General features: G+C 44.4%; 9 protein-coding genes, 4 non-coding genes and 1 pseudogene across 44 annotated transcripts; 8 read left to right on the forward strand and 6 right to left on the reverse strand.

The window, feature by feature from the left end:
- Window positions 1-8,229: 8,229 nt before the first annotated feature.
- KCMF1 (potassium channel modulatory factor 1) lies at window positions 8,230-93,448 on the forward strand. Of its 2 annotated transcripts, none has more exons than XM_012438989.3 (7): window positions 8,230-8,313; window positions 62,939-63,106; window positions 69,746-69,885; window positions 78,372-78,473; window positions 80,805-80,979; window positions 84,351-84,633; window positions 91,354-93,448. In XM_012438989.3, exons 1-7 carry the CDS (start codon window positions 8,298-8,300, stop codon window positions 91,613-91,615), a joined length of 1,146 nt encoding a protein of 381 aa, XP_012294412.1. In that variant the 5' UTR covers window positions 8,230-8,297; the 3' UTR covers window positions 91,616-93,448. The 2 variants fall into 2 exon arrangements, with proteins under 2 accessions (XP_012294412.1, XP_012294411.1); XM_012438988.1 differs by lacking the exon at window positions 8,230-8,313 and adding an exon at window positions 48,628-48,655.
- LOC105707913 (coiled-coil-helix-coiled-coil-helix domain-containing protein 2-like) lies at window positions 22,338-22,839 on the reverse strand. The gene has a single exon (XM_064377868.1). It carries the CDS (start codon window positions 22,798-22,800, stop codon window positions 22,345-22,347), a length of 456 nt encoding a protein of 151 aa, XP_064233938.1. The 5' UTR covers window positions 22,801-22,839; the 3' UTR covers window positions 22,338-22,344.
- A 64,539-nt stretch (window positions 93,449-157,987) lies between the features above and the next one.
- Window positions 157,988-338,429, forward strand: TCF7L1 (transcription factor 7 like 1). Of its 2 annotated transcripts, XM_021667482.2 has the most exons (13): window positions 158,279-158,509; window positions 158,592-158,655; window positions 158,896-159,023; window positions 309,279-309,362; window positions 330,780-330,912; window positions 331,877-331,909; window positions 332,159-332,261; window positions 332,514-332,597; window positions 333,505-333,648; window positions 334,440-334,599; window positions 334,685-334,792; window positions 335,832-335,907; window positions 337,071-338,429. In XM_021667482.2, the coding sequence occupies exons 1-13, from the start codon at window positions 158,279-158,281 to the stop codon at window positions 337,502-337,504; spliced, it is 1,782 nt and encodes a 593-aa protein (XP_021523157.2). In that variant the 3' UTR covers window positions 337,505-338,429. The 2 variants fall into 2 exon arrangements, with proteins under 2 accessions (XP_021523156.2, XP_021523157.2); XM_021667481.2 differs by lacking the exon at window positions 331,877-331,909 and having other exon boundaries at window positions 157,988-158,509.
- Window positions 170,719-170,880, forward strand: LOC135275631 (U1 spliceosomal RNA). The gene has a single exon (XR_010343242.1). It is a non-coding gene; the product is annotated as a U1 spliceosomal RNA (small nuclear RNA).
- On the forward strand, window positions 228,923-229,028 carry LOC135275648 (U6 spliceosomal RNA). The gene has a single exon (XR_010343253.1). It is a non-coding gene; the product is annotated as a U6 spliceosomal RNA (small nuclear RNA).
- A 3,302-nt stretch (window positions 338,430-341,731) lies between the features above and the next one.
- Window positions 341,732-342,724, forward strand: LOC105707916 (all-trans-retinol 13,14-reductase-like). Its single transcript, XM_064377799.1, has 3 exons — window positions 341,732-341,820; window positions 342,032-342,191; window positions 342,434-342,724. Exons 1-3 carry the CDS (start codon window positions 341,779-341,781, stop codon window positions 342,571-342,573), a joined length of 342 nt encoding a protein of 113 aa, XP_064233869.1. The 5' UTR covers window positions 341,732-341,778; the 3' UTR covers window positions 342,574-342,724.
- Window positions 342,725-345,257: 2,533 nt separating this feature from the next.
- On the reverse strand, window positions 345,258-345,428 carry LOC135275632 (U2 spliceosomal RNA; annotated as a pseudogene).
- A 6,767-nt stretch (window positions 345,429-352,195) lies between these two features.
- TGOLN2 (trans-golgi network protein 2) lies at window positions 352,196-359,224 on the forward strand. Of its 3 annotated transcripts, none has more exons than XM_012438985.3 (4): window positions 352,196-352,295; window positions 352,531-353,603; window positions 355,392-355,475; window positions 357,162-359,224. In XM_012438985.3, the coding sequence occupies exons 1-4, from the start codon at window positions 352,250-352,252 to the stop codon at window positions 357,300-357,302; spliced, it is 1,344 nt and encodes a 447-aa protein (XP_012294408.1). In that variant the 5' UTR covers window positions 352,196-352,249; the 3' UTR covers window positions 357,303-359,224. The 3 variants fall into 3 exon arrangements, with proteins under 3 accessions (XP_012294408.1, XP_012294406.1, XP_012294407.1); XM_012438983.3 differs by having other exon boundaries at window positions 357,193-359,224; XM_012438984.3 differs by having other exon boundaries at window positions 357,226-359,224.
- Window positions 359,225-361,519: 2,295 nt separating this feature from the next.
- Window positions 361,520-375,237, reverse strand: LOC105707906 (all-trans-retinol 13,14-reductase). Its single transcript, XM_012438982.3, has 11 exons — window positions 374,994-375,237; window positions 371,669-371,851; window positions 371,119-371,360; window positions 370,379-370,580; window positions 369,727-369,924; window positions 366,468-366,587; window positions 364,074-364,212; window positions 363,728-363,837; window positions 363,471-363,637; window positions 363,100-363,259; window positions 361,520-362,857 (listed from the first exon to the last, which is right to left on the reverse strand). Exons 1-11 carry the CDS (start codon window positions 375,163-375,165, stop codon window positions 362,718-362,720), a joined length of 1,833 nt encoding a protein of 610 aa, XP_012294405.2. The 5' UTR covers window positions 375,166-375,237; the 3' UTR covers window positions 361,520-362,717.
- A 140-nt stretch (window positions 375,238-375,377) lies between these two features.
- On the forward strand, window positions 375,378-407,923 carry LOC105733039 (ELMO domain-containing protein 3-like). Of its 6 annotated transcripts, XM_064377871.1 has the most exons (13): window positions 375,381-375,529; window positions 376,182-376,332; window positions 377,605-377,885; window positions 382,440-382,514; window positions 383,449-383,518; window positions 390,372-390,440; window positions 391,386-391,477; window positions 392,754-392,877; window positions 393,113-393,235; window positions 398,773-398,903; window positions 406,657-406,733; window positions 407,038-407,165; window positions 407,668-407,849. In XM_064377871.1, exons 3-13 carry the CDS (start codon window positions 377,832-377,834, stop codon window positions 407,760-407,762), a joined length of 1,038 nt encoding a protein of 345 aa, XP_064233941.1. In that variant the 5' UTR covers window positions 375,381-375,529; window positions 376,182-376,332; window positions 377,605-377,831; the 3' UTR covers window positions 407,763-407,849. The 6 variants fall into 6 exon arrangements, 5 of the variants coding, with proteins under 5 accessions (XP_064233939.1, XP_064233940.1, XP_064233942.1 ...); XM_064377869.1 differs by lacking the exon at window positions 407,668-407,849 and having other exon boundaries at window positions 375,378-375,529; window positions 407,038-407,644; XM_064377870.1 differs by lacking the exon at window positions 377,605-377,885 and having other exon boundaries at window positions 375,380-375,493.
- LOC135275658 (U7 small nuclear RNA) lies at window positions 394,660-394,720 on the reverse strand. The gene has a single exon (XR_010343262.1). It is a non-coding gene; the product is annotated as a U7 small nuclear RNA (small nuclear RNA).
- Window positions 407,924-411,065: 3,142 nt separating the features above from the next.
- LOC135275618 (macrophage-capping protein) lies at window positions 411,066-428,267 on the reverse strand. 3 transcript variants are annotated; one of them, XM_064377877.1, is made up of 10 exons: window positions 428,227-428,267; window positions 418,416-418,451; window positions 418,082-418,254; window positions 417,826-417,980; window positions 417,462-417,626; window positions 415,742-415,891; window positions 415,298-415,390; window positions 414,626-414,758; window positions 411,834-411,922; window positions 411,066-411,256 (listed from the first exon to the last, which is right to left on the reverse strand). In XM_064377877.1, exons 2-10 carry the CDS (start codon window positions 418,436-418,438, stop codon window positions 411,191-411,193), a joined length of 1,047 nt encoding a protein of 348 aa, XP_064233947.1. In that variant the 5' UTR covers window positions 418,439-418,451; window positions 428,227-428,267; the 3' UTR covers window positions 411,066-411,190. The 3 variants fall into 3 exon arrangements, with proteins under 3 accessions (XP_064233947.1, XP_064233945.1, XP_064233946.1); XM_064377875.1 differs by lacking the exon at window positions 428,227-428,267 and adding an exon at window positions 425,043-425,129; XM_064377876.1 differs by lacking the exon at window positions 428,227-428,267 and adding an exon at window positions 425,063-425,105.
- Window positions 428,268-435,047: 6,780 nt separating this feature from the next.
- LOC110569239 (SH2 domain-containing protein 6-like) lies at window positions 435,048-456,574 on the forward strand. 21 transcript variants are annotated; one of them, XM_064377879.1, is made up of 21 exons: window positions 435,048-435,244; window positions 437,039-437,146; window positions 438,200-438,309; window positions 439,686-439,742; window positions 447,574-447,706; window positions 449,421-449,446; window positions 449,795-449,829; window positions 450,182-450,252; window positions 450,356-450,470; window positions 451,045-451,097; window positions 451,744-451,804; window positions 452,632-452,678; window positions 453,132-453,192; window positions 453,592-453,670; window positions 453,994-454,021; window positions 454,146-454,170; window positions 454,709-454,767; window positions 455,059-455,234; window positions 455,312-455,470; window positions 456,132-456,260; window positions 456,471-456,574. In XM_064377879.1, exons 2-21 carry the CDS (start codon window positions 437,078-437,080, stop codon window positions 456,496-456,498), a joined length of 1,521 nt encoding a protein of 506 aa, XP_064233949.1. In that variant the 5' UTR covers window positions 435,048-435,244; window positions 437,039-437,077; the 3' UTR covers window positions 456,499-456,574. The 21 variants fall into 21 exon arrangements, with proteins under 21 accessions (XP_064233949.1, XP_064233953.1, XP_064233956.1 ...); XM_064377883.1 differs by having other exon boundaries at window positions 455,059-455,142; window positions 456,471-456,560; XM_064377886.1 differs by having other exon boundaries at window positions 455,193-455,234; window positions 456,471-456,560.
- A 5,295-nt stretch (window positions 456,575-461,869) lies between these two features.
- Window positions 461,870-461,931, reverse strand: LOC135275657 (U7 small nuclear RNA). The gene has a single exon (XR_010343261.1). It is a non-coding gene; the product is annotated as a U7 small nuclear RNA (small nuclear RNA).
- Between the last annotated feature and the right edge of the window lie 82,170 nt (window positions 461,932-544,101).

Genomic DNA, 544,101 nt, shown 5'->3' on the forward strand with positions numbered 1-544,101 from the left:
ACTTCTCCATAGACAGATGATATCCATTTCTGAAATCCAGGGGCCACACTTCAGTCTCATGAGGTATATCTGCTGGGTGGACACCACTGGTCTCCCTTGTGCTTCTTTGGCTTCTGTGAGCATAGCCTCTTCTGGTCACTCCTGTTCTTTGGCACAGACTTCCCTGGAGGACGGGGGGGCCCTTCTGCATCATTATTGCCTAGGAAAGTACAAAGGACCACATAAGGGAGCATGATTGTTGGTGAGGAGCCAAGATCACTTCACATCTCGAGAAGAGATGGTAGCAGCTTGGAATGGTTTGGTGGCCATGGGAATAAAGAGAAAGGGATGGATTTGACAGACGTTTAATGGGTAAACATCACAGGATTTGGCAACTAATTGGCTATGAAAGATAAATGGGAGGAAAGAGTCTAGGATGACTGTTGGGTTTCATCTTGGGTGGGTGACTTGACTAGGTTGGTGACTTTGCTCAATCCAACAGGGGATACAAAAAGAGGAAAGACAAGAAAGGGAAGATGATGAAAATGGTATCCCAGAAAATGAAAGGGTGACCAACAGCACCGCAAATCAAGCAATCAGATAAATCAGGTTCTAAGCTGAGGGAGTGACAATTCTTTCAAGAAGCTTGTCCACGGAGAGAAACAATAGGGTAATAATAACCAGAGGGAGTGCAGGGTTGAAGGGGTATTTTTTGGGTGAAGGCAATGGAGCAGCTAAGCAGCTGAAAGTGCAGGTGCCATGAGGATGACTGAAGGAGTAAGATCCCAGAGATGGGATGAAGTAGGAATCATAACAGAGACAGGGCTGAACAGAAAGGATATCTCCATGCATGAGGCAGCAGGACACAGATGTACAGACTCCCTTGGGGGCTCACAGTGGGAAGTGAAAGTTCCTGCATTTTGAACTTTCCTCCCTCTGTGAATTAGAAGGTGAGATTATCTATTAGGCATGTGGGTGAGCAAGCAGTTGGAGCCAAGTGGTGAATGTTTATAGTAGAGGGTTCTGACCAAAGACAAAGATTGCTCAACGGCACTGAGGTCCGACTGCAGTTGAATGCCCTAGATTCATAACAGCCCCAATCAGGATGCTTCTGTGATTTTTAGTTGCTATATTCTACAATCCAAGCAGATATACACAGGGAGAAATTGAGTCAGGCTTGGAAGCTTGCAACGTTAGTAGAGTTTGAGGATGAGGGGTTTAAGGAGCTAAAGGTATGAATGAGAAGTCTGTGTTGACCACAGGGCACCAGTTGGGTCAGGTAGACAATGGGATTAAAAGGGAAAAAACAAAACAAAAAATCATCCAGGTGTAGTGGCTCTAATTTGTAATCCCAGCACTTTGGGAGGCCAAGGCGGGGAGATCACTTGAGGTCAGGAGTTCAAGACCAGCCTGGCCAACATGGTGAAACCTTGTCTCTACAAAAAATATAAAAACTAGCCAGGCGTGGTGGCGGCACCTGTATTCCCAGCTACTCAGGAGGCTGAGGGAGGAGAATTGCTTGAACTCAGGAGGCGGAGGTTGCAGTGAGCCGAGATCGTACCACTGCACTTCAGCCTGGGTGACAGAGCAAGACTGTCTCAAAAAAAAAAGGTAACACCGAGTGCAAACATCAAGGATTAGGCCAGGCGTGGCAGCTCACTCCGATAATTCCAGCACTTTGGGAGGCTGAGATGGAAGAATCACTTAAAGCCAGGAGTTCAAGGCTAGCCTAGGCAACAAAGTGAGACCCTTGTTTCTATAAAAAATGAGAAAATTAGCTGGGTGCAGTGGTGCATGCCAGTAGTCCTAGCTACTCAGTCCCAGCTGAGACATAAAGAAGATTGCTTAGGCTGGGCGCGGTGGCTCACGCCTATAATCCCAGCACTTTGGGAGGCCGAGGCGGATGGATCACGAGGTCAAGAGATGAGACCATCCTAGTCAACAAGGTGAAACCCCATCTCTACTAAAAATACAAAAATTAGCTGGGCATGGTGGTGCGCGCCTGTAGTTCCAGCTACTTGGGAGGCTGAGGCAGAATTGCTTGAACCCAGGAGGTGGAGGTTGCGGTGAGCCGAGATCGCGCCATTGCACTCCATCCTGGGTAATAAGAGCGAAACTCCGTCTCAAAAAAAAAGATTGCTTGAGCCCAGGAGTTCAAGTTTGCAGTGAACCATGATTGCACCACTGCACTCCAGCCTCAGTGACATAGCAAGACACTGTATATTTAAAAAAAAAAAAAAAAAAAAAAAAAAAAAAGGTTTAGTGGTAGAGAGTAAGAAAATTGGAAAATATGAAGTTACAATAAGACAGATTATTAGAGTTTCAAGTATGGACACAAGAGAGGAATGTGTGGTTCAAGCGGAAGTGTACATAGACTTGAAAAAAAAAATCAAGGCCTTGATTAGGGGATAGGGAATACAAAAAGAGAAAAGATATGAAAGACATGAAGCTAATTTTAAGGCCATGTTTGAAAACATTTAGGGTGGCAGAATTTGGGATGAAGACTGAAAAGCAGATTCAAGGCTTCAGTGACTCCTGCAGAGTGACTGTCAGATTGGTAGACAACCCAGAGAGCTAGTGAAGTAATCAGATGGCATGGGCCTTCTGGCACTTTCCAGACCTCATGGAAGTGGCAGAAAACTGTAGTCAGCATCAGGGCCTCAAATTGTGGTTCCACCAGTAACTAGCTACATGGTACATGGTCTTGGGCAAGTCAATTTAATCTCTCTGTGCCTCACTTGCCTTATCAGTAACATGAAGACATAACAGTACCCATAAGTAAAGTGCTTATAACAAGGCCTGCCACATGTACACGAGCACTACTTAAATGTCAGCATCATTACCATTTCTCATTTGAACAATGAGGAGGTTGTTAACATTCTCTAAGGCAGAGATTCTTAAATTTTTTGGTCTCAGAATCCTTTCACATTCTTAAAAATTCTTAAAGATGCCAAATAACTTTTTAAAAAAAGTATTCTGTCAATATTTTTCATATTAGAAAATTGAGAAAATATTTTTAAAATACGTAGTCGGCGTGGCACAGTGGCTCATGCCTGTAATCCCAGCACTCTGGGAGGCCGAGGTTGGTGGATCACATGAGGTCAGGAGTTCGAGACCAGCCTGGCCAACATGGTAAAACCCCATCTCTACTAAAAATACAAAAATTAGCCAGGCATGGTGGCAGGTGCCTGTAATCCCAGCCACTTGGGAGGTTGAGGCAGAATTGCTTGAACCCAGGAGGCAGAGGTTGCAGTAAGCCAAGATCGTGCCATTACACTCCAGCCTGGATGAGAGTGAGACTCTGACTAAAAAAAAAAAAAAAAAGTAGTCACTTAAAAACAATAGTAAATCCACTACCTAGTAACACAAAACATTTGAAAGAAAATTATCTATATTTTTTCCCAAAAAATGTGGAAGTACGATATTGTTTTACAGATCTCTTTAATGTTTGGCTTAATTAAAGACAGTTGGATTCTCTTCTTCTGCAATCTATTAGGATGAGCTGTTTGCTTAAAGTATGAAAATCCCAGCACCTCATCTCACCTCTTGGGGACCTTGGACCACACTTTGAGAACCATTACTTTTTCTTTCAGCTCTAAATCATTCACAGCCGGGCACAGTGGCTCATGCCTATATCCCAGCACTTTGGGAGGCTGAGGCATGTGGATCACCTGAAGCCAGCAGTTTGAGACCAGCCTAGGCAACATGGTGAAACCTTGTCTCTACTAAAAATATAAAAATTAGCTGGGTGTGGTGGCAGTCTCCTAAAGTCCCAGCTACTCAGGAGGCTGAGGCAGTGCAATCACTTGAACCTGGGAGACAGAGGGTGCAGTGAGCTGAGATCATGCCACTGCATTCCAGCCTGTGTGACAGAGCGAGACTCTTGTCTCAAAAAAGATAATAATATAAAATAAATCATTCATTCATTCACTCACTCATTCAACAGTACTGGATCCTGGAGACAAAAATGAACAATGTAGTCACTGCCTTTGAGGAGTTTAGCTGAGAAAAAAGATGAAAACAAATTAAAAATGACAGCACAACATGAGTGAGTAGAGGAAGTTAGGAAATTACTGGTGCGCCTAAGGGAGGCAGGGAAGGCTTACTGGAGTACAGGGGACCTGAACTTTGACCTTACTTTCCTGTGCCCCGTCTAAGCAGAAAGAAGAGTATGTACAAAAGCACAGGGGCAGAAATTTTATTTATTTATTTTTTATTTTTTTGAGACAGAGTCTCGTTCTATTGCCCAGGTTGGAGTGCAGTGGTGCAATCTAGGTTCACTGCAACCTCCACCTCCTAGGTTCAAGCAATTCTCCTGCCTCAGCCACCCAAGCAGCTGGGACTACCGCCACCACGCCCAGCTAATTTTTGTATTTTTTTTTTAGAGACAAGATTTCACCATATTGGCCAGGCTGGTCTCCAACTCCTGACCTTGTGATCCGCCCGCCTCGGCCTCGCAAAGTGCTGGAATTATAGGCGTGAGTCACCATGCCCGGCCAGGGGCATGAATTAATACAGTACAAGGAAGCCCAGGGTGCGCTGGCAGAAGGAAGTCTGTATGCTGGAACAGCATGTTGGGCCTTAAAGTTACATTTCATATTGTAAGCTCCAGGAGGCTGGGATGATAAGAGCTTGCTTTTCTTATTTTAAGTCAGGTTTACTGAGATATAATTTACATAGAAGTAAAAACCACCCTTTTAGGTATATAATTCTGTTTTGACAGACTCATCCAATAACGTAAACAATACCACAATCAAGATATAGGATATTCTTATCATCTCAAAAAGTTCTCCTGGTGGCCAGTCCACCCATCTCCAACTCCAGTGGCCAGCAACCATTGATCTGATTTCTGTCTCTATACCCTTTTTTTTTTTTTGAGATGGAGTCTCACTCTGTCACCAGGCTGGAGTGCAATGGCGCGATCTCGGCTCACTGCAGCATTCGCCTCCTGGGTTCAAGCAATTCTGCCTCAGCCTCCCCAAGTAGCTAGGACTACAGGCGCACACCACCACGTCCAGCTAATTTTTGTACTTTTAGTAGAGATGGGGTTTCACCAGGTTGGCCAGGATGGTCTCAATCTCCTGACCTCGTGATTGGCCTGCCTCAGCCTCCTAAAGTGCTGGGATTACAGGTGTGAGCCACCGAGCCCGGCCTCTGTCCCTATACTTTAATTTTTTACTTTGAAATAATGATATACCCATAGGTAGTTGCAAAGAGGGCCTGGGTACACTTTCTCCAATGGGAACATCTTACAAAAACTGTAGAAAATTATTGAAAGCCAGGAAATTGACATCAGTACAATTCTATTGAGTAGACTACAGACCTTATTCAGATTTCACCAGTGCTTACATCCATTAGCTTGTTTGAAAAAATATAATTGGGCCATAGTATACAGAAAAAATATAATTTAGCCTAGCAAAAAACATGCATTAGTTACAGTTGTCCACAGAAGAAAGAAGTCAAGGGGGTGCGGGGAGAAGAAGGGACTGGAGGAAAACACTTCTGGAGTGGAACAGAAATCATTTGGTAGACAATTTGGTATAAGGATTTAAATTATTCCTTTTTTTCTTTTCTTTTTTGAGACAGAGTGTCACACATCACTCAGGCTAGGATGTGGTGGTGTAATCATGGCACAGTGCAGCCTTGATCTCCCAGGCTCAAGTAATCCTCCCACCTCAGCCTCCTGAGTAGCTGGGACCAAAGGTGCATGCCACCATGCCCAGCTAATTTTGTATTTTTTTTGTAGAGATGGGGTTTTGCCCAGGCTGGAAATTAATCCTTTTTTTGGAAATGAAATTTCCCATATGACAGGACAGCAAGCAGAAGGTTGTTTAAAGTTGAACAGCCTGAAACTCTAATTGAATGAGGGTCATGAAAACCCCAAATAACCACAATATTTCTGCTTACTCTTATTCAAACAGGAAAAAAACACGGTTTAGTTTCTCTCTTTCCTTACTCTTGCCTGACTGAAAACAATGATGTAACTGTCAAAAACAGTTATCTGTTTAGTTAGCCAAGCCTTTGCCAAACCTAAGCAAAGGAAACCTCATATTTACTCTTAATCTCTCCTGCAGTTAGTACTGTTGTAGGCTTTCCTACCTTCTCCAGCATTTTATCTGTCTGCAGCACTAATAATGCCTTAATCTCTATACAATTTATTTATAGAATCACTTACCCCTCAGGAGACAGTGGGATGTGTTGTCCCCACTTTTACAGCCCAAAAAATTGAGGCTCCTGATACCCAGGATCACATATGCCAATACTGTAAAATGCTTAGAAAGGCATCGACACAGGGTAAGCATTCAATAAGCATTAACTAGCTTTACTTAAAACCCTTCTTTCTACTTCACCAGACCCCATTTACGGCCAGGTTGGACCTCTTTCCACAAAAGAAATGGAATGAATTTGTGCAGAAGCTCCACACAAATACTTCTGGTGACAAAGTCCTCATTTAAACTCTAGTTTATCACTAGTTACTACCAAATACTCAGTCCCGCAGGAGTTCTGAGTGACCCAAAACCTACTTTCTGGACTTTAAGATGAGCTTTCGTTTCTTTGAAATCAGGAAAGGTCTTAAAATCAGATTCAATGAAATACGTAACAGTCTTTTTACTGTGTCCTGTGGTAGGTATTTTATATGCATTTTAGCACTTCACCTCCAAGCCTCTTATTATTAAACATCTGTTGTTATGTCCATTTTAGAGACAGAGAAGTCAGGGCACAGAGAGGTTAAGAAGTCACACAGCCAGTGAATGGTGGAGAGTATAAGAGTAACCCCAAAGCAAGCAGTACCCTAGATTCCAATTTCAGTTGACTTAGCCTGTTAACAGCTCAATTTTATGCAAAAACCAGAACTTCAAATGGAAAAAGATAAATTAAAACCACCACAAAAACCAAACAGACAAATGGAGGCTCAGCAAGCCCTGTAACTCGTCCACGGTTACACAGAGGATATCAGAGCCAAAATCCCATGGCCGATCTGTCTTGACTTCAAAGCGCCATCTATTTCCACCAAACCACGCTAACACCGACACGTGGTAAGGGGCAGTACAAAGATTTGTTGAATTAATAATGCCTGAAAACAAAGTTGACAATAAGAAAGAAAGTAAAAATGTAAAACACAGATAAAATCGGAAACGCAGACCACTAGCAGGAAACAAAAAACTCCAAGTTTTCAAGGCAGGGCATTCACGGTGAGCCAAGGCGCTGGTACAGTTTGCGCGGGTACCGCCGGACTCCGGAGCTGCCCGGAGCGGAGTCTTTAACAGAGATGGTTCGCAAGGAGTCGGCCTCGGAGCCCGGCAGCCTCCCGGCTTCCCTCCCGACCGCCAGTAACCCGGCCGGCGAACACCGGCGACGACCGGTTGCCAGCCGCCTTTCCCTTCTGGGCTGTTGTCTTAAAATACACACAAACACAAGTCCTTAGGCGGTCCGCGGCCTCTCCGTGGGGTCGGAGCTCGCTGCCTGCGGCCGGCCCGGAAGCCATACACCTGGGGACAGTAGACCCTCTAAGTCGCAGCTCGCCGCCGAGAAGCACCCACTGCCCGCGGCCGGCCCAGCCCAAGGCCCAGGCCCGCCCCAGGAGGAGTTGGGGGCAGCGAGACAGGCGGGCGTCCCTCGGGCCGCGCGGGTGAGCAGCGGGAGCCGGCGCTGGGCATTTCCTCTTCCTCCCTACGCGCGGCGTGGAGCGGCGCGGCGGCGGCGGCCAGGCGGAGGCTGGGCTCGGGCGCCCGATCGCGGCCTGCTGGGAAGCACGGGCAAGCGCCGCAACCCGAGCCGCCGCTGCCGCCGCCGCGCCGCCGCGCCGCTCCCGCCGGCCACGGGGCCTCGGGGCGGCTGGGCCCGGCGCGGGCAGCGAGAGGCGGGGCTGGCGTGCGGGCGGCGGAAGGAGGCGGAGGAGGAGGAAGAGGAGGAGGAGGCGGCGACCGGGAGCCGGGGGAGAGGGGCGGGGGGTGGGCCGGGGGAGGGGAGGAGCGGGATTTGCGGAGCGCCGCGCCGCTGCCGGGAGCCGGCGGGCCCGAGAGTGACCGGAGTCACGGCGGGCGCCGGCGGAGCCGCGGCGTCGGACCCGCCTCCTGGAAGAGCTCAGCCCCGACCAGGCCCGGCCCCATTCCCGCCCCGCGCCGCCTCCCCGCCGCCTCCCCTCCGCCGCCGCCGCCGCCGCCGCCGCGAGAGCGCTCCCCTGCCCACCCCGCCCCCGCGGCCGAGCCCAGGAGTCGAGTGGGAGTCGGCCGGCCGGCGCGGGTAGCGCCGGGACCCCGCGGGGGACACTGCAGCCGGAGCCCGGGAGGGGCCGCGCCGCCACCGTCTGAACTAGGATGTCCCGACATGAAGGTGAGAGGAGCCCCCGCCCCCACCCGCACCGCCCGGGCCTCGGCCTACCCCGCCCGGGTCGGGCGCGGCGGAGGGCGGCCAGGAAGCGGCGGAGACTTTGGCCGAGCCTGAGCCGGGCCCGAGGCGCTGGACCCGGGAGCGAGCGAGCGAGGGCAGAGAGCCGCGGCGCCGCTGCTGCCACGGCCGCGGCCCTTAGTTGGGCCTGGTGCTGGAGGCGGGGCGGCCGGGGCGGCCGGAGGGTTTGCACTGTCATGGGGCGAGGGGGGGAGGGGAGGCGGTGGGGCCCGTTACCGGCGGGAGCTCGGCCCTCGGGACTGATACTGGACGCCGAGGCCCGCCCGGCCGGTACGGGAGCCGCGGGCCCCAGCGCGGCCTAGCGCTCCCACCGCCCCGGAAGAGCCCGGTGTGGCCGCAGAGCCGGGCCGCGGGCGGCAGCAGGAGGCGAAAGAGCCGGCCCGGGACCCGGCAGGCGCGTCCGGTCGCCGGGAGACGACGGCGAGTGTCCCCGCCTGCAGGCGACCGCGGGGCTGGCGGGAAGGCTCTGCGGCCAGGGGACAGGAAGCCCTCGCCGCCTGGAGCCCGCCCCGGCCTCGCGGCTAGGCCTCAGCGCGTCCCTGGGCTTGGGTAACAAGTTCCCGGGGTGGATCCGACCCCGCCGCGGCAAGCAAACTCCCTGCTCAGTCACCCAGGCGGAGCAGGACTCGCTCCCCGCCGGCCCCGGGGCCCTCGTCGGCCTGTGCTGCCTACCAGACCAGGTTTTGGAAAATGACGATGGTGAGGTCTGTTCATGGTCGGGGGTCGTTTTGGACCTTGTAAGATTTAAAAACATGGTTGGAGTACAGTTGCAAATAAGCAGACAGCTCTAAGCCCAGTCCCAGGGCACAAAAAGACAAATGTTTAGGGTCGATGTTTAGGCTTTGAGCTGGTAAGAAATAAGTTAACTTTAATTTACTGCCATATGGTTTAGAAAAGGAGGAGGGGGTTGTGTTTTCTTTGTTTCACTACTACAGGTTTTTGGATAAAAAGTGTTATAGAGATTTGGCGAAAAGTTTATCCTGCTAAGGTTAATCCAAGATTGTAGAAGTGGTTTGAAAGTTTGTGTACTCATGATTTTAAAATCCTGTATAGGTGATGTAGGAGTGGAGAAAGTTTAGTGAGTCAGTTTAGTGTGTGCTTCGCACTATGGGAAGGATATTCTTTGGGAAATACAGACCTTAGAATTTCAAGGCTGAAAAACTCAGATTGATTAAAATTGTATTTAGAACAAGTTGCAAAATTCACATTACTAATTGCAACGTTGAGATTGACTCAAAGAATATTCTGTGTTCAATGGTTCTGTTCTGTATTTTATAAGTTACAAAACTAATAGGAAATATATTTTCTTCACAAAGCATTTATTGAGTACTTACTGTGTTTAAGTGTTGGACGTTTTGAAATAATGAAGTACCTAGCCTCATTGAAAGGAGCAGAGAAGTAGGAAGCTATGCCTGTTTTCCCACTATTTCTGTTTAATGGAAATGCATCCTTATCTCTGTAATTTAAAAAAGTCGTAATTAAAGTTATAATCAAATTTTAATTTGGGATATTAAAGTTTATCTTAAACTGTAGTCCTATGTACATTGACCGCCTTCAAGACAAAACAAGGCCGGGCGCGGTGGCTCAAGCCTGTAATCCCAGCACTTTGGGAGGCCGAGGCGGGTGGATCACGAGGTCAAGAGATCGAGACCATCTGGTCAACATGGTGAAACCCCGTCTCTACTAATACAAAAAATTAGCTGGGCACGGTGGCGCGTGCCTGTAATCCCAGCTACTCAGGAGGCTGAGGCAGGAGAATTGCCTGAACCCAGGAATCGGAGGTTGCAGTGAGCCGAGATCGCGCCATTGCACTCCAGCCTGGGTATCAAGAGCGAAACTCCGTCTCAAAAAAAAAAAAAAAGACAAAACAAAAGTTAGCAAAAGAGCTGCAGGCTCTCTTACTCTTAAAAAATGGGAGAGTTAAAATTACAGAATCACTGCCGTGGAAGAAGAGTGTTTCAGATCCATTCTCCTTGCTCTAAGAAAGCATCCAGATAGTTCCAGATGGAGCATTCTAATTGAACAGTGTCCTGGGAAGAAAATTCCTTCACCCCCAGTGCTCTGTTGGAGTAATTAAAATATCTTAGTTGGAACATTCTTGAATGTAACCTACATTCTGTAATTTAAGCCCATTTCTCCATATTTGGTCCTGTGCAAAGGTGTGTGGTTATCAAACTTAATTACCTTTTAGTTACTTGAATATTACTGAACCTCTGCACACTAGTAGCACACCTTTCCTAGGAGGTTACATTAATGTCAGAAAATAGAACATGCCTAATGAAAGAGGAACATACCTAAATAATCTGTTGAAGACTTACAGTACAGTATTTGACAATGATTATCTTTCAAGGGTCTAGTTTATGGCCTAAGACAGGAATAACAGTCTTGTGAATTACATTTAATTCATTAGATACATATTTTGTGGAATATTAGTTCAGACTGCCATTATTGTCATCAGTAAGACTTTGACCTATTAGCAAATACAGGATTTGGCACCCTTGCTATTATCAGTTCTTTTCTTACCTGTCTCTCTTTTGGGCCAACGAATTCCATTTCTTTCAGCATTTCTTTTCTTTTTCTTTTTCTTTTTTTTGAGATGGAGTCTCACTGTGTTACCCAGGTTGGAATGGAATGGCGCTATCTCCGATCACTGAAACCTCTGCCCCCCAGGTTCAAGTAATTCTCCTGCCTCAGCCTCCAGAGTAGGTGGGATTACAGGTACACGACACCATGCCCAGCTAATTTTTATATTTTTAGTAGAAACAGAGTTTCACCGTTTTGGTCAGGCTGGTCTGGAACTCCTGACCTCAGGTGATCCACCCACCTCAGCTCCCAAAGTGCTGGGATTATAGGCTTGAGCCACCACACCTGGCCTCAGCATTTATTTAGTGGTTTAATTTTTGTGCTCTCAGTCATCTGTCCACTTCTAAATTCTCTGTAGTCCTTGTTTCCTTTCAGTAGTGTGACCCTGAACTGGATGTAATAGTCTGGTAAAAGGTTTAAACATGCCTATCATGTAATTGCATGGTGCTTCCTGTTCAGAGTCTTGTGTGTGCAAGTTATATGTTACTTTGTCTTTGTACCCACCCTAATGAATTACACTACATGCTATTTTTTCAGTAACTTTGGACGACACAGTCCCAAGATGGACACTTGACAAGCTTGAAGGCTCAACCCTGTGAAGCAGTGGGCTGCCTCTCAGAAAGGCAATGCAACCAGGAGTGTAGAGAAATGCTCTAGTCCAGGGGTCAGGGTGCTGCTTCTCTAAGGGGCCAGGTGGCAAACATTGCAGGCTTAGCGAGCTGTAATAGCGCTAAAGCAACTATAGACAACATGTAATTGAATGAGCATGGCTGTGTTCCAATTAAAACTTTATTTATGGACACTGACATTTGAATTTCATATAATTTTCATGTGTCATGAAATATGATTTGTCATTTGACACCCCCCACCCCCACCATTCAAAAATACAAATAACCATTCTTAACTTTTGGGCTGTATAAAAAGTAGTGGTTGGATTTGGCCTGAGGGCTATAGTTTGCCTTACCTCTGCCCTAGACTGGCACTTTAGAGCATTGATGGAGCTTGAACTGTCAGGAGTCTAGAAAGGGCCCAGTCTGCTTGCTATTCTGTCATTTTCTTTGGGTGATGGGAAGTGAGTTCACAGACTGAACCGTCTCCTCTGTACCTCCGTTTTCAGCAGCACCATGTGAATTGGAATGGAAGTAATTGGTCCTCAGGAGTGGGCAACAGGCTCCCCGCCTTCTAGACCCTTAGTGGAGATGGCAGTACTCTACATTTTTTCTGTTTGCCCGTTATTATTTTTCTGGTGAGAATTCCAGGGCCACTTTAACTCACTTTGTGGTGTTCTTGTCATGTTAACATTTTATAGAGATTAGCGCCCAGTCACTTTACGTTCACCCTACCAACGCTGTCTAGTTCCACAGTGAGCCCAATCATTTTTTATGTTGATGTGTTTTTTTTTTTTTTGAGACAGAGTTTCACTCTTGTTACCCAGGCTGGAGTGCAATGGCGCGATCTCCGCTCACTGCAACCTCCGCCTCCTGGGTTTAAGCAATTCTCCTGCCTCAGCCTCCCAAGTAGCTGGGACTACAGGCGTGCGCCACCATGCCCAGCTAATTTTTGTGTTTTTAGTAGATATGGGGTTTTGCCATGTTGACCAGGATGTTCTTGATCTCTCGACCTCATGATCCACCCGCCTCAGCCTCCCAAAGTGCTGGGATTATAGGCATGAGCCACTGTGCCCGGCCATGTTGATGTATTTTCTTAATGTCTCACTACCATACTTTCAAATACATTTAAAATGTAAATATGTTATCCAGAGCTTAAAATCTACTTTTAAAACTTTCCAAATAAAAAAAGCAACTTATCAAATTACTCAGTGCTTATTAGCTAAAATGAAACTATGACTGTTCTTACATAGATTAGAGCCTCATTCATTACCTGGATCTAGGTACATGTGTCGCCTTAAATCATTCAGTCTTTCAGTCACTACTATGTGTAAGGCAGTTTGCTAGGTTCCAAGGAGTGTGAAGATAAGTGAATGACATGCAGCTATTTACCTTAAGTCTGGCAAGGAATATGCGTCTTTTACATAGCTTCTATAGTGTAGTGTGAAACATGCCATAAGGAAGGGGTAAACATTGATGACAAAATAATTGCCAACTTTTTTCTTACTAATTTTGTCAAATTTCAGAGAGGGACTCTAATGTGATTCTAGCACTTTTCTCTTGGATGCCTTCTTCACTCTTTCTGAGCCACTTTTGATTTTGGATAAAATTGTTGGGAGATTTCAAGCTGGTTGCAGTGGTAGTCCCAGCTACTTGGGAGGCTGACAGACCCTATCTCTTAAAAAAAAAAAATTGTTTGAGATTTCTTTTTTTTTTTTGAGATGGAGTTTTACTCTTGTTGCCCAGGCTGGAGTGCAGTTTCATGATCTTGGCTCACTGTGACCTCTGCCTCCTGGGTTCAAGTGATTCTCCTGCCTCAGCCTCCTGAGCAGCTGGGATTACAGGCATTCACCACTACACCTGACTAATTTTTTTTTTTTTTTTTTTTTTGAGATGGAGTCTCGCTCTGTCACCCAGGCTGAAGTGCAGTGACGTGATCTCGGCTCACTGCAACCTCTGCCTACTGGGTTCAAGCAGTTCTCTGCCTCAGCCTCCCAAGTGGCTGGGATTACAGACGTTCACCACCAAGCCCAGCTAATTTTTGTATTTTTAGTAGAGACAAGGTTTCACCACTTTGGCTAGGCTGGTCTTGAACTCCTGACCTCATGATCCACCCGACTCAGCCTCCCAAAGTGCTGGGATTATAGGCATGAGCCACCGTGCCTGGCCCTAATTTTGCATTTTTAGTACAGACAGGATTTCTCCATGTTGGTCAGGCTGGTCTTGAACTCCTGACCTCAGGTGATCTGCTGGCCTTGGCCTCCCAAAGTGCTGGGATTACAGGTGTGAGCCACCTCAACTGAAATGTCAAGTATAGTCCTTATTATCTTTATCTGATTTATAATTTTCCTAGCTTTTTGAAGATCTTCACATGTAAAAATGATAGTGGATAAATGAGCAGGTGGTCATATTGTTGTGCTGTTCTCAGAAGCATCGATACTATTTTTTTGTTTTGGTTTGGTTTTGGTTTTTTTTTTTTTTGAGACAGAGTCTTGCTCTGTCGCCCAAGCTGGAGTGCAGTGGCATGATCTTGCCTCACTGCAACCTCCACCTCCTGGGTTCAAGCGGTTCTTCTGCCTCAGCCTCCCAAGTAGCTAGGACTACAGGCACGTGTCACCATGCCCTGCAAATTTTTTGTATTTTTAGTAGAGACGGGGTTTCACCACGGTAGCCAGGATGGTCTCTATCTCCTGACCTCGTGATCTGCCTGCCTTGTCCTCCCAAACTGCTGGGATTACAAGTGTGAGCCACCACACCTGGCCTATTTATTTTTAAAATGTAAAATACTACCTAGGTCATTAATCTAGTTCGTCCCAACTTTTTTTTTTTAATTGGCAAAAATTGTATATATTTATCGTGTATAACATGATGTTTTGAAATATGTATACGTTGTAGGATAGCAGCTCCAACTTTTTGAAAGTTCTACTATTAGTAGATTTTAATTCTCTTTCTCTTTTTTTTTGAGAGAGAGTCTCTGTTGCCCAGGCTAGAGTAGAGTACAGTGGTGGGATCTTGGCTCGCTGCAACCTCCACCTCCCAGGCTTAAGGGATTTTCCCATCTCAGCTTCCCAGAGTGTTGGGATTACAGGCATGAGCCACTGCTCCTGGCTTTAATTTTCTCTTCTCAAAAAACGTTATCTGCCACTGAAACATACACATAGACAGAAATAATTTGGTTTCAGAATTTGGAGACTGCAAAGCCAAGGTTGGTAATTAACATGTGATTTTAATGTGGTGTCTTTTGCTTCCCTGTAGAAATGCAAGTGGACTCCCACTGATAAGATCCTTACCATCAGGTCTTCTTACAACTTATTTTACTTTAACTATAATCTGTTAAAAGATTATGACATTCTCAAGACTTTTTCGGTTGGTTTTCTGTTTTTGAAACAGGGTCTCTGTCGCCCATGGTGTGCACTAGCACAGCCTGCAGCAGCGTCGACCTCCCAGGCTCAAACAGTCCTCCCACCTCAGCCTCCATAGTAGATGGGAGGGACCTCCGCAGTAGGTGTGCACCACATCCAGCTAATCTTTTTCTTTTTGTAGAGACAGGATCTTCCTGTGTTGCCCAGGCTGGTCTCAAACTCCTGGGCTCAAGCGATTCTCCCACCTCAGCTCTCAGAGTGCTGAGATTATAGGTGTGAGCCGTCATGCCCAGCAACTTTTTCAATTTCAATAAATTGTAAATTATATTTACCTTGACTTTCAATAGAGAATAGATAAGAATGTAAATTTATGGGAAAACATTTTAATTTCTGAGGTCTTTGATCTCATTATTGCAAATAAAGTTCATTTTGAAGCTCGTTTTCCCAAATTTTTTACATTTATGTTTAAGTTAAAATGTAGTAAAACATAATGTTCTTGTTTCAAATTGGGAACTTAATTTGAAAGAGATTCCTTTTAGTCTGAGGATTTTAAGATGTATTAGCAGCAATCCTGTAAGATGGTAACTTTTTACAATAGCAGCTTATGAAATTTATGATGTAAAATGACCAAACAGATCCCTTCATATTAAGCTTTGCAACCTTTTTAAAGAAATCCATGCATTTATAAGTCATAACTTGCTTTTCAAAACATCAGCTTTATGCTGTCTACTGTACATATTTGCCCAGGTTTTTTGTTTTTGGGGTTTTTTTGAGACAGAGTCTCACTCTGTCGTCCAGGCTGCAGTACAGTGATTCTGTTTGTTTTGAGACGGAGTTTTGCTCTTGTTGTCCAGGCTGGAGTGCAGTGGCACAGTCTCGGCTCACCGCAAACTCCACTTCCCGGGTTCAAGTGATTCTCCTGCCTCAGCCTCCCAAGCAGCTGGGACTACAGGAGTGCACCACTATGTTTGGCTAATTTTTGCATTTTTAGTAGAGACGGGATTTCTCCATGTTGGTCAGGCTGGTCTCAAACTCGCAACCTCAGGTGAGCCGCCTGCCTCAGTCTCCCAAAGTGCTGGGATTATGGGCATGAGCCACTGCGCCCAGACTTTTTTTGGTTTTTTATTTTATTTATTTATTTATTTATTTATTTATTTATTTATTTATTTTTTGAGACAGAGTTTCGCTCTTGTTACCCAGGCTGGAGTGCAATGGCTCGATCTCGGCTCACCGCAACCTCCGCCTCCTGGATTCAAGCAATTCTCCTGCCTCAGCCTCCCGAGTAGCTAGGATTTACAGGTGTGCGCCGCCATGCCCAGCTAATTTTTGTATTTTAAGTAGAGACGGGGTTTCACCATGTTGACCAAGATGGTCTTGATCTCTTGACCTCGTATCCACCTGCCTCGGCCTCCCAATGTGCTGGGATTATAGGTGTGAGCCACCGCGCCCAGCCTTGTTTTTTTAAACTAGAAGTTCGAAAAGTTTTTAGTGAAGGCTAAGGTATCATTGAATTATCCTAGAAATAACTTTTTTTTTTTTTTTTTTTTTTTTTTTTCCCTGAGACGGAGTTTCGCTCTTGTTACCCAGGCTGGAGTGCAATGGCGCGATCTCGGCTCACCGCAACCTCCGCCTCCTGCGTTCAGGCAATTCTCCTGCCTCAGCCTCCTGAGTAACTGGGATTACAGGCACGCGCCACCATGCCCAGCTAATTTTTTGTATTTTTAGTAGAGACGGGGTTTCACCATGTTGACCAGGATGGTCTCGATCTCTTGACCTCGTGATCTACCCGCCTCGGCCTCCCAAAGTGCTGGGATTACAGACGTGAGCCACTGCGCCCGGCCCAGAAATAACTTTTTTTAAATCACTTTATAAATACTGCTGTGGAGCTACTTTCATGGATATGGATTCAAAGGAAGCCTTCCCTACACTGCATATTCATAAAAGTTAAAAGTAGAGGCCTGGAGAAATCCCATCTCTACTAAAAATACAAAAAATTAACTGGAGGTGATGGCAGGCACCTGTAATCCCAGCTGCTGGGAAGACTGAGGCAGGAGAATTGCTTGAACCTGGGAGGCGGAGGTTGCAGTGAGCTGAGATCACACCATTGCATCCCAGCCCGGGCAACAGTGTGAGACTTTGTCTCAGAAAAAAAAAAAAAGTTAAAACTGGAATACTGTTCCTGATAAAAGTCTTTGTTTATAGAAGATTAATTTTTAAATTAATTTTAGTGTTCTAAGGACCATGATTTTCATTTCCTTAAAATGACAAGGTATTTTTTTTCAGTCATTGAAATTATTCATTAAAATTGAGGAAAGAACTCGTTAAGCAGTATACAGATCAAAGCATCTTAAAATGTGGTGATTTTTATATGTTAGCCATATTTTGATTTATGTTAAAGATCTGGGATAAGGCAGACAGTTTCCTAAGGGAACGTATTACCTAGATTACATGGGAAGTGAGGAGTCAGGAAAAGACAGGCTGTTCTTGGGTTGGTAAGGACCAGTGGCCAGGTGGGTGTTGGTAGAGGAAAGACAGGCAAGGTGGGTATGAAGCTTAGAAATGGCTCTGTAGCTACAGGATGTTAGAAACAGAAAACCAGCTCTCATGCTTGATGGAATGTCTTGAGAGCTGGGTACCAGGAGGTGAAAACTTTGCCCAGTGAAATGAACAAGAGATGAATTGCCTTGTTTGGCACCCTCCACCCTACCGTCTCTGCTGCCTCCCTAGTGGTCCTCTTGGTATTTGTTAATCATAGTAACTGCCTGTAAAATTATTTTTAGTTGTTGGCCCTCTGAGTTGTAGCGAAGTAGAATTATGAGTCCACCCAATGCATATATACAGTCAATTAGCCTCATCTCTTCTTTCTCTTTTGTCTTGAGGCAGGGTCTCACTGCGTCACCCAGGCTGGAGTATAGTGACAAACAGGGCTTACTGCAGCCACAACCTCTGGGCTTAAGTGATCCTCTTGCCTCAGCCTCCAAAGTAGCTGGGACTACAGGCATGTGCCACCACACCTCGATAATTTTTAAAATTTTTGTAGAGGTAGGGTCTCATCGTGTCATTCAGGTTGGTCTTGAACTCCTGGGCTTAAGTGATCCTTCTGCCTCAGCTTCACAAAGTGCTGGGATTATAGGTGTGAAGCACCACACTCAGCCCAGTCTTATCTCTTCTGTGGCCACCAATGCCAGCCAGCAGTCCATCAGACTTTGCCAGTGGCCACAGGGGTATTGGCAAGGAAAATGGATTTTTTTCTCTCTTTTGTTGGTACTCCATGCCAGTTTTGTGAGTATCAACTTTTTCTATAGTAAGAGGATTTTCATTAGGAGGGTCACTTTTTAGAGTACTAAGTTGATGAGTTTATTTGACTGTAATTTGTTATTTGGTTATGACATTTATTATTCATTTAAGACTCTCATCCTCCCTTCTCAGCAAAGTAAAGAGACCCTCCAGTAGCACCTCTGCCTTATTCTCCAGGCTTTTCTTTTTTTAGACAGAGTCTCACCCTATCGGCCAGGCTGGAGTTCAGTACTGGGATCTCAACTCACTGCAGCCTCTGCCTCCTGGGTTCAAGTGATTCTCCTGCCTCAGCCTCCTGAGTAGCTGGAATTACAGGTGCCTGCTTCCACAACTGGCTAATTTTTTTTTTTTTGAGTTGGAATTTCGCTCTTTGTGCCTAGGCTGGAGTGCAGTGGCATGATCTCAGCTCACTGCAGCCTCTGCCTCCAGGGTTCAAGTGATTTTCCTGCCTTAGCCTCCTGAGTAGCTGGGATTACAGGCATCTGCCACCACGCCTGGCTAATTTTTGTATTTTTAGTAGAGATGGGGTTTCACCGTGTTGGCCAGGCTAGTCTCAAACTCCTAACCTCAGGTGATCCGTCCGCCTCGACCTCATAGAGTGCTAGAATTACAGGCGTGAGCCACCATGCCCAGCCCAATTTTTATATTTTTTTAGTAGAGACGGAGTTTCACCATGTTGGCCAGGCTGGTCTCAAATCTCTGACCTCAACTGATCCGCCTGCCTCAGCGTCCCAGTGTGCTGGGATTACAGGCGTGACACACGCCACCATGCCCAGTGATTCCTCATAGATTTGTAATTATCTTTTGATACCTAGAAGAGAGCTAAAGGGATTTCACATTCATTTTTGTGTTTTCAATGTAGTTTTTCGCATTATGGGTTTTTGTGAATGGTTAGATAACTAACACCTGTTGGGGTGAACAGCTGGACCCTGCTGTTCTTGGTCCACCAGTATTCTCCTTTGGTGTCTTCTGTGGTTGTAGAGGTTTGGCAGTGTGAGCAGAGACGTTTTCTAAATGAGGAGTTAGGGATGTTGAAGTAGAGCAGGCAGAGATTATATAAAGCAGTTACAGATGTGTTCCTTTTTTTCTATAATAATGAAATATATGTTGGGAGTTGAGGATAGTTAGATGATGAATGGGAACCCAGGTAGTTTTCATATTCAGAGATCTTGATGTTTAGCCTGACACTGTTAGGGATTTGTATGCAGTTCATTGCAATTCTAAGTCAATGTAAATTACACAGTGTGTTTGTATGCCTATTAATATGAATATACATAGTGGCCACAGAGGTAGGACTGATTTTCTCTTCTCTAGGAAAACTGGTGATAAGAATGTCAGGTGACAGTGGATAAGAAATATAAGTGTTTCTATATTAGACCAGTGTCAAGGATCTTCACTCTGAGTCAGACCTACTATATATCTTCATATTTCTTTGTTATTCTAAGTTCTGGGATACATGTGCAGAACATACAGGTTTGTTACATAGGTATACATGTGCCATGGTGGTTTGCTGCACCCATCAACCCGTCATCTACATTAGGTATTTCTCCTAATGCTATCCCTCCCCTAGCCTCCCCACCGCCAACAGGCCTTGGTGTGTGCTATTCCACTCTCTGTGTCCATGTGTTCTCCTTGTTCAACTCCTACTTATAAGAACATGCGGTATTTGGTTTTTTGTTCCTGTGTTAGTTTGCTGAGAATGATGGTTTCCAGCTTCATTCATGTCCCTGCAAAGGATATGAACTCATCCTTTTTTATGGCTGCATCTAGATCATTTTCTATAAGCTTTTAAAAAGCCACCCAGCCAGGCGCGGTGGCCCACGCCTGTAATCCCAGCACTTTGGGAGGCCGGGGTGGGTGGATCACAAGGTCAAGCGATCGAGACCATGCTGGTCAACATGGTGAAACCCCATCTCTACTAAAAATACAAAAAAATTAGCTGGGCATGATGGTGTGTGCCTGTAATCCCAGCTACTCAGGAGACTGAGGCAGGAGAATTGCCTGAACCCAGGAGGCAGAGGTTGCTGTGAGCCGAAATCGCACCATTGCACTCCAGCCTGGGTAACGAGCAAAACTCCATCTCAAAAAAAAAAAAAAAAAAAAAGCCACCCAGTGGAAGAGAGATAGCAAATCTACTTGCAGAATTAGGGTAGACCATTGCTTATCCAATAGAAATCTAATGTAAGCCACATACATACTCTTAAATTCCCTGGTAGTCACATTTTAAATAAAGGAGGTGAAATTAGTAGTTAAACAACAATCCAATATATCCAAAATACTATTTTAACATGTAACTGACATAAGAATTGTTTATGATATTTTTATATTTCTTTCTTACAAAGTCTTAATTTTTTTTTTTAAGAGACAAGGTTTCACTTTGTTGCCCAGGCTGGAGTATAGGAGTGTGATCATACCTCACTGCAGCCTCAACCTCCCAGCCTCAAGCGATTCTCCCACCTCACTCAACCTCCTGAGTAGATAGGACTACATACAGACTTTTTTTTTTTTTTTTTTTTGAGACGGAGTTTTGCTCTTGTTACCCAGGCTGGAGTGCAATGGCATGATCTCAGCTCACCACAACCTCCGCCTCCTGGGTTCAGGCAATTCTCCTGCCTCAGCCTCCTGAGTAGCTGGGATTACAGGCACGCGCCACCATGCCCAGCTAATTTTTTTGTATTAGTAGAGACGGGGTTTCACCATGTTGACCAGGATGGTCTCGATCTCTTGACCTCGTGATCCACCCGCCTCGGCCTCCCAAAGTGCTGGGATTACAGGCTTCAGCCACCGCGCTCGGCCTTTTTTTTTTTTTTTTGAGAGAGAGTCTTGCTCTGTTGCCAGGCTGGAGTATAATGGCATGATCTCGACTCACTGCAACCTCTGCTCAGGATTAAGTGATTCCCCTGCCTCAGCCTCCTAAGTAGCTGGGACTACAGGTACACGGCACCACACCCAGCTAATTTTTTGTTTTTAGTAGAGACGGGGTTTCACTGTGTTGGCCAGGATGGTCTCGATCTCCTGACTTTGTAATCTGCCTGCCTTGGCCTCCCAAAGTGCTGGGATTACAGGTGTGAGCCACTGCGCCCAGCAAACTTTTGTATCCTCAGCCATATACAATACAAAAAATACAACTTTTGTATTTTTATAGAGATGGAGTCATCCTATGTTGCCCAGGCAAGTCCTGAGCTCCTGGCCTCAAGCAGTCCTCCGATCTTGGTCTCCTGAAGTGCTGGGATGACAAGAGTGAGTCCCTATGCCCACCAAAGTCTTAAATCTTCACTTTTACATTAGCATATTTTAATTCAGGTGCTAAATTTTCATTGAAAAATGGCTGAGCTGAAAAACATATTCAGTTTTATTCCTTGAGGATCCGCTAGGCTTTTGCTTACCACCCTGTGTAAAGCAGCTCATACTCTGGCTGGCCATGGCTCATGCTTGTAATTCCAGCCCTTTGGGAGGCCGAGGCAGGAGGATTATTTGAGTCCAGGAGTTTGAGACCAACCTGGGCAACATGGTAAGACTCCATCTTCACAAAATAAGTAAATAATAGAAGTTTCTTTAAAAAAATAGGTAAATAACGTAGCCCACACTCTATGTATTTTTTCTTTTTTTTTTTTTTTAGCGATGGGGTCTTGTTCTGTTGCCCAGGCTTGTCTCAAACTCCTGAGCTCAAGCAGTCTTCTCACCTCAGCCTCCCAAAGTGCTAGGATGACAGATGTCAGCCACCACACTAGGGTGTGGATTTCTGCTTCAGTTTCCCTCCTAAGAATCTAGATTTTTCGTTTCTTTTTTACCTTAAAATTATTTTTTAACCTATGTTAGCAACATACAGAGTGTGGGCTACTTTATTTACTTTTTTTTTTTTTGGAAGAAAATCACTTTATTCTAATTAACTCACAAAGAATAAAATCATAACAGCTACTTTAAGGAGGCCATACAAATATTTGACCAGCTCCAAATTCTACAGAGTAGGAACACCCCCTTCCATTTCAATTCTGAAGCAAAGAAGCTAGTAATGACAGGAGAGGTTTAACTGATGGCTACACTTTATACCTTCACTATTAATTAATGAGAGCTGGTTTTCCATTTCTCCAGTTTGAACTTCTTGATTAGGCCAATCCGTTTGCAAGTCGGCACTGTTTTAGCACCTCACTGAAACCCTCATAGAGCTTGATGTCACCCTGGTTCTGGGCACACTCCAAGAACTGTTTGATCTCATAGAAGCAAGGCTGCTGCTGCTGTGCCGGTTGGGTTCCCTGAGGCTCCTGGTAAGTGATGTCAGGCCTCGCAGGCTCAGGATCACTTCCTCCACTGAAGCCCCCAGTAATGGTGTTGCCCAGTGTGTGCCCCACAGCAGAGCCCACAGCCACGCCAGCTGCAGTGGTTGCCATCTGGGACAGCAGACCTGGCTGCCGGGGCGCAGCAGCGGGAGAGCCAACTGCAGAAGGGGGTGCCGCTGCTGGTGGCTGAGCAGCTGGTGCTGGCCTGGGCGCAGCTCTCATCTGAGGGGCCCGGCTGGCCGGAGGGGCCACGCGGGAGGTGCGGCTTCGGCTTCCACGCGGCATCCTGGCTACGGGGCTGCTTGGCCTTTAGACGTGAGACAACCAGAGAAGAGCTCAATGGCTGCTAAGCTACTTTTTTTTTTTTTTTTTTTAAGAAACTTCTATTATTTATTTATTTTGTGAAGATGGGGTCTCACTATGTTGCCCAGGATGGCCTTGAACTCTTGGGCTCAAACAGTCCTATTGCCTCAGCATCCCAAAGTGCTGGGATTACAATTATGAGCCACTATGGCCGGCCAGAGAATGGGCTACTTTAGATGGGGTGGTCAGAAAACGTCTAATTGAAGATGAGCATTTAAGGAAAACCCTCAGTTAAATGAGAAATATTTAAAGGAGAAAAAATTGGGCTGAGGATACAGCAAATGTAGAGGTCCTGATATTGGAATGTTCATGGAACACCACAGAGGCCTTGTTGCGGGTGGAAAGGGGTAGGAAATGAAGTTGGCATAGTTGGAGCCAGATCTTGCACACTCTTGCATTGTAGGCCGTGTTGAGCACTGTTGAACGGTGAATGCTTTGAGACACACATTATGGAAGCCCTGCTTTTATAGAAAGGTCTTTTTGACTAAATAAATGGCAGAGGGTGGAAAGTTAAATTATTCAGTGTGTCCCAAACATCTCTAAGAACATTTCTTTACAAACTTTCCACTGCATTTACCATTCTTTTACTCTTTATCTTTCTTGACCCCTGTTACTCTGTTTAGCTGATGTTTCCTGGAGGGTGTGGTGTTTGGTGGAACGTGAATCTCTATTTGAATGTAAAACCCTTGGGTCTAGAAACTGGGTCATCTACATTAGCAGCTTTCAAAGTTTTTTAAAAAATATAACACATGCTGAGAAATATATTTTATATTCTGATCCAGTAGTCACATACATGTAAGGTTTAAATGAAGCAAGCGAGGTTCGAATGAGGCAACTGAGGCCAGTTATTGGAATGAAGAAATTTAATGGGCTTCTGGGCGAGGTTCTGCGGTCCGACAGGACAGGCCGGAGAGAAGTCGCGCTTGGCTCCTCTTGGGTGTGGGGTTTTATAGGGAGTGGAGGTGTTTTGATTGGTTGTGGGGAAGCAGGATGTGGGCAGGGGCAAGCTGCCATTGGCAGGTAGGCGGGATTTCCGGTGAGTGGGCCGCCCAGGGGGAGTGGGACCTGGACGGGGCAAAATGCTATTGGGCAGCTTCTGGCAGGGCTTCTTTTAAATTTTGGCAGGGTTTTTCATCGGTCGGCTAAGTGCTGAGTGTAGAGGCTAGTATTGAGTGCAGATTTGCGTGCTGAGTGCAGAAGTGGGCGTGGAATGGTGATGTGGTTTCTAGGCGGGGAGGGGGGTGGGCGTGTCCGAGCTCCCAGCAAGGCTGGAGGGGGAGTGGGCGTGTCCGAGCTCCCAGCGAGGCTGGAGTGGGGTGGGCATGTCCGAGCTCCTGGTGCGGCGACCGGCCTTAAAATACATATGTAATGAAGCAAGAGTAGTGTAAAATAATACTTACCATTACTTTGAAACATATACCTTTTTATTCTGCTTCTTAAAAACCAAAATACTAGTTGTGACCTTCTTGATTGATTTCACATTCTGTTCATGGAGTGTGATCTACTATCGAAAAACACAGGCCTTGGCTGTCTAACCTAAAACGTTGAGTCCTTATGTGCAAGGTATTATGATAGGTACTGTGAGGCATATAGAAAACTCCTCCTGAAATATGTGGTATAACTGAAGCAGTAGGGTCTAAGTATTTAAAATAAAATAGCCCTTGTATGACTGGGGCAATTAAAAGTGTCAACTCATTTACTACAAGTTGTATAGTGTTGGCAAGTGGAATGAGGTGTTATTTGGGTGTCAGAGAAGGGATTTCCTTAGGATGGCATTTAAACTTAAGACTTGAAGAAATACTGTATTTTTATAGGATGAGTTGGGGGAAGGGGATCTGCCAAGTTAGAGGATGTAGGAGGTAAAATGCATAGCTAAGAAAACATGCAGTGTCTTGGAGAGAGGCAGGTGGGAAAACAGTAAGGAGATCAGAGTTTCTGGAATAGGAGACTCCCATATGTTAGCAGTTGGAGTGAGGTATATTAGAAAGGTTGATTGACTTACCTAAGGTTCCGAGGGGGAGTGGGACAGGGACTCATTTGTTTGGGCTTCCAGTTCAATGCTAGTAGTCCGTTTTCTCATCTGTGAAAGAAGGACACTAATGCCTGTTTAGCTACTCTCTAAGGCTTTTGTCAAGATGAAATGCCAATGCATGTTACAAGGTTTTCTAAGCTAGATAAAGCACTGCATAAATGTAAGGTGATGGTATTTTTTATCATGGTAATAAGATAAGAAATGGTGGTGGGAGCAAGGTCGATAAGTGAAGGATTTTGATTGCCACGTGAAGGTCAGTCTTGTCCTTTTCCCATACAGATTGTGGGATGGAGGAAGGAGTAGTGCATTCAAAGTTTTAAGCACAGAAAGGGAACAATGAAAAGTGGTATCATTTAAGAAGATTGGTATGGTTGTGTGTGTGTGTGTGTATGAGACAGATTGGTGCCTGTGCCTGTGCCAGTGGCAGGGAGACCCTAGAGCTTTTTGCTGGAATGAGCTTGAGCTTGAAATAAAAAGGACCTGAATTTGTCAATGGTCGTAGGAACAGAAAGAAAAAAGATGCCTTAAGATAAAGGCTCATTGTTGAGAGAGCAAGGAATAAAGCATAAATTGCAGGACAGTCAGCCAGAGTGCCACAAGAATTGCAGGTTCTTCTAGTAAATTGGGAAGCTAGGAGGGGAGAGTCAGGAAAAAGAATCATTTTCAGCTTTTGATACTTTGAATTTAAGGTGATAGTAGGCCACTAGATAGAAATCAGAAGTGGGAAATACTAATATAGCAGATATTCAGGGGTTCAGGGGCAAGAAATTGGGGCTAGAGATAAGAATTTCATAGCCTTGCTGGATGCAGTGGCTCATGCCTGTAATCCCAGCACTTTGGGAGGACGAGGTGGGCAGATCATGAGGTCAAGATATCAAGACCATCCTGGCCAACATAGTGAAACCTGTCTCTAGTAAAAATGCAAAAATCAGCTGGGCATGGTGGTGCACCTGTAACCCCAGCTACTCGGGAGGCAGAGCCAGGAGAATTGCTTGAACCCTGGAGGCAGAGGTTGTAGTGAGCCGAGATCGCCCCACTGCACTCCAGCCTGACAACAGAGCGAGATTCTGTCCCCCGCCCACAAAAATTCCGTAGTCTTCTACATTGCAGCCTGAGGATAAGCTAGATTTCTAAGGAAGAAAGCATAGAGAAGGGAGAAGTAGGTTCATGTTTAGAAGCAAGAGACAGAGGAGTCAGGGTCAGTGAAGTCAGAACACTGAGAGGAGGACCCTCATGTATTGACTTGGAAGCCATCTTCTATAGTATAATTGCACTTGTCATATGAGTGTTGACTTGTCTGTTTCCTTTAAATATAAGCTTCTTGGGAATGGCGGTGGGAAGTAGAGTAGATGAAGAGGCAGGAAGGGGAGAAACTAATATTAACCAAGCATCTGCTATATTAATATTTATTGAATGCTCACTATGTGCTAGGCACTTTTGTAAGCATTTCACGTGTACCAACTCATTTAATTCTCTTAACAGTCCTAAGAGATATGTATCATTATCTCAGTTTTATAGATTGGGAAATTAAGGCACTGAGAAGTTAAGTACCTTGCTCGAGATGACTCAATGTTTGATAGAGCTGGAATTCAAACCCAGGTCTGAGTTCTTAACATTAAACTCTGTACCAAGAACTTTTAGACTGGTTCCTATGGCAGATACCTCAGTTTAAAGGCTTATTAAAATTTCAGATATACCCAGCAAGGCATATGTTATTCCATTTTACAAATTAGGAAATTGAGTTTCAGAGAGATTAGGTTATTTGTTGTAGGTCCTGTAAGTAGTAAGAGATAAAGCCAGGAATTTTTTTTTTTAATTAATTAATTAATTTTTTTTTTTGAGACGGAGTTTCGCTCTTGTTACCCAGGCTGGAGTGCAATGGCGTGATCTTGGCTCACCGCAACATCCACCTCCTGGGTTCAAGCAATTCTCCTGCCTCAGCCTCCCGAGTAGCTGGGATTACAGGCACAAGCCACTATGCCCAGCTAATTTTTTGTATTTTTAGTAGAGACGGGGTTTCACCACGTTGACCAGGATGGTCTCGATCTCTTGACCTCGTGATCCACCCGCCTCGGCCTCCCAAAGTGCTGGGATTACAGGCATGAGCCACTGCGCCCAGCTTTTTTTGAAACTGAGTCTTGCTCTGTTGCCGAGGCTGGATTGCAGTGACGCGATCTTGGCTCACTGCAACCTCTACCTCCAGGTTCAGGTATTTCCCCTGCCTCAGCCTCCCAAGTAGCTAGGACTGCAGGCATGCGCCACCACACCCAGCTAATTTTTTTGTATTTTAGTAGAGATGGGGTTTTACCATGTTGGCTAGGATGATCTTGATCTCCTGACCTCGTTACCTGTCAGCCTTGGCCTGCCAAAGTGCTAGAATTACAGGCATGAGCCACTGTGTCCGGCCAAAGCCAGGATTTTTAATCAAACTCTATCAGAGACCAAAGCCCATGTTCATTCATATTTATTTATTTACTTTTTGAGATGGAGTTTCGCTCTTGTTGCCCAGGCTGGAGTGCAATGTCTCGATCTCGGTTCACCGCAACTTCTGCCTCCTGAGTTCAAGCGATTCTCCTGCCTCAGCCTCCCAGGTAGCTGGGATTACAGGCATGCGCCACCATGCCCAGCTAATATTTTTGTATTTTTAGTAGAGACAGGATTTCTCAACATTAGTCAGGCTGGTCTCAACTCCAGACCTCAGGTGATCCACCTGCCTTGGGCTCCCAAAGTTCTGGAATTACAGACGTGAACCACCGTGCCCAGCTTGATCATTCATATTTAGTTGAGAAGCCATCTGACTTTTTCTTTGAAGGACCAGATAGCAAATGTGGCTTTGTGTGCCACATGGTCTTGATTGCAATTACTCTATTCTGCTGTTTTAGTATGAAAGCAGCCATAAGTCTATGTGTAAACAGATGAATATGGCTATTATGATTGAGTAAATCTTTGTGGGCACTGAAATTTGAATTTCATATAATTTTCAGGCACCACCAAATATTATTCTAGGTCCCCCCTGCCCCATCATTTAAAAATGTAAAAACTATAGCAGGTTGTACAAACCAGATGGGGGACTAGATTTGTCCATGGGCCATAGTATGCTGACCTCTGCTTTAATCCATTCTTCTAATAAATATGTATTGAATCCTTACACTGTGGAGATGTGCTGGGCACTGGTGACATAAAAGCAAAGGGAGTTTCAGTCCTCTGAGACAGGTGATTGTAATACAGGGTAGTAAGAACTGTAATAAATGTATATTTACCAGATACAGTGGAAAAACAGATACAGAGGCACCATACTTTGATGGTGAATTTATGAAGGCATCTCATAAAAGAATGATAGTTGATGGATTGCCAGGCTTATGGTGTAGGGGAAGGCATAGGTAGCATTGCTGAGGCAGAAAGGGAGGGACAAATGCCAGGAGATGAGTTTTGTCAAGAGGGTAGGGTGATGAAGAGTGAGTTTTTAGGAAATTTTAAGCCAGGGAGTAACATCTGATTTTTGTGCTCTAAAAGATAGCACTCTGGAGGATAAATTTGCAGGGAGGAAGGCATAGGAGGGAGATGGTTTTGTTACCACAAGAAAATATAATTGCTGTAGTTGTAGAGGTGAGTAAGAGGCATATCTATCTGGTGATTGATTAGACACAAGAATTGTGGGAGAATGAAAAGTCTAAGAAAACTCAGGTTTTTGACTTGATTAATTGGGCATTGCCATTCATCATAATGCATATAGAGGACAGAGAAGCATGCTTTGAGGATGGGTGCAGGAAGCAGCAAAGAAAGGACTTTGGTTTTTGGCATGTTGAGTTTTAGGTGCCTGAGGGCCATCAGGTAGAGATGTCTACGGGGATTTTACCATGCGACCATGAGGTCTAGGCTAAAAGGAGTCCCTGATTGTAGAGTGATTGCTCAGGGATGGTGAAAACATGGATTGAGAAGATAAGGAGACTGAATTGAACATTGAAGGAGCAGGAAACTGAACAGCCTGGAGAATAGGGCCAGGTGAGAGTATTGGTGTTGAAACTTAAGAAGGTGATTTTCCTGAAGAAGAATATGGTCAGTAGCACTACAGAAAGGTCAAGAAGATAAGGAATGCCATATTCATGGGCTTGAGTCATTGGAGTAGGGAAGGTTGTGGAACTTAATGAGCAGTTTCAAAGGAGTGGGCTGGAACCCAGATTGCAATATGTTAAGTTCTGACTGAATATGAGAAATTGAGGACACTACCCAAAGGTTTGGCTGTGAAGGGAAGGAGAGATGACAACAGCTGGAGGTATCTCTAGCACCTAGTGCATATTTTGGCACATAATAGAGACTGGGAAAATTCATTCATTCGACAAATACTGTGCCAGAAACTATTACTGAAGCTAGGGATAGAGTAATGAAAGATAAGAGGAACAGCTTCTCACCATGAAGCTTACATTTTAGTGGAGAATGGGGGTTGAGGAGTAGAGTAGAAATGAAACATAATTTTGGAAGGTGATAAATATTCTGAAGAAAAGAAAGCAGAGTGAGAGAATAAGGATTGCATAACCTGTCCGTGTGCAGTGTCCCATGCCTGTAATCTCAATACTTTGGGAGGCCAAGGTGAGAGGATTGCTTAAGCCCAGAGTTTGAGACCAGCCTGGACACCCTGTCTCTATTTTAGTTAAAAAAAAAAAAAAAAAAAAAATTGCATAACCATGTAAGTCAGATGAGTGGTCTGTGTGGCTGTTTTAGAAAGGATGGTCAGGGAAGGCCTTTTGAGGAGGTGATATTGGAGCAGAGACTTCATTAAGTATGAAAACCCTGAGTTGGAACACAGTAGCTTGGTTGTGGAACAACAGGGTGGTTGGAGCTGCTAGGCAAATAAGAGGAGTAGAGAAAATGAGGTAGGGATAAGCTGGGTCCAGGTTATATGGGACATTTTAGGCCATGGTGAGGAATTTGACTTTGATACTTTTTTTTTTTCCATCACCCACACTGGATTGCAGTGGTGCAATCTTGGCTCACTGCAACCGCTGCCTCCCGTGTTCAAGCGATTCTTCTGCCTCAGCCTCCTGAGTAGCTGGGACTACAGGGGTATGCGACTGTGCCCAGCTAATTTTTGTGTTTCTAGTAGAAACAAGGTTTCACTTTGTTGGCCAGGCTGGTTTTGAACTCCTGACCTCAGGTGATCCACTCACCCTAGCCTCCCAAAGTGCTGGGATTACAGGCATGAACCACTGCACCTGGCCAAACTTAGGTCTTTTTTGACCGGGCTTCTAAACTGGTATATCAGAGCATCACCACAGACATTATCTTTCAGCTGGGTTCAGTGGTTCACACCTGTAATCCCAGCACTTTGGGAGGCCAAGGCGGGCAGGTCCCTTGTCCCCAGGTGTTCAAGACTAGGCTGAACAACGTGATGAAACCCATCTCTACAAAAAATACAGAACAATTAGCCAGGCATGGTGGCACATGCCTGTAGTCCCAGCTATTTGGGAGACTGAGACGAAAGGATCACCTGAGCCCAGGAGATCGAGGCAGCAGTGAGCCATGATTGCAACACTGCACTGCAGCCCAGGCAATAGAGTGAGATCCACCCAGTCTCAAAAAAAAAAAAGAAAAATCCAAAAGAAACCAAAGACAGTATCTTTGCTTCATTAGGGAGTATCAGACAAGACTGTCATTGTCCTCATGGACATAATAGATGTGTTGGATGATAATATAAGAGGAGCTCATCACAGACTGAGTAGCTTACAGAGTGTTAATCCACAGATAGTGTCAACCTGGAATAAAGAGACACTGAGATGATTCTCTGTCTCTTGTTTCTGTTGGGAGGTAATTTGTTTTATACGGACTGAGATTAAGACATAGTTGACATACTGCCTTAATCTATTACCCAGCTTCTCCCATCAACATTTTATCACTTTTTTTTTCAATTTTCTACTCCCCTCTATCTTTTTTTTTTTTTGAGATCGAGTTTTGTTCTCGTTCCCCAGGCTGGAGTGGAATGTCACGATCTCGGCTCACTGCAGCCTCCACCTCCCAGGTTCAAGTGAAGTGATTCTTCTGCCTCAGCCTCCTGAGTAGCTGGGATTACAGGCACATGCCACCATATCCGGCTATTTTTTGTAATTTTAGTAGAGACAAGGTTTCACCACGTTGGCCAGGCTAGTCAAAAACTCCTGACCTCAAGTGATCCAACTGCCTTGGCCTCCCAAAGTTCTAGGATTACAGGCATGAGCCACCGCACCTAGCCTATCCCCCATTTTTGAGTTTGAACATTTTTAAGCAGATTTCAGACCTGCATATCCTTTTACTCAGAAATATTTCTGTATTTGTTCGTAACTACTGGATAATGATGCACTACACACACGTGCATGTGTGCGTATAAGAAATCTCAGTGTTATCACACCTCATTAACAATACATTAATGTTTAATAGTTCATGTTCAGTTTTCTCATTTGTCAAATATGTCTTTTTAGTTTGTTAAAATCAGGATCCAAATAAGATCCACATGTTACATTTGGTTATATCCTTTAAAGCATCTATTAATTTATAATAGCCCTTCTTTTGAAAATCCTGTTTATTTGTTGAAAAAACTGGATCATTCCTTTGATAGTATTTCCCATATTTTGGATTGCATTTTTATGATATTTTACTGTATTACTTTCATCACCTATGTTTCTTTTAAGTGGTACTCAGTTCTAGAGTCTTTTTTAAAATTTAAATTTTATTTTTTCTTGGTATGATAGATATGTTCTGAGTTTCAGGATATCAGTTCTAGAGTCTTGATTCAGGTTTTTGTCTTTGGTAAGAATATTTCATAGGTGCTGAATATGTTTTTATAAAAATATTACTGTTATACTTCTTTTTTTTGGAGATGGAGTATCACTCTGTCACCCAGGTTGGAGTGCAGTGGTGTGGTCTCAGCTCACTGCAACCTCTGTCTCCTGGGTTCAAGCGATTCTCTTGCCTCAGCCTCCTGAGTAGCTGGGATTACAGGTACCCACCACCATGCCCAACTAATTTTTATATTCTCAGTAGAGACGGAGTTTTACCATGTTGGCCAGGCTGGTCTTGAACTCCTGACCCCATGATCTGCCCAAAGTGCTGGGATTACAGGCGTGAGCCACTGCGCCTGGCCTTTACTTCTTATTAAATTATTCTGACAGGCTTACACTATCTGGTTGTCTTAGTGGGTTCACATGTCAGGCTTTCCAGACAAATGACACTGATGTGAGCTGCTTGGATCTATTCTTGATAGTGATTGCAAGAGATTGACTTTCCAGCTTTATCGTTTTTATTTCTGTGATTATTCATTAGAATTCTTCTATAAGGAACTCTTGGCTGAGCACAGTAGCTCATACCTGTAATCCCAACATTGGGAGGCTAAGGTGGGAAGATCACTTAAGCCAGGAGTTCAAGACCAGCATAGGCAATATAGTGAGATCCTATCTCTTCTAAAAATCTGTGTTTAAAAAGAACTCTTGTTCACATACTTTAAAGAAATCACTAGAATGCTGAAATGTAAAGGAAAAATGAAAACGGTATATGATAAGATAGTATGCCTTTCAAGATACAGATGCTCAGGAAGTTATTTGAAGAAGTCAGATACTCTTTGAATGTGATGGCTTTAAATCCAATCCATAACAGACATGTTGTATTGAAGTTCAGATACCACAAGCAGTATTGCCATCAATGTTTTTTCTTTTTGAACTGCTCATGGTGTCAAGTTCCAAATAATTGTATTTCTGGCAATTTCAGTGTGTATGTTAAAATCATGCAAAAGTACTTAGTATCTAGATAAAAACTTGAGTTAGCTTCTATACTTAAGTAATTATAAACAGGTTTTTCTCTTGGGACATTTGATAATTATGTGAAAGGTTAGTCTTCATTGTGTAGTATTGTCTGTCACACTGCAGGTGTGGAGTGCAGGCTGAAGTGCAGTGGCATGATATGGCTCACTGCAACGTCCGCCTCCCAGGTCCAAGCAATTCTCCTACCTTAGTCTCCCGAGTAGCTGGGATTACAGGCATGCACCACCATGCCCAGTTAATTTTTTTTTTTCTTTGTACTTTTCGTTGAGACAGGGTTTTACCATGTTGGCCAGGTTCATCTTGGACGCCTGATCTCAACTGATCCACCCGCCTTGGCCTCCCAAAGTGCTGGAATTAACAGGCATGAAACACTGTGCCCAGCCTCTCATTTATTTTTTATAACAAATAATTTAATGCCTATTGATTATCCTGAAAGAAAATTAATAGGTGAGTCTTAGGCCAGGCACTGTGGCTCACGCCAGTAATCCCAGCACTTTGGGAGGCTGAGGCAGGCAGATCATGCGGTCAGGAGATCAAGACCATCTTGGCTAACACAGTGAAACCCCATCTCTACTAAAAATACAAAAATAAAATTAGCCAGGCATGGTAGCACGCATCTATAGTCCCAGCTACTTGGGAGGCTGAGGCAGGAGAATAGCTTGAATTCGGGAGTCAGAGGTTGCAATGAGCCAAAATTGCACCAGTGCACTCCAGCTTGGGCGACACAGAGAGACTCCATCTCAAAAAAAAAAAAAAAAGTTGAGTCTTTAACTACATTTGAATCTGACATTACAGTGAAGTAGTTGAGTACCTATACCTACTTACAGTAAATAAGTTGGACTTAAATAAGCTCAGAAGAACTTTCACTTTCCTACACTATTTATAGATATGGGTAGATACCAGAATGAAAACTGCTAGAATGAGTAAAAGCAGAATTATTGCATATGGTAAGAGAAAGGGGGAAATAATTTTGTTTGATGTAGGGATAACATAAGACAAATTACATACTTCCCACATGGAAAAATAAAAGTAGTATCATGTAGTCATCAGTGAGTTTGACCTTATTATAGTGTCAAAATAATTCCCTGTGAGAAGACCTGACATGAGACAAGGAAGGGAGGAAATCTCACAGAAAACCTGGTGGAATCCACTGTTATCTACCTACGTTCAGCCCCTAGTACTTAAATGTCCCCTAGAGAAAATATCCCTTGATAGGCAATGAGGAATGAAGGATTAGAAAAAGAAACAGTAATAGATGTGTAGTAGACTTTAGGGGACATTACTAGAGTTAAAAATAGCAACCTCAAAATAAATAAGTTCAACATTTAATTTTTACAACGTAGGTTTCTACCTATTGTGTCACAAAAAGTGAAATATAAGCTGACATTGATGTGAAATATGTTTTTTAATGTTAATAAAATCAGCAAGAACCCTGTGTTTTATAAGCCTCTTGTAACTTAATGATGTTTGGAAATAAATCTCTTCAGCAGTCTCTATTTTATATTTGGAAGTTACAGCTCTGAAAGCAGTCTGATCAGGTACAGTGTACTGGAAAGTCAGCTACAAGCAGCTTTGCATCCAGTTTTCTGGAATGTTTCGGTAAAGTCCTAAATGAAGCAAAACAATATTAATTTGTATAATAGTGACATACTAGAAAATAAGTGTTTACTAAAACTACAAATAATATTGTGGGTTAAGGTGAAAAATCGAATTAGGTATTGTGCTTAGATGATTTTACTTTTTTTTTTTTTATATAGAGTCAGGGTCTTGCTCTGTTGCCCAGGCTGGATTGTGGTGGCACAATCATAGCTGCACACTGCAGCTTTGAACTCCTGGGCTCAAGTGATCCTCCCACCTCAGCATCTTGAGCAGCTAGGGCTACAGACATGCACTGCCATGCCCAGCTAAAGTTTTGTGAGTTTTTTGTTTTGTTTTGTGGGTTTCTTTTTTCTTTTTGTAGGGATGGGGTCTCACTATTTGTTGCCTAGGCTGGTCTTAAGCTCCTAGTCTCCAGTGATTTTCCTACTCTCCCTCCCAAAGTGCTGGGATTACAGGTGTGAGCCACTACTCTCAGCCTTACATAATTTTATTTAATTAATTAATTCATTCATTTTAAAATTTTTTTGAGGCAGGGTCTCTCTCTGTTACCCAGGCTGGAATGCAGTGGCAGGATGTTGGCTCACTGCAACCTCTGCCTCCCAGGTTCAAGTGACTCTCCCACCTCAGCCTTCTAAGTAGCTGGGACTACCAGGCATACACCACCATGCCTAGTTACTTTTTGTATTTTTTGGTAGACACAAGGTTTCACCATGTTCGTTAGGCTGGTCTCAAACTCCTGACCTCAAGGGGTCTGCCTGCCCTGGCCTCCCAAACTGCTGGGATTACAGGTGTGAGCCACTACGCTCGGCCCCCAGCCTTATGTAATTTTAAAGTTTTGGGTTTTGCCATCTGATTTTTTTAGTTTCCTTCTTGAATGTCTGGTAGGAGGTTTAGAAAATCATGTTACGATGCTGAACAATTCTTTATTGCATTTTCTGTGCATTGCAAAACGCTTAGCATCTTTGGCACTTTTCCTCAATAAATGCCAGTAGGGCCCCTAATCATTGTGATGACTAAAAAGTAGTCCTTATACAGTTCTAGAATGTCCCATGGGGGTGATACCTCTCAGTTGAGAGCTATAGTGACTAAATTGATTTTACTGAATTACAACCTGTAGTTTGTCACATGTTGCCTAGCAACACAAATGCAATGAGAGATGCATTGTTAGACAATTTTGTCATGGTGTGAATATCATATAGTGTACTAACACAAACCTAGATGGTACAGCCTACTATATACCTAGGCTATATGGATAGCTTATTGTTTCTAAGCTAGAAACCTGCATAGTATGTTGCTGTACCCAATATTGTAGGCAATTACAACACAATGGTATTTGTGGTTCTAAACATACCTAAACATAGAAAAGGTATCAGGAAAAATATGATATAATAATCTTGTGGGACCACCATCATATATGCAGTTTTTCATTGACCTAACCGTGGTAGGCTTTGGCATCCTCCTCAAAACTGGTAGAAGAATTGATTGTATTAATAACATCATTGCAAATACAGAATTGTTACTTTCCTAGTATTGATGGATCTACTTCAGTTAGCTTTGTTCTTTACATTCTGGTTTTCAGACTCCAGTATAAATGTTAATGGCCCTACTAAACTCGTTTGAGCTCCAGTTTAAATGGTACCAGTGTCCTATGAAATATGCAGAAACCCTTTCAGAAACACGTTTCAGGTTGTCTTTTAATCTCTGAACATAATGCATGCATTGACAGAGCATTCACTGTACCATCAGAGAATCGTTCTTTGAACCACCTGCCTGCTTGTTAGCTTACTTTTTAAAAATGAACTTTTATTTTGAGACAATTTTTGATTTACAGAAAAGTTGCAAAGATAGTATAGAGACTTCCCATATACTCCTTACCTGGTTTCTCCCAATATTTTGCATTACCTTGGTATATTTGTCAAAACTGAGAAACCAACACGGGTACATTATTACTTATAAAGCTCCCGACTTTATTGGGGTCTTACTGTTTTTTTCACTAATATCCCTTTTCTGTTGTGGAATCCAGGATACCAGGTTGCATTTAATGTCTCTTAGTTTTGACCTTAGTAGCTACAGAGAACTGAGTGCACTGCCTCTGTGATAGTTCTGTATGGAGCTGTGGCATCCCCTCAGTATTGCCTCTTCCCAGCTCCTTTGCTAAACAGCCTATTTTGTCCTTTGGTAATTTCTCTTGGTGTAGTTTCTAGATATTCTGCCATTCTGTCTATATACTATATATACTAACTATATAACTATATATACTGCTGTACTTGTTTTCCACTTTAAAACAAGACACACAGGACTGAATGTAGTTCTTCACATATGGTCTGGCAAGAGTGAAATGTAGATAAATCACACTTATGGATCTTGTATGGTTATTAATGCAACCTAAGCTTGCTTGTTTTTTTGCTGGCGTTTTTAACAGCTGCATCCCATCTTGGGCTAATATTGAAGCAAAGGTTCTACTTAGTTAATTAATCCAGGATTTTTTATCACATGAATTGTTGTTTTATCCAAAGGCAATGACTTTGTATGACGTCCTTTTTCTTTTCTTTTTTTCCTTTTTTGTTTTTTTGAGACAGAGTTTCACTCTTGTTGCCTAAGCTGGAGTGCAATAGTGCGATCTTGACTCACTGCAACTTCCACCTCCCAGGTTCAAGCGATTCTCCAGTGTCAGCCTTCAGAGTAGCTCGGATTACAGGCGCACGCTACACGCCTGGCTAATTTTATTTATTTATTTATTTATTTATTAGTAGAAATGAGGTTTCACCATGTTAGCCAGGCTCATCTCAAACTCCTGACCTCAGGTGATCCACCTGCCTCAGCTTCCCAAAGTGCTAGGATTACAGGCCTGAGCCACAGCACCCAGCATGAATTCCTTTTAAAAGTCATCTTGCCAGCATGGTGATCCTAGCACTTTGGAAGGCCGAGGTGGGTGGATCACCTGAGGTCAGGAGTTTGAGACCAGCCTGGCCAACGTGGCAAAACCCTGTCTTTACTAAAAATACAAAAATTAGCTGGGCATGGTGGTGGGCGCTTGTAATCCCAGCTACCTGGGAGGCTAAGGTGGGAGAATCACTTGAACCCGAGAGGCAGAGGTTGCAGTGAGCCTAGATCATGCTGCCACACTCAAGCCGGCGTAGCAGAGCAAGACTCTGTCGCCAAAAAAAAAAAAAAAGTCCTCTTGTTTTGCACATTCATTTACCTCTCTTCAATCATTTACCTCTCTTCAATCTCTGTTCTGTCATTCAATATTTTAACTGTTTTATGCATAAGCTTATAAATATTTGCTGTCATTTTTTTTTAATTTTTAATTTTTTGTTTTAAATAGAGACAGGGTCTCCCTATGTTGTCTAGGTGCGTCTCAAACTCCTGGGCTCAAGGAATTCTCCTGCCTTAGCGTCCCAAAATGCTAGGATTACAGGTATGAGCCACCACACCTGGCCTACTGTCATTTTCTGAGTCACTAATAAAAACATTGTATAAAATAGGGTCAAGTACAGGACATTAGACCCAAGGTAACTGGGCAAGTGAAAAGGAGATGTAGGAAACATGTACTTGTATGAGGAAGCTAAAAAAAGCTTAGCATAGGGCAAAAGCCTTGATTCTGCCTGTTTACAGTGGTCACCCTTTATCTGAGGGGGATATTTTTCCAAGACTACCCAGTGGATGCCTGAACCTATGGATAGTACGGAACCCTATGTATCCTGTTTTTCATCTGATAACCAGCTGCTAAGTGAGTGGTGGGCAGGTATACAGCACAGTTACACCAAGCAAAGGGATGATTCGCCTCCCGGGTGGGACAGTGCACGATTTCATCACACTATTTAAAACAGCATGTAGTTTAAAACTTATGAATTGTTTGTCTCTGGAATTGTCCGTTTAATATTTTCAGACCACTATTGACCATGGATAACTGAAACCTCAGAAAGCCAAACTTCGTACCTAAGCTAGAACTCTTGCAGAATGTGAGAACAGCTGAATTCTTTGGAGGCGGCAGGTGGGCACAGGATCCATCTTAACTAAGAATAAAGCCAGTTGTGATTCACAGGATTGTTTAGTTACCTTTCATATTACTGGTCATGCCTCAATCTTCTATTTTGAGATTTTCATGAGTCTTGCTTGAACTAGGCTTTTTTATGAATGCCATTGAAAATTTTGGAGGACTGTAGGCATACTTTTTAAATTATTTATTTATTTTTGAGACAGAGTTTCACTCTTGTTGCCCAGGCTGGAGTGCAATGGCACAATCTCAGCTCACTGTAACCTCTGCCTCCTGGGTTCAAGCAATTCTTCTGCTTCAGCCTCCTGAGTAGCTGGGAGTACAGGCGCCCACCACCGTGCCCAACTAACTTTTGTATTTTTAGTAGATAGGTTCACCATGTTGGTCAGGCTGGTCTTGAACTCCTGACCTCAGGTGATCTGCCCACCTTGGCCTCCCAAAGTGCTGGGATTACAGGCATGAACCACCGCGCCTGGCCTAAATTCTTTCTTTTTAATTGACATATGATAATAGTGCATATTTCTAGGATACATAGTGATATTTTGCTTTTTTATTTTTATTTTTTTAATGAAGTAGAGATGAGGTCTCACTGTGTTTCCCAGGATGGTCTCAAACCCTGGCCTTAAATAGTCCTCTTGTCTTGGCCTCACAAAGTTCTGGAATTATAGGCATGAGACACCACACCCAGCTCATAGTGATATTTCAGTAAATAGATACAGTGTGTAATGACCAGATCTGGTAATTAGCGTATCTATCACCTCAGACATTTATCACTCCTTTGTGTTAGGAACATTCAAAATCCTTTCTTCCAGCCATTTGAAAATATAAATAAATTCCTCTTCAATAATGCTTGGTCATATATCAGTTCCTATTTTTGTGTTTTTGTTTTTTCCCTCCTCCTAGCCCTTTTCTTAATGTTTAGGAGCCCCTTGTTATATTTGTTACTGATATTTCTCCCCACTTGTCATTTGAGTTAACCTTTTGCCAATATTAAAGTGTTACACTTATTTATGATCAAATTTACAGTGTGCTCTACCTAGTTTCACTTTCCCTATATTGCTTAGAAAGGCCTTACCCACTAAATATTCTCATTTTCTTTTAAGAAGTTTGTCTTTTAAAAAAAACCAAATAATATCTGCCATTTTAAAGATATATGGCCAGCCAGTTATTTTCTTTGAGAATAGAATTTTTATGTATGTGTGTGAAATGTGTTGTAACATTTAGAAGAGTGTACAAAAGTATGTAGCCAGTAAAATAAGAATAAAACGTCACACATCCACTACTCATATTAAGAAATAGAACATCTCATCCACATGTCCATAACTGCTAACTAGACCTTTGTTTTGATAATCCTCTTGCCTTTCTCTGCAGGTTTACTCCCAATATATCCATTTCTATCTGAGCCACATGTTGTTTAGTTACGAAACATGGAATAGCAAGCCCAAGCCTCACCATGTGAGGAAAGAGCAGTTTGCACTGTTAGGGGGAAGCCCTTAGAAGAGAAGCTGAACAGAATCTGCCTTTAGCTTCCCTGAGAGTTTCCAAGAGACTCTGGAGAAATCACTGGGCAGAGTCACAAATGAACCTTGAAAACTCAGGACCCAACATCTATGGAGTGTTTAGCTGGATCCAATTATATGGACCAGCGCGGATTTCCAGCAGAGGAGTAATCAGAGGACTGCTCTTCATTTGGCCTACCTCCAGCTCCCAGGAGCAGGTCAGAGTGGGACACTCCCATGGGGTGAAATGAGATCAGCTGAACTTCTTTCCTTGAGGGGAGAGCAGGAGCTTCATCATCACTTGGGCAAAACCAGCCAAGTCCAGATAAGATGTGGGGACTGAGCCAAACTCCCCAAGTAGCATTGTATACTCAGGTTACAAAGAAAATGTACAATACTATATGAATTTGTGTATGTATGTGTAATTAATTCTTGTTTTATGTGGTAATTGTGTTCTTTTATTTATTTATTTATTTTGAGAAAGAGTCTTGCTCTTGTCGCCCAGGCTGGAGTGCAATGTTGCAATCTCACTGTAACCTCCACTTCCTGGGTTCAAGTGATTCTCCTGCCTCAGCCTCCCAAGTAGCTAGAATTACAGGCACCAGCACCACACCCAGCTAATTTTTAAAATATTTTTATTAGAGACGGGGTTTCACTATGTTGGACAGGCTGGTTTTAAACTCCTGACCTCAAGTGATCCACTCTCTTCGGCCTCCCTAAGTGCTGGGATTACAGACGTGAAACACCACACCCGGCCGCTAGTTGTATTCTGTGAAGTTTACATGAACACCAAGTTAGCAATTACCGAACCTCTGTTCCTAGAGGAATTACAGGGTGGGGTTCCTCTGAGCCTCTGGTTATAACATTTTTATCAGTGGATCAATACATAACCTTGTTTTATGTGTATTTCTGCTAAAAAATATATATATATATTGTTGATTCATTAACATTGAACTCAAGGCCAGCAACACTATAACTCAATGCCTGATACATCTGTTTTCTCTGTAAGGCTCATCTCAGCCTTGTGGTGCTGAGGAACACTAGACAGCATTTCAGCACTACACTTGGGAGCCATTTAAAATAGCGAAATCACCAAAAAACAGCATAAAAAGGTGAAAACATGGCACTAAATAGACCATGAAAAGGACACTTGTTTACAAAATGAGAGCTGAAACAAGAAGGCAGAGCACTGCTTTGTTGGACCTGAGCTGCGAGCATGGTTATCAAGCCACTCAACTTTTATACTGCTCTGCCTGTTTCAGTTGCTCACTGGAAAGACTGAAAGCACTGCAAGTATTGATGTGTTCTTTTGTCACCTGAGCTGAAGTGCAGTGGCTTAATCTCAGCTCACTGCAACCTCTGCCTCCTGGACTTAGGCAGTCCTCCCCGCTCAGTCTCTAACTTCACTAGCAATTTTTTATAGATAGGAGGTCTTACTATATCGCCCTGGTTGGTCTCAACTCCTGGGCTCAAGTAGTCTTCCTGCCTTGGCTTTCCAAAGTGCTGGGGTTTTAAGTGTGAGCCACCATGCCCAGCCTTGATAGGTCCTTTTTTTTTTTTTGAGACAGAGTTTTGCTCTGTCACCCAGGCTGGAGCACAGTGTCACCATCTCGGCTCACTGCAGCCTCCACCTCCTGGGATCAAGCAGTTCTTTTGCCTCAGCTTCCCAAGTACTTGGGATTACAGGCTCCCACCACCATGCCCAGCTAATTGTTTTGTATTTTTACTAGAGACAGGGTTTCAGCATATTTGCCAAGCTGGTTTCAAACTCCTGACCTCAAGTGATCCACTTGCCTTTGCAGACTTCCCCCTTGCTGTTCTAGTTCTCATGAGATCTGGGTGTTTGAAAGTGTGTGGCACTTCCCCCTTCGTGCTCGCGTGTGGCTCGCTCTCTCTCTCTCTCACACCTCTCTTCATAAATTACTCAGTCTCGGTAATTTTTTATATTTTGGGGAAGGTATTTTTGTATGTTGGGAAGGTATGATTCTGTCCTTTGTATTAGTGTGAAAATGGACTAATACAGAAAATTGGTGCCAAGAAAGAGGGGCATTGCTGTACAGATACCCTTTCAGTGGGGCATTGCTGTACAGCGGCCCTTTTAGCCTGGCAACTCCTATTCTTTGCTGGCAAGATTTTCTTGAATTACTCTGTTGATTATTTCCTCCCTTCCATTTTCTCACTTTGAGGATATTGAAACTTCTAGAGTAGGGTTCCATTTTTCTTCTCTTTTATGTTCTGAAAATGTGGAAGCGACTTTGGAACTGGGTAACAGGCAGAGGTTGGAACAGTTTGGAAAGCTCAGAAGAAGACAGGACGATGAGGGACTTGTTGAATAGTTTTAACCAAAATGCTGATAGTGATATATAGACAAGGTGGTCTCACATAGAGATGAAGAACTTACTGGGAACTGGAGCAGAGGTCACTCTTGCTATGCTTTAGCAAAGAGACTGGCAGATTGTGCCCCTGCTCTAGGGATCAGTGGAACTTAGAACTTGAGAAAGATGATTTAAGATATCTGGCAGAGGAAATTTCTAAGCAGCAAAGCATTCAAGACACAGCTTGTGCAAAAGTAATTGCAGGTAATTAAAAAAAAAAAAAAAAAAAAAGACATGGTTGCTCCTAACAGCATGCAGCCATATGCAGTCACTAAGAGATGGTCTGAAATTGTAATTTATGTTTAAAAGGGAAGTAGAGCATAAAAGTTTGAAAATTTTTCAGCCGGAACCTGTAACAGAAAAGAAAAATCAATTTTCTGGGGAGAAATTTTAAGCCAGCTGCAGAAATTTGCGTAAGAGGAGCCTAATATTACTTATGGGCCAGGCCCAGGGCTCTGCTATTCTGTGCAGCCTCGGGAGTTGGCACCCTGCATCCCAGCTGCTTCAGCTCCAGCCATGGCTAAAAGGGGCTAAGATACATCTTGGGCCATTGTTTCAGAGGGTGCAAGCCCCAAGCCTTGGCAGCTTCCCTGTGGTGTTGGGCCTATGGGTGCACAGAAGGCAAAAGTTAAGAACCTCCACCTAGATTTCAAGATTGTATGGAAATGCCTGGACGTCTAGGCAGAATGCTGCAAGGGTGGAGCCTTCATAGAAAATCTCTTCTAGGGCAGTGTGGTGGGGAATTGTGGGGTTGGAGACCCCACACAGAGTCCCCAGTAGGGCACTGCCTAGTGGAGTTGTGAGAAGAGGGACCCTCATCTTCCATACCCGAGAATGGATAGATCACTGACAGCTTGCACCATGTACCTGGAAAAGCTGCAGGTGCTCAACTATAGGCACTCAACGCCATTCCATGAAAGCAGCCGCAGGGGCAGAAATGCCCAAAGCCTTAGGAGTGCACCCATTGCATCAGTGTGCCCTGGATGTGAGACATGGAGTCAAAGGAGATTATTTTGGAGCTTTAATGACTGCCCTGCTGAGTTTCAGACTTGCACAGGTCCTGTAGCTCCTTTGTTTTGGCCAATTTCTTCCTTTTGGAATAGGAGCATTTACCCAATGCCTGTACCCCCATTGTATCTTGGAAGTAACTAACTTGTTTTTTGATTTTACAGACTCATAGCCAGAAGGAACTTGCCTTGTGTCAGATCAGACTTTGGACTTGGACTTTTGAGTTAATGCTGGAATGAATTAAGACTTTGGGGAACTGTTGGGAAGGCATGATTCTGTTTTGAAATGTGAGGAGGACATGAGATTTGGAATGGGAAATGGGCAGAATTATACGGTTTGACTTTATGTTCCCACCCACATTTCATCTTGAGTTGTAATCTCCATGTGCTGAGGGAGGAGCCTGGTGGGCAGTGACTGAATCATGGGGACGGACTTCCCCCTTGCATTTCTGGTGATAGTGAGAGATCTGCTTGTGTGAAAGTGTGTGGCACTTCCCTCTTCACGCTCTTTCCTGCTCCACCATTGTGAAGAAGGTGCTTGCTTCCCCTTCACCTTCTGTCATGATTATAAGTTTCATGAGGACTCCCAGTCATGCTTCCTGTTAAGCCTGCAGAACTGTGTCAATTAAACCTCTTTTCTTTATAAATTACCCAGTCTCAGGTAGTTTTTAATAGCAGTGTGAAAACAAACTAATACAGTATATTTATACATGTAAATAGACAAAGCATGTACAGTTTATCTAAGGTGTTTAGGATGGTAACTGGGGTAGTTAATAGAAGAGAATGGTAATATTCCATTATTTGATCTGGGTGTTCATTACACAGGATGTGTTCATTTCATAAAACCCAAGCTGTGCTGTTTCTGATTTCTTCTTTGCATGTTATGCTTCAGTAAACAGCGTAAAACAAACAATGCTTTGGCCTCAGGAGCTGGGTGATGACCACCCTTCCCCTAAGTGGGTCTCTTTGAGTGTCACTGCCCAATGTGGTGTTATGGCCCTCATCTGCTTCATGGCTTTTCATCCTGGAGGTTCTTCCTTCACTGTCTTCCTGTTGATTTTCATTGCATCTCACGTTAGATCTTGATTCCTAAATTCCATCTACCTGTTTTTAATCCAACTCTTACTCTTCTAGTGGTGGACGCTTTTGTAGTTTCTAGAGAAAAAAGGTGTTTAATACATGGGAAGTGGTTTTTTTCTAGAACTTAACATAATCTGAAAATGTTCTACTGCCCTCACACTTGAATGATAACTTTCCTAGGTATAAAATCTTAAATTGGAAATTCTCACCTTCAGATAACATTTGTGCATTACCTTCTAGAGTCCAGTGTTCCTATCAGAAGTATCAGATTCTTGGTCTTTGTGTGTAACCCATTCTTTCCCCTCTCCACTCCCCCTCTCCTGGAAGCTAGTAGAATCTCCCTTTGAGGGCCTGTTCTTCTGACATGTGATTGGTAGAGATCTCTTTTTATTCATTGTATTGAGTACTCTCTGGACCCTTTGAGCCTGGCAACTCCTTTTCTCTGTTCTGGGAAGTTTTCTTGAATTACTCTGTTGATTATTTCCTCCTTTCCATTTTTCTCACTTTGAGGATATTGAAGCTTCTAGAGTAGGGTTCCAGTTTTCTTCCCTTTTATGTTCTATTTTCTGTCCCTTTCTCTCTCCTCCTCTCCTCTTCTTCTTTCTGTTTTTGGAAATGATTTACTTACGTAATCCCTCTGTTTTCAATAAAATACGCGCTTTATTCTGTTGTCAGTGATGCCTTGAGTTCCTAGGAGTCAGAGACCCTCTTTAATATACAAACTTGTACTTTCCACTTGAAGTGCAGTGTAATGTTGAAGAGGCAACTTAGAAATTTAACTGCTTCTCAAAGACCTTTTATCCATCTTCTATCCTTCAGCAGTTCTCCACCCTGACTATGGTTTCAGCAATACCTGATGCTGCCAGTCCCAGACATTTTGTTGAATTTGCTTTGTAAATTGGATTGTTTCTTAGGTTTCACCTTTGCCCATACTAGGATTCAGCTCTTTCCAGTCTCCTAATCCAGTTACCTCTAATTCTGCTTTTCAGCATTCAAAATTTTATTCCTCTTATTTCTTTTATTCTCTTTATTTTTGTGAAATTGTCTTTTATTTCAATTCCATTACAAAATTTTAAGAGTTTAAGAAAGCAACAAAATTAGATCTTACCTTAAGACTATTCTAGGCTAGGTGTGGTGACTCACCTCTGTAATCTCAGTACTTTGGGAGGCCTAGGCGGGCGGGCTTACTTTAGGCCAGGAGTTCAAGACCAGCCTGGGCAACATAGTGAAACCCCATCTCTAGTAAAAATACAAAAAATAGCCAGGTGTAATGGTGCACACCTGTAGCCTCAGCCACTTGGGTGGCTGAGACATGAGAATCACTTAAACCAGGGAGGCGGAGGCTGCAGTGATCCTAGATCGCCTCACTGTACTCCAGCTGGGGTGACAGAATGAGACTCTTTCTTCAATGAAAAAAACTATTCTAGACCTTATTTTCACAAAATTATGACTCAGTCTCTCAAATGCCATTGTCCAGTGCAGCACTGTCCAATGCTGTAGCCACTAGCCACATGGGCACTTGAAATATGGCCAGTGCAATTGAGGAACTACATTTTTAGTTTAATTTTAATAGATTACATTTAAATAGTGACATGTGCCTAGTGGCTACTGTATCAGACAGCATACTTCTAGTACCAGTGAATTAAGGAGTTGGAATGTAATTTCTAGTCAGTCTACCACGAGGAAAATTTTTTCTGTTTCCTTCTTCTGATTTATATATTCCTTTATATCAGTATGGAGTCGTGGATTCTTGTGTTATTCAGTGAGTTATAATCTATCACTTTTTTTTTTTTGACACGCAGTCTCACTCTGTCACCAGGCTGGAGTGCAGTGGTACCATCTTCACTCACTGCAACCTTTGCCTCCCGGGTTCAAGAGATTCTTCTGCCTTAGCCTCCTGAGCAGCTGGGACTACAGGCATATGCCACCATACCCAGCTAATTTTTGTATTTTTAGTAGAGACGGTGTTTCACCATGTTGGCCAGGATGGTCTCAATCTCTTGACCTCATGATCCACCCCCCTCGGCCTCCCAAAGTGCTGGGATTACAGACGTGAGCCACCACGCCTGGCCAGTCTATTACGTTTTTTTTTTTTAAGTTGGGGTTTCACCATGTTGGTCAGGCTGGTCTTGATCGCCTGACTGTAAGACTGGTGGAAATTGGACGAGTGGCTGTTAACCAAATCCTGCTTCATCCCTTCGTCCGAGTCTCACTCGAGGCACCAGCCAACTGACCTGTCCCCCTTACTTTGCCCCTACTCAGCAAGAAGTAGTCAGGAAGAGCGGCGCCCTCTATCTATCACCAAAAGGTCGGAACGTAAGGCTGGTTGCCTTGCCGGGAGCATGGACCCACCCCCTCCCCACCCCGTTGCCAGGAGCTCGGACGCTCCCCCATCCCTCGCCGGGAACTCGGAGGCTCCCCCCGCCTCGCGGGGAGTTCGGACACACCCCCTTCCCTCGCTGGGAGCTCAGACGCTCCCCTCTCCCTCTCCGGGAGCTCGGACACACCCCTTTCCCTCGCTGGGAGCTCGGACACACCCCCTTCCCTCTCTGGGAGCTCGGACACGCCCCCCCTCCCTTGCGAGGAGCTCGGACATGCTCCCTTCCCTCTCCGGGAGCTCGGACACACCCCCTTCCCTTGCAGGGAGCTTGGACACACCCCCTCCCTCACAGGGAGCTCGGATACACCCCCCTCCCTTGCTGGGAGCTCGGACACAGCCCCCCTTCACTGGGAGCCCAGAAAAAGGTCCCGCCAGGACCTACCTGATACCATTTTGTCCCATCTGGGCCCCACTCCCTGCCATTTTGTACCATCCGGGCCTGACTCCCCACCATTTTGTCCCATCCAGGCCCCACTCACCTTGAGCACAACCAAACTAACTCCTTCACTCCCTATAAAACCCCACGTCTAAGAGTAGTCCGCGCGACTTCTCCGGCCTCTCCTGTTGGACCTCAGAACCTTGTCCGGGAGCCTGAATAAATTCCTTCGCATCAGATCTTCTTGTGCTGGCCTCAGTTTCTTCTCTTTAAACTCGGTGAGAACAAACCTTACACTGACCTCAGGTGATCCACCAGCCTTGACCTCCAAAGTGCTTGGATTACAGGCGTGAGCCACCACGCCCAGCGGGTTTTTTACTTTTATTATTAATCTTGATGCTCAAATTGTCCCACATTTGGCTGGTGAAACCACTTTAGGGTTTTTCTGTGTACTTTTGATATGTCCCCATCATTCTAACTCAGTCATTTCTGGATGATTCATTTTAGAACTGGATATATTACAGGCTCATGTATTTGCTCTGCCCAACCCATAGAGTCCTTCATTTCTGTGAGGAGCCCTGGTTTCTCTTAGTGAAGGATGCCGTTGAGATTTGCTTGGTGCTTGCTTGGTGTACTTATTGTATCACTGCTTCTAGGCCCTGTCACCTGAAAAGGCATTTTAATTGCTAATGGCTATTACACTGGACAGTACAGATGTAAAATATTACTGTCCTTGCGAAAAAGGAAAAAATTGTGTTACTAGAATTTAGGAATTCAGAGGCCCACTTGCCTGTCTTTACACAGTTGGTATTTAGCCTTCTGAGCAGGATGCAACTAGCTGGTGTTGGAGCTCTGTATAGAAGGAGCCCTGCTGCTAGAAGGATACTGACCTCTTGCCATTTTTTCTCTCCCTCTGAGGCCTCCCATTGGTAAACCAGAAGCAAGCTGCCAAGGGAGTCTGAATAATTGAGTTGGCAGATTCTAGACCATGGTTTCTGAACCTTGGCATCGTAGACATTTTAGGCCAGGGGACTGTCCTGTGCTTTGTAGGATGTTTAGTAACAGTCCTAGCCTCCACAAAATTGATGCCAGTAGCCCTCCCTGTCCTGCTAATTGTTAGAACTGAGAGTGTCTCCATACATTGCTGAGTGACCCCAAGGGGGCAAAATGGCCCCTGGTTGAGAACTATTTCCTAGAACCAGCAGAGGAGAGTGTGGAAGGGTGGGCTTGGAGCTGAGAAATGGTAGTAATAACTAACCACCACCCAACTTTACATCAGATGTTCTTGAAATGTAGAGGAAGGGCAAAGGAATTAATGTTTATGGACCTGTGATGATCCTGTAATGTAGAGAGATTATCCTTTTTCTTTTTTTCCCTTTTTCATTGTTGAGGAAAGCAAAGATCAGGTAAGCAGTATCTTTATAGTCAGGCAAGATTCAAATCCTGGTAAAGTTTATATTTGTTTACATGGTCTTAAAGTATGTTCTTGAATGTTCTGGTTTGATGTTATTGCTATACTATTTTTACATGGGTGAACTGTTCTTTGTGTTACATTTCAGTCATTCTTGATGCATTGTTAACATGGATGCATTTTCTAGATGGTGTCCTGCTAGTGTCATACTGCTGAGAATCATGGCTAGACATTGTAAGTGGAGGAAAGAAATGAATATTTATATTAAAGTCAGTGTTAAAAAAACTTTTAAATTTTGTTTTGTATACATTGGTTTATTTGAGATTCGCTTCGAACTGTGTAAGCACTATCCATTTTCCTCATTTTGTCTTTATGCTTAGTCCCTTCCTTCTTTCTTTTGCATATTATCATATATCACTCTCGGATAAAGACATCCTCTCTCAGAGAAAGTCTCCCAAAGATCAGGTCATCCTAACCAACTGTTTACTATACCTTTTAGCTTGCATGTCTCATGATCACCTCAAACGAAACATGTCTAAAATCAGACTTGCATGCCTCCTAAACCAAACATAAACCACGCCTCTTTTCCCTCAGTGCTAGAGTCTTCACTATTTTGTATTAGTTATTCCTAGTCCTATCCAGTTTTATGTTTGTTGTAGGTCCCTTTATTTTAAAATCCATGAAGAAACTGGAGCAGACATAAAGAAATATAATTTAACAGTTGAAGGTAGGATTTCAGAGGACTTGCTAACATTTTAAATTGGTTAGCCTACAAAACAGGGGAAAGTGACTTAATTCTTGTGTGTGGTGAGTTTTTGAGACTGGATTTAGAATAACTGCTCTATATGTAGAGAATATTAGAACAAAAGGATGTGAAGTTATATTTCAGTGTTTTAGAGTGGACTTCAGGGACTGCTTGGTATGAAGAGTTGTGTCGGGGTGAGCCTGTTGTACTTCCCCAACTAGACACAAGTCATCCTTTATCATTTGTATATGTTTGGCTGTGTTTCTGTAAATCTCTGTCTCTTAGTCTTCATATTGTTTTAAATGCTTATTTACTTATCCTTATTCCCCATTTAGGCTCTAAGCATTAAGTGGGTACTGCAGGTGCTCAAAAATTTTGGTTGCTAGAAATAGTAATGTTAAGTCAATGAGAAATGGTCTTAAAATATAGATCCAAGCCAGATCTTTTCCGACCTCAATACAAAGAGCTGTCATGTGCCTTACTTGACTGGGAATCTATCACAAATACATGTGCAGACATTTCTAGTTTAGATATTTTAAAAAAACACATTTAGCAAGCAGTATTTTTTCAGCTCCCTCCTTATACATCTTGTGATACATTAAGGATTTCCACTTTTCCTTTTTCTCAAACAATTACAGAAAGTCATTATAAGAGTGTTTAGCTCAGACACAGTGGCTCACACTTGTAATCCCAGCACTTTGGGAGGCTGAAGCGGGTGGATCACAAGGTCAGGAGTTCAAGACCAGCCTGGCCAACATGGTGAAACCCCATCTCTACTAAAAATACAAAAATTAGCTGGGCATGGTGGCGCACACCTGTAATCCCAGCTACTCGGGAGGCTGAGGTAGGAGAATCACTTGTCCCCAGGAGGCGGAGGTTGCAGTGAGCCAAGATCATGCCACTACACTCCAGCCTGGGCAAGAGAGCAAGACTTCGTCTCAAAAAAAAAAAAAAAAGTGTTTAAACAGTAGACCAAGAAGTCCCAAGCCAGTGGGGAGGGGCATTAACTGTGTTTCCCCTTTTCATGATTTGAAATGACATTATTCTCTTACATGTAGTGTGTTTTTCCAGAGGCCACCTATTGCCGTGCGTACATTATTAGCCAAATATATGATGAGAAGGCTTTCTAAACAGCTCTGAGACCCTGTTATCAGTGCCCACTGGCACACAGTCTTTGCATTGCCTGTAAGTTTTGCCTGTCATTTTCAAAAAGTTGAGAAAACACTGCTTTAGAGTAAGAATTTAACATAGTGACTTTAGGTAGAGATTTGTTTGGTGATCAACCTCTGAAGATAATTATCTGTAAGCCCCTGCCCTAAGAGTGATTCCTTAACCTCAGAATTTCATTCCAGAGAAGTTATGTAATTGGTAGAATCTTCTTAGAAAATAAAAAGTCGAGGGAAAAACAATAAAACAAGTCATTAAATATATATCTCCATATCATAATAAATAAGAAGTTCTGAAGGCATCTACTTCTGGGAAAAAAAGGATTGTTATCAAAAGATATGCTTCAGTAGGCAACCCTTTATCTTAATCACTGGTTTGCCACTGAATGGCTCTGTGCCTTTGGAGCAAGTTACTTAGTGCCTGTGTGCCTCCATTTATTCATCTGTAAAAGAATCAGCATTTAAGTGACCAAATCTTTAGCAGATTAAAAATCATTACCTTCCTTTAAAAGGGCTTGTCTATTTTTGGAAAGTTGGAGTCTAAACCAAGCTCTCTCTGCCTCGCTCCCACAGGCCTGCCTGCAGAATTTTCGAAACAGAGCAGTTTCTACCTAGTAGTGTGCATTGTTTAAAGCAACTAAACTGAATTGCACGTGTACATGGAAATACTGGTTTTGTGTATGTGTGTCTGTCTCTGTGTGTGTGTGTGTGTGTGTGTGTCTGTGTGATTTTTTCTAAATAGACATGAGATCTCGCTATGTTGCCCAGGCTGGTCTTGAACTCCTGGGCTCAAGCAATCCTCCTGCCTCAGCCTCCCAAAGTGTTGAGATGACAGACGTGAGCCACCTCACCTGGCCTTATTTTTGGATTTTACATATAAAATTTTTATCACAAGACCATGGCTGACAGGGGATTCATTTCTTAAAAACCTTTTTCCCATTATTCACATTATTACATGTTAAAACTTGCAACCTAGTTTTCCTGGGCTGCTGTTGCCACCTGGTGGCTTACTCCTAGAGGTATTAGGTGCAACATTTTTACCTACTTAATTTTTTTTTTTCTGCTATAGAAAACAGTACTTGTTGTTCAGGGCCTTCTTCCCCCACCCCTACTTTCATTATTCAGTAATTCTTACATCCACAAGGCTAGGAGGTAGAGGTTGCAGTGAGCCAAGATTGTACCACTGCACTCCAGCCTGGGTGACAGTGGGATTCCGTCTCAAAAAAAAGACTGGGCTGGGTGTGGTGGCTCACACCTGTAACCCCAGTACTTTGGGAGGCCAAGGTGGGCAGATCATGAAGTCAGGAGTTTCAGACCAGCCTGGCCAACAAAGTGAAACCCCACCTCTACTAAAAAAATATAAAAAATTAGCTGGGCGTGATAGCTGGCGCCTGTAATCCCAGGTACTTGGGAGAGTGAAGCAGGAAAATTGCTTGAACCCAGAAGGTGGAGGTTGCAGTGAGTGGAGATCGGGCCACTGCACTCCAGCCTGGGAAACAGTGCGAGACTCCATCTCAAAAAAAAAAATCTGTTATAGACACACATTTATCCCCACTGCCTTTCTCTTCTTTTTGTGCTCTTATCTAATTACTCTAGGAAAACGTCCCCTTCTCTTTTCATTTACTTCATTCATTCAACAGATGTTATTGAATCCCCACATTGTCCCAGGCACTCTTGATCCACCTCCTCTTCCTTCATTTTATGAGTCAGAAAATAGCTCTAATCATGGCTGAGTATAATAGTAGATTGAGTAATATAGAAGCTTCTCTATTTCCAGATAAGAGGCTCTGAAAGGCTGTTCCTAAACTCACTCTGAGCAAGTCCATTGTTGCTAAGATAAGTTTCTGTTTTCAGAACAGGGATGCATTTCTACAAACAAATAAGAATGTAGATCAGTTCTTTAAAATCAAGCAAACCAATCAGTTATTTTAAAGTGGACCAAGTTCTATTATACTGAAAACTTTAGAAATGAATTAAACTTTCCTCTTTCATAAAGTTCATAAAGAACTCTTTAAATTCAGTCTTTCAGCCATTTTTCCATTCACTTTGTTGGGCAGATTTGAACCAGCTTTAAATCATCTATAGCTACAAAAGAAGTTTTATCACACTTTCCATCTACCTCATGACTTTATGAAGATTGACAAAGTAATATATGTAAGTCATTAGGTACATAATTAAAAATGAAGGAACTTGCTATTAAACCACTAGAGAAATGGCAATAATTTTTATTCACTGCTGTATCCTTAGCAAATATTTTTGTTCACTGCTGTATCTTGGCATATAATAGATAATAAATAACAAAAGGATGGGTGGATGCTTTTTATTGTTATATATTACAGAAATTGCAGAATTCCACCTGAAAAAAATAGTAGAAAAGCCAATTTCCAGTATAGAAAGTATAGTTTTAAATGTTTTAAATGTTGAATGAATTTATCAGTTTCAAGTAAGACTACTGTGTGAAGAGTACACGTATTGGAAAACCTACTTACTGAGCTTCCCAGTTCTCTTGCTTCTGGATCTTGCTCTCCCACTTTTTCATTTCTCTTTCTCTGCTGTGGAATCTCTTTAGCTGTAGGTTTTCTCTTGAAGAGTATGTTTGTATGGGTCTCGATACCCTATTTCTCTCTCCTTTTGAGTCTCTCCCTTAAACACATGGCATAGGTTTTTAAAAATGCACATACAGAGTTATATGTATATTTAATAGATCTTTTTATTCTCTTCCTATTTCTAAAATTAAGGAGAGCTCTTAAAAAAAAAAGCAGGCAGACCCTTACGTTTCTTTTTATTTTGGCAAGGGACGATTTATATTTCCTCTGTGATTCTTAAGTAGAATGTGAAAAAGCTCTTCACTCCTGATCTAGGCTCCCAGTTTATGACGCATTATAAACTTTGTCTTAGATTTCCTTCCTCCAGCAGTTTTACTTCTGGAAGTATCCTTTGACCAGTTTCTTTAAGCAAAATAATTCTGGCTACTTCTGCTTTTCACTGAGTTACTTATACTATAGTTCATCCTTTTTTTTTTTTGGAGACGAAGTCTCGCTGTGTCACCCAGGCTGGAGCACAATGGCTCGATTTTTGGCTCACTGCAACCTCTACCTCCCGGGTTCAAGTGATTCTGCCTCAGCCTCTTGAGTAACTGGGATTACAGTCACCCACCACCACACCCAGCTAATTTTTGTATCTTTAGTAGAGATGAGGTTTCACAATGTGGGCCAGGCTGGTCTTGAGGTCTTGAACTCCTGACCTTAGGTGATCATCCCACCTCAGCCTCCCAAAGTGTAGGATCACAGGCGTGAGCCACCATGCCCAGCCTAGTTCATCTTTTTACTTGTTTTTGTGTTCATCTGAGATCCTCTTCTAAGGGTTGTACAGTTTTTCAGCTGCTTAAATACAGTTTCTTCTTGGAGATTGTCTTTATCATTTAATAGTATTGTTCTCTGTGCAGTTCTCAGTATCAAAATTATTAGCCTGTATGGTACACACGCTTTTTTAAAAAAAGTCACACTTGGAGAGATGCTTGGGCCTTGAAGAGAAAATATATAGACATTTCACAGAAGTAGAAAAGAGGGGCTGAGGCAGATACATCATGGGGTCAAGAGATCAAGACCATCTGGCCAACATGATGAAACGCCGTCTCTACTAAAAATACAAAACTTAGCTGGGAGTGATGGCATGTGCCTGTAGTTCCAGCTGCTCAGGAGGCTGAGACAGGAGAATCACTTGAACCCAGGAGGCAGAGGAGGTAGCAGTGAGCCTAGATCGCACCACTGCACTCCAGCCGGGCAACAGAGCGAGACTCCATCTTAAAAAAAAAAAAAAGAACAAAAAGAGGATCTCCCTCCCCCAAGCCCCCCAAATCACTTGGTAGCTAGAAGTCAAAATTGGTTGTCAATGGCAAGTGCTATAAAATCCCAGGCCTTCAAATTCCAGATGGGGTTGACTTCCTGTTGTATTTTTTTTTTTCCGTTTTTCTTGAGGGTAACTTGCCCTTTGTTGACCTTTCTTTCCCATCAACACTCTATTCCCTAGCTAAAAATTAATTCTATTAAAAAGTAAAAGATACACCAACCTGAGATTTTCTCCTTTAAAAAGCTGTAAACAAATATTTAAAATCTCTTTTATTATTATTTTTTTAATAAGAAAGAAAAGACTACATATTATTTCAGTGGCTTTTAAAAATGTGTTCCCACTAGAGGGCATCCTTTTCTCCTATTTTAGTTCATAGCTTTCATTTGTTTTACAGAACTGTTAAATACAAGATAATGCTGAGAATAGGAATGTGTTCAGATATAACTTTTTCAGATAGGTGATTGTCAGATATACACCATTTTTTTCATATAAGTTTTACCTGTGACATGTCAAAAACTGGGTTAAACTATATTTCCTAGCATTTTCATTTCTCTTGCTGGGTGAACTTGATTGGATGGGGGATTACAAATATAACACTCACTGTAACCTTATGATATAGCTTGTTCAGGTTACCATTTTACAAACTAGTGATTTCTCAACTTCTTTATGACACAGTATGACTAAGCTAGATTATTCAGTGATGGGTTGCACATGTTATTATTTGGTTAACTCAAGTTTTTGCAGAATATATGTAGCATAAGGTAAATGAATCCTAAATATTTTTTAATGTAATGGATCTCAGTGCTATCTAGACAACTAGTGGCTATTCAGCTTTGCCTCTCAAGGCATTATTTTATTTTACAATATTTGAACTGTTGTTTCTGTTATAATACTTCTCAGAACTTTGATTTTTTTTTTTTTTTTTTTTTTTTTTTTTGAGATGGAGTCTCGCTCTGTCACCCAGGCTGGAGTGCAGTGGTGCTATCTCGGCTCACTGCAACCTCTGCCTCCTGGGTTCAAGCAATTCTCCTGCCTCAGCCTCCTGAGTAGCTGGGATTACAGGGGCCTGCCACCACACCTGGCTGATTTTTATATTTTTAATAGAGATGAGGTTTTAACCATGTTGACCAGGCTGGTCTTGAACTCCTGACCTCAGGTGATCTGTTTGCCTTGGCCTCCCAAAGTACTGGAATTACAGGCATAAGCCACTGTGCCTGGCCAGAACTTTCATTTTGAATCTTAAATACAATGCACTGATATCTCATCAGAAGTAACTTCATTCTTCTTGTGAAGGAATTTATAATTTTACATATGCTGTGTATCTGTTCTGTTTCAGATTTCTCTGACTTCCTGATACCAGGTAGAATCACTACTGTTAACCAAGGGACTGCAGCAAAGAGCTAACTTATTTCCTCCCATAGGAACTTTAGATTACCTGTGGTCGACAGTAGTGGAGCAGGTTTTGTTAGTCTGTGTCATAAAATGACACAAATTCTGAGAGATATGCTTAGGAGGGCCTCTGTATTGAGTAAGAGTCATTCTAAGGGGGACAATGGGCTACTATGGAGAAACTGAAAAAAACAGTGCTTCTGTGCTTTTATTTAGACACTTAGGTGGTATGGAATGAATGTTCTATAAAATTAAATATTAACTTTAACAAGTTTATGACAATAGAAGGAATTAAAGGGCAGAGCTGTTGTAAACAAAACAACGAGAAAGGATGATAGCAGGCTGTATGGAAAAACTGTGTGTTCTAAAACATTTTTACTTCCCCCGACTTCTTCTTCTTCTTCTTTTTTTTTTTTTTTTTTTTTGTAACAAAGTCTCCCTCTGTTACCCAGGCTGGAGTGCAGTAGCTTGATCTTGGCTCACAGCAACCTCCACCTCCTGGGTTCAAGTGATTCTCCTGCTTCAGCGTCCTGAGTAGCTGAAACCACAGGAGCATGCCACCACATCTGGCTAATTTTTTGTATTTTTAGTAGAGACAGGGTTTCACCATGTTAGCCAGGATGGTCTCGATCTCCTGACTTCGTAATTCGCCTGCTTCGGCCTCCCAAAGTGCTGGGATTACAGGCATGAGCCACCACACCCTGCCTCGACTCATTCATAGTACACTAATCACCAAAAAAAAACCTCTGTAGCAGCATGCCTGCCACATAGATTATTATTAATAAAGTGAATCTTATGTTGTAAGAAACCCTGCTGTAAACTTACCTAATGTTTGACTTGAATGTGTGTGTGTGTGTGTATTTGAAATACTGACCTTGAATCATAAAAGGCCTTTCAATGTTATAGTTAACAGAACTCTAGCTGGGTTTAAGTGAAGCCTGAGACTACCACCTCCCATCCCTTATGTCAACCATTTAGGTAGCTTTGAATGAAATCACAAGCGTAGACTGAGCAAGGGCTAAGTATCAGCATCTTTTTACTGAAAGATAAACTGTTTGGCAGTATCACCATGCACAGATGCCTTAAGCTTTGTTCGTCTATACTTGCCAGTAGGCATCCCCACCCCAGAAAGAAAAGGCAAGCCACACACCAAAAAGTTTAGAGCTGGATTTACCTTCCTGGCACCTAAATTCACACTACAGTTGTTTGTCAATACTATTATACCATCATATTAAACTTTTATTTGTGAACCTAAAAAGGTATCTCCCCCCATTAGTTATTTTAGTGTTATGCTTAAAGCATTGTCATGCATGGAAACTGTGTTTTGTTTTGTTTTTATTTGAGATAGGGTCTCACTCTGGCACCCAGGCTGGAGCGCAGTGGCCCAATCTCGGCTCACTGCAGCCTCAACCTCCTACACTCAAGCAGTCCTTTCCTCCTCAGCCTGGGTAGCAGGGACTGCAGGCACTCAGCACCACACCTTGGCTAATTTTTGTATTTTTTTGTAGAGACAAGGTTTCTTCATGTTTTCCAGGCTGGTCTCAAATGCCTACATTCAAACTATCTGTCCCCCTTGGTCTCCCAAAGTGTCGAGTTTGATTACAGGCCTGAGCCACTGCATCTGGCGTGGAAGCTATTAATACTTTCTTTGCCCACACTACCTTCACTGCTTTATTTTTCTCTGTAGCACTTATCTTCACCATCCTCTACAACATTTTTTCTATTTTTTTGGAGTCAGGGTTTGCTCTGTCTCCAGGCTACAGTGCAGTTGCATGATCATAGCTCACAGCAGCCTTGACCTCTGGGCTGAAGCAATTCTCCCACCACAGCCTCCTGAGTAGCTGGGACTACAGGCATGCTCCACCACACTTAGCCAACTTTTGTTTTTATGCTTGTCTTTACTCACTAACTGTTAGTTTCTTGGGAGCAGGGCTTTGTTTTGTTCATTGCTGTATCCCCAGCACCTAGAACACATTACATATTAGTTAATCAGTATTTACTGAATTTGCTGAAAAATTGCTGCCATGATGCCATTGTTTGGCTCTCATTGTAAGTTGATCAGGGAGTCTTGGTACAGCTTTGGAGATCTCAGGATCTTGAAAGATATTTTGAAAACTAATTTAAAAAGTTGTGTATATTATCGTGATTAAATTCTATTCTAAGAAAGTGATAAAATAATCTTACTACATCTGAATGAAACAATGTTGCCACATTAAAATTTAGGACTTTCATGTCTTTTTTTCTCATTTGATTCTCGTAGCAAACTTCATAGATGAAGAAAAATTGAGCAGAGAACATTAAGTTATTTGTCTAAGTACTCATTGTTAATGGCTAAGTAATAACAGGGAATCCCATGTTTGTTTTTTTTTAAATAAAAACATATTCATTCAACAAACATTAAGAATCTACAACCTAGGCTGGGCTTAGTGGCTCATGCCTGTAATCCTAGTACTTTGGGAGGCTGACGCAGGCAGATTGCTTGAGTCCAGGAGTTTGAGACCAGCCTGGGCAACATGGTGAAACTCCATCGCTACAAAAAAATATAAACATTATGCGGGCATGATGGTGCACACCGGTAGTCCCAGCTACTCAGGAGGCTGAGATAGAAGGATTGCTTAAACCTGGGAGATCCAGGCCTTAGTGACCCAAGACTGTGCAACTAGACTCCAGCCAGGGTGACTTTGAGACCTTGTCTCAAAAAGAAATCTACAGTCGGCCAAAACTATGCTGGTTTTCCAGTTTTCCACCATGAATTGACAGCCCAAAGGTTATTGTAAACAATTCCAGCTTTGCTTTCTATTTTTGTTTTTTGTTTGTTTGTTTGGAAGGAAGGAAGGAATGAAAGGACTTTTAAAAATAAAATATTGGTTGGATATATGAGAATTTTTGTAAAATAAATGCAAAAGAGAAGAATAGATCCAAGATCCTCTTGGCCAGATGTAAAAAGTTACCTTTCAAGATCTCTAAAAGCTCCACACATTCATCTCCTCATTTCTTTACCCCCCAGAGGAAGCTGCTGACCAAAATTTTATCATTCCCTCATTTTCCTTTTATAGTTCTACTACATGTTTGATTTTGATTTCCTAAACTAGATACTGGTTTTCAACTTTATACTATATGTATTCTTTGAGACTTCCTTTCACTCATCTGAGACAGATATTCTTACCTGTTGCTGTGATTCATTCTTTTTCTAGTTCATTCTGTGAATATTGAAACTGTTGAGCCTTTTTAAAATTCAGTTACAAAAACTGCCGTCAACGTTCTTCCACATTCTCTAGGTACACACAGACAAAATATTCCCCAGGGAATGTATTTAAGAGTGAAATTATAGTATCATTGGAAGTATATGTGTTTAACTTGACTAAAATACGAACAAATTTTTCAAAGTGGTGCTGATACATACGCCTACCAGCAGAGTATAAGCACTTCCTCTGCCCTTTATCTTCACTAGCATTTGATATCATGAAACTTGTAGTTTCTCACAGATGTTAGTCACGAACTTCTTTGATGACTAACGAGATTGAGCATCTTTTCATATGTTTACTGGCCATTTATGTTTGTTGTTCTTTGATTGCCCTTTGACAGGTTTCTCCGTTTTTCTATTGAGTGTTCATTATTTACTTACTGATATGTAAGAGTTTATGATGCATTCTGAATAACAAACTTTTGTCTGTCATGTATGCTGTACATATCGCCAGTTTCTGACCCTTGTATTTTCAATTATTGTAGGCTGTTAGAAGATGAAGAAGTCTTAATAAAGTTGAATTTATCTGTTTATATTTGGGGGGTGGGGGGGAGAGAGAGAGAGTGTGCGCGCACGTCTTTGAGAGAAAGGTTTAAGAAATTGTTTTCTACTTTGAGCTCATAAAAATAGTCTGTATTGTCTTCTAGAGACATTTTTTATTGTTCTTTCGAATCTGCCTTTAAAACATCTGGAATTGATTTTCTGTGTATATGGGATATGGGGAAGAGATCTAATTCTGTTTTCCCCACATATAGATAATCACCTATTCAGCACCATTTGTTTTCCATTCCCTTCTTTTCTCAGTGTTCTTTAGTGATTGCTATGGGCTTTCCATTCTATTCCATAGGCCAGTTTGTCTCTACACTGGTGCCATTCCATCTTGTTATTATAGCTTTATTATTTGTTATTGTGTTATTTATTATTTATTAGTGTAGCTCTTGATATGTAAAACAAGTCCCTCTCTCTTGTTTTTCTTGGGAGCATCTTGACTGTCCTTGGCCCTTTTTGTAACTTGCATCAAAATTTGCGTCAGCTTATCATGTCCCACAAAAAAATTCTGTTTAAATTTTGGTTATAATTGTATTGAATCCACCAATCAATTGACATTTTGTTATGAACGTCAATTATTTAGGGTCTTTGAATACATTTTTACTAATTTGCTTCATAAAGGGCTGCCTATCTTTGGTTAGATTTATTTAGAAGCACTTTTTAAAAATGCTGTTGCAAGTGGCGTATTTTTTTTTATTTTGGTAAAATATACATAGCATGAAATTTGTTTTAACCCCTTTTAGGTGTATAATTCAGTAGCATTAAGTATATTCACATTCTTGCAACCATCACCATTGTCCATCTCCAGAATTCTACCATTATCCAAAACTTGAAAATTCTGTATCTACTAAACCCTAACTCCCCATTCTCCCTTTCCTCCAGTTTCTGGTAACCACTGTTCTACTTTCTTTCTCTTTGATTTTGACACATCTAGATGAAATCATAAATGACTTTTTTTTCCTGAGATGGAGTCCCGCTCTGTCACCCAGGCTGGAGTGCAGTGGTGCGATCTCGACTCACTGCAACTTCTGCCTCCCAGGTTCAAATGATTCTCTTGCCTCAGCCTCCTGAGTAGCTGGGATTACGATCACACACCACCATGTCCAACTAATTTTTTTGTAATAAATGACATATTTTTAATAATATGTTTTTCTGTCTGTTTTGCAATGAAGAAAGACAATCAATACTTTATTTAAATAGTCTCTAACAGTCTTGCTTACTACTTAATTCTAATAACTTAGCTGTATTTGAGTTTTCAACATAAGCAAGCATATCACATGTGAATAAAATTTCCTACTATGAAACTCATCCACTGAATTTTAAATTTTAACTTTTTTTTTTGAGACAGAGTCTTTCACCCAGGCTGTCACCCAGGTGAGTCTGTCACCCAGGCTGGAGTGCAGTGGCACAATCTCAGCTCACTGCAACCTCCACCTCCTGAGTTCAGGTGATTCTTCTGCCTCAGGCTCCCAAGTAGCTGGGATTACAAGCACCTGCCACCACGCCCAGCTAATTTTTGTATTTTTAGTAAGATGGAATTTCACCATGTTGCCAGGGTGGTCTTGAACTCCTGACCTCAGGTGATCTGCCCACCTCGGCCTCCCAAAGTGCTGGGATTACAGGCATGAGCCACTGCACCCAGCAAATTTTAACTTTTTTTTTTTTTTTAAACAAATAGAGATGATGAGATCTCTCTATGTTGCCTCAGCTGATCTCAAACTCCTGGTCTCAAGCAGCCCGCTTGTCTCAGTCTCCCAAAGTGCTGGGATTATAGGTGTGAACTGTGGTACCCAGCCCTGTTCAAACTTCTTTCTTTCCTTTCTTTATTATTATTTTTTTATTTTTTCAAACAGGGTCTTGTTACCCAAGCTGGAGTGCAGTAGTGTGATCGTGGCTTACTGCAGCCTTGAGCTCCTGGCCTCAAGCATTCTTCCCACCTCAGCCTCCCAAGCAAGCAGTTGGGGCTACAGGCACAGGCCACAAGTGGCCCAGCTAATTTTTTTTTTTTTTTTTTTTTTTTTTGAGACGGAGTTTCGCTCTTGTTACCCAGGCTGGAGTGCAATGGTGCGATCTCGGCTCACCGCAACCTCCACCTCCTGGGTTCAGGCAATTCTCCTGCCTCAGCCTCCTGAGTAGCTGGGATTACAGGCACGCGCCACCACCAGCTAATTTTTAAATTTTTTTGTGGACAGGGTCTCTCTCTGTTCAAGACCTAGGCTGGTCTTGAACTCTGGGCCTCAAGCCATCCCCCTGTCTTACCTTCCCAGAGTGCTTGGGATTACAGTTGGTAACCACCATACTCAGCTGTTTCTCTTAACAGGTCAAGAATTATTTGATACCAAATTCTGATATGAACTCAATGACTGATTCTGCTGCTCCTGCTAGTTCTTTCTGATGGTGCTTTGTTTTTTTGTTTGCATTTTATGATATAAATTATGAACTTATTCCTTGGATGTTTATTTATGCCAGATGTTTGGTGGCAATTCTAATTTAAGACTACTTAAAATTCTTGACCCAAGTTCTTTGGAACCATTGGTAGAATTTGGGCTATAAACCCATGAGGACTGGTTTGTGGTTATGGCTTTTTGTTATTTTGTGCCCCCAGGGCAGGGGGCCTTCACTAGGGTAATTTTTGTAATCCCCTAGGGAGGATTTCTATCCCACCCAGGCATTGAGAGTATATTAGAGTCTTGGTTTTATGAGGAATCTTCTATCAATTACCCCACCTTCAGTAGGCCTTTGTCCTGTGATGTTGTGGAACTTAATTAAGCTCAGATTTTTACCTGCTTGACAAATATCCTCATGGTGAAAAGCCCTCTTCAGTGCTTCCAGTTACCATTTCCTCTTACTCTTGGTTTTTACCTTCTTGCTGACTTATCAAGGCATTTTTTTGGGGGAGGGGTGTTACATTGTATCAAGTCATTTTACTTTATTTTATTTTATTTATCTTTTAAAGACAGAGTTTCACCATGTTGGCCAGGCTGGTCTTGAACTCCTGACCTCAGGTGATCCGCCTGCCTCGGCCTCCCAAAGTGCTGAGATTACAGGCGTGAGCCACCGTGCCCGGCCCTATTTATATATTTTTTATTGTGAGACAGAGTCTCTGTCACCCAGGCTGGAGTGTAGTGACGTGATCTCGGCTCGCTGCAACCTCCACCTCCTGAGTTCAAGCAATTCTCAGCCTCCTGAGTAGTTGGGATTATAGGCGCCTGCCACCACACCTGGCTAACTTACCCATTTTTAGTAGAGACGGGGTTCCACCATGTTGGCCAGGCTGGTCTCAAACTCCTGACCTCAAGTGATCCACCTGCCTTGGCCTCCCAAAGTGCTGGAATTACAGGCATGAGCCACCGCACCCGGCCTGTATCAGTCATTTTAAATTATTTTCATTTGGAGTATATATCAGAGTAATGAATTCACCACATGGCTGAAAATTCCCATATCATTTTACTCTGTCATTTCTAGTCATTTTGGAGAGGATATATGAGGTTAAATGAGCACCTGAAACATTTATAAAAATGAAATCAAGAGTGGCTTTTTATAACTGCTAACTAAAGATATTTCTTTTTTTATAGGTGTCAGCTGTGATGCATGTTTAAAAGGAAATTTTCGAGGTCGCAGATATAAGTGTTTAATTTGCTACGATTACGATCTTTGTGCATCTTGTTATGAAAGTGGTGCAACAACAACAAGGCATACAACTGACCACCCAATGCAGTGCATATTAACAAGGGTAGATTTTGGTAAGTAATGAAAAATTTAGTGAATTACCTTATTTAGAATTTTATGTATGGGTGAAGAAGTAAAGGCAAAGTGTTCTAAAACTCCCCAGCAGCAAACCATGAGGCCCCAAATTCACTAAAAATGAAATAAATCTTACTTTTATATTCTAAGTGATTATGTCTCTTCATCTTAATCATAATTTACTTGTTTAAAAAAGCCATTCAGAAATACATACAACTGACAAGGTATGAAGTAGAAGAGTACTTCAGTAAAGAAGAAAATACGGTCTAACTGTCTTCTGTTCTTGCTATTAAAACACAAGTAATAGCTCTTTTTTTTTTTTTTTTTTTTTTTTTGAGACAGAGTCTTGCTCTGTCGTCCAGGCTGGAGTGCAGTGACGCTATCTCAGCTTACTGCAACCTCCACCTCCTGGGTTCAAGCGATTTTCCTTCCTTTGTCACCCGAGTAGCTGGGACTATAGGCGTGCGCCACCACACCCAGCTAATTTTGGTATTTTTAGTAGAGATGGGATTTCACCATATTGGTCACACTGGTCTTGAACTTGTGACCTTGTGATCTGCCTGCCTCGGCCTCCCAAAGTGCTGGGATTACAGGTGTGAGTCACCACGCCCAGCTGTGGTTTTTTGTTTTTGTTTTTTTGTTTGTTTTGGAGATAGAGCCTCAGTCTGTTGCCCAGGCTGGAGTGCAGTGACATGATCTCAGCTGACTGCAACATCTGCCTGCTGGGTTCAAGCAATTCTCATGCCTCAGCCTGTTGAGTACCTGGGACTACAGGTGTGTGCCACTATGGCCAGCTAATTTTTTTGTATTTTTAGTAGAGATGAAGTTTCACCATGTTGGCCAGGCTGGTCTTGAACTCCTGACCTCAAGTTATCTGTCTACTTTGGCCTCCCAAAGTGCTGGATTTACAAGTGTGAGCCACCATGCCTGGCAGTAATACCTCTTGTAGTGACCAGAAAGCAGATTGTTGGCTAGGTGTGGTGGCTCACACCGCTAATCCCAGTACTTTGGGAGGCTTAGACGGGCAGATCGCTTGACCCCAGGAGTTTGAGTCCAGCCTAGGCAACATGGTGAAAACCCTGTCTCTGCCCCCTTCCCCCCAAAAATTACAATAAAATTAATAATAAAATAATAATAAAAATACAATAACTTAGCTGGATGTGGTGACGCACATACATCTATAGTCCTAACTACTTAGGAGGCTGAAATGGGAGGATCACGTGAGCCCAGGAGGTCGAAGCTGCAGTGAACCCTGATTGGGCCACTACACTCCAGCCTGGGCAACAAAGAGAGATGCTGTCTCAAAGGGAAAAAAAGCAGATTGTTTGTACAGTTCATTAGAAGACATTGTAAGAAAATATATAAATGTTTCATATTATAATTTTTTTGAGATGGAGTTTTACTCGTCGTACAGGCTGGAGTGAAGTGGCACAATCTTGGCTCACTGCAGCCTCCACCTCCTGGGTTCAAGCTGTTCTCCTGCCTCAGCCTCCCGAGTAGCTGGGATTACAGGCGCCCACCACCAAGCTCAGCAAATGTTTGTAGTTTTAGTAGAGATGGGGTTTCACCATGTTGGCCAGGCTGGTCTTGAACTCCTGACAGGTGATCCACCCGCCTGTGCCTCCCAGAGTGCTGAGATTACAGACATGAGTCATCATGCCTGGCCTCATGCTATAATTTCTTACATAGCCAACACTTATTTGTCCTTTTTATTTCAGTCATCCTAGCAGGTGTAAAATAGTATCTCAGGTGGTTTTGATTTATATTTCTCTGAAATAAAATTATGTGGAGCATCTTTTCTTGTGCTTATGGGCCATTTGTATATCTACTTTGAAGAAATATCAGGATCCTTTGCCCATTTTTTAATTGGATAATATGTCTTTGTTATTGAATTATAATAGTTCTTTATTCCATATGTAAGTTTCTTATCTGATAGATAATTTGCAAAAATTTTCTCCCATTCTGTGGGTTGTGTTTCACTTTCTTGGTGGTATGCTTTGAAGCACAAAAGTTCTAATTTTGACAATGTCCCATTTATGTATTTTTTTTCATTTGTTGTGCATTTGGTACCATATCTAGAAAACCACTGCCTAATTCAAAGTGACGAAGATTTAAACCAGTATGTTCTTCTAAGAGTTTTATAGTTTTAACTCTTACATTTAGATCTTTGATCCATTTGGAATTAATTTTTATGTATGAAATGAGGTAAAGGGCCAGTTTTATTCTTTTGCATGTGAATATTCAGTTGTCCCAATATTTTTTGTTGAAAAGACTATTCTTTTTTGTTTGTTTGTTTTGTTTTGTTTTTTGAGATGGAATCTGGCTCGATCACCAGGCTGGAGTGCAGTTGTGCAATCTTGGCTCACTGCAACCTTCATCTCCCAAGTTCAACTGATCCTCCTGTCTCAACCTCCTAAGTAGCTGGGACTGCAGGTTCGCACCACCACACCCAGCTAATTTTTTTGTATTTTTAGTAAAGATGGGGTTTCACCATAATGGCCTAGATGGTCTCGATCTCTTGACCTCATGATCTGCCCACCTCTGCCTCCCAAAGTGGTGGGATTACAGGTGTGAGCCACCCACACCCAGCCTGAAAAGACTATTCTTAACCCAATGCATTGTCTTGGCACTCTTGTTGAAAATAAGTTGAGTATAAATGAGGGTTTATTTCTAGACTCTCAATCTAGTCTGTTGTCTGGTGTTTTTTTTTGTTTGTTTGATTTTTAAACAGGGTCTCACTCTGTCACCCAGGCTGGAGTGCAGTGGTGTGATCTTGGCTCACTGCATCTTCCGCTTCCCAGGCTCAAGCAGTCCTCCAGCCTGAGCCTTCCAAGTAGTTGGGACCACAGGTGCAAGCCACCATGCCTGGCTAATTTTTTTATTTTTTATAGAGATGGGATTTTGCCATGTTGCCCAGACTGGTGTCAAACTTCTGAGCTCAAAGTAATCTGCCCATCTCAGTATCCCAAAGTGCTGAGATTACAGGCATGAGCCACCATGCCCAGCCTATATGTTTGTCTTTATGCCAGTACTACACTGTCTTGATTTCTGTAGCTTCATAGTAAGCTTTGAAATCCAGAAGAGTGAGAGTCTTCCAACTTTGTTCTTTTTCAAGATTGTTTTGGGTATTCTGTGTCCCTTTCATTTCTGTATTGTAGAATCAGCTTGTCATTTTCTGCAAAGAAGCCAACTAGGATTTGAATGGGATTCTGTCAAATCTGTAGATTAGTTGAGAGAGTATTGCTATCTTAATAATATTAAATCTGCTAATCCATGAACATGGGCTATATTTCCATGTATGTAGGTCTTCCTTAATTTCTTTTGACAAACTTTTGTAATTATCACAGTGAGTTTTGCCCTTCCGTTGAATTTATTCCTAAGCATAGATGGTCCCCAGTTTTTGATGATTTTGCGTATGATTTTTTGATCTTACAGTAGTGCAAAAGCAATACAGGTTCAATAGAAACGGAACTTTAAGTACATACAACCATGCTGTTTTTCATTTTCAGTGCAGTGTTCAATAAATTACATAAAATAGGCTTTATTAGGTGATTTTGCCCAACCGTAGGGTTACATAAATGTTCTGAGCACATTTAACGTAGAGTAGGCTAAGCTATGATGTTTGGTAGGTTAGGTGTACTGAATGCATTTTCAACTTAAAATGAGTTTATCAAGTTTATTAGGACATAACCCCATTGTAAGTCAAGGAGCATCTGTACTCTTTTTACTATTGTAAATGGAATTTTATTTTACTTGTTTATTTATTTTGAAATGGGTTCTCTGTTGCCTAGGCTGGAGTGCAGTGGTGCCATCATGACTCATTGCAGCCTCAATCTCTCAGGCTCAAGTGATCTTCCCATCTCAGCCTTCCAAGTAGCTGGGACCATGTGCACATGCCACCACAGCTGGCTGAATTTTAAATTTTTTGTAGAGGTGAAATTTTGTTACATTGCAAACGCTTGTCTCAAAATCCTGGGCTCAAGTGGTTCCTGCCTCGGCCTCCGAAAACATTGGGATTACGGGCATGAGCCACCATGCTCAGCTGTTTTTTTATTTTTCTTTTTGGATGGCTTATTGCAACTGTATAGACAAACAATTGATTTTTTTGCGTATAGATTGTATGTCCTACAATGTTACTGAACTTGTTTATTCATTCCAAGAGGTTTTTATGGGTTTTTTTTGTTTGTTTTTTGGTTTGTTTTCTTTGAGATGGAGTCTCCCTCTGTTGCCCAGGCTGGAGTGCAGTGGTACAATCTCGGCTCACTGCGACCTCTACCTCCCAGATTCAGGCGATTCTCCTGCCTCAGCCTCCTGAATAGGTGGGATTACAGGCATGCACGATGACGCCCAGCTACTTTTTGTATTTTTAGTAGAGGTGGGGTTTCGCCAGTTGGCCAGGCTGGTCTCAAACTCCTGACCTCAATTGATTTACCCGTCTCGCCCTCCCAAAGTGCTAGGATTATAGACGTGAGCGACCGTGCCTGGTCCCAAGAGTTTTTTAGTGGATTCCTTAGGACTTTCTGTATACAAGGTCATGCCATCTGCAAATAAAGATCATTTTGCTTCTTCCTTTATATCTGGATGCCCTTCATTTACTCTGGATAGATCCTCCAGTAAAATACAAAATAGAAGTGGCAAGAGTGGATACCCTTGTCTTGTTCTGATCTTAGGGGAAAGCATCCAGTCTTTCACCAGTATATAATATTTGCTAAGTTTTTGGTAGATGCCCTTTATCAGATGAGGAAGTTTTATTCTTTTTAATACGTTTATTGCCATCTACTTCAAATCCACCTGACAAATCTTGTGCACCTAATAAATGATCAATATATACATAATGCATAAAAACTTTTATGATAATTTAAATCTCCTTAAAAATGAATATGAACAAATCTATCATGTAATAAACACTTTCTTCCATTTTCTTTTCTCACAAAAGCTCTCTCAAATTTGTTGTTTGTTTTATGCTAAATAATCAAATAATCCTTTGTAGTGGCATAACATACCAAATATACTTTCATTTTATTTTATGTTTCTGTCTTAACTCTTTTTTCTCTTACTATAAGAAAATCCTTGAAATTAGATAATTTCTAAAGGAAAAGGGGTCTTTTAGCTCACAATTCTGGAGGCTAGAAGGGCCAAGATTGGGCGACTGCGTCTGGTCAACTTCTGGCGAGGGCCTCATGCTGTGTCATAACATGGCAGAGTAACAGAAGGGGAAGTGGGCACATGCAAAGAGGCCAAACAGTTGTAAGTGACAGGCAGCCTCACTTTAAAACAGCTCACTCTTGAGGGAACTAATTCAGTCCTGAGAGAGCAAGAACTCCCTTTTGGGATAAGGACCACCTAAAGACACCACCTTCCAACACCACCTCCTTGGGGACCAAGCCACAGCATGAGCTTTGGTGGGGATGAACCATAGCAGATACCTAATGGAAAAAATAGACTTATTCCTTGAGATACACGTATGAAGTGAACAGATTATTCCCACAGACTCTAACTGGTTAGTTTTCCAGTAACCCAGTTGTGTGAAATACTTTGTGACAGGCCAGGCATGGTAGCTTATGCCTGTAATTCGAGCACTTTGGGAGGCCAACGTGAAAGGATCATTTGAGCCTAGGAGTTCAAAATCAGCCTAGCCAACATACTGGGACCTCATCTCTACAAAATTTTTTTTAATTAGCCAGGTGCGATGGCACACACCTATAGTTCACTTATGTGGGAGGCTGAGGCAGGAAGATCATATAAGCCCAGATACTGAGTCTGCAGTGAGTTGTGATTGTGCCATTGTGCTCCAGCCTGGGCAACAGAGTAAGACTTTCTCTCAAAAAAAATTTTTTTTTAATTTTGTTGGAACTACCTTAAGTTAGCATTTACAAAATAATGAAATGTTTAGGGTCCTTCCTGCTCTAAGAACAGCATGTAGATACATCTGGGAGTTCTCATATTGATCATGGTTGTCTGTTCTTTCCCTCTGAGCACTTTTGTCCTTGTTACATGATAGACCCTGCTGATTTTTTCTGTTGGTATTAGTGTTGCTACAGTATATACAGATGAGGAAAAAATAAATTACAATAAAACTAGAGCCATGTGTGAAATGAGCGATGTTTCAAATTAATGAAGGAGGATGGAATTGTTTGCTTAGTTCTCTCTTAAAGCTATATATCTGGGGAAGGAATTTTGGAGGAATACCATGAAGTCCTCCTGGGAATAAGGATATTACAAATGTAAACAGGTACCTTAGTGCTCCTTGACCAAGTGAGGTTGTTGAATATTTTAGGCACACTTTCTTTTGGAGTGCAGTGGCACGATCTCAGCTCACTGCAACCTCTGCCTCCTGGGTTCAAGTGATTATCCTGGCTCAGCCTCTGGAGCAGCTGGGATTACAGACATCTGCCACCATGCCCAGCTAATTTTTGTATTGTTAGTAGACATGAGGTTTCACCACATTGGCCCCAGCTGGTCTTGAACTCCTGACGTCAAGTGATCCACCCACCTTCACCTCCCAAAGTTCTGGGATTACAGGTCTGAGCCACTGTTCCTGGCCCACACTTTCTTTTTTACATTATTGTACTATATGATTACATTTTTATATGTTTAAAAACTAATATTCCTCAATGCAATTCTACTTTATTTTTCAGATTTATACTATGGTGGGGAAGCTTTCTCTGTAGAGCAGCCACAGTCTTTTACTTGTCCCTATTGTGGAAAAATGGGCTATACGGAGACATCTCTTCAAGAGCATGTTACTTCTGAACACGCAGAAACATCAACAGAAGTGGTAAGTGAAGCAGCAGCCTTATGACTAAAATGATGTTGTAAAGCACATTATTTCTAACATTAATAAAGCTAGGTCACTGTCATCTACTTCCTGCTCAGTGTACTGATACTGTTTGCAAAATTAAAATCATCTTTTAACAGCAAATTTTATACATCATGGGAGGCTGCATTTTTTTTTTTGAGACGGAGTTTCGCTCTTGTTACCCAGGCTGGAGTGCAATGGCGCGACCTTGGCTCACTGCAACCTCCGGGGAGGCTGCATTTTTGCAAAATAATACCCCGTACTGTCACTGGGTTTCTTAACCTGTAGCTAAAACCACAGCATGTTGTCTTGACCAAATTCAGGAGGCCTTTATTCAATGCACTGTGAAAAATTAAAAGGACAGCAGTCTGCAGTGCATCTCTTGTTATAGTATCTTTGCTATCTGCTTAGTTTTTCTTCTACAAGGAACTTTACAAGAAAATTTTAAAACCTTTGGTAGTATCATAATTATCGATTGTCACATCTCATTGTATCATATCGCTGATCTTACCTGGTTTTTATCAGATCACATCTCTTGCTTCCTAGGTCAAAGCTCTGAGATCCCTAGAAGTTCTTCCTATCCTGATCTTTCCAGTGGCTAAAGGCCATGGACCCAGAATAATACACAAAGAAAGTCTTACCTTGAAAGCTTTTTGGAGTTTTCACTTGACATCTGAGTCAGCATGCATCCACCTTCAAGAAATGATAAAGTACACCTAAAAGAGTCTCTCCCCCACCTCTTTACCATTGATAATAATAGGTAAAGTGAAGGCTTTGTATGGAACCTATAGATAATGAATTGGGAGAATTTTGTCACAAGTAATTGCACATTGTATCAACTAATAGGCCCCTAAATGTACTCAAAACAAATTAATTGAAACCCGGAGAAATAAAGTAGCATGCTCAATGGCATATAGCCTAGTAAGGGGCAGGAGCAGGTGTGTGGACTCAGCTAGAGTCCCTCTGGGTTCCACAGTCTCTACTTAACTCTGCTACAGCTATGCATAAAATACAGGTTTACTTTTATTCCCATTGACACTGCTAATTTGATGCTTGAAGTTGTTATAACATAGTTCAAACAGTAGATAAATTTATTTTATATAGAACTCAAGCCAAATTTTACTGTCTTAACAGCTCAGAAATGCTCTGATCTTACACCTAGGAGAGCCTCAAACTACAGTTGTCACATTTTACTACTATTCTTAGTTTGTTCTTTTTATTCTGTAAAGTGACTTTGGTTCCTTTTGGTACAGTCCCACATACCAATATGAAGAATCCTGACTCAGTTGCATCTCCATAATGGTGGTTGTGGAAAACTTTCAATCATTTTTCTTTGATTTAATTTTTGTTAAGTTTGGGTCCTTTACCTAAATACAATAAGGCAAACATAGGGTTCTTATTGTAAATTAGGCATCCTTAAAATCATTATCAGACTGCACAGTGACTCATGCCTGTAATCCCAACACTTTGGGAGGCTGAGGCAGGAGCATCACTTGAGCCCAGAAGTTTCAGATCAGCCTGGACAACAAAGTGGGTTCTTGTCTCCACAAAATTTAAAAATTAGCTGAATGTGGAGGCACATGCCCATGGTCCCAGCTACTTGAGAGGTTGAGGTGGGAGAACTGCTTGAGCTCAGGAGGTTGAGGCTGCAGTGAGCCATGATTGTGCCACTGCACTGCCCTGCAGCTTGGGTGACAGAACAAGACACCATCTCCCAAAAATAATAATTATTATTATTATCAGCCAATAGGCCCTAGTATAGTATTTTCATCACCCCACAGGGGCAAGGCAACTACCTAGTTTTCCATATCCTTGCCTCTGGTTGTTTTTATTTGTTTGTTTGTTTTCCCCCTGAGAGTAAATTCTCAGAATTTGTGTATCTGGCATATCTGATACACAGTTTGAAAATTAAATACTCACCACCTACAAATGGTTTCATTGTCTGTTTCTCGTGAGTTGTGTTTATGCCATCATTAAGTTTCCTGGCTTTTGGTACATAGCCCAAGGCAGTTGTCACTCTGTATTTTCAAGGATTTATCTCTCTTCGTTAGCCCTTAGTCTTTGCATGAGTACCTTATCAGCCTCTGTTCCCACCCATACACCCAGACATTTCAAAGTGAAAAGTGGCAAGCAAAGAAGAATCTTTGATATAAAATTACGGGATTTCTTCAGGTCATGTGGGTCAAGTCCTAGAGGAAGGACTGGCATTCAGCAGGTGCACCCAAGTGTAGCATGATGACTGGTATCCATTTTGAAGGATTGATGCCTATGCCATACCAGTTGTTAAGTGTTTTGAATGCCTCTCTGTACATATGTGAAACATATCAACTCCAGTGTGCTACAGTTATATGTAAATATCCAGGTGACATTAATGTGTGTCCCCTCTCACCCCTTAATGTTTTGCATTTTTAAATTAGGGAATTCAAGAGTGATTTACATCATTTTGGTTTAGGGGATTATATCTACACAACTTGCTATATCTCCTTTTCTATTCCTCTTAACATGTTCCTTTCTAAATGCTGTTTGCTGTCTTGCTTTGTCCATGTTACCTTCATGTGTCCTCTAGACCAGGGTTCCCCAACCCCTGGTCCACGAATGGAGCATGGCCTGTTAGGAACCATGCCACAGAGCAGGAGGTGAGCAGTGGGCCAGCCGGCATTTCCACCTGAGCTCCGCCTCCTGTCGGATCAGCAGCATCATTAGATTCTCACAGGAGCACAGGCTCTTTTGTGAACTGCTTTCTGATTTCTTTGGAATTATTTTTCAGTATAACTAAATAACTTTTCAAGTTTTGTGAATTCCCAAGATGTCATCATACACATAAGTTTTTGTGCAAGAATCATGTTTAAAAGTAAAACATAACTGCTTTTTAGGACTTTCTAAATTACATGTAAATGCTGCTTTCTGGAAGCCAGTGACAAATCTAACTTGAGCATTATGACGGGTAGAATGGAATTGAGAGGGAAAATAAATTTAATTGAAGTAATTCACAATTATAAGTTAATTTCACTTACAGTTGAACACAAGTGTTCACTGCAACAACAGAAAATTAGATTGTAATCTAGTTGAACAGTGTGCTCACTCAACTTTTGAAAGGGCCTTTATTTATATTTGGCAAAATGGATGGCCAAGGTGCAGGTAGCTACAAGCTAGATGGTTTTATAAGGCCCAAAAGGGGTTTCTTGACCATGTAGCATAGATCATCCACTAGTGCTTTATGTATATTCTCAAAGCAAAACTCCAGTGTCAGTCTTGTATTCATTATATCTGCAGATTTTGTAGGATAAACTAATACCTTTAATTGGACAGGAGATCCAAAAGCCTGAAGTTGTCATTGGCCATGGCAGATAGTTAGCTCAATGGAATGTCTTTCTTTTAATAGGCATTAAAGTATAACACATGTCAAGGGGTTTTGTGTATTGGCTTTAAATTCAGATGGCTCTTTTTGGGTCATTACTACTTTGTGGAAAAAGAGTGTTTTAAACACTCCCTTCATACATTCCCTCCATTCAGAAAATTTCTTGGCATAATAAGCCTGGATGTTTCTGTAGCTGAGTTCTAAGAGCTGCTCAAAAGCAGAGACATGAATTGTACTCCAGTTTGAAGAAATAATGAAAAATACACACCAATTAAAAAAAAATTTTTTTTGGTAGAGACTGGGTCTTACCACACTCTGTGTGGCCCAGACTGGTCTCAAACTCTTGGCTGCAAGTGATCCTCCTGCCTCAGTCTTTCAAATTGTTGGGGTTATAGGGTTAAGCCAGTGTGCCCTGCCCCAATTTTGGCTCCAGTTTTTAAAAAGAGATGAAATTCATATGAACTTTAATGCTGGCAGGAACTATGCTTGTTTCTTGATAATGTTTTAACCTAAAGTGTTAAGTTAGCTCTGATTTGGTACTCAGTAAATGCTTAATGGATTAGTCCATGGTAGCAAAATTATACAATATAACGAATTTAGCAGTCAGAACTTTAACTTTACCAGTTCACCTGGATTTCATAGCATAGATCTTTGAATTAGAAATAGGAATATGGAGCCGGGCGCGGTGGCTCAAACCTGTAATCTCAGCACTTTGGGAGGCCGAGGCGGGTGGATCACGAGGTCAAGAGATCAAGACCATCCTGGTCAACATGGTGAAACCCCGTCTCTACTAAAAATACAAAAAAATTAGCTGGGCATGGTGGCGCGTGCCTGTAATCCCAGCTACTCAGGAGGCTGAGGCAGGAGAATTGCCTGAACCCAGGAGGCAGAGGTTGCGGTGAGCCGAGATCGCACCATTGCACTCCAGCCTGGGTAACGAGCGAAACTCCGTCTTAAAAAAAAAAAAAGAAATAGGAATATGGTTATAAAGAGTAGTTTTTAAAGCTGTACATAGTACCCAGAGAGAGAATGCTGTCTGATGTGGTTGTATCAGTTCAAGAGAGAGGCTAGAGGAAATCCAGACTTGCTGTAGAATGGTTAATAATTGTATGGAAAAGAATGTGTAAGCTGTTGCTTTTTAAAAAAAAAAAAAAAAAAGTCACACATGCTGACTTTGGGTTCTTTTTTAATGGACATATAGCCTGTGTCATAGGGGGAAAGTTCTGTACATTCAATAGTGACTTGGTGTTTATATATGAAGTAATGACTTCAGAAGATAATGTTTTAAAGACATCGGCAACAAACTGCTAAAATGTGCCCTGACTGGTTGCTGACTGGCAGTCATGCCCTGGGACCACATGGAAAGATGGAGACTCTGTAACATTCTTGGGATGGGGCCTCATCTCAGTTGGTAAAGGCTTCTAAAGGGGCTACAGATAAAAAACAAAATTGATGGTGACCCTCAGTGGCAAGGTGAAGGAGAAGAGGAAGACTCGAGCAGTAGCAGAGACAACACTGAGAATAGCAGACACATTTGTGAATACAGTTTTTCTTTTGTTATGTTAAGAAACAATGACATTTGGTGTTTCATATAACAGAGTAAATACAGTTTTTCAATACTATTGTATATTTAAGTTATATTTACCAAACTTACCTAATCAACCAGGACCTTTGTCAAAATAGATTGTTAAATCCCTCTATTTCCAGGACTAGGAAACTGTATTTTTAACAAGTGCTCCAGATGATTGTGTATTCTTAGCCAAATTAAAGAAACACTGACTTAAGCCAGTTAAGTAAACTTTAATTGATAAGTTGTTATAATTTTAAGCTTGTGTGTTATGTGGAATTTTCCTGTATGAATAATAGATATTACTATATCATGTGGCAGTGGAAGTATGATAAATCCTAATGTTGACAAGCTGTCAATACCCTAAAATTAGCCTGTAAGATGTATTAAGCACCACGACGTGGAAGTAAAGGCACACTCAAAACTAAGCAGTGTTTATGTCCCTGAGTGGCACAGTAGCTTGCTTTCTCTCTCCTGCTGCCACTTCCCATCGCCTCTTTTCCATTTCTCCTGCCCCCTTTGCTCTCTTTTTTCTTTCTTTCTCGTTCCCTTCATTTCCTCTTAGAAAACACAGCCTTGAGAACAAGCGTTTTTGTCTTAAAGCATGAGTTAGCTTGCTAAATATAAAATGTAAAACCTAGGCCAGGCACGGTGGCTCACTCCTGTAATCCCAGCACTTTGGGAGGGCAAGGCAGGCAGATCACAGGGTCAAAAGATCCAGATCATCCTGGCTAACATGGTGAAACCCTGTCTCTACTAAAAATACAAAAACTAGCTGGGTGTGGTGGTGTGTGCCTATAGTCCCAGCTACTCTGGACTAGGAAGAGAATCGCTTAAACCTGGGAGGCAGAGGTTGCAGTGAGCCGAGATGGCACCACTGAACTCCAGCCTGGTGACAGAGCGAGACTTCGTCTCAAAAAAGGAAAACCTAAAAGATGACCATGCGTCTGTGGTTGTATCAGCATCTGAGCTTAGTTTTCCTTTCCAAGTCCTCATCTGAGTTAACTTTATGTGGCCCAAGTGTGGTAACGTCTTCCACTCGGTTCTCAATCTAGCCTCTTGATTTTCTATGCCAGCTGTCAACCTGGGTGATCCTCCCACCACAGTTAATTTCTTGTCCTTAGTAATTCTTTATCGCTAGTCATTATGAAAGTTTGGTTGGTTGATTGGTTAGTTTTATATTATTTCTCTCTGAATGAAGCAGTTCTGAATACCTTCATCCTGCCATCTTAGCAGAGTTACTCCAATGAAATAAAAAAGATTTTGAGTATAGAACCAAAGCCAATACACAATATGGAAGGATCTTGACATTCTTTTTATTTTACATCCTCGTCTCAGAGATGCTTTTCTAATTGTTAAATTATCTATCTTATTAGGACATTCTTAGTACTTTTGGTATCTGTGTTTCCCATTCTGTTTTCCTTCTAGGAATCTATATCCTTGAGGAGACTTTTCTCATCTACCAACATTTTTATGTCCCCTCAAGTACTGAAGCCTCTGCAGCTATATTTATATAGCTCAAGTTTTCTGTAGATTTTACCAAAAGGCCAGCCTAAAGCAAAGTATCTTAAAAGAAAGATGCCTTTTCCTTTTGGTGGTTATTTTCTCTTTAAATAAAAATCGTATACAGCTTTATAATATTGTAATAAAACTGTAACTCATCTCTTGTTAATATTTTCAAAATGAGTCTCTAAGGTGGCTTGTTTCTTTTATTTTTAAATAACTGGATTTTTTATTCTGTTTCTCCAAACATTGCTGGTCTTTTTCTTTTTTTCTTTTCTTTTTTTAAAAGCAAGTCTGGCCAGAGTTTAAAACCAAAAACAAATCATACTGTCCTGCATCTCTCAAAGAGTTTACAATTTAGCTAGGTAACACAGAAATACATGGAAAGTAAAATATGTATATCAGCTACTACCAGGTAATGTCAGAGTACCGGAATGGTACAGATGGTAACATATACATTCCTAATAAAGAGAGAGTTGATCATCTGTAAACTTGTGAACAGATACAGCTACCTTTCTGACAGAGGAAAGAATCTCTGGTATCTTCTAAGAAGGCATAGGCATGTCTATTTACTTCTTTTTCTTGTTTGCCTCATCACATTCCATTTTGACCTCTCTAGTTCTTTTGCACACTGTAATGCTTAAATGTTATTTCTCATGAACATGTTTAGGTTTTCCTGAGGATATTTCTGAGAGTCCTGAGTCACATAATCAGGACAGCTCATTAGGCATAAGAGAGACTGGTATCAAATCAGAGTTGAACTTTCAGGGGACTTCTGCTTTCTGGTTGTTAGAAGATGGGAAGTTATGTTTGTTTGGGTTCCAGGAATCAGAGCAGTTTGTTTTCCCTCCATACCCTAGAATTGTCCTTCCAAGTCTCACCTTTCCCATCTGCCCTCCTCTCCAGCGCTACTACCTATTCCCACTGTGCCATCAGCAGACAATAAGTTTGACTGATTGCCTAGATTTTGCCTAGGTGAAAGAATTTTTGCACATGGACTGGCAAGATGAATCACATATCCTGTCTTTAACCCTCTTATTTATGGATAGACACACAAGTCCACCACTTTAACTGTGTACTTCCTGGGGCTCCCTTTGGTCATGTCGCTTGCTTCTGATATTTCTTCGTGGCTCTCTTCTTTAAGATTGAAGTTGTTCATACTTCAAGGCTTGGCTACCACTGTTAGACCATTATCTGTCCATTTGGATTTCAGAAGAGTAAGGGCCTTTCCTCTTTAAAAAGTTCCTCATTCTTTCTAGCCTTCCCCTCTCCTTCCCTCTGTTTTACCAATTTTGTTAACTATAGAAACCACCTTCCCAACCTGTCGTCCACTCCCTGAACCTTGACTATGTACACACCATTTTATTCCTACTTTCTCCTATCTCTTACTGAAAGGCCCATGGAAAGTCAATCTTCTACTCCTTGAGCCTGACCTGGTCACAAGCTTCTGCCCTATCACCCATTTCTTTAGGAAATAAGATTTAAAAATGGGCTTCCATATTATATTCCCCTTGGAAGTCACGGTCATGAATTTATAGAGCACATTTGCATATTATCAGTAATCATAATTTGTCTTACATTCAACAGATATATGTTTGCACAGTTGGATTTAATCAGACCTCTGCTGTCTTATTTGGGAATTGGCTCTCAAGTGTAGCTTACTTTGGAGAAGTGTGCCATAGGCTTATATCAGTCTTTACCATTCAAGACTAGAATTAAACATAAATGTGCACTAAATGGCACATTTTAAAGTTTTTTAATGGAAACTATTTTGCTAGACTATGCAAACGAATCAGGCAAGCTGTTAGAAGGCCCTGCCAGAGATCAAGTTTAGTGTGTGTGAAACTGTTGTGTTTGACCCTGAGGGACCTTGTGTGAACAGTTTTAGGCTTCTACTGCTTTTCACTAATTCAGGGTCTGCTGTGATTTTTTTTGGTTAAAACTTGATAATAGTAAAACTTACAGCAGAATACTCGTCTGGAAAGATGTCTTATTGATGTTCATTTATTAAGCCTGCTTTCTTTACTTCCATTTCAGATTTGTCCAATATGTGCAGCATTACCTGGAGGCGATCCTAATCATGTCACGGATGACTTTGCAGCTCATCTTACACTTGAACACAGAGCCCCTAGAGATTTAATATCCTTTTAAGAGATGACAAGGAAAAGAGTTGTTTGTAATGTTTGTCATTCTGATTTTTCTGTTTTGGAGACAGGATCTCACTGTGTCAACCTGGCTGGTCTCAAATTTCTGAGCTCAAGTGATCCTCCTGCTTCAGCCTCTTGAGTAGCTGGGACTATAGGCATACACTTGCCACTGCATCCAGCTTGTCATTTTAATTATTTTTAAGGATAGTATCCCCAAAAAGAGGAAAACTAATCTCCAAATTATTTTTACTTATTTGAACTTTTCCTAAAAGTGACTCAGTGTTGAGATGCAATTTATTTCTCTTTTTATATATTCTCACTATTATATGAACCATTTTCATTAAGTGAAAGTTGACTTGCCTTTCATCTTTAGTTCATTACAATCAGATTTTTTTTTAAGGCAGTTTGACCAGATTATGTATTCCAGGATAGCCTTTTCATACAAATGCGGAAAATGTTACTCCAAATTAAAATTTAATTAGTTAAATATGAAAAGCCATTATTTGCTTTCCCTCTCTGTTCCTTCGCTGCCTTACCCTGTTGTGGGTGTGGTGTGGTGGGATGGTGGGGAGAGGGGGTGCATCTTGGTGTTCCTTTCCTTTTTAGGGTCCCGTTCTCCGGAGAGAGCCATTTGCCACCCAGTTCCTGAGTAGATTATAGGACAAGGTCAGGTCTAGCTTTAATTTCTTTTTTTCTTTTTTTCTTTCTTTCTTTCTTTCTTTTTTAAGACAGAGTCTTGCTCTTGTCACTCAGGCTGGAGTGGAGTGCAGTGGCAGAATCTCAGCTCACTGCAACCTTTGCCTCCTGGGTTCAAGCAATTCTCCTGCCTCAGCTTCCCAAGTAGCTGGGAAGCTGGAAAGGAGAGTCACTTAATTCTTTATGCCCAGCTAATTTTTGTATTTTTTAGTAGAGACAACGTTTCACCATGTTGGCCAGGCTGGTCTCAAACTCCTGACCTCAGGTGATCCACCTGCTTCTGCTTCCTAAAGTGCTGGGATCACAGGCATGAGCCACTGTGCCCCGCCTCCTGCTTTTATTTCTGCATTCCCTTCCCTATCTCTCAACAGTTCCTGGCAATGTTCCCTGAGATTACTGGCCTACTTAATTTGGTGGACTCAGTGCTTCTGGTTTCAGGTTATGAATTGTTCTTCTAAAACTATCACTGGCTGGGCGCAGTAGCTCACGCCTATACTCCCAGCACTTTGAAAGACCGAGGTGGGAGGATCAGTTGAGCCCAGAAGTTTGAAACCAGCCTGGGCAAATAGAAGACCCCGTCTCTACCAAAACAATGAGCTGGGCATGGTGGCACATACCTGTGGTCCCAGCTACTCAAGAGGTTGAGGTAGGAAGATGGCTTGAACCTATGAGCTCAAGGCTACAGTCACCTATGATTGCACCACTGCACTCCAGCCTGGCAACAAAGTGAGACCCTATCTCAAAATACATACATATATATATATATATATAATCATATAAATTATCAAATATATATTATAATCATATAAATTATCAAATATACAAATATAATCATCATATTATTTTCTCTAGAACCCAAACCATCCTCATGAATGTGATGGAACACTGCATGGACGGTGATACCTGAAGGCCTCCTGGAGCTACCCATCTGGTCCTTAAATAACTTTAGAACCATCAGCTGAAAAACTGAGAAGCCAGCAAAAAAAATTAATCTGCATTATAAAGCTGGTCTGTTTGGTGCTTTAAAGGATCTCTTCTGTATGATCTGACCTCCTCCACCTCTCGTTTGCTTTTGTGGAAACGTAGGGCTGTCTTCATGAGTTTTGACAGTTCTTTGTGACTCAGGACCTTTTTCAGTTCAACTCGCACTCAGCTGTGTAAGATGGTTGAGGCTGCTGGGAATTTGACTTCATGATAAATGTCATGTTAATCTCTCTGTCTTACACAAGAAATGCAAATCTCTTTTCTGCTTCGCAGCAGCATTAGAAAGAAGCTTGAAGATAGATTAAAACTAATAATCCAAAAGGAATCTTTGGTCTGCTGAATTTAAATTCAGTATTGTTTCTTTTTCATTATAGATGGTAATTGAGATTTCATGAGCTATATAGAGAAACTTTCTTACCTCACACACCCAGTACACACACTCATGTGTTGCCTTACATTTGAGTGTCTTTTTAGGGTTAATAGCCCTCATAGGTAGAGTTGAGACATTTGCACTTTAAATTAAATGTGCTGTTTTTAAATGATTACAATTTAGGAAATCTTGATATCTGTCTAGCAAGGGCTCAAGTGATTTTTTTTTTCTTTCTATGAAATACTTTCATTTTTTTCTTAACTTTTGAGTTATGATGAATCGAGTGGTGTTCGACATGTACGTAGAATGTTTCACCCTGGCCGGGGATTAGGAGGTCCTCGTGCTCGTAGATCAAACATGCACTTTACTAGCAGTTCTACTGGTGGACTTTCTTCTTCTCAGAGTTCATATTCTCCAAGCAATAGGGAAGCCATGGATCCTATAGCTGGTAAGTTAGTTTCACATTAATAAGGGAAAGGGGAGCTCCTTTTAAAACTTTTTGTGATGCCAGCTGCGGTGGCTCACGCCTGTAATCCCAGCACTCTGGGAGGCTGGAACAGGTGGATTACTTGAGTCCAGGAATTCAAGATCAGTCTGGCCAACATGATGAAACTCCATCTCTACTAAAAATACAAAAATTAGCTGGGTGTGGTGGCGAGCACTTGTAATCACAGCTATTCTCACAGCTACTCAGGAGGCTGAGGCATGAGAATTGCTTGAGCCTGGGAGGCGGAGGTTCCAGGGAGCCAAAATCGCACCACTGCCCTCCAGCCTGGGTGATGGAGCGAGACCCTGTCTCAAATAAATAAATACATACATACATACATACGTACATACTTTTTGTGAGATTCATGTTCTTACTCTTACCTCTCTGATCATAAGCCCATGTTCTTTCAGAAAATTTTCAAATACTTTGTAAGTGTAAAATATGTTAAAAGCAGACACTTAACATAAAATAATTCATACTCTCCTGGCATTACTTAAGTCCACTAGTAACCCTCTCATATGTGGTTTTGCTCTTCCGGGTTTCATTCACCCACAATCAACTACAGTCAAAAAATGGGTGAGTCCAGGACAATAAGATACTTTGAGAGAGAGAGAGAGAGAGAGAGAGAGACCATATCACGTAACTTTCATAGTATATTGTTTTGTTTTGTTTTGATTTTTTGAGAAGAGTTTCACTCTTGTTGCCCAGGCTGGAGTACAATGGCATGATCTTGGCTCGCTGCAACCTCTGCTTCCTGGGTTCATGCAGTTCTCTTGCCTCAGCCTCCGGAGTAGCTGAGATTACAGGCATGAGCCACTATGCCTGGCTACTTTTGTATTTTTAGTAGAGACCGGCTTTCTCATCTTGGTCAGGCTGGTCTCAAACTCTCGACCTCAGGTGATCCGCCCACTTCGGCCTCCCAAAGTGCTGGGATTACAGGAGTGAGCCGCCACGTCCTGCCTTTTCATAGTATATTGTTAGACTTACTCTATTTTATTGTTGTGAATCTCTTACTGTGCCTAATTTATAAATTAAACTTTAACACAAGTATGTATGTACAGAAAAAAGCATAGTGTATGTAGGGTTCGGTATTATCCAGATGTCCGTTTCAGCTATTCACTGGGGGTCTTAGAACATATCTCCTGTAGGTAAAAGGAGAGTGCTGTTCTTAGAGACATAAGATGATAAGAAATGTTTTTATGTTGTATTTGTAGCCTCTATTGAAGCCCAAGAAAATCATAAAAGATTTGAGTTGGAATATCTCCAAAATTTCATGGTCAAACCTCCATAAATACACATAAAAAATGTCAAAAGCACATTTGGAATTAAGGTTTTATAAGGTATAGCTAACATTTTTAAGAACATGTTATGTGTAAAATTGTTCTTAGTTTCTGTCAAGATTTATGCCTATCAATGTTTGGGGTGTTGTGCAGGGTGCCTCGTGGCTTCCAGGTACACATTCCACCGCATGAACACATTTCAGAACTGTTACCTGTAGCTAACTGACAAGACTAAAGAATTAAGCTCTTCTCATGGAAGAAAGGAAAGTAGGACTTTCTATCTTGGCCTTGATTTGAGAACTGTATTGTTGTAGAAAGTTACATGTTTTAATAGCTTGGGAAAAATCTAACTTAAAAAAAAAAAAGTGTTTGAACCTGGCATGTCACTGAGTCTAGTACATGACAAACCTGGGAAATTGGTAGCAGAACACAGGATCAAAATAAAATACCAGAAATTACTGTAGCCTGACAATCTTCAAGACACACCAGGCAGACAAGTGGTAAGACTGTGGGAAGTGTGTACAAATTTAAAGCAACAGTTCTGAAATGTGTCCATGTGGTAAAGTGTGCACCTACCTGGAAGCCATGAGGCACCCACACTGAGAACATCAGAGCTAAATGACAACTTAGGAACACAAAGGAAGAGACACAGACACTGCAGGAGAATGGGAGGAGAAAGAGGAGCAGAAAGATAACTGTTGAGCACTGGGCTTAATTGGGTACTGGGTGATATAATAAGTACAGCAAACCCCCGTGACATGTGTTTAACTGTGTCACAGACCTTCACATGTACCCCCAAACCTAAAAATAAAAAAACCTAAGAACAGTTTTACACCTAACATGTTATTTAAAAGTTAGATATATAAAATGTTAATTCCAAATGTGCTTTGGACATTTGGGTGTTCAATGACAAAAACAAGCCTAATAAACTGAATTTGGGGGATTTAAAAAATATTTCTTCATCTAAAGGGAATATTTACCTGCTATTTTGTTGGCAGACACTAAAAATTAGTTTCTGGGAGCAAAATTCAAAATTGAGAAATTCTCTTCATTTGATTCTTTTTGTGTCAGTGAAAATCAGTTTATTTTAGTGATAGACTGTATATTCCACCAAAGAGTGGTATAAGTATGCTATAAAAAGCCTGGGATAAAGCAACAGTGAGCAAGAAAACAGAAACTTTTAATGAGTTTTAATGAGAAAGGGTTTTGGCTGGCCTGAGAGTATCTGCAAGGCAGTCATTGGTTCCCTGTAAGGTAGGTAGACCCTCCACATGGAAGAAGGCATTTCACTGGTCCTTACTTAGATGAGGATGTGGGGACAAAGGTTTGCGCCTCTCTTAATGAGTACAGTTTTACGGACACAAGGCAGTCTGGATCATAACAGGCCACTAAGTAGGCTGTACAGTCAAATGCAACAGGTTCTTGGGAACCAGTCAGCCTTACTGAGCACTGCTAGTGGTCCCTCTACAGCGTACTCTGAAACAGCAGTACCAGAAGGTACTTGAGGGGGAAGGCAGAGGTGAGTGTGCAAGGGCCACCATCAGAAATGATCCAGGCCTCTTAGACCAAATCCTAATAATTCCTTCAGTCATTTAGTAAATGTCTGAATTCCTGCTATATATATCAGGCCCTGTTCTGAGAGCTAGGAATATAGTAAACAGTAGACCTCATCCCTGCTTCCATGGAACACATATTGAGAGAGCTTATATTATAATTGGGCCCGTAGATAAACCACTTTATTAAATACTAAGAGGAAGCTCAACTAAATTAGTCTATTATGCAAATAATTTTAAAGACAATCTAAGTTTTGCCTAAGGCAAACATAATTGGGTCTGGGTTAATATTCATATGTATTTGCATTCCCTGTTGGCAGTAACTCCTGCCTCCAGGAGGCATTCTAGAAGGTATTCAGCTCTTAGCTGAACTGTATGCTATTGTGGTTACCTACTTGTTCACAGTGCTTTTGATGTTCTTCCAGTAAAAGAGCGATCTGTAGCATTTTGTTTTCCTCAGTATTAAGCAGACATTAATTGTCTCTGTTTCCATTGGCAGAGCTTTTATCTCAGTTATCAGGAGTGAGACGTTCTGCAGGAGGACAGCTTAATTCCTCTGGCCCTTCAGCTTCTCAGTTACAACAACTGCAGATGCAGCTGCAGCTAGAACGGCAGCATGCCCAGGCAGCACGGCAACAACTGGAGACCGCACGCAACGCAACCCGGCGTACTAACACGAGCAGTGTCACCACTACAATCACACAATCCACAGCAACAACCAACATAGCTAATACAGAAAGCAGTCAGCAGACTCTCCAGAATTCCCAGTTTCTTTTAACAAGGTAGCTCATTTCCTGATAGAATTTTGTTTGGAAAGTAATATTTTATTGCCAGTACACAATCTGGAATTATCTTTTCTCTTTTGTGCATATATATTTCTTGAAAATTCTGCGTTCGATTAAAACTCACAGATCTCTGATTAAAACCGCGTATTTGGTATTTCCCCAAGAATGTGAAACATTATAATTATTTTAGATAAATTAAGAATACTGGGCCAGATGCAGTGGCTCACACCTGTAATCCCAGCACTTTGGGAGGCCAAGGCAAGCAGATCGCCTTGAGCCCAGGAATTCCAGACCAGCCTGGGCAACACGGTAAAATCTTATCTCTACAAAAATACAAAAATTAGCCAGATGTGCACCTGAAGTCCCCGCTACTCAGGAGGCTGAGGTGGGAGGATCACTTGAGTCCTGGAGGCAAAGGTTGCAGTGAGCCAAGAAGCACCGTGCACTTCAGCCTGGATGACAGAGTGATACCCTGTCTCTAAAATAAAATAAATGATCTTCTTGTTCTCAAGGTGTATATCATCATGTAATATGAATTGTTTTGCCATAGTACCCATAAAACTTAACACTCTATCATTATATATATATATGGTTCATATTAGGTGCATTTATCATAATTAACATTGCTTTTTATTGCCAATTTTAATCTGTTGTGAATTTTTTTTTTATTGCATTTTAGGTTTTGGGGTACATGTGAAAAACATGCAAGATTGTTGCATAGGTGCATACGTGGCAGTGTGATTTGCTGCCTTCCTCCCCTTCACCTATATGTGGCATTTCTCCCCATGCTATCTCTCCCCAACTCCCCATCCCCCACTGTCCCCCCACTTCCCCCCAACAGACCCCAGTGTATAGTGCTCCCCTCCCTGTGTCCATGTGTTCCCATTGTTCAACACCCGTCTATGAGTGAGAACATGCAATGTTTGATTTTGTGTTCTTGTGTCAGTTTGCTGAGAATGATGGTTTCCAGGTTCATCCATGTCCCTACAAAGGACGCGAACTCATCGTTTTTGATGGCTGCATAATATTCCATGGTGTATATGTGCCACATTTTTCCTGTCCAGTCTATCATCGATGGGCATATATTTTTTTTTTATTGCATTTTAGGTTTTGGGGTACATGTGAAGAACATGCAAGATTGTTGCATAGGTGCATACGTGGCAGTGTGATTTGCTGCCTTCCTCCCCTTCACCTATATGTGGCATTTCTCCCCATGCTATCTCTCCCCAACTCCCCACCCCCTGCTATCCCTCCCCTATTTCCCCCCAACAGACCCCAGTGTATAGTGCTCTCCTCCCTGTGTCCATGTGTTCTCATTGTTCAACACCCGCCTATGAGTGAGAACATGCGGTGTTTGATTTTGTGTTCTTGTGTCAGTTTGCTGAGAATGATGGTTTCCAGGTTCATCCATGTCCCTACGAACTCATCGTTTTTGATGGCTGCATAGTATTCCATGGTGTATATGTGCCACATTTTTCCTGTCCAGTCTATCATCGATGGGCATTTGGGTTGGTTCCAGGTCTTTGCTATTGTAAACTGTGCTGCAATGAACATTCGTGTGCATGTGTCCTTATAGTAGCACGATTTATAATCCTTTGGATATATACCCAGTAATGGGATTGCTGGGTCAAATGGAATTTCTATTTCTAGGTCCTTGAGGAATCGCCACACTGTCTTCCACAATGGTTGAACTAATTTACACTCCCACCAACAGTGTAAAAGTGTTACTATTTCTCCACATCCTCTCCAGCATCTGTTGTCTCCAGATTTTTTAATGATCGCCATTCTAACTGGCGTGAAATGGTATCTCAATGTAGTTTTGATTTGCATTTCTCTAATGACCAGTGATGATGAGCATTTTTTCATATGCTTGTTGGCCTCATGTATGTCTTCTTTTGTAAAGTATCTGTTCATATCCCTCGCCCACTTTTGAATGGGCTTGTTTGTTTTTTTCTTGTAAATCTGTTTTAGTTTGTTGTAAATTCTGGATATCAGCCCTTTGTCAGATGGGTAGGCTGCAAAAATTTTTTCCCATTCTGTTGGTTGCCGATTCACTCTAATGACTGTTTCTTTTGCCGTGCAGAAGCTGTGGAGTTTGATTAGGTCCCATTTGTCTATTTTGGCTTTTGTTGCCAATGCTTTTGGTGTTTTGGTCATGAAGTCCTTGCCTACGCCTATGTCCTGAATGGTTTTGCCTAGGTTTTATTCTAGGATTTTTATGGTGTTAAGTCTTATGTTTAAGTCTTTAATCCATGTTGTAAAATATTAAAAGGTATAAGAAAGATTTCATAATGCAGTGGCAGTTTTCTCCTGTGTATTTCTAAAAAAAGCTAGATTTAAATTCCTATGGTTGGCACACAAAAGTAACTGTTAAAAAAAAATGGCTTCCCATGGTATAAATAATATTCACTACAAGAGTAAACTACTCTACTGGATGGAGTTCTTGTTTGCATCTGGAACTGTTAGCAACTGCATGTATTTGTCTGCCAAAACTTCCCAGGCATTTTATGTGAGTTTTAGGAATAAAAAAAAAAGTTTCAAAGAAAGCAATGATAAGTAGAGACGCTCAACAGATAATGAACCTGAAATAATGTGGGCTTTTAAGGAAGCAGAGAGGAATATAAAGAAAGAACTGTAAAATGAAGAATAACGTTAAATACATCATTATCTCCAAGATGCAGTGTGTATGATGATTCATTGGGATGTTAGAAGAAAATATGATTTCTACTTTATCTCATACTCTGTTAATACAATGGTGCATGTGTATAGTTATAAATAACATATTATGGGTACATAACAAAAAATGCTTGAAAATCCCTGGGCTACTGCCCCAGCTTTGCCATTTACAAGTTTTGGACCTCAGGCAAGTCATTTCATTTCTCCAAACTTCAATTTTATCATCAGTCTCCTAGAAGTTTTGCCTCTAGAAAGAGAATTATTTTGAGGATTAAATGGAATACTGGTATGTGTATGGTCTGGCTCAGTATCTGGCCTAGAGTAAAGCCCCAATTAATGATACTCATCATTTGTCATGAAACCAAGGAAAAAAATTTAAATGGGGAATTTACCTTTAAAGAATCACTGCAAGGTCAGTAACTCTGCCTGGTTATTACCAGAATGCTGCTTTAATGTAAGAAAAATCACAGAGCCACAGATGGAGCTACCTGCCACCGTGTTGCCTTACCCATAGGGACTGACCAGCAACAGGTCTGTAACATGCCAGATCTAGGTCCCTTCCTCAAAAAGGAGATCCACCAGTGTAGATTTCTACTGAGAGTTCACAGAACTGTGGGTTAAACGTCTTGTCGGTGCCCTTTGGAAAAGACATCTTCCCACCCACGCTTGCCCTATTCTTCTTCTTCTTTTTTTTTTTTTCAGGCTCCAAACTGCTAAACTACTACTACTATTTGATCTGTAATTTTTTGTGTGCATTTATTCCACACCCAACTCTCAGAGCTTATGAGTGACCTCTGAGTCCTCTCCTTGGATTCTGGTTGTAGCTTCTTGAAAGCTCCCTTCTATCATCTGATACTGTACATTGCATGGTGCCATGCAATTTGTGGACCACTTTCCACATCTTTTATTGCATCATATTCATATGATTTAGGCAATACTTCCCCAGAAGTACTCTCTTCATATATTCTAAGGAATATATGTAATTACTTGTTCTTCCATCCCCAATTAACAAGGTTGGAGAACGCAAAGTAAAAAAAATAGATTATTTACTGTTGGGTTTCTCAGAACTTTCAGATATATTAATATGCATTGTGAATTTTCAAGGCAAGGCAAATGGCTGCAATGTATGCAAGGGAGATCCTGGTCTCTGGTCAAACAGCTCGTATATGATATATAGAAACCTCAAGCCTTATTTTTGGTCTTTTTGTTTTTTTTTTTGAGACGGAGTTTCGCTCTTGATACCCAGGCTGGAGTGCAATGGCGCGATCTCGGCTCACCGCAACCTCCGCCTCCTGGGTTCAGGCAATTCTCCTGCCTCAGCCTCCTGAGTAGCTGGGATTACAGGCACGCGCCACTATGCCCAGCTAATTTTCTGTATTAGTAGAGACGGGGTTTCACCATGTTGACCAGGATGGTCTCGATCTCTTGACCTCGTGATCCACCCGCCTCGGCCTCCCAAAGTGCTGGGATTACAGGCTTGAGCCACCGCGCCCGGCCCTATTTTTGGTCTTTTCTTTGACCAGGGGCAGTTCCTATTCATGCTACCCTAGAACTGATGGTAAGACCACAGTTTCTTTGGAATCTAAGATAGCTGACCTTTAGAACGTGATTGTTGGAGTGTGTAAGTCAGATCCCGTCTTTTTTTTTGAGACAGAGTTTTGCTCTTGTCATCCAGGCTGGAGTACAGTGGCGCAATCTCAGCTCACTGTAACTTCCACCTCCTGGGTTCAAGCACTTCTCTTGCCTCAGCTTCCCAAATGGCTGAGACTACAGGCGCCCGCCACCATGCCCAGATAATTTTTATATTTTTAGCAGAGACAGGGTTTCACCATATTTGGCCAGGCTGATCTTGAACTCCTAACTTTGTGATCCGCCCATGTCGGCCTCACAAAGTGCTGAGATTACAAAGGCATGAGCCACCATGCCCAGCCAAATCCAGTCTTTTGACAGTGGGACCAGCTTATTTTGCTAACCCCAACTTGAAGATCCTCACAAGCCTTGCAGTTCCATTTATATCCTAAATTTTATATTTTATCAGGAAATCAAGACCTAGTACCAGTACCTCATACATAGACTTGACCTACCTGTCAGGAATGAGGTGTCTTCTCAGTTTCCACAAAAATCAAAACAGTAATATTGTTACTGCATGCTCTCTCAAGGGCTGAAGGCTCCAGCATGTATGTTCTTAGTTTTCCTCATTATTACATGAGGAGTCTTCTATATATCCTTTATCTTTCTGTTATAGGTTTAACTTCTCTAGAGTTTTCTTTACCAAAGTCCTTTTCCAAAACTAAGAACATGGAATGTACTTCAGTTCGTAACATTTTTATAGCTTTGTGTTGAGAACATGTAGTCTACTCAGTCTTCTTTTCTGTTAGATACTCTCTTATGACATCATTAATTTGTTTTTAACCATCAATGTAATCAGTCATTTTTTTTTCAATATGGATTTTTTGGCTTTTCTATAATTACCTTCCAGATATTTTTGCTTTCTTTCAGTTCTGAAATTGATCTTTTGTCTTAGTCATAGATACCTAATTATTCAGTGGTTTTGAACTTAGTGTCGATGAGATTTTGTGCAAATTACTTAACCTTTGCTTCAGTTTCCTCTTCCTGTAAAATGTTGATGATGATAGGCCCTAACTCAGAGGAGTTAAATGAGCTAATGCACTCAAAGAACGCTCAGAGCCTGACCCATCATTAGTATCGTCCATGGTGACTTGGGGTTGCTCCTGTGCCTTGCAGTGCTGGTAGGACAGCAGGAAGCAGGTGCCAGGAAGTAAGGGAGCATGGAGTATATCTGTCTCTGGGCTCAAGGTGCTGCCTCTAGATCCTCAGGGAGAAGACCTGTCATGTGTGCCTGCCAGGCCTCCTTTCAGTGTACCTGTCTTCTCCCACGTTGTTCCTTTTGCTGCCCCATTGCTTGTTAATTTCCTTTTCTTTGCCACTGAAAGTGTAGAGGAAATCAGTATAGAAACTAAGCAGAATTTTGCATCATTTTTGGTTGGAGATTGACTGTTTTTTTTTTTTTTTTGAGTGGGTGGGTGAAGGGGACAGAGTCTCACTCCGTTGCCTAGGCTAGAGTGCAGTGGCACAATCTCAGCTCACTGTAACCTCCACCTCTCGGGCTCAAGCAATTCTTATGCCTCAACCTCCCAAGTAGCTTGGATTACAGGTGTGCACCACCATACCCTGCTAATTTTTGTATTTTTAGTAGAGGCGGGGTTGGCCAGGCTAGTCTTGAACTCCTGACCTCAGGTGATCCACCCGCCTCAGCCTCCCAAAGTGTTGGGATTACAGGCGTGAGCCACTACACCCAGCCAGAAATGGACATTTTAAAGTAATTTAACAAGTTTAGTAACAAGTGGTAAGTAGAATTTTCAACTCTTAACCATCTGTCCAGTCTCTGTGCAGATGAGCCAAGTTTCCCAGCGTATTCCAGATCTCATCAGGTGAGCAAGTCAGGCAGGTAGACCTTGTGTCTACCCTGCTACACTGTAGGTCCTTGGTAGGAGAAATGTAGAAGATTGTATGTGTTTTCTTGCTCTCTCTGGCTTCTGGATATACAGGAAGAATTAAATACAGTAATAGAGAAACGTCAGAGGAAATTTTAGGATATTTTTCAGTTGAATATTCTGTTGACTGTAGATTTTGTTTTTGTGTTTTACTTTCTTTTTTTAATTTACCCCCAGATGAAATTCTGGTTAGATACTTTCCCAAGCATCTAATCTATAAGAAATCCTGTTTTCCTCAGAAAATTTTCACCTAGTTTTCTCTGGAGTGGGTAAAGTCTAAATGTGTGGTTTTTTTCTCATTGAATCTAAAGCATAGATTTGCACTTTCAGGTAACAGTATTGCAAAAAGTGTGAGGAATTCTTCTCAACACAATTAAGGATAAATTAGAGCCAGGTATTCCAGCAGTGTCTTATTCTGAATTTTGCCACATGTAAAACTTGCACAGTGGAAAGCACTATAGAAATTGGCCATGCCATTGTTCATTGACTTTTTACCAATAAGGTCTTTTCTTTTTAACTTACACAGGTTGAATGATCCTAAAATGTCTGAAACGGAGCGCCAGTCCATGGAAAGCGAGCGTGCGGACCGCAGCCTGTTCGTCCAAGAACTCCTTCTGTCCACTTTAGTGCGTGAAGAGAGCTCGTCCTCAGATGAGGATGATCGGGGGGAGATGGCAGATTTTGGTGCTATGGGCTGTGTAGATATTATGCCTTTAGATGTTGCTTTAGAAAACCTAAATTTAAAAGAGAGTAATAAAGGAAATGAGCCTCCACCACCTCCTCTTTGATGACATCCCAATTCGCAGACAATGTCCTCTGTGCTGTATTTGCCAATGAAAGTGGACAACAACTATCTTGGGTTTGTTTGGTGATTGTAATTTCAGGTCTGTCACTCTTGTTACATTGTGTACATTCAAAAGGAAGAGAGAAAATATATATGATAATCATTTCCACTTAACTAATTTTTACTTCTAGCAGGTAAATGTAGGTAGCAGTGCAGGGGTGATCTCTGCTTCCTGTACCTTGACATGCAAAAGGCTCTCCTAATATTCCACATTCAAACTGAAGAGGAAAATTGAAATCTCTAATGAAGCTGCTGTGTGTATTTATGAATATTAATGAATAAAAACTGCTTGGATGGTTTACCTTAACTACTGCATGAGGTTTTTTGCAGCGTGCATGAGTTTTAGTGACCTTGTTATTTAAAAAAATTAAATACAAGGAGTAAAACTTAAAAAAAAAAATACAAAGCCCAAAGCTTTCCCAAACATTATTCAATGGTTACACTGCGAAGTAGCTTTTGAATAATGTCTGCCTGAATCACCTTTCTTTGTGTGCCTCCTACGCACAAAGCCAGCTCTGCAGTGGAATCTGGGGATTGTAGCCGGGTGTGGCACTCCGCCTTGTGTGACTGTCCTGTCGCCCTGTTAGTCATCTTGCCTGTGTGGAGCTCAGCCTGTCTCTTTAATTCATCTGTAGAAGACACACCAGTAAAGCTACTGTTGGAATCTGCTGCAGGGGCCTTTGTGTGCCCCAAAAACAAATCCTGTTCATGTTTGTTTAAAGTTTTTACTTTTTGTGGTTGTTTAAAATTTTTTCAATTGTTAAATATGTTTTATTCAGGTGTAGATGAATTTCATTTGTTCAACAGAGTTAACCTGAATTATGTTGTCTGTTTTTAAAAATCTCACATTCTCAATCATATTTTGCGTTTTTTATGTATTTGCTTTGTAGTTTGCTGAGACAGATCAGTATCAGGGGAGCTTTGAGGATTTGCCTTCCCAGATTTGTCAATCTATTACAACAAAATTCTTAATGCTAATTTTAGCACCTTTTATTTATTGGGTTTTCTGGCATAAAAAGTAAAGCCTTTTAATTGAATCATGCCACATATGCCTATATTATTAATCCTATGTGCAAAAAAATATGTACAGCTTTTTTTGGGTTTGTTTTGGGGTTTGGAAGAGCTGGGTTATTTTTTATTTCCTGTTTTGGTTTTTGTGCATAGACTTTCACAATAGCTCCAAGGCAGGGACAGTGGGTTTGGGGGTTGGGAGGGCAGTTTTTGGAATGTAAATTTAGGACTTTTAAAAAGGTGCGCACAGCTTCTGATAAATTTATAACTAGACTTAACCTAATTATGTCTCGTTCCAGTTCTCTTTTCTGAGCCCTTTTCTCAGTTTCCTCTCTTTCTCCCGTCATCCTTTTCCTTTCCTGTCTGTGTATCTCCGTTTCTTCAACATGACAAGCATACAGATTTGAACACCCCTCTGGTGTTCTTCCGAGAACTGTGAAGTCCATGTTCATCCAAATGTAACCAAAAAAGAAGTCACCCTACATGTCTGAAAAACTGTTGCTTCTCCTCCGAAACGTCAGACTCCAATGATTTCCAAATATAGCTTTGTTTTATTTAGTTTCTGTAATGGAAAATGTTTAAAGGAAAACTTTACACCAGGCTTCTGGTTACACTAGAAGTCAAGTCCATTAGGGATTTTCATTTTCATTTTTTTTTTTTTCAATTGGTTGTTGAGACGTTTCAAAAATCAGTTTTCAAGCTGTGGTCTTTCCAAACACATCTGCACATAAGTCACACATTTCAATAAAGCATTTTCAAGACTGTTGACCACTTGAATTTCTTTAGTGTTGGTAACCTAATCAGAGATTTTATATCTCTAATGCAGTATTTTTTTTCTTTTTATGCTAAACATGGGAGACCCTGGTTTTGTGTGAATGCATTATTTTGGATGTGAGAAATAAATGCCAATTATGTACTTTTCCCTTTTCTGCACAAATTCTGGGAAAATGTAAGAGCCTTCATTTTTTAACATGGTTTTAGGGAGCAGTTTAATTTAGATGATCACTTTAACACTTGAGAAGACCTAAAGATTCATAAGATTCCATCTCATGTAGAATACTGTATATTAATTATTTTTTACCAGATATTTTACAAATACCTCATCTCATCCTGTATGTAATCAATAATGTATTATTTTAGGGTAGAAAGACACAGAATATCAATATAAAGATATATTCAAGCCCTTGAAATTCTTGTGTCCTTTTTCTTTAGTTCTGAATCAAAAGCTTCGTACTGGATGTACTACTGAATAAAAATCAATTGCAAAGACTTTGATGGACAGGAGACAAAATCAAAATATACCATTGTTTATTTTGGCTGCACCTTCAAATCTGTAAGGACCAGATCCTGAATTTTGAGAAGTTTTTGTTCTACTGAGATTTGAATGTCTAGGATAAGTTTATAAATGTTCTACAGTGCTTATCTTTACTTCCTGTTTAGAAATCATTTAAAGCTTTCTGCTCAAGGTGCTCTGAAAGGAGTTTAATTTCAACTCTGAACGAATAGAAATAGCTGTACTTCCTTGTATGGCTGCAAATAAGGTAGTTTCTATGGTTGGCTACTGTGAAATCTATGTATTTATATTGCATTGTTTTGTTTAAAAAAAAAATCCACAGAAGTAGAACCTAGTTTTGCCACTAACAAAATAGTGGATTCTTATTTATAATCAGGCTCAGGTAAAGTAAGAGAAAGCTTCTCTCTCTGTGACCCCCAGAGAAATGAAGTTTAGGATAGCAGATTACACTATTAGAAATAATAGACGTAACAAAAAAATCCATCCCATTATCCGCCCCCCATTTTCCCTCTCAGTAGAAATTTCAATAATACACTTTAAATAGAGTTTCAAAGGTCACCAGGCTTTTGTATTTTTTCTGGTCTGTGGGCCACAATTAAAAACAAAGAATGGGTAACAGGTCCAGAGTTCTCTTGATAGGTCCAAGCCTTAGTTTCCAGAAAAAAGCTAGGCCCCTCAACAGCAAATACTATACTTTATTTTACTCCATGGCTCTTGGGGTAAGCACACATGTCAATAGTTCATAGCTCTGGTTAAGAAAGCAGGATGAGGGGTCAGGAGAACAGTAGACAGAGATTAGGGTAGCAGGCAGCTGGAGATCTTTTGGGATCTTTTGAATGGGATTCCTGTAACTCAGTGATCAGTACCAGTATTAAGACTACTGTAAGAGGGGTCTAACATGGCTTAGTGATACAGGCATGTATAAAAACCAGGGTGATGGAGGAATTGGTGCTAAAAGCTCTTTAACATTAGATTTGTAGAGAAGCCCTGCAGCAATGTTTACTATAAATGACACGCCTGTTCTTATTTGCATGCGCAATTTAAGGGCCACATGCAATATTGGTTTCATGTGCAGTAAAAATTAAAACACAGCTGCTTATGGTGGTTCACACCTGTAATTCCAGCACATTGGGAGGCCGAAGCAGGCAGATCACGAGGTTGTGAGTTCAAGACCAGCCTGGCCAACATAGTGAAAGCCTACTAAAAAATACAAAAAATTAGCTGGGCGTGCTGGCGCATGCCTGTAATTCTAGCTACTCCAGAGACTGAGGCAAGAGAATCATTTGAACCCAGGAGGCAGAGGTTGCAATGAGCCGAGATCACACCACTGCACTCCAGCCAGGGTGACAGTGCAAGACTCCCATCTTAAAAAACACTAGGTATGAAATTTTCCCAGAATTATATGCAAAAGTTGGTGTTCATGCTGGCAAAAGGTAATGGTTATCTGTGCTCTCTCTAAAGCTCAACTAGACACCAAAACAGTTCTCTCCTTGAGATTGGAGGTGGGATGGGGGTGGGCAGGGGGAAGGGAAGAGGCTGGGGAGGAGTCTCTCATTTCAGCCTCAGCAGTAACTGAAGCCCTGTGTCAGGCCTGGAGTAGGTAGAGGTTAGGGTTGGGGTGCAGGATGGAGCAGCAGGCTGCAGACTTTCAGGTTATAACAGTGTCATGAAATTCTGTGGTATTAAAACATGGCTATATCTGAGTAAGTCATCACAGTATTCCAAAGCCAAATTCAAGTGACTGTTTTTCAGAACAGTATAAAAATCTAATTCCTCGTGCTCATCGGTTTCAACCATGCTTATGCAATGTTTGTTTCTAATTGGTACTTTTGCCACTTGGTTTCTGTAGTTTTTCAGCCCATCTCTGTCAAACGGTGTTCTATAAATGCATACATTAATTATTTAAGGAACCCTGCAGCAGAGCTCGAATAAGATGTGACTTGTTTGTTACCACTTCCTCGACTTAGCAAATTCAAGTTTTGAAAGATGTTTCATCCCAGAGAAGTTGATCCTGAACCTCAAATGCACATCACATTTTAGTTGCTATCAGGTGGGTAATGCCTAACACGGGTTCCTCAAATCACAAAGGAGAATGTTCTCAAGTCTTCAAGTGAACTCTAGTAAGTTAACTTTATAGCAACCAAAGAGATCAATTAAAAAGAATCCTTAAGTCTGACTGTCCCAGGTAACTTTCCTTGCTGTGCAGCTAGATAGTGCACATGTATGGAAGAGTGCTGCACGTGCTTGATTTGAAAGCCCATGTGGTCCGCAAGTGCACAGCCCGGGGCTGCTTTCCACAGGCCTAGACGATGGTGTTTCTCTTCAAGGAGGCCTTTGCTAACCACAGGGACCCCAGCATCTGACTGTGTCCTTGGCAGACGGCGCGTGTAGCCTGTAGAACGTTGGCCTCTCTGTCTACATAAACCATCAGTTCCCTGCTGTCTCTCTCATTCATGTATTTTGAGTTCCCAGTAGGTATGAAGCTTTGTCTAAGCATTATTTAGATGCGATTATTTAAGTGGGATTTTTACAGACCTCCCCTGTAAGAATTTTCTAAAAGAGCATTTCTTCCTTACATAGTTGAAATGTTTTCAAAGGTCACTGAGCCTGTTGCCTTTGCTCAATCACGTGACCGATCTGAGCTGGTGAGTGAGCTGCCTGCCCCCTTAAATCTACCAAATTAGAATGAAAGCGTTTAGAATAATCTGCCTCACACATAAGAGATCAATATTCATTTAATAGTGAAGCCAGTCCAGAAGCAATCTCTTCTGTAAGCTGGATGGAGTCCCAGCTCTCTCTCATTGTAGATATTCTAACCACACCCTGTATATAAGGTTTTCTTGGGGTAGATGCAGTAATATTACTGAGGTCAGATTCTGTAATACTCCTGAGTTGGCAAGTGGACTGGACCAGCAGACACAGGCCTCAGCCGCTGTCCCTAGGGACTAAGGGAGAGTTCGTGGATTCTTACACCCTAGTCAAGTAAGCTATTCTGGCCAGCCTTGAATGCATTTAATTTTGCCCATGAGAACCTCATGACAATTAACAAGACACCTAGTTTCCCCATAAAAGCCCATTTTTAAATATGCAGTATGCTAATTAACAGTGTATTGAATTGCCCCATCAGATAGCAGCCACTATGTGTGCTGACCACTGAGGATTCAAACTTACCTTGGAAAGTATCACACTGGTGATACAGTACTTTAGAGTAAATTGCATATTGTAGCAGGCTCCCAGACTAATTTGTACTGAACTCTTGATATAGATTATTTTTTATTTTTATTTTATTTATTTATTTATTTTTGAGATGGAGTTTCGCTCTTGTTACCCAGGCTGGAGTGCAATGGCACGATCTCGGCTGACCGCAACCTCCACCTCCTGGGTTCAAGCAATTCTGCCTCAGCCTCCCGAGTAGCTGGGACTACAGGCACGTGCCACCATGCCCAGCTAATTTTTTTTTTTTTTTTTTGTATTTTTAGTAGAGACAGGGTTTCACCTTGTTGACCAGGATGGACCAGGATGGTCTCAATCTCTTGACCTCGTGATCCACCCGCCTCAGCCTCCCAAAGTGCTGGGATTATAGGTGTGAGCCACCGCACCCAGCCTGATATAGATTATTTTTTATAACATCACCACCTGCCACCCAGCTTATCTGTTTTCTAATTTGAATATATAAACAAACTGCGTTGTGCATGTCACTTTCCATTGCATTCATTGGGATAGCGAAGTGTGACTTCAGTGTTGTGTCATCTTAAGATGTAAGTAATGTTGGCGTGGCTCATGCCTGTAATCCCAGCACTTGCCTGTAATCCCAGAACTTTGGGAGGCCAAGGCGGGTAGATCACCTGAGGTCAGGAGTTCAAGACCAGCCTGGCCAACATAGTGAAAGCCTGTCTCTACTAAAAATACAAAAGTTAGCTGGGCATGGTGACACATATCTGTAATCCCAGCTACTTGGGAGGCTGAGGTAGGAGAATCGTTTGAACCCCAGGAGGCAGAGGTTGCGATGAGCCAAGATCACGCCACTGCACTCCAGCCTGGGCAACAGAGTGAAACTCCGTTTCAAAAAAAAAAAGGTAATGTTCAACACAGACTTGGTCATCTGTGGCACTGGTGTTTCAGCTGTTTTGTGGGGCATTTCTATAGTTTTTGTTTTGTTTTGTTTTGTTTTCGAGACAGAGTTTCACTCTTATTGCCCAGGCTGGAGTGCAGTGGCATGATCTCAGCTCACCGCAACCTCTGCCTCCTGGGTTCAAATGATTCTCCTGCCTCAGCTTTCCAAGTAGCTGGGATTACAGGTGCACACCACCATGCCCTTGTATTTTTAGTAGAGACAGAGTTTCACCATGTTGGCCAGTCTGGTCTCAAACTCCTGACCTCTAGTGATCCACCTGGCTCGGCCTCCCAAAGTGCTGGGATTACAGGTGCAAGCCACCGCACCTGGCCTCGTTTCTATAGTTTTAAATGCCCTGTGAAATATCCTGTTTCTCCTATTGTCCCTCTCTGCCTCCTCTCCTGTTTCTCTCTGTGTGTGTGTGTGTGTGTGTGTGTGTGTGATTAATGCTTCCAGTGACATCTGCAGTTCCAGTTCCATTTGCCTACAGAATTTTCAGGACCACCCAAGTTACCAAGTTGCTGGTGTCCAAGCCTGAGGGGATGAAGGTGTGGCCTCTCTCCTCACTCCAGAAAAGGACTGGAATACTGATTCTACTTACAGCTTCACAGGGCAAGACTAGGAAGGACTTGAGAAGGAGCCCCCTGAACTTCAGCATGAACATAAGCCCCAACCACTCGGGACCAGAGGGGACAAAACTTGCTCCTTATCCATTTTTTTTTCCTCTTCAGAGTTCCTGTTGGCTTTTTGGTGGTGGTTTTTCCCCATTTTGAACACCCAACCGCCTCTAGCCAATGGCAGATTTAAAAGAGATTGGTAACAATTACATTTTAGCATCTACCTGAACAAATGCCTTTCACTTCAGCCTAGAGCTCTAGGGCTGTCCCCTAAGTCAGTGTTCTGAGGAGAAGGGTGGATTGTATCTTTTTCTACAATCACTCTGTCTCCCAGGCTGGAGTGCAGTGGCTCAATCTTGGCTTACTGCAGCCTAGACCTCCTGAACTCAAATGATCCTCCCACCTCAGCCTCCCGAGTAGCCACCATGCCCAGCTAATTTTTGTATATTTTTGTAGAGATGGGGTTTCACCATGTTGCCCAGCCTGGTCTCGAATTCCTGGGCTCAATCTATTTGCCCACCTTGACCTTCCAAAGTGCTGAGATCACAGGCATGAGCCACCATGCCTGGCCAGATCATACCTTTTTAAGGACACTTTTGGCATATTTTAATGTCTTTTTTTTTTTTCTTTTTTCGTTTATTTATTATTATTTTTTTTTTTTGAGACAGAGTCTTGCTCTGTCACCAGGCTGGAGTGCAGTGGCACGATATCGGCTCACTGCAACTTTCAGCTCACTGCAACTTCCACCTCCCAGTTTCAAGCAATTCTCCAGTCTTGGCCTCCCGAGTAGCTGGGACTACAGGGGTGCACCATCACGCCCAGCTAATTTTTAGTAGAGATGGGGTTTCACCTTGTTGGCCAAGCTGGGCTCAATCTCTTGACCTCAGGTGATCCATTCGCCTCGGCCTCCCAAAGTGCTGGGATTACAGGCATGAACCACTGCGCTGGGCCTTATTTTCATAAATCTTTTAATCCATTCATAGTGTTTTCCAAGTGTTCATCATTCTATGGTTATAAAGCCCCAAACAAGTCCATCTGACAAAACCAAAACCCACCATGTCCACTCACAGGCGCTTGTCCAGCGGTCCTGGGCAACGCATTCTTTTGACACAGCTGTCTTTCAAACTGCCTCCAGCTCCAGTAGAGTCTGACTGCCAAAGATTGCAGTGAGTTGGTTAATTACTCCACTAATCCTAAAATGTGAAGAGTGCAACAAATAGCATTTTTCACATCTTATACTGTTGTAAGGTACACATTTTAGACATTGTTACAAGACATTTCAAGTAGAATTTAAGACAGCATTTGATGAAGTGTTTGTAAGATAGCTTTTAGACACTTATAAATTCTGCAACCAGTCATAACAGATGTTGGTTGGGAGAAAGAATAGAATTAAGTCTGTAAAAAGAAGTGGTTGGAAAAATTAAATTAATGATAAGAATGGATGTGAATTTTCTGTATTAGAAATTAGGGTTCAGGCAGGCCACGGTGGCTTGCACCTGTAATCCCAGCATTTTGGGAGGCCGAGGCGGGTGAATCATGAGGTCGGGAGTTCAAGACCAGCCTGGCCAAGGCGGTGAAACCCCCGTCTCTACTAGAAATACAACAAATTAGCCAGGTGTGGTGGCAGGTGCCTGTAATCCCAGCTACTCAGGAGGTTGAGGCAGAAGAATTCTTGAACCTGGGCGGCAGAGGTTGCAGTGAGCCAAGATCGCACCACTGCACTCCAGCCTGGGTAATAGAGTGAGACTTCATCTCAAAAAAAAGAAAGAAATTAGGGTTCAGCTAATCATCTTGGGGATCTCTCTCCCACCTCAAAAGTACCCAGGTCGTGCTTGGACTAGGAAGCAAGTCATGGGTAATAATTAGTATGTCAGGGAATTGGGTAATAATTATGGGTAATAATTGGTAGGTCAATTCTGCGGAATTTCCTGGATTACTGACATTGCCTGTCCTGTGAAAGAAAAAGGGGAAATGGCGTTGCTCGATCAGATGTTAGAACTTCAAATTCAAGGTGGGGATAAGCACATTTTTGTGTCAAGGGCAGTGGATGGGGCTCAAAATCACCTTGGGTTAGAAGTGAAGTTAGGGAAAACCAGGAGAATGGAATTCTGGAGTTAGAGCTTAGAATTGGAAAGGTCTATTGCTCTCTGGGTGCAGGAGTTCCCATAGGAAACGTTCCTGACAAGTAAATATCCACCCAGAACAGGGAGAAGATAAAGTGCTGTGGTTACAAGCACAGACAGTTTCAGTTGTGGCCCTACCACTTACTAGCTGTGTGATCTTGGCCAAGTTAATTAACTTTAATTAAAGTGTGTCTGTTGTCTCATTGTTAAATGTAGCTCATAATAGTATTAAATAATGTGCTAATACAGTGCCTGGTATGAAGTAACCATGAAACAAATGGCAGGTGCCCAAGAAGGCAGCCAACACAACAGGGACCCAAAGGTGGCCAATACCGTGAAGCCCATCTCTACTAAAAATACAAAGAAAATCAGCTAGGCCTGGTGGCACATGACTCCATAGGCTGAGCAGGAGAACTGCTTGAACCCAGGAGGCAGAGGTTGCAGTGAGCCGAGATCACACCACTGACTCCAGCATGGAAGACAGAGTGAGGCTCTGTCTCAAAAAAAAAAAGTGGAATTTGGGCCAGCTGTGGTGGCTCACAGCTGTAATCTCAGCACTCTGGGAGGCCAAGGAGGGTGGATCACTCGAGGATAGAAGTTCAAGACGAGCCTGGCCAACACGGTGAAACCCCGTCTGTACTAAAAGTACCAAAAATTAGCTGGGCATGTTGGCGGGTGGCCTGTAATACCAGCTACTCAGGAGGCTGAGGCATGAAAATCACCTGAACCTGGGAAGCAGAGGTTGCAGTGAGCCAAGATTGAGCTGAAATTACGCCACTGCACTACAGCCTGGATGACGTAGTGAGATGAAAGAAAGGAAGAAAGGAAGAAGGAAAGAAGGAAAGGAAGGAAGGAAGGAAAGGAAAGGAAGGGAGGGAGGGAGAAGGGAAGGAAGGAAGGAGAAGAGAAGGGAAAGAAAGGAAAGAAAGAGTGTGGGATTTGCTTAGACACAAAGGGAAGACAGAGTTAGATAACGTCTACGTAAACACAGCACATTGATTTAATTAGCACCATCCTGCTTCAAATACTTCTAAGTCATTCTAGCAAAACTCCATGAGGGTCAGTGACCTGGTAAAAATCGTGGAAGCTCAAGTTTCTTTATCTGAGGAGTTCAGGAGTTAGGGAAGGATGCGCTCATTCTAGGTCAGGAGACCATAAATATCAAAAAATAAAAATCAACTGAGGCTTTACTATGGATCCTGCCACATTTTCATTTACTCAGTCAATTTCTTGGACATCTACTAAGTGTCTGGTACTGTTATAGGGACTTGGGGTTCTCCAATGAATAAAGCAGAGAGGTTACCAGCTCACTAAATAGCACAGCTTCCCAGTTGCTTGGGTTCATTTTCCACTTTTCCTCGCACCTCACATCCATTTCGTCAGAAGATCCCGCTGTCTCTGTTTCCACACTTTTCCAGAAACTGCCCCCTTCCCACCATCTCCACTGCTGCCACTGGCCCAGGCCTCCATCATCGCCCCACAGGGTCATTGCCATAGCCTCCAAGTGGCATCCCTGCCCCTGCCCTTCCCTGTCCCAGCACAGCAGCTGGGTGATCCTGTCAGAACCACACCTCCAATCTCTCTGCAGCTCAGAGAGGCAGAGTCCTCACCATGGCCCCTGGGGCCCACATGCTATGGCTCTCGTTCCTTTTCGGGGCTCATCCCCTGCTACTCTATTCCCTCCCCTCAGGCTCGCTGACCACCTTGCTGTCCCTCAGGCATGCCACAGCTCTGGGACTTTTTCCTTTGCAGTCCCCTTTTCTAGGAAGATCCAAATTCTCTCACCTCCTTCTCTTTGTCGGTGAGCCTTCTCTGACTACCCAACTGAAAACCAGGATCCCAGGCCCACCTGGCACACACTAGCCCCGCCTCCAGGGTACCAATGGTTCTCCCGCCTCAGCCTTCTGATTAGCTGGAATTACAGGCACACACCACCACACCCAACTACTTTTTGTATTTTTAGTAGAGGTGAGTTTTCGCCATGTTGGCCAGGCCGGTCTCAAATTCCTGACCTCAGGTGATCCACTCATTTTGGCCTCTCAAAGTGCTGGGATTATAGGCATGAGACGCTGTCCTGACCTGTTTCTCTATAACTCTTATCACCATCTGACATCTTCCCTACCCCATATACACATGCACACACACACACACACACACACAGATGCCAGCTTTCTGAGGGCAGGACTGTCCATTAGTTACCACTGTATCTCCACATCTACAAGGCGTGGCACATGGTAAGTGCTCCATAAATATTTGTGGGATGAAAGAATGAATGGTGTGGGCCAGTCTCTGTTAAGAATGTTTTCTATTATTTCAAAAGTGCATACCAATATAAAATAGTCCCTGTGGAAGACAGTTTGGCAGTTCCTCAAAACATTAAGCATAGATTTACCATGTGACCCAGCAATTCCACTCCCAGGCATATCCAAGAGAACTGAAAACATGTGTTCACACAAAACCTCCTACCTTCATGCTCAGAACAGCATCGTTCATAATAGCTGAAAAGTGGAAACAACCCAAATGTGCATTGACTGATGAAAGGATCAACAAAGCATGATCCACACAATGGACTATTATGCGGCCATGAAAAAGAACCAGGTACCCACACATGCGGCAACTTGGATGAAGTTTGAAAAGGTGGTAAGTGAAAAAAGCCAGTCGCAAAAGGCCACAGAGCATGTGATTCCATTTAAATGAAACGCCCAGAATAGGCAAATCCATGGAGAAAGTGAATTCGTGGTTGTCAGGGACTGGGCAAGGAGAGAGTGTGGAGTGGCAGCTCATGGGCGCTGGGTTTCTTTCTGGAGTGTTGAAGAGGTTCTAGAATTAGATAATGGTGATGACTGCATAACTCTGAATATACCAAAAGCCAGTACACTGTACACTTTGAAATGATTAAAATGGTGAATTTTATGTAATGTTTATCTCAAAAAAAGAGTTAAACATACCTGTGGTTGGTATTCTTACCATCCCTGTTTTACCGATGATGAAAGTGTGTGTCAGCCGGGCAAGGTGGCTCACGCCTGTAATCCCAGCACTTTGGGAGGCTGAGGCGGGTGGATCACCTGAGGTTGGGAGTTCGAAACCAGCCTGACCAACATGGTGAAACCTGCCTCTACTAAAAATACAAAAAATTAGCTGGTGTTGTGGTGCATGCCTGTAATCCCAGCTACTCGGGAGGCTGAGGCAGGAGAATCGCTTGAACCTGGGAGGCGGAAGTTGCGTTGAGGCAAGATCGCGCCATTGCACTCCAGCCCGGGCAATAAGAGCGAAACTCCATCTCAAAAAAAAAAAAGAAAGTATGTGTCGGGGACCAGCTCTGCCAGGTGCCCAGAAACCCTGCCCATCTCCACTGGGCTCAACGCAACCTGGCCTGCGTCCTGGTGGAATACCATGCGACTCCTTGGGGAGCAAGGGTGCTAGGTGATCCTGTGCACCACTGCCGTGAGGGCAGCCTCACCTGCCTCCCCAGGTTTTTGGAACTGCTGCAAGGCCATTTCTCATCCATCTCCCTAGTTTCTGTTGAGCGCAGCACGTTCCTCCTCTCTCCCCGCTGTGCTCCCACAAGCGACACCTGCAGGCGCCTGCGAAGTCTGTAGAGTGCTCCGTTGCAGTTGAGAGCTGGCTGCCGCAAAGCAGGGCGACCCACTGTCCCTGCCATCTGGCGTCGCGACCCTCCAGTCTGGTGTCCTGTGGGACTGGACGTAAGAAGCTGACACACCATGCCGATTTTGCTTTTGCTGTCTGTGTACGAAACAACCTGTCCAAATCCCTGTGGTTTGATGTCTCCCTACAGCCAATCTATGGAAGTGTGGCTGGCCAGCCCCACAGCTGCAGGGGTGATCTCTACAGCCCTGTTAGCCCCTGCTGCTTTCGGAATGCTTGATGCTGAGATAAAATAAATGTTCCCGAGGCCCACCACTGCTGGAGGCAGGATCCTGTCCCAGCTGGTCTGACTCAAGTCAGACACAGTAAAATCCATCTGGCATGTTATCTGATATGACAGTAAATTAAAATGAAGATAGTTCTAGAAAAGACAAGATTTGTTCTAATTTTTTCTTTCTGATCTCTTCAAAATTTCTGCCTTATCTTTACTAGAACAATTCAGAGAAGTCAAGGAACTCCAAAGTCTCTCTTGGGGCATTTAGACAGTCATCTTTGGGGAAATTTGGGGGTAGGACACATAAAGTCACTTGATGACTTTTAGAAACATTGGCCTGGGACCATATATACGTTTCTTCTTCAGGATTAGAAATTCAACTGGCAGTCTTTATGCTATATTTAAACATCATCTCCAAAACTGCCACTGAGTTTTCAAAGGTTGTCAGCCCTCACCCATTAGGGACATTTGAGTCCTGGCACCTCACCCAGGCCTTCTTCAACCACCCCCTGATCTTCCAGCTGCCTCTTCTGTCCTCAACACAGAAGCTCGCCTAATTCCTTGGAACAAGAGGCAGCAGATCCTGAGAAGTTTCTGCTTGTTAGTCAGCCCGGAGATGGGTTCGGCAGTGGTGGGGGTGTGGCAGGGGCAGGGCTGCCCCTAGTCTGTGAGGCTGGTGACTGGCCATGGTGAATTGGCTCCACGTCCACGAAGAGGCAGGGAGGCTCTGCTCTAGTGACCAGGGCCATGCCTGGGAAACTCCAGGTCTGGGATGAGTCCCAGGTCAGGCCCAGGCCAGTCGTGTGTGGTTGGAGCAGCTGCTTAACTCTGAGCCTCCCCCTCCTGCTGCATGAGTCCCTGCTGGCTGTGTCGATGAGCAGAAATAATGTCCATGAAGGCACCACAAGATCTCAAGTGAAAGGATCCAATAACCAGTCCACGGGAAAAAGGTTTAGGGAAAATACACACTTCCATGACCCCAACTATGGAGAAATCGTTATGTCCTTCTAGCTTTAAGAGCAGCAGAGCACTGCCTGGTGAGGAACTTTTCCTCCTGAACAGTCTCAGAATCGAAGCTCTGAGCACACTGAGCCAGGCCTTCCCTCGTCTCCTCCTCTTCCGCACATTTGCTCAACTGGGATCTGAGTCAAGCCAGCAAGATCCAAGCTAGTCTAGCAAAGCATTTTCCAAGCAGCCTTGAAAAGGGAGTGGCCTTGTGATGAATTCCTGATATTTGCAGTTGGCTTTGCAGTGCTCTCATTACAGCAAAGGTGTGAGGCTGTCTGTTGCCACCCGCTTTTGAGAGAGGGCTGAGCACTACAGCAGCACAACTAATGGTTTATTGGACACTTCGTTTGATCCAGAAATTTCGATGGATTATTTTATTTCATCATTTCTGGCTGCTACCATTATCCCATTTTGGAAAGAACACAACGTAGGCACAAGAGGGGTAAGGATTCTGTCCTGCGGTCCGAGGCCAGCAGGGCTGTGTTTCCCAGCACGGCGAGGATCTTTACAGTTTGGGAACAAACAAGGGTGAAGTTCAAGACGTGGCCACATGAGGGCGGTGGACTAACATGAAACAGAAAACCCCTTGCCCAAACTCCGGACACGTCCCAAAGGTCCTCGTTAACATCTGTTTGATTTCTATTTATTTTCCAGGCAATTGTGGGAATTGTGTAAAAGTGTGGTGTCTGGGGCCAGACTGCCTGGGATCGATGCTGCCACCGTCATTTACCGACGGTGTGATCTCAGGAAAATTAGTTACCCTTTCTGTTTACCCTCCCTGACCTTGTTTCCGCCTGTGTAAAGTGGCCCAGTTAGCAACGGGCAGGCAGGACTCCAGAGCTACGGAGGACAAGTGGCAGCGCGTAACTGCTGGCGCCAGGGGGCGCGATATCGCAGAGCCGCACGGTGGGAGCGGCGCTAACAGGGTCAGAACAGAGGAGGCTTCTGGAGATGGTTAATAGAACCTTGGTATAAACAAAAGGCGAAATAGTTGCAATAGCCAACAGAGTGCTATTCAGATGGAACCATCAAAAGTAATCAAGTGATGATGAAGCTGAGGAAAGTTGCTCTAAAAGTCACTCTCCCTTGCCCAGTTCCTTTTTCTTTCTTTCTTTTTTTTTTTTTTTTTTTGGAGACGGAGACTCGCTCTATTATCCAGGCTGGACTGGAGTGCAGTGGCACAATATCGGCTCACTGCAACCTCCGCCTTCCGGGTTTAAGCAGTTCTCCTGCCTCAGCCTCCTGAGTAGCTGTAATTAGAGGCATGTGCCACCATGCCGGGGTAACAGAGACGGGGTTTCACCATATTGGCCAAGCTGGTCTCGAATTCCTGACCTTGTGATCCGCCCACCTCGGCCTCCCATAATGCTGGGATTACAGGTGTGAGTCACTGTGCCTGGCCCCCAGCTTCTACACGGAGTCGGTTTTTGAACCTAGAACCCACTGATTGAAGCAGCGCCTGCAACTCTAGCAGGAAGAACCCTGCAACACTGCGGCAATCGAACTTGTAATGACACCTTCAGGCCTTCCCTGAAAGAGACCTAAGGCTATTTACTTGGATAATCGGACACCAGGAAAAAAAAATACTAAACATCTTGAGGACAATTAGATGCAGACTCCTAGTAGATGTGAATAACCTAAGATCCCAAGTGTAATCATGGCCCCTGTTAGAATTAGGCACATATAGGCTGAGCTCATACCTGTAATCTCAGCACTTTGGGAGGCTAAGGGCAGGGAAGATCACTTGAGGCCAGGAGTTGGAGACCAGCCCAGGCAATATAGGAAGAACCCATCTCTAAAAAAAATTTAAAAATTGACCAGGTGTGGTGGTGCATGCCGGTAGTTCCAGCTACTCAGGAGGCTGAGATGGGAGGACTATTTAAACCCAGGATTTCACAACCCGGCTGAAGTGAGATATGAGCATCCAGCCTGGGCCACAGAGCAAGAAGCTCTCTCAAAAAAAAAAAAAAAAAAAAAAGACCGGGTGAGGTGGTTCACACCTGTAATCCCATTACTTTTGGAGGCCAAGGTGGGCAGATCACAAGTTCAGGAGTTTGAAACCAGCCTGGCCAATATGGTGAAATCCCATCTCTACTAAAAATACAAAAATTAGCCTAGGGTGGTGGCGCGTGCCTGTAGTCCCAGTTACTCAAGGGCTGAGGCAGGAGAATGGCTTGAACCCGGGAGCAGAGGTTGCAGTGAGCTGAGATTGCACCACTGCACTCCAGCCTGGGTGACAGAGTGAAACTCCAAAAAAAAAAAAAAAAGGAATAGGAGCATATAGGGACTAGGTATAAACAATCATATTTGGAGCATATAGGGACTAGGTATAAACAATCATATTTGGAGTTCTGGCTACACTCCAGCTCAGAATAGTTCCACTGAGGCATTGAGGCAGTGGGCATTTCCTCAGTTCCCAAATGTATATGGAATAGAGCTTCTTGGTAGTTGGCCTAATCTCAACAGTTCTTTTCATTATAGCAATTCAGATGGGTGTGTAGTGTTTCTCCATGTGGATTTACTTTTCCAAATTGACTGATATTGAGCATCTTTCATATGTTTAGAGTTATTTGTATATCTTCTTTAGTGAAATGTCTATTTTGCACATATTTTAATTGAGTTTGTTGTTTACCTTATTACTGAGTTGATTTCTTTTTCTTTTTTCTTTGAAAAAGTTCTCACTCTGTTGCCCAGACTGGAGTGCAGTGGGGTGATCTCAGCTCACTGCAGCCTTGACCTCCCAGCCTCAACCTGTCTTCACCTCAGCCTCCCAAGTAGCTGGGACTAAAGGCACGCACCATGGGTTCACTCTGTCACCCAGGCTGGAGTGCAGTGGGGTGATCTCAGCTCACTGCAACCTCAATCTCCCAGGTGTAAGCAATTCTCATATCTCAGCCTCCTGAGTAGCTGGGACCACAGGCATGTGCCACCACGCCCGGCTAAGTTTTTTTGTATTTTTAGTAGAGACAAGGTTTCACCATGTTTGTCAGGCTGGTCTTGAACTGACCTCAGGTGATCCACCAGCCTCAGCCTCCCAAAGTGATGGGATTACAGGCGTGAGCCACCATGCCTGGCCTAATTTTGTTTATTTTTTTTGTAGAAACAAGGTCTCACTATGTTCCCCAGGCTGGTCTCAAACTCCTGGACTCAAGTGATCCTCCTGCCTCAGATTCCTGAAGTACTGGGATGACAGGCATGAGCCACTGTGACCAGTCAAGAGTTGAATTCTTTATATATTCTGGATACAAGTCCTTATCACATATACACTGTGCAAATTATTTTTCCCAGTCTGTGGCTTAGCTTTTCATTTTTTTTCTTTTCTTTTCTTTTTTTTTTTTTACAGTCCAGAGGTTTTTATTTATTTATTTATTTTTAACACTTATTATGCCATGAATTCATAGGGAATAGGTTCCAGCAGCTCAGGCTCCTTCCCATTGGTTCTCACAGCGTGTGCTGCTGTGGGTGGAGCAGGCTGGCACTTCAGCTGAACCCAGGTGCCTTTCTCTTTGGCTTCTTTCTTTTTCTGACCGTTTTCCTTCACATGCTTCAGGAAGCTGTCTGGACTCTGAGAGTGCTTAATGTGCTCAACACCCACATTAATTCTCTTGGCAAGAATCTTGCCCTTAACTTGTTTGTTTACAGTGCCCACAGCATGCTGGGTAACATTGTAGACTCTTCCAGTTTAGCCATGGAAACACTGTGGGGCTTCCTTTTTGAACAGTACCCATTCCCTTGATGTCTACAATATCACCTTTCTTACAGATTCGCATATACATGGCCAAAGGAACAACTCCATGTTTTCTAAAAGGTCTAGAGAACGTGTATTTGATGCTTCTCCTCTTTCCCTTCGTGTTACTGGAAGATGGCGGTTCCAGCCGAAAGATTCCTTTTTTTTTTTTATTTTATTTTTATTTTTTTTTTTTTTAACTTTTTTTTTTTTTTTAATACGGGATTTCACCATATTGGTCAGGCTGGTCTGGAACTCCTCACCTCAGGTGATCCGCCCACCTCAGCCTCCCAGAGCTGGGATTACAGGCGTGAGCCACCGTGCCCGGCTAAGATTCCTTTTTTTAAATCAGAGTCTCACTCTGTGGCCCAGGCTGGAGTGCAGTGGTGCAGTCTTGACTCACTGCAACCTCTGCCTCCTGTGTTCAAGCAATTCTCCTGACTCAGCCTCCTAAGTAGCTGAAACTACATGTGTGTGCCATCACATCCGGCTAATTTTTATATTTTTAGTAGAGACGGTGTTTCACTGTGTTGGCCAGGCTGGTCTCAGACTCCTGACCTCGTGATCTGCCCACCTTGGCCTCCCAAAGTACTGGGATTACAGGTGTGAGCCACCTGTAATTTTTTGTTTTGTTTTGTTTTTGTTTTTTTGTGTTTAACTTTTTGAGGAACTGTCACACTGCTTTCCACAAAGGCTGCACCATTTTACATTCATCCCAGCAATATGCAAGGATTTCAATTTAAGTTTTTAAGTCAGAAAGTGTGAGTCACTTTCTCATCAACACTTGCTTTTTTCTGGTGTTTAAAAATTATTGCCATGCATTTCCCTAATGACTAATGATATTGAGCATCTTTCCATGTACTTACTGGCCATTCGTCTCACTTCTTTGGAGAAATGCCTATCCAAGTCCTTTCGCTCATTTTTGAAATGGGTTGTTTGTCGTTTTGCTTTTGAGTTGTAAGAGTTCTTTATGATTTGCAAACATTTTCTACCATTCTGCAAGTTGCCTTTTTACTTTCCTCATAATGTCTTTTGATGCACAGAAACTTACAGTTTTCATAAAGTTGAATTTATCTATTTTTTCTTTTTTGCTTATGCTTTTGCTATCACATTTAAAAATCCATTGCGAAATCCAAGGTCATGAGATTTCCCATATCTTTACTTCTGAGAGTTTTATAGTGTTATCCCTTACAGTCAGATGGCTGATCCATTTTGAGTTAATTTTTTTAAATATTTGTTTTTTTATTTTTGTCTCTCTCCAGCTCCCAGGCTGGATTGCAGTAGCACAATCTTGGCTCACTGAAACCTCTGCTTCCCAGACTCAAGGGATCCTCCCACCTCAGCCTCCCAAGTAGCTGGGACTATAGGCTTGTGCCACCATGCCTGGCTAATTTTTGTATTTTTTGTAGAGACAGAGTTTCGCCATGTTGCCCAGGCTGATCTCGAACCCAGGGGCTCCAGCAATCTGCCCACCTCAGCCTCCCTAAGTGCTGGGATTACAAGCATGAGCCACCGCACCCAGCCCAATTTTTTAATTTTTTAATTTGTGTGGGTACACTAGTAGGTATATGTATTTATGGGGTACGTGAGGTGTTTTGATACTGGCAGGCAATGCGTAATAATGACATCATGGAAAATGGGGTATCTATCCCCTCAAGTATTTAAGTTAATTTTTGTATATTGTATGAGATAAGAATGCAAAAATTCATTCTTTTGTGTGTGGATTTTTTGAGCAACATTTGTTAAGGAGACAGTCTTTCCTCAATTTAATGGCCTTGTTACTCCTGTAGAAAATCAATTGACCGTAGTGTGTGGGTTTATTCCTGGACTCTCGGTTTTATTCCATTCTTCTGCATGTTTATCCCTATGCCAGCACTACACTGTTTCGGTTACTGTAGCTTTACACTAAGTCTTTAAATCAGAAAGTGTGAGTCCTCCAACTTTGTTCTTTATTTTCAGTATTGTTCTGGCTATTCAATGTTTCTTAAAAATTCATATGAATTTGAGAATTGACTTTCCCATTTCTGCAAAAAAAAAAAAAAAAAAGCAGTTAGAATTATAATAGAGATTGCATTGAATCTCTAGGTAGCTATGGGGAGTACTATCATCTGACAGGTAAGCCTTTCAATTTATGAACATGGGATGTCTTTCCATGTATTTAGGGCTTCCTTAATGTCATTCAGCAATGTTTATGGTTGTGATATACAAGTCCTTCATGTCCTTGGTTACATTTATTCCTAGATATTTTATTCTTTTAGATGCTACTGTAAATTGAATTGCCCATTACTAGTGTGTAGAAATGTAACTCATTTTCATGTGTTGATTTGGCACCCTGCGAGTTGCTGAAACTGCTTATTAGCAATAGTAGTTTTTGTGACTATTTGGGGTTTTCCACTTATAGGATCATGTCATCTACGAATACAGATAGTTTGACTTCTTCCTTTTTCAACTTGGACGGCTTTCATTCTGTTTTCATGCCCACTTGCCTGGCTAGAACTTCTAGTACAATGTCGAATAGTCATGGTAAAAATGGAATCTTAGGGATTCAGAACAAGATGGGATGTTATTGACTATGATGTTAGCTGTGAGTTCTCAGAAATGCCTTTCGTTAGATTGAGAAATTCCTTCTATCCCTAGTTTTCTGAGTGTTCTTACCATGAAAGGCACTGGGATTTTGTGAAATGCTTTTTTGCATCATTGGTCCTGATCTCACGATTTTCTTCTTTTCTTATTTTTTATTTTTTATTTTTTTGAGATGGAGTTTCGCTCTTGCTGCCCAGACTGCAGTGCAATGGCGTGATCTCAGCTTATTGCAACCTCTGCCTCCCGGGTTCAAGTGATTCTCCTGCTTCAGCCTCCCAAGTAGCTGGGATTGCAGGCATGTGCCACTGCACCCGGCTAATTTTGTATTTTTAGTAGCGATGGGGTTTCTCCATGTTGGTCAAGCTGGTCTTGAACTCCCGACCTCAGATAACCCGCTGCCTCGGTCTCCCAAAGTGCTGGGATTACAGACATGAGCCACCATGCCCAGCTGATTTTCTTTTTTTGCTCTATTAATGTGGTGTATTACACTGATACATATATTTTTTATGTTGACCCACCCTTTCATTCTGGAATAATCTGACTTGATCATGGTGTTTTGGTAGGCTCTTGGATTCAGTTTACTAGTATTTTGTTGAGGATTTCTGCACCTATATTCATAAGGGCCACTCTCTATAGTGTTTTCTTGTGGTGTCCTTGACTTGCTTTGGTATCAAGGTAACACTGACCTCATAGGATGAATTAGAAAGTGTTCCCTCTTCTAATTTTTGGAAGAGTTTGAGAGGTACTGGCATTAGTTTTTCTGTACATATTTGCTGGAATTCACCAATGAAGCTATCTGGCCCTGGACTTTCCCTTTTCGGAAGTTTTTGATTATTAATTCGATCTCTTCATTCGTTATAGGTCTGTTCAGATGCTTTATGTCTTCTGAGTAAGTGTGTAGTTTGTGTTTTTCAAAGAATTTGCCGATTTCATTAAGGGCATTGTGTATAATTCTAACTCGTGTACAATTATTCACAGTATTCTCCTATAATCCTTTTTAGTTTTGTAAAGTCAGGTGTCATTTGCACCCTCTATCTTGTTTTCTTTGTCAGTATAGCTAAAGTTTTGCCAGTTTTGTTGATCTTTTTTTTTTTTTCCTTCAGTTTTGTTATCTTTTAAAGAACCAGTTTTGGTTTTAGGGATCCTCTCTGTTGTTTTTCCATTCTCAATTTTATTTATCTCCATTTTTTATTATTTATTTCTTGTGCTAGCATTAGGTTTAGTTTGCTCTTTTTTTTTCTAAGTTCTTTGAAAAGTTGGGCTAGGTTGTTAATTTTTTAATGAGGTCATTTTTAAATGAGGTCTTCTTTTTTAATGAGGTCATTTACTATTATAAATTTCCCTCAAAACACTGCATTTCAGAAGTTTTAATTTTTTTTTTTTTTTTTTTTTGAAACAGGGTCTCATTCTCTTGCCCAGCCTGGAGTGCAGTGGTCCTATCTTGGCTCACTGGAAACTCCCCCTTTCAGGCTCAAGCAATCTTTCTACTTCAGCCTCCTGAGTAGCTGGCTCTGCAGGCATGTGCCACCATACCCAGCTAATTTTTTGTATTTTTGGGAGAGATGCGGTTTCACCATGTTTCCCAGGCTGCTGTTGCACACCTGAGCTCAAGCAATTCACTGCCTTGGCCTCCCAAAGTGCTGGGATTACAGGTGTGAGCCACTGCACCCAGCCTGTTTTTGCATTTTTCATTCATCTCTAAACTTTTACATTTCCTTTGAGATTTCTTCTTATTTTTTTTTCTGGGCACCTCCCGAACCAGAACAGGTTCAGAGAAACTCCCAAGTGATTTCTTCTTAAACAACCATTGGTCAAGAGTAAGTTTAGTTTCCACACATTTGTGACTTTTTCAGTTTTATTTCTGTGATTCATTCCTACCTTTTTCACTGTATTCAGAAAAGATATATTGTATGATAATTCAATCTTTCAAAATGTGTTAAGACTTCTGTGGTGGACTAACAGATGGTGTACCCTGGAGAATGATCTATATGCACTAGAGAAAAGTGTGTATATGTATACATGTATGTTTCTATACATAACATAAAACTGACCGTTTTAACCATATTTGTTTATTTTTATTTACTTCTTTAAGACGGAGTTTCAGTCTTGTTGCCCAGGCTGGAGTACGGTGGTGCAATCTCAGCTCACTGAAACCTCTACCTCCCTAGTTCCACTACCTCCCTAGTTCCAGCAATTATCCTGCCTCACCCTCCCAAGTAGTGGGGAATTGCAGGGGTGTGCCACCACGCCCAGCTAATTTTTTGTATTTAGTAGAGACAGAGTTTCACCAGGTTGGTCAGGCTGGTCTTGAACTCCTGACCTCAGGTGATCCACCCACTTTGACCTCCCAAGGTGCTGGGATTACAGGTGTGGGCCACCTCACCCGGCCATTTTAACGATTTTAAGTGTTCAATTTAGTGGCATTACAATATTATGCAGCCATCACTATCCATTTCCAGAACTTTTTCATCATCTCAAACAGAAACTCTGTACCCATTAAAAAATAACTCCCTGTTATTCTCTCCCCTCACCCCTGGTAACCTACACTATATACTTTCTGTCTTTATGAATTTGTTTTGTTTTGTTTTTTTGAGATGGAATTTCACTGTATCACCAGGCTGGAGTGCAGTGGCGCGATCTTGGCTCACTGCAACCTCCACCTGCTGTGTTCAAGCCATTCTCCTGCCTCAGCCTCCCAAGTAGCTGGGACTACAGGCACATGCCACCACGCCCAGCTAATTTTTGTATTTTTAGAAGAGACAGGGTTTCACCATGTTGGCCAGGATGGTCTGGATCTCTTGACCTTGTGATGTGCCTGCCTCAGCCTCCCAAATGAATTTGCTTTTTAATGGTACCCAAGCTATGCCCTGGTCCTTCCTGGGGAGGGGGACAGGGCTGTTCCACACAGACAGAATAGCCAGTCACAGTTGGTGTTGTGAGCACCAGGTATGAACCCGGCTTGTGAAATCTATTATCTCTGGTCCCATCTCAGGCTTAGGGAGGACAGCTGGGGTGTGCATGGCCTGTCCACAGGCTCTGCTTGTCCTTAGGATTGGGCTTACAGGCAGAGGACACAGGTGGCTGAAAGTGCACAGGACCTGCCAGGAGCCTCAGAGTTGGGCAGTGTCCTGGGCCAATAGCTTGGAGTAGAAACTGAAACCAGCTCAAATTCTCACATCTGGAATCTGAGGTCAGAAATTAGTAGGAAGAGATGGAAACAGGGGCTGAGATGAGAGCCACTGGACCCTACAACTCAGTGGCCTTCTTTTCCAGGCAGCTGAGTTTTAAATTTTATTTAACAAATATTTATTTAAGATTTACTATGTATCAGCTGGTCGTGGTGGCTCATGCCTATAATCCCAGTACTTTGGGAGGCCAGAGTGGGCAGATGACAAGGTCAGGAGTTAAAGACCAGCCTGGCCAACATGATGAAACCCCATCTCTACTAAAAATACAAAAATTAGCAGGGCATGGTGGCACATACCTGTAATCCCAGCTACTTGGGAGCCTGAGGCAGGAGAATCTCTTGAACCCAGGAGACAGAGGTTGCAGTGAGCCAAGATCACGCCACTGCACTCCAGCCTGAGCAACAGAGTGAGACTCTGTTTCAGAAAAAAAAAAAGATTTACTATGTATCAGTAAGCATTTTATATACACTAATCCATTTAATCCTCACAACCTTCTGAGGAAGGAATTATTAACTCCATTTCACACATGAGAACGCTAAGGCACAGAGAGGTTAAGTGACTTGCCCAAGGTCACCCAGGATAGGGATTCAATACAAGCACCCTGGTTGCAGAGTCTTTGCTCTTTACCACCAAGATGGGAAATAATGGGCTTTTTCTTCTTCCAAAAAGGAACTAAAAAGACATAAAAATATTTAAACAAGATAAAAGGGTATAAACAGAAGTCTCTCCAGTAGCCCTTGTTAGACAGAGAAGCTTACTTCTGGTTTATAATGTTACATATTATAAGTAACTCTTTGGAGATTAAACAAATCAAAATGACAGGCAGGCCTGTGTGTTGCAAGACTGGGAAATCATGGGAAGCAGGGACATGGACAGGGAGGAGGAAGTGTTGGGAGTGGGGCGTAGTCACTTGTGGTATCTCTAGAAGGAAAGGCCGTGAAGGGCATGTTCCATGGGGTCTAAGGAAGCCCACAGGCCCAGGGGTGGGAGGCTTTGGCACTTATGAATATTCCAGCTGGCTGTTGGGCCTTCAGGAGCAGAGCCTGGCCCTTGGCAGTGGGCACAGCTGGGGCCTCAAGCTGCCAGGCTGCAGAGGACATCCAGCTTGGATGCTCTGACCCCCTCTTCTGCCCCCTCCCAGCTCACCGCCTGGGTCTGGGACTGGCAGAGAGTGAGCTCCCCTAGGCCCCACCCAGCTTCCCTTAATGAGCCCCACTAGGAACTCCAGCTGTCAATCACCCCGGCTCCTGGCACAGCCCAAATGTGCCTTCAGCCTTCATATTAGGATGAGGCTGGTGAGCAAAGATACTGGGTATAGCAGCAGCAGGTCTGGCCAGGAGGGCAGTGACTAAGGACCAGAATTTCCTAGGGGATGAGGATCCCCAGCTCCAGTGAGAAGTGGGTCCCCTAAACAATTGGATTGTTTTCCTTTCCTGGCACTTCCAAGAAGCCCAAGGCTACCTTTCTCTCCAGGGTCCCCACAGAGTGTGAGGTGTCTGGGGGAGAGAATAGAGCTTGTGGGGCTAAGCACAGATCAGGTCATGTCCTCACAGGATGATGGCGAGCAGCTGAGCAGCCAAAATCAGAGAGCCTGGAGGGGAAGCAGAGCAGATGCTCAGGAGCCACGTGGAGATGTCACGGTCCGCTCTGCCATCCGCCCTTCTCAGGGAACCTGCAGCTCCAGGGCCATGCATAGAACCACAGGGCCCAGGTCTAGAGGGCCTCGAGTCTGTGCCCTTGATTTCAGGAAGGCCCAATTAAGTCCAGCAGCTCAAGAAGAGGGAATTACATCACACTTATGAACACTCAGAGGTGGGGACATTGAGGGCCCTCTTAAAAGCTGCCTACCGGGCCGGGCGCGGTGGCTCAAGCCTGTAATCCCAGCACTTTGGGAGGCCGAGGCGGGTGGATCACGAGGTCAAGAGATCGAGACCATCCTGGTCAACATGGTGAAACCCCGTCTCTACTAAAAATACAAAAAATGAGCTGGGCATAGTGGCGCGTGCCTGTAATCCCAGCTACTCAGGAGGCTGAGGCAGGAGAATTGCCTGAACCCAGGAGGCGGAGGTTGCGGTGAGCCGAGATCGCGCCATTGCACTCCAGCCTGGGTAACAAGAGCGAAACTCCGTCTCAAAAAAAAAAAAAAAAAAAAAAAAGCTGCCTACCACAGTCCAACCTCTGGTCCCCAAAGATTCAGAACTCCCTCACATGCAAAATGCATTAACTCCTTCCCAAGTTTCCCTAAATTCTCCTTCCATTTCAGCATCAGCTCAAGTCCAGTTCCCCATCATCTCAATCAGGTCCATTTTGAACTAATTGAGATGACTGAAAAAAATCTGCAAATCACTTGTCTTCTCAGGTTGTAAGGGAGGACTATGATGGTTTGTGCTGTTTTACCAGCTGAGGACTCTACTGGAGTCCTATCTTGTGCCTTGTGGTGCTATGAGAGGCACTCAACTTCTCTGACTATGAAAGGAAGAGTTTGGATGCAGTGGTTTTTGACCATGTCTGTCCATTAGAATCACCTGCCAATACCTGGGCTCACCTCTGGAGATCCTGCTCTAAAAGGTCTGGGGTGGAACACCGGCATCAGCTTGTTCGAAGATGCTTCCTGAATGATTCTCACATGCAGCCGAGGCTGAACCACAGGCTAGGTGATCAGGAAGGCCTCTGTCAGTTCTGAAAATATTCCAAGGCCTGAGGGGATTGCCAGGCCAGAGGCACAGATGGTAGTACCGGATGGGCTGGGGCTACCACAGCAGTTCTCGGCTCCCCCATCTCTGCTCAGCTCCGGTCGGACCCTCTCCCCAGCCAGCAGGGCCCCCAATTCGCTGTGGCAAGAGCAGCTCAGACTGTAAGAGGTCACAGCTGCGTACCTGGCAAAGGGCCCCGACACACTGATCCATGCAGCCTTCTGAGACATCAGCTGCGGGTGGGCTGGGTGTCAGCTGTCTAGGGGTCAGCTTAGTGCTGAAGCATTTGCAAGTCTTGAGGAGCGGGGGCTTCCAGCTAGGAGGTGCTGCATTTGAAAAAAAAATGTTTAAACAAGTTTTCTGGTTTCATTATAAAACACATGATCATTATTAAAAACTTCAATAGTGGCCGGGCGTGGTGGCTCATGCCTATAATCCCAGCATTTTGGGAGGCTGAGATGGGTGGATTATGGGATCAGGAGATCGAGACCATCCTGGCCAACATGGTGAAACCCTGTCTCTACTAAAAATACAAAAATTAGTAGAGCCTGGTGGTATGAGCCTGTAGTCCCAGATACTCATGCAGTGAAGGCAGAAATGCTTGAACCCAGGAGGTGGAGGTTGCAGTGAGCCAAGATCACGCCACTGCACTCCAGGCTGGGCAACAGAGGGAGACTCAGTCTTAGACAAAACAAAACAGAACAAAAACTTCAACAGCACAGAAAAAAGTAAAAAAGGAACAACAAAAAAATCACATGGTACACCAGCAATAATCTGTGTTTATACTTGATACTATTTGCAAATGTCCGTGTATGTCATGGCCCTGACAGTTACCTTGTTGCGTGTTCACTCCAGGGCAGGCAAAAGCTAAGATTTGACTTCATGAAATTGCCACAGGACACAGGGTGGCGGGGAATCCTATGGCTCCGTTCCCACAGGCTGAAGAAACAGGGCGAGGAGCCTGCCCAAAGCTGCACCTGGAAGGTGCTGGACTTCAAGCCCATATCTGTCCAGCTCCAATGTTCCAGTACTAATTCCTACCAAGTGCTAAAGTAGAGGCAGCTCACATTATAGAAATGTCTTTCAAAAGAGAGAGTTCTGGGTCCTTTTTCACTTAGTATCTCCTGACCCCTCCTCAAAATCATTAAAATGCTTTTGTTTGCTTGTTTCTTTTTCTTTCTATCTTTTTTTTTTTTTTTTTTTTTTGAGACAAAGTCTCACTCTTGTTGCTGTTGCCCAGGCCGGAGTGCAATGGTGCGATCTCGGCTCACTGCAACCTCCACCTCCCTGGTTCAAGCAATTCTCCTGTCTCAGCCTCCCGAGTAGCTGAGATTATAGGCATGCGCCACTACGTCTGGCTAGTTTTTGTATTTTTAGTAGAGACGGGGTTTCTCCATGTTGGTCAGGCTGGTCTCCAACTCTCGACCTCCCGTGATCTTCCTGCCTCAGCCTCCCAAAGTGCTGGGATTACAGGCGTGAGCCACTGCACCCGGCCTTGTTTTGTTTTTTCTTTCGCTAGTGATCAAAGGAGAGCAAATCAGCCAGACTCAGTGGCCCATGCCTGTAATCCCAGCACTTTGGGAGGCTGAGGAAGGAGACTTGCTTGAGCCCAGGAGCTAGACAGCAACCTAGGCAACATAGTGAGACCACCGTCTCCACAAAAAATAAAAAATTAGCCAGGTACGGTGGTGCGTGCCTGTAGTCCCAGCTACTTGGGAGGCTGAGGCAGAAAAATTACTTGAGCCCAGGAGATCAAGGCTGCAGTGAGCTATGATTTTACCACTGAACCCCAACCTGGGTGACAGAGCAAGCTACTGTCCCAAAAAAAAAAAAGGGAAAATATCATTTTTCACATATCACATTGGCAACATTTTAACATAAAACACGATGCATATGAAGAGTTTTAAATGAATGTTCAAATGCCTTCATTCAGTAATTCTGTATTGAGAAACCTATTCTAAGAAGACAGAGAGGTAGTGGAAGATTTATTTATAAAAATAATATTCATTGTCTGCCGGGCATGGTTACTCACACCTGGAATCCCAGCACTTTGGGAGGCTGAGGGGGGCAGATCATGAGGTCAGGCGTTCGAGACGAGCCTGGCCAATATGGTGAAACCCCGTCTCTATCAAAAATACAAAAATTAGCTGGGCATGATGGCACACGCCTGTAGTCCCAGCTACTTGGGAAGCTGAGGCGGGAGAATAGCTTGAGCCCAGGAGGTGGAGGCAGAGGTTGCAGTGAGCCAAGATCACTCCACTGCACTCCAGCCTGGGTGACAGAGTGAGAAGCCATCTTGAAAAAAAAATTTTCATTGTGGCATTATTTAGAGCTCTGAAAACTGCTGTGGAAAATAATTTCAACGTATAACATGCAACTTCAGAAAATTATGCCAGCACAAAATATCATATTAGAAAATATATTTAATAGCACACAAAAATATTTCTAGTATATTTAAAGTGAAAAAAGTAGCATATGGTTCTGTTTTGGTGACATTTGCAAAATAAACCCATATAAATTAAACAACATTTCAGTCTTCTTATTACATAATAACATGAAAAGGAAAGGGAAGCATAGTCTCTCCAAATGTGTAGGGTATGTTTAGGATAGGTTGCATTCAAATATAGGTTTGTGGCATACTCACAATTCCCTCTGTAGATGTGGGGGCCTACCCAGAGACAGGCAGCTAAACAGGTTCCAGGAGAGATCTTTACAAGGCCAGAAGGGATCTGCCTCCCCAAGTGTTAAGATCCTGAGTCGGGGCAAAAACAAAACAAAACAAAAAACCACAAAACACATACACACACACACACACACACACACACACACAATCATTTCAGACATGGGCCCCAAAGGCACAGTGCCAAGGCCATAGGCTCCAAATTGCAGGTACCAATGTGCAGGCAAGTTGCTTCTCCTACCAGTAACCTGGAGGCACAGCTCCCTGGTACGTAGCAGAAGGCTGTGTTTACTTAACAATTGCTATGGCTTGAATGTGGCCCCCAAAAAGTATGTGTTGAAAATGTAATCCCCAGTGCAGCAGTGGTAGGAGATGGGGCCCAATGGGAACAGTTTAGATCATGAGGGCTCCACCCTTATGAATAGATTAACGCCAATTTTAAAAGAGCTAGAGACTGCAAATTCAGTCTCTTGCCTTCTCTCACCATGCAATGCCTTCAGTCATGTTATGATGCAGCAAGAAGATCCTCGCCAGATGCGTCTCTCAGTCTTGGACTTCCCAGCCTCCAGAACCATGAACCAAATAAATTTCTGTTTGCTACATATTAGCCAGTGTGTGGTATTCTGTTATAGCAGCACAAAACAGACTAAGACAACAATGGTTAGTGACACTCTGAGTAAGGCTGGGAGGCCAGGGTTTGCAAATATGAGTAGTAACAGCCTAGAAGGTCGGTCCAATGTTATCAACACTTATCTCTGAGTGATGGGGTTAACTAATTATTTTCCAGTTTTTACATTTCTGTGTTTTCTAAATTTTTTGTCTTAAATACATATTACTTTTTGAAAATTCTCATTAAGAAAAATGTCAAACATACCAAAAGTAAAGAGACTAAAAACATTAATATTCTTCTGTCCATCACTAAAATTTGACTGTTCTCAACATTCTGCCAAACATGTTTTATCTCTCCACACCCCAATTTTTTCTTCAGTATTTTGTTTTATTTTATTGGGACAGGGTCTCACTCTGCCACCCAGGACAGAGTGCAGTGGCACAATAATAGCTTACTGCAGTCTCAACCTCCCTGGCTCAAGCAATCCTCCCATCTCAGCCTCCCGAGTAGCTGGGACTACAGGCACATGTCACCATGCCCAGTTAATTATTTATTTATTTTTAGAGACAGGGTCTCACTACATTGCCCAGTCTGGTCTTGAACTCCTGGCCTCAAGTGATCCTCCCTTGCCTCAGCCTCCCAAAGCTGTGGGATTATAGCCATGAGCCACTGTGCCTGGACTTTACTTGAGTAATTTTTCCATGTTAGGCTGGTGGAAGCCCCCCTCCTTCCACCAGGAGACAAGTTGTCTACTATGGCCTTTTCAAATGACTTTATTAGTCTTTGACAGTTTCTATGCAACAAGATATTCCTGCTAGTTATAGATTTTTTTAAATGGTCACAAATCCCTCTCATTCCTGTATGCAGGTTTCTTTGCAATATGACTTTGCAGCCTCTCTCACCAAGTAGTACGGTTTATTTCTCCTACCTCTGAATCTGGACTTGGCCATGAACCTTGCTTTGGTCAATGGAACATTATTGATAGTGCAGAGTAGCACTGAATTCACTTGGCTAGGCCATTCTCAGTTTCGACACGAGATGGGGAGGCTGCTAAGAGAGGATGAACTCTGCATTGTGTGGAGGAGGAAGGTACACTGATGGTGGAAGCCCCAGTCTGTATTAGTTATGCGTTGCTGCATAACAAATCACTCCAAAATTTACAACCAACATTACCATTTCATATGATGGCTTCTGTGGGTCAGAGATTTGGCACGAGTTTAGGTGGGTGATTCTAGCTCAGGCTCTCACGAGGTTGCAATCATCAGGATGTCGTCTGGGGATTCAGTCACCTGAAGACTTGACAGAGTCTGGTGGGGGAGTCTACCTCCAAGATGACTCCCTTACTTAACTATTGGCATGAGGCTTCAGTTCCTCACCATGTGGGCAGACAATGTAGACCAGCAACAAACTACCAACACTGTAAAGGCAGGAGAATCGCTTGAACCCAGGAGGCAGAGGTTGCGGTGAGTCGAAATCATGCCATTGCACTCCAGCCTGGGCAACAAGGCAAAACTCCGTCAAAAAAAAAAAAAAATTCGCTCATCTGGGCTGAGCCTGATAAGATCCAGGGGCTTCTCTACAGTGTTGGTAGTTTGATGAAGGAACATATGAAGAGATATGTAAATCAATGAAACAGAATATTCCAATGCTCTTTGTCTGGGTAGATAGCGTTGCCCTGGTTGTCCCTCCTCTGAGAGTTGGCTGAAACAAAGAATATGTCCTGTGTAAAAAACAGGAGACTTTGCACAGTGGCCTCTCTAAATATGCAAGATATTCCAAAGAGAAACCTGCATACATTTTGAGAAGAGTCGGTGTTAATTCTTCTTCAAACATTTGGTAGGCTTCGTCATCTGGTAACTTTTCTGTGTTGAAAATTTTTAGATTAGTGACTCAATTTCTTTACTTGTTATAAATATATTCAGGGTTTCTAGTTCTTTTGAGGTAGCTTTTGCCTATCTAGAAATTCGTTCGTCTAAGTCATCCAGTTTGTTGGCATACTCTCTTCCTTCTTTCCTTCCTTCTTTCCTTCCTTCTTTCCTTCCTTCTTTCCTTCCTTCCTTCCTTCCTTCCCTCCTTTGTACCCTCCCTCCCTCCCTCTCTTCCTTCTCTCTCTCTCTTTTTTTTTTCAGAGACAAGATCTCACTCTCTCACCCAAGCTGGAGTGCGATGGCATGATCACAGCTCACTGCAATCTTGAACTCCTGGGCTCCAGCAATCCTCCCATTTCAGTCTCCCAAATAGCTAGGACTACAAGCATCCTACTATGCCCAGCTAATTAAAAAACTTTTTTAAAAAAGGTGGAGTCTCTTGGCCAGGTGCGCTGGCTTACGCCTGTAATCCTAACACTTTGGGAGGCCAAGGCAGGCAGATCATGAGGTAAGGAGTTCAAGACCATACTGGCTAACATGGCAAAATCCCATCTCTACCAAAAATGCAAAAAAATTAGCTGGGCGTGGTGGTGCACACCTGTAATTCCAGTTACTCAGGAGGCTGAGGCAGGAGAATCCCTAGAACTCAGGAGGTGGAGGTTTCACCGTGTTGCCCAGGTTGATCTTGAACTCCTGACCTCATGTGATCCACACACCTTGGCCTCCCAAAATGTTGGGATTACAGGCATGAGCCACCACGTCCAACCTATTTGTTTATTTTTGCCATAAGGCTTTTTTGCAAATACTTAATATTGTTAAGATGGCAATAACGCCCAAATTGATTTACAAATTCTATGCAATTCCTATCAAAATCCCAGCTGACTTCTTTGAAGAAATTGACAGGCTGATTCTAAAGTTTATTTGGAATCGAAAGGAACCTCGAATTGCCAAAATACTCTTGAAAAGGAAAAACGAATTTAAAAGACTCACATTTCCTAATTTCAAAACTTAATATAAAGCAGCAGTAATCAAGATAATGTGGTACTAGCATAAGGACAGATATATTAATCGATGGAATAGAATTGAGAGTCTGAAAATAATACTATGTGTCTACAGTCAATTAATTTTTAATGAAGGTGTTAAGATCATTCAATGGGGAAAAAATTGTCTTTTCAACAAATGATGCTGAGACATCTGGTAGTCATTATGCAAAAGAATGAAGTTGGCTCCTTACCATATACAAAACTTAACTCAAAATGAATCTAAGACCTAAGTGTAAGAGCTAAAAACGTAAGTCTTGGAAGAAAACCTGAAAGTGTTGGAAGAAAAATATTCATTACCTAATATTTGGCAATGGATATTTAGATATGATACTGATAGCACAAGCAACCAAAGAAAAAAGAGATAAATTGGCCTTGATCAATATTAGAAACCTTTGTTCTTCAAAAGACACTATCAAGAAAGTGATAAGACAACCCACAGAATGGGAGAAAATATTTATAAATTATATCATTAATAAGGGATTTATAGCTAAACATATAAAGGACATATAAAGAACTCTTACAACTCACACTCAATAATAAAATACAAATAATTCAATTTTAACATGGGAAAAGCACAACAAAGTGAATGGACTTAGCACTATTGAACTGCAAATGTAAAAGGACTGAGATGGTAAATTTTATGTTATGTATATTTTACCAAAATTTTAAAAAGTATTTTAGGCCAGATGGGGTAGCTCACGCCCATAATCTCAGCATTTTAGGAGGCCAGGATGGGAGCCCAGGAGTTTGAGACCAGCCTGGGGGAAAATAGCAAGACTCCATCTCTACAAAAAATTTAAAAATTAGCCAGGCATGGTGGAACATGTCTGTAGTCCCAGCTATTCAGGAGGCTGAGGCAGGAGGACTGCTTGAGCCCAGGAGTTTGAGGCTGTGTGAGCTGCACTCCAACCTGGGTGACAGAGCAAAACCTCATCTATGAAAAAAAAATAATAATAATGGGCAAAGTTCTAAACAGACATTTCTTCAAAGAAGAAATAGAAATGGCTAAAGAGTGCATTAAAAGATAATCGACATTATTAGCCATCAGGGAAATGCAAATCAAAACCACAGTGAGATACCACTTCACACACACTAGTATGGTTAAAATGAAAAAGATAGTAACAAGTGTTATTGAGGATACGGAGAAATCAGAACCTGTATACTGCTGGTGGTAATGCAAAATAGTGCAGCTGCTTTGGAAAACAGTTTAGCACTTCCTCAACTGATTAATAATATGGTTAACATATGACCCAGCAAATCTAATCCTAGGTGTACCCCCAGAAGAATTTAAAACATATGTCCATATAAAAACTTTTACACAAATGTTTATAGCTTCAGTATTAATAATAGCCGAAAATTAGAAACAACTCAAATGTCTGTCAACTCACAAATCTATTAAAAAAACATCGTATGATATATCCAAACAATAAGCTATTATTTGGCCATAAGAAGGAATTAAGTTCTCTCTCTCTCTCTCTCTCTCTCTCTCTCTCTCTGTCTCTCTCCTCTCTCTTTCTTTTTTGGTTCCACCTTCGAAATGTCCTCTGTCTATGTTTTTATATTAAATATATTCTGTAAAGTCTATCTAGTAAATACCTGGTTCCAAGTCTGTGTACACTATTCTCAAATATGAAATTTTTCAAATGAAGAAAAAGAAAAGGAATGAGGTAATGACACAGGCTGTAACATGAATGAACCTGAAAACGTTATGATATTTTTTATAACAATATTATAATCATTTTGTATGATTCTGTTGAAGAGATTAGTGGTTTTCCTGGGCTGGGATGTATGGGGGAGAAAGGAGGGTCACAGCTGAAGGGTATGGGGTTCATCTTTGAAGTGATGAAAATGTTCTAAAATTGACTCGAGTGATGAATGGACATTTCTGTGAATACACTAAAAACTATTGAATTTTACACTTTCAAGCAGTGGATTGTACAGTATGTGAATTATATCCTGATAAAGCTGTTTAAAATTTTATGAAAAGGAAAGAAATTAATTTCAACAAAGATTAAGCTTAATATTTTTCAAGGAAGTTTGATTAAAAAGTCATTTTTAGTTTTTAGTGGGAATGAAATATGCACTAAATATCACACTTCATCGACATCTTATGTAGTAGAAAGTTTTATAAGGCTTTGGATTTTTTTGGATAAAGTAAAATAAGGAAGACATTTTTAAAATGAAAAGCTGAAGGTTTCTTTGCCTATACTATCGACTTGCATGGGAGTTGACATCCTTTGTGGATTGAAAGGACCACACAAAAAGAGTGTGCTGATAAGTTCAGCAAAATGCACAACCCACAGGGGTTAAAAAAAAAAAAAAATCTCTACTCAAAATGGTATTACTGGCTGGGCACGCCAAGGCAGGTGGATCACTAGGTCAGGAGTTCGAGACTACCCTGGTCAAGATGGTGAAACCCTGTCTCTACTAAAAATACAAAAATTAGCCGGGTGTGGAGGTGTGCTCCTATAGTCCAGCTACTGGGGAGGCTGAGGCAGGAGAATTGCTTGAACCCCAAAGGCAGAGGTTGCAGTGAGTTGAGATCATACCATTGCACTCCAGCCCGGATGACAGAACAAGACTCTGTCTCCAAAAAAAAAAAAAAAAAAATGATGTTACTGATTTATTATTGAATGATTATTTCTACATCTTACTAATCATGCTAATGCACCATGAGCTATAGGCACAATATTTATGCAGCATTCTCTGAGACTAAAAACCATTTTAAGAGTTGTTCTAAGCAGTCCGGTGGCTCACGCTGCTAATCCCAGCACTTTGGGAGGCTGAAGTGGGAGGATCACTTGAGCCCAAGTGTTTGAGACCAGCCTATGGAGTTTAGTGAGACCTCATCTCTACAAAAAATACACAAATTAGCTGGGCATAGTGGGGCGTGCCTGCAGTCCCACCTACTCAGGAGGCTGAGGTGGAAGGACTGCTGGAGACCAGTAGATCAAGGCTGCAGTGAGTTGACCTGCAATGCCACTAAACTCCAGCCTGGGTGGCAGAGTAAGTTCCTGTCTCCAAAAACAAAAAAGAAACAGGAGTTCCTCTGGAGTGAAAAGATTGAGAGAGACTGCTCTATAGGCAACCATTTCTGCTTTCATTGTATATGAAAATATTTTAAAATACATTTATATATTCATATCTCCACATTTTGCTTTTTTTTTTTTTTTTTGAGATGGAGTCTCACTCTGTGTCCTAGGCTGGAGTGCAGTGACATGATCTCAGCTCACTGCAACCTCCACCTCCCTGGTTCAAGCTACTCTCCTGCCTCAGCCTTCGGAGTAGCTGGGACTATAGGCACACGCCACCACACCTGGCTAATTTTTGTATTTTTTAGTAGAGACGGGGTTTCACCATATTGGCCAGGTTGGTCTCGAACTCCTGACCTTGTGATCCACCCGTTTCAGCATCCCAAAGTGCTGGTATTACAGGCATGAGCTACCAGACCCGGCCTTCCACACTTTTCTTACCCAAAGAATGGTACACTATGCACTATTCTGCACCTTGCTTTTTTCCATTTAGCAATATTTTCTGGAATCCATGGAGGTAGATAGGGGGTCTTCTCATTGCTTTTTACATCTAGATAGGACTCCACTGTATATATGTAACATTCAACCAGTCCCCAAACACCATTTGGGTTATCGCCAGTCTTTTATTGACAAAAATAGTGCTGCAATCAATTGTCTCATTGGTACGCCATTTATTGGTTTTGCTAGTGAGTGGGATAGATTCCTAGAAGTAGGATTGCTAAATCAAAGGGTAAATGCATATTCCATTTCATTAGATATTGCCAAGTTGCTTTCCACAAAGATTATATCATCTTGCATTCCATGAGCAATGTGTAAGAGAGCCTGGCTCCCTACATCTCATCATCAGAGTATGTTTCAAATTTTTGGAGTTTTGCCAATCTGATGGGGGAGAAATATTATCTCAGGGTGATTTTAATTTGCACTTCCAGCTGGGCATGGTGGCTCGTGCCTGTAATCCTGGCACTTTGGGAGACCAAGGCGGGTGGATCCCTTGAGATCAGGAGTTTGAGACCAGCCTGGCCAACATGGTAAAACCCCATCTCTACTAAAAAAAAAAAAATTAGCCGGGCAATGGTGGCACATGCCTGTAATCCCAGCTACTTGGGAGGCTGAGGCAGGAGAATCTCTTGAACTCAGGAAGCGGAGGTTGCAGTGAGCCGAGATCATGCCACTTCTCTCCAGCCTGGGCAACAGAGTGAGACTCCCACTCAAAAAAAAAAAAAAAAAAAATTTGCACTTTCCTCATTATGTAAAAGGCTGAGCATCTTTGCTATTTGCCTTTCTTTTTCTTTTCTTTTTTTTTTTTTAGAGACAGGATCTCACTCGTCACCCAGGCTGGAATGCAGTGGTGTGATCATAGCTCACTGCAGCCTGGATCTTCTGAGCTCAAGCAGTCCTCCCATCTCAGCCTCCCAAGTAACTGGGACTACAAGCCTGTGCCACGGCATCTGGCTAATTTTTTATTTTTATTTTTTGTGAGAGTGGGTCTCACTATGTTGCCCAGGCTGGTATTGCACTGCTGGCCTCAGGCAATCCTCGCATCTCAGCCTCTCAAAGCACTGAGATTACATGGGTGAGCCACTGATCCTGACCTCTTTTTTTTTTTTCACTATCTGTGTTCATGTCTCTTGCCCATTCTAAAAACCAAGAACTCTTTGCATGTTAGGAGTATTAGCCCTGTGTGTTATAAGTTGTCAATACCTTTTAACAGTTCGTTAATTTCTTTTTAAATATTTTAGGTCTTCCTCTCTCTCTCTCTCTTTTTCTCTCTTTCCCCTTCTCTCTCATGTTTGCAAATAATGCTTACATTATGTAGTAACAGTTAGCAATCTTTTCTTCTATAGCTCCTGATTTTAAAGTTATAAATGTTTTCCTACTCCTGGTTTATAATTACATACTCAGTTTTTCTTCTAGTAGTTGCATTTTCATTTTTCATATTTAGATCTCTTACCCATTTGCCATTTATTCTGGTATATGAGAAGAATGAAGCTGATGTTATATGTTTCCATATAGGTACACAGTTGTCTCAATACCATTTATTTAAAAGTTTGGCTCTTCCCCACTGCTCTGAGATACATCCTATAGTTGGTCTGTCTATTCATATATCAACACTATATTCTTTTAATTACAAGAACTATAACATTTTAATGTCCTAGAGGGCTAGCCTGCCTATGTATCTCTTTCTTGAAGAATTTTACTAGCTATTCTTGCTTGTTTATTCTTTTTTTTCTTGAACACAGGGTCTCGCTTTGTCACCCAGGTTGGAGTACAGTGGCATGATCTCGCCTCACCACAACCACTGCCTCCCAGGTTCAAGCAGTCCTCCCACTTCAGCCTCCCAAGTAGCTGGGACTATAGGCACGAGCCACTATGCCCAGCTAATTTTTGTATTTTTGTAGAGCTGGGGTCTCACTGTGTGGTCCAGGATAGTGTTTATTATTTTTTTAAAAACTTTACGTAATAAATTTGTAAGATCTACAAAACTCTCAAAACCTCATGGCAATTTCCACTGGGATTATGATTAATATATCATTTAATTTAGGGAGAACTGCCCCAGTGCAGTGGCTCAAGCCTGTAATTCCAGCACTTTGGGAGGACAAGGCAGGCAGATCACCTGAGGTCAGAAGTTAGAAACCAGCCTGGCCAACATGGCGAAACGCTGTCTCTACTAAAAATGCAAAAATTAGCCATGCATGGTGGCAGGTGCCTGTAATCCTAGCTCCTTGGGAGGCTGAGGCAGGAGAATGGCTTGAACCTGGGAGGCAGAGGTTGCAGTGAGCTGAGATCGCGTTATTGCACTCCATCCTGGGGGACAAGAGTGAGACTTTGTCTCAAAGAAAAAAAACTTAGGGAAGAACCGAAATCTTTATGACAGAATCTTCTTATCCAAGAATACAGTATGTCTTTCCATTTGTTTAAGTCGACTTTTGTGTCTTCCATGTGTGTTTCATAGTTTTTACTCATATAGGCTTTGCACATTTTTCTCATTCTACATAAAATATTTTACTTTATTATTGCTATTTTAAGTGGATCTTCTCTCTCATCTCTCATTATAATATTTTCTTTTCCTTTTTTTTTTCTTCTGAGACATAGTTTCAGTCTGTCACCCAGGCTGGAGTGCAGTGGCGTGATCTTGGCTCACTGCAACCTCCACCTCCTGGGTTCAAGCAATTCTCATGCCTAAGCCTCCTAAGTAGCTGGAATTACAGGCATGTGCCACTATGCCCAGCTAATTTTATATTTTTAGTAGACATGGGATTTTGCCATGTTGGCCAGGCTGGTCTCCAACTCCTAACCTAGAGTGATCTGCCTACCTCGGCCTCCCAAAGTGCTGAGGTTACAGGCGTGAGTCACCCACCGCACTGGGCCTTCTCTCATTATATTTCCTAATTACTTACTGTTTGTGTATATGCAGATAATTTCTACATGTTGATTTTTTCTTTTTTCTTTCTTTCCTTTTTTTTTTTTTTTTTGAGATGGAGTTTTGCTCTTGTTGCCCAGGCTGGAGTACAGTGGTGCAATGTCAGCTCACCACAACCTCCGTCTCCTGGGTTCAAGCAATTCTCCTGCCTCAGCCTCCCAAGTAGCTGGGATTACAAGCATGCACCACCACGCCTGGCTAATTTTTTATTTTTAGTAGAGACAGGGTTTCTCCATGTTGGCCAGGCTGATCTTGAACTCCTGACTTCAGGTGATCCACCCGCCTCAGCCTCCCAAAGTGCTGGGATTACAGGCATGAGCCACTGCGCCTGGTTGGTGTTGATTTTTCTATCCTGTTACTTTACTTAGTTTGCTTATTGTTAGTGATAGCTTTTCTTTCCATTCTTTTGGGTGCTCCAACTAAACAATTATGTTATCTATAAATAGAGATTGCTTTATCTCTTCCTTTTCAATTACTGTGTTTCTTGTCTGATATGATTTCCCTTGTATAATTTGTTTTAGTTAATACTTCCAACATAACGTTCAATCATAGAGGAGATAGACATTATTCCTGACTTCAGCATTTTTATTTATTTATTTTTTATTTTTGAGACAGACTCTTGCTCTGTCACCCAGGCTGGAGTGGCATGATCTTGGCTCACTGCAGCCTCTGCCTCCTGAGTTCCAGCGATTCTCCTGCCTCAACCTCCTGAGCAGCTGGGACTACAGGTGTGTGCCACCACGCTGAGCTTATTTTTGTATTTTTGTATTTTTTTTTTTTTTTTTTGAGACGGAGTTTCACTCTTGTTACCCAGGCTGGAGTGCAATGGCACAATCTCGGCTCACCGCAACCTCCGCCTCCTGGGTTCAGGCAATTCTCCTGCCTCAGCCTCCTGAGTAGCTGGAATAAAAGGCACGCGCCACCATGCCCAGCTAATTTTTTGTCTTTTTAGTAGAGACGGAGTTTCACCATGTTGGCCAGGCTGGTCTTGAACGCCTGACCTCAGGTGATCTGCCCACCTCAGCCTCCCAGAGTGCTGGGATTACAGGTGTGAGCCACCACGCCCACCAGCATTTAACATAAGATGCTAACTCTTGAGGAGTTGTATATAGATATAATCAGGTTTGAATTGTGTCAAGTGCCTTTTCACATTATTGTTGTGAGGTCCCCTGAAAACAGATGAAGAATTATGTGCATATAGTTTATGTGGGAAGGTGAGCCCAGAGAACAAGAGTGAGAAATAAGGAGGAATGAAACAGGGAAAGCCAATGCAAAATGTACTGACCAATTGGCTGGCGTTACAGGTAACCAGTGCTTGATTCTGTGGAGCCATCTGAGGAACCTTATGAAATGTGCTTCAGAACTGTTTGCCAGGTAATGAAAAGCTAGCTTTGATCAAGATGCCTCACACATAAGGGTTGACCATATATGAATGCTGAGAGAGTTTCTGGCAGCATCCATGGCACTGTATCAGAGAAGCCTTGGGGCAGGAAATAGCATTAATTATCTTACGGCTTCTGTGGGTCAGGGATGCAGGAGTGTCTTAGCTTGATAGTTCTGGCTCAGGATTTCTAATGTGGTTGCAGTTAGGATATCTACAGGTCCTGCAGTTATCTGAAGGCTTAACTGGGGTTGGAGAATTCACTTCCAACTGACTCATTCACATGGTTCTTGGCAGGAAACCTCAGTTCCTCATCAGGTGGACCTCATCATTGGTTGCTGGAGTGCCCTCACAATATGGCAGCCAACTTTCCCCAGAGCAAGTGATCCACAAGGGGAGGGGAATTAGACTGCACCTCTTGAAGGAAGGAACAAAAATAATTTGTGGACATATTTTAAATCCAGCACACTATCATAATATAGTCCAAATAGATCTTGACTATCTGAACATCCTGAAGAATGTCACATTGGTCCATTTTGTCAATAACATGATGTTAATCAGATCACATGAGTAAGAAGTGGCAAGTAAGTTGAAGCTTTGGTAAGATACACGTTTTCCAAAGAATGAGCGATAAATCCTAGGAAGATTCTGGGTCCTATCACATCAGTGATGTGTTTAAGGATCCGCTGAGAACGAAGCATAATACTTGTTAGCCTGTTTGGGTTCTGGAGATAATACACTTTATACTCTCTCCAGATAAAAATTCCAGATAAATGGGTCAGGGAAAAACTATTCTGACCCATTTATTGAATCACGTGGAAAGCTGACAACTTCGAGTAGGGTCTAGAGTAAGGAAAAGCTCTACAGCTGGTTCACGCCGCACTACAAGCAATCCTACCACTTAGGCCAGGTGACCCAGAAGACTTTGTGATATTAGACTTTCTGGGGTTAAAAAAAAAAAAAAACACCTGCAGGAATGTATGGCAAACCCCAGACAGCTATATGCCACTCAATTAACAGTTCCTGGCATACTCCTGGGTCATGGTAGAGATGAAACAGCTGACTATGAGACATCAAGTGACCTGTAGTTAGAGTTGCCCATCCTGATCTGGTTTCTGTCAGATCCATCAAGTCATAATGTTGAGTGGGTCCAGCAGCAGTCCATTATAAAACTGCAGCAGTGCATCAGGATTGGGGATCAAGTAGACCCAGAGGCTGAAAGTAAGCCACATGTAGCACTAGCTACATGTCATCCAGTACTGTTGCATGGATGCCTTTCCCTGATTGCATTTACATCCACATAGAAGGTATTATGACCAATTGATGGAGGAAGCAAGGGCCAAGCTTGATTCTTGGACACACTGGCTTGATTTGTGAGTATAAACCAAAAGCAGACTGATGATACAGTGTTGTCTCACTCAGGGTGGCCCGAAAGCATGTTGAAGTGAAATCCTCCCCATGGTCAGAGCTTTAGGAAGTACCTCTGGTCTACTTTGTGTGGAAAGAGAAGTGGTCCAAGATGAAAATATACAAAGATGTGACGGCAGTGGCAAATGGCTTAATTGAACAAGGACCTGAAAGGCACAAGATTAGGATACTGGGGACAATATTGGAAAGAAGCATGTAAATCAAGAGTCTGCAAACTTTTTCTATAAAGGGTGAGAGTGACTATTTCAGACTCACGGGCCGTATGGTTTCTGTTGCAACTGTACAGCTCTGCTGTTGTAGTACCAAAGCAGCCATATTTGACACATAAATAAGTGGGCATGGCTGTGTTCCCATAAAACTTTATTCAAAAAACAGGCAGTGGGTGAATTTGGCCTGTGAGCTCTAGTTGCCAACCCTTGGTATAGATGGACCTGAAGAAGTGGGCAAAAAAATGTGAATATCTTTTTCTGCATTTCATTGACCACATGACAGCATCCACCAACGGAAGACTGACTGGACAAGCAAACAGACAGGATGACTCAGCAAGCTGGTGTTAGCCACCCTCTGTTATCACTCATCCCGGTTCTGGCACGATCAGCTCACGAATGGGGTGGTCATGTGGCAAGGTTGGAGGCTATGAATGGCACAAAAGTATGAGCTCCTATTCACTAAAGCTGGTATAGCTACTTTTGCCATGCAATGCCCAACCTGCCAGCAGCAGAGGCCAATGTTGAGTCCTCGGCATGGTGCCAGTCTTCAAGGAGACCAAGCACCCATTTTTTGCCAAGATGATGACTAGGCCCTTTCCTCTCTAGAAGGAGCATTGCTTCATCTTGACTGGAATTAACACGTGTTCTAGATATAGTCTTACCTTTTCTATCTGCAGGGCCTAGGACAACACTCCGAGAACTCACAGACTGATGTACCAGTATGGAATTCTGCATAGCGTTGCTTTTCACCAAGAAACCCAACTTACAGCAAGAGAGTGTGGCAATGGCCACATGACAATGGGATCCACCAGTCCTATCATACACCACATCACTCAGAAGCTTCTGGACTCAATAAAGTGAGAAAATAGCCTCTCGAAACTGTAGACAAGATACCAGGTTACAAATGATACTCAACAAGAATAGGACATCATCCTCCAGGATGCAATATACACCCTAAATCAATGACTATTACACAGTATTGCATCCCCAGGATACATAGTACGTGAGTTTGGAAACCAAGGAATGTAAATAGAAATGGCCCCACTTGCCATCAATCCCACTGGCCCACTTGGGAAATTTGTGCTTCCCATCCCCTCAATTTTAAGGCCTAGAGATCCTGATTCCCAGAGGGAACGTGGTGCTCCCACCAGGAGACATGGTAAGAGTCCCCTATAGCTATTGCTTAGTCATCTTGGGCTCCTTGTGCCAAGAGACATCAAGAAAGGAAAATAGTAACCATACTGTCACAGGTAATTAATTAATTGATCCTTATCATCAGAAGGAGATAGGGTTCCTGTTACTCGACAGGGATAGGGAAGAAAGCATTTTGCACCCAAGTGGTTTACTGAGAAATCTCTTGGTACTCCCTACCCAATATTTATGGTAAATAGAGAAGGGCAGCAGCCACAGTCTAAGACAAGAATGATGACCATGGCTTTAGGCCACTCAATAATGAGGGTCTGGGCATCAGATAAGCCATCTGGACAAGCAAAGGGGCTAGCTGAGGATGAAAGAAATCTAAACTCCTAGACTAGAGTATGTATTAGAGGAAGGAGACTGTGGCTTAAGACCAGCTGAAGCAGTGAGGGCTATAGTTTGTCCCAATAACCTTCTTCCCAAAGTTTTCCCAAGAAAGAAAACCACTCAGCATCCTGGAGCTGTTCCCAGAACTGAATGCACAAAGGGTGCAGAGTTGAATGCAGATCCAAGTGGTGCAAGGGATAAGCTGTAGTGGATGCTGTGGTATATCACACAGAATTCCCCCTTTAGGATTGAGCTACTCATTTCCTCAGCTGCCAGGAGTATTGTCTGCCAACAACTCATAGCCGAATGCTTCTCTAGAAATTGCTCTGGGCAAAAAAGAGCTGCCTTGCCCAAAGTTTTGACCTTACTCTGGCAGCAGTCCATATCCAACAACTAATCAGTGTAGGGGTACAAAGGTCTGACCCTCTTGCCTCAATTTGGGACAAATCTAAAGGAATATTCCAGCACTAAAGCTCCCTGTGAGATCCATTAAGTCCTCTGTTGCAACATTGTGCCTTCAACTTTTCCATCTGCCCAACCCTTACACACACACACACACACACACACACTCTCTCTCACCACAATGTTGAAGGAAAAGGGTCCTCTATGAGCTCATCTCCAGAAAGCAGCCCTGCTCACTGCTTGGTGAACATTGCTTCATTTTTTCTTTTTTTGAGACAATCTCTCTCTGCCACCCAGGCTGGAGTGCAGTGGTGCAACCTCGGCTCACTACAACCTCCGCCTCCTGAGTTCAAGCGATTCCCCTGCCTCAGCCTCCCAAGTAGCTAGGATTATGGCTGCCCACCACCACACCAGGCTAATTTTTGTATATTTAGTAGAGACAGGATTTCACCATGTTGGCAGATCTGGTCTCGAACTCCTGACCTCAGGCAGTTCACCCGCCTTGGCCTCCCTAAGTGCTGGGTTTACAACACAGTGAGCCACTGTGCCCGGCCCAGAATTTTTTTCCTATATGGTCAATATATCTTTCATAATTTGGAGAAATAATAATAAATTAATACTATTTTAAAGACCAAAAGATGATAAGAGATGGGATTAGAAAATACCAGAATTGCCAGGCTTGGTGACTCACGCCTGTAATCCCAGCACTTTGGCAGGCCAAGGTGGGTGGATCGCCTGAGATCAGGAGTTCGAGACTAGTCTGGCCAACATGGTGAAACCCCCTCTCTACTAAAAATACAAAAATTAGCCAGGCATGGTGGCAGGTGCCTGTAATCCCAGCTACTCAGGAGGCTGAAGCAGGAGAATCATTTGAATCTGGGAGGCAGAGGTTGCAGTGAGCCAAGATCATACCACTGTACTCCAGCCTGGCAACAGAGCAAGACTCCATCTAAACAGAAAAAAGAAAATACCAGAATTTGTTAATCTTAGGGCTCTCAGTAGTAAAAGCTAACTCCCTTTATCAAAATTGTGTGTGTGTGTGTGTGTGTGTGTGTGTGTGTGTGTGTGTGTGTGGACCATGTCCCACTTCAAGATACTAAAAAACTTTTTAAGCTATGATTAGAGAAAAGTGCTCAGCTCCCATTTCCTCTTTTAAATCAGAGAGAAAAAGAAAATAAAGCATGAGAACAATAATAATAACACAAAATGGCTAGAGGCCAAACTGTCCATAATAAACTGAGAAAGGAAAATTGACTTGTTGGAGGAAAATACTGAATAATAAGAGATTTTTATAAATTGTCATCTTCTCTTTCTATACATAGACCACGCTGAGATTTCCCCTGTTGGACCACAAGTGTCCTTAGCAGCTGGTTTGTCTGTATAATCAGGACCAAACAAGACATTTCATGGTTCTGTTTTCCAGTTTCATAGATGAGAAAACCAAGGCTTCAGAATACTAAGTTGACTTGTCCTGAGTCACAGAGTGGTGATTAGAGCCCAGATGCAAATTCAAATCCTCACAGCTTTCAGTTTGCCATGTTCTTCATTCCGGCAACAACAGAAAAGACAGGTTGATTGCACAAGTCTTTTTTTTTTTTTTTTTTTGATACAGAGTCTCGCTCTGTTGCTCAGGCTGGAATGCAGTGGCCAGATCTCAGCTCACTGCCTCTGCCTCCCGGGTTCAAGCAATTCTCCTGCCTCAGTCTCCTGAGTAGCTGGGATTACAGGCTCACGCCACCACACCTAGCTAATTTGTTTGCATTTTTTTAGTAGAGACAGGGTTTCACCATGTTGGCCAGGCTGGTCTCGAATGCCTGACCTCGTGATCCGCCTGTCTCAGCCTCCCAAACTGCTGTGATTACAGGTATGAGCCACTACGCCTGGCCTGCACAATTCATTTTTAAAATCCAAAGAATGCTTAATAATCATTTATTGGGGTGATTCAGTGCAATTTTTGGTAGATGGGAAAATCCTTCAACTCATGGAGTAAGTAGGCTATGTACTCTTGCTCAAATCTTAACCTACCCATAAAATGATTTAATTCCATATCTGCAGAAAGACACAATGATGTAACTAGACAAATGCATTTTGACCACAACAGATTTATCATGAACAGGCGTGCAGTAATATGAAAACACTTAAAAAAAAAAAAAGAAAACACTTCAAATATACACTTTATATTAAACTAATATTGCATGCCACGAACATTTTGGGCCACCTGGAAGGAATATTTATTTCTTCAGAAATGATTATCCCCCAAAAAAACCTGCAATTAGGAAAAAATTTCTCCAGGTAATTAATGCTCTGTGAAAGAAATCTAGAACAAAAAAGTAAATAGCTTTGGACTTTGCAGTCAAGATAAGAACAAAACAAATCCTCACCCCCTCTCCACCCCCTCAGCTTCCATTCCTGGTGTATCAGAACAACCACCAGTGATTGCTGCAAGAAATTATCCCAGATTAGAACAAAAACCATTTGTTATGCCTTATACTTTATTTGCCAGTTTGCAGATGATGCTAAAATATGTTGGTCAAATCGACAAAAAGAAATGCAGACTTCTACATATATTCTATTTACTAGAAAATAGCACTAGCTTTAAAATTAGCAGCACAAAATTGGACTTGGGAGCAGTTTACAAATTGGCATTCCACTATGTTCACGCTCTATCAAATCTTTGTGTGACTTTTATGTATTGCTAGAGCAGCATCAAGAAAATAATGAAGGATGTTTTGAAAAAAGGGAAAAAATCACCCACTTCATCCACCACATGAACACATTTTTGTTTTCGTTAAAGACCTTCTCCGTATGTGTAATCTAATGATTTGGTACCTATAGTTTTTCATCGTGCTGCTTATTGCTTAGCATTGTCTGTGTTGCTACACAGTTCTCTTCAATCTCTGTTAAATGTAAAGGAGGTGACAGAATCTTAGAGGTTATGTTATGTGTATATACACACATATTTATCAATTTCTAATCTGATTACAGTTTACAAACTCAGAACAGGAATATTATTGCATTGACTTACTTCTCAAATATGGCAGCAAAAGTTGAGCTGTTGAAGGACTTGATGTCACTGAGCATTTCATTAACCTTTCAAAAAACATGATTGCAGCAAGATTTTTTTTTTTTTGAGATGAAGTCTCACTTTGCCACCCAGGTTGGAGTGCAGTGGCACGATCTTGGCTCCCGGCAACCTCTGCCTCCCAGGTTCAAGCGATTCTCCTGCCTCAGCCTCTGTAGTAGCTGGGACTATAGGCGCTTGCCACCATGCCTGGTTATTTTTTTGTATTTTTAGTAGAGACGCGTTTTCACCATGTTAGACAGGATGGTCTCAATCTCCTGACCTCGTGATCTACCCGCCTCAGCCTCCCAAAGTACTGGGATTACAAGCGTGAGCCACCATGCCCAGTCTTGCAGCAAGATTTTGAGGTGAAAAGTCCAGATTTTATAAACCTCCCCATTTTTATGCTTTTGTCATTTGAGCATTTTTGTCATCACTTTACCTTGATTTCCTAATAAAAGATATATTAAGGACATTCCCATCTGGTCTCAACTGAAGAAAGGAGTGCAGGAAATTGCCCTCTTAGAGGCCATAAAAGTCAGGGAGATCCATGGGCCCAAGAGGTCAGGTGTAAGGGGTGGCTGGGCCAGCAGAGGTGGAGGCAGTGAGATCTCCCTGGATCTGCAGTTGCACAGATGGGACCAGAGGAAGGTAAGAATGAGGGGCAGCTGGTGCTGTCCTGGGGCATTGCATGGCTCTCTATGTTTTACCTCCCTGAGAGACTGCAAATTCCCCAGGGCGCAAACCATATCCTGGGCAAACTTACCACTAGGTCAGTAGCTGTTGAATTCATGAACAGATAGGTTAATGAACTTACATCTTGGAGAAAGTTTTGAGGCATTATAGAAGAGTGGAAATAATAATGGCCACAAAGTTGTTAGTTTATTTATGCAACAAGTATTTATTGTGCATCTACTATTTATCAGGCACTAATTATGTCGACTACCTTTCTTTATGCTTCTTGGTTACTTGGATATACTCTTTGATGAAGTATCCAGTCGAGTATCTTGTCTATTATCTTCTCGAGTTGTCTGGTTTTTTCCTTACAAGTCTGTGTAAGTTCTTCATATATTCTGAATGAATCTCTGGTCAGATATGTGTAAAGCAAATATTTTCATCTTGTCTGTGGCTTGCCACTTTACTCTAATAATGATGTCATTTAATAAATCAAAATTCATAACTTTTTTTTTTGAGACAGGGTCTTGCTCTGTCACCCAGACTGGAATGCACAGTCACAATCACAGCTTACCGTAGCCTCAACTTCCTGGGCTCAAGTGATTCTCTCGTTTCAGCCTCCTAAGTAGCTGGGACTATAGGCACGCGCCATGACACTCAGCTAATTTTGTATCTTTTTTTTTTTTTGAGACGGAGTTTCGCTCTTGTTACCCAGGCTGGAGTGCAATGGCACGATCTTGGCTCACTGCAACCTCTGCCTCCTGGGTTCAAGCAATTCTCCCATCTCAGCCTCCCAAGTAGCTGGGTTACAGGCGTGTGCCACCATGCCCAGCTAATTTTTGTATTTTTAGTAGAGACGGGGTTTCACCATGTTGACCAGAATGGTCTCGATCTCTGGACCTCGTGATCCACCCGCCTCGGCTTCCCAAAGTGCTGGGATTATAGACATGAGCCACCACGCCCAGCCTAATTTTATATCTTTGGTAGAAATGGGGTCTCACCATGTTGGCCAGGCTGGTCTGGAATTCCTGGGCTTAAGTGATCTGCCTGTCTCAGCTTCCCAAAGTACTGGGATTACAGGTGTGAGCCACCACACCTGGCCCAAAAGTCTTTTTAAGTTAAGTCTAGTTTTCATTTTACCTTTATAGTTAGTACTTTTGGGTCCTACTGGAGAAATATCTGCTCACATCAAAGTTATGAAGATATTCTCCATGTTGTGTCCTAGAAGCTTTATTGTTTTACTTTAAGTGTAGATCTACAATCCATCTGAAATGTATTTTTGTGTATGCCTTGAATTAGAGATCAAGGTTCTTCCCTCCATATGGATGGTTGCTAATGCCATTCTTTCGCTATTTCACTGACATGACACCTTTATCATAAATCAGGTACCATATAAGTGTGGATCTGTGTTTGGATATTTCCATTAGTCTAAAGTCTAATTGTCTAGGCATTATAGATTTCTTTTTTCTTTCTTTTTTCTTTTTTCTTTGAGTCAGAGTCTCACTCTGTCACCTAGGCTGGAGTGCAATGGCTTGATCTGGGCTCACTGCAAACTCTGCCTTCAGGGTTCAAGTGATTCTCTCTGCCTCAGCCTCCCAAGTAGCTGGGATTACAGGCGCCCCCCACCCCCTCCGCCCCATCACACTTAGCTAATTTTTGTATTTTTAGTAGAGATGGGGTTTTGCCATGTTGGCCAGGCTGGTCTCAAACTCCTGACCTCAGGTGATCCACCTGCCTCGGCCTCCCAAAGTGCTGGAATTACAGGGATGAGCCACCACACCCGGCTGGGCATTGTAGATTCCTAACAAGTCTTAAAATCTGTTAGTGCAGGTTGGGTGCGATGGGTCATATCTGTAATCCCAGTACTCTGGGAGGTGTGTGGATCACTCGAGGTCAGGAGTTCGAGACCAGCCTGGCCAACATGGTGAAACTCTGTGTCTACTAAAAATATAAAAATCAGTCAGGCGTGGTGGCGGACGCCTGTAGTCCCAGCCACTTGGGGTCCTGAGGCAGGAGAATCACTTGAACCCGGGAGGTGGAGGTTATTGCACCACTGTACTCCTGCCTGGGTGACAGAGTAAGACTCTGTCTCAAAAAAAAAAAAAAAAAATCTGTTAGTGCAATTGTTCAGGCTTTGTTCTTTAAGATCATCTATGCTATTTTTAGCCTTCTATATGCCATATTGTTTTAAAATGTAAGTTTTATTATTATTCAGGTTTCGTGAGGCTGGCAGATTAGGAATGACTGCCATTGAAAAGATAGTTGTTGGGGCCGGGCGCGGTGGCTCACGCCTATAATCCCAGCACTTTGGGAGGCCGAGGCGGGTGGATCACGAGGTCAAGAGATCGAGACCATCCTGGTCGACAAGGTGAAACCCCATCTCTACTAAAAAATACAAAAATTAGCTGGGCATGGTGGCACAGGCCTGTAGTCCCAGCTACTCTGGAGGCTGAGGCAGGAGAATTGCTTGAACCCAGGAGGCGAAGGTTGCGGTGAGCCGAGATCTCGCCATTGCACTCCAGCCTGGGTAACAAGAGCGAAACTCCGTCTAAAAAAAAAAAAGAAAAGAAAAGATAGTTGTTATTCACAGTACCCAAGAAGAAGGGACACGCCACGCCACACCACACAGGGCCACGCAGGGAAGCACCATCGCCAGTTAGGAGGCAGAAGTGAGGAGAAAGCATGAGTTAGAGCCTTTACTTTGTTTTTCACAGGTAGTACGGAAGACACAGTTACAGGCTAAGAAGGACTGGCACTGGCTGCTTTGAATAAATTCAGTAGGCTCCAGGGAGCAGGAGCGATCCTGAGCTGTCTGGTACCTGGCCCTGGGGTAATTAGGGAAGGGAAATATTGAGGAGTAAGAACCCTGTGAGAGCGCAACAAAGGAGAAGGTTGCGGGGTATGGGCTCTGGATTGGTCGTTTTGCATCTGAAAGGCTCCCTCACAGGATAGCCATTTGCTATTTCTAGGATTAGCTAGCCCCAGGAGGGGCAGTCTCTCCCAGGTCAGCAAGGTCTCTGGAATCTAAAAGATTAATAAAATACAGAAAATAAACATGATTAATACACGTATCTATTGTAGAATCAGCTTGTCAATTTATACACACACACATTTTATTGTTTTTATATTGAACCTATTCATCAATTTGAGTAGAATTAACATTTTTATAATATTAAAACTTCCAGTTGATGAAAACAGAATATTCTTACCTTTTCTTTCTGATGAGGTCTTCTTTAATTCCCATGAGTAATATTTTTAGTTTTCTGTATAGATGACTTGTTCATCTTTTGTTGAACTTCTTTCTTTCTTTCTTTTTTTTTTTTTTTTTGAGACGGAGTTTTGCTCTTGTTACCCAGGCTGGAGTTCAATGGCGCGATCTCGGCTCACCGCAACCTCCGCCTCCTGGGTTCAGGCAATTCTCCTGCCTCAGCCTCCTGAGTAGCTGGGATTACAGGCACGCGCCACCATGCCCAGCTAATTTTTGTATTTTTAGTAGAGACGGGGTTTCACCATGTTGACCAGGATGGTCTCGATTTCTTGACCTCGTGATCCACCCGCCTCCACCTCCCAAAGTGCTGGGATTACAGGCTTGAGCCACCGCGCCCGGCCTGTTGAACTTATTTCTAGGATTTGGAAAATTCTGATGCTATCTAAATGATATCTTTTATTTGATTTTCTCATTGTTGATTGCTAATATGTAAAAATAAACTGATTTCTGTTATATTGATCTATACAGAGATTTTGCTAAATTCACTTAATTCTAATAGTTTATCAATTCTTTTACATTTTCCTACACACAAATCATGTTGTCTGAAAATAATGAATTTTATTTCTTCCCTTCCAACTACTATGCCTTTTCATTCTATTTTCTTTTTTTGAGACAGAGTTTCACTCTTGTCACCCAGGTCGGGAGTGCAACCTCCATCTCCTGGATTCAAGCTATTCTCCCACATCAGTCTCCCAAGTAGCTGGGATTACAGGCGCATGGCCATCATGCCCAGCTAATTTTTGTATTTTTACTAGAGATGGGGTTTCACCATGTTAGCCAGGCTGGTCTCAGACTCCTGACCTCGAGTGAGCCGCCTGCCTCACCCTCCCAAAGTGCTGGGATTACAGGCTTAAGCCACCATGCCCGGCCCTTTTTCATTCTTTTGCTTACCTTATTATGTTGTCTAAGATCTCCTATTGTAAATCTGAATAGAAGTGATGTTAGCAAGCATCCTTTTCTTATTCCCAATCCGAAAGGGAAAGTTTTCAATATTTTATCAAGCATGGTATTTACTGTATATTTTGTTACTGACAACCTTTACCATATTACAATAGTTCCTGATATTTCTAGTTTGCTAAGAGCTTTTCTTTTCTTTTTTTTTTTTTTTTGAGACGGAGTTTCGCTCGTTACCCAGGCTGGAGTGCAATGGCGCGATCTCGGCTCACCGCAACCTCCCCCTCCTGGGTTCAGGCAATTCTCCTGCCTCAGCCTCCTGAGTAGCTGGGATTACAGGCACACGCCACCATGCCCAGCTAATTTTTTTTTTTGTATTAGTAGAGACGGGGTTTCACCATGTTGACCAGGATGGTCTCGATCTCTTGACCTCGTGATCCACCCGCCTCGGCCTCCCAAAGTGCTGGGATTACAGGCTTGAGCCACAGCGCCCGGCCTGCTAAGAGCTTTTATTTTAAAAAGCTATACATAGATAATGAATTCTATAATATAATCGTATCTATTGAAGTGATCATATGGTTTTTCTCCTTTATTCTGTAATTGTGGCAAATTATATTGATTAAATTTTTGAAGATAAGCCAATTGGAATAAATCCAGTTTATCATGATTTACTATTCTTTTTATATATATCTAACATTTTTATTTAATTAATTTATTTAGAGCTGGGGTCTCTCTATGTCACCCAGGCTGGTCTCAAACATCTGGCCTTAAGTCTTTTTTTTTTTTTTTTTTTTTTTTTTTTTTTGAGGCGGAGTTTTGCTGTTGTTACCCAGACTGGAGTGCAATGGCGCAATTTCGGCTCACCGCAACCTCCGCTTCCTGGGTTCAAGCAATTCTCCTGCCTCAGCCTCCCGGGTAGCTGGGATTACAGGCGCGCACCACCATGCCCAGCTAATTTTTGTATTTTTTTTTTTTTTTTTTTTGAGACGGAGTTTCGCTCTTGTTACCCAGGCTGGAGTGCAATGGCGCGATCTCGGCTCACCGCAACCTCCGCCTCCTGGGTTCAGGCAATTCTCCTGCCTCAGCCTCCTGAGTAGCTGGGATTACAGGCACGCGCCACCATGCCCAGCTAATTTTTTGTATTTTTAGTAGAGACGGGGTTTCACCTTGTTGACCAGGATGGTCTCGATCTCTTGACCTTGTGATCCACCCGCCTCGGCCTCCCAAAGTGCTGGGATTACAGGCGTGAGCCACCGCGCCCGGCCCCTGAGCCACCGTGCCCGGCCCCTTTTTTTTTTAATAGAATCTTGCTCTGTTGCCAGGCTGGAGAGCAGTAGCATGATCTCGGCTCACTGCAATGCCTGCCTCCTGGGTTCAAGCGATTCTCCTGCCTCAGCCTCCTGAGTAGCTAGCTGGGACTACAGGCGCGTGCCACCACACCCGTCTAACTTTTTGTATTTTAGTACAGACGGGGTTTCACCATGTTGGCCAGGATGGTCTCGATCTCCTGACCTCATGATCCATCTGCCTCAGCCTCCCGAAGTGCCGGGATTACAGGTGTGAGCCACCATGCCCAGCCTAAGTCTTGACTTTCTGAGTAGCTGGAGTTACAGGCCTGATCCACTGCACTTGGCTCTGTTCATTTTTTATATATAGCTGAATTCAGGATAAAAAGATTTTATTTTGACCTGGTGCAGTGGCTCATGCCTGTAATCTCAGCACTTCGTGACGCTAAGGCAATAAGATCACTTTAAGCCGGGAGTTCAAGACCAGCCTGGCCAACATGGTGAAACCCCATCTCTACTAAAAATACAAAAAACTTAGCTGGGCGTGGTGGCAAATGCCTGTAGTCCCAACTACTTGGGTGGTTGAGACATGAGAATCACTTGAACCTGGGAGGTGGAGATTACAATGAGCTGAGATCACACCAGTGTTCTCCAGCTTGGTCAACAGAGTGAGTCTCTGTCTCGAAAAAAATATTTTTTTATTTTGGATATTTGCATGTATGATAATGAGAAAGACTAGATTGTAATTTTCTTTTCTTATAATGTCTTTGTTAGTTGTAGTATCAAGATTATGCTGAACTTATAAAATGAGTATTTCTGCTTTTTCTCTTCTCTGGAAGAGTTTATATAAAATTGTGTATTAGTATCCCAAGGCGGTTGTAACAAAGTACCACAAATTGGGTGGCTTAAAACAGCAGAAATATATTCCCTCATAGTTGTGGAGGTTGGAAGTCCAAAATGAAGGAGCAGCAGTGCTGGTTCCTTCTGTGAAGGCTCTGAGGAAGGAACTGCTCCATGCCTCACGCCTCTCCTGTGGTTTCCGGTGAAGCCAGGCCTCAGTGTTTCTTGGCTTGTAGATATATGGTCTCCATCTTCACCTGGCATTCTCTCTCTCTGTCTTCACATGGTTGTCTTCTTTTGTTGTTGTTCTTGTTTTTGAGACAGAGTCCCGCTCTGTCACCAGGCTGGAGTGCAGTGGGGCAGTCTCCTCTCACTGCAACCTCTGCCTCCTGGGTTCAACTGATTCCCCTGCTTCAGCCTCCTGAGTAGCTTGATTACAACATGTGCCCCGAGTTCGGCTAATTTTTATATTTTTTAGTAGAGACAGGGTTTCACCATATTGGTCAGGGTGGTCTCGAACTCCTGACCTCGTGATCTGCCTGCCTCAGCCTCCCATAGTGTTGGGATTTCAGGCATGAACCACCGTGCCTGGCCTATGTTCGTCTTCTTATAAGGGTGAAAATCATATTGGTTTAGCGGCTCCAGCATGACTTCATTTTAATGAACAGCATCTGCAATGCCCTATTTCCAAACGTACTCACATCTGGAATTCTGAGATACTGGGGGTTAAGACTTCCACATATCCTTTTTGGAAGGGACACAGTTCAACCCACAACAGATCATGTTATTTGTTTCTTTGAAAGTTTAGAAGGATTAATCAATGAAGGTATCTGGGTGTAAAATTTATATTGTAGGAAAATTTTAAATTGTGGAATTCTTTTTCTTTTTTTCTCGACGGGGTCTCTCTGTTCCCAGGCTGGAGTGCAGTGGCACAACCACAGCTCACTGAAGCCTCAACCGCCCATGCTCAAGTGATGCTCCCACCTCAACCCCCAAGAAGTAGCTGGGACTACAGGCACTCACCACCACATCTGGCTAATTTTAAAATTTTTGTAGAGATGAGGTCTTCCTATGCTGCACAGTCTGCTTTGAAACTTCTGACCTCAAGCAAACCTCCTGCCACAGCCTCCCAAACTCTTAGGATTGCAGGTGGGACCCATCACACCTGGCCAGATTCCACTTATTTAACAGTAATAGACATATTCAGATTTTTCAGTTCTTTTATGTCAGTCAAGGTCAAGTTTTTTAAGGAATTTGTCCATTCATATAAATTTTCAAACTTATTAGCATAGTTGTTCATAATATCCTTTTACTATTTAAGTGTTGATATGTTTAGTGTTTTTTTGTTGTTGTTTTTTGAGACAGAGTCTTGCTCTGTCACCCGGGCTGAAGTGCAGTGGTGCGATCCTGGCTCACTGCAACCTCCACCTCCCAGGTTCAAGCAATTCCTCTGCCTCAGCCTCCCGAGTAGCTGGGATTACATATGCCACCACACATGGCTAAATTTTGTATTTTTAGTAGAGGCAGTGTTTCACCATGTTGGCTGGGCTGGTCTCGAACTCCTGACCTCGTGATCCACCCGTCTCTGCCTCCCAAAATGCTGGATTACAGGCATGAGCCACCATGCCTGGCTGTTTAGTGTTTTATAGTCCTTTTTCATTACTATACTATACATTTTCTCTTTAAATAAATAAAATAGACTATATTTGCATGATTTCCAAAATTTTAGGGATATTCAAATTTCCTGTTTTCTTTTAAAATTGCTTTTAGCTTATCTCCAGCGTGGTCAAAAAGCATACTCTGCATGGCAATTCTTTGAAATTGCTTGTGCACTTAAAAAGCATATAGAGGCCGGGGGCAGTGGCTCACACCTGTAATCCCAGCACTTTGGGACACCAAGGCAGGTGGATCACTTGAGGTCAGGAGTTTGAGACCAGCCTGGCCAATGTGGCAAAACCCCATCTCTACTAAAAATACAAATATTAGCTGGACATGGTGACACGCATCTGTAATCCCAGCTACTTGGGAGGCTGAGGAATCACTTGAACCTGGGCAGCAGAGGTTGCACTGAGCCGAGATCACACTACTGCACTCCAGCCTGGGCAACAGAACAAGACTCTGTCTCAATTTAAAAAAAAAAAAAAAAAAAAAAAAAAAAGCTGGGTGCTGTGGCTCACACCTGTAATCCCAGCACTTTGGGAGGCCGAGGCGGGTGGATCACGAGGTCAAGAGATCGAGACCATCCTGGTCAACATGGTGAAACCCCGTCTCTACTAAAAATACAAAAAATTAGCTGGGCACGGTGGGGCCTGCCTGTTATCCCAGCTACTCAGGAGGCTGAAGCAGGAGAATTGCCTGAACCCAGGAGGCAGAGGTTACAGTGAGCCGAGATCGCGCCATTGCACTCCAGCCTGGGTAACAAGAGCAAAACTCCGTTTCAAAAAAAAAAAAAAAATTCCGGGCACCATGGTTCATGCCTGTAATTCCAGCACTTTGGGAGGCTGAGGTGGGTGAATCACCTGAGGTCAGCAGTTCGAGACCAGCCTGGCCAACATGGTGGAACCCCATCTCTACTAAAAATAAAAAAATTAGCAGGGCGTGATGGTGGGCACCTGTAATCTCAGCTACTTGGGAGGCGGAGGCAGGAAAATCGCTTGAACCCAGGAGGCAGAGGTTGCAGTGAGCAAGGATCATGCCACTGCACTCCAGACTGGGAGACAGAGGGAGATTGTCTCAAAAAAAAAAAAAAAAAAAAAGCATAGGCTGGGCGCGGTGGCTTACGCCTGTAATCCCAGCACTTTGGGAGGCCAAGGCGGGCGAATCACGAGGTCAAGAGATCGAGACCATCCTGGCCAACATGGTGAAACCCTGTCTCTACTAAAAATACAAAAAAATTAGCTGGGCGTGGTGGCGTGCGCCTCCACGTGGTGGCGTGCGCCTCCCAGCTACTCGGGAGGCTGAGGCAGGAGAATTGCTTGAACCCGGGAGGCGGAGGTTGCAGTGAGCCAAGGTAATGCCACTGCACTCCAGCCTGACTGGCACTCCAGCTGGCAACAGAGCAACACTATGTCAAAAAAAAAAAAAGGCATATAGATTCTGCAGTTGTTGTTGCAAAGTTTTCTATATATGCCAAGTTTATTAATTGCATTGTTCAAATCTCCTATATTTTTGATTTTTTTTTGTGGCTTGTTCAGTCAGTTACAGAAAGAGGTAAATTAAAATTGCCAACTCTGGCCGGGCGTGGTAGCTCAAGCCTGTAATCCCAGCACTTTGGGAGGCCGAGGCGGGCGGATCACGAGGTCAAGAGATCGAGACCATCCTGGTCAACATGGTGAAACCCCGTCTCTACTAAAAATACAAAAAAAAATTAGCTGGGCATGGTGGCGCGTGCCTGTAATCCCAGCTACTCAGGAGGCTGAGGCAGGAGAATTGCCTGAACCCGGGAGGCGGAGGTTGCGGTGAGCCGAGATCGTGCCATTGCACTCCAGCCTGGGTAATAAGAGTGAAACTCCGTCTCCAAAAAAAAAAATAAAAAAATAAAAAAAAAAAATAATAAAATTGCCAACTCTGATTGTAGTTTTGTCTATTTCTCCTTTTAGTTCTGTTTTTATACATATTTTTGAAACTATGTTATGAGGTAAATGCAAATTTTGACTTTATCTTCCTCTTTTATCATTATGAAATGTCCCACTTATCTCTACTAATATTTGTGTTTTAAAACCTACTTTGTCTAATATTAGTATAGCTAAATCAGCTTTTTTTTTTTCCGATGGAGACAGAGTCTTGTGCTGTTACCCAGGCTGGAATCTGGAATGCAATGGCAGAATCTTGCTGCCTCCTGGTTTCAAGTGATTCTCCTGCCTCAGCCTCTTGAGTAGCTGGGATTACAGGCATGTACCACCATGCCCACCTAATTTTTTTTTTTCTTTGAGACATAGTGTTGCTCTGTTGCCGGCTGGAGTGCCAGACTCCATCTTAGCTCACTGCAACCTCCACCTCCTGGGTTCAAGTTTTTCTCCTGCCTCAGCCTCCCGAGTAGCTGGGACTACAGGCACGTGTCACCACGCACAGCTAATTTTTGTATATTTAGTAGAGATGGGGTTTCACCATTTTGGCCAGGATGGTCTTGATCTCTTGACTTCGTGATTCACCCACCTCAGCCTCTCAAAGTGCTGGGACTATAGGCGTGAGTCACCACACTCAGCCTAATCTGCTTTCTTTAGGTTAACATTTTTATGTTTAACCTTCTCTCTCTTTTTACTTTCAACCTGCTTTGTCATGACCTCAAAGGTGTAACTTTTTTAAGCTGCAGATAGTTGCTTTTAAAAAATACGCTCTAAAAATCTTGTCTTTAAATTTGGAGTGGTTAGATCGTATACATTTAAAATAATTACTGAAATTTTGACTTTATCATCTTAATATAGTTTTAGTTGTCCCATTTGTTCTTTAATTTTTGTCTCCTTTCTCCTTTCTTACTCATTAGTTTGTTAGTAATATTTTTTTTTTTTGAGATGAAGCCTTCCTTTGTCACCCAGGCTGGAGTGCGGTGGCACAATCTCAGCTTGCTGCAACCTCTGCCTCCTGGGTTCAAGTGATTCTCCTACCTCAGCCTCCAGAGTAGCTGGGACTACAGGTGTGTGCCGCCACACCCTGCTAACTTTTGTATTTTTAATAGAGAAGGGGTTTCACCATGTTGATCAGGTTGATGTCGAACTCCTGACCTCAGGTGGTCTGCCTGCCTAGGCCGCCCAAAGTGCTGGGATTACATGTGTAAACCACCACACCCAGCCAGTAATACATTCTTTAATTATTCAATAAGTGTTATTCTAGGGATGACCACAGGCATTCTTGACTTACTAGAGTGTACCTTATTTATTTATATATTTATTTATTTTTTGAGACAGAGTCTTGCTCTTTCTCCCAGGCTGGAGTGCAGTGGTGCAATCTCAGCTCACTGCAACCTCTGCCTCCTGGGTTCAAGCATTCTCCTGCCACAGCCTTCCTAGTAGCTAAGATTATAGGCGTGCACCACTACTCCCAGATAATTTTGTATTTTTAGTAGATACGGGATTTTGCCAGTTTGGCCAGGCTGGTCTTGAACTCCTGACCTCAAGTGATCCACCGCACCTTGGCCTCCCAAAGTGCTGGGATTACAGGTGTGAGCCACCATGCCCAGCCTACTAGAGTGTTCTTTAAATTCCTATTTTCACTTCTCAGACAATCCTAGTTTGGTTCAATTCTATATCCCCCTCTGTCTTTTGTGCTATTGTTGTCATGTATTTTATTTTATTTTTTTGAGATAGAGTCTCACTCTGTTATCTCCGCTCACTGCAACCTCCACCTCCTGCGTTCAAGTGATTATCCTGCCTCAGCCTCCTGAGTAGCTGGGATTGCAGGGGCATGCCACCATGCCCAGGTAATTTTTGTATTTTAAGTAGAGGCAGGGTTTCGCCATGTTGGCCAGGCTGGTCTGAAACTCCTGACCTCATGTTAATCACCTGCCTCGGCCTTCCAAAGTGCTGGTATTACAGGTAAGTCACTGTGCCTAGTCCCCATTGACTATTGTTGTTATTTTCGATGTCCTAAACTCTTTCAGCAATGGTGAAAGGCAAGTTTATTTTCTCTGGACATATTTCTGTGGCTACTGCTCTAGAATATAATTTAATTAACTCACCATCAGTAAATAGTTCTCCTTGCTTGACCAACAAATGAGCCTCTAGGACACTTACTTTGTGAAGAAATTTTGCTGTGATGAGATATTCTGATTTCAGTTTTTTAATTTTTCTGATCATTCCTTTTCTCACCATTGGGAAAATTGTCGATGAGTGCTTACTCTCGTAACGTTGACATATATCTTCTTAGCATCGCTGCTGTTGTTGCATACTAAACACAATGCTTTGTCACCTAAATTGCTAATAAAATAATCCATAATTCACTGTGCCTTAAAAGCATAAAATTCAGGCCGGGGGCTGTGGCTCAGACCTGTAATCCCAGCACTTTGGGATGCTGAGGCAGGTGGATCACCTGAGGTCGGGAGATGGAGACCAGCCTGACCAACATGGAGAAAACCCCATCTCTACTTAAAATACAAAATTAGCTGGGCGTGGTGGCGCATACCTATAATCCCAGCTACTCAGGAGGCTGAGGCAGGGGAATCGCTTGAACCTGGGAAGCGGAGGTTGTGGTGAGCCGAGATCTCGCCGTTGCACACCAGCCTGGGCAACAAAAGTGAAACTCAGTCTCAAAAAAAAAAACATAAAATAAAATAAAACATAATTCTGTCTCCACCCAAATCTCATGTTGAATTGTAATCCCCATGAGTTGAAGGAGGGGCCTGGTGGAGGTGATTGAATCACAGGGCAGGGGACCTTCCTTTCTGCTGTACTCATGATAGAGTTCTTGCGAGATCTGATTATTTGAAAATGTGTACTGCTTCCCCTCTGTCTCTCTCTCCTGCCACCATGTGAAGAAGGCATTTGCTTCCCCTTCACCTATTGTAAGTTTCCTGAGGCTTTCCAGTCAAGCTTCCTGTTAAGCCTGTGGAACTGTGAGTCAATTAAACTTCTTTTCTTCATAAATTTCCCAGTCTCAGGTAGTTCTTTTTTTTTTGAGACAGAATCTGCTCTGTTGCCCAGGCTGGAGTGCAGTGGTGCAATCTCAGCTCACTTCAACCTCCTCCTCCCAGGTTCAAGTGATTCTCCTGCCTCAGCCTCCCGAGTAGCTGGGATTACAAGTGTGCAGCACCATGCCCAGCTAATTTTTGTATTTTGTATATATATATTTTTGAGATTAGCCTTGCTCTGTTGCTCAGGCTGGAGGGCAGTGGTGCAGTCTCGGCTCACTGCAACCTCTACCTCCCAGATTCAAGTGATTCTCCTGCCTCAGCCTCCCTAGTAGCTGAGACTACAGGCATGTGCCACCACGCCCAGCTAATTCTGTATCTTTAGTAGAGATGGGGTTTCTCCATGTTGGTCAGGCTGGTCTCAAACTTCTGACCTTGTGATCCGCCCGCCTCCACCTCCTAAAGTACTGGGATTACAGGCATGAGTCACTGCGCCTGGCCTAATTTTTGTATTTTTTTTTTTGTTGTTGTTTTTTTTTTTTTTTTGAGACGGAGTTTCACTCTCGTTACCCAGGCTGGAGTGCAATGGCACGATCTCGGCTCACCGCAACCTCCGCCTCCTGGGTTCAGGCGATTCTCCTGCCTCAGCTTCCTGAGTAGCTGGGATTACAGGCACGCGCCACCATGCCCAGCTAATTTTTTTGTATTAGTAGAGACGGGGTTTCACCATGTTGACCAGGATGGTCTTGATCTCTTGACCTCGTGATCCACCCGCCTCGGCCTCCCAAAGTGCTGGGATTACAGGCTTGAGCCACCGTGCCCGGCTTAATTTTTGTATTTTTAGTAGAGATTGGGTTTCACCATGTTGGTCAGGCTGGTCTCAAACTCCTAACCTCGTAATCTGCCTGCCTCAGTCTCCCAAAGTGCTGGGATTACAGGTGTGAGCCACTGCCCCAGGCCAGCCTCAGGTAGTTCTTTATACCTGTCTGAAAATGGACTAATACATCTACTTTTCTCTTCTTTCTGTTTTGACATAATGGATATGCACTGGTAATAAAAATGTAAAATAAATGTCACAGTATAGAGATACAAATGGCATTCAAAACACTGTATCACTGTGATTTGTGGTGTACTGAGCAGCAGTATGAAATGATGAGAGCATACACTGTCCCTGTTGCAACTACAGTCAGATACCAAACAACGAAGTTTTGGTCAATGAGGGATCGCATACATGATGGGGTCCCATAAAATTATAATACTATATTTTTACTGTACCTTTTCTATCTCTACATATGTTTGAATACACAAATACTTACCAATGTATTACAGTTACATGCAGCATTCAGTACAGTAACATGCTGAACAGGTTTGTAACCTGTTCACATGGAGCAACAGGCTATACCATACCCCCTAGGTGTGTAGCACGCTATACCACCTAGGTTTGTGTAAGTATACTCCATATGTTCACACAACAATAACATTGTCTATTTCTCAGAATGCATCCCTATTATTAAGCAAAACATGTCCTAAACTCTATCATTGTTGTGTGAAAGCAGCCATTGGCAATGTATAAGCTAACGAGTATGGCTATGTTCCAATAAAACTTTATCAACACTGATATTTGAATTTCATATAATTTTCATGTGTCACAAATATTATCCTTATTATCTTTTTCAACCACTTAAAAATGTAAAGACAAAAAAAAGTCTTAGCTGAGACAAAACAGGCAGCAAGCTGTGGTATGCCTGCTCTAGATAGTTGCTTTTTGTTTGGCCTCTGTACCTGGCACTGCAAATCACCAGTTCTCTGAGGGGATGAAACAGCAGTAAATATAAACTCACTTGAATGAATTCCTGGTGTTTTGACTCCTCAAGTCCTGGTTGACTTGGTTGATAGTGATGCCTTTAAACCAGCTGACTTTTGTTGTTGTTTTGATATTTTATTCAGATTTTATAGTTGTTCTTTTTTTTTTTTTTTTTTTTTTTGAGACGGAGTTTCGCTCTTGTTACCCAGGTTGGAGTGCAATGGCGCGATCTCGGCTCACCGCAACCTCCACTTCCTGGGTTCAGGCAATTCTCCTGCCTCAGCCTCCTGAGTAGCTGGGATTACAGGCACGCGCCACCATGCCCAGCTAATTTTTTGTATTAGTAGAGACGGGGTTTCACCATGTTGACCAGGATGGTCTCGATCTCTTGACCTCGTGATCCATCCACCTCGGCCTCCCAAAGTGCTGGTATTACAGGCTTGAGCCACCGCGCCCGGCCTTAGTTGTTCTTTTTTTTTTAGAGATGGGGTTTCACCATCTTGGCCAGGCTGGCCTTGAACTCCGGACCTCGTGATCCACCCATCTCAGCCTCCCAAAGTACTGGGATTACAGGCTTGAGCCACCGCACCTGGCCTTAGTTGTTCTTGATGAAAGTGTCAGTCTGACATCAGTACCCCATTAGAATGGGAAATGGAAGTCTACATGCTAATTTTAATTTGCTTTTTTTTTTTTTGAGACGGAGTTTTTGCTCTTGTTACCCAGGCTGGAGTGCAATGGCGCGATCTCGGCTCACCGCAACCTCCTCCTCCTGGGTTCAAGCAATTCTCCTGCCTCAGCCTCCCGAGTAGCTGGGACTACAGGCGTGTGCCACCGTGCCCAGCTAATTTTTGTATTTTTTAGTAGAGACGGGATTTCACCTTGTTGACCAGGATGGTCTCGATCTCTTGACCTCGTGATCCACCCGCCTTGGCCTCCCAAAGTGCTGGGATTATAGGTGTGAGCCACGGCGCCCGGCCCTAATTTACTACTTTTGTTTAGCATTATGAGCCTCCATCTACATCGACAAACATATTTCCACAATGTCATAACATTCCATTAGATGAATGCACAAGGATTTTACTTCATAATTCCCCATAGGGTGACGCTGAGATCGTTTCTAGATTTTTCACTGTGATGAACACACTTCTACAAGTTTATTTGGGTACCTAATTGTTTCCTTCAGATGAAACCCTGGAAGTACATAGATGAGTCAAAGAGTTCACACTTTTAAAGGTATTTCACAGGTATTGCCAAACTTCTCTTTAGAACTGTTACACAATGGCACACCCAGCATCCATGTGCTTCTTAGCAAAGGGGCCAATCCTGGGTGTTACCATTCTTTCCTTCCTTTGCCAATCTGATCGACGAAAACTGGTTATCTCTATGCTGTTTCTATTTGCATTTTTGATTTGTCGGAGTGGTAGGCTGATAATGGCTCACTCCCAAAGCTACATCTATGACCTAATCCCTGGAACCTGTGAATGTTTAAGGAAAAGAGTCCTTTGCAGATGTGAAATTAAGGATTTTGACACGGGCAGGTTATCCAGGTGGTCCTTAAAGGCCATCGCAAGTATCATTTCTTACAAGAAGGGGGCAGAAGGAGATTTGTCATAGACAGAAAAAAAAAACGAGAAGGCAATGTGATTACAGACGCAAGGGTGGGAGTGATACGGTCACAAATTTAGGAATGCCTTCAGCCCAGGAAGCTGCAAGGGGCAAGGGTAGATTCTCTTCCCAGCCTCCAGAGGGAGCATGGCCCTGTCAACACCACTCAGTGAAACTGACTCTGTCTTCCACAATTGTGAGAGGATAAACTTCTGTTGCTTTAAGACATCAAGTTTTTGGTGTTTTGTGACAGTAGCAGCAGGAAACTAATCAAATACATTTTTCATATATTTATGGACCATAAACATGAAAATTCGCCTGACTTTTAAATCTTATAAAAATATCACACGATAATACGGAGTATGTTTCTATTTATGTAAGAGTAAATCAGAATATCTGTAAATATGTTTATATATGTTCATAACTGCCTACGAAAGTGTCTGTAAGGATATATTCTAAACTAATAACAGTGGTTAACCAGAGGCAGTTAACAAAGTGGTTAACTAGAAGGGTCCTCTGTCCTGGGGGGGAAAGAGGAACTTTTACTTGTTACTTGATACTGCTCAAGATACATCCGTTATTTGAAAACGTTTTATGAGACTGTAATCATGTATTGTGTAAAAAATTAGACAAGGCATATCAGCTTGTTGTAAAGTACATAGAAAGCAGAAAACTATCTCCTTTCACTTACCCCTTCCCAGAAATAGTCATTGATAATAATTTGCATCTTCTCAGATTTTTTTTAATGCAGAAATAAATGTGTGTAATTTTTTAAAATACGAAAATAAAATAGTGAGTGTCATATATAATGGTTCCTTTAAAGATGTTTCTCCAAAATCAATCTAGGACCATGTGCACGCACACGCGCGCGCGCGCGCGCGCGTGTGTGTGTGTATTGGGGGGGCACTGCATAGAGCTGGCAGCTGCATGGACTGTCACTGTAAAGAAAGATGAAGAATGCGGCCGGGCATGGTGGCTCACGCCTGTAATCCCAGCACTTTGGGAGGCTGAGGTGGGTGGATCACCTGAGGTCGGGAGTTCAAGATCAGCCTGACCAACATGGAGAAACTCCGTCTCTACTAAAAATACTAAATTATCTGGGCGTGGTGACACATGCCTGTAATCCTAGCTACTCGGAAGGCTGAGGCAGGAGAATTGCTTGAACCCAGGAGGCGGAGATTGCAATGAGCCGAGATTGCGCCACTGCACTCCAGCCTGGGCAACAAGAGCGAAACTCCATCTCAAAAAAAAAAGAGATGAAGAATGCATGTTACCAAGCTCTCTGATGCTTTGAACCTAGCATATGTGGCTTTGCCCATATGTGCAGGCACCTCTGTAGAAACTCTTCTGCCAGTTGTGCTGAAAATAGTTTTACACAGTCTCATACTGCCTTCCAAGCTGTTTTCAAAATTTATGCTTTAATAGTTCCCCATGATGGATAACAAAAGATATTCATTTTCTTTAAACTTTCCCGCACAGGTTGGAGAGGGATGATATTTTAATATTACTGTGATAGGCATTTCTTTATTTAAAAAAAAAATTTTTTTTGGAGACGAGGTCTTGCTATGTTGTCTAGGCTGGTCTCAAACTCCTGGGCTCGAGCGATCCTCCCGCCTCAGCCTCCGGAGTAGCTGGGACTCCAGGTGTGGGCCACAGCGCTCTCACCACAGGCATTACTTAGGTATGAGGCCGGTTGAGCATTTTTCTCGTGTTCATTGGCTACCCAGGCAGCTTTGTGAATGGCTTCCGAGGTCACTGGACTGGCAATTTTCCCTCACAATGAACCAAATCCAAATTCTTTCTGAACCCAAGATCTCGTTTATTCGATTTAGGACCTAGTCCCAAACAATGAAGAAAAGAGGATCGTCAAAATTTCAGCGGGGAAATTTGTACACCTGGACAAGGTCGAAAACCAGGGTCGGGGATGGCATTGGAATCCCACAGGAAAAGCGCGGAAATCCGCCGGGCGTTTTCCGGGGTCCCATAAATGCCCCCAGACTCCTGCCCCGCGCATCGAGCTCGCGCGCTCGGAGGGACTCCAGGCAGGGGGAGGGCCCCGCGGCCAGTCTGTGCGTCTGAGGCTTTCCCGCAGGGGGCAGTGCCGCCCGCGCCGATACGGCGGGAGGGGGTGTGAACCTGCGCGGAGTTCTCGGGGTTCTTTGGGAGAAAGTTAGGGGATGCGGAGGGGTGGGGGCAAGACTTCCAGGACTCGAGGGAGGCCGGGGGGAGGGCCGCCGAGGGTGCAGTGTGGGGCGCAGGAGGGGGATCAGGGCCAGTTTGGGGTTGGGAGTGGTGCACGCTGCAGGGGGCCGCAGTCCCCGGAAGGTGCGAGTGTGAACGTGAGTATGAGTGTGAGTGCGTGTGTGTGTGCGCGCGCCGCAGCCCTCCGGGTTCCGCGAGGCGCGCGGGTGTCAGCTTGCAGCCGGGGCTCCTCCCTCCGGCCCCCCTGCCCAGCCCGGCGGTCCCTCCCTCCCTCCCTCCCCGTTCGCCCCTCCCCGGCGGGCTAGGGGCTGGGACGCCCCGGCGGAGCAGGCGGCGGCAGCGGCGAGTTGGGGAGCCCTAGGCTCGGCGCTGCCGGAGGGGCCCGAGCCAAGCCGCCCGCGCCCCGGCCCGGCCGCGCCGGGCCCGCTTCCCGCGGGGCCACGCCCTGTCAAACTTTGTTGCGGCGGCTAGCGCAGCGGGCCGGCGAGCGGGCGGGAGGGGCGCCGGGCCGGGCCGGGCAGGGCGCGGGCGGCTAGGGGCTTCGAGATCGGCGGCCCCGGCCCGCGGCCCCACCATGCCCCAGCTCGGCGGCGGCGGCGGCGGTGGGGGCGGCGGCTCCAGCGCTGGGGCGGCCGGCGGAGGGGACGACCTCGGGGCGAACGACGAGCTGATCCCCTTCCAGGACGAGGGGGGCGAGGAGCAGGAACCGAGCAGCGACAGCGCCTCGGCGCAGCGGGACCTAGACGAGGTCAAGTCGTCCCTGGTCAACGAGTCGGAGAACCAGAGCAGCAGCTCGGACTCGGAGGTGAGCAGGCTCCGCGGCCGGCCCCGGGGGATCCCGGCCCCGCGTCCGCTCACCCGCTTTCGCCTTTGTGTCTCCTCCGCAGGCGGAGAGGCGCCCGCAGCCCGCCCGGGACAATTTCCAGAAGCCGCGGGACTATTTCGCCGAAGGTACGTGCCCGCCGGGACAACCCCCACTCTCGATCACCGCTGCGCTCCGCGGCTCAGCCCAGGAGACCCACGGAGCCCCTCGCACGGGTGGACGAACCCTTGCCCTCCGCCTCTCTTGGCGGCAGCCCCCATGGGGCGCGTGGGGAGGGGGCGCTCGGGTCCCTGGCTCCGGTCCCGAGCCCCCTGCCGTGGCGCTGTCCCGGAGGCCCGGGCCTCACCTCGCCTTGGTCTTGTTCGCAGTGAGAAGGCCCCAGGACGGCGCGTTCTTTAAAGGACCCCCCTACCCTGGGTACCCCTTCCTGATGATCCCGGACCTGAGTAGCCCGTACCTCTCCAACGGACCCCTGTCTCCTGGAGGAGCGCGCACCGTGAGTGCCCGTCGGGCGCGCCAGAGAGGGTGGGAGGCCGCGGCCCGCAGGATGAGCCCCCGGGCTCGGCCATGGAGTGGGGGATGGGACCTCCTGTGCCGATCCCGAGCAGAACTTGTTTGCGGAGTTGAACTACTCTCTGGAGGCCGAGCGCGAGGCTGCGCTGGCCAGTGCCTGGATGAAAGTAAAGTTCCTTTAACTACTCCCCTCTTGTGGGTTGAGGTTTTGGAGTCCACCTCTGGGATCTTCCTTGGCCTCCAGAATTCTTTGCCTGCACCGAAGGAAACTTGGATTTGTGCCCGCTTTGGGGGGTCTCGCTTTCCTTCTTGGAAATCGGTCAGCTTTCTCTGGCAGTGGGGCAAGGGGCCTGGGGAGCTGAGTTGGCGGTGTTGTCCTCCGACTCCGGGTTCACTGGGCGGCTGCAGGCTGGTTCCTAAGAAACCCAGTATTCGTGGCGGGTTATTCACAGCCCCCCTTCCCACCCCCAGCCCTCGCACCCGGGCCTCAGCTTTTCTGCGGAGCTAGCCCTGGATTTTTAACTCGGCGTAGATGATTTCGAGGCTACCCGAGGCATTCTTCGAGTTGAGGAACTTGGCTTTTTCCCCCTTTTGTCGCCTGCTTTTCTCATTTAAAGCGAGTGCTGCGACACTTTAAACCTGTTAATGGGCGCGTATTGTGTGCTGCGCGCTGGCATTTAGAGCGGTGATTAAGCAAATTGACCGGGCCCCAGACGACGTGCAAATGAGGGCGGATTCCTTCGCCCCCTATCTCTGGCTCAAAACTCCCGCCCCCCGCATAGCGAGGGTCGCAGCTGGGGGCTGGCGAGGCCTTTGTGACCCCCCAAGCCGCCACCCCACCCCCAGGCTCCCTGCCCAGATACTGGGTCCGATGACAGATCTTGGGTGAGCGCCTACCTACTGTGTGCCAGGCTCCTGCGTGCTGCTGCTTGCGCGCGATGTGCATCGTAGTTGTTCTTTGCTTCCCGCCCAGCTTCCCAGTGCCCGCCACTTCGTTGTCGACGGTGGGTAACGGGGCAGGGAGTGTTGGCCTCTTAGGATCAGGGTTCCAGCAACCCACTCTATACTAAAGCTGCCCTGAAATAAAACGATGATAATTAAAGGGTGCTGGAGAAAGGCTAGGTGCTGAATGGCCATTCCTGCTGTCATTGTACAGCGGTCGTTGGAGAGCCAAGACCTCTACATTTGGTTCAGTAGGGGCGCTACCATCATCAGATGGGTTGGGGGCGGAGATTGACTCGTGGTGGGGAGACTCTGGCAGAGGAAGAGGAGAATGGGGAGTGGGACCACACAGACCTCACGGTTTCGCCCTAAGAGGGAGGGAGGCCTTGCGGCTTTGGCCCTGCTGGCCTGGAACACCCCAGGAAGTCCTGAATGTAAGTGTCACTTTTGCAGTGAAAGCTGGAAGTGGGTCTATGGCTGTTGCTTTTTCTCATTAGTGTTAAAAGAGGTGCGTGCCAATCAAAGGGCAGGGGGAGCAATGAGCTGCTGCAGTCTTATTTAGGTTTTCAGTGGTTCCCTCTGATGCCCACACATGTAGCTTATTTCTGCAAGTTTTGGTGGGGTTCCTGTAACTTGTGGGTGGAGGAGAGTTAATGCTACTGAAATCCCATTTTTCCATTTACCATTAGGATATCTAGAGAGAGGGGTCTGGGAGGCACTAGCATCTGTGCATCAGCCCTCAGCCAAGTCCTGGTGCAGTTAAAGTCACCAGAAATGACTATTTCACCATCAAATATGACTATAGCTCCCTCAAGGCTATTTCTCCATGCACCCATTTCTCTTTAGGGCATTTGATTCATCCAGGCTCTGCTGTCCCCTTTCCCTAAGAGCCCAAGTGAGACAGATTTTTGTTGGTATCCCCTCCTTTCTTCCATCATCTTGTGTGTTATTTTGCCTAAGAACTTTGAAAGGCTGATTCTTACTGATACTAGAGATTCCTAATTACTAAGTACCGGCCCGTGGGGGATTTTGGAGCCCTCCTTGAGGCAGCCAACCTTTCCTCTCTGCATGCCTCTGACTGTCCCTGTCCATCTCTGCAGCTGTTCCCTGTCCATGCCCAAACACTATCCTCCTTTCAAGCCTCCTAGGACAAGTACTTTCTTGGGGACTTGGTATGTCCCATCCCACTCCCATACCTTCATCTTGTCTCCCTGGTGACTTGCCCGTACAGAAGTTAGTTCAGTTCCCAGTGTTTCTGTGTCTCTATGTGCCTTTTGCTGTGTTAGTTCATGGATATACTGGGGGAGTGTTCTGCAGTTAGGTCAGCACAGTTAAACCTAATTTGACCCTGTTCTTTTGCTGCCAGTAAGTAAAGCAAGTGAGGAAACACTTAAGCACTTGATTGTCTGGACTATAGGGTGGAGATTATGGTTTTCCTCTGGATGATTATATTAATATAATTAAGGTAATCGTCACTGTAGGCAAATGGTAGGTACAGACAAAGTGGCCCTCTGTTGGTTTCCCAGCCTGGTAAAATGAATGTGGATAGATATGGGTGGGGAGGGAGGAGGGAAGTAGCTGATGACTTGGGAGGAAAGTGCCTGGAACATATGATCGGTCTCTCTGACATCTTAGGTGTTTTTTTTGTTTGGCCTCTAAATTGTACAACTTCAGGGTTTGCTACTCTAAGGCCTAGAGATAGTATAAAATTAGGTGACCCCAGTTATCTGCTGCTCTAACACTTCCTCTGGAAATACCAAGCCAGATGCAAAAGTGGGAATTGGCTGGAGTGTTTTCAGGGTGTTAATGAATCCTAGGAATAGCAGGCAGGAGACTTCAACAGCCTCACCCACTGGCATAATTCCTGCTGAGACCACTGGGGGCTGGCCCGTCCTACAGTCTGGCCGTCTCTCTCCCCATGAGCCATCACCCTTGCCCTCCACTCTGGTTTGGCTTGGATGCTGGGAAGTGGCCTTTTCCTGAGGCTCTTTAGAGCAGAGGTCCCCTCAGCATGGGATGTGGACCAAGTTTCTGAGCTGTGATTACTTCTTGTCTGGAGGCCCTGGGACCCTGTGAAGAGAGGAAAACTGCCACAAACCATTTTTTCAATAATCACCTCAAAATTATACATTCATTTCTGAAAAGGCTTTACGGTTTACTAAACCACTTTGGGGCTGTTGCCTAGAATTTTGTTAGGAAAATGTAAGTTGGCTGGGTGTGGTGTGGCTCAGCCCATAATTCTAGCACTTAGAGAGGCCGAGGCCGGTGGAACACCTGAGGTCAGGAGTTCAAGACCCGCCTGGCCAACATGGTGAAACCCCGTCTGTACTAAAAATACAAAGATTAGCCCGGCATGGTGGCAGGTGCCTATAATCCTAACTACATCAGTGACTAAGGCACGAGAATCGCTTGAACCCAGTAGGTGGAGGTTGCAGTGAGCTGAGATCACACCACTACACTTTAACCTGGCAACAGAGGGAGACTCCGTCCAAAAAAAAAAAGAGAGAGAGAAAATATAAGTCAAGACATTAGAAAGTGAATGCCAAAGATAGTTTCAAACACAAAAGAGCCAAAAAAAAATGTTGAATGTGGTTTAGCAAGCCAGCTACAATGTGATAGAAAGTGGTTTGACTGTGACCATGAAGTGGGTGTTGATGACATTTTGGAAAGAAACACTTCTTTCCACTTCTTTCAGACTCCCTCAGTAATACTGCCCAGGCTGGAGTGCAATGGCTTGATCTTTTTTTTGTTTTTTGTGAGCAGAGAGATTTTATTAAGTCTCACACATTTATGGCTGTAGATTCTTTTTTCAAACAGGAATGGCAAGATTTCAGAATTCGTGCCTAAGGTACCTAAGAATGTTATTGCTTAAGCATGCTTTTTTTAAAAATTTTTATTTTTTTTTATTGCATTTTAGGTTTTGGGGTACATGTGAAGAACATGCAAGATTGTTGCATAGGTACACACATGGCAGTGTGATTTGCTGCCTTCCTCCCCATCACCTATATCTGGCATTTCTCCCCTTGCTATCTCTCCCCAACTCCCCACCCCCTGCTGTCCCTCCCCTATTTTCCCCCAACAGACCCCAGTGTATGATGCTCCCCTCCCTGTGTCCATGTGTTCTCATTGTTCAACACCCACCTATGAGTGAGAACATGTGGTGTTTGATTTTCTGTTCTTGTGTCAGTTTGCTGAGAATGATGGTTTCCAGGTTCATCCATGTCCCTACAAAGGACACAAACTCATCATTTTTTATGGCTGCATAGTATTCCATGGTATATATGGGACACATTTTCCCTGTCCAGTCTATCATCGATGGGCATTTGGGTTGGTTCCAGATCTTTGCTATTGTAAACAGTGCTGCAATGAACATTCGTGTGCATGTGTCCTTATAGTAGAACGATTTATAATCCTTTGGATATATACCCAGTAATGGGAATGGCTTGATCTTGGCTCACTGCAACCTCTGTGGCAGTATTGCTGAGGAAGTATTGCTGAGGGAGTCTGTGGTTTTTGTGTCCATCTTACAAATTTCAGAGTATGTTTCATGCAGCGCAAGCACAGGTGGCTCACACTTTTCTCAGACTATCTCAATTCAGGTTTTTGTATAAAATTGTTCTGGTCCTCAAATGCATGCTCATTTTTAAGTCCTTTACATCCCACTGCTTCCCATGGGAAGTCTTGCTCATATCCTGGGAGCTCCTGTTCTTCCAGACCCAAAGGAACCCAAGCAGAAATCTTTGTATATGTCTGAAGAGGTTGTCTGTTTTTAGGAGTTGCATGTAAAAGCTAAGGCAACCTTTTCTTTTGGAAGATCAGTATAAATATGCTGCTTTTGGTAAAATTCTTTTGAGCCATTTCATCTAAATATAACTTCTGTTCCATTTTTTTTTTTTTCTAAATATAACTCAGAGTTTAATGAGGGCTTTTCACATGTAACAAGCTTTTGAGACGGCCTGTGTTGCTGAAGCTTTCGCCCTTGGATCAGTGGTGTGATATTGGTGACAAACTCTGTAGGGAAGGTCGGGAAGTCTGTCAATCTTTTTTTGGGCAGGGAATAACTGATTTAATTTGTCATACTTTTGGAAAGTTATGGTTTGATCACATTCTTCATTCATCTCACTTTTAGGGATTCTTGAAGAAAAGGGAAGCAGCACACGCACACACACACACACGCACATGCACTCACACAATCTAACAGCATATTCCAACCTTTAGAGTGATGTGCAGTGTTACTAAAATAATTGGGAAATAAAGAATGTAAGTGATTAACTCACTGGAAAATCTTTTAAATCTTCTATAACGGGAAGACCCTATTTACATTTTAATTTAGAGACACCTTTTACTTGCTAACCTGGGGAAATTTAGATTAACACTCTTAAATATAATTCCTAACTCCTCAACTTCTTCAATTGAAGCATATTGGATACCTATCTTGGGCAGTGGCTAAGGGACCATGGGAAACAAGATAAGACCCAGCCTTTGCCCTAAAGGATTTAAAAATTAAGTAGGAAAGAAGTCATAGTAGCACTGTAATAAGTTAAGAGGCAGTAAAGTCTGGAGAAGCATTTTTATAATGGAAATTGAGAAAAATTGCTTCCTGGGTGATTCAGGAAGGCAGGTCAAAGAGGTAGGTTTAAACTAGTTCTTAAAACTCAGTTATTCTTTAATCCAGGTAATTCTTGTTCATTTAGAAAAATGTAAACAGTCGGGCGTGGTGGCTCACGCCTGTAATCCCAGCACTTTGGGAGGCCGAGGCGGGTGGATCACGAGGTCAAGAGATTGAGACCATCCTGGTTAACACGGTGAAACCCCGTCTCTACTAAAAATACAAAAAATTAGCTGGGCATGGTGGCACGTGCCTGTAATCCCAGCTACTCAGGAGGCTGAGGCAGGAGAATTGCCTGAACCCAGGAGGCGGAGGTTGCGGTGAGCTGAGATCGCGCCATTGCACTCCAGCCTGGGTAACAAGAGGGACACTCCGTCTCAAAAAAGAAAAGAAAAGAAAAGAAAAATGTAAACAGTAGGACGAGGCAGTTAGCGTGAAAAGTAGACATCCTCTTTGACTGCCCTCTTGAGGCGGGAGCCAGCACCGGGAGAGTGAAGACATGGAGGAAGGAAAAGTTCAGGGCGATTTGGGGTAATGCAGCTTATTGAGTTCCATTTGCCTGGAAGGATAAGGCCCAGTACATGGACTAAGGGACCTAGAATGCCAGGGAATGAATCTGATCTTATTCAAGAGGCAGCAGAGAACCATCAAAAGTTATGCTGGGAAGTGACGTGACTCATACATGTGCCTAGAAAGAGAATGGTAGATTGCGGGAGGAGGACCTGGAAGGGGATAGAGCAGTTAGACTCACAGGAGCCAGGAGTGAGAAGAAAAGGGCTTCAGAGTAGCAGAGTGGAAAGGGAAGGTTGGATGGGAGAAAATGGGATTCTTGTCTGTACCTCTGTGGGGAGGGGAGGTACCAGGTCCAGAAAGTGGCTGATGTCACAGTTAATTCCTGGTGTCCAAGCTTGGGCACCTGGAGAATGACTTCTGCAGGTGGGGCCCTGATGAAGGCGTCTCCAGTCTCTGCCTCCCCAGTGGTGGACAGATGCTTACTGAATATTTTGGCAATAACAGACTCTACACAGTCTATGAGAAGCTCTCATTAGGAGGAACTCCTCGGTTTCATTGGAGACATGTTAGGTGTGAGGGGATGTTGAGGGGATGATTGAAACTGGGTGATATAAGAGAGGTAGAGAAGAAGGGGAAGGGATGCTCAGAGCAGGGAAAGAAGTCATTGGAGGAGGATGGAAGGAAGCACTGGGTGTAAGGTAGGAGGAGAGTGTAGGGACTCCCCTCTCCCTTTCTTTCCCTCCAGCTTGCATGATGTTCCATGCAACATCTTGGAAGCTGGAGGGAAAGAAAAGGGGAAGCCAGGTGTGGTGGCTCACGCCTATAATCCCAGCACTTTGGGAGGCCAAGGCGGGCATATCACTTGAGGTCAGGAGTTCAAGACCAGCCTGGCCAACATGGTGAAACCCTGTCTCTAAAAACACAAAAATTAGCCGGGCGTAGTGGCAGGTGCCTGTAATCCCAGCTACTTGGGAGGCAGAGGCAGGAGAATTGCTTGAACCTGGGAGGCAGAGATTGCAGTGAGCTGAGACTGCGCCATTGCACTCCAGCCTGGGCAACAAGAGGGAAACTCCATCTCAAAGAAAAGAAAAGAAAAGAAAGAGAAGAGGGGAGAGGGGAGAAAGGAGAGGAGGAGTGTCTTTGGTGTTAGATGCCACAGAGAGAGGGGACAAGAAGATCGAGGAGTCAAGAGGAGCTTTTTATTTTTATTTTTATTTTTTATTTTTTTGAGACAGAGTCTCACCCTTGTCACCCAGGCTGGAGTGCAGTGGATCTCGGCTCACTGCAACTTCTGCCTTCTGGGTTCAAGTGATTCTCCTGCCTCAGCCTCCCGAGTAGCTGGGACTCCAGGTGCACGCCACTATGCCTGGCTATTTTTTTGTATTTTTAGTAGAGAACTGGTTTTGCCATGTTAGCCAGGATAGTCCTGATCTCCTGACCTCGTGATCCGCCCACCTTGGCCTCCCAAAGTGCTGGGATTACAGGTGTGAGCCACCGCACCCAACAAGAGGAGCTTTTGAGACAGGTGCTGCGGCTTGTGCCTATAATCCCAGCTACTCAGGAGGCTGCGGCAGAAGGATATCTTGAGGCCAGAAGTTCGAGACCAGCCTGAGCAACATTATAAGACCTCATCTCTAAAAACATTTTAAAAATTAATTGGGCTTGGTAGTAGCCCAGGAGTTCAAGGTTACAGTGAGCTATGATTGTGCCACTGCACCCCAGCCTGGGTGGCAGAAATAAAAAATAAGAGGAGCTTTTGGAATTCAGCTATTAGGAAGTTACTGGTTCCCACAGAGAGAGGTGTTCATGTAAGTGGTGGTGATAAAGGTAGAGAGAAGAAACATTAGCTCAGTGCTTCCCAATAGGGTAGCCAAGGTGCCAAGCTGCAGACTAGTCTCAGGTGTGGCCCAGTGCCTCCCTCCTCAGCTGGAACCCCAGACCAGACTCCTGCAGTTTCAAGTAGCCTCCTCTTTCTATCCCAATGTACCTTCCAATCTTAGTACCACCAAGGGGAACCTCAAAGACTAGACAACCCATTTCAAAAGTCTGGCTATGGAAAGAAGAGGGAAGGGAGGAGCCACAAGATTGGGAGAAAGTATATTTGGGCTGCTGGAGTGGGAGCCCGTTTGTAGGGACAGTAGGGCAGGCTTGAAGATGTATGGGAAAGAAGATGAGAGGAAGAGGAGGTGAGACTGAGCTTCAAAAGCAGACAGGCTTCTTCCTTCATCCATGGAGGGTGCTGTATAGTGGGTATCCTCGCAGTTTTACAGGCGAGCTCAAGACTTGAGGATGAGGTTGTAGGGGAGTGCAGAGGTTCAGTTGGCAGAAATGGAGGAGAGTGTACATTGGAGGACCCCATGGCTTCTTGATATTCTCAGGAAAACCATGGGCAAGTAAGTTGGCTACAGTGGGGGGCCTGAAATTTTGTTGGTAGCAGGGAGACTGCAGGCCCTTCCTCTCCATCCCCTCATAAAGCCCAGAGTGTTGGGAACCTTTTAGCTACATGTTAGATAATGAAATGTTTGTGTATTGACTGAAAGGCATGGCACACCTGGGAAATGTTTACTCCTTTTATTGTCTGGAGCTGGCTGATTTTGAAGAGAGATAGAGATGAAACTCAAAATACAATTCGCAGCCTGGCATGGTGGCTCACACCTGTAATCCCAACACTTTGGGAGGCTAAGGCAGGCAGATCGCTTGAGCTCACGAGTTCGAGACCAGCCTGGGTAATATGGTGAAACCCCATCTCTACAAAAAAATAGAAAAAATTAGCTGGGCATGGTGGTGGGCGCCAGCTTCTTGGGAGGCTGAGGTGGGAGGATCACTTCAACCTGGGCATGGAGGTTGCAGTGAGCCATGATTGCACCACTGCCCTTCAGTCTGAATGACAGAGTGAGACCCTGTCTCTGAAAAAAAAAAAATATATATATATATATATATATATATATATATGCGCGTGCGCGCACACACACACACACACACGGATTGGATTTAGTGAACAATAAAATAAATGCAGTTTCCAAAACCTTGGCGTTCACAAATGAAGGGAATCATGAGGGGAGTGAAGGGGACTTGGCCTTTTCCTCTATGCTGTATGCTCTGCCCAGGGAACAGCCCCTGGATGCTCTACAGTTTCTTTCTGAGACTCACAAGGTGTTAGCAATGCTCTGAGTTCACCTAATTGACAGATACATTTAAGGTTCGCAAATAAATTTCAAACTTCTAAATCTTTCCTTTTCACTGTGTGCATAATCTACAGATTTTCTTAGGAAAATGATCATCAAAATAAAATCATAAAAATGTTTTCCTAACCATGGCCTTTCTCAGGAGTTTTTGTGGATGTGGTCAAGGGCAATAACTCTAATTACCTGGAGTCCTCAGGACAGGGAATGAGCTCACACTCATGCTCTCAAACTGTGTCACAGCATTTTTGGAAATCTATTTTCATTTCTATTCAAGAGGAAGAACAAGTCCCCAAGTGTTCACCCTAATTGTAGAAAATAAACATAAACATGAAATTCACAAAAGAACAACTATAAATGGCTGCAAATATGTGAAACTATGTTCAACTTCCCAGGGAGTCGAAAAACACAAATTAATACATGAATCATCTTTGGCCCATCACATTATGATTTTGTCTGAATAAGACTTTTCAGTGCTGGCAAGTGCGTGGTAAAATGGCTGCTCTGGCTCCTCTTTTTGGCTGTTCTTAAAGGGTGTAAATAGCTCCACCCCATTTGGAAAGCACTTGGCAATGGCTGCTAAGACCTTAGTGTTTTTCATAGCTTCTGACCTGCTAGGAAGTAGATACTTGTTCCCATTTTGCTGCTGTGCAAACAGACTTGTAGAGGTCAAGTATCTTGTACAAGGTTACATTGCTGGTAATTGACGGCGCCAAGATTTGAACTTTTTTGTGAGTCCAAAGTCTAGGTCTCCCATTCTACGCATGTGACTTTACACACATGCCTGCTATGACTAGCTCCTCCTCCTCTCCAGAGAAGGGCAGCTGACCTTTGTTTCCCAGTTCAGAAATCCTGGTGTGAGTTATCAGCTGGGGTTGAGGGCGGATAGATTTGTTTCAGCTTTACACATTGGACTCAAGAATGTACTTTCCTGAATAAACAGTTGTAGAAGTGAGTGACAGTTGTGGTTGAAATGGTTCCCCTAGAGCAGTGCCCGAGAGGAATTAATGACCTTTCGTAGGCTGCCCCAGGAACTTCATCCCAGGAAAAGGTGCTTAGCTACTAACTTTTGAACTGTTTGGAAACTGGGGATTGTTTTTCCTCATTGAAATTGGTGAGGATTAGAAGAATATGCAAATGTGTTTTTGGTGTGGAAGAATGCTGGAGGAGTAAACTCTCTCTCTCTCTCTCTCTCTCTCTCTCTCTCTCTCTCTGTGTGTGTGTGTGTGTGTGTGTGTTTAAGATGGTTAGAAATCAGTGAAATGCAGCCAGGCGCAGTGGAGCACTTCGGGAGGCTGAGGCAGGAGGATCACTTGAGGTCAAGAGTTAAAGACCAGCTTGGCCAACATGGTGAAACCCTGTCTCTACTAAAAATACAAAAATTTAGCCGGATGTGGTGGCACACACCTGTGAGCTGAGACCGCACCACTGCACTTCAGCCTGGGCAAAAAAGCGAGATATATAAAAAAAAAATAAAATAAAAAGGAAAAATAGAAATCATGAAATTCCATACTTTCCAATTTTCCAATAATAGCATGGTGGAAAGATTAACAAAGGGGCTTATGATATGGTTGCTAGAAGTTAAGGAGGCATTTGGGGTCCTTGCTAAGCCCTCCTAGAGACCTGGGTATTGCAAGGCACTAAATCTTAGATAAATATCTTAGACCTCATTAAAGTGAATGGGGCTATTATATGTAGGAATGTCTATAGAGAATGTGTGGAGAAAGCAGAAAGGTGTAAATATGAGAGATGGCAACTGTGATTAAGGAGCAGATGGATCTCATTGATAATGAGGAAGAATAACAAAAGAAGTAGGAATGAGTGGTATGAAAAGAAGATCAATTTACAAGTCCAGATTTGTTGGCAGTAGTGCTTTCTGATGTTTGGGACCACACTCCCCTCCATAAATTCCAAAAAAGGATATGTCAGGGTCACTAAACTCAGCTGGATTTGCAAGACTTACCTTCTAGGGGTGGTTGGGTGTTAGTCCCTGAGATTCTTATCAAGGACCCTGCAGGAGTGTCCTTTAGCTCTCTGAGCTAGGTGGAACCATCCCTCCTACCCAACAGGTGAGGAGCATGAGCTCAGGGCAGTTGTTGACCTGCCCAAGGGCAAACAATTAGTAGTGATGGAAACAGGACTGGGGTCCAGCTGTACTCTAGAGTGGTAAAGCCTCATCTTCTACCACTCAGGGAAGTACACAGCCAGCAGTGCTCCAGAGATGATGCACTTCTTTTTGTTATTATTTTTTTTTTTTTGTTTATTTAAAAAAAATAGAGACAGGGTCTCACTTTGTTGCCCAGGCTGGCCTCAAATGCCTGGGCTCAAGTGATCCTTCCACCTTGACCTCCCAAAGTGCTAGGATTACAGGCAGGAGCCACTGATCCCAGTCAAAATGATGCACCTTGAAATACTTCTTTATCTAAAATGTAATACCTGACTCATAATAAGTGATTCACTCATGAAGGTGTTTTTCCCAGGGCGAGGCTTATCCATTGCACTCCGGATGTGCTGACCCCTGCGATTTCCCCAAACGTGGGAAACTCGACTGCATAGTTTGTGGTAGTGGGGGACTGCATTCGTGCTTTCCCCTGGTCTAAAAAAAAAAAAAAAAAAAAAAAAAAAAAGTGATTCACTTGTTGATTGTTGACAACATGAATATTTAAGCATCAATATTTAAAAACAGCCCCATAGGCACCTTTAATGTTCCAGGGCACTATATCACGCTATTATAACTGTTCCTACACTGAATTCTTGTGCATCTGATATTATCATCTCTATTTTATCCTTGAGGAAACCAAGACTTTGACAGTAAATTAGGGGCCCAGAGTCACCTCTCCAGAAGGTGATAGAGCCAGCATTTCAGCTATGGGGGGTTCTGGTTCCACCAGGCTGCAATTTCCCTCCACTGAAAATTGAGAGCCACATTGACATGACAATGCATGAAAATGCCATTTGGGCCAAGAGTGAAATAAATTGTGTGTAGAAGTAAAAGATGAGTATCATCTCTTGGCATATATTCTTTTCAGTGACATTTCTATCCCTTTCACTTACGGGCACTTTTAGTGCCTGATGTAGAATCAGAACATTAATAGCTGGTCAATTTACAGTCTCAGGGGTGGTGTTAATTGCTATTTTAGTCTTTCTTTGCTTTTCTGTACTCTGCAGCTCCATTTAATCTGTTTTTCCCAATCTCCAAATTTCCTTATGTTTTTCTTCTGACATTTTGAGGTGGTACACGTGCTTCCTTAAATATCCTATGTGATATGTTAACAGTTCTAGGTGGAAGTACATGGGCAATCCATTCACCCAGCTTCTCTGTATGTTTGAAAAAGTTTGTAATAAAAACGCAGGATAAATGAACTAAGGCCTGTTTCTTCAGCCATATTCAAAGTCCCTATAGTCTGACATCTGGAAACCCTGGGGTCTGCCTGGGTGGTGTCCTCCACCTCAGGCCAAGGTTGCAGCAGGTCCTCATTCTGTTGTCCATGATGAAGCTTTTCATGGGGGTTCTGGGTAGCAAAATACCCTCACCCTGTCTTCACTCTCTGGAATCTCTCATACAACCCAAACTGGGGATTGCTTGTGTGCCCCCCTTCCACCTGTCACTCTTTCCCTGCTCCTCCCCACATGATGCTGTGGGAACCCAGACCCCAGCACCTCCCAGATGAGGGCAGCAGTGGAGCACTAGCTGGGGATGGAGGACCAGGGTGATGGGGAGAGGAGGAAAGACAGGGAGGGGACACTTGGCTCCTGGGGTCCAAAGGGATTCCAGAGAAAAAAGTGAGGGAGGGAAGCCCCAGTCCCAGAGATTGGGGAGGACAAGATCCCAGGAGTCCCAGCTGGGCTGGGGGCCCCAGGACCCTAGATTAGGGTGTAGCACCCCCATGCCGCTTGTGGATGAAGCTGCCCTTGCAGATCCACTCAGTGGATGAAGTTTTGATGACATGATGGTGCCTGGGTGTTAAACCTACATACCATATGTAATAATCATCGGCATCTGTTGCCTTAGCCTCTTGCCTCGCTCGTACTCCTGACCAGCCCCACATCCTCGTGCGTGTTTGGGTGTAACTGTACATTGGATATACAGATGCACCTGGACTTACAATGGCTTACATCCAGATCAACCCATCGTAAAGTCAAAAAAACTTTTAAGTTGGACCATCACAGGTTAGGGACCGTCTGTAGTTTTTACTTATTAATTGTGTTATTGATTTAAACTGTGTTCCAGGTGGGATGCATAGAGGAGAGGTACCATGGAGGGTAAGAGTCTAGTAGGAGTATCAGAGTGCATGAGCTGAAAACCCTTTGCTTTCTACTTTACAATATAAGCTTTTTTTGGTTATAAAATGCTTCTTGGGGGAGTGAGACACTGGTGCTGAAGCTTTGGGAGTGGAAAATGGGTCATTTTCACAAGGGTGTTCCCAGACAAAGGTGCAAGGGAGAGTTAATTCAGGAAGGGGCTGGGATAGGGAGAGTCTGTGGAGTCTGGGACAGCCTTTTAATAAGCAGTTCCTTAGACCTTGCGTGGAAAGAGAGGAGAGGAACTTGTATGGAGAGAGAGAAGCCCAAGGTTTGAGGGATGGAGAATATTCTACTGACAGGCCACTCCTTGTCCCTCCAGGGGGCAGTGTGTGTGGGGGGGCCTGAAACTTGGGTTTTGGCCGTGGTCTGCATAGCCTTGAATCCCAGCTGAGTCATGGTTTGGCTGTGTCCCTATGCCCCAGGGCCCCCCTCAGGGAGAATAGGGATAATGATAGTGATAATGATAAATGGGAACAGATAATGCTTTGAGAAGCACTGAATTAACATTTTTGTCTGAATGGACTGCTCGCTGGTACTCCTGACCAGCCCCACATCAGTTTTAAAATCAGGATTTGTCCAAGGCTGAAATGAAATATCAGCATCATAGAATGAATTTCCGGGATATGAAAAGAAATGAAAAATGTTACCAAAATAATTTGCAGTATTATCACAACTTTATTAAGATGTTTAGTAGCTAAATACTTTAAACAGTATCTTAACAAGTGGATATTTTCTTATAGTAGTGTGTGTGTGTGTGTGTGTGTGTGTGTGTGTGTGTGATGGAGTTTCGCTCTTTCAACCAGGCTGAACTGAAGTGGCACGATCTCGGCTCACTGCAACCTCTGTCCCCCAGGTTCAAGCAATTCTCTCTCCTGCCTCAGCTTCCCTAGTAGCTGGGACTATAGGCACGTGCCTCCACAGCTGGCTAATTTTTGTATTTATATATATGTGTGTGTGTATATATATATATATATATATATATACACACACACATATTTTTTTTTTTTTTTTGAGATGGAATTTCGCTCTTGTTGCCCAGGCTGGAGTACAGTGGCGCTATCTCAGGTCACTGCAACCTCCATCTAAGGTTCAAGCAATTCTCCTGCCTCAGCCTCCCGAGTAGCTGGGATTACAGGCATGTACCACCAAACCCAGCTAATTTATTTTTATTTTTTATTTTTAGTAGAGATGGGGTTTCTCCATGTTGGTCAGGCTGGTCCCGAACTCCTGACCTCAGGTGATCTGCCTGCCTTGGCCTCCCAAAGTGCTGGGATTACAGGCATGAGCCACTGTGCCTGGCCCTTAAAATTTTTTTTTACAGGAAATGACTAAATGATATAATCAGGGAGAAGCCAGAAATGCATAAACACAAGTAATTAGTACATCAACATCAGTATTTAGTGAAGGTTTTGAATTTACATGGTTATCAATTCCCTTTGCAAAAACTTAGCCTATCACTTTAAAGTAATTGCCAATTTGTGTGAGTTCTTGATCAAATAGCTATCAACAGGATGATGTGTATATGTATGTGTGTACATGTATGTATGTGTGTACACACACACATACACTTTAACTTTATAAATAAGTTAAAATTTATATGTAGGATATATATATAAGCAATTTGGTATATAAATATGAATTACATTTTAACTTTTAATTTTAGAATTTCAGTCACAGAAAAGATACAAAAGTAGCACAAATAATTCCCACGTGCTTTCCCCTAGATTTGCCTTCTATCTTTCTGTAACTTTTTTTTTTTTTTTGAGACAAGGTCTGGCTGTGATGCCCAGGCTGGAGTGCAGTGGCATGATCTTGGCTCACTGTAACCTCCACCTCCCAGATTCAAGCGATTCTCCTGCCTCAGCCTCCCGAGTACCTGCAATTACAAGCACCTGCCACTGTGCCTGGCTAATTTTTGTATTTTTAGTAGAGACAGGGTTTTACCATGTTGGCCAGGTTGATCTCAAACTCCTGACTTCAAGTGATCTGCCTGCCTCAGCCTCTGAAAGTGCTGGGTTTATAGGCATGAGCCACCATGCTAGGCTCTGTAGCTTTCTTCTGAGCCATTTACAAGTAAGTTGCAGGTGTAATGTCCCTTTACTTAAGGGGGCATAATTTGCTAGACTGCATCTCTGATACTATAGAGTATATTTGTGAATCTAAATAAGATGAAGGGACAAGATATGTTCTAAAAACAAGGACATTTGCCAAAGTGTAATTACTGAAATCAGGAAATTAACATAGACAGTACAATTGTCTCATGTATGGAACTTACTCAGATTTTGCCATTTGTCTTACTGATTCATGGCTTTTGTAGCAAAGGTAAACATTTTTGTTTATTTGCTTTAGGATGAGTGCAAGATCACATCTTACACTTAGTTGTCTGTTTTTTTTGAGATGGAGTCTCATTCTTGCCTAGGCTGGAGTGCAGTGGCGCCATCTTGGCTCACTGCAACCTCTGCCTCTTGGGTTCTAGCCAATCTCCTGCCTCAGCCTACCAAGTCGCTGGGACTACAGGCACATACTGCCATGCCTGGCTAATTTTTTGTATTTTAGTAGAGATGGGGTTTCACCATGTTGCCCAGGCTGGTCTCTAACTCTTGAGCTCAGGCAATCCACCTGCCTTGGCCTCTCAAAGTGCTAGGATTACGGGCGTGAGCCACTGCCCCTGGCCGTTCTTGACTCTTTAAAGATCACAAGCCATTTATTTTGCAGAAGGACCTTGACTTTTCTTTTTCTTTTTTTTTCCCCCTGGTGTTTCCTCATGTGTAGCTTTAGGTTGTACATTTTGGGCAGGAAAGATACGGTGTTCTTTTTTTTAAATTTTTATTTTTTTAACTAAAAGAATTGACAATTTTATTTTCACATTTCCCAGTACAAATGAAAACTGCATCTTTTTTGCCCCACCTCTCCCGTCCAAAACTATTCTCTTTGATAGGACAGGGGAGCAAGTCTTCCTTGTGCTGTTTGGAAAACCCAGCATCACAGCAGCATGATCTCCTGGTGAAGCAGAACAGGTAATATAAAACTGATATAATGAGGCTTCCCCTCTATCCTTATCTGTCATTCCCGGCCGAGTGGGCACTATCATGGGACAGGCAGGAGGTGTCATCATTGGGGTCCCAGGCATCATTGGCACATGGCCTCCCATGGGCAGCCTCATTCCCCCACAGGGGGTGATGGCATCATACCAGGGCAAGGAGGACCTGGAAGACTGGGGGGAGGTGGTATCATCGCCCCTGCAGAAGGAGGAGCAGAGAATGGAGTAGGGGGTATCATTCCTTGTTGAAATGCAGCCGTTGTTTTATCAATCAGGCTCTGAGCCTGCTCTTCCATCCATTTCTGATAGTCATCTTTCACATTCTCTTTGTGTTTCCTACCACTGCAGTGCCTCTTTCTCACAGAGGGAGAGTCATGGGTGAGGTTTGTATCACAGTAGTCACAATAAAACTTGGGCATGTTGCTCTGCAGGCCATTGGCCACTCCGTTCTGATTGGGTAAAGGTTTGATTTCTCATCAAACCTTTACCCAATGGTTTTAGTGGCCATTGATGATTCTTGCCAGAGACAATTCTCACTGTGGCAGTTGCCAAATTGATGATCAGTTTTTAAAAATTGACAGTGTAGGGCAGGAGCAATAATTTCTTCAGTTGCTAGATTGTTTCTGTGACACTATAGAGCATATTTGTGAATACTAAATAAGGTGAAGGTATGAGATATCTTGGGGTCTCTCATTTAAAAAAAAATAACGGTTTTTATTTTCTCTGAAGCTTTTATAGTCTTTATTATGTCTGGATCAAAGATGATTTATCGAGAAACTATACTGCAAGATTTTGGAATTTTTTTCTTATGAAATGTTGAAATGGCAAAGTTGACATTCTGCTCAGCATTTTTCATAGGATGTGAGTAACTTCCTAATTAGGTTTTTATCTTGATGACTCCTGTGGAGTTTTTCACAGTCTGGATTTTGTTAAATGCAACCTTTTAACATGTTTCTCTGTCCCCTGAAGTTCTTGAAAATTACTGGATTTAGATTTTTGGTCAAGTTTCAGAGTGTTTCTTCCTCTCCCCCTCCCCCAGTCCCTTTCTCCTTTTTAACTTATTTTTGCAAGACTGCTTCATATAATAGATGTTTTTTCCCATCAGAGATACTGATTGTCTCTCTGTGATGTCAGCAGCTACTAATTATCAGCACCCACATCCTTTACCTCATTAGCAGTTTCAAAACGATGATAGTCTATTTGTATAATTCCCTTGTCTATCAGCTATAATATTTTTGAAAAGAGAAACTACCCCTCACCAACTATTTAGATACTTCAGATCAGAAGTCAGCAAACTAAAGTCTACAGGCTAAGACCAGTTTGCCACTTAGTTTTATAAATAAAGTTTTATTGGAACACAGCCATATTCGTGCATTTGCATATTGTTTAGAGCAGGTTTGGGGCACTACAAGGTGCCATTAATTAGCTGTGATTGAAGCCATATATGGCCCACAGAGCTGGAAAGATTGACTGTCAGGCCCTTTGCAGTAAAAATTTGCCAACCCTTGTTTTAAATCATATGAGGAAAGCAATTTAGATGCCTGATTCTTTCCCTTTATATACCAGTTTCTTCCTGGTTTCATGGCACCCTGTAAAGGTGACCAATGAAGCTTAAAAATAAAATGTTATTATGAAATAGATTTAAACCTACTTAATGTCTTTCAATCCATTTGGAATTATTATCCTTACTGATACTCAAACTATCCCATCTTTAGCCAGCTGGAGCCTCTTCAGGTTGGCTCCTGAGTCCATGTGACACAATCCTGGTGGACTTGGATATTTCTCTGCTTACTGGTCTGGCAGGATAGTCCGGGCCTACCTTGTACATTTCTTGTCCCAGACCAGGAGCTGGCCATTTCTAGAAGGAGTTCTGACTTCTTTTAGTGGAAAATGTTACTTAGAGACCACTGTCTGAACACTAGGGTTGCATATATAGCTACTAAAGGTTATTGTGTTTAATGTTATGAATGCACTCAGCAGTTCTGTAGAGACTAGAAGTAGAATATAATATGCCTATTGTAATTTTAAAACAATAAAGATTTATTTGCTCTAAAAGGATATACCATTCTCTCTCTCTCTCTCTCTCTCTCTCTCTCTCTCTCTCTCTTTCTTTCTCTCTCTTTGAGATGGAGTCTTGCTCTGTTGCCGAGGCTGGAGTGTAGTGGCACTATCTTGGCTCACTGCAACCTCTACCTCCCAAATTCAAGCAATTCTCCTGCCTCTGCCTCCCAAGTAGCTAGGATTACAGGTGCATGCCACCACGCCTGGCTAATTTTTGTAGTTTTAGTAGAGATGGGGTTTCACCATGTTGGCCAGGCTGATCTCGAACTCCTAACGTCAGGTGGTCTGCCCACCTCAGCCTCCCAAAGTACTGGGATTACAGGTGTGAGCCACCGTGCCCAGCCTATTCTCTTTTTTCAAATGTACTCTTAATACTGTTAATTCTGTTCATCAGCCCCCTACTTAATAATTTTATAATTCTACATGATAATTGCTTTCTAAATAAAATTCATGTTTTTCATGCTTATATTTTACTCTTTCAACAAAAAATCAGCATATATAGTTCTACCAACTGATACATTTCAACAGATAAGGATCACAAGGAGATTTTTCACCCAAGTTCCACGTGGAATGTTTACCTATTTTTGAAAGGGCATGCTGAGATAATGACAGCAGATTGGAACAATGTGCTCTATTTCCTTAGTTCTCACATGACTACATTGATGAGGTATGTTGGTCATCTGTGTGATCACATCCTCATCGATCAGGCAGAAGTTTAGTCCTTCTGAAAATTCATGCGAAAGCTGGATAACAGATGTCCATTGACTAGTGAGGCTGAAGTCATATTTTGGTATATTTCTAGGATCTGCCTCATAGTTGCAAAGGTTAAATAAGGTTGTAGATAAGCATGTAGAACAGTGCCTGGCACACATAGTAAGGCCTTTGTTAAGATAAACTCATTGGCCGGGCACGGAGGCTCACATCTACAATCCCAGCACTTTGGAAGGCTGAGGCGGGTGGATCACGAGGTCAGGAGTTCAAGACCAACCTGACCAAGATGGTGAAATCTGGGTGTGGTGGCAGGCACCTGTAATCCCAGCTACTCGGGAGGCTGAGGCAGAGAATTACTTGAACCTGGGAGGCGGAGGTTGCAGTGAGCCAAGATTGCACCATTGCACTCCAACTTTGGCGACAGAGTGAGACTCTGTCTTTAAAAAAAAAAAAAAAGATAAACTCATTATCTGTTTTAGTGGTCCTGGGTTTCAGGATCTTGCTAGGCTCTACAAAATTTAATCTCTACACTGCCCTATTCCTGGGATACTTACTTATGTTTAATTTTGGATTGCTAGTTTTCTAGAATCCGTATTCTTAAGGATCCTGGCTGTCATAGTTCCCTTTTGATGATCATTGTCCCTAGCGCCATTCTTTGCACACAAAGTCTGCCTTCTTTCTGCGAGTGTGAATATCTGTTATTATTTATTTACATTTCCCTTTTTTTTATGCACAGTATATAATAAAATAAGCAGCAAAAAACTGTCTTCCTCTTAGACATTTTAGGTTAACAAGGAAATCATTGTTCACTTCGGGTATCTTTCCATGTGTAATTTTTGATAAGTTGATCGTTGGTGATTGTTCATTTTTATTTCGCTTTTTATGGAAGTTTTCTCAATTCATCCCAGAATTGAGGCTGTACCTCCTTTAAAAATAGATAAAGCAGAGGTCTGTGCTGGACTTAGAACATGGAATCTGGCTCTCCGGTTTGTGTCGAAGGACTTTCCTTCATCTGTGATACTCGGAGTGTGTGAGCAGTTGTGGAGGCCATATCGTTTTATAGGCCTGTGCCAAGGAAAATACTTGAGAATTACATTAGCAACTCCAAGGTATTTTGGCTGCTCTGAGAGGGCACATGATAGTTTTTCAGCTATAAGAACAAGAGCTTTTGTTTTATACTAAAGTTTCTTATAGGCTCTGAGAACAATAGTGCCTCTTTCAGCACTTCCTAGAGTAACATCCTTGGGTTGTGAACAGGTAGAATGCGCTGGGCTTCATTTTTGCAGGACTTCTCAGGCCTTTAACATGCCAGTGAATCTCATAGAAGGGAATGTGTTATGCAGGATTCCTTGGGCTTATTTGACCAAGGCTTTCCTTGTGTTTGGAGTACTACCCCTTTACCTACTCCCTGTCACCCCATGCGTAAGTCTCACCTCATACTTCCCTGTCTCCCAGCCTTAGATGTGGTTCCCTGCTGTAAGTTCTCGGCAGTCTGTACTTCAGCACATTTCACTGTTGGTAAATATGTGGCCTAATAGTGATCTGATCCTCTGGCTCTTAAACTCCCAAAAGAATGCAGGCAGTGGGTCTGTTTTGTTCCTTCCCTCCTGCATTCTCAGCACCAGACATAAAGAAGGCCATCAAACAAGTATTTGTTGGGTAAATGAAGCACCCGAGAACTTTTTTCTCCAAGTAGCATCTCATGGGACTTGTGCTCCACAGAACTCCCTCTGAGAACCATAGATTGGTGTACGGAACTGCTCTACTCTTGGTACTTCATTTTCAAGTACAAATAACTAGAATATCGTAGATCTTCATAATTCTAGTTAATTTACTTAATGTTTTCAGCTAACAGGGAACTGTTAACTAATTTAAAGATGAGGCTTAGCACTTGAAATAGCTTATCTTAGTGGCACACTGAGAATCAGCCAGGATTAGAACATTAATTTCCTGATACCTGTCCTAGGGCCAGTTACCCACCAGGCCCGTCTGTACCCCACTCTAATGTTGTTAGTTACATAAATGGGAACCAGTGTTTCAGACTGTTGGGGGAGGGGGAAATCAGATGCCCCTTTGTACACTAATTAATGCAGGCAGAACAAAAGGCCCAGCTTGGTTTTCAAGTTCAGGTTTGGCTCATATGTGGTCCTCAGTGAAGATTATATCTTGAATAAATTAAAAACAAATGTTAAAGAAGTCATAATGAGGTAAAAATGGAGTTCAGGATTCTGGTCTTTAAAGACCCAGGGCAAACAGACTTCTCTTTAAAGCTGATGTTCACCTCCCCTCCTCCACTTCACCAGTACCTCTTTGGAACCTCTGTGCTCCGTCTTCATGATTATTGTTCATTTTTACTTCAATGAGCCAAGTGGGTAGGTATGTACGTCTATGGTCTCATGTCGGTGAGCACAAGCCTCATTCACCAAGCTCTGCTGAACTAGGAAAATAGTACATTGAGAAGTCTGGTCAAACCCACTAAGTCAAAGGGATTTGCACATTTGGCAAAATGCCCTCCTCCTCGGGAATGACCACCGCAGCCTGCTGCCCTAGCCCAGCCTCAGCTTCCTTTTCCTCCAGGGTGCTCAAGGCGAGTGTTTGGGGAGGGAACACACAGAATCCCCCTGTGTTCTTCTCCCCCAGGCTGAGTTCCCAGTACATTCTTGACCAGGGCAGACCAGATGTGGGTAGCTCTGGGGCCCAGTGCGTTTATGCACTAAATGGGACTCTGTATGTATATGCCAAATTAAGCCTGCAGGCAGTCTTTACGAGCACAGTAACCATTTTACAGATGTAAAGAAGCTCAAAAGTCCTGTGTATGTTTGTAGTCTCATTCCCTGTAAAGTTTCCATGAGCACATTTCAAGGGCTCTGTACACAGAAATTGAGTTCCTCTGCTCTCACCAGCTTTACCTCCTCACTGTATCAAAGTCCGCATCTTATTATCCTGTGTGTGTGTGTCTGTACGTGCATGCGTGCACACGTGTGCATGACAAGTGAGTTCTCAAGTTGGGGCAGCATTGTGGCCCAGGAGACATCTGGCAATGCCTGGAGAAACTTTTGGTTGTTAGACTTGGGTGGGGCTGGGGACACATTCTACTAGCATCTAGAGGGTAGAGGTCAGGGATGTTGCTAACCATTTTACAATATATAGGATGGTTCCTCACAACAAAGAATTATCTGGCCCCAAATGTCCGTAGCTGAGGCTGAGAATCCCTGGTGTACATATACACGTGTTATATATACACATAAATAAAAACATATTCAGTATATATTTATTTACTAGAAGAGGTCCTTACAGATGCCATTTGAATTTTAGTTATAGTTGAGGAAACTGAGGCTCAGAGAGGTGCACAGAGTTCCTACTGTCACAAATCTCTTGAGAAGCAGAGCGGGCCCGGACCCTGGGCTTCTGGCTTCTCCAAACAGTACTTTTTGCAGTGACGATAGTTCTTTCTGAACTACTGCTATATCGAGAACACTCATTCTTCGGGTCTTCTCTGTGTCTCGGAGGAGTATTGCTTGCATTCCTTTGTTTAGTCCTCAGAATGACCCTGCAAGTAGGAACTGGTTAGTCATCCTTTACTCAGGAGGAAATCAAGTCCCAGAGAGGTCGAGATCCTTGCTTGAGGCCACTCAGCAAGCCCGGGGCAAGGACTGGCTTGGAAACCAGATTCACCCAGCCCCTACCATGTGGCACCGCCTCCCTCAGGGCCATGTTAACAGCTTATGTAAACCTGAGGGATGAGGCAGGGAAGATGCTGAACTGGGGACCCTTGGGGTTCCTTCCAATAGTTGCATTCTGAAGCTCCAGTTTGGAAATGGTTGATAAAGCCTAAACCTTGTCCCTAAGAGGCCCTGAGCTCTAGAAGCCATGGGGTTTTCAGGCTTGCAGCTCTTGCTTAGGAGGCCTCTGGGTGAAGAGCAGGAATGATGGTGGCCAATCTACCTGCATGGACCAGGGGAGCTGAGTGGGGCAGGACAGAGGGACCCTGACTGGCTCTCCTGCCTTCCCCTCCTCTCCTCTCCCTCCTTCCCTCTTTAGGGGAGGTCTTGGGGTGAGTGGGAAGTGAGGGGCAATTAGTGGTAATTGCTCATCATTTGTGCAGATGGGGGCATGGCTTTTAGAGGTGCCTTCTGGGATGGAGAGAGCCTGGGAACTCAGAATGCTGCTACATGGCTGACAGAGGAAAGCAGCATTTCCAGGGAAGGAGGAAGGTGAGGAATTGCTCCTGGGAAGGTCAGCTTTACCTACTCCCAGCTGTAGTGGTGGCTGAGTGGGCAGAAGTCAGGGCAGGGCTAGGAGGGCTGGCGGCAAGTGGGGTGCATGGCCCTCAACATCCACCCCAGTCTACTCCAGGGCTCCTGCAGCCAAACCCGAACAACAGACTGGTGAATGACTTCATTTAGTTTTCTGTCCCCACCAGCATGGTGCTTTAGAACAGAGGAGACCCAGTCCCCTCTGGGAGCCCTCTCTCCCCTCTCCTTTTGGGTCTGGTGTCCAGGAGACCATGCTCATGACTCCATGTGAAGCTGAAGCCAGTCCAGAACTCTGAGGCCCAAACCTCTGTGGGTTGTTTTCATGCTTATTAAATGTATTTTACCTTGGGGTGACATGAGCCTGTTTAAAAATAATGTCTGCCCAAACTTTTATCTGAGAGAGGTTTGGGAGCAGAAAGAAAGCTCACATTCAGTTCTAAACAAAATCATTGTGTTTCGATTGCCAGAATCACTACAGCTCAGGCTAAGTTAGTTTTGGGGTTGTGGTAAAGTTTCTTATCTCTTTTGGAAAAAAATCCCAGGGTTTTCTATCATGGATATATCTTTCATCCACATGTCCAGCTTTAAGAAAATGTTATTTTGCCTCTCTGTAAGTGGATAATTGAGCAGAACAGCATGCTAATTTATTTCTCAGTCAGGCCTTGAGTGAAGGTGGGTCCTTTGGAAATGGTCCAGGCCCTGTGGCCACAGCTCACCTACCAAAAGGCCTCTTGGTACCGCCACAAGGCGGGACCCAGCCATATTTTCTGTCTGTCCTCAGAAGGTTTGCTCCACCCTGACATAGATCTCTGTTACTGAGGAATGTGTCTTTAAATCTACCTGCATTTCCATCTCTGGTAACAAATTGTCTTAACCCCAGGCAAGTTGCTGTCTCAGAGTTGACAGGGAGGATGTCGAAGCATAATCTGGCTTTGTGGTAGAGGAGGGCTTCACAGCACCCTGAAAGGTGGGGTTCAGCCTTGGATCAATAAATAGCAGTAGGCTCTAGCTTCAGGAAAAGAGTCCTGGACCGAGAGAGACTGGCGTTCGGGACAGGAAACGCTTCCTGGTGTTCCTGCAGTGTCTGCGGCTTCTTCCAGCTTTTAGGCCTTTCCTAGGGTTTATGGGCCGCCCCCAGAGCCTGCTTTCTCCTCCTGATGGTGCCCTGCCTTTCCGGGCCCCTGGGCAGACCATTCACCTCAGGAACCTGGTCTCCTGCTCAGCCTGCAGCCTCTGTGGGTTTAGCTGTCTGTTGGTTGCTCTGGGTTACTCAGGGACCAGTTGTGCAGGCACTGTCCTCTTTTGGTTTTTCTTCTGACCTTACTTTGTGGTGGTTGTCTGCATGCCCAGTGAAGACTTCTGCAGAAAGGACCAGGAAGGGCACACGGTGGCTGCCTGCACTTGGGAAGATCTGAGGGAATGTGAAGGGAAACAGGTTGGCAGTTCCTGGTGCCTTCCAGACCAGTGGCTGCCCTCTCCTCTGCTGGTAGTACAGGCCCTTTGAGCTACTGGAGATGGGAGGAGCCCCGAAGAAATTCAAGATCGCATTCAGGCTTCCTTGACTCAAGGCCTGTGGGAAGACTTGTGCCCTAGGATGCTTAGGGCGAAGTGCAACACCTGGCCTTCTCCAAGTCCCTCTTGCAGAACGCCTGACTGACATCCTGCTGGCCCTGCCAGTTTCCTTCTCCCCCTCACAAAGTCCGTCCTTGCTTGCTTTCTCCTGTGCCAAGGGGGCCCAGCTTCCTCCCCAATCGTCTCTGTTGCGTCCCCCTTTGTCTGGCTCCCTCTTTTCCCCAGGATCCCTGACCCACAGCCACTGGCTCTGTGGATTTCACAGGCACCTGGGACACTGTCACATGGTGGCGGAGGCTGGGCGCGGTGGCTCAAGCCTGTCATCCTAGCACTTTTGGAGGCTGAGGTGGGTGGATCACCTGAGGTCATGAGTTCAAGACCAGCCTGGCCATCATGGTGAAACCCCATTTAAAACAAACAAACAAACAAACAAACATGGTAGCGGAGTCCACGCCATGTCTCATCTCCAGCCAACGCTTTTCTCCCTCTACCTAAAGCCTTTTTTCCTTTCAAAAATTTTAAATTAGCATGCAGAAAGACTGAGTCTTTGGGTATACAGTTTACGAGTTTTAATACATGTACCGGTTCATGTAACCACCGCTACAATTCCAAATTCCTAAAATCTCCTGTGCCACGCCTTTGTAGTCATGCCCCCTTCCCCCGGCAGCCGCTGCTCTATTCTCCAACACTCGACCCAAGGATTTGTTGGCCACATCGTGTGCATCTTCTGAGAAATGTCCTTGGTACCTTCTGATGTAGGATAAAGACATGCAAATCACCTCCACTCTCCCGAAGCCTCCCATCTTCCTTGGGATCACAGGCATGCATCACCATGCCCAGATAACCATTTTTGTATATTTTGTAGAGATGATAGGTTTTCACCATGTTGGCCAGGCTGGTCTTGAACTCCTGAACTCAGGTGATCAGCCCACCTCAGCCTTCCAAAATGCTGGGATTGCAGGCGTGAGCCACCACATCTGGCCTTATTTTTTGAAGTCTTGATATGCCTTTTTAAAAAAGAAGCAGCAGGCAGGGTACAGTGGTTTACAGTTCTAGCACTTTTGCAGGCCGAGGTGGGAGGCTCCTTGCTTGAGCCCAGGTGTTCCAGACCAGTCTGAGCAACATGGTGAAACTCGTTTCTACAAAATACAAAAATTAGTCGGGTGTGGTGGCAAGCCCCTGTGGTCCCACTACTCGGGAGGCTGAGGTGGGAGGATCACTTAAACTTAGGAAGCAGAGGTTGCAGTGGGCCTAGATGCAGCAGTGAGCCTAGATGCGCCACTGCACTCCAGATAGGGGTACAGAGCAGGACTCTGTCTCAAAAAAAAAAAAAAAAAAAAGAAGCCGCTTAGTTTTGTTCCAGAAGATCATTTGCAAACATCAGTGAGAACCCCCACGTCATTCCTGTTTAATCGTCATAAAACAGGGTTGGCTGCTGGGGTCTGTCCATGTGGAGGAATGAGGACCACAGTCCACCAGCCCACAGATATATGCATGTCCGTAGTGGGCTGGCTTCTGGGAATACACCAGCATCCGTAGAGCTAAGGATTTACCATATGCCTTGCCCTCAGAAAAATCAGCTTCCCTTGCCCATGTCGCCCTATAACAGCTTCAACCAGATTGTTCTCATTTAATGAAGTCTTGACTCTTGAGTCTCCAGGATAACTTACAGTTGCCCAATTTCCTGGTGAATTTTCAGGTTCTCTAGTGGCTTGGACGCGTGAATGAATTCAGGATTTTTTTAAGGTAAATAAGGTCTATGAAGTGTGATTACTTTTTGGATTTTTGGTGCCAGAACTTGAATTGATGGGCCAGAGAGGCACAGAAGTCAGTCTGAAGGCTGCAGTTATCTTTGCAGCAGGGAGAAGCTGGGCTCTGAGCTGTGAGCAAGGGAGGTGCACCGGGGCGGATGGGGCTGCCTCACTGAGCTGGGAGCTCTCCTGCCACCTGGGAGGGGGATGGCTGGCTTCAGAGGAGGGGAAAGATTGCTGTTGGCAGAAGATGAACTCATTGCTGCGGTGTTGGTCATTAGTCTGGGGAGCCAGGTTAACATGTGAAGCACGAGGAGCACAGAATTCCCTGTTTCTGTCTTTGTGCAGATTTGGTCTGGGGTGAAAGGATGAGAGTGCCTTTCCACACTGTGGCCTGCGGGTTTGTGGTGATTAACTTGTGGTGGGGCCTGCACTCTAGGGGCATCCACTTGGCCAGGTTGGTGCCAGGATGCTGGCCTGAGAATAAGAGCCAGAGCTGGAAGCAAGGCTGGGCATGGCTGGGTCTTTCGAGGGAGAACTCAGAGGCTCCTAGTCATGAGCCAGAGCTGGAAGGGGAGCCAGGGGAACAGTCCCACATGGGAAACAGAGGCTGAGGGTCTAGCGAGGCAGGCCCGGCAAGGCAAACCAGGTGTTGGGCCACAGGCCTGGTGGTCTGCCCTCAAAAAAGAGGTTTGAAGAGCAAAGCCCTGAAGTTCCCACAAAAGTTGAGTTTTTTTTTTTTTTTTTTTAATGAGAATGCACATGCCTAACTGGGTGTGGTGGTGCACACCTATAGTCCTGGAGGCTGAGGCAGGAGGGCTGCTTGAGCCCAGGAGTTTGAGACTGGAGTGAGCTATGATTATGCCACTGCACCCCGCCCTGAGCAACAGAGCGAGACTCTGTCTCAAAAAAAAAAAAAAAAAAAGGAAAGAAAGAAAGAGAAAGTACACATGCCTGACTTCTGTGCCCAAGATCTCTGGACATGGGGCCCTGGAACATGTACTTATTAAAAGCTCCCTTTTAAAAGTTGGTACACAGGTAGGGCAGCCACAGTGGGAGCTCAGGCTGCTCTGTGCATCTAGGCAGAAACCAGCCTTGTTGAAAGGTCAGGTACTACTTTACCCAAGCCAGGCTACCCCTTATTAAACACCAGTTTCATTCAAACAGTGCTTCTCAAATTTTCTTGGTCTCTGAAGACATATCTTCTCAATTTTTAGCCAAACAGAATGATTTGAGTCCATCCTGGGTCAAACCTTCTGATATTCTTTAGTCCTCGTGGAAGACATGCTTGTTTCTCCTTTACGACCATCTCTGGGGTCACCTTCGGTTGCTTCGAGGGTGTTGTTCGAGCCTCTGCCCCAGGGACACTGATAAGGACGTGAGTTGTGGTACATCCCATTTTGTATAGCAGCTGCCAGTTTGTTTCCAGAATGTGAATGAGCGTCTAGAAATCTGGGCACTTAGTTCTGGTTCACCTTTGAGCTCCTGGCATGGAGGAGCTTTGTAACACAACCTTATTGATTTGATGTTTTAGTGAAAAGTCCTTTTCAGCTCCCTTTTTGCCACCATTCCCCGCCGTTCATCAGAATTACTCATCAACACATAGACAGTAAAGGGTGCCGTAGACTGAACCTGTAGGAATACAGGAAAGCAGACTCCAAGCAGTCCCACAGAGCACGCTCCCCAGAACCACTAAGATAAACACAGAATGCACTCTCGCCGGATTCTGAGAAGGAAAGGCCCTCCAAGGTCAAAGGGTCCAGTGGCTCTCAACCCTGGCTGCACATTGGAATCATCTGGGGAGCTTTTTAGAAATGCTGATGCTCATCCCCCACCCGCAAGGATTTTTATTCAGCTGGTCTGGGGTGGGGCTCAGGCTTTGCTGGAATTTTCTAAAAGTTCCCTAGGGGCTTCTAATATGCAGCCAAGTTTGCAAACCACTGCTCTAGTTGAAAGCTCCTCACTGAATATCTGAATGAAAGGATTAAACAGATCCCTGCCTGGTGAGGTATTGCTCCCTCCCCACTCATAAGACCACGGGCTGATGGTAGACTTGCCAGTAGTTCATTCTTGGATTGATTCCCTACGCCCCTCCATCACCTAGTCCCGTCATCCGACAGACCTACCTTGGACCATCCCTCCTGCCCAGAGACCAGAAACAGACTCTGAACAGAATCTAAATTCAGATCAATCAGTGGGCAAACATAAATGATGTGATAAGCTCTAAAGGAAGATTTCCTTGTTTCAAGCCATACGTTTGATGTTGAATATTGTATTTTTGTATTAATTTGTTAGGGCTGCCATAACGAAGTACCCCATGCTCGGTGGCTTAAACAACAGTCATTGTCTCACAGTTCTGGAGGCTGGAAGTCTGAGATCAAGCTGTCAGCAGGGCTGGGGACCTCTGAGGCTGTGAGGGAGGGATACGCTCCAGGCCTCTCTCCTTGGCTCATAGGGGGCTGCCTTCTTCCTGTGTATTCACACGGTCTTCCCTCTGTGGGTATCTGTCCCCGCTTTTTATAAGGACAACAGTCCTGTTGGATTAGAGCTTATAATGACCTCATTGAACTTGATTATCTCTACTGTCTGAGGTGTACTGGGGGTTAGGACTCCAACATAACTTTTTTTGTGGGATGTGTGTGAGAGGGATTCAATTCAACCCATAGCAAATATTGTCCGAACCGGCCACTTTGACTGCAGCCTTTAATGGGTAGCCACACATTTTTTTTCTTTATACCCACTCTCACCCTCAAATTGCTCAAAGCACAGAGCTCAGGCTTGTTGTCTATCAGCATTCAGCATGAACCTGCCCACTGACTGGCATCTGCTCTCTGACTTCTGGGTACACTTGGAGGATGATTGCATTCGGGCTTCTCCAGAGATGAATATAATTCCCCTGATTTCCTCACAGTGGGAGCAGTGGCTGAAGGGAGAGGTGAAGTGAGGGGTGGGCCCCCCCTTGCCTAAGATGAAGGCTGGGGTCAGGGGCTGGTGTTAAACATCACCTGGAGCAGTTGTGAAAACTCTTCTGATAAGAGGGATTTGTTTTAAAGCAAGGCTGGCTCTTTTGGAATGGACATGGATTCTCATTAGTGAACAGGTGAGGGCATGGCAGGGATGTGGAGGAGGCAGCGTTCCATTTCTGTGGCTGTTATGTATCAATGGCTGAGTTCAGAGGCGCTCAGCCGGAGTCCACCCAGAGACAGAATTCAGGGAAGCTCCAAAAACCTGAATGGAAAGAAATTATATTTTATTTTCAATAACTGAAAATTTGCATTTTCTTCAATTATGAATGTAAGCTATATAAACTACAGTGACAGTAACAGTACCCATTGACTGTCACCAATAGCAATTGCAAAGTGAATTTTTAAAAAATGTTTGTGGGTACTTGGTACATGTGTGTATTTATGGGTACATGAAAGCAAAGTTAATTTTTTACAGCATGGTAGAGTCATTGTAGATGTCTCGATACACTGTTATCCTTAGCAATTCTTAATACTTCAGAATTAAGGGGGTTATGAGATTTGCCGCTAGGTCTTATTTAATATGTTAATTAAATATTACCATTGTGGAAAATTTAAAATATTTTGATAACTGCATTTTACTGTAATTTGTTTCCTTTGCAATGCTATGTATTTAATTTGTGCATTTAGCCTCATTCTGAGGAGGCCTCCATGGGCTTCCCTGGGCTACCGAGGAGGGGTCTGCAGCACTGAAGAGGATAGGGATCCTTGGTTTGCATTTATAGTAACTGTTTCCTGTTCCCAGTCAGTGAATCAATCCTGTAAGTGGAGGTAGCTCTAGATTACAGTCTTGACCATCACTTGATTTATGAATAAATTTACAGCTCCTCTTTTTGACTCCTTGAGGCTAAGCCATGTGTGTGTGTGCGTGCGTGCGTGCGTGCTTGTGTGCCTGCATGTACTATGGCTTGCCTTCTTTTCAAAGACATCAGAGATTAGGCAGAAGCTTTCGAACAAGCCCAGTCTGAAATCTGCCCTCCAGTCCTGTTGGGTCCTGCTTGGGAAAGCTGGTCTCTGTCTCTAGCCAGTCCATCTCAAGTGAGTGGGGCTGAGAGAGGCTTTGGGCAAAATAACCACCCACTCCTTCCAGAGTTACATGCCCTGAGATGTGACCTTCTGGGTCACTCTGGAAATGTGCAAACCCTGTTCCAGTGCCCGAGTGGCCGGTGTTGGAGACGTTGAGGCTGGTTGGCTGACAACGCTAGAACTGGGGTTGGGAGACCTGTTTGGGGCAGCCTGGAAAAACATGTATGGTGCCAGATATGGGCCCTGGTTGATGTGAAAATAATCTGATTGTAGATTGTTACATTTATGGAACTTGGTTTGCTTTTTGTTTTAATTCTTATTTTATGACAGACTTAGGTAGTTGCAAAAATAGGACCTAAGATTTGGGAGAACTCCTTCCGCCAGTTTCCCCAGTGGTGTCATCTTATGTAGCTGAAGTTCAATATCAAAACTAGAACATCGACCCTAGCACATTACTGTTAACTACACTACAGAGCTTCAGCCCTCACCATTCTTCACATTTTCGTGTGTATGCGTGTGTATAGTTGTATGGACAGTTCTATGCCATTTTATTCCATGTATAAGTTTGTGTAACTAACACCACAATCAGATACAGAGCTGTTTTATGGAACATATTTAAAAACTTGATTGGGAGACAAATGGCAGTGAGTTTGTACCAGTTCTGTTAAACTATCCTTTAGCCTCAGGGCATGGTGGTGGTTGTAATATCTGCCTCCTGAGTCACCTATCTGGTCAACATTGGGGCTGGAGGCAGTGATTTGGCTGTAGGGCTGGGCCCCAGAGCATTGGAGTCCAGTGCTAGGTGGGCTGTTATTTACAGGGCTCAGCCTGGATCTGGAGCACTGCAGCTGGAGTCTTAGGTGCCAGTGGCCTCTTGCTTCTCAGGCATAAGCACTCTGGGGCTAGACCTTGGGAGCAGAGTCTGTTTCTCTGGGCTGGAGAGCAGGAATAATGTGAGTGAGGGGCAGGGCACAAGGGCACCAGCTGAGTTCTCAGGGGTTCAGAGAAGAGCTCCAGGCCTCATAGGCAATGAGGGGACAGGTTGGGAATAAATAGAGATGCTCTGACTAGACCTTGGCAGCGTGGTAAGGGTTATAGGGGAAGATCATAGTCTGGTGGGCACGGGGGTAGCCGGGAGCCCTAACCCATCCTTCCCATGCACACTGGAACTGACTGTGCTGAGTACGGTCAGACAACCCCACTGCTGGGCATGGCTTCTAGAAGCAGGAGGAAAATGCTGGCTGCCCTGCTGCCTATAATGTGAGATCCGATTACTACACTAGATGGGAAGGCACTTGATACGAATCCCAGAGCACACTCAAAACTAAGGTGTTGGTTTTGTCCCAAAGCCAGTCATGTGTTGATTGTCTCTTTAGCACCTCTCAGTTAACCAGGACATCTGATTAAGTGGAAAGTGACATTCTCCAACCACAAAGGATAATAGTGTTCCTACTGTGTCTGGGTTTTATGGTTTTAGATATTTGGCAATACTGGTGCATGTATTTCTACTTTTATTTTTTGTTTGCTGTTTTTTTCCAGTTTCCTTGGTTAAAGCTTTCAGCCAGGTACTTACTTTATAGTCAGAGATAATGCCTGCTCTACACCTGTAAGTATCAGCCTCCTGTCCCACCTTTTCTCCTGGCTGATTCCAGCAATGTGGCACTGCTTGGGGGGTAAGGGATAGTACATGGTTCAAGACCAGCTCCCAAGAGGAAGTGTTGGATGCAATCACTATGGAAAACAATATGAAGGTTCTTCAAAAAACAAAAAATTAATTAAAAATTAAAGAATTATCATATGATTTAGCAATCTCATTACTGGGTATATATCCAAAAAATTTTGAAATCACTTTGTCAAAGAGACGATTTGTACCCCCTTGTTCAGTGCAGCACTGTTCACAATAGCCAAGTTACAGAAACAACCTGAGCGTCCATCGACGGATGGATAAAGGACATGTGGGCTCTGCACACAATGGAATATCATTCAGTTTTTTAAAACAAGGAGCCAGGTGCGGTGGTTCATGCCTGTATTCCCCAGCACTTTGAGAGGCTGAGGCAGGCAGATCACTCAAGCCCAGAAGTTCGAAACCAGCCTGGCCACCACAGTGAGACCCTGTGTCTCCAAAAAAATACAAAAATAAGCTGAGCACGGTGGCCCGCACCTGTAGTTCCAGCTACTTGGAAGACTGAGGTAGGAGGATCGCTTGAGCCCAGGAGGTCAAGGCTGCAGTGAGCCGAGATCCTCCCACTGCACTCTATCCTGGGCAACAGAACAAGACCCTGTTTCCAAAAAAATAAGAAGGAAATCCTGCCATTTGTGACAAGAAATGGATGGACCTGGAGGACATTATGCTAAGTGAAATAAGTTAGTCACAGGACAAATATTGTATGATTCTACTTATATGTGGAATCTAAAATAGTCAAACTTAGGGAATGTTGGTTGCCAGGGAATGGGGGGAGAAGAAAGTGTGTTCAATGGTGTAAAGTTACAGATGTGAGATGAGTAGGTTCTGGAGCTCCTCTGTACAACATGGTGCCTAGAGTTTAGAGTTGGGCACTTACAGTTTTGTTAAGGGGGCAGATCTCATGTTAAGTGTTCTTACCAAACACACATACATACACACAAGCAAAGGGACACATGGAAGCTTTTGGAGGTGATGATGTGTTTATTACCCTGACCGTGGTAATGGTATCATGAGTATATGCACACGTTCAAATTCATGAAATTATACATATTAAATATGTACAGTTTTTTGGTCTATCAATCTTACCTCAACAAAACTAAAAAAAAAAAAACAGTAAGTGTGGGAACAGTAAAGATGGAGAAGGAGGGGTAGGGATGGTTTAACCAGGCAGGCCCCACACCATCCCTGAGGGGCTCAGTGAGCCCAGGTGGTATGAGGGTATTGGGAAGTCGGGGAGCTGGATGCTGCCGAATCTGAGCATCATCCACCACCTGGCAGAGGCGTATGGACCAAATCCGGGAGCTGCACCCCCAGGCAGGCTGTCAGACGAGGGCCACAGATCCATCTGTAAATGCGATTTTTTTTTTTTTTGAGATAGACTGTCACTCTGTCACCCAGTCTGGAGTACAGTGGTATGATCGTTCATCGCAAGCTCTGCCTCCCGGGTTCAAGTGATTCTCATGCCTCAGCCTCCTGCATAGCTGGGACTACAGGCGCCCGCCACCACGCCCGGCTAATTTTTGTATTTTTAGTAGAGATGGAATTTCACCATGTTGGCCAGGCTGGTCTCTAACTCTTGACCTCAAGTGATCCACCCACCTTGGCCTCTCAAAGTGCTGGAATTACAGGCGTGAGCCACCTCACCCAGTCTAAATATGATTTTTGAAACTAAACTTGTGGCAGGAGGACAGGGTTGCTGTGGTCCCAGGACAGAAGAAATCTGATTGAGAACCTCTTGCCTTTGTTTCTTCCATTCAGCTTCCCTTGCCCATTAGTGTCAGTTTCATCTTCCAAAAACACCATCATTTCATAACTTCATTTCTAGGAAAGCCACAATTGCTCCTTTTTACTTCACATACCCACCAAGTCTAAACTTCCCTGTGTAACTCTCAAGGCTTTCCCCGTCTCACCTCACTCCATCAGGTCAGCCTTCCTTCTTACTGGTCCTTCATTCAGCAGTCTCTGAACTTTCCGCACTGCCCACACCTAGTGTGCTTCTTCCTCCTTCCAGACTGTACCCCCAAACATGCTGGCCTAACAACATTGGCTTTGATGACCTGAACTCCAGATCAGCCTGCTGTCCACAGTTTCTTGTTTTTTTGTTTTTTATAATGCAATGGAGTCTCACTCTGTTGCTCAGGCTGGAGGTGTAGTCATAGCTCACCGCAACCTCGAACGCCTGGGCTCAAGTGATCCTCCAATCCCAGCCTCCCAAAGTGCACATTTTCTCATAGGTACCTCACAACTAATCGCAATTGCTTTATTATAGGATGTATTGTCTTATAACTTCTACATGTCATTGATCTATGTGTGATTGGTGAACAAGACAAAGCATATTGTGTTGTTCCCTAATTGTTTCAGTGCAGAGGCCTTGTCTCCCTAACCAAGGGGAGGGGAGGGACTTTTACCAAAGGCTTCATTTTTTGCTGCGCCCTGGGCACCCGTGCTGCCATCTACCTGCATCTGTGCTTGCTGGGTGACAGTACAACTAGCGCCCATTACACGGGGCCACACAGCCCTGGTCTGGGTTCTTCCTTGGCAGACTCTTCTAGCGCAGATCGGAATTTGTAATTACAGTAGTTATTAGCCTGGAATGCAAGGGGCTGGCAATCAGGATTTTTTTTAGCTAATGTTTAGGTTTTACTTGGGCACAACATAGTTAAACTCATTTTGAGATAACTCTGAAAGATCCAAATTGAAAAAGAAGAGCCAACAATACTTTTTTGTTACTAAAAGTTGATACCGCATAAACCTGCTTTCTGCAAACTTGGATCTAGAGCACAAGATAGCCTTGAAAGATGAATGTTTCAGACAGAGGAGGATGAGATCCCAAGGGCCAGCAGTGTGCTCACTCTCTGGAATAGCTCCTGCAGCCCAATCAGTAAAGTTACGTACCCGCCTTCCCTTCATTGTGGAGACTGGAACTGACTTCACTCTGTGGGGTCATCCTAGGGGTTGGGGCAGAGGCTGTATCTTCCATAGGTGGGTTTCATTTTCAGAAGCATCAAGCCTGGCATTTTCAACAAAGTGAGCAATCTTTGACTGTAAAATCAAGTCAGTTTTGGAGGAATAAAAGTCATACATATTCATCAAAAGAAAATTGAGCAATATAGAAAATTGAGATATAAAAAAAATTTAAGGAGCAAATAGCTATGCTCAGGGTTTGGAGTGCCAAATCATGGGTTTGTTCCTGGTGCCATGCCACTGTGTTCTAAAACAAGCCAGAGCCTCCAATTATAATCAGTAGCTCTTCCTTGGTTACTTTTGCAACTGCCTTCCTGCTGTTATCCAAAGACTTCTTCCCTTATTGTAAAGGGAGAGGGTTCTCTCTGATTCTTCTTCCTCTCTCTCTCTCTCTTTGCTCTTTCTTTCTCACCCCGCTCCTTCACTCCCTCCTCCTCTCTCTGTTTCTCTCTCTCTGCTAATTGGAGAAACTTCTGTCTCATAAAGATCTTAGTACTGAACATCCCAAGAAAGAAAAGTGGTGCCCAGGAAACCCACTCTGAGTGGAGTTTTGAAAGTGAGTTTTTTCCCATCTGCCCAGGAAGCCAGCACATAGTAGGTGTGATGTAGTCTCCCTTGCTGCAGCCAATCCCCAACTGGAGCCACAACAGGAGGACAACAGGTGGGCTGTGAACTAAAGAATTCACTTGGATTTTTCTGCCTAGGGACATCTTGGAAAATGCACATCTTGAAATTGGTTCTGTAGCAACTTGTCAAAGAATAATGAGGCTGTTGGTTTTTTAGACTTTGAGAAGGTGTGTGTTCTTTATTAGCAATCTCATGCTGCTAATAAAGACATGCCTGAGACTGGGTAATTTGTAAAGAAAAGAAGGGTTAATGAACTCACAGTTCCACATGGCTGTGGAGGACTCAATAGTCACAGCAGAAGTCAAAGGAGAAGCAGAGGCACATCTTACATGGCAGCAGGCAAGAGAGCACGTGCAGGGAAACTCCCCTTTATAAAACCATTAGATCCATGAGACTTATTCACTATCATGAGAACAGCATGGGAAAGACCTGCCAACCAGTTACCTCCCACCAGGTCCCTCCCATGACACATGGGAATTATGGGAGCTAAATTCGAGATTTGGGTGGGGACACAGCCAAACTGTATCAGAAGGATTATGTCAGAATGATTTGGGGGCACTGTTTTAAAATGCACATCCTGGGCTTCACCCCTGTACTTTCTGATCCAGATAGGACAGGTCTGGGAATCCACAAGAACTTGTAGCATGATTCTGACCACAGCCAGGCTTGAGAGCTTTGTGGTGTGTACTGCTACTCACAGGACTGGGCAGTAGTCATGAATGAGATAATCTGCCTCTGTCAGAGACCTTCAGAGCTTCTGTTGTGGGTAAATATTGAGAAGGCCAGGCCTCTCCATAGGGTACATATGAAGTAGCCATTTTTGTAAGTTAGATATAGCTGATGGTTAGCAATTCTACACAGTCTGACTGATAGAGCCAGGAAGTGAGGCTCACTGGGGCTTGGAGTTGACCATCTCCTGCCTGCTAGCTTTGCAGCCTTGGCCAAGTAATTTGGATCTCCAAGCCTCCATCCTGCATCTCCAGAATGGGGATTGTGACATCTCCTTTGCCAGATTCATGTCAAGTGTGGAGTTTACCATGTACATGTCAGATGTCCCTGGTACCCCAGTAGCTACTGGTTTTTATCCTTTTGGGATAACCATTCCCATCTCTCCCAACCCCACATTGCCCTAAACACATCCTGTGTTACTGCCTGAGTCCTGTTATCTGGACCTTGGGGAGACCAGCTTCTCAGTCTTCATTGTTCACGGCTGTTCTCCTGCACCGTCCAATGAGATATGCAGTGTTCTCCTCAAGGCCTGTTTGAAATGTCACCTTGACATTGCCTCCAGAAGGCCCTGATTGCAGGTACGTGTCCACCAGGGTAGCCCCATGGTGCTTCCCACCTCCCATCACATTCAGCCATGTCCAGCTCAGTATACCAACAAGCATCAGATAATGATGTTAGGGCCATGGGATGCCATTGAGGTAATGGTCATCCCTCCTCTCCCTCAGAGAGAAGGCAGAGTTCTTCCCACTGAGCTGAACTCCCTGTGGCTCCTCTGGCTGCCTCCCCCACACCAACTCTGTTGGATCCATACATCTTATTCCCAAACCCACTTGGCACACTCTTGTCACACGGCCTTTCACTTGTTCTGTGCCTCCTTCACCTAGAACATTCTTTGTTTGTTTGAGACAGAGTCTCACTCTGTCGCCCAGGCTGGAGTGCAGTGGCACGATCTCAGCTCACTGCAACCTCCGCCTCCTGGATTCAAGCGATTCTCCTGCCTCGTTCCCGAGTAGTTGGGACTACAGGCGTGTACCACCATGCCTGGCTAATTTTGTATTTTTAGTAGAGATGGGGTTTCACTATGTTGGTCAGGCTGGTCTCTAACTCCTGACCTCAGGTGACCCACCCATCTTCGCCTCCCAAAGTGCTGGATTACAGGTCTGAGCTACCATGCCCGGCCACCTAGAATATTCTTCATTCTTTCCCACAACTGCAGTCTCATTCCCTCCTTTAGTTTAACTGTCACCTCCTCCGTAAATCCTCCCCTGACCACCCTATTTACAATGGCATCATCTGCCCCACCCCCAGCCCTCTTCAATCCTCCCCCAGATTTATTTTATTCCAGAGCACTCCCACCGTCATTGGTCATTGCCCATCTCCACTCACTACCACGGCAGTGCCACAAGGCCTTGTTCACTGTTCCACCCCAGCACCCGGCCAGTGCCAGCACACTGGAGGTGCCCAATAAACGTTTTTAAAAGAATGAATAAATGAGTGGCAGCAGTATTTTAAAAGATCAAAATTTGCCTCCTTTGCCTGCACAAACCTTATTTCCTGAGAAAAATTAAACTTGCTTAATAAATCTTCCTTTCAAAAGGAAAATGAAGATAACAAGCTTGTCTTCTCCCCACCTTGCTCTGCTCTGTCTCAGCAGAGGGGCCTCACTGGGTGACTGATTGAAACTATTCATTCTGAGCATTGACACAAGCACAGACCTGCCCTTACACAGTTGAGCCACAGAGGTGTGGAGGAGCAGGGGAGTGCGTATGGTAGGGGACGGGGGGGGCGCTCCAAACAGCAGGTAAGTGTTGGCCCACAGCCTGACAGGGAGCACTGGAGACACACAGGAGGCGAAAAAGCAGAAAGGGCACCATGGGGGGATATATAGACACACTCTGGGGCGAGGAGGGGCACATTATTTTGATTATAGCACAGGGTACCTATTGATTGAATTATTAATAAAGATTAAATGGAATCACACATATCCTATATACGAAGGCAAGAGAATTGCAAATACATTTATGTCAGTTTCGTTTTTCAAGAGACAGGGATCTCGAACTCTACTAAACTCAAGGGGTCCTCTGGCCTCAGCCTCCTGAGTAGTTGGTACTATAGGTGCATATCACAGTGCCTGGTTTAAGCCAGTTTTTAAACAACAACTTTACTGAGATTTGCATACCATAGAATTCATTCTCATAACGGGTGCGATTCAGCAGTTTTCACTATATCCACAGGATTGTGCAACCATCACCACTACCTAAATTTAGGATACCTTCATCACTGCATTAGCAGTCACTTTGTTTTCCTCTCCGCCAACCTCTGGCAGCCACTGACCTTCTTTTTCTATGTTCTGGACTGGTCACATAAATAGAATCGTACAGTATGTGGTCTTTGTGACTGGTGTCTTTCACTTAGCCTAGTGTTTTCTTTTTTTTTTAAATTTTATTTAATTAATTAATTTATTTATTTATTTAATTTTGAGATGGGATTTCACCAAGTTGGCCAGGCTGGTCTCAAACTCCTGACCTCAGGTGATCCGCCCACCTTGGCCTCCCAAAGTGCTAGGATTACAGGCGTGAGCCACCGCGCCCAGCCGTAGCCTAGTGTTTTCAGGGTTCCTCTGTGTCATGGCGTGTGTCAGCACCTCCTCCCTTTTAGTTGCCAAATACCATCCTGCATTGTATGGATATACCACATTTTGCTTATCTATTCATCATTTGGGTTCATTCTACTTTGTGGCTACCACTGAGTCATTTGGAAATGTGATGCAAGGCTCAAAGCTAATGGGGTTTCCTCACTTCCAAAATAAGAGGTGATGTTTCCCACCTGGCAGGCGGGTATGAGACTCAGCAGTGCTACATGCATCTCATCTAGCTGGTCACTGTCAACCCCAAAAATGGATCTTCCCCCATTTCTGTGGCTGTTCTGTGCTGGTGTGCAATGTGTAAGATTGTCATTGTTCCCGTATTTTGACAGGTGAGTCAAGTCTGAACTCATTGGCCCCCAGCACCTGAGAGCCTCATCATGGATAGCATCCCCCTAACTCCACCCAACAACCATCATTTCTTTTCAGTTTTCACTCCTGTCCAACTGGTTTCTTCACAGTCTACGCCCGGGGCCTCCAACTTTCTCACACTTGGGCCCTGCTGGGGAATCCAGCCTCTGCTCTTCTATCCTCAGGTCACTGCAGGTCTCTGCCCGACTCTACATTTCCTCCTCCGGGCCTCATATTAGACCGACTCCTCGGGCCTTTTTAGACATGACCGTCTCAAGGTGTTACTATGTTTAAGTGTATGTTTTTTTGTTTATGTGTGTGATTTTGTGTCTTTGATATCATTGATTCACCTTATGGCCTCAACCAAACCATAACTGTAACACGGTACAGGCAGTGCCATGTGCCATCCTTGTCCCCGGCCCGCCTGGCGCAGCTCACAGTGGGCTCTCTGAATGCTGGCTGGCTCAGTGTCTGGGAGTTGCGAGCCCTTTGCTATGTAACTGGAGAGGGTGGAAGTGTAAATGGAGGCACCTGCTCAGTTGTACAATGCTCTTTGGACAGGGGATCAGGTTTAAATCAGTTTGAAGCCTGCTTTACCACTCCTGCCCCCACAATTGTTATTTCCTGAAAGCATATGGATGGCTGAACTAGCTGAAAAATTGCCCGAATTTTGATAAAAATTTGAACCACAGATTTTCTTTCTGAGCATGCCCATCTGTGTAAATTCCACAGGTTAGTAGCAGGTGCCCGGCCACCATCCAGCAAGACCTCTGATAACATCCTTGCAGTAGGGAGCCATGGGGGGTGGGGGGAGTGAGGTGGGAAAATACTTCCCCTCCCTCCTGGTCACAGGCATGAGCATGGGTAGCCAGGATGAGGGGGGGCAGGTGCAACTTGAGATAAGTAAATCTGACAACAATGAGATACGCCCCATTCTTTGTCCTCTTGTCAACTGGTGATTTCCCCATGGATCAGGTAATCCCCAGTAGCAGATAACTCAGTTGAGTTTTTTCACTGCCTCTCTGTTATCTGTATTCATTGTCTGCAGAGATAGTAGTCAACTAAGAAAAAAAGAACATTAAAATAGGAAGCTGGGAATGGCAGGAAGAGAGACTGTAGGTCTGGTAAACAAAAGTTGGCTGTAACATGAGCCAGGATATGGAAGCGTGACCAATACTTTTGACTCTCTCAATGCTGGGCCTCTGCGGTTCCTGGCTCTCCTCCCTCTCTCTCTGTCACCAGCCATGTTTAGGTCACTCTTCGTTTCTGGCTGTTGTTCCTGAAGATGCATTTGATCAGGTGGATCTCTTAAAATCAGGGTTAGGAATCGGAAGTCTAGCTGGGACAATTTCTGTGAAGACAGACTTCCTTCTGATTAAATATTTACTAGTTTTTGTAGGAAGCCATCTCCTCCTCTTTGCTGTGACAAGAGGTGCTCCCCACCTTCCTGCCTCATGGCAAGGGCAGAAAATGATATTTGTAGGGCATACTGGGGTGAACCAACAGGCTGGAGGCTGCCAACCCAGGCCATGCAAAGAAGCACCGGTTGGAAGCCCTGGTGTAGCTCTTGTGCTACAGCAGTCCAGGCCCTGGGACATCTGAGTTTGAGGCTTTAATCCTGCGCTGACTAATCACATGTTTACACTGCAGCCTGATGGGGCATGAGAAATGAGGTCTGGAAGCACCTGCGCTCACCAGTGTCTGCAGGTCAATGATTATCTAATACCCTCTTCCCATACGTCTTCATGGTCAGGAGACTGGGCCGTGGCAATTCTGTTGTTAGACGGCTCCACTTGTAGGGAATTTCTCCCTTATATTTAGCTGTAGTTTTCTCCTCCATTCCACTGTCTGGAGTCCCCATGGCAAGTTCACATCCTCTTTCATGTCCCTGGCTCCAAAGGCTTTGGCGTCTCCAGGTAAGTAGTTCTCCCATGGGCTATGACCTTCTCATCCCTCATCATCCTAGAAAAATAATGCTTTTCTGAATGTTGTATAGTCCATGGGAAAATCAGTGGATTTTGGAAGCCTGACATCCTTAGTCCATTCTGGCTGCTATAACAAAGTGCCAGCTGGGCGCGGTGCCTCACTCTTGTAATCCCAGCACTTTGGGAGGCTGAGGCAGGCGGATTACTTGAGGTCAGTAATTCAAGACCAGCCTGGCCAACATGGTGAAATGCTATCTCTACTAAAAATTCCAAAATTAGCCAGGCTTGGTGGTGTGTGCCTGTAATCCAAGCTACTCAGGAGGCTGAGGCAGGAGAAATGCTTGAACCCAGGAGGCAGAGGTTTCAGTGAGCTGAGATTGTGCCACTGTACTCCAGCCTGGGCGACAGATCGAGACTCTGTCTCAAAAACAACAACAAAAACAAATAAACAAAGTGCCAGAGAGTGGGTAGATTATAAACTGCAGACATTTATTCTCACGGTTTGGGAGGATAGAGGGTGAGATCAGGGTGCTGGCACGGTCGGGTTTTGGTGAGGGCCCTCTTCCAGGTTGCAGATTGCGGACTTCTTGCTCTCCTCATACAGTGGAAAGACAGCAAGCCAGCTGTCTGGCCTCTTCTTATAACCTCTTCTTATAAGGGCGCTAATCCGGTTCATCAGGGCTCCACCCTCATGACCTAATTACCTTCCAAAGGCCCCACCTCCAAATACCATCACATTGGGTATTGGATTTCAATATACAAATTTTGTGGCAGGAGGGTGGGGCACAAACACCTTACATATTTGCCATATGTTTTAAAAAATTTTTAAGTATAAAGTCAACATCCACCACATTATATAAAAAAGAGACCTGGAGTGGTGGCTCATGCCTGTATTCCCAGCACTTTGGGAGGCCGACGTAGAAGGATCACTTGAGCCCAGGAGTTTGAAACTGGCCTGGGCAAGAAAACGAAACCCCATCTCTATAAAAAAATAATAAAAAAAACTAGTCAGATGTGGTGGCACGTGTCACCATAGTAGTTCCAGCTACTCAGGAGGCTAAGGCAGTAGGATTGCTCGAGCCCAGGAGTTTGAGGCTGCGGTGAGCCATGATTGTGCCACTGTACTCCAGCTTGGGCAACAGAGCAAGACCCTGTCTCTAAAATAAATAAATAAATAATGAAAAAAGGGAAAAGACAATTATAATCCTACCACCTAACAAACCTGTTTTCATTTGAGTCTTTCCTTTGTCTTTATTCTGATGAATTCATATTTTATATAATTATAATCAGAACATACATACACAGTTTTGTTGGTTTCTTCATTTCACTGTATAATGATTTCCCTCAAAGTTCTAGGCATTGTAAGGTGAAGATGACAGAACACAGACATTGTGTAGCTGCAGTAAGCATTGGGATGGCTGCATACCATTCTATGGAATGGATATAGAGTCACTTGTTAACCAGTGATTCTGACAGAGAGCAAGCAGATCAGTGAAGACAGGAGCAAGGCCCCTGACCCCTGAGAAAAAGCAGGGACTTTGCCAGGTGAGGAACAAAACGGTGTGAGGTAGGGCCATACCAGGGTCGTCTCCATGCATGGGACAGTGAGCTCTTTAGAGGGGAGAGGAATAAGCTTTTGAACCATTTTAATTATTTAGAAGAAAAAAACACAGTGCGCTTCTCACACACTTTTCAGAATTTCCTGTTTTCACCTGCCATTAGCTGCTTACTGTTTGGGCTTCCTTTCGTGGTGGTAAACACAGTTTGTTTTGTTTAGCCATTTCCTTCCCCCTCAAATACCAACACTGATTGATTCAGTCTTTGCCTGAGTCATACATGGTTCATTTATCTCTTTTCTTCCATCTATGTCCCCTCAGTTCACTCTATTTACTGCACTTCTCCTGTGCACTCAAGGCTCCAGAAGGAGCTGGGGAAAGGACAGGGTGGCAGGGGTGGGAAGGGGGCAGCTGTGTGGAGCTCAGCGGGGCTGGAATCCCAGCATCTAGGCCCTTTCACACTCCCCCCCAGAGGGCTCACTGTCTCCAGGCCAGGAATGCTAATATTTAATGAGCACTTACTAGATGGTTATTTGTCCATTTTATAGACAGGGAAATTGAGGCCTGCCAGTGTTGACTGACCTTTCTAAGGCCTAGTGGAATCACTAGAATCTGAGGTTGGTGCAGCCTCACTGAAGCCCTGGCTCAGCCGTGGTTACTACCCATCCTGTCTGAGCTTTGAGAACCACAGAGATAAGACAGGCAGGGCTGTGTTTTTAGACACTCTTGTCTTAGGTGTCTCAAGGTGGGGGTCACTTTGGAGCCTCAGCCAACCCCACTGTGATCGGATCTCCTGTCTATAGCTTTTTTCAAGGGGAAGTGGAGTTTGGGGAGACAGTCAAGAGGATGGATGGAAGAAAGGGGCTGGTTAAACTGAGAGGACAGAAAGTAACCACCCACCCATCAGGGCCTGGGGCTGAGAAGGGAGGGCTCCTGGAAGACGGAGCTGATGCTTCTCTCCACCTCTGAGCTCCTTTCCCTCCAGAGCCACTGGCTTCTGCAGGCATTGTCATCTTTTGCTTCTTAACAGCAAAAAGAGACTAGTTGCCTTTATTGCCATGTTAAAATCAATAGAGCCACTCACCCTGAACTCAATGATACTGACCTAGGGAATGAAATTGGGAACACCTGTGGTTTGTTTCCTACTAGCCGGGCACAGAACAGTTTCTTGTTTCCCTTGCAATGAAACACAACCTGAGTCCTGGAGGAATGGATCTCAAATGCACCCGGATCACCGGGAGAGCCTGTTAACATACAAGCTGGGCTCCACTCCCAGAGTGTTTGATTCAGGAGTCCGGGGTGGGGCCCTGATAATTTGTATTTCTAAGTTCTCAGATGATGCAGCTGCTGCTGGTCCCAGATGGGACTCTGAGAACCTCTATTCTAGGTCATCTCTCAGATTTGGGCCTTTGTTCCCATCTTCACCCTCCAAAACCTAACCACCCACTACGTGCGGCAGAGAGCCATTTAAAAGTTTCAATCAAGGAGTTCTGGCTAATCCTGGAGCTGAACTGCCCCTCCCTTGCTCTGCTCACACCCTGTGCCCCTGAGGCTGAAACCCTCCATTACCTGCTGCTATGCAGGGATTAGGATTAGAACAGGGCTGAGTGGGCTGATACGGGGAGGGCCCTGCTGTAGTGTTGGTTTAGCTCCTTTTAGCACAAGGAATTTGACGAGCTAAGCATTTTCCATGGCAAGTGCATAAAAAAGATTTACCCTTTTTTGAAAGAAATATATCCTTTCTCTTGAGTCATCACTATTGTTAGTTGCTGAATGAAAAAAAAAAAAAGACTTAAAGCTCTGTTCTTTAAACACTTTTTTTCTGGGTGCCTTTCTCTATCTCTAGAAGATCTCTCCAGTTAATTTTTAATAATTGTTAATGGCTTCACATGTTGGGGGCGTCTTGCCCTCCTGAGTAGGGTGTCACTGCCCAGACATGGCTCAGCCAGGTCCTGGGAACAGCTCCAAAAACTGATGGAGAAAGGGGCAGGAGGCATCAGCTGGGGAGAGGGCCAAAAAGATCCCCTTTGAGAGTTAGGGAGGGAGATGTGGGGCTGAGAATCTAGTGTTGAATTTCTAGACTTCTGTTCTGCAAAGTGGGTTTTTTTTTTTTTTGTAAAGACAGGGTCTTGTTATGTTGTATGTTACCCAGGCTGGTCTTAAGCTCCTGGCCTCAAGTGATTGGCCTGCCTTGGCCTCCCAAAATGTTGGGATTACAGATGTGAGCTACCGTGCTCCAAAGTGCTCTTTTTGGTGACATGTGTGAGCCCAGCTACCTGGAGGGTGTGTCTACCTGCCTGACCCTCAGCCACTGAAGTCTCACGTTGGCCACACCCCACTCATTATCATAACCCCAAATGTGCCTTCCAACCCCACACAAATTTCTTGTGGTTTCCATCCTGGTGAATCTTCTTGCTTATCAACATTACAGACCTCCGTGGAATCTTCCATACCACCTGGCTCACAATGGTCTCTGCTCCTTGCCTTTCACATTCTTCCCAGGCTAGTGACCTCCTAAAGTGAGTATTGAGGAAATAACAATGAAGATAAGAGTTACAACTGACCCTGGAGTGTTTCCTACGCACCAGGAGCCCATTCCAAGTGTTTGTATTCACTCATGTCATCTGTAGCAGCCCCAGGACGTAGGTTAGGACCTATCACTAGCCTCATTTGTAGGTGAGGAAGCTGAGGTGCTGGGAGGGTGCAGGAGCTGCCGAGCATCTCACAGCCAGCAGACAGCAAGTAGCTAGATGGCTTCCTCCCTCGCAGGTCTCAAACACATGATTCCCAGTCCCAGCCTTGCACGACGGGCCCCTAACAGACGGTGGCCTTCCCCTGGCATCCAGAGCAGCTCTGCTAACTGGAGCAGTCAACTCCTTCTCCTCTGCAGCTCCCGAGGGAAGGAGAAAAGGGGGAGGCTGTTGGGTTCAGGTTTCATGGACCTCAGAGGCCAGCTGCCCTGTGGCCCCTCCTGACTCAGGGCTTCTTTGGGGAATTAGGGAAGAGTGTTATAAAAGAAAGAGGTGCAGAGAGCAGGGAGCCCCTGAGAAAGGTCTGGAAGAAGTGGCACACAGATGGACCAGCCTAACGAGAGTGACCAGCATGTGCATGTGAGGGGCAGGCGGCACAGAGGGAATGTATTCCTTGTCTAACTTGGCATATGGCCAAACACTAGATGTAGGTGAGTCAACCTCTGCCTCCAAGACTGCCCCAGGGAAAGGCCCAGCTTTGGAAGGTAGGAGGTGTGGGAGGCTCCCAGAGGTGCGGGTGTGCCTCTGTGCTGGGCCTGGGCCCGCAGCCTGCGGGGGGCAGCAGCCAAAGGGAACACATAGTTTGGAGCAGAAAAAGAACTGTGTGTAAATGTGAGGTGGCCGGGAGAGAGGGAGAGAGTTTAGCACACAAGGGGAACCCCAGGCAGCTCCCAGAGCCAAGGGGAAGCATTCCTTTTTGTAGTTGAATGATCCTGGGGGAGCCAGAGGCTGGCTGGAGGAGAAGGAGAGGAATTCTGCTTGGAGGAGAAGGTCTGGGGCCCAACCATGTTCTCCTCTAAGGTGACTGGTCTGTGTGTCTGCATCTTAAATCTGAGTCCATTGGTTCCTTTGCACCTGTGTAGTATCCTCAGGGAGGGTGTCCGGGGCGCTCACCTGGTGTTGCCCTTCTTCGAGGCACCTCACTCATTGATCAGTAAGCAAGCATTGAGTGGGTATCAATTTAACAAGTGTCTTGTGTCCGGGGCCAAGGCCGGGGGTATGTACAAGGCATACTGAATGCAGCCCCCACCACAGATCCATATTTCAGTAGGGAGGGAGATGCAGAACTTGGTGTAAAACTGAGAAACCTTATGGGGCAGGCTCTGTGGTATCTACGGCCACACTGGGAGTCTCAGATCCTGCCAAAGGACAGGGGAAAAGGGAGCAGCTGGGGGACATGAGGAGAAGGCAGGATGGATGGGGCAGGCACCTGAAGGAGTTAAGTGGGATTTTGGTTGGAGAGGAAAAGCAATGATGGCGGGGAGAGATGAGGCCCTCAAAACTGAGCTTGCTGGTCATGTGGGAGATGGACATCCAAGCCCTTCCGTCTAGGACGTGGTCTGGGACGTGGTCTGTTCTGCAGCCACAGCTGCTGGCCTGCAGGACCTGCAGCCACAGAGTCCCTGATACTCACTCTCTGTGAGTTAAGGCCAGATGCAGGCTTCAGACACCCTTAACTGAGAAGCAGGTGGGTGCTGGCCTGGGATGCCAGGGAGCTGAGGGTAGAAGGAATGTGTTAACGCCAGCAGCTGCTATCTGATCTTGGCCCTCTGTGACTTCCTCTTCATCCATTGTTAGCATACCAGCCAGACTGTGAAGGAATGAATGAAGTGGGTAGAGAGGTTCCCGGTCAGACTGTGGCAGGCAGGATAAGATAACCCTGGTTCTCTGCGCTCCAGAGAGCTTGTGCCAGGTAGGAAATGGCCCTCTGAGTAGACTGGACCTGAAGCCAGTGATGATTTCTGCTTTAGTAGAGACAGAATAACCACTTTCAAAAAAACACCCCAAATGGCTTAGCACAATACAAGTTGATTTCTCTCCCCTGTGATGGTCCAATGGAAGTTTACATCAGCACTGCCTGTTCATTCAGGAACCCAGATCTTCCTATATAAGAGCTCTGCTATCTTCCAGAGTGGTGGCTCCCACTTCCAGAGGAAAGGGCCTGAGAATCTGCATTGCCAACAAGTTCCTGGAGGATGCCGATGCTGCTGGTCCAGGGAGCACACGGAGAATCCCTGCTCTAGGGCTTCATGGTTCCACACTAGAGCTTCTGCTTCAAGGAGTGAGAGAGAGCAGCAGTTGGATACAATGGCCCCACTTCACTCCAAGGAAGCCTGAGAAATGAAGTCCTCTTGTGTGCCCAGGAGGAAAATAAAATGGTATTATCTATGCCACAGTGGGGACAGCACAGAGCCTGGTTAAACCTGGTTTCTGTCTGAAATACTAGATATCAGAATGCATTTCAAATGAATGGGCAAGTCAACCAAGAGTGTCATTGACTCATAGGCATAAATGCCTTTCAAGAAGGCAGATCATGAATGGAGGTCATTATTGAATGTATAACTTGTCCTATTGTGTTAGCACCAAGAGGAGTCGCCTAGGACTTGGGCTCCTAGGACGGATGGTCTGTCGTGTCCCCAGTCCAAGCTTTATATCTTAGGCCTAGGGAAGAATGCTTCAAACATAGTCAGATCACTGTTGGGCCTGATGGACTTTGCTTCTGACGTTTCCATGTTTTCAACATGTCTTTCTTGGTGTCTTTGTTACCTGGTGTCTCTCAGAGCCCATAACCCTGCTGGCTTGCGTAAGGCAGTAGGTGTTTTTTATTCAGAATCTTAGCCATGATGAATAAGCATGTCATATATAGTTCAGCCCTGATTTTGGGGAAAATCATATGGTGAGTCAGCAGGTTTATGCCTGTGCCCAGCATTCTGGAGGGTAAGAGAACACGACTCCAGGCTCTTTGGAGAAGCAAAAGTAACCAAATAAAATAAGCCAGGACTTAGTGCAGACCGCAAGTGTACTGGGCAGAGGTCGCATTACAAGCCCAGCTCAAGGTACAGAATGAGCAACTCCGTACTGCTCAACCCACTTCTGGAGCTTCAGGCTTAGTGCTAGGAGCTGCAGTTTCACCAGGACTTAGACAAACGGATGATAGTGAGGGTCTGGGAGGCCTCGGCCTGGAGAAGAGGGAAAGTCAAGGGGCTTTCAGTCAAAGATTTCAGCCATGGAAATCTTTGTAGAGTTAGGCTGTAGTTGTGGGAAGAGAGGTGATATAAGGTGTCACTCCAAGGAGAGCTAGGCCTAAGTTCTCCTCTCTTCAAAGGAGTGAGATTGATTTTTGACTTAGGGTATGTAGGCACCAGAACTGTTTACACAGAGTTTGGCAGATTTCATGTTAAGGAAATGACGTTGGGAAGAAAAAGGAAGTGTCCATGTGGGTTAGAAATCTGGAAGGGCATTTTCCATGGAGCGAGCCTTTAGCCAAGCTCTAAAGGCCAGGTAGGATTTGGGTGAACAGGAGGAGGAGGACGCTCCAGTCAGCAGATGGGCAGCGAGGTGGGGAAGAAGGGTGGGACCAGGCCTGATATCAGAGCTGGGACCAGCAGGGCAGAGGCAGCGTTCTGGAAAGTGGAGTTTGCCTGAAGATTGTGGGATCTTCAGTGGAGAAGGTAACCCAGATGCGGTTTCAGAAGTTTGGTTGTTAGTATTCAGATTGGGTATTGGAGGAGAATGAGGGGACAAGGGGCAAATTTAAGAGCCGGCTTGTAGGAAACAGGTCTGTAGTCCTGGTGGTTCTGGCGTCTAGTTGATGACGGTGATTATGAAGAAGTCTCTTTGCAGCCCCAGCCCTTGGAGCATGCAGGTTGGAGGCCAGGTTCCTCACCTGGAGAGCCCTGCAGAAGATGATCTCATCAGCTACCCCTTTCTTGGCCCATCTTCATGGTGTGTAAGGACAAGGCTGCAGCACTTGGACCCTCTCCCAGGAGATGCTGCTGTGCTTAGATGGAAACGGTGGCCCTGCTGATGCTCCCTGCATTTGGGATAGGGCAGGACAAGGCTGGGGAAACCTTGATGGCCATGCTTCCCTGCCTTCTACCTGGGCTAGGTCTTTGCTATTCAGTTTGGCCAGGCGGGCTGGGCTGTCACATGAGTGATCCCTTCTGATCCTCACAACACCCTTACGAGGCAAAGACTCTTAGCAGCCGATCTGTTTTGTTTCTGATTGAAACAAGCTCTGAGAGTCAAGGGCCTGGCCCAGGGTGTGGCGCCAGAGTTCAGTGACAGGTTCTGCCTGTGTCTCAGTTCTCCGACTCCACATCTAGAGTTTGTTCCCTTCCACCATCAAGATCTTTTATAGCCCCAGATGAACAATTTCATGTTTCTTAGGAAAGTGACTACCTGGGCAAGGACTTAGAGATGCCTGAGACATTAGCTTCAGGAGAGCATGCCCTAGTAATGATAAGTGACATAATAACCAGCCTGTATTGAGGGTCTGCTCTGTGCCAGGCCAGCATTTGAACTCATGAATCTGCATCACGGCCTTTTTTTTTTTTTTTTTTTTTAAGAGATGGTGTCTTGCTCTGACACCCAGGCTGGAATACAGTGGTGTGATCATAGCTCACTACAGCCTCAAACTCCTAGGCTAAAGCAATCCTCCTGCTTCAGCCTCCCCATTAGCTGGGACTACAGGCAAGTGCCACCATACTCAGCAATGTCACAACGTCTTACAGAAAAGGAAATGGGAGGCATAGAGAAGCGAGAGGTTAAGTGAGCTGCCTGGGGCCACACAGGTGGAGCCAGCCCCAAGCAGGAGTTAACCACAAGGCAGCCAGAGCTCCTCGTGGAAGCTCGCTTGTTTATGTGGCCCACTCCAGAGAGGGTTGTCCTGTCTATCTCTGCTTGTAGGTTTTCTGGGGAGTCTGCACTGGAGAGAGAGAATGTGTCTCAGCCTGATGCACCACAGTCTGCTGAGGTTGTGGCAGGCTTGGGGTTAGGACGTCTGTGATGGGTTTTTGTGATGAGCTGATAGAGAGGAAGGTGGTCAGACTCCTATTCTGTCTGTATGTGCTGCTGCCTCATTCAACTTGAGGCTTATATACTTGGAGCAGCCTGCCAGGAAATGCGAGTTTACCTCGCTCTGTCGACAGGCGCCAGGCTGGAGTGCAGTGGTGCAGTCTCGGCTCACTGCAACCTCTGCCTCCCACGTTCAAGCAATTCACCTGCCTCAGCCTCCCGAGTAGCTGGGACTACAGGCGTGCGTCACCACGCCCAGCTAATTTTTTTGTATTTTTAGTAGAGACGGGGTTTCACCATGTTGGCCAGGATGGTATCGATCTCTTGACCTCGTGATCCGCCTGTCTCGGCCTCCCAAAGTGCTGGGATTACAGGCGTGAGCCACCGCGCCCGGCCGGGATTTTTTTTTTTTAAGGCCTGTTCAGTGTGACGCGGAAAAGCTGAAGGTTCTTTGAGCTGCAGTGGCTCCTCCTTGCCATGAGGGGGCTCCATCCAGCGTCAACGCTTCCTCTGAATACGTCCCACTTGGATGGGACAGGCAGGCCATGGTAGCCATAGAGCACATGGGTCCACCCTGCTTGGATTTAAATTTTCACTCCTGTTGTATCCATGACGAACATTCCTCGGGTTTTAGCCATAAATTTATGATTTGGGAAATATGATCACCACTACCATATGGCTCCCATTGTGTCTTCTAATTTAGCAAAGTTGATAAATTTGTTTCTAGAAAGTTTTAGGGTTAAAGGCATTCAACTGGATTTGATTCGTTGGAAGTTGGTGATGTGTCCCATGTATCTGTAACAGGAATATCCCATTCTTCAACCATGCTGCACACAGAGTTAGAAGGAGTCCCAAAGAAGGCATTTGCTTGAATAGTTCCATAAAACATCTATGTAAAAGAAGTCATAAACAGAGGAAGGAAAATACTAGGTAGGTACTAAAGACACTTTTTATACTTTTATCCTGTTTGGAATATAAATTCTTTGCTCTCAGCTAGATTTGTGCTATACTAATTAGGAAAGGTCGACAACGAACCTCCACCCTTTGACATGTATATACACTCCTTTTCTTTGCCTGTGAGTTGGTGGCTACTGTGTATAAATGTCTGCACATGTTGGCTGAGTGCAGTTTGGTGAACATTCTGCACCCCCTGCCCCCAGCCCCTACTGCGATGCAGAACCAGATACACGTTTTGGAGGAACTGACCCTAGTGTTGCTAAGTAGGTGGAACTTGTCAGAATGTCATCTTTCTCCTCTTACCCCTCCCATCCTCATTCATTCTCCAAGTGCTTAGTGCCCTTTTCATTTCACTTCCTTTCAGAGCCTCCTCTCAGCTGTCAGCTAAAGGGGACTTGATACTCTGATTCACCCCAAGGTTCAAAGTTCTCATTTCTTTTCTCTCAAAAGAATTTTTTGGATGAGCCCTTAGGTTCAAAGGTATGACTGTCTAATAGTAGAATTTCAGTCATCTGGGACAGACTGGATGGGAAGTTGTTAAGGAAAGAGACTCTTCCTGGTGTACCCAGAATTATAGAACTCAGATGTCATCATGTGCCCTATGTTTCTTGCTAAGAGTTTTATAGTTTCCTGTTTTACATTTAAGTCTTAAGTCTTACATTTAAGATCCATTTTGAGTTACTTTTCATATAAGGTGTAAGGTTTAGGTTTAGGCTGATTTTTTTCCGCCTCCCCTTTGGATGTCCACTTGTTGTAGCACACTTCGTTGAAAGGGCTACCCTCCACCATTAATTGTTTTTACACCTTTGTAAAAAAGCATGTGGGCAATTTGTGTTCTCTATTGTGTTCCATTGATCTGCATGTCTAGCCCTCTACCAAGACCATGCTGTCACAATTATTAGAGCTATAATAAGCCTTAACACTGAGAAGAGAGATTACTTTATTCTTTTTCAAAGTAGTTTTGGCTCTTCTAGGGCCTTTCTCTTAAGTTCACGAAGAAACTTATACGTGTGAATCTTCATAGCACCTTCATTTAAAATAGCCTCCATCTGGAAACTATCTAGATGTTCTTCAACAGTGTATGGTTGACCAAATTGTGGTATATCTATACCATGGAATTCAGCAATAAAAAGCAACAAATTACTGATCACATGCAACAATATAGGTGAGCCTCAAGGAAATTATGCTGAACAAAAAAGCCAGTCTCCAAAAGTTATATACTACACTTGCCATTTATGTAACATTCTTGAAATAACAAAATTATAGCAGAAGGGAACAGATTAGTGGTTGCCAGGGGCTAGGGATCGGGGGAGTAAGGGAGAGAGGTGTTGCTCAAAAAGAGTAGCATGAGAGAATCTGGTGGTGATGGTACAGTTTAGTATTTTGATTGTGGTTGTTACACAAAGCTACACCTGTGGCAAAACGGCATAGAGCTACACACACACACACACTCTCTCTCTCTCTCTCACCCTAGTGTTTGTAAAACTGGTGAAATCTGAGTAAGTTCTGTGGATTGTGCCAGTGTCAATATCCTAGTTTTGATAGCGTGCTAGCTAGCTATGCAAGACGATAACGTCGGGGGAGGCTAGGCTGGATGTTTGGAACCTCCCTGTACTCTTTTTTTCAACTTCCTATGAATCTATAATTATTTTGAAATAAAAAGTTAAAACGATATTACATTCTGTTTATGTCATATTAAGAATAGCAAACCTGTAAAACTACAAACATGCGGTTGCCTCTGCAAAAGGAGACTTCATCTGGTTTCATAACATTTTATTTCTTTAAAAAAAAAACCTGATCTTGAAGCAAACATAACGAAATGTCCACATTTGTGACTTTAGAATGATGGATTTATTGGTATTTGTTGTGTTTTTTCCCATCCTTTTTTTATATGTTTGAATCATTCCATTATTTTAAAAATAAAATAAATGTAAACAAAAGCAGTAATTATGCCAGGGTATGCATCTCCCTGGTATCTTGGTCCACTCACAAAAGCGGTCTGAATGTTTTATATTTCCTTAGTACAACTGCTCCTTGGTCATAGACTTCTCTCCATGAATTACTAACTCTAGGTTGGGAAGCCTAAAAACATGATCCATCTTTTTTATTATGACAAGCTAATTTAATTTTAATTGCTCATTATAGTATTGCATTATGAGGAGGAACTATCTTTAATTATCTTTTTTTGGGGGGTTGTTTCTAAAGTAATGTGATCTCAGAAGCAGAGAATCATCCCTTCCGAAGTAGCCACTTGACTGTGAACTTAAAATATTTGTGTGCAACAGTGTAAATAGACTTCTCTGCTCCTCCAACTGGTGGAGCCTGCCCTTCCCCCCTGAAGCAATTAAAAGAATTCCAGGTGGGTGGTTCTCCCTTTCCTGGTCCTATTTAAAAATACAAATGTCAATTCGGGGATTTTTTTTTTTTTCCTGGAATATACCAAGTGACTGACACAAGAATTGGGACTCTCCATTCCTGATTTAAATATTGGCCGTGTCCTTTTGAGATCATTTTTCTTGATGACATGTTAAACAATCTCAGGTCAGTCTGCGCCCTTAAAGGTCGCTGTGGGTGTCAGGAATGCTGCTAACAAATGTACACGATGGGCACATGGAGGCGCCCTTCAGCACCTTTGGCTCAGATCCCCATCCTGTTCTTAAAGAAAAGGTCATCTGTTATTTATTTGTTGGATTTTAATCTCTGCCTCTAGCCCTCTAAGGCTTCTCCATGTAGTGCCATCCTCTCCTGCTGTTGCCACCACCCGGGGATGGGGGTGGGGGTGGGGGTGCTGTACAGTTGGCGGCCAGAGGATGCCATTGAAAAGTAGAGGAGTCTTCACACTGCTCTTTGTGGAAGGATGGCCTCCCTTCCCATGGGCAAACCCCAGGGCTGGAGCCCTCCCGGCTGCCCAGTGGCTTTTGTGCGTGTGCAGCTTTCAGCTCCTGTCCATCAGGCTGAAAGGGCCCATTCAGGGGCATTGATGCGCCTCCGAGACCCCGGCCGCCTGGACACAATCAGCTGAGAGGGGCGCTTCGAGCCCCGCACATGAGAATGCGCCCACTCGGCCTGCCTCCAATTGTTTGGAGGAGCCCAGCGCCCGGGAATGAGCCCAGAGGAATGACACTGGACAGCCACTTGGGGTTCATTCATTCTGGAAGGGAGGGGTGGGAATACCTTGCAGCGAGCAGGGAATGAGCAAGTTCAGGGATGCTAGGGCTTCTCTTTGGTCCTGACCTTCAGCTTTTATCTTTGTGTACACCTCTTGGAACCCCTGCTTAAGGGTAGAGACCTTGTCTTCTTTATCTTTACAGCCCCACATACCTAAGGCACTCAGTAAGTCCTTGTTGAAGGAGTGAACTAAATTGCTGATCCTTTCATGTAGCCTCAGGCACACTGATGTACTTTACTGTCTTTTGAAGAGGCCACAGAATACTCTGCCTCTTGGGGTGTGATCAACCTACTGAAAAGACTGGAATCACCTCTGAGGTCAAGGAGAGTAGACTTTGAGATCCTAGAGGGACAAAGGACATTTTCAAGGTGGGAATTTGCCATAGAACAAGGTGCTGATGTCCAGGAATCTGCATTTGGAATTTGAGAGGCTGAATAAGGAGCGCCATAGGCTTCTGCAGAGACCAGCCTTGGGTGGCTGGTTTGCAGGGAGGGGCAGGACCTGGTGCTGACTTGGAACCAGTTGGTAGTAGATGTGGAGACAGGAGAAGGGACTTCATGGACACCCTGTAGCTTGTACCATTTGGCAGCCAACACCCTCAGAAGCCCTGGCACCTGATGACTGACCTAGGCACATGGGGGAATGAAAAGCACAGGCCAAGATGCCAAGAAGACTTTGTGTTCCCCAGTTTTTTTACAACATTGTGTTTGAGGATCACAGCAGCAGCAGTCACAGTAGTAGCCAAAGAAATAGTAGAATCTTCTATTAATTGGGAACTTACTGGACTAAGTGCTTTGTACATAATACTTCACTGACTTAAGTTTCAGTTGTTATATACACCCATGTATGAGTGATAAGTGCTGTAGGCACTTTAAGGTAGGAAAGGTTATTGTTCCCATTTATGGACATAATACCTGAGGCTCAGAAATATTAAGTGCCTTCCCAAGGTGAGTGGCAAAGCTTCAGTGGAAATGGGGGCTTGGCTCTTAGCAACTGAGGCGAGGGCTGCTGCCAGTATTAATGACTCTGTTGCAGTGAACTGAGTTATCTTTATAATTTCTACTTCAGTTTTAAGTGTTAAGAAAGAAGGAAGAAAAGGCAACATACCTCTACTAGTCTTTAAGATCCTCATAATTTAGTTGGAGAAACATAACACACAATATAGAAACACCTTCTAAGCTGCCAGTGCCAAGTGGCAGTATCCATGCTGAGGACAGGTAGGGAAAAGCTTTCCTACTTGTCACAGATCCTGGGGAGGTAATCACAAACCCACCAGAAAAACGCATGGCCTTCCTCCTAAGGAAGGAGTTAGCTTGCCCCATGGCTAAGGGAGGGATGTAGAAACACTTAACATGACGTTGGTTGTAAACCATCTGGTCCCATCAGCTTCCTCTGTTAGACACAGCTGCTATGTGACATCTCACAGACTCTGATCTGGTGCCAGCCCAGGCCAGATCAGCAAACCCTGCCTGGCCTCAGGTCCCAGGGCTATGCAATGGAATAGAAATGGGGTGGCACCTTTCATAAGGTTAGTATTTGCATAGCGTGTGCTCTGTAGTATTCTGTTTCATGCATTTAGAAGTTGATTTCCTCATTGGATGTGACCAACTTCCTACAAACGGAAGAACTTCATATTCAGGTCCCTAAGATAAAGCTTTTCATAGGGAGGGGACAAAAATGTAACTCCAGGTCACCGAGAGAAGTTGTTGTGCAGCATGGAACTTGGTGCACTTTCGTTTTCACTATGGGTCCCAGAATCCATTTGTCCTCTGCCAAGGGGACTCTGTGCTGCATGAAGCTGGGAATCCCAGCTGTGTAGCCCTGTGCCTGATGGCAGGTGCAGCCACAGTTAGCTGAGGGGCATTGATCTTCATTTAGAGTTCTGCTTCCTTCTACCCTATTTCACCCTAAAAAAGGTATGTCATCTTGCAAATGACTACATGTTTTCTATCCTCTTCATTTCTAATCTTGAATTTAAGCATTGGAAAGACCTTGAGCAAATCAGTCAGCCACTCCCACCAAACTCAGCCTAGTCATCTGCAAAATGGGGCCCGTAGTGAAAACAGTACGTATTAAATAAGACGATACATGCCAAACATGTAGAGCTCTGACTATTTTTTCTTTTCTTTTCTTTTCTTTTTGAGACAGAGTCTTAGGCTGTTGCCCAGGCTAGAGTGCAGTGGTGCTATCTCAGCTCACTGCAACCTCCCCATCCTGGGTTAAAGCAATTCTCTGCCTCAGCCTCCTCAGTGTCTGGGATTACAGGTGCCGACCACCATGCCTGGCTAATTTATTTGTATTTTTAGTAGAGATGGGGTTTCACCACCTTGGCTAGGCTGGTCTTGAACTCCTGTCCTCGTGTTCCACCCGCCTTGGCCTCCCAAAGTACTGGGATTACAGGCGTGAGCCACCATGCCCAGCCTAATCTTTTTTTTTTTTTTTTTTTTTGAAGAAACAGCATCTAGCTCTGTCGCCCAGGCTAATGTGCAGTGGTGTGATCACAGCTCATTGCAGCCTTGAACTCCCGGGCTCAAGGGATCCTCTTGCCTCAGCCTCTCAAGTAGCTGGGACTACAGGGATGCATTATCATCCTTGGCTAATTAAAAAAAAATTTTTGTAGAGAAATTTTTGTTTCTCTACAAAGTTTTTGTTGCCCAGGCTGGTCTTTAACTCATGGCCTCAAGCAATCCTCCTACCTCAGCCTCATAAAGCACTGGGATTACAGGCATAAGCCACTGTTCCCGGTTGGTCTGACTTATCTAATTGAGTAATCACTTAATAAAATTAAGTTCTTATTTTTTTTCATTTGAATAAATTGTATCAATACCTGGGGGAAGCCAAAGATTGCTTTAATAGTTGTGACTCCATTGACTGACCACCTTCGCTGTCCCCGATATTTATGTAGAGCACTCAGGCTAAAATGCCCATAGTTTCCCTGTCCTTCTATCCTCATGAGTGATGGAGAGTAGAGTGCAGAGGGGAAAGTGACTTGTCCAATCTTTGTAGACAGTGACAGTCCCTTATTCGGGGCTCTTTCCACAGCTAAGGAGCCAAAGTCTCAGGCAAGTCTCAAAGCTGGCAAGTTTAGATTAAGTGATGTTTACTCTGGGTGGGATGTTGATCATGCATTTTTCTTTCTTTTTTCTTGCTCTAAAGGACATTATTAGGGCCGGGTGTAGTGGCTCATGTCTGTAATCCTGGCGCTTTGGGAGGTCAAGGTGGGAGGATTGCTTGACCCTGGGAGTTCAAGACCAGCCTAGGCAACAAAGCAAGATCTCATCTCTGTATTCAAACATAAATAGGTAAATAAATAGAGGACATTATCAGGACAACTAACAACATTTGAATAAAGTCTATGGGTGGAGCGATAGTATTCCACCAGGGGTAATTTCCTGTTCTTCATTCCTTCTCCACTCCCACTGCTCTGCTTGACTAGCCTTAAAAAAATAAAAACAAATTAAAATAAATAAAATGGCAATTTTATCATGCTGTAGAAAAGCAAGGAAGAAAAATGGCAATTTTCTGACTAGGTAAACTGGTAATATAAGAGAATGTCTTTTTTGGGAAATACACACAGAAGTATTTAGACAAAAAGGGGCATCATGTGTGCATCGTACTCTCAAATGGTTTGGGGGAAAATGCATATATAGAGAGAGAAGCATAAAGTAAGTGTAATTAAATGTTAAAATTTGGGGTATTTAGGTGAGGGATATATGGAAGTTCATTTTACTATTCTTGCAACTTTTCTATAAGTCTGACGTTATTTTAATATCTAAAAGTTTTTTTTTAAAAAAAGCCCTCCTGTGGCTGGGGTGGTGGGAGAGTTAATGTGAAAAGATGGGAGAGGGACTGTGTATGGAGAAGGGTGGGACAGAACCCTGGAAGGTGACCCCCTGGGAGGGAAGGGCTGAAGACATGTGAATGAAGAGAGGAGAAGAGGGAGAATAAACTGAATAATGAAGTCCCCCACACAGGGCACCTTCCCACCAAAATAGGAGGGATTACCTTCAGGAAATGATGTGGGCAGACTCTAAAGTTGGAATTACAGAATTCAGGAGTGGTGGTTCACACCTGTAATATTAGCACTTTGGGAGGCCAAGGTGGGTGGATCACTAGAGGCTAGGAGTTCAAGATCAGCCTGGCCAACCCCATCTCTACTAAAACATCTACAAAACCCTATCTCTACTAAACATACAAAAAGTAGCTGGGCGTGGTGGCGCACACCTGTGATCCCAGCTACTTGGGAGGCTGAGGCAGGAGAATCAGGCTGATAATGAGCCAAGAGAAGAGGAGAAACCAAGTCTGCCAGGAGAAATATGATGAATTTGGACCTTGGAGAATGAAAATTGTGGGAGAATTAGGCAGGGTGTATGGGAAGGGAGACCCAAAGCATGATCTATGAGGATGATGGGGATCCTGCGACTAAGGCCAGTCAAGCTTGAGTCTAGAATTTTGTGCCCCCAGGTGCCCTTGAGCCCAGGGTAAATAGCTGGTGTGATTACAGCACCCAGCAATGTGTGCCGTATCACAGTGAACACTCCAGGAGTGGGTTCCCACAGGAGAGGCAGAAGGAAATCCCTGGCATGATATTTGGAGGGGAATCCCCCTCAAGTTCTTGGGTGGTGGCAGCAGCTGCTGTGGAGTCTCTGTTGCAAGCCTTTGGTTCACAAACACATTGGTTCACGTTTAATCACCACAAAAATGCTGCTTTGTGTGAAAATAATTCACCTGAGGTCAGGAGTTCGAGACCAGCCTGTCCAACATGGTGACACCCCATCTCTAAAAAAAATATATAAAAAAAAGAAAAGAAAAGAATACACGAGGCCAGGCGCGGTGGCTCAAGCCTATAATCCCAGCACTTTGGGAGGCCAAGGCAGATGGATCACGAGGTCAAGAGATCGAGACCATCCTGGTCAACAAGGTGAAACCCCATCTCTACTAAAAATGCAAAAATTAGCTGGACATGGTGGCACGCGCCTGTAGTCCCAGCTACTCAGGAGGCTGAGGCAGGAGAATTGCTTGAACCTAGGAGGCGGAGGTTGCAGTGAGCCTAGATCGTGCCATTGCACTCCAGCCTGGGTAACAAGACCGAAACTCCGTCTCAAAAAAAAAAAAAGGATACACGAATAGTCCTTATTGCAAAAGATTCAAAGCAAACAGAAGGAATACATCAGAGGCCTTGTTCAGCTCCACCCCCTAGTTCCACCCTCAAGGTAACAGGTGTGGACAGTTCATCTCCCTGCAATCCTTTTTCACAGCGTTTACATGTGGCATAGTGGCCAGGATTGTGGGCTTTGGAACGAGACCATCTGGGTTGACCAGTTACCTCCATCCACTACCTACAAACTTTGTAACCTTCAGCAAGTTACTTACCCTTTTCTATGCCTCCATTTTCTATCTGTAAAATCAGGATAATGACAGTCTAGACCTGATGGGGTTGTCGTGGAGACTGAATGAGTTGGTAGGTGACAAGAACCAGCATCTGGCATAGCCAGTGCTCAAGAAACGTTAGTGTGCGCAGGACGCAGTGGCTCATGGCTGTAATTGCAACACTTGGGGAGGCTGACGCGGGAGGATCACTTGAGCCTGAGAGGCCAAGCCTGCAGTGAGTTGTGATTGTGCCACTGCACTTGAACCTGGGTGACAGAGTGTGAAGATCCTGTCTCAAAAAAAAGATAAATCTCATTATCTGTCAACATATGAAGACTGATTTTCTTTCTTGCTTGCTTTTTTGCTTTCCTTTCTTTCTTTTCTTTTTTGAGACAGGGTCTCACTGTGTTGCCCAGGCTGGAGTGCAGTGGTGGGATCATGGCTCAGTACAGCCTCAACTTCCCAGGCTCAGGAGATCCTCTCACTGCAGCCTCCTGAGTAGCTGGACTACAGGAGCATGCCACCAGCACCACCCCCTCCCCACGCTGGCCAATTTTTGTATTTTTTGTAGAGATGCGGTTTCACCATGTTGCCCAGACTGGTCCTGCCTCAGCCTCTCAAAGTGCTGGGATTAGAGGCATGAGCCACCGTGCCTAGCCCTATTTCCTTTCTTAAAAACCATAAAAAGAGTCCTATTCTGAATATTTTTTTCAGTAGCATTCTTAGTTTTGAGCAATAGATATCAGCTGATTGAGATCAGAAAAGGGATTTCTTTAAAGGACACTGGGGTGGTTCCCAGTCTTGCTGGGAAGGCTATGAACTCAAACTGTGGAGACCAGGCAGCAGCCCAGTCTGCGGCCACAATAGTCACAAAACCAGAATGGTGAGGACACTGTGCTTTGATGTTGCTGACATTTTCAGCTTCCAGAGTGGCAGGTGAACCCTGCATCCTGCCAGGGCTCACAGAGAAGCAGGGATTCCTAAACTCAGGACAGGAGTTCAGATGCCAGGGGCAAGTATATCCCTGAATAGTTTATTATTCATTGGAGCCTTTTGTGCCCACGTGAACGATCTCATTCTTCTTCTTCTTTTAAAGATAAGCTTTGCTATATTGCTTAGGCGGGACTTGAACTCCTGGGCTCAAGGGATCCTCCTGCCTCAACATTCCAAGTAGCTAGGACTGACTATAAGCACAGGCCACTGCACCCAGCACATATTTTTTTGAGGATTTACTTGTGCCAGGTGCTCTGCAGTGGTTCTCAGCCCAGCTGCACATTGGAATTACTTGGGGAGCTTCGATGATTTGGAGTGTCCAGGCCAGGCCTGGTGGTAGGTCCCAGGCATCAGGACTTTTTTTTTTTTTTAAAGAGACAGGGTCTCACTATGTTGCCCAGACTGGTATCAAACTTCTGACATCAAGCAGTGCTCCCACCTTGACCTCCTAAAGTGCTGAGATTACAGGTTCGAGCCACCACACCCAGCCCAGACTTTATAAGGTTCCAGGCAATTCCAATGTGTAGTCAAGGTTAACAACCACGGCTTCTAGAGGACAGTGCATTTAATAATCACCTCCCTCTTGGGTAGGTGATGTTATTTCAAATTTAGATGGGAAACCAAGCCTGAGAAATCATTCCTGCCTTGCTTTAGGTCACCCTGTAAGTGAGGCATTCCCACTGCCCAACCCCTTCCCCTACTTGCAGTGACTGCTGCTGCCTACCTGGATAGGGAGGAGGAGTAAGCCTGTTCCTCAGCCCCCGGCACTCCCCAGCCACACCAGCCTACTCCACAGTCTCAAGGCCTGGCCCGCAGGTTTATCTGCCTGGGTTGCTCTTACCCCTCATTTCTCACTTGGACGGTTTCCACTCACTGCCCTCAGCCTAAGTGAGGCCTCCTCTTCTTTTTCCTTTATGATACTGAAACAGTATGTGATTGTATATGTATTAATATGTATTAATATTGTTTTGATTCTCTGGTGGCTGGCACATAGTAGACACTCAATAAGTAAGAGATTCATGAATGGGGAGAAAAGCAAGAATGAACACATGCACAGGTGGGAAGTCAAGTGAACGCCCTTCTCTGAGAGTGATCAGGAGTGAGAACAGACAGAAGAGTGGCCTGTTTTCAGGTGCACATGAGGGGCTTGGACCAGCTGAATGTGCTCTTGCTCAGAGTTGGGGTTACTTTCTGGAAATGGAGGGAAAACTCACTGGGCATGGCGAGACCTCGTCTCTACAAAAAAATTTTTTTAATTAGCCAGGTGTGGTGGTGCATACCTGTAGTCCTAGCTACTTGAGAGACTGAGAAGAGAGGATACAAACATTTTAATTAAAAAAAAAAAAAAACAGAGGCCTGGCCAGCCACAGTGGTTCATGCCTGTAATCCCAGCACTTTTGGAGGCCAAGGAGGGCAGATGACATGAGGTCAGGAGTCCAAGACCAGCCTGGCCAACATGGTGAAACCCTGTCTCTACTAAAAATACAAAAATTAGCCAGGCTTGGCAGCGCGCGCCTGTAATCCCAGCTACTCAGGAGGCTGAGGCAGGAGAATTGCTTGAACCCAGGAGGCATAGGTTACAGTGAGCCAAGATCATGCCATTGCACTCCAGCCTGGGCAACAAGAATGAAACTCCATCTCAAACAAACAAACAAAAAGAGGCCAGGTATGGTAGCTCCTGCCTATAATCTCATTGATCCCAGAAATTCAAGACCAGCCTGGGCAACGTAGTGAGACCCTGTCTCTAAAGAAAGAAAAGAGAGAAGAGTGGAGGAGAGGGGATGGGGTAGGGGTGGGATGTCCTGCACTAGCTGTGGCTGTCCCAGGTTGTGTGACCAGCACTCTCAGCAGATCCAAGAGTCCTGTAACATTGCAGGTGATTTCAGATTCTCTGCTGTGGGTCCAGCACTATGGGGGAGAGGTGATTCTCAAACATTGGAATTATTTAAAAAAAAAATTCTGTTCTTGACATTTAAAAATGAGAAGCAAAAATAAGGCATGCCTGATTAAATACCCCACATTTCAGTGTACTGGAGACCACTGGTGTGTGAACTGGTGGCACAGCCAGGGTGGCTCCCATTGGGGTTCAGAAGTCCCTTGCCTTTCTCTGTCTCTGCTGGAATTTCTTGTAAATGTGGTGTTGGTTAGGAAGTTTGTAGGCAAGCACTCATTCTATTAAACGTTTAGGCACACCCGTGCCTCCTCTCATACTGTTATCCAGATGCTCACACGTGCCCTTGGTTGGCTTGGCTCAGGTATCATCTCGGCCCAGTAGCCAGTCTGCTAATGTATGATGTGTCTGTTCCCTGGTGGAACTGTCACATGACGGGCGGTTCATGCTTATTACTAGTTTCGGGTGCATCGCGCCTGATTTTCATGTTTGTGATTTAAGGAGTTGATATCTGTGGAAGTGGTTGTTTGGTAGTGTGGGAAGGCAGTGTCACCTAGTGGGCTAGGGTGTGGAGCCTGGGCATGACTCCCAGCTCTGCCATGTGCCTCCTGTGTGGCCTTGGCAAGCTGTCCAACCTCTCTGTGCCTCATTTGATAAATGAAGAAAATGAGGCTTCATTTTCTTCATTTATCAAATGAATCTTGTGATGGTATTACAGGGTTTAAAAGAGCAGATACTATTTGGGTAAAGTGCTTAGACCAGTGTCTGGCAAATAATTACCACATAAGATATTTCCATTGTTGTTTCTGGTATGATTATTTTAATGATTCTACTATGAAACAAGCATTTTCTACCCCTCTTCAAGGTTTAGATCATTTGAACTAATACATTCTCAATGGGGGCAATATTGCCCCTGAGGAGGGGAGATCTAGCTGTGACAATGGTGTATGCCTTTCACTGGGCTGCATAGATATGCAGTATCTCCATGGTACTAAGATTTTGGTGCCTGGCACAGTGGCTCACACCTGTAATCCCTGCACTTTGGGAGGCCAAGGAGGGTGGATAACCTAAGATCAGGAGTTCAAGGCCAGCCTGACCAACATGGTGAAACCCTGTCTCTATTAAAAATACAAAAATTAGCCCGGCATGGTGGCGAGCACCTGTAATCTCAGTTACTTGGGAGGCTGAGACAGGACAATCACTTGAACCCGGGAGGCAGAGGTTGCAGAGAGTAGAGATCGTGCCATTGCATTCCAGCCTGGGCAACAAGAGTGAAACTCTGTTTCAAAAAAAAAAAAAAAGAGATTTCGGGAGTGGGGCGCACAAATAGGCAAAATGTCTGCTAAGGCTCCTTACAGGACAGTGATGAAAGAAACACTAACAGAGGGCCGGACGCGTTGGCTCACGCCTGTAATCCCAGCATTTTGGGAGGCCGAGGCGGGTGGATCACGAGGTCAAGAGATCGAGACCATCCTGGTCAACATGGTGAAACCCCGTCTCTACTAAAAATACAAAAATTAGCTGGGCATGGTGGCGTGTGCCTGTAGTCCCAGCTAGTCAGGAGGCTGAGGCAGGAGAATTGCTTGAACCCAGGAGGCGGAGGTTGCGGTGAGCCGAGATCGCACCATTGCACTCCAGCCTGGGTAACAAGAGTGAAACTCCGTCTCAAAAAAAGAAAAAAAAAAAAACACCAACAAACACTGATTTAACTAAAGGCTATCCTAAGATGAAAAGGCAGTCTACTAAAAGCCTGTTAGCATTTGCTACCACTTATCTATGGAAATCAAGATTGTTTTTTGGTTCTTTGCAATCAAAATTCAAAAGTAAATTGATGATGTGGCTGATATAAGACAACTCTCAACCATCACCATGCCTTTCAGGATGCAACAGAACACCTTTGTTCTTCTTGTAGATTAACCTGATTTTTGTGCTGGAGATTTGCATGAGATTTTGCTCATTACTGAAAATGCTTCCTCTAGTGAGAGTCTGAGCAGCCTCCTGGTTATGCGGGGTGACCAGGGTTGGGCTCACCTGGCCAGGTGGCAGGTGCAAAGCAAGGATCTAGAAGGGAGTCTGCTCATGGCCTCCTAGAGGCAACCACTTCGGTGAGCAGTGCTGGCTGCCTGTGCTCAGAGCGTCGAGTGAGGAAGTAGAGGTGGCAAAGAAGAGGGGTGCAGTGGGCTGTCGAGGCCATGTGGGGCTGTCTGCAGGACTCCTCAGGAAGGTTCAGGACTTACGTTCAGGGCAAGGAAAGACAAAGACCTTTATTGCTACAAAGTCGGGTGGGGGACCGAAGCTCCCAGATGGTATACAGGCTTGAAAACCAAATCAAGTTGACCAACAACCAGTTACAGTCATGTGGTATTGCTGCGACTTCTGAATTTCCCGTTTGGGGTTTTATTAGCTTTTAGTGAAAGGCGACATTGTGAAGAAACCCAGATTAGAATTCAGCTTATAAAACAGCTGAGTGAGAAAGTGGGATAGGGGAGCCAGGGAACTATGTAGAAAATCATTCAGCAATTATTCGACAAAATAAAAGCCCAAACACTGCTGTCTCTTGTGTGCTCCTTGAGCTGGCAAGTAGGAAAGGGGGTGAGGAGCCGGAGCCCAGGGAGAGGTGTCTATGGCTCCCTCACTTCTGGTCTCAGGCCTGGAGGGTCCTCTGTTGTGAGAATTTTCCATAGGCAGGGGCTGGTTTCAGGCCCAGACAGGCTCCCAAAGTTAAACAAATGAGCCTCCCTCACTGGCCATGACTTTGCCATTTGGAAATAGGTTTGGGGCTCCAGAATGAATGGGGAGCCTCATGCAGACCTGACTGACATAGGCTTCAGCAGCTTTTGGGAAAGTAATAAAAACGAACCCAGGAGTCTGAGACAAGCCTGGGCAACAAAGTGGGATCCTGTCTTTACAAAAAATTAGCTGGGTATGGTGGTAAATGCCTGTAGTCCCAGCTATTCTGGAGGCTGAGGCAGGAGGATCGCATGAGCCCAAGCAGTTGAGGCTGCAGTGAGCTGTTTGTGATACTACACTCCAGCCTGGGTGACAGAATGAGACCCTTTCTCAAAAATAAATAAAAATAAAAAAGAAGATGAGACAAGTAGTGGTCTAGAGAAGTGAGCACTTTGGGATGGCTTCCCAGAGATAAGTAGATGACATAAACCTTGTCTTCCCAGGCTTGTAAAGAAAAAAGTTTTTTTTTCTTTAGGGAGAGGTAGGGAGGAGGTTTCATTTCGTCAAATCAGAAGGTGGACTTGAGAGTTTATAGTTTTCCCAGACTATGAGGCTCCGCCCAGCCTTTCTGTCTCTGCCAGTGCCAGGATGCTGCCTGTCCTACCACCTGTGCTGAGCTGGTGTCCCTAATGTCCGTGATGGTTTAGGCTGGAGTAACTAGAAAAAGAACAAAGTTCGGTTCCCAAGGAAGAAACTGTAATTCGATCGCCGCCCAGCTCACAATGGTGACCTCAGTGTGTGTCTTAGCCATTTTGCACTTAAGATTCTGTCTATAAAATGGCAATCTGCTGATCTTAAAAAAAAAAAGTGGAAGAGACAATAAAATAAAATCCCAGCTCTACTGAGTTCTAACAGCCAGAAACCATGAGCCATTTAAAATTTAGTTTGTCTCGTGTTTATGAGAAAGGATAAAATAACAGATATCTAAACCAACACCAGGGACTCTTTTAAAAGCTCAAATTCTAGGGCACCAGTTCTCAACTCTGGCTGCATATTAGAGTCAACTGGGGAGCTTTTGAAAAACACCAGTCCCCAAACTCCACCTCAGGCCAATTAAATCGTAATCTCTAGGAAGGAGTTCCAAGCGTCTACATGGGTTTTTGTTTTTTGTTTTTTTGAGTTGGAGTCTTGCTCTCTTTGCCCAGGCATGATCTTGGCTCGCTGCAACCTCCACCTCCGGGGTTCAAGCAGTTCTCCTGCCTCAGCCTCCCAAGTAGCTGAGATTACATGCACCCATCACCACGCCTGGCTAATTTTTGTATTTTTAGTAGAGATGGGGTTTCACCATATTGAACAGGCTAGTCTCTTGGCCAGGCTTGCAACAAACTCCTGACCTCGTGATCACTATTACAATAAGGGACTGGCGCTCCCAAGCCCTGTGGCCTGCTCTAATATTCTAATATGTTCAAGTTATCTTGCACATAATGAAGTTGGACTCCTACCTTTTTGGGGTGATAAAATCTACCTAACACTGTACGTAAAAATTAATTCAAAATTGATCAAAGACCTCTAAGAGCTGAAATTATAAATCTCTTAGAAGAAATTAAAGACATATTTTTTATGACCTAGGAATAGGCAGTGGTTGCTTAGATATGACACCTAAAGCACGAATGATAGCAGGTACTGTAAGATTCAACCAAGAGATAAACACTGACTCTAAGGGCCTATTTGAACCTAAAGTACCTCCTAACTCTTATGAAAAGTTAAAGTGTATTCTCCATGGTTTCTATGTTCAGCGAATTTTAATAGCATTTCTAACATTAAGAAGCTAGAACTTATTTCTTAGGTATTATGTGTATCTTAACACCAGATTACTGAACATGACCAGAACATGGCATGGCTCTGTCACAGGTGAGCTGCCAACTCACTGTGATATTTTTAACGATCTTAATTCTTTGGTAGGTAACCAAGATTAGTAGAAATGCAAGTTCAGATTATGGATCAGAATCAGCTATATGGAAAATGTATACCATAGAAGAAAATAAGTTCCAGCCAGGTGGGGTGGCTCACACCTCTAATTCTAGCACTTTGGGAGGCCAAGGTAGAAGGATCCTTGAGACCACGAGTTCGAGACCAGCCTGAGCAACATAGCAAGACCCTGTCTCTACAAAAAAATTTAAAAAAATTAGCCAGACATGGTAGTGTGTGCCTGTAGTCGCAGTTACTTGGGAAGCTGAGGTAGAAGGATCACTTGAGCCCAGGAGGTCGAGGCTGCAGTGAACCCTGTTCACACCACTGCACTCCAGCCTGGGTGACAGAATGAGACCCTGTCTCAAAGGGAAAAAGGAAGAGAAAGAAAGAAAAGAAAGGGAGGAAGGGAAGAGAATAAATTCTAAATAAATTAAAAAGTTAGAAGTTTTAAAAAATTGGCTGGGCACGGTAGCTCACACCTGTAATCTCAGCGCTTTGGGAGGCTGAGGTGGGTGGATCACCTGAGGTCAGGAGTTCAAGACCAGCCTGACCAACAAGGTAAAACCCCTTCTCCACTAAAAATACAAAAATTAGCCGGGTATGGTGGCAGACGCCTGTAGTCTCAGCTATTCTGGAGGCTAAGACAGGAGAATTGCTTGAACCGGGGAAGCAGAGGCTGCAGTGAGCCAAGATCACGCCACTACACTCCAGCCTGGGCGCCGGAGAGAGACTCTGACTCAAAAAAAAAAAAGAAATTAAAAGATACATTTAAGAGTTTTGAAAACAATGCTGAAGCATCCTATGAAAGCCACTGCAAGTGGTAATGATGTGATAATAGATCAAAAGAACACAAGGGAGATCTCCTGAATAGGCTCAAACTATACAGGGAGGGGTGGTTTGGAAGGAGGAGTTAGATTCCTACCTCGTGCCACACTCAAATACATCAACTGGATGAAAGATTTATTTCACTATTCCTTTTACGCTTAATAAAGGGGTGCTTGCTAGTGGAAGTAAAAAATTCAAACAGTACAAGTAAAATGAAATTCTTCCTTGACTTTCTTTTCTCCTCTCTGCCTGGCTCCACTTCACTCCCACTGCTAACTATTTGGTGTGTGTTCTTCCTGACTGGTTTGAATATATACATATACAACTACTATGTATTATTTTGTGTATTTTTAAACACAAAGAGTATTCTGTTTTTCCTACTTGATCACTTGCTTTTTGCCACACTTAATAGGATATCTCAGAGACCTTTCCAGATCAGTACATATGGGCTTACCTCATTCTAATTAGCCACTACGTTGTATTCCATATTAGAGATGTACCTTGTAAACATTCCCATGTTGGTAGACATGTTAAGAAGAAAAAAAGAACATACTTGAACACACCTCTGTATGTCCAAACTAGTCTTTCTCCAGCACAGATTCCTCATAGCAGATTTACTGGGTCTGATGGTATGTGTGCATTTTATTTTATTTTATTTTATTTTTTAGAGGCAGGGTCTTACTATGTTGCCCAGGCTGGACTTGAACTCCTGTGCTCAAGCAAACCTCCCACTTCTGCCTCCCAAGTAGTTGGAACTGCAGGCATGTCCACCACACCCAGCTAGCATTTTAAATTTTAACAAATTCTGCCAAAATATTATCCAAAAAAAGGCTTTGTGAAATTACACTTTCATGAATGGTATGGGAGTGATTCACTTACCAACTTTTAAAAAATTTAAATTAACCCAATGGGCAGAATTATATCTCATTTTTAAACTTTTTTTATAAGCAGAGAAAAAACTTGTAGAAGGTATTGCTTAGTTTTTTTTTCCTTTAGTCTATACACAGAAAGCTTCCTGGAGCTATTTTGAGAGCACATATACTAAAATTGGAACAGTGCAGAGAAGATTAGCATGGCTCCTGTGCAAGAATGATGTGCAAATTTGTGAGGTGTTCCATATTTTAAAAAACACATTTAGAGATAAAAAAGAAAAAAAGAGAAAACTACCTAGAAGTGGAATGGGATTAGGATAATTAGGAGGATTAGTTAGAATTTTTTCTAGTTAGATTTTTTATTTCTAAATTGAAATTGTAGTTTCAAGTTGTTTTAAAATAATAAATGCATATTGCTTTTGGAACTTGAAAAAACAATAAAGATTTTTTTAAAAGAAAAACAAATAAAGCCCTTTTGTAGCATAATTTACTGTTACATTTTCTCTCTCAGTGCTGGGCAAACCTAGAGTCGAGGGTGGCGGGTGAACTGTATATTAAAAGCCTTTGTCTTCGGCGGTAGCAATACCATATTTCTGTACGGCCAATGGTCAACTAAAGCCTGAGCGTTTTGCATCTTGAAATGATGGACTCGTGCAGAGAGATCGTTGTGTGCATCTGCACTCCTGGCCTGTTCATAGAAGACTTTGGGGGCAGCAGGCAGAAATGTTTGTCAGACATTCTGATTTTTGGTTTTTTTATTCCGAGACAGAGGCTCACTCTGTTGCCCAGGCTGGAGTGCAGTGGTGCAATTTTGGGCTTGACTTTCTTTTCCCCTCTCTGCCTAGCTCCACTTTGGGAGCCTCCGCCTCCCAGGTTCAAGTGATCCTCCCACCTCAGCCTCCCAAGTAGCTGGGATTACAAGCGTGCAACACCACATCTGCTATTTTTTTTAAGTAAAGAAGGGGTTTCATCCCGTAGGCCAGGCTGGTCTCGAACTTCTGACCTCAAGTGATCTACCTGCCTTGGCTTCCCAAAGTGCTGGGATTACAGGCGTGAGCCACCGCATCCAGCCTCCACAGTCTTTATTCTAGTTGCTCAAGTGGTTTTCTCCACCTCTGTCCTTCTTTAAAACAGTGGACATGATGTAAAAATTAAATGTTACCACTTTAGTTGGATCCTGGAGATGGATAATTCATTGATAAGGACTGTCATCTACTTGGATGCTTTCTTCAGAGTCCTGTCACCAAGAACAGATTGGCAGTCCACTCTGTAATTCACAGCATACCTTTATTACTGACAAAGAAAGTTCCAAGTGAAGGTCCCTGTTAGCTGGGGCCATTAACTCCCTCCTTCTGGACTCCTGTACCCTGCCTGCAGGGGCTAGGGCCAGTGGCCATGATGGGAAATGAGCGCACGTGGCTCAAGAACAGAGTCTGCAATTTGCCCATTGGGACTGAGTCCACCTTGGTGGGAAGTCAGTGGCAATTCTTCCACCCACACACTACTGACCTTGCCTTATTGGTGGCCATCTTATGTATTGGCTCTTGACCAGAGAGGCTCTGCAGTTACTCTGTGGGGCTGTTTGACCACAAAATGTGTCAGTGGTTGGTGGTTTTGTGCCAAGTTAAGATTCTGATAGAAGGCAGTTAAGGTGGTAGTGTAAAAGCTACGTGAACAATCATGGTTCTTGCATTTTAGGGACAAAACAGGATGGGTACTCTTTGTAAGTCGTGATTTTATTTAATTTTCCAAAAAGTCCATCTCGAGACCTGTAATCCCACAGCCAGCATGTGACCAACACTATATTGAGAGTGGGGTTTGTGCTAATCCAGACTCAGCAAAATCTTGATTAACTGGGGCTCTTTTCATCTCATCCAACATATTTTAGGGATCTCCTGTGGGCCAGGCACTGGTCCTGGTGGGGGAAGTTCAGAGATAACACCTCCCTTCAAAGAGTTTCTAGTTCAGTAAAAAGAGCCTCATTTAATCAAAAGTGTTGCGTGTACTGTAATTAATAGGAGAAAATTAATCCCAGGAAATAAACTTCTTAGGAGATATTTTGCTCTAGGAAAAAAAATAATCCAGTCTTTTAAGGATTTGTTTTTAGGACAATATGCATTAAATCATTCTCCTGAACATAAATCTTGACACCACTCTCTGGTCAGAAATGTTCAGAACAACAGTGTTAAGGAGCTGCATGGTATTTATCGCCCAAAACGTTTCAGCTGCGTTTACTCCTCATACCAAGATTTTTCCCAGACACTTAAGAAGCATCTTCACTGACGCAGAACAAATAGGAATTTAAACCCACATTTTCATAATTGATTTTAGTACTCTTTTATAATCAGTGTAGGAGCAGACATTTTAAGTGTGTTCATCCCTTCTATAAATCTTGTAAATAAAGTTGATACTTGCATGTCACTGATGAATTCAATTCCAAGTTGCTGCCTGCGACCTACCATGCACACAAAGCAGTGGTTGCTGGCAGGTGTGGTCCGACCCTTCTTGTCTTTCATGCCACTTTGTCCCTCAGTCACAACCACCAAGCTCTGCCCACCACACCTGCCTGCACCCTGTGTGCTCTGCACAGCCCTGATTCCCTAATCGTGCATAGGTTCCTTCTTTTTTCTTTCTCATAGCACCTTTGAACACTTATCCAAACATAGATTTTCTTTTTTTTTTTTTTTTCTGAGTTTCGCTCTTGTTGCCAAGGCTGGAGTGCCATGATCTTGGCTCACCGCAACCTCCGCCTCCCAGGTTCAAATGTTTTCCTGCCTCAACCTCCCGAATATCTGGGATTATAGGTGCGCACCACCACACCTGGCTAATTTGTATTTTTAGTAGAGATGGGGTTTCTCCATGTTGGTCAGACTGTTCTGACCTCAGATAATCTGCCTGCCGTGGCCTCCTAAAGTGCTGGGATTACAGGTGTGAACCACTGTGCCCGGCCAGCTTTGTATTTTTTTTTTTTTTTTTTTTTTTGTACATACATCTGCCTGCTAGATAGCCCTCCAAGAGCAAAGACTGTGTCTGTTCTCTTCATCCATTTATAAAATGGTCATCATGGTGCCTCACTCATCATCAGCTTTTCCTAAAGGGTAGATAGATGGAAGTTGAAGTGGTAGGCGGGTGGATGGATGAACAGATGGAATCATTCTTTCACCAGAGACAGTCCCTAACTTATGATGGTTTGACTGAACAATTTTTTGATTTTATGGTGGTGCAAAAGTGATACACATTCAGTAGAAACCATATTTAAGTGCCATATTCAACAGATTACGTGAGATATTCAACACTGTTATTAAAAAGGCTTTGTGTTCGGTGTTTTTGCCCAACTGTAGGCGAATGTAAGTGTTCTGAGCACATGTGAGGTAGGCTAGGCTAAGTAATGATATTCGGTAGGTTAGGTCTATTAAATGCATTTTTGACTTCGGTTTTTTTTTTTGTTGTTGTTGTTGTTGTTTTTGAGACAGAGTCTTGCTGCGTTGCCTAGGCTGGAGTGCAGTGATGTGATCTTGGCTCACTGCAACCTCTGCCTCCCAGGTTCAAGCAATTTTCCTGCCTCAGCCTCCCAAGTAGCTGGAATGACAGGTGCCTTCCACCATGCCCGGCTAATTGTTGTATTTTTGGTAGAGACAGGATTTCACCATGTTGGCTAGGGTGGTCTCAAACTCCAGACCTCAGGTGATCCACCCACCTCGGCCTCCCAAAGTGCTGGGATTACAGGCACGAGCCACCACGCCTGGCCCTGACTTAGTGTATTTTCAACTTAAAATGGGTTTATCAGGATGTAACCCTGTTGTAAGTGGAGGAACATCTGTACTTGAGTATGGGGTACTTTCTAGTACTGGCTGGTTACAGTGAATCAGGTGTCACCTCTCAAGTCACCTTCCGGCAGGGGAGAGAGACGTATGTATACAGCATGTCAGGTGGGGATGGGCACTACGAGCAAATAGAGCAAATAAAGCAGAGTGAGGCAGGTCGAGAGAAGAAGTGGGGATGTTATTGTGCCTGTGTGTCAGGAAGGGCCTCATGGAGAACACGTGATGTCTGAGCAGAGACCCAAAGGAAGTGGAAGGATGAGCCATATCTAACTCATGGCTAAATTCTGTGTTCCGTGTTTTCAGAGTGATTTCTATCTGTGTGTCTATCTGGTCACATCATGCATTTTAGTTTTTGTCACATATCTAAAGCTGAATACACCAGGTTTAGTGGAGGAGGGCCTCTGGGAGGATGGGAATGGGAGCTGCCTTTTTTTGTGGAAGGGACAATTCCAAGGCAGGAAAAAGATATTATAGGCCACATTTTTTATATCTTCAATTTACTTTTTATTATCTTGAGGAAGTAATAGATCATTTAAAATGTGAATTTTTTTACTTCTCCTCTTGAGTCAATATGAAGTTAATAAGAACAAGATTACTTTGTAAAACATTCTGGGCTTGGCAGGTTCAGCCTCATTTGTATGTCATTGATTTCTTTACATTTTTCTCTGCATCTGTTGTAGGATTTTACAGGAGTCATAGAATAATGGGGTCATATATTTCTCTTAATCTGAAAGGCGCCACATTAAAACAGGGTGGTCTGGTTGTCAGTGTTTCCTCCAAGTGGGACAGATGAATGTTACATACCCAGTTCAGGTAGCAGGCAAGCTGTTTCCGATTGCCGGGAAGGCCCTTAGAACCAGCTGGCCTTTTTAAGTTAGGCTAGAGAGCAAATAAGGCAGTATATCTCTAGGCACTAGGTCAAAGAGGAAAGTTATTGCCATCTCCGATGGAGGGACCACAAAAGTGTGGAAGCCTGAGTGACATGTTCACCTTCCTTTGCCTGCAACTGTGAGCACAGTTGTATGTGAGGCTGCTGGCCCTTGTCCTGTTTGGGTACATGCATGAGATGGAAAGGCTTAGCTGATCATTCTGCAGCCCTTTCCAAACTGGGTGTTTCAGTGGCAGTGCCGGTACTTGCTGGGAACCCTGCTGCTTTTCCTGTGGTCTGCCCTTTGCTCATGCTCTGAAAAGGCACTGTTTGAAACCTCAGTGTTCTAAGGAGCACCTTGGGTAAAAAGAGGGTTGGGAAACTACACAGAGGATGCTCAGGGACTTCAAACCTGCAAAATGCCAGGGTAGTAATTCTGAGTGTGGTCTACAGACCCCTGCTTCAGAATCATCACAGGTGCTTGTCAAAATGCAGACTCCTGGGCCCATTCCATGGCACAGAAGGTGCAGCATTGGAATTAAGGGCTGTCTCCCAGGGCTGACATGGCACATGCTCACAGGCAATGGGGAGCGACACCTTTGCATAGAAACCCACTGAGGCAGTTATTGCATTTCCTGATTATGAGGTGATTTATTTCCTCTAAAAATGTGTCCTATAGCCCCTTCCCAGGGAGTCTGATTTAGCAGATCTTAGGTGGTTCCAAACAGGGAAATCAGAATATTAATGAAATAGGAAACTGGTTTCATGTTTTTTGCAGGGATCTCCATTTGAGTCATGGATATCTCTTGGTAATTGCCTTATATTCTCCATATTCTTAGAATCTTGGCAGAGGGGAGGATTCAGAAAGGCCCCACCTAGGTTGTGCTCAGGAGAACTGGATATAGTCTTCACATGTCAGTGTTGATTCAGTGGTATTTCTTGAGCCCCAGTCCTGTGTGAGGCCCTGTGGGGAACACTCCCCACCATGTAACCATTAACTGGCTCCTTGCAGTAACCCAGCTGTGCCCTTCCCCTTGCCTCCTCTGAGAGGACCCGTTCCTGCCTGGCCCCTTCCCCACGCATGTGGGCATTCCCATCTCCCTTCTAGCTTCTGCCCTGCTAGGGAGGCCGAGGACCCAGCACAGATATGGCCCCTGGCTGGAGCCCTGTAGTTTCTTCCCTCGGCAGGCATCTCCAGTAGTGCCCGGGGTTGGTGATAGGTAGACAAATGTGAAGGGCTAGGAGAGCGGGACAGGCGTTTTGCATTGTCACAGTAGCCAAGACGACAAAGGTTGGAAAAAAACAGGTAAAACTATCACAGTTTGCAGATTGTCTACCTGTAAAACCCAAGAGAGTCAAGTGAAAACCCACCATAGCCAGGACTCGTCCAGGGGAGGAAGAGGTTTCACCAGGCCATCGAAGGAAGATTCAGACGACAGTGTGGAGGGAGGGCTGGGTTTGTCCAGCTTGTTCCCAGCCCTTTGTCCTTGTCTGCTAGGGCCTCTTTCTTCCATGGGGAGTGGCAAAGGAATAGCGACTTAGTGTTCTAAATAATAACACAGTCACTTCCGGAGTGCTTTGTACTTGCCGTATGCCAGGCATCGTTCTAAACATATATATCAGCTAATTTAACCTCACAACAGCCCCATGAGTTGGTGACTGCTGTCGGCATCATCTCACCACCTCCACAATACAGGGAGGGAAAATGAAGTGTGGAGAATCGAGGCAACCTGCCCAAGGGTCACATAGCTAACAGGTGGCAGAGCCCAGGAACCCACATGAGACACCACCCACACTGCACTGCCTTCGTCACACAGCAACATGTGTCTGTCTCCCAGAGGCATCCTGACTTCTGCACTCATAAAACAGGCCACACGGTAGGGATTCAGTCCACATTGTTGAATAGCTTTCCTCTCTAGGGCAGTTTTCTGTCTTCAAGGCAAACAGTGGCCTGAGAGCTCTGAGAATGTAGGTATCCAGGGATCCAAGTACTTTCTTATTTACTGAGAGATAGGCATGTGTCCTGTGAGATCCTACCAAACATAAACCCCTCCTTAATAATTAATTTAAGAATTGTCTGCAACCACCAAGATGGAGACTATTAACAATATTTACATCAGTTCTCTGAGCTGAAAGGTGTGTACACAGCACTGCCCATGACGTCTGTGACTTTAAGTCAGAGACTTAAACTCTCTGATCTTCAGATCTTTACTGGTTTAAACAGAAAGACCTGGGTCAGTATTACCAACCTCAACAGGTCACTGTGAGGATGAAAAGAGACAGCACATGGGAAGGGTCTCATCCAGTGCTGACTTGTAGCGGGTTCTCCATGAAGGTAAGTCTCTCCCTGTGCCTCCCAGGGTGGGCAGCAGCTATGTGGGACTTCACAAAACATTGATGCATTTTAGGATCTGCTCCCTGCCCTCACCTAGCTTATAATTTAGGCAGGAAGAGTTTCTGCAACCTCAGACATAGAAATCATAATTCCAGGCCACAGCAGGGGAGACCCCACATGGCAGTGCCTAGTCTGGTCATTAGAGCAGGCATGACCTGTACCCACAGGCCCAAATCCCTTGGCTGGAACAGTGATTTTACAAAGTTAAAAAATGTCATGTAAAAATCCAGACTTTCGGCCAGCATGGTGGATGAATCACCTGAGGTCAGGAGTTTGAGACCAGCCTGGCAAACATGATGAAACCTTGTCTCTAGTAAAAATACAAAAATCAGCCGGGTGTGGTGGCATGCATCTGTAATCCCAGCTACTCAGGAGACTGAGGCAGGAGAATCACTTGAATCCAGGAGGCAGAGGTTGCAGTGAGCCAAGATCGTGCCACTGCACTCCAGCCTGGGTGACAAGAGTGAGACTCCATCTCAAAAAAAAATTCCAGACTTCCATTGTCTTGAAAAATCAGGAAGTATAGCAAGAATGGGCCCAAATTCCTGCACAGTTACAGTCAGCAATCCCCAGATGGGCTGTGGCCACCCCACCTGTAGAGCTGAGGTACGTCTGGGCTAAGAGTGGGGCTGGGTTAAAACCCTGGACCCACCACTTACCAGCTGGCATGACCTCAAGCAGGTTACCTGACCTCTGTGTGTCTGGGCGGTGGCAGTACCTACGTCTTGATCTTGTTGTGGGGATTTGCTGAGCTTGGGTCTGTGTAAAAGGCCAGAAGTACCTGATAATTATTATTGTGGCTGCTCATATTATCTTGACTCGTCTCTGCCCAGCCCTGGGAAGCATTCATGTGCTTGCTCTGTGGGTTGGAAGAAGGAAAGCCCATTGCAGCCTAGGGATTGATGAATTTTTTTAGAGGAGCTATCTTTTGAATTGGGCCTGAACTGTGAGAAGGAACAGCACATGCCAGGCAGGGGGACAGCAAGAGTAAAAGCACAGAGGTGGAAAGTGTGTACCATGTCAAGTGGCCGTCAGCAGAGTCCTTTCATGGCTGTTGAGGGGTTTTCTTTTGTTTCTGTGTGAGTTGCACATAGCTTTGGGCCTTGGTGCATGTCAGTGTCTTGGACCCCTGAAAAAGGAGGTCACTGCCCCCAGGTTGGGCATGCACAGCCTTCTTCAGGACAGCGAGATGAACTCGCTGAGCAGGCTGTGGGCAGGGTCACTGTGGGGTCCTAACAGAGACAGGGGAGGGTCAGAGGACTCTTCTGTGTCATTACAGGATTAGGAAGTAGATTGGCCCCAAGATGTCCCCTGGGACTCGAACGTGACAAAACCTTGTCCCTCAGCAGAAGAGAATCTAGAGAATCTGTTTGACGGAGTCCTGGAAGTGGGTGAGGTGTGGGGTGGGGTGAGAAGGGTTGTACAAGACTGAACTGCTGACCTAAGGGAGACCCCGAAGATGCCTTGAAGGGGAGCACGAAGAGGGGGAGGAGAAACCTCCAGTTTCCCTGTGGCTGAGGGCAGGGAAAGGTTTGGGGGCCGGGTGCATGAATGGACCTCAGCCCCTTTTTGGGTGGGAGCAGCCATGACAAGGGACTGTATTAAACTGCAGAACTTGAGAGTAGCCTGTGTTTACGCTGATTTTAAGTTCTGAATTTTCTAGTGGTCCTTAGAGGTAATGAGACATAGTCCCACAAATCAGGAAAATCCTATAATTCGATAGTTTCCACATCCCAGTGACGCCTTTCTGATTGTCTCACACTTAGAAGTAATACCCAAAAATAACCTTTGAGGAATCCCATGTCTCGGTGTTTTATTTGGAAGGTAAGGTCACTATATTTATGTATCAGCCATAAATACTTGAATGAGAGTGAAAATTCCTAAGGATTTGCCGTTTCCGGCTGATAGCACTAGATCCCTTGGAAGTGTCCCATGTCATAATATGCCAACACATTTAGAATTTTCAACAGTCATGGAAACAAACAGGTACTTGGGGCATCCAAAAATAACCACCCTGGGAAGTGAAATTGGGGCAGTGCCAAGGAGCTAAGGTGGGCAGTACTGCACTTTAGGGGGAGGTCAAGACAGGGGAGAGACAGCCAAGAAAAGAAAATTCTGCCCATGCCCCTCCTCCCAGCACCCAGGAGTGTGTTTTCTTTTCTTAGAATCTCTTTCTGGTGTGCTAGCCTTTTTGCATCATCTCGACTGAAACGTCTCAGAGCTTCAACCCACTGCCCCCATATCTTGCATAGCTTTTTGTCCAGATTACTGAATTAAAGGTTGGCTCCAGAGGGCGTCCCACTGTGTGTGGATGGCAGGCTTCCTCCCACCCAGTGGGATGCTCCTGCTACCATTCTCACCCTGTAACACCCCTGACCTAGCCACCGAGGACCTCCAGGGTGGTGAGAGGTGTGAGGGATGATTGGGGAGTGCCGTGCTCAGCAGCCTGAGCCGTGTCAGGGAGTCCAGGCCTTCCAGCCCATGTCATCCTCCCCCTCTTGTGAAGAGCCACAGCCACATCCTCCATGCCCTGCTGCACTTCCTGAGGAGTGAAAGATGGTGGCTGTCATTGTGTCAAGGATGACGGGTGGCAAGACGGGTAAACACAGCTTGTTACTACCAGATTCGATTACCGGGTGATGCTGGAAGACAAATGGCCGGGGGCCTCTCTGCCCCTTGAGGGCAGGGGCAGCCTTAGTCACCAGGAGCAGTGTCCCCTGAGGAGGAGTTAGAGTTTTTGCGGAATTGTCTCTCAAAGCCAGCGTCGGCTGACAGGACTAGTTGTGTTATCTCGAGTTTTCGTTGTGGGTAGTTTTGAATTGGAAGCCTTGATTTGACCCTGAGAATAACCAAAACTGTACAAAAGACATGTGTATTCAAAACAAGACACAATAAGGTTCAAAAACAAAACTGTCTATGGTGATAAAGGTTAGAGTGGGAGTCACCTTGGGGGCAGAGGAATCTTGGCTGGGACAGGATACGCAAGAACCTTCTAGAATGGTTCTGGAATGTTCTGTATCTTGATCTGTTGGTGGTGACACAAGCTTATACAGATGTATTAATTGAGCTGTACATTTAAGATGTGGGGAATCTCTCTGAACCTATTCTGGTAGCGGGGGCTGCCCGAGTGTTAAAAAAGATGTGTACATTTTACTGTATATATGCTATATCTCAGTGAATAAGTAACAATAAAGAAAAATATGCATAAAGGTGGTCTGTGAACAGAAACACCTTACAACGTTTGAATAACCTAGCTTTTACCATATTTGGAGTTTGCTGTCCCATGGTCGTAGGTGCTAAGAACCTAATTTGGTTCAGTCCATGCATTTAAAACACCAGCCGGCTATGGAGAATAACATAATGGCAAGTCTTTTCCCAGTTTTACCATCAAGAGAGTAATTTGGAAATGTCCAGCCCTGTGCCCTGAAATCAGAGTCTCTCCATCCCTTCACAATTAGATGAGATTCCTGGGGCATCCAGGTCAAGCCCATCCAGCTTTGAATTGTCGTTCTGCCACTTTAACACCAGGACCTTCTAAAAAACAGTTGCCCTCTCTCAGGTTCCGTTTCTTTGTGAATTGGGTGAATTCTTGGGTGTTCTTTAGCAAAGGAGTACCTGTAACATGCTCCGCCCAGTGGTGAGTCCGTAGCAAGTGATCAATAAATGCTGAAAATGCTGATTGTCATTGTTGCCATTATCACGAAATTGTGCAGCGTTCGAGGGGACTCCAGGGAGCCACATACGCTTGCCAGCGAAGTACCTCTACAATGACTTCAACAAACAGTTCCCACACGACCCAACTTTTCCTACAGTTGGGTAGGCTCCAGGGTGCAGAGGCCCCCTCTGGCTTGGCGGGATGGCTTGGTTAGAGTCTTTGCTGGTTCTCAGAGCGGGAGCATGGTCGAGTTGGCCAACAGTGTACCCACATTGAAGCAGCTGTGCTGAACATCTGGCTCTGATTATCTGGCTGGGAATGGCCGGGGGTGGGAGCACTGTGATTTATAGATTGCTCCTTTGGCTGTAAATCCCATCTGTAATTGTGACTTCTCTGTCCCTAATTGTTTGCAGAGAAGAGAGGAGCTCAATGGCTTACAATCCCTGGCAGGGCCCAAGGCTGCTGGAGGAGGGGAGGGTGAGGTTTGTTGCTAGGACACGGCTGTCTTTGTTTTGGTCCCTGCTCAGCAGTGTTTTTAAGGCCCTGTATACATTTCTCTGTATTGTTAATGTAATTTGTTCAGGCAGTGAACAGCCAAGTTCAGCCGAAGGAATCCGATACTCATAACAGAAACACCAGAGGCCAGGTTTTTGTGGTCAAATTAGGGTTTTGAGGCCTCTGAAGAGAATGAAATGTTGGTGCTGGGCGGGGCGACAATCTCCCTTTCTCCTCTTGTGCTGATGCTGGCCTGGGTTCAGCTTCCTTGAGGAGCTTGGCTTTGGGGCCTCAAGTCCACTGCATTCAGAACTGTGTTAGGTGGAGAGCCCGGCTGCCCTTCTCCAAAAGGGAATGCAGATTTTATTCAAAAGGGAAGAAAGGGCGCTAACAAAGTATGAGCAAGTTTGGGCCCTGCCTCCCCAGCCTTTCCTTCCCCCTGGCTCCGGGCAGCTTTTTTTCTTCCCCCTCCCCCACCCTGAATTACTTGACTGGGGAGGAAATAATAGTTGGGCTCTGTTGAGAAGGTATGTGACTGTGCAAAATGCAATTTGCCCGTTTCCGCTGCCCATGAAGACCTGACAGCCCACTTGCCATCTGGGAACCCTGTGCCCTGCTGTGCTTGGAGTTTTCGGAAACTATGGATTCCAAACAACTTCCAGTGAGCAGTTGGTGATGTTAACTCAGCTCATCTTTAGCCGTTTTGCCTCAGAAAGTAAAATAAGATAGAAACAAACATGCCAGCCCACAAACATTTCCATGCTTCCTTTTGCTTCTAGAATGCATATGTTGAGAAATTAATCAGACCAATGTTAGCCCCTTCCTCCCAGCCCTGGAAGAATGCCTGGTATGCATGCATCCCTCTCTCCAGTTAGCGATTACTGGACACCTTCTGTGGTTACCAAGGAGAGCGTGATAGGGTCCCGGCCCTCCAAAGCTTAAAATGTAGGAGAACAAACAGGAACACGAATCTTTACAATACCTGTGATGAGTGCCAACAAAGTGGAATAAAATGTCACCTGAAATACCTGAGAAAGGGGCTGCTCAAGCCTGGAGAAGGAGGCAGAGGCTTTGGGGAAATGTTTGAGCTGAGCCTTGCAGGAGGGACTCCAAGCATGCAAGCATGGGTTCTAGTACTACCTGGATGCAAGCCTTTCTCCCTCTGTGTCTGAGCAAGGAAGAGTTGCCTTTTTCTTAATGACCCCATTCATTGTCCCTAGAACCTGGTGATTTACCAGAAGTCCTCGGAGGCAAGCCATCTTCAATTCAGAAGGGGAATCCCACGTGTGTGTTAAATATGATGCATTGTTTAAAACACCTCCTGCCCTCACCACATTGGCAAACTGACAGTGTCAGCTTGAAGCAAGTATATGCACTCACAACAAATGTTCATAAGGGGCCACCTGAGCCTGTGAACTTCCTAACTTTGATAATTACAAACACAAGGTAGATAAGATTGAAGCAAACCTGGCAAGTTATACTGACGTGCAGCTGAAGCACTCTGAGAAACGGAACTATTTGCTCACAGAAGAAAGAAATCAAGGTGTTCTACACTCTTAATTTCCAGGGCCTTTGTTGAAAGTGAATGAGTTCAAAGGAGGGAAGACACATTCTGCTCACGTTTGCTGTCACTCACTACTCATGTCAGGGTATCAGAGTATCACAGCCTACGTCCCAGCTTGTTCCCATGGGCACCGTGCTCTTAAGCCAGACTCAGACGTTCCACTGCTGACCAGTCTGCCCCAGTGTCCTCACCAATGATACCAAGATGCTGTTGAGGCACTTTTTTTTAAAGTTTCCTGACATCCTGTCTGCCACCGAGTAGCGTGTTCCTTGCCCATGATTCCTTTCTGTACTCCTTCCCCCAATACCATGTACAGGCTGAGTATCCCTTATCCAAATTGCTTGGGACCAGAGTGTTTCACAGTTTTGGAACTCTTACTGGATTTGGGAATGTCTGCATTATAGTGACCAGCTGAGCATCCGTAACTGGAAAATCTGAAATGCCCCAGTCAGCATCTTGTTTGAGTGTCATGTTGGCACTCAAGAAGCTTCAGATTGTAGAGCATTTCAGATTTTGGATTTTGGGGTTAGGGATGCTCAACTTGTACTGAAATTAAATTAGCTCTAATCAGTTTGTATCAAAATAATTCTTTTTCTTGTTTGTCTCCTTAATTAGACCATGGAATTCTTTGGGATCAAAAATCACGTCCTCTTCTCCCATGCCTAGAAAACCTGAGAGGTGTTTACTATGTATTTATGGGAAGAAATTTTCCTGTATATGTCTTTTTTTTTTTTCAGGCAGAGTCTCGCTCTGTCGGCCAGGCTGGAGTGCAGAGGCATGATCTCGGCTCACTGCAACCTCTGCCTCCTGTGCTCAAGCAGTTCTCCTGCCTCAGCCTCCCAAGCAGCTGGAATTTTAGGCATGCACCGCCATGCCCGGCTAATTTTTATATTTTGGTAGAGATGGGTTTTCACCATTTTGGCCAAGCTGGTCTCAAACCCCTGACCTTAGGTAATCTGCCCATCTCAGCCTCCCAAAGTGCTGGGATTACAGGTGTGAGCCACCGAGCCTGGCCCTGTATATGTCTTATATCTCTTAGGAAATTGTTTTTCCAGACAATAAATGCTCCCTTTCAAAGCATTATAATTAACTCTAGCTGTTTTGATTAAAAATGTTCTACAGTGCATCCCACACTTTTCTAACTTTTTGTTGTTGTTGTTTTTGGAGACAAGATCTTGCTCTGTCACCCAGACTGGAGTGCTGTGGCACAATCTTGGCTTGCTGCAACTTCTGCCTCCTGGGCTCAGGCAGTCCTTCTGCCTCAGCCTCTTGAGTAACTGGGACTATAGGCATATGCCACCATGGCCAGATAATTTTTGTATTTTTTTTAAAGATGGGGTTTTACCGTGTTGACCAGGTTGGTCTCAAACTCCTGGGCTCAAGGGATTTGCCTGCCTTGGCCTCCTAAAGTGCTAGGATAACAGGTGTGAACTACCACGCCCAGCCTTATCTAACTTCTAATGGTTCCAAACATCTTTATTAAAATCGTGAACTAGGAAATGTTTAGTTAAAATGTCTTTTTATTCCAATGGGAAAAAAAACGGTGATAGTGTTCTTTCCTAAAGTTCTTGCATTTTCACCTCTAGGAGAGGTCCTTGGGCACTCACCCAGGCTTTCCTGACTTGATTTAAGAACACTGCTTGGTTAGTATAGCACAATCATCTGCAGATTAAGTGGCAGGTGACCAGCTAGGCAGGGGAAAATATAAGAAATAATAATGTAAAAGGATACCCTGTGATGGATGCTCATAATGGTGATATAAAATGTTTAGAGCCAGGAACAGTGGCTCACACCTATAATCCCAACACTTTGGGATGCCGAAGCAAGGAGGATCACTTGAGGCCAGGAGTTCAAGACCAGCCAGGTCAACGTAGCCAGAACAAAGTAAAATAAGCACACACCTGTATTCTCAGCTACTTGGGAGGCTAAGGTGAGAGGATGGCTTGAGCCCAGAAGTTAGAGGCTGAGTGAGCCATGATTGGGCCACTGTACTCCAGCTTGAGCAACAGAGTGAAACCCCATCTGAAAAAAAAATTTTTTCTTTTCCCAGAAAAGGCTAAATATGTTCTGTGCTTTCCGTTGAAAGAAAGAAGCGGGATCAGAGAAATGCAGGCTACAACAATGAGATGACAAAAAAAGTCTAAGAATACTGGTGTTGACGAAAATGTATGTTAATAAATGACAAATTTGCATATTATGTTGAGGAATGATTGGGCAAAATCTAGTAAAATCAAAGGTGCACATATGACCTAGCAAATCTACACATGAGCACAAGGGACATGAACAAGAACACTCCTTGCTGCATTGTTTATAGTAGCATAAACTAGAAACAACGTACGTGGCCATCTATGTATTAAATAAATAAATACAGTCGTATAGTAGAATATAATGAATTAACTCAGATGTCCACATGTTAACATGAATAAATTCCAAGAGTCTGATGCTCATTAGAAAAAGTAAGTGGCTAGGCTGGGGACAGTTGCTCACACCTACAATCCCAGCACTTTGGGAGGCCGATGCAATGGGATCACTTGAACCTAGGAGTTCAAGACCAGCTTGACCAACATGGAGAAACCCCATCTCTATTAAAAAATATAAAATTAGCCAGATGTGATGGCGGGTGCCTGTAATCCCAGCTACTTGGGAGGCTGAGCAGGAGAATCACATGAATCCGGGAGGCAGAGGTTACAGTGAGCCAAGATTGCGCCATTGCACTCCAGCCCAGGTAACAGTGCAAAACTCTGTCTCAAAAAAAAAAAAAAAAGGAAAGAAAAAAAATAAGGGGCTAAAAAATACCTATGATGCAGTGCCATTTATATGAATGTTGTAACTCCCAAGAGAATGATAATTGCATTTGGTTATACAGGAGAATGCCCTGGTGTTTAGGAGATTGGGGCTGAGGTATATGAGGGTAAGGTGTTACAGTCTGACAACTGACTTTCAAATAGTTCTGCAAAATAAAAATGTCTGTGTGTGTGAATAGATACATAGGGGAGGGAGGTAAGCAAAGCCAGTGTGTGAACATGTTAATGATAATGAATCTGGATGAAGGACAAATGGGAGTTTCTTGTACTTTTCCTATAACTTTTTTCTAAAATAGAGTTTTTAAAAATAAAAAATTAAAGAAGACACTCATTGAGCCTATAAATTGTGGATAATACATATGTAGTGGAATATGTTTAATGAAAAACGTGTAGAGGTATGACAAAGAGTACCTTTAGGACAACGGTTACTTCTGGGAGGGCAGATAAATCAATGACAGATCAGACACTTGAGCTGTATCAGTAACACTTTATTTCTGTAAGAAAAAAAAGAGGTGGGGAGTGATGAGATTAATACGGGAAAATGATAAGCTATTCAATCTGGGGTCCAAGTGTCTCTACTTGCTTTCTCTACTCAAAAAATATAATATATATATATATAGTTTTAACTAGATGATACTTTGTAAGAATAACATTTTTAAAACTTCAGAAAAGTGGGAAGTAAATAATTTAGTTTTCATTTTAAAATTAAAGCTTATTTTGAAAGTTATTATGGTGACTAAAAGAGAGAGAATATATATTGTGTAGTTCTATCCACTGGAAAAGGTTAGAAACAATGATTATCTCAATAGCACTGAGCAGCTCCAGTGCTCAGATTATATTCTCCAAATACCATTTCCCACGTAAAACCAGGCTCCTGGGAGAAGGAGCTGATTTGATGTATGAGGTGAGCCTAGATTGTATTGTTATACAAGAAAGCATGAAAACTATTGAAGACCATTAGAGACCCAAGTCTACTGTTACAGACTGAGGTACTAGGACTGCTAGGTCAGAAGGACTCAGCAGCCAACCTAAATAAGATGGAAAAGATGAAATAATTAGAACATCAATAATGTATCATATTTATTAAAATCCTTAAGTTCACAATGACACCAAAAAACACACCAAATAAACAACACTGGTCTCCTTTGGAGGACTACAGGGAGCTAAGCCATTATTTTCAATGTGTTAATAAAGAAAAAGAATCACACATTTATCCTGCCTGTGCTGTGTGCTCTTTGCCACTGGGCCACTAGTTGAGGAAAGTTTTTCTTTACAGAAATATTTCAGCTAATAAATGAAGAAAAAAATAGTCTTGTTCCCTGTCTTAGTTTGTTTTGTGTTGCTGTAACAGCACACCACAAACTAGGTAATTTATAAAGGAAAGATATTTACTTGGCTCACAGTTCAGGAGACTGGGAAGTCCAAGGGCATGGTGCCAGCATCTGCTCAGCATCTGGTGAGGACTTTCTTGCTGCATCATCCTGTAGCAGAAAGGCAAGAGAGTACGCTTGTGTGTGCACAAGACAGCAGGATTGGGGCTGGGGTGCAAACTCATACTTTTATCAGGAACACACTCCCACAATAAGGGCATTAAGACATTTATGTATTATGAACTTTGCGGGACATATTCAAACCATGGCATTCCCTCTGCCCTAAATAAAGTAAGATAACATTGAACTTGAATTTGATCAAGCCTCTAGATCTAATTATTAGTTTACCAGAAATACAATTCAGAAGAGCATGTTAGATTAACACCATGAGGATATGATTAGCAAAATCCAGACTGTAAAAAAAACAAACAAACAAACAAAAAAAACACTATAGGAACAACAACTTGGTTTCCTCCATGAATAATACAGGGTGGGTGGTCAGGGTAGAAATAGGGAAAGAGAGAGACTCCTAAAGATTAAAAGGCTACAAAAGACTAAAGGTGAGGACTGGGTATGGTGGCTTACGCCTATAATCCCAGCACTTTGGGAGGCTGAGAAGGGCGGATCACCTCAGGTCAGGAGTTTAAGACTAGCCTGAACAACATGGTGAAAACCCGTCTCTATTAAAAATACAAAATTAGAACCAACCCAAATGCCCATCAGTGATAGACTGGACAGGGAAAATGTGGCACATATACACCATGGAATACTATGTAGCCATCAAAAATGATGAGTTCGTGTCCTTTGTAGGGACATGGATGAACCTGGAATCCATCATTCTCAGCAAACTGACACAAGAACAGAAAATCAAACACCGCATGTTCTCACTCATAGGCGGGTGTTGAACAATGAGAACACATGGAATGGACACAGGGAGGGGAGGATCCCACACTGGGGTCTGTTGGGGGGAACTAGGGGAGGGACAGCAGTGGGGAACTAGGGAGGGACAGCGGGGGTTGGGAGTAGGGGAGGGATAACACGGGGAGAAATGTTAGTTATGGGGATGGGGAGGAAGACAGCAAATCACACTGCCATGTATGCACCTATGCAACAGTCTTGCATGTTCTTCACATGTACCTCAAAACCTAAAATGCAATAAAATACATATTTTTAAAAAAATACAAAATTAGCTGGGCATGGTGGCAGATGCCTGTAATCCCAGCTACTGGGGAGGCTGAGGCAGGAGAATCTCTTGAACCCGGGAGGCAGAGGTTGCAGTGAGCCAAGATCGTGCCATTGCACTCCAGCATGGGCAACAAGAGCAAGACTCATCTCAAAAAAAAGAAAAGACAAAAGGCTTGGCTGGGTGTGGTGGCTCATGCCTGTAATCCCAGCACTTTGAGAGGCCACAGTGTGGATTGCTTGAGCTCAGGAGTTCAAGGCCAGCCTGGGCAACATGGTGAAACCCCTGTCTCCACCAAAAATATAAAAAATTAGCCAGGCATGGTAGTGTGCACCTGTTGCCCCAGCTACTTTGGAGGCTGAGTTGTGAGGATTGCTTGAGCTGGGGAGGCAGAGGCTGCAGTGAGCCGAGATTACACTGCTGCACTCCAGCCTGGGTGACAGAATGAGACCCCGTCTCAAAAAAAAAAAAGATTAAAGGCTTTAAAAAAAGACTAAAAGACATAAATTGACCAATAGCAAGTATATGGGCCATGGCATTGGATCCTGATCAAAATAAACTGTAGGGAAAAATTATTTGTAAGACATAATATTAGAAAATTATTATTAACCCCTAAAAAGATTTTTAAGGTATTTTTTAAATTTCCTGCTTTCTGGAGATGCGTACAGAAATATTTACCAATGAAGTCATAGGCTATTTGGGCTCCGTTTCAAAATAGTCTTGGGCTTAGGGGTGGGGGATGGATGAATGGAGATTGGCCATGAGCTAGTAATTGAGGAACCTGGTGGGGCTTAACCAGATTCGTTATGTTGTTCTCTCTACTTTTGTGTACATTGGAAATTTTCCAAAAAGTTTCATTTTTGAGATGTAATCTCACTTGGTCGCCTAGGCTGGAGTGCAGTGGTGCAGTCATAGCTCACTGCAGCCTCAAACTCCTGGACCTGAGCAATCCTCCCACCTCAGCCTCCTTAGTAGCTGGGACTATAGGTGTGTGCCATCTCGTCCTGCTAATTTTTCTAAATTTTTTTGTAGAGACGGGGTCTCCAACTCCTGGTCTCAAGCGATCCTCTCGCCTCAGCCTCCCAAAGTGCTGGGATTACAGGCATGAGCCACCACGCCTGGACGCAAAATAAAAGGTTTTAAATATTTCACTTTTATTCCCCTGCAGAATCCCAGGTAGAAGTTAGAGTGTTTGGTGAATGACTGAGTGTCTAAGCAGGACCCCGCAGCGGGTGGGGGTGGTGGGGGTGGGGGGGCGGCAAGGGAAGGGTATGAGGCCTGATCAGGTGAGCTGCTGGAGGGGAATGTATGGGGTATCTGCTTCCCCAGGTAGAGCTAGATAGATATTGGTGTGCTGAGAATGAGAAGGAAGATGAAGAAAGATGCAAAGCCCAGCAAAAAGTACCCAAAAGCAACCACTCACAGCAAAAAATTGGGAGAACAAGTGATTTAACACCGCAAGGCACACACTTTTCAAGGCTTTACAATGAGAACTCCTTCAGCCCCTGCAGCAATCTTCCCTTGAAGTGAGTGCTGTTCTTTGTCCCTATTGTACCATTAAGGAAACTGACATACAGATAAATTACTTGCCTAAGTCAGTGGCAAGTCCCTTAAGTCACTGGCATGGCCAGGATTTGAACCTGGGCTAGCCTGGAACCTGGCTTCTTTGCTGCTGTGCTACACTGCACTTCTTTATGTAAGTGCCACTTCCAAGTTTTGGTGGAAATCAATTACCGTAAAGTAGCTTCCTCTCCTAACTTCTTGATTCTCTTAGTTCCCATTCTCCTAATCGCTCAAACTTGCCAACTTCAGCTCTTCTCTCCCTCCTGTCCCATAATAACCACTCACTCCTGGGTCCTGTGTATTCTCTAAAACTGTCCTCTGAGAGCCACCTCTCGGAAGACACAGTTTGTAGTTTTCCAGCCTGGATCACTGCAGTAGTGCCCCTGACTCCAGCTCTTCCCTTTCTGTTTATCTCCCTTTTTATTTTAACCTCCCAACACACCACTTTCTCCATGTCATTCTCATGCTTGCAAACCTTCAAGGCTTCCTCATTAACCAGAGATTGAACACAGATCTTGCTTCTAAGGCAGCGAGAACAGTCAGGACCTGGGTTCAAATTGCACCACCGCCACTGATTTCACTCTGCGACTCTACAGGATAGGGATAGGACTCTTTCAAGGAGGCTTTAAGAGCAGATGTGGAAAAGCATACACAGAGTGCCTGAGACAAGACAAGCACTTGGTCCCAGAGTGAGCTGGTGCTTAACAAATATTCACCCCCATGCTAGTTTGCTGTTTTTCCAGCATCTACCTTGTAATAACTCTACCAAATCCCATCTACTGGATATCTTTTGACTTCTCCTCTTGCCCCCACCCCTTTGCACTTAGCTCCGCTCACTGCATTGATCTCCTCTGCTTACACTATCAAACCCTTGCTGGACTCAGCTAAAGGAACCTCGCTCCCCCACAGGCCTTGGCGACCTGTTCTTCCCATGAACTACTAAAGTACTTGCCACCTGAACAACACCTGGGGTTTTTTGGACCATTCAAATTCAGAAAACTGGCCAACATGGTGAAACCCCATCTCTACTAAATATACAGAAATTAGCTGGGCGTGGTGGTGGGCACCTGTAGTCCCAGCTACACAGGTGGCTAAGGCAGGAGAATCCCTTGAACCTGGGAGGCAGAGGTCGCAATGATGGAGATCAAGCCACTGCACTCCAGCCTGGCGACAGAGTGAGACTCTGTCTCAAAAAAATTAATAAAATAAAATAAAAATTAGCCAAGCATGGTGCCAGGGACCTGTAGTCCCAGCTACTCGGGAGGCTGAGGTGGGAGGATTGCTTGAACCCAGGAGTTTGAGGCTACAGTGAGCTATGATCTCCCTACTGCACTCCAGGCTGAGTGACAGAGCAAGACCCTGTCTCTAAAAAAAGATCAGTCACCAACATTTTCATGTTGTTTGGGTATTTGTTTTTCGTTCAACATTTAATCCTTGAGCAGCTGCTAGCAGCCTGGGCAGTATCTTAGGGATTGAGGTATTAAAAAGATAGGAGGCTAGGTGTGGTGGCTCATGCCTATAATCCCAACATTTTGGGAGGCCAAGGCAGGAGGATCACTTCAGCACATGGGTTTACGACCAGCCTGGGCAACTGGAGAGGGAGAAAGGAAGGGAAACGTGTGTATAAAGAAAATTTGGAGATTGGGGGAAGATTTTTTAAAATGTCACTTAATCATCCAGCCACCAATATATATCAGTTTTAAAATGTTGGTCCAGGCGGGGCACAGTGGCTCACGCTTGTGATCCCAGCAATTTGGGAGACTGAGGTGGGTGGATCGCTTGAGCTCAGGAGTTTGAGACCAGCCTGGTCAACATGAGAAAACCCATCTCTACTACTTAAAAAAAAAAAAAAAAAAAAAAAAGCTGGGTGTGGTGGCACAGGCCTATAGTCCCAGCTACTTGGGTGGCTGAGGCAGGAGGATCTCTTGAACCTGGGAGGTCGAGGTTGCAATGAGCTGAGATACTGCCACTAACACTCCATCTTAGATGACAAAGCGAGACCCTGTCTCAAATGAATAAATAAAACTTTGGTTCACTTTCTGCCAGACCTCTCTTCTGGTGTGTAAGTTTTCTACTTCTTTCTCTTTTTCAAACATCATTGTCTTCATACTGTGGTACAACTTGGTATCTTGCCTTTTTCACTTCATATTTTATCCTAAGCCCTTTCTTCAATGGACTCCCCTCACCATTCCCCTATTTTTAGAAACTCTGATTTTTCTGGCACTTTACTCTCAAACAATAGTGCAGTGCATGATTCTTATGATCTCAGCTCACTGCAACCTCCACCTCCCGGGAGGTGGAGATTCTCCTGTCAAGCAATTCTCCTGCCTCAGCCATCCAAGTAGCTGTGATAACAGGCACCCGCCACCACACCCGGCTAATTTCTTGAATTTTTGGTAGAGACAGGGTTTCGCCTTGTTGGCCAGGCTGGTCTCGAACTCCTGACCTCAGGTGATCCACTTACCTCAGTCTCCCAAAGTGCTGGGATTACAGGTGTGAGCCACTGTGCCCAGACTTAGAAACATCTTAAAGCTCCACATCATATTGCCAGATTTCCTTGCAGGGGGCTGAATCAGTTTATACCCGGGGCAATCATAGAGTGCTCGTTTCTCCTGTATTCCTATGCGACACTCTGCTTTCTGTGGGGCAGCCTTGTTACTGCAAAGAACTAGTACCACTAACGTGCTTTTTTAAAAAACAGAAATTATAATAGCTTTAAGGCTACACTGCATACATGTTGCCAGAGGAAAAGCCTGAGGGGCTGGGCGGATATCGCCTTTTAATTTGCTGTTAGTTTTCCATAAAGGAACAAATGTCTGAAACTTTCCAAAACTAAGTTTGGACAGATCCCTGTGTCTTGAAATCTTGGTCCCCTCAGGATTAATGCTCTATTTAGAGGGGAAGAACATATAAATGGTCCCAGAAACATTATAGGGTACTTGAAAATCCTTTGAAACATCTACAAGTGTCTTGCAGATGGTCGAGGTTACTAAGCCAGCCAGCAGGAACAGCCAGGTCTAACGTGTGCCCCTAGGAAGCGAGGCCTGTTAAGCTGGGTTTGTTAGAGAGCCCCAGGCTGCAGCGTTGTGGACCTGACTCAGCCACCCAAGCATCTCTCCTCTGTCTGACGCTTCCTTCTAGCTTCCTGGTTTGTATTCCTTCTTTGAGTTGAAACTGGGCTTTTCCGCTCCTGAGTAGCTCTAGAAAACCTAAGAACTAGGGGCTGGGCGCGGTGGCTAACGCCTGTAATCTCAACGCTTTGGGAGGCCAAGGTGGGCAGATCACTAGGTCAGGAGATCAAGAACATCCTGGCCAACATGGTAAAACTAAATTACAAAAAAAAAATTAGCCAGGAATGATGGTACACCTGTAGTCCCAGCTACTCGGGAGGCTGAGGCCAGAGAATCGCTTGAACCTGGGAGGCAGAGGTTGCAGTGAGCTAAGATTGCGTCACAGCACTCCAGCCTGGTGACAGAGCAAGACTCCATCGCACTCACGCATGCACGCACACACACAAACCATTTCACATCTGAGAATGATCAGTTGTTGACTGAGATCACAGAGTTATCAGGTCCATCCATTTGTTCCCTGGCCTCTGCCTGAACACCTGCAGTGATGGGAGCAGCCCAGAGCAAACTGAATTCCTCCTCGTCCACGTGACAGCCTTTCCTTTTCAGAAGATCACCTTCCTCACACCGATGGCTTCCTACAACATCGTTTTGAATGTCTTCAGCTCTCTGCACCACCCACCCAGCTCCACTCTGGGCCACCTGGAAGGGTATATCCAAAATCAGGACACTAGTCCCTGGGCACCAGGGATTATGCTGGCCACAGAAACAGGTTCCTTTTTCAGGCACCCATGTTGTAAAATTGACTCCCCCAAAGTTATCGTCCACACGTGTAACTGTCCCTCCTACCATGTCCCCTTCTACACACTATTTCCCACCCCTGGCATGGGTATAGGACCTCATTTCTGTTAGCCTTGTGTTGGTGGGTTTATGTCATTTTTCCAGAGTAGTGGAGGGGTTCGGGGTGCCAACTCTCTGGTCGGGGTAGGTTCACATCCCACCCTGGGTGAGACAGAGAGCTTCCCTGTGCCTCTGTTTCTTCGTCTGTAAAATGAGACTCTCAACAGCCTCTACTTCAGATGGTGCTCATGAGGATTGAGTTAATGTTAGCGAAGGACTTAGAATGGTATGTTGTAAGATGGGTGTCATTTCTCACTGTTACACTCTTCAGAGTCTTCAGATCTTCATCATGTTCCCCCAACATCTGACCAGTGAGCCTCCCAGATCAGCAGCCCACAAGGCAATCCGGTCAGGGCTGAGCACCTCCAGCAGAGGCTGGAGACTTGAGGTGCTCCTGCAATCCATTCTCGCCTTTGTTAGCTTTCTGTATTTTGTTCAGGGGGGTTATTTTGTTTTCTGCTCTGTCTGTGTTTGTTTTTGTGATTGTTATTTTAAATCTCTCTCAGGAATGCTTCATGATGCTCAGCCTGGCCAAGCGATCTGTATACATCTTCCATTATTTCTTCTCCATTTCTTTTTAATCAAATTTCCTCCTCTGAACTTCTACCCTCAGATTTATTCATTATCCAACACATACAGATGGTGCAGCTCCATGGGCCCAACGCTGTTCTGGGGGCCACAGCAGTGATAGGAGTGTCCTGGGCAGGCTGACGTTCCACCAACGCAAGCAGCCATGCGTCCATCTCATTCCGCCAAGACCTCTGTGAGGTCCTGTTGAGCCCTTTGCATGATGATCTTAAGTTTGCTCACCCCTGTTCAGCATATGAGCATTAAGCTCTTTTTTTGCATTCTCTTTTCCACTGTTTTCTCCTACTGATTAAGGGGCATCTCCTCCACTGTTATTTTTCTTCCAGTGACATATTCAAGAAGAACAAGTTCTCAAAAAATATAAATGTTGATGTTCCCCACCCAATCCCGGTTGTCATTAGAGTATTTATCCTTATCCATTCAGTGCTTCACTTCTGGAATATATTCATTTTTACCTTGCCCTGGTTAACGATAACAGCCATAGGAATTAAAAGCAGTGGGCTACAGTTACAGCTTGGCAGGTATAACTTCAGAGAACAAAGGGGATTCTTTTTTGTTTTTTGTTTGTGGTTTTGGTTTTGATTTTTTTTTTTTTTTTTTTTTTTTTTTTGCGACAGGGTCTTGCTCTGTTGCCCAGGCTGGAGTGCAGTGGCAAAATCGCAGCTCATTGCAGCCTCGACTTTCTGGGCTCAAGAGAGCCTCTCACCTCAGCCTCCCAAGTAGCTGGAACCACAGGTGTGTGCCACCATGCCTGGCTAACTCTCTGGGTTTTTTTGTAGAGGTGAGGTCTCCCTACGTCACCCAGGCAGATCTTGAACTCCTGGGCTAAAGGGATCCGCCCACTTCAGCCTCCCAAAGTGCTGGGATTACAGGTGTGAGCCACCATGCCCAGCCTGGGGATTCTTTATCATTTTATCCAGACCCAAAGAGTCAGCACAATCTCTTTTTGTGCTCTCTAAAATGATTAAATTCAGAGGTTTTTTTTTTTTTTTTGAGACACAGTCTTGCTCTGTTGCCAGGCTTGAGTGCAGTGACATGATCTTGGCTCACTGCAACCTCCGACTCTCTGGTTCAAGAGATTGTCCTGCCTCAGCCTCCCAAGCATGCGCCACCACGTTCAGCTAAATTTTGTATTTTTAGTAGAGACAGAGTTTCACCATGTTGGCCAGGATGGTCTTGATCTCCTGACCTCGTGATCTGCCCACCTCGGCCTTCCAAAGTGCTGGGATTACAGGCGTGAGCCACTGCACCAGGCCAGATAATTATTTTTAACATACCATAAAATTAACTTTTGGGGTTTTAACAAATTGTACCACTGCATTCATGACACAGAACAATTCCACCCATCCCCAACTTTCCCCTGGGCATCCCCTTTGTAGTCAGTCCCAAACCCTGGCGACCGCTGATCCACTCTCCATCCCTCTGGTTTTGCCTTTTACAGGATATGAGTGATTCATATGGTGTGTAGCCTTTTGATTCTGGCTTCCTCTGCTTAAGAATATGCACTTGAAATTCATCCACATTACTGCAGGTATCAGTAGTTCTTTTTCAATACCGAGTGGTTTTCCATTGTGTAGATGAGCCCGTGTTCGTTCATTCATTCATCTGCTGAAGAACATTGGATTGTTTCTAGTTTGGGGAGATTATGTAACTGCTATAAACATTCACGTAAAGTTTTTGTGTGAGAATGCAATCTTTTAATAAGACATTTTACTTTTCACCTCTGTTGTTCCACTCTGATGTTTTCTTTTTCTTTTTTTTTTTTTTTTTGAGATGAAGTCTCTCTCTGTCGCCGGGCTGGAGTGCAGTAGTGCGATCTCGGCTCACTGCAACCTCTGCCTCCCAGGTTCAAGCAATTCTCCTGCCTCAGCCTCTGAAGTAGCTGGGACTACAGGTGTGCACCACCACAACCAGTTAATTTTTGTAGTTTTAGTAGAGACGGGGTTTCACTATGTTGGCCAGGATGGTCTTGATATCTTGACCTCGTGATCTGCCCGCCTCGGCCTCCCAAAGTGCTGGGATTACAGGCATGAGCCACCACGCCCTGCTATTCCATTCTGATTTTAAAGATTGTGGGAATTTTGGTGGAAACTCTGCTGGCTAAGTTATAGATGGCATTGCATGTTTTGAAGGAATGCCCCATTCTTTCAAAAAATTCATTCAAGAATTCCCAAACAAATGCCAAATAATTTCTCACCTCTGAGAAGTCTTGAACCACATTCCCCATCCACTGGAATTTATGTTCTGCCCAAAGTGAATCACCCGCTTAACTTTTAATCTTTTGTCTGTGGGTTGATACCTTTCTAAATCACAAGAGCACCATGATGCTAAGCAAAAGATGAAGATGCCAAAGGTGGTGAAGTCCAGGAAACTCAGAACAGGGGTTTGTCCTCTCATGGACACATGGGAAGAAAGGTGAGGTCAGCTTGAGTGTGGAGATGTTGGCATCATCCGAGATGAAAGGGCAGCTTGGATGGCGGAGGCTCTGCAGGAGAGGTGTGCTGGGGATGGGCTGAGGTTTAGGGATTTAACTTGTTTCTGAAGGGTGTTCTCAAATCCTGCTCTGGGTAATTCCCCAACTACCATTTAATCAGCTCCATTAAACCCTGCCCTGTCTAGTGCACTGTGCTCCAGACAGGGCTCTCCTGGGCTCCCAGTAATAGCTCAATTGTGTGTAAGTGGCTGTGAAGAGGCTCTGTGTGCTGGATGAATAGGCCCCATCTCCATGGAAACCAGCGCTGACTGCAGGGCTGACCTCTGACCCACTTGTTGCCACCATACTGTTAACCACTGGTGCCTCTTGGGTGGAGAAATAAAGCCAAGGAAATGGCTGTCAGAGCTGTTTTCATTTTCCCTTAGTTTAGGCCTGGGTCCACACTAAGTAGAAATACCATGCTAATATTAATCCAAAGCACTGGGATGTGAGTTTGGTTTCATTCTGGACTCTGCCTGTCCCTACCCCGTCTCCCCCAAGCCATTTCCTTATCCTACAATCTAGGATGCAGACAAGTGAGCAGGGTTGGTTATGACCACCCTCTAGGGATGCTGGGAGTGTGGTTCCTGAGGTTCAGTGTGGAAAAGAGTAAGGCCCTGTACTGGGAGCTTCACCCACTAGGCTCAGGGCTGGCTCACTGTGGTGTGACTGTGGACACATTTCCTCATCTGTGTCACGAAGCTAATCCCCTACCTGCAGCTCAGAACCCTCACGGAGCTCAACTAGGAAGAGGCAGCCAAGGCATTACACCTGTGACACTCTTCATTAGCCAAGGCGTTAGGATCTCAAGGGCAAGGGCAAAACGTATACCTTTTTGGCAATGACATAAATAAAAATTGGCTACATCTTATGGGGGCCAGGTGCAGTGGCTCATGCCTGTAATCCCAACACTTTGGGAGGCCAAGATGGGAACATTGTTTGAGCCCAGGCATTCAAGATCAGTCTAGGTAACATAGGGAGACTCTGTCTCTACAAACAAACAAACAAACAAAAAACCAGGTTGGCTACTGTAGCTCATGACTGTAATCCCAGCACTTTGAGAGGTGGATGTAAGAGGATTGCTTGAGCCCAGGAGTTCAAGACCAGCCTAAGCAATATCGTGAGACCTCGCCTTTACAAAAAAATCAAAAAATTAGCCAGGTGTGGTGGCATACACTCAACTTACTTGGGAGGCTGAGGTGAGAGGATCACCTGAGCCCTGGAGGTCAAGGCGGCAGTGAGCTATAATTGCACCACTGCACTCCAGCCTGGTTGACAGAGCAAGACCTTGTCTCAAACCACGTCCCCACCTCTCCTCCAAAAAAACCCAACCTGAGAGTCAGGCCAAGATGACTTTAACAGCCCTGAAGTGAGTTATTTGCTCAGGCCCTATCGGTATCAGCGAGTGTTTCAGACTCCATGGCACTCTGTCCATACAGGCAGATTTTTCTGGATCTGTCCTTTGCTTTGTGATTACTTGGGTTGCCATGGTTGTCCTGGACTCCAGGAGACCTTACAGACAAAATCAGATCCATGCTTCCCAGATTTGTCTGCGGAGAGGCCTCTGACATGGATCAGATCCAGGGGCTCTCCTTCTACATTTGCAGCTGGAGGCCCCTGGATGCAATTGTGTGAACCCACTGGTGTGTCCCTGGAGCCCCAGAATGTACAAATGAATTTTCAAGAGAAAGGTGATAGACAGGTGCTGGGCCTGTCAGATTTCTGTCTGGGGTTACCCCATAAGATAAGTCAGATAATTTTTTGAAAAGGAAAGAGAGCCTTGCAGGGGATCAGGTATATGTATCTACCTATGTGTCATGGTCTGGGGGCTATGCTGGGGGCAGGGGCAACATAAGAGGTAAACAGGGCCCCAAATTTGAGGGCCTGGGATAAAGTCAGAATGCAAAGTAACAACCTCTTTTTAGAGAAGCCTCAAAAGTCTCATGGCTTTCTAGGAATTGCAGAGTGATAGGAACCAGGAAGAGAGGAGGAGGGACTGCAGGGTCATTTGCAGTGACTGAGATTTCCAAATGCTTTGTTCTCTAAACCTGTCTACCACCACGTGGTGAGGGCATCAGCTCTTTGCATCTTTCAGACCTCAGGTTACTGTCCTAAGTTCTTTTCTTGACACTCTCATTTCAGATAGTCTGCACTGGTCTGAAATAGGATGCTCAGATACCACCCTACGCTCAGGAAAGGTGCTTTCTAGACATGTCTGGTTGGGTTTTTCCATCTGCCCTGGAGTGTGGTGCAGGAGGTGGTGATCATTTGGAGCACCTCTTAGGACTGGAGAGGCCCAAAATACCTTCAAGCCTTTTAGTTATAGTTCTAAGGTATTTGTTAGAACTCCTAGACGGTTTGTCTAGTGTTTTTTTTTTTTTTCTTTAATTTCCCAGCAACTTGCCCTCACAAGTGGCCACACTTCGGATTGAGAAGGATGCAGCAGTGCAATCACAGGGATCCAGTGATAACAGGGACCCTTCACTGGATCCGTTATCACTGTGACCCCTGGTTAGAGCCCTGGTGACACTGAGGTCTGCAGTGCGGCCCCCTCTCAACCTGTCTCTTACTGTCTGGGACTTCCATAGTGTGGAGCAGCTGCTCCTTTCCTGGGCTACAGGATGGCTGTGTACAACCTGCACAGGCATCCACAGGATCACTCACTCTAAGCTGTTCAACATGCTTTTCTATCCCCAGAAAGTGCCATTATCCGTGTACCAACTATTTGCAGGAGATTGGGTTGAGAGTAGCGTTCCCTCTGCCCCAGGTTGTGGGGAGCCAGAAATACACATATATTAACCCTGGGCTTGGAGAGTGGACAAGAGAGCATCTCTTCATTCTGCAGCTGTGTAAACAGTGGGGTGGGGGTGGGGGGTTGCAAAGCTAAGGATAATGGGGGAGGGAGGAGGGGCATGAAGAAGGAGGGAGGGGCCTAAGGGGGGCTGCCAAGTCAGACAGGGGAGGGGAGGAGAGGGTAAGAACAGGAGGCCTAAAGCGGGGTTCAAAGGCTCCCTGGCTCTTCACATATGGAGGACATGCTTCCACAGAAGCAGGAGGCCTGTGAGCAAAGAGAAGTGTGAGCAGACAGACAGGAAGGTGATGTGGGCTGGACAGGTGGTGGCATTCCAGGCGAGGGAGGCTTTGCCTTGGGCTGCTGGGGTCACTGAGAGGAAAGGCTCTCCCTGCTTGGCTCAGTTGAAGCAGATGATTATTAGGTTCCTGCTGTATACCCAGAGCAGTTCTGGCACAGTGGAATGGGTGGAGATTCAGTTGTGTTAGACATGGGCCCTATTCACTAAGAGTCCGTAAGCTCGGGGGGAAGAAAAGCCAACACTCAGACGACTCTTTGTGTCCTGTGAAGGGTTTTGGAGGAAGGGGAGGAGCCCCGAAGTCAGGACAGGCAGCCCGACCTAGGAGCTTCAGCTGGGGCGGGGAAGGCTGATCTCCAGGTACAGGGGGAAGGGCACAAGCAAACGGAGAAACAACGAGACACACGCAGCCTTCAACTGCCAACTCTGCAGAGAAGATGACTACTCTTTTGGGGAGATTCAGAGCAGCATCTCATCCAGCACATGGCACCCGTGGTAGAAACTCAGTCATCCTGCACAGCCAGGGCGTTCCTCAGGGTTCCTTCATTGATTCTTCCTTCAACACTTCCTTATGGATTGCCTTCTGCCTCCAGTCACCATTCTAGGATCTGAGGGTGGGGCAGGAAACCACATAGGCAAAGTCTGTGCCCTCATGGACATCACATTCTACTGCAGGGAGACAGACAGTGAACAGACGGAAACAGCCAGACAGTAACAGCGTACAGAGGACTGTGCAGGACAGTGGGGTAGTATCTGAGGGCCTGCTTTAGGTTGGATGGACAGGGAACAATGTGTTGGAGCATTTTATTTATTTATTTATTTCTTGAGACAGGGTCTCACTCTGTCTCCCAGGCTGGAGTACACTGGCGCAATCTCTGCTCACTGCAGCCTCCGCCTCCCAAGTTCAAGCGGTTCTTCTGCCTCAGCCTCCTGAGTAGCTGGAACTACAGGAATCCACCACTACACGAGCTAATTTTTGTGTTTTTAGTAGAGATGGGGTTTCATCTTGTTGGCCAGGCTGGTATTGGAGCATTTTAAACAGAGGTCCAGGAGTATGACTTCATCTAATATAAAATTTAACATAATTCCCTCACAACTGTGTAGAAAAGAGATGGAAGGAGGGATAGGAGTTGGGTCCCTGGGGCCCCTGTTTTGGATTGTATATACCCCACTTCCCTCACTGGACCAGCCTGCCAGGCTGAGGTCCCCCCTGCAATCCCTGTATGCTCCTTCCCAGGCAGTCGGGGGCCCTCCCTATGGCCCTTTGCCCTCTTTTCCTGCTACTGTGATGGTTGCCCCCTCCACTCCAGCCCCCTCCGTGCCCTGCCATGGACACAGACCCCAGGCAACCTCCTTCCCCCTCACGCTGAGCACAGCATGGACTGTTTCTCCTCTGTGTGTGCAAAGCTCTTCCCAACTCATCATGCCCTAGAAAACGCCATGCCCCCAAACGCAGTGGGAGCAATGGATTTGGCCCAGGTCTGTCCCTGGCCTGCTGGATGACTTTGCATCAATCTCTCCAGGGTGGCACTGTCCATTAAAAATGCAATATAAGCCAAAGCAGTAATTTAAAATTTTCATGTAGCCACATTAAAAGAGAATGGAGGCCAGGCTCGGTGGCTCACGCCTGTAATCCCAACACTTTGGGAGGCCAAGGCGGGCAGGTTACTTGAGGTCAGAAGTTTGAGACCAGCCTGACCAACGTGGTGAAACACCGTCTCTACTAAAAATACAAAAAATTTAGCCAGGTGTGGTGGCACGCACCTGTAATCCCAGCTACTGAGGAGGCTGAGACAGAAGAATCGCTTGAACCAGGGAGGTGAAGGTTGCAGTGAGCCAAGATCATGTCACTGCACTCCAGCCTGGGCAACAGAGTGAGATTCTCTCTCAAAAAAAAGATAGAGAATGAAAAGGAAGCAAGTAAATTAATTTAAATAATATATCTTATGTAACCCAATTCAGCAACAATATTATCATTTCAACACGTAATCAATTTAAAGAATGATTACTGAGACATTTCACGTTCTTTTCTCGTACTGAGTGTTCCATGTGCGTTGTCTGTGGCCCACATGCCATTTCCATGTTCCGTAGCCACATGTGGCAAGTGGCCACCGCACTTTGTGGAGCGTGTTGCACAGAGCAGCTCTGCGAGCCTCCCTTTCCTCCTCTGCACAATGGAGATGACTATGTCCCTGCACCTCCCTCTGTCACAAGGCTGGGACCACAGAGGAAGTGGGGGGACTGCTGTGGAGATGAAGGATGTTTTAAACCTCAGGCTGTCATCGCAGAGGGTGTGGGTGGTGATCCGGAGAGGAGTCAAAGAGCTGATGTGGGAACTTCCCTCCTGATTCTAACAGTTCCCATGTTAGAGGTGCAGGAGATAACTGAGAAACACACAGATGATAAAAACCATCGGCCGGGCACCGCAGCGCCGGCCTGTAATCCCAGCACTTTGGGAGGCCGAGGTTAGTGGATCGCCTGAGGTCAGGAGTTCAAGACAGGGCTGGCCAACAGGGTGAAACTCCATCTCTACTAAAAATATCAAAAAAAAAAAAAAATTAGCTGGACATGGTGGCAGATGCCTGTAATCCCAGCTACTCGGGAGGCTGAGGCAGGAAATTGCTTGAACCCGGGCGGCAGAGGTTGCAGTGAGCCAAGATCATGCCAGTGTGCTCCAGCCTAGGCAGCAGAGCGAGATGCCACCTCAAAAAATGAAAAAAAAAAAAACAATTGACCAAAATAGTGCTTATACGTACAAACTAAGTCACCCAGGGGCAGAATTTTGTGCCTGCTGAAATTTGAAAAAAATAATCTTGCAGCAAAAAGAGAGAAAAACCTATTTCTTTCCTAAACTATGGTAATAGTAAAAGTATGCGATGCTTTTTGTTAAGTTGTATTATAATGGAAATATTAAATCTGTGCCTTTTGTTTTTGTTTTTAAGGAAATGGAGAAAGGAAGGAAGCTGGAGGGTTTAAATTCATTATGCTAGCTTTAGATTCTGCAAAATCAGGAAATCAGAAAGTACAAGTTCTCAGAGTAGTGACATTTAACTCGATTGGGAAGGGCCCGCCCAAGGTCACCCTTTTAAAGGGTTTGTCTTCCCTTTCAACATTTTTTACACAGCATGTCTTTTGGAGCTCAGCACTTTTTGCTCTCTTTCTCAGTGTGGGAACAGAAGTTGGCACACAAGTGTTTTCTCACTTGACTCTTGAAGTGCCCTGTCCTCAGTGCCTTCTATATGGGGGTGCACAGTAGAAGTTTGTTGACTGACCCACTGAGTGAGTCTAGAGTTTGAAAGCAAGGGAACAGCAGGGAGGAGCCTCTTCCCACTCTTTGCTCCAGAGGAGGATGCACTTTTTTTTTTTTTTTTTTTTTTTTGAGACAGAGTTTCACTCTTGTTGCCCAGGTGCAATGGCATGATCTTGGCTCACTGCAACTTCCGCCTCCCCGGTTCAAGCTATTCTCCTGCCTCGGCCTCCTGATTGGGTAGGATTATAGGTGCCCACCACCACACCCAGCTAATTTTGTATTTTTAGTAGAGACAGGGTTTCACCACATTGGTCAAGCTGGTCTCGAACTCCTGAACCCAGTGATCTGTCTGCCTCGGCCTCCCAAAGTGCTGGGATTACATGCTTGAGCCACGGCGCCAGGCCTGGATGCACTTTTAAGCAGTTCTTGTTCATGCATGGTAATTTAGGTCCCAGATATATTTTTATTTTATTGACTTCCTTAAAACTTAAAAAAAGAAATTAAATACAGCCACTGTTTATTTTTAGTATTTTAACTAAACTCTCTGTTGGACTCTATTTGTATTTCCTTATGACCTGGATAACTCTGTGAGTCCAGGAATAGTTTGCTTTTTGGTAAATATTCCTTTCAGGTTTCTCTTTGCTTGCTTGCTTACTTGCTTTTTTTCGGAGGAGGTAGGGGCAAGACAAGATTTTTGAATCACCAGAATCTCATAACATCTGTAGTCTAAGGGACCATCTTAAACAAGCCAATGAGAACTTCTTCCGGTATCTGGATCACTTAAAATCAAACCAAGCATTTACCTACAAGTCCCCAGGGTCTCTGACATTTATGATCTCATAATTCTTCCATTGATACCATGAGACAAGAAACCTTACGTTACTGGCTTCCCCAGGGTGCTCCTGCTGCCTCTGGACTGCCAACATAGAACCCACGTCACATAAAACCCCGGCCCTAGTAACATGGCAACATTTGGGCCAAATCTACACTTCGCCATTTGTGAACATGTTGCGCTTAAGAATTATCTTCCTTCTTTGTGGGATGCCTCAAAAAACAGAAGGAATGGTCTTCTGTCACCTTGAGGTTTTGTCAGCCTGACGTCCTCATCCAAGCCTGACCACAGCCATGATGACAGCATGAATGCAAACACCACCCCTCCTGACCTAGATGCTGCACCCGGCTGTGCCCACTTCTGCTGTAGGGAGAGTCAGTGAGGCCCATCTACGGCCTTCCTCCTTTTCCTTGAATGGGGCCTGGCGCTAAGGTTGTACACACCGTGTGTAGAAGGCAAGTGTTAAGACCATCCCCAGGCTGTCTTCCTGAAGACATTGTCAGTCCTGCTCGCAGCACCCACTCTCCCCTTCCACACAGGATGTATGGCTTCCTCCTGTTTCTTCTCTTTGCAGATCTCCAGTTTTCTGTCTTCTTCAAGGTCTTCTTCAAGAAATCTCCCCAGAGCCTCTATCTCTGCTTTTCTCTGCCTCCTTGTTGAAGCAGATGTTTGACTTTCCTAGTACACTGTACTGTTTTGCCCTTGAATGAAAGGGCATGTTTTCCTTTCCTTTCCCCATGTAGATTACACACCTCTGGCTGTGGGGCCTCCCACAAGTCTTAAAGACCTCAACGCACCAATGTCCTGGTACATAGTAGTTAACAATAAGTAACTGTTCAATTGGCTCCTAGTTGAACCTCATATATCTTGGTTAACATGTGCAGGACTGGTATGCATTCAGCCCCAATTATTCCACCCTTAGCTCATTTTTGCAGTTTATTAATAATCAGTTGGCATGCAGTTTCGAAACAACTAATTCTGTAATAACATGTTATGGCTACTTCTCGGCGCCATTACATGCCTGAGGTCCCTTGCTGTCCCTTCGTGTTTCTGATGAAAGGTAACAGCCTGGTATTTCCAGCCATCACCCAGAGGTGGGAGCAGATCCGCCTGCTGTAGCTCATTGCCAGGAATGGGTGAGGCTGAGTGGAAGCCTTAGTAACTCAGGTGCGGCTCTTACGCTTTGTTTTGAGTTCCAAAAGGGCTGTTTTGTGCCTTACTCGTGAAGTGGCCTTATGTGACATAGTGGCCCCCTCTGTTTAGGGTTTAAGAGGAAGGGAAGGGGATCATGCCCAGTGACTCCACGTGGGGAAGTTGCATTTCCACATCATTCACAGAGGATCCCGTGTTTTGGAATTGTCTGGGTCTGAACAGCATAAGAGATGCTGGAAGCGCGGCAAGGGAAGGGTAGCTGGGCCAGGAGGAGAAGGCTGGGGATGGGCTGAGGAGAGGGAGCTACCTGGTCAGAGGCAGCTCCAGGCATGGGTCTTGGGTTCTGAGTGAGCAGGATTCTGACTCAGGATGAGAGGTGAAGCTTAATTTAGGAGATACATGCAGAGCCACCCAGTATGTGCCAGGCACCCTAGAAAGGGCCAAATATTCATATCGTGACTTCACATGGGTCCCCGCAGAGTTGGCTTTGGCAGCTGCCCTGCCAGCCATGGACCACGTTGTGAACAGCACCCCCTGGGGGTGGGAGATGCAGTGGGCGGGGCTCAGGATCCAGCCACGGGGAAAGAGCGAACCGGCAAACTGTGAGATCCCGGCCTGCCAGGGAGGGTTCAGGGTAAAGCCTTCAGTTCACTTGCTCATTCATTTATTTAATATTTATTGAAGGCCTCACAGGGAGGTGACAAACTCTATAGACACACACGGGGAAAGAGTACGCCAGGCAGAGGGCGCAGCAGGTGCAAAGGGGTGGCACTTGGCAGGTTCCAGGAGCAGGCAGAACAGAGTGGCTGGAGCAGAGTGGGTGGGGCTGGGGGGCAGCACAGAAGGAGACGCACTCAGAAAGGGGACCAGGGGCCGGTCACAGGGTCATGCAGCCCCTGGTGAATCCTTTTGACTATGAGATGGGGAGCAGTGATGGGTCTTGAGCAGAGAGAGGTGACATGATCCAACCTTCATTTTAACAGAGCGCCGTGGCTGCCATGATACAATCACAGACCAAAGGGGTCAAGGGTAGAAAATCAGAGACAAGTTGTGGGACCAGTGGGGCCTAGATGGTGGCAGTAGACAAGGGGAAAGTTGTCAAATTCCGGCCCCATTTTGAAGAAAGAGGGACAGGATTTGCCAGTGGACCAAATGTGGAGAGCAAGAGGAAAAAGAGTTAGGAATGTCCTCTGGGCGGTGGGAAAGAAGGAAGTGTCATTGACAGAAATAGAGAAGACTGGGAGGAGCAGCTTTGGGAGGAAATAATTAGGAGCTCTGTTTGGGACATGTTGCATTTGAGATACATTTTGGAAATCCAGTGGGGAGGGTGATAGGCAGTGGGGTAATTAATTGGGCCTGGAAGTCAGGGACGAGGTCTTGGTTAGAGACAGAGACTTTAGTCATCAGCATGTTGATGGCACTTCAAGCCATGAGACTGGAGGAGATCCCTGGGACTGAAGCTGAGAAAAGAAAAGAGGTCAAGGACTGAGCCATGAACACTGCAGCTTTTGCACACTGGAGAGAACAGCAGGAGCTGGCAAAGGAGACTGAGAAGGAGCAGCCAGAGAGGTAGGAGGAGACCTGGTGGGTGCCATATTCCTGCAGCCAAGGTGGGGAGTGTATGAAGGAAGAAGAGGTGCTGTTGAAGGTTGAGTGAGGTGAGGGCTGAGAAACAACCATTAAGTTTAGCAAATGCAGGTCTCTGTTGCCCTCAAAATATGGACTTGGCACTCTGCCAGGTAGCAGGACAGATTCCAGAATAGAATCTAGTATCAAGATAGATACCAGGCAGAGGAGGCTTTTCAAAATCCCAGACATATCTGACCCCTAGGAGACTCAGGAAAAAGTCTCCAGACTTGGAACCTGAGCTGGACTTCCTTATCTGAGAAGATTGGTGTAATCATGGTTCAGTGTCAGGTTCAGATAGAGAATGGGGTGAAGCTGACTATGGCTCAACAGTGGCTTAGGATAATGGACCCTAGGGGGCTCCCTTCTCCAATGGAGGGCTGAAGGTAAGCCTCTCCACCAGGCATCAGTCACCAGTCTCTCTGCCCTCTAAGATGGGGTAGGTTGGCTGGCAAGGCTTCCTCAGGGGACAGTGCAAACCAGAAGCCCCAGATGGAGACCGAGAACCGCATGGCTCATCTTCGAGCTACAGGGTCAGGCCCAGGGGCCTCTTTAAAACAGACCAACAGTTGCCCATATACCAAAAGCAATTGTCAGATGAAAACAGTTAAAGGATGGCCATGTCCCTATTGGGCAGTGCAGCACCAGTTCTGGTCACCCAGAAAACTGACCAGCTCTCCTTTGCCCCGAAAGATTTCCATGTGAATGGCAGTCAGGTGTTCCCTGCACAGTGCTGACTCAATGCAACGGTGTTATTTATTGCTGCTGTTAGTAGTGGTGGTTGGCTCGGTTCTGGCCTCCAGATGTAACAGTGCCATCCAGGCAAGTGAAATCATGCATTGGGAAAAAAAATCGATGATGGACATCTCAACACAGTTGGGTGGAGTTTCCACTTGCAATTACTCATAAGCTTCACAGGCTTAGTGGAATCTTAAACTGCCCTCAAAGGAAAATTCAATTAGATCAAATGAATTTAATTACTTAATGAATTCTACATGTGTCAAAATTGACAGGCAAGCTTGTGTGGGGGCCTGGGAGAGGGAAGTACTATGAAGAGTGTCACATGCCTTTCATGACAGAGCAGAAGGGAGCTCACCTCCCACACAGCCCCACCCACATATTCCCAGATTGACATTACTTAAGGACTCACATCCATTATCTCATTTCATCCTCAAAATAGTTCTAAGAATTAAGTGCAGCTGGCATGATCACTCCTATTTGAGAGACAGTGAGCCAAGGCTTATTGAGGTGATGGATTTGCCCCTGGCAAGGCGAGGCTCTCCACGCAGGTCCCTTCTGACTTCTCCATCTGGCCATTGCCCAGTAGGGGAGGAAGTAGCCCCTCTGACAAGTGTCCTCACAGATATTGCTACCGGCATTTATTAACAACAGATGAGCCAAGGACTTAGCAGAATTGCAATCCTAAGGACTGTCAAGCATTTAACTATCAAAACGAAATCATGCAATCTAGTCACTCAATCATATGTACCCCCATGATGATTTTGAACACTGCTGTCCTTCTCTCTTGTCCGCTTGTAGGACAGGAACATTGCTGTGTGCCTGATGTCACCATAGGTCTGGCTACCCACCATTCTCTGTAAAGAGTGATCATTAGAGAAATGCAAATCAAAACTACGTTGAGATACCGTTTCACACCAGTTAGAATGGCGATCATTAAAAAATCAGGAGACAACGGATGCTGGAGAGGATGTGGAGAAATAGGAACACTTTTACACTGTTGGTGGGAGTGTAAATTGGTTCAACCACTGTGGAAGACAGTATGGCAACCCCTCAAGGACCTAGAAATACAAATTCCATTTGACCCAGCAATTCCATTAATGGGTATATATCCGAAGGATTATAAATCGTTCTATTATAAGGACACATGCACAGGAATGTTCATTGCAGCACTGTTTACAGTAGCAAAGACTTGGAACCAACCCAAATGCCCATCACTGATAGACTGGACAGGGAAAATGTGGCACATATACACCATGGAATACTATGCAGCCATAAAAAACAATGAGTTCGTGTCCTTTGTAGGGACATGGATGAACCTGGAAACCATCATTCTCAGCAATCTGACACAAGAACAGAAAATCAAACACTGCATGTTCTCACTCATAGACCAGTGTTGAACAATGAGAACACATGGACACAGGGAGGGGAGCATCACACACTGGGGTCTGTAGCGGGGAACTAGGGGAGGGACAGCAGCGGGTGGAGAGTTGGGGAGGGATAACACGGGGAGGGGACATGCCAGATAAAGGTGATGGGGAGGAAGGTAGCAAATCACACTGCCACGTATATACCTGTGCAACAATCTTGCATGTTCTTCACATGTACCCCAAAACCTAAAATGCAGTCAAATATTTAAAAAAAAAAAAAAAAAAGTGAGTGCCAAGAGCTTTCAATGAGGTACATTCCACTGGAGTGGGAGGTTTTAGCAGCTCTTTCCTTCATAACTGAAACAGTTGATTGATTGTACTGTTACCAGGCTCTGTTTGTTTGCCCCGCTGGGTTTGCATCCCCACAGGAAGCCCCCTGTGTCTTTCTGCAGGTGCTTGAGCAAGTACACCATGCTAGCGAGCAGTTCAACATACACCGTTTTCTTAGAGAAACTGGTAAAATGAACAGAGCTTAACAGGATACAATATCCAAATTAGCACACTGCCTCTTATTGTTACTAATATTACCATGACCAGTATTATTAATAGCCTCTCCCTCTTACACAAACACATTCACTCATATGCATCCTAGTTTAGAAGGTTTATCTTCTTAAAGGCTGATAGAATTTTCACGTTTAATTTGAACACTAAATACAAGTGTAGGAGGCCAGAAAGCAACAGCTAAATTAGACCCTACTCCATAAATTCTACTCACTTTTAAGAAGACATCTCTTCCAATTAGACCTTTCGTTTTTCCTGCCCCAAGGTGAACATTTTGCAAAACTTTGCATCAAATCAATTCAGATACTTGTCTTTAACTTGCAAAACTTAAACAAATGGACTTTTTTCTACTCGCACTATTTTAGGAGTCACAGGAAATCCAGTCGCCTTCCTAAGCAGTTGAATTTAGGTTTTTGCCAAAATTGTGAGGGTTTGAAAATCGGCTTTAAATTTAGAGCATGCCCATGGTAAGGTTGTGCGGGTGTCCTATGGCTCTGTAGAATTAAGCATTAATGTTGCAGCTGGATTCTATTTCTTTGTGAACATGCAAATTAACATCTTCAGTGGCTTCCTCTGCCTGCATACTTATATACCAGTCTCCAAATGTGTTATTTGTTATTAAAATCACCATATTTACTTGTGGGGGTTTGCGGTGACTTTCCCAGATGCAGTGATCCTAATTGTAACCATACAGGTTATTCAAACATAACTCGGGTATTTAAAACAAGTGAATCTAGGCCAGCATGTAGTTGTTGAGTGTAATGTAGATGTGAAAGGACTCCTTGTGGATGGCAGTGTTTGGTCCTGTTAGCTCCAAGAATATATCTTCCTATGGCGATTAAATAATGTGCAACTGACCTGGGTCCTTCCAGGTACCTGCTTTTAAAGCAGGAGTCACAATATATTTATAAATCTTTAGGCTTTATTGGTGTTTGCTTTCTGTGAACAGCAAATCTAGGGAGGCTGCTAATTGCCCCCCCACAATATGGAAGGCAGATGTTCCCCAGATGTGAGTTTGGGGGCTCGCTGGGGCTTAATAATGAACACTTTCTTGGTTATTGGGACTGGTGCTTCTCCAACTTGCACGTGCATGGGAACCACCTGAAGAGATTATGTAAATGTAGATTCTTCTTCAGTAGGGCTGAGGTGGGGCCTGGAACTCTGCATTTCTAACACAATCCCACATAGTACTGATGGTAGTGGTCCAGAGAGCACGCTTGGAGGAGCAGGATCTGGAGACAAGTAAATACAACCCAGTCTCCAAACTAGAGCAGGCAGGCCCCCAGGAGGCTGTTTCCATGGGCCCTGGGTCTTGCTAGCCTTCTCGTCCAGCTCATACACACTTATATTTGCAGAGGAGAAATGGTGAACATCTGACAACATTTGTTTAATTTTTATTGTTGTGAGGCCTTTGGGAGGGGGGAAGAAGAGTGTCTCAGCCAACCACCAACTCCCACCTCAAAAGCCATCAAGATTGTTAGCATTGCATGTGGGGTTTTCCAAAAATGTACATGAACATGGCTGATCCACCCACTTTGCCTTGCCAATAACAGAGGCAGCTCAGCCAGGAGTGAGTGATTGGTCCAGAATAAACCCACCCAGGTGGCAGCCAGTTCTTTACTGCCCTGTTTAGACCTGGCCTGAGGATTGACATTTCCTTTAACTGTCTCAAATAAGAGCTGTCCTGGGCTTCTTCCAGCAACCACACCTCCTCCCAGACTCTGCAATCCTGTGGGTGCTCCATAAATACTTGTTGACTGACTTGACTCATTCCCTTGGGGGGGGCCGGGAACAGGAGGAAGTAGGGAAAGGGGGAGTGAACTTGGTTTTCTTTCTCTCCTAAGTGTCATAAGGAAATACCTAGCCTAGTGTCTGATTGTTGGCAGAATATGACTGCATTCTACAAAGTAGCATTTGAAATTGTAGTTTTTATTTTTCACTAATTGCAGTTTTTCTCTTTGGGTGCCGAATGCAGAAAGTAGTTCCCTTTGGAATTTCCAACTGGGAACCCAGCAGGAGAACCAGCTGCACTGCCACTACTGCTAAGGAAGAAGTGGTCCCTTGCTGGCCTGTGGTGGTGTGGGCCCTGCTTCTTGCACAGTTACCCTTGCAGGGGTGAGCAGAGACCTTCTGCGTGTTTGCTCTGGCGACAACAGTTTCTGATTGTATACAGGCTGGGTTTTCCCTAGTTGTTCAGCTGTGAGAATCTGAGGATATATTTGTTGTTTCCTAATTGCATCCTGTGACTCCTTCCTTTTTTCTTCCTCCAGAAGTGGAAGGCATTTTTCTGCCTTGACAAAGTGTGCCAGAACCCCTCTTCTCAAGGTGACCTCAGTTCCCTCTCACTGCTTTTCTAGGGGTCTGTGGAATCTTCCTCACAGCCTGCACAACTGTCTCCCTTAAGAGCCCTTCCTGGTGCAAAGCCTCCAGAAAACTCATTTGCTCTTGAGTCTTAGCTCTGGTGGAACATATCCCTTAGTTTTTGCACATCGGGTATCCAGGCCTTTTCCTGGGAGAGTAGAAAACCCATGGGCTCTGCGGGGTGGGGAAAGCCCTCAGTTCTGGGTCTAGAAGCATCACTTACCAGTTGCGGCCATGAACGACATTTTGCCATTATGTGACTCAGTTTCCTCATCTGTGAAAAGGAGATAGCACTATTTCTTTATCCCACTGTGTTGTTCTGAGGGTTAAGTGAGTTTGCAGTGTAAAGACATAGACAGTGCTACGGCAGAGAAAGGTAACAATAATTGTTGTTTTTCTGCAGCATTCGTGTCTAACACAGTGGACTGTGTGCCCAATAAGTGAGCCCCTTAAATTAATAATAGAAAGAGAAGGGGGGAAATGGGTTAATAGCAGTGATGTACTTGTAAGTATTTAATAGTCAGCTCCTGGTGGGAAGGAGTGTACCCTGAGTAGTGTTTGCCACTTTCCATGATGTAAATATTCTCACTGTGGCAGATTTCAGGCTACCAACATGACATCACTGAACACTAAGCTTGAAGGAGATGCCAGTCAGTACACCAGTGCCAGCTGCTCTGGCCCACCACTGGAAGGCATCTGCAATAGACCAAAGCCATAAGGCACCTGCCACCCCTGGCCTCACCCTGCCATACACATGAATTGGTAATTTGGCTTTTTAAAAAAAGCACTCAGTAGTATATTAAACATAGACTAGTTCAAAAGTGAGTTTTTTTGTTGTTCTTGTTTGTTTTTTTGAGGTGGAGTCTCGCTCTGTCTCCCATGCTGGAGTGCAGTGGTGTGATCTTGGCTCACTGCAACCTCCGCCTCCCAGATTCAAGTGATTCTCGTACCTTAGCCTCTCAGGTAGCTGGGATCACAGATGTGCACCACCATGCCTGAATAATTTTTGTATTTTTTAGTAGAGATGGGGTTTTGCCGTGTTGGCCAGGCTGGTCTCAAACTCCTGGCTTCAAATGATCCATCCACCTCGGCCTCCCAAAGTGGTAGGATTACAGGTGCAATCCATCATGCCCAGCCGAAAGTGAGACTTTTAATAACCCTGGCTAGCTTTGTATTACACTGTTTTGAGTTTGTGTCTGTTAAAAGCTCCCAAGTTGTACCATCCCCTGTAAAGAAAGCCCCGAATGCACAAAAGTAGGCACATCTTGAGGACAGACAACCTTTGAGAGACCTTTCAGAGCCACTAAAGACAGGCAAAGGAGAAACTAGTCTCGGAGGTTACTTAGTGTTCTGACTGAGCAGCAAAAAGGTGTTAAAGAAGTAATTAACAGCTGGATTCTAAATAGCAGCTAAGAGTTAGTTAGGGGCCTGAGAACATGGCCTGAGGCCACCAGAAGGTGGGAGATAAACCAGCTTGTATTTAGGAGTAAAACGGATGGCAGGATCAGGGCCCTACTTGTATTTAGGAGGTTTGTGTGGTTTGTTTGCTTGGGTTTTGGTTTTTGCTGTAACTAATTTAACAATTTAGGAGTGGAAAGAAAAATTAACCAATTTATCTTGCTGTCTGAATAATGTTTTGCAATAATCAAGAATAGGTCAGTGGACCAAGTGGGTAGGTCACTGCCCTGCTTAATGACCCATATCCGGATATTATTGTGTCTAAATGATAATCAGCACTCATTTCCATTGCACACAAACAGAACCTTGTGAGGAAGAAATAAAAAGCCTTTGCCTTTTATTGTGTACAGTATATAGTGTAAACAGTAGGGACTTAATACATGTTTGTTTCCATAAAGGCTTTTTCTAGCAGCTGTGCTCAGCAAGGGGAAGGACCTGCCTAAAGTCATCATGCTGCTAAATCGGGCGGAGTTAGAACCCACATCTCTGGGTCCCGCCTGAGGCTGATTACTTCTCCAGGACAGAAGGAACCAGCTGGATGTAAGAGCTGAAGGAGAGAGACCAGACCAGAGCTTTCTATTTAAGTTGCTCTTGTAAGTCACCATTTTTTGATAGTTCCCTGTGACTGACATCTGATTCAGAAGATGTCACAAGAAGCTACCTACTGCTTGCCCCTTAAACTAGCTGACAGCTTCCCATTCAATTTCAGATTGCAATTCAGAGAGAGACACTCTAGGCCGGGCGCAGTGGTTCACGTCTGTAATCCCAGTACTTTGGGAGGCCAAGGCAGGCAGATCACTTAAGTCCCAGCGGTTTGAGACCAGCCTGGGAAACACAGCAAAACCCTATCACTACAAGCAACACAAAAAATTAGCCAGGCATGGTGGCATGCACCTGTAATCCCAGCTGCTTGGGAGGCTGAGGTGGGAGGATCACTTGAACCCAAGAGGTCGAGGCTGCAGTGAGCCGTGACTGTGCCACTGCACTCCAGCCTGGGCAACAGAGTAAGCTCCTGTCTCAAAACACACACACACACACTCACACTACATGCTTCTCTGCTGCTGTGTGTGTGTTGGGTGGTATAGTGACAAGAGGGCTAGGGGAGGCGGGTATCACAGAAGGGACTCTGAGGGAAGTGAGTGGTGAACCCAGGAAAACTGAGGCCATGGGTGGCCCTCCCACTCCCTCCCCTCAGGTTAGCTGATGCCTCTGGACTCAGTTGTTTTCATCTCAGGAAACTTATTTTGAAGCCATACTCATGGCAGCTGCAGGTCCCCACCCCTGAGCATTCGCAGGACTTGCAGATAATTCACCTACATGGTCTCGGGCAGTTACGCCCTGTGATAATTTACAGCCAGCTGTTCAGGCAGACAATTCCACATGAGTGTTTGCTATCAGTCTACTTCCTATTACCCTCTGCATGGCCTTTCCAAAAGAGGTCCCTTCCCTGGGAGTTTGAGGAGTCCCCAACTCCCCCACGGGAAAGTAGCAGAGCAGATCCAAGAAGGGAGAAATAAAAGACCACAAAAGAACAGTGTGTTTTGAAGGAGTGAATATTTTCTATAGCCCATTTCCATAGAACATTCTAGAAATGCCTACACACAGTGTCATCAGTGTCAGTGTGTGGTTTCCAAGCAGCCCCACCACAAGCTCCCTGAGGCCTATCCCTGCCAGGGAGCCCAACCTCAGCCCCTGTTGAGCCCCTAGTGTCTAGCGCCCCAGGGAAACTTTTCTGAGCACGAGTCCCCGCTTCTCTGGGCCCAGAACAGCAGGCTGCAACTTCTAGGACTGAATGGATGGCAGCTCAAGGAAACAGAATGGCTTTCTGATTTTCAAACCTCAGAAAACCTAAAAACTTGATCTCTGTTGCTTACTTTAGGACATTTTAGGCCCTTTCTCAGAGGGCCTAAAATTAGATCTTCACGACTCACAACTAAAGCATGTCACGACATGGAAGAAGAAGGTGGTCCCTGACTTAATGACCCATTTCCATAAAAATGAAGTAGGCTGTGTGGACAGTGCAATAAGACTATGGAACAATAGACCGTGAGCCAGTGTCACGTTAAATGTAAACATTAGGGATCCATGCTTCTGAAGAAGTGCTGGAAAGCCTATTAAAGCACAGAGGTTTGGGATTATTCACTGTGTAGCAGACATACAGCTTAATTTTGATTTAAAAAATAGGATGTTGGTGGCTGGGCGTGGAGGTGCACACCTGTAATCCTAGCACTTTGGGAGGCCGAGGCGGGCCGATTGCCTGAGCTCAGGAGTTTGAGACCAGCCTGGGCAACATGGTGAAACCCCATCTCTGCTAAAATACAAAAGAAATTACCTGGGTGTGGCGGTGTGCACCTGTAGTCCCAGCTACTCAGGAGGCTGAGGCAGAAGAATTGCCTGAGCCCGAGAGGTGGAGGTTGGATCATGCCACTGCACTCCAGCCTGGGCGACAGAGCAAAACTCCATCTCTACCAAAAAGAATAGGATGTTGGTGGCCATTTTCATGAATAGTTTGACAGCCAGTCAGAAATGTAATTGCCGTTTTACCTAAATGCAACTGCTGTTGTTGGAAACCTGCTCACACAGTGGGTGGGGAGGTCTAGTCTACTGGCTGTTTTGCCCATCTGGTTACGACCTCCATGCTTTGTCCTGAGTTGGCTGGTTCATGCTGGCAAGTCAATGCAGAAATATTGATCAGCTTCCTACTAATTGCAGGGATTGGGTTGAGTGTTGCAGGAGGTAAGTAAAAGATGAGTGAGGCCATGACCTTATATAGGAACTGTTTCCTGGTCCACCAGAGCAACAAGACAAGTAGTGCAGCTGATCTCAAGGCAGGGAAAGTTAGTGTCACAAGAGAAGAGCAATGTGCTTTGGCGCCTCAAAGAAAGAGGGGCGTTAGGCCATCTCCCCAACCTTAAAAGAAACCTTCCTCCTTTTACAACCATTATGAGAGTTTACCTACTCCAGGCTAAGTGCATGCTGAGCATGCACTCGGTTAAACCACCACACAATCTTACGAACTGGATTATACTAATATCTTTTTAACATTCGGGACCTGAGGCTCAGAACAATTAACTTTAGATCAAGGTAACAACTGGTAAGGGGTACAGTCAGGATTCAGTCCTAGCTCTGCCCGATCCCACTGTCATCTGTGACCTTGCAGGGGGGCAGGAAGTGGCAGCCGGAGATTGAGTGGGAGCCCTTGGGTCTTTGGGGTGGTCTCACCTTTGGAAGACCCAGGCCTCTCTTGCCATGAGAGCCCCACAAAGGGCTCATGGCCTGGAGCGGGTGGGAGGGCATGGAGCAGCTGGATGAGTGCCTTATTTGAGGCTGCTCTCACATCATCTCATTAGGGATAATCATTTGTAGACTTGCTGCCACTGCAAACCATCAGCCCCGCTCAAAATTTCCCTGCAGCAGTGATGATGAAGTGATTCCTTAGCAGAACTAAGTACTAAGAAGTGATTTCTTAGCAGAACTGCCTGTGAACACAATTAGTTCAGACCTGGGGTGGATGTCAGTGTGAATTAGGGGGTCTTCTGAATTCTAAAACCCTTCAAAAGGAGCACAGGTTTATTGCTTCTGAACTTCACCAGGAATTGAAGCCAGACTGGCAAGGGGGCTCCCTGGACGAAGTCCTTTGTGTGTCCCTTTTAGGCCAGTGGTGCTTTTACCTGCATCTGGGGGCTCGAAGGTTGTTTCCTAGCCATTTAGATATTCCCCTTGGAGTCTTGCTTGCAATTAATCTGTACTGTCTGTAAAAAGGCTTTGCCTAGCAAGCACCCCAACCCACATTAATGAGTTTTGCCTGTGTAAACCACATTAATTGTGGTTGTTGCTTTTTAATTGTCCTTAAGTTTCTTGTATGTTCACTGCCCCAGGCTAGGACTCTGGTTTCTGTTTCCGTTGGGGACTCTATTCTCACTCCTACCCAAGTAGCTTGGCCAATCTGCACTGAGATCTGCTCCCCTGCCCCCACCCTGTCTGCCATTAGTACTAAGAAGAGAATGAAGCTCAGAAAAACAGCCTCGCTGGCCTAGATGAGGAGCCACAGGTATGTGGAGAAAACAGGAGTGGAAGCCACAAGGTTTTCTTGTGAGGGTCTGAAACTACCAGGTCGAGAGAAGAAGGACTTCAGATTCACCGTGGGACATCTTAATATGAGGAAAGACTCAAACAGAGCTGTCCACAGCTGCAACTGGCTGTCTGGAGAGGTGGTGACCCTTCTCCAGAAGGGTGGAAGCTGGAGCCAGACAACCACTTAGTGAAGGAACATGGAGTTCACCCTTCTGATGATGCGCCGGGTCTGAGGCCTCGCTAAACCAAGAGTGCGTCACGTGGGAGCTTGTCAGAAACTTACCATCCTGGGCCCCATCACACACCTCTTGGCCCAGACTGCATCTTGACAGGATCCTCAGCTAACGCAGGCAGTTGTTCACTTCCAGGGCCTCTGGTTCAGGACCAGGCTACGTGAGCATCACCTGGAGGAGATTTTCTGTATGAATGTGGGGGCTGAGCTGCTGGCCTAGGTCATGGAAGGATCGTTCCCATACCTTGCAGTCTGGCTCTCTCCCCATTCCCTTCCCCCGACATGCTGTTGCATTTCCAAGTTAATGCCTGTGTGCACACCTGCACACAGGGGAATAGGAAAATGGCTTTGACCTATGGAGTCATATCTACAAGCTGCTTCAGTCAGGGCCCCTGCTCTCTGAGAGACCAGGCAGCTTTCCCAGGGAGCTCCAGGACAGGGGCCTGAGGCACCTGCTTCCTGTTATGTCCCCTGAGAGCTCAGCTTTGCCAGGAGAAAGGAGAAGCCTAAACAGGGTAGGTTGGGTCTGCGAGGCCTACCTAGGGCTGCCCTCCGCCCTCCCAGCCCTTCAGTCCCTGCCCTTTCAGGCCTCTCCTAGGCCAGAATGTCCCAGAGAGATGGGGTGGGGAGAGGGTCTGCTGGTTTCTGTAGGCCCTCTCCGGTTTCATGTGGGGCAGGTGCCCAGAGCCAGGAATGAGCCGCTGTGGTGATTCCTGTGTGCCTGGAGTACGGGAGCCCCTTCGCTGTTGGCCAGTGGTCACTGCACAGTGATTGACTAGGCTCAGTGTCTGTAGACTTTGTCTGAGCCCCTTGCATCCCACTGCACAGTGATTGACTAGGCGCAGTATCTGTAGACTTTGTCTGAGCCCCTTGCATCCCTCCCTGGGGACCATTGTCTGGGTTGGTGGGTGTTAATCTGCAGCCCCTGAGAAGCTGCCTGGCAAATGGGAGGTTAATGTGCAAACAGCAGGGAGCCGTTGTCCATGTGTGAGGCTGGACAGCAAGTGGGAGGGAAATAGTTAAAAATCCTATTCATGGCCCAGGAGGGGAGGAGGGGTGGGCGCAGGAGCAGGCCGGGCCTTGTGCTAATCTTGCTGGAATGTAACTAGTTCGGGCAGTTTCTGGCTTTGGTGTGCTCTGGGGCCGGTTGGCATCCCCCCCAGTTCAGTGTCCGCACACCGAAGGCTGCTCTTTGTGTTCTCTGCAGGCGCAGCTTAGAGGTGTCTGAGTCAGACTGCTTGAATTTGTAAGGATAGGGAGGGAGGAAGCTCAGTGAGGCGGTTGGGCTACCCACGGTGGGAGAATCCACAGGCTCTTTCTCTGTTGGAGGATTTGGGTGGGGGAAGGGGGTGGGCAGAAGAGAATGTTCAAGGAGAAAGACCCCAAACCTGTTGGGTCAGGCTGCTCAGCTGCCTGGAGGCCTGGGAATGCCTAGGGGGAAGCCCCTGCTTCCGGACACACAATCAATTACATATAACAGTGGGGCCTTGTGTCTGTAGGCGGGACACTGGGAGGGGTCAGCTCACAGCTCATGTTTTAATGCTTTGCAAGGAGAGTGTGTTCATGCATTGCTTCTGCAACTTATAATCAATTTAAAACATTCTATATCTTGATCTATGCTGGTGGTTACATTAATATTTATATATTAGGCCAGGTGCAGTGGCTCATGCCTGTAATGTTAACACTTTGGGAGGCCGAGGCGGGTGAATCACCTGAGGTGTCAGGAGTTCTAGACCAGCCTGGCCAACATGACAAAACCCCGTCTGTATTAAAAATATAAGCATTAGCTGAGCATGGTGGTGGGTACCTGTAATCCCAGCTACTTGGGAAGCTGAGGCAGGAGAATCGCTTCAACCTGGGAGGCAGAGGTTGCAATGAGCCGAGATCGCACCATTGTACTCCAGGTTGGATGACAGAGTGAGACTCTGTCTTAAAAAAAAAAAGTTGCATATTAAAAATTCACTAAAGCCTGGGCAACATAGTGAGACTCCCATCTCTACAAAAATTTTAAGAATTACCTGGGTGTAGTGGCACATTCCTGTGGTCTCAGCTACTCAAGAGGCTGAATCAGGAGGATTGCCTGAGCCCAGGAGTTCGAGGCTGCAGTGAGCTCTGACTGAGCCAGTGCACTCCAGCCTGGGCAACAGAGCAAAATCCTGTCTTAAAAAATTAATTGAGCCATACACGAGATTTGTGTATTTGCCTATATTTACATATTATACCTTAGTTTTAAACATTTTAAATTAATTTTAAAAAAGAAAAAAACCCTCCTTCCTGAACTTCCAAGGCCTTGGCTGGCCAGCACAGCTGCAGGGAGGAAGAACAGGGGCCCCAGCTTAGCCCAGGGCATCTGAGCTCCCACACTGCTCTTTGGAGACAGAATCAAGTTGCACTGCCGCCAGATTCTGGGGCTTCCCCACCCAAGTCTGCCACTTTGCTCATGGGATTTGAAGAAAGCATCAAAGGCAGCAGCTTTAGAAAAGAATTCCAAGGGCCCCACTTGGAGTGAGGTCACCTTCTCAGCTCACGGAGGGCCATGGTGCCAGCTGATGGCCACACATGCCCACGGGGCTGCTCTGGCCCTGAATGGCTTCCCTATCCATCCCCTGCGGAGCCCACGCCCACTGCACGGCATACCCACCAGGTGCTGCTGCCCTCCTGAACTCTGCGGGGACACCCTGCTGCCCACACAAGGACTGCCCTGCAAGCCGGACCCTGGATTCTTCCTCTGCTACCTGCCCCCTCCCAGAGCCACGGCGTGAGGTTTCCATATTATGAAAGTCATGGTTCCTTCCGGCTCTTGATTTTCCATGATTCAGGATCAGGAAATGATTTTCCTCTGATTATTTTTAGGCCATGAGACTCAGTGTAATGGTCAAATCCTGGCTGTACAACTCCTAGCTGTGTGGCCTTGGATAAATTAAAATCTCTCTAATCTTAGTTTCCTCATATGTGAAATGGGAATAACAACAATACTAAACTCAATAGGGCTGACGAGGATTAAGTGAAAACCAGACTAATGTTGTATTCATTATCTGGGATAAAGGTTAGCCTCTATCATCATCATAATCAAAACCACACGACACAGTGTGCCTCACAGTCCAGTGAGCCGAATCCTTCCCTGTGCACACTGTACCCTTAGATCTGAGCAGGGGGGCCTGCATTGGACCCCACTTTGGAGGGCCATGCTCCAGCCACCCCCAGCCACTTCCTTCCTGACCAGGCCAGGAATCCACGGAGCTGAAGATCCAAAGAACCGGATCCTGAGGCTCAAGAGCCTGCCCGGCTCTTCCCCGGATGTGCACCAAGCCACTGATGTGCACACCTGTAGGCTGAGGAGACTCTCGGGGCTGTTCATTTGCCTGGGGCTGAGCTTTGATGGGGGCTGAGATGTCTTGGATATTCCGGTATGTAATCCCAAGACCTTGCAGGACAAGACGGAACTGGGAATGGTGGGGGTGCTGGATTAGGCTCTCCTACCACCACCACATTCTAGTACAGAACCCAGGAGTCTGGGAATTCTAAATTCGAGCCTGGCCTTTTCAGAGCATTCATATTTGTCAAGGGAGAATGAGACAATGTGTTTAGCAGTTTGTCAGCTTGAGTTATAACTTTTACATATGGGCTTGCATCTATGTTGTTATCCAAAGTCCTGCAGACATTGGGGTTGCAGGGGCCTGTCTGCATGCCCTTCCTTCCCCAGTGGGTGACCATCACTGGCCTCTGAGACTTAAGCCAGATTGTAGCCATGTCCACCTCTGAAGCTGTCTTTAGGAAAACAGTGTCCTAGGTCCTTTCAGTTCAAAACCTTAGCTTATTTATTAATATTAATACGTTGGTTTTAGAACAGAGCCCTGCCCCGTGGAAAATGCCACCTGTACTCTTCAAGGTCTAGCCTAGATCCCACCTCTTGGCTTCACTGTGATGCCCCCACTCTATGACATTTACCATTTGCGACAGAAGCCCTGTCCTCCATACCTATAGCTGAGGCCACCTCCCAAGCCACACTGTCCTTCTGCCCCACCCCCCCAGCACCACACACAGTGGCTGCGCATGGTGGATGCACAGTGAGTATTTGTAGAATGAGAGGCCGAGCCGCTGCAGACTGATGAGTGTTCTCGAGGCCTGTGTTGATTTTCTTTTTCTTTTTCTTTTTTTTTTTTTTTTTTGAGACAGAATTTCCCTCTTGTTGCCCAGGCTGGAGTGCAATGGCACAATCTCAGCTCACCACAACCTCCACCTCCTGGATTCAAGCAATCCTCCTGCCTCAGCCTCCCGAGTAGCTGGGATTATAGGCATGCGCCACAATGCCTGATGAATTTTATGTTTTTAGTAGTGATGGGGTTTCTCCATGTTGGTCAGGCTGGTCTTGAACTCCCGACCTCAGGTGATCTGCCTGCCTCGGCCTCCCAAAGTGCTAGGATTACAGGCATGAGCCACCGTGCCTAGCCCGTGTTGATTTACTAAAACTGCTCTGTCAGTAAGCGCTGCTCCCAATCCTCGTGTAAGCATATTTAGATCCTAAAGAAAATCAGGCGGCCAACCTTTAACAAGCTTGATAAACCCAATCTTTATTTTTATTATCTTTGGGCAGGATTTGCTTGGGAATTTGTATCTGTAGGAAATCTTCGTGCTCACTGCTGGGAGGCAAATTGTTTGCATTCATTTGTTCTTTTGGTGGTTTGGCCCTATAAAGCGGAGGGTTGGCCTAAGGGAAAATTGTGAAAGAATCCGAGTTTGTCTTTGGGGTAGAAATTAAACAGTTTCTCTAGGCCTTGCCCTCAAATTTCAACCCTGTTTACTATTGAAGATTGTGTGTCTCAAGGGGTAAAGAGAGCCGTGGGATAATGGAGACTGAAAAAATGTTGAGATTTAGCCATTTTATTTTCTTTTTTCCTTGGAGAATAATCTTTTGGGAAAAACTTGGATAGAGACCCTTAGAGCCATACAGTTTTTTAAAGTTGAATTCAAGCCTCTAGCCATAGCTTGATTGGTTTATTTCTGAACAATGGACAAAGAAATGCTGGTAGAGAGCCTTGAAACGCTGGGATGTCGAATGAGGAGAGGAAAAAGGAGGGCCGTGAGTGTTCCTGAGCACTGGACCCTGCAGAAGCTTCTGATCATTCTGGAGGTCTCCAGAACTTGGTGGCTGGAATGCCAGATACTGTGCACATGTGAGGGGAGGACCTCTGAGAATTCCCAAGAGGCCCCCAGCACACCCCAGCTGACCTTTCAGGGTTTGTACCAAACTGCAGGCTTATCTCCTTTCTCCATTTCCAGGACTGCAAATTGCAGCACCTAGAACTAAAACATCCCTGGAGGGCAGGCCTTGCAAACTCACCCCCATTCATTAAGGCAAATGCTGCTTCATCCACAGTGTGACGGTAACATCAGCAAGAAGAAATGATGATCACGACTGATAGCTATCAAGTGCTTACAGCGAACCAGACGCTTCCGGGTGCCTTTCTTCATTTAATCTTGGTATGGAAGTGTATGGTAGGCAGGGAGCTGGAATTTAAGCAAAAGAAGAAATACTGATGTTTCCAGTTCATCATTTAATGACACCTTGTACATGGCTGGATGTGGTGGCTCATGCCTGTAATCCTAACACTTTGAGAAGTTGAGGCAGGCCGATTGCTTAAGCCCAGGAGTTGGAGACCAGCCTGGGCAACATAGCTAGACCTTGTCTCTGCAAAATACAGGAAAAAAAATTAGCAGGACGAGGTGGTGCCTGCAGGGAGTCCCAGCAACCCGGCGGGGGGTTGAGGTAGGAGGATTACTTGAGCCCCAGGAGGTCGAGGCTGCATTGAGCAAAGATCGTGCCACTGCACTCCAGCCCAGGCGATAGAGTGAGACTGTCTCAAAAAATAAATAAACAAATAGACCTTGTACACAAGGCCTGGCCATTTGTTAACCCGTGTGAAAGATGTTTCGGTGGCCATTTAATGAACATATGTTGAATAATGTGCTGTACTGTGTACCACAGATACAAGGGGGGAAAAGATACAAAAGGAAAAAAAAACTCAGTATCGCCTCAACCCCTTCTGATAGAACAGGTACGTCCAAGTGTCAACGTCCTAAAATAGTTGTCCTCTACTCTGGGATGTAGAAGTTCTTCCGGGATTTGGTTTTATTACAGTGACCAAGAATTTGCTCTCCCTCAGTTGTCATATCTACTGTGACAGACCCCACCTGTCAGGTAGGATCTCCGAGATCCTACCTGCTAAGAACCCGTCTGCCATTTCTCATTAGTGTCTTTGTGGTTTGCAGTCACCTGTGTAGAACTTGCACATATACTCAAGTGTTACTAGTTTTCAGCTGCTTCTGCAATTATTGCTGGTGTGTGTGTGGGGGGGGAGGTATTTCATAGTCAAAGCTATAAAATGTATTTCCAATAATATTAGAATTTTTAAGCCCCTAAAACCCACCATAAAAGCTGACTATAATAACTAGGCCTGTAAGCCTGTACACAAGGCATTTGGTTTCTATCAAAGTGTATTACACTGGCCAGATCTCTGGATTGTCTACCTCCAGTGGCTACTGTTTAAAGCAGACATTAAAAGGAAGATCATTTTCAGCGTGTTTGTGATTATGAAGCATGTGTGTGCTCACAAAGCCAGCCTGGCAAAGGGTCTGCCATCGACCTTCTTGGACAATGCCTGGAAGAGGGCTTTGTGAAGTGGAGGCTGTACATGATTCCACCAGCAAGCATGTGTCTTGACAAAGGTTGTAAGGACAAGAAGGTGTGCCTTAGCTGTAACCAAAAGGCAGCCTAAGCAATCGGGTGAGTTGAAGTAGATGTTGTCAAAACTAAAAAGAAGCCAAGCACTTTGGGAGGCTGAGGCAGTAGGATTTTTCAAGCCAGGAGTTTGAGACCAGCCTGGGCAACATAGCAAGAGCCTATATATTTAAAAAAAAAAATGAGCTAGGCATGGTGATGTGTGCCTATAGTCCCAGCTACTCAAGAGGCTGAGGTGGGAGGATCAGCTGAGCTTAGGAGGCCGCAGTGAGCCATGATCGTGCCACTGCACTCCAGCCTGGGCGACAAAGCAAGACACCATCTCTTTAAAAAAAAAAAAAAAAGCTAAAGTCCGGACACAGTGGCTCACACTTGTACTCCCAGCACTTTGGGAAGCCGAAGTGGGCAGATCATGAGGTTAGGAGTTCAAGACCAGCCTGACCAACATGGTGAAACCCCGCTTCTACTAAAAATACAAAAATTAGACAGGCATGGCTGGGCGCACCTGTAATCCCAGCTGAGGTAGGAGAATCTCTTGAGTCCAGGAGGCCGAGGTTGCAGTGAGCCGAGATCAAGCCACTGCACTCCAACCTGGGTGACAGAGCAAGACTCCGTCTCAAAAAAAAAAAAAAAAAAAAAGGCTAAAAACAGTAAGATACCGGCTTAGGGCTTAGGGCTTCCTCTCCTAAGGAATTCTCTTGGGTCCCTCTGACGAGTCAAGCAGAACATGGAGAAAGGAGTCTCTAGAGGCTGCTGTCAAGTTCAGGGTAAAAATACCAGCATTTCCAAGCATTTCATTGAGAACTTATTAAAGATCCAGGTTTGAAGTCTCCAAGGAAAACTTTTTTTTTTTTTTTTTGAGACGGAGTTTCGCTCTTGATACCCAGGCTGGAGTGCAATGGCGCGATCTCGGCTCACCGCAACCTCCGCCTCCTGGGTTCAGGCAATTCTCTTGCCTCAGCCTCCTGAGTAGCTGGGATTACAGGCACGCGCCACCGTGCCCACCTAATTTTTTGTATTAGTAGAGACGGGGTTTCACCATGTTGACCAGGATGGTCTCGATCTCTTGACCTCGTGATCCACCCGCCTCGGCCTCCCAAAGTGCTGGGATTACAGGCTTGAGCCACCGCGCCCGGCCAGGAAAACTTTTTTAAAAAAACATGTTGCCAAAAGGAAAAGAGATCAAACCAGCAGAATGAATTCCCCATCATATACGTGGGGGATACCCAGGAACTCACAGGGTCTCTTGGGAACTCTGAAAGCAATTAGAGAGCAAGTGTACAGGTGTGGTCCCTGGAGTTGGAGCCTGATGCCATCCTCCAGCAAGTTCTCCAGCAGATTTCCTTTGGAAGGCTAGTCACAGATGGGGAGAAATGACACCCGAGAGCGGGGAACCAGAGACTGACACTAGGTACTTGCTACTACAGTGGCTTCAGGTACCCTGCTCCTACCCCAAACTTAGGCCAGGGAAGTGGCTGTGGAACTCCAGAAAGAAGGGTCTCAGAGAGAGAGAGAAAGAGGAGAGAGTGGCCAGGCGTGGTGACTCACGCCTGTAATCCAAGCACTTTGGAGGCCAAGGCGGGAGTATCACCTGAGGTCGGGAGTTCAAGACCAGCCTGACCAACATGGTGAAACCCAAAAAAAAAAAAAAGAGGAGAGAGTGTCATTTACATCATGACAGTTGCACACCTTCCACTAGCGAAAGCTGAGGTCCCTCAGCAGCCCTTTGCCTGCACTTGGCCCAAAGACCAAAGGTGCCCAGGGTGCTGGTCCAGTCACTGGCAAAAGCATGACAGCCTTTTGGCAAACGACTTGGGAGCATAACTAGTGAAACACTCAGAGAATGGAGTAATTGGCTGGCAAGAACATGGACAGCAGGTGTTGTTGGGAACAGGCGGTTGGAGATGAGAAGGGTAGGCCAGGGCCTTAATGCCCACCCAGCAGTTAGGTTTTTTACTGCAAGCACTGGGGAACCACTGGAGGTTTTTTTTGGGTGGGGGAAGGTACTAATGTAATCACAGGAAGGGTGGGCTGGCCTGGGGAGGGGCTGAAGGCAGGACGGCAGCTCAGAGTGTTTACAGAGGTCCAGGGCAGGGAGCAGCAGAGAGGAAGAGGAACAATTGGAGAGACAGTCCAAGTTAGAATGACAAGACTTGGTCCCCTGTCAAGTGTAGAGAATGAGGGAAAGAGAAGAGGCCAGAATTATCCCCAAGGTTTGTATATTACTCAGGGCGACCGCATGTCCTGGTTAACATCATCCATCATAATTGTTAAAGGCGATCCCCTTCACTTTCAAAAGAGCCCTGGTTGATAAGATACAGGAAACAGGATCAGGGCTGGATTTTGATGAGTCTGTATGGGATTGAGCTGCCTGTAGCATGGTGTCAAGGAAGCACTTGGAGATGAGGAGAAAGGCTGGAGCCAGCTGTAGAGGTAAGCGCAATCACCACGTGGGTGCCAACCCGCAGTGGGAGGAGGAGACTACCCAGGGAGCGGGACCGAGAACACCAGCTTTCGAGGCATAAGCCAAGGCCTTGAGGAGTGGGAAAACTAGCCAGAAGCATGCCCCAGAAGCTGAGGGGCCTCTTAGGGAAGAGACTTGGAAGATGACATTGGGTTTGGTAGTTAGGAAGTCAGCAGTGGCCTTATCGAGAACAGGACCAGTGACATGGAAGGCAGGTGGCAGTGGGCTGAATGACTGGAGGGTGTGGAGGGGTTGACAGTGGGGGTTTGGGGTTTTGTAAAGAACTTGTAAGGGAGAGATGGCCTCAGCACAGGGCCCATCCAACTGTGGGTCTCCAGCCAATTGTACTGAGTTTTCCTGCCCATTTTTCCTTCTTTAAAAGGAAAAATGGAAATTTAAGAGGGAGAAGTCAATGACCCATTTGCACCATAACTTTGAGTTTAATTCAGCATGTGTTTGAGTGACTCTGAGTGAGTACTCCTGACCTCCAAGAATGGATTGAATGGAACATGGAAAATCAAGGTAGGAGTCAATGAAAATTTGGCCAATTGACTTACAAAAAAGCATTCAAATGGACCACACCTGCCCAGTCTGGCGCTGTGCATGCATCACAAATCCTCGGACGTGAGATGGAGTTGTCACCTAGCCAGTGATTGGGTTTCAGAGTCAGTGGATAAGAACAGGGGGCTCAGGAAGGAAGTAGCAAAGATGTGGAATTTTCAGGTCATCATCAGGCCTGAACAAGACCTGATCGCCACCCAGTCTCACTCCCCAAACAGCTGCTTGTGAAAGTTAAGTTCTGTAACCAACTTCAACTTCACACACAGGCTATGCCTAGAATTGGTGTTCCACTGGGTCTCTCAGGAAATGACGGGGGATTTGAGAAATGTTTTTAGAGCTTTTGTGCTCTGAAACGTACCCTCCTCCCCAACCCAACTAGCCTAGCCTGGATGCTTGAAATTCCATAAGGACCAAGCCCTAGATTTGGTTGGAGAGTTGGGGGAATGCCTTGCAGCCTCTCTCCCAACCCAGAAAGAAGGCATGTAATGTGCTAACGCCGTTAGGAATGTTTATGGAATATGGGTTTGGATAGTGAATTTGTCCAGGAAACTTGTGCGGGCATTTCCTATCTTACCTTCTGATGACTAATTTATAAGGACTGCTCTCAGATTATAGATTCTCCATTTTTCCCAGAAACTTCCACTTTGAGCCTTATAATGGATCCACTGTAATGAAGATATGTATTGTAGGCAAGGATTTAGGTAGGGGAGAAACCATGAACCTGACACACAGCAGCACTAAACAGTGTTTAATGGGTAAGTGGGTGGATGCTTGCTCTGGGATGTAAAAGAAGAGTGTAAAAGAGACAGAACCATAGATCCAGGAAGGTCATCTTTGAAAGAGAAGCCCAAACAATAGGTAGAAACTGCAGAAAGTTACGGAGGGGAAGGTGTGAGCATTTGGGGACCACTCTGACCTCACATTAACATTACCTGGGAGCTTAAAAAAAAAAAGTAGATGCTTAAGCCCCACCCTAGAAGAGTTAAATCATAACGGGGAAGGGGAACAGGAATCAGTGTTTTTAAAGCTCCCCCCAGCAGCCCTGATGCCAGTGAGATCTGAGAACTAGCAGACTGGGTTATCTTCTCTTGCTAAAGTGGCGCCCAGACCTTCCCTCTGGAAGGGAAAGAGTGGAGGAGGGTGGTCAGGGCGGGGCTGCAGAGCGGACCCTTCCTCAGCCAAGGAAGGACTCAAGCAGCTGGCAGTCACAGCACTTACTGGCCCCAGTGTATGTTGCCCAGGAACCATTGAAGGGTTCCAAATGGCTGAGGTCACATTTTTCCAGGTCCTAATGGGAATGATTGGGGAGGTTGTCAGGGGCTAGGCCCCATTCAAAAGAAAACAGCACTCAGAAGTTCAGAAATGAGAGGCTGGAGATTTGAATATAGACTTTACTGGGTTTTTTTCTGAGTGTTTTTATGTATTTAAATTGTTTTAATTAAAAAGTGATTCCTATTGCATATATTTGCATTTAAATTGTAAAAGCAATGTTTGTTTAGCCAAAAGAATACAATAAAAATACTTGTAATCTTGTCACCCAGAGAGATAAGTTCAACTCATCTCTTCATGTATATTCTTCCAGATTCTCAACACATACATAAAGATACCTATTTCACAAAAGTAGGACTCAATACAGGCTTTTTCTTTTTTTAAGCACGCCCCATTGCACAGGTGGAAATACATGTTTTGTTTCTTGCTTTTTCACTTAACAGTGTAAATACCTTTCTGTGTCTGTAAATAACTGCCTATTACATAAATTCAGACACCATAATTGTGTACCACAAGGCATTTAATATCTTTCAGCTATTACCATCAGCTCTTCAATGGACATACTTGCCACTGTATTTTGCTTGCATCCTTAATTACTTCCTTAGGATGCATTCCTAGAGACAGTAAGCCTTCAGAAGACTTGATACATACTTCCAAATTGCACAAGATTTACTAATTTACTCTCCCACCAACAGGGTATTAAAAAGTGCCCATGGTAATTAAAGTGGGGGAGCTCACTGCCAACATGAAAGGCTGAAAGTCGTTACCTTATTATTGAGTTCATAGCTTCTTTATCTCAAATTCTGCAAACAAATAAGAGTGGAACCCAGAGATTTTCCTTAATGTTTTGGTGCCCAGCCCAGAAGGCTCTTTGTTGTCTGGCCCACCAGGTCATCAGCCCCTGCGGTTTTCAGAATGGCAGGTATCCTTGTTGAGGGCCTTTGTTTCCCGCTGATCATTGGCCCAGCATGCTTCCGGTGGGCACTTGGGAACCACCAGGGGGCAGTGTGGAGCTGTTGAGCATGCTCTGCATGCCTTCCGGCTTATCCATATTGAAACTTTGAATAATACAAGTATTCTTTTGTTGTGTTTTATGACTTCTGCAGATTGGTATTTATAATATTGATTTGCTTACATTAGTATTTCATCCCCTTCCAATTATTTTTATGTTTATGTGTTGTAAAAAAAATAATAGTCTGATCCATCATAGCTCTTCTGTAGTTGAGGGTCAGGACACCTGGGTTGTTCTGACCCCCAGCTCTGCCAGTGTCCTCTGTGACCTTGGTGAGACAGCTCACCATGGGCCTGACTGCGCTCATCTGAGGAATGCCAGGATGGGCTGCAGGAGCGGTATGTTTTCTTCTCTTCCAGCACGAGTATAATGAAAGGGTTAAGAGTTGGCCTTGACCGGGCACCCAGCACTTTGGGAGGCCAAGGAGGGCAGATCACCCGAGGTCAGTAGTTCAAGACCCCGCCTCTACAAAAATATAAAAATTAGCGAGGTGTGGTAGCGTCCACCTGTAATCCCAGCTATTGAGAGGCTGAAGTGGAAGAATCACTTGAACCCAGGAGGTGGAGGTTGCAATGAGCCGAGATAGTGCCACTGCACTCCAGCCTAATGGACAGAGACTCCATCTCAAAAAAAAAAAAAAAGAGTTGGCCTTTGGAGCTGGGCGTGGTGGCTCACATCTTTACAGCACTGTGGGAGGCCAAGGTGGATGGATTACTTGAGGTCAGGAGTTAGAGACCAGCCAACATGGTGAAACCCTGTCCCTACTAAAAATACAAAGATTAGCTGGGCGTGGTGGCGCACGCCTGTAATCCCAGTTACTCAGGAGGCTGAGGCAGGAAAATCACTGGAGCCCAAAAGGTGGAGGTTGCAGTGAGCTGAGGGCCACTGAACTCCAGCCTGGGCAACAGAGAAAGACTTTTTCTCCAAAAAAAAGAGTTGGCTTCTGGGATGGACCTGGGCAAGTTAATTAACCTCTTTGTACCTTAATCCTGCCATCTGGTAAATGAGGATAATAATAGCATCAACTTATATGGCTGTGGGGGTTAAACGAAATAACACATGGAATGTCTGGCACAAGGTAACTCATCACTAAATGTTATCTTTAAATAAATCTGTGTTTCCTGTCCTTGGCTTTGGCACACACTTATTTGTTTATCTGAAATGATATTAATATCAAACAGAGTACGAATTTCAGAAACACTATATTCCACAGCAGGGTTGAGCAGCAGAATCTCAGCATCATGGTCCCCAGCTACAAAAGAGTTAGGATGTTTTTGTTTATTTTTTATAATCAATGTATTAACCATACAGGAAAATATAGTGAGAAGCAGATATATCGGTAGGTGTTATTTATTGGTCACTTAGGTAAATGGAGTCTTACTCACCTAGGAGGCTCCCCACTGGCAGCAGACCTTCCCATTCCCTCTATCCATCTTCTCCCAAAAGGTTGTGGTTTCTCTATTCTCACCCTAGGTCAACTAAATTAGGGTCTGTGGCAACAACCCCAGGAGTGTGACCACTAATTCCCTTTGCATACAGCATTTCCACTAGAGCTGCCTGGGAGGCAACACCTCCAGAGAGGAAGACTTGCACCTGACTACTGCAGGGCGAATCCTAGAATGCCCTGCAATAGTCATCAAGCACCTCTAACAAATGATGTGCTGTGCTAAAGTCCTTGGGGACCCAAGGGACAAATAAGATTGGATGCCTTTCTGAAGTGGCAAGTCAAAAAAAAATAAGATTGGATGCCTATTCCCAAGGAGCATAGGGGGAGATAGGCAGGAAATGTGAGCCTGGTTGTGAGCTAGAAAGTCAGAGGGTGTGCGATCGACCTGGAGGAACTGGTGTGGGGATAAGGTGAGTGTTAGGAAGCCATTGCGAGCCAGTGGAAGTTGAGATGGAAAAAACACAGGACTTGATGGGCTAGATGGTAAAGTGAGGAAGAAGGTGGAGGAAAGGATTTCTGAGGTTTTGACCCTACAGGTACGTGAGAAGAGATAGATGGTAGATCTCGGTAAGAAGCTATTTGGGAAGGAAATAGTGGTGTGTCTGGGACACTCTGACTTTGGAGTTCATGTGCAGAACCTCTTTCTCCAGTTCCTAGCGCTGCCCTCATCCACAATTGGCAGTAGCCCCTGGATGGCCATAAACACGCGATCCTGCAACAATTTCCCTGGATGTCACTCGCATAATCTTTATCACATGCCACCTATGCCATTTACATAATTGTTTTTCTTTGAATTCACTTTTTTCTACTTTTTAAAAATGGAGCTTCACTGTAAGCAACAGTACCCAAGAAATCAAACTTTGCCTGTAACATGTATGTGTAATTGTGTGTGTATATATATGTATATACATGTGTGTACACATACATAAAAAATACACACACACATACATATGTATTTATAATTTTGTTTGGCTATGTATATATAGTTTTGTTTTGTTCTGTGTTTTGTTTTGTTTTGTGGAGATGAGGGTTTCACCACGTTGCCCAAGCTGGTGTTGAACTCCTGGACTCAAGTGAGCCTCCCAAAGTGCTGGCTTGCAGGCATGAGCCACCACACCCAGCCAAAAATACCTATATATTTTAAGGCCTATTAATATAAATATTTTAAGTACTAAAAAATAGGAGATGTTGTTTAACGGAATTGTCACGGGAACTGGGAGCAACACTTTTTCATGAAGTGAGGAATAGGAGGCATGATGAGTTTGGGTGTGGTGATGATGCGTACAAGGTAACTGACACACAGCATGCCCATAATCAGTGGAAAACTTCTCAGCCCTTGCACTGTCCATCCTAATTTCCTGTGCCCTCCCTTCAATATAGATGGAAAATCAGGTCATTCCCTGAGATATGTAAGCCGCATGTGCACCCACATTTGCATACACACTAGGGTAGGGTGCAGGACCCGTTCTTCAGGCTCCTTTGTCAGAAGCAATGGCCCTGTGTAGAGGTGGCTGTGTAGACTGTGGCCTTGCTCACAGTCGGCCTCTGTGGGGTCAGAGATCTCTCCTGGAACTGCCTGTCTATGGAGGGGCCTCCTCAGACATTCCCCATCTCCCGGTGCCCAGGAGTTGTTGACTTTGGCCAGCTGCTGGGCCTGCAGGAGCCGCGGGGAAGGATTCTGAGAGACCGTTGAAGCTCTGTGGCTGGGAGGCAGCTCCAGGCTGCCTGGCTGTTCCTCTGTGCTGCATATTTCACTGGTCCCAGATAAGCGCTTCCTGTTCCCCATTGATTATACACAGATCCTGCTTCCTCTCTCCTCAATACCTGGGATGCTTTCCAGCTTCTCCTCCCATAGGGGAAAGTCCATAAACTTTATAATTCTCAGGCCTGCTTTTGGTCAATGGGCTTTCTGCAAATTATGACTGTTTTGGCTGTCCAGTCACATTCTTGGTGAAGCCTTCACCTCTGTCTAGGAACTGAATTCCTCTTTGTGCCAGCCAGGAGAGATACTTCTACGACCTGGTTTCTGCTCCTCCTGTTCACCAGACAGAACATCGTATCTACTTCCTGTTATAAATCAGAAAGAATAAATAGACTGCACCTTACAGGTCAATTTTAATCAACTGTTAGTAGCTGCCTGGTGCACTGTGTTGAGGATTCTGAGGTCTTATCCAGCTTTAGCAAGAAAGAGTGCCCTGCCACAAGCACAGAGGGATGTGACCACTCCCGCGCCCCATATTTGCGTACACACTAGGGTAGGGTGCAGGACCCGTTCTTCAGGCTCCTTTATCAGAAGCAATGGCCCTGTGTAGAGGTGGCTGGTGTGACCCTTATTCACACAGTCCTTGCTCACAGTCGGCCTCTGTGGGGTCAGAGATCTCTCCTGGAACTACCCGTCTATGAAGGGGCCTCCTCAGACATTCCCCATCTCTCGGTGCCCAGGAGTTGTTGACTTTGGCCAGCTGCTGGGCCTGCAGGAGCTGCAGGGGAGAGTTCTGAGAGACCCTTGCTATCCCAAGATTCCAAGACCAGTTGGAAGTTTCTCATTTATTTATTTTGAGACAGAGTCTCACTCTGTCACCCAGTCTGAAGTGCAATAGCACGATCACAGCTCACTGCAGCCTCGACCTCCAGGGCTGAGTCGATCCTCCCAGCTCAGCCTCCCGGGTGAGTGCACCACCACACCTGACTAATTTTTTTGTATTTTTGTAGAGATGAGGTGTCGCTTTGTTGCCCAGGCTGGTCTCAAACTCCTGGGCTCAAGTGATCCACCTGCCTCAGCCTCCCAAAATGCTGTGATTACAAGTGTGAGCCACCATGCCCAGCCACAAGTTTCTGGAAGGCAGAAATCATGTCCTTGTCCTCGTACCCTTAGAGTTACAACATACATGCCCAGAGCCCTGTATTCCAGTGCCAGTGTCGAGTAAATCCAATAGCCTCCAGCAGGCTTGGTTTCCCTTTTTTTTTTTTCCCAAGACAGAATTTCACTCTTGTCTCCCAGGTGGGAGTGCAATGGCACGATCTCGACTCACTGCAACCTCTGCCTCCTAGATTCAAGCAATTCTCCTGCCTCAGCCTCCCAAATAGCTGGGATTCAGGTGGGTGCACCACACCCGGTTAATTTTGTATTTTTAGTAGCGATGGAGTTTCACCATGTTGGTCAGGCTGGTCTCAAACTCCTGACCTCAAGTGATCCACCTGCCTCAGCCTCCCAAAGTGCTGGGATTATAGGCGTGAGCCACTGCGCCCGGCCCCAGTTTCCCATTTTTTAAATGAACATAATAATATCTGCTTTACCTATATCCAGGAGTCAGTAATATCAAATCAAGTAATTAATATGAAATGTTTTAACAAGTAAAACAACTATAGAAGTATATCCTGCCTGCAGGACCCTGCACAGATGCCACCTCCTCTATGATGTCTTCCAATTGTTCCACGATAATCCTTGCCCATTGCAATCCCTGTCTTACCTGAACCTGTCATTTATAAGATGACCTCAACCAGTCATCTTCTATAAGCATCTCATATAGAAGATGGCTGTTTATGTCCATGATACACCACAGGAAAGATTTTGATGGAGGGCTCTGTACAGAGCTGTCACTGCGTCTTGATCAGCTGATAGGCAGTCCTATAAGAATGGGTAGCCTCCTGCTAGCTTTAAACAGCATAGTTTTATATTTTAGAAAGATATTTCTGGAGGCAAGTGAAGGATAGATTGGAGGAGATGAACTGAGAACAAGAGCACTGGTGACTCTGGAGAGAGGATTTGGGACCCCTTAATTTCTTTCTTTCTTTTTTTTTTTTTGAGATAGGGTCTCACTCTGTTACCCAGGCTGGATCTCGGCTCATTGCAACCTCCACCTCCCAGGATCAAGCAATTCTCCTGCCTCAGCCTCCCAAGTAGCTGAGATTACAGGTGCCTGCCACCATGCCCGGCTAATTTTTGTATTTTTAGTAGAGATGGGGCCAGGCTGGTCTCAAATTCCTGACCTCAGGTGATCCACCCGCCTTGGCCTCCCAAAGTGCTGTGATTACAGGCGCCCAGCCTGGGACCCCTTAATTTCTATCAACTACCTTGTTCTTGGACAACAGACATTTTGTCAATGTGAGGCAAAGCAACCTGCCAATGTGGTTTGCAGCCCTCCACCACTGCCTCTTTCAAACCGGGTTGCTCCCCCGCCTTCCTCCTGAGTGAGAGCCTGCAGGGGCCCAGGCACACCCAGAAGGCTGCTGCAGGGGCCCCTCCATGAAATAGGGTCCAAAAGATGTCCAAAAGCCATGGAACTTGGTGGCCAAAAGCAGGTTAGGGAGGTAACTAAAAGCCTTAAAGTGGATTTTGAGGTTTCTGGTTAGGTACATTGAAGGCACAGGATTGAAAATAATTCATCTGGGGTTACTTTTAATAGCTTTGCTTACTGTTGCTATGATATAATACATACTCATTGTAAAAATTTCAAGTGAAGAAGAAAAGTATGAAAAAGGAACTAATAAAATTGCTTGAAATGTTAAAACTCAGCGATAACATTTGGATGGCTATCCTTCCAGATTCTTTAACTGGCTTTTCTCATGGAACAGTTTGTCCAGGACAGTTTATTTAGGTCAATAAATGTGGATGGCTGGGTGTGGTAGCTCAAATCTATAATCCCAGCACTTTGGGAGGCTAAGGCAGGAGGATCACTTAAGGCCAAGAGTTTGAGACCAGTCTTGGCAACATAGTGAGACCTTGTCTCTACCCCAAAAAAAAAAATTAGTCGGGTGTGGTGGTGTGTACCTGTAGTCCCAGCTACACAGGAGGCTGATGTGGGAGGATTGCTTGATTCCGTGAAGTCAAGGCTGCAATCAGCCACAATAGTGCCACTGCACTCCAGCCTGGCCAACATGGCAAGACCCTATCAATCAAGCCATTAATCAATCAGTAAAAAAATCACCCAGGGCTGGGCACGGTGGCTTAGGCCTGTAATCCCAGCACTTTGGGAGGCCGAGGCGGGTGGATCACCTGAGGTCAGGAATTTGAGACCAGCTTGACCAACATGGTGAAACCTCATCTCTATTAAAAATACAAAAATTAGCCGGGCGTGGTGGCGGGCACCTACAATCCCGGCTACTTGGGAGGCTGAGGAAAGAGAATCACTTGAACCGGGAGGTGGAGGTTGCAGGTAGCTGAGACTGTACCACTGCTCTCCAGCCTGGGCAACAAGAGTGAGACTCCATCTCAAAAAAAAAAAATAACCCAGAAGGGGCACAGAACCTGCAGGGCAGGAGGGAGGAGAGGCTTCCCCAGAGCTCCCCATGGGATGTGGCAGTTCAAAAGCCAGTTACCTTTATTTTTTTTCTAAAGTTATCCGTGGCTTTGCCAAGACAGAAGAGTGTCACAGAGACGGTGGAGGGAGTGGAACAGAAGCCAGCCTGCTGGGGTTGAGAAGCACCTGGGAGGCAGTGAGGGCATGGAAGCAGCTTTCATACATGCTGGGAAGGGAAAGAGGGAGAACCAGAAGGGGCAGCTGCCCACCAGCAGCTTCCTGGGTGCTGCTTCTGCTTCCTCATTCTCTGTGTTTTTTCAACAGCCCACAGACTCAGCCTCAGCTCCTTCTCTCTGCCCTCTTCCACCTGAGTGAAGGTCAAGTGCAGGAGAGGTTGCACAGGCTGTGCCAGCTGCCAGGAGCCCATAGCCCCCTCCTGTGTTTCACCTACAGTGACTCCATACTTGTCCTCCCCCGTCCCCACCACCTATCACATTGTGAGCCCACTTGCTCTGTGCCACACACATCTTTTTTCCCTCCTTCAAATCATCACCCATACATAGGACAATTCACAGCATCACGCATTACAAGAAAAACGCAATTGGAAACTCAGTGAGGGATTTTTTTACCTGTCAGTTTGGCAAAGTTCAAACAGTTTAATAATCTTGTATGAGCGAGGGTGTGGGGAAATACGCCCCCTCCCAGGTTGTTGTCAGCAGTGTCAACTGGGAGAAATTTCGTAACACTCCTCAGAACCTACATGTGCCTGTCTTTGACCTAGCAATTCCCTTCGCAGCTAGAAATGTGTCCTCTTACTATAGACATAAATGAACAACCCGGTGAGTGTTCAAGGGTGTTCAGTGCAGCAGAAGCCTGGGAAACACCTCCGTGTGTGTGAACAGGGGCCCTTTGAGTTGGTTGTGGCACCACCCCATAGTGGCTGCTATGTCGCTGTAACCCAGGAGGAGGCAGCTCTGTGGGGCCGGATATGGCACCAGACCTATGATGCTGACCAACGGAGTGGGGGCAGAATGGCATGGGTGGGTGTGTGCAGGTCAGAGAACAGGCTGCATGCTGTGAAGGAGAAAGCATTTGCTCTTTCAGCCCAGTCTGAGCCCCTGGTCAGAGGCCAGCAGGTGGACTCTGCATCCCGTGGGGGCCAGGGCAGATGTTCTAACCTGAGGGCTGAGAGGAGGGAATCGTGTCAGGAGATTTTCAGGCACACAGAGACAGGGAAGAGATGGAGGGAGGGGGCCCGGCAGGGTTCACCTCAGGGAAAAGAGGACTGGACTTCCAAAGCCATTTTCCACAAAGACACTTCATGTGGTGCACTGGTGGCTGGGCAGTGAGCAGACACTGGTCAGGCCCAGCAAACCAAAAGTCACAGCCGATGGGAGAGGCAGCTTGCGACTCAGCAGGCCTGGCGCTCCAGACCCACCACAGAATGGCTACGCCCAGTGCTTTAGGAGCAGAGTTTTCCCTTCTCCAGAGCAGGCAGCTGTCAGGGGACACACCTGGACAAGTGTCCAGCTCTCTATCAAGACCTCAAGCCGGCCAACGTCAGCTGAGAAACGTGTCTCAGCTTTCCAGCCATCCCAGCAAGTCAGGACACATCTGAGACCCCCACCCGCCCACCCAGCTCCTGCCCACTGGCATTGGTGTGCCTGAGCCAGTTGGCACCCAGCCAATCGGTAGCATCTCTTCTGCACTGAGCCTTCAGTGACTCATCATGGTACCCTGAAATCAGCAGGAGTATTTACACCATGGATACCAGCAAATGCTTTGGTTTTTTTGTTGTTGTTGTTGTTTTGCTTATAGAGCCATTTGTTAGGCGTTTACCAACACACCACAAAACCAGACCCCTCTCCCTACGAAGCATCATAGATCTGTGAGTGGCCAAGCTCTGCGTTAATTCTTCCCCTCCCCAAAGTAAAGTGCAGGTCACAGGCTCATTGAATACCAATAACTTAGGCATTTAGTGACTGAACACGGATTTGTTATAAGCTCCACACATGCCTGCACTCTGCGTGATCCTCTCCAGTGTGCGGACACTCACGCCTGAGTGTGACAGCCACACCTGAGATATCACCCTGCCAGGCAGTCAGTGTTCTTATTCTTGTTTTATAGGTGGAAACCCAGAGGTTCTGAAAGGCGAGGTACACAGGCATACAGTGGGGTTCAGCTAGGACTCCTGACTCTGCATTTGTTGATCACCTCAACACGGTCGGCACTCCCAGCGCCCTCTGTGTTTACACAAACAGCTCCATTCGATTCGATTTTTCCTCCCACAGGAGACCATCTAGTCCAGGCCCCTGCTTCAGACTGATGAAGTAAAATATTCTCATTTTAAAGGTGAGAAGATGGAGTCCAGAAAAGTTAGAGTCTGGAACCCTGGTCTCTTGCCTCCTGTGCTCTAAAATGAAAGCTTGGCTTCTGCGGGGAGCCAGTTTTTAAAACAAACCTTTGATCAAATCTGGGAGGCAAAATTGCCAGGTTCTTTGGAATGGAAGGGAAAGAGAATAGTTTGAGATCATCCAGAAAAGAATAGTTTGAGATCATCCAGAAAAGAAAGAATCATTTGGGGAAAGTAGTGGGTGGGGGGGAGTTGTTTATCGTGAAAGTGACACGTAACCAACACACTTACTTTTGAGTTTACTATTCAGTCTTGAAATGCTTTTGGAGCTCCCCTGCTACCAGTGCATGGGCTTTAAAACTATTTGTTGACTAAATGCTGTGACAGGTGCTAGAAAGAGCAAAATCACTTCCTTGGTTTAAGACCAGTGCAGGCCGGGAGCAGTGGCTTACGCCTGTAATCCCAGCAGAATTGGGAAGCAGAGGTGGGCAGATGACTTGAGCTCAGGAGTTCGAGACCAGCCTGGGCAACATGGTGAAACCCTGTCTCTTCCAAAAATACAAAAAATTAGCCAGGGTGGTGGCTCATGCTTGTGGAACCAGCTACTTGAGAGGCTGAGGTGAGAGGATCGCTTGAGCCCAGGAGATGGAGGTTGCAGTGATCCATGATTGCACGATGGCACTCCAGCCTGAGTGACAGAGCGAGACCCCGCCTCAAAAAAAAATGCAAAATTGGTTCTAAATAATAACTTTTCCACAGAAAACTCTGCCATATTAAATTCAAAAGTATTTTAGGGCATTTGGTTTATATTAAATTTATTTTTAAGTACTCACCTATCAACAATACCTCAAGAAGGCTGGGCGCAGTGGCTCACATCTGTAATCCTAGCACTTTGTGGGGCTGAGGCAGGTGAATCACTTTGAGGTCAGGAGTTTGAGACCAGCCTGGCCAACATGGTGAAACCCGGTCTCTACTAAAATTACAAAAATTAGCTGAGCGCGGTGGTGTGCCTGTAATCCCAGCTACTCGGAAGGCTGAGCCAGGAGAATCGCTTGAACCCAGGAGGTGGAGATCGCACTGCACTCCAGCTTGGGCGACAGAGCGAGACAACGTCTCAAAAAAAAAAAAAAAAAAAAACCAATACCTCAAGAAAGAACCTAACCTACACTCGGGTAAAACAAAAACGTCGTGTTTGGGAGTTAGTGCCATCGGCAAAGTCAAGCAAAGGCATAAATGACTCATTCTTAAGAAAGAAAATAAGGGATAAGAGTACAAAATTTACCTTTTATACTTTTGCCCCTGGAACTTTGTCTAATCCATCTTGTTTAGGAACAAATTCTTACACTCATTTTCTCTTCTTTATTAACCGCTGAAAACTAACTGTTTTCCTGCTTGGGAAAGCTTTTCTTTTTCTTACTCCTGAGTTCATTGATCAGTGTTGGTGTTTTTTCAAACTTAGGTCAATTTGTGAACTTCCCTACAGAAGACAGAAACAGTTCTCCAGGAACTGGCCAAGTTGGGCATCCCATCCTTTGTGCTATGTTTACATATTCTCGGCAGAACTAAGCCAGTTGCTGTGAGAAGCAGGCATTGCCTGTGAGTGAAATGGGCACCCCATGTGTGTGTCACATCTCTAAAGGCTTCCAGGAGAGGATGTTTGACCCCACATTACAGATGAGTGTAAGGCCGATTGCCTCGCCGGGAGCTTGGACGCACACCCCCACCCCCTTTTTTCCCCAAAAGCTCGGACAAGCTGGGGCATGTTTCCTTCTCCCTTTCTCGCACAGCCTGGCTTTGCCTTAAAGAACCCAGTATGCAAGCAGGGTCTTGTGATTCTAGCCGATAGCAGCCAAGTCTTTCTAGCCAATAGCAGCCGAGTCTTTCTAGCCAATAGCAGCCAAGTCCTGTATGCAAACAAAGGCTTGTAAACTTACCCAATAGTAGTCTTGCTCTCCCACACCAATCGTGCTCCTTCACTCCCTATAAAACCCCACGTCTGAGAGGAGTCCGTGCGACTTCTCTGGCTCCTCCTGTCGGACTACAGAACCTCGCCCTGGAGCCAGAATAAATTCCTTCATATTGGATCTTCTTGTGTTGGCCTCAGTTTCTTCCTTTTGAACTCGGCAAGAACCCAAGAACAAACCTTACGATGAGGAAACTGGGGCCTAAGCTCACTGCATTAATACAGCATGGGACAGAGCTTCAGCACATCATGGTTGCCGGGTTCTGGGTGAAGAATTGAGGTGCAGGCTTGACCTTCAAGGAGCTTAAAGTGCCAAGGGCAGACAGAGTGTGCAAATGAGGAAGAGTAGCCGGCTGACCGCCATGGGAACACCGTGTGCCGCTCCTCAAGAGCGACAGACTCGTGGAGGACTCATGCAGGGAAGGTGCCTTGGGAGGACTGGGTTTTGAAGAAGGGGTTAAAGTTTCCCACGAGTGAAGGACAAAGTAAAGGCCGCATCGGGGGGAGCAGCGGGGCAGCGTGGTGCCTTCAGAGTGCAGTGAGGACTCTGCAGCTGGGGTGTGGGGTGGTGAGGGCAGAAGCCAGAAGGATAGGGTGGTGCTGGATTGCTGGTGAGTTTGGGGGCTTTATCTCTTGACCCCAGAAACCAACCAGGGAAGAGTTTTGAGCAGGGAAGAGAAGTGACTGGTTTTTAGAAGGCTGAACTCTGGTAGGAGTGTGAACGTCATTGCAATAGTCCAGGTGAGAAAGCCTGCAACTGTGGCAGAATGGAGAGGAGGAGACACTGATGGCTTCTTCACATTTTTCATTTATAATATGGTTATAGTTTCCTGTTACATAGAGCCTCTAAGAGGACAAGAAGAGCATTTTGAATAATGTCACTGTCACTGTGGTGGGAAGCTGCCTGCACCCAGGGTTTCAGTGTAGCCTTGTGTTCTGGGTGGCAGTGGGCACTTTACATGTCTTAAAAGGCCTGGGAAACCCTTACTTCTCTATCAAAGGGGACCCTGGGTCTGGGTCCCCAGAGTCACTATTTACCATAGGAGTCCAGAGAGGCAGGAAGGACCGGTCACCAAACCTGAGAGCCTTGGCGTCTGCTGATGGTCAGATGGCCAAAATTGAGCAAGACTAACTGTAGGGCTGGAGAAAGGGGCGCTTTCTCTGTCTACTGGGTCTCTCCTCTAGAAGCAGCGGAAGGCATTCTCTGGGCTGGAGTTTTCTCACCTGTGCAGTTTTTGGAGCTGACTTGTTTTCCTTGCTTACAACAGTGGGAAGCATTACTGTGGATTCTGTAACATGAAACTTTGTTTCCTCTGTTGCCCAGGCCCTGCTTAAAGGCTTTTCTGTGAGAACGTGTGAACAGGGAGAATGTGGGCGTTCCCCCAAGCCCTGTAGAGTCCTGTCCACACTAAGCAAGTGTGAGACAGGGTGAGGACGGCTGGGGCGGGGCCCTCCCTACCTTCTGGGAGCCAGAGGGTTAATCTCCGTAGCTTATTGGCAGTCCTGCCTCTCTGTACAGGGCATGCTGGGATTTCCTCCCAGCTGTTTTACATCACGAAGATTTGTGTGTTGGGGAAATTCCAGGGCACAGCTGCAATTAATCTGCTCCATGGCTCCAATCAAAGGGAGGATTCTGCAGGATGGTTTCTCCGCCTCCCTGCAGGAAAGGGGGCTCTAGCCCTCTAGTGACAGCATCCTTCAGAGGGACCCTTCCTGAGACCCATGTTGAGTGGAAACAGCCCACCTGGCCAAGTGCTTGCCCCACGGAGGGCTTTAAGGAGAGGCCCAAAACATTCAGAAAGAGAGGAACAGATTCCCTCCAAATAATAAAGCCACAGGAACACTGATGGCAACACTTGATAACAATGTCACCCAAAGAAAAGAAAACTTTGTTCACCTTTACTTAGGAATGTAGAAGTCAAAAATTTAAAACATGACTAGCATTCCACAACATAGCATAAGAAAGAACAAACCACCATGACCAAATAGGGCTTACCTGGGAAACTCAAAAATGCCTTCGTGTAAGAAAATCTAAAATGCCTTCGTGTAAGAAAATCTATTGCTATATATACATCTCATAAATGAGTCAAATAAGAGAAACCACATGACCATTTTGGTAACTGCTGAGAGAAAAATGCAACAACTGCTCCAAAGAAAACAGTGTAAAAATAGGATTAGAATCATCCTTCCTTAACAAGGTAAAGACATGTTTTAAACCACAACCTCAATCTACTTAACTGTGAACCACAATAGCAGAGCCCCAGTCCCCAGAAGAGAGTTTCCCAGATTCAGTGAGATTGAAAAACTGTATATATGTCCTGTCTTAATGATATACGGTCACGCATGTAAATCAAAGACAGTAGTACCTGCCATTTGGGTTTGGTGTTTTCCTTTCTATTTTTGAGTATCCAAAAGAGAGTACTTAACCCATAGAAAGCACCCCAGAAGTGGAAGTTGCTTGGCTGTTGCTTAGTCATCAGTTGCAATGATGCCATACATTATCATTTCAATGTGTTACATTCCAGGGGACGTCCCCCAGGAGGGAGATCGCTGGACCAACCTGTGTACATGTCTTCGCTATGTGCTGAAGCACGGCCATGACACAATGGTCAGGAGCTGGGCCTTGCAGAGCCAGTTAAATGTAGCCTAGACTGGGCATGGAGAAACCAGCAGTTTGTTTGTTTGTTTGTTTTAAGACAGTCTCTCTCTGTCGCCAGGCTGGAGTGCAGTAGTGCGATCTCAGGTCACTGCAACGTCCACCTACCGAGTTCAAGTGATTCCCCTGCCTCAGCCTCCTGAGTAGCTGGGACTACAGGCGTGTGCCACCATGCCCAGCTAATTTTTGCATTTTTACTAGAGACAGGGTTTCACCATGTTGGCCAGAATGGTCTTGATCTCCTGATCAGCTTGCCTCAGCCTCCCAAAGTGCTGGGATTACAGGCGTGAGCCACCGTACCCGGTAGAAACGAGCAGTTTTAACCTGCCCACATACTATTACCATGCAAAGAACCTAAGCATAGTCACCCATCACTTACTTCCCCAAGGACACGCATGAGTGATTGCCCTCAGGGTGATCATGAGATTGGCCTCACAGCTAAGAACAGCTTTATTGGCTGGGCATGATGGCTCACATCTATAATTACAGCACTCTGCAAGAGCAAGGAGGAAGGATCGCTTGAGCCCAGGTGTTCAAGACCAGCCTGGGCAGCATAGTAAGACCCCCATCTCTAAAAATAAAATATAAATAAACAGAAGAACTTTATTTCCACTCTAGTTGGGCTGGGCCTGACCTAGGAATTCATAACTACCTGGCTGCCTTCAGATTTCTGATACCGCAGTGGAAGAGGATTACAAGGGGTGTCACTGGCTCCTGCTGCCCCAGTTCATGGTTCTGGGAGGCTCAACTGTCCTTTCCTTGGAGTTATGATGCAGAGGCAAGCTGTAGGGGCTCCAAAGTGTTAGAGCTCTTCCTTCACCCCCATCACTCATCTCAAAATCTTAAAAAAGACAAAAAAATAGAAAAGGGGAAGTGACGATCCTCCATACCCCTGCCTCCCAGAACAAGTCCCTTCCTGCACACCGCCCCCGTGCCACCCCAGGCACAGCTGGAGCAGGGCCGGCCCCGGTGAGATGCTCACTGTTCCCAGGATGCCTTTTCCTTCTGCTCTTTTCACTCACACTGCCTGACTTGTCTGTAAGGGGCCAGGTATCAGTGACGGGCACAGCCAATGTGGTCTCCCAGCAGAAGCCAAGACTTCTTGTTATGTAGATAAAACAAGTGCATGGTCAGACACCGAAAAGAGTGGCTATTACTGAAAACCCTTACTATGAATGTGTGTACAAAATGCAAGCATACAGAGATGTACTTATTTGTGTGCTTGATATCCCTTGATATCCCCAGCACCAAGGCAGACAAACCCCCATGGAGCTCACAGTGTATTGGGTACCAGCTCCTTGGCCACTAGAGCAGTGATTCTCAGTTGAGGGAGGGAGGATTTTCTCCCCCAGCCCCAGGAGACATTTGGCAAAGTCTGGAGACATTTTTGTTAATCTGTATGGGAGTGCATCGGCATCTAGTATTATAGTTAGAGGCCAAAGATGTTGTTAAATTTTACAGGACAGCCCACCACCCCCAATAAAAAAAATATCCAGCCCAGGGCCAGGCGCAGTGGCTCACGCCTGTAATCCCAGCACTTTGGGAGGTCGAGGCGGGTGGATCACGAGGTCAAGAGATCGAGACCGATCCAAGATGGCTGATCACTAGCAGCTCGGGCACGTAGCTCCCAGTGAAAGCGCAGAGAACGAGAGGACGCCACACTTTCAGACGAATATTTGTAGCTCACGGACCAGGAGATTCCCAGCGGGGGAGCCCCACGGGTCGCCAGTGCGACTCTTGTGGCCGGCGCGGCGGTTTTGCTGGCGCCTTAAAGCGGCAGTTCTTGGTGCAGAGTCCGGAGATTCCTGGGCAGAAAGGCACCATCAATCTTAACACCGCTGTTTTGGCCGGCGCAGTGGATTGCTCAGTTTTCGGCGCTGGGAATCAAAAAGTTGGACGTCCGCTCAGAGACCTAGTTAGAAAGTCGGTAATTACAAAGACGACAGATGGATAAATATATAATCAAGGGAAGAAAGCAGCCTAAAAAGGCAGAGAACACTCAAAATCAGAATGCCTCTCCCTCTACAGGGGATCGCAATTCCTCATCAGTAATGGAACAAGGCTTAATGGAGAACGAGTGTGTTCCAGTAACAGAAGCAGGTTTCAAAACGTGGGTGATGAGAAACTTCTGTGAATTAAAAGAACTTGTTCTAACGCAATGCAAAGAAACTAAGAACCTTAAAAAAAGGTTTGACGAAATGCTAACGAGAATGGACAATTTAGAGAGAAATATAAGTGAATTGATGGAGCTGAAAAGCACCACACGAGAACTTCGCGAAGCATGCACAAGCTTAAACAGTCGAATTGATCAAGCAGAAGAAAGGATATCAGAAGTCGAGGACCAGCTCAGTGAAATGAAACGAGAAGACAAGATTGGAGAAAAAAGGATAAAAAGGAACGAGCAAAGTCTCCAGGAAATATGGGACTATGTGAAAAGACCTAATCTACGTTTGATAGGTGTACCTGAATGTGAGGAAGAGAATGAATCCAAGTTGGAAAATACTCTTCAGGATATCATTCAGGAAAACTTTCCCAACCTAGCAAGGCAAGGTAATATTCAACTCCAGGTAATACAGAGAACACCACAAAGATATTCTTCAAGAAGACCAACCCCAAGGCACATAATTGCCAGATTTATTAGGGTTGAAATGAAGGAGAAAATACTAAGGGCAGCCAGAGAGAAAGGTCAGGTTACCCATAAAGGGAAATCTATCAGACTTACAGCGGATCTCTCAGCAGAAACCCTACAAGCCAGAAAAGAGTGGGGACCAATATTTAACATCCTTAAAGAAAAGAACTTTCAACCCAGAATTTCCTATCCAGCCAAACTAAGCTTTATGAGCGAAGGAAAAATTAAATCCTTTGCGAACAAACAAGCACTTAGAGAGTTCACCACCACCAGGCCTGCTTTACAAGAGCTTCTGAAAGAAGCACTATACATATAAAGGAACAACCAATATCAGCCTTTCCAAAAATATATCAAAAAGCAAAGAACATTAATACAGTGAAAAATTTACATCAACTAATGGGCAAAACAGCCAGCTAGCATCAAACGCCAGTATTAAAGTTATATATATTTTAATTGAATAAAAAGCCAAAACCCATCGGTATGCTGCATCCAGACCCATCTTACATGCAGCGATACACAAAGACTCAAAGAGAAGGAGGAAGATTTACCAACCAGAGAGTAAAAATAAACAAATAAACAAAAAGCAGGAGATGCAATTCTCGCCTCTGATAAAGTAGACTTTAAAGCAACAAAGATCAAAAGAGGCAATGAAGGACATTGCATAATGGTAAAAGGATCAATGTAACAAGAATAGCTAAAGATTCTATAGATCAACGAGATAGAAAATTAACAAGGATATTCAGGATTTGAACTCAGACCCGGAACAAGTAAACTTAATAAACATTTATAGAACTCTCCACTTCAAATACACAAAACATACATTACCACCTCACACCTATTCCAAAGGTGACTATATAATTGGAAGTAAATCACTCCTCAGTAATCGCATAGCATTTCATAGGTTTAAATGAAATATTGGTTGGCTGTTTGTTTGTTATCTTCTTCCCTTATTCCTTCCTGACTACATCATTAAGTATAATTATCAGTATAAAAGAGGTTTTCAATACCCATTATTAAATTGCATTCCAGCCTGGGCAAGAAAGCAATACTCCCATTCTCTCTCCCTCTTTCTTTTTCTTTTTCCTCCTCCCCATTCTCTCTCTTTCTTTCTCTTCCTTTTTCCTCCTCCCCATTCTCTCTCTAAAAAAAAAAAAAAAAAAAAAAAAAAAAACAAGATGAAGAACAGTTCCACAGAGACCCCTTGTGCTGCCTTTTTTTTTTTTTTAGACCAAGTAAAAAAAAAAAAAAAAAAGAGATCGAGACCATCCTGGTCAACATGGTGAAACCCCGTCTCTACTAAAAATACAAAAAATTAGCTGGGCATGGTGGCGCGTGCCTGTAATCCCAGCTACTCAGGAGGCTGAGGGAGGAGAATTGCCTGAACCCAGGAGGCGGAGGTTGTGGTGAGCCGAGATTGTGCCATTGCACTCCAGCCTGGGTAACAAGAGTGAAACTCCGTCTCAAAAAAAAAAAAAAAAAATCCAACCCAAAATGTCATAGTGCCGAGACTGAGAAATCCTGCACTACAATCCTACAAGCCAACTGTGCCAGACCATCTATAAGGTCACTTGAGAGTATTATGTAAGACCCAAAACTCTAGCACCGTCCCAAACTAGGGTTCACATTTCTTTGGACCACTCCCATATGCTCTAAGGACATCCCTGGGAAGCCAACAAATAAGAAGAGTGCTTAGCATGTGTGTGTCTTTGTGGCCCTAAATAGGGAGCAGATGCTGGTAGAGTTGATGAATTTTAGGAACCCTTCTGTCCTGTTTAATGTTAGGGGGTATGGATTTGGGATACTTCTCTTTAGCACCTGATAGTTGTTACTGTAGTTCAATTTTTAAAAAGAAAAATGTTCAAGTTGTTGCTTCTAGAAAAACTAGTGTGATGTTTAGGCTTCAAGTGCAAGCTCTGGGCACCTTCAGCATCCCTCCAGGAGAATGCTGACATACACAGACCCATTCCATTTCTGGGTTGCCAGCCCCGTGCGAGACAGAGGAGAGAGCGAACCCATCCAAAGAAAAGGCTGCAGGTGGGAGATGAGGAAGACAGTTTTAGGAAAAGCTTTGTGAACTCATGGTGTCGTGAAAGGTGTGGGATTTGAAGTCAGGAGACCTAGGCTCTGGCTCCAGCTCTCATATGAAGTTGGGCAAGCCATTTAGCCTTTGTTTATGTCCATTAGCTTCTTTTTTTTTTTTTTTGAACAGAGTCTCACTCTGTCACCCAGGCTGGAGTATAGTGACACAATCTCAGCTCACTGCAACCTCTGCCTCCTGGGTTCAAGCAATTCTCTTGGCTCAGCCTCCTGAGTAGCTGGGACTACAGGCGTGCACCACCATGACAAGCTAATTTTTGTATTTTTAGTAACAATGGGGTTTCACCATGTTGGCCAGGCTGGTCTTGAACTCCTGACCTCAAAGGATCTGCCCCACTTGGCCTCCCAAAGTGCTGGGATTACAGGCATGAGCCACTGTGCCCAGCCTACTCCTTTTAAAATTCGGGATAGTCACACCTACTTGTAATCGCAGGTTGTTGTGAATATTACACTGGGTTTTGTGTGTGAAAATGCTTTGACAACTGCAAATGTAGCACAAATGTTATTCACAGTGGAAATGCGTTTTCACTAATGATACCAATATTTTCCCAGTGCTTTTCACTTGCAAGGGCATTGAAATCACAGTTAATTTGTGTATGGTGTGTGGGCTCTGGATAGGGCAAGGGATGGTGGTGGTGGGAAGGGAGGAAGAAGATAGGGTCAGCAGAGGACATAGACAGAGGTGAGACCCCATTTGAGGGCTGAGGGGTGGGGGCACAGAGGTCCCAAAGTGAAAAGACTGTCCTTATTCATAGGGCTTCATTCCCGCTTCCCACCAGACCCCCCACGCCAGGCCTGTGTGGCCCATCCCATGTGCTAGACTAGCCTGTGGCACATGTGACCTTAAGTTGTTGTTCCTGCCCATGGATGCCTTTTTGAAAGTCCAGTCCCTGCCATCTTGGTCAAGACTTATGGTGGATGAAGAGCAAAGGGGCCTTCTTCAGCTCCTCCCATCCACCCTTCTGCTCCTGTACACAGCAGAGCCAGATTATGATTGGTTTTTCCTGATTACATGACCAGAGCAAGGGATAATTCAAAGACTTCTTTTTTTTTCTTTTTTTGAAACAGAGTCTCACTCTGTCATACAGGCTGGAGTGCATTGGCACGATCTCAGCTCACTGCAACCTCCACCTCCCAGGTTCAAGCGATTCTCCTGCCTCAGCCTCCCGAGTAGCTGGGACTATAGGCCTATGCCACCATACTCAGCTGTTTTTTGTATTTTTTAGTAGAGACGGAGTTTCACCACGTTGGCCAGGCTGGTCTTAAACTCCTGACCTCAAGTGATCCACCTGCCTCGGCCTCCCAAAGTGCTGAGATTGCAGGTGTGAGCCACTGCACCCAGCCAAAGACTTCTTTCTATGAAACTCTTCCTGGAGCCACCACTTTCCATTAGAGCTTTCATTCTCAAAGGAGTCTCAAGAATTCTGCAAAGAGGCTGCTTGCGGGTCTGCTGCCCAGAAGCAACCCGTCAATGTTGACACTAAGACAACATGTGCGCTTTTGCTCCTGGCAAAGACTAATGGTTTGCTTATGGAAATAATAGGTGTCATTTATCAAATGTCTCCCATGTGCGAGGCACTGTGCTCACTATGTGACACTGTCCTTAGTCCTTCAAACAACCTGTACAGTGAGTGATAATAGCCTTGCCTTACAGATGCTACAACTGGGACTCAGAGTTGTTAATCACTTGTCCAGGGTCACACGGCCTACATTGGCAGAGTAAGAGCCTGAACCCACGAATGCAGGGCTGCAGAGCCCAGGAGGGCCCTTCCCAGTGCCCCTGACTGCTGCTCCACTCAACTCACTTTCCAGGCTCTTGGCAAGGACTGGGCCATGCTAGAGGAGAGAGAGAGAGAGAGAGTGGGTGTGTGTGTGTGTGTGTGTGCGCGCGCGCGCGTGCGTGTATGTTGGGGAGGTACTATTTGGTTTGGGTTATTTGCAGTGACATGTGGGAAAGAAGGGGGTACTGGGTAATCTTTTCAAGGCTGAGAGACGTTATAATGAAGTAAAGTTCAGCATCCTTTACTTCATTATAAAGTAATATCATCCAGTTGGGATAGATGTTACCCATGACTCCTTGACAGGCAGATGGCTTTTATTCATTCATTCCCAGATACTTCTAGATGGCTGTTTCATAGGGAGCATTGTGTGTGGATGCCGTAAGCGATGGAAATGAATGGGGCAGGATGGCCATCTGGGAGCCTCTTCTTCCTTGATCAGCCCTGCCTGTCACATGACTACAGCAGAGGGGACTTGAGCCTCACCAATAGGTTCTTAGAATATGTTGATTGATTGTGCTGGAATGGATCGGTTCTCTCCGCCACTTAAAGTTCAGCTTAGTAGTCATTCGTGTCCCCCGAAAAATGACAGAGGGCGTGGTGAGGGTGGTGGTGGTTGTAAATGTATGCTAGCCCCTGTTATGATCATTTGGAAATTGACCCAGTACAGGGCATGTGGCATGAAAATACAGGCCTCCCTGATGGCCAGTGTCGGCACCCTAACAGCAGCACTCGGCAAACTTTGGGTACTTGTGAGGCCTCATCTCACCAGCAGCTTTTTCTTTTCTGTTCCCTGTGCAGTACCTGCAGATGAAATGGCCCCTCCTCGATGTCCCCTCCAGTGCCACAGTCAAGGACACGAGGTCACCATCTCCAGCACACTTGGTAAGTCTGTTTCACCATAAAGCACCAAAAGGCCACTATCACTGGCCTCATCCAAAGCCATTGCCTTCTGCCCTCGTGCTGAAACAGATTGGGTCTAACATTGTGTCCTCAGATGTGTGAGTACAGTGAGGAAGAGCTGAGTGCTTGGGGCTAACAGTTGGGTTGTGACGTATACTCCAGCACACACACCACACTGCCTCGAATGTTGTGTGATTGGAAGAGCCGTCCCCAACCCTCATGGCCCTGGCTGCCCACCCTGGTTCATCACGGAAGACTGCCTCCGATCCGTCCCAGCTGCCATCTGAACCCCCTGCCCACTTCACCTGGGCAAGGGTGGCCTCTCTCTCCTGTTGAGGCTCACCCAGTATTGTCTCCTCTTCTCCCTCATAGCTGCAAGGCAATAGTTGAAGAGGTTCTTCTGTACAGGATGTTATAGGAAATAATTTAATAGGACATGTATAAACAAATGCCCCTCAGGGCAGCCAAGTCTATTCTTCCAGGCCCTGTAGCAACACCAGCCAGAAAGGAGGGTCTGAACACAGTCCTGGGAGACGGGAGCAGTGGATCCAAGCAGGTCCTCTGGCCTCCTCAGGACATACAAAGGACTGAAACCCAAAGCCAATAAGAGATGCTCCTGGAACAGAACCAGATATTCCACTTTCCTAGACTTTTCTTGGTGCTTGGGTCAACACTTGCCTGAAGACGCACTCACTCCACAAGCTCACTGGTGCTTGCCCACTGTTCAGTGAGCCTCAGAATCCTGGGATGCAGTTAGAAGGACCCCCATCCTGCATGACGTACGCATTTTACAGACGAGCAAACCTAGGGCTTCACCGTTACTACCTCGTACTAGTTATTAGCCATTGGGCTTCTGTGATGTTTATTAAAGTTTAATTATAGAACATTTTAAAGATGTATAAAAGTAGAGAGAATTATATAATGAATCCCCATGTTCCCTTCACCCAGAATTTCCCTCCCGCTACATTGGGTTTTAAAGTGAATCCCAGACGTTATTTTACTTTGTAGGACATTTTAAGATATACTGATAATTCTTGTTCATTAAAAGCTTAGAGTCGGCCAAGAGAGGTGGCTCACACCTATAATCCCAGCACTTTGGGAGGCCGAGGCGGGCAAATCACAAGCTCAGGAGTTTGAGACCAGCCTGACCAACATGCTGAAACCCCATCTCTACTAAAAATACAAAAATTAGCTGGGGATGGTGGCACACTCCTGTAATCTCAGCTACTTGGGAGGCTGAGACAGGAGAACCCAGGAGATGGAGATTGCAGTGAGCCAAGATCACACCATTGCACTCTAGCCTGGGCAACGAGCGAGACTCTGTCTCAAAAAGAAAAAAAAAACGCCTAGAGTCTAGCAGAAGAGAAAGAAGATATGTGCAAAAAGATAAATAAATAAGGGTACAGGGAGCCTGTGTGGCTTCCAGGAATCAGGAGACTTGCCCCTGTGGAGCCCTTGGGAATTTACAGTGGGATGCCATGTGCAGCTCTCAGGTGATTATCACAGCCATCACCAGGGAAGGTGAGGATGACAGTGGAAGGAACCGTAAGTGGCAGGACCAGTCATCCAGGAAAGGCAGCAGGTTCTGCGGCCAGTCACCAAGGTACAAGCCGCCCATTGAACAAACCCCGAAACTCAGGATAAGCCAGGGTGGTGGCTCTGGTCCTGAGTCCCACTTGGGATGGCCAAGCACGAGGCGCAGGTGCCCTCTAGTGGTGCCAGTCAGCCCTGGTGGAGGATGTCTGGACCACATCCACCCACTCCAGACCTGGTTTTCACCCCTCACTTCCCCCCAGCACAACCATCTCTGTTTCAGATCTGTGCCTTCCCCACCTGTACTGTGCCACCCCCAAGCTCACTCTTGCAGTCCTGAGATGGCTGGGTCCTCTGTCTTAGTGTCTCTCTGCATATTGTCACATTTCCATCTACTTTTCAAGAATGTTTATTTCCCTTTAAAAACTAACACATGAGGCTGGGCACAGTGGCTCACACCTGTAATCCCAGCACTTTGGAAGGCCGAGATGGGCAGATCACCTGAGGTCAGGAGTTCAAGACCAGCTGGGTCAACATGGGGAAACCCCATCTCTACTAAAAAATACAAAAAATTAGCTAGGCATCGTGGCACGTGCCTATAATCCCAGCTACTTGGGAGGCTGAGACAGGAGAACCCAGGAAGTGGAGGTTGCAGTGAGCCGAGATCGCGCCATTGCACTCCAGCCTGGGCAACACAGACAGACTCTGTCTCAAAAAAAAAAAAAGACCTAACACATGGGGGCTGGGTACAGTGGCTCACGCCTTTAATCTCAACACTTTGGGAGGCCAAAGAGAGAGGAAATTGCTTGAGGCCAGGAGTTTGAGACCAGTCTGCTCAACATGGCAAGATCTCTACAAAAAATTTTAAAAATTAGCCAGATAGTCCCATCTACTCAGGAGGTTGAGGTGGGAGGACCGCTTGAGCCCGGGAGTTTGAAGCTGCAGTGAGCCATGATTGTGCCACTGCATTCCAGCCTGAGTGACAGAGTGAGACTCTACCATGAACAACAACAACAAAAAAACCCTAACACATGTACTCTGAGTTCCCCATTCTTCCTTTTGCACAGAACAATCCTTCCCTGAAAAATGAAAGAAAAACCCTGTGTTCAGCCGTCCTGTTCCTGGGAGCACCGTCCTGATTCTCTTTTAATGTTTCCAGCCCGACTTCCCACACCTGTCACCTCCTTTCTTCTGCCACTCTTCTGCAGCCCGGTTCTGCACGCCAGTCGCATCTAATAACTAACTCTACTCCTCTTCCTGCTTTTTTGCGACACAGCTGACACCCAGGCCCTGACTACTCTCTGCTTCCTGTAAATCTTCATTTCATTGACTCCAAGATACTGTATTAATACACATAAACAGTTTTTTGTCCTTTCTAAGCTTCCGTTTTCTTTCTAGACTTTTCTTCAAATAAATCAGATCTTCATCATCACTTATTACTCTCAATGTTTGTGACAGAAAAATATATAAAATCCTATCAAGAGAGTTGTAGGACTCTCAAGAAAGTTCTACACCCATAGTTCCAGCTGCCAAACAAACATCTAACCATTGCAGATGTGCCCTCTGCAAATAATAACTCAGCATTGTGGTGGAGCAGGAGCTCCTTATTTTGTCTAAGCACAGAGAAGCATGAACTGTTACCACATATGGCATTATAGATAGCAACATGGATAATTTTCTAGTACATTTTCTATTACCGTAGTCTGTATTCTAATATTGCAAAGCAGAAATGGGCCTCAAAAAATAAGGAACATTTATGGGAGAAAATCTTAACATTAACTGGGAATTCAAGCAGATGGGGAGAAGACCTTCATTCTCAATTTTTGAGGCAGAGCATCGCATTCCAGTGAGAGGTGTGTATGTGCCGGTGCAAAACCTGCGATACCCAGGGAGGAGGGCATGTGAGTGGGAGGCTGTATAATACACTTGGTTGAAATCCCAGATCCACCTCTTTCTATTTACACAGCTCCAAGCAAATTACCTCATCTCTCTTTGCCTTGGTTTCCTCATCTATTAAATGGGGATTAGAAGAGGACTGACTTCATAGAGTCGCTGTGCGAAAATGAGCCAGTGTATTGTAATGAGTCTAGAATTGTGCCTACCACAAAGTAAGTCCTCAATAACTATTAGCCTACGACTCCCAGCATCACCACCACCACCACTGCTACCGCTACCTCTACTATTATTAAATGAGAGGGAAAGAACAATGAAAATACTGTTTAATTAGCAAAACTAAGAGGTAATGAGGGCCTGAATTAGGTGCCAGAACAAATGGGCAGATTGCAGAGGTAACAGAGATAATGAGCCTATAGAATTTAGCATCTAATCCCCCAAGGATATGATTTAATTGGTCTGGGGTGCGGCTGGTATCTTAGTTTTTAAGCTCCCCAGGAGATTCTAAGGGGCAGCCAGAGTGGAGGATCGTTGTTGTAATTGCAAATTACAAACCAGAGGCAGAGTGGAAGGAGGACCCAGAGACATCCCAGTTTGTGAGGTGCGGCTCTCTCCAGGCTAGATGTGTAAGCAGGTCTTGAAGGTTTTTCGGAGGGAGTCACTGAGGTTTGGACACTGGCTTTTTTGTTAAAATACTCGAGATTATGCAATGTATTTTAAGAGTCAGGAGTAAAGTATTTAAGATGAGGTTTGCCCTGGGAGTAGAGCAAGTGAAAGAAACAGCCTGCATACTTGAAGAGATTTAGTGAGTCATGTAGAAGCTGTCTATCAAGGAAGTATGTCTAAGCAAGTCACAACTGGGCCAGGGTGCCGGATGAAGTTATGTTAATAAGTTGGACTTTACACCCTCAAAACAAGCTCTAAAGACTAACAATAACATTGTATAAGCAACTATTTTTAAGATCCAATCACTGTAATCTCATCACTTGCAGATTATTATCCAGACCCCTCACCATGACCCACATACCAGGTCCCTGTCTTCCCCTCCACACTCCCCCAGGAGCACTGTGTCCAGCTATGCAAAACAAATATATGACCCTCTAGAATATAACCAACACGAAGACAAGGAATCGCATCTGAGCGCCTGTTGTAATGCTCCAGAGCATCTGTTGAATGAATGGAAGAATGAATGGTCTGGTAAAAGGTTAATATCCCTTCTCTACCCCCATTTACCCAGATCCAATTCCTTTTTTCTTTCAGAACTATGTTTTAATTTTTAAAAATCTTTTTTTGAAACCATGAAAGTAATGCATGCACTGTGTAGAACTCTTGGGAAAATGCCAGAAAACACAGAAAAAGATCTATAATCCCGCAGCCCACAAACATTTTGTTAAATAGTATTTCAGTCTGCGGGTGGGTGGGTGGCTGTGTGTGTGTGTGTGTGTGTGTGTGTGTTTTCTTATAACTTGCTTTCTATTTGATGACTAAAATGCTTCCTGTCCAGGTAGATGCCTAATAAATTCTACTGAGTTACAGGCAAATGGGGCCACAGGCCAGGAGACAAATAATCCAAGTAATTTGGAAATGGTTGCAGTTCTCCAAAACTTTAGAGTGACTTAATCCAGCTATTTGGAAAGAGTCAGATTTCCAGGGTTTTTCTTTTTTTTAATGCAAATTTTAGCTGTTAGGCTGAGCATCCAAAATCAGAAAAGGGACCCAGGGAATAAGGAGCCGAGGTATAGAGGAAGGTGTGGAGAAAAATCTAGATGAGGTTAGAGCAAAGTCAGAAATATCTACCAGCTTTGAAACTTTGCCACCTCTCTCTTCCTGGTTGCCTTTTAACATTTTAAAAATAGACAGACATAGATGGTTTCCAGTTGTTTGTTTATTTTGAGACAGTCTCACTTTTGCCTAGGCTGGAGTATAGTGGCGCAAACTCAGCTCACTGCAACCTCCACCTCCCAGGTTCAAGAGATTCTCCTGCCTCAGCCTCCCAAGTAGCTGGGATTACAGGCATGAGCCACCACATCCAGCTAATTTTTCTGTATTTTTAGTAGAGATGGGGTTTCACCATGTTGGCCAGGCTGGTCTCGCACTCCTGGCCTCAAGTGATCTGCCCACCTCAGCCTCCCAAAGTGCTGGGATTACAGGCATGAGCCACCATGCCTGGCCCAGTTTTTAAGCTAAAGTTAACATCCTGTGCATATATTTGTATACATGTGCACTTTTCCCTCCATTCAAAAAAAAAAAAAAGTAGAGATATGATCTCACTCTGTTGCTCAGGCTGGCCTTGTACTCCTGGCCTCAAGCGATCCTCCTACCTCAGTCTCCAAATGTGCTAGGATTACAGGCATGAGCTATCATGCTCAGCCTCCCCATTTTTAAGATATAATTTACATATAGTGAAATTCACACAAGTATATAACTCTATGAGTTTTGACAAACTTCTACAGTCATGTACAAATTCACCACAGTCAAGATATAGAACAGCTTAGCTGGGTATGAAAAATAAAAATAAAAAAGATATAGAACAGTTCTGTGTTAGGGTTCTCCAGGGAAACAGAACCAAGGTGATGTATGTGTGTAGAGTGAGTGAGTATGTGTAGAGGGAGAAAGATTTAAGAGGGTAAACTGGCAGGCTGGAGACTGGCAGTAAAGAGTTACAGTCTAAGTCTAAAGGAAGTCTGTTGGCCGAGTTCCATTCAGTTTTAAGGCTCAAGAATAATCCTCTTTGGCACCATTCATTCTCTGTCCTTCCAGCCCACCAGGATGGGACTTGTGCCCCTGAGGCCCTGGGCAGCAGCCTCACCTTCTGAATCTCCTCTTGGGGTCATTTTTCCCTCTTCTTGAAGGATAACAAATGTTTACAGCCACATCGCTATAGCCCATTCTGTAGAAGTCTGACAGCCTTCTTTCCCTTTGTTCTGTCTTTGTCTGCTTCAATCCAAGAGGGCAGTATTTCTGCTGAGGTGGTTGATTGAACCCATGAGTCACAGCCCCAATCTCCTTATTATCTGATTGTCCAATCACACCATTGGTGTTCTCTCAGGTACATACCTTATAATTTTTTGCAATGAGGCTAGGCTGAGAATTTTCTAAATTTTCAACTTCTGGTTCCTTTTTGCTTAACAATTCTTTAATTTACTTCTCACATTTTACTATAAGCAGTAAGGAGAAACCAAGCCACACCTTCAGTACTTTGTTTAGAAATCACTTATGCTAAATATCTAAATTCATCACTCACAAGTTCTACCTTTCGCAAAACACCGCAACATAACTTAGCCATGTTCCTTCCCACTTTGTAACAAGAATCGCATTTCACTAGTTCCAATAACATGCTCCCCATTTCCATCTGAAGCCTCACCAGAAGCACCTTTAACATCCATAGTTTTGGGGTTTTGTTTTGGTGTGCACGTGTTGGTTTTGGTTTTGGTTTTGTGGGGTTTTTTGGGTTTTGTTTTTGAGATGAAGTTTCGCTCTTGTCACCCAGGCTGGAGTGCAGTGGTGCAATCTCAGCTGACTGCAGCCTCCACCTCCTTGGTTCAAGCGATTCTCCTGCCTCAGCCTCCTGGGTTTTTGTTTTTTATGTTTTGTTTAGACAGGGTCTCACTCTGTCACCCAGGCTGGAGTGCAGTGGCATGATCATAGCTCACTGCAGCCTCGACCTCAAGCATTCCTCCCTTCTCAGCCTCCCAAGTAGCTGGGACTATAGGCGTGCACCACTACATCCAGCTATTTTTAATATTTTTGTGGAGATGGCATTCCACTATATTGCCCAAGCCGGTCTTGACCTCCCAGGCTCAAGTAATCCTCCTGCCTCAGCCTCCCAAATTGCTAATTACTGGTGTTTGCCACTGCCCCTGGCCATATATATTTTTAAGGGAGAATGGGAACATTTAAATGGTAGCTGCGTTTGGGAAGTGGGGAGAAGCATAAGACTAGTGGAGTGTTTAAGAAAATTTAATTTTCTGTGATGTTTTATTTAAGAAAAAAAGAACAAAATTAAAAAGCTATAAAAACAATCCTATGTGGCAGGTTTTGGATGTGGTATCATTCTTTATACTTTACTGTATTTCTCAAAAAATATTTTTGGAGACTTTATGCCTTAAGTCAGCTATTTCTCTTTTTTTTTAAGACTTCGTCTTGCTCTGTCACCCAGGCTGGATGACAGTGCCAGTGGCACAATCTCAGCTCAATGCAACCTCACCTGCCAGGCTCAAGTGATCCTCCCACATCAGCCTCCCAAGTACCTGGAACCACAGGCATGCACCACCATGGCCAGCTACTTTTTTATATTTCTCATAGAGACGGGGTTTCACCATGTTTACCAGGCTGGTCTCAAACTCCTGGGCTCAATCAGTCCGGCCACTTGGCCTCCCAAAGTGCTAAGAATACAGGCATGAGCCACCACACCCAGCCCACATCAACTATTTCTTTGATGATGCTGTGTAACAAACATTTCAGTGGCTTACATTAGCAAACATTTCTTTTTCCACTCATAGAACTGTGGGTCACCTGGAGTGGGTCTTTTAGCTTGTTAAGGGGGAGGTTCAGGTCTTCTTCTCACGGCTCTTATTCCAGGACCAGTGGCTGTCTAGGGCATATCCTTCTCATGGCATGTGCCAGACACAAAAGAAGGGAGGAATATTGAAAGCTTCCTCTCACTTCATTTCATGTCTGCTAATATTCCATTGGTCAGAGCAACTCATAGGGTGATATGGTGTGGATCTGTGTCCCCACCCAAATCTCTTATCGAATTGTAATCTCAGTGTTGGACGTAGGGCCTGGTGGGAGGTGACTGAACCACGGGCATGGTCCTTCATGGATGGTTTAGCACCATCTCATTCTTGTGATGGCGAGCGAGTTTTTGCAAGATCTGGTCATTTAAAAGTGTGCAGCACCTCCCCCCTCTTTCTCTGGTTCCTCCTCCCCCATGTAAGATATGCCTGCTGAACTTCATCTTCCACCATGATTAAGTTTCCTGAGGCCTCCCCAGGAGCCGAGCAGATGCCAGCATCATGCTTCCTGTACAGCCTGCATAACTGTGAGCCAATTAAACCTTCCCTTTTTTTAAATAAATTACCCAGTCTCAGACATTTCTTCATAGCAATGCAAGAACAGACTAATGCATAGGGGCAAGTCTAATACTGATGGTGTAAGGGAAGGAAAGAGAATTATAAATAAATAATAAAAGCAAACACATGGCTACATCCTGACCTACTGATCTTGTTTATCATTTGAGATCCTGTGTAGAACATACTCTAAACAGAGATAAATTATTATTGCAAGTATTAACAGTCTCATGTTCAATTACCTTCTTCAGCATGATCAAAATGAGAATTTCTCTTGGTTGGCATCTTCTCAGTATTAGATGGACCCTACCAAGACTGTTCAGACACCGGCAGCATTGTCCTTACCATCCTGTTGGTGGTCTCTTGAGCAGGCATCGGAGTCATCTGGGCTTGTTAAAACGGATTGCTGAACAGATTCCATCAGAAACTCCCCTAGAGTTTCTGATGGAATTTAGGTGTGGCCTGAGCATTGGGAATTTTTTGAGCTCTCTGGATGATTTCAACTTTGCAGCCCTTTTGAGAACCACTTCTAGAACCGTGGTTCTCAAACCTCAGCAGGCATCAGAGTCATCTGGAGGACTTAGTAAAACACAAATCACTGGACTCCACTCTCGAGTTTGATTCAGTGGGTTGCGGTAGGTCAAGCCTGAGAATTTGCATTCTGACAAGTTCCCAGGTGATGCTTATGCTGCTGGTCTGGAGACTGGGCTTTGAGAACCACTGGCACAGGGACATTGTCTGCACTGGTGATAGTAAACACCCAGTTTTAGCATTGCTAACTGGAGAGCTTCGTGTCAGATTATTGATTGCTGAGCCAGTGCTGGATGCCATCCCAAAGAGCATCAGTCGCTCTGCCCCAACTTTGAGCTGAGAAACCTGATACTGCTTAGCATGCCAATTCTCAAAAATATTTGTTGGAATTTCCCTTTTAAAACCGTACACATGGCCGGGCACAGTGGCTCACAACTCTAATCCCAGCACTTTGGGATGCTGAGGTGGGAGGATCACTTGAGCTTAGGAGTTTAAGACCAGCCTGGGCAACATAGTGAGACCTCATCTTTACTAAAAATAAAAATAAAAATAATTAGCTGGCCATGGTGGCGCATACCTGCAGTCCCAGCTACCTGGGAGCCTGAAGTAGGAGGATCACTTGAGTCCAGGAGGTTGAGGCTGCAGTGAGCCATGATCATGCCACTGCACTCCAGCTGGGGTGACCGAGTGAGACCCTGTCTGAAAAAAATTTTTTTAATAAAATTTTACATAGCTTCTCCATCTTCTTACCAGTATACCCGTGTAGATGCAGAAAGCTCCAAAACCCATAGCATATCTTGTTGGTGCTCTGTCCTACCCTCAATACTGATTGTAATTCTTAATACACAGTTTTAACTTTTTATTTGGGTATTATTTTAACTCCCAGAAAAGTTTCCAGAATAATACAAGAAACTCCCATATAACCTTTATCCAAATTCACACATTTTTTTCCTCTGGGCTTTATGCTTTTCTCTCGCTGTCTGTCTATCTATCTATCTATTTTTTTTTTCCTTCTCTGAAAAGTTTGAGAGTAACTTGGAAACATTATGATCTTTTAACACTAAATATTTTAGCTATGTTACCTAAGAACAAAGGCATTGTCTTAATTAATCACAGTACAGTCCTCAAAATGAAGAAAGTAACATTAACTTTTTTTTCTTTTCTTTGATATGGAGTCTTGTTCTGTCGCCCAGGCTGCAGTGCAGCAGTGCAATCTTGGCTCACTGTAGCCTCTGCCTCCTGGGTTCAAGTGATTCTCCTGCGTCAGCCTCCTGAGTTATCTGGTATTACAGCCTCCCACCATCATGCCTGGCTAATTTTTCTATTTTTAGTAGAGACTCGGTTTCGCCATGTTGGCCAGGCTGGTCTCGGAACTCCTGACCTCAAGTGATCCACCTGCCTCGGCCTCCCAAAGTGCCAGGATTACGGGGCTCAAGCCACCACACCCAGCCAATGACATTAACTTTTCATATTATTATCTAACTCACAATAGAGATTCAAGTTTGGCCAGTGTCCCAAAAATGTCCATGGTAGCTGTGTGTTTTCTCCTGGTCCCAGGTTCCACCCAGCATCATGGATTGCACATGGCCGTCATGTCTCTTTAGTTTCCTCTAATCCAGCAAAGGTCCTTAGCCTTTCTTAGCCTTTCTTGACCTTCACATTTTTTGAGAAGCACATGCCAGCTGTTTTGTAGAATGTCCCTTAGTTTGGGTTTGTGTGATGTTTCGTCATGGTTAGATGCAGATGGTGCATTTTCGGCCAGCACATCACCGCACTGAAGTTGCATCCTCGGTACATCACTTCAGGAGGCAGCCCTACAGTCTGCATTTGCCCCAGTATTAGTGATGTTAGCTTCGATTGTTTGGATGAGTGGTGTCTGCCAAACATTTCCACCTTAAGGTAACAGTTTTTCCCTTTGTAATTAATAAGTGTTTTGTGGCCGGGTGCCCGTAATCCCAGCACTTTGGGAGGCCGAGGCGGGCGGATCACGAGGTCAAGAGATCGAGACCATCCTGGCCAACATGGTGAAACCCCATCTCTACTAAAAATACAAAAATTAGCCGGGTGTGGTGGCGTGTGCCTGTAGCCCCAGCTACTCAGGAGGCTGAGACAGGAGAATCACTTGAATCCAGGTGGTGGAGGCTGCAGTGAGCCAAGATTGCGCCACTATACAGCAGCCTGGGCTACAGAGCGAGACTCTGTCTCAAAAAAAAAAGAAATGTTTTCCTTCAAGCATCCATGCAGTAGAGAAAAAAAGGCTAATGCCAAAGGAACAAAAATAAAGGTAATCTTAGGGCTGTCTTTGGCCACCCTTCATGCCAGCCAACAGTGGGAAAAGAAGAGTTTGGGTAAGGAAAAGTTTATCCCAGGAATGGCAAACCCTGTCCCACTTCCATAGACCTCAAGAACATGCCACTGCTCAGAAGGTCCTGGAGACACATTCCAGTTCCCTGAGCATTTTCTCTCTCCTGTTGCCCTGTGGACTCTTGACTTACCTTCACATCTTTCGTAGCCTGCAGCACGCTGCTTTCAAGAGCTCAGAAAATATTTGTTGACACATGTGTACAGACCCTCATTCTCCTCGCTGCTGCAGTCCGCTGGCTTCCTGTGGGTCCTCACACGTGCTAAGCCTGGCATACTGCACTGGTGTTTCTTGGGCCAAAACGTCCTTCCCCACAGTCGACGTGTCCAGCTCCCCACCTCTTTCAGTCATTTTGAAAGTCATGTTCTCAGGCCAGGTGCAGTACCTCACACCTGTAATCCCAGCATTTTGTGGGGCCCAGGCAGGCAGACTGCTTAGTCTAGGAGGTCAAGACCAGCCTGGGCAACATGGCAAACCTCATCTCTACAAAAAATGCAAAAATTAGCCCAGCTTGGTGGTATGCGCCTCTAGTGCCAGCTACAGGCTACGGTGGGCAGATCCCATGAGCCCGGGAGGCAGAAGTTGCAGTGAGCTGAAATCACAGCACTGCACTCCAGCCTAAGGGACAGAGTGAGGCTCTGTCTCCAGAAAAACAAAACAAAAAAACATCATTTTCTCATTGCCGCCTTCCCTGGTCATCCTGTGAAACAGTCTGTTTCACCTACTCACCCCCTCTATATTTTTTTTCTACTTTCTCTTGATTTTTCTTGTTAATATTTTAACATTATGTTAAAATATTTTAATAGACTTACTTATCTAATATTTTTATTTTTTTAAATTTATTTATTTTTGAGACAGAGTCTTGCTCTGTTGCCCAGGCTTGAGTGCAGTGCTGTGATCTTGGTTCACTACAACCTCTGCCTCCCAGGTTCAAGCAATTTTCCTGCCTCCCCAGTAGCTGGGACTACAGGCGCCTGCCACCATGCCTGGCTGATTTTTGTATTTTTAGTAGAGATGAGGTTTCACCATGTTGGCCAGGCTGGTCTTGAGCTCCTGACCTCAAGTGATCCACCCACATCAGCCTCCCAAAGTGTTGGGATTACAGGCATGAGCCACTGTACCCAGCCTATTTTATTTTTAATATATGTTTTATTGTCTGTCTTCCCAACTAGAATATAAGTAATGTGTTAGTTCATTTGCATTGTTATAAAGAAATGTCTGAGGCTGAGTAATTTATAAAGCAAGAGGTTTATTTGGGGTCGTGGTTCTGCAGGCTGTACAGGAAGTGTGAGGCCAACATCTGCTTCTGGTGAGGCCTCAGGAAGCTTCCAGTCATGGCAGAAGGCGAAGAGGGAGCAGGTGCATCTCGCAGCAAGAGAGGGAGCAAGGGGCCGGGGAAGGGCCACATGCTCTTAACCAGATCTCACAGGAGAGAGTGAGAACTCACTCATTACCATGAAGAGGGCACTAAGGCAACCATGAGGGATCTGCCCCCATGACCCAAACACTTCCCACCAGGCCCCATTTCCAACAATGGAGGTCACATTTCATTATGAGAGTTGGAGGGGACAGACATTCAAACCATATCAAGTACCATGAGAATAGGTATTTTTACCTAAATAGATTCCCTATGGCTCCACAAGACCTAGAACAGTACATGGCACATTGTCAATCCGAAAGTACGTGTTCTTTTTTATTGTTGCGATCCATATTTTCTGCAGGACCAGGTAGTTCAGCAATCCAGCGACATCATCAGACAGACACCCAGGCCCTTTGCATCTCTGTCAGCCTCCTCCCCTTTGGCTGCCCGACTTGGTGCCTGCCCTACAAATTCCTCACAAACATTTAACCAATTATTGAAAGTGTGAAGGGCCGGGTGCGGTGGCTCAGCCTGTAATCCCAGCACTTTGGGAGGCCAAGGAGTGGATCACTTGAGGTCAGAAGTTCAAGACCAGACTGACCAACAAACATGGTGAAACTCCATCTCTACTAAAAATACACAAATTAGCCGGGTGTAGTGGCAGGCACCTGTAATCCCAGCTACTCAGGAGGCTGAGGCAGGAGAACTACTTGAGCCCAGGAGGCAGAGGTTGCAGTGAACCGAGATCGCACCATTGCACTCCAGCATGGGCGGCAGAGTAAGACTCCATCTCTCTAAAAAAAATAATAATAATAAAAAAAAAAAAAAGAAAGTGTGAAGTCCCATTTCTCATTAGAGGAAAATTCTGTATAGGAAATGTGTTCAGATCAAGGAGAGGAATCTCCTTGATGGGATAAAATGACAGAATCAGCAAAGAGCTTACATTTTGCCCTTAGTATTAAAGAGTAAGGGGTGTGTGTGTGTGTACAGAGAGAGATTTATTTTCCATCTTTAATTAAGTTCCTGGTAGCCCTTGCTTCTGTTGTGTGTAAATCCTTTAACCTTATTTTCTTCACCAGGCAGATCCTTCTGGAATATTTTGCTAATTTTTAAAATTATTTATTTTGAGACAGAATTTTGCTCTGTCACCCAGGCTGGAATGCATTGGCACGATCTTGGCTCACTGCAACCTCTGCCTCCTGGGCTCAAGTAGTTCTCCTGCCTCAGCCTCCTGAGTAACTAGAATTACAGGCGCCCGCTACCATGCATGGCTAGTTTTTGTAGTTTTAGTAGAGATGGGGTTTCACCATGTTGGCCAGGCTGGTCTCAAAGTCCTGACCTCAAGTGATTCACCCACCTTGGCCTCCCAGAATGCTGAGATTACAGGTATGAGCCACTGCACCCGGCCTATTTTGCTAATTTTAAGCAAGAGCCAGATGTGGTGGCTCACACCTATAATCTCAGCACTTTGGGAGGTAGGGGTGGGAGGATGCTTGAACCCAGGAGTTCAAGACCAGCCTAGGCAGAACTGTGAGACCCCCAACTCTACAAAGAATAAATATTGGGCCGGGCACGGTGGCTCACACCTGTAATCCCAGCACTTTGGGAGGCTGAGGCGGGTGGATCTTGAGGTCACGAGATCGAGACCATCCTGGTCAACATGGTGAAACCCTGTCTCTACTAAAAATACAAAAAATTAGCTGGGCATGGTGGCGCGTGCTTGTAATCCCAGCTACTCAGGAGGCTGAGACAGGAGAATTGCCTGAACCCAGGAGGTGGAGGTTGCGGTGAGCCGAGATCGCGCCATTGCACTCCAGCCCGGGTAACAAGAGCGAAACTCCGTCTCAAAATTAAAAAAAATAAAAAAAAAAAGAATAAATATCAACTGGACCTGGTGGTGCACACCTGTATCAGAGCTACTTAGGAGGCTGAGGTGAGTCCTTGAGCCTAGGAGGTCAAGGCCGCAATGAGCTGATTGTGCCACTGCAGTCCAGCCTGAGCAAGACCCTGCATCAAGAAGGAAGGGAGGGAGGGAAAGGAGAGGAGGGGGGGGAGGGGAGGGGAAGAGAGAGGAAGTGAAATTTAAAAGCAGGTGGCCAGAAAGTAGTGAGGAGACTGTGGCATTTGAGGACCATAAGAGAAGACAGGAAACAGTGTTGTTCCCTTACAATACTTAGTTAAGTGGCATGCCGGTGTGTGGAGATAGAAAGCAGACATCTAAGGAATGTGTTTAAGGAACAGCTTTCTAGGACCTGGAATGAGATCTATGCAAATAAAGTTGTTCTCTGTCCAGTAAGCTTGACCAGAGAATCCAATTGGTTATCCCCAAAAAGGAGTGCAGGCACAAGATGTTCCATTGAGTTACTGGGAACGAGGGGGAACAGACAGTCGTTGGTATGTTTTCATCTGAAATCATTAGGAAGAAATTACTCTTTATTGCATGGAATGTGAGGCTTGCTGAAGAAAAATTGGCAGCTCCTCTTTGCGGGGGAATTATTTATTGGTTTTCATTATTCTGCAGCATATTTCAGTTTACTTGAGCCTAGCTAAGAAGACTTACAGGTTACTTAGTTTTAACAAAAATAACCCTCAAGGAAATGTACAAGTAGCTTGGACAGATTCCTGCAACAAACGTTAGATTGGAAATACTGGCCAAGGCCGGGCGCAGTGGCTCACGCCTGTAATCCCAGCCCTTGGGGAGGCTGAGGCGGACAGCTCACTTGAGGTCAGGAGTTCGAGACCAGCCTGGCCAACATGGTGAAACCCATCTCTACCAAAAATACAAAAATTAGCTGGGTGTGGTGTCGCATGCCTGTCATCCCAGCTACTCAGGAGGCTGAGGCAGGAGAATCGCTTGAGCCTGGGAGGCGGAGGTTGCAGTGAGCCAAGATTGTGCAACTGCACTCCTGCCTCGGTGACAGAGCGGGACTCCATCTCAAAAGAAAAAAGAAGAAAATACTGGCCAAGTGTGACAGCTCACACCTTAATCCCAACACATTGGGAGGCTGATGCAGGTGGATCACTTGAGCCCAGGAGTTCAGCACCAACCTGGGCAAAATGGTGAAACCCCATCTCTATAAAAAATACAAAAAACGTAGCCAGGTGTGGTGGCGTGTGCCTGTAGTCCCAGCTACTCAGGAAGCTGAGGTGGGAGAATCACCTGAGCCCAGGAGCCAGGAAGTCAAGGCTGCAATGAGGCGTGTTCACACCCACTGCACTCCAGCTTGGATGACAGAGTGAGACTTTGTCTCAAAAAAAAAAAAAAAAAAAAAGGCTACTAATAACAGCCCAAGCGAGAAGAGAACATGGCAAAAACTGGTGCTTTTGATTGACTGATTGAGTTGCGTGATCAAAGAAATTGAGAGACCCCTGGCCTCACTGATTATCTGTCCCAAATATAAGAATCAGAATGATTATTGCACCTGGAGCCAAATCCCTGGAGATCCTCAGTCAAGCCCTCATTCTGCAGTTGGACAGCCTCAGCAGAGATCCCTGAATTGAGGGGAATAGGTCCACTTACGGCCTCTGGGACCTTTTCAAATCTCATTTCCCTCCCATGGGGATGTGCAGTGCTGTGAGTGGGCTGATGTTTTAGGAATAGTTCTAGTTTCCTTTTCCCCAAAACCCTGCTTTTAGACATAGTCTCTTGAATACAGTTCTGGTACCCAAAAGAGAAAGTTGCCTCCATCAGTAAACAGATAACTGAATGTAGATAAAACAGATTTCAGGCCAGGTGCAGGGATTCACACCTGTAATCCCAGCATTTTTGGAGGCCGAGGCAGGTGGATCACTTTAGGTCAGGCGTTCACGACCGCTCTGGCCAACATGTGAAACCTCATCTCTAGTAAAAATACAAAAATTAGCTGGGCATAGTGGCAGGCACATGTAATCCCAGTTACTTGGGAGGCTGAGGCAGGAGAATCACTTGAACCTGAGAGGCAGAGGTTGCAGTGAGCCAAAATCACACCACTGCACTCCAGCCTGGGTGAAAGAGCTAGACTCCATGTCAAGAGAAAAAAAAAGAAAAATCAAACATTTCATAAATATGCGAAGTCAGGTACAGTTAGCAATTCAGTGAAACTCTGAGCCTCTTACCTGGGCAGTCTGTTGTCCAGCCTGTGCCTTCTTGGTGAGTGATGGTAAAAGTTAGGGATCATCTTTGCCTATACTAGAAGCCCTTATACTTCTGACCTCTGAAATTTGGGTTAAGAAGAAAAGAGAATAGTGAGTGAACAATAGGAGTCCAGTGGCTTGGCCTCAAGTTACTAGGAGAGGCAGTTGGAGGAGTGGCAGGCAGAACTTTTTGGGGGGTGGCTCGTGGAGGGGCAGATGTTCAGTCTGTGGAGGCGCTGTGGGGAATTGGCTTCACTTTGAACTTGAAAGTTAAGTCCCCAAGAGTGAGAGAGAGGACCGAGGACCGGACAACGTGGTGGCTCACTCCTGTAATCCCAGCACTTTGGGAGGCCAAGGAGGGCAGATCACTTGAGGTTAGGAATTCGAGACTAGCCTGGCCAACATGGTGAAACCCCTCTCTACTGAAAATACAAAAATTAGGCGGGTGTGGTGTGGTGCTGCACACCTTGAATCCCAGCTACTCTGGAGGCTGAGGCAGGAGAATCACTTCAACCCGGGAGGCAGAGGTTGCAGTGAGCCAAGATTGTGCCACTACACTCCAGCCTGGGCGACAGAGCAACACTCCATCTCAAAAAAAAAAGTGTAGGCCACTTGCAGTGGCTCATGCCTGTAATCCCAGCACTTCGGGAGGCCAAGGCAGGCAGATCATGAGGTCAAGAGATCAAGACCATCCTGGCCAACATGGTGAAACCTCGTTTCTACTAAAAATACAAAAATTAGCTGGACGTGATGGCAGGCACCTGTTGTCCCAGCTACTTGGGAGGCTGGGACAGGAGAATCACTCAAACCCGGGAGGCGGAGGTTGCGGTGAGCCAAGATCGTGCCACTGTACTCCAGCCTGGGTAACAAGCAAGATTCCGTCTCAAAAAAAAAAAAGTAAGCGAGGACGACACGTCGCTTCCTAGGGTGCCCAGAGTTTACAGACCTTTGGTTTGTACCAACTCTAGAAACAGACTGAAATAGATAGGAAACACCTGAGCTAGAAGGAGCTGGCCTGTAGCCCTTGCCTGAAGATTTTAGGTCTGAGGTGGCTCTGAGGGCCTCTTTGGATGCAACTGGTTTCAGCTGTCCGGCCATACACACCTGTGCCCACGCTTGTGTGTGTTTCCCTATTGGGGTTATCCATGGACGGGTGTGCGGTGGTTCCCTACATTCCTAGTCCTTGGTCTGGGTTTATGCTGTGAACATCCTGCCCCTGGGGGCAGCTGAGGAGAGAAAAGAGCGGGAACTTTTATTGGGACAGAAGCCTCCGAGGAGAACCTTACTTCTGGGAGGCCCCATCTACTTCCCGCCTTCCCTCCTGGTTCATTTTCTGGACAATGGTGCCACCTAGTGGGGAACAGTAAGAACTCACACAGCATTCAGACAACTATGCCTAGATCTTCAAATATAAATTTGTCTACTTTGTATTAGGTTGGTGCAAAAGTAATTGTGGTTTGCCATTAAAAGTATGGCCAAAACCACAATTACTTTTGCACCAACCTAATACTTAATTCTGTTACCCATTGAGTGTTGTTAGCTAGTTTCTGACCAGGCCAAACTACAGCATATGAGCAATCAGGATTTCCTAGTACTATCACCTGTTTCTAAGACAGCTATAAATGATATAAATCAATGTAAATTTAAAACTGATGCAGAGACTGGGCGTAGTGGTTCACACCTGTAATCCCAGCACTTTGGGAGGCCAAGGCAGGCAGATCACTTGATGTAAGGAGTTGGAAACCAGTCTGGCAACATGACGAAACCCCATCTCTATTTAAAATACAAAAAAAAATTAGCCGGGCATGATGGTGGGTACCTGCAATCCCAGCTACTTGGGAGGATTGCTTGAGCCCAGGAGTTTGAGAACAGCCTGGACGACATGGCGAAACCGCGTCTCTACAAAAAAATAGCAGGGTACTGTAGTGCGCACCTGTAGTCCCAGCTACTCGGGAGGCTGAGGTGGGAGGATTGCTTGAGCCTGGGAGACAGAGGCTGCAGTGATCCTAGATTGCACCCCTGCACTCCAGCCTGGGCAATGAAGTGAGACCCTGTCTTAAAAAACAAACAAATAAAAAAACTGATGCATAGAAAGTCTTAAAGGAGGTGTGCCAAAATGACCATAGTGACAGGGTTAGGATGGTGCAGTTATGTTTTCTAAATGCTTTGTAATACAGTTATGATAGAGTTTGCATTTCTTTCTTAGAAAATTTGTGTTATTAGTAGCATTTTTTTTTTTAAGTAATGGATCATGGTAAAATTGAAGATGGAAAATATGGAGAGAGAATAAAAACAGAATCATGCAGTTTCACAACTGAAACGTAACTGTTGTTTACATTTTTTGGTGTGCCTCTATTTAGCCTTTTTTTTAATTATAGAGTTTATGTATTTATTAATTGTGATTATTTGTTTTTACTCTGGCAATAATTCTATTGCATTTATAATACTAAAAGTCACCCTTTAGACAAAGCTTGACTTCCTGGAAATCTGATCTTAAAATAATTTTTAATACTTTTGTTTGTATTGTATGTTCGTGTGTATGGAGATACCATCAAAAACCAGTAATTGAGCAGGTGAAAACAGTAACAAGACAGGAATTTTTAAATTCTTTATGCAACATCCAGTGAGCCCACCAGCCACCAGCAGGGCCCAGCCATGTGCCGGCGCCATCTGGTGGTCATGGTTATGAACGGTTTAATTCTCTGCACGTTGAAAATGGAACAAGGCTGTGGTGAGCTCAAGGATACCCAGGAAATGTAGGGATTGGAGTTTGCATTCTGAGCACCCAATAGGCACCGCATGAAAGGAAAGGAAAGGCTCGTGGAATCTACGAAATGAAAAATTCAAACAGGAAGATAGCCATTTGGAGTTGTAGCCCTTGGGTCACCTCCAAATCATCTTTTTTACAAATCTTTTTTTTTTTTCTAGAGATGGAGTCTTGCTCTGTTGCCCAGGCTGGAGTGCAGTGGCGCAAACTTGGTTCACTGCAGCCTCTGCCTCCCAGGTTCCAGCAATTCTCCTGCCTCAGCCTCCTGGGTAGCTGGGATTATAGGCACACTCCACCATGCCCAGTTAATTTTTGTATTTTTAGTAGAGATGAGGTTTCACGATGTTGGCCAGGCTGGTCTCGAACGCCTGACCTCAGGTGATCCTTCTGCCTCGGCCTCCCAAAGTCTAGAATTACAGGCATGAGCCACTGTGCCAGGCCACAAATCTCTTTTAAAAACAAATCTCTTCTCCACTTGTAGCTCATTTATCTTATTATGAAAAAACATATCATAATGTCTGTCCTTTCTCTGTGACAGAAACGTTTTGAGAAGGTTCTGGGAGAGGCAGGTTGTACAAGAGAAAACATTCTTGTTTATTAGAGCCATAAACAGCTGATATGAATCCCAGCTTTGCCACTCAACTCACTGTGTCCCAGGCTAAGTCACATAATCTTTCTGGGCTGCTTCCTCATCTCTGGAATGGGGGTAATCACAGCTTCTTTTCTGGGTTATAAGGACTAGACATTATGCCTAGTGCTGTGTTTGTGGTGTGGGGTTCAATGACGTGTAGATGTTTTTATACTAAAAAGATAAGGTAGATTAGGTAAAAACAAAAAGTTAATTCAGTTTACCAATTCTAGGATGCACAGGTTTTTCCCATCTCTGAAGATGTGTCTGTGACGTGCCAGCGTTTTTCTTTCTCAGTAGCTTTATAAAATAATGGTGCTCCCTCCATTTCGTAGTGTTTTACACAAAATGTGGTAGTTACATGAGCAAAGTGCCACAGGGATTAGTGTTTAAGTGCTTTGGGGTTGTGCCTGTAAAGCTTGAATATGAGACTTCATGGTATGAGGTCTAATGGGGGCAATTCTCCCTCTGCTCTGTTTGCAGTCCCAGACTTGAACTTGAGAGGGACTCTTTCTATGAAGTTTATTTGGAAAATGTGTGTTAAACCTTTTCAGGGCCAGGCGCAGGGGCTCACACCTGTAATCCCAGCACTTTGGGAGGCCAAGGCAGGCAGATCACCTGAGGTCAGGAGTTCAAGACCAACCTGGCTGACATGGCGAAACTCCGTCTCTATTAAAAATACAAAAAATTAGCCGGGCATGGTGGCAGACGCCTGTAATCCCAGCTACTCAGGAGGCTGAGACAGGAGAATTGTCTCCTGAGACGGGAGAATTAGGAGGCGGAGGTTGCAGGGAGCCAAGATGGCGCCACTGCATTCCAACCAAAACCTTCTCAGATTCAGTGCGATAACACAGCGCAGATCATCCCTCAGCAGCCTGTAGTGTTTCCCACACAGTGCACATGAGGGGAGCAATGGAGGGTTGTCCTGGGAGAGAAGCTGGCAGGTGGGTGTGATCACTTCTCAAGTCCTCCTGCTTCCTTCTCTGCTGTGTCCACTGCTGTCATCTCTCAGGGACTGTCTTGAGGACTGAATGGCATGTTGCCTGGAAAATACCTGGCATTGACTTGATTGTGTAAGTGACAGCTGGTGGTGCTCTCCATCTCCTTGGCAACTGTTCTGGTCTTTTTTCTCTCTTTCAGTCTAACAAAGTTCCTGTCGTTCAGCACCCACATCACATGCATCCGCTGACTCCCCTCATCACCTACAGCAATGACCACTTCTCCCCCGGCTCCCCACCCACTCACCTCTCCCCAGAGATCGATCCAAAGACAGGTAAGTCGCCTGCTGCTCAGGCAGTGTTGCTGCAGGGCGGGCGGGCTTCTCTTTTGCGAGAACATAACAGCCCTTGAATCAGGCTGACCTGGGTTCAAATCATGGCTCTGAGTCTCAGGAGTTTTTGGACCTTGCCTGCTTACTTTAGCCTTGTCGATTTTTTTTTTACCTGTGCCTACCCTGTATCTTCTATACCATAGGGTCATTATTAGACCCAGAGGGAATTAAATGGGGTAAATAAAGCACAGGGCCTGGCTCCACAGGCAGCGTTTGGGGTGGCCCTTCCCAAGTCGAGCCCAGCTGTGGGCTGTGCTTCCCTACTCCAAGACACATTTGCCCTAAAGTGAACATTTTAAAATAGATTCATCAGTCTAAGCAGACATATAAGTGCAACCATAAAGCAGTGAGACCGAACTGGCATTTATTCATTTATTTATTTATTATTTATTCATTTATTTATTTATGACACTCTTGTGTCACCCACGCGGGAGTACAGTAGTGTGATCTCAGCTCACTGCAACCTCGGGCTCCCAGGCTCAAGCAACCCTCCTACCTCAGCCTCCCATTTTGTTTTTAGTAGAGATGGGGTTTTGCCATGTTGCCCAGGCTGGTCTCAAACTCCTGGGCTCAAGCAATCAACTCACCTAAGTGCTGGGATTACAGCTGTGTGCCATTGTGCCCAACCTGAGCTGGCTTTTTTTTTTTCACTTGCCCACCAGACCAGTCCATTCCAGGGAGCCACTGTCTTCACAACATTCCCACAGAGTTACCAGGGGAAGGCAAAGCATTTTTGGAGCCCCTCTTTGGAGAAATAACAGTCACTACAAGTTACAAATAATGAGGAAGACACATGTGGAGGAGGAATCCAAAGTTTATATCTCCATGCATGAGGCGGGCTTTCCAGAGACTTAGTTCGCCAATGACTCCTGTCATTGATCTTATTGGTCCTATCCCTCTCTTCCAGGGCGCTGGCTCCTGTGTCACAGCCAGCTGGAAGGTACTTTTGCTCACAGAGATGGGATCCGGGCAGCTAGAGAGGGGGTACCTTAGTCCTCCCTCCCCTGAATATGTCCTTGTCTGACTAGTGAGAACTGCTAGGGAGGTGACAGAGGGCAAGGACGATGAGACAGGCCCTTGCCAGGCTCCAGACCACCAGGGACGTAGGGCGGGATGCTCCCATTTGATGTTCTTTAAGGTGCTCGGGCAGGGCCAGGGGACAGTCTGACACGTCTCTCTTTGGAAGCAGGAATCCCCCGGCCGCCTCACCCATCCGAGCTGTCACCATATTACCCACTGTCTCCTGGAGCTGTCGGACAAATCCCCCACCCCCTCGGCTGGCTCGTCCCACAGTAAGGAGCCCATGGCCTCTCCTCCCCTGGTCCCTCCTCATGCTGAGCTCTGCCTCTGTGCCCTGTGCACTGCACAGTGGAGCCCCTCAGAGGCAAGCCCAGGACTCGCCTCCCTGCTCCCGCCTGGGCAGCTTGTGCCCAGCTCTACCTTCCCACTTCCTTCCCGTATTTCCCATCCCCTCTTCCCAAGCCCCTCTCCTCCCCTGCCCTGAGCTTTCCCAATGTGCTGACCAGATTTCCTCACCCTCACAGGCAAGGCCAGCCCATGTACTCTCTTCCTCCTGGTGGCTTCCGGCACCCTTACCCCGCCCTCACCATGAATGCGTCGATGTCCAGGTGAGTGCTGGGGCCGCGGCTGTGCACGTGTTTGTCTTAGCGACCATGCCGTTTCCCACCACAAAACAGCTCTTGCCAGTTAATGAACAGGCACAGGGCTCACCCTTCCGCCACCTCTCTTTGATCAGGCACCTCCTCATGTCCCGTGCTCCCCACCCCCAGGTCAGAACAGAGACCACAGGATCACTGGTCCCCATCTCTGTAAAAGAAGGATTTCAAAGACCTAGGCACTCCGCCTCCTGCCATGGGTTCTGGCACAGAAGCGTTTTGAGGACAGGTGCTCCCCAACTTAGAATAGAACCACATCCTGATAAACCCACAGTACACTGAAAATGCAACTTTCACCTTAAGATATTTGTAATATATGATGGGTTTATTCGGACATAACCCCTTCTAAGTCAAGGAGAATACTGAATTCATACCATTTTTGCACCATTGTAAAATCAAAAAATCCTAAGTTGAGGACTGTCTATCACACTAAAGCCAGAGACTGGGAGAAGATGAATTTTTCCTGAAACAATGTCAGGAGAGGAGTCAGTAAAGGGGATTTGTCTCAGGGACCAGCTCTGCCTGACAGTGGAAGCTCTGCGGACAGAGGAAATGCAGCCCGCAGCCTACGCCCTTTTCCCTGGTGCGCCCTGCTTCTGACCCTCCGCCCCTTTTGTGTTTCATCCCACCTACTTCCAGCACCAGAGAGGCAGCCTGGGTGTTTGTGGGGAGAAGGAGGAGTCATTAGGCATCCCCCAAACCTGGTTCTCTAGAAGACAACAAATAGTCTTCTAGTCCCCAGACTCTGCCCCACTAACACGCCTGTGCCCCCCAAGCAAAGCGCCACCATGTCCTCTGCTGGGCGGCAGGCATGCAGCCTGAACCCCGCCGTTGTCATTCGTTTCTTTCCGGTGCACAGCCTGGTCTCCAGTCGGTTCTCACCTCACATGGTGGCTCCTGCCCACCCTGGCCTGCCCACCTCAGGGATCCCCCACCCCGCCATCGTCTCCCCCATCGTCAAGCAGGAACCGGCACCCCCCAGCCTGAGCCCTGCGGTGAGCGTGTAAGTAGGTGGCAGCCTGGATTGCGGGTGGAAGGGTGTGGGCTGTGGAGAGAGGTGGCCACACTCTGAGCAGCAAATGCCATTTGCTCTTCTCCCTCAGTGTCACTCAGCAGGCAGCACAGCCTCCCCAGCCAGGCCCTCCCTCTCCCTTGGGACTTCCCCCCTCTGACCTTCTGGGTCCCTGTCCTTGCAGGGACATGGTGCATTTTCTCTATCATTAAAGAAAGTTTTACTCTCAGGTGTCAAAGGCTGGAAGAGAACCTGAGAAAGCTTTTAGCTTCCCCTCCTCCCCACCATAAGACATATGAAAAGGTGAGGCCCAGAAAGGAGACTGTTTTTTTAAGGACTTGTGGTGGGCTGGTGGCCGAGCTGAGCAGAGCACCAGGGCCCTTACCTTGCCCATATGCCATAAAGATGGCAGGAAGCCAAAGTCAGTGCTCCCTGGAGAACCCAGGAGACCACCTTGGTTCTGCCTGGAGCGTCACACACTGTCCTGTCACCGTGACCAGCTCCAGGGAGAACTCATCTCAGCGCCCCCACCACTCTCTGCTTCTCTGTCTGGAAATTAGAGAGTAGATTTTCAAGGAGTCTGGCTTGGAGATTGTTCAGAGGTGGGAAGCTACTGGAGGAAGGTGCTCAGGTGCTGAACGCAACCTTGGGGCCACTTGAATAAGCACCCAGGCAGCCCCGCCCCTCCCCAGAGACAATCAGCTGCGTCTCAGTGACAGGCACGGACTGATGAGTTGCGTGACACCTGACACATGCTAACCTACAACCACGTGCCTTCCCAGGAAATCACCAGTCACCGTGAAAAAGGAGGAGGAAAAGAAGCCCCACGTGAAGAAGCCTCTGAATGCCTTCATGTTGTATATGAAGGAGATGAGGGCCAAGGTGGTGGCTGAGTGCACCCTGAAGGAAAGTGCAGCCATTAACCAGATCCTGGGAAGAAAGGTAAGACCCGCCCTCATCCTCCAGGCCATGGGGCAGCATCCCTGCATTGATGGCCCCTTGTCTTCTCTGACCCTCTCTCCCCCAGTGGCACAACCTGTCTCGAGAAGAACAGGCCAAGTACTACGAGCTGGCTCGGAAGGAGCGGCAGCTTCACTCGCAGCTCTACCCGACCTGGTCAGCCCGGGACAACTACGTAAGTGCACGCTCTGGGCAGGGGACACTCAGACCCCAGGAGCAGCCTCTGCAAGAGGAGGAAGTAAGAAGGAAAGCGACTACATTTATAAAGGACTCTTTTGTTTTTTTTGAGATGGAGTTGCCCATCTTGTTGCCCATTGTGGACTGCAATGGCGCGATCTCGGCTCACTGCAACCCCGCCTCCAGGTTCAAGCAATTCTCCTGCCTCAGCCTCCCAAGTAGCTGGGATTACAGGGATGCACCACCATGCCCAGCTAATTTTTTGTATTTTTAGTACTAAAGGGGGTGTCTCCATGTTAGTCAGGCTGGTCTCCCGACCTCAGGTGATCCGCCCACCTCGGCCTCCCAAAGTGCTGGGATTACAGGCATGAGCCACTACACCCAGCCTATGGAGGACTCTTAAGACCAGGGAGAAGCCCGTACTTCTCTGGAAATAAGGAATGCATTTTAATTCTCAAGAGGTCAAGAGGTCCTGAGGACGGACTTAAGTTTGTCCATTTCCGTTTGAACTGGACTCTGCCCTCGATTTCATAACACAGGGTGCAGGGCGGGAAGAGTGTCTCTAGCCACTCCTAACCCAGGGCTCAGAGACCAGTGCGTGAGCCTCAGGGGGTGTGTCCTTGAACTCGTGGAAACCAGGCCGATTTTGGCATGCATGCTTTTTTTCTGGTAAGAGGATCCACAGCTTCATCAGACTTTCAGAGGGACCTGGGACCCCTCAGAGAAGATCAGGAAGCACTGTTGTTCCAAGGAGGGAAATGGACAAACAGAGTCTGAAGGGCAGTGGAGGGAAGAGGCCTTCCAAGAAGGCCTGGGTACCAACCTGGAGGGGAAACACATTTGTTTGGGGAGGAAGGGCTCCCTCCTCTGCCTCCTCCCGGCTCCCTCGGGGGTCTGAGTCGTCTGTCTCTCCACACCTTCCCTGAGGGATCAAGAGCAGTAAGGGCAACGTCCTGTCCTCTCCCTGATCTGGGAGTCCCTGAGAAGCCAGCATTCTTCTCTCCCAGCTTACCTCTTCCTTTGGCCATATTTTCCAGGGTAAGAAAAAGAAGAGGAAGAGAGAAAAGCAGCTGTCCCAGACACAGTCACAGCAGCAAGTCCAGGAGGCAGAGGGTGCGTCCGGGGGCACTGCCCTCCTGCCCTGCTTTTCCACCCATCACAGCCACGCCCGCCTGTGCTGTCTCTGGGTCCCTGACGGGCCAGGGCTTCTGCCTTAGTATTCGCGGGCGGGTCTTGTTATTACCCCTTTCTAGAGATGGCCACTTCAGAAGCTCCGAGACATTAAGGCATTTTCCCAGTCACTCTGCTTTAGTGCTGGTGGTAGGATTTCATTACAGGATTTTGTCACTTCAAAGCCTAGGCACTTTGTAATTCCGTTGAAAAGCGAATCATCCTACCTGAGGGTTAATGGAATGTGGTGGAAATTGTCGTTGAAATACCCTTAGGAAGGCGCCACGTGAGCCACTGACGTCCCACCTGCCGGTGGTCCCAGAAGAGTCAGGGGTTCCTTTGATGTTTCTTTGACTGAACACCAGGAAAAATAGTTTGCTTGGGTTTAGGAGGCACTCTGTGTCAAAAATATGTACTAAATCTCTTTATACCAGAATCACGCCTAGCACAGAAAGATGCTCACACTGTGATGAGTATTAATGTTTACGTCACGCCCCTATCTCATGCTCACTCCAGGACAAGTGTATAGCTGCTTGTACGACATAAAGTGCTTTCAATCTTTCTCCTCCCTCCCCTTCTCCTTCCCTCCCTTCCTTCCTCCTTCCCTCCTCCCTTTCTTCTTCCCTCCCTTTCTCCTTCCTCCTTCCCTCCCTCCTTCCCTCCTTCCCTCCCTCCTTCCCTCCCTCCTTCCTTCCGTCCATTATACATAAGAGTGCACATTAGTGAAACCTGTGCATGCCGCACAACCCACCGTCAGGCATGCGTTCTCTCTGACTGCATTCATATCATAAGCCAAAGATTTCAAAGCAAACTGGAGATTCATCCCAAAAGTTATGAGCTTTAGGAAAGGAGGGTGGTCACGTGAGACACTGGGCTGTCTTCCCTCCGATCAGATGCTGGATGGGTCTTTGTCAGTTTAGGCGTTGCCCCTTCTCTGTGCGCTGGGTATTTGTGAATGCAGTTTCCTAGTCTTGAAAGCCTTAGAAGTAATGTCAGGCCCTCGCCAAAGACATCCCTGTGTCTCCAAAGCACGTGTATCGCCAGGGCTGTTCCTCAGCCTCTCCCAGAGCTATAACTGCTCACTCCTTCTTGTGTTTCCCCCCTAGGTGCTCTGGCCTCCAAGAGCAAGAAGCCATGTGTTCAGTACCTGCCCCCCGAGAAGCCCTGTGACAGCCCTGCCTCCTCCCACGGCAGCATGCTGGACTCTCCGGCCACCCCCTCCGCAGCTTTGGCCTCACCAGCCGCCCCTGCTGCCACCCATTCGGAGCAAGCCCAGCCCCTCTCCCTCACCACCAAGCCAGAAACCCGGGCCCATCTGGCTCTCCATTCTGCTGCCTTCCTGTCCACTAAGGCTGCAGCCTCCTCCTCTGGGCAGATGGGCAGCCAGCCTCCCCTCCTGTCCCGGCCCCTCCCCCTTGGGTCCATGCCCACAGCTCTGCTGGCCTCTCCCCCATCCTTCCCCGCCACGCTCCATGCCCACCAGGCCCTCCCGGTGCTACAGGCCCAGCCTCTTTCCCTGGTCACCAAATCTGCCCACTAAGCTGCCCCCTGGCCCCTGCAGGCTGTCACGTGACTCATCGAGTAGTAATAATTCAGAAGAAAAAGAAAAAGGAGACTTTATTGGTCAATATTTGACCACTCTGGACTGTTCTGTAAAGTGGCTGGTAACAACAGCACTTTACAGTTTGTAGATGTAACCAGTAGCTGATCTTAAGGCTTTTTTTAAAAAACAAAACAAAACAACAAAAAAAATCTTTATAAGAAAGAGAACTGAAAAGTAGCATGCTGTTCATCCCGTAGGTGCTGTGGCGGATGGACCTGGGCAGAGGGCGCCTCTCTCTACCTCTCTCCAAGTTTCTGCCTCCTCTCTCTTCTCGCCTCTGCCACCTGCCCCAGCTTCCCAGCTTCCCCGACTCCATCTGCATCTCTGCCATTGCGATATTTCCTGTGACCCAACCCAAATTTTCATCATCTCCCCAATACCATGGGTTCTTCTTCGTCCTCTGTCCTCTGCCCAGTGTGAGGCCGTCACCATGTGAGAAGACATCTTGGCCTGATTTGCTGCCACCAGCGTCCCCTTCCTCAGTGGGCCCGAACCCACTAGCCCCAGCTTTCAGTGGAGAAAGCGGTCCTCTGAAATGGTTTCCCCCCACCCCCACATTTAAAGGGACTCAAGGTGCCTGCCACTTCCTCAGCGAAGAAGTCTGTGTTCTCCCCCTCCTTGCCAGTGGCGATCATCCCCTCACTGTCCCACAGTGGCAGGCAGGACTGGCCCCATGGTCTGGCTCCTGTCACCTGGGTCCATGCCAGCACAATCTGCCAAAGTTCTAGAGACCCTGTTCCCTTCCCCATCACCTCACATGCTTCTTCTGTGTGTATTTCTTTTTGTTTTTATGGTTTTTGGAGCAATTTAAACTCCCAGTTGTTTATTTTCACAAAAGAAAATAAAATTGCGGTTGAAAGACCTTTTCTGAGTGTTCCTTTAGTCCTTTTGTTGAATCAAACCACTGTTTCACTCCCAAACCCCATGTTAGACTTTTGCAGATAACGCAAAGGAGGACTGCTTCTTGCCAATGGGGATATAAGGCATGCCTGACACTCTTAGAAAACCTGAGCCCAGCTTCCCGTCTCAAATGTACATAGGCCAGTCAGTGTCTATGATGGAGTCGTGAAGCGGGAAATCATTTTTACAGTTGATTTAAATGAATTTGCCACCTGGAAGACATTCAGCTTATGCTTCTATCACCCACTTGACTTGTAATTGCCAAGATGTGAGGAAGCATCTTTTGGATACTTTCCATAGTATCTAGCACCACGATTTTTTTGTAACAGCTTTAGGGAGATATACTTCAGCCATTTAAAGCTATACTTCACCCATTTAAAGTATACAGTTCAGCTGGGCACAGCAGCTCTTGCCTGTAATCCCAATGCTTTGAGAGGCTGAGGCAGGAAGATGGCTTGAAGCCAGGAGTTCAGGACCAGCCTGGGCAACATAGCAACACCCCATCTCCAGAAAAATCTAAAAAAAAAAATTAGGCATGGTGGCACATGAGCCTGTAGTCCTAGCTACTCAGGAGGCTGAGGCAGGAGGATCACTTGAGCCAGGAGTTCAAGGGTGGAGTGAGCTATGATTGTGCCACTGCACTCCAGCCTGGACAACAGAGTAAGACTCTGCCCCAAATAAAAAAAGTATACAATTCAGGCTGGGCGCAGTGGCTCATGCCTGTAATCCTAGCACTTTCGGAGGCCAAGGCAGGTAGATCACCTTAGGTTAGGAGTTTGAGACCAGCCTGGCCAATATGGTGAAATGCTGTCTCTACTAAAAATATAAAAATTAGCCAGGCGTGGTAGTGTGTGCCTGTAATCCCAGCTACTCGGGAGGCTGAGGCAGGAGAATTGCTTGAACCCAGGAGGCAGAGGTTGCAGTGAGCCGAGATGGCGCCACTGCACTCCAGCCTGGGCAACAGAGCAAAACTTCATCAAAAAAAAAAAAAAAATTGGACAATTCATTGGCTGTATGTTCAGAGTTGTGCACCTATCACCATAGTCAATTTTAGAACATTTTCGTCAGCCCCAAAGGAAATCCCATATCCTTTGAAAATCATTCCACATTTTGCTGCTCTCCCCCAGCCCTAGGCAACCACTAATCTACTGTCTCTGAACTTGTCTATTCTAGACATTCAAGACATTTCATATACAGTCAAGCATCACTTAGCAACTGAGACAATGTTCTCAGAAACGCATCATTGGGCAATTTCATTGTATGAATTTCATAGAGTGTGGCTACACAGACCTAGATGGTATACACACCTAGGCTGTATGGTATAGCCTATTGCTACTAGGCTACAAGCCTGCACAGCATGCTACTGTACTGAATCCTGCAGGCGATTGTGACACAGTGGTGTTTGTGTATCTAAACACAGAAAAGGTGGCTGGGCGCAGTGGCTCATGCCTGTAATCCCAGCACTTTGGGAGGCCAAGGCAGGCAGATCACCTCAGGTGGGGAGTTCGAGACCAGCCTGATCAACATGGTGAAACCCTGTCTCTATCAAAAATACAAAATCAGCCAGGCATGGTGGCGCGTGCCTGTAATCCCAGCTACTCAGGAGGCTGAGGCATGAGAATCGCTTGAACCCAGGAGGCGGAGGTTGCAGTGAGCAGAGAGCATGCCACTGCACTCCAGGCTGGGTGACAGAGTAAAACTCTGTCTCAAAAAGAAAGAAAGAAAGAAAGAAAAGTTGTAGTAAAATCTGATGTAAAAGATAAAAGATGGCACAGCAGTATAGGGCCTTTCCCAGGCATGCAGCATGCAGGACTGGGAGCGGGTCTGAGTGCATCAGTGATTGGGGAGAGACCATGACGCTGTACACTTAGGCAACACTAATTTTATAAAGAAATATTTTTCGGCAGGGCGTGGTGGCTCACGCCTATAATCCCAGCACTTTGGGAGGCTGAGGCGGGTGGATCACGAGGTCAAGAGATCGAGACCATCCTGGTCAACATGGTGAAACCCCGTCTCTACTAAAAATACAAAAAAAATTAGCTGGGCATGGTGACGCATGCCTGTAGTCCCAGCTACTCGGGAGGCTGAGGCAGGAGAATTGCTTGAATCCAGGAGGCGGAGGTTGCGGTGAGCTGAGATCGCGCCATTGCACTCCAGCCTGGGTAACAAGAGCGAAACTCCGACTCAAAAAAATAAAAAATAAAATAAATTTAAAAAAAATTTTCTGGCCAGGCACAACGGCTCACGCCTGTAATCCTAGCACTTGGGAGGCCAAGGTGGGCAGATCACAAGTCTAGGAGTTCAAGACCAGCCTGCCCAATATAGTGAAACCCTGTCTCTACAAAAAGAAAAGAAAAAAAAGAGAAAAGAAATCTTTTTCTTTCCGGCCGGGCGCAGTGACTCGCATCTGTAATCCCACTACTTTGGGAGGCCAAGGCAGGCAGATCACGGGGTCAGGAAATCAAGACCATCCTGGCCAACATGGTGAAATCCTGTCTCTATTTTAAAAAATACACCCACCTACATATTTTTCTTTCCTCAAGAATAAATTAAACTTGGTTTAATTTAACTTTTCTCTTTATAAACTTAAACACTTTTTGACTCTTGTAATAACACCTAGCTTAAAACACAAATACATTGTACAGCTGCACAAAAATATTTTCTTTATATCCTTATTCTGGGAGCAGGGAGTGGCCATCTCTGCCCTTAGTCCAGACAGGCATCAACCACTCCCCTTGGCAGGTGTGAAGCAGCAGCTGGGGCTGGTGCGGCCCGGCTTGAGCATGATCTCTGTCTTCATCTGCCTGCGAGGGACCAAGAAGGACTTGGGTCTGCCGTCCACCAACTACTATGTTTACTATGACACGGAGATGGACCAGGCGTAAGGCGCACACGCACGTGTGTGTGTGTGTTTGTATGTGTGTGCATGTGTGCACTCGCGTGTGTGCCAGGTGCCTCCCTGCTTGACTCAGAGACTGAGCATAGGATATGGAATGGGAGAAGTGGGCAATTTCCAATTGGCGCCTGCAAGTTTGTGATCCCAAGGCTGTGGGTCAGCTTCACCCATTTGGGGAGTCCCTAGGGATAAGCAGTCCTTGCGGTGGTGCTGCTGGTCCCGGTGGAGCCTGGCATTGGGGTGAGGGGGGTGGAAGGAGGGGCTGGGCAGCAGTAATACTGGCCCTGATCCCCAGACCGCTCCACCATGATCGTGCTCATACCCAGCGCCTACGAGTGGTTTGAGGAGTGGCAAGCGGAGCTGAAAGCGGGGCAGTGACTATGAGACCTTCAAAAGCTCATTCGTGGAAGCCTCTATGTCAGTGGTCATGAAACTGTTCCCACAGCTGGAGGGGAAGGTAGGGGGTCAAGTATTTGGGGTGGTGACCGACCTCATGGTGCCATTTCTGCCCTTTCCTTGAGACAGGGGAATCAGGCCCCAAGATATCTGAGCCCCAGGGAAGGACCGGCACCCACCCCTGCAGTCAGTGCATGGGAGAGAGCAGAAGAGGGAGGGGAGCCAGGATCTCACGTTCCCGCCCACCCTTTGGCTGCCCTCTGTGCCCTCAGGTGGAAGGTGTGACTGCAGGATCTCCACTCACCAACCAGTTCTATCTGGCTGCTCCCCGAGGTGCCTGCTACGGGGCTGACCATGACCTGGGCCGCCTGCACCCTCGTGTGATGGCCTCCTTGAGGGCCCAGAGCCCCATCCCCAACCTCTACCTGACAGGTACTCACTGCCCTATGTTGTCAGGACCTGAGACCCTGAGCCTCTGTTGCCCGACGTCCTCTGTTTCTGTCCTCAGGCCCTGCTGTCCCCTGCAGCCTCCCATCCCCTGAGCAGGGCTGCCTGGGCAGGCTGTGGCACTGGTCCTGATGGGGTGCCCCCATGCGGAGGGAGGAGCACCAGGGCCCCACCCTCGCCTAGGCCTGCCTGGGTGCACACTCAGGGCCTCTGCTCTTGCCTCCTAGGCCAGGATATCTTCACCTGTGGGCTGGTCGGGGCTCTGCAAGGTGCCCTGCTGTGCAGCAGCGCCATCCTGAAGCGGAATTTGTACTCAGACCTTAAGCATCTTGGCTCTAGGATCCAGGAACAGAAGAAGAAGAATTAGTTCCATCAGGGAGTAGGGTCAGAGGAATTTGCCCAATGGCTGGGGCATCTCCCTTGACTTACCCACAGTGTCTGTCTGCATTAAATCCTTGCACACACAAATCACTCTAATTTGGTTCTGATTCCTCAGAAGAGGCCTAGTTTAAATCACAGTTCTGGCCGGGCGCGGTGGCTCAAGCCTGTAATCCCAGCACTTTGGGAGGCCGAGGCGGGTGGATCACGAGGTCAAGAGATCGAGACCATCCTGGTCAACATGGTGAAACCCCGTCTCTACTAATACAAAAAATTAGCTGGGCATGGTGGTGCATGCCTATAATCCCAGCTACTCAGGAGGCTGAGGCAGGAGAATTGCCTGAACCCAGGAGGCGGAGGTTGCGGTGAGCCGAGATCGCGCCTTTGCACTCCAGCCTGGGTAACAAGAGCGAAACTCCGCCTCAAAAAAAAAAAAAAAAAAAAAAAAAAAAAATCACAGTTCTGAATCTGGGGCAATGAAACCACTGCTTCCAGCTGGGGCAGGTGACAATCTGTATGCATTTTGTAACATGCTGCCCCTACTAATAGGCTATTGACCTGGATCGGGTGATGCCTCATGATGAGCAGTGCTCTGAATCCCTCACCCATGCCTCCTAACTCAGTGATCTAAGACAATGTTCCGTGGATCAGGTGAACTGAACCCCTGGCAGCGCTGTCAGCTCAAGCCGGTGGGTTCAGTTCTGTCCTGAGGCTTCTGCTCTCATTCACTTAGTGCTGTGCTGCAGAGTTCTACACTGTCAAGGAAAAGGGAGACTCATGAGGCTTAACTCAAAACCTGGGCATGGTTTTGGTTGCCGTTCCATAGGTTCAGAGAGCTCTAGACCCCTTTTGTGCTGGGTCCAGTGCTCTTCAGAGGACAGGAAATGCCTGTGTCTGGCCCAGTGTAGTTCTGGAGCTTAGGGTAACAACAAGATCCATTAGTAGTGTGCATGTCAGAAGACCACATCCAATTCATATGGAAGTCCTGGGTCTGTCTTCCTTATGATCAGGGTGGCATCTGGTTCTTGATGTGGCAGCATCAAGACACCTTCAGAGAGCTCAGGACCTGAGCCCCAGTCAAGCCTAATCCTCCAAATACATAGGGAAGGGTGATGTCAGGAGTCAGGGTATCAACTGGTAAGATGAATACTTTGCTGGGCTGAAGCTGGCTTCAGGGCATTCCAGGCAAGGGCACAACAGGGGACAGCTCTGGGAGGTGGGTAAGGAAGGGAAGTCACATCAGAAAGAGGAAAGCCACAGAACATGTGTAAAGTCCAGAAATGGCATTTGTAGTTAATTAGCACATGTGAGGGTTAGACAGCTGAATGAAACCTTAAGATTTGGAAAAAAGACTTTTCATTTATGTCTTTGGTATCAAACACACCAAAGGTCTTATTGTAGTTTGTGTTAATGTAACATTAATACATTTATTGATTCCATTTCTTTAACATTTGAAATTTATTTTGGTTTCTGTTCAACAATACTATATTGCAATGGCATTTGCAAAAGCTCAGTGAAACACTATACATTGAAAAACACCAAAATAAGCCTTAAAAAAATAAAATTAAGTAATTACAAAGTTACAAAAAGTGGCCATCTACTGATTGGGCAAACAAAAAAGGAGAACAATTTCAACACTCAGTCATTTATTGCACATGGAATCTGATGAATTAAAGGAATACGAATCAGAGTGTGGGGGCTGGCATATTGGCAGTTTGATGTACCATACAGCTCAGGGCTGGGTGCGTTGGCTCACACCTGTAATCCCAGCACTGTGGGAGGCCAAGGCGGGTGGATTGCTTGAGCTCAGGAGTTCAAGACCAGCCTGAGCAACATGGCAAAACCCTGTTTCTATAAAATAATCTTCACCCCCCCAAAAAAAATTAGCTGGGCATGGTGGTGTACCCCTGTAGTCTCAGCTATTCATGAAGCTGAGGTGGGAGGATCACTTGAGCCCAGGAGGTAGAGGTTGCAGTGAGCCAAGATTGTGACACTGGACTCCAGCCTGAGCAACAGAGTGAGACCCCATCTCAAAAAAAAAAAAAAAAAAAAATCATATAGCTCAGGCCCAAATGCTTTACAGAGGAGTTTCTAAATTGGCAGATTTGGCCAAGTACAATGGCTCATGTCTGTAATCCCAGCATTTTGAGAGGCTGAGGTGGGAGGATTGTTTGAACCCGAGTTTGAGGCCTCATTGAGCTATGATCATGCCACTGCACTCCAGCCAGGGTGACAGAACAAGACCCTCTCTCTCTCAAAAATAAAATAAAATAAAAATAAATAAATAAATGGGAGATTTAGTAAATTCACATCTGACCTGTAGAACCACCTGAGTTGAGAGTTACCCTTGGCTCTGGATGTACCATTTAATTAAAGCTGAAAATCTCTCCCCAGGATTCCTACTGGAGCAAGTCACGCCAAGCCCAGACTTCCTAGCAAGAGTTTTCACAGCGTTCTAGCTCTCCAGACCTGCAGCATTCTGCATCAGGTTACCCCGTACAATCAAGGATAAGAGAAGACACCAGCATCACCAGGAGGGGAATTCCAGAGGTTTAGAATTCTGTCAGCACATGTGTCACTGGAAGCCATCATGGGGGGGAATATGCCAGAGCTTATGTAACTAGCTGTCAGGTCTTCCCCTGCTGCCTCAGCCTCTCTGCATAGACTTGTCTTAGACGTTGCCTGAGTCCAGAAGTGGACTCCTTTTTTTAAAAAAATTTTTCTTCTTTTTCCCTGCTCCAAAAATCCATTTAATATATTGTCCACGGATAGAGGACGTATCAGATATTAAACCGATAAGAACAGATACTACACTTGATCATAGCCAAGAGGCTGAGAAGCGATCAGAAGTGGACTCTTTAGCAATTCTACTCAGGAATCTGCAGCAGGAAAACAGGTTCCTCTATTAACTCCATGACTGAAGCACAGATTCATCTCATAGAAATCACCCGTCAACCAAAAGCTGGGTACAGGATCATGCCTGTATTCCTAGCACTTTGGGAGGCCCAGGCAGGCGGATCACCTGAGGTCAGGAGTTCAAGACTAGCTTGGCCAACATGAAAACCTGTCTCTACTAAAAGTACAAAAATTAGCTGGGTGTGGTGGCGGGTGCCTGTAATCCCAGCTACTCAGGAGACTGAGGCAGGAGAATCACTTGAACCAGGGAGGCGGAGGTGGCAGTGAGCTGAAATAGCACCACTGCACTCCAGCCTGGGCAACAAAAGCCAGACTCCATTTCAAAAAAAAAAAAATTGCTGGGCACAGGGAGGGAGGCCCTTAGCTGACTACAGGAGGTGGCTCTTGTGGTTCCACATGCTCCTCACACACCACCCCTAGCTTCAGCGATGCCTCAGCCAGCTCATCTTCATCTACACAATCTCTAGGAAACATGCTTCAAATATTCTGTCTTTGACAAGACAACCATGCAGAAAATAAGCTTTCCTTTACTGTACAGTATTTTCTTCAGTGCAATTTCTAAAGGCAAACTTGAATTCAATTGTGCTCTTTCTGTACAAGAAAGGAAACTTCTCAGAGGCTCAAAAGATGAGCTCTGTGGACTCCATGACAAAATGTACACACCCACTGCCAACCCTCTTAGTTTCTAAAACCAACCTTTCTTCTTGCTCTCCTTTTTAAGAGCAAAACCCAACATGTATACGGTCATAGCAAGCAGTAGCCAGGAAAAGTGGGAGACCCCAGTCATATCCAGAGGGCATGAAGAAAGAAAACGTCTCCTCTGCCAAAGGCAAAATGGAGTTTGTGAATCAGGCATGGTGACTCACGCCTGCAATCCCAGCATTTTGGGAGGCCAAGGCGGCTGATCATCTGAGGTCAGAGTTTGAAGTCAGCTTGGCTAACACAGTGAAAGCCTGTCTCTACTAAAAATACAAAAATTAGCTGGGCATTGTGGTGGGCACCTGTAATCTCAGCTGCTTGGGAGGCTGGGGCAGGAGAATTGCTTGAACCCAGGAAGGGGAGGTTGCAGTGAGCCAAGAACACACCATGGCTCTGCAGCCTAGGCGCCAGAGCAAGACTCTGTCTCAAAAACACAAAAAGAAAACTGCAGACCAAAACCAAGACCCTCCTTCATGTTTTCTTGCATAAAGCATGAGCCTACCCTATTTCAAAAGTTCCTACTAAGTATGATTGTGTGAAAGAGCATATTGTTTTGGCCAAGTACGGTGGCTCATGCCTGTAATCTCAGCACTTCGGGAGGCTGAGGTGGGCAGATCATCAGGTTAGAAGATGAGATCATCCTGGCTAACATGGTGAAATCCCAACTCTACTAAAAATACAAAAAATTAGCCAGGCATGGTGGTGCACACCTGTAGTCCCAGCTGTCTGGGAGGCTGAGGCAGGAGAGTTGCTTGAACCCCAGGAGGCGGAAGTTGCAGTGAGCCGAGATTGAGCCACTGCACTCCAGACTGGGCGACAGAGCAAAATTCCATCTCAAAAAAAAAAGAACAAAAAGAAAGATCACACTGTTTCAAATCATATTTATTTTAAAAATCTGTGATGGGATAGTGGCCTCACTGCCAGGAAATCCAAGTTCTGTTTTATGCTGTTTTATACAACCAAGTGGAAGTTGATTCACTTTGTCTCAATTCTGATTATATCTTTCCCCTACTTAAAACTCTAGCGACATCATTATTGTTACCATAAAATATAAAACCTGGGCATGGCCCACGAGTTCTGCATGATTTGGACTCCTTTCCTCTATTGTCTAGTAATTTGGACACCAGGTCAGGCTTAATAATTTACAGTTCCCCTCAGCAGGCACACACCCCCTTGATAAGCCAATATCTTTAAATGTTAGTTAAACATTCATTTATGGGAGGTACAAAGAATTTTCTTTTCTTTTTTTCTTTCTTTCTTTTTTTTTTAAGAGAGTCTCGCTCTGTCACCTAAGCTGGAGTGCAGTGGTGCAGTCTCAACTCACTGCAATCTCTGCCTCCCAAGTTCAAGTGATTCTCCTGCCTCAGACTCCTGAGTAGCTGAGATTACAGGCATGCACCACCATGCCCAGCTAATTTTTTTTTGTATTTTTAGTAGAGATGGGGTTTCACCATGTTGGTCATGCTGGTCTCGAACTCCTGACCTCAAATGATCCGCCTGCCTTGGCCTCCCAAAGTGCTGGAATTACAGGCTTTAGCCACCACACCTATCCACCAGGATTTTCTTTCTCTTCTCTTCTCTTCTCTTCTCTTCTCTTCTCTTCTCTCCTTCCTCCCTTCCTTCCTTTCTTTCTTTCTTCTTTCCTCTCTCTCTCTCCTCTCCCCTTCTCTCTCTCTCTTTCCATTGTTTGGGACACAATCTTACTCTGTTGCCTAGGCTGCAGTGCAGTGACCTGATCACACCTCACTGCAGCCTCCACCTACGACACTCAAGCAATTCTCCCATCTCAGTACTCCTGGGACTATAGGTGCACACCACCATGCTCAGCTAATTTTTAAAATTATTTGTAGAGACGAAGTTTCACTATGTTGCCCAGGCGGGTCTTGAACTCCTGGCCTCAAACAATCAGCTGGCCTCCCAACCAAAGTGCTGGGATTACAGTGGCGTGAGCCACTGCACCTGGCCAGAGTTTTCTTTTAGAAAAAATTAATTTACCCGTTCATTTCCTTTAGCCAAAGTGGAGTCAATGTTCTGAAATAATCTGGTAAAAGATTTCTCACTTCCTGTGATTCTTATTCTCTCTTCAATAGAGTGTATGTGTGAGAGACATTTTCTTACAACAGAGAAACATATTGAGAAGCATATTAATTGTTTTTTAAATTAAAAAATATCCAGCCTGGGAGACAGAATGAGACCCTGTCTCAAAAAAATAAAAATAAAGCACTTGTGCCGGGCGCGGTGGCTCATGCCTGTAATCCCAGCACTTTGGGAGGCCGAGGCGGGTGGATCATAAGGTCAAGAGATCAAGACCATCATGGTCAACATGGTGAAACCCCGTCTCTACTAAAAATACAAAAAATTAGCTGGGCATGGTGGCGTGTGCCTGTAATCCCAGCTACTCAGGAGGCTGAGGCAGGAGAATTGCCTGAACCCAGAAGGTGGAGGTTGCAGTGAGCCGAGATTGCGCCATTGCACTCCAGCCTGGGTAACAAGCGCGAAACTCCGTCTCAAAAAAAATAAAAAATAAAAAATAAAAATAAAGAACTTGTTCCTGAAAACTATATGCTACATACTATTCCTTGTAATTCTGAAGAATTCTAATTGATTAGAACTGCATATTATGTAAGCCAAATATTGCACTCAGTAGACTACAGAGGAGTTACTTCCCTTGGCAGCTGTAGTTCTTTCTGGCAGGAGTGGTACTAGTTTACATTTCAAGCAAAGTTAACTGGCACATGGCCGGGTGCAGTGGCTCACACCTGTAATCCCAGCACTTTGGGAGGCCAAGGTGGGTGGATCACTTGAGGTCAGGAGTTTGAGACCAGCCTGGCCAACATGGTGAAACCCCGTCCCTACTGAAAATACAAAAATTATCCAGGCATGGTGGTGGATGCCTGTAATCTCAGCTACTTGGAAGGCTGAGGCAGGAGAATCATTTGAACCCGGGAGGCAGAGGCTACAGTGAGCTGAGATCATGCCACTGAACTCCAGCCTGGGCAACAGAGGGAGACTCTGTCTCAACAACAACAAAAAACCCCACAAAGTTAACTGGTATATTTTCTGTTGTACTTTCTGTGCTTAGTAGATTCATGTTCTCGACAATTCTCAGATCATTTGCTCCTTAAGCTGGCTCTGTTCCAGCCTCATTCCTGCCATTCTCCTTGTTCTCTATTATCTGGCAATTGTAGTCTTTAGACTTACACAAAATACTAGGTTCCTACCTCTCTGCAGGCCATTGTATTAGGTTGGTGCAAAACTAAATGCTGTTTTTGTCACATGGCAAAACTGCAATTGCTTTTGCATCAACCTAATACATGCTATACACTCAGCCATGAAAGCCCATCTTCCTCTTCCCTTCATCTTCACCTGGGACATAGCTACAACCTTTGGTCCTCAGCTTACAGGTCCCTTCCTCAACTGATCTCATAGTTTCCGCACTTTTCTTTCTGGCAGTTCTTGGAATGTGCATGCACGCACACACATTTGTGTAGATATTTAATATTTATGTAACCCACTAGATTACATGCTCCATGAAGTTAATACCTACTTTAAAAATTTGATATAACATAGTTGTACATATTTATGGGGTACATGTGGCATTTTTATACAGGTATACAATATGTAATGACCAAATCAGGGTAACTGGGATATCCATCACCTCAAACATTTATGTATTCTTTGTGTTGGGAACATTACAATTCTTCTGTTTTGAAATATACAATGTTATTGTTAACTATAATTTTCCTACTGTAGTATTGACTCCAGAGCTTACTCTTCTTACGTATCTGTATTTTTGTACCCACTAACCAACTTCTCTTTATTGTCCCTCTCCTCTCTTCCCTTCTCAGCCTCTGGTAACCACCATTGTACTCTCTACTTCTATGAGATCCACCAGTCTCAACTACTTGCAAGGCTGAGGTGGGAGATCACTTGGGCCCAGGAAACGGAGACTGCAGTGAGCTGAGATTGTGCCACTGCACTCAAGCCTAGGTGATAGAGCAAGATCCTGTCTCGATAAAAAAAAAAAGAAAAGAAAAGAGATGGGGTCTTGCCATGTTGCCCAGGCTGGTCTGGAACTTCTGGGCTCAGGTGATCCTCCTGTCTCAGTCTCCCAAAGTACTGAGATTACATAAGTAGATATCTGTTCCATATACTTTATTTCCTTTCTTTTGGATATATATCCAGCAGTGGGAATACTGGATCATATGGCAGTTCTATTTTTAGTTTTTTGAGAAACTCTATGTGCTGTTTTCTTTTATTTTTTTATAGAGACAGGGTCTTGCTATGTTGCCCAGGCTGATCTCGAACTCCTGGGCTCAAGCCATCCGCTTGCCTCAGCCTCCCAAGGTGCTGGGACTACAGGTGTGAGCGTCTATGCTCTGCGAATACTGTAGTCCATAATGGCTACACTAATCTTCATTCCCACCAACAGGATATGAGCATTCCCTTTTCTTCTCATCCTTGTCAGTATTTCGTTGTTTTTTTTTTAATTTTGATAACAGCCATTCTAACTAGGGCTGAGATCATCTCTTATTGTGGTTTGGATTTGCATTTCCCTGATAATTAGTGATAATGAGCATTTTAAAATATACCTGTTGGCCATTTGTATATCATCTTTTGAGATATATCTATTCAGCAGGTCTTTGGCTCATTTATTTCTTTTTCTTTTTTTTGAGATGGGGTCTCACTCTGTTGCATAGGTTGGAGTACCTTGGTAAGATCTTGGCTCTCTCACTGCAACCTCTGCCTCCCAGGTTCAATCAATTCTCTCATCCTCAGCCTTCTGAGTAGCTGGGATCACATGCACAAGCCACCATGCCCGGCTAATTTTTTGTTTTTGTATTTCTGGTAGACATGGGGTTTCATCATGTTGCCCCGGCTGGTGCCCATTTTTTAATCAGATTTTTTTTCCTTGAGTTTTTTATGTATAGTTTCTCCCATTGTGTAGGTGGTTTCTTCACTTTGTTTCCTTTGCTGTGCAGAAGCTTTTTAACTTGATGTAATCCCATTTAAGACCTATCATTTCTTAAATCATTGTCTTCAAAGCACCTAGCCTTGCAAACGTTCAGAAAGTGATTTCAAGCATTTAATGTATAAACATAACAGTAACTGTAAACTGTGGGATATAAAACTATTTACCTGATTATCCCAATATGGGGAGAAAATAAATATGTATAGAAAAAAAGACAAATATACTAAGAAGAGAAAGTACTTTTTTTTTTTTAACAAAACTAGATGGAAACATAATAAACTAATGTAAGGGGTAACCTATGGAAGAGTAGGAAGGAAGACTTTTCTAAAGTCTATTTACTTTAAAATCTGGTTTTGATTTCTGAAACATTATATTATCTAATCAAAACATTAAATGTTTACAGGGCAGACAATACACTAAAACATTAATAGTGATTATCCCAGAAGGGTGGGAGTCAGATTTTGTTTTCTGCTTCTCTAAATTTACAATCGGAAAAAAGGACACTTTTTGGAAAAGATGTCTGGCGACCTCGGAGGACTCCGTCTCCGTGGAGCCGGGAAGGAGGAGGGCCGGGATGCGAAGGCAACGCTTTATAGGTAATCGAACGGATTTGTTCCCACATGGGAGCGACCAGAGTACAGCATGTTTGTGTACTGCGAGGAGGGAACCACGAAAAAGGCAGAGCTTAGAAACGCAAGCACTGGCTGGTGGTGGCCAAGAGGCGCCTGGCGCCAGCGACCTCACTCCCGCGGCCAGTGGGCGAGGCGAGGGAGCTCCTGCTCCGCCTGTAAGGTCTAGGAAGTACGAGGCGGAGAGGACGAAAAACGGAGGGCCAGTCTGTTGTGACTGTGGTGAAGAGAAAGCAGGGAGTAGAGGCTCGCTCTCCACTGTGGAACCATAAGCGAAGCAACGGAATGCGAACACAGACAACAGCAGCAGCTGCTGCCCCCAGTCCCCGCCCCTTGACCCGGCGGAAGCGGGAGACGGAGAGGCGCGCGCAGCAGGGGCGGGGCTGGAGCGGGACCCCACCCGCGGATCTCGCGGGAGCGTTAGAGGACGGAAGCGCTATCTGAGCAGGATGCGGTTCGTGGTTGCGTTGGTCCTCCTGAGCATCTCAGCGGCGGGTAAGACCCTCCACCCCGCATCCCACTCTTGCCCCCAGCCACCCATTCTCACACGGGGTGGTCACCATCTAGGCTCGCTTCCTTCTTCCCTGCCCGACCCACCTCTCCGCTCGCCATCGGCTCCCGCCCCACCCCACAATCCCCATTCGTCCACTGCCCCCGATCTCTTCCAGCTCTGAGGAGTTACTTGTTCCGGCCTGCCCTTCTCCGGTGCCAATTTGTTTTTCTATTTCAGGAGCCGCTCCGCTCCCAGACTCCGAAACTCCCAAGAAAGAAGAAGCTGGAGTTCGGCCTTCTACAGGAAGCGACTCCAACAACCCCACGTCGAGCCAGCTGCCTGTAGGCTCTACCAAGTCGGATACGGAGCCGCAGACTCCAAAAGACAGCTCTAGCAAGTCGAGTTCGGGGGCGCAGACCCGAAAAGACAGCCCCAGCAGGTCAGGTGCGGACACGCAGACCGCAGAACACGGCCCTCGCCAGTTGGGTGCGGACACGCAGACCCCAGAAAACGGCACCAGCCAGTCGGGTGCGGACGGGCAGACCCCAGAAAACGGCACCAGCCAGTCGGGTGCGGACGCGCAGACCCCTAAACACGTCACCAGCCAGTCGGGTGCGGACGCGCAGACCCCTAAACACGGCCCCAGCCAGTCGGGTGCGGACGGGTACACTACAAAACACGGTCCCAGCAAGTCGGGTGCGGAGGCGCAGACCCCAGAACACGGCTCCACCAAGTCGCGTGCGGACTCACAGGCCCCAAAAGACGGCTCTAGCAAGTCGGGTGCCGAGGACCAGACCTCAGAACACGGCAAGTCGGGTGTGGAGGAGCAGACCCCAAAAGACGACTCTAGCAAGTTGGTTCCAGAGCAGCCTTCCGGGAAAGACCACGCCAAGCCCATCTCCAACCCCTCTGACAAGGAACTCCCCAAGGCTAACACAAATCAGCTAACTGACAACAGGAAGCTTTCTCCGCATGCTTTCAAAACCGAATCTGGGGAGGACACTGACCTCATTTCCCCCCCTCAGGAGGAAGAAGGTAAGCCGTCAGAGCCTACTGAGGATGTGGAGCCCAAAGAGGCTGAAGATGATGATACAGGACCTGAGGAGGGCTCACCGCCCAAAGAAGAAAAAGAAAAGGTGTCCGGTTCTGCCTCCAGTGAGAACCGTGATGGGACACTTTTGGAGAAGGATGACCATTATAAGGACAGCTCTGAAAGTGCCAGCGCGGAGAGCAGCCACTTCTTTGCATATCTGGTGACTGCAGCCATTCTTGTGGCTGTCCTCTATATCGCTTATCACAACAAGCGGAAGGTAAGTCGAGAGTGGCCTTCAGGAGGGGAGTGGGATTTCCTGCACTCTGGAAGCTTGGGTGTGGGTGGGTATCCCGTCACTTATCTGCCCGTGAGCAATGGGGATTTTAAGACGAACTTCAGTTTTCCTCAGGCCCCGCTAGGCCTCTGTACTCTTGTTTGGTGAATCATGTTTTCAGCTTGTCACCTGTCCTCTGAGTGTCCTCTGCTACTGCATTAGGAGCCAAGTTAGGACATTATTAGGATGTGGCATCTCCTCCCGTAACTTTGAATTTAGGCCCTTCACAGCCTCAGGGGACCTGAGTACTGGACAGTGAGAGCACGTACCTTCCATCCTGTTTCCATTCTTGAGGCTGTGCGTCATTGCTAGCTTCCTTTCCCTGCATTCTGTCTTCCATCAGCAGTGGCACAAAGAATGGTTTCTATTACTGGGTCTTTGATACCAACAGCAAAGAGCCCAGGGATTTTTCTGCAATCAATAATAATTAGGAGAAAGGCCAGAAATTGCACAGACATGTACACCTTTTACTTTTTCAGCAGGGTTTGGTCTGTTTCTTAGCGGCCACTCTAATGACAAAATGATTGGATTTCTTATTGAGCCCCCAAAATTTAGAAGATAGTTTCTGTAACCTGCTTAAAGTTGGAGAGTCCATTTAATGCTGGCCATAAGGTCTGTGGCTATAAAGAATAGAGGGGAAGACCTGTAGTAAAAATGGACATTCCTGGCCAGGTGCAGTGGCTCATGCTTGTAATCCCAGCACTTTGGGAGGCCGAGGTGGGAGAATTGCTTACGCCCAGGAGTTTGAGACCAGCCTGGCCAACATAGCAAGAACTCATCTCTACACATAGTAAAAAATTTAGCCAGATGTAGTGGTGCACATCTGTCGTCCCAGCTGGGAGTATGGCTTGACTGTGGGAGGTCGAGGCTTGAGTGGGCCATGATCATGCCATTGCACTCCAGCCTGAGTGACACCTTGTCTCAAAAAAAAAAAAAATGCATTTCTTATTCTACCTCCAAGTGTTCATTATGCAGGGTAACCTTGGGCATGAAATGAGAGTGATAAAGAGTATAGCTGTTGATGTAGCAGCGTGGGGTGAAAGAGTACCTTTGTAGATAGGAAATTCTGATTATGATTTATTTATTTTTTTTTTATTTTTTTTATTTTTTGAGACGGAGTTTCACTCTTGTTACCCAGGCTGGAGTGCAATGGCATGATCTCGGCTCACCGCAACCTCCGCCTCCTGGGTTCAAGCAATTCTCCTGCCTCAGCCTCCCGAGTAGCTGGGACTACAGGCGCACGCCACCATGCCCAGCTAATTTTTGTATTTTTAGTAGAGACAGGGTTTCACCTTGTTGACCAGGATGGTCTTGATCTCTTGACCTTGTGATCCACCTGCCTCAGCCTTCCAAAGTGCTGGGATTATAGGCGTGAGCCACCGCGCCCAGCCATTTTTTTTTAAAGGAATGTCCTATCCTAGATCTCTCTGGGAAGGAGTTGATAAATCTTTGACTATGTACCTTTGAGTAAATCATACAGACTCCCTCCACATGCTAGAGCTCAGACAGCTTTCTATTTGTTATTTCCTATTAAGCAATACAAAGGATTCTGATGTAATTAGGTTCTTTCTTAAAATTGCTACAGTTTAAATAGACCTCTGTGAATGTACTGGTCTTTCTACAGTCAAGGTCATTAACAAATATACTACCAGGTGACCGCCTCTGATTTCAGAGGCTGAACTATGTCATTACAGAACCACCTGTTAATCATTTTCTTTTTCCTGTCCTCAGATCATTGCTTTTGTCCTGGAAGGAAAAAGATCTAAAGTCACCCGGCGGCCAAAGGCCAGTGACTACCAACGTTTGGATCAGAAGGTAAGGAAGGAGGACCAGGTCCATGGGAGGGATAGGAAACCTCAGATGGACCCAGTAGTGGTCTTGCATTTGCCATGGCAGCAATGGCCAATTCTGGGGGTGCTGTTGCTGTTGCATTCATCCTTTTTAGACCACAAACTAGAAATATCTATATACACATATCTATGACATTAGAGCTAGAAGAGACCTTCACATACTCTACAGCTGCTCCCTCCCGTGACTAATGAAGAAATAAACCCACCCAGAAACGCTTTTTTTTTTTTTTAACTGCAAGTTAGTGGCAAAATCAGGACCTGATAGCAACTCCCTAGTCTCTCAGTCCTGAGCTTTCTGTATTCTACCAGAGCTCCATAAACTTTTAACAGGCATTTGAATCACCTTGGGAATTTTGATCTCGGCTCACTGCAACCTCCACCTTCCAGGTTCTAGCAATTCTCCTGCCTCAGCCTCCCAAGTAGCTGGGATTACAGGCACCACCACCATGCCCAGCTAATTTGGTATTTTTAGTAGAGACAGGGTTTCTCCATCTTGGTCAGGCTGGTCTCGAACTCCCAACCTCAAGTGATCCGCCTGCCTCAGCCTCCCAAAGTGCTTGGATTACAGGTGTGAGCCACCACACCCAGCCTATTTCTACATTCTTAAGTTTCCCAGGTGAAGCCAAATGCCATTGGATCCACACTTTATGTGGTAAAGCGCTAGACTACGGTCCCTGGAAACAGACAAGCCCAGAAGCACATAGGCCTCCAACTCCCACATCAGCCTGGCTTAAGCACCATGGGCTGGAGTTCCTGAGTACCACCAATCCATTACTCTGCCAGGGAGATAAGCCCTCCTTCCACCCCATGGCACCAGAGCTGAACAAGGCAAAGACAACCTGTCTAAGCAGGAAGACTGCTTTCACTGCATTGTTACCAGCATGCACCCTTCCTTTTGCCTTTAACATAACAACAGGGAGGACATTGGCAAAGAACCATTGGTGGCCCAACTGTGAATTGTTCCCAGACTACCTACAGGAAACACAATTCTCTTATACAATTCATTATTAGCTACAGAATGAGCCACTGAGCTCAGAACATCTTTGCTAACTAGTCCAGTAGGCCAGCTTCACAATTTAGCTCTGGTCTACTAGCTTTTCAGATAATTGGCTTTAAGGATTTCCCCCTTTTTTGATTTTTAAAAAAATAAACGTGGCTGGGCACAGTGGTTCATGGCTGTAATCTGAAAACTTTGGGAGTCCGAGGTGGGTGGATCACCTGAGGTCAGGAGTTGGAGACCAGCCTGGCCAACATGGTGAAATCCCATCTCTACTACAAATAGAAAAATTAGCTGGATATGGTAATGCACACTTGTAATCCCAGCTACTACACAGGAGGCCACGGTAGGAGAATCTCTTGAACTTGGGAGGCTGAGGTTTCAGTGAGTCAAGATCACACCACTGCACTCTAGTCTGGGTGACAGAGCACGACTCTGTCTCAAAAACAAAACAAAACAAAACAAAACAAAATAAAAAAACATGTGTAAGTAATTCACAACACTATAGAAGAGTATGAAGCTGCAGAAGCCAGGATTCCTGTCTCTCCATCAAGTGTATATCTTTCTAGTGTATGTTTGATCTCAAACTTACTTTAAAAATCATTTTGTGTGCTATTATTTTAATTAATTGCTGTTTCTGTGGTGGTGGGTCAGTATATCTTAATTCTGAATGTTTTCCCTGCAGCTCCTAAAAGATCTTTTTTTTTCCCCCCCGAAGTCTTAACAGTATGGTATATTCCTCTGGAAAAAGATGAACGTCACCAATGGATTGTGCTGCTCTCGTTTCAGCTTTGATTTTTTGTCCTTGAGAACTTTGTCCTCCCTGCTGATTTGTTTCTAAATCAAAAGAAATGAAGAAAAAAGTACTGTGACCTAAGAGACACCCTCCTCTGGGGTTTGGTGGCAAGTCTGGGCTGACAGAGGTAGGGGGTTGCTTTGGGGTTTGCACCTGCACTTTGGTGACATTGTTCTCCTGTGTTCCCTTTATTTGTGCTGGTGGCTTCCATCCGTTCCTCCTCTGAGTGTGAGTGGAGGGGCATGTGGAAACACAGCTGTGACCAAAGGGAGATCCCAGCCTAGGCAGGTTGAACTGCTAGCCGCCCTCCCTGGGGCCTGGGCTCTGTAGGAAAGCTGGCCCTTGACTGTGGCATTATACTTTCCACTGTTTCTGCAGACCTAGGGGAAAACTGCAGGTAGACGCGCTTTTCTACTAAGGCCTCTTTCTTTGGGGGGATGTGCCTACAAAAGACATAGAAGATGGGGAAATGCCAATAAGCAAAGGGCTACTTTGAACACCTAATTCTCTTCAAAGACTTCAGCAGTGAACGGAAACAGCAGGTTAAAAAAAGTGATTTTTTGTGTGTGCAAGTCTAACTTGTCTAGCATGAGTTCTTCTTGGCTTTCTGATTATTTTATGTAGCTTGAGACAAATTGAATCAACTTCTACTTGGTTGTACAAAGCATAAAACAGAACTTGGGCTTCCTGGCAGTGAGACCACTGTCCCATCACAGATTTTTAAAATAAAAATGATTTGAAATAGTGTGATCTTTCACACAATCATACTCAGTAGGAACTTTTTGAAATAGGGCAAGTTCATGTTTCATGTGAGAAAACGTGAAGGAAGGTTTTGGTTTTGGTCTGCAGTTTTTCCAAAGGGCTTTTATGAGATACATTTTCCACATTTCCCAAAACTCCATTTTACCTTTGTTGCCTAAAACAGACAAAATAGACTTACTTTATTAATAGAAACTAACTCTTTGCCCATTTTACTTCAGTGTATTTAATGGTCCTTTCCTCTAAGATGCCAAGGGTAATTGTTAAAAATTCTCCTTCCATGCCATGTCAGGAGTTAATACAATTTAAGAAATTCTGTGGGTTCCCCTGGGATAAGTGAGGGTAGTGTCTTGGACCACGCTATTGTTTGAAGGTTTATCTCTTCTGGTCATGCTCTACCACATTGTAGAGAGCCTAAAGAGAGTTGTTTCAGAACTGATCTCAGGGAAATACAAATAACTTGGGAGGTGAGAAAAATAAGATTAATTCTGTGCTGTCAAGGCAGTCGGAAGAGAGGACCATGCTTCTTATATTATCTTCCACCTTGCGTAAAACAGCCCATGGCTTTGAGTTGGCATTTTCATTCTTGACAGGTAGCCTACTTTATGGAGGTAAGGAATGAACACCTATCCTTCTTGGATCATTCTCTGTACTGATGTGTCAGTCTTATCTTGCACCAACCTGAAGAATCTTTAAGGCTCCTCTAGCATCCCCTAAGACCACCCTCTCCCTGCCTGCCTCCCTTTTCCCTGCCTTTCCCCTCCTCATGTTTTCTGGTTGTGCCCAGCTATACCAGCTCCTTTCCTTCCACCTTCATGGGCACCCAGATTTTTCTGTTCCCATCTATACTATTTGTTATTCATCCTGCAGCTTAACTTCTCCAGTAAGTTGCTTCCCTGAAGTTGCCATTCATTTCTCTTCATGACTTTTACCAACTCACTTTGGTCTCTGTCTGTCAACTATGCTTTTCTAAAGGTTAACAGTTATCAGATCACCAAATCCATGGCTTTTTTTCAAAACTTAATCCTGTCCTTGATAGAACTGGACACTATTGACCATCCAGATGGAAATTCCCTTCTTGATGTCTCTGACAAATGGTCCTTTGCCTTATCTTGTGCTGGTGGGGAAGAGGCCCTCAAAGCCAGGCCTCTCTGTACCTTTGACTGTCTGCTCGGCCATTCACCTTCATCCTCAGAGTGAGTGATTCCCAAGTCTTTGTCTTGGCTTAGTTCCTAAAGAACCCAGTCCTGCTGGTGTTGAATAGTTCAGCTTGGTTGTCACTGAATGGAATTTTTCTCTTCTACCCATCAGCCTGCCCCTCCCGACTGTCCACTATCTTCAGTCACCTGAATTCCTAACTGCAGACTTTTGCCCTTTTTCTCTCTCATCACCAAAGTCTTACCCATTTTTCTTTAAAAAAGATCCTTAGCTATAATCTTTCCATTTTCCTTGCTTCTCTTATTGCACATCCCCAACTCATTTTGCTTCTCTCTTGAATTTTGTTTTTTCAGATCCACATTAATTGGGTTTCCTATCCAGCTTCTTAGAAAGAAGCTCAATCTTGGAAAGACTGATCTTTCCAAAATATTTGCCCTGGTCTGAAGCTTTGGTCTCAAATTCTCAAGGCTTAGAGAATCCAGTTACAGACCATTTGGGGTTCAGGATGCTGTAGACTGACACGCTCCTTTCTCTGCATCCCAACCTGGCCAAAGCCCCTCCTGTGGGGTGCCCTCCACTTCCTGGCTTCCCATGGTTCTTTGCTGAGGTTTCTCTTACTTCTCTTCTTTCTCCTGCCTTCCCCAATCTGCCTGTTTCTTCAAGGCCCAGCTCATTTCCTCGTACACCTTCCTCACTACCCTACCCCACGTGGTCGACTCTTTCCCTCAGTTCCACTAGCTCTTCATCAGGCCACTCATTTTGGAACTTCAGCAAAACAGGGCAGTCAGGGTCTGATGTCTTTCTGATCTCCCCAAGAAAACCAAGCTCTTGAGGGACAGCTCTTGGCAGTGCTTTCCTATCTGCTGAGCATGGTGACATTCCTTAGAACTTCCAAAGTTCAGTTCCTTCTGGCAGAGGAGATGTTTTTTTTCTCCATGCCATATGGTTGTGACTTAAATGAGGGGTCCCACAGCTTTTCCTGGCTACCACTTGCTGTGACCTAATACATGTTGGGTTTTGCTCTTAAAGAGGAGAGCAGGAAGAAAGAGGTTGGTTTCAGAAACCAAGAGGGTTGGCAGTTGATGCATACATTTTGTCAGTCCACAGAGCTGAACTTTTGAGCCTCTGAGAAGTATCATTTTTTGTGTGTTGAAAGAATACAACAGGATTTGTTTCTCTTTAGAAATTGCACTGAAGAAAATACCGCACATCAAAGGAAAACTTATTTTCTGCATGGTGGTCTTTTCAAAGATAGAATATTTGAAGCATGTTTCCTAGAGACTGTGTGGATGAGGATGAGCTGGCTAAGGCATTGCTCAAGCTAGGGGTGTGTAGGGAGCACATGGAGCCACAAGAGCTACCTCCTACAGTCAGCTAAGGGCTTCCCTTCCTACGCCCAGCTTTTGGTTGAAGGATGATTTCTGTTAGAGAAATCTGTGCTTCATAGATGTTAATAGAGGAACTTATTTTCCTGCTGCAGATTCCTGAGTAGAATTGCTGAAAGAGTCCACTTCTGGGCTCAGGGCTAGTTGAAGGCCAGTCTCTATGTAGAAAGGCTAAGGCAACAGAGAAAGACCTGACAGCTAGTTACATAAGCTCTGATATATTCCCCCCATGATGGCTTCCAGTGACACATGTGCTGATAGAATCCTAAACCTCTGGAATTTCCCTGCTGGCGACTTCTGTGGTCCTTGACTGTACAGGGTAACCTGATGCCAGATGCTGTGGGCGTGACGAGAACTATAGCATTGCAGCGTGGAGGAGGCTGTGTGAGGCACCAGGCCCTGTGCTTCTGCAGGCCATTTTCTGAAAACGCCTGTTAGTGAGGTTACGTTTGTCATGACTTGCTTGAGCAAGAGTCCTGGGGAGAAATTTTGAGGTTGAATTTGATACATCCATACCCAACAGTGACTTAACTCAGCTAGTTCCACAAGTCACATGTGAATTTAGTCTCCTCTGTGAAGGGTTTGGGTCTGAGGTGTATAGTATATCAAACTGCCAGTAAGCCAGCCCCTCACTTTCTGATAGACATTCCTTTAATTCACCGACTCCATCTTTGATACATGATTGATGACTGAAATTGTTTCTCTTCTTGTTTTCTCAGTTAATAGATGGCCACTGTTTCACGGTGTTTTATATTTTCAGCTTTTTGTAAACTTCATTTTTTTAAAGCTCATTGTGGTCTAATGATTAAGTATTTTTCAGTACATAATGTTTTTCTGAGCTTCTGTAAATGTCATCCCAATGTAGTTTTGTTTTGTTGAACAGACATCAAAATAAATTTCAAATGTTAAAGCCATGGATTTAATAAATTTATTAATATTACATTTAAGACAAACTACAATAAGACCTTTGGCATGTCAGTTTAACATAAGTGAAAGATTGTTTTTACGCCTCTTGACCCTTCATTCACCTTCCATCCAACACACACGTACCAATAAATTGCAAATGCCGTTTCTGGACTTTGCACACTTTCTCTGGCTTTGTGTCTTCTGCTCCTGACCAACTCTCATACTACCACCTGACTCTTCCCAGCCTGGTGGCCTGTGTTGCAGTCAGTAGCTGGGCCATTGCTGGGTACACTCTGTTGTGTCCCCGTGCTGTCCCCTGCTGTGCTGTTGTCTCGAATGCCCTGCAGCCTGCCTCAACACAATGAAGTCATCTTAACCAGTCAATGCCCTGACTCCTGATGTCACCCTTCCCTGTGTATTTGGAGGATTAGGCTTGACTGGGGCTTAGGTCCTGAGCTCTCTGAAGGTGTCTTGATGCTGCCACATCAAGAACCAGATGCCACCCTGATCATAAGGAAGACAGACCCAGGACTTCCATATGAATTGGATGTGGTCTTCTGACATGCACACTACTAATGGATCTTGTTGTTACCCTAAGCTCCAGAACTACACTGGGCCAGACACAGGCATTTCCTGTCCTCTGAAGAGCACTGGACCCAGCACAAAAGGGGTCTAGAGCTCTCTGAACCTATGGAACGGCAACCAAAACCATGCCCAGGTTTTGAGTTAAGCCTCATGAGTCTCCCTTTTCCTTGACAGTGTAGAACTCTGCAGCACAGCACTAAGTGAATGAGAGCAGAAGCCTCAGGACAGAACTGAACCCACCGGCTTGAGCTGACAGCGCTGCCAGGGGTTCAGTTCACCTGATCCACGGAACATTGTCTTAGATCACTGAGTTAGGAGGCATGGGTGAGGGATTCAGAGCACTGCTCATCATGAGGCATCACCCGATCCAGGTCAATAGCCTATTAGTAGGGGCAGCATGTTACAAAATGCATACAGATTGTCACCTGCCCCAGCTGGAAGCAGTGGTTTCATTGCCCCAGATTCAGAACTGTGATTTAAACTAGGCCTCTTCTGAGGAATCAGAACCAAATTAGAGTGATTTGTGTGTGCAAGGATTTAATGCAGACAGACACTGTGGGTAAGTCAAGGGAGATGCCCCAGCCATTGGGCAAATTCCTCTGACCCTACTCCCTGATGGAACTAATTCTTCTTCTTCTGTTCCTGGATCCTAGAGCCAAGATGCTTAAGGTCTGAGTACAAATTCCGCTTCAGGATGGCGCTGCTGCACAGCAGGGCACCTTGCAGAGCCCCGACCAGCCCACAGGTGAAGATATCCTGGCCTAGGAGGCAAGAGCAGAGGCCCTGAGTGTGCACCCAGGCAGGCCTAGGCGAGGGTGGGGCCCTGGTGCTCCTCCCTCCGCATGGGGGCACCCCATCAGGACCAGTGCCACAGCCTGCCCAGGCAGCCCTGCTCAGGGGATGGGAGGCTGCAGGGGACAGCAGGGCCTGAGGACAGAAACAGAGGACGTCGGGCAACAGAGGCTCAGGGTCTCAGGTCCTGACAACATAGGGCAGTGAGTACCTGTCAGGTAGAGGTTGGGGATGGGGCTCTGGGCCCTCAAGGAGGCCATCACATGAGGGTGCAGGCGGCCCAGGTCATGGTCAGCCCCGTAGCAGGCACCTCGGGGAGCAGCCAGATAGAACTGGTTGGTGAGTGGAGATCCTGCAGTCACACCTTCCACCTGAGGGCACAGAGGGCAGCCAAAGGGTGGGCGGGAACGTGAGATCCTGGCTCCCCTCCCTCTTCTGCTCTCTCCCATGCACTGACTGCAGGGGTGGGTGCCGGTCCTTCCCTGGGGCTCAGATATCTTGGGGCCTGATTCCCCTGTCTCAAGGAAAGGGCAGAAATGGCACCATGAGGTCGGTCACCACCCCAAATACTTGACCCCCTACCTTCCCCTCCAGCTGTGGGAACAGTTTCATGACCACTGACATAGAGGCTTCCACGAATGAGCTTTTGAAGGTCTCATAGTCACTGCCCCGCTTTCCCTTCAGCTCCGCTTGCCACTCCTCAAACCACTCGTAGGCGCTGGGTATGAGCACGATCATGGTGGAGCGGTCTGGGGATCAGGGCCAGTATTACTGCTGCCCAGCCCCTCCTTCCACCCCCTCACCCCAATGCCAGGCTCCACCAGGACCTGCAGCCCCACCTGGAAATCGGTTCTCCCAGGTCGGGTCCTTGGCTGATGGGGAAGAGATGAAGAGAAAAGGGATGTGTTGTGCAGCCTCTTCCCTGGGCACTGCAAGATAGCGCTTCATCCTGCGTGGGAGAGGGGTGTGGCTGTGATCTCCAGGCTTTTGTCCTCAAAACCCCAGCATCACCGCAAGGACTGCTTATCCCTAGGGACTCCCCAAAAGGGTGAAGCTGAGCCACAGCCTTGGGATGGCAAACTTCCAGGCCCCAATTGGAAATTGCCCACTTCCTCCCATTCCATATCCTATGCTCATTCTCTGAGTCAAGCAGGCAGGTACGGGCCACTCGCACGTGCGACTTACGCCTGGTCCATGTCCGTGTCATAGTGAACATAGTAGTTGGTGGACGAAAGGCCCAAGTCCTCCTTGGTGCCTTGCAGGCAGATGAAGACAGAGATCAAGCTCAAGCCGGGCCGCACCAGTCCCAGCTGCTGCTTCACACCTGCCAAGTAGAGTGGTTGATGCCTGTCTGGACTGAGGGCAGAGATGGCCACTCCCTGCGCCCTGCAGAACCTCAGAGTGCCCGCTCACTGCATCCTGAGCCTTACACTTAGCTGCCAGCCTTGGGCCCAGGCCACTGTTACAGCTTTTGTTTCAACTTGGCATTGGCAGGGGCCTGCTCTTCTGTCTCCTCTTGCCTGGCAAGGACACCACCCCAGGTTCCTACTCTTCCACCTTCCCCACCTCTGCTCCGAGCCCCTTCAGAGGCAGGTGACACCCGGCCCTGGCAGCCCTCATGAGCTGGCTCAGCACCTGCAGGAAGGTCAGGCTGACTGCCCCCCATCTTCCATTTCGTGTCTTGACGTGGGGAGCGCATGACTGGGCTCCCACCCATGAAGACCACACACATGAACAGCAAGCAGCTCATTACCAGCCTGATTGCTGTATTAACTTCTATGCAACTGTCAAGTGAGTGAAAATGCATATTTCCTAGTGTGCTGTCAGAACACAAGGCCTCCAGAGGGCAAGCCATGCATGTGAGTAAAGGCAGGTGGCCTGACTGGCACTTGGCATCTCAGGACTCAGCTGGAGGGAGGAACTGCACTATGGCAGAGGCCACAGCCACTGTGGGGCACCTGATGTCCCTCAGACCTAAAGAGCTGGGCTTCTCCACCCCTCAGCAGATGACCTGAGACCGGTGTTCTGGAAACTGTACTCACAGATTCTTCTGTGGTCTTCCCATTCCAGGGACAGCTCTGTCACCTGCCTCAGGGATGGCAGGCCCCTTGGTCATCTGCTTCATTCATTTAACTAAATATTTTTGAGGCCCTCAGATTGTGTTCAGGAAGAAGATTCACAGGACCAGGGAAAATTGTAATCGGACGGTGAGAGGAGGGGAGGAGGGACAGGTGACTCTAGCAGGGCTGCCTGGCCGGGACAGTGTCAGTGACACAGTATCAGTCTCCCACTCTGGGACAGGGGAAGAGGGAGGTCAGCATCACAGAGAGAAAGGTAGGAAGTTAACAAAAGCAGGGTCTGAGCTGAGCCCGGTGGCTCACGCCTATAATCCCAGCACTTTGGGAGGCCGAGGTGGGCAGATCACGAGGTCAGGAATTCGAGATCAGCCTGGCCAACATGGTAAAATCCCGTCTCTACTAAAAATACAAAAATTAGCTGGGTGTGGTGGCGTGCACCTGTAATTTCAGCTACTCAGGAGGCTGAGGCAGGAGAATTACTTGAACTCAGGGACTGGAAGTTGCAGTGAGCTGAGATTGCGCCATTTCACTCCAGGCTGGGTAAAAGAGCAAGACTTCGCCTCAAAAAAAATATCCAAAAAACAAAAGCAGTCTGTCTGTGCATCACACCCGGCCCCCTGCCCTTCCCCTGGGCCATCTCTGCCTCACCTTCTCAGCTCCCTGGGTCTGAGAGAAGGGAGGCCCGAGCAGCCTCCAGGCCCAGCCACATGGGGCAAAGGAAGGAGAGGGTTGTGTTGGTGGAACCACCCTATGCACTGGAGACAATCACAATTCCCGTACCACCCAGTCGCATGAGGAAAGCCAGGACCTCGCTTTACCCACCCAGCCCACTCTGCTGTCCCTTTTCTCGGCTCCTCAGGGAGCAGCTCCCGGGCCCACCCTCTGGGGTCAGGGCCCCTTTCCCTGCTTTCTGGCTCCTGCACCAGCCAAGGTTTCCACCCCACCACATCCGGAGCTGCTCTGTGCTCTCCACCTCCCACCCCAGCCTGAGCCCTTCATCTGGGCCCTCTGTCTCACCCCTACTGGGTTATTGCAACCTCTGCCTCCCTCTTCCCAGCAGCTCTCTTCCTCAGATCACACCAGATGCATCCAATTACATGAAGGTGGCAGAACCTCTCAGTCACATTTGCTCAACAGCTCTGCTCCCCATGGGCTGCCCTGCTCTCCTGCTTCTCTTCCTGAGGCCTCCTCTTTGGAAGCCCACTCAGACCAGAGGGATGGGGGAAGCTCGAGCTTTCTAATCAGACCAGCTACTCTGCTCAGCCCTGCCCCTTTCAGCTGAGTGGCCTCAGGACTGTAATTAATCTGTATGGGCCCGTTTCCCCAACTATAAATGCTAGGGTTAGGATGATGTTAGAGGTGGCGTTCTCACCTTGCTGCTTAAGGACAGTCAGAGGACTGGCCAAGAAGAGGGGAAGCATCACCCACATGGAGCAAGTTGGCTCCAGAAGGGGACACGTTGGGGAGGCTACAAGAGGGACAGTACAGACCCGCCTTTTACCTGGCAGACAGCGGGCATTCTCCGGCAGTAGGTGCTCATAGGTGTTGAACAGTCCTGCGTTGGAGACCACAACAGGGCAATAGATGTTCACCAGCTCATGCCCCTTCTTCACACTGACACCTGCAGGCACAAGAGCTTGGCTGAGGGTCTGTGAGCTCCGGGGCGAAAAGGAAGTATCTCTCTCTGCCTATGCCCATTTTCTCAAACCTTGGAGTCCAGCTAGGAAACTGCAAAGTGAGTGATACGTTCAAGTGCTTTCAGACTACCCTACAGCTGATTTGGGCTTCCTTTTATGCTCTGCGTGTGTGTGTATGTGTGTGTGTATGTGTGTACTCTGTATTTGAGCCAAATACCAGACAAAGCTCAAGGGCTAAAGAGCCCTTCCACTGGAAATCCAGGCCCTTTTCTCTGCTGCCAGAGTTGTTTCCAAATATTTTTTAGAACCCTCCAAATGGGGCTGTGCACAGTGGCTCATGCCTCTACTCCCAGCTGTTTGGGAGTCCGAGGTCAGAGGATTGCTTGAGTCCAGGAATTCAAGACCAGCCTTGGCAACATAGTGAGACCCTGTCTCTACAAAAATATATATATATTTTTAATTAAGCTGTATGGGGTTGTGCACACCTATAGTCCTACCTCCTCAGTCAGAGGGATGGCTTCAGCCCAGGAGTCAAAGGCTACTATGGGCTATGATGACACTACTGCACACTAGCCTGGGCAACAGAGCGAGACTGTGTTTCTAAAAAAAAAAAAAAAAAAATGAATGAATGAATAAAATAAAATAAAAATAAAACCCTGCAATGATGCCTCATCCGGGATAAAAGAACCTCCAAAATCTTATAGCAGCCTGTGCAATGTGGTCCCTTCTGTGTGTCCAGCTCCATTCATCTCCGGTCACTCTCACTAAACTCCCACTAAACTATTAGGTAGAACCAATATCAAACAGCTGAGAGTCAACCATTTCTTACCTACAAAATGAGAGTTTCTTATTATTCAACATAATACTTCTGGATGCCCGAAAATACTCAGCTTCCATATCTCCATGCCTTTGTGTGCTGCTTCTCCTTTCTGGAATATTCTCCAGCCTCATCTGCTTGCTAGCTTCATCTCACGCTTTATTACTCCACTCTAATACCTGTGCCTCCTGGAAGTTTCCTATGTTCCACCGTGCTGTCTGTTATCTCCATTCTTAGCACATGCCTCCAGATGGCATGTAAATAAATGCTGGGGTTTTTTTTGAGACGAAGCCTCACTCCATTGCCCAGGCTGGAGTGCAGTGGTGTGATCTCAGCTCACTGCAACCTCCACCTCCTGAGTTCAAGCGATTCTTCTGCCTCAGCCTCTAAAGAAGCTGGGATTACAGGTACCCACCACCATGCCTGGCTAATTTTTGTATTTTTAGTAAAGACAGTTTCACCATGTTGACCAGGCTGGTCTCAAACTCCTGACCTCAGGTGATCCGCCTACCTTGGCCTCCCAAAGTGCTGGGATTACAGGCGTGAGCCACTGCACTCAGCCTCTTTTATCTTAATCTTTTATTACCTAGCACTTGAAAAACAAACAGATATATCTGGATTGTATTTAACTCCACTGATAAACCTACCTTGCTTCCTGGACCCCTTTCAGCTTGAAGAAAACTTGTTCACAGGCATCAGAGAAAACCTTTCCCAACTGACAGCCGCCTCTCTCTTACCACCCGGTAACTTATCAGTCTTTTCTACAAATGGATTCTCTGAGATCACTGATGGCCTTTTCTACTTGATTTTTATTTTGCACTTGGCCTCCCACTTACCACCTCCTTGAAAGGTTTCTCTGATAAATACATGTCTACACCAGCCCAGTTTTTCCCAGGCCTCTTTTTGTCTGCTTCCTTGGCTTCTTTAAGCACCCACTAGTCATGGATGGCCTATTCTGTTTAACAGAGTCCTTGCACAGACCCTATCTTCCAAGAGTTCATTCATACTGGGATTCTGAGTCCCTATGCAGGTTACAGCATCAATCTGAGCCAGGGTAATAAGGTTCTAGGCCCCACAGATAGAGGGCAGGGAACCTTGCTGGCCTCCATACTGCCCTGTGGAATCCAAGGTTACTCATTCATTCAATCCACCACTGAACAAGCATTTATTGAGCCTCTAATATGTGCTAAGATTTATAGATATAAAGTTTAAAAAGACACAGTATCTACACTCAAGAAGACAATCATAGATTACTGGGTAAATAATTTTATCTATTAAATAAATGACTAAAAAGCTGGGTGCAATGGCTCACACCTAAAATCTCAGCACTTTGGGAGGCCAAGGTGAGTGGATCACCTGAGGTCAGGAGTTCGAGACCAGCCTGACCAACATGATGAAACCCCATCTCTACTAGATACCAAAAATTAGCCAGGTGTGGTGGTGCATGCCTGTAATCCCAGCTACTCGGGAGGCTGAGGCAGGAGAATTGCTTGAACCCGACAGGTGGAGGTTGCAATGAGCAGAGATTGTGCCATTGCACTCCAACCTGGGCAACAAGAGTGAAACTCCATCTCAAGCCAGGCCTAGTGGCTCACACCTGTAATCCCAGCACTTTGGAAGGCCAAGGCGGGTGGATCACTTAAAGTCAGGAGTTCAGACCAGCCTGGCCAACATGGTGAAACCCCATCTCTACTAAAAATGCAAAAATGAGCCAGGTGTGGTAGTGGGCACCTGTAATCCCAGTTATTCAGGAGGCTGAGGCAGGAGAATTAAGTGAACCCAGCGGGTGGAGGTTGCAGTGAGCCAAGATCGCAGCATTGCACTCCAGCCTGGGTGACGAGCGAAACTCTGTCTCAAAAAAAAAAAAAAGAAAAGAAAAGGAGTGTAACTCCGTCTCAAAAAATAAAATAAAATAAATAAATACTATTCTTTGGGGACCAGCAATTCCTTATCTTTCTTTTTTAACTTTTTTTTTTTTAAGAGATGAGGTTTAACCATGCTGGTCTCAAATTCCTGAGCTCAAGTGATCCTCCAATCTCAGCTTCCCAAAGCGCTGGGATTACAGGCATGAGCCACCATGCCTGGCCAATCTTTTATCTTTCCTGCTTCCTTTTTAGTTTTGAAGTAATCACTATCCCTGGACCCTGCTCTGGTACAGAGTCTCACCTTTAGCCCCCATGAAGAAGTCAGTTCTCCTACTCCTTCTGGTCTCAAAGAGACCCCAGGTCTCGCCCACACCAACCCAGGGACCCAGAAGGGCAGGATAGGGTAGGGTAGGGTAGGGTAGGGCAGGGCTCGGCTCTCACCACAGGCTTTCCCAGCTGAGTCCAGTAATATGCTCTGCACAGTGGCCTTTGTAAGGACGGCACCCCCAGCCCGCTGAATCACAGGGACGGTGTGGAAGGCAATTTCACTGGAACCCCCTCGGGGATAAAAGGCTCCTTTTAAGTAGTGGTCAACCAGCAGGGCGTGCATGGAAAAGGCCGTGCGGCTGGGGGTGACACCTGCAGAAGAAAGGAAGGGTGGTGAGCAGGCAAGAGCAGGCACCAGCACCATTCAGAAAGGAATGTGGAGTTCTGTGAGATAACACACAGCCCAGTCTATCCGAGGATCCACATGTTCCCCAGGGTTCAAGGCAGCCAGAAGAGCCATTTCCATCCAGACATGGGTTCCTTAGAGATCTTGGGGCCAGTAGAATATCCTCCCTGCAAAGTGCCATGCTGCCAAGAGCAGGGAGGACAGTGTTTGTTGAACTGAAAAATCAACCAGGGCATGGATCAAGAGAATTTTTACCAAGGAGTCTAGCAGGTGGCCAGACATATTCACAAGCTCCAGAGGGCCTGGGGTTTATACTGCTCCATATCAGTCAGCCAGGCAGGGTCGAGAAGAAAGATTGAGAGGCAAGAGGGCAGCCCTTCCTCCTCCAGAAGCTGCCCAGAGCCCATGGCCAGTACCCACCATAAGTGGGGAAGATGTAGCTGAGCACTGCCTGGAGCTCAGAGGAGGCCCCCAGCTGTTGCAGGACCTCAGCCAGGCTCTGGGTGGATGCATGAAGGAATGGAGAGAAACGAGTCAGCAGCCCACACCTGTCGAGAAGCTGAACCACGAGCAATGGGAGGAACTTCAACAGGATGGCATGAGGGACTCCACTGGATACCACCTAGAGGAGAGAACGAGGAACGAGAACAGGCCTCACCCCTGGGACTGCTGGGACAGAACTGCTATCCCCATAGCCTGGACCAGCCTGAGGACCCAGCAATACTTACCCCTGACTGAACTTTGTTGAATTTGGATTTTAAAAAAAATCTACACTCTGTGAATTTTTCCCATCCTACACACAGATGAGTCCTTTTTTGCTTTTTTATTTTTCAGCTCAAATTCCTTTTCAAAAATCCCAATCTGGTCTCAGATGAAGTAAAAAGGAGTAGTGATCTGATTATCATGGAAGCCAGCCTAGTCAGCGGAGAGAGCAGGGCATCCCCAGAGGCCAGGGTGACAGCAGCAGCCGCGAAGCCAAGGCTCCAGAGAGAGACGGAGAACTGGGTGGACGCGGGTGGAGGCTGAGCTGAGAACAGATATGACCCTTCCTCCCTTCCTGCCTCCTCCATTGCACTCTCCACCCCCAGTAACTCCACTAGTAATGAAGAAACTCAGCCTTGTTGGCAATAAACTCTGGGTCCTCAGCATGTCCATGTTACCTTAACCAGCTTTATATACTTGTCAATGATAGCTTCCTCCTGTGGAAACTTCTCCTTGAGGCCCTGAATGTAGGCTTTCTCTCCACTATACATAGGGTACTCCTTTGGGCCATTGGGCCCTTCCAGTACTATGATGTCAAAAGGAGAGGACAGGGGAGCCCAGTCCAGCTGCCCTTCAGTGATCTGGTCCAAGATAAAACGGCCAATGCTGCCCTCCTCCATGCGCCCAATGTAATGGATTCCTGTTGGGAGATGGAAAAACAAAGTGGTAAACAGATATGGGACTGAGCCCTGAAAAGGTGGCTGAGGAAGTAAGGTGGAAGAGGTTATCTGGGCTGGCCAAGCCCATGCCCAGAGTGAGCTGCCCACCCTGTCTATAGGGAGGTGTCACAGTAGAAACCACCAGATCCCTGCCCGGTTCAGCTCCCAGTAACTGTACTGTCAGATAAGAAAAGTGCCCAGAGGCCAGACACGGTGGCTCAAGTCTGTAATCCCAGCCCTGCTCCCAACATACAGCCATGCTCCCAAACCTTTTCCACACAAGCCTTACCTGTGTCAAATTCAAGGCCATTCTTTCCAAAGGTATGACAGCAGCCCCCTGCCTTGGTATGTTGTTCCAGCACCAGGACTCGCTTGCCAGCTTTAGCCAGAATTGCAGCTGCAGCCAAGCCCCCAAAGCCACTGCCAATTACCACCACATCCAGCTTCTCCGGCACTTGGCTGGCTGAAAAGGCTACAGCAGAAGGGCCAAAGGGTGGGTTTCTTAGGCAGGGGCAGGGAAATAGCAAAGATAGGGAAACCAAAGAAGACTTCTCTAGCTTGTACAGTGCAAGAAACCTCTAGAGAAGTTGGCATGGAACTCTTGACTAACATGTTTCAAACATTTTACCTGGGAATACTCAGAACCAGCCAGGCAGATTTTGGGATTTTTTATTTGTTTGTTTTGTTTTTTGAGACAGGGTGTCGCTCTGGCCCAGGCTGAAGTGCAGTGGTATGATCACAGCTCACTGCAGCCTTGAACTCCTGGCCTCAAGCAATCCTCCTGCCTTTAGCTTCTGAATAGCTGGGACTACAGGTGCATTCCACAATGCCTAATTTATTTTATTTTTTGTAGAGATGAAGTCTTGCTATGTTTGCCCAGACTGGTCTTGAACTACTGGCCTCAAGTGATCCGCCCACCTTGGGCTCCCAAAGTGCTGGAATTACAGGTGTGAGCTACCATGCTTAGCCCACAAACCAGGTTTCTTTGGAAGATGCAGGGTCTGCAAGCAACAGTGGAGCAGCTGGATCTTATAGTGGCTCTTCCAGGTCCTGATGGAAAGTCTTGGGTAGGACAGAATTGTTCAGAGGCTGCAGCTCTGAGAAATCACAGCACCAGCCCCTCCCATAGGGAAGGTCTAGGGCAGTGCCGAGGGAGGCAGCACCTTCGCAGAAGACAAAACTGCACAGCAAGGCCAGGGGCAGTGGCTCATGCCTATAATCCCAGCACTTTGTGAAGCCAAGGTGTGGGGATCACGAGGTCAGGAGTTTGAGACCAGCCTGGCCAGCCTGGTGAAATCCTGTCTCTACTAAAAATACAAAAAAATTAGCCGGGCATGGTGGTGTGCGCATGTAGTCCCAGCTACTCGGGAGGCTAAGGCAGGAGAATTGCTTAAACCCAGCAGGCAGAGGTTGCAGTGAACAGAGATCGCACTATTGCATTCTAGCCTGGGCAACAGAGCAAGACTCAGTCTAAAAAAAAAAGACAAAAACCAAAAAACTACACAACAAAACTGCATAGCCACTGGTGCTATATGGGTACTTCCAACACAAAATCTATTATTTAACAGTCACTGGCAAAGAACTGAGATCTCTAGAATGTTTCAAGATACAAGAGAACTTGACAAACGGCTTTTTTTTTTTAAGTTTTTAGAGAGATCAATAGTAAAAAATACATTTCAGGCTGAGCGCAGTGGCTCACGCCTGTAATCCCAGCACTTTAGGAGGCGGAGGCAGGCTGATTGCCTGAGGTCAGGAGTTGGAGACCAATATGGCAACACCCCGTCTCTACTAAAAATACAAAAAATTAGCCAGGCGTGGTGGCAGGTACCTGTAATCCCAGTTACTAGTGAGGCTGAGGCAGGAGAATTGAACTGGGGAGGAGGAGGTTGCAGTTAGATTGCACCACTGCACTCCAGCCTGGGAGACAAGAATGAAACTCTGTCTCAAAAAAAAGTACATTTCATATGTAAGTATATGAGATAAATACATGAAACAAGTTTCACAATGCAATATGTACTAGAACTATGTATAATGCACTCTGATATTTTCTTTTCTTTTTTTTTTTGTTGTGGTAAGTTGCATAATTATTTCATTATTCTTTTCTTTTCTTTTGAGATGGAGTCTCGCTCTGTTGCTTAGGCTAGAGTGCAGTGGTGCGATCTCAGCTCACTGCAACATCCGCCTCCCAGGTTCAAGCGATTCTCTTGGCTCAGTCTCCTGAGTAGCTGGGATTACAGGCGCGTGTCAGCACACCCGGCTAATTTTTGCATTTTTAGTAGAGACGGGGTTTCTCCATATTGGCCAGGCTGGTCTCGAACTCCTGATCTCATGATCCACCCACCTCGGCCTCCCAAAGTGCTGGGATTACAGGCATTAGCCACCGTGCCCGGCCGATATTTTCTATTCTACTGCATTCTAAAATGCTAGTTGTGGCTGAGTGCGATGGCTCACGCCTGTAATCCAACACTTTGGGAGGACGCGGTGGGCAGATCGCTTGAGGCCAGGAGTTTGAGGCCAGCCTAGTCAACATGGTGAAACCCCATCTCTACTAAAAATACAAAAATCAGGCACACACACCACTCGGGAGGCTGAGGCACAATCATCACTTGAACCCAGGAGGTGGAAGTTGCAGTGAGTGGAGATCATGCCACTGCACTCCAGCATGGGCAACAGAGCGAGACTCTGTTTCAATAAATAAATAAATAAATAATGCTAGTTGCAACTCACTAAACTGATTTCATAACCCACTAATAGATCACAACCTGGTGTGAAAAGCAGTTAAGCTAGTCATCTCATTTTTAGACCAGCCCAGGTAGGTGCTAATGGTTATGCAGTGAATTAGTGACAGAGTCCAAGCTAAAACTCAGTTCTCAGAAGTCCAGATGATTAGTCCTTCCACTTAGTACTGTCTCCGACTGTGGAGCAAGACATGACACGCAGAATTCTAAAATTTACAAGCGAGAGGGACTCTGTAGATCAAACAAGCGATCCATTGTTTTTTTAAAGCAGCAGGACTCTTTAAGCTCTGGAAGCAACCACAAAATACGTTTTAAAGAGGAGAGTGGAGAGCAGGCTCTGAGCCTGAGACACTCTGTTGAACCTCTGCCAAAGTTTCAGAACTAGCGTTCAATCCTATGATTTGGGACCATACAAAGCCTGTTAAATCACCTGACAGGCAAAACGCAATTTCCTATGCAGCTTGGGACACATTTCTGTGCTGCTCCCCCACACCCCTGAGCTCGCATGGGAGGGTAGGTGAAAAAGTTAAGGTCCTGGAACCAAGTGGAGGAAAGGTCTCTTATCTGTTCCGTGAGCCTCGAAGATTACAAATGGCGGGGGTGAGACGGGGGAGGTGCCAAGACTCTGGATACCGAAGACAGTGCCCGCGCCCTTGGGACTACTATTACTATTCCTAGCCTGTCTGCTAGGGCAAAGGCTACTGACAGTGTCGGACACTAAAGCGGGGCTCCTCCACCGCAAGGAAGCCCTCTCAGTACTTTACATATGGGGAAACTGAGGCCCAGGTCTTGCAGCGGCTGCCTTGTCAAAATGAGAACGCAAATCTATGAGAATACCTGAAGCACACCCCCGGACCCCAGGGTACCTCGCGCTACCTTGTCTGAGAACCTTCTTCCTGGCCTCCTTGTCAGTCACCAGGGGTGCTGGTGGCCGTTTGACATCCTCGAAGAAGGGATTCGGGGAGCTGCCAGGGAACAGTCCCAAGTAAACTTTGCAGAGGCCGGCCAGCAGCAGCACGGCCAGGAGCAGCACCAGGAGAAGCCACATATCGTAGGCGTCGAGTCGCAGAAATGGGCCAGCCGCGTCTGCGCTCAGCCTCTATCTAGGATTGTGGCTCCGCCCTGGCTAGTTCGCTTTCCAGTCAGGAGGCGGAGGCAGCTTTGAGCACTGATTAGCCAGCCATCGAGGAGCCAACTCTCCGGCGCCGATTGACCCTTTCGGCTCTCCGTACTTATTTTGCAGCAGGGCGTTTCCATTGCCTACTGAGAAATGTAGTTCTCGGGGCCAGCGGAGAAGGCACGGGAGAGGCTGTGCGCATGAGCGGATGAGGCCCAGCAGAGGCTGCGGGATTCCAGTTTGGAAAGCTCCGTTAACGGTAGGAACGCGTCGGGCTAGCAGCCGACCTGAGGAGGTAGGGAGAATATCGGGTGGAAATGATCCCTATGGGGCGAGACAAGGCCGAAAGTTGTAGGACTGAGAGAGAATCCCGACTGGGAGACAGGAGACCTGGGTTCTGGTCCTGGCTCTTCCCGGGACTCGCTGCCCTGAGAGGTTAAATTGCTTTCCTTCTCTTACGCCTCCAAGCAATGCGAAAGTTTCTGTCCGAAGTCCGCACAGCCCGTCTGACTGGCTGTCTTCATGAGTTGAGATCTCTGTTATCTGCGCATCACAGCCGGTGATCGTCTGGCTCTGTGCCCCTCAAAGTGGCCCATAGTTTTGTCCTGGGCGCCCGCCTGGGACGGGGTCGTCTGTGGCGGGTCCCCAATCACACCTCATCTGTGGGGAACCTGGGGGACAGGGAGTCGCCCAGGGACAAGCCTGGTGAAGTGATCAGCGAAGGGCCGATCTAATTTAAATTCCTATGCAGAGAGTCTAAGCTCCAGCAAGCAGTTGAAGAATCCTACACCCTCCTTGCCTAAAGTAAAGTAGGTGCATAATCAATACTTAATTTGAGAAGTATCCATTTTAAAGGAAGGCCATTTCCTTAGGTCCAACTATCAGGAGCTTGCCTTTAAGTACTTGCTTGTTTTACAGAGTTGTTGCTCCTTTCTTCTCTGATACAGATAGTAACTGTCTCTACTGAAGGCCCAGCAGTGCTCCAGCCAGGTGTGGAAAGCTGGTCGTGCTTCTATGCTACTTGGTTCATTTCCTACACAGCAACAGAAGAGCCATCCTGAAATTGCTATTACCATACCTGCCTGTCACCTTGCCAAGGTTGGCTAATATGTGTTTTGTCAGAGACTGCCATGGAGGCCATGGTGGAGGAAAAGGAAAGGGGTGGGGGGGCAGATGCTGAGGCCCCAGAGGCCACAGTGAGAGCAGTTTAGTTCCTGAGGTGCCAAGACTAAGGGGGCACTGACTACCCTGCCCTCAGGATTACAGTGAGCCACATGTCCAGACCAAGAGCCAGGAGGTATTCTTCCTCTCAGTGTTAACAATCAAAGCATCCTTACAGAGATTCCAGCTTGTTACCAGCAGCCAGTTCTTGTGGAATCAAGATCATTACCACAGTGGAAGGCTGACCTCAGAGAGGCCACCCTCCTTCTTTAGTCACCCAAGCCTGTGAACTATGATTGTCAGTTGTATGTGGGCCATCTGCCCACTTAGGTGCAATTTTTGATGTGACAGACATGCAGGATGTCAGTTCCCCCATGATGAGGTATCAGCCTTGTCCAGCCCTTTTCCTGAGGCAAGCAATGTCAGATGAAAGACTTAGAGTTGGCCATGGCTCACGCCCATAATCCTAGCACTTTGGGAGGCCAAGGTCAGAAGATTGAGACCATTCTGGCCAACATGGTGAAACCCCATCTCTACTAAAAATACAATTAAAAAAATTAACTGGGCATGGTGGTACGCACCTGTAATCCCAGCTACTCAGGAGACTGAGGCAAGAGAATTACTTGAACACAGGAGGCGGAGATTGCAGTGAGCCAAAATCATGCCACTGCACTCCAGCCTGGGGCAACAGAGCAAGATTCCATCTCCAAAAAAAAAAAAAAAACAGACTTAGAGTTGCCCAAACTGGTTAGGCAGCTGCCACATGTACAATATTGGTGATAACTGAGAAAGGTTAGAACATTGTGTTGCATTTTGAATTTCTACCATCATTGGAACCAGGTCTGGTATTATAAGCCCCAGACCAACCTGTGTCTGAGGCCTAAACAAAGCCTGAGCACTTCAGCTAAAACCACCCACCAAAGTGCCACCTTTAGCCTTACCCCTTTGATAAGCTGGCCCAGATCCCAGTAACTCCATTGTCAGAAACAGACTCCATCCCTTCTAGTGGTGCTGCTGCCTTTTGGACACAGAATCCAGCCCACAGTCCCCTGTGTGATCCCCTTTTTTCCATCCTGTGGCATGGGTAGCAAGAGCATTGGGCTGAGACAACTTGTTCATTCAGAATAAATTCACAGCTGCTTAAATTTTTTCAACAGGCATAACTGAATGATGAAACCAGTTTTCTTTTTCAATTTTTCTTTTGGGCAGAGCTGAGGCTTCAAAGACCTCAGGGGACTACTACTCTCAATACTCACAGAAACCTCCTACACGCTCAGGATGGCACAAAGGGACTATTCTTACTCTTGGTCTGAGTGACTGCCAAGGAGGAAGGCAAAGGTAGAGCAGCTGGATCTCTGGCTCTACATAGCTTCTGATCGCAGTCTTATTAAAATCCTTTCTGGGACAAAGCTCACACAAACAAATGATTTTGAGTCATGAATGAAAAATCTTGCTCTTTCCATAATGAGGAAGAATTAAGAGATGGACAGGTAAGCATGTATTCTTACTTGGGAAAGATGGTGTTGGTTTGAGATACATCATTAAGTATAGTAAGAATACATTAAGAGAATCTGAGGCTTTGGAAAAATTGAGAAACCCTCATTATAGTTCTCTTTGTTCTATAAGGACTTTCAATTCACCTCAGGGTCAGTTGCTTTTCCTGATAGCTTGTTTTCTAAGTGAGTTATGAGATTTTTTTTCTTTTTGCTTGGGTAGTGGAGAGAATTTCAATGAGGAATCACCCAAAAAATCTGTATTTCATTAATTTGGATCATTTACCTTGCTAGCTTCTTCCCTGTAAAATGCCTGCTTTGGCCTGATCATTCTCAGGACTCAGTTCAATGTGATAGGTCTTTGTATGAGCCAGGCAGCTAACCCTACATGCCTTACCTTTCACACACTACCTTGCCCACCGGAGACTGTGGGATTCAGTGGCCTGACTGGGACAAAGCCTTTTCTTTGGGTCTCCAGAAGGATTTTCTTCACTGTAGTAAGATGTGAACTGTTCCAAAGAAGTAAGTCTTTGGACACTGGAGGGAACTGAAATGGAGAAGGAAAGGAAGGATGAAATGAATCTCAGGTACACAGACCCCAGCAAGAAGTTGTTCAGCACAATGAATCGCCAAGTATTTTAGAGAGAAAATTTCAACAAAAATTTGAGACAAATATTTTATGCTTAGTACTGTGCCAGTGGATGTGAAACATATAAAAGATATATAAGAGGCCAGGCGTGGTGACTCATGCCTGTTATCCCAGCACTTTGAGAGGCCGAGGTGGGCAGATCACCTGAGGTTGGGAGTTCAAGACCAGCCTAGCTAACATGATGAAACCCTGTCTTTACTAAAAATACAAAATTAGTTTGGCGTGGTGGCGGACGCCTGTAATCTCAGCTACTCCAGAAGCTAAGGCAGATGAATTGCTTGAACCCAGGAGGTGGAGGTTGCAGTGAGCTGAGATTACACCACTGTACCCCAGCCTGGGTGACAGAGTGAGACTTCATCTCAAAAGAAAAAAGAAATTTGAGAGAAGGTCCTTATACAGGCCTTTTGCAGAGGAACTTGTTCTGCATACAAGGGCTATTGGACTTAGAGGCATGAGACAGCATTGTAGCCCCAGCTAATAACGTAGGTTGTCTTGAGTAGGTGGAACTGATCTTGATCAGAGACAAATGTGGAGGTGTATTCTGGAGGAAAACTACATGAATCGGGATGGAAGTAAGGAGAGGAACTGCAGCAGGTGTGCTCACTGGATTACAGTGGGAAATAATAATGCTTGGCATCTTGAGATCCATTACCAGGAAGTTTGGGCCGCTGTGGGGTGTTTTGGCCTCCATTCTTGCATCTGGAACGTGAAGAAATGAAAGTTGTGTTTAACGAGCATTAGTTAGAGGGGGAAAAAAAAGCAGAAGGATTAGAGTAACAGGATGATCTGGAATTCCAGGGCCTTGGCATAATATATTCACATGGTTCAAAATCCAAAAAGTGTAGAAGGATATATGTATTGTGAAGAAACTGCCTTCTACCATTGTCCCCCAGTTTTTCTGCTGGAGACAAAGCTACTGCTTCCTTGGGTATAACTCTGAAAATGGTCTCTGCAGAGACAAGCAAATGTGCTTATGTACTTTTAAAACATAAAATGGTAAAATAGTATATAGACTCTGTCCTTTGCTTTTTCACTTAATACATCATGAAGATTGTCCCATATTGCCTGTAAAGCACTTTCTCATTTGTCTTTATGACTATATAGTATCTCACTGAGTGAACGTGCTTTTATTTATGTAATCAGCCTATTAGTGAACATTTAGGTTTTTCTAGCCTTTTGCTATTATAAACAGTGTGACAATGAATCACACTGTGAATGTAAACACGTCATTTTGCACATGGATGAATATATCTGTTAGATAAATTACTAGAATGCAATATCAGGCCCCACATATACAAAACATACGATTAGGTACTGTCAAGCTGTAGAGGTGGTAACAGTTTACTCAGCAGTGTGTTAGCCAACGTACATGTTATCAGCCTTTTTTTTTTTAATTTTTTGATACAGAGTCTTGCTCTGTTGCCCAGGCTGGAGTGCAGTGGTCTCAGTTTAAACCACTGCCTCCCAGGCTCAAGCAGTTCTCCTGCCTCAGCCTCCCGAGTAGCTGGGATTACAGGCATGCACCACCACACACAGCTAATTTTTTGTATTTTTTAGTAGAGATGGGATTTCACCATGTTGGCCAGGTGCTCTTGAACTCCTGACCTCAGGTGATCTACCCACCTCAGCCTCCCAAAGTGCTGGGATTATAGGCATGAGCCACTGTGCCTGGCCGACTTTTTATTTTTTTTTAATGAGTGAGGTTGAGCATTTGTTCATATGTTTAAAACCGATTTGTGGGCCAAGCGTAGTGGCTCACGCCTGTAATCCCAGCACTTTGGGAGGCCGAGGCGGGAGGATCACGAGGTCAGGAGATCAAGACCATCCTGGCCAACATGGCGAAACTCTGTCTCTACCAAAATACAAAAATTAGCTGGGCGTGGTGGCGAATGCCTGTAGTACCAGCTACTCAGGAGACTGAGGCAGGAGAATTGCTTGAACCTGGGAGGTGGAGGTTGCAGTGAGCCGAAATGCGCCACGGCACTCCAGCCTGGTGCCTGGCAACAGAGCAAGACTCTGTCTCAAAAAGAAAGAAAGAAAAACAATTTGTGATTGTGCATGATGGCTTGTTTCTGAAATCCCAGCACTTTAGGAGGCCAAGGTAGGAGGATTGCTTGAACCCAGGAATTTGAGACCAGCCTGGGCAGCCATATGTAGACCCCATGGCTACATGAGCACGGTGGTGTGCACCTGTGGTCCCAGCTACTTGGAAGGCTGAGGTGGGAGGATCGCTTGAGCCAAGAAGGTGAGTGAGCCATTATCGTGCCACTACACCCCAGGCTGGGCAACAGAGCGAGACTCTGTCTGAAAAAAACAAAGAAACAAACAAAAACACCATTTGGGTTTCGTTTTGTGTAAACCATCTATATCCTTTGTCTAAAGTTTCCAGTGGGTTGGGGTTTTTGTTTTGTTTTGTTTTGTTTTTGAGACAGTCTCACTCTGTTGCCCAGGCTGGAGTGCAGCTGCATAGTCACTGCAATTTCTACCTCCCAGGTTGAAGTGATTCTCGTGCCTCAGTCACCCGAGAAGCTGGGATTATAGGCATGCGCCACTACACCCAACTAATTTTTATATTTTTTAGTACAGATGGGGTTTCACCATGTTGGCCAGGCTGGTCTCAAACTCCAGACATCCACCTGCCTTGGTCTTCCAAAGTGCTGGGATTACAGGTGTGAGCCACTGCGCTCAGCTGGTTTTTCTTTTTTTCTTAATGATTTTTTTTTTTTTTTTTTTGAGACGGAGTTTCGCTCTTGTTACCCAGGCTGGAGTGCAATGGCGCGATCTCGGCTCACTGCAACCTCCGCCTCCTGGGTTCAGGCAATTCTCCTGCCTCAGCCTCCTGAGTAGCTGGGATTACAGGCACGCGCCACCATGCCCAGCTAGTTTTTTGTATTAGTAGAGACGGGGTTTCACCATGTTGACCAGGATGGTCTCGATCTCTTGACCTCGTGATCCACCCGCCTCGGCCTCCCAAAGTGCTGGGATTACAGGCTTGAGCCACCGCGCCCGGCCTAATGATTTTTTTTTTTTAACGGTAGAGACAGGGTCTCCCCATGTTGCCCAGGCTGGTCTTGAACTCCTGGGCTCAAGCAGTCCTCCTGCCTCAGCTTCCCAAAGTGCTGGGATTTTAGCTGTGAACCACCTCACCTGGTGATTTTTAGGATTTTAAACACATTGGAAAATTAGCTCTGTATCTGCGAAATGAGTTACAAACAATTAGTTGAGTATTTTGTTGTTGTTTTGTTTTTTTTTTTTTAATTTCTGTCAGGGGATAGGTTTGGCTGTGCAGAAAGGCCATAGGAAACTGCTTCACTAAACTTCACTTACTCAGAACCCTTAGACTTTTAAAGAGCCAGGAAATCGGTATAAAATTTTTGAGATAACATTAACTAAGCTTTTTTGCAGTTTTTCTTAGGACCAGATTAAACAGAAGTTTTCCTTTACAGTGTTCGTTATAGTTGACATCTCTGGAGTTCATGCTTTTTTTTGTGGTACTGAGAAAAGGTGCGACATTTACCTTTGCAGAGACATGGATGCAAGTGAAGGCCATTATCTTTAGCAAACTAACACAGAACAGAAATCCAAATACCACATGTTCCTCATTTATAAGTGGAAGCTAAATGATGAGAACATCTGGACACATAGAAGGAAACAACACACACTGGGGCCTGTTGGAGGGTGGAGGGTGGGAAGAGAGAAAGGATCAGGAAAAATAACTAATGGGTAGTAGGCCTAATACCTAGCTGATGAAATAACCTGTATAACAAACCCCTGTGACACAAGTTTACCTATGTAACAAACCTGCATATGCTCCCCTGAACTTAAAAAAGGTGCAACATTTAAACTGTTATCTTTGGGGAATTAATATGTGCCTGGGAGATTGACCCTTAACTGTTTTACAGGGTGAACGAGTGTCTACTGAGTATTCTCCACCATATGACAAGGACAAGAGTGTTCTGGCTTTCAGCGGAATCCCTGTATGTATCACCCACACCTTCGTACCTTCTGCCAGGGCTTTTGTTGTGTGCTACTGTGTGGTGCCAGAACTATGCTAGGCACTGGGACACAAGGGTGGCAGAGACCTTAGCTTTCAGGAGCTCACACTTGAGGGGAGGGTATATGGGATACAAACATGCAAAACAACTTCTATTTAGTAAGATAATTGCTATAATGAAGCAGGCTATAAAATGCAGAGGGAATACCAAAGACACACCATAGTCTGAAATGAGTGTATGAATTTTTGTTTGTTTACATTCAAGGCGGACATACACTTGTCCCCAGCATCACCCAACTTCAATATCATAGTTGAAGTTTTCCAGATACCTCAATTTAAAATTGACTTCAAGTCTAGGTGTGGTGGCTCATGCCTGTAATCTCAGCACTTTGGGAGGCTTAGGCATCCGGATCACTTGAGGTCAGGAGTTCAAAACCAGCCTGGCCAACATAGTGAAACCCCATCTTTACTAAAAATACAAAAATTAGCTGGGTGTGGTGGTGCACACCTGTAGTCTCAGCTACTCAGGAGGCTGAGGTGGGAAATCACTTGAGCCAGGAGGTGGAGGTTGCAGTGAGCCAAGATTGGGCCACTGCAATCCAGCCTGGGCAGTAGAGCAAGACTCTGTTTTCAGAGAGTCTCAAACTATAAATAACTAAAAAGTTAAAAAATTAAAAATTTTCAGAGCATCTCAAAAAATAAATAAATAAAAAGTAAAAAAATTGACTTCAGTCAACTCATCAGGCACACTAGATCCTTTTGGCTTCCAGTGCCAAGGACATTCAGTACATGGGTGGGAACTGTTTGTGTATATGTGGGTATGTGGATTGGCCTTCAGTACAGTGGATGGGAAGAATTTGTGTATATGGGGGGTATGTGGATTCCATCCTCACGCTAAAGGTCAGCTACCCCTACAGATCTCAGAGTTGAAGAACCATGGCATTCTCCAGACTCTGACCACAGAAGCTATTGGATGGGAGCCACATGGTAAGATTCCCTTCAGGGCCCTTGGAGTCTGGATGGGACCCAAGTCAGACCTTCCCATGGATCTACTGTTAATCATTTGAATTTCTGTCACTCCTTGTCTTTCAGAATTTTGTAGATTTATCATTCCTTGGGGGAAAATTAGAAACAACACTGAATTAGGAATCAAAAGACCTGAGTTCTGATCTTCCTCTGCTAGTGGTTTACTGTGTGCCTCTGGGCAAGCCATATGATCTCTAATATTAGTATTTCCCTTATCCTCAAAGGGATGTCATGAATAATGAGACCCCAAATGGGAAAAGACTTTGAATGTCCTACTTTATCTGCTTTACAAGGAGCTTCCCCATACTATATTTAAAGTTCACTCCACTTGCCACGTGATTACAGAGAAAGGTACACACCAGCCTGGCCAACATGGTGAAACCCCATTGTATTAGTGCGTTTTCATGCTGTTGATAAAGACATACCTGAGACTGGGAAAAAAGAGGTTTAATGAACTTACAGTTCCACATGCCTGGGGAGGCCTCACAAATATGGCGAGAGGCAAGGAAGAGCAAGTCACATCTTACGTGGATGGCAACAGGCAAAGAGAGAACTTGTGCAGGGAAATGCCTATTTTTAAAGCCATCAGATTTCATGAGACGTATTTACTATCATAAGAACAGCACAGGAAAGACCAGCCCCCATGATTCAATTATGTCCTATCAGGTCCCTCCCACAACATATGGGAATTATGGGAGTTACAAGATGAGATTTGAGTGGGGACACAGAGCCAAACTATATCACCCATCTCTACTAAAAAAAAAAAAAAAAAAAAAAAAAAATAGCTAGGTGTAGTGGCGTGCACCTGTAATTCCAGCTACTCTGGAGCTGAGGCACAAGAATCACATGAACCCAGAGGTGGAGGCTGCAGTGAGCTGAGATTATGCCACTGCATTCCAGCGTGGGTGATGGAGTAAGACTCTGTCTCATTAAAAAATTAAAAAAAAAGGTATACTCACCAATTCAGAAGCACACTTCTGGAGTCAGATATCTCTAGTTCAAATACTGGCTCTGTTACCCACCAACTACTTGACCTTGAGCAAGTTACTTTTGTAACCCTCGCTTTCCTCATCTATAAAGCAAGGATATCAGAACCCGTATGATGGGAATTCTGTGAGGACTAAATGAGGTAATGTAGATAAACTACTTACACAAAATATAAATCATAGTGAGTGCTCATTGTTTTATATTGTTATGTTTAAATCCTACACACTGCCTGCTTCCCCACCCTACAACCATGCTTGACTAGCTACACGCTGAAAATGTAATCTGTCAGCTGGGTGCAGTGGCTCACACCTGTAATTCCAGCACTTTGGGAGGCTGAGGCAGGTGGATCACTTGAGGTCAGGAGTTCGAGACCAGTCTGGCCAACATGTTGAAACCTCATCTCTACTAAAAAAATACAAAAATTAGCTGGGCATGGTGGTGGGCACCTGTAGTCATAGCTACTCTGGAGGCTGACGCAGGAGAATCACTTGAACTCAGGAGGTGGAGGTTGCAGTGAGCTGAGATCATGCCACTGCACTCCAGCCTGGGTGACAGAGTGAGACTCCATCCCAAGAGAAAAAAAAAAAAACTTTGGGAGGCCGAGGCAGGCAGATTAGTTGAGGTCAAGAGTTCAATTGGCCAACATGGTGAAACTTTGTCTACTAAAAAAAAAAATACAAAAATTAACCAGGAGTGGTGGCTTTTTTTTGAGACAGGGTCTCACTCTGTCACCCAGGATGGAGTTCAGTGGCATGATCTCAGCTCACTGCAACCTCTACCTCCTGGGTTCAAGTGATTCTCCTGCCTCAGGCTCCCAAGTAGCTGGGATTACAGGTGTGTATCACCATACCTAGCTAAGTTTTGTATTTTTACCAGAGACAGGGTTTCACCATGTTGGCCAGGCTGGTCTCAAAGTCCTGGCCTCAAGTGAGCCACCTATCTTGGCCTCCCAAAGTGCTAGGATTACATGTGTGAGCCACTAGAAATAATGAACTTTTAAAAAAATATACTTTTTTTTTTTTTTTTTTTAGACGGAGTCTTGCTCTGTCACCAAGCTGGAGTGCAGTGGTGTGATTGATCTCGGTTCACTGCAACCTCCGATGCCTGGGTTCAAGCGATTCCCCTTCCTCAGCCTCCTAAGTAGCTAGGACTACAGGTGTGCACCACCACACCTGGCTAATGTTTTGCATTTTAGTAGGGAAGTTTTCACCATGTCGGCCAGATGATCTCGAGCTCCTAACCTCGTGATCCACCCGCCTCAGCCTCCCAATGTGCGGAGATTACAGGTGTGAGCCACTGCACCCAGATAATACTCTTTTTTTTTGAGACAGCGTCTTGCTCTGTCCCCCAGGCTGAAGTGCTGTGGTGCAATCATAGAATTTATGAGTTTAAGCTGTCTTCCTACCTCAGCCTTCTGAGTAGCTGTGTACCATCAGGCCTAGTTTTGTTTTGTTTTATTTTTTTCTTTTTCTTTTTTTTTCTTTTTTTCTCTCTCTTTCTTGTTCTTTCTTTTTACTTTTTAAAATTAAAAAAAAAATTTTTTTTCTTAAAGATGGGGTTTCACCATGTTGGTCAGACTGGTCTTGAACTCCTGACCTCAGGTGATCCGTCCACCTTGGCCTCCAAAGTGCTTAGATTACAGGTGTGAGCCACCATGCCTGGCCCGTTTTATTTTGTTTTGTTTTGTTAAGAGATAGGTTCTTGCTGTGTTGCTCAGGCTGATCCTCACCTTAGCCTCCTGATTATCTGGGAATGTAAGTGTGAGCTTCTATGCATAGCTAAAAAATATTCTAATATACGAACATCATTTGGACATCTATAAGGTTTCTTTTAATAGAACTTTGTCTTTACTATATGGTGAGAAACCCAACACTACTACATTAGTAAGTTTTACTTTAAATGCATATATGTATGTATTTTAGAGACAGGGTCTCGCTTTGTTGTCCAGGCCGAAGTGTAGTGATGTGATTATAGTTCACTCTAGCCTTAAACTCCTGGGCTCCAGAAATCCTCTCACCGGAGCCTCCTGAGCAGCTGGGACTACCATGTGCACTACCATGCCTAGCTAATTTTTTTAAATTTTATGTGGATTCCAATGCAAGACACTTGAAAAGAAAGAAAAAAGATAAAAAAGAAAATTTTATGTAGAGACAGTCTCGTTATGTTGCCCAGTCTGGTCTCAAACTCTTGGCTCAAATGATCCTCCATCTTGGCCTCTCAGAATGCTGGATTATAGGCATGGTGGCATGTGCCTATAGCCCTGGATAACTAAAAAAAAATAAAGTAAAAAATGAATGTAGGCCGGGCGCGGTGGCTCACGCCTGTAATCCCAGCACTTTGGGATGCCAAGGTAGATGGATCACGAGGTCAGAAGTTCAAGACCAGCCTGACCAACATGGTGAAATCCTGTCCCTACTAAAAATAAAAAAATTTAGTCAAAGATGACTGCCAAAAAAAAAAAATTATCCAGCTGTGGTAGCACCTACCTATAATCCAAGCTACTGAGGAGGCTGAGGCAGGAGAATCGCTTGAACCCACGAAGCAGTAGTTGTAGTGAACTGAGATGGTGTCACTACACTCCAACCTGGGCAACAGTGGGAGACTCCTTCTCAAAAGAAAAAACCAAATAAATAAATAAAAATGAATGTTAAAAAGAATTACTTAATAAGCTGACTCAATTGGTAGTGCTTTTGACTATATGAGAAAGTAGAAGAGAGCTGAAATAAAGGAGGCAATTATAAAAAGATAAAGAACCAAATTAATGTGAGCTGCATTAATTATCCTAAATATTTGTCCTCTGCCCCCATGTTCTTCTGTTGGTCAGGGGAAAACAGTATTTATGTCACAGGTAGGAGGCATCTGCCTGGTTCCAAGAGAAAAGGAGAAGCTCTTAACATGGTTTCGACATTTGTCTTGAGTTTTTAAGCACCACCTTGCTATTGCTAGTGAAAACCTTGTTGACTAACCTGTTTGGACAGCATATTCCCACCCCCTTGCTGCTGTGGTTTCTGCTCTTGGCTCACAGACTTTGATCAAGCTGTTTGTAGGGGAGCGTGTGTAGGTTTGGGGAGGGATTAGTTAAATTGCTGGTAGATAAGGCTCCGACAGGTGAAGAATCAATAAATCAGTAAAACTGCATGAAGGTGAGAAGGTGAAGGATCCTGTTCAGCTTCATAATAAGCATTGCTTTCTGCTGTTCTCTTCCCCCTCAACACTCCTGCAACCCCGCCGCCTGCTGTTTTTTTTTTTTTTTTGAGACCAGATCTCGCTCTTGTCGCCCAGGCTGGAGTGCAATGGTACAATTTCAGTTCACTGCAACCTCCGCCTCCTGGGTTCAAGTGACTCTCCTGCCTCAGCCTCCCAAGTAGCTTGGATTACAGGTGCCTGCCACCACACGCAGCTAATTTTTTTTTTGTATTTTTAGTAGAGACAGGGTTTTACCACATTGGCCAGGCTGGTCTTGAACTCCTGACCTTAGGTGATCTGTCCACCTCAGCATCTTACAGTGCTGGGATTACAGGCATGAGCCACCACACCCAGCCTACTCTTCCCTTTTTGTTCAGTCACTTTGTCCCTCCTTTTCAGCTCCTATGCTGAAAGCGAGTTTTATTTGATCATCTAGGGTCGAATATTCTGTTAAAGTTGTGTTAGAAACTCCAAGGCTCAGTGCCTGCTACCCCAGACTGGAGCTGGTGAGATGGAATTTCCTAGAGGTCCAGACATTTAGGACGCTGGAGACCCATCTCACCTGCTGCCACTATCCATTGCCCTGCTGGACCTGAGCCCACAACTGTGTTGATAATAATAGTTTGCCTGTGGGCCGTGTGCCCTCCTAGGAAATAGAAGAATTACCTCATCCTCACAACAGCCCCATGAGGGGTTACAGATGGCATACAGCTAGTAAGTGGCAGAGATGAAGCATTCACATGTAGTTTGACTCTCAAGTGTGCTTTCAGCAACTCTACTGCTTCCCAGCCGCTTTCTCTTCCTCATTATCCATTAGTGTCTGGTAGCATTTCATTTAATCTGCAGGTATAGTCTTCCAACAGTTTATTGTCATATGATGTTCTCAGCCAAGATTGTGAGGCAGAGAAGAGCTGTCCTAACCTACTTTACTACTGAGGTTGGAGAGATCATATTTTTGATATTAAACTAGAGTCTCTCCATCCTTCACATTTTTGATGATCTCTGTAGCAACCTGGAAAAGTCAGTGACAGAAGATGCCACTAGCAGTTTGAGCCAGAGAATGACAGGTCTGGTTTGGAGAAAAGGACTGGGTGGAGACTCTAGAAAGCCCATCCTTCTGCTTTTTTTCTCTCCCTTGTATTGTGCTTGCTTGCTTGCTTGCTTTTTCTGTCTTTCTTTCTTTACCTTGTATTGTGCTTTCATTCATTCAGTGAGAAAGAGCTGCACCAGGAGGGGTTGGAACTGAAGGTGGCAGTACCTGGAGTTGATTCCAGCAGAGGGAGAGCAGTCTGTGAAAAGGCACCAAGGGTGGGAGAGGGCAGAGCCCGTGGAGGAAGTTCAGGTAGTTCTGGATGGTCCTGGGGCAAAGCTAGAGAGGTAAGAAGGATCTACAAATGTTCCTTGAGTTACAATGAACTTCCATCCCAATAAACCCATTGGAAGTAAAAAATATAAGTCAAAAATGCTGCTTTATTAGGCAAAACTAAAAAACAAACAAACAAAAACAAAAACGAAAGTGCATTTAAGGCTGATCCCAGTAGAGTGAGGTTTACAATGAATTGATCACAACCCGTTACAGATTTCTTTGTTCCTTCTCCACTCCCACTGCTTCACCTTACTAGTCTTTAAAAAAAACAAAAAAATTAAAAACAAGGCCGGGCGCGGTGGCTCACGCCTGTAATCCCAGCACTTTGGGAGGCCGAGGCGGGTGGATCACGAGGTCAAGAGATCGAGACCATCCTGGTCAACATGGTGAAACCCCGTCTCTACTAAATATACAAAAAATTAGCTGGGCACGGTGGTGCGTGCCTGTAATCCCAGCTACTCAGGAGGCTGAGGCAGGAGAATTGCCTGAACCCAGGAGGCGGAGGTTGCGGTGAGCCGAGATCGCGCCATTGCACTCCAGCCTGGGTAACAAGAGCGAAACTCCGTCTCAAAAAAAAAAAAAAAAAAAAAAAAAAAAAAAAAAAAAAAAAATTAAAAACAAAAATAAAAGAAAAATGCATGTCATACCCTCATAAATCCATCAAAAAGTCAAACAATTGTAAGTGGAGCTGTTACAAGTAGGAGAACCATCTGTAGATTGTGAAGTTATGTGGATACTGTGCTGTAGAGTGTGGGTTTTTTTCTTGAGGACTATGGAGAATCCCTGGAGGGTTTTGAGCAGGTGGGTGAGGTCAGATCTTTTCAAAAGCTCACTCTGGCAAGCCTATGAGGAGAGGATCAGAGAGTGTTAAGACCCAAGGCAGCCAGATGTGGTAGTACCTGCCTGTAGTCCCAGGTACTCAGGAGGCTGAGGCAGGAGGATCGCTTGAGTCCAGGAGTTCTGGGCTGTGGTATGCTATGCCAATTGAGTGGTGCTATGCCATCAATATGGGGACCTCCCAGGAGTGGGGGACCACCAGATTGCCTAAGGAAGGGTGAACTGGCCCAGGTCAGAAATGGAACAGTTCAAAAATCCTGTGCTGATCAATGGTGAGATCATACCTGTGAACAGCCATTGAACTCCAACCTGGGCAACATAGTGAGACCCTGTCTCTTAAAAAAAAAAAGGCCCAAGGTACGCAGACAAGGCTGAGGTCTGCAGTAGAGGCCCATGCATACCTAGATCTCAGAGGGTCTCCTTTTCTCACTATTGCAGTTGTGAGTACAGAGGTGGTCAGAGCCCAAGAAGAATGGGAAGCTGTGGACACCATCCAGCCAGAGACAGGTAACTGCAGGAATGCTGCTGTCTCCCCATAGCCCCTCTGCCAGCAAAGGCACCATCCACACGTGTGGCAAATGTTTCTGTGACTCTGGGACTAGGAGATAGAATTATTGAGAGTGCTTATTTTAACTATATAACATAGGTTACAATCTCTTCCAAATCCTAAGATGATGACATCCTACCTCTGGAGGAAACCAGAGTGAAGGCCATGGAGAAAGGGCTACCATCCCTGTCCATCTTCCACCCAACTCTGAGAGAAGACAGGGTTGACCTTGGTTAGGGCAGCTTCTAAAGAGTGGTGAGGTTGGGCAGGAGGATGGAGACAGGGCCCCTGTGTAAGGCTGCTCAGGTTGTTTACTACACAAGGAAGTCCCTGGGGATGGGAGCTGAATTGTCTCCTGTTTCTTTCTAAGAGGTTTGGATGAAGCTACAGGAAGATAGAACAAGGACCTATACCTAGCCTGAGCCTCTCTTGAGCTCCTGGAGCCCAGTGAATAGTATCACCTATGTTGCTAACTGATCAGTTAATTCCCTATGGGCTGTAACAGAGATGTGTGATTGGGGGTTCCTATACAGGGTGTGAGAAGGGAAGAGTGGAAATTAGGAAAGGCCTCTAAAAAAACTGGTTGTGTGCTCTTATGTGGGTACCCACCCCAGGCAGTGACTTGCCTCCTCACAGAGGAGAGAATTTAGGGATCTCTTTGTGGGACAGATCTGCCCCATACTCATCACAGAGGTTGACCTAGCAAGACTGAGTAGCCTAGTCCAAAAAGAGAGTCAGCCTTGCAGATAATGCCAGCCTCCTGAAAGAAGATTGTAGCTATAGGTGTCTGATGTTCAACTGGAAGCCAGTGCTTGGCTTGGAGGTGTCAACTGGGAGGCCCTCAGTAAATGTTTTCCCACAGAATGACTCCTATAAACCCTAGCATGTCTTCCCTTTTGCCACAGGGAGCCTGGCCAACTCAGAACAGCCTGGGCAGCTAATCTCCTTCACTGAGGCCCTGCAGCACTTCCAGACTATGGACCTTTCCTCCTTCAAGGTATGATGGTAGTGGGGTTTGAGGTCTCAAGCAAACTGCCTTTTCCCTAGGAGCCAAGCTTCTATCCCACCAGGATAGGGCACTGGGAAAGCAAGATGGAAGCCTCCAGCTAAGGGCCCTATCTCCCCTAAGATCTTGGTGTCCAGGATCATGGGTGGCCTAGGACCCATGCTTCATGTGGGGCCTTGGTAGCTTTTGTGGGACTATGCCCTTAGACCTCCTGTGGCCCTGTCATTCAGGGGCCTGTATAGCTGTTTCTCTACTCTTCCCTTTTAGGGATAGGGACATCTAGAATCAAGTAGTAGGTAGCTCCTTGCAGAGGAAAGGCAAACTGTTCAGGGAGCTGAGTAATTCATGGCCAGGAAAGTCTTCCATTCCCTCAAGGAACCAGAAGGTATTTAGGAATTTAAGAACGATATAAGTTGGAAAAAGAAGGAATATTTGGGGGAATAAATGCTGGGGGTGGGGTGGAGGCTGGGCATAGTGGCTCACACCTGTAATACCAGCACTTTCAGAGGAGGCTGAGGTGAGGGGATCACTTGAACCCAGGAGTTCAAGGCTGCAATAAGCTATGATCACACCTGGGCAACAGAGTGAAACCCTGTCTCTATAAAAAAGAAAAAAAGCTGGGGAGCTTTCTGGGACATACTGAGTGACAAGTAATATGTTTAGAGAAATGTGATTTCAGGTCTTCAACCTAAAACCTGGCTTAAGGGAGAGAGACTAAAAAGATAGGAACCATGTTTTTTTATAGGGCACAGAGAGCCAAAAGCTACCTAAATCAGAATATTCTAAGGCCTGCAGTAGTGACCTTGAGCCATGAGAAGCCAGCATGACCTCATTAGGAAGTGCTGGTTGTGACCAAAAGATTCCAGCTACCTCTCAGATTCATGTAACTCCAGTGAGTCCCCACCTCCTGGGAAACTTGTCCTGACATTTTTCTGACTGCCTGGGGGAGCTGGGGATGTATAAGTCTGTGGGAGTCAGTGGAATAGCTAGTTCTGGAAAAGCCCAGAGGACTAAATGCAAATAATGGCTGATAATACCTAGCTTGGGGGATGTCTCTTTCACCTTGTAAAAAATCTGGGAGCTGGAAGAGCCTGGCTCTAGAGACTCAACAGGTGCCTGGCAGCTTTTGGCTCCTTTCCCTGGCCTGAAGACCAGCCACATAGGGGAATTACTTTCTGCAAGCACTACCCATGGTCTGAGCCTGATGGGAAGTTGGTTAAGACAGATGAACTAGCACTCTACCCATTGCCTGCAACTTCTTCTCCAGAAAAGAATCCAGCCAACAATTCGAAGGACTGGGCTCGCTGCCCTCCGACACTACATCTTCGGGCCTCCAAAGCTCCACCAGGGCCTTCGGGAAGAAAGGGACTTGGTCCTGACTATTGCTCAGTGTGAGTGCAACATGAGCCCACAGGGCAGTTGCTGCATGTATGGTCAGGCAAGACCCTGTTTGCTGACCCTCTTGCTGAGGCTAAACCAGGAATCTTGAATGTCCCATGGTTGGTGGGTGACAGTGGGAGCTGAGAACAGGGTGTCTTGAGCTCAGTCCAGATCTCACATTCTCTGAAAAGCACCCAGTCCTCCCCTGAGGGACAATCTGGCAGATGTGGGTGTGTTTTGGGGCAGGTGGCCTGGATAGCCAAGACCCAGTGCATGGCCGAGTCCTCCAGACCATCTATAAGAAGCTGACTGGCTCCAAGTTCGACTGCGCCCTCCAGGGAGACCACTGGGAAGACCTGGGCTTTCAGGGTAAGAGGGAGGAGTAGCTCATCTTTTTCATGCCTCTGATTCCAGGACTAGAGTGAGAGGCCAGATCGTCCTCGTCCAGTGCTAAGAGGGGGAAGATCTTAGGGGAGCATTCCAGGAGGAGGGTGCGGCAAATGCAAAATCCCTGAGGGGGCGCTTGCTTGCTCTGCTTAAAAAATAGAGTAGGTCAGATGCCGTAGCTCACACCTGTAATCCAGCACATGGGGAGACTGAGGAAGGCAAATCACTTGAGGTCTGGAGTTCAAGACCAGCCTGGCCAACATGGTGAAACCCCATCTCTACTAAAAACACAAAAATTAGGGCCGGGTGCAGTGGCTCACACCTTGCCCAGCACTTTGGGAGGCCAAGGTGGGTGGATCACGAAGTCAGGAGTTCGAGACCAGCTTGGCCAGTATGGTGAAACCTTGTCTCTACTAAAAATACAAAAATTAGCCGGACATGATGGTGTGCACCTGTAGTCCCAGCTACTCAGGAGGCTGAGGTGGGAGAATTGCTTGATCAAACCCAGGAGGCAGAGGTTGCAGTGAGCGGAGATTGTGCCACTGCACTCCAGCCTAGGTGACAGGAGACTCTGTCTCAAAAAAGAAAAGAAAAATAGGGAGAGTGTGGCTAAGGTAGAGACGAAAGTGACAGGAGAAAAGATCACTTTGTGGCCTTTTTAGGCTGTTATAAACACTAAGTGATACCGAAAACACTGGAGTGCTATGACTTGGAATCTGGCTTGTTTGGGTTTTTTTCCTCTTTTTAAAAACATTTATGAAAAGTTTATATTATTTTACTTTCCGAGTGAAACAATGATTTCACCAGTTTTTGGATTGTTCTATTTTTTTTTCAAAACCATACCAAATTATATTTGTATAGAATAGGAAAATATCTTCATTTTGAAAAGAAACTTTAATAAGGCCAGGCACAGTGGCTCACACCTGTAATTCCAACACTTTGGAAGGCCGAGGCAGGCGGATCACTTGAGGTCAGGATTTTGAGACCAGTCTGGCCAACATGGTGAAACCCCATCTCTACTAAAAATACAAAAATTAGCTGAGTATGGTGGCATGCGCCTGTAATCCCAGCTACTCAGGAGACTGAGGCAGGAGAATCGCTTGAACCTGGGTGGTGGAGGTTGAACCCAAGATCGCACTACTGTACTCCAGCCTGGGTGACAGAGCAAGACTCTGTCTCAAAAAAAATAAAAAAATGAAAGGAAACTTTATATACCCGTAATTAACTGGTGGTCTGTTGGTATGGAAACTTTATATACCCGTAATTAACTGGCAGCATGGTTAACTGTCTGTTCCCTCCCTCATCTATCATGTAATTGTCTTAAATGTATCCTCTCTATATGTTGAGAATTGCACCAGACAATGTTAAGATTTTTGTTTCAATTAACAAATGTAATTTTTTTGAGGAGGGGTTCTCGTGAAGAACCAGAAAACCTGCTAGACAAATTATAAAAGAGCTGTGACACTGCAACAAACATAATTTCTGAAACTCTGGAGAAAAAGAAAAATCTGTTGTATTTACTCTTTCCATTGTTTGTTCTTCCTTCCTAATATTCCAAAGTTCCCTCTTTTATTTTTTTTCTATTTCAAGGACTTCCTTTAGTTATTCTCTTAGGATAGGTCTACTGGCTATAAAGTGTCTTTGTTTTCCTTCATCTGAGAATGTCTGAATGTCCCCTTCCCTCTGAATCCTCTGGATATAAAACTCCATGTCAACAGTTCTTTTTTTTAGCACTTGAAAATGTGCTACTTCCAAGCCTGGCACAGTGGCTCACGCCTGTAATCCCAGCACTTTGGGAGGCTGAGGCGGGCGGATCACGAGGTCAGGGGTTCAAAACCAGCCTGACCAACATAGTGAAACCCCATCTCTACTAACAAAAAACATACAAAAATTAGCCAGGTGTGGTGGCGCACACCTGTAATCCTAGCTACCTGGGAGGCTGAGGCGGGAGAATTGCTTGAACCCGGGAGGCGGAGATTGCGGTGATCAGAGAGCATGCCATTGCACTCCAGCCTGGGCAACAGAGCGAGACTCCGTCTCAAAAAAAAAAGAAAAAGAAAATGTGCTACTTCCTTCTGGCCTGCATAGTTTCCAATGAGAAATCCAATGTCATTTGAATGATCTCTTTCTTGTAAGTAAGGAGTTCATCTTCTCTTTCTGCTTTCAAAATCTTTTCTGTGCTAGGCTCACACCTGTAATCCCAGCACTTTGGAAGGCTGAGGCAGGAGGATTGCTTGAGACAAGGAGTTCAAGACCAACCTGGGCAACATCGTGAGACCCTATCTCTAAAAAAAAAAGACCTTTTTTTTTTTTTGAGATGGAGTCTCTCTCTATCGCCCAGGCTGGAGGGCAATGGCACAATCTCAGCTTGCTGCAACCTCCACCTCCCCAGTCAAGTGATTCTCCTGCCTCAGCCTGCCAAGTAACTGGGATTACAGGCACCCACCACTACACCTGACTAATTTTTGTATATTTAGTAGAGATAGGGTTTCACTGTGTTGACCAGGCTGGTCTCGAACTCCTGACCTCAAGGGATCCTCAGCCTCCCAAAGTGCTGGGAGTACAGGTGTGAGCCACCATGCCTGGTGAGAAAAAATTTTTTTTTCTTTTTCTTTTTATATAGATATGGGGTGTCACCATGTTGGCTAGGCTGGTCTTGAACTCCTGACCTCAGGTGATCCACCCATCTCGGCCTCCCAAAGTGCTGGTATTACAGGCGTGAGCCACCGACACCAGAAAAATTTTTTTAATAGCCAGGTGTAGTGGCTCGTACCTGTAGTCCCAGCTACTTGGGAGGCTGAGGCAGGAGGATTGCTTGAGCCCAAGAAGTCAAAGCTGCAGTGAGCTCTAATTGTACCACTACACCCCAGCCTGGGTGACAAAGTGAGACTCTGTCTTAAAAGAAAGATATTTGCTTTGTCTTTAGTTTTTAGGAATTTAACTGTGATGTGCCATTGTATGGATTTCTTTGGGCTTCTCCTGCTTGAGGTTAGCTCAGCTTCTTGAGTCTGTAGGTTTGTGTCTTTTGCCAAATTTGGTCAATTTTCAGCCATGATTCCTTTGAATACTTTCTTCAGCTCCACACTTTGTCCTCTCTTGTGGGATTCCAATGATATAAATGCTATCTTTGTTCATTTAAAAAAATCTTTGTTATAGCCTCATAGATCTCCAAGGCTCTGTTCATTTTGTTTTTTGTTTTTCTAGCACTCTGTTGTTCACATTGAGTAATTCTATTGTTATTGTTCATATTCAAGTTCACTGATTCTTTCCTCTTTTGTCCCTATTCTCCTGTTGAGCCCATCCAGAGAGTTTTTAGTTCTAGTTATCCTGTTTTTCAGTTCTAAAGTTTCCATTTGGTTCTTCTTCGTATCTGCTGTTTCTACTGAAACTTTCTATTTTTTCACTTTTTCAAAGTGTATTTGTTCATAATTGCTTGCCAAAGGCATTTTATGGTAGATACTATAGTCATTTTCTATCAATTGCTGTAACAAATTACCACAAACCTAGTGGCTTAAAATAACACAAATTGTTATCTTACAGTTTCTAGTTCAGAAGTCAGACTCAGTTATCACTGAGAACCTGTGGTCAAGATCAAGAAATAACTATCTGGCCAGGCGCAGTGGCTCACGCCTGTAATCCCAACACTTTGGGAGGCCGAGGTGGGCAGATCACGAGATCAGGAATTTGAGACCAGCCTGGCCAACATAGTAAAACCTCATCTCTACTAAAAATAAAAATAAAAATAATTAGCCTGGTGTGGTGGCCGGCACCTGTAATCCCAGCTACTTGGGAGGGTGAGGCAAGAGAATCGCATGAACCCAGGCAGCAGAGGTTGCAGTGAGCCGAGATTGCGCACTGCAATCCAGCCCAGGCAACAATGCGAGACTCCATCTCAAAAAAAAAAAAAAAAGAAAAAAGAAAGAAAAAAACTATCAAGAGTCACAGTGCTCTTTTTGGAGACTCTGGAAGAGAATCCATTTCCCATTTCCTTGCCTTTTGCGGCTTCTAGAGGCCACCTCCATTCCTCCATCTTCAAAGCCAGAAACAGCATCTCTCTGAGCCCGATTCCTCACATCTCTTTCTCTAGCTCTGGGCTTTTGCCTTTCTCTTCCACTTTTAAGGACCCTTCTGGTGACATTGGGCCAACCCAGACAATCCAGGATCATCTCCCTGTCTGCTGATCAGCAACCTTAATTCTACCTGCAATCTTAATCCCCTTTGCCGTGTTATATAACACAGTCATAGCTTCTGGGGACATGGTCATCGTGGGGCAGGGGGATTATTCTGCCTACCACCGCTACTTTAAAATCCTTGTCAAATAATTCCAACATCTGTGTTATCTTGGTGTTGGTGTTTGCTGGTCATCTTCTCTCATTCAAATTGAGATTTTCCTAGTTCTTGGTGTAACAAGTGATTTTTTTTTTTGTATCCTAGACATTTTGAGTAATCTGTTATGAGACTCTGGATCTTATTTAAATCTACTTTAGCAGGCCTCCTCTGTTACTGTGCCAGCAGGGTAAGGAGGGATGTCACCTTGTTACTGCCAGGTGGGGTGGGAGTCCACGTATCCCACTTGGCTTGTGCTAATACCAAGTTTGAGACCAGCCTGGCCAACATGGCTGGTGGTGCAGGGATGCCTCATTTCTATTCCCATGTGGCTTCTACGTCGCAGAGGAGGCAAAGGCAGCTCTTTAACACTGGGAAAGATAGAGTCCTAGCTCCCTGCTCGGCCTTCTCTGACGCTACCCTAGTGGAGCTAAGGGATGCCTTGTGGAAGGCACCCCTTCCAGGACAGGGTGGAAGTCTAGGGTCCCCACTCAGCCTTTGCTGGAGAAGAGTGGGAATGGAGTCACATCTTTCTCTGTGATGTTTAGCTGTAGTAGGGTGGATGTTGGCTAAAGCTTTCTGTCTTGCTGCACTGCCCCTTTCCCCACCCTTTGACTAGAGAGAGCAGCTTTCCTTGGGGCTTTTTGGTCTGCTCCCATTGGCATTTCTGGTTTGCTGTCTTTTCCAGCACCAGTTGGGATGTATTAGGCAAAAAGAAACCCAGGAATTCACTAGAGAGTCATTTCTCAGCTCTCAAGATCCCTAGCTAGTCTCTCTTCCCTCCTTTCAGAGTCTTCTGTTTGTTTTATACGTTAATGTCTAGGGCTTTTAAAAGCTGTATTTAGTGGGAGGAATAGGCAGAAAGTGCATTGTTCATCTTGTTCCAGAACCATAAATTCAGCCTCTTTTGTAAAGGATCACTCTGGTTGTTTTGTGGAGAAATGACTATCAAGGGTCAGGGAGCAGCAAGAAAACTGATGTGGGAGGCTGCCCCAGGGTGCTGGGGTCCCCATTTGGTGCATAGCCCCTGCTTAGCTCATGAGAATGAGTCCCACAAGTGTGGCAGAAAGTGGACCTGTGCTGCTCATTCTCTGCTAGCCTGGGAAGAGGCCAGTGTCAGGGCAGCTTCCCACACTGAGCCCTTGAAGCACTGCTTGCTGCCACTCCCTGTTTCCTCATGGTCTCTGTTACAGGAGCAAATCCAGCCACAGACCTGAGAAGCGCAGGTTTCCTTGCCCTCCTGCATCTGCTCTACCTGGTGATGGACTCAAAGACCTTGCTGATGGCACAGGAGATTTTCCGCCTGTCTCGTCACCACATCCAGGTGAGACTTTGGTGGAAAACCAGAGGAAAGGAAAGGGCTGTGGAGCTAGGACCTGAGTGGCCCTGAGGGCTCCCAGGACAGCTGAGACTAACCAGGAATGGCTTCCCCATCAGTCTGACCTGCATTGAAATATGAGCTCTACCACTCATGAGCTGTGTAGCTCAAGTGAGTTCCTCAACTCCTCAGAGCCATGGTTTCCTCATCTGGAGAATAGAAATCATAGTATGAACCCTGAAAATCTGAGGTCTCAGTTAATTTAGAAAGTTTATTTTGCCAAGGTTGAGAACGAGCACCTGTGACACAGCCTCAGGAGGTCCTGACGACACGTGCCCAGGGTAGTCAGAGCACAGCTTGGTTTTATACATTTTAGGGAGATGTGAGACATCAATTAACATATGTAAGATAAACATTCATGCAGTTCAGAAAGGCAGGACAACTAGAAGCAAAAGTAGGAGGACTCGAAGCAGGGAAGGGGATTCCAGGTCATAGGTAGATAAGAGATAAATGGTTGCATTTGAATTTCTGATTAGCGTCTCCAAAGGAGGCAATAAGATAGGCATTTATCTGAGAGAGCAAAGGGGTAACTTTGAATAGAATGGGAGGCAGGTGTGCCCTAAGCAGTTCCTAGCTTGACATTTCCCTTTAACTTAGTGGTTTTAGGAGCCCAAGATATTTTCCTTTCACATTTCCCCCCTTTTATTTTTAAAAATATTTTAAAGAAAACATTTAGAAAAAAAATGAGTCTCTGGTCTTAGGTTTCATCTGATCTGTCATGGCCAGGATGGTTTATTCCTAGATGGATAGATCCTGAGTTATTAGGAAAGTTCATTTTTAGAAGGTTGTGAAGTCTCATATCCTATGAAGGAGAAAATACAGAGAGGGAGAGAAACAACAACAAACAAAAGAATAATCCTGGAAAATCAATAGAGGCCACATCACTCTGAAGTCTATACATCAGTAGGTAGGTATGAAAGTGACTTAGGTATGTAAATAGGTTGCTGTTATTTTCTTCTGAAGTTGTCTGGCTTCAGTTTGCAGGGCTTTAAGAAAGCACAGCTTAGTTTTCGGTGACTCCAAATTAGGAAAATGGGGGAAAAAAAGGAGGAAAATAAATTGAAAACATTATTTTGAAGACTTGTAACCAAGAAAAATTAAGATTCAGCCCAAACTATAGAAAATTATAAAAATTAAAAAACATTAGGCAAGACTAGGATCTAACAACAGGTATACTATAGTTTTTGAAACAATTTTTTTTCTCCGCACAACTGGAGAAACTGGTTATTTTACCAAAGAACTGTGATTCACTCTGGAAACATGAATTTCCTCTTCTCTTGAGGTTTCAAGATAACCCTGGGGCTCCTGGGCCTGTCATAAAGTGACATTCTTTACTTAACACAAGTCAGAAACTGTTCAGGGACTGTGTACAAAAAATATGAGGCCACTTTCCCAAAGGCTTTATTGGTTCAATCCCAAAGTGCTGGGATTACAGGTGTGAGCCACCATGACTGGCCTTTTATAGCTGATTCTAAAACCACCTTCTAAAGAAGACCAAACAACACAACAATTGTCCTTGGATGACAAAAAGTTTTAAGGCAGCCATAGTCAAAGCCACAATTGACAAGGAAATTTGTTACCTCTATGGCACACAATATTTTAACATAACAATTATAATTATTACTGATAATGTATACTAAGTTATTTCAGAATTATAGGAGTTTCCTGTAATTTTGGAATACATAGCAATAACATATTTATACAAATACAGCCCAAAGAAAACTATGCATCATTTCATATTTGACAATGCTTTCTATAAATTTTTATACCAAATAAGCCAAATTATGTCATTTTTGGACTTTAGGAAGCCTAATATTTTAAAGGATTAATTAGGTCAGAAAGAGACATAATTTATGATTTGATTTTGGAAAGTTTGTCAAATATCAAAAGTTTAAAACTTGATATCACAAAATAGGATCACAGGTCATTGTAAAATAAGTCATTCTTTTAACAAAAGCGATAACTCAAGGATTTCAAAAATAAGGCAAAAACCTTTACTCCTTGAGAGAGGAGACTTGATTTTTCAAGCAGTAAGCCCTAAAAAAACAGCATGAGTGCTCACTTCGGCAGCACATATACTAAAATTGGAATGATACAGAGAAGATTAAACATCACATGTTCTTATTCATAGGTGGATGTTGAACAGTGAGAACACATGGACACAAGGAGGGGAGCATCACACACTGGAGTCTGTTGGGCGGCTGGGGGGTGCTAGGGGAGAGACAGCCAGGGGTAGAGAGGTTGGGGAGGTATAACATGGGGAGAAATGCCAGATACAGGTGACGGGGGATGGAGGCAGCAAACCACCTACCATTTAAGTACCTATGCAACAACCCTGCATGATCTGCACATGTACCCCAGAACCTAAAGTACAATTAAAAAAAAAAAAACCAGCATGAAGCCAGTTAAATTTCTTTTTCAAAATTTTGTAAACAATCTATAAAATTTTAATCTTAGCCAGGCGCGGTGGCTCACACCTGTAATCCGAGAACTTTGGGAGGCTGAGGTGGGCGGATCACCTGAGGTCAGGAGTTTGAGACCAGCCTGACCAATATAGTGAAACCCCATCTTTATAAAAATAAAATAAAATAAAATTTTAATCTTGACCATGAAATATAACTTTCATAAGCCTTTTATAAACTTTATAACCTTTATTAAGGAGTCGGTTAATGCTTCAAGAAAATCTTGTTAAGCTGACACAGGGGCTTATGTGCTAGTTTTACATCAGTGTGCCTTTGACATTCATGATTAATTTATAGAGAAACTGAACCTATTTTATCTTTCAAAAATCAGCTCTTGCAATCCCCCACACCCACCTCTTCTGCAATAGTCCCTGGGCCTTGAGGAGTTAAGTAGCTTTAATTTCTGTCACTGTGTCTTAGGAATGCAGTTTATTCTAATTGGCAGCTTCTACCAGGCCAGAAGATAAGGTTTTAATTACTGTCAATGTTTAAGATTTGGGAGGACATGGTATCCTTTTTAGACCCAGGAGTTAAAGCCCCATAACTCAATGTCACAAGGACTTTTTTCTGTTTTTTGAGACAGAGTCTTGCTTTTCTCACCGAGGCTGGGGTGTAGGCGCAATCTTCACTTACTGTAACCACCACCTCCCAGGTTCAAGCGATTCTCCTGCCTCAGCATCCTGAGTAGCTGGGACTACAGGTGTGCACCACCACGCCCGACTAGTTTTTATATTTTTAGTAGAGACAGGGTTTCACTATGTTGGTCAGGCTGGTCTTGAACTCCTGAACTCAGGTGATCCACCCGCCTCGGCCTCCCAAAGTGCTGGGATTACAGGTATGAGCCACCGCACCTGGCAAGGACTTTAAAAGCACATACAGAAAGATACACAGATGTAATAACCTCAATTTAAAAACAAGATAATTCAATTACTTATCTAGGGATGGGTCTCAGGCTGTAGACTGCTCTCTGCCATCCTAGAAGCAAGGGGGAAAAAAAATCTCATCTTCCCTGTTAGAAGTGAGCTCAAACTCCATAAAGGAGTTACCTTCCTTCCATTATCATGGAAACAGGATATCTTGCCTTCCTTGTTAAAAGCAAGTAAACCCCCCCCCCCCAAAAAAATGGAGTTATATAACAAAATAAACTTTAGATCTTTTTTGTTTGTTTGTTTGTTTGAGAAGGAGTTTCACTCTGTCGCTCAGGGTGGAGTGCAGTACTGCAATCTCAGCTCACTGCAACCTCCACCTCCCGAATTCAAGCAATTCTCCTGCTTCAGCAGACAAAGATTTCTAAGCCCAAACATGAGGCATGAGGATAAATGAAATTGTAAATCGAAGCACAAAAATGTCCAGGTCTGAGTTCCTCTGCTGTTTTAGTCACTTTCCTAAACATAGCCTCAGTGCAGTATTTTAGCTCTAAACAATGCCTTTTAGGTCTGAGGGAACTGCTGAAGGAAAGAAGACATTTAGATCTGAAATCCCAAGTTTTCGCTGTTTTTTTGATAAGTGGGCTTTTTTTTTTTTTTGAGATGGAGTCTTGCTCTGTCGCCCAGGCTGGAGTGCAATGGCACGATCTCGGCTCACTGCAACCTCCACCTCCCAGGTTCAAGCAATTCTCCTACCTCAGCCTCCTGAGTAGCTGGGATTACAGGTGGCCCACCACCACACTCAGCTAATTTTTGCATTTTTAGGAGAGACGGGGTTTTACATATTGACTAGGCTGGTCTCAAACTCCTGACCTCAGGTGATCGGCCCACCTCAGCCTCCTAAAGTGCTGGGATTATTACAGGCATGAGCCATCATGCCCAGTTGATAAGTGGGCTTTTTAAGAATGTTCCTCAGAATGGATGAACACTAAGTTCAAGTCCTCTGTTAATTATGTTGTTACCATATTCTTGTTCTCGTATTTATTTTTAGATTGAAAAAAATCAAGGGAAGGGATGATATTATGCAAGTATTTATGATCATTAAATAGGCAATACATGAAGGTTCAGAGGTATACATGAAGGTCAGCAGCAATGCAGATCTCAGCACCTGTGATCTTAATTAATGCTCACAGCAACTCTGTGAGGGAGTAGTGGGATAAAATGTTAACTGTTAACAAAATCTGTCTCATAAGGCCAGGCACAGTGGCTCACACCTGTAATCCCAGCACTTGGGGAGGCCGACGCGGGTGGATCACATGAGATCAGGAGTTAGAGATCAGCTTGACCAACATGATGAAACCCCATCTCTACTCAAAATACAAAAATTAGCTGGGTGTGGTGGCACATGCCTGTAGTCCCAGCTATTTAGAGAGGCTGAGGCAGGAGAATCCCTTGAACCCAGGAGACAGAGGTTACAGTGAACCAAGATCATGCCACTGCACTGCACTCCAGCCTGGGCAATAGAGCAAGACTCCATCTCAAAAAAAAAAGGCGAGGTACAGCTCATGGCTGTAATCCCAGCACTTTGGGAGGCGAAGGCGGATGGATCACGAGGTCAGGAGTTCAAGACCAGCCTGATCAATGTAGTGAAACCCCATCTGTACTAAAAGTACAAAAAAAAATTAACCAGGTGTGGTAGTGTATGCCTGTAGTCCCAGCTACTCGGGAGGCTAAAGCAGGAGAATCACTTGAACCCGGGAGGCGGAGGTTCAGTGAGCCAAGATTGCGCCACTGTACTCCAGCCTGGGTGACAGAGTGAGACTCGGTCTCAGGGACAAAAAAAAAATCTCTCTCATAGAGTTGTTGTAATGATTAGTGACTTGACTCCACCTAGTGTGGCACTAGCACTGGATTTCCAAGACCACCCCCAGGTTCTATGATTCCTGAGAGACTCAAGGGACTCCATGTATCCACATGTAGTTTTTTGTACTTAGAGTTCTGATTTAGTACAATGGAAGCAAAATCAGCAAAGGGAAGAAGTGCATGGGACAAAGTCCATAGGAAACCAGGTGCTAATGTCCAACAGGCCTATCCCAGTGGAATCACACAGAATGCACTTCATTCCTCCACTGCCAAATTGTGCAACACATGTCAAATGTTGCCAATCAGGGAAGTTTATTAGAGGTACCCAGTACTCACGGTTTTCACCAGGTGCTGGTCATGTAGGCATCCTCTGCCTAGCACATAGCAAAATTCTAGAATCACAGAGGGAAAGCTGGTGTTCAGCATAAAGTATCTTTTTTTGTGTTTGGTTTTTGTTTTTTTTTTGAGACGGAGTTTCGCTCTTGTTACCCAGGCTGGAATGCAATGGCGCGATCTCGGCTCACCGCTACCTCCGCCTCCTGGGTTCAGGCAATTCTTCCTGCCTCAGCCTCTTGAGTAGCTGATTACAGGCACGCGCCACCATGCCCAGCTAATTTTTTTGTATTTTTAGTAGAGACGGGGGTTTCACCATGTTGACCAGGATGGTCTAGATCTCTTGACTTTGTGATCCACCCGCCTCGGCCTCCCAAAGTGCTGGGATTACAAGCGTGAGCCACCGCGCCTGGCCTGTGTTTGGTTTTTGAAAAAAAAAATTTTTTTTTGTAGAGACAGGGTCTCACCATGTTGCCCAGGCTGGTCTTGAACTCCTAGACTTAAGTAATCCATCCACCTGTAATCCCAAAGTGGTGGATTGTGAGCCTCGGGCCCAGCCAGTATAAATTATCTTGTTTGCATGAGCAGTTGAGGAACAATGTTAGGGAATGATGGGAGCCATCTCAAAATCCAAGTTCTCAGCTGTCAGCCATGGCCTGATCTAAGAATTTTCTGAGACAGAGGCTCTAAGGAGTCTCAGGCCTGCGTGTTAACTTTTTTCTGCACAGTACTCAAAGTTTTATTTCCTTTTTGCTTTTGAGAGATGGGAAGGCTGAGTTTCTTAGAGGTTGGGTCTAAGAATGACACCTGAATTCCAGATCTTGACCTGGCTACCTGGTAGCCTTGAGAAGGCCAAGGACACACAGCTACCAGGTAGCCAGGCCAAGATCTGGAATTCAGGTGTCATGGAAGACCCTGAGAAAAATCTGTGTCTTGAAGTAGCTGCTTTCTCTTCTTTAAAAAAAAAAAAAAAGAAGAAAGGAAAGGAAAGAAAAGAAAAATCTCTGTGGAGCCAGAAGACCTTCTGTAGTCTAGCACTGTCCAGAAGAACCTTCTGCAGTGACAGAAGTGTTCTAGATATTGGAAATGCACTATCCAGTACAGCAGCCACTAAGCACATGTGACTACTGAGCACTGGAAATGTGGCTACTGTACTAAGGTAGTAGCTACAACCACTAAGCTGAATTTTTATTTGTCTTTAATGTATAATTCATTTAAATAGCTACATGCAGCTGGTCACCACCATACTGGGCAGTGCAGTCTATACCATAATGTAATGGATTTTTCTTCTCCTGGGAAGCAGGTGGGATAAATAGACCTTGGCTCTTGTTCTGTGCTAAGGAATGCACTGGTCTATGCGCTCCTCTCACTGGGTGTCCTTGTATATGTGCAACAGGGTTAACATGTCATGTCTGCAAGTTCCCTGGAAAAAAAGCCCTTTTCATTCAGAGATTATGCAAGCTTGGTTTCATTGTTATTAAAGAAAGGAGCTTGCCTGACTAAAAATAGAGCATTAAAGCTGTCCCTCTACGGGATTCTGAGGCCTGTCCTGGTGAAGCTCCCCTGCTGGACTCAGGCTGCCTCCTCTCGGGGTCTGACCCACACAGCCCATTCTCAGACCTCTGTGTTATGGAGAGATGGGGTGTGCCCGTAAGTCAGGATGACCTTCTACCCACATGTGTCTTCTCTGTCTGCCTTAGGATGAGATGCTCATAAGCAGTCAGACAACCAGAAGCCCAGAGAAGGGTAAAGGAGACTTTAAGAACCTGTAGGGCTAGTTAGAGCACTGAGCTCTCTCTTCTGTCTTCATCCTGACGCCAGGAGGTGATGTGAGCCAAGGGGGTGAGTCTGCTGCAGGCCAAGGAGAGCTCATGGGTCAGGATGATGAAGAGGCTGGAGAGCTAGCATGGGTGTTATACACAGCAGCTCTGGAGCAAATAACTTTAGTTGGTATCCTGGTTCCCATGCCTTAGGAAAGTTACTTAAGGTCAGTGAGCCTTAATTCCTCATCTGTAAGATGGGAAGAAGATTATTGTGAAAATTAAGTGGAAGCAATCATAATATCGGCTGTTGCCTCTGGAGCTGTGCTTGCCTGTGAGCCACACCAGGCTGCAGATGACAGGAAACACGGTGAGAGCTGGAGTTGCTGCTGACTGGCTGCCCCCTCCATTCCAGCAATTCCCTTTCTGTTTGATGTCCGTGAGTATCACCCTAATTGCCATCCACGCCTTGAGAGAGGAGTGTCTCTCCAGGTGAGTCCCCAGATGCCAGCTGGTTAGGGTGACCCAGCAGAGCCTGGTTCCTCCCCACTCCGGCTTTATTTTCCACAGCTCTACTTCACTTGCTGGCTCCTGGAGGGCCTGGACAAAGTCCCCATGCACCATTCTCCCTAGGACGTCTCTCCTCCCACCCCTGGCCTCAGATGTCAGGCTCCTGGGGAATGGTGGGGGCATCCTGGGTTTGGGCTGGCTCCCCTGGGGAAATGGGTAGGGAGGAGGGCACCCAGCTCTCAGCCTTCATCCACTGCTGAGCAGGTCACCCCCACTTGTCCTGCAGAGAGTGTAATCGGCAGCAGCAGGTCATCCCCGTGGTGAACGGCTTCTATGCCGCCACGTTCCTCCACCTCGCACATGTCTGGAGGACACAGCGGAAGACCATCTTAGACGCAGACTTTGTCCTCAAAGGTGTGCTCTTTCTTCTGGGGAGGCCTAGGCTCCTGAATGCACAGTGTCCCTGGTTCAGAGAGCCCAAGGTGGTTGCTAGACTGGTTTGGGCTGCAGTTCTTCCCCATCCACACTTTCTCAAATTCCAGCTCACCAAAGTCTTCATCACCCACCCCCTAGAACCTGCTGGATCTCCTTTCTCTGCCCCCACTGTTACCCTTTTCTGGCCTTATACATATGACGAGCATATATTCTGATCAAAAATTGGGAGCCAGGGTCCAATAGTTGGACTATTCAAAGTTGCAATTGTCCAGACCAGGTAGAGTGTGTGGCCCTTGTGGCTGTATCTGGCTCCCCGGCTGACCTCTCTGGTAATCTCTCCATCTGAGGCTCTTTTACCCTTTTCTCTATGGGATAGGGGTTGGGGGGCGGTCCTCCCTAGAGCTGCTAGGCTTGAGACCCTGACTATTGTGCCACCCAGAGCCTCCTCAAACCTTCTGCTCCCCAATTCTCTCTGTTGCAGACGTGGAAGTATTGGCCAAGAGGAGCCCACAGCGACTGCTCAAGACCCTGGAGCTGTATTTGGCCAGGGTGTCAAAGGGACAGGCCTCCTTGTAGGGAGCACAGAAGTGCTACAGGCCAGAAGTCCCTCCCTCCAAGGATCTCACCTTCACAGGCGTGTGTGACCTGCAGCCTCAGTCATCCGAAGGCACTGGCCATTCACTTACCCACCCTCTTCTCCCCGTCTCCCGCTGTATTGTTTATGATGGAGAAATGGGCATTTGGCTACGCATCTTTCACGGCTGCTCCATCCCAGCCCCCAGAAGCTGGGGCTTCCTCCTGTAGAGGCAATGCATGCCCCATGATGGGTTTCTGGCCTAATTGAGGGAAGGAGGTAATTCACACCAGCAGTTTTCAAATAAAGGAATTGTTCTAATTAAATGTCTCAGGTATTTTTTTCCAAGACAAGTCTTTTACCATCCTGTGGCCCTATTGTTCCGGGAACTGGTTAAAGCCAGGCACACCCAAGGGTGAAGGCACAGGTGGGTTCCAGCCTGCTCATGGGCTCCAGGAGACAGAACATTGCCTGTGCTGTGGCAAACCCTGCTGAGTTCATAGGATGTCCATCTTCCACTGTACTTAGAAGCCTAAAGACTCGTTGCAAGCTCTAGCCAGTGGATAAGGTAGCCCAGCTGTTGTTAAGATTGACTGGTATAAGGCATCTGCACAGTGTTTTTCCTGTGTTTGCTTCTGGGGAAGGCTGGCACTGTTAGTTCCTTCACAAAAATGTCTCCAGGCCAGGGTACCTGAGCTGGGGAGTAGGGGGCAGGTGAGAGCCCCACTATGCTGCCTTCTGTCCTCTGGACTCCCTCGAGTGGAGCTATGGAAGACTACTACCTACCCTGCAGGCCTCTCCAAGTCTGACCCGCTGCAGGGGGAGCCATCACAGAGGTAGAGAAGAGAGATGGCCACCCAGGTGTGGAGGGGAACTCCTGACTGCTGCCAGCAGGATGCCTCAAGGGTGGGACTGGTAACCTACCCCATAGTTTGCCTTGTGTTGTCTGCCTGACCTGAACTAACCCTTCATTCCCAACACTTCCTCTAGTCTGGTCCTCAGGTAACCAGCAGAGATGCTGGGCATAGCATGGCTGGAGTTGGAACGCAGGGAAGAAAAGCTGCAACTCCACCTCCACTTTGGAGCATCAGGTTGGGTCGTTCTTCCCTCTGCAAGGCCCTTTTTTCCCACTTCCCACCCTGTTTAGTTTCCCCTAGATGACAGAGTACTCACAGCTTCAGATCTTGGAACGTTAGCAACATGTAGTCTGGCAAGTTTTAATTTACCGTTCTGTTAATGAACTGGTTGTGAGGGGTACCTGAACCCTATGAAAGTAGGTGCAAAAATCTTTTTTTTTTTTTTTTTAAGAGATGGGGTTTCACTATGTTGGCCAGGATGGTCTCGATCTCCTGACCTTGTGATCCACCCGCCTCGGCCTCCCAAAGTGCTGGGATTACAGGCATGAGCCACTACACCCCGTCCTAAAATATTTTTTTTTTTGTGACAGGGTCTCATTCTGTCACCCAGGCTGGAGTGCAGTGACACGATCTTGATTCACTGCAATCTCCACACCTATACCCAGCTCAAGCCATCCTCCCACTTAAGCTTCCCAAGTAGCTGGGACTACAGGTGCATGCCACCATGCCCAGCTAATATTTGTATTTTTGGTAGAGATGGGGTTTCACCATGTTGCCCAGGCTGGTCTCAAATCCATGAGCTCAAGCAATCCCCCTGTCTCTGCCTCCCAAAATGCTGGGATTAAGGCATGAGCCACTGTGCCCAGCCATAAAAATCTTAAATCGGTGTATATTTATTGGGAAAGGGCCTAGGCCTTTCATAGGAGACCTAAAATGCTCCCTAACTCTACAAAGGTTGTCAGAACCACTAATGGAGTGCAACCTTTATTCTCTTCCCTTTAAAAAAATTATCCCTGATGCCTGTTCTTTGTGTAGATTGTCAGGTAGGGCTGAGAAGTCTGCGAAGAGGACAGGGAAGCAGATCCACACTGGAAGCTCATTTCTTTTCTATTTTTATTTTTTGAGTTGGAATCTCACTCCTTGTCACCCAGGCTGGAGTGCAGTGACACAATCTCAGCTCACTGCAACCTCCACCCCCCAGGTTCAAGCGATTCTCCTGCCTTGGCCTCCCAAGTAGCTGAGGTTACAGTCATGTGCAACCATGCCCAGCTAATTTTCTGTATTTTTAGTAGAGATGGGGTTTCTATGCTGGCCAGACTGGTATCAAACTCCTGATCTCCAATGATCCGCCTATCTCAGCCTCCCAAAACGCTGGGGTTACAGGCATAAGCCACTGTACCTAGCTGGGATATCTGCTTCTTGGCACAAAATCAGCAAGTTCAACTTGCTGATTGATCAGAATTTTTGTTTTGGGATGGAAGAATCTAATTTCTAGAGCTCAGAAGCAACATAGCCCAGAGAAGCCAGGGGTGAGGGGGAGTCAGGGTGGCTACAGCCCTGCCAGGCCTCACGGCCTCTGCTCCAGGCTGACACAGGCTCACTCATACCCTGCTCTTGGCCCCTGGGCATGCCTTCTCGGATGGAACCTCTTTTTGGCTACTGCATTCTCCCTGCTATTTAGCCCTCTAGCTTCTGACATCCCACCACCATTTCATTACACAAGAGAGAAAGAACCAGGTCACGCGTGGTGGCTCATGGCTGTAATCCCAGCACTTTGGGAGGTCAAAAGTTCAAGATCAACCTGCCCAACATGGTGAAACCACATCTCTACTAAAATTACAAAAATCAGCCGGGCATGGTGGCAGGCACCTGTAATCCCAGCTACTCAGGAGGCTGAGGCAGGAGAATTGCTTGAACCCAGGAGGCGGATAAGAACCAGAATGAAGACTGTCCATGCTAGCCTGGTGCTTTTTGCACAGCCCTACAGTGTCCCTGGGCTCACCAGCCAAACACACAGTGCAATGTGCCTATGAAGTCACAAGCAGGCTCGGTACAGTTGTGAAAAGCTGTCCTCTCTTGCTGAGTGAGCATGTGTCACTTGAAGCTGCCTGGCAGTGCTTTATTAGGGCTTCTGAGGAAATACTGGTTTAAATGGAGCTGCATCCCAAGCCCATTACCACAACCTTCTCCCCGTTGGGAATGTGAGACTGAACTGAACCCCCAGCTGAAAGTGATCCTGAGGCTTGGTGCTGTGCCACCTCCCTATTGGGTTCACAGAAGTTCCTGCAAGCCTGGCTGGGACTCCTCAGTCATGCAAAGCAGCTCTGGCCTCCAAGGCTGTGCAACTGTCATCTGTGTGCTACTCCACCCCCAGCATGGGGATGAACCCAGATGAATAGGTGGGTGACAGTGAGAATCAGCCCAGGGCAGATGGTGCAGAAAAAGAGCTGGGAAAGCACTCGTCTCCTTTATTGAATATCTACAGGAGGCACCTCTGCACTGACCAGGCAGCCAGAGAAAAAAGCAGGCAGGCGGTGGGGGGCAGGGGCGTGTGGGACAGGAGACACCCACCCTCATTTCCAGTCCTTGAAAAATTGCTTGAAGATGGGGGTCTCACGGCCCTGGGGCAGAATCTCCACCTACAGGGACAGTGGGGGAGAAGTCTGGTTCACAAAGTTGCCACCTCTGCCTCTGCCAAGGAGGACAGGAAGGGGCAAGAGTCAGGGAGGAGAGTGTGGGTGCCTGGCCTGAGTCCATGTGCAGTCCAGGCCAGGAAAGCTCCCCTGGATGAGCCACCAGATGAGAACCAGGATTTCAGGGATACAGACTGAGGCAACAGACTGCTTCAAGGATGTGGGTGCACAGTTCGATAAACGGCACCAACTGTAACTGAGCCCTGTCAGCTCCCTGTGGGATGACTTGTGGACACTGCTGTGGCTGCAGGAGTGGCACCAGCCAGGGACAACGGCCCAGAGGCGGAGCATCCAGTTCTCTGGGCGCCCAGGGGAGTGCTGCCCAACATCCTCTTTGAAAAGGACAAGTATTTTGACATTTTGAAGGATTGAGATGGGATTTCCCACTGGATGGGTCTGAGAGGGAGGGCTGGTTGTTCCTGACAGTGCCTGAGTCTCTCCTACCCTTCCTGGCCAATCTGAGGGCTCAGAGGCCACAGGAGGAGCCCTAGGAGGAGGGCTGGGGGCATGGGCATCTCCTCACCTGAGTGTTCGGGGCGTATCGCATGCGCGAGATGAAGCCCTCGGCCACTTGCAGGGCTGCCTGCCGCTCCTTCTCATTCGCTTTTCGTCCTAGATCATAGGAAGGATATTTTTTTAAAACAGCAGGGACTCTCCGTAGCATCCATCCCATTTTTCTCGAGGAAATTTAAGGGAATCCACAGAAGAGCCAGCAATTTTTACAATAAATGGACCGGGGTCCCAAGAATGCTGAGGAGCTCTTTGGAGATGTGGAGTCAGTCCTTTAAGAATTTTCCCAAACTGGCAGCACCAAGGTAGATGAAAACCCCTCAGGCCGGGCGCGGTGGCTCACGCCTGTAATCCCAGCACTTTGGGAGGCCGAGGCAGGTGGATCATGAGGTCAAGAGATCGAGACCATCCTGGTCAACATGGTGAAACCCCGTCTCTACTAAAAATACAAAACTTAGCTGGGCATGGTGGCGCACACCTGTAGTCCCAGCTACTCGGGAGGCTGAGGCAGGAGAATTGCTTGAACCCAGAAAGCGGAGGTTGCAGTGAGCCGAGATCGCGCCATTGCACTCCAGCCTGGGTAACAAGAGCGAAACTCTGTCTCAAAAAAAAAAAAAAGAAAAGAAAACCCCTCTTCTGTCAGGGTCTGATCATGCAAACAAACCTCTGCTCTGACCTGGGCCCCAGGAATATTTCAGGGAGGGAAAAGGTGTTCCCCCAGCATCAGACTGTGAGGCCACAGGTCTCCTTTTACCCCAGGACCCCTCACCTCTTGAGTTCATCAAGCCTCTTCTGAAAAACTAAATAAGACAAAGGGTGCAATTTATTATAGATATGAACTTAATCCCATAGTGCCCGCAGGGCTACACTGGCCTAACAGTTATGCTAATTTAGAGCTTATAAAAATGAAGACCCTACATAACCCAGTCATTCCTGCAGGCAGTCCTGAGAACTCAAAACTGTGCTCCATTCCAGGCTTTTTTTTTTTTTTTTTTCCTGAGACATAGTCTCCTTCTGTCACCCAGGCTGGAGTGCAGCGGCACCATCACGGCTCACTACAGCCTCAACCTCCCAGGCTCAAGCAATCCGCCCACCTCAGCCTTCTGTGTAGCTAGGACCATAGGTGCATGCCACCACACTCAGCTAATTTTCTTTTTTTGTAGAGGGGGGATTTTGCCATGTTGCTCAGGCTGCCAGGCATTTTTCCGATGCCAAAATGATGCCGTGATGTGGTTGGCCCTCTATACAGCTGTAAAACACCATGAACTACAGTGCACCTGAAATTAATATGCTGGATTCCTTCCTCTGTCAACTGACCAGCTGCCCCCCTACCCATGAGAGCCTTCTCTTCCTGGCCTCCCAAGTTTCCTGTTTCTCCTCTGGGTTCTCTTTCCATAGTGGTTGGGTTCTTTGCTCCGGTTTATACACACTTCTGTGGGCCTCTGGGAACCCCTCTCTGCTTGGCATTGGTTCCATGGGATATGCCCTCTGGCAGGAGAGAAAAGGCAGCCTGCAGTGCACACCTCTCTCTTCTCACTCTTTTGCTGCTCCCAGCTCCTCCCTTTCACCTCTATCTCTGCTGAGTTTCAGAAGCAATATTATGAAATGCCTGGTGGCGGCTATCTGTAGATACCCACCTACTTATCTACCTACCTGACCAGGCTAGGGGCTGGCATTTTTCCCTGCCTTGGTTGACCCGGTAACTGGGTGTTGAACAAATACTATTGGTGAAAATTCTCAGACCCTAGACAGAGACTCAGAACAAGTTTGTTTCATTTTTAGTCAAACCAAGCAGAACAGGCTCTGCACAACAGTGTTTCTATTTCCAGAAGACAGAATCTCTTGGAAAAACAAGTTCTACAGGTTCACCACTCACTGCATAAAATGTTTCATGTGTTTAAAATTCATTCCTGTCAAACCTTGAGGCAGAATCCCAGGATCAGGGGTCCCAGCAGCCCCGAAGGTCTAGGGCGAGGCTAGGGCAGTGGTTCTCAAAGTGTGGTCCCTGGAGCCAGCAGCACAGACATCACTCAGAAACTTGTTAGAGATGTACGTTCTACCCTACCCCAGACCTAGTAAATCAGAATCTCTGGGGGTGGGGCCCAGCCATCCAAACAGGTCCTGGAGTGATTCTGAGGCTTGCTGCAGTTTCAGAGCCATTGTCTAGAATTTAGGAAGCGGGAACAGCAGAGAGAAAATGGTGAGGCCTGGCCAGGTGCAGTAGCTCACTCACACCTATAATCCTAGCACTTTGGGAGGCTGAGGCAGGTGGATCACCTGAGGTCAGAAGTTCAAGACCAGCCTGGTGGCAAAACCCCGTCTCTACTAAAAATACAAAAATTAGCCAGGCGTGGTGGCACACGCCTGTAGTCCCAGCTACTCGGAAGGCTGAGGCAGGAGGATTGCTTGAACCCAGAAGGCGGAGGTTGCAGTGAGCCGAGATCATGCCACTGCACTCCAGACTGGGGGATAGAGCAAGACTCTGTCTCAAAAAAATAAAAAATAGAAAAATAAAATGGCGAGGCCTGTGCCATGGCCCACTCCTGTAATCTCAGCACTTTAGGAGGCCAAGGTGAAGATTACCGGAGGCCAAGAGTTTGATACCATCTTGGGCAACATAGAGAGACCCCATCTCCATCTTTTAAACAAAATTTTTAAAGAGAGAGAAGATGGCTACCAGAAGCATGCAGACTCCCTGAGAAGCTGTCTTTTACAAGCAGCTGGGCAGGCTGAGCCCTGCAAAGGGAAGCCTGCCCGGTCAGAACAGCTCCAGGCATCTCAGGCTGGTATAGAGGAGCCACGTACCCTTCCAGATATAGATCTTGCCACAGAGCCCATTGTCCAGCACGAAGCAGTCATCAGATATCAGCAGTTCGAGGGCAAAGGGGCTGGAGTCAGCCACCTTGGTCAGGTTCATCTGTCCAGTGGCATCAGAGACCTGGGGAGGAAGGGTAGTGCCTGATCTCATTCCCCACACACACCAGCCCTCACCTCAGCCTGAGGAGGGGGAGGCTGGCCCTCCCTAGCTCCCTCCCACTCTGCCCCCCTGCCCATCACCCAGGCCCCAGGAGCAGACAGGAGAGTGAAGACCTGAAAAGCAAATCCCAGGCAGCTCCACTCCCTCCCATCACCCCAATCCCTGCAGCACAGGGGCCCCGAACCCATTTGGAAGTTAGGTGGATTCCACATTACAAAGAAATGCACAGAATTCAAGAAAGAAAAGCTCAGCATTGGTTTCAAGCCTTCACCAAGCATGGGCTGGAAGTGAGGGGCACTCATATTCTCAGGAGGGTCTGCCATCCGCCCACTCCCCATCCTCCTCTCCCTCTAAGCCCTGTATAACTCCCCACCTCCTGCCTGGGTTCCAGCCCCACCTTCCCCCTGCCTTCCTCCCTCCACCCTACTTGCACAGAGCTGTGCTGTGCAGGCTCCCACCCTCCCTGCTGCCAGGTCCCAGGGTAGGCTTGGGGGGCCCACCTTATACAGAGCCGCGGCTTGGGAATTTGTCTGGTCAGCTGTGAGGTCTTCCTCGGGGTTGCCCTCCTTCAGAGCAGGCTTGGGGCCCAGGACCTGCAGGGGCCGGGGCAGGCCAGGTTTATAGGAACCCTTGCCCTGGAACTTCCCAGCCCATCATGCCCAGGGCCACCGCTTCTGGTGGGGCAAACCACACCCTGCACTAGAGTACCCAGCAGAGAAGAGGTGAGTGAGGGCTGGGTCCAGTTCACCCACCAGCCAGGCTGCTCAGCCTCAAGGATGAGCATCTACCCAAACGGGCACCCTGTGAGCTGGCCACAGCCCTGGCTAGTACCCAGATGCCCCCTGCCACCCTCCACTGGCCACCCTCAGCCCTCAGCTCGTCACCACCTCTTTTGGCCACTTCCAAGCAGAGGCTCCCAGCCACTCACTCCAGTGTCCCCCAACCTGGATCATCTCAGCAGGCTCCTCCCCATCAGTGACAATCTCCACCTGGGCCTTGCCCTGTCGCTCACTGTCCCGGATGGCCAGGGCCAGGTCTCTCGCTTTGTTGCGTTCCAGGATGTTGGACTTGCCACCACACCAGGCGAAGATGTTCTGCAAGGAAGCAGGGAAGCCCAGGTCAGAGCCAGCTGCCTGTGTCCTGCCCCCTGGCTCAGAGGAAGGGCCCCTAGCTCTCCCTCTCTCCTCTCTCAACTGTCCCTGAGGCAGGACAATCAGAAAGGCAGAGCACGGCACAGAGGTCTCTCTGAGAATGGCTACGACCATCTTCTGCAAGTGTTTCTCTGCCCACCTGCCATCTGTCTTCCTTCCTTTTTTTTCAAGACAGGGTCTCACTCTGTCACCCTGGCAGGAGTGCAAGGACGCGATCATGGCTCACTACAGCCTTGACATCATGGGCTCAAGCAATTCTCCCACCTTAGCTTCCTAAGCAGCTGGGGCTACTGGCACGTGCCACCACGCCTGGCTAATTTCTTAACATTTTGTAGAGATGGTGTCCCACTATGTTGCCCAGGCTGGTCACAAACTGCTGGGCTCAAGCCTCTTTACTTCTCTTCCCAGCACATATTTCCTGTTTAAACGTCTCTTACCACCAATCTCTGCCTACTAGGAAGTGAGCTTCATTAGGGCGTGAAGGTTTGTTTGGCTCTGCTCCCCACTGTGGGTCCACTGCTAAAACAGAGCCCGGCACGGATTTAGGCACAGAATAAACACTGACTGACTGAGTGAAGGACTGGATGGGTGAATGGCTGAATGGCGTCCTTGAGCACAGCTTCTCACACTCCTACCTGCAGCCCTGCCGGGCAGAGGCCCTGCCGCCTCTCCTCTTCTGGTAATGGCGAGGTCTGTTCACCCATGCCCTTCCTTGTCTCACCGCGTGTAGTCCTCCTCACCAAGAGCTCCTGGATTGATCTCTCTGCCCTAAATCTTCAGCACCATGAGACACAGCCCATACTCCTCAGCCAGCCAATCTCCTCAGGACCTGGGCTCACCTTCCACCTTCCTTAGCAATTTCCCTCCCCCTGCTCCTGTCCCCCAGCCCCCGCCAGGTCCCAGTCTCACTAGACCCCTAATGTCTGCATGTCTGCACCCTTCCCCCGCTTGGTGGCTCGGCTCACCTCCTCCCTTTGCCTAGAGTGGCATCTCCCCTCCTGTAGGTCTAGTCCAATGTCACCTTCCTGGGACAACTGGCTTCAGCTCAGGCTAAAGGGCTCCTCCCTGCCCTGAGCACCCCCAGGACATGGCAGCTGTCCCCCTTAAACCGCTCATCACATCCTGCTTTAGGTTATGGCAAGTGATCGGCCCATCTTGGCTGCCTCCCCAGAGTGAGCTTTTATGGTCCCTGTGCTGGCTCAGAGAGGGCATCATAGTTTCACTGAATGAAGAGATAAACGACTGAATTAATGAATAGTTTGGCAGGTAGCGAACACAGAGTCTTCCAAGAGGAGGAAGAAAGCTCCAGAGCATCAGAGGCAATGTCTAGATGGTAGAAGGAGGCTGGCATCAGTCCTTACAAATATAGGGACATTCTCCAGTGGTCAGAGGGGTCTGACTTGGAATAGGCTACGGCTTCTTAGCTTCTTTCCCTCTTTCCTGGCTTCCTACCCCTCTGTCCTTGTAAAGGATGGTGCCAATATGGAGTGCTCAGTCTGGCCAGCCTACCCACCTGGCCCAGGTCCAGGATGAAGCAGTCCCCCGTGTTGAAGCTGTCCCAGCTCAGTGCCCGCTCGGTGGCACGAATGTTCTTCTTCCCCTTCACCTGGTAGAGTTTCTTGATGGCAGCTGGGGCTCCTGAGGAGGTCTTATGAAATGCTGACTCCACACCACCTTCCTGCAGCCCAGATGGCCCATGTGAGTGGACTGACAGGAGACCTGGAGCCCTCTGCACCCAATCCCACCAGGAGACGGGCAGAAAAGTGGGGACCCAGCCCCAAGGGCACCCGGGTCTTCTGCAGGGTAAGAACCATCTGGCAGTGGGGCTGGCTCTGAGAGAGGCTGCAGGGTAGGGATGCCTGGAGGTGGGCTCTGACCTGGTACTTGAGGCCCCGTGGGAAGTAGCTCATGAAGAGATCAGACTCATTGCCCTGCACCTCACGGTGCTGCACAGGCCGCTCTCCCAGCAGCGTGTTGAGGTGCACAGCCAGCACGGCGCAGGCCCCCTGCTCATCCCGGGATGACTGCTGGCCTGGGACAAGTGGGAGAGGGCAGGGCAAGGCCCTTGAGACCCATGCCAGCCCCCTCCCTCCCCTGCCTGGGCCCGACCTTCCCCCATCTCGACCTCCTTACCTATCCACAGGTGCAGATGGGAGACCTCTTCTGGGCCATTGTGCAGCACTAGGTAGGAGTCCCCGGAGAAGAAGACGCCCTGGTTCTCCCGTGCCACGGGCACGGGCTTCAGCTTCTCCACCCGCCACACATGCAGGCCTGGATCCTGCACTGAGGCTGAAAATGGAGAGCCACTGCGGAAAGAGAGGGTTGATAGCAGCCAGCCCACTCGCCCAAGCACAGCCCTGGGCAGGCCTCGCGACTGCAGACTGGGGATGAAGAGAGCGGTGGGGAGGGGCAGCCCTTGGAGGTGGAAAAGGGGAAGTTGTGAAAGGAGATGGGGCATGCAGCTTACCTCTGGGGAATGGCTGTATACATGCTGTTTTCAGATCTGGAAAGAAAGAAGCCATTATTATTACAAATGCCGTAAGAAGCACCTCTCACATGGGGCTGGAGAGGCCCTTCCCAGTAGCCAAGTACTTTCATATTCATCAACTACTTCATCTCTAGGAGCCCTAGTTCCATTATGCAGACAAAGAAAATGAGGCTCAGAAATTCTAAGTCCAAGGCCACACAGCTAGTGAGTGGCTCATGGAAACCAGGTCTCTGACCCCTGGGCCAGGGTCTCCCCTCTGCTGAGATCTCACAGAAATTAAAGTAAGAGCAGAAAGTCAAGCACAGTGGCTCAGGCCTGTAATCCCAGCACTTTGGGAGGCCGAGGCAGGCGAATCACGAGGTCAAGAGATTGAGACCATCCTGACCAACATGGTGAAACCCTGTCTCTACTCAAAAAATACAAAAATTAGCTGGGCATGGTGGTGCACACCTGTAGTCCCAGCTATGTGGGAGGCTGAGGCAGGAGAATCACTTAAACCCGGGAGGCAGAGGATGCAGTAGGCTGAGATCCTGCCACTGCACTCCAACCTGGCAACAGAGCGAGACTCTGTCTCAAAATAAATAAATAAATAAAATTTAAAAAAAAAAGAGCAGAAATTAACAGAAAACAGAAACAAGGAAGTCTCACTCTGTCTCCCAGGCTGGAGTGCAGTGGCATGACCTTGGCTCACTTCAACCTCTGCCTCCCAAGTTCAAGTAATCCTCCAGTCTCAGCCTCCCAAGTAGCTGGGATTGCAGGCATCCACCACCAAACCTGGCTAATTTTTGCATTTTTAGTAGAGATGGCGTTTTGGCATGTTGCCCAGGCTGGTGTTGAACTACTCCTGACCTCAAGTAATTTGCCCACCTTAGCCTCCCAAAGTACTGAGATTACAGGCAGGAGCCACCGCACCTGGCCTCAAGATGGTTGTTTCCTTTTTTTTTTTTTTTGAGACAGAGTCTTACTCTGTCACCCAGGCTGGACTGCAGTGGCGTGATCTTGGCTCACTGCAACCTCCGCCTCCTGAGTTCAAGTGATTCTCCAGCCTCAGCCTCCCAAGTAGCTGGGATTACAGGTGCATACCACCACGCCTGGCTAATTTTTGTATTTTTAGTAGAGACGGGGTTTCATCATATTGGCCAGGCTGGTCTCAAACTCCTGATCTCAAGTGATTCACCCGCCTCGGCCTCCCAAAGTACTGAGATTACTGGCATCAGCCACCACCCCAAACAAGTTGTTTTTTTAAACCAATACCATTGATAAATCTTTAGACAAACTGATTAGCAGAAAGAGAAAACACAAATATCAATATGAAATGAGAGATGTGAGATCACCACAGATTTTACAGATATTAAAAAAATAAAGGAAATATTATAAAAAGTTTATGTCAATATATTCAACCACTTATATAACATGGGCAAATTCCTTGAAAGATACAAATTGTGAAAGCTCACTCAAGAAGGCAGATTATCTGAATAGTGGCCATATCTATCAAAGAAAATAAATTTGTAGCAAAAAACTCATTCTCCCACCCAGAAAAAATATCCAAGTCCAGATGGTTTCATTGGCAATTTCTACCAAAAATTTTAAAAGGACATAATACCAATTGCACACAAACTCTTCCAAAAAAGAGATGACAGAACACTTCTCAATTCATCCTATGCTGCCACCATTCTCCTGATAACAAAACTAGATAAATATATTATACAAAAAGAAAATTAAAGATCAATATCTCTCATAAACATACACATAAAAAAAATAACAAAATTTTGCCAGGTGTGATGGCTCATGCCTATAATCCCAGCACTTTGGGAGACTGAGATGGGAAGATCATGAGGTCAGGAGTTCGAGACCAGCCTGGCCAACATAGTGAAACCCCGCCTCTACTAAAAAATACAAGAATTAGCAGGGTGTGGTGACATGCGCCTGTAGTCCCAGCTACTCGGGAGGCTGAGGCGGGAGAACCCCTTGAACCTGGGAGGCAGAGGTTGCAGTGAGCTGAGACCACACCACTGCACTCCAGCCTGGGTGACAGAGTGACACTCCATCTCAAATAAATAAATATATATATATATATATATATAAATAAATAAAAATAACAAAATTTTAGCAAATGAAATCAAATAATATATAAAAAACAAACCATGATGACCAAATGAGGTTTAGTCTGGGAATGCAAAATTGGTTTAATATCTGAAAATCAGGGTGACAATAGCTAATAACAATGCAGTGTATATTTCAAGATAGCCAGAAGAGAGGATTTGAATGTTATCATGACAAAGAAATGATAAATGTTTAAAGTAATGGATATGCTAATTACCATGATTTGATCATTACACTATGTATACATATACATTGTACATGTACAATAAAACATCACACTGCACCTCCTAAGTATGTACAGTTATTACCTGTCAATTACGAATTTAAAATAAATTAAGTAAAGCAGTTCACAATGCCAAAAAAAAAAAAACAAAAAATTTGAAAATAAATCACGTTCGTATCCAAGTCACAGCACCAAAAAAAAAAAAAAAAAGAAAGAAAGTAAATTAATGCTATCCACCCGATTAAAAAACATGTATGTGTAATCACCTCAATAGATGCAAAAAAAGCATTTAGCAAAATTCTACATTCATTCCTAGTTTAAAATTTTTTTCAAGCCTGGGCAATATAGGGAGATCCCAAACCTACAAAAAATGTACAAATCAGCCAAATGTGGTAGTTCAAGCCTGTAGTCCCAGCTACTCAGGAGGCTGAGAAGGGAGGATCAGTTGAGCCCAGGAGGTAGAGGCTGCACTGAGGCAAGACCATGCTGCTGAATTGCAACCTGGATGACAGAGTGAGACCCTCTCTCTCAAAAAAAAAAAAAAAAAAAAAATTTCTCCCCACAAACTAGGAATAGAAGGAAACTTCCTTAACCTGATAAAAAGCATCTATTAAAATAAAACAAGCAAACAAACAAAAAAACCCTTTACTTAACATTATACTTAATGGCTGCTCTAATTCTAAACTCCTTCCCTGGGAAATTTCACCCACTCCCAGGCATCAGCTATCACTTCTGTACGCCCAGCTTCCCTCAAATGCCAGAATGATGAACACCATCTTTATTCTGTGGGCCAATGGGAGCAACTTTTTCTGGACGAAAGTCATTTAAAAAAAAATGCTGAAGGCAAGCATTTTTAAAGAATATATTATCTTTTTTAAAAATTCAGAAAATACAGTAACTACAGCTCCACTTACTGTCACTTTCATAGGTTCCCATCACTAGAGGATTTCTTTTTTTGGCTCAAAATGCAGAGACCACAGAGCCAGCATGCACATTGTACATAATACAATTCATGCTGTCATCCATCCAGACAGAGTTTGTGTAAGGTGAGCCCCAGTGGCACAGGGTAAGGGCTTGGGGAAGTGGAGAGTAAAAATCCAAGTTGGCATCATTAGGAGATTCTTGGGGGTTAGGGCAGCAGGATCAGGAAGTGAAATCTGTGGCAGGGCCCGGGAAGTCAGGGTTCGAGGGAAGGTAGATGGCAGAGCAGAGGGTATTGAGTCTGAGTAGGAAACACAGAGGGACGGGTCAAGAGCAATGATAATAGATGTGAAATGCTGTGTGAATTATGATTTTCTTTTTCCTTTCCCAACCTACAAAACAGTGGAAGGCATTTTTTGGCACCATGATTCCGGAAGAGGAGAAGCAGAGAACAGAGGTTTGCAGAGGAAAACGTTAACGTTTCTCCATCCCACAGAGGATCACATGCCCTGCCCACATCCCCTGCAACAGGCAGCCCAGCCTGTGACTCAGGCCTGAGATGGTGAAGTGGCTGCCCCAAGCTCAGGCCATCAAGGAGAGCTCAGGAATGAGACACAGAGTGCACCAATTGTCAGCTTTACTGTTTTCCATTCTGTGTTTAACTCAAAATCAGACAGCCCAAATGCCAGAGAGCCACATCACAGTTTTGATAAAACAGGTTTGGCAGGCAGGGTGCAGTGACTCACACCTGCAATCCCAGCACTTTGGGAGGCCGAGGTGGGTGGATTGTTTGAGCTCAAGAGTTCAAGACCAGCCCTGGCAACATGGTGAAACCCTGTCTCTAGAAAATATAGAAAAATTAACTGGGCATGGTGGTGCATGCCGGTAATCCCAGTTACTTGGGAGGCTGTGGCACAAAAATTGCTTGAACCTAGGAGGCAGAGGTTGCAGTGAGCAGAGATCGCACCACTGCACTCCAGACTGGGTGACAGAGCGAGACTTCATCTCAAAAAAAAAAAAAAAGTAATTTTCACAAAAATAAGAAAGAAAATTCCCAGTGCCTAGCTTCCATACTAGACCCGTTAAAACCAGTCTCTCTGGGTGGAGCCTGGATGTCAGTGTTTGAGAAGCTCCAGATGACTCTAATGCTTGGTCAGGGCTGACACTCTTGCTGCCTCATCAGATCTCTGTCCCGAGACCTTTTGTTTCAGTCTCTCCTGGGGGAGGGTCCACCCTGACCTCTGGCCTTTCATTATTTCCTCTATCCCAGCCCTCTGCCCAGGCCCACAGCTCCTCAAGCTTCCTTAGTGCCCACGTTCACCCTTAGATCCATTAAAGTCCCTTCATTCTTCCAGGCACATATCAAGCCCCAGCTGTCCAAGGAAACTTCCAGGACTTTCAGTGGCCTCCGCCTTCTCTGGGAGTTCTCCCAGCCCTCTGCCCTGGGAGCACACACTTCAGCCTGTTTTATAGCAGGACCTGACTGCTTTGTGTCTCGACTGAATCAAAGACACACGTGATGCCTCTGCTCCTCAAGCAGCCCAGGCAAGAGTCTATTCAATTCCACTCAAGGTCTGTGCTGAGGGCTTGGCAGTGGGGGCGAGGTGCACAGAGACAACGAATAGCCCATGTCTCATGGTTTAGCTGCAGGGTGCAGTGAACAGGGAGCCATCATACCCAGTGAAACCGCAGACAAACTTCCTCTAGGCGGGGAATGCCACGGAATCACAGATGTCAGCATTAGAAAGTGCTAAAGTTCTTATCTAGTCCTGCTCTGCCTGCAGTGCCCTACACATACCCATACACACATAGTGCAGAAATCTCTTCTATAGCATCCCTTATCATCCTCTTCTTGAAGGCTTCCAGTGATGGGGAACTTACCACCTTACCAAACAGCCTCTTCTACACCTCTTAAAGCCTTTACTTTTCCCCACTCTGTTATAGTGTGGTGAGTTACGGAGCTGCCCATCTCCACTACTACACAGTAGGGTCCTGTAGGACAGAAGTGTATTTTGCCTCTGGATCTAGCCGGAACCTCATGCAGGTGCTCGAATAATGCATTTGATTAACTGGACCTGCTGGGCTCCGATTATTAGATCGAGGTGGCCCCTGAGGGATAGCCCAGGATTTCAAAAGGCTGGGACAGGCTGGAGCAGCACCGGGAAGCAGAGAGCAGGGGCTAGGGGTCTCATAAGACTGCTGCGGGGCTGGAGGTGGGGAGGAAGCAAGCCCTGTTGGCTGTCCCATGGTCCTGACTTAGGCTGTCTTTGAGGACACACTGGGGGACCTGGGAGAGGGGGTCACCGTTATATACACCTTTTTTTTTTTTTTTTTTTTTTTTTGAGACGGAGTTTCGCTCGTTACTCAGGCTGGAGTGCAATGGCGCGATCTCAGCTCACCGCAACCTCCGCCTCCTGGGTTCAGGCAATTCTCCTGCCTCAGCCTCCTGTTATACACCTTTAAGGAAAGGCTTGACAGCCGTCAGAGGGACAAAAATCCTGCCGGGGTCCAGTAGTGCCTTTGCCTTCCTCAGACCCTGATTCCACTAACCCCCAAAAGGTCTTTTCCCTTCACAGTCCCTGCTTGCCCCTAGGTGTGAAATGAAACGGCACCTCCCCTTCTCTTGGAGAAGAGGTGGAGAGGTAGCTGTCCACACTAGAAACCACTCCGAATCTCCCAGCCTGGGACATGGCATTCTCAGGATCTGAATCCAGAGGCTTCATTTGGGGATTCCGAATGGTCTTTCCCCTGATACCAAATAGGTCTCCTACCCTGCCCCAGGCTCCACCACCTCCTCCCTCCCCACACCCTACTTCAGACAGTCCACCTAGACAGTTCCCCCTGCCCCCACCGCCAAGATCTTCCAGAGTTTGCAAAATAATCGAATGTGCCACTTGGATTTGAATTCAAATGGCTAGGACTGCCCTGCCCCCTCCCCAAACCACTCCCACTCAAATAGCCAGTCACACCACAGTCCTGTCTCTGAGACATGCAGCTTCTAATCTGATTTCACCCCCAGTCTGGCTCAGGGGCTTCAGGAGCAGTGTGGGGGCCTCTGTAAGGAGGTCTGGCACAGCCAGGATAAGCCCTGACCCAAGAGTTCCTCCATCGGCAGGGTGGCACAGCGTACAATCCTCCTGGGCAGCTTCAAGGCTGCCATCAGATCATGTGCCTGGAGCCTGGCATAAGGCTGGCAGGACAGCAGGCTGGGGGAACACCACCCTGGCACAAAGTGGCATCTAGAAATGTGGGTCTCTGTTCCCAGACCACAACAGCCAGCCCTCGCCTGCCCACCCAGGAGGGTCTGGGCCACCCTCCCTGGCAGCCACCCTCCCTGGCAGCCACCCTCCCACCTTCACCTTTCAACACTCCTACTTTCCTTTCTTCCTCCTACTTCTGCTTCGTAGGTTCGTCTTCTTCCCGGACTGCCCCACCCAGCTTCTCACTTCCCTATTACTTCTCTGGCTGCCCCACCCACCAGTCCCACCCCTGGGCTCCTTCCCCAGCCGGTGTGGAGGCAACGTCCCCTGAAAGGGAGGGGCAGCAGGCCTGAAGCAGAAGAGCAGGCACTGCGGTGGGCAGTGGGTATGCCAGGCCATCTCCACAGAGGGGCACGTAGGGAGGCTGGAGGTCCACCCAGCCCCACCACAGTGGCCTCAGCTGGCTGCAGGTCACAGCCAAGGCAGATCAGGGAGGGCATCTCTGAGTCTGAGACCAGCAAGGAAAGCCATGCTTTCCACTCAGGGCCTGCGGCAGGCGCTGCACAGCCCCCACCACTGCTGGGTTAGTCACATTTCCTGGGCAGGGTCAGTGGCTCCGAATCACTTTTTCCTCCTCCCTCAACTTGTCTTCCTCCTTGCCCTGAATGCAAGTATTTGATTTTGTTTTAAGATCAGTTTTTGGGGTTTTTTTTTGTTTTGTTTTTGAGACTGGGCTCACTCTGTCACCCAAGCTGGAGTGCAGTGGTATGATCACGGCTAACTGCAGCCTTGAACTCCTGGGCTCAAGCGATCCTCCTGCTTCAGCCTCCTGAGCAGCTGAGACCACAGCCCTGCACCAAAACGCCCCACTAATTTTTTTATTTTTTTATTTTTTCTAGAGACAGGGTCTTGCTATGTTGCCCAGGCTGGTCTAAAACTCCTGAGCTGAAGCAACCCACCCACTTTGGCCTCCCAAAGTGCTGGGATAACAGGTGTGCACTACTGCGCCTGGCTAAACTCAGTTCTCAGGGAGTGGCTGAGGCCATAAAACACTCTTTGCCATCTTCCACATGCCATGGTGATGCCTCTTGGGTCTCTCTCTCTCTTTTTTTTTTTAAAAAGAGATAGGGTTTCTTCAGGTTGGTCAGGCTGGTCTCAAACTCCCAACCCCAGGCGATCCGCCAACCTCGGCCTCCCAGAGTTTTGGGATTACAGGCATGAGCCACTGCCCAGCTTTTTTTTTTTTCTTTGTTTTCTTTTTTTTAAAAATTTTTTGCCTCTCCGGTCTCTACTCTTTTGTCTGCTTCTCATTCACCAGATGCTTATCATCACACCTTCTGGGCCCTGGGCCCTCTGAGAGACAGTCATCCTGGGTTGACTCATGGCAACTATCCTTCCTACATCACAGTCACAGGACCCTAGAGCATGTCTCCTCCCACTTGCTGGCTTTCAGGAGGACACCGAGGTCCTGAGAGCACAAAAGAGACTGCCCCCCACACACACACGGAGCGGAAGTCACCATGCCCAGCTAAACAATAACTTTTTAAAAAATTGAGACAGAGCTGGGCGAAATGGCTCACACCTGTCATCCCAGCACTTTGGGAGGCCGAGGGAGGTGGATTACCTGAGGTCAGGAGTTCGAGACCAGTCTGACCAACATGGTGAAAACCCATCTCTACTAAAAATACAAAACTTAGCAGGGCATGGTGGCAAGAACCTGTAATCCCAGCTACTTGGGAGGCTGAGAAAGGAGAATTGCTTAAACCTGGGAGGCAGAGGTTGCAGTGAGCCAAGATCATGCCATTGCACTACTGCCTGGACGACAGAGCAAGACTCCATCTTAAAAAAAAAAAAGGGTAGATTGGTAGATTGGTGGAGGGTAGGAGGAGGAGGAGGGAGAGAATCAGGAAAAATAACTAATGGGTACCAGGCTTAATATCAGGGAAACAAAATAATCTGTACAACAAAGCCCCATGACACAAGTTTACTTATATAACAAACTTGCACAGGTACCCCCGAACTTAATAGTTTAAAAAAAAAAAAAGGATAGTCTGGGTTGGAAACCCAGCAGGGCCTTGTCCCCACAAAACCAGAAGCTGGGTGGTTAACCTGGTCATGTGATAAGAGCTAGACAATTTGGCTCCTTACTAGCTGTGCAAGTGGCTTAACCTCCTGGAGCCTTCCTGTGCCCAACACATAACATGGGCATACAGTTAAATGTGGGGATGAAATGAGATTCTATGATTAATGAGCAAATAATAGATGCTCAGTAAATCCAGACTTCTTTCCTCTTCCCTTTAGTTTGCAATCCATCTCAACAACGGGAATGTACTAAAGGACCCCAGTAAATGTGCCAGCAGCACCAGAGGCATCAGTGCCCCTGGCCCCTCCCCTAGTTCTGGATTTATTCACAGGAGGAAAGAAAGTTAAACCACACAGCACTCTCCTCTTCCCATCCCCAGCCCCAGCGCTGGAAAGGTTCTCTAATTTTGGTTGCACCAGCACATACCTTGGGTGGCTCTTAAGTTCTGGATTCTGTGACCCACGGAGGGGACAAGGATGAATGGGAATCACTTCCTCACACTCAAGCCTCTCTAGGCTAAAGGTGGTCCCATCACCACACACAAAAAAAGGGGAGAGGTTTACACATTAACAGAGAAACACTAGGCTGGGCACGGTGGCTCACGCCCCTAATCCCAACACTTTGGGAGGCCGAGGTGGTCGGATCACCTGAGGTCAGGAGTTCGAGACCAGCCTTACCAACGTGGCGAAACCCAGTCTCTACTAATAATACAAAAATCAGCTGGTCGTGGTGGCGGGCGCCTGTGGTCCCAGCTACTCGGGAGGCTGAGGCAGGAGAATCGCTTGAACCCGGGAAGCGGAGGTTGCAGCGAGCCGAGATCTACCACTGCACTCTAGCCTGGGCAACAAGAGCAAAAGTCCTTCTGAAAAAACAACAACAGCAAAACAAAAGGGCCGGTCACTCAGCCCAAGACTCTGGGGAGCCGCTAGGAACTCAATGCACATGCTAATAAGTTATCTGGTAACTAGACTCTAGAACTAGTTTTTTTACCAGACGCACAGTGTTCAACCCTTGTGGTCTCCCCTGAGCACTACTGCTTAGTTTGTCCCAAATGAAGTAAAATAAAGCATTTCTTTAGCACGGACCCACCCTCTCCCGCCTCTTCTTACAGGAAGCCAGGAGACGGCGTGCCCCTGAGAGCGGCCCCCGGCTGTGGGAGAAGAGGAGGGAGCGGGGCGCCCCCGAACGGGTTAAGCCCGTTCGACCCCTACAGGGGGAGCCCGGGTCCCCGGCGACCGGACCCCGAAGCGCGCTACTTGCCTGCCAACGCCTGGATCCGAGGCTCTGGGCGCTGTCTCAGCCGCCCCCCGCCCCCTGGAGGTGCGTGGCCGGGAGCCGCCCCCAGTGAGTCAGAGGGAGGGGCCCGCCGGTCTGAGCTGGCGGGGTCGCCCCGACCGGAGACTGGGGCGCCCGAAAGGCTCCTGTGCTGTAAACTTTGCGAGAAGATTGCAGTGTTCACTTCCATTCCATCGTTAGGCCCCTGGCGCCAATCACCCGGTGAGTAGCTACTGTACTGTGAGCGCCTATTATGTGCTTGGTGCGTCTCACATCTACCATCATTATTCCTGCTGGAAACGAAGTCGTGGGGAGGCTCAGAGAAGGTAAGTAATTTGTCCAAAGTCACACTGCTAGTTCGGTAGCAGAACTAGGATTCTGGGTTTTTTTGTTTTTGTTTTTTTAACAGGGTCTCATTCTGTCGCCGGACCTGGAGTGCAGTGGTGCGATCACGGCTTACTACTGCCTCAGCCTCTCAGGCTCAAGTGATCCTCCCACCTCAGTCTCCTGAGTAGCTGACACTACAGGCATGCACCACCACACCCAGCTAACTTTTTTCTTTGTAGAGACAGGGTCTCACTCTGTTGCGCAGACTAGTCTCAAACTCCTGGGCTCCACTGATCCTCCTGCTTTGGCCTCCCAAAGTGCTGGCATTACAGATGTGAACCACCATACCTGACTGCTGAACCAGGATTCTAACCCAGGCTGATCTGACCTGCGACACCTGACCTGCGACACCTGACCCTTCTCTTCTTCATTCAGAAGAAAACAGGCCAACCAGTGGCTGCACCAGGAAGCCTGGCCCTCTGGAAACATGTTGGACAGCAAAGGGTCCACACTTCTACCTTGGCTCCTGAATGTGGCATGGCCAACCCATGAGAGTCAGTTGACAAAGAGCATGAGGATCAGGCCATGACCTCGTGACACAGTGGTATGATCCTTTTCTGGGAGGCAGCTTCAAAAATCCCAACAAGAATGAGTTTCTCTGAAGCCAACCACAGGTGGGACCTGGAGTGAGGATACAGTCTTTCGGTGTGGGCGACCTCAGACAAGCACATTCCACCAAGGACTGCTCGGAAACCACCTCCCTTTGCTTACTACCTGCCTGCCTTTGACCAACTGTGCTCACTCTGGAGACTCAGCTTAAATATCCCTCCTCTGAAACTCCCTCCTCAGTGCTTCCCAGGTATTCTGGGCATTAAGCCACTGGGCCACCTGCGTCTACACCCCCATGGGAAAACTTCTCAGCCACATCCGATAGCAAAAGTGGATTTGGATCCATGGGCAACCTGGCCTGCTTCCAGACAACTGGGCTTCTCGAAGGTCACGCTAGGCATAGTCCTCCCAGAGCATTCAGTTTGGTTTGGTTTTGTTTAGGTCAAATTTATAGTGAAATGCACAGATCATGTGTACATTTAAATGAGTTTTGACAGATGCAACACTCATGTAACCCGAATCCTTACCAAGATAGAAAACACTTCTATCACGGCAGAAAGTTCTGTCCCCCCCCGTGTTTTATTGTCTACCACATGTGCCTCCTCCACCACAATGTTGGCACCTCTAGCTCAAGGACCACGTGAAGTCATCCTTGCAACCCCAGCACCCTGCATAGCCCCCAGCAGGTAATAGACACTCAGAAAATTTTTTACTGAATGCATTAACAGATTAGACAGCAAAACCTCCACATTCTAATACTGCCCAGACTCTGTTGCCTTGGAATAATCCCTTAAGCCTTCCTAGCCACAGATTCCTCATCTGTGAAACAAGAACAGAAGCCCCAGCCCTATGACCACTACTTTAAAGTGTTGTGAGGATTCAATGAGAGCTGCTTTTTTTCTTTTCTTTTTTTTCTATTTTTTTTAAGAGACAGGGTCTCGCTCTGTCACCCAGGCTCTGGAGTGCAGTGGCATGATCATAGCTCACCGCAGCCTTGAACTCCTGAGCTCAAGTGATCCTCCTGCCTTGGCCTCCCAAAGTGCTGGGATTATAGGTGTAAGCCACTGTGCCCAGCCGGGAGGGTCTGCCAAAAAGAATGAAGGCCTGGACAATGCAAGTTTCCATTACCATTATTAATAAACTCCTACTTCTACAATGAATGTCTGGCTGAAGAAAACCAGGGAAGAGCCAGGTGCAGTGGCTCACGCCTTTAATCCCAGCACTTTGGGAGACCGAGGTGGACGGATCATGAGGTCAGGAGATTGAGACCATCCTGGCCAACATGGTGAAACCCCGTCTCTACTAAAAATACAAAAATAAGCTGGGTGTGGTGGTGCGGGCCTGTAATCCCACCTATTCGGGAGGCTGAGGCAGGAGAATTGCTTGAACTCGGGAAGCGGAGGTTGCAGTCAGCCAAGATCACGCCACTGCACTCCAGCCTGGCAACAGAGCAAGAATATATCTCAACAAAATAAAAAAAAACAAAAGAAAACTAGGAAAGAGAATCACTGGACACTGGTTTCCGGGCTTGGCTGCTTGGGCTCTGGCCAAGGTGTGGGGATGTCCAGGACAATAAGCTTTCTGCTTTTGTGTCCATAGACTTGGGGTATGAACTCATTTCCACGGCTGAGAAGTTCTGAAATTGCAAAAGATTCTTCCTAGCAAGTTCCTGACTTGTTTTCAAACTGCCCTGCCATGTGGCCCTCTTTGGCCTCAGTTTCCCGTCTGTGAATGAAAGCACTAGACTCAAAGGGTCACTTCTGGCTCCTCTGATTCCAACCCAGAGGCACAGCTCAGGCTGAGCTGTTGCATTTCCTCATCATGGGGACTAACAGGATCTTTTGCAACGCTTAATTCCAACATCAAAATTCCCCCAAATATTTCTTTTTTTCTTTTTTTTTTCCTGAGACGGAGTCTTGCTCTTAATTTGTCCCAAATGAAGTAAAATAAAGCAACGGCACGATCTCGGCTCACTGCAACCTTCCCTTCCCGGGTTGAAGTGATTCTCCTGCCTCAGCCTTCCAAGTAGCTGGGACCAAGAGGCATGCACCACTATGCCAGGCTAATTTTTTGTTTGTTTGCTTTTTGAGATAGAGTCTTACCCTGTTGCCCAGGCTGGAGTGCAGTGGTGCAATCTCGGCTCACTGCAACCTCAGCTTCCCATGTTCAAGCAATTCTTCTGCCTCAACCTCCCAAGTAGCTGAGACTACAGGCACCCATCACCGTATTTGGCTAATTTTTGTATTTTTAGTAGAGATGGTGTTCCACCATGTTAGCCAGGCTGGTCTCGAACTCCTGACCTCAGATGATCCACCTGCCTCGGCCTCCCAAAGTGCTGGGATTATAGGCATGAGCCATTATGCCCGGCCATTTTTTTGTATTTTTAGTAGAGATGGGGTTTCACCATTTTGGCCAGGCTAGTCTCAAACTCCTGACCTCAGATGATCCAACCTCCTCGGCCTCCCAAATTGCTGGGATTACAGGTGTGAGCCACCTCGCTGGCCCCAAAATATTCCTTTGAAGACATTGATTCAGGATGCTTCTAGCTGTTAAACTTGATTTACAAATAAATTGTTCTGGATCATTTCACAGGCCCTGGGGAATGGCCAGGGGTGTGGATCGCCGTATTTTCTGAATAAAGCTCAAAACTCAAAGTTTTGCCTTGTTTTTCTTAAATCACTGCTGGGTGCTCAGGGGCAACCAAAACAGTGACATGCTGGAATTCCTTGTGAGTTCTTGGGAAAATGGGACTGTCCAGTATAGCAAGAGTGGTCTGGGGAGGACACCGGGTGCCTGGGATGGGAGGGCTAGTACCCTAGAAGACAGGTCCCCTGTACAGCCAGTGTCACACTAGGTACTCAGCACCGTAACAGCTAACACTATTGAGTGCTGCCACTGTGTGCCAGGTGCTATCCTTGATATGATTTTCTCATTTAATCCTCGCATTTACTCTCTAACATAGATCCTCTTATTATCCTCCTTTGACAGATGAGGAAACAGAGGTAAAGTAGGCCAAAATCACTTGTTCTAGGTCCCACTTAGTGAGTGGCAGAGGATGGATGGGAAGCCATGTAGTGGAAGCCCATGCCCTCCCCATTATCACCACATGCCAGTGCCAGCTGTGAGTCCTTTCACATACAAAGAGCTATCTCAGCTCTTTTTTTTTTAAACAGAGTCTGGCTCAGTCACCCAGGCTGGAGTGCAGTGACACGATCTCAACTCACTGCAAACCCTGCCTCCTGAGTTCAAGCAATTCTCCTGTCTCAGCCTCCTGAGTAATTGGGATTACAGGCACCATGCCTGGCTAATTTTTTTTGTATTTTTAGTAGAGACAGGGTTTCACCATGTTGGCCAGGCTGGTCTCAAACTCCTGACCTCAGGTGATCCACCCACCTCGGCCTCCCAAAGTGCTGGGATTACAGGTGTGAGGCACCTCGCCTGGTCTCAGCTCTTGCTCTAGATACCTTGCTTAAAAAAATGTATTTCGCCGGGCGCAGTGGCTCACGCCTGTAATCCCAGCACTTTGGGAGGCCGAGGCGGGTGGATCACGAGGTCAAGAGATCGAGACCATCCTAGTCAACATGGTGAAATCCCGTCTCTACTAAAAATACAAAAAATTAGCTGGGCACTGTGGCGCGTGCCTGTAATCCCAGCTACTCAGGAGGCTGAGGCAGGAGAATTGCCTGAACCCAGGAGGCGGAGGTTGCGGTGAGCCGAGATCACGCCATTGCACTCCAGCCTGGGTAACAAGAGCGAAACCCCGTCTTAAAAAAATAAAATAAAATGTATTTCAAAATAATTATAGACTCACAAAAAGTTGCAAAAACAGTACTGAGTACTGATACATGCTACAGCCTAGATGAATTTTGAAAACATTGGGCTAAGTGAAAGAAGCCAGTTACAAAAGACCATATATTGTATGGTTCCGTTTATACGAAATGTTCAGAATAGGCAAATCTATAGAAAGTAGATTAGTGGTTGCCTAGGGCTAAAGAGGATGGAGGGGGCTGGGGAAGGACTGCTAATGGGTACATGTTTATTTTGGGGATGATGAAATATTCCAAAATTAGATGGTGATAATGGTTACACAACTCTGAACATACTAAAATGCTGAATCGTACACTTTAAACAGGTGAATTATATGGTACATTATATCTCAATAAAGCAAAAGGGCTCTATAACCTTTGAGTTTCCTGACCCATCTGCATCTCATTTAAAAAAATAAAACAAGGGCCGGGTGCAGTGGCTCATGTCTGTAATCCAGCCCTTTGGGAAGCTGACGCAGGCAGATCAGTTGAGGCTGGGAGTCTGAGACCAGCCTGACCAATATGAAGAAACCCCATCCACTAAAAATACAAAATTAGCCAGGCATGGTGGCACATGCCTGTAATCCCAGCTTCTCGGGAGGCTGAGACAGGAAAATCACTTGAACCCGGGAGGCAGAGGTTGTGGTGAGCCAAGATTGCGCCGTTGCACTCCAGACTGGGCAACAAGAGCAAAACTCCGTCTCAAAATAAATAAATAAATAAAATAAAAAAGGTCTAGGGAAATCCTATCACCCAGTTTCTCCCAAAGGGGATTTCTTACATAAATATAGTAAATGTACCTTCCCTTTTTCCTTTTTTTTTGAGAGAGTCTCACTGTGTCACCCAGGCTGGAGGGCAGTGACACAATCACACAGTCTCTCCTGGGTTCAAGCATATCTCCTGCCTCAGCCTTCCAAGTAGCTGGGATTACAGGCATGTGCCATCATGCCTTGGATAATTTTCATATTTTTAGTAGAGAAGGGGTTTTCCCATGTTGGCCAGGCTGGTCTCGAACCCCTGACCTCAGGTGATTCACCCACCTCAGCCTCCCAAAATCCTAGGATCATAGGCATGAGCCACTGCATCGGGCCATACCCTCCCTTTTAAGGTAAGGATCCTGAAGGCCCAGACCTTTTCTCCAGTGCTTTTGAGGTCTGATCCCGATAATTATAACACCTCGCTCATACCCTGAGCTTTGCAGTTTACAAAACACCCCTTCTCCTCACCCCCTCCTAAACTCTGTTGATTTTTATCGTCAAAGCAGACTTGCAGGCTAGGGTAGGCTAGGCTGGACCATAGGTTTTCTTGGTCAGGAGAGACTTCCTCACTCCCTGGGCTCCCCTCTGTAGTGGTGTCAAATAAAAATTTAATCAGTCAAGCCTGTAAGGTAACCAGCACTAATGTGCGGAGTCAGTCCTGGGCAGGCCTGTTTATTATTTTGAAACACTACTGATCGCACATTCTGGCCGACATCCTCGCCTGGCCCAGCCTTGCCCACCAGGCCTGGGCTGGGTCTCCTAGTCCAAGTTCTCACAAGAGGGCAGACCACAGCCAGAGCGCGTCCCTCTTTGTGCATCGGTTTGCCCACGTAGAGGTTAGTCCCGCAGGCGTGGCGGGTACATCTCAGGGTCGGCAGAAAGTGCCACTGGGAGCCCAGCCGGAGTTGCGGGCCTCGCGCCGGGGCCACTGTCCAGATCCAGTCTCACGAGAAAAACGAGGACACTGGAGGGCTGCACGCCCCGCTGCTAGTGCGACCACAACCCAGCCCCAACCTGGGGACTAGACCCCTATGAACTACAAATCCCAGCAGGCAGTGGGCTGCGGGGCGGGGTCTCGGAAGATGAGGCCTGCGGTGCCTTTGCTGAGCCCAGGTCCGGAGGGCCCTCCGGGACGAGGTCAGGTGGGAACGGGAGCACCAGAACAGACCCTCGGACACACTTACACACCGAGTCTCTCACACACGCACGCCCACACACCCGCTAGCGCGCGCAAGGGCGTCCTGGCCCCGCCCCTACAAACTACAAATCCCGACAGGCAGCGGGCCGCGGGGCGGGGTCTCGGGTGCTGATCAGGAAGCGAAGATTGCGCCAGGCCGGGTGGGATTTGGGTGGCTAGCAGGGGGCTCCCGTGCTGGGAAGGAGATGGCCTTCTCTCCTCGCAAACCCAGCTCCCCACCCCTGCACGCACCGCTCTACCCTGGAGTCGCTGGTCCGACCCCTCCTTCTCTGCGAACCTGAGCTCCACCCTGTCCTCCCTACCAGGTTGGGGCCGTAGAAGAGGATGGTGGGTGGGGGTTTGGGCTCACAGCCTGGTAGGTACGCAGAGTGACCTCCTGAACCCATCCTCCATTGCCCAGAGCAAACTCGCATTCCTGGAAGGAGGAGCAGCGCAGACCCTGAGGCGGAAGGTCTGTTAGTGTCCCTGTGTGGCCTGCAGGACTCCTGGAGAAGCCCAGGGAAGGCCTGGGTCCTCCAAGTCCGAGATGTAGGTCCCAGGGTTTTCAGGCCACGGTATCTGACCGTCGTCGGCGCCTAGCGCCCAGGCATTAATTTTACATGGCAGAGTCAAGGTGAAGGTTAGGAGGCTGCCAGGAGGTAATAACCAGGGCACTCGCATTCAGCATCCTCTCTCTCAAACCACTCTTCTCACACCTCAGGGTCAAATGTCAGAACTCTTTTCCTAACTTCCCAGGTTACCCAAGGAGCTTCTGAGACGCTACAGAAGGGACTTACCCAGACCCTTCAGTGCAAGCCAGGAGAAACTCAGGGTCCGGCCTGCTCGGTGGGATGAGCTGTGCTGAGGCCCTACTTCATCCACCCTCTGGGGCCAGGGCAGCCTCTTTCCAGAGGCCTCTTCTCAGCTGATTTCTGGCTCCCAAGCGGGGGACTCAGGTTACACCTGTATCGGGAGCAGTGACACCACAGTGGCCAGCAACACACTGGACTTTCTGTCTCCAACTCCATTTTCAGCTTTTACACTTCCTGATCTGGGCATATATTGCTATATCCTGGATCATCAAGGAAGGAGGAAAATACCTAGTCAATGAAGGTTTCGCATGACCCTGTATGTCAGTGAGAGTTCATTCTTTCTTAGTTAGGTCGAGGCAAGCTACTTCATAGAAATATTTCATTTAATCCAACACCTAGAAACAGCTCCAGAAGGTATATTCAAAGTAGATTGCCCAAATTCTTTTGGTAGCAGATGTGGGGTTCATATTAACTGGTCGAGTGGTCTCTAAGCATGCCCATTTCTGCCTGGGAAGTTCTCAAAGGCTTGGTTTTCTGAATGTTTCTGTTAAGACAACCAGCCTTTTGTTGAGTAGCCCTTCTACCCCTAGAGACGAGAGATAGGTACCATAGAAACTTGGAGACAGCTATTGGCTCAGCCTCTGGACTCTTTAATAAGAACCCATTCTCTCTCTCTCTCTCTCTTTTTTTCTTTTTCTTTTCTTTTTTTTTTTTTTTTTTGAGATGGAGTCTCAGTCTGTTGCCCAGGCTGGAGTGCAGTGGCGCAATCTCGGTCCACGGCAACCTCTGCCTCCCGAGCTAAAGCAATTCTGCCTCAGCCTCCCAAGTAGCTGGGATTACAGGCACACACCACCACACCCGGCGAGTTTTTGTATTTTTAGTAGAAACGGGGTTTCACCATGTTGGCCAGGCTGGTCTCAAACTCTTGACCTCAGGAGATCAACCTGCCTCGGCCTCCCAAAGTGCTGGGATTACAGACGTGAGCCACCGGGCCCGGCCTGGAGTCCATTCTCTTATTATTAGAAATCTTATTATCAGAATGTGAGCTTCTGCATTCCAAGGCTTAGCAACAGACCCCCAAGTCAGTAATGGCTCATGGGACATGCAATGTGACAAAAACCGTTTAATACCCGTCCCTGCTCCCTGAAGATCAACCAGCAACCAGCAGGGTGCAGTTAAAGTTAGGTCATTACAGGGAATGTGGCTAAGGAAAGGCAAAGCCCAGGAAAAGTTGGGTTCTTTCGTTTTACGGGCCATTCCTTTATTTTACCTTTCTGATAACTAAAGCCTGGGTCGGTGGTCCTCTAGGCAACGCCCCTTCCACCGTCAGCCTTCCGGGCTCAGGAAATGAACGACAGGCTGCCACGCTCCTCCTCACCACCAGGGGTCGACCTCTCCCTTGGAACGACTGCTCAGGTAGCCATAGTGGCCTGGGACGGGGTGAGGGACGGTGGCTTTGGGTCTTTGTACATCAGATGGCCTTGGCCAGCATCCATTCCTCTTTGGCCTCAGCTTTTCTGTTGGTAAAAGGGAGGAAGGGTGATCTCAGGGCCCTCCAGGCCCATCAAGGAAGGAGATGGGGATGGAGGCATCCGAGAGCCACCGAGTCCAGTCTCTCCTAACGGGGAGGGTAGAAGGCCTGCTGGTTTTCCAGACCCTTTCCCATTCCCAGTCCTGGGAGAAAGGAACAAGGAAGCAGCAGGCACGGGAGAAGCTTGGCTCCCAGGCTCTGCGCTGAAGAAGAAAGCCTCTCACGCAGGCCATGCTACATTTGGTGGGGGAGAGAAAAGGCGGGGGAGGAACGGATGCCCCACCCTCTCAGGAAAGCCAATAGAGGAAAGGACCCAGTGGGGTGGGGAAGGTCGGTCAGAGATATCCGGGGAAGACAGTCCTTGTTGATCCATCTGCACTGGGAAAAAGGGGTTGTTTTCAGCAGGTAAACACAGCCGGGGCCTCAGGGCGTTGTGCCTCAGCCTAGGCCTGGTAGTCCATGACATATGGACAGGAAAAGAGCAAGACATGGGCCTTCCAGAGAAGAGAGACCAAAGATGTTTGCTGAGAGGCAGGCTTTGCGCAACCTGTAAAGAATGAGTAAGATTTGAATAGCAGCTACAACAAATATTGATTGAGAGCCTGCTGTATGCCAGGCTTGGAATTTGGCCGTGAACCTAACAGACACAGTGGCTGCCCATTTACATAGCGTGCAGTGGAGTGTGGGAGTTTACAGTCTAGTGAAATAAACCTGTAGATTTAATTATGGTGAGACCTCAAGAGAGTGGAGTAGGGGACTGCCCTGGTCTGAGACCCTCGCTGCTGAGGGAGGGTCACCTAAAATGGGGCCTGCAGGAGGAGGGAGGAAAGGGGCCAGGATGTTCCAGAGGAGGAATAACAAGTGTACACTCCAGATAAGAAGGGCCTGGTGAAGATTAGAAAGGGTGGAGAGAAGCCATGTCACCCTGTTTGCAACAGCTCCCCCCAACATCCAACCTCACCCGAGTTTCCTGTGCACTTGGTCACCTCCTGGCCTCTTTTTGGGGCAGAATCTGGGCATCGGATGACTGGATCAAGCTGAAAGACAGGTAAAGAGGCTGTGGTGGCTGGTGCGGTGGCTCATACCTGTAATCCCAGCACTGTGGGAGACCGAGGCAGGTGGATCATCTGAGGTGAGGAGTTCAAGACTAGCCTGGCCAACATGGAGAAACCCTGTCTCTACTAAAAGTACTAAAATTAGCCGGGCGTGGTGGCAGTTGCCTGTAATCCCAGCTACTCAGGAGGCTGAGGCAGGAGACTCTATTGAACCTAGGAGGCGGAGGTTGCAGTGAGCTGAGCAAGATTGCGCCACTGCACTCCAGCCTGTGCAACAGAGCGAGACTCTGTCTCAAAAAAAAAAAAAAAAGAGGCTGTGGCTGAGTGCAGGATAAAGAGCTGAGGTGGAGGTGAGAGGGCTGGGCTCTGGGAGACAGAGCCTCCCAAGTAGCTGGGATTACAGGCACCTGTGAAGAGGGTATTGCCATTTTGGGGATAATGTTTTTTGAAGTATGATATACATTTCAAGAGTCTTTTTTTCTTTAGTTTTTTTTTTTCTTTGTACTGTTTTGCTGCTATTAAGAATGCCCTTGGTCAGGTGGGATGGCTCACGCCTGTAATCCCAGCACTTTGGGAGGCTGAGATGGGCAGATCATCTGAGGTTGGGAGTTTGAGACCAGACTGACCAACATGGAGAAACCCTGTCTCTACTAAAAATACAAAATTAGCTAGGCGTGGTGGTGAATGCCTGTAATTCCAGTTACTTGGGAGGCTGAGGCAGGAGGATCACTTGAACCTGGGAGGTGGAAGTTGCAGTGAGCTGAGATGAGGCCATTGGACTCCAGCCTGGGCAACAAGAGTGAAACTCCATCTCAGAAAAACAAAAAACAAAAAAATGCCCTCTTGGCCAAGTGCGGTGGCTCACATCTACAATCCTAACACTTTGGGAGGCTGAGGCAGGTGGATTGCTTGAGCCCAGAAGTTCAAGATCAGCCTGGACAACATAGTGAAATCCTATATCTGTTTTAAAATTTAAAACATAAAAAAGAATGCCTTCAGCTGGGCGCGGTGGCTCACGCCTGTAATCCCAGCACTTTGGGAGGCTGAGGTGGGTGGATCACAAGGTCAAGAGATCGAGACCATCCTGGTCAACATGGTGAAACCCCGTCTCTACTAAAAATACAAAAAATTAGCTGGGCATGGTGGCGCGCGCCTGTAATCCCAGCTTCTCAGGAGGCTGAGGCAGGAGAATTGCCTGAACCCAGGAGGCGGAGGTCGCGGTGAGCCGAGATCGTGCCATTGCACTCCAGCCTGGGTAACAAGAACGAAACTCAGTCTCCAAAAAAAAAAAAAAAGAATGCCTTCTCTCTTTGTCATATTCTGTAAGGATTGAGTAAATATCTAGAAATTCCACTAAAATTTCCTTAAGTCAACAGGATGCAGCATGGTCCACCTGGACCCGTCACGTTGGAAGAGCAGAGAGAAGGTGAGTGTGAGGGAGTCCCTGGACATCAATGGAGGGACTGGGGCTGGGGAGGTAGGAGGGGCCTGATCTTTCCAGGCAGCAAGAAGCATTTGGTCTCTGTTCAAGGAGCCATGAGGAGTCACTTAAGGGTTTTAGGCAGAGCTGTGACACAACCAGGCTACTGTGAAGAAAGGTTCTGGAATAGGGCAGGGCAGGACAGGTGAGTGGGACAGAGGCACACCACCTTGGTGGGACAAAGGGAAGATATGAAGGTGCTGCTGGCTGGACGCTGTACCCTAGAGGCTGGCGAAAGCCAACCTCAACTCTCAGCCCTGGGTCTAACCCTTGGAGAACCTGAGCAGAGCTAGTGGAATGCCTTCTGGGAAAACAGACAAACTACGCACCAGACTTTTTTGTTTGTTTGTTTTGTTTTCTCAGATGATGTTTTGCTCTTGTCGCCCAGGCTGGAGTGCAATGGTGGGATCTTGGCTCACTGCAACCTCCATCTCCCAGGTTCAAGCCATTCTCCTGCTTCAGCCTCTCTAGTAGCTGGGATTACAGGCACCCACCATCACGTCTGGCTAATTTTTGTATTTTTAGTAGAGACGGGGTTTTGCCATGTTGGCCAGGCTGGTCTCGAACTCCTGACCTCAGGTGATCCACCTGCCTTGGCCTCCCAAAGTGTCAGGATTACAGGTGTGAGCCACCGCACCCACCTGTTTTTTTTTTTTGTTTGTTTGTTTTGTGATGAAGTCTTACCCTGTTACCCAGGCTGGAGTGCAATGGCATGACCTTGGCTCACTACAACCTCCACCTCCCACGTTCAAGTGATTCTCCTGTTTCAGTCTCCCATGTTACTTGGATGATGGGTGTATGCTACCAAGACCAGTTAATTTTTTGTATTTTTACTAGAGAGGGACTATTAAATGTTGGCCGGGCTGGTCCTCCTGAGTAACTGGATTACAGGCGCCCACCACAATGCCTGGCTAGTTTTTTGTATTTTTTAGTAGAGACAGGGTTTCACCCTGTTGGCCAGGCTGGTCTTGAACTCCTGTCCTCAGGTGATCCACCCACCTCAGCCTGCCATAGTGCTGAGATCACAGGGGTGAGCCACCGTGCCTGGCCAACAAACTACACACCAGACTTTCTGCCTACTCCCAGGGGAGACAGAGGGAGGGTCTCTCACAAAGCTCTGAAGCTGCGGCAAGAAATGATTGTGCACCAGGGAGGGACGAGGCAGGGGCCTCTTCTAGGGAGCCATCTGTCTCTCACTCTGTCAGCCCTTCATCGCCCATCACAGCTGTCCCCAGAGTCAGCTGAGTCAGCAGGCCTATGACGGCAGCAGGCGTGGGAGGAAGAGGGACTCAGCCAGCCCCATCATCCATTGGTCCAGGACAGCACCGTTCCTCCTACTGCAAACCGCTTTCCTCTGGGATTGCCCCAGCTTCAGCTTGAACCCAACCACAGATAGAATTCAGGGGGCCGCAGGCCCTTCCACCAGGAACGTCTTGGGCCTCTAACCTGAGCACCTGCTCTGGCAAAAATGTCCTGAGGACTCAAGGCCCCTTACCCTCGTGGGCTTCCTTCTCCACTTGCAGCTCCCTGTCCCACCACGGCCCCGTGTCCTCAGCTCCAGGCCTCTCCCCACACGCTTAACCCTAACCTCATGTTTAGAAAGTTCTTCCTTCTCTACCCCACCTACACTTCACTTGTCTTTGTGGGTTCCCATTCCACTGGGAGAGGAGTCCTTGTGTTATCAGCAACTCTTCTACTCCCCTCGCGAAGGGAAACCTGGCTTTCCCTTGGTGGCCCCCATGTAATCTCCCATTGGCCTGGCCTCCTGCTCCCTGGCTATCCCTTCCCCTAGTGCCTCTGTCTCCCAGTGCTTTCTCATATTTGAAGTCCAGGTCACATTTCCCTTCCTCTTTCCCTTCCTCTCTTCTTTTTCTTTCTTTCTATAATGATTGATTTTTTAAAATTATAAAAATAATTCATCATTGGGCACAGTAGGTCACATCTGTAGTCCCAACACTTTGGGAGGCTGAGGCAGGAGGATCATTTGAGGCCAGGAATCTGAGACCAGCCTGGGCCACATAGCAAGACCCCATTGTAAGGCCGGTTGCCTCACCGGGAGGTCTGACACACCCACCTCTGCACTCAGCACCTGACTCTGCACCCGGCACCAGGCTCTGCACTCGGAACCTAGCTCTGCCGCATGGCTCCCTTGGAAGGCTCCGGTTGATGCAACCCTGGCCGGCTCTTGCACCGGAAAACCCACTCAACAACTCGCCCATCAACCCGCCAACCAATAACGGCCCACCCTGTCTCAATCCCGCTCCCCTGGACCCAATCAGAGCACCCAGCTGTTGTTCGGTCCTCCTAGCCATAAAAACCCCTGCCCAGGAAGTCAGCACGACTTCTCTGGCCCCCTTTCCCCGGACCACAGAACCTCACCTGGGAGCTGAATAAATTGGCATTTAATATTCTTATACTGGCCTCAGTTTCCTCATTTTAAACTCGGCAATAACCCTTACACCCATGTCTACAAAAAATGTTTTCAAATTAGCTGGGCCAGCTGAGCGAGGTGGCCCACACCTGTGATCCCAGCACTTTGGGAGGCCGAGGCGGGCAGATCACGAGGTCAAGAGATCGAGACCATCCTGGCCAACATGGTGAAACTCCGTCTCTACTAAAAATACAAAAAATATTAGCTGGGCGTGGTGGCATGCGCCTGTAGTCCCAGATACTCAGGAGGCTGAGGCAGGAGAATCATTTGAACCTAGGAGGCAGAGGTTGCAGTGAACCAAGGTCACTCCACTGCACTTGCAGCCTGGCAGCAGAGTGAGACTCCATCTTAGAAAAAAAAAAAAATTGCCGGCCGGGCATGGTGGCTCACGCCTGTAATCCCAGCACTTTGGGAGGCCGAGGCCGGTGGATCACAAGGTCAAGAGATCGAGACCATCCTGGTCAACAAGGTGAAACCCCGTCTCTACTAAAAATACAAAAAATTAGCTGGGCACGGTGGCGCGTGCCTGTAATCCCAGCTACTCAGGAGGCTGAGGCAGGAGAATTGCCTGAACCCAGGAGGCGGAGGTTGCGGTGAGCCGAGATCGCGCCATTGCACTCCAGCCTGGGTAACAAGAGCGAAACTCCGTCTCAAAAAAAAAAAAAGAAAAAAAAATTAGCTGGGCCTGGTGGTGTGAGCATGTAGTCCTGGTTACTTGGGAGGCTGAGGCTGGAGGATGACTTGAGTCCTAACCTAAACCTGAGGCAGGAGTTTGAGACTACAGTGGTCTATGATCATGCCATTGCACTCCAGCCTGGGTGACAAGGTGAGACCCTATCTCTAAAAATAAACAGGCCCAGCTGGGCATGGTGGCTCACGCCTGTAATCCCAGCACTTTGGGAGGCCGAGGCGGGTAGATCACCTGAGGTTAGGAGTTTGAGACCAGCCTGGCCAACATAGTAAAACCCCGTCTCTACTGAAAACACAAAAAGTAGCCGGGCATGGTGATGTGTGTCTGTAATCCCAGCTACTTGGGAGGCTGAGACAGAAGAATTGCTTGAACCTGGGAGGGAGAGCTTGCAGTGAGCCGAGATGGCACCACTGCATTCCAGCCTGGGCGATGGAGCGAGACTGCATCTCAAAATAAATAAATAAATAGTCCCAAGAGTATACAAGTATAACGCCATGACACTTAGTTCTATCTGGTTCCACCTTCCTAGGAGACACACACACACCTGGGCTCACTGTTTGGGTTTCTTAGCATTCATTTGGTGATCCCACTGACTCTGAAGTTTCATCTACAGATTAAAGTTCTTTTTTTTTTTTTTTTTTGAGGCGGAGTTTCACTCTTATTGCCTAGGCTTGAGTGCAATGGTGCGATCTCAGCCTTATTGCAACCTCCGCCTCCCAGGTTCAAGTCAATCTCCTGCCTCAGCCTCCTGAGTAGCTAGGATTATAGGCGCCTGCCACAATGCCCAGCTAGTTGTTGGGAACCAGCCCAACTCCGTACATGGGTGCCCTGAGTCCTGGCAGTGACGAGGGATTGAGAAGAGGAAATAAAGATAGAGACACAAGAGAAGAATTTACAGCATGGGTCCAGGGGACCAACGCAAGCATGGAAAACGTGTTGGCCCTGAGCTCTGTGCTCCAAACACTTTTATTACGTGTATAATCTCATTGATTTTATGGGCGTGGAAGGGGAGGATAAAGAAGTAAGAAAGATAGCCTGTGAAGAGCACTTGAGACCCTTCTAAGACATACTAAACTAGTACTCTGAGTTTACCACCAATTGTTATCAGAGTGCGGCTGCATCAGAAGTATATCAGATGAGGAGCCACAGGGTCTGACCACACCCAACGCATCAAGGGGCTTTTATCTCCCGAGCATTGAGGACATAGAGCAATTCAAATCACTCCATATTCCAAGAACCTAGGCAGAGCCTGAGGCATTCTGTTCTGTAATCTCTGCCTTGCAAGGCTTTTCTCCTCCTTGCCAGCTCCCATCAGCAAAGACCCTCCCAGAACTTGTGAGCAGAGATCACCTCCCTTCTCAGAGATCTTTGCATAAGCCCTCTTTAGGGGGCCCTTATATAGTCTCCATGTTGAGAAGACATTTGTGGGACCAGAGCAGTATTCCCTGCTCTGCAGCCACCCCGAGGTGTTCCCTGGTGTTACTGTGCTCTCGGATGGTCTTTACCTTAGGCCTCCTGTTGCCTCTTGATTTCTAATTAACTGCACCAATAATATAGTTTAGTTCAGTGTATAAACTTCAGTGTACTCTGAGTCAAACAAGCTTATAATTATTTAGCTAGAATTAACATAGGTGTCCCTCTGGCCATCTTGACCCACACTAGTTTTTTGTATTTTTTAGTAGAAACAGAGTTTTACCACGTTTGCCAGGCTGGTCTCAAACTCCTGACCTCAGGTGATCCACCCATCTCAGCCTTCCAAAGTGCTGGGATTACAGGCGTGAGCCACCGTGCCCAGCCAGATTAAAGTTCTTAACTGAAAGTAAGAGAAGTCGACTTGGCTAGAAAATAATTTATTAAAACTATTCTGTAGCTCACAGCATCTCCAGCAGGGCCAGATAGCCAGGAATAATGTCCCAAAGGTCACAGCCAAGCCAGTCTGGCAGTCACCCTGGGCACTGACACCACTGTTTGCCAATGCCACTGATTTGGGCCCTGGGTGGTGGCACTAAGGGCTCTGGAAACAGGATTTGGCCGTCACCACCCTCCCAGGGTTCGTTCTTCTTGATGCCTGCTTCAGATCCACCTCTGAGACCTCTGACCACAGCCTGCCTACCTATCCCCCTGCAGGTCTTCAGAGCCACCTCCACCCTTCTCCTCACAATGAATCCATTTCACTCACACCCCAGGTCCCGGCTATACTTCACCATCTTCTGATGGTGTCTGCCGATGTCTGCTGGCAACAATGACCTTGAGTATTTCTTCCATATGTAGGTTTTTGTCCACGGTTCCAGGCTTATAACTCCCATAGCCCTGTTTAGAGGCTTTTTTTATTTTTTATTTTTGAGATGGAGTCTCTCTCTGTCCCCCAGGCTGGAGTGCAATGACGCAGTCTCAGCTCACTGCAACCTCTGCCTTCCAGGTTCAGGCAATTCTCCCGCCTCAGCCTCCAGAGTGGCTGGGACTACAAGTGCACGCCACCACATCTGGCTAGTTTTCCTATATATGTATTTTTCGAAACGGAGTCTCACTCTGTCGCCCAGGCTGGAGTGCAATGGTGCAGTCTCGGCTCACTGCAACCTCTGCCTTGCAGGTTCAGGCAATTCTCCCTCCTCAGCCTCCGAAGTAGCTGGGACTACACGTGCATGCCACCAGACTTGGCAATTTTTTTTTTTTTTTTTGAGACAGAGTCTCACTCTGTTGCCCAGGTTGGAGTGCAGTGGCACTATCTCAGCTCACTGCAACTTCTGCCTCCTGGGTTCAAGCGATTCTCCTGCTTCAGCCTCCTGAGTAGCTGGGACTACAGGTAGACACCACCATGCCCAGTTAATTTTTGCATTTTTAGTAGAGACAGGATTTCACCATTTTGGCTAGGCTGGTCTCAAACTCCTGACCTCATGATCTGCCTGCCTCCCTCTCCCAAAAGTGCTGAGATTATAGGCGTGAGCCACCATGCCAGGCATTTAGAGGCTTTTGTTAGGATGTTGACTGTGTTAGGCCTCGGGAAACAGAATCTCTCTGGCCTTCTCCTGCCCTCCTTTCACCCACCCAAAGCAGGACTCTAATCTTCCTCTACCTTTCTGATTTGGGAACCCTAATTCCAGAGAGGGTCCTACCCCATACTCTGGGGGAAAGAATGCTGTGGTCATGAATTTTCCATAAAAACCCAAATGGGGCTGGGTGTGGTGGCTCACGCCTGTAATCCAAGCACTTTGGAGGCCAAGGCGCGAGGATCGCCTGAGGTCGAGGGTTTGAGACCAGCCTGACCAACATAGTGAAACCCTGTCTTTAATATATATATATATATATATATATATATATATATATATATATATTTAAAAAATTAAAAAACCCAAATGACCTGGTTCAGAGAGCTTCCTGATAGCCGGTCACGTGGAGGCTCCTGGAGGGTGGTGTGCCCAGGGAGGGCATGGAGCCTCCGCATCCTTTCCCTCTATTCCTGCCCTACGCATCTCTTCATGTGTATCCTTTGCAGTATCCTCCATAATAAACCAGAAAACCTAAGTAAATGTTTCACTGAGTTCGGTGAGCTGCTGCTCCAGCAAATTAATCAAACCCTAAGAGGAGGTCATGGGAACCCCAGCTTGAAGCCAGTTGGTCAGAAGTCTTGGAGGCCTAGACTTGTGCCTGGTATCTGGGGTGGCAGGGCATCTTGGGGACTGAGCCCTCCACCTGTGGGATCTGACTCTGTCTCCAGGTAGGTAGTGTTGGAATTGAATTGGCAGATACCCCACTGGTGTCCGTGGCAGAACTGATTGCTCACTTGGTACTGGGGAGAACCGCCCACCCCGCCACCACCACATTTGGTCACAGAAGTCTCCTCTGGGTTGATTGTTGTGTGTGAGAGCAGGGGAAAATCCATCTGAGTTTTTTCTAAATACCACTATGTGTTTTCTGAGGGTGGATTTAGACTACTTGAGCCCATGGCCCATTCTCAGTAGCTAAGACCTGAAAAATTTGGAGAATCACTTTGTGCTATGGAAGGATCATAAAACAGGCACTCAGGTGCTGCAGACAATGGGGCGTGAAAGCTTCAAAATGTGAGTTTCTAGTAAGTCCACTTCCAGGAATTCATACCCATGGAATACCTATGGTGTGCACAGAACAATTCCGTGCCAAAGACGGATAAAGAGGATGTCCCAATCTGCCTGTGTGACCAGACAAGGCCACTGAGGCAGACCTCTTTCCTTCCCCTTCTCCTAGATCTGCCCAGGCCAGCATCCCCACCCAGATAGGATGGACTCCGTCCTCTGCCTGGGGCCCTTTCACTCACCCAGGCCTTGGCATTTGCCTATGCAAAGCCCTGAACAGAGCAGGGAGGTGGCTGGAGTGAGGGCAGCATGGACTGGGAAACTCACTCAGGCTGAGGTTTACAGTGGGGTGGTGTCCAGAACCTCTCACTGACCCTGATTCCAAAGGAGTTCCCCTTGGGTGAAGGAAGTTGCCCCCTGCCTATGGTTCAAAATGTGGAAGAAAGGTCAGCTGGGAGTGGAGGACAAAGAATAGACCCAGCAGGACCAATTCTGGGTGAGGATTTGTTCTTTGTGTTTTTTCACTTTTTCCCTCTGTACCAAATGGCTCCCTGTGAAACCACCCAATAACTCTTCTTGGTTTCTTGGGTGCCCGTTTGCCTGCAGATCCCAGGAATTGTCTGGTCTTCCTCTCCATCCCTGGGTGTCTCCCCAGTGCCCCCAGCCTGGTGGTTCCAAAGCTGCAAGCACATGGGCTTCGTTTCTCCTTTGTGCCAACAGCCAGGATGCCACCAAAACAGTAAGCACAAGAAAGCTCCATGATCATCATTCATGACTGTGATCTGTGTTTCCTTATCCCCTGACTTAGAGTCAGACACCAGGCCCCAGCTCTCCTTTTTATTGTGACCCTTCTCAGAAAGTCAAGGTTCCAAAATTCACTCAGGTAACAGGGCCCCTGGAAGTCATGCGCTCCCTTAAGAAAGGTCACAATTAGCACTGCTAATTCCATCGTAGGAAAGGAAGGTCTTTTTTTTTTTTTTTTAACTTTTTTAAATAGAGACGAGGTTTCTCCCTGTTGGTCAGGCTGGTTTCAAACTCCCAACCTCAGGTGATCCACCCTCTTCAGCCTCCTAAAGTGCTGGGATTACAGGCGTGAGCCACCATGCCCAGTGACAGGAGGGTCTTGACCCAATCCTGGAGAGATACAGGACATTTAGCCTCTAGGGCATGGGCTCTGGGGCAGGCAGAGTTGGGGTTGAATCCCACCTATAACACTTGCTAATTGCATGACCTCAGAAAGCTATTCCACTTCTCAGAGCCTCAGTGTTAGGACTGAATTGTGTTTCCCTAAAATTCATATGCTAAAATCCTAACCTCCCATGTGACTATTTAGAGATAGGGTCTTTAGGGAGGTCATTAAGGATAAATGAGGTCATGGGGGTGGGGCCCTAATCTGATAGTGTGGGTGTCTTCATAAGAAGAAGGGTTACCGGAACCGCCTCTCTTTGTGCGTGCACAGACAAGAGGCCATGTGAGGACACAGAGAAAGCAGCTGTTTACAAGCCAGGAAGAGAGGCTGCATCACAAACCTACCCTTACGCACCTTGATCTTGGACTTCTAGCTCCAGAACAGTGAGAAAATCACATTTCTGTTGCTGAAGCCACACAGTTTGTGGGTTTTGGTTATGGCAGCCCCAGCTGACTAATACATTCAGTTTCCTCATTTGAAAAGCAGGGATAAAACTAGTACTTGCAGCACAAGGTTACTGTGAGACTCTGATGAGGAAACACACGTCATGCCTGCCCGTTTCGTTTTCCTACAGCATCTTCAGGGCCTGGAACAATCTCTGGCAGACAGTGGATGTTCAGTAAATACCCACTGAATGGATAAATACATCCATCGAAAAGTGAAGCTGCCCCATTAAATATGAGAGCCTCTGTCTAGGCGCTTCCCTCACCTTCACTTCCCTGACCATTGGTCACCACTCACCAGCAAATGACAACAGTAGTAAAGGTTTAAGAAAACTGCAAGCCCAGCCTGCTGTTTTTAATTGGATCTGCCAAGTAATGTAATGTCTATGAAATAAGAAAGGCGACACTGATCAGAGAGCTGAAGGAAGCCTGAGAACGCTGGTCTAGCTTAGCTCTTCCTGCTGTCGGGCAGAGGGGCTGGAGACCACAGCATGGGGATGGCCCACCTAGGGGAGGCTGAGCGAGCTGGGGCTGGGCCCTGGGAGTGTCCTGGATAAAGCTGGTCTGGGGTTGGAGGCCACAGCAGATCCATCTTCCTGGTGTTTGGGAGATGCAAATGATGGGAACAATGGAGCCCTTGTCCCCAGGCCATTTGTGGCAGATCCCAGGCTCCAGGGAGGCAAAACTCCTCTGCCTCTGCCATGGTAAGATGTGGTCCTCGGGCAGCCCCAGGCACACCAACCTGCCCACCTGGGATGCCCAGGACTCAGCCAGGGAGAGGCTACACTGACCCCTCTTCTCCCCACCCTGGCTCTTTCCAGGACAAGCTCATTGGGAGCAGACACCGGTAAGTACTGGGGCTCCTCTCTCCCCTGCCTCCTGTCTCTCTCTACCCCTCCTCTCCTGGGCACAGTCATCCCAGGAGCTGTGCTGGCTCTGCCAGGACCCTCTCTGCCCAGGGAGACCATTCACATGCCTCCATCTCTTAGTCAGCCCTAGGGCTCCCCAAGGGCACCAGCTCATGCAGCTGTGCGCCCACAGGCACTAGCTCTGCCCCCAGCCTCCTTCTCTGCTGCCCTGATCCCAAGGTCTCTGTCAGTCACACTGTCATAGATATGATTGTCCCAGAACACAGCGTCTGTCTCACACAAACTCAAGGGTCCCTTGGGCAGAGTTGACTAAAGTGTGCTTGCAGGCTGGGGCCACCGCTCCCACCCCCCAGATGTGTGGGTAAGTGACAGTGGGCAAGAGGGGCCCAACAGACTGGGATCCCTTGCAAGTCAGGTCCCCCCAGTGACTCTGCACACCTCCTACCTCCCAGAGCCCAGCACTGCTGAGTCACAGGGGCCTCACTCTCCCATCTGTCTTGGCCAGAATCAGGGGTGCAGAAGGCAGGGGATGGGCATAGGTAGAAGGGCCCCTTGTTTCCAAAATGCCTACCTCAGTGGCCCTGCGGCAGCATTGGAAATGCCTGTGATGAGTGGTTCCTTTGAGCTGAAGCACTGGCGCTGTCAAGGGCAGGTGGTTTATTATACTGGGGAAAGGTGGGCAGGGAGGAGGTGAGGCTAGCCTGTCTGTGCAGACTCCCCAGGTTGGAGAGAAGATGCCCCCAGCCCATCCTTTCTGCCTGCCCCAGGGACCTGGAGACACAAGGTGAGTCTGGCTGCTGAGGCTGGGGTGGGGGAGGTGGCAGCCAGAGCCTGTGCTGAACACCCTCTCCCCTCCATTCCCGCTCACTGAGCATCCTTTCCTCCAGGCCCAGGAGGAGGACGAGGAGGAGAATAAGTATGAGCTTCCCCCCTGTGAGGCTCTGCCCCTCAGTCTAGCCCCTGCCCACCTTCCTGGCACTGAGGAAAACTCCTTGTACCTGGGTGAGGGCTGGGAGGTGGGAGGCAGGGAGGCTGGGTGCTTGGGCAGGGCAGGAGGGTCCCCATAAGATTAGAGGGCACAGGCCTTGCCTCTCCTCCCCTGCCTGTGCTGAGGCAGCAAGGGAGGCCTCAGCTGGCAGCCATCGGGGCCTCTTGGCTGGGCAGAGAGAGAGAGAGAGAGAGAGAAAGAGAGAGAGATGAAGGAACGGAGGGAGGGAAGGCAGAAGGGAGGAAGAAGAGTGGGAAGGGAAAAGGAGGGGTGGTGTAACCAAGGCAACAGCCGGGGCCTGGCATTCCCCTTCTGAGATCCCAACACTTCTTCAGGCCAAGGGTGGGGGTGCTGGGAGAGCCCTGGCTGCTGCTGGCATCCCACCCCCACTGCTCAGCTCCTCGGCCAGGTGGGGGCAGGGAAACTGCCCGCCTCCAGTTGCCATGGAGACTGGGCTGTCAGGAAGCCAATGAGCAAGGGGAGCAAGGGAAGGAGGAGGAAATGGAGGCTAGGTGGCTGGGGGGGAAGGAAAATGGGAACCCGCCTGGGAGGAACCCACCAGCTCACAACACATGCGGTCTTTTCCAGATCACTCTGGCCCCCTGGATCCATCCAAGCCACTCCTGCCTCAGCCCACCATGGTGAGAGGCCTCCCCAGAAGTCCCTCCTTCCCCACCCACCCCACCCCAAGCTGCCATTTCCCAGTGAGTGAATCTTAGAGGCATCTCATTTGCAAGATACCCCCACATTTGCATTCAAGAGGCCCTGAAAAATTAGATGCCAGATGCAGAGAAGCCAGAGCCCTGCCGCTGTCAGTCACTCCTCCAACTCCTGGCCTGGTCCTTCCACCATCCCCTCAGCTTCACCCAGGGTGTCCTTCTCACCTGCCTGAGGGGGAGGGAAGGGGCTCAGCTGCCCTTTCCCTGGATTCTGGGACCTGAGGACCCCTCTCCACCTCCAGAGTGAAGAAGTCCCTACCTCAGCTGCCAGTCACTGCCAACTCTCATTCCCACCTTGATCCTAGTGGGACTTTTTGGATTTTGAAAGCTACCACCTTTATCATACATTTCACTAGAATTTTTGTAAAAAGCAGGAGTGATTCACAACAAAGAAAGAGCCACAGAGTAGAAGCAAAGACAAGAGTCGTCTGTTTTGTACATTTTTTAAAGCTACACAGATGCAAGTGGTCCCATCCTGTCCCATCGTCCCTTCCTTGCCCTCCTGGAAGGAAACGTACCTCAGTTTCCTTCCCCCATCTGCCCTCACCGGCCCCCATTGTGCCCACAGCTAAAGGGAGGAGTGAGCCTGCCGGTGACCAGGAAGCAGGCACCTGTCTTCGGAAGGCGAGGTAATGTGATGTCCTCTCTTTCTGTGGCTCCATCCCTGGGACAGGGAGTCCTCCTGCCACAGGGTAGAGCTGTGCTTGTCTGATATGGGTCTCATACTCTGCCCCTTCATGGCACCAAGGGATGTGCCATGAAGGGGCAGAATATGAGAACCAGAGTATGAGACCCACATGGCTGTGCCCCTTTTTACTTACCGATTTCTAAGGTAGGCAGGCAGTTGGCGTTGCCTCTAATGAAATGAATGAGGAGACTGAGGCTCAGGGATATGAAATGCTGTGCCTAAGATCACACAGAAGCAGAGTCTGGTCTACTTTTTAAAAATTTTTTTTGGCTCGACTCCTCTGATTTTTTTTTTTTTCTTTTAAATCAGTCTCACTCTGTTACCCAGGCTGGAGTGCAGTGGGGTGATCTTGGCTCACTGCAACCTCCACCTCCCGGGTTCAAGTAATTTCTGGCTAATTTTTATATTTTCAGTAGAGAGGGGGTTTCACCATGCTGTCCAGGCTGGTCTCGAACTCCTGACCTCAAGCGATCCACCCACCTCGGCCTCCCAAAGTGCTGGGATTATAGGCATGAGCCACTGTGCCCAGCTGCTATGATTTTTTTGAACAGTCCAAAGTCATTTGGAGCCAGGCCTGGCAAGTCAGTTGGGAGGTCAGGACAGGTGACACCATAGGCTGTGCAGAGAATCATCAGGGGATAAGGAAAGCTTTCTCCAGGGGCTTCAAAGCTGATACTTAGAGGCCCTCCTCAGAGGTGCCCTAAGGGACTCTGCTTTTCCAGCCTCAGGCCCACTGAATTCCTTTCTTCTCCCTGCTGCACATGACAGGTGGTTCCCTCCTTTTCCTTCCAGAGCAAGGTGCATCATCCAGAATGGTGAGCAGCCCCTCCATCTCCACCTCACATTCCAGGGTTCTGGTTAGGAAACTGGAGGGGTGGGATGGAGTGGGGGGCGAGGGAGGCCCAGGAAATATCCCTGAAACCAAGGGAAAAGGCCCAGAGCAGAGCCCCTGCCCCTCAGCCACAGGCCCCTGGCAGGCATGAGCCAGCTGTCCTGAGGGTACCGCTCAGGGCTCCTCCTCACACTCTCTGAGAGCTGCGGCCCATGGGCACCTCTGAAGGGGAAGGTGCCTGTGGGATGCCCCCTCTCAGGCAGAGGAGAAATTGTAATCATTCAAGCTGGCTCCCAGAAAGAGGGTCACTGTGTGAGGCGGGAGTGGGGTGCCTGCCACGCCTTCAAATTGATGGCTCCTCCCCCAGGACCCCTAGTCCTAAATGGAACCCCAGGACTGGGCAAACCATGGTCCCACACACCCCTCCCTACATTAGGTACCAGGCCTTCCAAAGAAACCTGATGAGGACCTCTACTTGGAATGTGAGCCCGATCCAGGTGAGCCCCTCCCTCAGCTCCAGACCCCTCCTGCCCGAGGCCCTCAGCTGCCCAGAGCACGACACACTCTCCTAGCTCTATCTGCTCCCCTTGCCGCCTCTCACCACCCCCAACAACATGCATTTGCCTTCAGTCACTGCATGGTCATCACACTTCTGCCTGTGGTCCAGGTTAACCCATGCTGTGCCGGCAAGGGAGGTGCCCCACTTAAAGCATGGGCTGGGTGGGGCTCCCCATCTGCTGCAGCCAGGACAGCATCTGCCTCTGGTTGGAAGCACTCCCAGAAAGTCCAGGCTGCAGAGAAGCAGCAGGCCCTGCAGCTATTCTCAGCCCCACCCTGGCCAGCGTGGGTTCCCTGCCTGGTGCCCAGCCGAGCCCAGTCTGCCCTCTCTGTTTCAGTCCTGGCTTTGACTCAGACTCTCAGCTCTCAAGTCCTGATGCCCTCAGGGCTTCTGCCCAGGGCAACAGTGGTGCCTAGGTAAGTGCCCCAACCAGGTGTGTGCATGTGTGTGTGTGTGAGAGAGAGAGAGAGACGCGCGCGCACACACACACACACACGCACGCAGAAACAGCACCCCATTGCTTATAGCCATTACTAGAAATAAGATAAAAAAAAAAAAAGAAAAGAAACAGCACCCCAATTCAGCCTTCCCCAGCCCTGACCCTGGGATGGGATCTCCTTGCACTGTCCCAGGGCCATTGGCAGTGGTGGCAGGGGCAGCTTTGATGCTGGATTCACTGGCTCTTTCTCTTAAAAAACACAAAGACCCTGAGCTCTGTCCCCCAATTTTCTTCCCACAGGCCCACATTCCCCCAGGAAACTTGGAATGTAAGAGGCTAATGGTCAGGGGAGAAGAGAGGGAGGCAGGGAGGGAGACTCAGGGTGGGACCTGGGGCCCGGGCGGCAGGCCTGCAGGGCCCGGCCTCTTCTGATCAGACCTCCTGTGTGCCAGGGCGCAGCGGATGCCACCTCTAAAGGTGAGTACAGGCTGGTCCAAAGGTAGTGAGTTATCTCAACTGATTGTTCACAGTCAGTTACAGATCAAACTCCTTCCCTGCTTCTCACAACTGCACTTGACTAGTCTGAAAAAAAAATAAGTAGGTGACTGCAGGCATCTTCAGCATGAATGTAGGTTGTCCTGCCAGCGCCTACCCCAGCCCCAGCCCTGCAGGCCAGACTCCCTCAGGCCTCACTTTCCTAAGGATGTCCCTGAAGCTCTGACTCCAGATGAGATCAGGCCTGAGGGGACCCTCGGGGATTTTCGAGGGTCTGTGCCAAATCAGGAAGCTCCTAGTCTGTGCCCCAAGATCACATCTCATTTGGAAGTCACTTGAGGCCTGGCTGGTGGGTCCTGCCAGGGCACTGGACCTGGAGAGTGGGAGAAGCACTGGGCGCCTGGGTTTGGGCTCGGGCCCATGCATGCCTCCTCCTGCTCCCCACCCCTGCACCTGTCCCCTAGAAGTCTCCCTTGTCCACCCCCCACACAGCCCCAGCTCTATAATCTGATTCTTCTAGCAGGAAGGAAATTGTCTCTTCCCTCTGCAGCCCCCACTGGGAGCGCCTCAGCTGTTGAGGTGAGGAGGGGCTGGGAGCAGGCTGTGGGGAGGGGTTCGGGGAGCAGAGCCTAAGGGTCTTCACCCAGGAATCCTCTTGGGCTGAAGGGTGCACCACCGCGAGAACACATGTTGGACACACGTGTGCGACACCCCGCTGTGCCCCAGACAGGGACACCTCTTTGTTCTGCCTGCCGGGGACTCAGTTGAGCAAAGGCAATGGGAACACAAAAAACTGCACTCTGGGTCCTCGGCACCCCACGTCCAATCCAGTGCCCTGGCACATCTCTGAGTGGCTGTGTGTATGCACAGGATGGCAACCTGCTGGCTCAGCCTTGGTACTCAGGGAACAGTGACCGCCATGCTGTTGAGACTGCCCTGCTCCGCTTACAAAAGGTGGGCAGCCACGGAGCCCGGGCCTTCTCCGAAACCCCTTCTTCTCACAGGTTGTGGCCGGCCCAGCAGTGGGGCACAGGAGAGCCAGGAAGGTTCTGACCCCATCATGGGTAGGGGCGGTGGGAGGGCCATTGGAAGATGAGTTTGATGGCTGGGGTCTCCTCCACAGGATGGGGCCTACACCGTGCGCACCAGCTCGGGGCCTCATGGCTCCCAGCCCTTCACCCTGGCAGTGCTTCTCCGAGGCCGGGTCTTCAACATTCCCATCAGGCGGCTGGATGGCGGGCGCCACTATGCCCTGGGCCGGGAGGGCAGGAACCATGAGGAGGTGGGAGCTGGAGGAGGCAGGGGCCTAAGGAGGGGCAGCACAGCAGTACCTGAGACCCAGCCAAGAGCATTTGCCTAGGGAAAAACCCGCATTTTGTATGTTTATGGGGTGGGCGGAAATGACAGAGCCCAGAGCCCTGAACTCCTTCCCAGACACCTGGCACTCTGGGAAGAGGCTCTAGGGGTGGAGGTGCTCCTCCTGCCATGGCTCAGTCTGCACAGGGTCGAGGTGGGGGCCTCTGTGTCTCTAATGAACCCATTTGGGAGGAGGGCAGGGTCCAGGTTCTTCAGAATCTTGTCTACCTCCCCTGATGACTCTACGTCACACCCAGCATTTGCTGGGGTGCAAACTAGAGACAGTCACCCACCACTCAGCTCCCCACACTAGGGGACCTGGGCAGAGGCACGCCCTAGAGTCAGTTTGATCTAGCCTTGGACATAAGGGTCTGGCCAGCGGCGTGCCCATGGGTGCAGCAGCAGGAAAGCTACCTGAGGCTTGGAACCAGGCAGCAAAATGGCAGTGGAGCTGCATGGGGCAAACAGGAAGGAAGATATCTAGAAAAGTGTCAAAAGCCACCTTGCCAGAGTCCCACAGTTGCCTCAGGAAGTTGCTCCCAGCATGAGGGTCACGGGACTCACAGATGCCCTGCCTCCCTGGCCAGCGCTTCCCCTCTGTGGCCGCCATGGTCCAGCACTTCACGAGACACCCCCTGCCCCTTGTGGACAGACACAGCGGCAGCCGGGAACTCACCTGCTTGTGCTTCCCCACCAAGCCCTGAGGCCACAGCGAGGTACACAGCGCCTTTGGAGTTTGCTTCTTGCCCCACCCCACCTTGGGCTGTCTTCCTCTCTCTTCCTCACCTCTCACCCTAGCGTTTCCCATGCCCACAAGCGGCACTAATGGAGAAAAGCTGCCTGAAGACCCACCCCATGCTCACCTAGAGCCCGACGCCGCCCTCCCTGTTGCCTCTCCAGGGCTGATACCTCTTCTTGGCCTCCAGGAATGCAGGTGTCCGCCCCACTCACTAAGTCCTGGATGAAGGAACCGTGGTGGCCTAGACCAGTCAGGGGACAGCACAGGCACTGCTGGAACAGCAAACGATCCCCTCACATCCACCTGGGGTCCTAGCACACCCTGGCGGGGAACTGGCCTGCCTTGCAGAAGTGTTTCTCTTTCAATAAACATTTGTAGAATAAATTCTTGAAGCTGCTAAATGAAGCAGAGGTGGCCTGCACGAGGAGGCCCCGTGGTTCTCAAGTGTCACAGGGCAGACTAGCCAGCAGTTATGGAGATGCAGGAGCCAGGCCAGGGCGGAAAGGGCCAGTAGTTTCTACCTCGGATTGGGACTTTTACCTTTAGATGCTCTGTGCGGAGAGGCCAGGCCGTATGGCTGATTTTTGTTTTGCTTTGTGGGGGTTGAAGTGGGGAAGGGAGGGAGGCTCAGTGCTGTCTCTGACACACTATTAAACAAGGAGAATGGAGTCCATTACCGACTCCTCCAACATCTATCTACTGTACAGCTCTCCCGGGGGAGTGATGAGCCTGATTTTGGGAGTTTGGTGTTGTCTAGAGCAGGGGAGACAGTGGGCCCGGGAAACATCAGTATGTGATGCTTCAGTCTAGAGTGAAAAACTAGGGAACGCTCAACAGTGGCGCTCAGAGAAGACAGGACGGCTGGCGGGAGCTTGGGGGCGGTGGGAGGTGGGGGGCGCTCCAGGTCCCCAGGCGGCCAGGCGGAGCTGCGAGACAGGGTGCGGACCCCGAGGCCCGGGGAACACCGGGTGGCCGGCGGCCTGCAGGCGGGCGAGGGCGTCGGGCGGCGCTGGGCAGGCCACGGGCGGGGGCGCCTCGGCCCTGGCGCGGCGCCCGGAACACCCCGTGCCGGAAGCGCCATGTGACCGTGACTCCGCAGAAGCGGCGAGCGCCGCGAAACAAAGGGCGCCTCTGCGGCCGCCTCGAGCTCGGGCCGGCACGGAGGGCCCGGACCCCCTACCCCACTCCGAATCCCCGGACTCCCCGACCCTGCTTGCCCTTCGACCCCAGGCTCTGGCCGGCCGGGAGGCGCGGGAACCCCGCGGAGATGGGGCGGGCACCGAGGACGCGGAGATGCCAGCGCGAGGCGGGAGGCGGGAGGCGGGGTGCGGGGCGGCAGGGCGTGGACGGTCGCCTCCGTCACTGCGGGCTCCTGCGGATTACCGCCTCGGAACCTTCATTTCTTGCCCGTAATAAGGGGAAGATAATCATCCCTACGTCATCGTCCTCCGGTTAGGAGGCTTAAGTGAGACATGCCACGTAAAGGGGTGCCTGAGGGGGCAAGGAAACACTCTCCGAATTCGGGCCTATTAGCTCCCACTGTCAAAATCGCTGCAAGGACACAGTCACCGCCCAGGGCACTAGGAGGGGGCGCGAGCTGGGGCCGGCGGCGCCGTTGGAGGGCGGGACGTGGACACCAGTGTGTGTATGTGAGGAGGGGCCCACAGCGGGGGCTTCTAGCAGAAGCAGCAGGATAGGAGACCCCCAAGACACGCCCTCAGCCCCGCTGGCCCAGGCCTGGCTCCCTCCGCCCTCCACACCTTCCCCAGCCTCATCCCGCAGGCACGCAGGGGCTGTGGAGGTTGCGGAGCTTGGCACCTTGGACTGGGCCTCGGGGTACAGGCAGGCCCCCAGTATACCCACCTACGGCTTGGCAGGTTCCACTACCCTAGAGCACCTCTGCACTCCGGCCATAAAGGCTCCGGGCTCAGAAGCCTATTGTTACTGAGCCCGACAGCCACGAGGCCTGTGGTGGGGGAGTAGAAGTTACAGCTCATAGTTCCTGAGTTAATGGCCCAACAGGGACTCTTTGATTTTTCCCAGCTGAGGGACTAACTTCAAGGAACTAGCCTCCGTTCCTCCCCTCCCTGGGGAGAAAGAGAAGGGGAGCAGCCAGGCAGTGGGACAGCCTGTAACTGGGACCTGAGGGCAAAAAGGAACGTCCTGCCTGCCCAGTGCCTCCTCAGCTTGCAGGCCTGCGCAGATGACCCCGTGTCCAGGGAACCTTCACCGCTCCCCCAGCCTGCGCCCAGGTACTTAAGCCATCGCCTCTTCACTCCCAGGACAGACAGGCTACTACTGTCTACTGTTGTGTATTTAGGGCCTGGAATACAGTCGGTGACGAATATTTATTGAAAGAGTCATCAAATAGGTCAAGTCTATTCTGGATTCCTCTAAAGCTGATAACATTCCTTTAAAAGGGACTCCTTTGTTAAGAGAAAAGTCCAATCCAGTGCTGTCCAGTGGAACTTTCTGCGATGATAGAAACGTTCTCTATCTGCATTGTCCAGTACAGTAGCCACCAGCCACTGGGGGTCATTGAGCACTTGAAATGTGACCATTGTGACTGAGGAACTGAATTGTTCATTAACGGTTTAATTACTTTTAAATAGCCACCTATGGCGAGGCTTCCAAGTCTCATGCCTTCCCAAGTGTGAGGGGCAGCGGTGAAAGCTGGCGAGGTCGGCAGCGGCTAGGTCTGAAGGAGCCTGGGAGGCCTCCATAAGGAACTGGGGAGCCACGGAGGCTCTGAGCAGGGGTGGGTGCAGGAGGGATGATGGTATCCCAGGAGCATCACTCCGGTTGTATACTGCTGAATGACCCAGAGGGGCCGCACAGAGGCTGGGGGAACATTTAGGGGCTGCAGGTATTCTGATCATTCAGGTGAGAGATGATTCCTTTTTATTTTTCACCATGCCAGCATCCCTTCAAGCACCCCATCCCCATTTCCTCCCACCCAGCAGGCCAGACTCTAGAAAATTCTAGGTAGGGTCACCGACTAGGGGATTAAGTCTTTGAGAAGTGTCCTGTTTGGAGGCCAGGCTCGGTGGCTCACACCTATAATCCCAGCACTTTGGGAGTTTCAGGTGGGCAGATCACTTGAGGTCAGGAGATCGAGACCAGCCTGGCCAACATGGTAAAACTCCATCTCTACTAAAAATCCAAAAATTAGCCGGGCATGGTGGTGCTATGCCTGTAATCCCAGCTACTCAGGAGGCTGAGGCAAGAGAATTGCTTGAATCTGGGAGGTGGAAGTTGCAGTGAACTGACATTGCACCACTGCACTCCCGCCTGGGCAGCAGAGCAAGACTCCATCTCAAAAAAAAGAAATGCACTGTTTGGTGAAGAAGCCCATGTATTACATACAGACAGTGGGTTACCTGTCTCCAGTGGCTGGGGAGGGCCTATAGCACAGGGGAGCTGAGGGAGTGTGCAGCTGAGAAGGGCATGAACGCCTCAGCAAAACCACACCTGCTGTGGCTCAGAGCATGGTCTAAGCAAACTTCTGGCGGCTTTCAGCTTTGGTTTCTGAAGAAGCAGCCTGATCTTTGGTGAAAACATGGACAGAAGGACCCAAGTTTCATTCTGGCTCAGTCACTCACTACTTGTGCAATCTTAGCCTCAGTCTCTCCACTTCTATTTTATTTTTTTGAGACTGAGTGTCACTCTGTCACCTAGGCTGGAGTGCAGTGGTGCAATCTTGGCTCACTGCAACCTCCACCTCCCAGGTCAAGTGATTCTACTGCCTCAGCCTCCTGAGTAACTGGGATTGCCGGCACTTGCCACCACATCCAGCTAATTTTTGTATTTTTAGTAGAGACGGTGTTTCACCATGTTGGCCAGGCTGATCTAGAATTCCTGACATCAAGTGATCCAGCTTGGCCTCCCAAAGTGCTGGGATTACAGGGGTGAGCCACCACACCCAGCCGTTCTCTCCACTTTTAAAATGGGGTTAATAATATGTATGTCTGAGGATTGCTGTGAGGATGAGAAACAATGTAAATAACATGTATACACTGGGTGTGGTGGCTCACACCTGTAATCCCAGCACTTCGGAGGGCGAGGTGAAAGGATTGCTTGAGCCCTGGAGTTCGAGAATAACCTGGGCAACATAGGGAGACCCCATCTCTACAAAAAATTAAAAAATTAGCTGGGCGTGGTTGTGTGTGCTTGTAGTCTCAGCTACTTGAGTCCGCGAGGTTGAGGCTGCAGTGAGCTGTGATCACATCACTGCACCCCAACCTGCGCAACAGAGCAAGACCTCGTCTCAGAAAACAAAGCATGGATTTAACATATACTTTGCAGCCATAGGAAAAGTATGAGATCATGTCCTTTGCAGAGACATAGATGGAGCTGGGGGCCATTATCTTTAGCAAACTAACACAGTTACAGAAAACCAAATACCACATGTTGTCACCTATAAGTGGGCACTAAGTGATGAGAACACATGGGCACGTAGAGAGTAACAACACGCACTGGGACCTATTGAAGAGGGGAGAGTGGGAGGAGGGAGAAGATAAAGAAAAATAACTAATGTGTATGAGGCTTAATACCTGGGTGATGAAATAATCTGTACAACAAACCCCTATGACACATGTTTACCTCTGTAACAAACCTGCTTTTGTATCCCTGAACTTAAAAGTTAAAACACCTTGCCCGACCCGTCCCTCGGCCAACATGGGCAACTGTGGCAAATATTAAAAAAAAAAAAAAAAAAAAAAAAGTCGGGTGTGGTAGCTCACTCCTGTAATCCCAGCACTTTGGGAGGTCGAGGTGGGCAGATCACCTGAGATCAGGAGTTCAAGACCAGCCTGGCCAACATGGTGAAACGTCATCTTTAAAATAAAAAAATAAAAATAAAAATATAAATAAATAAAAAAGAAGTTAAAAACCCTCATATACTGGCCGGGCACGGTGGCTTGCGCCTGCAATCCCAGCACTTTGGGAGGCCAAGGAGGGTGGATCATGAGGTCAGTAGATTGAGACCATCTTGGCCAACATGGTGAAACCCTGTCTCTACTAAAAATACAAAAAAAAGTCCAGGTGTGGTGGCTCATGCCTGTAAGCCTAGCACTTTGGGAGGCCGAAGTGGGTGGATCATCTGAGGTCAGGAGTTTGAGACCAACCTGACCAACATGGTGAAACCCCATCTCTATTAAAAAATAATAATAATAAAGAAAAAAAATTAAAAATTAAAAAAAATTACCTGGGCGTAGTGACGTGCACCTGTAGTCTTAGCTACTCAGGAGGGTGAGACAGGAGAATCACTTGAACCAGGGAGGCAGAAGCTGCAGTGAGCTGAGATCACGCCACTGCACTCTGTCCTAGGAAACAGAGCAAGACTCCGTCTCAAAAACAAACAAAAAACACTTACTTAGCCTAATGCAGAGCCTGACACGTAATAGGAGCCATACGATTGGTTCCTAATAATACTAATAACTGTGAATTGGCTAAGCCTTGTTCTGGTCACTTTTGTGCTGCATTTTTAAGGACTCAGTCTTTCCCGATGTACACACATACCTATGAAGCCTTTAGGCATTGTAGGTACTGTAATAATTATTGTCGTTCTTTTGAAAAAATTTTTCAGGGGGCTTTCTGGTAAAAACTGGAAAGCCTGCTAGATGAATTCTAAAAGAGCTATAACATTAATAATTATTGTTTTGTCTGCCCACCGGGCTTTTCTGTTCCCTTTCTGGTAACACGATCCACTTCCCCCACTCTAGGATCAGGCATGTGACCTAGGTCTGACTGGGACCAAACAGGGCCCATGAAAACCTCTTGATGTAGAGAGAGAAGCCAGACCGCTTTCCAAATCTGGATTTGGGCTGCAAATGGCCACCTTCCCTGCCATGTGGATAGAGCCTATCTGCAGAAGTGAAGCAAAGACAAAGACAAAGAGTCTCAGAGACTTTGGGTCCTGCCCCAAAGCCACAGTATTTGCCTTAGTGCCCCTTCCAGTTATATGAGCTAGAAATTTCCTTTTTGGTTTAAGCTCAGGAGTTAAGTGGGAATATGGCTTCTGGTCTTTGTAAAGAAGACTCCAGGCAGGGTGCAGTGGCTCACACCTGTAATCCTAGTGCTTTGGAGGCCAAGGAGGAAGGATTGCTTGAGCTCAGAAGTTTGACATCATCTTGGGCAACATAGTGAGACCCCTGTCTCTACAAAAAAATAAAAAGAAAAACATTAGCAGGGGGTGGTGATGTGTGCCTGTAGTCCTAACTACTTGGGAGGCTGAGACAAGAGGATTGCTTGAGGCTGGAAGTTCTGGGCAGTACTGTGCTGTGCCATTCTGGTGTCTGAACTTAGTGGCATCAATATGGTGACCTCCCAAGAGTGGGTGACCACCAGATTGCCTAAGCAGGGGTGAACCTTCCCATGTAGGAAACAGAACAGGTTAAGACTCTTGTGCGGATCAATAGTGGGATCACACCTGTGAATAGCCACTACAATAGCACTACAGCCTGGGCAACACAGTAAGACCCCATCTCTTAAAAAGAGACAAAGAGGAAGACTCCTGCCCAGTACAGACACTCATGTTCTTGAAGTTCAGAGAGGTCAGGAGATTTGTCTGAAGCACAGAGCAGTTAGTGGTAGAACTATTAATAGAACTCAGACTTACCTGGTCGTCTCTGAATTTACCATAAACTATACTGTACATTCCACTTGTTCACTCACAGATAGTAATTGAGTGCTGTCTATGTGTCGGACACCAAACAGCATCTCATTTTCCCTCTACACCTGCTGAAGGATTCCCCTCCCCAGCTTCACTCCCAGTCTCTAGGAACCCTTGAGTCAGGGGACATGAGAAACAGCCTTTCTTTGCCAGGGTAGGGCCCAGCACATTCACTGTCTTCCCGGAATCAATACTCCCAGAACTCTTAAGTACTAAAGATGTAAGAGCAGCCAGCCAGCTACCCTCCCACCTACCTACATACTCACCTGCCTACCTACATTCTGCGGTTCTGCCCAGCATGGAGTAAGTCCTAGCCCTGGCCCAGCCTCCATGCACACCTCTCTGAGCAACTGTGCTCCTATTACCCTCATGTCTAGAATGATCATTTTGGGGGATACTGAAGTTGTTTTCAAAGTGCTTTTGGACTGGGCACAGTGGCTCTTGCATATAATCCCAGCACTTTGGGAGGCTGAGGTGCAGATCACTCAAGCTCAGGAGTTCGGGATATACCTGGGCAACATAGTGAGACCATATCTCTATAAATAAATAATTTAAATTCTCTCAAGTGTTCCCTTTCTTTACTTTGCAAAGCTGGTTGATGAGAAAGAGAGGTGGCAGGAGCAGAAGGATGTCAGGACAGTAGTTTCCAAATCTGGTCCTCAGAACATCCATGGACCATGATGATGGTCACCATGTCATCATTGGTGACATGAAAAAAAAAAAAGAAAAAAAAAACAACCTGTGGCATGAGCTTTTTTTTTTTTTTAAACAGAATCTTACTCTGTCATCCAAGCTGGAGTGCAGTGGCATGATCTTGGCTCACTGCAACCAGCATGAGCGTTTTCTGTGCAAAACTATTCCATTTAAGGGCCACCTTTTAAATGGAAATCAAGTTCTTCCTCCTTTCTTGGTGTTAAATTATATTTTCTTGGCCAGGCGCAGTGGCTCACACCTGTATTCCCAGCACTTTGGAAGGCTGAGACAGGTGGATCACCTGAGGTCAGGAGTTGGAGGCCAGCCTGGCCAACATGATGAAACCCAGTCTCTTTTTTTTTTTTTTTTTAAGACAGGGTTTCACCATATTGGTCAGGCTGGTCTCGAACTCCTGACCTCAGGTGATCCGCCCACCTCAGCCTCCCAAAGTGCTGGGATTACAGGCGTGAGCCACCGCACCCGGCAAAACCCAGTCTCTACTTAAAATACAAAAAATTGCCAGGCGCAGTGGCGCATGCCTGTAGTCCCAGCCACTCGGGAGGCTGAGGTGGGAGAATCGCTTGAGCCCAGGAGTTCTGGGCTATAATGTGCTATACCGATCAGGTGTCTGCACTAAGTTCAGCATCAATATAGTGACCTCCCGGGAGCGGGGGACCACCAGATTGCCTAAGGAGGGGTGAACCGGCCCAGGTTGGAAACGGAGCAGGTCAAAACTCCTGGGCTGATCAGTAGTGGGATCACGCCTGTGAATAGCCACTGCACTCCAGCCTGGGTAACACAGTGAGACCTCTTCTCTTAAAAAAAAAAAAAAAAAAAAAAAAGGCCGGGCGCAGTGGCTCATGTCTGTAATCCCAGCACTTTGGGAGGCCGAGGTGGGTGGATCACGAGGTCAGGATGTCGAGACCATCTTGGCCAACATAGTGAAACCCCATCCTCAGAACAAAATCAAAAAACAACAACAACAAAAATACAAAAAAATTAGGCCAGGCACGGTGGCTTATGCCTGTAAAATCCTAGCACTTTGGGAGGCTGAGGCAGGCAGATCACAAGGTCAGGGAGATCATCCTGACTAACAGGGTGAAATCCCATCTCTAAAAAAAAAAAATAGCTGAGTATGTTGTTGGGCACCTATAACCCAGCTACTTGGGAAACTGAGGCAGAAGATTTGCTTGAACGTGGGAGGCGGAAGTTGCTGTGAGCCGAGATCATGCCACTGCCCTCCAGCCTGAGCAACAAGAGCAAAACTCCATCTCAAAAAAAAAAAAAAATACATACACACACACACACACACACACACACACATACATATATATAATATATATTCTTTCAAGTCACTTTTTTTGCTGGGGCTCAGTTTCCTCATCTTTAAAATGGGGTTAGATGGGCAGGGTGGTTGGCCTCAAGGACCCCTAAAGGCTTTTCCAAGTCCAGTATTCCTACTGGGACCAAGTGCACGCCACCTGGGACTATGCCTCTCTCACAGCCTGGGCCGGTTCCCCACACCCACCCCACTCACCCAGCACCCGCTGCCCTATGACCCCCACCAGCCCTTCTACTTAGCCCCACAAGGTGTGCCCTCCTAACTATCCCCTGGGGAGAAGTGCCCCCTCCATCATGCACTCTGGATTCCCAGGAGATACAGTGGATAAAAGGCAATTGTGGGTTTCTTTTCTTTTCTTTTTCTTGAGACAGAGTTTTGCTCTTGTTGCCCAGGCTGGAGTGCAATGGCACTATCTCTGTCTCCCAGGTTCAAGCGATTCTCCTGCCTCAGCCTCCCGAGTAGCTGGGATTTATAGGCATGTGCCACCACTAATTTTGTATTTTTAGTAGAGATGAGGTCTCTCCATGTTGATCAGGCTGGTCTCAAACTCTCTGACCTCGGGTGATTCACCTGCCTCAGCCTCCCAAAGTGCTGGGATTATAGGCGTGAGCCACCACGCCCAGCCAGGTTTCAGACATTCTAATGTTTGTCCTGAGATCACAGTGGATTGGCCTAGTCTCCTTGCAGCCGGGAAGTTGGAGGGACAGAGGTCAGAGATGAGGAGCAAAAGCACAATCGACACCAAGGTAGGGGCTGGGTGGGGAAAGAGCATCGAAAGAGAAGGAGGCGCTGGCCGAATCATTAACAGCATAGGTTCCTAGGACATCTGAGCTGCTCGACTCCGAGGTTGCTATGTCCTGCCTCCTCACATTATAGATGAGGAAATGAAGGCCCACAGAGGGGAGAGGAGCCCACGAATGCATGAAAGGGAGAGGGTAACTACATTTTTCTCTAGCAGCTCCTCAGCTGAAGGAAAGTCCTGCCTGTGGGAAGGAATTGAGGAAGAGAGATTGGGAAATTGAGGCCAGAGCATTAAGTTAGGACTGACCAGGACTAGGGCCCCGGGCTCGCATGAGCCTGTGTTCCTGCCCCCTGCCTGCTTTCTCCACTAGCCCCTTCTCCGGTCCCTTTTCTGTTGCCTGTAGAACTCAGCTCTGCTCTCAGGGCATCCCAGACAGCAGCCCTGATGCTTAGAACAGACTTTTCTCCCCAGCACACATCCACTTTTGCACCCCAAGAGGATCCAGAGATAAAGAAAGTACCAGGCAATCCCAAACACCGGGGCTGGGCCCCAGGGAGAACAGCTGAGCCAGGCGTCTTGCCTGTGAACCTCCCATCACCTTCAGCCCTGAGATGCAATGGCAATAATCCATCGCTGCTTTGGAAGCCTCCCTCATACACTGTTGGCCTGTGTCTGTGGCACCTGCAGCTGCTGGTGAGGGCTCATTTTTATATTTATATTTAATTTTTTAGAGACATTTCTCTTGCCCAGACTGGAGCGCAGTGGTGAAATCATGACTCACTGCAGCCTTGAACTGCTGGGCTCAAGCAATCCTTCCACCTCAGCTTCTTGAGTAGCTGACACTACAGGGGACACCAGCATGCCTGGTTAATTTTTTAATTTTTGGTAGAGACAGAATCTCACTATGTTGTTCAGGTGGGTCTTGAACTTCTTGGCCTCAAGCAATCCTCCTGCCTTGGCCTCCCAAAGTGCTGGGATTATAGGCATGAGCCACCGCTCCCAGCCTGGAGGGTCATTTTAAAAGCAGTGATGTCATGTCCAGAGAGAAACCAACCCCATAGTTCCCAGATCTGCCTGGGAGATGCCCACCAACTTAGGAAGGCTTCCAGCAAACAGGCCTTGGGCAGGCTGGGTGATCTCCCAGGCCCTAGGCTGTGCCTGCCCTTGATTGCACAGAATGTTCACTGCCCGGGAAGCTGGGAGCTGGGACAGCTGGGTGACCTGAAAACGGAGGGGCTGAGGAACTCCGGGCTGGCCTGCTCCTCCTTGCCACCCTCTCCCTGATAACAACAGACAAGGGCAGGAGGCTCCTGGGAGCCTGCTGCCTAATTCCCAGGACCTGGCAGCCAGCCCTGCAGCTGATGCAAGGCCAGGGGTGGGTGAGCTCAGCCTGTCCCCAGCACCCAGAGCCTCTTGCACCTGGCATGCCCTTGAAAATGCATCTATTCAGTCCCCTCTGCCTCAGCCTCCTAAGGTGCAGTTCCATTCCTTCTGGAAGCATAGGAGGGCCATCTAAGGATCTGGAAGCAGGCCTTGCTTAGGGATGAGATGGGAATTAGGCAGCAGGCTCCCAAAAGCCTCCTGGCCTTGTCTGTTGCTAGCAGGGAAAGGGAGGCAAGGAGGACCATGCCAGCCTGGAGCTCCTCGGCCCCTCCATTTCCAGGTCATCTCTGAGCATTTCTGAGTCAACCCTGCTCCTCTACACAGGCAGCCTAAGAGCAGTGTGGGGACCAGAACCCCACCTCTAGGGACCTCTGTAGTGGAATAGAGGATCTGGGCTCACTACGGGCTCTGCCTCTCAGGGTCTGTCCACACCAGCCCACTTCCTCTTCCGGGAGAGGTCAGGCAGCTCCGAGTAAGTCTCCAGACCTTCTATTTTTTTTTTCTTTTAGATAGAGTTTCACTCTTCTTGCCCAGGCTGGAGTACAATGGCACTATCCTGGCTCACCGCAACCTCTGCCTCCCAGGTTCAAGTGATTCTCCTGCCTCAACCTCCTGAGTAGCAGGGATTACAGGCATGTGCCACCACACCCGGCTAATTTTGTATTTTTAGTAGAGTCAGGGTTTCTCCGTGTTGATCAGGCTGGTCTTGAACTCCCAACCTCAGGTGATCCACCCGCCTTGGCCTCCCAAAGTGCTGGGATTACAGGCGTTAGCCACCTCGCCCAGCAAGTCTCCAGACCTTCTTATTCCATAAGAAGACAGACTTTCCTCCTCTGGCTCTTCCCTCTTACTTTAGACATCTAGGCCCAATGTAGGAAGGCTGGAACCTATCATCCTTCAACAACCCTCAGGTATCATTGGCTCTGGACTGGGATTCATTCAGCATTTACTTACTAAGAGCTCTGTGATAAGAATGTGACAAATAATAACAACTCGACACATATCACATGCATGCCTCATCTTTTTTTTTTTTTTTTAAGAGACAGGGTTTCACCATATTGGTCAGACTGGTCTCGAACTCCTGACCTCAAGTGATCTACCCGCCTCGGCCTCCCAAAGTGCTGGGATTACAGGCGTGAGCCACCGCGCCCGGCCTACATGCCTCATCTTACAAAGTGCCCTTGCGATTAGTGTATTGAGGGATCCTAGTGACGATGTTGTGACGTAGGGAGGCCCTAGGTGGAGAAGCTGAGGCCCAGGAGCTGGAGGGGCAGAACCAGGAGTCACACCACAGGGTCTTCCCACATCCTCTTGCTGCTTTAGTCCTGCCCCATACACCTGCACTGAGCAGGAGGCAGGCTTCTCACCTGTCAGGCGACACCAGCTGGGACAGGGGAGCAGAGTCCCATGGGCAGTGGTGGATGGAGGAGGCTAGGAAAACAGGACTTGTGGATTTGGGGTAGTGGCATGCCAGGGCCACACATGTCTTGGAGGGACTGGAGGCAGGCCAAGGAGCAGGGAGGGTACCTTGGGTACTGGAGCTATACCTCCTGCATCGTAGCTGTTTGCTGAGACAATACTGAATTGTCCTGCTGAGCTCCAGCTGGCACCAGTGGGATTGGGTCTGTTGCCTGGGGATTGAGGCTGGCTATAGGACCGGCTCCTCCTGTTCGGCCTAGGACCAGTGGCCATGGCCATCACTGGCCTCCTCACTGATGCCAGGGTTGAATGAGGCCTTTCCAATCTGCCCCTTGTACCTGGGGCCTGCCCTTTCTCCTCAACCATGTCTGACTGTCTCTGCAGGGCCGTGCACCCACCTTTATGACTCCCGGCCAACACTCGCAGCAGCTCTTGCGGCTTATGCAACTTCTGCTGCTGGTGAGCTCAGGCAGCTGGACTCGTAGGCAGCGAGAACATGGTGCCCCGTGATGGAGGGCAGGCACAGGCTGTACCCACCAACTGTACCCACCCCACAGGAGGCCTGTAGTGTAGGCAGGGGCTCACTGGAAAGAGTAATGAGGAGGCCCAGCCTGCTGAATACTATAAGCCCTTCTACTCTACTGTCCTTTCACTGAGAGGAGATCTAAAGAATAAAGTTCAACTCCTGACTCTGCCCCAACCTTGAACCAATTCCTAGGACCACTTGAATCATATTTTCTTTCTTTCTTTCTTTTTTTTTTTTTTTTGAGATGGAGTCTCGCTCTATGGCATGGGCTGGATGGAATGCAATGGAGTGATCTCAGCTCACTGCAACCTCCACCTCCTGGGTTCAAGTGATTCTATGCCTTAGCCTACCAAGTAGCTGGGATTACAGGCATCTGCCACCATGCCTGACTAATTTTTGTATTTTTAGTAGAGACAGGGTTTCACTATGTTGGCCGGGCTGGTCTTAAACTCCTGACCTCAGGTGATCGGCCCACCTCGGCCTCCCAAAGTGCTGGGATTACAGGCATGAGCCATCAAGCCTGGCTCACTTGAATCACTTTTAAGTTTGAATTCTCTTTATTTGTTACCAGATAATACAATCACGTGGTATTACATTTAAAAAGTGCAAAAGAGTATAATACAGAGAAAATCAATTTTCCCCACACGCACCTGTCGCTCAGCTGCCCCGTTCTCCACCCTCTAGGGGTAAGCAGCACTACCAGTCTTTTGTATATCTTTCCATAGATAAGTCTCTATTAACCGCTGAATTATTTCATTATCTGAGTTCATACAGCAAGGTCACAACTCCCTGAACTCGTGCTTGGGATGGGGAAGGACAAACTCCTCTGCTTTGAACATTCCTTTAGAACCAAAAGGAAATGACCAGAGATGAACTCTTCCCATCACAGGCCCACACTCCAGTTCTCTCTCCCCTTCACATCCGTCCACCTGTTACCCCACTGGACGCCCAAGGCAGAAGTGAAGAACAGAAGGTATTGGCATCCTTGTTTCTTAGGAAAGCTGAGGAGCCAAGAATTAAGGAGACCCAAGGTCACAGCTAATTGGAGCACCATCAGTTTTTCATATCATCACCCCACTTCCCTATTATCTTCTCTTCAATTTGTAAAGGACCTTGAGTTCTTAAATATCTCACTACAGCTTGTCTATAGAGATCTCTCTCTTTTTTTTTTTTTTTTTAAAGACAGGGTTTCACCATGTTGGTCAGGCTGGTCTTGAACTCTCGACCTCAGGTGATCCATCCGCCTTGGCCTCCAAAGTGCTTGGATTACAGGCGTGAGCCACCACGCCCAGCCACGACTATGGAGATCTCAAAGACAGGGGCAAGGACTCTTCTTCTTGGGTCATCTCTTGTGAGCTGGACTCTGAGCTGGGCTCCAAAGCAGCCCCTCAGCTGTGGCTGAGGATGCTGGCTGAATGCAGTGAGAGTGGGAGAGGGTCTGCTGTTCTGCCAGGGGTACCCTGAAACCCTGAGGTTTCTCCCAGGATGCACACACATCCCTGTCCACCAAACCCACTGGCCCACGGGCCCAGTGCCTCGTGAGTTCTTCTCTGTGCAGTTGGCTCAGTTAATGCCCCTGCTTGGAAGACCAAGGCTGTGGGTTGGCTCCCTTGGGGTGGGGCCTCCTGTGGTGAGACATTCTGTTCCTCCACCTTGAACTGAACACAGTGTTGCACATTACAACAGGATGACAAAAAGAGACTGTCCCTCCGTGAAATGGAAAATGCACAGTTCTCTAGCGGAAAGGGTGACTCCTCCTGCGATCCCCTCCTCCTCCCGGTTCCTTCTCACCCCACCTCTATGATCTGTGGGGTTTTTCTGCGGCGAGCCCTTATCTGTGGTATCTTCATATTCTGTCTTTGACGTGAATATTAACTTCAATAAAGCAGGTCTTGGCTGGGCACAGTGTGACTCATGCCTGACATCCCAGCACTTTGGGCAGCTGAGGCAGGTGGATCACCTGAGGTCAGGAGTTTGAGACCAGCCTTGCCAACATGGTAAAACCCCATCTCTACTAAAAAAAAAATTAGTCGGGCCTGGTGGTGCATGCCTGTAATCCCAGATACTTGGGAGGCTGAGGCAGGAAAATCACTTGAACCTGGGAGGCAGAGGTTGCAGTGAGCTGAGATCACACCACTGTGCTCCAGCCTGGGCGACAGAGCCAGACTCCATCACAAAAAAATAAAAATAAATAGACCCGGCGCAGTGGCTCATGCCTTTAAATCCCAGCACTTTGGGAGGCTGAGGTGGGCAAATCACTTGAGGTCAGGAGTTCAAGACGAGCCTGGCCAACATGGCGAAACCCCGTCTCTTCTAAAAATACAAAAATTAGCCAGGTGTGGTGGCGTATGCCTGTAATCCCAGCTACTTGGGAGGCTAAGGCAGGAGAATCGCTTGAACCTGGGAGGCAGTGGTTGCAGTGAGCCGAAATTATGCCACTGCACTCCAGCCTGGGTGACAGTGAGACTCCATCTCAAATAAATAAATAAATAAACAAACAAATAAAAGCAGATCTCTCTCTCTCAACATCACAGAGTGCAAAGAATCAGTTTCTCAGGAAATGGGATGATAAGAAGGCTTTGGGCCGGGTACGGTGGCTCAAGCCTGTAATCCCAGTACTTTGGGAGGCTGAGGCAGGTGGATCATGAGGTCAGGAGTTCAGGATCAGCCTGGTCATCATAGTGAAACTCCATCTCTACTAAAAAATACAAAAATTAGCTGGGTGTGGTGGATGAGTTTTAAATTTTATTTTTATTTAAAAAAAAAAAAAAAGAAGACTTCAGAAGGTATGAGCTGTGCCTGATGCTAAGCTGGTCATCACCGGTCATTGTGTGAAATCCACCTTTTGTTGCATATCACAACTTAACCAAGAAATGGTTCATTGTTGCTGCATAGAATAAGAAAATACAGCACTTTAAAACAACAATATTCTTTTATTTTCATTCAGCTCATGAGGTACTGACTTATGGAGCTTTTCCACCTTTCCAATTTGCTTCAAATGCCATATGACCATAAAATGGTCAATGTTGAGTTCTTGAAACTAATCTTGTAGGTGTAACAGGATTAGTTTCAGTGATTGCTCTCAATTATCAACTTCTGATAGCCAGCCACTACCCTCCTCATCTTAAAGGCTCTCAACTCCTTTGCAGAACTTCTTGAACCACCACTGCACTGTACGTTCATTAGCAGTTCCTGGGCCAAATGCATAGTTGATGCTGTTGATGCTGTGAGCAGTCTCCATTGCTTTAAGACCCAGTTTGAGCTAGAATAAGAAAATCACTCAGATTTGCTTTTTGTCTAACATGATTTCCATGGTCTAAAATAAATACAAAATAAACAAGTAATAAGTTATTATCAAAAAAACTTAAAACTTAAAGCAAGAAATGCTCATTAAAATGATGTATAACATAATAGCATTTATCTAAGAATGTATTCCAATAGCAAGTGGCAAATTTCACCAATGCAAAAACGGTAATTACTTTTGCACCAACAAAATGTTGGCTGTAAACAAGGATCCCACAATTTCTCTTTCTAAACTTGGATTAACAAATTATACTGATGACTTACCAAATATTTTCAAGACCACTTATGATCCAAATCTTTCACTGATATTGGTAAAACAGATTAGGCAAACCTCATTAAAGTGGAAGTAAACTTAAATAAACATTTATCCAATATCAGACAATACTTGCTAAGACCTGAAGCAATTAAAGGAACCAGACCCGTAATAAAACATTATATAAAAAAGGATATAATTATATTTTCTACTCATGTAATACCCTGATCCTTCCCTCAGAATGGGAAGGTTGAAACTTTGTACAAGATTTCGGAACTATAAACAATATTGTTGATACTGACTGGATGCCCAAAGTATGCAGTGGTATGAAACCTCTGTATTCTATTGATAACAGTTCTTGGTGAAAGTGTGATACTTACAGTGGTTGATTTATGCAGTATTTTCTTTCATAATCTAGCAGACACCTGGTACTTGTTTGCTTTTACTTGGAATCACCAACAGTATACCTAGACTGTGCCACAAGCATGCACTGAGAGCCTTATCTATTTTTTTCAAATATTGAAATCTGACTTTGCTCATGTACATTTCTGAAGGGAATATATGTTCATCCAATAGATGTATGATCTTCTTGTTCTCTGAATATGCAAACCTGTAAGGATGATAACATGATCTCTTAAAACAATTGTCATATAAGGGACATAATGTTTCTGGAAAGAAATTCTAATTTTGTCAGACTCAGATAAAATAATTAGGACATTTGATTGCTAAGGAAGGATTGCTCATAAACCCAGATAGAATTAAAGGTATTCTAGCTTTCCCTATGCCTCCATAATAAAGCAATTTCCAGGATATCTGGGATTGGCTGGATACTGTCAGAACTGGCCCCCTAATTTTTAATAGTACAACCTTTAATCACCCTCCTGAAACTGGGTCAGCTTGATCCTCCTTTTTGAATTCCAGAAAGACTGAAAACCACACAAATTATCAAGAATAGTCTTACAACTGCCCCTGCCTTAAGGAATCCCAATTACAGCTCTCTGTTTTCCCTGTACTTTTATGAAGATCAGAGAAATGCTTTGGGAAATTGGCCTTTTGGATACTATAGCCAATAAATTGAGGTAATTGCTAGAGAAATGACACCTTGCTTAAGAATGATCTCTGCTACCATCTCACCTTAAAAGTTTGTGGAAATAGTTTTGAAATCTCATCTCACCATCTGTTTCCCGCTCAGTGGAAACCATTCTGAGCTCACATTTTACCCAACATTACTCTGTTAATAGAATTACTTTCCATGAAGTTCTTCTTTCCTCACCTTAACATTACTATTTCCCCATGCAATCCTCTTAATCTTTATTTTTATTTTCAGTTTTTAAGTTCAGAGACACATGTGCTGGATGTGCAGGTTGGTTACATAGGTAAATGTGTGCCGTGGTGGTTTACTGCACAGATCAACTCATAACCTTGGTATTAAGCCTAGCAACCATTACTTATTTTTCCTGATACTCTTCCTCCTCCCACCCACAACCCTCCAACAGGCCACAGTATCTGTTGTTCCCCACCCTGTGCCCATGTGTTCTCACAGTTCAGCTCCCGTTTATAAGTGAGCACATAAGGTATTTGGCTTTCTGTTCCTGCATTAGTTTGCTAAGGATAATGGCTTCCAGCTTCATCCATGTCCCTGCAAAGGAAGTGGTCTCATTCCTTTTTATGGTTACTTAGTATTTCATGATATATATGTACCATGTACCACATTCTTCATCCAGTCTAACATTGATGGAATTTGGGTTGATTCTATGTCTTTGCTATTGTGAAAACTGCTGCAATGAACATATGTGTGCCTGTATCTTTATAGTAGAATGGTTTATATTTCTTTGGGTATATATGCAGTAATGGGAATAATGGGATTGCTGGGTCAAACAGTATTTCTGGTTCTAGGTCTTTGAGGAATCACTACACTTTCTATTGCAATGGTTGAACAAATTTTCACTCCCACCAACAATGTAGAACTGTCCCTTTTTCTCCACAGTCTTGCCAGCATCTGTTGTTTCTTGACTTCAATAATTGCCATTCTGACTGGCACGAGATAGTATCTCATGGCTATTTACTTGCATTTCTCTAATGATTAGTGATGTTGAGCTTTTATCCATATGGTTGTCTGCTGCATATGTCTTCTTTTCATAAGTGTCTGTTCATGTCCTTTGCCCACTGTTTAGTGGGGTTGTTTTTTTCTTGCAAATTTGTTTACATTCCTGATAGATACTGGATATTAGACCTTTCTCAGATGAGTAGATTGCAAAAATTTTCACCCATTCTGTAGGCTTTCTGTTCACTCTGATGGTAGCTTCTTTCTGTGTAGAAGTTCTTTAGTTTAATTAGATCCCATTTGCCAGTTTTTGCTTTTGTTGCAATTGCTTCTGGTGTCTTTGTCATGAAATCTTTGTCCATGCCTATGTTGTCAATGGTATTGGGTAGATTTTCTTCTGGGGTTTTTATACTTTTGGATTTTGCATTTAAATCTTTAATCCATCTTGAGTTGATTTTTGTATATGGTATAAGGAAGGGGTCCAGTTATAATTTTTTGCATATGACTAGCCAGTTCTCCCAGTACCATTTATTAAATAGGAAATCCTTTTCCCATTGATGTTTTTGTGAGATCAGATGGCTGTAGTTGTGCAGACTTATTTCTGGGTTCTCTAATTTGTTCCCTTGGTCTATGTGTCTGTTCTTGTACCAGTACCATGTTGTATTGGTTACTATAGCCTTACAGCATAGTTTGAAGTTGGGTGGTGTGAATTTTGTTTGTTTGTTTCTTAGGTCTATGTGTCTGTTCTTGTTCCAGTACCATGCTGTATTGGCTACTGTAGCTTTACAGCAGAGTTTGAAGTTGGAAGGCGTGCATGTTTTTCTCTTGTTGTTGCTGTTTTGTTTGTTTGTTAGGATTGTCTTAGCTATTTCAGCTCCTTTTTGGTTCCATATAAATTTTAAAATAGTCTTTTAGAAAAAATTCTATAAATAATGTCAATGGTTCTAACCATTCTACAATATTTGCCTACTGATCTGATGCCACATCATAACTGCATCACCTTAATTGATCAACCTATCACTCATAGACAAGACCTTAACAAATGTAGATAATGCTGATGTCATTTGTAATTTGGTTCACTGATGGTTTATTTGAAAGATGAAGCTGAAAATTATTGGGCTGATTAGACCATAGTGCCTCTAACTGAGTATAAGTAAGATTATATTCTATACTTTACAGATATGAAACCAGATCAACAGACAGAATTGATCCCCCTAACTCATGCCTGTTAATTGACAAAAGATAACATAGCTAATATTTATACTGATAGCAGATATGCCTTCAGAATAGCCTATGATTTGGAGAGGCTTGAGGGCAACAGAGATTTCTGACCACTTCAGGTAAAACCATCAGAGCTGGTAAACAAGTGTCATCTCTGACCTCTTGAAAGTACTTTTCTACAGTTTGGATGTTTATCCTCCAAATCTTATGCTGAAGTTAGATCCCCAATGCTGTAGGTAAGACCTAATGCGAAGTGTCCGTGTCATTTGCATGAAACTTTCAAGAGTGGCTTGATAACATCCTTGTAGTAATAAGTAAGTTATTGCTCTTATTAGTTCCCAGGAGAGCTACTTGTTTAAAAAACAAACAAACAAACAGCAACAAAACTTGTTTAAACAGGTAGCACCACCTTCTCTCTTTTGTCTCCTCTCTCTCTTTTGTCTCCTCTCTTGCTACATGCCAGCTCCTGTGAGCCTTCTGCCATGAGTAGAAGCAGCCTGTAACATTCACTAAATACCCAGTTTTCTAGCCAGCAGAATTGTGAGCCAAATAAACTATTTTTTAAAATACATGAATTACTGAAATTTAGATATTACTTTATAGCAGCACAAATAAACTCAAACACAATCCCAAAACAAAAATCTCTAGCTATCATCAAAATTTCTGGTAATTTAATACTTGATATTCCAGAGAACAAAGGTAATAATTTGGTGATATCGTAGCTAACAATGCAGCCCTGAAGGTTACATAAGAAAATAGATATCTTGAAATGTGCTTACAGGCTTATTATTTATTTAAAATGTTATTGAAAGAAGCATAAACAGGAACTCCAAAGAAGGAAATAGTCCTTTGAAAAGATAAAGGAGGGATATTTTCACCAGAAACAGACTTATGTTATGGACCTAATGATAGAACACACCTTCCCTCAGGGCTTCAATTACCCATTTATTATTATTATTATTATTATCTTTAAGTTCTGGGATACATGTATAGAACGTGCAGGTTTGTTGCATCGGTATACACGTTCCATGGTAGTTTGCTGCACCCATCAACACATCTACATTAGGTATTTCTCCTAAAGCTATCCATCCCCTAGCCCTCCAACCCTCAACAGGCCCGGGTATGTGATGTTCCCCCTCCTGTGTCCATGTGTTCTCACTATTCAACTCCCACTTTTGAGTGAGAACATGTGGTGTTTGGTTTTCCTGTGTTAGTTTGCTGAGAATGATGGTTTCCAGCTTCATCCATGTCCCTACAAAGGACATGAACTCACCCTTTTTATGACGGCATACTATTCCTTGGTATATATGTGCAACATTTTCTTTATCCAATCTGTCACTCATGGGCATCTGGATTGGTTCCAAAATTAACTCAAGATTCATTAAAGACTTAAATGTAAGACCTAAAACCATAAATAACCTAGAAGAAAACATAGGCAATACCATTTAGGACATAGACATGGGAAAAGACTTCATGACTAAAGCACCAAAAGGAATAGCAACAAAAGCCAAAACTGACAAATGGGATCTAAATAAACTAAAGAGCTTCTTCTGCCCAGCAAAAGAAACTATCATCAGAGTGAACAGGCAACCTACAAAATGGGAGAAAATTTTTGCAATCTATCCATCTTACAAAGGACTAATATTCAGAATCTACAAAGAACTTAAACAACTACCCTTTTTTACAGTATGTTTGCTAGCTGACTCATTAGAAAACTGACAAAATGATATCATGTGGAAAACAATATTATTAGAAACAATCCTCTACTATTGCTCAAAAGGTTGATTCTCGCTGAACTGTTTGTCCTAACCATTATCCTGGAAAATCCCTTCATGGTTCATAGAAATATTTCCTTTACCTTTAGGATCCTATGAGCTATGGCAGTTGAACTTTACCCAGCTGCCTCTATCTCAGTGTTACAGATAGATATGTTCTGGTGCTTATTTGTATGTTCTCTGCTTGGAGTGAAGCATTCCCATGCCATTGAGCCATGGCCCAAGCAGTCGGTACATTGTTATTAGAAAACAATTATTTCATGAGGAGTTCCATCTGTGTTCCATTAGTGACCAAGGAACACACAATTTACTGGTCAAGTAGTTTGATCTCCATTTACATTTGGCCTATATTTCAATATTTCCATTATCACCCCTAATCCTCTGGACTGGTGGAAAACACCAATGGTGTAATAAAGACTCAAAAAATTCAATTAGTGAAATAACAGCAGTTCTTAATGTTACCTGGCCAAAGGTTCTTCCATTGGATCTGCTCAAGCTGTGATTGATCCTGATGTAGTTTGGTCATGTCCCTCCCCAAATCTCATCTTGAATTTTAGCTTCCACAATTCCAATGTGTTGTGGAAGGGACCTGGTGGGAGGTAACTGAATCATGGGGGTGGGATTTTCCTGTGCTATTCTCATGATAGAGAATAAGTCACATGAGACCTGGTGGCATTATAAAGGGGAGTTCCCCTATACAAGCTCTCTTGCCTGACACCATGTAAGATGTGACTTTGTTCCTTTACCTTCAGTCACGATTTTGAGGCCTCCCCAGCCAAGCGAAACTGTAAGTCAATTAAACTTCTTTCCTTTATAAATTACCCAGTCTTGGGTATGCCTTTATTAGCAGCATAAGAACAGACTAATACACACCCCATTTGAAAAACACCAGCTCTCTTTCTTTGAAGAATAATAGGAAGGTCCATGTGTCTAGATAAAGAAGCTTATGAACTCATGTTCTTTAAAGGTGATCATTTTTTATTGCTACAGTCTCACAAAACTTCTCACTAAGAACTCCAAATTAATAAAAGATTTCTTAAACACCTAGCTCCGTGGAGAAAAAGTCATAAAGAAAATCATGGCCTACAACCTAGAGATTTTGTTTACTAGGAATGACATCAAATAAGATTCTCTTCAATCCCATTGGAAGGACCATATCAGGTATTGTTGACCAATTTCTGTGCCACTGAACTTAAGGGTACTGATTCATTGATTCGTGTTTCTAATTTTAAAAAATGCAACCCTACCAGCGTGGACATCTGCCATCATGGAGGTCTTCAACTGAAACTGACCTGAAGTCTTCCTGACCAGAATGGCAAGCAGCTGACATCTATGTTAGACTGATTCTACCCAAGATACTGGATTAGGCTTGTATAACCAATTCTTTACAATTTTAATGCCTACCACACCTGAAATATTTAGTCCTATTTCTGTTGACTGAATTATTTATGCTTTTGGGTCTCATTCATATTATGGGTATCCTCTCTTGGGGGTTTTGGTAAAATTATCTCATATGTAGTTATTTTAATATACTCCATACTAGCATTGTGCCAATGGTTTGTGTGTATATACACATATGGTATAGACACACATGCAAATGCCTATAATCATATTTATGTTGTATATATACATACAAATTCCTATAAATGGTTTGTGTGTATATACACAGGCAAATGCCTACAGTCAGGTTTCAGTTTTTGCTTGCCCTAATAAACTTGTCTATAGCATGGAGGAGCAATTCTCTGATAAGAATCTTAGAAACCATTACAACTGTTGGAACTTTGACAAGATGCTAGGTTTGCTACCACAAACCATAAACCACTTTCAACCACAGTGGCACACTGGTATATCCTATTCTAAATTTCACCAATATAACTGATTATACTTATATCACAACTCAAGAGCAATACAAAACAGAACCTGTTTATCGAATCTGGCTGACTCATCCCAACCTGCTTGTCTTATGTTTCAGTTTAATTCATCAGAATCTTGTTTTCAAATATTATTATTACTCAGAAATGACAGTGAAAAAAAATCATAATGTTGTTAAAAATTAAAAGAAAAACAATCCCTCGTGCTATGAGGGATTCAGCCTAATCTTGCTCTAATGTTTCTAACCCATAGTTTAAAAATGCCCCTAGATAGATACTCAAATATAAGACTCACCTGTGCTCCATCAGGATTTATTTTCACCTGTGAAAGAGATCACCATCCATGGGTCTATAAATTTGTAAGGACATGGAATTGTAAGTAGCACTGTCTCTTAGGATATTTGGTCACCACTCTCTGTATGTGTAGCTTTGAAGAAACTCAACACTGGACTAGTTTTCTCAAACATTTCTGTAGGCATGACCACCAATATATTTTAGACAGATATTCTGTTTGGAGGAAAATCTGCTAATTATATGCCTGATCATCAAGAAAATAGCTCCATGAATTTTATTGGGAGAACAGTTTTTCCTTGGCGGGGTGTTGTTTCCCATGTCCAATGTTTAGAAATCTTTTTGTAACCTCAGGAAATATTGCTGATGAAACTGCTGCCTCTACTGCAGCTCAAAGAAAATCTATTGGTTCACTGGCCAAGGTTGCCCTAGACGATCACATTGCCTTAGATTATTTATTAGCTAGGCCAGGAGGTATACATATGGTGGCAAATACTTGTTTTACATACATAAATACTTCTTATGAAGCAGAAATTCATCTAGGAAAAAATTTAAAAGATTCATTTGGCTATAAGCCTCTAAAGAAGAACCAAAATTAAATTTTCTTCATGTTATTTTTAGTTGGCTCCATAATAGAATAGGTTATTTTTGTTGTTCTGTTCTACAAAGTCTCTTTTCAGTTGCATTTCATCTGTGCTTTATATTTCTACTATTCAAATTATTGGTGCTATGGATCTCTCATAGTTTTACTTCTTCCAAGAAAACTAAAATCATGGTATACCAAATACTAGAGATAATTCAAGTGATAACAGCTATATAAGTCAATGACTTAAGCGAGTCCCATTTTGTCAATCTGTGATGCCATCTCAATTCAGCTTTGGGCTACACTTAAAAATACCACATTGAGATAGCTTCTCTTCTTCTTTGATGTGGGACAGGACTATCCAGGAGTGAGCCTTTCCAGCTACAAAGGACAATGTGACACTTGAACTGTGATAATCAATGCTTTTGAGAAGAAAGATTTTGATCAAAAGAAACTTAAAAATGAGAAAAATGAGAAAGAAAATAATTTTTTAATGAGGAATTTAATCCCTTTTAAATGATCAGATTTGGAAAAGCATTTGAAATGAGTAGTCACATCTGCCTCCCACCTTGAACTAAATAATGACCTCTTGAAGCTACTTGCTGTGAGGGCTCTAGACTAAGAAATTCTAAGTAGCCATAAAATGATTTGCACTGGACATCATAACTCAGGCCCTACAGTTCAACAATGTACAGACAATCACTAATCATCCTTTTTTCTGTAAACCAGTAAGAACTCCTGTCAATCAACTTTGTATCAGCTGGCTCTTTGTCCTCCTTTGCCTTTTAAAAACTGCTTGGAGCAAAGGTCAAATGGATCACTTTCCTAGGCAATTTGGAACTATGTCCCGGGCATCTGTTCTCACTTTGTTTCAAGTAAACTCCTTAAAATAGCATTTTGTGTTCTAGCTTTTTCCTTTTAGTTTGACATATCTTAGTAAACATTTTAAATATTCTAGAAATTCAGAAACATAAAATTATGATTTCTTCCATTTTGTAGACTGTTCTTGGATATATAATTAATTCATTTGAAAACAGTAATAGGATAATTAAAAGCTAAATTCTGAGTGTATGGTAACAATTTCAAAAGAAACATAAAGAGGAATTTTTGTAGTTGATTCATTAAAGCTGAGTTTAAAGCATTCTATTTGCCAGGCATTAGACCTAGGGGACATTATATAACTTCTTTGTGAGTTTCCTCATCTGTAAAATAGGTGTAATTATTATGATCTCCTCAAGGATATTGTGAGGATTAAATAATACATTGTACATAAACTTCTCAGACCATTTTGGCACATAACCAGCATTTGGTAAAAAAATAAATGTTAGTTTTATAAGACTTGAGATGGACTTCACAAATATTTTATGATTGGTTAAACATAGGGAAGAGAGAAGGAACTGCAAGGAGAGATTGACTCATGCAAATAAAAGCTCTTAAGGACTGTTGCAAACCAAAAAGACAGCAATTCCAGTAGAGGGTGCAATTGGAGAGGAGAGGGTGCAATTGGAGAGGAGAGGGAAATAAACATGGAGAAATGGGGCATCTCAGATTTGGATATATAAGACAGCTGAGCCAGAGTGCTTACATTTCACGAGATTGGTGATTGTTTCCCAACATGTTTTTTTAAGTAGAAAATAAAATCACAAGGTTTAAGGAGGGTGAGGGTTGTTATCCTGGCATTATAAATACTATTTGCATGTTTCTAACTGTAAAAGAAAAAAAAAGAAATATTGTAAGACTTGAATAATTGGTGCAGACTGTTTCTTTAAACAACCAGCCGCACTATTTACCCTGAATCATGAGTCCCTTAATTGTGGGTTGTGACTTTGTGCTAAAGGGCAGACTGGTATGTTTTCTCCTTAACTGTGAAATTCTTCACTTTTATTATTTCTCACTTGCACTTTAAAACCCTGTAAATGTTGTATTATTACACTATTATGTAACACAATAGCTGTTATCTCTCACTTCTCTGTAATGATCTATGCAAGGCACCTTCTGTCAAATAAGTCAGGACCTCTTGGCAGATGAGAGTGATTCATCAAAACTGCTGAGCTTTTTCATAATCATTATTCTCACAATGTATTACAAAGGGCCATTAAAAGCGTTTGATTTTTCAGGTTGGGTACAGCATAGCAACTTTTGTTTGTGTTTCACTGCCTCTCTGTAAAGAAATCAATGGTTTTAAAACTGAACTACTCATGACAAACATGTTAGATTCATTAGCATCTGCCCTGGTTGTCTGTATGGAGGTTATATTGCAAACCTGATTTGCATTTTTATCTTCAAGGAGCACAAGGTTTGAACTGCCTAAATGTTTACTTAGTCATTGCTCCCATTCTCTTCCACACCCATTTACCTCAAACCCTCCATAAGCAGAAAGCAAAACTAATTAGTGTCTAATTGATACTTTTTCAATAGTGCAAAATAATCACTTTCAATACAAAAAAAGTAATATCATCATATGCTGTAGGGAACATTTAATCAGTCATAATAGCAAATATGGGAGTATTTGTTAGGTTTCCAAAATGATGTATTTTAAATAAGAAGCACCTGGTTGTCTATTAAATTTTACTTCTTAGATAGGAAAAGCTTATACCATTCATTTATTTTTCACACTTTTACTGGGAGATTATTGTACAATCACTGAGTTAGATGTTGCAGATACAAAAATAAATAAGATAAGATTTCTCTCTAGAAACCCATAAACCATGGGAAAATCAGACTCAGGAAAGAAAATAATGCAAGCATAAGGGGTGATAGATTTGTACTGAGTATCACGGAATTGCAGGAAAGAGCAGAGTAATTCATTCTAAAGGGGTCAAGTATAGATTCCTGGAGGAGATAGCACATGAGCCAAAGAGAGTGCAGCAAATTAGCCGTCAGACTGAAGGGAGGCTGGAGAAAAGACATTGCAGGCAGAGAAGAAATCACAAGCGTAGCTAGAAATGTGGGGAACACAGTCCAGAATTGTATCGCTGAGTATATTTCATGGTCATGGAATACATTCAAGTTGCATGTATTTTTCACCATGGTATTTTTCACCATCTATCACCATTCTTTAGATACATTTATCAAAAGAAAAATGAAATGTTTCCATAACTTTATATAAAAGATGTTTACATATTAAGTAAAATAATAAGAATATATTTGGCCTTTTAACAAAGATTACATATGAACATCATTCTTTTGTAAATAACTTTCTGTGCTCCCTAAAGCAGAAATGACCTCCAGTGCACACCTCAATTAAGCACGTCCCTGAACTCAGAGGACTTTGACAGAACTGAGTAAACAGTAAGGAAATGCATTGATTCCAGAAGAGGGTAATATCAGAGAGAAGAATCAAACAAAATTGATGACTTGCAAGCACTGCAGATCTGAACAGGCATGGAAAATAAGCTCACATTGTTAGACCTGAGAAAATTAGCAATTGGTGGCCAAAGTTGATTCTTGATGTTCATATTTACCACTATGAAGAGCAATGGTTTCGTGTCTTTAGTGATATATCATTTGTTTTATATTTTTAAAACACTAAATGAAATAATTTTTTTTAAAAAAAACCATTTAAAGGTCCTAAGAAATATAGAAGTCCAACAGCGAAAGATCACCAAGAACACTACTGTGTATTTAAAGTGAGGCCTAGTTAGGTTTCAACAGCAAACGCAGTGTAAGTAAGTCAGAGCTCAGAACAAGATATCACCCAATTATGGCACCTTAGCATTCTAAGTATTTTAAGCTGAAGGAAACTGAAATAAACCACAGAAGCAGAAAGGTATCACTGAGCTTCTCCTGTTCCCACTTTCCTGAAGAGAGAAAAAAAAAAAAGAAAAAGAAATCAATGGAATTTCCTTTGCCCCTTCTCCCTGAAACAGACCATAAAATGTAGGAAGGTCACTCTCTAACAATCTCCCTTTCTTCTTTCCTGCAGAACCTCATATTACAGGTGTTCTGCCCTACACAGGATGGGAAGAATGTCACACAGAGACACAGAAAAGAATCTGAACAAACAGGCCTTGATGAGTTTTCCTCAGTTTATTATCATTATATTACACCCTTTTGTCCTCCAGTCGTATTTCTTCTGCATGACTATCCACAGTAATACACAGACCTTCATTTCTGAAGGGCCTCATGCTACATAAAATTTATATTAAATAAATGTGTGTATTTTTCTCTTGTTCTTCTGTGTTTTTTTTTTTTTCACGGTTCTCAGCCATGAACCTTTGATGAATGAGGAAAAAAAAATGTTTTGTCTCCCCTAATATACCAGGACAGTCTTGAGAAGAGGAGGTTTAGAGAAGTTAATTATACAATTTGGAATTGGGCTGTGTGATTACAGAGAAGGTTTGAGGAAACAAAGAAGGCTCTAGACTGAGTGCTGGCAGAAAGCAGAGACAATGAAATTATTGGATACCTTGTTATTTTTTATGTAGAAAGCAAAAGGAAACTTGACTAATGTCAGTATAAGAGAAATAGTCAGAAGATGAAGACTGGTCATTGTTTTGAATATGTAGAGTCTTTATATTTGTTTTATTTCAGAAGTGGTCACAAAGTGGTTACAAAGGGGCCTTGTTGATCTCTGTGTGTATTCTGTGAGTATTGTTAATAATAACCCAGCTACTTGCTGTTGGTGGACCGGGTTGGGTAAACTCATAATTTATTTTATATGGCCTAATCCCATGCATGTTCAGAAATATGTAGATGAGAAGTTGGCTTGGAATGTGTCTCTATCTTTTTTTTTTTTTTTTTGTCAGTAGGATATGTTGTTCAATCATCTTTTGTAACAATGCAATAAAAGCAATCTCCAGATGTAAAATAATTATGAGTCCTAATAATAGGCTCTGAAGGCAGAGACATAAATTCACAAATGGAGATCAGGAAAGCATATCTCAGAAAACATCTAGGGTTATTCCAGAGCACCATGATCATTTTCATAAAACTATTTATAAACGGTTTTACCTGATCATTGGTTTTTCAGGAGGTTCCACAGAAGATATCACAAGCCAAGGAAAAAGCAGGGTCCAAGAGACTGAAACAACACTGGGTAATGGATATAAATTGTTCATTTCAGCCTCTGGGACAGACCTATGCTTATTTTTGACTAAAAAAAAAAAACTGTCAGAAACAAAATTTTGAGCCCTTAGTTCTTAGTTGCATTATTCCACAGTTGGAATTGCAGCTCATACAGCTTTTATGAAGAGTAGGGTAATTCTTCAAGGGGGCTCTTCTAAGCGCACATTTGGCTTATTTTAGAGTTTTCTGCGTATCCTCAATCTGTGTGGATTGACTGTGATATGGAAGATAGATATTTTGAGTAAAAACAAGGCTATCCAAAGATCTTCAGTGATAGTCCTATTGAGATTTGTATCCTTGATACTGGAAAGTTAGATTGAAATCTCCATGTTAGAAAAAAATAAATGAATAATTTTTGGTTTTGGCTATTGTCAAAATAATAACTCCCTGGCAATATAAAACCTCATCCCATACTGACAATAAGCTAACAAACCAGTTCATACTTAAAGTCCATACCAGAAGGTAATTAGTTTGTTTGACAGTGCTTTTTAAGGGGTTATCAGCTAGAGGATACTGGAATTATAAGCCAGTATACTTTGAATGACATTCCACTTTTACTATGGAGGCTTGTGCTACAGCAAATCATCTAAAATATATTTTACTTTGTTTGTTCTATTTTGTGGGAGCTCTTATAGGGTTAGGAAGCCTCTTTTGTCTAAGCATTAAAAATGATCAAGACCCTAGAAGAAAACCTAGGCAATACCATTCAGGCCATAGGCATGGACAAAGACTTCATGACTAAAACACCAAAAGCAATGGCAACAAAAACCAAAATAGACAAATTAGATCTAATTAAATTAGAGAGCTTCTGCACAGCAAAAGAAACTATCATCAGAATGAACAGGCAACAATAGGAGAAAATTTTTGCAATCTGTCCATCTGACAAAGGGCTAATATCCAGAATCTACAAGAAACTTAAACAAATTTACAAGAAATAAACAACCCCATCAAAAAATGGGCAAAGTATATGAACAGACACTTCTCAGAGAAAGACATTTATGCAGCCAACAAACATGAAAAAACAATGCTCATCATCACTGGTCATTAGAGAAATACAAATCAAAACCACAATGAGATAGCATCTCATGCCTGTTAGAATGGTGATCATTAAAAACTCAGGAAACAACAGATGCTGGAGAGGATGTGGAGAAATAGGAACACTTTTACACTGTTGGTGGGAGTGTAAGTTAGTTCAACCATTGTGGAAGACAGTGTGGCAATTCCTCAAGGATCTAGAATCAGAAATAGCATTTGACCCAGCAATCCCATTACTGGGTATATACCTAAAGGATTATAAATCATTCTACTCTAAAGACACATGCACAAATACGTTTATTGCGACAGTATTCACAATAGCAAAGACTTGGAACCAACCCAAATGCCTGTCAATGATAGACTGGATAAAGAAAATGTGGCATATATACACCATGGAATACTATGCAGCCATAAAAACAATGAGTTCATGTCCTTTGCAGGGACATGGATGAAGTGAGAAACCATCACTCTCAGCAAACTAACAGGAACAGAAAACCAAACACTGCATGTTGTCACTCATAAGTGGGAGTTGAACAATAAGAACACATGGACACAGGGAGGGGAACATCACACACCAGGGCCTGTCAGGGGGTGGGGGGTAGGGGAGGGAAAGCAGTAGGAGAAATACCTAATGTAGATGACAGGTTGATGAGTGCAGCTAACCACCATGGCATATGTATACCTACGTAACAAATCTTCACATTCTGCACATGTATTCCAGAACTTCAAGTATAATAACAATTTTAAAAAACGATCAAGAGCCAACCCAAAAGCATATTTATCATCTGTACAAATATTTGCATTTTTATCTTTTGTTAAGTGGAAAATTTAGGTAAGGATAAACAATTTAGTCAAATGAGTTGATTTAATTTTTGGAAGATGTTTGTATGTTAAATAGTGAATTTATAACTATGATTTTATAGTCTTCTTGACAGCCATTCAGTATGAATCATCAGTGTAAAAAATTAAGTCAGGATTATCCAAAGAAATTTTTCTAAGATCTGTATCAGGCATAAATATTTCCCTAATAGAGTCACTGGGTTCAGGGTGTTAACGGTGATAGATAGTGATATGTGAGAGATAGTGACAGAGGACATTCACAAATCTCCAGAGGTATTAATTTATCTTGTGAAATATATTATGGTTGTCAGTGATTGACAAGGGTATTTCTCAATTTTTTTTTATTTAAAAATTTGTTGATAGTCATTAGCCAGACCATGCCTAAAATCTGAGTATGATTCTTTTAACCTGAGAAATGCACAGACATTAAACATAGTTATATTGATATGTTTTAATTATACATAATTAAGCCTAGAATGACTTCACTTCTCTTTTGGAATATTTATTTTCTCTGATCTTTGTCTTAGTTAACAAAGGAGCTCTCAGAATCAATGTGAAATAATTAAATTCTAAAGGATATTAATAAAGCAAATAGTATCCTTAATATACGAATTTTGTGTCTAGGGCAGATGCTATTTCTTTGATTTATTATGTGTATATACACACGTACATATAATGGATATATATATATACACACATACATATATAATGGATACATATATAATGGGTATGTATATATGGGTATAAACACACACACATACATGTAGAAAAGAAGTAAATCTTTGCTTTTCCTGTGGCCATAGAATCTTAGCAGCTTTATTTATCTTAATATACTGAAAAACTTATTAATTTGAATTTGAAGCCTGAATCTGAGAAATGCAAAACTTAAAAACAAATATTTAAGAGGATAAGATATGAACATAAATAAGAAATATTTACATATAAGAAATTGTTATAGGCAATATTTTTAAACCCAGGAAGCACATCGATAATTATTAAAAATGTTAATATTTATTTTTCAAATATAAACAACTTCAAAGGATTTAATTAAATGTTGGCCCAGAGTCCCAAATGAACTAATATTAAATTTTCAATATTTTATAAAATATTACTTCTAATTTTTCATTTATACATTTTTAAGACTACTCTCAAGATCCTCCATGCATATCTTGTGTAAAAATATTTAAATATGAGAAATATGTTGTATTTGTTTTATAAATTATTATAATAAAAATAGTGTAATATAAAATACCGTAATATAAACAATTATAACTACAAAAGCAGAGAGTAACTTGAAAGATTACACCTTAACTGAAAAAAATTAACATAATCAATAAATACATAAAATAATACAAACATATAATATTGAATATGACATCTTAATGAACTTCAAGTTTTCTTGAAAGGTAGACAAGCTTATTATGAACATAATTTTACATTCATTTTAAGTATTGTACTTCAATAATCTATGTTCATTAATTAACACCTTTATATAATGTACCCATAATTAATTTTCTCCAGATAAACAGAAAATAAGAAGACAGAAAACTGAAAACCATCTAGTTATTTTTCTCCAGGAGCACACACATTATATTATGTCTGCAAATTTCAAGGTGGCTAAAACAAATACATATTAAAAATCATCCAAAAGAAGGTGAGCATTTTCTTAATTTTTAGCCACCCTATACAGATAAGAAACAAGGTAATGAAAACTCTTTTAGGACACAGAGATAATTTAGTGGTCAGCAAGTCAAGGAAAGAGGCCTCCCCAGAATCCAACCCTGCTGGCACCTTGATCTGGATGTCCCGCTTCCAGAACTGTAAGAAAACAACTGTGTTGCAGTTTGTGGTTTCCGGTTATAGCAGCTTCAGCTGACAAATACAATTTGAATGGGTTATAAGCTGCTTTTTATGACTGCTCATTACTGTGGACAAATATTACTCAATCTTTTCTAAAAAGTGGGAATTCCTTTTTTGTTTTCTTATAATTTCTGTGGAGGAAGCCATCATCAGTTGTCTGGATATTCAACTTCGTATTGATTCTCCACGAAGATAATGTTAATTTGTAGAGATCCTATATTTAGTTTGAAAGTTTATCAACATTATTTCATTCTGTTTTTATTTCTGAATTAAATTATTGAATTTCCTGCTGTCCAGAGACATATAAATTTCTGGATAATGGATACATTTGACAACAACAACAACTAAACGAAACTAAAAGCATTCAGAGAAAGAACAGAACGTACTCTGCAGACATTTGTCAGACTTGACCAAGAAAAGTCTTAAGGATTCCATGAGTCTACCTTAGATGGATAAGTTACCTTTCTTTGAGACTTGTGGTTAGTGTAAAATTTGAGTTGTTAACAATGAGATGTCTTCCCTTTGGAAATCCAAAAAGACGCCCACCCACCTCGCCAAAAAAATCAGAACATTTTATTATCTTGTTATCTAAAATTAATTTAATTTAATTTTTCACATCTTAAGAGTATCAGATATAAGAATAATGAGAAAATGCAAGATCAAAAGGATAAAGAAAAAACACAAAGAAGGATATGAAAATAAGTGGTTTCGAGGAGAATTTTGTGTCTAGGGCAGATGCTATTTACTTGGTTCAGTTGACGATTTATTTTGAGGGACTTGAATCTGCCTTCAAGTTCTCATATTAAACAAGAAGTAATGAAGTTAAAGAGTTTAAAACAATACTAATCAAACTTAAAAGAGGCTAATACATACACCAAAGTGCCAGTTTAACAATTTAAAATGGCTGATGTATGTCAATGGCCAAAGTTTGCCAGTCGTTGGTTTAAAGCTCTCTCTGTATGTTAGAAGATGAAACTACAAATTAGATTAGTAAGTTGGTCTAGAGTGAGATCTTTTAAGACATTTTTACCATCATACTATTGACAGAAGGAATAATATCATTCTACTTGAATTGCATTTTTCTCTACACAGGCAGATTTTATTTTTAAAATTAGAGCACTCCATATTGCTGGAAACAGACTCATATATTCTAAAAAGTTGACGCTGTTTTGTCTAGAATCCATGAACTGACTCTAAAATCTTCAATTAAAACATGAAGTCATGTTTATATCCATCTTATGATTAATTACAAATTAATTTAAAAATTCAACAATAAATTATCAAGCACCACAATTACTTTTGCACCTACCTAATAATTCTTGCCTCAGTTGATTGGCAGGGAAGTTTGCAATATCATATTTAATCCACCATATAAAAATAGAAAAGAAGCAAATGAGAGACGTAATTAAGGAACAGTTCATTAAGCTGAGGAAAGTCTTCAGCCCTTAATTGCAGGTGCTTTCATATTATTGAAAATAGCCATTCATGTATTAATTTTAGATTCAGATGAATGCCTATGGTACTATCTAAGAGATGTCTAGGATGATTTCTGAAAATCAAGACAAAACACATCTACTAAATAACAGTTACTCATCAAAACAATAGAAACATAATGGTAAACAGGGAGATTTGAGTATGAAAAATGTTTGTCTCTGATTTCATGAAATATTGAGCAATATGGACCAGATAATTAGGGCATGAATGAAATTGAAAGCCCCTTAGCTTGAACTGACTGCAAATATAAAAATGCAAAAATAATACTTTGAAAAGATAGAAAATGATTCACAAATAAAATGAAAAATGGTTTTGTGATTTGAAAATTGAAGAAATTCACATTAAATAAGGAATGTAGTATCATTTAAAATTGAATATTAAAATAATATTGCCAATACTATCATTATTTTGTTCCTTCTGGTCTATATTTCACACTTCACTCTTCCTTGTGTCCTCAAACGCTAATCTGTAAGGCCTATATCAGAGGATACTTTGCTCTCTGGCTTCTAGCTCATTGGCAAGCTTGGGGAATCGACTAGGGTTTAAAACAAGAGAAAAGAGTAAGGTTCAAGTTTTTACTCCCCCACAGCCCCTGTGTTGCAGAAGAGAGGCTTTTTCTTTGCCAGTTTAATTCAGATTAACCAATAGTCAGACATTTGGACTCCTCTGTAGGCCAGAGTAAATCACCCAGCAGATTGGGATGCTGCTAAAATCAGAGCAATGATGACTATGTTCAGAAACCAGGAAATTGGAGTGTCATTTATTACTGTCTTGTTAAATTCTGGTCAATGTAAAACTGCAGTAATCCAGTAAATACTAGAGGAATGATTACCAAGAACTCAGCACACAACCACAGCACTGAGGTTCATCAAGCTCGGTAAAGAACCCCCAACCAGACACACTGCCAGCCCAATGTCTAGGAAAGACTAGCCATAGAAGTAGCCTTGTTTTATCTTATTTGCTTATGTTTTCTTTGTTGTACACTATTTTCTATGAAAAAAAATAGTGAATTACCTCTTAGGTTATGTATTAATTATGATCCAAATGTCACCACCTCTGGACAATGGAGAGGTTGAGGAGACTTTGTGTATTTCTTAACTGACAGAATGAACAAAAATATACGTGGAGTGGCAAAGGACTGTATTGCTGAGTATCTCTATAGATCTTCTTGTTAACCTTCTTTTCTGTGTCCTACAAATCTGAGCTATATGAACAAAATCAAATTTGGCTCTTTCTCATTACTGACTTCTTATTAAAGTTAGTCAACACAGTCTTCTCTGTCACAGATCGCAATAATTTCTCCGTCGTTTGCCTTTCCAGACCTCAGGCAGTAGTAGAGCACAAGTGTTACCAGCCCCAGTATTCTATCTCCAGTACTTCCCTCACATATAATCCGTACCACTGTAAACAGTCTTTTAATAAACTCAGCAAAGTATTCTTATGTAACCTTTCTGTATTCTTTCTATTATTATACTTTAAGTTCTGGGATACATGTGCAGAATGTGCAGGTTTGTTACATAGGTATACACGTGCCATGGTGGTTTGCTGTACCCATCAACCCATCATCTACATTAGGTATTACTTCTAATGCTATCCTTTCCCTAGTCCCCCACCTACACCCCAGTGTGTGATGTTCCCCTCCCTGTGTCTATGTGTTCTCCTCCCTCTGCCCATGTGTTCTCGTTGTTCAACTCCCACTTATGAGTAAGAACACGTAGTGTTTGATTTTCTGTTCTCGTGTTAGTTTGCTGAGAATGATGATTTCCAGCTTCATCCATGTCCGTGCAAAAGACATTAACTCATCTTTTTTCATGGCTGCATAGTATTCCATGGTGTATAAGTGCCACATTTTCTTTATTCAGTCTATCATTGATTGGCATTTGGGTTGGTTCCAATTCTTTGCTATTGTGAACAGTGCTGCAATAAACGTATGTGTGCATGTGTCTTTATGGTAGAATGATTTATAATCCTTTAGGTGTTTACCCAGTAATGGAATTGTGGGGTCAAATGGTATTTCTAGTTCTACATCCTTGAGGAATAGTCACATTGTCTTCCACAATGGTATTCTTTTTACTCTGTCTGGGCTCTGATTGATGAGCTACACAATATTTGCAAGAGTGTTGTTTTGGTAATATTACAACGTATTGCATTAGTTATAAATTACTACACAGCTTCCACAGTGCCGTTTGATCATATGTATTCAGTTAAAAAGTATTAGTAAGGCTAGATAAAATTGTGATAATAAAGCATTAATTCTTTCACTCTATTTACATGGATTCTTTCTCAATTTATTTGTGTCTTCTTCAATTTCTTTAACCAATATTTTATAGGTTTTTTTGTACATATCTTTCACTTCCATGGTTAAGTATTTTATTTCTTTTGGTGCTATTGCAAATGGGATTATTTTATTAATTTTTTGTCGAGATAGTATATCATTAATGTAAAGAATCATGACTGCTTTCTATATGTTGATTTTTTTAAATCACTACTTTATTTCCTGTATCAGTTTTAACACTATTTTCACAGAGACTTTGGAGACTGACATGTAAGACCATGTCATCTGCAAACACAAATTTTACTGTTTCCTTTCTGATTTGGATTGAGTTTAATGCTTTTTATTTCTTTTTTTAAAGGCATAATATCATGCTTTTATTTGAAGTATTTATTTCCTTTATAGAGTTAAATATTTCTTTTTCCTTCCAACTTTCATGTCAGATTCAGGAGACACATGTACAGATTTGTTACATGGGTAAATTTTGTTTTACTGGGGTTTGGTATACAAAATTTCACCACCCGAGTAATAAGCATAGTACCTGATAGGTAGTTTTTCCATATTCATGCTTCTTCCAGACTCCATCCTCAGGTGGGCCCAGTGTTTACTGTTCACTTCTTTGTGTCCATCTGTACTCTGAGTTAGCCCAACAAATAAGTGAGAATACATAGTATTTTGTTTTCTGTTCCTGTGTTAATTTGCTTATGGTAGTGGGCTCTGCTGCATCTATGTTGCTTCAAAGAATGTGATTTTGTCCTTTGTTATGGCTACATAGTATTTTATGTTGTATTTATACAATTTCTTTATTGAGTCCACTCTTGAGGGGCATATAGATTGTTCTACATCTTTGCTATTGTGAATAGCACTGTGATGAACATACACGTGTGTGTCATTTGGTAGCACAATTTATATTCCTTTTGGTATATACACACTGTTGGGATTGCTGAGTCAGGTGGTAGTTCTGTTTTAAGTTGTTTGAGAACTCTCCAAACTGCTTTCAAAAATGGCTGAAGTAATTTACATTCTTGCCAACAGTATATGAACATTTCCTTTTCTCTGCAACCTAGCTATCATCTGTTATTTTTTTACCTTTTAATAATAGCCATTCTGATTAGTATGAGAGGGTATCTCATGGTTTTGATTTGCATTCCTCTAATGATTAGTGATGTTGAGCGTATTTTCATATGCTTGTTGACCAGTAGTATCTCTTCTTTTAAGAAGCATCTGTTCATGTAATTTGCCTATTTATTAATGGGGTTGTATGTTTTTTGTTTGTTGATTTGTTTAAATTCCTTATAGATTCTAGATATTAGACTTTTGTCAGATGCATAGTTTACAAAAATTTTCTCCCATTCTGTAGGTTCTCGGTTGACTCTGTTTATAGTTTCTGCTGCTATATAGAAGCTCTTTAGTTTAATTATGTCTCATTTGTTAATTTTTGTTTTTGTGGCAACTGTTTTTGAAACCTTCACTGTAAAACCTTTGCCACAGTCTATGTCCAGAGTGGTATTTTCTAGGTTTCCTTCTAAGGTTTTTGTAGATTTAGGTATTCCATATAAGTCTTTAATACATCTTTGGTTGTGATATATATATATATATATATATATATATATATATATATATATGGTGACCTATCTTTTCTCTATAAATCTCTTCAATATTTTTTATTTTTGTTTATCCTAGAGAATTGATGACTATGTGTCTTTGAGATGATCATCTTGCATAGACAGTCTGTGCCATGTACATTTTGTTGTAGGGTGGAATGTTCTGTAGATGTCTGTTGGATTCATTTGGTCAACGTCAAGTTTAGCTTCTTAATGTCTTTGTTAGTTTTCTGCCTTGATGTTCTGTCTAATACTATCAGTGGGGTGTTAAAGTCTCGTGCTTAATCTCTTCAATCTCTAACAACTTCTCTTATGAATCTAGGTGCTCCATTGTTGGGTGTATATATATTTAAGATAGTTAAGTTTTCTTGTTGAATTGAACTTTTCACCATTATGTATTACCCTTTTTCGTCCTTTTCAATTGTTGTTCTTTTGAGTCTGTTTTGTTTGAAATAAGAATAGCAACACCTGCTATTCTTTGTTTTCAATTTTGCTAAAATGGTAGATCTTATATTAAGTGGTCTGTTAAAAAATGAAAAGAAGAAACAAAGTGAAACAAAAGAAAACAAATAATAATAAAGCGGATGAGAGAAACTTTTCAAGGAGATCGATATATTTATGACCTTGATGGTGGTGATGGTTTCATGGACATATTCTTATCCCAAAATTCATTTTGATGGGGACATTACCACAGCTTTTAAAATGTCTATCATATAATAATAAAGTGGTTAAAATATGTAATTCAAAGAAGATACCCCAAAATTTAGTAGCTTAAAAAGCAAGAGGGTTTTTTTCTTAACTAATAGTCTGGGTAAGTATATAAGCGAGCAGAATACTTTTCTGCCTTGTCATCCAGTAGCTAAGATCACAGCGGCTATTAAATTTAAAAAATGCTTTCAAGATCACTTTTGTTGTTGCCAGGCCAGTCATTCAAGATGGAAAAAGAACTTGGGGTATCATACATGGGAGAATTTATCAACAAGATCTGGAAGGGGTACCCATCAATTCCTCTAACCTTTGATCGAAGATAAGTTAGCCACATGGCCATTTCTAATTGTAAAGAAGGCTGAAAAAAATAAACAAGTTTTATTATCAATAAATAAGAGAATACATATCAGTTGGCAGCTAGCAGTCTTTCAGTTCAAAAAAGTTTCTGCAAAAAAATTGAGTCTTACAAATATATGTGTATAAGATAATATATTGTGACTTTTATAGTAGGAAATTGGACACAAAATACTTGCTCTATTATTGATCATTGATTAAACAATTATAGCTCTTATATTGACAAAATATTATGGAGCCATTAAAAATTACAATTTAGAATATTTTAAAACATGTCTTGCTGCTATCAATTTATGTATTCAAATATTTAAAATATTCATTATATATGTATATATCTTTAAAGATTGCAAAGAACTGAAAAAAATATGAAATATGGTGATTTCTATGTGTGGGTTTTTGTATTTCTGTAAATGCTTCTATGTTTCTAAATAGTTTTACAATGATTATGTATAATTTTGGAATCAAAATGAAAAGTGCAAAATTATTAATAATAGTTATATAAGCATGTCATTTGAACTACTTTAAGTAAAAATAGGTAGCAAATTATTTTTATAATGAAAAATTATATTTTCCCACATTCTCACTTGTTGGAAAAGAGGAACAGATTTTCCTCCCACATGTGAGAAAAAAATCACCTTGGGAAAAAGGCAAAACATGCCACACTTTTGTGCAAACCGAGACTTTTTCAGAATAATGTCAGGTTCTGAAAGCAGAAGTTTGTAATAGAAAGTGTTTAGTAACATTAATCATAGCATTTGGTACAGTCTTGCCCATAATGTCTAAACATTTATTTAAAGCTTTTTTGGGGTTGTAAAAGTACCTACATACCGGGTGTTTTTTGAACTTCATATTAAGTTATCAAATATGTTAGTTATTTATTCATAACTATTCAAGGATTTTAATGGTATTAATATGTAAATCATCGCATTAAAAATAGACCTCCAGTACGATGTATGCATCTTGCTATTACAATTTGGAGGAATCTTAAACGTTGTGAAAATTCTACATTCTTTTCTTTCTTTGTGCTTTTCTAATGTGGCCTACATCCTCCCAAGCCTTATGGGATTAAAATTTTCTAAGCAGGGACAAAACTTGAAAGTGTGGTTTTCTTCCTGCAGACTTTGTAGCAGCATTTCTTAGGTAGCCAAGTCAAATAATTTCTATTTCTCTTCAAATTTCAAGAAATAGTGAAAATGAAAAGGAATGAATTTGAGTAATAAATATGCAGTGTCTGTGTGTACATGTGTGTCTGTACATCTACATATATACATATTCACATATTTTATTCATAGACATGCAATGTAGCAACAACTCCTGCATGTAACTGAACGTGTCAAACACTTCTGATTGCCACCGTGGTGATGTTGCCTGATACAATCAAGAATAATTTTATTTTTTCTCATTAAATACTGATAGACACGGCTTTTGTCACTGAGGAATGCCATTATCATAAACAAAACCATGAACATCATAGAAACATTTTTTTCTCAATAAATACATTACTCAACATATCACAAATAGATAAGGATTTCACCATAGTAGTATCATTATCAATCCTAAAAGATTAAACATAGTCCATTTATATTCTGTAATAACAGTCCATATTCATCTTTTTGAAATTTTTATTTTTATTTTTTGCAATTAAAATCCAGATCCAAATAGGGTCAATCATTTAATTTGTTAGAGTCTCTTCTTCATTTAATCTGGTTCATGCCTTTTATTTATTCATTCACTGTTTAAATGGGCTCACTTGCTCTTTAGAATTTCTCACTTTCTGATTTTGTATTATTTCATCCTCATGGTGTCATTTAACATATTCCTCTATTGCTTAAGTTTTTGGTGAATGTAAAGTTAGATTTACAGGCTCAGTAAGCTCTGATGAGGTCATTATGAGTTTTCAGACAAGGCAAGAAAGGGTATTAACTTTACTACCTTACAGGAGTAAGCTTTAAAAGAAATAAAAATTCAGTGAATATCCCTTGACAATTTTCAAATAGAATATAGATTGGTGGGGAAAAACAGTAAAAACAAATTTATTTCTAATTTTTTAAAACCAAGGAGATAGTAATTGACTGTACAGAGCACACATAAATGGAATATAAATTAGTATGGCTTTTTTTGTCCTCCCATTTCCATCTGGGGACACCTTTCATACAGGTAATGTCTTGTCAGAGTTGGAAACACTGCCATATCCTTTTCTTTCCACAGTCTTTTTATACCCTAGGTTGCAGCATCTTCTGAAAAGATTTACACTACTAATCTCTGCACCTCTCTTAAGTAAATATTGTAAATATTAATGTTCTGCTGTATCTGCAGCAGCACAGCATCAGCCAGGCCATATCCTCACAGCAAAGGCAGTGGGATCCCTTCCTGGGTGGCCCTGAACAATTTCTGCTTTTCTAGGATCCCAGATGGCCCATTTCTATATAGAATTCTTTAGAGGCAGGGGAAAAGTGATAACATCAGGCGTATCCAGACTGAATGTAGCTATGCATGCTTTTAATATCAGCCTGTTGTATAGTATTTTAAAGAACCAAATGAGACTATGATGGATTAGCAACTAATTTGCATAATGCATTAAGATGAAATTTTCCCTGTTTGAGACAGCAGATCAATTCAACTTAGTACCTGAAAAATAAAATGGCAAGATAATAGACCTGACAGAAATGAAACAGTGATGTTAGCTTTGCATACAAGACTATTCAGAACTTCTGATTTCTGTCTGCACAACACATTTGTTAGGTGTCAATTGAACATTCTATTCATTTCGTTATAACTTTTGGATAAAACTCAATTTTCATCAAAGTCTTATAATGGTTGTATGAATAAAATGTGGTAGCTATTAATATTTTGGTATATGAATTGAATCTAAATACAAAAAAGACAGCAGTCACCAAATATTCACTACATGTTGCATGCAGTCAGAGACAAGGTATTCACACATAAGATTCCTGTTGGACTAGATGACATGCATTATTTTTAACTTTAAAATTCTAGGAACATATTATTCTGGAAAATATCTGAAGTTCTTCACAAATTTGAATATGTATCAGTAACTCAGATACCTCTTATTCCTTTATTAATTCCAAAAATGACTTGTAGTTTACAGTTATCTATCAAATATAAACATCTGCTATGTCTTTCTTGAAAATAAAAACTACTCATTGGTGAAAATTCTTTTTTATTATACCTAATAAAATATAGCATAGCATCATTAAGTATGGCATCAGGACATATTTATAAACATATTTTAGTTATTTAGCCATCAACTTTATTATCAATATTTGGTTGGGGAAGATGAGATGATGAAAAATACACAGTAACTGGAATGTGACACACTTTATTACTATTTGATAAAAATCAGAAGGTAGTATTTCTCTAGACCACTTTGTATATAACTGGGCAGTTTTTCAGTCTATCTAGTGTCTTTGTCTCTAATCCCTCTTTGAGCTATAAAAGCTACTCTGTATTATTCTGAGAATTCTCCCCACCACCATGTCCACTGTCATGTGGATAGTGTTGACCTTCCTATCTCTGCCCAAATTCAGGAGTGAGTATGTTACCCTAATCTGGTTCATTCATGTACCAAACCTGTGTGAAACGTGATTAGAAAAGTAAAGACACGGCAGGAACAAGTCCTGCTTCTTTTCCTCTTTCTTGGCACACATGAAAGTATATTTAGCCATCTCTCCTGTGTTCAGGTGGGTCCATTGATTGATTGAAACCTTTTCAAGCTAGTAAACAGTGCTAGAAATTACATCCTGTAATTTCTCTCACTTCTCCACTATCAAGACCTTTAAGGGCATGGATCGTAAGTTAAAGATGGCATGACTGCATCAGACATGACTAAAGCAACAAATAAAACTTTCTCATGTTAAACTACGATAAGATTGCTGAGTAGGACTGCAGCAAGCCTTACCTAGTCTGACTAATAGAGATGAGTATGCAACCGTAGGTCAATGAGACTTAGTCCAGAGTTGTTGTTGGAACTGTTGTAAATATAAGCAACCTGCTTCTACTGATGTCAACATGATAGAAGGTAAGCTTAGGGCTACTCAAGGTCAACTTGCATGACGTAAAAGACTCAGTCCAAATGTATTAAGCACAATAGAAGTCAAAGCTAAGATATTAAGATAAGCACATGTTTTTGATTAAATCCTTTGAATTTCCATCTGTAGCCATATTGGGATATTTCAGTTACTTAATCCAATAAATTATCTTTTATCCTAAGCAAATATAAGTTTTCTCTCATTTATATTTTGAAGAACTAAGATTGATAATGACCACAGACTCCTTAGTAGATTTTCCACAAACTTGCTACACTCATTTTTTAACCTTTGAACATGAGGATTCCCATTTGATTGATTTACACATTGAACACAGAAGTGACAGTGAATAGAAAAGCTTCTCTTTTCATCGTCCCTTATTTCATACCCTACCACAGAGTCAGCATGACTGTGATCCTGGTTTGGAGTCCATTCGTTCTCCATACAACATAATTTAAATTAACTTCTGGATAGCTTTTGTATGTCTATAAACATTTTGTGTGAAAATACATAAACACAAAATTGTAATATCACTTTTAAAAGTATAACTTTAGGATAGTATTTAAATCCTGATTTCTTGGACAATTATAATACCCGCTTTCATGTTGAAAACAGTTTTATATTTTGAATCATAATTCTAACAGTGAAAATATCATAATCTTATCACATACCTGCTGAGCCCTAGAAAATCTTTTCTTTTTAAGAATCAATTTTACAAACTTAGTTTTTCTTGTCTTCCCAATTTTATTAGGCTAAATCTTATAAGCCTGGGTTAAAATTAAACTACAAAAACTGTCTGAATCTTATTTTTATTGATTTCTCTATACACAGTTTTAAAAAATAGCTACAGCATACACTATAAAAGAATGTTGCCCTATATATGAAGGCTCTAAGAAGTTATTCATATTTAAAATTATCTATGTGAATTTGAATCATAGAATTCTCAGCTTAATTTAGTGTGCTGTATTAAAATTTTTAATTTTCTTTGTAATAGATCACAAATCAATTTATCCCAGGATAATGGTATATTTGTTTTTTTATATTTTTTAATATATATATTTTTTATTGTACTTTAGGTTCTGGGGAACATGTGCAGATCATGCAGGATTGTTGCATAAGTCTACACATGGCAATGTGGTTTGCTACCTCCAACCCCCCGTCACCTATATCTGGCATTTCTCCCAATGTTATCCCTCCCCAACCTCCCAACCCCCACTGTCCCTCCCCTAGTCCCCCGCAACAGACCCCAATGTGTGATGCTCCCCTCCCTGTGTCCATGTGTTCTCATTGTTCAACACCCGCCTATGAGTGAGAACATATGGTGTTTGATTTGCTGTTCTTGTGTCAGTTTGCTAAGAATGATGGTTTCCAGATTCATCCATGTCCCAACAAAGGACACAAACTCATCATTTTTTATGGCTGCATAGTATTCCATGGTGTATATGTGCCACATTTTCCTTGTCCAGTCTATCATTGATGGGCATTTGGGTTGGTTCCAGGTCTTTGCTGTTGTAAACAGTGCCACATTGAACATACGTGTGCATGTGTCTTTATAATAGAACAATTTAGAATCCTTTGGATATGCACCCAGTAATGGGATCGCTAGGTCAAACAGAATTTCTATTTCTAGATCCTTGAAGAATCACCACACTGTCTTCCACAATGGTTGAACTAATTTACACTCCCACTAACAGTGTAAAAGTGTTCCTATTCCTCCACATCCTTTCCCACATCTGTTGTCTCCAGATTTTTTAATGATTGCCATTCTTTTTCTTTTTAATTTTTTTTATTGTATTTTAGGTTTTGGGGTACATGTGAAGAACATGCAAGATTGTTGCGTAGGTGCATACATGGCAGTGTGATTTGCTGCCTTCCTCCCCTTCACCTATATATGGCATTTCTCCCCATGCTATCTCTCCCCAACTCCCCACCACCTGTTGTCCCTCTCCTATTTCCCCTCAACAGACCCCAGTGTGTAGTGCTCCCCTCCCTGTGTCCATGTGTTCTCATTGTTCAACACCCGCCTATGAGTGAGAACATACGGTGTTTGATTTTGTGTTCTTGTGTCAGTTTGCTGAGAATGATGGCTTCCAGGTTCATCCATGTCCCTACAAAGGATGCGAACTCATCGTTTTTGATGGCTACATAATATTCCATGGTGTATATGTGCCACATTTTCCCTGTCCAGTCTATCATCGATGGGCATTTGGGTTGGTTCCAGGTCTTTGCTATTGTAAACTGTGCTGCAATGAACATTCGTGTGCATGTGTCCTTATAGTAGAACGATTTATAATCCTTTGGATATATACCCAGTAATGGAATTGCCATTGGAACTGTAGTGAGATGGTATCTCAATGTGGTTTTGATTTGTATTTCTCTAATGACCAGTGATGATGAGTATTTCTTCATATGTTTGTTGGCCTCATATATGTCTTCTTTTGAAAAGTGTCTGTTAATGTCCTTTACCACTTTTGAATGGATTTTTTTGTCTTTTTCCGGTAAATCTGTTTTAGTTCTTTGTAGATTCTGGATATTATTACTTTTATTATTTTGTGTCTCCAACATAGGGTTAAATGTAAAATAATATTTTCTAGAGAACACTTAATTTATATTAAGAACAAAATATAGGCATATTTTCTACAAGTACAACCTTATTATCAACTGATACTTTTCTTGAATTATGAATTTTCCAGAGGTTTCATAATTAAGTCTCTGCATTAATTATTTATTGATCTATTTAATAATTATATATAACGCCAGGAAACTGTAAACCATTGATCCTATTTATAAAAGATTGCCTCCATGCTTACCTCTATTACCACTGTAGTCATTTCACTAACATTAGAAAATAATTACTTTTTTAAAATCATCAGTTCTGAATACTATCAGGTGGCAATGCAAGTAAGTTTGATCAGCTATTTCAGGAAGTAAAACCTCATAGTAGATTAACTAAAATTCCAAGACTTTTTGTTCATGTGGACTGCATACTGGCCACAAATTACATTACAAAGGTTTCTGTTAACTTTGCTTGCTGTAGATGCTAACAAAGAGGTCTAAATAAATGCAACCAAATAAATGAGTCAAAATGGTTATCCCAAACAATTTGGAAGCTATTAACTTTTCTTTCTGTAGTTGCTAACAAAGAGGTCTAATCCAATGCAATCATATAAATAATTCAAGTTAGTTATCCCAAACAACTTGGAAGCTTCTGCCAAGGTTGTAAAATGAAACTCTGTCTTCATGCAACTCATGGCATAAAATATTTTACAAAAAATAGTAAGTAAGGAGCTCTTTCATATTATGGTGCCATTTAAAACATCGCCAGGCCTGGTGGCTCACTCCTATAATCCCAGAATTTTGGGAGGTGGAGGCGGGCAGATAATTGGAACCCGGATGTTGAAGACCAGCTTAGGCAACATAGGGGGGCTTCATCTTTACAAAAAATAAAAAATTGGCTGGGTGTTGTGGCGCATGCCTGTAATTCCAGCAACTCAGGAGGCTGAGGCCGGAGGATATCTTGATTTCAAGAGATTGAGGCTGCATTGTGCCACTGTCCTCCAGCTTGAGTGACAAAGCAAGATCCTGCCTTAAAAAAGAGGAAAATGAAAAGAAAAAGAAAACTGGATCATGGTCAAATGCAGTAGCTTAGGCCTTTAATCCCAACACTTTAGGAGTGGCTCACACCTATAATCTCAACACTTTAGTAGGTCAAGGAGAGGGGATTGCTTGAGCCCAGGAATTTGAGACCAGCCTGGACAACATAGTGAGACCTCATCTCTGTTTAGCCTGGAATCATGGTGTGCACCTGTAGGTCCAGCTACTTGGGAGACTGAAGTGGGAGGATCACCTGGGAAGTTTATGCTATAGTGAGTTGTGATTGTGCCACTGAACTCCAGCCTGGGCAATGAGAATGAGATCCTCTCTCAAAATAAAATAAAATAAAACTGGTTCATTATTCAACAGTTTTTCAAATAGAAAAACCTCTTTCAAATAAGAACCTGACCTAATGTATACCATATCCTCTCCTATACAAGGTTCTTAAAATATACTTCGAAATATAGTTGTCTATAATAAAGATACACTAAGTCTTGATTACAGATAAGTCTACTTGGAAAAGATGCATTCACTGTGGCTAATGGAAGTGTGAGATATTATACTGGATTGTTTATTGCATAACCACACTGTTGCTGGGATAGAGAAAGCCAAACAACACTTAAAGGCATCTGGTTCATATACAACAGCTACACCACATGATGGAGTGGATCAATGTCAGAAATGGCAGCGATGGACTATTAGTCACCTGGACTTTCCACAACTTGCTTACAGATATGTTGGACAACTTTTCTTTAGATTATGTCAGACAGACTTTACAAATACAAATGCCTACTATAACTAGATTTCCCGATTTTCAAGGGTAGCAACATAGATAGATAGATAGATAGATAGATAGATAGATAGATACATGTGGAATTTCTCAAATTGAAAAGTGGCCTATATTTATTTTACATATTATGTGGGTCAACAATTTACAGCCTAAATAAAATGCATTAAACAAGACTTTTCTACACATGGTTGTTCAGAGCTTGGCTTAAGCATCTAAGGGTCTTAAAAAGTACAAGAGAGACAGGTCGAAAGAAACTGAGTATTGGAAATGTACCTACTGACAATGTAGCATGTTTGGTGACAAAGAAGGGCTTAATGTTTTCTCAGCTTGACTAAAATTTAGACAGGCTTCTTCCTGACTCTTGGCCCTGACCTCCCTTTTCTTAGAGCATTTACTTTAGAAAACAGGTAATTTTTTTTTCTCTGCCCCTTGGAGATGTAAATCGTTTTTAAAACCTCTTGCCAGTTTTATTACCAAAGAATATTTTTTTGAGAAGCTGGAAGTCATCCTTTTGAAATGTAATCGTCAAGGAAAATAGTGCCCCTGTCTGCAGAAGGGCAGAATTGTAACTTTAATGGGTACCTATTGGCAAATACAGAAGGCCTAATCACAGAGAAAAGCATTTACAAACCGAAAAAAAGTGAATGGGTCTAACATATCCCATTGATCTACCTCTCCCTAAAGTTCTGGAGTATGTTTTCCATAACTCACAGCAACACGCAAAAACCCTCATGTCAGCCAGGCACGGTGGCTCACTCCTGTAATCCCAGCACTTTGGGAGGCCAAGGTGGGTGGATCATGAGATCAGGAGTTCGAGACCAGCCTGGCCAACATAGTGAAACCCCGTGTCTACTAAAAATATGAAAAGCCTGTAATCGCAGCTACTCAGGAGGCTGAGGCAAGAGAATCGCTTGAACTCAGGAGGCGGAGGTTGTAGTGAGCCAGGAGTGCACCACTGCACTCCAGCCTGGGTGACAGAGCAAGAGTAGGTCTCAAAAAAAAAAAAAAACCCTCATGCCTTATGTTACAGTGGATTAATTTCAAACTGAGTTATGTCCCCTTCTCCCTGTTGCAACAGTCTTGAATAAAGTCTTTCTTGCATGTTTCACTTTGTTCAGTGCAATTTTTGCTTTGATAATGTGTTTTAGCACTTGAAACAATTTAGAGATACAGGAGAAATGTTACTAATGATACTAAAGGCATGATAGAGTCATTCGTACAGGTTACACATTGTAATTACCTGTGTAGTAACCCGTCTTACAAAGGCAGGAGTGGCCTAGGTTTCTGTATCACTCACAACTAGGGAATGCCACTGACAGTAGACACCCACTACATGTGTTGTGAGCAAATTTAATGTGATGTACATTAATAGTCCTGTCCAATCCATCAAGTTAGTTATTCTCTGAAAATAAAGTGAAAGAATTTTAAATAAGATCTGGAAGTAGTATTTTGTAGAGGGAAAATGTATGTCTTTTAGTAAGCCACATGTTAATTTGAATACAACTGTATCCATTTATCAGTTATATAATCACAGGCAAAATACTCTCATTTACTATAGAATGTTCATATGTAAATTAGGGAAACAGTAGCAACACATCAAATATTCTATGAAGATACTCAATACTTAGTAGGTTTTTTAAATAATATAAAATATTGCATATAGTTTAATATTCTCTGTTTTTCTAAAAGTAAACATTCTAAAGAATAATATACTGATTAATATTGGAGTAATATATTACTATTTTGAAAAAATACCAAACATATATACATTAGCATTTTCACCATTTGGGAATTATCCTGTTTCTAATCCCATCAGGGTTTTTGTTTTTGTTGTTACTCAAAAAGACAACATAGTTTTAATCTACCATGAAGTATTCCTTTTAATACTTCAAAGACTCTATTTACTATCACATCTCTACTAAATCAGTAATTAATTACTCTCTGTTCTCTTGGTGTCTTTAACATAATTTTATACGAATGCCATATTATTTCACTGTACTTACTATTTTACTTTTCCATATTTGATTAAATTGAGATGTTCTTGAAAGTAGAAACCATGACTGTTTCATTATTGTTTCTTGAAGAGTTAGCATCTGTGTCTGACACATAACAGATACTCAATATAGAGTTGTTGATTGGCTGACTGGTTAGCTGGTTGAGGCTATTTTTCTCAATTTCTGTTCCAAAGTGAATAAAACATGAAGAATTAAGAAAAAATCTTAAAAGCAAAATTATTTTAGACCTTCCAAAAATAAGAATTCTAGCAAAGTCTAAATGGGTTGAAATAATGAGATTTGCTTGATTCAAAATCACAAGAATATACTAAAACACTTTATTGTTGTTTAACATATCTTTATTTATTGCTAATGTGTATGACAAATGCAAAGGAGAGAATATGTACAGACACACATACACTCATACGTACACATTCAAACCCCTCACGGAACCATTGTTTGATTAAATAAGGTATTCTAATGTTACAAAATTATAAAATGTGTCAGGAATATTACAAATATTTCTATTTGTTTAGTTTCACAAGTAATAGTTTATAAAGACAGAATACTTTATGGTTTTGAACAGACACAAACATGAATAGCTTTAAAAATGGTAGTATTGGTTGTGTTATTTCTTTGTGCCAAGCATGGCTACATATGTTCATTCCACTTAACCTACACATTAATCAGGTACTGTAATTTCTATTAAGTTTTCATATTGTAAAGAAATTTATTATTAGAGTGTAACTTTGTCTCATTTTCCTCAGCTCACTTGAGGTGAAATCCAGATTTGAGTATAGAAATCTATGAATCCAAAACCTATGTTTTTAAGTACTATGCTATTATCCTGATAATAGACTCACATAGACTCTAGAGAACTTTGCATTTTATAGATAGAGGATCTCAAAAAAAAAAAAAAAAGCTGAATGCATTTGCATTGTTTAATAACCTTGCCTTTAACAGGATATAAAAACAGCATGAATGTATCTGATGTGTAGGTATTATGTTAAACGATCACTGTGATGATCTGGGCAAGGTGGCTCACACCTGTAATCCCAGCACTTTGGAAGGTTGAGACAGGTGGATTACTTGAAGTTAGGAGTTCAAGACCAGCCTAGTGACCATGGGAAAACCCTGTCTCTACTAAAAATACAAAAATTATCAGGGCTCAGTGGCACATGCCTGTAGTCCCAGCTACTCAGAAGGCTGAGGCAGGAGAATCACTTGAACCGGAGAGGTGGAGGTTGCAGTGAGCTGAGATCACACCACTGCACTCTGGTGACAGAGCAAGATTCCTTCTCAAAAAAGAAAAGAAACACTGTGATGTAAACACATGTTTTCAGTATTCTTTACTTCACAGGAGGCCAAATCTAGAAATAATTCAGATTTTAGAGAGAGAGAATAATCATTTTCTAACAGAATGAAAAAGGATTGCAACTTTCTTTTACTCAAGCGCTGTAGATACCTTATTTCTATAGATAATTTCTTTTTAGCAATAGCTTTTATTTTTACATTTAATAGAGAATTTCATGTGGATTCATTATGTTTTAAAGAAGAGAAAGTGAGTGAGAGAATAAGAGGGTCTAAGAAGAATTATATGATACACATTAAAATCTACCCAGTTAATGATGAAACTTTATTTTCTTTAGTACTCTAAAGAATTAGAAACAGAGAAATACAAATCACACCTTCTTAATTAGAGTAAATTAATTACTAAAAATGATAAAAACTATCTGCAATCATTTCATTTTCCCTAAAATTACATATTAGTTTCTATATGCATATCTAGCTGGAAATACAATTTCTGTTTATTAACATTTGTTGCCCAGTACTGTATATCATCCATAATTCTCGGTTATTAAATTGCTGAAGCATGCAATACAGCAAACTTAATAGATTTTATGCAAATTGTATATAACAAAATAAGACCAGATGGTACTCATCATAGCAAAATCTTTTCATAACAGTTTCATATTTTTATTAAAATAAAACAAAACATAAAAGTACCTTTGTGGCTTTTAACTTATTTTAATTCATTCCCTTAAAACCCTTTTTTAGCCATTCCCCTAACTCTTTGCACCACATCATGATAAAATTTCAGTTTTAACATTCTTTTGATATTAAGTAAGTTGCTATCTTTGACTTGTCAGGATCTATGGAATAAGTGCGAATAGTATTTTCATTGCAAAACAATATAAAGGTATATAGAAAGAACAGAATTCAGCTTAGAAAACAGCTCAACCACTAATACATAAACAATATCGAAATGTTGTTATTAGTGTTACATTTAGATTTATTAATGCATAAAATGGCATATAAATAGAGATACATGTACATATATTTACTACTCATTTTATCAATTATTTTCTCCTTCTATATTCAAGACACAGAGTTAATTGCTCAAGGAAAATTAATGCAGAAAATACATTTGAATTCAGTGCACATTTTCCTTTATTCTATGATTTTGCTAATTGGTTTATACAGACAAACAGAGCACTGCATTTATTAATTACATTGAACTTTTATTAAATGTTCTGCAGAATTAGAATAGTGGAAAAAAGTAATGATTTTTTAGGAAATTCATTTGTACTTTTATTTAAATTCATAAAATTATTTAGGACAAATGTTCACTTCGGGCATGAAGAAGGAAAGCAGATATAGTTGTGATAGTTGAAGTAACACAGAAGATCGCTCTGTTAGTCCATTGGCTTCCTAAAAGGCAGCCTGGAAAAGGAGCATGAGGAGATATGTATGTCAATGGGAGCACCCAGAGTGAGTCTGCTCTTCGTATAACAAGGAGTTTAATTTGAAATGTAACTGAGAAAAACGAAGAGTAAAGCACATGTATTTTTATAAGACACCGGAGAAGAGCTAAAAGAGCCATATTCATGATTTTATTTCTCAGTGGAGAGATATAAAGTGATCCTCCATTGTACCTGTATTACAAGATATATTTCAGAAAGATTTTAAAAAATTAAAGTGAGCTCGAGAATTTAAAATAAACAAATTAGCAAACAAACAGCAAAGTGGTTTACACATCATGTCGAAAAGGTAATTTCTTGTATATAGTTAATAAAGTTGGCATTACCACAATAAAATAAAATTGTAAAATAACAATAAAATATTTAAAAGTACATAACCACTTGTACATTAAGTCAACCTTAAAAAATATCCATTTGCTTGAATGGAAAATTGTTCAGTTTATATAGATTATTTAGAAACTAGTATAAAAAATTGTATATTTTAACTGTTCTCACGGAAATATGTGTTTTTATTTTTCTATTATGAGCAATTGAAAATGAATAGCTGAGCACAGTAATTATGCCATCTATGAGGTTACTATTCAGAATTAATAGTGTTGATTAATATTAACAATAACTTCTCAGAGACACAAAATTAAAGGTACTTTTAAGAGTAGCATTCAAAACTATATAATAAACACATAATTAAGAAAAAATAAGCAGGATTTATTGGCATAAAAAATCTAATGTATAAACCGAAATTTTTATTTCATAAATGGAGACTAATGAATAATTTGTAAATGAAAAAATAAGTGGTAAAAGATTAATTTCCCTAATTTACCTAGTCATATAACATAATTTTATTTGAATGTTGTATTTCCTCATAAGCCTTAAATTTAATTTAAAATTCATATAAAAAATAAAATGCATAAAAGATTTTGTGTATAATTTGCCATAAATAATATCAAAGTTTTTTTAACTGTTCATTAATTAAATCATTTTGATGTTGACTCAGCAACACATATGCAGATCAATAAGCAGAAGACAAGTTATTAAAGAAAAAATGTATTAGGTAAAACTGGCACTTCAAATTAGAGAAAAAATAATAAACTTTTCAGTGAATGTTGTAATTTACAAAGGCTAATAGAACAATTGCTATTTCTTATCTGTCAGCTTTCCTTTGGAATAAGGATATACCCTTATTCTAAATGCCTAGACTCTCTTTCTATTACATTGGAAGTCTATTCCCTAGAAGCCTTGCTATGCAAATGATGGTGCAAATATAGTTTTCATTAGTGTTTTTTGTTTGATCATTGTCAGCCTTTTGTTCTACTTGTATATTGTAATATATAGATACTTCTGGCAGTCTCCCTTGTCTCTTTATGGTTTATTACTAAACTTTCTTTACTTTTAGTTTTGCACTTGAATATTAGCATGTTTTAAATAGTTGTATTACACACATGCACACGCACACACGTATCTCTAAATTGTATAGAAAAGCTTATTTTTTATAATCTTGTCATTCCACTTCTCAGAATTCTGAAGAGATTTGTTTTTTAAATTATCGAAAACAGAATCAAGCTCCTAGGGATGGGAGAAAGCCTTAGGTTGAGATATCGTGAACATACTAATTATTTGAAATTTAAAATATAATGTCCACAAAGATACATGCTTCCTTAAGTCTTAATTGATTTTTAATGTAGTACCCAAATATGTAAATACATCAAGTTTACAAACAATGCTTTAAAATTTGGTAATGTAACAGTCAATCTTAGATCATCACAAAAAAATAATTAAAAAGCAGAAGTCCTGTGACCAGAGCCCTGAGATCTTTAAAACATTGTAGTCAAGTTGCTGTAAAGAACAGCTGGAAGCGCTCATCATGGAAGAAAATATGAATTGAAAGTCCTTCTATTAGTTATTGTCAGGATACTTTGAAATCAGTTCTGTCAAAAGCTGGCAATTTTTGAGAGGCTAGATCATAAGTAATTTTATTATTTACAATAGTAGAAGTTTGCAAACATTATATATTATGCATTTGGGAATTAAGTGAACAAAAATTTGACACACACACACATTAACCTAAATTCATTCCTCATTACATGTATAAATATTAATGTAAAATGAATCAGAGACCTAAAGAATAAAACTATAAAACTTCTAGAATAATGTATGTTAGAAAATAATTGTAACCTTGAGGAAAGCAAAGACTTCTTAGAAAACCAAAGAATAATATATATAAAAACAAATTGGTGAATTAGATTTTATAGGAATTAATAACTTCTGCTGCTTGAAAAATTAAGAAAATGAAAAGGCAAGTTATAGATTGGGAGAAAATATTTTTTAAATAATTGTATTTAAAATATAGAAAGAAACTTCAAAATTTAATAATAAAAAGCAAAACAGTGAATAAAAGTGGATCAAATATTTGATTTATACTACAACAATATAAAAAATTGCAGAAAGAAGATAAATACATCAAAAGATGTTCATCAACTTTAGGAATTAGGGAAATGCAAACTTACACCAAAATACAATCTTAACTACATTCCCACAAGCCTAAATCAAATTGATGCAAGCAAACGAACCAAATTCACAGTATGAAGAGCTGGCCAAGATGAAAAGCCAACTGAGAATTCCACACATTTTTTGAATGAATGCAAAATTGCATATCAACTCTGGAATATAGTTTGTAGTTTCTTATAAATTTAATTATACTTTTACCACATGAGTTACGGATTCTAGGTATTTAATCAAGAAAAAGGTTTTCACAAAACCTTGTGCAAATGTTTATGACAACTTTGTTTATAGCTACGAAAATTAACCCAAATGTCCCTAATCCAGAAAATAGACAAACTCTACCTATGAAATAAAAATTACAAAAAGAAATGAACTACATACATGTTCAACAAAAAATAATTTTAAATGAATTAGGCTAAGAGAAAGAAGTCAAACTCAAAAAGCTGTGCAAATGTCCTCTTATCAGTAAGTCAGATCCAGCAATGTTTAAAAGAACTGCATTTCATGACATACTAGATTTATTCTATCTACACCAGTCTGGTCCCTTCTTTGAAAGCCAATCAATGGAATCTACCATGTCAACAGACTAAAGAAGAAAAATTATATGATCATATAAATGGATCCGAAAAAGCATTGACAATCAACATTCATTTACAATATTCTTAGTAAACGAGGACCAGAGGGGTTCTTTCTCTACTTGATGAAGACTACATGGCCGGGCGCGGTGGCTTAAGCCTGTAATCCCAGCACTTTGGGAAGCCGAGGCGGGTGGATCACGAGGTCAAGAGATCGAGACCATCCTGGCCAACATGGTGAAACCCCGTCTCTACTAAAAATACAAAATTTAGCCGGGCGTTTGGCACACACCTGTAGTCCCAGCTACTCGGGAGGCTGAGGCAGAAGAATCCCTTGAACCCGGGAGGCGGAGGTTGCAGCGAGCAGAGATTGCGCCACTGCACTCCAGCTTGGCGACAGAGCAAGACTCCGTCTCAAAAGAAAAAAAAAGAATACATACAAACCATCTACAACTAGCATCATGCTTAAGCATGAAAGACTTAATGCTTTCTCTATAATATTGGGAAAAATACAAATATGTCCCTCCTTAGGCAATATAACATTGGAAGTCCTACCAGCTGAAATAAGAAAGAAAAAGAAATGAGAACTAAAGGTTTACATTATAACCGAAAAAAAAGAAAAAAAGAAAAAAGAAAGAAAGAAAACTCTCATTATTTGAAGATGTCGTGGTTGTCTATGAAAAAAGGAAGAACAGCCGGGCACGGTGGCTCAAGCCTGTAATCCCAGCACTTTGGGAGGCCGAGGCGGGTGGATCACAAGGTCAAGAGATCGAGACCATCCTGGTCAACATGGTGAAACCCCGTCTCTACTAATACAAAAAAATTAGCTGGGCACAGTGGCGCGTACCTGTAATCCCAGCTACTCAGGAGGCTGAGGCAGGAGAATTGCCTGAACCCAGGAGTCGGAGGTTGCGGTGAGCCGAGATCGCGCCATTGCACTCCAGCCTGGGTAACAAGAGCGAAACTCCGTCTCAAAAAAAAGAAAGAAAAGAAAAAAGGAAGAACAACAACAAAAACTTTTCAGGCATTAGGATAAAAAAGAAAAAAACCTCTGTATTTGAGGATGTCATGATTTTCTATGTTAAAAGAACAACTAAAACCCCTCATTGAACTAGTGAGTGAGTTCAACAGGGTTGTAGGTGAAAGGTCAATACACAAAAATCAATTATGTTTCTACATACTAACAAGCAGCCTGTGAAAGCCAAAGTTTAAAACTCAATAGCTTTTATAATTGTTCCAAATAAAATCAAATATTTAGGTTATGTATAAACTTCATGAAATATATATACAATTATATACTGAAAATTATACAAATTACTGCTGAAAATTTAAAGCAGTGCTAAATAAATGAAGAGACATAGTGTATATATGTACTGGAGGACTGAATATGGCAAAGATGTCAATGTTTAATAATACTCTTACCAAAATTCAAGCACCAATGTTTCTTTCTTTTTACTTTTTCGAGACAGTTTCACTCTTATTGCCCAGGCTGGAGTGCAATGCACAAACTCAATTCACTGCAACTTACACCTCCCATATTCAAGCAATTCTACTGCCTCAGCCTCTGGAGTAGCTGGGATTACAGGCATGATCCACCACGCCTGGCTAATTTTGTATTTTTAGTAGTGACGGGGTTTTTCCATGTAAATCAGGCTGGTCTCAAACTCAGGTGTTCCACTGGCCTCGGCCTCCCAAAGTGTTGGGATTATAGGCTCTTTCTTATAAGCAAGTGTATTTTAAATTTTATGTAAGAAGGTCCAGATCTGTATAACTATAATGGCATTGAAAAATCAGAAAAAAAGTGGGAGGGATCACTCTACCTGATATTAAGGCCAACTCCAGTAAATAAAAGAATATTGTAGTGGCAAAGGGATAGACACCTAAATCAATACCACAAAATAAAAATGCCAGAAATAGTTCTGCACTATGTCAAACAGTGTTTTAACAAAGGTGAAAAAGCAATTCACTTGAGGAAGGATGATAGCCTTTTCAACAAATTTGGCTGAAGCATTTAGACACTCACAAGCAAAAACAAAGAGAGAAAAATAAAACAGAATCTAAACTCAGACAACCTATATAAAAATTAACTCATACTGAATAGGCAAAAGCTGGAAGTATTCCCTTTGAAAACTGTCATAAGACAAGGATGCCCTCTTTCACCACTCTTATTCAACATAATATTGGAAGTTCTGGCCAGGGAAATCAGGCAAGAGGAAGAAATAAAGGATACTCAAATAGAAAGAGAGGAAGTCAAATTTTCTCTGTTTGCAGAGGACATAATTGTGTATTTAGAAAACCCCATAGCCTCAGCCCCAAATCACCTTCAGTTGATAGGCAACTTCAGGAAAGTTTCAGGATACAAAATCAATGTGCAAAAATCACAGGCATTCCTATACACCAATAATAGGCAAAGAGTGAGCCAAATCATGAGTGAACTCTCATTCACAATTGCTACAAAGAGGTAGCAAGGTACCTCTAGGTATTTTATTCAGAATACCTAGAAATACAACTTACAGGGGATGTGAAGGACCTCTTCAAGGAGAACTACAAACCACTGCTTAAGGAAATAACACATGGAAAAACATTCCATGCTCATGGATAGGAAGAATCAATATTGTGAAAATGGCCATAGTGCCCAAAGTAATTTATAGATTCAATGCTAACCCCATCAGGCTATCACTGAGTTTCTTCATAGAATTAGAAACAACTACTTTAAATTTCATATGTTAAAAGAAAGACCATATAACCAAGATAATCCTAAGCAAAAAGAACAAAGCTAGAGGCATCATGCTGCCTGACTTCAAACTCTAATACAAGCCTACAGTAACCAAAACAGCATGGTACTGGTACCAAAACAGATATATAGACCAATGGAACAGAACAGAGGCCTCAGAAATAACGCCACACACCTAAAACCATCTGATCTTTTACAACCCTGACAAAAACAAGCAATAGGGAAAAGATTCTCTATTTAATAAATGGCATTGGGAAAACTGGCTAGCCATGTGCAGAAAACTGAAACGAGACCCCTTCCTTACAATTTATATAAAAATTAGCTTAAGATATATTAAAGACTTAAATGTAAGACCTAAAACAATAAAAACTCTAGAAGAAAACTTAGGCAATACCATTCAGGACATGGGCATGGGCAAAGACTTCATGGTTATAACACCAAAAGCAATGGCAACAAAAGCCAAAATTGACAAATGGGATCTAATTAAACTAAAGATCTTCTTCACAGCTAAAGAAGCTAACATCAGAATGAACAGGCAACCTACAGAATGGGAGACAACTTTTGCAATCTATTCATCTGACAAAGGGCTAATATCCCAGAATCTACAAGGAACTTTAAAAAATTACAAGAGAAAAAATGAACAACCTCATGAAAAAGTGGGTGAAGAATATAAACAGACGCTTCTCAACAGAAGACATTTATGCAGCCAACAAACATATGAAAAAATGCTCATCATCACTGGTAATTAGAGAAATGAAAATCAAAACCACAATGAGATACCATCTCACACCAGTTAGAATGGCAATCATTAAAAAGTCAGGAAACAACAGATGCTGGAGAGAATGTGGAGTAATAGGAATGCTTTTACACTGTTGGTGGGAGTGTAAATTAGTTCAACCATTGTGGAAGACAATGTGGTGAATCCTCAAGTATCTAGAACCAGAAATGCCATTTTAACCAGCAATCCCTTTACTGGGTATATACCCAAAAGATTATAAATTATTCTACTATTAAGACACATGCACACATATGTTTATTGCAGCACTGTTCACAATAGCAAAGACTTGGAACCAACCCAAATGCCCATCAATAATAGACTAAAGAAAATTCGACTCATATATACCATGAAATACTATGCAGCCATAAAAAGAATGAGCTCATGTCCTTTGCAGGGACATGGATGAAGCTGGAAACCATCATTCTCAGCAAACTAACACAGGTACAGAAAACCAAACACTGCATGTTCTCACTCATAATTAGGAGTTGAACAATGATGACACGTGGACACAGGGAAGGGAACATCACACACCAAGGCCTGTTGTGGGATGGGGTTCTAGAGGAGGGATAGCATTAGGAGGAATACCTAATGTAGATGACAGGTTGATGGGTGCTGCAAACCACCGTGGCATGTGTATACCTATGTTAAAATCCTGCACATTTCGCACATGTATCCCAGAACTTGAAATATATTTAAAAAATTGACCCAAAATGCAAGTATAATGCAGTTAAGTATAGAACTATAAAACTTCTGGAGGCAGTTGGGTGAGAAAGAAGATAATCTTTGGTATCTAGAGCTAGATAAATAGTTCTTAGATTTGACATTGAAAGTGCAATAAAAAAGAGAAATAATGACAAATTAGACTTCATTAAAATTAAACACTATTACTGTGCTAAAAGTTGAAAGGATGAACAGAAAAGCTGCAGATTGTGAGAAAATACTTGTAAGAAATACATTCAACAGAAGACTTGGATTTAGAAAATATTTTTTTTAAATTATCAAAACTCAATAGTAATAGAACAAACAGTACAATAAATAAATGGGCAAAAGACACAGACATTTCACTGAAAAGAAAATTCACATAGCAAATAAACGTATAAAATATGTTCAACGTCATCCACCATACAGAAGATATAAATTAAAACCATAATGACATAACACATTTTGCCTAACAAACTGATGAAAATTAAAATAATAATAATAATGACTATACCAAAATGCTGGCAATGATGCAGAGGAAGAAGAGCAACAAACTGAACCCAAAGCTAGAAAAAGAAAGAAAATGATAAATGTTACATCAGAGATCAACCAAACAGAAAATTATAAAAAAATTTATTAATCAACAAAAATTATTTTAAGATGAATAAAACTGAAAAGTCTTTAGCTCAGTTGGCTAAGAAAATAAAGAGAAAGATTCAAATTACTAAAGGGTAGACAATATGACAGAACTTACAGAAATAAAAATTATTAAAAGAGAGACTATGCACAATGGCATAGCAACAAATTAGATGAATGAGATGAAATGAACAAACTCCTAGAAACACACATATCACTCAAAAAATTTAAACAATCAGAACATACTTCTGTGAAAATGAAAAGACTGAATGAATAATCAAACACTTCCCAACGAAGAAAAGCCCAGGACCAGATGGCTACACTGGGGAATTCTATAAAATATTTAAAGAAAAATATATAATTATCTTTTACAAAATGTTTCAAAAAAATAGAAGAGGAGTGATCCCCTCCAAACTTATTCTACATGGCTAGGATTATCTTGTAACCAAAAACCAAAGACTTTACAAGTAAAGAAAATAACAGATACTGTGCACTATATGAATATACATGCAAATATCCTCAATAAAATACATATCCAACAGCTAACTGAAAAGATTATACACTATGAATATTTAACATCAATCCTTAAGAAACTCTTCCCAAACAGAATAGGAGAGAATACTTCTAAGCTACTTTTCTATGTGGCTACTATTACTCTGACATTAAAGCCAGACAAAAATATCACAAAAAAACTGAAAGCCAGTATCTGTTATGAAGATACAAAATATCCTCAATGAAATATTAGCAACATAAATCCAGCAGTACATTAAAAGATTTACACACTATGCCCATGAAATTCTCAGATATGAGGAATACAAAATTGACTCAGAATATGACACTCAATATAATATTCCATATTGATAGAACAAAGGACATTATTATCTTAATAAATGGAGAGAAATTTATTTCACAAAATATAATGCATTTTCATGATAAAAACACTCAACAAATTAGAAGTAGATGAAATTTCCTGCAAGCAATAAAGGACAGCTGTAAAATGCTCTCTACTAACATAACGCTTACCCTATTTATGCCTAGTGTTCCATTATTGAAATGTTAAGCATGTGGAAAATCTTTATACCCCACTGCTCAAGGTCATCACCAAAGTCTGATTGCAAAAATTTAAAATTTGCAACCTCAGACATAAAAATTGGTTAATTATGTTTGTTTGTTAGTTAGTTTTGAGGCAAAGTCTTGCTCTGTTGCCCAGGCTGGAGTGCAGTGGCGCAATCTCAGCTCACTGCAACCTCCGCCTCCCTGGTTCAAGCAATTTTCTTGCCTTCAGCCTCCCAAGTAGCTGGGATTACAGGCCCTGCCACCACACCTAGCTAATTTTTTTGTACTTGAGTAAAGACAGAGTTTCACCATGTTGACCAAGCTGGTCTTGAACTCCTGACCTCAGGTGATCCACCTGCCTTGGCCTCCCAAAGTGCTGATATTACAGGCATGAGCCAATGCACCCAGCCTAAATGGCCTAATGTTAATAGATAAAAGACTGAATGTTTTCTCATCAATAACTGAAACAAGATGAAGCTATTCAGTCTCATCACTTTTATTCACCATTGTACTGCTGGTGCTATCTAGGACAATTTGACAAGAAAGTGAAGTAAAATGCATTCAGATTAGAAAGAAAGAAAGCTATCCCTCTTTCCACATGGCATGATCTTATGTAGAAGATCCCAAGGAATCCAAAATATGTATTAAAGCTAGCAAACAACTTCAGCAAGTTTTCAGGGTACGAATCAATATATAAAAATCAATTGTATGTCTGCACACTAATACTAAACATCCAAAACTGAAAATGATAAAATAATTTTTGTTTACAACAGCATAACTACAAATATTTAGGAATAAGTTTAACAAAAGAAGGTCAGACTTGCACCCTGAATTTTACAAAACATTATTTAAAGATATTAATGAAAAAACACCTCTTGCCTTTGGAGAACTAACATTTCTGCTAATGATCTACAAACTCAGTGCAATCTCTATCAATATTCTAGCTGCTTTTTAAAGATATTTATAAACAGATCCTAAAACTTACATGGAAATTAAAAACTCCAGAAGAGCCAAAACATCCATCATAAAATTTAGAGTAGATAATTCACTTTTTTTCCAACAAAATTTACTATGAAGCTACAGTAATAAAAACAGCATGGCATAAGCATACAAAAATCATATAGAAATAGAGTTGGGAATGCAGAAATAAACCTATACATTTATGGTCACTTCATTTTCTAATAAGGATTTTAAGACTATTTGATGGAGAAATAAATGATTCCTACAAATAGTGCTAGTACAACTGAATATCTAAACACAAAAGAATCATTACACCTCTTCTTCACACTATACATATTCACACACAAAAAAAAATCAAAATGAATCAAATATCAAAATGTAAAAGCTTAAATGATAAACCTCTAGAAGAAAACACAGGAGTAAATATTTGTGATATTAAGTGAAGTTAGTCCTTCTTTAATACGACAGCAAAAGCACCAGTAGCAAAAGAAAAATAAATAAATAAATCAGACTTAATTAAAATAAAAACAGTTTGATTAAGTATACAATCGAAAAAGAAAAGAGAGACCACAAAATGGTACAAAATATTGCAAATCATATATCTGATAAGAGAGTTATTGCCAGAATATATACTGAATTCTAAAGACATTGACCCAATTAAAATGATTTGAGTACACATTTGTCTAAAGAAGATGTTCAACATGCCAGTCACAACTACAGTCATTCACCACTTCCCACTCGACAGCATGGCTCTAATTAAAAACATGAGAAAAAGTATTAGCAAAGACATGAAGGAATTGGAGCCCTTATTCATTGATGGTGGAAATGTAAAATGCTTCAGCCATTTTGGAAAGATCATTAGAAAGGCAAAGTGACTCAATGACCCAGCAATGCAACCCTAAGTACACATTTCAGAGAACTGAAAACATAGGTCTATTCAGAAAATTGTACCTGCATTCCATAGCAGCAATTGTCATAACAGCCAAAACGTTATCAGAACATGTCCATCAATCGATGAATTGACTAAACAAAATGGGGTACATCTACACAATGAAATATTATTTGATCATAAAAATAATGAAATAATTATAAATACAAAACTATAGATAATGCTTAAAAACACTGTGCTAAGTAAAAGAAACCAGACTCAAAAATTATACAATTTATATAAAATGTCCAGATTAGGTAATTTATAGAGAAAGAAAGTAGATTGGCATAGCATTTGCCATAATTTTTATGGTAAGTTAAATCACAATATAAAAATTGTAAGAGACAAGTAGTAAATAAATATATATACCTCATAAAGAATTTGTTTCAAATTAATTTGGTAGTATGATTTGGTGGCACAAAAAGTAAGAGCTAAGATGAAACAAATTTATTTAAATTCTTGAAACTGAATGATAGAAATGTGTAGTTTACTATATTTTCTTTTTGTGAACATGTATAAATTTTTGCAATTGCATACTGGATTTAATATTAAATGCCAGATTCTCTCTTAAAAACATTTACTAAAAATTTTAAAAAATTTTAATTCTGGGAATTGCATAGTAATTAATTCAATTCCAAAATATCCAGTTTCAAATTTATTCTATCTTCTTTATTATTACATTCCTTTGGCTAATTGCTTTAAATTCTCTAATTTTTCTATATATTGTGTATAAATCTGGGAGTTATTAAAAGCTGTGATACCATATAAGAGAATAATAAAATAAAAGTATAATTTTGTATAGGACTGGTAAAACTCAACAGACCGATACCACGACCATAATCTGAACAGTTTTAAATCACTGTAATAGCTTCAACTCTGTCAATTTCTTTAATCCAAATAGATTGACCAACATTTAAGTAAGAGCTGAAGAAAAAATGCCCAGCTTCTAAAGGAAAGATAATACTACATAAAAGTAACCATTAGATAGATGAAAATCTCTAAGGCAAACAGTCAGATCCTTTATTTGTGGTTTAATAGACAAAAATAGAACAAATTTGGTAATCTCACAGGGTGGAAAATTTATACAGAATATAAAAACATACTTCTTTCTTTTTTTGTTTTGTTTTGTTTTAAGGGTATCAAGCCTTGTATTTACTTAGCACTTTCGAAAGTACTCCCACTTCCATTACTACATCAAATTCTTACACTTTAACTTCATAAGATGGACAACTTTCTATTACAAAATAAACAACTAAGATTCAGAGATGTGAAGTTAAGTTGTTCTAAGATGTAGTTAATAAATAATGCTAGAATTGTTTTTTAAGTTCTTTCAGTGCCAAATATAGGGTTTTTTTCCCCCTATTATTTCACTCTGCAGATAGTTTAGTCAGGAAAATAGAGATCATGCCAAAAAAGTTCATTGAAGGAATTTGACTGGCAAAACTAATTACATGTTGCAAGAGCCTAATGGCCGACAGGGAAAGGTGAGGCAACAGCCAATATCAGCTCCAGGTCTGGAAGGAAATCGAGATGGTGTGATGGTGTTACCAAGTTACGGGGGACCCATTGGAAGGAATGAGTTGCTATGGTGGAAGATACTTGGTAGGGCTGAGATCATGAGATGGGCTGCCTGCAGGAAACTGGAACCCCGGAGTAGATCTAAGGAAAACTGTTCTCCAAATTAAATAGCACCACCTAAGTGTTAGTAATTCTCTCCCACGAAATGTAGACACTCAAAGGCTGCACTCTAATTAAGTTTTATACATTAGTTAGAAAATTGCACTACACCTCTGGCTCTCCAAAGAATTTGTTATAGGATCTCTTTAAAGCCTTATTGAGAGCCTCTAAGAGCTTTTGATCATATGGGAGCTAGAGACAAAACGTTTATGTTCCGCGAAATTGATATGCTGAAATCTAATACTCAGTGTGATGGTATTAGGAGTTTGTGACTTGGGGAGGTCATTAGGTCCTGAGGGTGGACCTCTCATGAATGAGATAAGTGCCCTTATACAAAAGCCCCCAGAGACCTCTTCTATCTCCTCTGCCATGTGAGGACAGGGTGGGAAAACAAGTCTGAACCAAGAAGTAGGTCTTCACCAGACTCCAACTCTACCCAAGCCTTGATCCTGGACTTCCCCCCAGCAAGCTCCACTTCCCTGTCACTGGACAACAGTTTCAGAATGTTAGACTAGTGCTGATATTAATCAGAGACTTTCATTTTAAGGTATTTAAAAACTTTTAATGTCATTTTTTTTACTTGTTATCCTCTCTGTTGTTCCTTCTTAATCAATTATCCATGAATATGTATTTTCCACCACTTATCCAACATCTTTCTTAATTATTTTCCTAATTTAACTTGTAAATACCATGTCAAAAAAAAAAACTTTGATTGTACTTAACGATATTACATATAAACCCTTTCACTGGGAATTGGGCGGACAAAGTTGGGAAAGGAGCTGGTACATTTGTATATGAAAGGGAGAAAGAGAGAGAAAATTTTTAAGGAGTTGGCTAAAGGGGCTGTGGAGTCTGGCAAGTGTGAAATCTGTAGGTCCGGCCAGCCAGCTGGAAACACTGACAAGATTTGAAGTCACAGTCTTGAATCCAAAATCATGGGGCAGGCTGACAGGCTGCAAACTGAGGCAAGATTTCTAAGTTACCTTTTTGAGGCGGAATTCCTTGTTCCCTGGGAAACTTCAGTTTCTGCTCTTAAGGTCTTCAAGCGATCAGATGAGGCCCACCTGCCTTATGGAGAATAATCTCTTTTCTTTACAGTTAATTTGTTGTAAATGTTAATCACATCTACAAAATTCCTCGCACAGCATCAGATTAGCATTTGACCAAACAACTGGGAATCACAGGCCTGCTATATTGACATATAAAATTAACTACCTGTGATAGTTAATACTGAGTGTCAACTGGATTGGATTAAAGGATACACTGTACGGATTCTGGGTGTGTCTGTGAGGGTGTTGCCAAAAGAGATAAACATTTAAGTCAGTGGCCTGGGGAAGACAGATTCCATCCTTAATCTGGGCACAATCTAATCAGCTGCTAGTGAATATAAAGCAGGCAGAAAAACATGAAAAGGAGAGACTGGCCTAGCTTCCCAGCCTATATCTTTCTCTGGTACTGGATGCCTCCTGCCTTCAATCATTGGACTCCAGGTTCTTGAGTTTTAAAACTTGGACTGACTTTCCTTGCTCTGCAAGCTTGCAGACAGCCTATTTGTGGGACCTTGTTATAGTGTAAGTTAATACTTAATAAACTCATATATATATATATGTATATATATGGGAGTCACACATATATATATATATGACAGGGTTCTTATATAGTTTAAGTTAATACTCAATATTAACTCCCATATATATGAACTGAACTCTATCATATATATATGACTCTCATATGTATAAACATATGAACTCTCTCATATATATATATATCTATGACTCCCATATATATATCTATGACTTTCATATATATATATATGAGTTTATTAAGTATTAACTTATACTATCACAAGTATAAGTTATACTCTCATATATATATATACTCATAGATATATATGGGAGTCATATATACATACGAGAGAGTTTATATATATATATACACACACACACACACACATATATATAAAATTCTTCTTTACATATATATAGAGAGAGGACCTATATATACATACATATGTATATAGAGAGAAAACCTATATATATTCTCTAGAGGGACAGAACTAATAGAATATATATATATATCTATCTTGAGAACCCTGACTAATAAACTATGTCATCATCTCAATACGTGTGTTTACAAAATTGATGCATCCATGGAAAGATAAAGTTTATCTTGTTTTTGACTGGCACAAATTCATTTCTTCCTCTCTCCACTTTTGATCCTTTTCTAATGTCCCATATGATTTCCACGTTCCAAAGTTTGAAACAGGAAAAGGTGATGCAATTCAGGAGGAAGGAAAAATCAAGTCTAGTTATCTCCACTTCAAGCAGTTTGTAAAATGCAGTGTTGATCATAATGAAAAAAAAAAAAAGAGGTGAGTAGAAAATAAGACTAGAAAGCCCACATTGTTGGAATTTTTTTAGTGTTGATAAACTATATTAACATTAGCCCTAAGAAGTAATTGAAAGAAATGCTTTGGAGTCATAAAAATAATAATTATTATTATAATAAAAACTACTTTTTACTGTTAAATTATTTGAATATTCTTATACACCTTTAAACAATGATTAATTCTTGCCTCTGCTCTAGAAGGCTCTGTATGTAAGGCTGTCCTACATGTAATTTAAAACTATTGTTTATATTAAACTTGTTGACTTCATATTTTCTCATTCATATGCAAATATTATATTTATTTTTTTACTTTCTGAGAAATAATTTTTCATTAGTTAATTATGCCTACAAGGAAGAAAAATCCCAGAGCTAAACCAAGGCAATAATTTAGCACTAAAACACAATTATAAATTCCAAAAAGTGTTATTTAAAAGTTTGATTTACATGTTTACCTGAAGGCCTTTTATTAAAGGAGGCCGAGATAGAATCTCATGTGATTTAATTATGAGTCAAATTTTTCTACTTAGAAGATGTGGCTATTCTTACACATATAACAAGTAGCACATAAAATATATATTAAATTTACATTCTGTAACTTAACTTGAATAGTAAAAAGAAACAAGTTTATTCAGAGAAAGCTGACTAATATGTGTTCAATATCGTTAGTTGAGTAGTGTTTATTTTGCCCATTTCATTAAATTTGTTGAATAAGTTTGGAGGTCACACACACTGCACTAGTTTTGCAGTTCAAATACATGGACAGTCCTTGTAATCCTATTCAAGATAGTACAACTAACCTGGAAAAAAGAGATGTCATTAAATTCCTGTGTAGTCTTAACTAGCCGGATTTTGATAAAAAAGTAATCTTAAATTTTCTATTCTCAGTTTCCTTTCCACAACCTAATGAGTACAAGCTCAATTGTTTTGGAAACTTCCAGAAATATTTACAATATATAATATATTATATAAAATAGAATTATTATTTCCATCATCATTTTTACAAATATTGCATAACTAGTAGAAGCAGCTCAAGAAAAAAGGAGTCTTACAAAGAGAATTAAGTTACTTAAACATTCCAGTTTCAGTGTTATGAATGGTTAGAGACACCATTGGATTTAATTAGCAATTCCTCAAATGCAATTCCATAGGAGTATTCAAGAAGACTTTTAAAAATAGTACATAACTGAAATAAAAAATATGGTTACATTTATATTTTAAAGTGAATTAGAAAATTCAAGCAAATTTCTTAACATTTCAACTACAATGCTGAACATAAGTCAATAAGCAAAAAGTATTTTATTCCTAAAATGGGAAAACTAAATTCTGCTTTTCATATGTAGATGTTTTATTATAGATATAAAAATTAGCTTTAATCCTTAGTATAAAAATTAATGATCATGAATGAAAAAGATGTTGGTCTAATCTCATCTCAAATGTACAAGGGATTACCTCAGTAGTGGCCTTATGTTTGAGATATTTCTCCAGGAATCCTACTTTGTGGTATTCTAGATGGAATATAGCTCTTCATTTACAATAAAAAGGACAATTGATTTTGTTAAATAAGTGTACACATCAGTGACTGAAAAGTTATATAGCTGAATCTATTCTTTAAAAAGCATAGAAAGAAATAGTAATGCATTAAAATTTTTACAGTGAGTTAAACAATCGTATTGTCCATAATGCAAAAATAACATAAAGGAGATGTTTGCAAAGATCAAGCCTTTAGAAAATATATAATACACATTAGTCATTTGGTAATATTTTATTTACTTCTAAATATAAAATAACAATACCAATGTGGCAATGTTTTATTTAACTCAGTTTGAGAATGGGTTATACTATCAAAAGGAAATTATTTTGTGTAACATTGGCTTCTAAATTGTACTAGACAGGTCCTTTCTTCTTATTATGAAATTGTAAGTCAATTGGGCATCTATATCGAGCTTTTCTTACCATCAACAAATACCTATAAACTGTTTACTGACATCAGAAACTATTTTGCCAGAAAGTTTACTTTTAATACAGGAATCAGAAAACTTTTTCCGTTAAAGGTCATATGGTAAATGTTATAGGTTTGACAGGCCACTTGGTCCTATGACAAATTCTCCATTCTGTTATTGTAGCATGAAAGCAGTCACAGACATTACAAAAAGAATGGATGTGACTATTAACCTAAAACCTAATTTATAAAAACAAGATGTTTTAGTTGGTTCTCACATTACTATAAAGAAATACCTGACACTGGATAATTTATAAAGAGGTTTGACTCACAGGTCCACAGGCTGTAAAGCAAGCATGATGTTAGCCTCTGCTTGACTTCTGAGGAGGCCTCAGGAAACTAACAATCATGGTGGAAGGTAAAGGGGAAGCTGAGCAGACACTTCACATGGCTGGAGCAGGGGGAAGACAGAGCCGGGGGGGCGGGGGGGGTGTGGAGGTGCTGCAGGCTTTTATACAACCAGACCTCACAAGAACTCAGACAATATCAGAATAACAACAGCAAGGGGATGGTGCTAAACCATTCATGAGATATTCTCCCCGGTGATCCAGTTACCTCCCGCCAGGCCCTCCCTCCAGCATGGGGAACTACAGTCCAATGTAAGATTTGATGGAGACACAGATTCAAAACATATCACAAGACTGGCCAAAAGAGGCCTCTTGGCTGGATTTGAACTTCTGGCTGTACTTAACCCACAAACTGTAGCTTGCTGATCCATTGGAATGCAGTAGAACATACAATGTTGAAAATGATTTGTATGGATACTGTGATAGCCATGTCATACACAAATCAACTCATCAATAAATATTATTATATTTTTTCTAATTTTATGCAGCCCCTGCATAACAATATTTATTGATCATTATAAAATATTAATTGTTTAAATTTGAATTTAAAAATCAGAATATTTTTGAACTTCTAGATGCTTCATTTGGTTACTTATTCCTGTAGGGAGGAAGGGGAAAGAAAATTTCCACCAACGAAACATGCGAATGCAGATAATGAGTTTTAATGCTCTTTATAAACCACTCAGTGGCATTGAAATAATTAGAACCTAGGTTTCTTATCTTCAAGTATAAAACCAGTACTTCAGAAATTGTCTCTTTTCTACTAGGGACTTGGTTTTGGAAAAGGTTAGCTGTAACCAGTATTAGGCTTAATTATCAGCCTTTCACATGGACAATTACATGAGAATCTATATTAGCACATTTTCCTCCTAATTATACATTTTCTTACTGAAAAAAGCACAATAAAAGAAACTTCCAAATATAAATTTATTTTAGACTGTTTTCAAACCAGAAGGAATAGTGAATCAATTTCTTCTTCCTGCAAACAGAAAGAAAAAAAATGGTTAGGTACATAATTGATCTAATCACTGCTTAATAGAGTAAAATCTCACATAATAGAAAATGTTTCACTTACTTTAAGAGTAGAAAGGCTAAAGACATTGCAATCTCATGCATGTTCTAGAGAAACTTTGTAAAAGGTAAGGCACTTTATCTTTTTAAAAGCAGTTTGCTTTTGCGTGCAATTTTAAAATATTACATGTAACACATAATGTATTGTAGGAATTACTTTGGGCTCTTTCAGGGAGGTCAACTTTGAATTCCTCTCTGACCTATATTTGCATGTCTGTCTTTATGATCAATGGTAAGACAAACACACACAAATTTCCCTTAGAAAATGTAATTTACAACTGCAGGGATGAAATAATTAGCTCTGCAGGTAAATCTTTTGAGTGCAGTTGGGAGAATAAGGAAACATGAACTGACCCTAAAGAAGATGAGAAGACCAAGGGCCTACTTTAGTACACAACAAAAAGGAGTGTCAAGACCTAGCAATATGGCACTGATATAAAATTCAATCTATTTATCATCTATGCACACTAGGGATACAGATGTGAGTGAGCCATGGATAAACCCCTTAGAAAAAAGGTTTGGCTTGCACTTTCACAGGCTGTACAGGAAGCAGCTCAGAAAACTTACAATCATGGCGGATGGTGAAGGGGAAGCAGAGCAGACACTTCACATGGCTGGAGCAGTAGGAATCTAGTAAGGGAGACGAATCATTATTGCCATAATATTCTAAGGCAGAACTCATTGGATGGACCAAAGAGAGAGTATTTGTTATATGGTTATGGGAAAGATAAACTCTCTGTAACCTAGGTGCTCACACAGTAAATGCCTTTGAACTGAGCTGAAACTGGGGTCTAGTATGCAGTTTCACATAGTGACATCTAGAGTGCATTACACTATGTGTAGCAATTCTATATAATACATATAATGAGAAGGGAAAAATAACAGTGAAGAAGAACCAGGAATAAAGACATGTTCCACTGTGGGAAAAGGCCAAAACAAAACAAACCAACACATTTTTAAATATCAGACTATTCTGCAGAGTATAAACTAGTTATTTTGAATAATGTTCCTTAATATGGCTCTGTCTTATGTTTTTTCATTATTAATTTTTTGTTATACTTTTCTATCCAGAATATCATGAAACTGCTCCTGCATCTTTCTCAATGTATTATTTTAAAACATTTGACATCTCATTGTTGGTGATAGTTTTTATCACCTGGTTAAGGTGGTGTCTATTAAGATTTTCCATTACAAAATTGTTGTTTTATTCTTTTGAACCAATAAGGATCTGCAGAAAATGATTTGTAACTATGTAAATATCTAATTTTTCATCATATTTTTTATGCTTTTAGCAGTCATTGTTGATTTTTGCTAACATATATTGTGACTATTGTAGTCAAATTGTGATGTACTATTTTCATCATTGCTTCTGCATTTTTAGGTTGAAATTTTAAGAAGAAGCTTTCCTTTCTATGACATTTATGCATTTTTATTTACATCAGTATGAACTCCTGGATTCAGATTTTATTTAGGGGTTATAATCTGTTACTGTTATTATTTCCTTGATGTTTAAATAGCCCTCAGTTTTGCTAATGGTGGTACTTCAGGCCGCCTCCTGTTTTTATTTCTCATACCACCCCTTTCGTTCTCTGATCACCTTCTTAGTGGCCTGAACTCGTAGAAAATATCAAGAATATGAAGTACAAAGAAATACTGAAAGTTCTTTCCAGATTAAGTTAAAAAACAAATGAAAACCAAATGCAACATGCGTTGATGAATTTAATTCTATTCATGAATTTTGTTCTTTTTCTATCAAATAAATTAGTAATCAATAAAATTTCACTATCTGTTAAAGAAATAATACTATATTAATATGAATTCCCTGACTCTTAGAATTACATTGTATTGATGTAAGAGGAGACTTTTTTGTATTTTTAGGCAATCAGTATTGACACATTTAGAGGTAATGAGACATCGTGTCTGTTACTTACTCTGGCATATTTCATTATGAAAGAGTTACATAATTTAAAAAGCAAATGTGGGAAACAGTCACCTTTAGTGATTGTGTGTGAAGTATAGATGGGGATACTTAGTACTATTATGAAGCTTTTAATTAAGTGTAAAATTATTTCAAAATAAGCATTAATAATAATGGTAATATTAAAAACCACAATTTCAGAGATATGGGCCCCAGGTTAAATCCCTGTGTGCTCACAGAAGTACACATCCATATACAAATACACTCAGTCAGAACAAGAGAATGTGCTGTTAGAGACCGAATGGTTTTGTGGTTTTGATTATGACTTTGTGGACTTCAATCCTCCTTAGATACAAGAAACATACTTTTTACTGTTTTATTTATTTAATCAGTTAGGGACTTACTTACCTATTTATTAGTTTTATTTTATTCTAGGCTTTGAGAGGAAATAGTGTTTCAATCCTATACCTGTTTAGGTAAAAAAGATGAACTGTCTGAATGATAACAAAAATTTAATGTTTAGCCTAGAGCTGTCATAGATAAATTAATTATTATCTCTCAGACTCAAATTCTGTATGATACATTAAGAAATAATAGTCTTTGTTACTTATGAGCAGTGAAAAGACACAAGTCTGTGAATGATACAGAGTTCATTGTAATATTAAGACAATACTTCATGTTATAGTGACATGAGGGTGAATATTGAGAAAATAAACAAACAGATGGAATTAGAATAGGATAAATTTGCTTTTAATTTTAAATGCTTGAACATCATTATATTTCTAAACTTCTTACTTTCTAGAACTTAACTATTTCTTAAAAGTTCTATTTTCTAGACATATTTTTTGATATGTGATATTCACTAATGACTTTAACCTAGATATTTTGCTAGAAATATCAATTGTTAGCAACTATGCCATTTTATGGTACCTTTCAGAATGACATTTTCTGAAACTTAACATTATTTCACCTTATTAAAAATAAGGTAAGGCTCTTTAACCTATAAAGTTGAAAGCCTTGCATGTAGGTAAATAAGGCAGATCCCGCTTAATCTCAACCATTGAACCAGAGTGAAAATAATGTCAATTGTTATATCCCATGGGATAATTAATAAATACACTTCATTTTAATCCTGTATATATGTTTTCCTGTAAGACATCAAAATCTAAGATATAAGAATCCCTTTTATGATTAGTATTCTAGGCATTTAGAAATCCTATGAATTCAGACATAAAACATTTTGGTGTATAAATGATTTATACATTTAATTTAGCCTGTGGATGGAACATCTATAGCTTTTATGAGAGTCTCAAATGAAACTATGGTGAATATGTATATTATATGGTCAATTTATATTTTTATCACAGTGGATTCCTCAGAGCACTTCTCTGAAGGGTATGACTATGAGATTACACAGTCTCGTAAGCATCAAGCAATTGGGATGGCTTACCTTCCCAAAAATTTATTCATCAGCAAAACAGGTATTCGTGCAACCTTTAGACTTGCATAAAATTTAAGATGCACCAAACATAGAAGCCTCTAAATTTTACAGTTTACAAATGATGCTTCAAGGTCAATAAAATTAAAATAAATATGACCTTCTGTTAACTACACCGAGGACATATGATAATATAAAATGGGCCTATAATGCGTAAAATATTTGAATAAAACATACAATTGTACTGGAACATATGCTAGCTTGGGTGATGTAGTTTGAGGTAACTCAATGCAGTTAGATTAGCACTAATTTTGTAGCTGTGAGCCTTCAGATAAACATTAAAATAGTTTTATTTTATAAATGGGACCAAAGAGACAACTCTCTTATATCTTATATGTCAAGCAAATTACGTAATGGTAACCAGAAAAAGGAAACAAAAACTTGAGCCTCAACAAGGGCAGGAGATACTACACCACTACACGTGAGGAAGGGCTACAAAAATGTGTTTGGTAACCAGTAAGATTTCAGAAAGATGACTAAAGAGGATTATTTCAAGAACAAATCTCAAGCCAAGACAGAAGAGAACAAGGCTCCAAAGCAAGTGGCATAAACTGAGAGGAAAAACAAACAAATAAACAAAAATTGTGTTTAACACAAGAGCGATGACATAAGGGCTGCTAGTGACAGCTCATGGACTCTTCTCAGTTGATACAGCAGAGAAGAAGCAGTAGAGCAGCTGAATGAAGAAATACACAAATTCCTGCAAGTCTATTATTTAGGGAGTTTCTAAGTTGGGAATATCTCTACAAGTGGAAAACTCTTGGCTTGAAGAAAATAAAGAGCTAAAATAAATCATTCAAACACATGAGCATTTTCACATTGAATACTGCCTTCTCCACATATCACATGTTTTCTGCAATAGCTGGTCAGAAAAGAACTCATATCATCAAACAGTGTATTATAGTAAAAAAGTATCTTGCACAACACACACATACAAACTAACATAAGAAGAAAGAAATAGAAAACAAAATAGTAGATTAAAGAAACTTTCCAAACAAACAAAAAAAAAACAGTGTAGCTGAGAGCTGAAATGAGATATACAAAAGCTCAAAGAAAAACTGTCAAGTATCAGGAGGAGAAGACTGTGGACTGGCAGAATTTAAGAGGAAATTACAAGGAAAAAGTAAATGATTATGTTATAAATGATGAATAAGGAAAATAGGAATAAAAACGTTAGAAGCGTCGAATATTGGTTTGCAAACACTAAGAAAATGAAGTGAAAATAAACAGAGTCTAAAAAATATTGGAAACAAAAATGTATCTATAGACATATTTATGTAAATGTAGATATATAGATAAATATACAGGTAGATATAAAGATAGATACAACTCCAATATATTTATAATATGGCATGTGAAAGGGCAAAATGAGCAAATTGAATAGGGCAAAACATTTTTTGTTACAATGCAAGTAAAAAAAACAAAAATAAAAGAAACTCATATCTACAGAGCAAAGGGAACATGGTTTACCAAGATAAATTGACAAAGGTGGGGGTTTGTAATACTCAAAATTACCTTATATTATAAATAAATGGTCTTCAATGATAAAAAGAAATCCTTTGAGCTTGTAATTATAAACATCTAATCACGATTATTTGGAAAAATCTGGATGGCTACAAAATTCACCATAGAAGCAAAGAGAACTTATGCTCGTGAATTCCTCTGAAAGACATTACTAGATGAAGGGCTAACCAAGTGATAAAAGCAGATAAGCAGGTATTACAGGAAAAAAAAATTACCCTATGAGAATGAATTTTATTTCATTGTGGGAATATGATGGAAAGCAAATGTCAATAATTATTGCAAAGAAGATAATGTAACTGAACACCTATGCACCAAATTATATATCATAAAATTTCATGTATGTGAGTGGCAAAGCACACACTTTTGTAGACAACAAGAAAAAACAAACTTCAATTCATCTCTATAAGGATTTAAGCAAACATACTATGACAATGGAATTTCTAATTCCTATTTTCACTGGCAAATTGGCAACAATAGTTGTCAAATTTCTACATCCACATGTGAAGTTGACTGTACTGATATATATCATATGGCATAACATTGCAATATATTATCAATTTTTATCTTTGGCATTATGACAGATGAAAAATGGTATCTGCCAATTAAATTTGCATATTACTTATGATAAGTTTAAACAAATTTTAATATTTTCTATATCCTCTTTGGTGAACTTCCTATGTAAACTCTTTACTAATTTCTGATTTTGATTTGGCAAGGTCCTGACTATTAATTTTCAGAAGCTCCTTATATAATAGATACTTTAACCTTCAGGCAATAACATACTTCATGTATCATTTAACTGGTACTAAAATTATTTTCTTATCGACAAACATACAAAACAAATATTTTGTGACTCAGCCATAAAAAGGAACAAAATGGTGGCCTTCAAAGCAATCTGGATAGAATTGAAGACCATTATTCTAAGTGAAGTAGCTCAGGAATGGAAAACCAAACAGTGTATGTTCTCACTCATAAGTGGGAGCTAAGCTCTGAGGATGCAAAGGCATAAGAATGATACAATGGACTTTGGAGACTCAGGGGAAAGGAAGGAAGGGGATGAGGGATAAAGAAGTACACACTAGGTACAGTGTACACTGCTTGGGTAATGGGTGTACTAAAATTGCAGTAATAACCACTAAAGATCTTATCCATGGAACCCCCCAACTGGTCCCCAAAAACCTATTGAAATTTTATGTAGATATAAAAGTTGTGACAGGAAAATAATAAGGATGAAACAATAATTTGTCCTTTAATGGTCCTTTTATTCCAGTTGCAGGAGATAAACAATAAATAAGTATGTAACATTTTGTATTGTGGAAAGAGTATATATACACAAGTGAAGGAATACTCAGCTAGTAGCACATGCAGAAATCCTCAGTGGTGGCTTTTATTCACTCTGCTGATTAATCACTCCATATCCACTTTATTCTCTTAATATTATTTGCTTTTTGAAGCCTAAAAAGTAGGATAGACAGACATATATAAGCAGTTATACATATGTAATATATAACATCTATTTAATCATTTATTAGTCTTTTGTTTTTTCTTCCTTCCCTTCCTTCACTCCTTCTTCCTTCCTTCCTTCCTTCCTTCTTTCTTTCCCCTCCCTCCCTCCCTTCCTTCCTGTCATCTATCATCATCTCCATTGTCTTTATTTAGACTTCCATTACCAAACCACCAATGGCACTTCATGTAGGTTTGAAGTTTGTGACTTCAACGATGCTGAGGTTGAATAGTAGCAACCTGCACAACTGTGTACACATACTCTGGACAAAGCTAATCACAGCCATCATTATATCAGAATTATTGCAATAATCTAACTACTAACTTCCTTTCTTGCCTTTCTTAAATTTAATGGCAGCTATTATCTCCTAACTTCAAATTTTCTGCTCAAAAACTGTCAGTAGTTTCTCCTTTCAAATTGTGCTTTTTAGAAATGTTGTCTCTCACCTGCTTATAAAGACCAAATGTGAGATTCTGCTTTTGCTGATTGAGTAGTGAATTTGTTTTAAAGAGAATGTGGAAGCATTCTATGTCATATAAGACAACTTTGGAATATAGATTTCCAAATATTTCTCATTTGACTAGTTATCATTTTGACACTGTATGATTTTTTGGTATAACATATACTTTATACATTTTAGAATAATTAAATATTTTATTTCATGTCTTCTTCATTTTCATTCTACTGTAGAAACATCTCCTGTACTTGTAGTTTGCACAAGGATTCTTTATATTTGCTTTCAATATTGAGATATTATTTTCTCTGTGAATATCTTCAATGAAACTTGAATTTATTCATATAAAATATGTATAATATCTAAGCATATTTCTTCCTCTAATAACTTAATGTCCCCAAACCATTTACTAAATAATCTTACCTATTTCCTACTGAGTTAAACTACTACCTTTAATATTTAATTCCCATATATTTTTGGATATGCATTTGTTCTTTTATTTTCTACTACTCTGTCCATTTTCAGAACAATATTAATTTTTCCAAATAAAATAACATTATTTTAAATGTTAATATCCTATAGGACTAATCTTCTACGATTATGTTTTCTTCCAAATAGATCTTATAATTTTATCAAAAATTTTCTTGAATGGATAGTTAGAACTTTTTTATTTCAGGAAAATCATAAAACAAAAATAGTAATAAAATTCAATACATTTGAATTCTAAATAAAATTACAATACAATTACATAATAATTTAGAATTACTGTGAACACTTGCAACATTATGTAGTGTGTCCTTTTAAATAAAATGGCTTGCTTTTCTCATTAAAATATTTTATATTCATTAGAAATTATATTTTTGTTTACAGTCTTTAATATAAGTAAATTTATCTCCATTTAAATTAGTATTGTTTAAATCATTATACAGGAAATATATATCTACAGATATGTTAATACATATACATGCACATATATGTAACATATATAACATATTAAGCTCTTAATTTTAGGTACATAATATCATCTTCAATTAGTGATTTTGTCTACACTTGTCAAATATTTATGTTGTTTACTGAATTTTAAGACATAGCTTGGTAATCACTGTCACATTGATTGTGATGTATTAGAATGGTGTAAAAGTAATTGCACCATAACTTTTGCACCAACTGAATCATTGGTGGCAACCAAATGACTTTGTTTTTCCCAGCATTTTTCTCAGTGTTTTGGCTTTCCAAAATTAGGTAGAAATTTTGCTAATTAACGCAACTATGCTAATTAACGCAACTACTATTGTTAGGAGCCTGGCTTTCCTGTTAACCCACATGACCCGTTCTGGTGCTGCAAACTGCTATTTTTATTGTTGTTGTTGTTTGTTTGTTTGTGTTTTTTCTTTACTGTACTTTAGGTTCTGGGATACACGTGCATCCCACACCATGTACTACTAGGTGCCATGAGGGCAGTGTTGCCTGAGAAGGATCATAAAAATACTGTCTGTCATGGGTGGCAAAACTTATAAATCATGACTTTGTCAGTGATTGCATAATTATATATAAACAATTGAACAGTGCACTAAGACTAGCATATTTTATGGACTGTATTTGTATCTCAATTTTAAAAATGCCTGTGATGTGCAAAATCAAAATAACTTAAAAACTAGTGGGTGGCAAAACTGTTATAAATCACGAGTTTGTCAGTGATTGCATAATTATATATAAACAATTGAACAGTGCACTAAGACTAGCATATTTTATGGACTGTATTTGTATCTCAATTTTAAAAATGCCTGTGATGTGCAAAATCAAAATAACTTAAAAACTATTGCTCCTGGCCAAAATCGGTTTGCGATCTTTCTTACCTAGATCACGGGCATATACAAAAGCTTTACCTGAAATGAGATGTGTTGCATAGCCAGTGCTTTGCATCTGTGACAGTCAAGGAACTTGCTAGGTAGGTCTGATTAGAGAGTCAATGAAGGGCCTCTAACAAAACCAGAGACGCACTTTCCTAGCTGCTATTGTTCTCCAAGGATGGGACCAAAACTCACTGGAGAACCCATTGCTGAGTTGTGCCCAGTAACTATGATTGGCTCTAATAGGTCCTTGGCACCACAGACAGCCCCAAGTGGGTTATTAAGATTTGTAATTGTAATGAAAAATAATGTAGACTCCTTCAGAATCTCCTTGTCCAAAGACCTTAGAAACTTGATTAATTCATCTTCTGGATGAAGGAGATGATCTTGTCAAACTCTGTGAAGGAGAATGGTGTCTTGTTAAGTGAGCCACTACAGTCTCTGACAGTAAGCTTTGACAGTGGCGTAAGAAAGAAGAGGAGGAAGATGAGAAAGTACAAGAAGAAAGGGTCTATCAATTTACAATTGCATGACTCATCAGTTTTTTCATATTAAACCAGGTTTTTCTCTGCTCTTATTTACAATGTTTTTATTTATTTATTTATTTATTTTATTTTTATTTATTTTTTCTTTTTGCTTTTTCACATTTCGGTTTATTTCAGAGCCTTCTTTTTCTTCTTTATACTTTTATAAGCAATTTTATCAGTCTGGACCTATTTTGTGCATACACATGTGGAAGAATTATTTTTGTCTCAATCTGTATTCGTATACACATAAAGAGAAAATTTCTTGGATCTTATTGTAGGATTAATTTTTGTTCTTAAAGACAAACCACCTTTGCAGAGATATGAATTCTATAATTAAGTATGTTGCTAGCCTTTGAGAAAATTTCCAAGTCTCACTCTCATTTTATCTTATTATGAAGAGTGGACTATGTCATTGATATTCTGAGAGTTTATAGCTGTCTTCTGAGCTTAATGTATGTGGATAAATCTGCATTGTCAGCTTCAGCCTCTCACTACCATTCCCCATAGGATTTACTTTCAGTAGTGTTGTTCGAAGTTATAATTGCATGTGCATAACTACCAATAAAATTAAAAAATGAAAAGTAAAAAAACACATGTAACAAGAAAAATATAGATAAATTGAACTATATTAAACTAAAAAAAAGCTTCTGCACAGGAAAAGAAACAATCAATAAGGTGAAGAGACAACCTGTTGAATGGGAGAAAATGTTTGCAAATTATTCCGCGGACAAAGGACTGACACCCAGAATACATAAGAAGCCCAAACAACCAAATAATCCAATGTGTATATATATATATGTTTTCTTTTTTTTTTTTTTTTTTTTAAGAGGGAGCCTCACTCTGTCGCCCAGGCTGGAGCGCAGTGGTGTGATCTCGGCTCATTGCAATCTTCACCTCCTGGGTTCAAGCAATTCTCCTGCCTCAGTCTCACCAGTAGCTGGGATTACAGGTGTGCGCCACCACATCCAACTATGTTTTGTATTTTTAGTAGAGGCGGGATTTCACCATGTTGGCCAGACTGTTTGCAAACTCCTGACCTCAAGTGATCCACCCTCCTCAGCCTCCCAAAGCCCTGGGATTGCAGGTGTGAGCCACTGTGTCCAGCCCCAAAAAGTATATTTTAAAATTACCAACAACACTAATCATTAAGGAAATGCAAATTAAACCATGATATCAGTCTAGTTAGAATGACAATTACCAAAAAGACAATAGATAAAGGCAGGCAAGGTTGTGAACAAAAGGGAACTCTTATACACTGTTGGCGAGAATTTCAATTAGTAAAACTATTATGGAGAACGGTATGGAGGTTTCTCACAAAAGTAGACATAGAACTACCATACTATCCAGGAATTCACTACTGGGCATTTATTCAAAGCAAAATAAATTCATATATGAAAGGGATATCTACACTTTCATGGTTGCTACAGCCACCATTTACAATATCCAAGATACAGAATAATAAAATGTCTATCAACAGCTGAACGGATAAAGAAAATGTAGTATAGATGTATAAAGAATTATTATTAAGCCACAGAAAGCAATAAAATTTTACATTTGCAACAACATGGATGGGACTGGAGGTCATTATGTTAAATGAAATAAGCCAGGCCAATAAAGACAAATATCACGTGTTCTCACTCATGGGAGAGCTAAAGAAGTTGATCTCGTGAAGGTAGACAATAAAGTGATGATTCCTTTGAACTGTATAATCTCAGCATTGAATGTTACTGCAGAGAAGTCTACTGCCAATCTAAAATCTCCAATCTTGTGGGTGACTTGCCTTCTGCTCCATTATCTGAAGTATTCTTTCCATATTTCTGAAGATTTAAAGGGCACCTGCATGTTACCTAAAACTCAAAGTGCTCTATGAGCACAAATAATATCTTCTTTTTTTTCCAGTAAATATTAGTTGTATTGTTGATAGTATTTTGTTGTTGTTGTTATTGTTATTTTCAGCTGTTGAGGTTTATTATTCAAGAAGATTAATCATTTTTGTTTCTTAATACATCTGTTTCTTTTCAAAAAAAGTGATCCCCCATAGTTATCTCAAGCCTTGTCCCTATGTTACTAATTCTCTTTCTGTTTGTCCTTTGATGTTACTAATTTTTTATAAGTTCAGTTGTGATGTTTTCACCCTTAATATTTTTTTCTTAAATTTCCTATTTCTCATCTCATTATTTGGATTCTGACCTCCTTGACTTAATGAGCTTCGTAAGCTGCTTTGTTCTTCAAAGCAGTTAGTCAAACTTCTAAATGTTTGTTGGGTGAAGCTTACTTCTAGTTTGGGTCCTTCATCTCTTCGATGCTGTACTTCTCTACATGTTAATTTGTTAATGTACTATTGAGCAGCTTAAAAATAAGTTTTCACTTTTCTAAGGCCTTAAATAGGTTCATAGCTTATGAGGATGTTTGATGCATTTGATTTTTTTCTGTATATGCAATGCCACAATGTTTACTCACTGTTAACCTTAGATTAAAAATGTCACGGGGCAACATTTTAATGTCATAGACATATAATAAATGAATCATTAAAAAAACTATAGTTTATCCATTTTTAAGAGAAATATATTCAAATTTATTTGTTCTTTTAATTAATAGACATATATGTATTAATTCACTTTCCAGTAAATTAAGTCAAATAATTACTTATTAATTATCCAAAAGAGTCCCACAGGGTATATTGCAGCATTCAACCCAATAGGAATTGAATACATCTTTATCCCCATAGAGTGGTATTCATCAAATAATATTCAACGAAGTATTATGTGCTTTAAAGCCTCACTAATATTAATTAAAGAAGGAACTCAAGACACTCTAGTATGGAAATATGAACAGTTGTTTAAGTAATGTAATACTATAGACTATATATATTTAAAATATTCAATTATAGCAATAATTAGAGCTGGACATAAAATATATTAGAACATATAGATTAAGATGAACTTTTTAAATAAATATATGCCAAATAATTATAATATTAATAATAATGGAAATTCTGTTTAATTCGGGAACCAGCAAGTTCTTGAAATATACAGAATTTACCTGACAACATTTTGGTGGAGTTTTCTAAGGTGAGATAATTCTATATAGCCTCCAATACCCAATCAAGTATTAGTTTATAAGTCCTTTGGCTTGGCTCCCCAATAGGGAGGCAGTCTTACATTTTATCAAAATGGGAGACATTGCTATTCAAATACAATTGGGATCCTCTAATCCAAGCTTATCCAACCTGTGGCCCACAGGCTGCATGCGGCCCAGGGCAGTTTTGAATGTGGCCCAATGCAAATTTGTATACTTTCTTAAAACATTGTGAGTTTTTTTGTGATTTTGTTTGTTTTTAGCTCATAAGCTATAGTTAGTGTAAGTGTGTTTTATGCCTGGCCCAAGACAATTTTTCTTCTTCCATTGTGGCCCAGGGAAGCCAAAAGATTGGACACCCCTGCAAATCTCTTGTAATTTTGATTTGGAGAACACTTAAATTTCTACAGGCATATGACAGAAAAAGTAATTTGGTTTAAGATTTTGAATTTGGGGGATTTTTTTACATTTTATATTGCTTTCTTCTGTCTCTTTTTGCCCTTTACATTGTTTACCTATAAGAGATTGGTTTCGTAATTTATTTTATGATTGTAATTTGATAAGATTTTAGCTGTATGACAAATTGAATTGCACATATGACAAATATATTTCTTTAGTTTGAGAGCAGTCCTTATTCAAGTAGGGAATGGAATCAGGAAAACACTTACTAAAGCATAGACTTCACAACCTTTCGGTTTCTGTTTACAAACTCCGCAGTGATGTCAGAAGACAGAGAAACTTCTTCCTCAAGGCCACAGAGGCAATATTGACAGTTCTAATTAATAGAATGTAAGTCCCTCACTACATTCTTCATAAGTTCCCCTCCCCTAAGATCATCGTGTAATCATGGCCCTTTCTTGGCATCAGAAAACTATACAAACAGGTAAAGCAGGGGAAAAAGTGGAAACCTTCTCTCTGGTCCCATTAAAATTATTGTTGTTCCTTCTGGACATTTAAAAATATATACAGTACTAATTTTACTTTCCTACTTCTTCAATAATTGCTGTTTTGTCTCTGACAGGCTTCTACCTGATTTCCCATGATTTTAGCAGTGAGATTCTAATTGCAATTTCCAAAACTTCTTTGACATCTATCACACTAAAATCCCAGGAAGATTCTTTGCAATAAACTAGTGTATGAAGGTTCAATATCTTTAGTTTAGAGATGGAGTTTTTTTGTTTGTTTGTTTTGTTTTTTGAGTCAGAGTCTTGCTCTGGTGCCCAGGCTGGATGGAGTGCAGTGGTGCAATCTTAGCTCACTGCAACCTCTGCCTCCTGGATTCAAGCAATTCTCCTGCCTCAGCCTCCCAAATAGCTGGAATTACAGGGGCATGCCATCAAGCCTAGCTAATTTTTGTGTTTTTTTTTTTTTTAACTTTTTAAAATTATTATATTTTAAGTTCTGGGGTACATGTGCAGATCTTGCAGGATTGTTACATAGGTATACACATTGCCATGGTAGTTTGCTGAATCCATTCCCCCATCACCTACATTAGGTATTTCTCCTAATGTTATCCCTCTCCAATCTCCCCACAACCTGCTATTTCACCCCTTGCACCCCCACCCCAATAGACCCCATTGTGTGATGTTCCCCTTCCTATGTCCATGTGTTTTCACTGTTCAACACACATGTATTAGTGAGAACATGTGGTGTTTGGTTTTCTGTTCTTGTATCAGTTTGCTGAGAATGATGGTTTCCAGCTTCATCCATGTCCCTGCAAAGGACATTAACTCATCCTTTTTTTATGGCTGCATAGTATTCCATGGTGTATATGTGCCACATTTTCTTTATCCAGTCTGTCATTGATGGGTTGGTTCCAAGTCTTTGGGTTGGTTCCAAGTCATCACTATTGTAAACAGTGACACAATAAACATACGTGTGCATGTGTCTTTATATTAGAATGATTTATAGCCCTTTGGGTATATACCCAGTAATGTTATTGCTGGGTCAAATGGTATTTCTATTTCTAGATCTTTGAGGAATCACCACACTGTTTTCCACAATGGCCACAGTGTAAAACTGTTCCTATTTCTCCACATCCTCTCCAGCATCTGTTGCCTTTAGATTTTTTAATAATCGCCATTCTAACTGTTGTGAGATGGTATCTCAATGTGGTTTTGATTTGCATTTCTCTAATGATCAGTGATGATGAGCATTTTTTCATGTTTGTTGGCTGCATAAGTTTCTTCTTTTGAAAAGAGTCTGTTCATATCCTTCACCCACTTTTTGATGGAGTTGTTTGGTTTTTTTTCTTCTAAATTTGTTTGAGTTCTTTGTAGATTCTGGATATTAGCCCTTTGTCTGATGGGTAAATTGCAAATTTTTTTTTTCCCATTCTGTTGGTTACCAGTTCATTCTAATGATTGTTTCTCTTGCTGTGCAGAAGCTCTTAAGTTTAACTAGATCCGATTTGTAAATTTTGGTTTTTGTTGCCATTGCCTGCTTTTGGTGGTTTAGTCGTGAAGTCCTTGCCTATACCTATACCCTGAATGGTATTGCCTAGGTTTTCTTCTAGGGTTTTTATGGTGTTAGGTCTTCTATTTAAATCTTTAATCCATCTGGAGTTAATTTTTGTATAAGGTGTAAGGAAGGGGTCCAGTTTCAGCTTTCTGCATGTGGCTAACCAGTTTTCCCAACATCATTTATTAAACAGGGAATCCTTTCCCCATTGCTTGTTTTTGTCAGGTTTGTCAAAGATCAGATGATTGTATGTGTGTGGCATTACTTCTAACACCTCTGTTCTGTTCCATTCATCTATGTCTCTATCTTGATACTAGTACTATGCTGTTTTGATAACTGTAGCCTTGTAGTAAAGTTTGAAGTCAGGTAGTGTGATGCCTCCAGCTGTGTTCTTTTTGCTTAGGATTGTCTTGGCTATGCAGGCCCTCTTGTTCCATATGAAGTTTAAAGTGATTTTTTCCAGTTCTGTGAAGAAGGTCAATGGTAGCTTGATGGGGATAACATTGAACCCATAAATTACTTTGGGCAGTATGGCCATTTTCACGATATTGATTCTTCCTAACCATGAACATAGAATGTTTTTCCGTCTTTTTGAGTCCTCTCTTATTTCCTTGAGCAATGGTTTGTAGTTCTCCTTGAAGAGGTCCTTCACATCCTTTTCTAGTTATATTTCTTGGTATTTTATTCTCTTTGTAGCAATTGTGAATGGGAGTTCACTCATGATTTGGCTCTCTGTTTGTCTGTTATTCGTGTACAAGAATGCTTGTGATTTTCGCACATTAATTTTGTATCCTGAGACTTTACTGAAGATTGCTTATCATCTTAAGGAGATTTTGGGCTGACACAACGGGGTTTTCTTAATATACAATCATATCATCTGCAAATAGCGACAACTTCACTTCCTCTTTGCCTAATCGAATACCCTTTATTCCTTTTTCTTGCCTGATTGCTCTGGCTAGAACTTCCAATATTATGTTGAATAGGAATGGTGAGAGAGGGCACCCTTGTCTACTGACAGTTTTCAGAGGGAATGCTTCCAGTTTTTGCCGATTCAGTATGATATTGGCTGTGCGTTTGTTGTAAATAGCTTTTATTATTTTGAGATATGTTCCATCAATACCTAGTTTATTGAGAGTTTTTAGCATAAAGCACTGTTGAATTTTGTCAAAGGCCTTCTCTGCATCTATTGAGATAATCATGTGGTTTTTGTCTTTGGTTCTGTTAATGTGATGGATTACATTTATAGATTTGTGTATGTTGAACCAGCCTTGCATCACCGGGATGAAGCCTACTTGATCACGATTGATAAGATTTTTGATATGCTGTTGCATTCTATTTGCCAATATTTTATTGAAGATTTTTGCATCAGTGTTCATCATGGATATTTGCCTGAAATTTTCTTTTATGCTGTTAGGTATCAGGTTTTGGTATCAGGATGATGTTTGTCTCATAAGATGAGTTAGGGAGGATTCCCTTTTTTGGTACTGTTTGGAATAGTTTCAGAAGGGATGGTACCAGCTCCTCTTTGTACTTCTGGTAGAATTCAACTGTGAACCCATCTGGACCTGGCCATTTTTTGGTTGATAGGCTATTAATTGCTGCCTCAACTTAAGACTTGTTAGTTTCCAGGAATTTCTCCGTTTCTTCTGGATTTACTGGTTTATGTGCATAGAGTTGTTTGTAGTAATCTCTGATGGTAGTTTGCATTTCTGTGGAATTGGTGGTGATATCTCCTTTATCTTTTTTTTTATTACATCTATGCTATTCTTCTCTTTTTTCTTTTTTGTTAGTCTGGCTAGCAGTCTATCCATTTTGTTGATCTTTTAAAAAAACCAGCTACTGGATTCATTGATGTTTTGAAGGTTTTTTTGTGTCTCTATCTCCTTCAGTTCTGCTCTGATCTTAGTTATTTCTTGTCTTCTGCTAGCTTTTGAATTTGTTAGATCTTGCTCCTCTAGTTCTTTTATTTGTGATGATAGGGTGTTGATTATAGATCTTTCCTCACTTCTCATGTGGGCATTTTGTGCTATAAATTTTCCTCTAGATACTGCTTCAAATGTGTCCCAGAGATTCTGGTACGTTGTGTCTTTGTTCTCATTTATTTCAAAGAATATCTTTA

The sequence above is a fragment of the Aotus nancymaae genome, unplaced genomic scaffold (assembly GCF_030222135.1).
Source record: "Aotus nancymaae isolate 86718 unplaced genomic scaffold, 86718_ANA_hifiasm-v0.15.2.pri h1tg000017l, whole genome shotgun sequence".
NCBI lineage: Eukaryota > Metazoa > Chordata > Mammalia > Primates > Aotidae > Aotus > Aotus nancymaae.

Coding starts and splice junctions, on each gene's coding strand:
- KCMF1 (XM_012438989.3), top strand. Junction 69,886..78,371: donor CAGAAACATCAACAGAAGTG/GTAAGTGAAGCA, acceptor CTTCCATTTCAG/ATTTGTCCAATATGTGCAGC. Junction 80,980..84,350: donor AGCCATGGATCCTATAGCTG/GTAAGTTAGTTT, acceptor TTCCATTGGCAG/AGCTTTTATCTCAGTTATCA.
- LOC105707913 (XM_064377868.1), bottom strand. CDS start 22,800: ATGCCGCGTGGAAGCCGAAGCCGCACCTCCCGCGTGGCCCCTCCGGCC.
- TCF7L1 (XM_021667482.2), top strand. CDS start 158,279: ATGCCCCAGCTCGGCGGCGGCGGCGGCGGTGGGGGCGGCGGCTCCAGC. Junction 159,024..309,278: donor CTCCTGGAGGAGCGCGCACC/GTGAGTGCCCGT, acceptor TTCCCTGTGCAG/TACCTGCAGATGAAATGGCC. Junction 334,793..335,831: donor GGTCAGCCCGGGACAACTAC/GTAAGTGCACGC, acceptor CATATTTTCCAG/GGTAAGAAAAAGAAGAGGAA.
- LOC105707916 (XM_064377799.1), top strand. CDS start 341,779: ATGTCAGTGGTCATGAAACTGTTCCCACAGCTGGAGGGGAAG. Junction 341,821..342,031: donor TCCCACAGCTGGAGGGGAAG/GTAGGGGGTCAA, acceptor CTGTGCCCTCAG/GTGGAAGGTGTGACTGCAGG. Junction 342,192..342,433: donor CCCCAACCTCTACCTGACAG/GTACTCACTGCC, acceptor CTTGCCTCCTAG/GCCAGGATATCTTCACCTGT.
- TGOLN2 (XM_012438985.3), top strand. CDS start 352,250: ATGCGGTTCGTGGTTGCGTTGGTCCTCCTGAGCATCTCAGCGGCGG. Junction 352,296..352,530: donor CCTGAGCATCTCAGCGGCGG/GTAAGACCCTCC, acceptor TTTCTATTTCAG/GAGCCGCTCCGCTCCCAGAC. Junction 355,476..357,161: donor ACCAACGTTTGGATCAGAAG/GTAAGGAAGGAG, acceptor GTGGTGGGTCAG/TATATCTTAATTCTGAATGT.
- LOC105707906 (XM_012438982.3), bottom strand. CDS start 375,165: ATGTGGCTTCTCCTGGTGCTGCTCCTGGCCGTGCTGCTGCTGGCCGGC. Junction 366,588..369,726: donor CTCAGCTGGGAAAGCCTGTG/GTGAGAGCCGAG, acceptor TTGTGCCTGCAG/GTGTCAGTGTGAAGAAGGGG. Junction 363,260..363,470: donor TCCCACAGCTGGAGGGGAAG/GTAGGGGGTCAA, acceptor CTGTGCCCTCAG/GTGGAAGGTGTGACTGCAGG.
- LOC105733039 (XM_064377869.1), top strand. CDS start 377,832: ATGAATGAAAAATCTTGCTCTTTCCATAATGAGGAAGAATTAAGAGAT. Junction 382,515..383,448: donor TGGCTTTCAGCGGAATCCCT/GTATGTATCACC, acceptor CTACCCCTACAG/ATCTCAGAGTTGAAGAACCA. Junction 383,519..390,371: donor TATTGGATGGGAGCCACATG/GTAAGATTCCCT, acceptor TCACTATTGCAG/TTGTGAGTACAGAGGTGGTC.
- LOC135275618 (XM_064377877.1), bottom strand. CDS start 418,438: ATGTATACAGCCATTCCCCAGAG. Junction 418,255..418,415: donor TATACAGCCATTCCCCAGAG/GTAAGCTGCATG, acceptor CTCTTTCCGCAG/TGGCTCTCCATTTTCAGCCT. Junction 415,892..417,461: donor TCATCCTGGACCTGGGCCAG/GTGGGTAGGCTG, acceptor GCTTCCTTGCAG/AACATCTTCGCCTGGTGTGG.
- LOC110569239 (XM_064377878.1), top strand. CDS start 437,078: ATGAACGACAGGCTGCCACGCTCCTCCTCACCACCAGGGGTCGACCTC. Junction 451,098..451,743: donor TCCTGCCTCAGCCCACCATG/GTGAGAGGCCTC, acceptor TTGTGCCCACAG/CTAAAGGGAGGAGTGAGCCT. Junction 453,193..453,591: donor GGAATGTGAGCCCGATCCAG/GTGAGCCCCTCC, acceptor TCTCTGTTTCAG/TCCTGGCTTTGACTCAGACT.